Source organism: Furipterus horrens, unplaced genomic scaffold (genome assembly GCF_987537825.1).
Source record: "Furipterus horrens unplaced genomic scaffold, mFurHor1.1.pri manual_scaffold_11, whole genome shotgun sequence".
Lineage (NCBI taxonomy): Eukaryota > Metazoa > Chordata > Mammalia > Chiroptera > Furipteridae > Furipterus > Furipterus horrens.
This window is the reverse complement of record NW_028327181.1, coordinates 89527123-90038463: the sequence shown is the minus strand read 5'-3', so window position 1 is coordinate 90038463 and position 511341 is coordinate 89527123. Positions and strand designations below refer to the sequence as shown.

At 43.4% G+C, this 511341-nt stretch overlaps 8 protein-coding genes and 2 long non-coding RNA genes across 18 annotated transcripts; 8 read left to right on the top strand and 2 right to left on the bottom strand.

Moving 5' to 3' along the window:
- Nucleotides 1–35481: 35481 nt before the first annotated feature.
- On the bottom strand, nt 35482–92027 carry CDC27 (cell division cycle 27). 4 transcript variants are annotated; one of them, XM_090292859.1, is made up of 19 exons: nt 91859–92027; nt 75738–75813; nt 73326–73473; nt 71660–71785; nt 66298–66395; nt 65389–65543; nt 65075–65286; nt 64011–64125; nt 60771–60904; nt 55394–55493; nt 54247–54454; nt 53867–54039; nt 51375–51527; nt 49860–50068; nt 46803–46920; nt 44472–44600; nt 39134–39208; nt 38234–38390; nt 35482–36813 (listed from the first exon to the last, which is right to left on the bottom strand). In XM_090292859.1, the coding sequence occupies exons 1-19, from the start codon at nt 91883–91885 to the stop codon at nt 36731–36733; spliced, it is 2496 nt and encodes an 831-aa protein (XP_090148985.1). In that variant the 5' UTR covers nt 91886–92027; the 3' UTR covers nt 35482–36730. The 4 variants fall into 4 exon arrangements, with proteins under 4 accessions (XP_090148985.1, XP_090148986.1, XP_090148987.1 ...); XM_090292860.1 differs by having other exon boundaries at nt 53867–54036; XM_090292861.1 differs by having other exon boundaries at nt 60771–60886; nt 91859–92026.
- A 349-nt stretch (nt 92028–92376) lies between these two features.
- On the top strand, nt 92377–96066 carry LOC149998823 (uncharacterized). The gene is made up of 3 exons (XR_016514360.1): nt 92377–92503; nt 95815–95940; nt 95977–96066. It is a non-coding gene; the product is annotated as an uncharacterized LOC149998823 (long non-coding RNA).
- Nucleotides 96067–101595: 5529 nt separating this feature from the next.
- On the top strand, nt 101596–120398 carry MYL4 (myosin light chain 4). Of its 2 annotated transcripts, XM_090292864.1 has the most exons (8): nt 101596–101685; nt 108650–108800; nt 111915–111942; nt 116780–116929; nt 118418–118591; nt 119075–119152; nt 119684–119728; nt 120222–120398. In XM_090292864.1, the coding sequence occupies exons 2-7, from the start codon at nt 108684–108686 to the stop codon at nt 119710–119712; spliced, it is 576 nt and encodes a 191-aa protein (XP_090148990.1). In that variant the 5' UTR covers nt 101596–101685; nt 108650–108683; the 3' UTR covers nt 119713–119728; nt 120222–120398. The 2 variants fall into 2 exon arrangements, with proteins under 2 accessions (XP_090148990.1, XP_090148989.1); XM_090292863.1 differs by lacking the exon at nt 101596–101685 and having other exon boundaries at nt 108596–108800.
- Nucleotides 120399–142619: 22221 nt separating this feature from the next.
- Nucleotides 142620–184902, top strand: ITGB3 (integrin subunit beta 3). Its single transcript, XM_090291087.1, has 15 exons — nt 142620–142708; nt 154579–154664; nt 162177–162372; nt 162792–163044; nt 163824–163986; nt 164629–164790; nt 166399–166494; nt 166902–166991; nt 167707–167846; nt 168975–169399; nt 174461–174683; nt 175896–175996; nt 178217–178336; nt 182824–182990; nt 184741–184902. The coding sequence occupies exons 1-15, from the start codon at nt 142642–142644 to the stop codon at nt 184807–184809; spliced, it is 2358 nt and encodes a 785-aa protein (XP_090147213.1). The 5' UTR covers nt 142620–142641; the 3' UTR covers nt 184810–184902.
- Nucleotides 184903–200660: 15758 nt separating this feature from the next.
- On the top strand, nt 200661–217613 carry EFCAB3 (EF-hand calcium binding domain 3). The gene is made up of 9 exons (XM_090292367.1): nt 200661–200743; nt 203492–203568; nt 205506–205649; nt 206707–206778; nt 207807–207927; nt 210210–210403; nt 210746–210930; nt 215349–215471; nt 217217–217613. The coding sequence occupies exons 1-9, from the start codon at nt 200670–200672 to the stop codon at nt 217541–217543; spliced, it is 1317 nt and encodes a 438-aa protein (XP_090148493.1). The 5' UTR covers nt 200661–200669; the 3' UTR covers nt 217544–217613.
- Nucleotides 217614–221494: 3881 nt separating this feature from the next.
- Nucleotides 221495–231863, top strand: METTL2A (methyltransferase 2A, tRNA N3-cytidine). 2 transcript variants are annotated; one of them, XM_090291537.1, is made up of 9 exons: nt 221495–221623; nt 221833–221924; nt 223528–223886; nt 225069–225118; nt 225428–225488; nt 226692–226831; nt 228657–228763; nt 230524–230589; nt 231287–231863. In XM_090291537.1, the coding sequence occupies exons 1-9, from the start codon at nt 221514–221516 to the stop codon at nt 231499–231501; spliced, it is 1200 nt and encodes a 399-aa protein (XP_090147663.1). In that variant the 5' UTR covers nt 221495–221513; the 3' UTR covers nt 231502–231863. The 2 variants fall into 2 exon arrangements, with proteins under 2 accessions (XP_090147663.1, XP_090147664.1); XM_090291538.1 differs by lacking the exon at nt 230524–230589.
- Nucleotides 231864–259814: 27951 nt separating this feature from the next.
- Nucleotides 259815–371071, top strand: TLK2 (tousled like kinase 2). 4 transcript variants are annotated; one of them, XM_090290652.1, is made up of 21 exons: nt 259815–259897; nt 298557–298628; nt 299400–299469; nt 300349–300392; nt 301066–301161; nt 310350–310517; nt 325645–325740; nt 327144–327236; nt 335195–335305; nt 336104–336240; nt 340755–340907; nt 344022–344088; nt 344886–344983; nt 346757–346838; nt 352403–352494; nt 357123–357212; nt 360668–360837; nt 362031–362169; nt 365761–365872; nt 367805–367912; nt 369983–371071. In XM_090290652.1, exons 1-21 carry the CDS (start codon nt 259817–259819, stop codon nt 370154–370156), a joined length of 2253 nt encoding a protein of 750 aa, XP_090146778.1. In that variant the 5' UTR covers nt 259815–259816; the 3' UTR covers nt 370157–371071. The 4 variants fall into 4 exon arrangements, with proteins under 4 accessions (XP_090146778.1, XP_090146780.1, XP_090146781.1 ...); XM_090290654.1 differs by lacking the exon at nt 301066–301161; XM_090290655.1 differs by lacking the exon at nt 325645–325740.
- Nucleotides 371072–378752: 7681 nt separating this feature from the next.
- Nucleotides 378753–432881, top strand: MRC2 (mannose receptor C-type 2). Its single transcript, XM_090291072.1, has 30 exons — nt 378753–378998; nt 410743–411144; nt 411829–412002; nt 412172–412336; nt 412530–412643; nt 413099–413242; nt 415718–415906; nt 416061–416215; nt 417471–417578; nt 419455–419570; nt 420015–420163; nt 420785–421002; nt 421701–421843; nt 422940–423042; nt 423299–423437; nt 423549–423584; nt 423843–424003; nt 424122–424189; nt 424890–424990; nt 425293–425435; nt 428151–428265; nt 428386–428549; nt 428740–428848; nt 429368–429606; nt 429715–429883; nt 429979–430128; nt 430426–430545; nt 430741–430920; nt 431395–431421; nt 431529–432881. The coding sequence occupies exons 1-30, from the start codon at nt 378887–378889 to the stop codon at nt 431750–431752; spliced, it is 4437 nt and encodes a 1478-aa protein (XP_090147198.1). The 5' UTR covers nt 378753–378886; the 3' UTR covers nt 431753–432881.
- A 7130-nt stretch (nt 432882–440011) lies between these two features.
- MARCHF10 (membrane associated ring-CH-type finger 10) lies at nt 440012–509380 on the bottom strand. The gene is made up of 10 exons (XM_090292481.1): nt 509283–509380; nt 499742–499861; nt 480858–481029; nt 468489–468641; nt 463505–464897; nt 460078–460244; nt 457588–457697; nt 448932–449045; nt 443862–443904; nt 440012–440457 (listed from the first exon to the last, which is right to left on the bottom strand). Exons 1-10 carry the CDS (start codon nt 509370–509372, stop codon nt 440396–440398), a joined length of 2424 nt encoding a protein of 807 aa, XP_090148607.1. The 5' UTR covers nt 509373–509380; the 3' UTR covers nt 440012–440395.
- LOC149998816 (uncharacterized) lies at nt 474504–484264 on the top strand. The gene is made up of 3 exons (XR_016514251.1): nt 474504–474617; nt 477071–477164; nt 484177–484264. It is a non-coding gene; the product is annotated as an uncharacterized LOC149998816 (long non-coding RNA).
- Nucleotides 509381–511341: the final 1961 nt, after the last annotated feature.

Genomic DNA, 511341 nt, shown 5'->3' with positions numbered 1-511341 from the left:
TGATTAAAAACACACACATACTACTCACTTTTCAAATCACTGTTGGAACAGACAATATCCTCTATCCTAATGGATTAATTTTACCCCATTCTTCTTCACCAATAATTGGGAATGGGAATGGAACCCAATCCTGGACAATGAGACATGAGTGGAAGTCCACTGGAAGAACTCCAAGAGAGAATTGTGAGAAGAGCTTCTTCAATCCTAAAGATCAGGAAGAAACAATCCCTCTTCTGATAGTGCTAAACATGACACCTCAAACCACTAGTTCCTTACAGCAAGCCTGAAGATGCCACCAACAACACAAGGTGGAAGAGAGTTGGTAAGAACCTCGGTCCTTGGTGACAGTATTAAACCTTTATATCAAAGAATTCTGATATGTGCAAGACTTGGACTTCCAACTACATAAGAACAATGTAACAACCAACATTTATTTTACATAAGATTTTTTATTCCTCAGGAAAGCCTTTCCTTTCTATATACAACTCTATACTAATCCATGTCTTGATCTGTGTTCTTTCTGCCCAGAAAAAGAGGACCGTCCCTCCTCACCATCACTCCTTGTTCATTCCGTCCCTGAAATCCACCTCCAACTTATTTTTCCTTCAAGATACGTTCCACCACGTAACCATTATCATTTACTTCATTTAATAGCCCTGGCTGGGTAGCTCAGTTGGTTAGAGCATCATCCCGCTATGCCACGGTTGTAGGTTCAAATCTCCAGTCACAATACATACAAGAATCAACCAATCAATGCATAAATAAGTGGAAAAACAAATCAATGTTTCTCTTGCTTCCCCCTGCACCTTTCTCTCTCAAATCAATAAATTAAAAAAATAAAAATAAATAATGTAGGTAACTGGTACTATATTACCCTGCTCTTGATTAAATGCTAATTCCCCTGAGGTTGTTTTCATATATCATTCTCACTTCCTGAAACTGGCCTGGATGCCCTTAAAGGCAAGAAATATGGATATTCCAACTTCAGACTTATTATTCTCATCTATACAATAAACACTAACCTCCCCAACTACATATTGTATCTTCTAACAAGCCAGAAACTCCTATGCAGAATATTCTATCATATATTCAGTATTTCACATGTCCAAACTAATCTCGTAAGGACAAGGGATTATTTTGTTTTGCAGTTTTTTAAAAAGCAATTATTAGTCCTGACCAGTGTGGCTCAGTTGGTTGGGCATCATTCTGCAAAGCAAAAGGTCATCGGTTTGATTCCCAGTCAAGACACAATGTCTGGGTTTCACAGTCACTCCCTGGTTGGGGTGTCTATGAGAGGCAACCGATCTATGTTTCTCTCCCTCCCTTCCTTCCCCTCTCTCTAAAAATAAATAAATAAAACCTTTCCTAAAAAGAACAATTTAAATCAAATTTTGGATGTACAAGGAATATGAAAGGCTGTCTAGTTTAACTTCCAAATTTTATTAGTGAGAAAATTAGGCTAAGGGTGCAGTCTTCAATTCTCACTTTTCCAACTGCATCACCTGCCTTCCAGAGTTATATCCTCCCAACAGAAACATACTACTCACTTGGCAAATAGTAAGTGCAAACTTGATAAAGGTACTAAACCCAAACAATACTGTCTATTTCACAGTTTCACAAGTATCAAGATTTAGCCAAAATAAGTAAAGAAAATCCTCACACTGGTTACAATGACTACAAAGCTCAGAAATCAAGATTATTTTTTCATTATATAGTGGTCTCAACTGATTCAAAATATATATTCTTATGTGGTCAGTCCAGTAGCAACGAAGTTTCAGTAACATTAAACAATTTAAGTCATTTGAAAAACTTTAAATGGCAAAGTATTAGAAGAAAGTATTATAAGACATTCTTTAGTTTCAATTCCAGCTAACTAGATGATTTTCTTTCTCATACTAGAGATACAAGCTTCAGAATCTACATAAAGATACTATCTTACCATTTCTCTATAGAAGTGATCCAATAACTTACTAAGAAAAAAAACTATTTAGGCAGCCTCATGATTTAGCTGTGTTGGTTATGAGAACAATAAATAAAGTTAAGGTTAACCCTGAAAGCACTCCTAAATCTAGTAGTAATTATTTGGGGATAATTCAGAAAATAATATTAAAATTCAGCTGAACACAACTATCAGCTATCAGCTATGTTAAGATCTAACATCTAAGATTGGTTTTCTCCTCTGCAGTCCCAGATTTCAAAGTAGTTACATAAGCACTGACTTCTAATGCATGCAGTTTAGCCAGTACTTTACATGAATATTTTTAAGTTTCTCAAGGAGTTAAACAAAGAAAAGAAAAACTACAGTGATTATTTAGGTGGACTTTACTTCTAAAGCTTTGAACTATAGTATAGAACATTTTAAAATTCTCAAGTAATCAGAATTAACCAAAAAGTTAATTGACCAAAATATAAAGGGGATGCTCTACTAGACTGATTTTGTAGATGAGGCAATGAAAGCAGTGTGCCCAGAACCTAAACACTGTACCAAATAATAAACCTGAATGTCAGAATTTGCCCAAATTTTACCAACAAACTATTTGGCTTCTTTTCCAAATGAAATGTAAAGGTAAACATGAAGAACAACTTCAAGACAGCTATGAGCAGCCAAGCTGTGGAGGGCTTCATAAAGAAAGTCAAAGGGGAAAAAACATTCAAAGAGAAAAGGTAAGGCAAAATGCATTTTTAAAAGCAAAAAAAATTATCAGTTGCCAGGTCCAAAGTCAAGATGCAATTTCTAAAATCTTGCTCTGATGGCAAAGCAAACCTAAGACTTTCGGAACAACCATGCCTGTTCCCTCCAATAAAGAGGCATGTCATTCTTGGAAAGAAACATTACATTTTCATCCACTAATTCCTAGATTCTTGAGTTGGGTTCTCATGTACACCCTAGAGCACACAGCTGTGGACCAGAGAGTACTGAAGCCACTCAATAAATAGGGGAACTTGCTGGAATGTCAATTTAAAGATAGTAATATCAGATATACTTTTGTTAAACACAAATATATTACAAAGCAAAATGCAAAAGTCTCATTTTTTCAAGATTGATATAAGGAGTCTTCAGAAAAATGTCCTTTTTGTGACAAGCTGCTCTGGACAGCGCCAGAAAAGAAAAATTTGGAGAAGCACTGCTTTAGGTCACATATAGATTAATATGCATGCCAAAAAAACCCTGAATATTTTCGCTTTATACAGATAATGAAACCTGAAAAGATGTAATGTAAAAATCATCTTGGGTACAATATCATAAATGAGACTACAAGGTACTGAGAACATGACTGAAATTCAGGAAATGCTCAATCAAGTTCCTACCTTATCTCTGTCACTCATTTACTAAGAAATCATATATAATTTTCTTAACAGCAATCTTTTTTTCACTTCTGAATGAGAATGACAAAAATAATGGAACACAATACTTTCAGCCAGATTCCAGATTAATTCCCACAATCAAATTTATATACAAATGAACTAATTTCAACTAGCAGAACAAAAAAAAGTAAGATAGCTAAGTGAAAACTGTATCTTCTGTTGTATAAAGATGAAAAAAATCCTTCTGTATAGAAAGGGGAAAAACTACTCATACTTCCTAGAATATCTATGGTGGCAAGATCACATCATTTCCCTGATACCAAAACCAGACAAAGATATCATAAGAAAACTACAGACCAATATGCCTTATGAATATAGATGTAAAAATCCCCAACAAAACACTAGCAAATTAATCCAACAGCATATAAAAAGGATTATACCCCTTTGGTAAGTGGTTAATCCTAGGAATTCAAGGTTGGTTTAATATCTGAAAGTCAATTAATGTAAGACATCATATTAATACAGGATAAACACTATACAGGATAAACACTATATAATCATCTCAATTAAAAAAATAAAACAAAACAAAACAAAACACTTGAGCCCTGACCCATGTGGCTCAGTTGGCTGGGCATCATCCTGTAAAGCAAATGGTCACCAATTCGATTCCCAGTCAGGGCACATGCCTGGGTAGCGGTTCAGTCCCCCACCCCCCCATCCCACCCCGGTCAGGGTGCATATAAGAGGCAACCAATCAATGTTTCTCTCTCACATCGATGTTTCTCCCCCTTTCTCCCTCCTGTCCCCTCTCTCTAAAAATAAATAAAATTTTAAAGCATTTGACAAAAGTCAACATCTTGTTATGGCAAAAACACACAGCAAAACTAGCAACCGAAGGAAACTGCCTCAACTTGATACAAGATAACATAGAAAAAACCCACAGCTAACATCACCTTTAATGGAGAAAGACTGAATACTTTCTCCCTATGATCAGGACAAAGACAAGAATGTCTGCTCTTACCACTTCTGTTCTACATTGTACTGGAGATTCTAGCCATAAAGCCAGAAAAGGCAAAATAAAACTACTTCATTTGTACATAATCTGGTATATAAAAAATACTAAGGAACCTATAAATAAATTATTAGAGCTAATAAGTAAGTCCATCAATGTTATAGGATACAAGATCACTATACAAATATCAATTGTATTTCAATACACTAACAATAAATAGGAAAATAATTTTTTTTAAATTCCATTTACAATAACATCAAAAAGAATAAAATGTGTAGAAATAAGTTTAACAAAAGCGATATAAAACTTATACTCTGAAAACCACAAAAATTGTCTAAAGAAATTAAGGAAGTCCTAATTAAGAGGAAAGACATCCCATATTCAGGGATTGGAAGATGTACGAGTAACATTAAGATGGAAATACTCCCTAAATTGATCTACACATTCAATTCAATCCCAGCTTACCCAAAACAATCTTGAAAAGGAAGAACAAAGTTGGAGGACTCATCCTTCCTGATTTCAAAACCTAATTCAAAGCTACAGAAATCAAGACACTGTTACTGGCATAAGGATACACATATAGGTGAATGGAATATAGTTCAGAGTCCAAAAACAAACTATCACATTTATAATCAATTGAATTTTGGCAATGTTGCCAAAACAATTCAAATGGGGGGGGCGAGGAATAGCCTTTTCAGCAAATGGTGCTGGGACAATACGATGTTCACATGTAGTAGAATGAGTTTGGACCCCTATCTCACACCATACACAAAAATTAATTCAGAATGGGTCACAGACCTACATCCATAAAATTCCCAGAAGAAAACAAGAGTAAAGCTTCATTATCTTGAGTTAGGCAATGGTTTTTAGATATGGCACCAAGAACAAAAGTACAAGAAAAAAATAAATAGACCCCATCTATTTGACCCCATCAAAATTATAGTTTCATGCATTAAAGTACCCCATCAAGAAAGTAAAAATATAACCTATTGAGTGGGAAAAAATATTTGAAAATCATATGTGACAAAGAACTTGTATCCAGAATATCTGAATAACTCTTACAACTCAATAATAAAAACACAATCCACTTAAAAAATGGGCACAGAATTGGACAGAAATAGATATTTCTCAAAAAAAAGATATACAAATGGTTAATAAACATAAGAAAAGATATTATCATCATTAGTCATCAGGAAAATGAATTCAAAACCACAATAAGATACCACTCCACAACCACACTAGCATGGCTACAATCAAAATGATGGTCAATCAATCACAAGTGTTAACGAGAATGTGGAAAAATCAGAACCCTCACACATTGTTGGTGGGAATGTAAAATGGGGTAGCTGCCTTTGAAAAGAGTTTAATGACTCCTTAAAAAGTTAAATAGTGTTACCAAAAAACTTAGCAGATCTACTCTGAGGTATATACCCAAGAGAACTGAAAAAAGGTGTCCTAACAAAAACTGGCACAAGAATGTTTATAGCAGTGTTATTCATAATAGCCAAAAGACAGAAACAACCCAAATATCCACCAACTGATTAATGAATTAACAAAATGGGGCATATGCATACAATGGAATATCATTTGTCATAAAAATGAATAAAGTACTGATATATATGCTACAACACAGATGAACCTTGAAAACATGCTAAGTGAAAGAAGCCAGTCATAAAGGGGCACACATTGTATGATTCCATTTATATGAAATGTCCAGCACAGACAAATCATAGACAGAAAGTAGGTCAGTGGTTGCCAGAAGCTGGGGGACAAAAGGGAATAGGGAGTGACTGCTAATAGGTATAAGGTTTCTTTTTGGATGTTGGAAATGTTCTAATATTAGATTGTGGTGATGAATGCACAACTATGTGAATACACTAAAAAAAAAAAAAAATTGTATATTTTAGCCCTGGCTGGTGTGGCTCAGTGGATTGAGTGCTGGCCTGCAAACCAAAGGGTCATCAGTTCAATTCCCAGTCAGGGCACATGCCTGGGTTGCAAGCCAGGTCCCCAGTTGGGGGCGTGTGAGAGGCAACCACACATTGATGTTTCTCTCCCTCTCTTTCTCTCTCCTTTCCCCTCTCTCTAAAAAAATAAGTAAAATATATGTTTTAATTGTATATTTTAAATGGGTAAATTTTATGATATATGAGACACATCTCAAAAAAGCTGTAAAAAAAAGATGTTGTACCACTTGTGAAAATGTCAGGAGAAAGCAAGCCATAATTGCCATTTCCCTTTGAGAGATTATCTCAGAGCGCTAATTTGCCTTTATGTTACACTTGCAAACTCATTGCCAGCAGTATCTGTAAGAAAAAGTTATGATTTTCACCACAGTTAAAAAATGTTTAATAAAAACCTGTTCATATAAAAAATAACAATAAATTAAAAAATAGAGGTGATGATACCTCAAAATATAGGTATAAAAAATGATTATACATTGGAAATATCTGGCACATCATACATGTTCACAAAAAAGAAATTTTGCAGCATTTAATAAATTTCTATAAAGGAAATTTTTTAAAACAAAAGATTAGGTTCCCATCAAACTCAATTTACTCTATATTATCCTGTGAGAATGAAATGAGGAAGACCCAACATGTCATTGATACAGTCAGTCATCTACAGAAATTACAGAAACTAGGACATCAGTAAGTGAAGAGTTTAAGGAACACAGAACCCTATCACTGGAAGGGTTATTTTCAGTAAGACAGGACTTGAGTGTATTTTTTAAAAATTTTTATTTATTGGTTTTTAGAGAGAGAGAGAGATTTGTTATTCCACTTATTTATGCATTCATTGGTTGCTGCTTGTCTGTGCACTGACCAGGGAACAAACCCACAACTTTGGCTCATCAGGACGATACTCTAACCAACTGAGCAACCCAGCCAGGGCTGGAATGTGTTATTTTTTAAAAGCTTCAACAAAAGCATTAATTTTACACTCTCCCTGAAGAATATTATAACAGATGGGTGGCAAGCCTTCTATAAAAGGGTAGTTCGAAGAGAAAAAAATTGGCATAGTCATCCCTCGCACTAACTGGAGTATAAAGATGGCACCCTGATCCACAAATACAGGACCTGAGAAGAAGAACAGGTGCTGAACAGGAAAGAATATGATGATCAGTCAACTCATTTCCAAGCCAGAGTGTTCACTTTATTTTCCCCCCATAAATCAACAATTCTTGTTTGTATAAGGTCCCACATAAGTGTGATTAGCATATTAGTCTATCACCCAGTAATCATTAAGACTGATATAATTAATGCTGGACTGGCCTTCAAGTTCTAGCTCTATCACTAAGTTACTATGTGACTTTGGGCAAATGACCTAGAACTTGACTAATTTAAATCAAGGTTTCTTTCAACTCTAAAGCTTATCAATTCAAAAACCTGAAAACTACAACAACAATAATGTCCAGTTCAACAACCTATGTTTTTAACAAAACAAGACATTTGGGGGAGGGAATTTATATAACATTTAAAATAATACAATAAAGGCTTTCTCAAAAAAAACTTTGAACCTGTTAAGACATACAACAGAATTTAGTTCTAAATTATAATCAGAAACTGACATACAGGACCCATTAGTAACAGACATTAAAAATGCATAACCAATATTCTGCAAGTCAGGAAAAACTAAAAATGTATTATATGGTTACCCAGTTTTAGAAATGAGAATCTAGACTTTAGTTAGATAAAAGTAAAATTATGTTTAAAAACCAAATGTGTAATACAAAGCCTAGAGATGGACTTTAAAATCATGCAAGAGATCAAAAAAGTCAAGTGCTCAACTATAAGTTTTAAATTGCTAAGTAGTGTGGGGGGTGGGGAAGCAGGGGAGGTCAGGAGAGGAGGAGGAAAGCAACTTTTCTCAAAACAGATAACAAAAATAAAGAAAAGTAATAAAAGCTCATAAATTGTGGCTGATCAGTAGCACTAAGACCAATGTAGGCAAAACAATTAAAACCTTGCAAGAAAATGCAAAACCACAGAGGTGGCTTAAATATATCAAACCAGATGTTACTGGGTTTCAGTAAAAAAAAAAAAAAAAAAAAAAAGAAAGAAAGAAAAAAAAAAACACCAGGTGCCAAATAATGACTGGATGAGTCACTTGATAAACAGGGCATAAACAGTGATAAAGCAAGACAGCTGACAGGCCTAACTTTATTTTACTTGACTATTTATCGAGGAAGACATGAGGAAGAAAAACCTATTTCTAAATTATTCTTTAAGGTACAAGTATACAAAACAGGGAGAGTGAATCAAATTCATTATTAAACAAATAAGATACTTCCAAAATAATATAGTAGATGCTAGGTAATCATGGATTCCCAAAGTATTCCCTGAATTTTTAAAGGGTGTTAAGTCTAACATCATAAAACTGCATGGAACAACCTCCTGGCTGACAGTCACATGAGAGGACTGACCTAGGAGGACAGAATCAGGACCGGTGTGTGTCCTTTCCTCAACACTTACCCAGCGCCTTGCTTTATTCCTGGCATACTTAGGCACTCAATAAATATCTGAACAAAAACATGCCATCAATGTAATTCCCTCCTATTCAAGAGAAGGGCTCTAACTGGGAGCTTCAAATCAGCCAAATTGGCAAATCTCTAGTAGAAGATGGGATCAGAAGACATATCAGCGTGATAATCTACTGAGGAAGACAACACAGCTTCTAAAAAGGGAAATCCCACCACACCAGTCTATACAAAGTCTCTGACGAGAATGTATGTGAATCTAATGTATGTGGGTTTTTATAAAAGTCTTGATAAGATTATAAATAAGACTTTTTCTTAAACCAGAGTGACCACAAAATTGAAAATATTTATTATAGATGGGACATGATTTAGACATAGAAAATTAATGGGTGAATACATAGGCATTTCCCCAAATAAATAACTATAAGAAGAAGATTGATCTTAGGTATGTAGTTAACAATTTAATAAATAATATGAAAGATATAAAGAATTCCCCATTTTGCAGATGGAATGATGAGCTTCCTGATAGTGAAAAATAAGGGAAATGAGAGGTGAAAAAGATTTTTAAATATATCAAATGAGAAACATTTGCAAAAGCTAGGATTTATTTTCAGCTTAGAGAATACTTTGGCAAGCATGGAAGCTGTCTAAATATCTCAAGGGCGGTCTAGCAAAAGAGAAACTAGAGTAGTTGCTCTAGGCAGTTCCTGTGTAAGCAAATTGGGCCAAAAGTAAAAAGTGCAAAGGGGCACATTTCAACTCAACATCAGGTCAACCTTTCTAACCATCAGACCTAACCAAAAAGGTGATTCTTACTCTGTATTACCTCAAAGAACCACTGAGATACAAGAGGCTAAAATACCATAGGCAGGAAAATAGCAAGAATTACAGCATAGACAAGTGAAGAGTAAGGCACTGACAGAAAAGAAAGGGGGGGAAAGCAAAGTTATACCTAAAGGATTCACAGCTTCTAGGTTAAAAACAAAAAAAAATTATTTTTGAATAGTTACAGAATGTTCCCTAAAGACAATGTAATGTTCTAGGCATAAAAGAGGGTCAAATTGCAAATTCTACTGGCAACAACAAGGAAAAGACTGTATTTCTTCTTTATGAACTCTGATCATATTCTTTGTCAGTAAGGCTTTCCTTTCTTTTGGCTCTGATAAACTTGAAAACCAGTAGAGGTGGAGTCACATATTAGTGACTTCAGCTCCCCCTGCTGGCCAAAAACTTCCCACCATGATCAAGATCTGGATTTTTAAAAAAAACAGCAGGCAACAATTACAAGCTTGTCCATTTTCTGGGCTGTTGCTACAAACACAATTTATATACACAGTGATAACAGATAAAATGTCATGTGTCTAAACTCATACTTAACAGATCTGTGATGGAGAAGGAGAGAGGTGACACCTGATCACTAATACATAAGAACTAATGTCATAAGGAATTCTAAAACTACCATCAGTTCACTGTCAAATATACTTCTTGATTGGAACACCACAGCCTAAATAATATCCATTTCCCTATACTTTTTGCTAACTAATATGAAAACATTCTAGCCACCAGATGACACTGGGTTGTCAGCAAACAGGTTCTCACTAAGAAAACAAAAACACCTATGCCCTTCGTTATTCAATGGAAGATTATTAAAACACAAACACACACACACCTCTTTGCCTTATTCCAAAGCTACAAAGCTGCCCTGGCTAGTGTGGCTCTGTGGACGGAGCGCCAGCCTGTGGGTCACCAGTTCAATTCCCAGCCAGGGCACATGCCTGGGTTGCAGGCCAGGTCCCTAGTTGGGGGGCACACGAGAGGCAACCACACATTGATGTTTCTCTCCCTCTCTTTCTCTCTCCCTTCCCCTCTCTCTGAAAATAAATAAATAAAATCTTAAAACAAAAAAAGCTACAAAGCTGCTCACACTGAACAGACTGTATCCTATGGTTCCAAATGGTAAAGCTAGGATTAGTGAGTGGATGTGACTAACTCAGCTTTTCTACTGACACCCTCCTAAAGATGTACTCCACAGGCTGGGCAACGCAGTCCTCAGACTATTCATTAAACACATATCTACTAAGTTCCATCACACAGCAAACAGTGATGATAAAAGAAAAGACACAGCCCTTACTGTCAAAGAACTTCAAGACTAGCTGGGTAAGAGAAGAAAATCTGCAATCACTGTACAAGAGAAGCGATAGAAATGCATGCGCGCGCGTGCGCGCGCACACACGCAACGGCCAGCCTGGGTACATAGGAAGCTCCGTGTCAGCTACTATTGTTCTAACAGTTATCATCATCACTGTCACTTTCTAGAACAGAGGCAACTGTTTGAGTGAAAGCCCAGAGGCAAAGGAGAACAAGGTGCACAGCAGGAACTTCAAGCAATTCAGCACTGCTGAGTGCACATGGCTCAGGCAGGACAAGAGATGATCTGACAAGGGCCTGGGTGCTTGGCAAAAGCAGCTGACCTTTACCTTGAAAGCCAAATAAGCCATGGGGGAGGATGCACTTAATTGATGAGATCTACCTTTTACAATGACAGCAACTTGGAAAGCAGTCAAGGATAATGATCAAAAGGTGACTGAAGGTCAGGCAGGCAAAGGGTGATGAAGGTCTAAACTAGAAGGGAGAAGTGGAGGTGTCTAGGGAAACATTACAAGCTAGGATGTCAAGAATATGGTGACAAAAATGCCATAAGAAGGAATTAAGTGACTGCATGGGCGATGGTACCACTCACTCACTGGGACATGAAGACAGGAAGAGGCTGAACTTGGGGAAGTAGATAATGAGGTCATTTGAAAATGAACAAAGGACATCCAAGCAGAGATGTCCAGGAGGCAGCTGTGTTTATGGGATTGGAACTGGAGAAAAATTTGCAAATTATCTGTTTATGGATGACTAGTGAGACAAATGTATCTAAGATGTTCTCCAGGAACTGGACAGGGTAAGGCCAGAGAGCCAAAACAAGGCAAACTGAGTGAAAGAGAAAAAAGTCTCGAAGAAAACTGAGAAAGAGAAGCCAGAATTGACAATGATAGAGCCAGCACTCACATCATTTGTACTTGACCATGTACCAGGCACTCTCTCAGAATAAGTAAAATTTTAAAAAAATAATAATTTAGAATTAGCATGTTAACTTCTATTCTTTAGTTGATTCTTTTACACCTGTTTCACTCTCATCTGGATGTCTCACTTATTAAAGTACAATCTAGGTGTCAAACATTTCACAAGATGATTTCTGTAAAAAAAAGAATTTAGCAAAAACTAAAATCACTAAGATGTTCAAAATTAAAAGAGAATTTTTTTTAAAGTTTATTTATTTTTAGAGAGAGAGGTAGGGAAGGAGGAAGAGAGGGAGAGAAACATGGATCGGTTGCCTCTCGCATGGACCCCAACTGGGGACAGAACCTGCAACTCACACATGTATGTGCCGACTGGGAATGGAACCAGCAACCTTTTGCTTTGTGGATGATGTCCAACCAACTGAGCCACACCGGCCAGGGAAAAAAGGTAATTTTAAAAAAAGATAACATTGCCCTGGCCGGTGTGGCTCAGTTAGTTGGGGCATTGTCCCGTAACTGAAAGGTTGCACATTCGATTTCCAGTTAGGGCACATGCCTAGGATGTGGGTTTGATCCCTGGTCCTGGCACATAGGATCCCCAATCTGGGCACGGACAAGAGGCAACCAATCGGTTTCTCTCTCACATCAATGTTTCTCTCTCCTTTCCTCTCTCTCTCTAAAAGCAATGAAAAAATATCCTCAGGTGAGAATTTTAAAAAAGATTGAACATAGTTTCAACTTCTTCAGATCAAGTCCCTGAATATGTATTCTGTGAGCTTCCAGAACTACTCTGGTCATTCCCTTTGTCCTCTGGAGCAAACCAGCCAACAATGCCCAGAGCCGCTCTCCTGCCCACTACCTGACCCCTCTTCCTCACTCCAGTCCCTACCGGCTGTGCTCTGCCTCAGCCTGGTCAGTACTGTCTCAGTATTAGTCAAATGGCCCTTCCTCACACAGTGCACATCCACACAATTACCTAAAACTATATAAACTCCTTCACTTTGGGATAGGGACATAGGAGAAAAAACTTGGGAACCCCTGATAACAACTGACAAAGCAATTTCATAACATGAATTTATCTAGAGCCACCCCAGACCACTGCAGAAATCTGATGAAAGCAATCGACCCTTCCTGTCCATAAAATGCACGTAGGCAAAACCACGTAATTCTGCATCAAGCTGCTAAAAACCTGTCATTCTTCATATATTTTATCCGTAGAAAAGTCCCTCCTGCCATCACTAAAACTATTTATTCTTCCTTGGCACATTATTTATTTATTTATTTTAGTTGTTTTGTATTTTATTTTTTTTATTGTATTTTTTTTCCATTACCATTTAATTCCCTTCCCTGGCAAATAATTTATACAAGCTTAAGTTTGCTGGTATCCTAGCCTACCACAGAAAGAAAGCATTAAGATACAAAGGTAGAAGATAGTGAAAATAGGTAATAACAGACAAAATAATATAAAGAACAGCCCAAAAGAATGTAATATGTACATACTAGTCCACTTATACAATATATCCTATGGTCTCCTAAGACATTATATTTCAGCACAATACAGTTAACTGATGGGCATAGTGAGGATCTTCAAGAATTTTGAATTACTACTAAAGGATAAAATTTTGTTCAGGATGCTTTCTTTAAGGAGGCAGACAAGCATGTAATTAATACCTTCTGAAGATTTTCACCTAAATGCTAACTTTTTTAAGTCTTCACACATTTCAGGAGAGGAGATCATCACACAAAGGTGCATATAGGCCAGTGGTAAAAGAATGGTTTAAAACCAACAGAAAGGTCAGCAGCAGCCAGATCATCAGGAGTCTATATTCTGTGTTTGAAAGTTTGAACTTTACCCCAAACGCAAATAGGAGGGGAACAGAAGCAGAGGGCTGGCCAAATCACTCAGGCCAGGGGAACTTCTTCAAGGCTGTGCTATTTCTGGGGTGACCCATACTGCCTACTCCAATGTCAGTTTGAAGCCCAAAGTTGGAAGATATCCATACCGAGCTTTTTTAAATATGGCATCAGATTAATATAAAACATCCCTTTGTTCACACAGGGAAGAAGGTGTTCATTCTACATTATTGGTATCCCTGCCTCCCAACACCCTGGCACCAGATTCCTGGACCTAACACCTAATTCTTACAGATGAAGGAAATCCGAAGGCTCCACTCGTTTCCATACAGGATGGCACATGGAGAGCAAGACTGTAATCTTGACCCTAATTTTTCAAATCAGAATTTTACTGATGCCAAAAAAAAAGAGAGAATAATCTTATCTTCTAAAGTTTCAATTTTATAAAAATCTACAGTTTCAATAACAAAAATCTATACATATTAAACATAAATGGATGAGAAACCTAAAGAAATACTCTGCTTCCTTAAATCATGTTACCAAACTGCCCCCAAATTTTCATTTTCTATGTGCAGGTGTCTGCCACCCATGATAAATGACACAATCTGTGGGGCTGACAAAGCTACTGGATGTTGTCATGGATTGAATTGTGTCCCCACCCCAAAAAAGTTAGTTTGGATTCCTAAACCCCAGTTCCTCAGGATGTAACCTTAGCTGGAGATAGTGTCTTTACAGAGGTAATAAAGCTAAAATGAAGTCATTAGGGTGGGCCCTGACCCAATACGACTGTTGTCCTTTCAAAAAGGAGAATTTCTGAACACAAAGACACACACAGGGAGAACGCTATGTAAAGACTGGAGTTACACTGTCAAGAAACTACCAAAAGCTAGAAGAGGCCTGGAACAGAACCTGCCCAAGCACCTCCAAGAGCCAGCACGACCCTGCCCTCAGACTCCTGCCACCAGACCCAAAGGACAATAAATTTCTGCTGTTTAAGCCACTGGGTCTGTGGCACTTTGTTACAGTAGCCCTAGTAAACAGGGGTCACGGAGAAAATTAGCAGCTCCTGTTTACTGAGCACGTACCAAGTGTTATTCTAAGTACCTGGCCACAAGAAACTCATTTAGCCCTTACCAAGTTCACCCTAGGATGCATAATTCAAATTATGCCCCTATCCCAGAGGAGGGCACCAAGGCTCTAAGAGGTTAAGGAACTTGCTCAAAAGCAGCCAGAGCCCCCACTCTACCACTAGGCTACAAGGAACTATTATTAGTAACAGTTCACTAAGCCAGACACTAGATCCTTTACGGATATAATATACACAATAATCCTCTAAAATAAATGTTAATATTATCACCAATACAAAGGAGGGCACTGAATATCAGAGATTCAGAAATTGCCCAATATCACACAACCAAGAACCATGATCGTGTATCTAATTGCCAACATGAAGGAATAAACAAAATCTTTTTATACTCAAACTTTAAAAAAAGCAAGCGACATTTTTTAATGCCTAATCTTATAATTCAATACCAGAAATATACGTCCATAAATTCAAAATTCTTCAAGATCCCAGGAGAATGTGTGTCCTAGGTTACAGTGCCCATTTGGGTGTGTGGCCCTTCAGCCACGGTTCAAGGGCTGTCTGGGCTCAGTCGTGGCCCCTTACTTTGACTTTCAGACACAGGAGAAGAAAAGATGGAAAAACTGAGATACTGTTTTTAAGTGTTTTTTTAATTTCATATTTAATTTTTTTTATTTGGATCGGAAAGTATTAAAAATATAATACAGTAAGACATTTGCTTCCCACAATGTCCTCTACCTGCACAGTCCCTAGACTTAACAGGTAACCAATGTCACCATTTTCTTGTTTACTCTTCGAAAGGTTTCTAAATGCATATGCAGTAAGCCAATACAAATTTCCTCTTCTCCGTTTCTTTTTTCAAAAACACAAAAGGTAACACACCACACACACTGTTCTGCATCTTGCTTTTATCACTCTACTGTGTCTCTTGGGGATCTTTCCATATCATATTGAATTATATTTTAATTCTGTCCTGCTTGTCAAGAACACTTTTTACTTGCTTTCGTCATCTGGCACAAAGAGTAACTAGCAGACCCTAAGAGATGAGGCAGCTGAGGCACCATATCACACACCAAAGACCATCTGTCCCTTCCCTCCACCTCATCTTCACTTTGCTTTCTCCAACTCATCCAATTCTCCTCCTTCTCCTTGTTCCTCTCCCATCACACCCACATCCTAACCCTGACAACTGGACCCAGAAGCAGCGATCATTGATATTGCTTAGCTAGGGCTACCAATAAAAAAGCTGGAGACCCCCGATATAGACAGAAAGGGGTAAACAATTTCCATAGGAAATGCTAATTAACAAGAGTGCCTTCAGTTGAGGGGTTTCTGTTTGGAGTTACTTGTCCTTTGTTAACTTATGTTTCCTCTGATACTTTGGTTTGAGTGAAGGGTGAGTACTGGCATTACTTTCTAGAAGCATGGAAACAAGCACATACTCAGGACTAACATTTAAGTAATGCCTGATTAAAAACTAGAGTTCATTCTGAAATAAGATAATCAGAAACTAATTGTAAGAACTATAGAAAAGGAATGTTTTGGCTCCAAAGTATACAATTTAATTAGGCTACCTTTTTTTTTTTAACTTAAAAAATAAGTAGCTGCAACCTAAAAATACTTCTCAGAAACATTTTAAAGATATTTCCAACTAAAAAAGAGAATAAAGTTCTTTCTCTCCCTTTTCTTCCCATCCTGCAAATTCAATGCTATCCTCGTCCCCCCAAAAAGTGCCTTTTTTTCTCTGCCCAGATCAAACACTATAATGTTTAAGTTCTTTATTCTTTTTTAAGTAATAAAAGGAGGAAAGTGTTAACAAATAAAAAATTAGATTTAGAAGAGGCTTTCCACTAGTAGGAAACCTAAAATTAAGGCAGCCACATAACTACATTCTTAAGTAGTTAACAGGAGGTAACTCCTATAGTATAGACTTCCATTCTATATTCCACCAAACCAGAGGTCTTTGGTACAACTGTAGGGGTTACTGTGGAACTACAGTTGACCCTTGAACAATGTGAGTTTGAACTGTCCAGAATTTTTTTTCCATAAATACTATACATGTATTTTCTTTTCCTTATGATTTTCTTAATAAATGTTCTCTGACTTACTATATTCTAAGTATATGATACATATAACATACAAAATATGTGTTAATCAACTGTTTGTTATCAGTAAGATTGTCAACAGTAGGCTATGAGTAGTTAAGCTTTGGAGGAGTCAAAAGTTATTCACTATTGCCCTGGCCAGGCAGCTCAGCTGGTTGGAGCTACCCAAGGTTGTCTCAATGCCCCAAGGTTGTGGGTTCGATCCTCAGTCGGGGCACACACAAGAATCAACAAATAAGTGCATGAATGAGTGGAACAAAAGTTGATGTTTCTCTCTTCCCTTTCCTCTCTCCCTAAAAATCAATAAATTAAAAAAAAATTTTGTTTACGTTATTTACTATTTTTAACTGGTAGTGGGTGGAGGGTGAGGGTCAGCGCCCCAACCCCAGGGTTGTTAAAGGACTGACTGTGTAACAACCCAGGCTCAGAGATTTAGAGGTAAAATCTTAAACAGCATATATACCTTAAAAAGCAGGCCTCTATGTATCTAATACATTAGTTAAAACCAAGGTAGCTATAAAATAAAGCCCAATATATTGATCTCAATTTTCTCATATTTCTAGGGAACTAGGACCTGCTGATATCCCCTTGCCTTCTTCCTAAAGATTATAAAGACCACCAACTCCTGGTGCTAAATATTCAGTACCAAAGAGAAATACTCTTTACAAGGTCCTCCAATTCCTAAGGGTTCAGGACTTCTGATTGGGTTCCCCAGGCAACCCCTCCAATTCCACAGGGAGAATGACTGGAAAAACTGTGTCACTTTGACTTCCTTTACACTAATATAAGAGCTCATTATCCAACCGTAGCAGCCGGAACATAAATGAAGATGAGAACTCAGTCTACATTTACCAAAAGGTTTCCAACAGTCCAAATATTTAGTTTACATGGATTGCATTATTCTCTGATTTACTCCACAGGGCAGATTAGTGATCTAACTACACTAATATCTAGCTCCAAAGGAAAGCTAGTTATAGAGGGTTTCCATCACTCCTTGTCTTTCTCTCTCCATCCTTCCTCCCATTTCCCTCCCTAAATATGTCTTAAGCTTTGCCCCTCTGCTTAGTCGTAACGGAGTGCCCTTCGGCCATCTATGTACAAGGGATTGGAAGGAGCAAAGAGACCTGAGAAAAACCACATCAATAAGAGCTTTTTCATCTAAAGATCATCTGTCCACACTGCCCAAAAGAGCTTTATCCTGTGAGATGAAACTTAGCACAAAGTACTACCTGTTGAGAAAAATAATGTAAATTCCCATGCAAAGGAAGAGGAAGCAGCAGAACTCTCCAACAGGGTTTTACACATAAACCAACAGGTCTTAGAATGTTCTAATATCCTATATGAAGTTTCAGAGTAAACAAATGGTTAATGACACATCTTTTGTAACACATGAATCAGCTATAGATTTGCAAGAATGGGACACACCCTAGTACACAGGACTCTATAAAGTACCTGTTTGAAAGTGGATCTGGATGTCTGAATTGCCAATCCATCCTACTGAGATAGGAAAAGAATTTTACAACTATGTGGGTTGTCATAATATAAAATTAACACATCATTGTAATGCAAGTTAGAGAACATCATTAATATTTTAACTCCAACAATCAAGAAAGTAAGTATGAAGGAACCAAGCAGTCCTCCGAAGCAAACACAGTAGGAGCTTTGAGGGGAAAGGAGTGTCAGAGGGTTGAAGAATTGCAAATTTAAGAATTAGGGTATTCTCAGATCTAAAAAACTGAAATGAGGCCTTTAATTTTAAAAATAACACATCTTACCTTAAGAGGCATCCAAATAGCATTCATAGTGTCAGGAATAGTTCAGACAATACTCAGAAATGAGCAAAAAGGGAGTCTTAGTAATCCCTCAGTCACCAGGTATGAGCAGGTAGGAAAATTTTGTTTCAAGAAGGTATCTGCAAGAGAAGATTTTCACTTAGACTAAAAAAATGAAGAATAAGCAAACAGTTTAAGCTATCTGGACAGAGATCTTTAGTACTATTGCCTCACCATCCTAAAAAGATGTACAAAACACAGTCCTCTTTGGAAAAGGGCAAATGTGGGCATATGTATATTCATATGTATGTAGAAATCTATTTTACATAAAAAGTGGGTTAAATGTAAATTACATATTTTAGATAAAAAATTGCTTTTCAAATAGTTGGAAAACCAAAATCCCAGCTAGAAAAAATTATTATCCATCATAAACACAACTGGAAAGAGAGTTGTTAACTGATCACCTGAAAAAGACCCTTGCCACATTTAATTTTATTTAATGAAAACCTCTCTGATCATTCTCATTGTCCTAATTTTATTAAGTTTCAGAATCCATTCTACAGAAAAAAAAAATCTATTCTTGACTAAAGTGCTACAAACAAATAGAAGAATCTTCTTTCCTAGAGATTTTTAAAAGCAAACCGAACAACTTCATTTTGAGGACCAGGAGGAAGGCAAGTTTGCCCCCGAGGCAGGATGGATTAAATGACCTCCCTAGGATCCTTGTTCAAGTCCTAGGCCTGAATGAAAATTCCAGCTTAACCAGTTACTACTTTGCTTAAAATGGAGGCTTGCCTGAGTAGGGACAAAAATAACAGCACCCACCTCTGCAAAATAAATTTCGAAAAATCAAAGACTATCAGTAACCCAATATTTTTAAGAAAAATTAAAAACTCTGGTATAGATTTTTTCCTGCTATGTGTTTGTCACTTCGGCTTGGAAGACTTGACATCACTTTCCTTAACGCTCATCGGATTTTTTTTGGGGGGGGGGGTAGGGCAGGCGGGGGGCGACTTTGACTCTTGACCCAAGTCTCAGGAGAATTTAGGAGCCCCTCCAGGATCCCCACCGCAAAAGCCATGGGAGAGAAGAGAACAGGGGCACCCGCGTTCCCACCCCTCCCCCACCTTGGACCCTAGTCCCAAACCTATACCCCTCACCTTCCCGCAGTGGGGCGACTCCTTCGGCCTCCATCCCCATTTTTAGGGAGGGGGCAAATGGGTAAGTGGGCTCAGGGCAGAGGCGCCTACGGCCGCTGCCCCCGTTCGCTTCAGGAGGGGCGGCCCGGGGGATGCAGCTTCCCTTCCTCTCCGCGTCGGTCCGTCCCACTTCGGCTCGGCCTTGAGCCCCGGGCTCTGCTTGGCGCCCCCAGCCCCAGGCCCGGCCCGCCCCCGGGCACCAGGCCCCCGACCCTTCGGCCAACAGCCGGCGGCCCAGAGGCCTGCGAGTGGGCGCAGGGCGGGGGTCCCTGTGCCCCACACACGCGTCCCCGCTCCCCCAACCCAGCCGCTTCCCAGGGCCCTCGGCGGCGCCCGCTCACCGGGCCCTTCGGCCCCCCCGCCTCCCGGCCGGGTCGCCCCCTCGGACTCCCGCGGACAGGACCGCCTCCCCTTCCCCACCATCACCCCTACCGACTCGTGCACCCACCCCTCCGGGCACCAGTGCCAACGGCGGCTCCCCGGGCCCCGGACCTACCTGCACGGCTCAACCAAGCCTAGAAGTGGGGGCGGGGAATCTTCCGCCCTCCTCCGTCTCTCATTGGCCCTTCCTGGGCATATCGTAAGTGACATTGGCTGATGGCGGATGTCCGTCAGAACGGTGGGGCGGGACAGAAGCGGGAGAGGGATGCTGGTGCCCCGGTGTCTCTGTCTCTGTGTATCTCGCTGTCTCTGTCTCGGCTTTGGAAACGAGAGACATTTAGACGAGAGTACTAAAAGGAGGCCGGAGGTGGGAAGGACAGAGATAGCCATCCTGGCAGAGCTCCCCACCCGTCGGCTTCTCCGAATCCTCTATCTAAGTCCCCTTTAGATCCTCTTCTCCATCACCCCCAGCCCCGGCCCCTCACCCTTGTAGGTTCTTCATCCAGGAAGCGACGTGATGAAAACTCGAGGCCGGAAGGCCATAGGGGAGATTTTATATATGTATAAAATATACACACACCAGTTCTTATTTATAAAGTCAACCAGATACAAGGTCACGAGAGCCTGAAGAGGGAAGGGCACACATCTCACAAACAGGGAAGGACTTGAGAAATATCCAATATAAGAAGGAATCAAAATGACTCAAAGTGCTAGTAACAGGGATTTCCTCCCGGGCGGGAGACCTAGGGGACCAGGTGGGAGGAAGACCAATATTCCACTGCATATCCTTTGGTATCTTGATTTTTGTACAATTTACAGAGATTCCAGGGTTTGTTTGTTTTTTAAGTAATTGATTTAAATTTTAAAATTCTAAGGTTGGAAAACCAGGGGAACGGACAAGATGGTCGTTCAGGCAAAGTGGGACAATGTGCAGATTTAGGGAGGAATCTTAGCCTTTAATATGTTCATTTACAGAGACCAGTGGTAAAACCGAGTGGAGGTGTCCCAAGGCAACTGGAGTTATAGAACTTGGGAGAGGGTGGGCAATCTGGACTAGGTGGAGATCTGGGGGTCTCCACCTAAATATGGTGATTGATGACAAGCTAAAGAATAAAACCCCATTGAAGCGTAAGAAGAGACCCCACAGGAGGATGAAAAGAAATAGAAAGAGAGTCGGTGAGGTAAGAAAAACAATAATGTCCCTGGCTGGTGTAGCTCAGTGAAGTGAGAGCCAACCTGCAAATCGAAAGGTCTCTGGTTTGATTCCCAGTGAGGACACATGCCTGGGTTGTGGGGAAGGTCCCCAGCTGGGTATGTGTATCTCCTGCACATTACGGTTTCTCTACCTCTGTTTCTCCCTCCCTTCCCCTCTCTCTAAAAGTATATAAATTTTTAAAAAAAATTTTTTTAAAGGAAAGAAAAACAATATCAAAGAGGCATAAAATGTAAGGGAGGAAGAGTCTCTTGAAAAATAGAATAGTAAAACTGTAAGAGCCTCACTGGTCTTGAGACTCACTTCAGGGACGGTCTTTAGGCTCGTTCAATAAGAATGAAAGCCAAGAAAATACCTACAAAGCAGAGTTCTTAATTTTTTCATACCATAGACTCTTTCACAGTTTGGTGAAGCATATAGACCTCTTAGAATGTTTTTAAATGCATAAGAAAAAAACATAGGAATTCAGAGAAAGCAATGATATTAAACTACAGTTTCCAAAGTATTTTGAAAAGTGTGATATAGTAATATCTGGGTTTTATATTTCTGTATTAATAAGATCTAATAACAGGCCTCAGGACCACCATAATTTTGAGGCAGTAAGTGAGCATGAATAATTTCAAGATCTCTGCAACAACTGTAATATATTTATAAAATATCTGTGCTTTCTACTGGTGTCAAAATCACAGGTACTGCCAATACTACTTGGTTTGTTGACTCCATTTGTACTTCAAAAAAGAAAGCTATAATCAATAAAACATACTTAAAAAAAAAAGTCCTGGGGGGTGGCGAGCTAATTTTCTGTTACACTTTAGCAAAAATAAAAAAAAGCATACTGCTCTTCCTGATCTAAATTCATGGATTTCCTAATCTGTGGACCACAGGTTAAGAAACCATATCCTAAAGAAAACATCCTTCCCACTGTCCCCACACCCATGGCAGGCTGTGACCCAGCACTTTGCTTTTTAAAATATATTTTATTTAATTTTAGAGAGAGAGGAAGGAAGAGAGGGAGAAAAACACTGATGTTCACATTAATCAGTTGCCTCTTGCATGCCCGCAACTGTGGATACGGCCCACAAACCAGGCACGTTCCTCCCACCAGGAATCAAACCCACAACCTCTCGGTTCACAGGTCTGTGCTCAACCCACTGAGCCACGCCAGCCGGGGCCACTTCACTTCTTATCTCTGTCTTTCTCTACTGAATCCCCATTTGCTCCCAGCACTCTCTGGTTCCCGGTGCTGCCTGAAGATTTCTGATGTCCCTGTGACTAAAAGAACAAGAGACTATGAGAAAGTGTTGGAAGAAACATATATACATTTTTGTCTTTCTTCAAAGAAAAAAGGAGAAAGCTATGCAGTATATAGAAAATCTGAGGACATGGGGAAAAGGAACCCAGGATGTGGTATCATTAATTCCAAAGAGGAAAAACAAATTATCAAAAGAAACCTTTATCAGTTAAGAAATAACCTTTTCTGAGTTTGTTAATTTTGCTTAAATCAACCCTCGATTACATCTTTGATCCAGCTCCTTATTTCACATATCTGTAAAATGGGGCAAAAATATATATAGATAGCACCTACCTCCTTGATTTTTGTGAGGATTAAATTAGTTAATACATATAATAGATTTAACACAGTGCCTGATACAGGATAAACATTCCATTTTTAACTACCATTATTATTATATTTGACATCTTGTCTTCCAGAGAATCCCATGAAAATTTCTGGTATGATTATTTGTATTAATGACACGTATAATAGCAAATTAAGAGTGATAAGGTGATTAACCTTCAAATTAGAATACTTAAATGCTTCAAGTTAGAATACTTCACTTTTCCCAGTTACATTTTCATTTCTCCTGCGGAGTTGGGTGGGCCGAGGGTGGAAGAACACCAGTACCTCTTGAAAGAGATTGTAAATTTGGAAAGGAAATTTTGCTACTCCTCTTCCAAAGGGCTAATTTCTGTAATGCTGTATATAAAAGGCTCTTACAAATCAGTAAAGACCAGCAATCCTCATACACTGCTGGTGAAAGTATAAACTGGCATAGCCACTTCGGAAAAGACTTTTTTATAATCTAATAAAACTGAAAAACGGAAGATATGCATACTCCATGTCCCAGCAGTTCCACTACTGGATATTTGTTATAAGGAAATGCAGAATTTTAAGCATCAGTATTATTACTGTACAAAAATAGTCATAGCAGCGCTGTTCCTCAGTGCCCCAGACTGGAAATGCACCCCAAATGTTTACCAAAAGTAATTAAATTGTCATATATTCGTACCATGAAAATTAATAAACTATGGTTAGAGCCAACAATGTGTACATTTTTACAAAGGAAATATTGAACACACAAAAGCAAGGTGCAAAAACATATATACTATGATTCCATTTATACAAAGTTTAAAAGTAGGCAAACCTGAACTAGATTGCTTAGGGATGCAATAAGTAGGTAATAAGATTATAAAGAAAAGGGAGGACACAATAAAAGGTGAACCTAATGGGGCAGAGGGAGTTTTGTTTGGGCGGAGGTTGTTCTTAGGGATAGGCAGTGTTCTACTTTTTGATCAGGTGATGGGTACACAAGTATTTGCTTTCTAACTGTTTATTAAAACGTACAAAAACCTTCCTATACTTTCCTGTATGTGCGATATATTTCTCAATGAAAGTATTTTCAAAACAGTATCTCTAGAAAAATGGACCCTAAAGGATATGACGGAAATTTTACAAGAATGGAAATAGGAACGGCTCTTAAAAGAATGAAAAGCTGCTCAACTTTATTAAAAGACCTGCATTTAAAGCTCCACTGAGATACTATTTTCATCTAACAGGTCATAAAGATAAACATTTCTAACACATTGTGTTGGCAATGGAGAGGGGGCACTAATTTTTTTACATCACTGGTGAAAATAAAAGTTCTTTCAATATCTATGGAGAGCAATTAGGCAATAGCCATCAGAATTATAAATGCAAATGCCCTTTAATTCATCAATTCCAACTCTAGAAATTTATCCATTCATTCCCTAAATATTTATTGCGCACCTTACTATGTGTCAGGCACTGTTTTATGCTCTAGCATTTATCTCACTGATATATTCTCTAAAAAGTCTGGAAGTATGGGGCGGTTGATTTCATTATCATCATAGAGTTGCTCATGAAGAAGAAGCCTTGAGTCTCAAACAGAGAATATAAGTAAGATTCTACCAGAGCACATTAAATAAAATGAAGAAAAGTAAAATAAATATTTTCCTACGTCCAAATTTTGAGATAATCTGTACATACATGATTTTTGGTTTATTTTTTTAACAAACATTCTAATAGCAAAAGGTGAAGAAAATAAAACTTAAATGCACTTCATTAAGGACTGGTTAAATAAATTATGATTTGACTCCTGTTCTGTCACCAGGGCTGTCTTCATGGGCATAGGACCTGTGCAGTCACACAGGGCCCCGCACTCTGCTGTTGTCATCGTGAAATTTTTAATAATTTTACTTTTGAACTTGGGTTTTGTAAATGAAGTCCAATGGGACAATGAAACAATTGCATGAACAAGCAGAGGAGATATGCACAATTAGGTGTCAGTGTTCCTTGTAACCCCATTTACATAAAGCATAGGTGATACCCCATGAGCACAGAATTCAGGGGTGGGGACTCATAATGTTGAAGTTCAGCAAGATTCAAAGTGAATGCAAGGTATGTGTGTTACATGTCTGACTGAGAAAGCCCTGAGAGGCCATGGTTTCCATTCAAAACTAGAACTTGCTTCCAACCCAGGAAAAAAGCGATGCATTCATTCTAAGAAACATGAAAGACCAAGGAACTGTATATCTTTTCTGATTCGTGTTACGTCTTTGTATTAGCCAACCACTGATGCTGAAAATGACAGCATAGAAGGAAGAGGCAACCCAGAGTTCCTTTCTTTTTCAGTCCTTCCTTACTCATCAGTAAGCTGAAAGTGGAGTAATGGCAGAATATGCCCATAGCAAGAAGTGAAATCCAAACATTCGAGTTAGTTTATCCAGAGTTCCCATTATCCTGGTAAGAACAAAATACATGTGCAAGTATAAGAACAAAATACAAATTGTGTAATTTCAGCAATTCAACATATGCGTTAAGTAACTGATCTTTAAAAGTGGCATTGCACAAGATAAAGACCTGTGGTAAAATTCCTTCTGATGATTTAAATTTTTGTTTTCTTTGCTTAGATTACATTCAATAACAAAAGACACTATGACAAGTCAAGGCAAAGACCATGAAAGAAATAAAAAAGCTTTATATTTTAACTTTATTTTTTTCTTATTTTTAAATTTATTTAAGATTTTATTTATTTTTAGAGAGAGAGGGGAAGGGAGGGAGAAAGAGGGAGAGAAATATTGGTGTGTGTGATTGGTTGCCTCTCACACACCTCCAACCGGGGACCTGGCCTGCAACCCAGGCATGAGTCCCAACTGGAAATCAAACCTGTGACTTTTTGATTCACAGGCCGGTGCTCAACCCACTGAGCCACACCAGCAGAGCATGTATTTTAGTACTTTAAATGTCACTTTTTTCCTGCTTTTTGAACAAGAGACCCACACTTTCATTTTGCACTGGACCCCACAAATTAGGTAACTGGTCCTGTCCATTACTTGTAATTTTGTGACATTGGGCAGATTATTTAAACAATCAGTGCCTCAGTTTTTATCTCTGCAACAATGAGAGTAATAGTCACACCTATTTCACTGTATTGTTGAGAGGATTAAATATACCGATATAAGTGAGACTCTTAGAATAGAATTTAGCTACTACGTATTTAATGTCATTATCACTATGTTGCTATTATCAAATGTACGTTGGAATAGCATCCAGCCATAAAAAAGCAGTTTTACCTACATGTACTACTAGAGAATAATCTCCAGAAATACTTTAAGTGAAATAAACAAAAATGATATCAAGCGATGTTTATGACATGTTTCCAATTGGGTAAGGGAAGAACGAAAAAACATCTTTACGTATATGTGCGCCTATATACTTAAAACATGTTGACGTGCTAATTTCTCTACCAGTAATTTTTTAAAAATTGTATTGTTGTTCAATTACAGTTGTCCCAATTTTCTCCCATTGCTCTACCCTTCCCCACCCACCCTCTCCACTACTAATTCTTTTTTCTCCTTTGCAATTAATAAACTACGTTACTAGTGCCCTTATTAAAACCATGCAAATATAGTGGTTCTCATCAAAATTTCCCTTAGATTTAGCATACATTGGTGATTCTTGCCTGATTCAATCTTTACTATTACAATTAGAGACTGAGTCCAGCACTGCCTCCGCCTTTACCAGTCCGTCTTTGGCCAAGGGGGTGGCATTGCCACCCAGTGGGTCTGAAAGGCAGAGCATGGAGCCAAAGAGGATTATTCTCAAGCTTTAAGGTCTAATGAAATTTACCCAGTTCGATTTTGGACTTACTTGGTATCTCTTTCTTTTTCTCTTTCCCTATTCTTCCATTTGGAATGAGCATTTCTATCCCATGCGTGTCCCACCATTGTATTTCGGAAGCTCATAACTTGTTCAATTTCATGAGTTCGCAACTGGAGAAGAATTTGCCTTAGTATGAATTGTACTTTAAGCCTCACTCATATCTGATTTAGATAATATTTAGGTGAGACTTGGACTTCAGACTTTTGAGCTGATGTGGGAATGAGGAGACTTTTGGGCTGTTGGGATGGGATGAATGTATTCTGCATGTGACTAGGACATGAATTTGGGGGTCAAGAGGGAGCATGCAATGGGCTGGATGTTTATGGCCTCCCAAAATTCCTGTGTTGAAATCCTACCCCCCAATGTGGTGGAATTAGGAGGCCCGAGGGGTGATTAGGTCATGAGGGTGGAGCCCTCATGAATGTGGTTAATGTCCTTATAAAAGAGACCCCAGAGAGCTCCCTTCCCTCTTCCACCATGCGAGGACACAGCTAAAAGACAACCATGTATGAACTAGGAAGGAGGTTCTCATCAGATGCTGAATCTGCTGGCACCTTGACCTTGGAAATCAGCCCCCAGACCTGTGAGAATGCTGTACCATCCCCTCTATGGTATTTTTGGTACAGCAGCTTGAAAATCTTCCCTGCCTTTTCCCCTCTTTTTTCATCCACTTATTCATTATTAATACAGGCTCATGATATTTTTCTCCAATGGCTTATAATTTATTATTGTACTTAGTAATCAAATGTCTCAGGTTTGGCCAGTGGCAGCCCCTCTAAGTGGGCTCCTGTGTCCCTGTGCACACATCCATCTTCTTTTTTAAGCTCTTCCTTATTTTTTGGCAGAGGAAGATGTGTACTTTCCCTGTCCCAGCCCAAGATTTGGGCACTAAGTTGCTCATTGCTACTGGCATGTCTTTGTTTATTGGCCCTTTCAGTGGGGAGAGTTGAAAATGCATGCAAGTATATACACAAATACATACACATACCTACAAATATACATGTAACACATAAATACATGTGTGTATAATGTATGATAGGTTTATGCCTATACATATATACATACATCCTGTTTGTATACATATATATGTTTTAGAAATCATGAATTCAAAATAATGTCAATTCCAATTAATCCCCAGAGGGTTGTTTGTTGCTTGCTTATTTTTTCCTCTCCATATTTATACGTACCTTCCTCCACAGTGACAACTCCAATTCCCAATGATATCAACACATTTATTCTCTTGTTCAATCCTGTGATATATCTTAGTTTCCCATTGCTGCATTTATAACACTAAAATAAGCAAACCTAGAGTTCAGGATTTGTTTGTACTTACTTGCATTGCCCCGGTACACACCGTATCCGGCCCCAAACTGAGGGTATATAGTCAAATATTGTGTTCATAAGTTATTTCAATTAGTTCATCTTAGTCCTCCTTAGTCCGCCCCTCCACTCCCCTTCCCAGGATGGTTATGGTATTCATTTGAATTACTATGATAGTTAGGTTAATTTGCTTCAGTTTGATTTCAACTTTAGTTTTTTCCCTTTCCAGTTCTTATTGTTTTTTAAAAATATGTAGCATATTACTATGCTCTCAAAAGTGAAAAAAAATTATAAAAAGTATAATCAGAACACCGGCTGGTGTGGCTCAGTGGATTGAGCGCCAGCCTGCGGACGGGAGGGTCACCGGTTGGGCTCTGGTTGGGTTGTGGGCAGGTCCCCAGTTGGGGGCGCGCGAGAAGCAACTGATTTATGTTTCTTTCACACATTGATACTTATTTCCCTTTCTCCCTCCCTTCCCCTCTGTCTAAAATAAGTAAATAAAATCTTTCTTTAAAAAAAGGCATAATCAGAGAAGTGTCACTCCCTCCCAATTCCCTTCCACTCCATTTCTCCTCACCTGTTACTGGTAACCAACTTCATTATTTTCTGGTTTAACCTTCCAGTGTTTCCTTTCTGAGGAGATACACAAAAAATATGTATGATCTTTTGCACTTGACTTTTCACTTAGCATCTCCTGAAAATCATCCCATAACAATTCAGAGATTGTCCTAATTTTTAACAGCTGCCGAATACTCTATTCTGTGTGTACTGGTTTATCCAACCAAACTATGCGTGGGCCTTTAGTTTCTGATATTTTGCAATTACAAATAATGCTATTAATGAATAAACTTATGCAAATATATTTTTGTATTGCTGAGGTGTATTTTCTGTGTGAGTTCCTAGAGGCGGGATTGCGGGGTGAGGAGTAGATGCACATGCGGTTTTGCCGTGTACTGCCAAGTTCCGCTTCACAGGGTTTCCTACCACCAATGCAGGAGAGCGCCCTTTTCCCACAGCTTTGCCAACTGAGTGCAAACTCAGGTTTTGAATTTTTGCTACTCTGTTGGATGAGAAATTGTATGTCAACGTAGTTTTAGTTTGCATCTCTTATTGAATGACGTTGAACAACTTTTCATGTTTCCATTTTTACATCTTTTTGTGAATTGTCTGTTCAAGTCTTTTCCTCCCAAAATTAAAAAGAAAAAGTCTACATTAGTATTATTAGCCCCTTATCTGTTAGACAGGCAAATATTTCTTCCCAGTTGGTCATCTGTCTTTTAAGGTGGCTTTTCACTCTCTCATTCTTTTAAAAAGGTTATTTTTCTCTGTAGTTGTTTTTTGGGGGAGAATTTTTACCAGGAGAAAGGCTTCAACTTACATTGCCTGACTTTTTGCAATAGTTTTGTATGTATGTGAACTGCTGTACTCTAAACCTCACAGACAAGAATTCCTAGTTTTATAGCCTTATCTGTCGGTTCCACCCTCTTCTGTGCTGTTTAAGGGTTTGCCGGTGAGGGTGGGAGGAACAGTCAATACCTCCTTTCTCGTTCCTACCAGCCTTACTTCTCCCACTTTTCCTTTTACCGCCTCCGTATCTGTTTCTCCCCAGAAACACTGCTTCTGTGAGGCTGTTGTTCTCGGGCCCACACATTTCCAAACCTTTTCCTTAAGTGAGGGTTATGACCTACCAAGTTCCAGTCTGTGTTCAGTAGTTTGCATTTACTTCATTTTTTCTTCCCTGTAGATTCTGCCTGTGCTTCCTCTAAGTCTTCTACTCCATTCTGCTGTCCCACGGAGTGATTTAACCTCATTCTGCATTCTCAGCACCCACAGGCTCTTGTGGTAGCAAGGTCCCTACTGGAAAAGTTGTCCTCTACTTAAAGTTACAGTTTATTAGTCAGTTTAGTAATGAAGGCATGAATCCTGTGTAATTTTTATTTGTTCTACTTTATTTTATGGTTGTTTTGGGAGAGGGGCATATTTGCAATCAGGCTACTCCCATTGTTTCCCAGCCCCAGAAGTCTCAATATGCTTTTTAAAAGATACATTACAGTTCCTAGTCAACCTAAAAACCACTGGAAACTAACAATAGAAATGAGGTATTTTAACTGAATATCAATGTTACAAATGGTAGTTAAAGTGGGAGTTAAGTTTTGGGATTGATGAGACTAGCAAAGGGAACATATTGCATATTAGTGGTCTTAGATTGTATAATTGAGTTAAAAGGTTGAGAAAATTAAGAAGCATTTTAAGATTGAAAATAAGGCCTTGAGTGCTTGCTATTATTATAGCTCTACTGCTCTCAATTGGTGATCCCAGCCATAGCAATTTAAAAAGAAAAAATAAATGAGTTATCACATACAAGGATTAAAAAGGAATTAATGGTATTAATTGCTGATAATATAATCTTAAATAGAAACCCTAGGAACTCTTAGGATAAGAAAGTACACTAAATTGAATACAAGGTCAACTGACAAAAAGCAGTAACTCCTCTACAGCAGTGTGACAGGTGCTCTTGGCTGCTGAGACAATAGCTATTCTCCTTTCTGTCTTTGCTAACAAAATCTGTTCCTTGTGTCCCACTCCAGAGATGCCATGATTTACCTAGTCATGGCAAACCCATTCCCTTTTTACCAGATTCTAAATTTACCAGCATCTCTTGCAGCTACCAATGATTATGATGCACTCCTGGCTAATATGTTAGCAAAAGTCTGCCAAGCTGTTTCTGGGATTTTCTACTTTTTGCAAATGCTTTGATTTCTCTAAGCTTTAGTTTCCTGTTGTATAAAGCAGTTAGTACATGCCTTACAAGACTGTAAAGATGAAATGAGATTATTCTCATATCAAAGTGATCTATAAATGCTAAGTAAAAAAAAAAAAGTAAACCCTAGTATTATTCAAGATATGCAAATGATTATGGGCCCAGATTTAACATGGATTGCCATAAGTGCTACAAAATGGCAATAAGTTTAAGGAGTGCATACATATAAAGGGATATATAGATATATACCCTTTTAACTAATTAAGTCTCTTCACTAAGAAACTAAGAATTACTGACAGATTTTTTTTTTTCTTGTGGAGCACCTTGTCCAGGGATATAATTCACAAAGTACTAAGAAGACGATGGCATCTCAGACAACACATTACTTGGGTGATTTGCAGATGATTATGCCAATACAGCTCTAAGTTCTAGATCAGGGGTTGCAAAACATGTCAGATTATATATGTAAGTATAACATATACTATATGTAATGTCCATATCTATATATATTATAAAATATCAGATAGTAAATATTCAGGCTTTGTAGGCCATACACTCTCTGTGCCATTACTCAGCTCTGTCAATGAAGTGAGAAAGCAGCCATAGACAATATGTAAACAAGTGGGCATGGCTGTGTTCCTATAAAATCAAACAGGTAATGGGCTGATTTGGCCTGCAGGCCATAAACAATCCCTGTTCTAGATTCAAAGTTTACTGTTCTACAGGGAACTTGTCTCACAGGATCATGTTTTGGATCAACCCAGTTTTCCATACATAATCATCCTAGTAATACCACTGTACATTTGTAAAGTGCTTTAGTTTTTGTTTTTGTTTGTTTAATATTTTATTTACCTCGAGAGAAGGGAAGGAAGGGAGAAAGAGAGGGAGAAAAACATAGATGTGTGAGAGATACACTGATTGGTTGCCTCTTGCCCATCCCCCACTGGGGACCCGGCCCACAACCCAGACACACCTTGACTGGGAATTGAACCAGTGACCCTTGGGTTCACAGATGGGTACTCAATACACTGAGCCACACCAGCCAGGGCCACCACTTCCATGATGATTTAACACATTTGATCTTCAGTTCCATGTCAGCTAATAAGGATAGATCTGATCTTCCTTGTATTAATGAGAAAAAGATTTAAGTGAATTGTTCAGGGTTACACAGCTACTAAGGGGCAAAATCTACATTTTCTAGATATCAGTTTAGTGCTTTTTAAAAAAATACATGATTAGAAACCTTAATTTTACTTCACTGTTCTTCTTAGCTTATTACTCCTTTCCTTACTCAAAATCCAGTGAAAACATGATGTATGCATTTTCAAGAACTTGAATTTTCTCAAATACAGCTTTTAGCCCCAAACTGCAAATTCTATTTTGGGAGTGTTGAATATAAGAAGAATGCTTTTGATAAGGGAAATTGGTAAGAAAATACATAAGAACTAAAAGAATATTGAGGACTTAAATTTTCTATTTGAAAGCAAATTCTAGTCACTCAAGGAGAGGGTTAACATATTTTCAATTTCAGTGTGAGAAGTAGAGGCAGGATACAGATCAAAGCCCCATCAAAGGACTATGCATATGATAGATCTGAATCTATGATTAATTATAAAGTTTCCTTTGTGAAACCTGAACTTCTATATGGTAGTAGATAATTTTAAAATGATAGAAAGGATACCTAACAGTTAAGATTACATGATTTGCAACTTTCAAGATAAATAAAAGGGTTTGAACATACTCTGCCAAGTGTTCAGCTCTACCAACTAATAACTGAGCCTCATTTTTGTAAAATAGAGAAAATACCTGCCTTATAGGGCTGAGGATTGAAAATATTGTACAAAAAGAAAGTTACTCAGGACACACGTCATGATCTCATTCAACACAGCTACTTAGCAAAGTTTGCACTTACAAAGAAAAACCTGTAACAAACCTTCATTAACCATTAATTAGCAGCTAGATGAGCCAAAGAATACTTCCTGTCTACACACGTAGTAATCCCTGTCCAGCTGACAGTAAATGGCAGCCCTAGGGAAGGTTATGAACTCTGGTTTGCTCTGATCTGCCTAGCTCATTCCATTTCATGTTTCTTCCTATGGCTAACCTTTCCTGTCTGAACAAAACCCTTTAGCTCTCTCCACTTTCTCCAAAATATCAAGCTAGAGTAAAATTTAGTTTTTATATTCTACTTCTTTTAGATCTTGATTTTTATTTTTTTAAAAGATTTATTTATTTTCAGAGAGAGGGGAATAGAGGGAGAAAGAAAGGGAGAGAAACATCCATCAGTTGCCTCTCATACACACCTAAGTGGGGACCTGGCCCGAAACCCAGGCATGTGCCCTGACTGGGAATGGAACCAGTGACCTTTCAGTTCACAAGGTGATGCTCAATCCACTGAGCCACAATAGCCAAGACCAGATCTTGATTTTTAAAATAGATTCTAATTGGAACAAAAATTGCTTTGTGTCCCTTTTAAAGGAATTTCAGAAATCACATGAGTGAAGAATAAGTAGTTGACTTGCAAAGGAGCAGCTGCTGTCAAGGGGTTTCTACAGTTTGGAAAAAAAAATATATATATATATATTCTAAAAATTACCATTTTTTGTCACAATATTTATTTTGAAATTCCAAATAATACTAAAAAAGAATGTGTGTGTGTGTGTGTAATTAAAAAAAAAAATTAGAGAAACATTACCCTAGACTTTTGTGGAACACAAAACTAATCTTTCACTATTTTGCTGTGCCTTAAAACAATACAGATTGCACAGCTCTTATATAGCTTTAACAACTTGATTATAAATTGCTTTCAAAAGTAATTTATTTGGATTTTCCATATCCTTTAATGAATTGCAAATATATTAACAAAAGACTCCCCCCCCCAAAGACTGTACAATTTCTGAATTAAGTCAGGAAAAGCAAAAAGAAGACACAAAATTACATTGTTTCAACGCAAACAGAACACACACATCACACCCACACTTGCATTTTCCCAGGCTTTCACAAAGAAAACGGGTCACTATATTTCTCAGTGAAGACCCACACTATACTCTGACTAATCAGAGACCTCGAAACTTTTTTCTTCAAAAAGAGTGTTTTTAATAGACTGAATACTGGTTATCACTGAGTTTCTGTTTAAGGTACAGCAGCAGCATGGTTCAAATGTCACTTGCAGTTCTTAGAAAAAATAAAAAATTTAAAGTAATGAAACACAGAAAATGTAGGGACCACCTTTCATTATTTTGAGTACCATTGTTTTCTTGAAAAAATATTTTAAAATCCCAGAGTTAAGAACCATTGCCAAGGGTGAAAAATACCCAATGCCACAACATAACTTCTGAACAAAGTGTATGTGTATATACGGGCATATGAGTGAAAAACTTAGGGAAAAAGAAAGATGTCCAAGTGCTTAGCATTTTTAATTTCCTTCAAAGTAACTTTTAAAATTTGAAGCAAATAATTTGCTTTATCAAAATGTTTGTCCTCTTCTGGTTGTTTGATCCCCATTCCACGCACAAAGGAAAAAGAAAGAGAGGCAGAGGGAGAGAGGGAGAGACAGAAAGCCAGAAACAGTTACCAGGTGAGTAATGAGACCTCAAATACCCGAATACCTTTGAAAGTGTGAGGAAAAATAAAATCAGGCCAAGCTTGGACTGAGTGTCCTTCAGTCGGCCACTGCCACGGTGTGCCCTCCATAGCTATCCTTCTATCCTTGGTCTCAAAACTAGTACCAGAAAGTCTCTCACTCACCTCTGGCACACGACATAAATCCCTACTACAGAAAGATAACTAATGATATATCAGCAAGTTATTTTTTGAGCTTACCTTTCTCTAGGCTTTGTAACATGGAGCCCAGGTTGAAACTTTCTATGAAACCCTATTTGATACTGTTACACAGCAGGCTTATGATTTGCCAATTAAAAAATAAAAGAATATAAAATGAAATATTACAGAACTAATGGATAACGGAGTATTTGTTAGAATCCAAATGCCGGCCTTTGGGCATTTTTAATGATATTCATTTGCTCTCAACCTTTCATTTTTTCTTAAAAATTGTTTTTTTGGGGGCAGCACATGTACAAAGATTTAGGTAGGAAATTCTATTAAATACCTCTCTGGCATCCAATACTTAATCTAAGACTATGACTTGAATTAATTTATAATGGTATCTAATCCACATTTAAATGAGATTAACAGCAAATGACAGAAAATTACTGAGTTTGCGGGATAAATTTTTTTCACATCTCCTGTAATCCGCCTCATTTTCACAGTTTGACTAATACAGGTAACCAGTAGATAAGTTTGTCCTTCATCAAATAATCCAATATAGTAACTATAGGCCTGTCATTCATAAGAAATTATAATTTGTTATATTCTGACATTGGCACTTAATAAAATATTAACTAAAGTTTCTCTAAAAATTTCGATACATTACAATAAAGTAGATACACAATTTAAGACATTAAATCTGTTACTGTGAAATTCCAATAATTCCCACTTTATTACGCATAATTAGATCTTTAAAATTGTGGCCATTCCCCAAAGACACCAATCTATATTATGACAAACTCCGGAGAGAACTCATCTCCTTCATAAGAACTTCTTTTCTTCCAGCTAAAAATTTCCCATATCCTAAACCCAATCACTCTCAAGTAAATCTTTCGGTGATTCACATTACTGAAAATAATTTGAAGCAGAGAGAACCGAAAAGAATAGAAATGACCTCAAATAAAGATGAGTACACATTCTTGCACCCTGCTTAAACACTTAGAAAAGTCAAAGGCATACTGTCTTGAACAAACATAGATTCAAGGTTATGGTACAATTCTGATTGTATTAAGGCTTTCACTATCATGATCTCTTAAAGGTCTCTCTACTTTAGCGTTTTTATTTTGATTCCTATGGTGAACTTAAACGGTTATTAGGGGTCTTGTTTTGGCTTTTCAGTGGGCAACCACTCTATCAACTCCGGATGTTAAAGGTGATCCCACAGAACTCAGAGAAGAGGCAATATGGTAAGGACCAACTTTAAAGTTTGCAATACCAAGATATAACAATGATCAACACTTTGAAGCAAGACGAATAAATTAAATTCTTGGTTGGACATTAAAGCATTTTTGCCAAGAATAAGTGTACGCTGGACGGAGGGATATTTGATTTCTACACGAGTCCCAGTATGCCCATTACATTTGTTTACGGGAGACACTGCAAGTTTAAGGTAACTTATATTCCTTGGCAATCAAATTATTCTGTTGTAGGCAATGTCTTTTATTGTTCCATCTGGCACTTGCTAACACCATTCTTGAAGAACCTAGAAATGAAGGTCAGTCACTCTGTTTATCAGGAACAGAACCAAATAAAAACAAAATTCTGGAAAAATGATCAAGAAATTCTGGTTCATCGCTATTTTCCATATCTAATGGTTCCTTCAAGATAAAACAACTCTTCCTTCCATGATAGCTTTCCAACAAAGGGAGATTAAAGAAAAAAGAAAGTCCCCCACCCTACCCCCTAAATTGCCGTTCATACTGGTGAAAGAGCCAGTCTTGTTAGCAGCTAAATATTGCACTGCTTTTCGCTCTGTGTATAGTCAGGGTCCAATGGAAGTGGCACACTCATGGTACAAGTAATGGATGATGACTCCGCCGGCTCAACAGTGAAGACTCAGTATATGGAGGGACAAGAAACACATCCAGTTGTAAAAGTCCGGTTTCCAGAAGTTAAAATTCATCACTTTCAGCTGCATGAAGTTGTGTGTCGTCCGCATCTGTCATGCTGCTCTCCTGGGATTCATCTGTTCCCACTTAAAAAAAATAAAACAAAAGGTCTACAGTAATATGTCTGACAAATATGACTTGCTGGTTTGTGAAAACAAGGACAACTATTGTACTCAGAGAAATGAGACCTTAAATACACGCTCTTAAAAATCCTGATATCCTTCAATAAAATGAAATTCAAGTTCCTCATTTTATAGCAAGGTCTGAGATTAGTTTATTTCATTTAACATCTAATTAAAGTTTTATCTACTAAAACTGCCTCTCTCTAATGAATTCCTTATTCCTACCCTAGGAATTAGAACTAGTTTTTCTAAGGCATTCAAAAAAGACTGACATTTCCTCTACTTTGGGGATAGTCCCTGCTAGTCGACAGAAATATAGAATTTAACATTCAGTTTAAAAAGGGTTATTGGGATTATAGAAATTATAATTTTAATTAAAGCCTTTCACCAAGTTTTCTGGAATAAAGGCATCTTTATTAGAAGTTATCCAATTCTCTTATTAAAAATATTGACATAGCCCTGGGCAGTGTGGCTCAGTTGGTTGGTGCGTCATCTGATAACCAAAGGGTTACAGGTTCAATTCCTGGTCAGGGCCAATAACCAGGTTGCAGGTCCCTTCCCCAGTCAGGGTGTATGTGAGAAAGCAATCAATCAATGTTTCTCTCTCACATTGACGCTTCTCTCTCTCTCTCTAAAAAGCAGTAAAAAAAAAAAGTTCTCTGGTGAGGATTAAAAAAAAAAATATATATATATATATATATATATAGAGAGAGAGAGAGAGAGAGAGAGAGAGAGAGATTAAGTCTTGGTTCTCACTAGTTATTTTAAGATATACACTCAAGGGATAATTACTGCCTTAAGTTATAATTCTTTGTTCCCTCCTCTTTCCTTGAACCTTTGATGTGTGTGTGTGTGTGTGTGTGTGTGTGTGTGTGTGTGTGTGTCTGTGTGTGTGTCTGTGTGTATAAATTTGGATTTTGGATTTGCCAGAGCCACTCAGAATTTGAACAGCCACTACTATAGATCTGTTCATAACTTAAAATGTGCACAAATTTATTATTCATTTGCTTACTTATGGTTTCCACATACCATCACATCTACCATCTTTTTTCCCCACACTACATTCCTACAAAGCGGATAAGGCAGGCATTACATAGTCAAATATAAACTGAGGCCAAGGTAAAAATCAGCAATGAATTTGTCAGTTACATAGTAAACTTGAACCAGAACTAAAACCAGTAACATGACTCCATATGTACTTTCTTATTTTATCACCCTGTTCAATTTCCCTAAAATTACATTTGGTATAAAGAATATATCATGGTTAGAAAAATAAAATTAGAGAAACACCTACCCCATACTACCTAACTCTCCTGTGGTATTTCACTAAGCTCTCTGGTTTAATTAACCACAAACAAACCTAATGCATATGGATGATACTCACTGATCTGTTCTTCTTGGGTTATTGGCTCCTCATCATCTGGAAGGTAGCGCTTATCAATTGCCTCTTTAATCTGGTTATTGGCTCCTTTAGGATCTAAATCCATAGCCCAAGAGAAATTCATCAGGGCGAGGTGCGTCTGACCTAATTTCTTGTAAACCTAAAAATAAACAGCAGCACTACATTTTTCATTAAGTTGTGAGCTTCAACTATAAAATCCTAAACATTTATCATTGAAATTAGGCTCCCGATTTATGAGCTATAATCCCATTCTGATGAGAACATTTTCATCCTATCGAAGAATTCGTGCCAACTTTTGACTTCCTTTTAATCTATTCAGATATTATTTTTAGAATTCTTGCTTATATCTCACAGGTAGTAAGGTTCCAATAGTCTCACTCTGAATGGAACAATGACAATGGAAAGAAATGAACTATAAACTGCTTGACTGGCATTCATTTACACTGGTTTTAAATGGAGTTATTTCAGCTCTCAACATCTGTCTACTGTTCCCAACTACCTTAAGCAATTGGCAACTGGAAGTCCAATCTGTACTGCCTTTAACTTTCTTCTTTTGGTAAGTATTTTACTGATAATTGGAAGTTAAGGGCTTTCCATAAAGGTAGTCTCAAATTATGAACTCATTACTGGCCATTGGCTGCAAGTGTTAATATACATCTAAAGCCATAGTAGGGTTAGGATTATGGGATGTGTGTTCTTGCTCCTCCAGTAGGATATTTTCTTCTTAAATGTTAGCTCTAAATCCATTGTTTATTCCCAGATCAGTTAGTTTAGAACTCTAGTTGACTTTGCTCCATAGTGTTGCACAGTATTATAATTATTCTCCAAAAGTTAGTATTTGTTATGAAAGCCACAGTTCAGGATCATGGCCCCAGTCTTTACCTTTCCTATTAGGAAGTACACCAGGGATTCTTTGGGAACAATTTGTTTCAGTTCTTCAAGTTCTTGTAAAGCAGACTGAAAAAAAAAGCAAAGGAAAACAACAGCAGAAAATTTTTACAAAAATTTGACTAAGCCAAGTGTTAGCTGATTTCCCAAATCTTCTTAACTAAAGCTTACAAGATATTAATGAATGTACTTCCTTATTGCATTAATTCTTCTTGCTGTGAAAATGAAATGCATGAAAAATACTTATGACAATAGGAACTAAGAAATGACAGGAAGTTCCCAGAGTACAGGAGTCCCTCTCTATATTACGGTTCACTTATCGTGGCCTCATTGTATTGCGGGATTTAAAAAAATATTATACTTAATTTATCACAGATTTTTCGCTATTTCGCGGGATTCTGCGTTACTGTATACGTATGTTGTTAAAGTTACATAGGTTTAAGAGTGTAGAATATGTTTAAGAACATAAGTAGTGTTTATAAAAGTGTGGAAAAGATTAATAAGGGACTGGGAACGGTTTATAAGTGTTTATAAAGGGTTTATAAAGCCTTAAAAGGTATATAAATACTAAAATAAATGTAAGGTTCCTACTTCGCAGATTTTCACGTATCGCAGGGTTGTGTGTGTCTAGAATGTATACCCGCAATAAGTGAGGGAACACTGTATACTGAAAACACACACATTCAGGTGGTAACAACCCTTGCTATTCTCACTCTTTTACTTAAAATAACAGTGCTCCATCACATTGTGTGTGTTTTGAAAACTAAATTGCAGAACAAAACAATTCCCAAGTTCCATTAGTGGACCTTCTCCCTGACACAAGCACTAAGCTTTGACTATCAACCTGCCATTTTAACTAATGTTGAAGAGCCTTGTCAAATTTACCCCTCTGAACTGAATTAAAGCTGTCTGGTAATCTTTTGACCATTGCTACAGGGTTGGGAAGGTTGAGGAGAAAGATAGGAAAATTAATATTGTATTTAAAGAAACTGTATGATGATTAAAAATAAAACTAGTCCTCTGGTGAAGATAAAAATATATATACATATTGACACAGTTAAGTCTTGGTTCTCACTAGTTATCTGAAGATATACACTCAATTAAGGGATATTTACAGCCTTAAATTGTAATTCTTTGTTCCCTCCTCTTTTCTTAACCCTTTGATTTTATATCTATATAAATTTGGATTTTGGATTTGCCAGAGCTACTCAGAATTTGAATAGCCACTACTACAGATCTGTTGATAACTTAAAATGTGCACAAATTTATTATTCATTTGCTTAGCACTTACAGTTTCCACATACCATCACATTTGTGGAGGAAGGGGAGCCTTTTTTTTCTTGGTAGCTTTCTTTACTTTCTGGGTTTTCTAATATTATACTTTATTACCCTTTAATGTCCATAGTTTTACCTACTTTTTGTTTTTCTCTCTATACCTCTTTGAAATAAAACAAAATCTAATATAAATTAGGTTAATAAAAAAGAGAAACACAATACCAAATACCGGCTTACAGGAGCGGTAAGTGAAAAAGCAAGTTGTAGAACTGTATGTGTAGCTGTATTAGTTTCTTAGGTCTGTCATACCAAACTACCACAAACGTGATGGCTTAGAGGAAGACACCTTCTATCGCAGTTCTTTGGATCAGAAGTCCAATACAAGCCTCACTGGGCTAAAATCAAGGTGTTGGCCTGGCTGCCTTCCTTTCTGGAGGGAATCCGTTTCCCTGCCTTTCTCTGCATCCACAGGCTGCCCGCATTCCTTGACCTGTTGCTTCCTTCCCCCGTTTTAAAGGCAGCACAGGCAGGGTGAATGCTTCTCATGCTGGTTCTGACTACAGCGAGGACGAGATCGGTGCTGTGTGAACAATCCAGCATCCTCTCCCCAGTTCAGTCACATCTATTGTCTTTTTTGCCATGTAAGGTACCGACAATTAGGGCCTGGACATCCTTGAGGGGCCATTGTTCTGCCTACTGCAATAGTGTAAGTCTTCATTGTTACAAACAGTTTAAGAATACACAAATAATGAGAAAAGGATCTGGAGGTATATGCTTTGAGCTGTTAACAGTGCTCCTCCCTGGAGAGTAAGCTAATGAGGGATCTTTAACACTGTACTTTTTATATTATTTGAAATTTTTTGTAACAATCACATTATTTTCATTAAAAAAAAAAAAAGACACCCACAAAGATATAAAGAATAAAGCAGTGATCAAAGATTGTTGGCTAGAAAGGTATCAGAGGGTTACAGAATTTAATAACATAAGGGAATTTCTTCAGTGATTGGTATATGGTATAAGACTTTTGTTTTACTTCTCTAAAAAGGGTATAAAGAATAAGCAAATAATCCTATTTTACAGTTCCAAAAATTTTATACACCATCCCCTTAACCTAAAGCCAAATTTAATTTCTTGGCTTTTGTAATTTTTTATTAGCATTATCTAATATAAAAGATTTATTTAGTCTTCTTTTGTGTGAAGTAGTGTGAAAGTAGCTGGGTGGTAGGTTCTCAGGGACTCATTATTATAGTGATATTTGAAATTTTCAACAATAAAAAGGGGGAAAAAGAGTGAAGGCAAAACATACCCACTTTCACAGGCAGTGTATTGTTTAAAATGCTGATTTTTACACAAGTATATGTAGGAGGACCTAGTGTGCAAAGAACTTTCTTAATGTGGATTATAGCTATCAATACTTACTCTACCAGAAATTAAAAATTTTCATTGATTCATTATTAATTGAAAGGTAATAAGTCCACTACATGTCAACAGGTAATTTTTTTTAATGAAAAATAACTTTTGCATAACCGTAAGTCAGTGAAGAGTGGCACTGCTTCACATTTCGGTAATCTCTGGTTAACAGACGACAGCTGGACTCTCTTCTGTGCTTCTGTATTTAATCTGTTATATCGTGTTATATCTGTTCATCTGTTATATCATGTTATGTTATATCATGAAAATTCTACTGTACATTCATGAGATAATGGTAGTGAAAAGGGCAAATAACATCTAAATATTATTATGAAAACAGTTGAACTTGTGGACTTCTTGAAAGGATTTTTGGGAACCTCCAGAAATTTCCAGACCAGCTTTGAGAACCACTGCTTCACAGAAATCTTAATCAGGATAACGCACCCCAGTCCTTCCCTATTGCTACATCACATACAGTTTTCTTTCCATGTGTGCATATTATAATTGTTATCAAAATTTTATGCATCTATCATGCCCCTAACTCATGAGAAATAGTGTCTAACATAGCATTATAATTCTCATTTTTGTTCTAAAAGACCTGAGACATCCATGATTAGATATCAATACAACATATTAAAATAGGGTGCTGCTTAGCAACGTTTTGCCAAGATATGCTGAGGCAGCCTGCTGACACGACTTGATTTCCATTTTGGAGTCAAGACATTTCAGAAGCAATCAGTAACTTTTCCTGATGGCCCTTTTTGTGTTATTTTAATATCCGCATATTAAATATAGTACCTATATCCAATCCATGCATCAGAGGAGGCCTTATAGTATAGCCAAGCCCCAAGCTGGTACTGAAGAATGGCTACAACCCGTATAGCTTGAACAATGGGTCACATTAGACGTTGGGCTTCTTGAAGCTAGTACTGGGATGATTTATATGGCATGCCTGGTGGGTGTGTTGGCATTAAAATGGCTTTAAGAATAATAAATTGAATAAATTTTTTCAATTGAAGAACCTGACCATATAGCTAAAGAAGTACAATAAAGCAAAAAACATGAAAACAGATGCTGAATTACAATAATAGCACCTCAAAGAGTAAAAGCTGAAAAGTATTTATTAGATTTAAAAGGGGCTGTATTAAAAGGACAACAGTAAGACTAGCCATTCACTTCTTCAAAAAGAAAAATAGAGTAAAACTAGAATTACTGAATGACAAAGACTAAATTATACATTTGATTCCTTTATATAATTTCAGTATTGAAAAAAGTTAAAAACTTATCACTGGTTTTGCATTTTTTGATTTTCAGCAAATTTCTATTTGTCCAAGAACAGATTTCTAGGGAAACAGTCTACTAAATACTAAAATGAATTACTTGGTTCTAGTTTTTCTGTGCACTTCAATTTTGGTGCTTACTCCTGTTAGTAAAAAGAGTCTGAGTGTATTAAAAAGTAACCTGAACTTCAAATCAAAACTTTGTATTCATGGTTTACGACTGAGTAAATGATAAAAATCTCATGTTACTTTGTGCCCCTTCTTTCTCAACTTTCCCAATCTTCTTTCCTCACTATTTTCAGGCTACAGCTCCATAATTTGAAAAATAGAGTGAGAAGAGAGAAACACATCAGACTATACCTAGTCTCTTTTGTTATAAGCTCATGTCATAACTTCTTTTATGTACTCAACATGTATTATTTTTGTGATTATTTGATTGTTCTTACAGAAGGGGACTAGATGGTAAGCTCTTCAAAGGCAAGAAATGTGGTTGTTATGCCGGCAAAAGCAACAAATGTTCCTTAGTGCCTGACATATAATAGGTACTCAATAAATATTTGCACACACATCCATTTGTCACCTATTTGCATATTTTGGTCCTAAGTGGATGGTGCAGGTCTTACCCTGGCCCTGACCAATGTGTCTCAGTTGGTTGACCATTGTCCCTGAAAGCAAAAGGTCACTGGTTCAATTCCTGATCAGGACAGATGCCTGGGTTGTGGGCCAGTCCCAGGCTGGGGCACACGCAAGAGGCAAACAATTGATGTCTCTCACATCAATGTTTCTCTCCCCTTTTTTCCTCTTCCTTCCCCTCTTTCTAAAAATAAATAAAATAAAATCTTTAAAAAAGATAAAAAGACAATTCCTTGATGAAAAATCTTCCTTTCTATATATGGAATCTTTACAGGGGATAACCACATATTCCTAAATATCCACATACCCATCCTTCCTATAAGTATTTCAAGAATGAAATTAGTAGCTCTTTAAAATGGGGAAAATAAACTGAGATAAAAAATAAAGTAAAAATAACTTTTGGCTTATTAAAAAATGGGACAAAGCTTTTTTTTTAAAAAAACAATTACTTATTTTTAAGATTTTATGTATGTGTTTATTTATTTTTAGAGAGAGGAGAAAGGAGGGAGAAAGGAGGGAGACAGGGAGAGAAACATTGTTGTGTGAGATGGGTTGCCTTTCATGCACCCCCTACCAGGGACCCAGCCCACTTACCCAGGCATGTGCCCTGACTGGGAATCAAACCAGTGACCTTTCAGTTCACAGGCCGGTGCTCAATCAACTGAGCCACACCAGCCAGGGCAAGCTTCTTAAGTAATACAAATCTGAAGACCATTTAGATATATATCTCTTACCTTATATTTTTCATTTGCAAATAAAACTGAGGCTCTGTGAAATTTGCATAGAGGATTCTTAGGATCAATAACAATGGCTTTATTTAGGGTGTCCAAAGCCTTCTCAGATTTTTTCAGTGCGTGCTGAACCTATAAGAAATAAAGATGCTATTAAAGTTTCCTTTTCATATTTTTGAAGAAAGGTAAGAACTAAATAATAGGACTCAAAACCAACAAAAACATAATAAAACTACTAGAGATAAGGTGTATGGTTTCACTGGATTGTCCACTAGGTTAAGTGGATTTAATAATTGATTACTAAACTGTTAATAGATTATCTGTAAAATCTCTTCCTACTCTAATTCAACTGCTTCATTTTAAAGATGAGAATAATAAAGTCCAGAGATGTTAAATAACTTGCTCTGGGATCAGAACCTAAGTCCTCTGAAGCCCAGTTCACCATTATGTACCCATAAAGACAATCAAGATTCTATCTTTAGAGAAAATATTTGGTTACCTTTAAGTCTAAAAGACCAGAAAAACCTTGGTTTTTCCTTCACAAGAAAATCTGTACTATTTAACTAGATAATATGCAAATTTCAACAGGTCTATTATGGTCCTCTAATTATTATATTAGGCTTTTTAAAACTGTGTTCAAAAACCCTTGGAGGATTTGGCTCTAAACCTTACTAATTTTGTATCACTCAGAACTATTACAACTTTTAACTATTTTAGGACTTTATTGTAAAAATAATATTTCTTACATATCTGAAAACCATTGATCTGCAATACTGGGAAATAAATTATTTATTTATTTTTAATCCATACCCAAGGATATATTTATTGATTTGAAGAGAGAGGAAGGGAGGTAAGGAGGGAGGGAGGGAGAGGGAAGGGAAGGAGAGAGAGGAGAGAGAGAGGCATCAATGAGAAAGAGAAATATTGACTGGCTGCCTCTTGTATGCACCCTGACCAGGGATCAAACTCGCAACCTAGGTATGTGCCCTGACTGTGGATTGAACCCTCAACCTTTTGGTGCATGGGATGACAGTCCAGCCAACTGAGCCACCCAGCCAGGGCATAATTTATTTTAAATAACTTAAAAAAAAAAAATCCGAAGCCTCACTACTCATTCATGTGTATATAGTCATATTCTGCTGTGTTCCTCATCAGATGACTTGAATGTTAAAAATAAAGTGGAGCAAGTGGATGTGGAACTTTAACAAATACCGCTGGAACAAGAATGGGAGAGGAGGTACTGCCAATATGTGGTTGCTGAATTCATCTACGCAATGATCACTGCAGAGGTTATTACTACATGTGGCCAAATACCCTGCCCACAGGACTGAAATCCTAAATACTAGTTCCCTACGAGAGAAAAGCATATCCTCTCATCTGAAAACTTCTTCCAATAAAACCACTCAAAATGCTGAAAACAATCTCTTCCACAATAACTTTAAAAGAAAGCCTATTTTTAAAAATGTTCAACTTTACTAAAGGGCATCAACGGATACCCAAGTTTGATTTCCCCATCTTAAGTGACAAAAATAATAATTTTAAAGTCAAAATGTTTTCTCTATATTTTTGTACAGTATCTTATTATAAAAGTTACCATGTCAATTTTTTAAAAAATGATAAAGAACTAGAATTTCCCCCCCAAAATGAATAGTAAAATTCCATAGAACATAATTTCCCCACATTGTATGCACATCCCCCAAAACACAAACTTGCTGAAAGATAAAGGGGCGAGGGAAGGAAGGACGGGGATGGGAGGAAGGCAAGAACAAAAACTGAGGGTACTATGCTTATAGAGAAACTAATAAATGAGATTTTAAAAAGCAAACAAAATTTTACTCCTATCAAAGTACAACTTATAAATACATTTTTAAAATATAAATATAAAATTGGTGATCCACGTTGCCTTATAGAATTTTATTTAGCTCTAACATCTACCTATATCACTTAAGAGGCTAAAACACAGGAAATCAGTTGCCTTAAAATATTAATTACTTAATTTAGAAGCCAAATATTAACATGGAAAAGTACTTTCAAAAATATGAAGTATCTCATGTGAGCCTTTTAAGAACCCTATGGGGTAGGCAAGGTGGTATTATTCGACATTCATAAAATAGGAGCTCAGAGAAACTGACTTGCCCAAGAGATGAGGGTACTTCAGTTATTTCTCTTTATGCCAAGAAAAAGGTGATATTTTCAGCTATAAAAGAATCCAGGATATTATTTCAAGAACAACAATGACAACAAAAAGCCCTAATTCTTATTAGAGCAATTAAGTAAATAACAAACACATTTTAAGAGGGAGACTAATTAAACGATGTTTAGAAAGCTACTTACTACTCCAATGTGGCAAAGTAAAACTGAACTTTGAGGGTTGATGTCAAGTGCTTTCTGGAAATGCATTTCTGCAAGGCTGAATTTTTCTTGCTTGTAATAAATCATTCCTAAACCATACCTGAAAGTGTAAAAGTACAATTTTAGGTATATAAACTGTGGTGGCTAATTTAGTTTAACTAATAAAAGAATTATGTATGGAATCTAATAAACCAGTAGGAAATGGAAAAATCAACCCAGCATTTCAGACAAGTCACTTTTACAAGTAAAAACAATAAATCAAATTAATCAGATTAACTATAACAATGTGGGGAAAAAGAAACCATATCCTTAAACCGCTACTAAAATCTAGATTTAATAGCTATTTTTTACTCAGTGGTTATTATGTGTGTGCCAATAACTTTGTTAAATTCTTTATGTAAATTATCTCATTTAATCCTAGGAGGAACCAAGGAGATAGGTACTGTTATAATAAACATTTTCAAATAAGGAACTAAGGCTTAGAGAAGTTAAATTAACTTGCCCAAATGCGAGGTCTGTCCAGAAAGTATTCAGCCATGCAATATGAAAAACAGACATTTATTGAAGATCAAGATACAAGAAACAATGTACACAGGACAATGACACCTCAGTCCCCTTCAAAAGAGGCACCTTGGGACCTCACACAGTTCTCCCAATCGCCATCAGCTGCTCCTTCATATTTTCCTGAATCTATCAATGGTTTTAAATCTCTTCCCTTTCAAATGTGATTTTAGTTTCAGGAAAAGCCAGGAGTCATGGGGTGCCAAATCTGGGCTGTAGGGGGACTGAGTCACCTGGGTGATTTGATGTTTTGTGAAAAAACTCTGCACGAGACATGATGCATGAGTCGGTGCGTTGTCATGATGAAGCTGCCAATCACCAGTTGCCCATAGCTGTGGCCTTCTGAATCATCCCAATAGTTTCCACAGAGGAATGTTCAAGCTTAACGCAAAACTTGTTGCAGATCCATTGCTCTATATGCTCGGTCATTTTGAATGTGATGGCCACATAGTGCACATACTCACTCAACAATCTACTGCCCCCAATGACTAGTACAGTGAAGTCGTCATTGTTCCTGCATGAGTATTCCAGTCCACTCTCCTTGGCTGCCTGCCAGGTAACATCAATGTCACACAAACCATTCTCGTTGGCTGAACTTTTTCTGGACAGAACTCGTATAAAGAGATAATAAGGATTCTAACCAGATCCTTCATGATTCTAAAATCCTAAACTCACCATATTCTTTGTCTAAAAGTGTACATATATATTTTATATAATTACAATTGCATAGTGTCATGTTCAGCTTCCCCTCTCCCCACTTAACGTATCAAAAACATGCTCCTATAGACTTCAAAATTATAAATTTTAAAGGCTATGTAATGGCATATTAAGTTGTGTGACTTATTTACATTAAGGAGACCTCTCTTGGCTATAACTAGATAAAGATGATGGAAAATAAGCACCAAATGAATTGGAAAAAAAATGCATGCTATATCTGCTTCGAGTGGCTTTCTTTATCATTACAACGGAGTTAGAGGTGAAGAAAGGGCATAAAATGCTCTGTACTAATAATGGTGATGGTGGGGATAAGAAAAGAAAGACTATTTACTTTGGGGTTGGAACAATAAATTTACTTAATGTTTAGTTATATACTCATAGTAACTAAATACCTCAATATTTAAATTCATCCTAGTAAAAGCTTGCCAGTCTGAATAGTCCTCCTTTTTACCAAGTGAGACAATTATTTTCACAACATAATTTTTGATATGAAGGTTTTAAAGAATGAAATATAGCATCTAAAAGGCAACACAAGTCCTATTTACACATCTAAAAACAACATAAGTCCTTTTAAGAAGTGAATTCTTAAAATATCAGAGAACTATATATTTATGAGAAGTGGAGTCAGTGTTGGCAAGGCCTGAAAGTTTAATATATCAGAAGGTCCTTATCAGGTGATCTTATAAGCAATGTTAATTACTTAGAAATGAGATAAAATCCATTAAAAATATAAATTGCCCTGACTGGGGTGGCTCAGTGGGTTGGGTGTTGTCCTGCAAACTGAAAGGTTGATGGTTCAATTCCCGGTCAGGGCACATGCCTGGGTTGCGGGCCACGTCCCTGGTTGGGGGGGCACGTGTGAGAGGTAACTGATCGATGATTCTCTCACACGTCAATGTTTCTCTCCTTCTCTTTCTCCCTACCTTCCACTTTCTCTAAAAATAAGTAAATAAAATCTTAAAAAATACATACATGAATCAAAAACTATATTTTAGGAATCTAGTGCCTCAGATTTAGAGAGAAAACAGAATAAAATTCAACTGCTATAATGATTAATCCAAGAGATTAAAAAAAACAACTATACCTGACATAAAAAATCTACCAGAGTTACAACACCAGAATAACACTTTCTGATATTTAACTATTATATCAGTCAAGAAAAATACAGCAAAACATCAGCAGTTAAACAGTGTTGAGGCAGAAATAAGAACAAACTTTCTCATGTCTTCTTCGTTAGATAACAATATGAACCAGGTAGTAACTTCCTATTTGTCTACTGTGGCTCAAGTACAAAAAAGTACAATAGAAACATTATTTAGTAAACTAGCATACCTGAGTTCTTAATAAACTTAATTAACTAGAACTAGTACTTAAACTAGAATACTGTCGAAGAGCAACAACTAGTGGATAGTTTCCAATGTTTATTTTCTATTATACAATAGGTAAATTATACTATTTCCCTCCACTTTCCATCATAATCACCATTTAAGTGTTATAAGAAAAAGTAACAAAACCAATTATTTGCAAAAGTCTGGTAGGAGAAAAGGTTGAAACCATTGAGTATAAGGATCTGGTATTCTATATATTATCATTAGTTAATTGAAGAGTTTGTTAAGGGTATAAACTTCACATAAAAAACACTTGGTTAGATGTTATCAACTGGTAATCAAATTCACGACAACAAGAGATATCTAACAAGAAAATTTATTAAGTATTAGCTCCATTAATAAGACACTGCCTCTGTACTTTATTAACACTTACCATGCATTATAATGTCTAGGATTGACTCTGATAGCATTTCGAAAACAAGCTAATGCTTTGTCTAATTCTTCAGTTAAGACAAACTCATGCCCTAATAGCGTATAGGCATAAGCATAATTTGGATCAACCTGGATAGCTCTCTGGAAGAATTTAATTGCGATATCATGTTCCCGTTGCAAACTGAAACAGTTCCCTGCAGCACACCAGGCCTTTAAAAAATGGGAACAAACAAAAGAACAAAAACAAATGCACAGTTAAATTTTTGTTTTATTATTTCCTAACAAAACCAAATCTGTCTAAAATTAGAAAAGACAAAAACTGAAGCATTTTAATAGCTATAGTCAATCCTCGTTATTCATGGATTCCATATTCGCAAAACTGACTACTTGCTAAAATTTATTTTAAAACCCAAATCGATACTTGCAGTGCTTTAGTGGACCCCAAAAACGGGTTGTCCATCAGGCACATTCTCAGATGAGGTAAAAAAGAGGCAACTCTCTGCCTTCTTGTTTTTGAAGGTCAGTGACAGGAGATAAGACTGCAGTGGGATCAGTGCCTGGAGTGCAAGCTTGGGTTCTGGGGCCAGATAGACAGTTTGAATCCCACTCTGGCACTATTTGTATGGTGGCCTCAGACGAGTCACAGTAACACTTCTGCACCTCATTTTCTTTTTTGTATAATAAATAAAATGTACCAGGCCAAGGTGTTTTTAGGATTTAAGATTATAATTTATAATCGGTGTGTGTGTGTGTGTGTGTGTGTGTGTTTATTTGGCTAAAGAGCAATGGATTCAGTATTTGCTAACTCATTGTTCATGAACTATAGAACATAACTACAAAGAATAATAAGAATTGACTTTTAAATTCTAAGCTTAAATATGTTATAAAAGTATCACTAAATATTCTTGAGATACACTGAAATACAATTCTTACAGAACTGCAGCATGTAAATGAATTGTGTCTACGTCTTAGAATGACAATTAAGGCCCTGACTGGAGTCGCTCAGTTGGTTGGGCATTGTCTCACAGAACAAAAGGTCACCAATTCCATTCCTGACCAGGGCACATGCCTGGGTTGCAGGTTTGGTGGGTATGAGAGGCAACCTATAGATGTTTCTCTCTCACACTAATGTTTCTCTCTCTCTTTCTCCCTCCCTTCCCCTTTATCTAAAAAATAAATTAAACATTTTTTTAAATGACAATTAAAATTACTATTTTATTTCCACTGAAAACAAGCAAATTTCATTCTATATAATTTCTGCTTAATGAAATCTAATCTTGGTGATAACAGCAATATTAACACAGCCAAATCTTGATTAATCCTGAATGAAATATCTACTTTGTGATTTTTCTATTTGGGAATCTGTAACATCTATTTTAGGACTCATCTTTTCTGGTCCTGCTTATAGAGAAGGGTGTTGGTAATACAAAATGTCATTTGAATTATTTGGTTCACCTCAATTTGGTAAGGGTGATCAAAAAACAGTTACATACGCCAAGTGTTTCCGTTAACATACCTCTGGTGAATTTTTATCCATGTCTGTTAAGTCTTTTGAAAGAACTGAAAGAGCAACATCCTTTTGAAGATGCCAAAGTGTTGTAGAATAGATCTCCATGCCTTCAACTCTGTAATTCTCAATTCTTCTAACCTCTGAGAATATCCTTTCAGCCTGAAATACAAAAACTAGTAAGGGAAAAACAAGTTGGCACAATTTACATACACATAGGGAGAGCACTGGGCACTCTTCTCATGGGACCTAAATGCTCTCTTGTTTTATGATGTTTACTTGAGGTAGTAATAACGCAAGGCCAAACTGAGCAACCTTTCAAGGCAGGTCAAATGTTAATCACATTCACACTTAATTTCTATACACAAGTCAGAGTAGAAACATGAACTCTGAAAAGAAAATTTAAGTTTACAGACACAAGAAAGAGAGAGCTATTCCAAGTTACAATTTAAAAAGGAAAGTCAATTATTTATTCTTAAAAAACATATTCCAAAGTTTTAAAAATAGCTTTACAGAATAACTCCCTCAGAAAAGGTGAGGGAAGAATGACTTCTGTAACACAAAACCTCTTTTTGTAGTGATGTGTATTAAGAAGTTGAGTTGAAAACTTTAGAGGAGAAAGAGTTCAGGCATGTTGAGCACTGAATGTACCCACCAATGCTGCACCTGCCAGGAACTGTCCCTACCTAGTAATTCCTTTTTCCTTTGTAACACTCTCTTGACTTAGGGTCCCTTCTCAGCTATCAGATCAAATGATTTCCTCACCATACTCAAAGTTCCCAGAACTGTACTGCTCTCTCCCTGAAGTTTAAGGCTTTGGTTATATAAAACCAATTAGTTCCCTCACTTATCAATTCAGTAAGTTCAAAATTCTGAAAGTCAAGTTTAATTTAGAATTAAGGAATATCTGATCTATTCTATTTGAAATAAAGATGACAGAAAATAAGGAAATAATAGTTATAAAACCAGGAACTTAATTCTAAGAAATGGCCATATACTACCTAGAATAGCTTGATAACTTGTTACTTCCCTAAAATCCCTTAAAAGTAATACAGCTAAGTTTTTAAAATAGGCATTTTTCAAATAGGCATCGGTTACAAGGAGACAGACCTAATCATCAGCCAAATACAGGTTTTGGAAAAATTTTTTTTTTTTCTGAAATTTTTTCAGAATCTATTGCTTCTTCTGAAAAGTGATTGTGGCAAACAAGAAAGAAAACATAACATTAAGTTGAAACAAAGGCTTTCTTCAGTTTAATATCTGGGTCTATAGCTACTCTCTAATTAGGGGAAGCAAGAAACTTCAGGTATTTTTAAAGTACCTATGAAACAATAAACTAGAAATAATTTTGAAAAGGGCTTGCCAAACACAGTTTTTGCCTGCGTACCAATAAAGGACCATAATCCAAACATGGGTCTTCTAGCAATGAACAAGGCTGTCCATAACTTTTTCCTTTACTTCACAAAATTACACAAACAGGTATCTTCTGCATTTATTCTGTATCTGGAAGAACACTCCACCCCTAGATCTTTACACAGCTGAGAAAGGGAGGAGCGACCTTCTGTCTCTGGGAACACTTTTAAAGAAATAGCACCATACTTCACTGTCCCCCAGTTTCCTTACCATACTTCATTTTTTCTTCATATAACTTATTGCTGTCTTTTTACATTTATTGGCTTACAATCTGTCTTTTATTAGAATTAGAATGTAAGCTCTATGAAGGCAAGTAATTATCTCTCTGGCTGTATATTACGGAGTCCAAAAGAATCTAGGACATAACATGCACTCAAATATATACTGAATAAATGAAATGAAAGCAAATAAGGCAAAAAGTAATTTATATTAGAGAAATTGGATTAATACAGAGGTTTCTAAAGGGTTTCTTTTTTCTTTAATTTAGAGGGGGTGAAGAGAAAAATGCTTTGGAAAAAGTAGGGAGAATATTTAAATTGAAAATTAGAATTTTCTTTGGCTTTAGGTTAATCATCTTCTCCTTTCCTGGTATAAACAAGTAACTTAAGCAATGAATATAATTAAAATTAAAAGGATAAAAGCCTTGTGATAAGGACACTATATCCTCGATAACATACACTTTTCTTCATAGCACCCCCCAAGTTCATAAAATGTATTAAATGACAAGTATTCATCCCAGGGAGAACTCTAAATATAGTAGAAAGAGTTTTGACTAGAAATATCTATGTAATGGTAAATATATATTTTCAGACCCAACTGAGTCAAGTACAGGTGTTCCACATAGCAACGCATGGATGACTTACTTGGGTTCTCTACGAATCTATGTCAGCTAATCCTAAAGAATTGAAGTCACTCACCCCTTAACCCAAGAAAGAACTGTATTTATAAATTATAATGCTGAGAAAGTAAATATAAAGACATCGCATAATAAATATTGACCTTTTAGATCTAGCCTTGTCAAGCATAGGCATTTTAATTAAATTTCAATTAGGTGTAAAAAGGCGTATGTCACTGTTTTCTGTACTTACTTGCATGTACTCTGAAAGTTCAAAATAGGCCCTTCCAATTTGGCACAGTACCCAACCAGTACTGTAGTGGTGAGAAGGTAGGTGGCTCAAGATATTTATAGCTTCTTTGCAGTTGTATGAACACAAAGCTAAATAACCTTTCCCCATTTCACGAAGAAGGCTCATCAAACCTTCTAGGAGAAAACAATGTAGTAAACAAAGGAGAAAAGACAATAAAACAGTTTGGTTTTCTAGAAAGGCTAATTATAAAAAAATTCATTAAAAATTTCAACATCTATCTAGAAAAAAATGAAAGGCACTTTAAATGAACATAAAGAAAGTTACTTAGAGTAACTGAATAAAATAAAATGCAAGGAAGATATTTAGCATTTAAAACAGACCTGCTGCTGCTTTCTGTAGATTAAATGCCTGGATCTGAGGTGTGATTGTGGAGATTTTCCCTTCTGAAATGATGGAAGAGTCCAATTTTGTAATTTCCAGGTTATCATTTATGTTAGGTTGAGTTATTCCTCCTTTATTAGTTTTACTTTTTGTTTTTCTGTTTGGGATTTTAGGTGGAAATTTCATTTTTAATTTTTTACTGTTCTCCTGTAAAGAGGAAAGCCCCATACTTGTTATAATCATGTATTTTAGACATTTCCCCAACCCTTTCTCAAATATTAGATATAAATAAATGCACAATCTTGATTGGTGTATATTTTTCTCAGAAGAAATTTTATAAAGACAAAAGTCTTCAAAGTCATTTAGTTTTAAATAATTCTAAACATAATTTGTATTAACTAGTGTTTGAGGCAAATTAGCATTAAATATCGTTCTTCTCTGAAAGTATATCATTTTCATTTATTATTTAAAAGTAAGAAAATAAGTAGATGCAATATTACCTAATTGTATCAGAGCACCATAACAGATGTCATAAAACTGTTGATCTGTGTATGTCAAGATTAAAGATTGTCCATAATATTTGTAAATGGACCAAGAAAATTTATCAAAGACATAACGAGACCCACCAATTGTGCAAAGAAATGTACATAGAAGCCACAGAAAATTTCCATTTACTTTTCCCCCAATTTTTATCTGTGATAACATCTGATAACCATAGTACATCATCAAATGCAGGAAACTAGAGCTGGTATAATACCATCAACTAAACTATAAATCTTATTTGGATTTCATCGGTTTTTTACATGCAATTTTTTTGGTGTGCATACTTCTATGAATTTTGTTGCATGTACAGATTTGTGTAATCAGTTACCACAACAAACAGAACTGTTCTGCCAGAACACAAAGAAACCCACCTGTGCAAGGCTTTAACAGTTACCCCCCAGTCCTAACTCCTACTAACCACTGATCTGTTCTCCACCACAGTTTTGTCATTTCAACAATGTTATAAAATATTTACTAAAGGACCAATAAAATTTACAAATGTTATAGATGGCCCCCCAAATTTAAAAAGTTAAAGAATTGTCACCTCATTTATTGATTAGAGGTTGAGCCAGATGAACAGGTGTTTTAGGTGGGAAGCATTACCTTAGTTGTAGAGCTGTCACTAGTGAACAGTCGTGAGCTTCTTCGAGGCAGTGCATTGGGGGGAGATGTGATAGTGGGGCTCAGTACCTGAGGTGTTGTACTAAAAAAGATTATAAAAGTTGATTTTTTAAAAAACTCAGTTTACGACCATAATTATTGCTTCAATTCAAGTACACTTAAAAAAAAATTTTAAAGGCCCTGGACAGGTAGCTCAGTTGACTAGAGCATCATCCCAATATGCCAAGGTTGCGGGTTTGATCCCCATTCAGGGCACATCCAAGAAGCAACCAATGATGCATAAATAAGTGGAACAGCAAACCAATGTCTCTCTCTCAAATCAACAAAAAGAAATACATACATAAATAAATAAATATAAAAAGTATCCAACATGTTTGTACTCCAAAGTTGATGAGTTGGTCAGTCCTATTCTTATCCCTCTGTGTAAACCCCTGTTTAAATAGTATTTGTGTTACCATAAATGAGTGATTATACTATGGATCTTTGCTCTATCTAAAATTTATTGTTGAACTTAACTCACATAAAAATTCTGGGTTAATAAATGGTAAACCCATCTATAAACCAATTATCCCTAGCTCTCATTTGCAACTGAAGAAAATTAGAGAAAAAGGAAAAGATAGTTGGACATGGGTAGCAGGGATATTTGCCAACAAATACCACCAGAACAGCTGGTACTTGAGAAGTTGCTTCCCTGTAAATTCAAACACTGTATCAAGGTTTATAGAGCAAAAGACATCTAATAATCACTTGGATACACTTTTTTACTTTAAATGCAAACTCTACCTTATAAGAATTTCCTTCTTAGAAAGCAAGCAAATTTAAAACCTAAAATTATTTAATTGATAGTAGGTAAGTCTATGGAGTAAACGGTTTACAATGTATACAGCCTATGGGAAGTCCTACTAGTTACCTGAGTCTGGCCGGAGGCTTTTGAAAAGAGATGTTGACCAATGAATAAAAAATACCCAGGTTGTCCTTAATCCTTTCAAAAGACATAATCTCAGTGTAAGGATTTCAGCAAGTGAGGTCATCTGGGGTGACCAATTAATTTTTAAAATAAAATTTTTAATTTACTTTTAAGATCAGTTTAGGGTTCACCGCAATATTGAGGGGAAGGACCAGAGATTTCTCATATTCTCTCTAAACTCCCACAGTGGTTTTCAGACACTGGCAGCAGGCAGCACATGCCTGAGGAGGGTGCTGAGGATGCAGCGCAGGCCCGGGAAACACAAATAGAGCTCAGGTCACAAAATGTTGAGAATTCAGGGAAGTCAAGGCAGCTAGAATTTGCAGATCAGAGTACTGCAAAGGAGAGAGCTACAAGGAGGAGGGGAGTTCCAAAGATCTGCAGAAGGCTTCCCTAGAGTCTTCAGTGAAACAGACCAGTTCAGGCGTTTGAGTGTTATAGAATAAAGAATTTGTCTGGGTGGCGGGACTTCCGGCCAAGATGGAGGCCTAGACTGACACGCTCCATCTCCCTCCAAACTAAGAAGGAATACAACTACCGCAAAACCAGATATAACTGGAAGTTCCAGAAAATAAAGCTACATGGACGTCTAACATATGAAGATATAAAGAAGTGGTGCTTGTCTGGATGAGTAGGAGGAGTGAAACCAGGGTGGAGCTGTGCTGGTGGAGGCAACTGCGGTGATGTCGGTGGGACAGCAGTGAGCACAGACACTGTATTTAAGGGGAGGCGAGAAGCGCGTGGGGAGCACCCCCAGCTGCAGACCAGACCCATCAGCTCGTGATTTCAATGCTGGGGAAGGCAGACCCCCATTGCCTCAGACTGTGAGGGCTGGAAGGCGTGGGGACGGAGGAGGAGGCTCCCAGTCTCTCAGCAGAGAGTGAACGGCAGGAATCCATCTTGGACCCCCACCCCCACAGAAAAACATCACAATGTGGTGAGAAGGGTCGTCCGGTTGTGATGAGTGCACGGAGCTTCGCCCCCTATAGCATAGGTGGTGTGACAGCCCCGCCCAGGAAGAAAAGGTAAACACAAAACTGTCGGGATGGCATAGATCATGACAGAGATCCCGGTAATGCAGCTGACCAGACAGCAAATATCTAATCTAAGGGCTCAGCAGACAGGAAATCTTTCTGAGGCACAGTTCAGAGCTTTGGTTATACGAATGCTTACAGACCTAACAGTGGATCTTAAACAAGATGGGGAAGGAATGAAGGCTAGTCTTGCTGAAATGAATGAAAACACATACGAAACTAGTGGTGAAGGAAAGAAAACCAGGGATCAAATCAACAAATAAGAACATAAGGAAGGAACAAACAGTCAACCAGCGCAGAAAGAGGAAATGAAAAGTGACGAAAATGAGGAGAGGATCAGAAACCTATGGGACAGCTATAAGCGGGCCAACATCCAAATCACAGGGTTGCCAGAAGGTGAAGAAGAAGAACTAGAAATTGAAAAGTTATGTGAAAAAATAATGAAGTAGAACTTCTCTAACGTGGGGAAGGAAATAGACTTACAGGTCCAGGAAGCACAGAGAGTTCCAAAAAAACTGGACCCAGGGAGAACCACACCAAGACACATTATAATCAAAATGTCAAAAATTAAGGATAAAGAGAGAATCTTAAAGAATCTTAAAAAAAGCAAGAGAGAAGAAAATTATGTACAAAGGGGTCCCAATAAGACTGTCAGCTGATTTCTCAAAAGAAACTCTTCAGGCAAGAAGGGACTGGCAAGAAATATTCAAAGTAATGAAAAGCAAAAACCTACAACCACGATTACTCTATCCAGTGAAGCTGTCATTCTGAATAGAAGGGCAGAGAAAGTGCTTCCAGGACAAAGTAAAACTGAAAGAGTTCATCAGATCCAAACCACTGTTATATGAAATGTTAAAGGGACTTGTTTAGGAGAAAGAGGGTCAAAACTATGAACATTAAAATGAAAACTGTAAAGCCCTGGCTGCTGTGGCTCAGTGGATTGAGCGTCGGCCTGCGAGCCAAGTATCGCTCGTATGATTCCCAGTCAGGGCACATGACTAGGTTGCACATCAGGTCCCCAGTTGGGGGTGCGAGTGAGAGGCAACCACACAGTGATGTTTCTCTCCCTCTCTTTCTCCTTTCCCCTCTCTCTAAAAATAAACAAACAAATAAATAATTAAAAAAAAGAAAACTGTATTCCAAAAACCAACAACAGAAGCTAGGAAATCAAAACAAAGGCAAACTAAGTAGGCAACAAGAGTGGGAAAAGAATTATAGGTATGGGGAACATTATGGGGGGAGGTCAGCAGGGAGGGGGAAGGGGGAAAGGGAGGGAGATGGTACAGGAATTAAGAAGCATAGTAGGAGGGAGTGGAGTAGACAGGAAGATGTTGAGAAGAACTATATGCACAACCAATGGGCATGGACTAAGGGGGGGTGGACAATTGGAGGGAGGGGGTCACTGGGTGGAGGGGAACAAAGGGAAAAGAAACTGGGACAACTGTAACAGCATAATCAATAAAGCATATTAAAAAATAGAATTAAATAATTAAAAAAATAATTTGTCTGGCCTTTGTGTTGGGTTCTTGGGAGGAAGCTTCTAAATCCTTAGAATTTTTCAAGTGATAGGAATGTCTTTATTATTCAGGGTGGGCCCCTGGGGCCTTACCTGAGTTTATGACTCATGGTGGACTCAGGATAAGGGACTGGCTATATTGGAAAGATCAACCCTATGATTAGGGAGAGTTGAGGCTTTGAGCTTGGTGATATCAGCCTGACTCTGAAGGGGAGGGTGGCTAGAGATTGAGTTCAATCACATGGCCAGTGTTCTATCTATCATGCCTACATTATAAAAACTCCAATAAAAACTCTCAACACTGAAGCTTGATTGAGTTTCTTGGCTGGTGAACACATCGATGTACCTAAAGGGTGATACATCTTGATTCCATAGGGAGAGAACACAGAAATTCTATGTTCAGGACCCTTCCAGACCTTATCCTATGGGCCTCATTTGTCTAACTGTGCTTTGTATCCTTTACAATAAAACTTTAAGTCGAGCACTTTCCTGGATTCGGTGAGTTGTTCTACAAAATCATTTAACCTAAGGGGGCAGCGGGAAACCTCACAGATCCAAGGAGCTCAGTGAATCCAAAGGCTAAGAAAGAAAAAACTACGCTATAGCACATCATAATCAAATGGCTTGAAAAAGTGAAAAGGAGGGAATCTTAAAACAGTTAAGAGTAAAAAGGCACATGACATCTAGAGAAACAGAAATGAGAATTGACAGCAGACGTCTTGTCGGAACAACTGTGAACTAGAAGACAGTTCAGCAACGTCTTTAAAGAGATAAAAACTGTTTACTAGAATTCTATATCCAGTGAACATTTCTTTCAAACACAAAAATAAAGGTGAAATAAAAATTTTCTTCTGACATTCAAAAGCTGAAAAAACTCATGATCAGCAGGCCTGGACCACAAGAAATGTTAAAAGAATTCCTTCAAGATGAAGGAAAAGGATACAAAATTGAAATCTGGATCTACAGAAAGAAATAAAGAGCACCAGAAATTGTAAATATGTGACTAAATATAAAAGACTTTTTATTATTTTACAAAATTTCTATAAAACAGCTAAGGCAGAAACTACAACAATGCTCTATGGGCTTTATAACATACACTGAAGAAAACTATGAAAACAAGAGCATAAAGACTAGGAGAAGAGCATGAAAATATACTGTAATAAGGTTTTATGTTATATGTGGGATGGCATATATTATTACTTAAAGGTAGACTTTTATAAGTTAAATGTATACTATAAACTCTAAACAAACCTCTTAAAAGACAAAATAATGAGTAACTGTTAAGAAAGCAATGCTATGGGTTGAACTGTATCTCCTAAAGAGGTATGTTGAACCCCTAACCCCCAGTGGCTGTGATTGTGACCTTATTAAAAAATAGGGTCTTTGTAGCTATAGTCATGTTAAGATGAGGCCAGTAGGTCCCATATCACTGATGTCCTTAAAAGAAAAGGGAAATTTGGACACAGATACACAGGGAAGATGGCCTTGTGGAGACCAATGAAGGCAGACACTGAGTCAGGCTACCACAAAAGCCTGGGAATGCCTGGGGCTACGAGAAGCTAAGAGAGTCCAGGAAGGATTCTCTTCCAGAGGCTTCAGACAGAGGGGCTTTGATCCTGTCAACACTTTCATTTTGGGTTATAGCTAATTCTTGTCTTGATTTGCATTATACTACTAACTAAAAATTACACTAGTCTTTTTATTAAGTTAGAAATTTCAAATGTGATGCATTCAAAATTTATAATAGTCATTCCAGAATTCTTAGAAGAGTCAAAACCTGACTATACTGAAGTATAGTGAGAAAAGTTGAACAATATCAAATAATGACACCATAATAAATACCTCGTTTGTGGGCCAGAACTCTGTGTTTGTGCAACAAGAACTGGAGTTACCTCTCGACTATTTCCACTCTGGGAGAAGACAGACTTTGTTCCAGTTTGGCCGATTCTGGCAACAGACTGTAAAACACAAAAAGTCTAAGGTTTGTGAATTGCATTGTAAATAATAAAAGATACATGAGACTCCCATTTCCATTTTCCCAATGCAAGATTTCATAATATATTACTATCACTTGAAAACACAAACTATTAATGTCATTGTTAATGTCACGTAACAATGAACATCAGCCTATTTCCACTTCTTAACCCCAGCATTTTTATCTTTATACTAGCTTGTCATCTTTCACTTTAGTTTCCAAGAGCAGGTTCAAAATTCCTGGAAGCCATTTATTACACTTCTTTTCCAGTTGGGGCTAAGTGCTGAAGAATTTTAAGATAGCTACTGTTCTCAAAATTTATGATCTGAGTTAGCATACATAAAAAATAATATAGAATGAGATTTTATATCCCTTCTTTGGCATTTATTTATTTATTTTTAAATATTTTATTTATTTATTTTTAGAAAGAGAGAAAGGGAGGAAGAGAAACATCAACGTGTGGTTGCCTCTTGAGCACACCCAACTGGGGACCTGGCCCACAACCCAGGCATGTGCCCTGACTGGGAATTGAACCAGCGACCCTTTGGTTCATAGGCCAGCGCTCAATCCGTTAAGCCACAGCAGCCAGGGCCCTTGGCATTTATTAAAAACAGTTCTATACAGGTATCCTTTGTTTTTTTAAAGTTCGTGATATTTGCTTTTATGAAAAAACGTGAAAAGCAAAAATAGTGTTCAGCATTGGTTTTGCAGTGAGCTGTTAAGAGGCTTCGCAAGCCCCCAGCAGTGAGAGCGGCCCCACTGTGCTCCTTCCCCAGGAACTACACTCAGCATCTCAGCATCAAGCAACAGAGCATGGAACTGTGTCTGGGAGAAGCTCTGCTTTATTTTGATTTATTTTTCGCACTCGTTAGCAAGATAGGTCCTAAAGTATCAGAAGAGCTTAAGAGAGCTCATAAGGATGTTACACTTATCAAAAAACTGATGTAATCAAGCATTTCAGTTGTGGTGAGTGAAATAAAGACATGTGCGTGTGTTGAATTCTCAGAACGCTCAAAAGTTTCCCATATAAATTAATGGCAACTACTTCTTTGCTTTAAATCATTTAGGCCTACAAAAGGTTTCATGAATGCTCTACTCTGGATAGTGTGGAAAACCTACAGTAGTTAGCAGAGTAGATTAAAAAAGAAATCATCCAATTATTTTCCAGATTCTAAGGATATTACTCTTAGAATTACTATTTCTTTCTAGTGTGCTCACTCTGTGCTCCGGAGCTACTCTCACTCTCCCTAGAAGAACCTGGCCGCTTTAGCGGTCATATTCGTTCCTCTATGACTGACTATCCCCTAGGTATTTTCACCTAATCTGCCACCACCTCAAAGCAAAACTTTACTCTTACTCCACTTCCTTTCACATTCACCCAGGGAACAAAACTTAAGTTAGTCCTGGCCCTTCCTTATTCAACAAAGAACTATGTACTGCACTCACTACTCAGTTTGGTATTTTTAACTGATAGGGTATGCAGACCTAAGAACATCTTTTCATAGGGTAAGAAGAGACAGAGGCAGAAGAGGATGAGACCGTGGTTTTTATTATTTGGGCACTGAAATCATGCACATTTCACGGCCTCATTTGTCCTGATGGCAATGGCTTGCCTGCTTTTGGCCTGTTTCACCTGGCATGCCAACTACCTTGCTTCTATGCCTTCTCATAACTGTAATACAGTATTCCCTCACTTATCGCGGGTGTTATGTTCCAGACCGTATCCCCCCAACCCCGCGAAGTAGGAACCTTACATTTATTCTATACTCTTAAACCTACGTAACTTTAACAACATACGTATACAGTACCGCAAAATAGCAAAAAGTCCGCGATAAATAATTAAATATAATATTTTTAAAAATCCCGCGATACAGTGAGTCCGCGCTAAGTGAACCGCGATATAGAGAGGGACTGCTGTAAACCCATTTCCACAATTATCTTTCACTCTCATAACAACACAACAGCAGGTAGTTGCCAACTTTCAGAAATCACATTTAAAACAATCCACACTTTAATTACTTTGCAGTCTCTTCACCACTCTTAGAACTAATATAGAGAAAAAGTTTCTCTACAATCTAAGTTCAGGAGCAAAAGGGTAAAAACAAAAAGAAACATGCCTCTAGAAGGGTAAAGGGACTAGCTATATTGGTCATTTCATATACCAGTATTACTTATTTAGCTTCTATTTCTTAAACATCCATTAAGCACGGCAATAGGCATTTTACACATATAACCCAATTTAATTCTCATAAAAGATACCCTGCACCACAGATATCTTTTAAACAAATGGCACTTTGGCCCCTACTACCATAGACCTTTATAAAAGGATATTACAAAGAGAGTCTCAAAATGTGTTCTAGTATTTACTATAAGAATACTTTTGCCCTGGCTGGTGTGGCTAAGTGGACTGAGTGCTGGCCTGTGAACCAAAGGGTTGCCAGTTCGATTCCCAGTCAGGGCACCGCATGGGTTGTGGGCTGGGTCCCCGTTTGGGGGCACGGGAGAGGTAGCCACACACTGATGTTTCTCTCTCTCTCCCTCCCTTCCTCTCTCTCTAAAAATAAATTTAAAAATCTAAGAAAAGGAATACTGTCAAATATTTCCACTTTATTACACATTTTCTATAAATTTACTACAGATCTATGAGAATCTACTATAAGAATTTTATTATCATAAACAGCTGGCTTTATGTAAATCAATCTTTTTTTCATTATAACATTATAATTAAAAAATAAACATGGTGGTGGGGACAAGTAAAAACTATGGCAGGTAGAATTTATTATTTATATTCACAGTAACAGAAACAATCTTAATTTCATAAAAAAACAGAAAATTAAAAGTACAAATCTGAATATGCTTATTTAGCTATATGCTGAAATAAAACTAACTTGTGAGTTATAACTTAATGTGGCAGAAAGAGCAACCATCTTTGAGTCTCCCACTATAACAGGAGGCTATGACAATGGTGACATTTTCCATTTAGAGAAACAACTTTAAGGCAAGAGCAATTATATAAAGTTAGATTCTCTATGAAACTGCTTTTAACAGATTGGAATTCTAAATGAATTTCTTTCATCAGTACCCAAACTATTTTACATGGAAAATACCTTTTTTGAAGGGGCTCCGGTGGGTGGCACGTCAATTACAGAAGATGTATTAGTGTAGTTTTGTAAATAGGATCCATCTCCAGGACTTGGGGTTTCTAATGGCAAAATCCCAAAACTGAGAAGAGGTTGAAATCAAGGTGTCAAAAAGTCATCAAGGCATATATAAAGCAGCAGTATACTTAAATTAGAAGGTCTAAAAGGAAGAGAATGGTAAATCAGTCTTGGGGGCAGTGAGGATCTAAGGGGCAGATTAAAAATAAGCTGTGAATGTCGACTATTCCACCCACCATAACTAAAATTTTAAAAACCAATCAAACGAGACTAAATTGAGCAGCAACTACTGAATTCAGGAGATTTATTAGAAATAATAAAAGCTAAATTCCAAATGATCAAATTACTTCAAGTTACTGGAATTTACGGGATTTAGGTACTATTACAAAGAAAACGTCTCTAGAGGCCCCTGAATCCACTTAGACATCCAGCTATGGACTCAGTGAGCTGTTCTCCTCTCATTTTAGGAGCTCCCTGGCCTGGGACCCGATCCAGAGTCTGGAACAGCACAGGGTCTTTTATTTTGATGCTTTTGGATATGTATCTTCTGGGCTGGGTTCCTGTATTTATGCATATATATATACTTCTAATAATTTTGACAAAATATTTCCTATTAGTAGTGTCATTCCTTCTTCCATATTTTGGAAAACAGCACTTGAACAACAACCACTGTCTGATTGTATCATAAACATTCCAACATTTCAAGGGGTTCATTACTATTCACTGATGCACAGCCATAAAGAGAGTAAGTTTTAATGCCTATACTAGCTCAATAAGGCATATTTAAGAATTTTAAATTTTCTCCAATATTTTAATATCAAATTTTTTATCACAGGTACTTTATTTACTTCATTTTCTGAAAACAGAATAGATTCATTATTGACCTATTAAATGCTTCTATTTCCATAATGGTTTAGAAGTTGTTGTTCATATGAATTTATATTACTAATACTATGAATTATTAAAATACCATTTATTATAGCACATTTTGAACTATCTTTTGTTTGTCTTACCTGGGGGTTAATGGGCTAAGAGCAGCTGGTCCTCCTAGTAAGCTTCGACCAGTTTTTGGTTTATTTTGAACCTGTTTAGATAATATGGAAGTTCCTGTTCCAAGAGGGACAGTATCTGGTGAAATTACAGTTGAATCAATATAAGACACTGAGGAATCTGTATTCAAGGAATACTTTGAATTGGATGATTCTAAGTTCAGTCTGTTTAATTCCTGAAACAGAAAATTTCTACCATGTCATTTACCATACATCATTTAGTTCAGATCATCATTTTTTACTTTCATTATTTTTTATTTTGATTCTGACACACTTACAATCGTGTCCTGGGGTGTTTCTGTAAGAACCGTCTCAGGCTGTCTATGAGATAAATTATGATTAGATACTACTGTTGTGCAAGAGTTGGGCAGACAGCTGCTAAAGTTCTGTAAAGAGGTTAATTTAAATGTTTGGTCAGGATCTGGCTTTTCACCTGTGAAGGGAAGAAAAAAAAGAAGGTTTGCCTCTGAAGAAATGAGGGTTAACTTTTTTGATATGCACAAATCAAGGGGAATGCGTTTCCCAGAGTTTTAAAGTTCTCCTGTCTGTTTGTCAATCAAATTTACCTCCTTAAAGCCCATCCATCAGAAGTTTACCCCCAAGATAAAGCTATAAATTTAGGAAAAAAACTAAACAGTAATGGCATTGATTTTAAATAAGTCACAGGAAAATGCAGATTTCTGTGTTTGTTTTAAAGAAGAAAGCAAAGATCTAGATCTCATTTTGCTCAAGGTAATAACTGAGGAGGGTAGAGAGGTGAAACCCAGTAACTATTACAATAAGTTTGAAGCACTTCCATGTATACAGACACAATGCTTTAAATTGATTCTTTATGCACCCTAGAGCATATATATACTGAGACACTCTCTCCCCATAGTTTCCAGGTCTTATTATATAACAATTTCTGCTTTGGGCATTCTACTCATTTCTTTTCTTATCCAGAAGGCTGTTTTGGCTAGTGCTATACTCATAATACAACTCATGCTAGAGGACACAAGAAAGGCTACATTATTCTTTAAACATACAACTCTATCTTATTTCTTGTGCTCAATTTTAACAGTCCTTAGGCTTTGAAAAAAATTTTCTTTTTCTGGATAATTTTTATTATGTTCCAAAATTAAGCAGCGGAAAAAATAAAGAAGAGGAAACTGGGGACTCCCCCACCATAACCACTTCTATAAACCCACCTATTTCACATAATGATTCAAAGGGGGACCAGAGGAAAGGATTTAAACTAAGGCTCTTTTGGTAACATTCTGATCCTTTGGCAAGCCGATCTGTTTTGCTGTAAAGACAAACAAATAGATTAGACAAGCTACAGAGCCCAAAACATCATAAAGAAATTTGTTACAGTAATTAGGTAAGTCTTATATAAAGTTCTGAGAATACTCTTCTTGATGCTCCCCTAAATCACCAATTTCCCCTTTTACCATCCTCCAATCTCTATTATTTAGGGCATTTCATGTCAAAAGTCAGTGAAAGCAAAGAGAACATAAATTGAAAGGAATGCTAACAAAATAAGCTATCACTGCCTTCTTGAATATAACAATGCTTTTTATTTACTGTCAGATACTAGAATTACTGAAGAAGACATAAAAAACATCCAAACGTTTCAGTCTCATTTTCTTAATTTTTAATATAATATCCCAGTTCCCAGTACATAGTAATTTTGAAAGTGACTTACATGCTTTAAATATAGTATATTTAAGTGAACAGATTTTCTAACTAGGTAGAAATGGTAGCTCTTAATGACAGGAAAACATATTTTTCTAAATCAGGTGTGTAAAGGCTTATATTTAGAATGCAAACACCATCCCTGAAACCATACATACTTGTAAAAATCTGGAAATTAAACCAGCATTGTTACCTCCCTAGCTCTTAAATGGGAGCGAGGATGGAGTTGAGGGTTAGTGAGACTCATTGGAGCTTTCAGGTAAAAAAAAATACTCATTACCTGGTGGAAATTCTTCATTATACATATAATGGAAAAAAATTAAGATATAGCAATTCTTCCAAAACTCTATAAAGGGCCAGAGCGCATCTAACCAAGATTTTCAAAAGAACATTCAAATGAAACTATCAGCTAAAACATGTAATCTGTTTAAGTGCTGTCAGTATAATCTCAGAGACTTGTGATGAAGAACCCCTTGGGGAACTAGATATTAGATTGCCTCATTTCCAAATTTTGCAAGAGTAGAAACTAGAATAAATGATGTACTAAAGAAAAGAAAGCACCTCCAGTTGAAGGATATCTAGCATCCCAAACTTTCCTAATTTGATTCAGTAAACACATGGACAAAGAGGGAAGCTGGAGCAGGTGACAAACTTTCAGAAAAATCTAAGTAAGTTTTATCAAAGTCTACACCTAAGATCATTTAAATGGAATTTGATAAAGGAAAAATAATTGTCACAATAATTATGTAATCATTTACCACGGATTAAGGGGTAATTTAATACAAAATGAAGAAAAGACATAAAAGGAACATTTTTTTCTTCAAAGTAATAGGAGTGGAAAGTGGCAAATGAAGTCTTGTTAACTTTTATCATAAAGCCAGGAAAAGAAAAATACAAAGAAATCTCAATGTTTTAATATTATTTTATGCTTCCAAGAGTTCTTACTGCTTTCCACCCAAACTAATTCATGTTAATAACCATCTCTTTCATAACTATGGTCTGCCTATTTATTTATCTTTCATGTGTGTTCTCTAGCAATTGATTATAAGCTTTCTGTAGACAGGAAATTAGATCTTTCTCATTTTTATATTATCGCTTTCCTGTGTTCAAGTAGCTTTGCCTCCTTACTCTGCTTATATAATGTAACATAAAACTAGCATTTTTATTGATAATTTTAAAAGTTGCATTGAATAGATTAAATGAATTATATAATGGCCAGAAAAGTGGTGGACAAACTAATTCAAGAAAAGATAGAATAATCTCTTCAAGGACAAATACTCTGGAAATGTAAGAGGTAATCCTTTATAATGAAAATTCCATTCTCCAAAATTATTTAAATTTTATTTTCTTTTGCCCTGGCTGGTATGGCTCAATGGATTGAGCACCAGCCTGCAAACCATGGGGTTGCTGGTTCGATTCCCAGTAGGGGCACATGCCTGGGTTGCAGGCCAGGTCCCCAGTTGTGGGTGCATGAAAAGCAGCCACACATTGATGTTTCTTTCCCTCTCTTTCCCTCTCCCTTCCCCTCTAAGAATAAATTTCTTTTTAAATTTATTTTATTTTTACTTTAACAAATTTTTTAAACTCTTGATAAGGCTGATTTTTATAAGCCATGATTTGATTAAGAGACCATAGAATATAAGTTTAAAACAAAATTATTGTCTACTAAGAAGAGATTAAATACACACACAGAAAGATACAGACAGATGTACAAATAATATAAGGGCTAACTGGGGAAGGAAGAAGCCAGGTGTGAAACTATAATAATCTAGTCTGGGAGATAAATATCCAATAATTCATTCAATAGAGAGGTAAAAAGAAAAAAAGGTTTAAGAAAATTAAAGTGCTTGGAGTGTTCCAACTTTAGATGGATTTTTTATTAAAACACAGAAAGGAGTTTCCCTAATAAATGGGGTAAAAATAATTATTTGGATGGTATTGGGAAGAAACAGGTTAATCTAAGAACCTGACTTAATATCAGTTGTATCCTAAAAAAATCAGTCTCATGTGCTATTGTAGACAAAAAGACTAATGAAGTAGCTATCAAAATACTGGAAATAAAAAAGATAAGCCATAGCTACAAAACTACAACAATGTATGTATCTAAATTACTGAGTACCATTTTGGTCACAAGACAGGCATATGATGGCTGAAAGAAAAGCCAGTTTTTGGAGCAGGGTTGGATACATGCCCTTTTCATCTTTATGATAAATAAAAATAATAATAACAATTATGATAAGTAAAAATAATCCATCCTTATTCCTCTGAAGAAGGGGGGAAAAAATACCTTCCTTTTCCATGGTTAGAACCTGATTCAAGTATACTTTCAAAAACATTCAATAATCATGGTTCAAAATAATTAGTAATACAAATATAGCACTCTTTTAACACTTTCATTTTATTAAATTTTACTTTGAAATAATCTGACACACATAGAAGTCACAAAAATAGTAGTGTTCCCATGTACCCTACAGCCAGCTTCCCTCAATAATAACATCTGGTGTAACCACAGTACAATGAACAAAACTGGGAAGCTGACAGCAGTGTAACACTGTAAAATAAACCACAGACTTTATTTGAATGTCAGCAGTTTTTACACGTGCTCGTTTGTTTCTGTGTAGTTTTATGAAATGTACTGCACGTACAGATCTGTATAACCACCCTGCAATCAGGATACGGAACTGTTTCAACACCCCAAAGAAGCACCTTCAGCCACTCTATAGCCGCACTCTCACCCCAGCTCGAACTTCCGAGAGCCAAGGGTCCTTCTTGGGCACTGTAATGTCCTCGTATCAATAATTTACATAAATGGAAATGTATAGTATGTAAACTTTTGAAATTGGCTTTTTTCACTTGCCATAATACACTTGAAAACTATTCAAGTTATTGTATTTATCAGTTTGTTTCTCTTTATTGTTGAGCTGTAGTCCATTGTATGAATGTAATTTACCCATTCACCATTGAATTTGAGTTGATTCCACTTTTGGGCTTTTACAGATAAAGCTGTTATGAGTATTCACATACGAGTATCATTTTACATTCCCACCAGCAATGTATGAGAAATCCCATTGCTCTGCATCCTTACCAGGACTTGGTATTGCAAGTAGTTTTTATTTTTGCCATTCTAATACATGTGTAGTGGTTTCTAGTGGTCGTTTCTTTTGTTTTGTTTTTTTATCCTCACCTGAGGACACGTTTATTGATTTTTAAAGAGGAAGGGAGGGGGGGAGAGAGAGGGAGAGAAACATTGATGTAGGACAAAAACATCGATTGGTTGCCCCTCATGCCCTCCTGGGGATGGAACCCTCGACCTAGGCATGTGCCCTAATCAGTAATCAAACCTGTGATTATTTGGTATAGGGGATGATGTTCCAGCCAACTGAGGCACACCTGCCAGGGCAACTAATGGTGTTGTTGTTGTTGTTTTTTGGGGGGGAGTTGCTGGCTCATTATTTATTTATTTTGCTTTCATTTTTCATCCCCCCCCCCCACTAAAAATCTTTGCTTGTTTGTTTTTCTATTACAGCTGCCCACTTTTCCCCCATTGCTCCCCCCGCACCCAGCCCACCCCTTCTCCCACAGTCAGTCCCCACCCCATTGTCTAATGGTGGTTTTTATTTGCCTTTCCTTAATGTCTAATGATCTGGTACATCTTTTCATGTGCTTATTTACTAACCATATATACTCTACAGTGAAGTGTCCATTCAAGTATTTTGGATACTCTCTAATTTCTAATTTTATTACTACTGAGAATTTGAAGGAACAAAACTTAGTCTATCAAGTCTTTCCTAGTTATCTTCTTACTCCTCTTCTTGACCAGGTAGAACTGAGCATTCTCTCATTCAAACAAAATACTGCTCAAATTTTATCAGTATTTTTATTGTGATGATAAAAATTTAGGAACTTTTGTTTACTGCATACCTCTGCTATTATAAAACTCTGAGGATGGGGACTGTGAGTTATTTATCTTTATATTCCCAGTGCCAACACTATGTCTAGCCATAATAGAAGATGGGTCTCAAAGTTTCTTGAATAAACTACAAGAAGAATCATAGCTACATGAACTAAATTAATTACTATAAGTCCTTTTATTTAGATAAATGAAGATACTGATATTATATCTTTACTTACTCCTATTCTTAAGAGTGGTATCATCTGAAAATGAGTAACTTATTCTGTTCAAAAAGACATTGTCAAGGTTTTTCAAAAACTATTAAACTAGCCTGAATTTATCTTAAAACAGATGCTATCCTAACTCTGTAGACAAGCAATCCTCATTTATTTCTCCCATGATGTGCAACAGATGACATTTACACAGCGATGTCCTCCCATGGGCAGCTGAACAATCCCTGCTACCTAATACAATATATCTTCCCTCAGTTCAAAGAGCACTTCAGAATTAAAATAGGTGAGAAAAATATTATTATAGTGATAACATTGAATTCACTCATTTGCTTTTAAAAGCCTGACTGAATTTAAATAAATTGAAATAAATCTATTTACTTTATTACTGAAACTTAACTTCAAATCTCTTTCTAAGGAACAGCAGTGATATTTAATATTAGAGAAAAAACTTTACTCTTTTTCTTCTTTTTCCTCAGTGGGATTACATGAAGATATTCTCCTCAACCAGGGGAAACCCATATGCGCATTCAACTGTTGGGTAGTGCTGCTGGAGCTACTATCATTAAGGCAAAGCAGACAAAGTGGGATCAGCATCTCTAATATTTTTCAGGTTTAAAAACGTCATGGTACTGGGAGACTGTATCCTACTCAGCAAAGTGCTATTTGATAAACATCAGCATAGGTTTTAAAACCACAAAGCATTCTAGTATTGGAAACAATTTTCTGATAATTTGAATGATTCTTACTTACCAATATACATGTCCCAACAATGAAAGAGTAAAGCAAGCTGAATCACCAAACTCAGTAACAATATCATCATGGCTTTTCTGTTTATTAAACACTCCACCAGATAAGATCTGTTCCCCTTCTGCAAGCCTTTAAAACACAAGTTTATAGATTTAAAAAGTCAATGTAAAAGGTCCTGAGTGTCCAAAGTACCTCTTGATATACAGATAGGCAAAATAAAAAGTTCATGGTACCTTTAGAACAGCAATAAACTTGTATTTAGAATCAGTTGGGAAACTGGGAATTTATTATCTTAAAATTCCAGTCTTTCCTTTAAAAATATAACCAGTTAGATTTAGTCACTGTGTGTACAAATCTCCTCTACACAACATACACAATACTCATATTAAAAGAAATGAAAGACCATTACACTGGGGAAAAAATATAAATGGGTTTTCCTTAACAAATGTGGTAACCATTCTTAGTTCTTTAATTCCTTGAAATAGAAATTTACAAGCAAATTAAATAAGACTAACATTTTAATTAGAAACTGCATACTTAATGGCCTGTCATTTTTAGGTTTATAAATGAAACTTGACTACCACTTCATCCTTTTTTGTCAATTATGTTTTCTTGATATAGAAAATCATAAATGTTCACCAAAGGAAAAATTTTTGCCCAATTTCAATATATACTTTTAGCATATCAGTTTATAAGGATTTGTATTTTTAAGTTTTTTTTCAAAGCATCAAAACTCTCAAATAAGTTTTACACATGACAGGCAATATCTAGTTTTTTATTGTCAATGGGATTTTTAAAAAACTATAATGATTTGTAAATGGGGTAAGAATGTCTAACATAAGAATTGGCTTAGCCCTCACTGTTGCGGCTCAGTGCATTGAGAACCAGCCTGTGAACCAAAGGGTCGCCAGTTCGATTCCTGGTCAGGGCACATGCCTGGGTTGTGGGCCAGGTCCCCAGGAGGGGCGTGCGAGAGGCAACCACACATTCATGTTTCTCTCCCTTTCTTTCTCCCTCCCTTCCTCTCTCTCTAAAAATAAATAAATAAAATCTTTAAAAAAAAATTCAATAACAAATATCTCAGAAATGTTATACATATTGTAGTTAGCTTTAATTTAAAAGTCATCAAATAAAAGAAACCTGTAAACCTACACTCTAAATATACACATAGGCTTTTATAATTATCTGTCTAGTTCTAGTCACTTTTACCATTATTTCATCTCTTACAGCACAGAACATAACTACCTATACCTCTACTGACTTGGTTTAACTGTAATGTGCAAAAGAAGCACCCTCCTGAATTTGCCCCACTGCCTCAAAAGGGTAGGAATAGTGGTTCGCAAACAGAATGATCTTGAAAGGCAAATTTGTAATTACACAGCTACGTAGATACAGGGGAACATTAATCGCAGGTGAAGTGGTTTCAGGCTTTATTCCAAGTGGTCTAACAATGAAAGCAAAGGAAAGGAAATAACACTGGGATTTTAGAAAATGATAGTAATTAGTTATCACTATATTATATTTCAAAAGTTACTGACAAATCTCTACTACCAAAAAAGAGGGGAGAAAGGGAGTCAATCACAGTTTAATCCATCAAAAAATTTTTATCCAAAATTCTACGGTATAAATAGGAACAAAATTAGATAGAAAAAAATGTTTAAAAACTTACTTGCTGAGATCAACACAACATTTTGCAAGCAGGTATTTACACTGCGGCGTAGTACAACTATGTCCTTTCAAGAGTCTATATGCTTTATATGCCTTTCCTGAGCGGTAATAACAGGTTGCCAGTAAAAACAAGGCTTCTTCTGAGTGTACTAAGAACACATGTGAAAAAAAAAGGGCTATTATTCACTAGGTTGGATGGTAATCATTGTTTGCCTGGGAATAAACAAGTTTAACAAAAAAATTAGGCATGTTATTTAATGTAAAACAATCATTTATAAATCCAAATTTCAATTAAGGAGAAATACTTTATTGATAGAAAAGTTAGTTCTCCAAGTCCTAATTACCATCTTCCTACAATGAATCAAGGGGATAATACAATAAAGAAACCTGTGAATCCTTAAGAAAAGCAAGCAAACACATGTGCACGCGCGCGCGCACACACACACACTTACCTTTAAATAGACTACAAGTAAAGCATCTTGTTTTATGTAATATTTTAATAATAGACCTTTGAGAGTACAAAAATCAAATTTCATTAGCAAGGAAAATTCAGGGTTATACATTACCAATCTTAAATAATTTATACTGAAAAGGACAGATTCAATTAACATACAACAAAAGAGGCAAGAACATATGATGGGATAAAAATACAGTATTCAATAAATGGTGTTGGGAAAACTGGACAGATACATGTGAAAAAAGAAAAAGAAAAATGAAACCACTTGCAAGAATGAAAACATACGGCATGTTAATTTATCGTTTGCATCATTAAAAGCATTGATCCAGCCCTGGCTGGTGTGGCTCAGTGGCCTGAGCCGGCGCCAACATGCGAACTGAAGGGTCTCTGGTTGGATTCCCAGTCAGGGCACATGCCTGGGTTGTGTGCCAGGGCCCCAGCTGGGGGCTTTCGAGAGGCAACTGATCAATGAATCTCGCACATCACACATCGATGTTTCTCTCCTTCTTTCTCCCTCACTCCCCCTGTCTTTAAAAATAAATAAATAAAATCTTTAAAAAAGAGAGAAAAAGAAAGCAAGCACTGATCCAACTTTTGTGTGACCCTACTTGCTGTTAGGGGGTGGGAGAGGGCGGATCACACACTAGGAGATGGCAAGGAGACCCAGAAGGCTGCGCGTTCAGAAATGTGCCAGCTCCTTTGTTGGCTGCTTTGATCAGTACTTTAGAGGCTGTGTGGGGAACAAAGAATACAAGAATAAACTAAAAATGGATTAAAGACTTAAATGTAAGACTTGAAACCATAATTCTCACAGTAAAATCTGTGACATTTCTCTTAGCAATATTTTTTCTGACATCTCAGGCAAGGGAAACAAAAGAGAAAATAAATAAATGGGACTACATCTAACTAAAAAAATATCTGCACAGCAGGGGACACCAACAAAATGAAAAGACAGCCCACTAAATAGGAGAACATATCTGCCAATGGTACGTCTGATAAGGATTAATACTGAAAACTTATAATGAACTGACACAACTCAACACCAAAAAAACAAGCAATCCATCTAGAAGTGGGCAGAGGGCACTTCTCCAAAGAGGACAGCCAGCCAGCCAACAGACATATAAAAAGATGCTCAATGCCACTAATTATCAGAGCTGCGAATTAGAGCCACAGTGAGATATCACCTCACACCTGTCAGAATGGCTGTCATCAACAAATCGACAAGTGTTGTTGAGGAAGTAGAGAAAAGGGAACCCTCCACTGGTGAGAATGCAGACCAGTGCATTCACTATGGTAAAGAATATGAAGGTTCCTCAAAAAATTAAAAATGAAACTGCCTTATGACCCAGCTATTCCACTTCCAAAGAAACCCAAAACACTAACTTGAAAGAATATATGCACCCCTATGTTCACTGCAGCATTATTTACAATAGCCAAGATATGGAAGCAGCCCAAGTGCCCATCAATAGATGAGTGGATAAAACAGTTGTGGTAAATATAGACCATAGAATATTACTCAGCCATAAAAAAGAATGAATCTTACCATTTGCAACAGCGTGGGTGGACCTAGAGGATATTACGCTAAGTGAAATAAGTCAAAGACCATATGCTTTCACTTATCTGTGGAAGCTAAAGAACAAAATAAGTGAACAAACAAAACTGACATAGACTCAAAGATACAGCGAACAGACTGATGGTTGCCTGAGAGAAGAGAGTTGAGGAGATGGGTGAAAAGGTGAAGGTAAGACTAAGTGAGGTGTACAAATCAGTAGTGACAAAACAGTCATGGGATATACAGTACAGCTCCCCAGGTACAGGGAAAAGATTTTATGAACTAATGTTAACCATAAAGAAAAAACAAAAGTGATACTCAGAATCTCATTACAGTCATAAAAAGTGATGGTGTTCATATATTTTACTGATTTATGATTTTATAGAAATGAATATATTACACACCTTCAGCATACAGTCGTTCTGCGAGGAACACTGCATCTCGGTAAGCATAATGGTTCAGTGCTTGCCATATAGCAGCCTGCAAGTGGAAGAAAAGAACGTAAATACATCAATACAGAGTTTCAGGGAAACTACTAGCCCGGAGCCTTGCACATACACCTCAAATCAACATCCCTAACTTAAGTAATAAAACCTCGATGTCGACAGTGCAAACTCCAAAGTGTGTTAGATAAAGCCCTTCACAGTACGGCTGCTAACGCCTAAATTCACTCACCGGACTCTCCATGGACTTTTAAACCTCCGTGCCATTGTACTTTCTTCTCCTTCACTGGGAATGTGGGCTCCCTCATTCCTAAAGACCCAGGCTACATAACACCTACTTCAGAAAGCTTTCCTGGCTGATCTCTGGCTAGTTTTTTTGTAAACATATCTCCTCTAGTACGAGCACTCATATTATATTAGTTTTTAGTTTGCAGGTCTGCTTACCCTATTAAACTATATTGCTCTAAACTTACAGCAGTGGTTTTCAAAAAATTTTCATGACACAAATAAGGGAGATGTTCAAATGTATGTCATCCTCCAACAAAAACTTCCCCATAGAATACCTTTAATGCCACCTGGTTCTCACCCACTCGAGGCAGCATACTGAAATACAAATAAGTAAAGCAATCACAGGAATAACCTTGAATCCATTTGAATATATTTTTTTCTTGTTTAGAGTCACAAAACATCTTATTATGTATTAGATAGAACTTTTTTTTTTTAAAGATTTTATTTAGTTACTTTCAGAGATAGGGGAAAGAGGTAGAAAGAGAGGAGAGGCACAATGATTGGTTGTCTCTCACATGCCCCCAACTGGGGACCTGGCCCACAATCCAGGCATGTGCCCTGACTGGGAATCGAACCGGTGACTTTTTGGTTCACAGGCCAGCACTCAATCCACTGAGCCACACCAGCCAGGGCTCAGAGAGAAGAACATTTTAAATAATAATAACAAAAGCTTTTAGATCAGTGGTTCTCAACCTTCCTAATGCCGCGACCCTTTAATACAGTTCCTCATGTTGTGGTGACCCCCAACCATAAAATTATTTTCGTTGCTACTTCATAACTGTAATTTTGCTACTGTTATGAATCGTAATGTGAATATTTGATATGCAGGATGTATTTTCATTGTTACAAATTGAACATAATTAAAGCACAGTGATTAATCACAAAAACCATATGTAATTACATATGTGTTTTCCGATGGTCTTAGGCGACCCCTGTGAAAGGGTCATTCGACCCCCAAAGCGGTCACAACCCACAGGTTGAGAACCATTGTTTTAGACCCAATACTCCCTTATATAGTTCAAGAAATAAAATATTACCAGTATCTTTGAAGCTCCTCATCAGTCACATAATCTCTTTGTGATTTAAAGAGGAAAAGACCACTCAGAATTTTGTTAATCTTTCTTTTGGCTTTCTTCACAATTTTTATACATTTGAACGTATCAGCCTCAAGCAAGGAAGCATTGTTTTCTGTTTTTAAATTTTAAATATAATCATATTATATGTATTCTGCTATGATTTTATAACCCAATATTATGTTCTGAAAATTCATCCTCAGTGATGTGTATAGCTGGAGTTCATTGATTTTGACTGCTGAACAAATAATATTTCCATTGTATAAATACACCAAAATGTATTGTATCCATTTTATAGCATATAAACATTTGGGTTATTTCTAATCCATACCCCCTGTCTCCCCCCCCCCCCATAAGAAAGCTACAATGAAAACTCTTATATTTGTTTTTTGGGGTACATGTTTAAGAATTTCTCCAAATTAGGATATATACTCAAGAATAAAATTACTGAATTGTTGAGTATACACACGTTCATCTTTAGTAGGTCGTCGGCAGCCGTCCGTCTCGAGAGACGATGGTGTAGCTTCTTAAGAGTCTATCTGCACCGCCGAGAATGGCTGTGCAGTCCGACTCGGGAGTGACACGGTATCTGTCTCCTCCCGTGTTGAATCGACATCTTGCGATGACGCTGGAGTGTCCTCTCCAGTGAAGCTGAAGCTACAGAGCCTGGGCAGGGTGATATGGAGGGTCTGCTGTTGCCCATGCAGCAGACCCCCCCTCTCTTCGCAGCTGAAGGGTCCAAGGGAAAGACGGAGTCAATACAGCTTGGCTTCAGGTGCGCCGCAGGAGTTGCCGGTGTTGACTACAACGTCAAACCGCCTTAGGGACTCTGGCTCCGGATTTTCTGTCGGGGTTTACTCCCTTAGCCTTTCCCCTGAAGAGGTATGCCGCAAGGCAGCGGAGGTTTTTTGGAGTCAGAGTTTTCCTTCTCTGATGTGCCCTGACTGGAAGATCGAACCAGCGACACTTAGCTCGCAGGCCGATGCTCAATCCACTGAGCCAAACCAGCCAGGGGTCTTTAGTAGGTAATGTCAAGGGAAAGGAGGATGAAAATTTAAACTTACTTTTGAGTGAACTATACCAACACAGGTAGCATTTTTTCTCCATTGTTAGTGTCCTTTATACAGCCACTTCCTGCTACTTCAAGAACTTTGCGGCTCAAAGTGTGGTTCTTGGAGCAGCCCTCCTGAGAGCTTACTAGAAGTGTGGAATCTAAGACCTCATCCCAGGCCTACAATTTAGTATTTGCATTTAAACAAGATCCCCAGGTGATTTATATGCATATTCAAGTTTGAAAAGGATCGACCTAAAAGACTTATTCTAATTAAAAACCCCTGCTCAGCAGAATCCACAAAGCCAAAGAGGCTGTCTCATCTAATGTTAATTCAAGATCTTATGAATAAAATAATTTCTAATCCTTCAGGTCATGTCCCTTTGCTTTAAAAAAAAGCTTGAATTATTTATTTCATGGCCTCTTGTTTATAGGTCTTCATGTTCCTTCTTTGCCCTAATCCATTTCTTATACCTATAAAAACATCCTATGTATAAATGAATGACAAAACCATCTCCTTTCATAACCTACCCAAATCAGTTGGGCTACAAAGAAATCTCCTTTGGTCTGAAATTTAATAAACTGCTATTTCACTTTCTCCCAATATTTTTAGAAGTAGATGGCATATTCTGCAAATGATTCCAACACATGTACATAAAAATTATCTGCTCTAGCCCTGGCTGCTGTGGCTCAGTAGACTGAACATCGGCCTGTGATCCAAGGGGTCGCTGGTTCGATTCTCAGTCAGAGCACATGCCCAGGTTGCAGGCCAGGTCCCCAGTTGGGAGCAGATGAGAGGCAACCACACATTGATGTTTCTCTCTCTTTCTTTCTCCATCTCTTCCCCTCTCTCTAAAAATAAATAAAATCTTTAAAAAAAATTATCTGCTCTAAACTAAGTACGAGAAATCCTGGAGTTTTCAGATGCTTATAAACTCTGTACTAAAGGTAATTTGTTGCCCCAAATCCTGATTTATCCCAATATCCCTACTCATAATTTCCAGAAGAGAAAGGGGTTCATAACAATTGCAATTTTGCGATATATCAGTTTTCTACCAGCTGGCTTATATCACTGCTTCTGGAATACCTCCATATAAATTAACTCCACAATGCCCCTTAATTTCATAGGAATATATACCTAGAATACTGAAATATTATACCACCCTAAAAAGACTCAGTAATTGGAGGGTACTCTCTATTACTTGAGGGATAAAGAAGACAGGAAGAGAAGAAAAAAAAAAAAAAATAAGAGACTACTAAATATCGAGTGGATCTTAAAGAAATACTGTTAGATCCCTATATACATGATCCTTCCCAAGTTAAGAGCCACCTAAATAAAAAAGGTACCAAACACAGGCTACGCTGAAACAGCTAGAACCCCCAATAAAGTGTTCCCATATTTGCTGCTTATAACTCTTCCACATGCCATTAGCCAAGGACCTGAGGTTCCTACTCCTCACTACGAACTCAGCTTTACTTCTTATAGCATTTGCCTGTAGTGGGCATCTACAGACTTAGCTATTTAGAGTTCAAATGCACACTATTACTGCGTGAGGAAGTGTTTTCACTGATCCCATCATGACTTACCATGAATGATAAAGCAATTGAAGGAAGCGGAGGTGTCTTTTTTAATCATTTCTGAACTGGAAGGCTCTAGTCCTCATTCATTTAATAAATATTTACTGAGTGCCTGCTGTGTACCAGGCACTTTCCAGACTCCGGAAGTACAATAATTAACAAGCAGTTTCTGTTCTCATGAAGTAACTTTTAGTGTTACTCCTGTAGAGATAGTGGCTATCAACCTTTGCTTGATGGTGCTCTACCTCAAATCCACTAAAATCACAATCCCAGGAGGTTCAAATTGAGTTTAGATATCCTTATTTTTAAACCTTTTTACTAGTAAGCACTCAGGGTTCAGAACCCTTCTCCATTCCAGATAAGTACTTCTCCCTCCTTTTATAGCATACTCTCTTGAAAAACTTATGAAGGCAATAGGGCTCCCCAGAAAAAAGCACACGCACATATACAGAAAACCTGTATACAGTGTTAGGGGTTCACAGATATCCTGATTCATTAAGAATCACTCATCTAGCTGACAGAAGACAGTATTGGAACCTGCATAATAGGTGTTCAATAAATATTTGTGGAATCAAAGTTAGATATAGTAGCCCTGGCTGATATGGCTCAGTTGGTTGGAGCATCATCCCATAAACTGAAAGAATGGGGTTTTGATGCCTGATCAGGGCACATGCCAAGGTTGTGGGTTCAGGTCTATGGTTGGGGCACATGTGAGGCCACAGATCGATGTTTCTCTCTCACAGTGTCATTTCTCTCTCTTCCCCTCTCTCTAAAATCAATAGGCATGCCCTCAGGTGAGGATTTTTTTAAAAAGTTAGCTATAGTAGTCCCCCTCATCCATGGGGGATATGTTCTAAGACCTCCCAGCAAATGACTGAAATCAGAAAATAACACGAAACCCTACTCTGTGTGTGTGTGTGTATTTTGCTATACATACATACCTGTGATAAAGTTTAACTTATAAACTAGACACAGTAAGAGATTAACAATAACTAATAATAAAATACAATTGTAACAATGTACTGTAATAAAAGTTAAGTGAACGTGGTTTCTCTCTCTCAAAATATCTTTTTAAAAAAATATATTTTATTTATTTTTAGAAAGAGGGGAAGGGAGGGAGGAAGAGAGGGAGAGAAACATCAATGTGTGGTTGCCTCTCACGCGCCCCCAACTGGGGACCTGGCCTGCAACCCAGGCATGTGCCCTGACTGGGAATTGAACCAGCAACCCTTTGGTTCGCAGGCCGGTGCTCAGTGCACTGAGCCACACCAGCCAGGGCTCTCTAAATATCTTATTGTACTGTCCTCACCTTTCACTTCAAGGAAGCACATCACGGCTTCTCTTTGGCATGTCTAAAATGCTGGCATCTCTACTCTTCTGCTTTGAAGCCATTATTAAGTAAAATAAGGGTTACTTGAACAGAAGCGCTGAGATATCACAACAGTCGATCTGATGATGAGAAGGCTAAGAAGTGACTATAGAGCAGGTAGTGAAAACAGCATGAACACTAGACAAAGGGATGATTCACATCCCGGGCGGGAGGGAGCAGGACTGTGTGAGATTTCATCACACTACTCAGAACAGCGTGCAATTAAAATAACTTATGAATTTTCTTTCTGGAATTTTCCATTTAATATTTTCCGACCTCAGCAGACCATGGGTAGGAGGGGGCTACTGTACTTAAAAGAAAGGGGAAGAGACAGATTACTGACATAGAAAGGTGCTTTCTCTTCACAAATTAGAGATTGCTATAGTAAGTGTCTTCAGGAGCATTGCTGCTCCTAGGACTAGGAGATACACTCCTTGTTTGAAACTCAAACTGGCCAAGGTCACATCTGTGACCTTGACCAGTACACATGAAACAAGAATGTACTGGTAGGTCAGTTTGGGTACATTATGAACTTAAAAGGTTTTAATGCGCTGATTAGTGAGTCACCATCATTTACAGAATTGTACCTAACGAAGGTTGCCCCAAATCTATGCCCTCTTGTCTAGTCTCAGTCTGTAAGAGAATCTTCTTTCCTTTAAACTCTTAGTTTCCCAAATGGCCTTCTTTCCTGCAAGCTGTTATGCAATCCATCCTGTCCCTGACTTATTTTCTTCAAATGTAAATATCATCACTGCTACACAGAAGACTATAGTGAGAGGTTTGGATTCAAATCCACATTCCACAACTTACTAGGTCTACGTCGTGGGCAAGTAACTTCATGTCTCTTTAAGTCTTAGTTTCTTCATTTAAAACATAAGACTCCAGTAAAGTACATAACAGATCCTAGCACATAATAACTCAATAAATCTGATGGCTGCTGCCATCCTCATTACTGTCATCATGCCTCCCTCCCTGATCCAAACTTTCTCATGTTTCCTCTTAGATAGCTCCACAAAATTTATAAAATATAGATCTACACAATAAACCACAAGCTCCTTTGGTAAACTATTCAAACGCCATCTGGCTTTAATCGTCCTTTTTCAGTTCTATTTTCACATCTCACCAAAGCTGCCTGTGGTCTAGAACAACAATAAAAGCCTCCACGGGTCCCTACACAGCCACTGTATTTCAACATGTCAGAGTTGTTGCGAACACGGTGGCCTCTGTTGGGGCTGCCCTTTGTCTTTAACCTCCATCTCCTGAAATTTCAGTCATCCTTTCTTCAAAAGTCAGTTTACATGCTCCTCTGCCTTTCACAAAGCCTTCACTGATCTAGCCCATGCAATATTAATTATTCCACCCTATGGCTCTAACCAGGTTGTTTATGCTTTGTTAAAACATCAGGTTACTTATTCGACTTGGTTATATTATTTGGTTAATTAGGTTGCAAGTTTTTAAAGACAAAAACAGGATTTCATTTTTCTCTAGAATTCCCTGGTTATCCTACTTAATGAATTATTTCCCTAGTTATCCTAGATAACTGTCCTTAAACATAATGAATGTTCAGTAACTGTTCGTTGAATAAATGTTTTGGAACTCTGAATCCATTTTCCATTTATTGACCTACGAACTTCTAGAAACCCAATCTGGAGATAAAACACAAGTTAAGACCTTCCTACTATAATTAACTTTTACTAATATGAATAAAAGGGAATGTTAATGTTGACAATATAAACTACAAAATAACATCTAGTTGTTTCTTCTTGACACAATAAATAAAATGTTAAAAAGCAAAGGAAGCAAGAATCTGGCATGGAGCTACGGGTCCGTCTGACAGAAGGGCTGGGCTCGATCAGGTTTGGGGGCAATAAAATATCTTAGTGGTACAACCTATAAATCCCTGGGAGATACCCAGATTTTTCTGGTTAATAACAGCCTAGATCATGTCATATTCTCCCCTCCATACTACTCAGATCATTTACCTTATGATCTTACTCAATATTGCTATATGATCCTGATTTCAGTAAAAAAGAATCAACTTGAGAAAATCAAGTTCTGTAGGGCCATACACAGCCTTATCTTTTTAATTTTCAGATCTCTACTGACACCTATTTGGTCATTGTCATTGGGATCATTGTGTTTTTGTTTTTTTATCAAACAATTGGGAAGCTGAACCTTCGAACAAAAATATGTGGTGTTGCTGAGGGATAAATGGTAATGGGAAAAAAAACAATAAAAAAATGAACTATTAAAAAAATGTGGTGTTGTAAGGGGTGAATTTAAGAGCAGGTATTATATATACTACAGAATCACTGCCATCTATCCTACATCTCTTCTACGTTACAACACAGCAAAGAGACAGATAATAGGAAATGTGGTAAACTGTTGAGCGTTCTCGTCAGAGAATTCCAACATTCAGACTACATAATAGCTAAAAATAAGTAAATAAATAAAAACAGATAAAGGGTATGCAAATCTAATTTGACTCAACAATTATGCTTTGAATGTTTAATATTATCTCCACACTCCAATCCAGGAGATAGAGAATCCCTCTGACAAAAAAAAATAAAAATGACCAAGGCATTTCTTAGGGCTTTAGTTTTAATCACCTGTAAAATAAGGATAAAAACACTTACCTCTGAGGTAAGTCTAATACCGTGCTTGGTTGTTTTTTTAAACCCCCTTAGGAACGGACCTGGCCTTCAGGTGTCCTAGCAAATCATATAACCTAGGGTTCTGGAACCATGTATATAGGTGTTTTTCAAAATTATACTCATTTAAATTATGCAACTGAAGTTATAACGAAAGGAAGAAACTCAATAAACATTCACTTTCTAAGGCAGATCATTTTTTCCTTGGATCACTTTAATAGTGTTTTATTTAGCTTCTCTGAATTCTTTTTTTACCCTATGATGGATTCTCTCCCTATGAACTTTTCACAAATCAGATTTGATCATAAGACCCCTTTGCTAAAATCCTTCAGTGGCTTCTAATTGTCCTTAATGATAAAAACCAAAGCCACCAAAATAGGCAGTGTGGTGCAGTACATGGCTACCCCCAATCCCCGTTCATCTTGTATCACATTTTCTTGTGCTCTCCAGGCTAGCACAATGACCTCCTTTCAGCTCCTCAAACCTGTCATGTTACTCTCCTGCCACAGGGCCACGAAACATACAATTCACCTTCCCTGTAATGCTCATCTCATCCCTCAAACCATGCAAATTCTAATCACTCTTTGGACTTCTTTCTCAGGGAAGGCTTTTTTGGAGACCCCCAGATGAGGTTAGGCATCCTTATTATATACTCTAACAGCACCAAACACCTTTCCTTTAACATTCTCAATGTTGTCATTTACATTTATTTAGGAGAGCACTGCATATTATCTTCCTCGCTAGACTATAAACTCTAGAAAGGCAGGGACAGCTCTTTTTGCTCACTATTATAATCCCAGCAACCATTATGTATGTACTTTTAAAGCAGGTGCTTAACTAATGTATGTTGAATTAATAAACAAATGTTTTTTCATTTCTTAATGTGTTAGTCTTAGCCTTAAGTTTCTCTGTATTCTTCTAAATCCAATTCTTAAGGATTTCTGGAATTCTCTATTAGAAGAAACTTCGTGGCACATAAAAGAATTATTTTGTAATGCAAATAATCACCACCTAATTATTCATTTATAAAATATGGAGATTTCCTAAGAACTTACTTGTTTAATGTTGTTATAAATGAAAGAAAGTGGTGTAGAAAGGATATACCCAGGATCTGTGTTCAGGGTTGTGTGCCAGTACTTCCAGCAGTGTGACTTTGGGGGAGTTATTTAACTCTTCTCAGCCTCAGTTTCTTCATCTGAAAAATGGACTCTGTTTCTTGGATTTATGTGGGTTAAATAAAATAATACATATACAGTGCTCCTAGTATACTGACTGGCACACATTAGGCACTTAAAACCGTTTTCTTTCCCATCTCTTTATAAAAATAAATTCAATATATATATTTTATAGTTTCTATTAACGTCTCCCAGCACATCTGCCACGACTCTTTACTTTGCAACACATAAACCACACAGGACACAAATGGTTTACCAGCTAGCTTAGTGCTACTGGTCACCAGACAAGTTTGACACATATAGACGACGACCATAAAGTTCTAGAACTCTGAATTTTTTTTCATTTTAAAGTTAAAGAAATGAAAGAGAGAAATAAAGTACCATATTCAAGAGCTCTATCCATTTCTAATTAAAATCCAGCTTTGCTCACAACAACAATATTCCTTTATCATCAATTTTTAAGAGGGTCAGAAAAGGATAGTGAAGAAAGCCAACTCCAGTTCCCGTGTACCCCGGCAGTAAAACTTGCCACTTATGAGAACCTCACATACAGTTTCCATCACCACTCTGCTCAAGCACCTCTCAGTTCCTGAGTGATGGTATCCCTCTTGGGGAATGGGGTTGGGAATGGACCACTCTCTAAGATGCTACAAACTGGTAGCTGATAACGAGCAGGGCTAAGATTAGCCCCCTAACTAGTCACTCATATATTTCTGCTCAACTGGTGTGGATCTGTCCCTAAAAGAATATCACTCAGTACATCACCTCAAGAGTTCTACAAATTAAAGCTACATGGGAAAAATGCTGCTAAAAGTTAGGAAGCCAAACAGAGAACCCTTCACCCCAAAAATGTTGGAAACACAACCTCTATTGATTAAATTAATAGGTCAGTCCTGGGTTGCATTGATTTAAAAGATAAGCCAACAGCATAAAAATTAAATGGCAAAGTTCCTTCCTTGCTTGCTCTTCTTAAACATGACTTATTACTCAAAATATAAACAAACTTCTGTAAGCTGCACAACTAATTCAGACTTAAATGTGACAATATAAATTTTTTTTTTCCTTCTTGTCAAAAAAGAAAATAACTGCGTTTTTTTTTTTTTTTAGACCATAAAAAATAGATAATAAAAGCTTCAGGAAATATAGGAAGGTATAAGAAAAAAAAAATCACTGTGAAATTTTCCTATTATACATTATAACTTAATTTCTAGCACTCTACCTTAGTTTAGGTCTACATCAGCGGTTCTTAATCTGGGCAACTCCCCACCCCACCCCCCAAGGGACACTTAGCAATGTGCGGGGGGCATTTTTGGTTGTCACACATGGAGGGGGCATCTAGTGGGTAGAGGCCAGAGATTCTGCAAAAATTCTAAAATGCATAGGGCAGTGTCACCCACAACATAAACATTCTCTACAGGTTTGGATGCTTCTTACATTAACATACTTAAATACAAGGTAATGCCCTACTTTCCAAAAGAAAAAATCATAAACAAATGTGTTTCAGCTAAACTGAATATATAAAAACTTCTCTTTATTTACTTACTTTTGGAGACAGGGGAAAGGAAGGAGAAAGAGAGGGAGGGAGAGAAACATCGACGTGCGAGAGATCCATTGATCAGTTGCTTCTCACGCACCCTCAACGGGGGACCTGGCCTGCAACCCAGGCAGGCATGTGCTCTGACCAGGAATCGAACTGGTGCCCCTTCGGTTCACAGGCTGGCACTTAACCTCTGAGCCACACCAGCCAGGCTAAAAACTTTTTAATGAAGATCAGGTAGTCTAATGTCTATTTTATCAATTTAGTTACAAATATATACTTGTAAAGTCACAAAATATATTTAGAAATTTTAGTTTTTCTATTCTCATTGAATAGAACAATTTTACTGAAACTGTTCACATGTATCTTTGAAATCAATAAAGCCTTTGAGGGGGCAGGGTCATCCTGAATACACCACCTTCAATTGTAAGTTATTTGAAATATAGTACTCTGAATCTGTTAGCTGCTGTTCTGTACATCTTATCCCAAGCCAAGAGTACTCTTTTACTATCTAATGACATCTCAATGACACTAGGTGGGTAGTACCCACTTAACATACTACTTATTAAGGCGATTTTTACAAGTCTTTTTTTTTTAACAACTTCACCCAACATTTCTAACTGTAAATTGATAAATCTATTAAAATATCTTTGCTTAAAAAAAATTACATTTGGTGAATTTCATAAACATCCAAATTAGAAACAAATGAAGCCATTTAGTCTAGCGTATTCTTTCACAAAACAGTTATATTAAAAATTATGAGAGCCCGGGCTGGCTTGCCTCAGTGGACTGAGAGCGCTGGCGTACGAACTGAGAGGTCACTAGTTCAATTCCCAATCAGGGCACATGCCTGGGTTGTGGACCAGGTCCCAATGCGGGCATGAGAGAGGCAATTGATCAGTGTTCTCTCTCACACATTGATGTTTCTATCCCTCTTTCTCCCTCCCTTCCCGTCTCTAAAAGTAAATAAATAAAATCTTAAAAAGAAAAAAAAATTTAGGGCAGCCCTGACCAGAGTGGCTGAGTTGGTTGGGCATCATCCCACAAAGCGAAAGGTCGCTAATTCAATTCTGGTCAGGGCACACACGTGGATTGAGGGTTCGGTCCCTGATCGGGGCGCGTATTAGAGGCAACCAATGGATGTTTCTCTCACATAAAGGTTCCTCTCCCTCTCTTTCTCCCTCTCTTCCTGTCTCTCTAAAAAATAAATGCCTAGTTGCTGTGTCTCAGTGGGCTGAGTGCTGGACTGTGAACCAAAGGGTCGCAGGTTCAATTTCCAGTCAGTGCACAGGCCTGGGTTACAGGCCAGGTCCCCACTTGGGGGTGCGTGAGAGGCAATCGCACATTTGATGTTTCTCTCCCTGTCTTTCTCTGTCCCTTCTCTCTCTAAAAATAAATAAATTAAATCTTCTAAAAATATATAAATAAATGAATGAATAAAACCTTTCAAAGAAATTATGACAATTTCTGCCTCATAATAAGAGATTTCTGTAAAGATGAGTGGGGGACCAAAGTTTTGCCACCGTAAAATATGCCTTTCTGGGATATCGATTTTAAGCTGGTTATTAAGAATTAAAAGACTCAGAACCTTTGACTCTCCTCCCTTATCTGCCTAAAAAAATTCTGATAGAAAAAAGAAAGGATGCTTCACCTTGTCATCACAATATAAACTAAATGTGGCAGAAATCAAGAAATCAGAGCTTCTCTGTGCCCCATTGTGTCTGGGTGGCCCAGCAAGAATCTGTTCCCCACGTTTGCTTTTTCTTCTCTACCTGCGAACTGCCTACTTTGCCTTTGAAATCCCAGGCCCCTATCCCCCTTCACATTTGATGAAAATGGCATATACACCTCATATGCCCAATGTATCTTTGGGTCCCATTCTATGGCAGCACCCCAAAGACATCTGTAATAAATTTTGGACATTTTCTTCTGTTAACCTGTTTCATGTTAATTTGATTATTAGCCCAGACAGAAGAACTTAGAAGGTGGAGGGAAAGTTAATTTTTTGTACCTCACAGACAAGTAACACTTTTCTATGAGAAATAATTTGGAGAAGGAGCTTATATTTAGGCTTACATGGTTTATCGGACTGGCTATTCCACGTTAGAACTTTAAAGAGAACTAAGTGGCTGGGTTGGTGAAGAATGGGGTGGTCTGTGGGCTTCACTTTAGAACTGGTTTCTCTTTTCTATCCTAATGGCTTGGACAGAAAGGGCCCAGAAGTCTGAGGGGGGTGGGGGGGAGGACCCAAAATATTCCCCTCTGTCCAAACTAAGTATAGTGGGCAAAAGCGTTTTGGACAGGTGTGACGTGCCTGGCACACCTTCCTCCAAAGAAGCCCCTTTTTTCCCTAATGTGGGACATTGAAAAGTTAATCCCTGCCTTTTGTCATCTAGTGGTTATGGATTGAATGATGCCTTCTAACCCTGTTGCCAAATCTGTTGCCCCCAGAATACAACAAGGATGCCAGCGTGTTAAACCGAGCACGCTGTTGTCCGGGGACAGCCACCTGACCTGCAGTCTGCACGATCCTTCCCCATGTGGGAAGGCCACCCTCCCCTCCACACCCCCAACTCTGTTAGGAATTTTTGGACCCAAGGGTAGGTAGTACGATGACCACGTCCAGCTTGAAGCAGCTAGAGGAGCTCGAGACCTTCGCCGATTGTCCTTTATAAGATTATAAAGGGTCTTAAGTCTGAGAGAGGGAGGAATTGTTATTTTTTATTGTTATAAAAAATTAATTAATTTTTTAAAAAAGAATAATATAGGAAAGGGTGAAGCCAGAGAACTTGTATGCACGACCCATGGGCATGGACTGGGGGGTGGGATTGCTGGGGGAGGGGGTGGTGCTGGGCAGAGGAGAGCAAAAGGGAAAAAATTGGAACTATTGTAACAGTATAATCAATAAAATATACTTAAAAAAAAATAAAAAAGCAGAAAACAGTTGCTTTCATCTTTTCAACGTTTTCCTATGCCTAGTAATACCACAAACCTTGAGGCATCCAAGAAGGGAACAACTTTCCAACTTATGCTCGTTCCTTTACGAATACAGTTAAAAAAAAAAAAAAAAAAAAAAAGACAGTATTCTATAGACAGTATCCTACCCGTCCTATTTTTATTTTCCTCCTTACTAAATCTTTCCCATTTTCAGCACTATCCCTAAAGAGTTGACCTTTATCATTGTAGCCAAAACTGCTTGTTCCTCCCACTGCTCCAGACTCTTCTTACAATAAATCACAACCAAAAGTCCCACCTAGCCATATCTTAAAACTTCTTACCATCATCCCTCAATCTAATGGATAAAGGTGGTGTGAAAAAACCCAAACCAAATTTGACTTTTAAGCCAAAAGTACTTTAAGGAAAAATGAGGAAACCTGAGGGGTACTATCTATTAATAGGCTACATATTTCTTTTATTCTTCATGCTTTTATGCAAGTTGAAATTATTAAACATTGGTTATAGGCTACCAATACAACTAGTTCATCATTTTAGAAGACTTTGGAGGCCAGAGTAAGCAAATGGATTGATTATTAAGACAAAATTGCAAGAATATGAAACAGAAGTTAAACACCTTGAGTGCTCTACTTATTTACTTAAGGTATAGAAAGCAACTTCTAATTTCATATTAGGCCCCTCCAAAAAATCTTAAAAGGGACTTTCACTAGTAAGAGGAATTAGATGTTATGAAATAGCTTTGGGCCCTGGCTGATGTGACTCAGTGGGTTGAGCCCAGGCCTGTGACCCAAAGGGTCGCTGGTTCGATTCCTAGTCAGGGTACATACCTGGGTTGAGGGCAAGGTCCTCAATTGGGGGCGTGAGAGGCAACCACACATTGATGTTTCTCTCCCTCTATTTCTCCCTACCCCCCTAGCTCTAAAAATAAATAAAAACTTTTTTTTTTAAAAGAAAGAAAGAAAAGAAATAGCTTTGGGCCCACTGCTGTGGCTCAGTGGATAGAACGCCAGCCTGCAGACTGAAAGGTCACATGTTCAATTCCCGGGCAGGGCACATGCCTGGGTTGCGGGCCAGGTCCCTGGTTGAGGGTGTGCAAGAGGCAGCCAATCAATGTTTCTCTCACACATTGATGTTTCTCTCTTTCTCCCTCCTTTCTCCTCTCTCTGAAAATAAATAATTTTTTTTTTAAAGAAAGAAGAAAGAAATAGCTTTGAAAGCATTGGTACAACTAACAAACAGATACATTTTCTAAATTAGAATCCCACATTATATTAATTCAAACAATAATAGCTGCTATATGTAAAGAGCTGGAGAAGAAGCCAACTAGGAGAAGTGTGTATTACATCCTTTGAAGAAAAATAAAAGAAGTATGAATGTAATGATGTATTAAAATATTTACTATTTATTATCACAGGCCTATTAAGGGTAATATGAATTAATTTCTATCCATGACTCAATGGACAGCAGTTGATAGGTCAACTTTTCTAATCAAGTCTCCCAGACCTGGTCCATCACCAAGGAACTAAAGGTTCAGTGTCTTCAGATGGCAGAGGGGGAAATGACTTGGCACTGCATCGTGCACTTAAAACCCACCAGGGTTTCTTCCATCCCTCACAGCACTGTGCCTCAAAGCAAACCTTGGTGTGGTAAAGAGAGCGAAATGATGGAAAACCCAGTATTTGTCTTTCATTTCCTGAACGCCGTATACACGCACACTAAAACACGCCCGGTCTCCATCAAAGGCCACGGGGAAAAACTCAGATTTGCCGTTTCCACCCCTCCCCTTGTAATAGGTGCTTGCACCTCAGCACTGGGCCTGGGAGTTCTCTTCTTAGATCATTGTTCAGTGGGAAATTCACGGAGCGAGAAAAGCAATGTGAGCTAGCAAGTCTGTTACCAAAATAGAAATTAGTATTAAAAATACCGATATTATCATCCCTCTACCGTCTCACATAAAAAAATACAAAACCAACATTCCCTCCCCGCAAACTTGCCCCACCATGATGAAGATCGTACAAGCGGTGATCAAATGTGATTCCCAATCACCCTTTAGGTAACAGAGCACCTGGGGCGAGCTTTCACCCCCACCGCCCCAATCTCTTACCCAGGCCGGGGCAAGGCCCCTAGACTGACAGGAGGGGCTAGTGGGACGTCGGCTCGGAGAGGAAGGGAGGTATTATCGCCGAATGCCGCTCATACTAGAGACAGAAGCAACATAGGGCCAGAGGTAACACGGCTTAGGTTGCGGGCAAGGCCTCCGAACTGACGAAGAGACAGACAGGACCCGGCATAAGGGGAGGCGGGAGAAGCAGCCCGGCCTAGGCCGCACCAGGCCGCGGAGTGGCCATACGCGGCTTCCCGATTGGGGCTGAGAGCCAAGCCTCAGAGAAGAGGGTTATCATTACCTGGACGGGTTCCTGCAGCACCGTCATCCTTGAAGCTCAGGCCCACTTTCTGCAGTGCCTCAGGCCCCCCCCGCAGCTGCTTGGGCCCAGCCAGCCCCGGCTCATTTAAACTCACCAGCGACCGTTACCGGGGGATGGGGGCGGCCGAGCGATTGCCGAGCACCTCCGAGCGAGACACGGAAATACACGAAGTGGAGAGATCAGCGCGGGAGCGAGACGGAAAATCCCGAATGATGCCGGAAATAACCGAAGTAAATCGACAGAGGCGGAGACGTTTGCCGGAAATTGTCGAGAACTACCGGAGACTACCGAGTCTGACCGAGAACATAGGTTCCTCTTCGCGGCCACGCCTTTACTCAGGCACGCCACGCCCAATAGGCCACCCTAGACTGGGCCACGCCCAAACGGCAACCGGCAGGCTGGGCTTGATTTACCCGAGTGGGCGGGGAGCGTTACGTGGGCCTTGCCGCCGTCTGGATTGGCCACTCAACCTTTCCGTACTAATTGGTGAGCGAGTGTGGGGCTGCCTTTAATCAAGAAGTGTTTGCCTGTTGAGTTTACTTCGTTCATCCAGTCCAGAAGTACCTATTCGTGGCTCAGGGGGAAATAAGAAATTTGGAAGGATTGCCACCCTCCAAAATTTTGGTATGGCCCCTGTCCTCAAAGAGATTACAGTCTAAGGGAAGAACAATGTATAGTGGTGCCCATTATAACTGACGTAGAAATTCTGAGGAGAAGGATATTAACTGGGATTAAGATGAGGAATGTTTCACAGAAGGAAAACGGGAGATGAACTGGGCTTTGAAGGATGGTTCGAATTAGAAGAAAAGAGAGTGTACATGAAGGGAAGCAGAAATGAGATCAGTCTGGTAAGAGTTAAAGCATTAACTGGAAATATTTACTTAGATGACCAGATCATGGAAAATCTCAGAAGGCAGGCAGAAATTTTCATTCTTGATGGGGGACGCATTCTGGTGTATTGGAAAGAGTATGGAGTTGGAAATCCAGAGGCTTGATTTTTAATTTAATCTCCAGCACTAACCACTTTTGGGTCCTTAAGCTAGTTAGAGTCTCTCTGACTTTCTATTTCCTTAGTCTGAAAAAAAATGCTTGAAAGAATTAAATGCATTAAGGTATGCCACTGTATCTAACTCACACAGTAGGCTCTCTCAAAATGTATGAACCAGAGAAGTATTAAACTTTGTTTTTCAATAGATGAGGAAAACAAGTTTTTGTAGATTAATTTTCTAGTCAGAGCATCTCTAAACTAGATGGGAATAGTAGTCTTCTATATATCCAGTACAGTAGTCACTAGCTATTTAAAGTTTAGTTAAAATCAAAAGTTCTGCAGATGCCTTCCCAAGGACTCAGTAGACATATGTGGTTAGTGATTCCCATAATGAGTAGCACAGATATAGAATACTACCATCATTGGCCTGATGGAGCTTGGAATACACCTCCCCTGGCTTCTCATCAGTCAATAGTTGAGCCCTAGCTCACCCGAAGGCATGCTTATTGATTTTAGAAAGTGGGGAAGGGAGGGAGAGAGGCAGAGAAACATCCATGTGGGAAACATTGATCAGTTGCCTCTCGTTCGCACCCCGATGAGGTACCAAATCCACAATCTAGGCATGTGCCCTGACCCAGAATTGAACCTGTGACCTTTTGGATTACTGGACGATGCTCCAAACAACTGGGCAACACCAGCCAGAGCTAGTGTACCTTCTTGACTTGGTGGCTGGCAAACAACCAGGTGAAAACTGAAGCTGTGGGGCCCATTGAGGCCCAGGCCTATAACTCAAATCCCATCACTTCTAGTTGATCAGAGTAAGACACAGGGTCAGCCTGCATTCAGCCGGAGGAGAAATAGACTGCACCTCCTGATGGGAGGAGCAGTGAAGTCATACTGCAAAAGGCATGTTGGAAGGGAGAGATTGATTGTTGGGTCATCTTTGGGTAGAACAATCTACCAGGTATGAGATGAGAGACCTGGTAGGATTTGGAAATGGAAAGAAAGGAATGTGTAAGAGGTACTACTCTTAAATTTTGATACATTGAATTGAACACAACACTTCAGATTTATTCTAATTAATTCAGCATGCAGTAGGACTATTGCTTTTATTCTCTGCACACTTCTATTAAAGTAGACTAACATATTTGCATTTTTTTAGCAGTCACATGACACTTTGCTCGGTCTGTTTGAGGGAAGAGCAATGTAACAAAGTGCTGCAGTATGTGGTGCCCATTATAACTGATGTAAAAATTTAGAGGGTGTTGTTCATTTTACAAACACAGCTCTTTCCACACAACATGCTGCCAACCCAAGCCTTGTACTTGTGCAATGGATTCTTATTAACTTGAATGTAAGATCTTACAACACAGGATACATAAAGATGGTATTTTTGTGTGTGAAAACATGTATCTAGAGCCAGCATTTAAAGAGTCTGTGATGCTTGACAGTCTGGCTCTTGAATTTAGGATTTACCTAAAGCCCTCCCCCATGCCCCAAAAGAGTATCTCTTTTCTGACTGTTGTTTACTGGCTAATACATCTGTTGTGGTTTTCTACTCATCCACAGCAAGGCCACATTATTTGAAGTTGTTCTTTGGTGCAATCTTTTAGAGGATTTTTACTTCTTTCTCTGTTCCTGATTGACCTACTTAAACTCACGATCCAGCAAGCACTTGGGCATCCTGCTACAATCCATTATGCACATATGTTTAGCTGGATGTGGTGCTGGGTTACAATAAGCATTTTTCCAAACATGGTAAATTATCTCTTCTTTTTAGCCTGCCTCTTGGCCTGTTTCATGTTCCATCAGATTTGGAGGCCAGCATTTAGGAAACTATTAAAGAAGCTAGACATGGTATCTTTGGCAAGATGCAAGTACCACTGAAACACAGCTTAGAGTAAGCTTTTACTCTTCTAAATTCCTTCAGTCCTCTTCATCTGTGCCCTTCTTTTGTCCCTGTTGCATGGTGCCTTTTATCCTCCTATATTACCTGACCTTGAGGCTCTTCTCCCCACCCCCCTCATGTTTGCTCCTCTCTCTTGTTGAAATCATTCCCGATCTTCTGCATCTCTGATCACACAGTCTCCTGGTTTTCCTCCTACTGCTCTGTCCTTCATCTTTGCAGCCCCTCCAACACTAGAATGCTTCAGGGGGCTGTTGGAAGCTTTCTTGTCCCCATACACAAACCATAGGCAAACTCATCCATTCTCGTGGCCTCAGTTTTTTGTATAAAATTGTTCCAAAATCTGTCTTTCCAGCCAAATGCTTCTTAGAACTCTAGACCTAAATGCGTAGCTGCCAACTGGATGTGTCTATCTGGATGTCTCACAGGTACTGTGTCAGAATGGGACTCCTCGCTCCTCTTTCCTCATGCTTGGAATATTTTTTATCCCAGTTTAAGGCATTGCCGCCTTCTCCATTGCCCAGATCTGAGACCACTCTCCTTAACCCTAACGTCTAATCACACAGACCTACTAATTGTACCTCCTAAATATACCTTCTGTCTTTTCTGCCTCTTGTTTTTTTTGTTTTTTGTTTTTTAATGTTTAGAGAAAGGGAAGGAAGGGAGAAAGAGAGGGAGAGAGACATCAATGTGTGGTTGCCACTCACATGCCCGCAACAGGGGACCTGGCCCGCAACCCAGGCATGTGCCCTGTCTGGGAATCAAGCCTACAACCCTTTGGTTTGCAGGCCGGCGCTCAATCCACTGAGCCACACCAGCCAGGGCTCTGGCTCTAGTTTTACGTATCTCCAAACTCAAGCCTGATCATGTCAGGACTCCCCTCCTTATATCCCCCGCCAACTCAGTATTTCCCATTGCTCTGAGGATATATAGTCCAAACCCTTTAACCTGTCTTACAAGGCCGTCCAAGATCTAGTCCCTGCCTCCTTATTCAACTTTTATCTCACTTGTCTCCCTCTTATATTCTACATTCCAATGCAGGAGATCAGAACATGTTACTTTGGCATAAGGATTCTTTTGAGCTGAAAGCAATTAAGAAACAGCAAACAGAGAAAGAGCTCTTTGCCCTCCGCTATCTGCCTGAGAGGAGGTCATAAATTTACCTTTGTGAAGGTGTTTCTCTCCCCTCTCCTATACCAAAAGGTGGGAACCAACCATCATCACCGGAGACAGAGCTGGTACTGAATTGGGTCTGCACAAACAAAGCTTACTAAAATAAACTTTACCTTCTAAGTTTCTCCGTGTATTTACTTTTCCACAATTTACCAGTCCCGGAAGCCCCAGCCCCTTTCCCTTTGTCTTGTCACTTCGCAAATTTATTGCCCCAAATTCTAACCACCTCTTTGAGTTCCTTATCACTGATTTCTGCTGTGTGTGTGCTCATGTGGCACATGTAATACGCTCTTGTTTTGAAAATTCTCTTCATCTATCTTTTGTCAGTTTAAATTACAAGATCCCAGATACTGAACCTAAGAGTTTCGAGGGGAAAGATTTTTTTCTCCTTCCCTGTGCTAGCAACATGGAACTTCTTGACCTACTTTCATGCCTCAGAGGCTTTGCATGTACTGCTCTCTCTTTCCAGAACACTCTTAATTCCACTCTTCATCTTACTCTCTCTGCCCGTCCTCCAAATAAACTTCTTCGGGCTTTTTCTGACTAGAGTACAGGATTAGGTTGGCTATCCCTGCTATTGCTCTAGTGCTCCCGTACTTGTCATTACTCTCATCACCCTTTGTTGCAATTACTTGTTTAATTGTCCACTTCCTGTCTAGCCTATCAGCTCATGAGGGTAGAAGCCCCGTTTACCTGTTACAGGATGTATTCTCCACCTTCAGTACAGTATCCAGTACAAAATGGGTACTAATTCTTATTGTTTAATGAGTGAATGGAATAAACTCCTTCTGTTCCTACAACTGTATTTTGTTTATTCACTGATATTACATAATTTTTGTACCCCTTCAAAATTTGTATGTCCAAGCCCTAACCCTAACCTATCGTGGCTGTATTTGAATATGGAGCCTCTAAGGAAATAATTAAGGTTTATGAGGTAAAGAGGGTGGGGCCCTGATTCAACAGGATTAGTGTTCTTTATAAGAAGAGACATGAGAGAGCTCTTTCTCTACTGCCCTCCCCTGTGCGCATGCACTGAGGAAAGGGTCATGTGAGGACACAGCAAGACAGTGGCCATCTGCAAGCCAGGAAGAGGGCCCTCACCAGAAACCAAATTTGCTAGCACCTTGATCATGGACTTCTAGCATCCAAAACTGTGAGAAAACAAATTTCTGTTGTTTAAGCTGCCCAGTCTGTGATATTTTATTATAGCGTACTGAGCAGGCTAATCAACAATTGATTATTCTGTTTATGTCTTGTCTTTTACAGGGAAGCCCAAGCCATATTTCTCTTTATTACTCTTTGAAAAGCATTGTATTTAGTAGATGCTTAAAAAATATTGCCTGAATGATTAAAGTGGAAGTCTTTACATGTAATACTTCTCCCTAAAATACTTTCCCCTTACACTTTAACTAGCTAAATTCTACTCATCCTTCAGGCCTCGGCTTTAATATCTTAGCCTCAGAATATCTCCCGTCCTACCCAATCTAAATTATTAGCTCCACCCTATGATTCTCTTACAGCATCTTTGTTCTTTTCCTTCGTGGTATGGGTGGTAGTTTTAATTATATTTGCTTAATATAAATTTTACAAAGGCAGGGACTTTGGCTCACCATGCTGTCCTCATCAGCTATCCTAGTGTCCTACATAAATACAAACAATAATGAAATATTACAAATATATCTGAAAATTAAATGACCACTTAATTTTATCTTTTTTTTTTTTTTAAAGATTTTGTTTATTTATTTTTAGAGATAAGAGAAGGGAGGGAGAAAGAGAAACATCAACGTGTGCTTGCCTCTCACATGCCCCCAACCGGGGACTTGGCCCACAACCCAGGCATGTGCCCTGACTGGGAATTGAACCTGTAACCCTTTGGTTCACAGGCCAGCACTCAATCCACTGAGTCACACTAGCCAGGGCTAATTTTATCTTTTATTTGTCATAACCTGATACTTTCTGATTCCCCCTTTCTGGATCTAGAAAACATGCTGGCCTTGAATAGGAGTCCTTAAGGGAATTAAAGCCAAAGCAGTATCTGAAGTGTTGAGGCTAATCAGAAAATGCATCGTGGTTAAGGTGGGCTCTGAGGTGTGCTATGGGGCCTGGGGCTAGGAGGGGCAGGCTGACTTCCAAAGCACAGGGAAAAGGATAAACTAAGCAAATTAGCTTGTCTGGGGTGGAGGTTGTATAAGCTTGGTTGAAATGGTGGTGTTGGGGACAGTTGATAAGCTTTGGGTTCCAGGCTGATGACTTTAGATTTGATAAAATAGACCTAGGGAGCTGCTGGTGGTGATTGAGCTAGGGAGTGACCTCATGGAAGTGGAATTGGAGAAAGATTATGCTGACAGCTGAGGATTATGTGAATTGGAGGTGAGAGTAGGGACGGGAATGCAGCAAAGAGACTGCTAGGGAGTCTAGGCAGCTCTAAATTTCCGTTATTCTAGGATCCTAGATGGTTGAAGCTGAAAAAAGGATGGACAATGAAAATAGTTCTGAGTTACTCTTCTACAGTGACAAATATTCTTATCCAATTCCTGCTCCTGAAGGCATTGGAATTCTAATGAGCTGGTCTCTTGGGTCAATACAAATTTAAAACAGAAAGAATGGAATGATATACACAGCTATTATCTCTTTTTCCTCAGAAGGGACATACATGCCTGGCTGCTAGATTAAAAATATATATACCATCTGGAGAGAATGTCCACCAAATAATAGATTCTTTGTTTCTCCATTTTCTAAGTAGACTTTCATTATTCTCTAAATAAGTTGCACAGCAGTGGATCAAACACAGACTTGATTATATTTCAGCCTTGAGTATACACTATAGTTGGCTTGAATATACTTTATTATTGTTTGTTATTGTTTGTTTCCTTTGTGTGTCACAAATATATGATTTGGGAGACAGGTGATGAGCTGGGTTTAAAATATACTGTGTTTGAAGTACCTCAGGTGAGAATTATCCAAATGTGAACTGAAAACATGAGGTTTGAACGATTTAGGAAAGAACTTGGGACTAAAGATATAGATTTTTCAGGTAGAACTAAATGCATTCTTTTTGTTTATGTAATATTTTTATAAGATCACTTACCATTCTATTAAAACTATTTTATATCTGCCTCTTCCACACCAGAGAGCGAGCTCCTTGGGGCCAGGGATGGCCTTGTACTCACTTTAGTAATAAAAGTACCTGCGTACTGTGGGTGCTGAATAATTGTTAGTTGAATGAATGAATGAATGAGAGTGATCTGGACTAGAGGAGGGTCAGTAGCAGAACTTCGGCGTTATAAGTACAGCGGAGACGGCCTAGAGAGAAGACCACAGTATCTAGCCACAGAGAAGTCACTGGTGGAGCACTAGAGAGGAAGTCAGAATTCAGGAAGTAAAAGAAGTTGGTGGAAAGGGAAGCCAAGAAAAGAGAATCCTGTTTAGCATTAAAAGCATATCCTCCTAAGGAGGCAATTCCTACGGGCCCTTCTGGGTGACCAGGAGTCTCCACCCCTTCCCCTTTTCTCCATTCTCCACCCTCCTCCCTCCCTCTTCCCCTCTTCCCCTCTACCCCTTGCTAAAAAAAAAAAGAAAAAGAAAAAATGCAAAGGGTTTGAATCTCTCTTCCCTTACTGAGAGCCATCCATACTGAGGGTGCCAGCACATTTCTTTCATGGATGTCTTCTTGCTTCTATGCCCATTGGGGGTCTGGCCTCTCCCTGAGGGAACCTCTCTCAGCTCTACCAGCTCCCACTGTTGCTTTAGAGTGGCGTCCTGGGTTCTAGTCTTAGGTCTGCCATAACACACAGTATGACCTTGGGCAAGTCACCTCCTTCTCTCTGGGCCTCCAGAGTCCCTTGCCACCGTCAGGATGCCTGGAAGAATGCAGTTTGGATGACTGGTGAGCACTCCAGCTCTCGCTCTGCTGCTTTTCAACTGCTATCAGTCTCTTTGCCAACCCCCCGCTGCCCTGCCCTCTGCTTTAGATCCCCAGGCGGACTCTCACGCACCTGTTGTTGCACCCCTCCTAGGAGCCCCCTCCCGCAGCTCAGTTCATGGATATGTCACGAGGTGACACTGTCCTGATGGCAGCACAGAAGTTAGCTTCAACCACGCTGGCTAACGAGTGATTAGGCCAACATCACGTAGCATCTCCACTGGCGCCGAAGCAGCTGCGGGAGTGGAGTCCCAGGGGGTGATGAACGTGCTCTGAGAGCTGGTGCTGCCCTGGTCCCTGAGATTGTGAGTTTAGACACCACCTTCCCGCTCCTCCTCTGCCTTTACATTTGGTGCTGTGGGTACGGGTTATTCGTTGCTTTTTCCTTTCATCCTTGGTAGTAAGGATCTTAGCTACAGAGGACCAGGTTTATCAGGCTCCTTGATTTATAGCCTTCTTTCATCAGTAGCCCATGCCAGGCCTCTTTTGTTTAATTATTTACTTATTCCCTTTGATCTCATCCCATCCAAACTACATTCATGTTGGGCAACCATCTAATATTTTTAATGTGAACTTTTTTGGTATGTGTTCTTGAACAACAGGTAATGCTCCTAGTATGTTTATTTAACCCAGAACCTCCAAAATGTTATAATTTCAACATGTAATTAATATAATATTTACTAATGAGATGTATTACATTCTTTTTTTGTCTTCAAAATCTTCTTGTGCCTTATTCTCAGAGCATGTCTCAGTTTGGATGCTAAATTTTTATCAGAAATATTTGATCTGTATTTAGAGTTTATAAAATTCACAGTTGAAAAGGTAGGTTCACATACCCAAGTTGTTCCAAGTATACTTGAAAATTTTCCACAAATTGAATTGAGTACAAAAAAATTATTTTCCTTTAATAGTCGCATCCAAGTTGACGAAATTGTTTCATCTATTTTAGAAGAATTGGTTTGACTCTTGAAGCAAAAGCATCAGTTTCAAAACCATGTCCGAGTTAAGTAAATTTACTAATATCTTGTGTTGACTAAGTATTATTAACGTGAAATTCAAGGAGATAGTGCATAAATGGAAAAGCAACTCTAAATTTATTAATATCAACAAAACATTTAAACTGTTCTTGTCATTTTGCAGCCCCTTAATATAATGCTGTTGATTATAATTAAAATTTTCTGCATATTTACGTTAGAAAATGTGCATCCTGAGAGGTTTCTGTTTTAGCATAAATTCTTGTATCTATCTCCCTAAGTCACCAATAAGCATTTTCTTTCCTGGGAGCTTCAATTTTAGCTGTAAGCGGAGGTGCTGCCCTGAGAGTTTAGGGGATGAGGAGGGGAAACAGCTGTGGAAGTTTGGTTGCCCGTCCCTGTTATCTTTTCAGCCCTTCACCAGCACAGCTCATCTTCAGTGCCCTGGTATTACCAGCACCTGCATCACAGGTTTGAGTCACAGAGGTGAGGGGGCGTCACTGTTTGTTCCAAGACAGCAGTGGATGAAAAGAGAGATCAGAACCCCACACCTCCTTTTCTTTTTTATCATTCCGCAGCCAGACCTGGCCCCCTCCTCCCCAAACCCAAAGCCACCCCTCTACCACACATATCAGTTCAACGCAGATATATCTTTATCTTGGTATTTTCACTGTTTATTTCTTTTTATCCTCACCCGAAGACATATTTTTCATTGCTTTTAGAAAGCGAGGAAGGGAGAGAGAGAAACATCGATGCGAGAAAGAAACGTCAGTCAATTGCCTCCGATACGTGCCCCAACCAGGAATAGCGGGCGCTTAGACCAGGATTGAACCTGTAAACTAGGTATGTGTCCCTGACTGGGAATTGAACCCACAACTTTTCGGTTATGGGACAATGCTCCAACCAACTGAGCCACGCTGGCCAGGGCTTGGTATTTTCTCTTTATAATTCTTCCACAGTTGATCTTGGGAGAGGGAGCAACAGTCACACTGGTAGAATCTTAGAATCTGGATACAAGCTTAAGGATTTTGAGCACTTGCTCTGTGCTAGACACTTGTAAGCGTGTCACCCATGTGAACTTATTTGATCCTCACAGCCACTCTATCAGCTTGTGTTAGAAGCCACATTTGATAGATGGGAAAACGGAGACATAAAGAAGTTAACTAGCTTGCCTAGGCAACTAACCTAGTCCGGACTCTAACACGGGCAGCCTGGCTCCTGAGTGGGCCCTCTTCCCCTCTACCTTGCAGCAGAGGCTGCTTTACCCAGTGCCCTCCAGAGACATTAATGCAGTGTTGGCCCGGGCATGGCCCTGCGGTGTTGAGCTTATGAGACATCGGCCAGAAGAGGAGAGGGAGGATGACAAGGACGAGGCATTAATGGCCAGGCCTGCTGTCAGCAGCATTTGATCCCAGGCTGGAGACTCTAATGGATGTCTCTCAGGGCAGCGCACAGGCTCTGTATTGTTAGCCGTGGAGGGAGGAGGGTAAGTGTGCATCCACCCAGCCCAAATGAGGGCTGATGTCATTTCTCCTCTGTGCGTTTGTCTCTGAATTTGACACGTGGTATAAACTGGTGGGTGTGAAATTCTGTCTTGTGTTCTCCATGCACTGAGATTGAAGTCCTTCCAGCGGGAGCATTTGAGTGGGCTGCAGCGACTGTGGCTGGGGAACCACTAGAGGCCTCCCCAGGCAGTTGTTAGGCTGCCGGTACCTGCTACTGTACTCGCCTCTTCACCTTCTTGCCTCCCTCCTTCTCTCTTTCTTTCTTTTGCCCTGGGTTGTTCAACATGTACTGGAGCGTGAGACCCTGTTGTAGGCCCCGGGAAGGATACCCTGGGTGGATAAGATTTGAAGGTGAAAGTCAGTGATCATGAAGCAAAATGAGGACCATGAGAAAGTGAAACCTCCAACTCCAGTTACTGGGCTCTTATGGACTGTGGGCATGGTGAGTTTAAGGAATAACACAGCTAGTGCCGGGTGTCCTGATTCCTTTCTTTTTTTCTTCTCAATTTTTAAAAAAACTTATTTATTTTTAGAGAGAGGGGAAGGGAGGGAGAAAGAGAGGGGGAGAAACATCAATGTGTGTTTGCCTCTAGCATGCTCCCACCTGGGGACCTGGCCCGCAACCCATGCATGTGCTCTGACTGGGAATTGAACTAGTGATGCTTTGGTTTGCAAGCAATCCACTGAGCCACACCAACCAGAGTGTTATTTTTTTTTTCAGCTTTTTAAAGTATATATTTTTTTATTATACTGTTACAGTTGTCTAAATTCCTTTTCCCTTTGCTTCCCTCTGCCCAGTACCCCCTTCCCTCCAACAATCCCACCCCCCTTAGCTCATGTCCATGGGTCCTGCATGTAAGTTCTTTGGCTTCACCCTTTCCTATATTATTCTTAACATCCCCCTGTCTATTTTGTACCAACCAATTATGTTTCTTAATCACTGCATCATTTCCCCACTTCTCCCCCTTCCCCCTCCCAGCCGATAACCCTCCAAATGATCCTTATACTTATGATTCTGTTCCTATTCTGGTTGCTTGCTTAGTTTATTTTTGTTTTTGTTTTTTTTTAAGATTCAGTTGATAGCAGAGAGTTTGTTGTCAATTTAATGTTCATAGTTTTGATCTTCTTTTTCTTAAATAACATTTCACGTAATAATGGCTTGCTGATGATGAACTGCTTTAGATTTGCCCTGTCTGGGAAGTACTTTATCTGCCCTTCCATTCTAAATGATAGCTTTGCTGGATAGAGTAATCTTGGTTGTAGGTCCTTGCTTTTCATCACTTGGAATACTTCTTGCCATTCCCTTCTTGCCTGCAAAGTTTCTTTTGAGAAATCAGCTGATAGTCTTATAGACACACCTTTGTGGGTAACTCTCTTCTCTTGCTGCTTTTAAGATTCTCTCTTTATCTTTAACCTTTGGCATATTAATTATGATGTGTCTTGGTGTGGTCCTCTTTGGGTCTAGCTTATTTGGGACTCTGTGCTTCCTGGACCTGTACGTCTATTTCCTTCACCAAATTAGGGAAGTTTCCTTCATTCTTTTTTCAAATAAGTTTTCAATTTCTTGCTCTTGCTCTTCTCCTTCTGGCACCCCTATGATTCAGATGTTGGCATGTTTAAAGTTGTCCCAGATGTTCCTAAGCCTCTTCTAATTTTTTTTCAACTTGTTTCCTCATTCTGTACTGATTGACTATTTATTTATTCCTTATGTTTCCAATCATTGATTTGAACCCTGGTTTCTTTCCCTTCACCATTGGTTTCATGTGGATTTCCTTTGTTTCATTTGGCATAGCCTTCACTTCTTCCCTTATGTGTTTGCCATACTCAAGCATATCTGTCAAGTCTGTGAGCATAGTTATCACCAGTGTTTTGAACTCTGTGTCTATTAGGTTGGGTGTCTCCTCGTTGCTTAGTTCTATCGCTGGAACTTTGCTCTGTTCCCTCTTTTGGGCCATACTTCTCTGTCTTCTCATCTTGATAGGCTCTAGTGTTTGTTTGCCTCTGTGTCTTAGGTAGAGCTGTAGCTGCTGTTACATTGTAAGGGGAGGAGCCTTAGGTATTCATCAGTACTGGGCAACCCATTTCACCACATTGTGGTGCTGTTTGTTGGGGAGTGGTCTGAGAGGGGACAATGCCACATGCTCAGCACTTACCCCTTTTCCAGACACCTCCCCAACTTCCCATATGGGACTGACGCCTCTCTAGCTGTTGCCCTGGCTGTGGTTCCCAGAGCGGGTGGGTCTGTGGACATTCTAGGACCTTGAGGGCCCTCTAAACAAGCAGACTCTGCTGAGAGACCAGAAGTTTCTTCCTCCACCCCAACCCCAACTTGTTTTCATAGTCAGAAGCAATGAGGCTTTATTTTCCCTGGCGCTGAAACTGTGAGCTGCGTGGTCTGGTCTGGTGCTGGGAGCACTCCCTAGGTGTCCCTCCCGAATTTTGTAATGCGTGACTACACTTTCCATTGCCTTGCTGCCACCACACTGAGTCCTCTCCACCCAGCCTCCGCCCCTCCTACCTGTCTGGTTGAGTGCTACTTCTTTATATCTTTGTTTGTTGGATTTCCATGCAGTTCGATTTTCTGGAACTTCTGGTTTTCTCCAGTTTTGAGGTAGTTGTATTCCTTCTTAGTTGTGGAGGGAGACGCAGTGTGTCTGTCTATGCCTCCTTCTTGGCCGGGACACTGGGTGTCCTGATTCTTGGTGCATGGCTCCTTCTGGGAAACCACAGCTCTCCTCTGGTTGCTTCTGAAGTGCCAGATGCTTTTTTAGCTGGAGTTGCTTAAAGAGAATTAGAAACGGATTTGAGGAGCATCTCCTCCCCCACTGGGGTGTCTGTGGCCTAAGGTTTCAGGCAGACAGGCTCCTTATCTACCTGGCCCCAGGGACATGCCACATGCATTCTGAGCCATAAATATTTTACACTTGGGTACCCAGCTGCTGTCCTTCCCACTACCTCATTCCTTTCCACTTCTTCATTCCTAAATCCACACCTTACACTCTTGTTAGCCACTGCCACCTTCCTTGTCTCTCCCTCATGTGGGCCTGCCCCTCTCCTGGAATGCTTTCCAGGAAATTGGAGAATCTGAGGAGGCCTCCAGCTTCATTTGCCTGGGAAAGCAAAATGAAATGAACAGCTACAATGTTTCCTGTGTGCCGGAGATAGTGTGTGGTGCCTTCCTGACATTATTTCATGCAAATCGCGCAACCACTAGAAAAGGAAATGTTTACTGTGGAAGGTTCTGAGGGGACTGGGCCCAAGAAAATGATGGTAAACCAGGATTCAGAACTATGCCTGTCAGCCTCTGAAGCCTGCGCCCCTGCTGTGTTCCTGGTGCCCCTTGAGCCCCAGTCAGCCTTCCCAGCTTTCTCACCTCATTGCTCTGCTCCCAAGCAGACTGGGTATTTTGCTTCTCCTTAGGAAAGAAAGGAAGAAAAAAAGAAAGAATGAATGGAGGGAGGGAGAAGGAAAGGACCACCTCCCAGCTCTATGTCTTTTGAAGATCACACTTCTTTCTAGAATGATTAGAATAATTTTTTTTCAACTGGAAGGACTCATATGAGAGCATCTCAATTCAATGGTTATTTTAAAACTTTCAACCATGGAACCATTTCTTAGGAAATGATCGTGGGCCGCCCAGTATACAAAGCACACAGGGGTGGTACTGATTGAAGTGGCAGGGGTGGGGGAGCTCCAAGACCTGGCCTCTCTGCATCCCTTGCACTGGAGGGAAGCAAGTCAGGGGAGTCTTGGGTGTCTGTTGAACACCATTTGAAAGCTCCTGATCATCTCTCATTTTAGAGACAAGCAGGCTGAGGCCCAGAGAGGGGAAGTGGCTGGCAAAGTCAGGACTAGTGTCTGGGTCATCCACCCTCTGGCCTGCAGCTTTCTTAGAGAAACCTCAGTTTGCATATCCCCCCGCCCCAAGGATACCTGGCCCAGGAAGGGGATGCCTGTAGGAGTAGAGGTGGGAAGAGGCCTGGCTTCCTCTCTCTTCCTTCCTCATCACCAACAACCTCAGTTCCCGACCCTCCTGGGGAATAAGGTAGACAGGCAGTGGTCAGACAGGGAAGCAAAGTGTGCAAGCGGAGCCCCCAGGAGGGGAGCAGGTGACAAGGAGCCGGAAGGGAGAGAGAAGGGGAGGCAGAAGGAGAGGTGAGGGGACAAGAGCGAAGGAGCCTGCACACCAGCCCGGGACCAGGACTACCCTCTCGTTTGCGCCCTGGTCTTGCTCTGGTGTCCCCTTGGGCAAGTCCTGGCCCCCTTGCCCACCACAATTTCCTTTAAAGGCTTTCCTGCCCACTATCGGTGAGAGCAGGTACGGGGTGCAGGAGGGGCAGGGTGATGTCAGTGCCACACACAGGCCCAGAATTAGATGTTCAGCTCTGCCTGTATGTCTTGGGGGAGCTCCAAAGTTTCCACGCGCTCAGAGTCCTCACCTATAAAACCAGATGGGATGGGATGATCTCTAAGTGCCCTTTGGGCTCCGAAAAATCTGGGACTTGGAGCCTGTGCTTAGGGAGCCTGGGCAATGTGGGTGCCAGGACACCTGCAATTGCAGGCTTAGGAGCTAAGAGGGACCAGGCATTATATAGTCTAGCAATCTGGTTTTATAGGTGAGGAAACTGGGCCTGGAAAGGCAAAGTGACTTTTCTGCCTTTCTCAGCATTCTTTCTTCTTTCTCTCTTCCTTTCTCTCTCTCTCTCTCTCTTTCTTTTAATGATTTTATTTATTTATTTTTAGGGAGAGGGGAAGGGAGGGAGAAGAAAGAGAAGGAGAGAAATATCAATATTTGGTTGCTTCTCATGTGCCCCCAGCTGGGGACCTGGGCTGAAACCCAGGCATGTGCCCTGACTGGGAATCAAACTGGCAGCTCTTTGGTTTGCAGGCCAGCAACTCAATCCACTGAGCCACACCAGCCAGGGCTCGGCATTATTTCTCTTTATCCTCTGAACTATAGAGTCTCAGTATTCAGCTCAAAACATTTCTATGCAGTGGATAAACCTTTTCTTTTTTTAATGAACATTTATTGATTTTTGACAGTTTTTATAAAAACAACACATGTTTGTTATAAAAATTTCCATGAATACAGGAAGTGGAAAAAATAACAAAGCTACAAATTGCTGTTATCATCCCCTCCTCACCCTGTAGGTCCCCAGGGGTGTCTCCTGTTAACAGTTTAGCGTATATTCATCCTGGCCTTTCTGATGAACACACAAACAGGTGTCCCTCATAAATGGGATTCTAACATCAAGCATTCAAGCATAAACTTTCGAATCAGACACTCTTGGGTTCTAATGCAGTTCACAGCTCATTAGCTGAGTGACCTTCTAAGCTGCCACCACTCTTGGTCTCAGTCTCCCCATGTGTAATATGGGAGTGATAATAATGCCTACTGTATAGGATTGTGGTGAAGATTTAATGAGATGTTATGTGAACAACACACCTGGTACACAGTAAGCACTACACACACACACACACACACACACACACACACACCCAGGGGGCATAGAATGAGTCAGAGGATAGCCAAAATGAGACCTGAGTTTTCTGACCTTCAGTTTCATCAATGTTCAGCCACACCCCTCTGCCTCTTCCCTTGGTCCCCAGGGCACAGGTTAAGTGCTCGATACTTGTTGAATGAATGAATAAGATTGGTGGGGGTGGTAGACGTAGGGATCTGAGGTAGTACCTAGGGTGTCTGCTCTGGAAGATGGGGAGTTCACCTGTGGATTGGGAGCCGGTGGGACAGTGTGCATTGGCTGGACCAGCTGTTACTTCAGGGCTCTGGGCCTGGGAGTTGAGCCTCAGAAAGAGCTCAGGCCCCAGAGTGGCTCTCAGCTTAAAGGATCTTGGCTTAAAAGGAATGTGCAGTGGGCTGCCTCTGCTCAGGAGGGGCTAAAAAAAGCCTGACCCTCCCCTGGGCTTTGTGCAAGGGTTATCAACTGCTCAAGTCCGCTCATCTCTGGCATCACGCTGGCATTTCTGAGAGGGCCTGTTTTTATCGCCCTCTCTGGGTTTCCACCAATTGGCAGGAAGGGGTCAGCCTGTCCCAGAGGTGGAGGCTGTGAAGGGTGTGAGGAATGGGGGTAGAGGGAGGAGGCTGGTAGCCCCAAACCTGGTGACAATACACAGTTGTCAGCTGTCCCCTGCTGACGTTTCTTCCTTTTATAGTCAGTAGCAGCTGCTCCTGCTCTCACCCAGCCCCTTTGTGGGGGCTCCTGCTCAGGATAAAAGGGGAGGGAGGTGGCCCAGTCTCCTGTCTCATTTCCCAGGCGCTGCATCTCTTCACTTCTTCCTAGGTGCCACCTCCAGCAGAGACACCAACAAGGCAACATGCCTCCCAAGAAGCCTGAGCCTAAGAAGGAAGCAGCCAAGGCAGCCCCAGCCCCAGCCCCTGCCCCAGCTCCTGAGCCCCACAAGGAAACTGCCTTTGACCCCAAGAGTGTCAAGGTGAGTGAGCCTCAGCCGCTGGGATAGGGGTGGGGATGACATTCAGGACCCTAGTCACCTGCAGCCTGGGGATCTACTTCACGGAGGCTGGACGGGGGTCAGCCTATGGTGTCCAAGCCCCAGGTCACAGTCTGTGGGGCGGTGGAGCAGGCGTTGGGGGCTGCTGAGGGGTATTTGGGGCTGTCGGCCTTGCCCCTGGAGAACAGGTTTCTGCTCTGTCTGAGGAAGCGCTGCTCTGTTACCCAAATCTGCCCAGCAGGGTTGGCCAGGGCAGGGAGGTGCAGCCATCTGACCTTGGTTAAGTGCAAGAGACTGACCTTTTCCTCAGAGGTAGCGTGATACCAGTCACAAGTGAAGAGAGACACAGTGATAACTGCCTGTGGAACTTGGAGTAAGTGACGCTGGTGGAGAGGCATCCCTGTGCTGGGGGGGCTTCATGCTCACGGACCCCTGCAGTGGGTCTGGGGGGAGGCAGGAGGCTCTGGACAACGTGAGAGAAGCCTGGTTCCCTCTCCCCTGCCCAGGTGGGCCCCTTCTGTGGCCCCAGCCTGGCTCCTCTCTGGCCTGTGCAGAGCACTGGCCCACCCCAGCTGAGACCTTCTCTCTAACCTGGTGAGGCTGCTGGGCCCGCTGCCCTCTGCTGCCCCGGCCCTATTCCCTCTCTGCCCTGCCCTGCTGCCCTCACACTGGAAGGTTTCCCCTTTCTGGATCTAGGGGAGGCCCTGCCTGCTGACACAGTCATTTTAGGCCTCCCAGCTCTCTGGGGGAGGACTGGGACTGGGAGGGAATGGGACTACAAAGGAGCAGGCCAGAGACCTCTGGAGAGCAAAGCAGCTTTAAGCCTTGGCACCAGAATTTAAGAGGTCAAGTGGCCACTGATATGAAGAGCTATTAATAGCAGGCTGGGCGTGGTGGGTCCCTGGGAATATCAGCCCCAGTTCAGGGCTGAGTGGTGAGGAGTCAGAGCAAAATAAGAGCTCAGGGCCAGGTTCTGTGATAAGCAGGCAGGAAACTGGAGCCCTGGCTCCCACTGGATGACCCTCCCTGGCCCTCTGAGGGCTCCTCCCGGCTCCCACAACCCCAGAGACCCTGCACTTGTACCAGGGATCCTGGGGTTGATCTATGGCATTAAGCAGAATGGGCTTGGCTGAGAGACAGAGACAGTTGCCCCATCCCTGAGCTTGGTTATGGGACATTCTGGGGAAAATGAGGCCTAATGGGAGATCTTGAAAATACATGCAGGTATTCCAGGTCATACATCACTGCCTCTGGGCAGAACCTGGCAAGAAAAGCTGACTGTCTCCCCAACAGGACGCCTTTATTTCTATTTTGTTCTACTGGTGCTCTACTCCTCTGGGACACCTGCTGCCAGGCCTGGTCCCTGGTGTCTGGACAACAGCTTAGCGATGTCAGATGAGTGCCTTCCCTTGGCCTCACACCTCCCTCCACTCACCTCCCCAGCTTTCTTTTCCCCGGTTTCAGTCCTTTTTTCCACATCTGATCTCCCAGTCCTGGGGTTTTTTAAAGTTGTTTTAAAGTAGGGGGGAAAAGTAGGTGTCTTTCATAAAGGCTATTATCCCTATTATTTGTACCTCTCAGTTTCTTTGCTTAGAAGATTCCTAACTTAACTCCAATGTGTGTGGTTCTGACCATACATTCTGGTGTCATATCTTTCTACTAACTTTTCTTACACGTATACTCCAGGGACTTAAAGAATTGCAAAATAGCCTTGGCTGGTGTGGCTCAGTTGATTGGGTGTCATCCTGCAAACCCAAAGGTCATGGGTTCCATTCCTGGTCAGGGCACATGCCTGGGTTACGGGTTTGGTCCCCAGTCAAGGCATGTGCAAGAGGCAACTGATCGATCTTTCTCTCCCTCCCTCCCTTCCCCTCTCTCTAGAGCCAATAAAAGAAAAAAAAAATTTTTTTTTTAATTGCAAAGTAAGGTAAACTGTATCCTTTCCTCAGAGTTTATGCAAAGCATCCTTTAGCCCATTTAGGGGGTTCCTTTCACTTCCTGATGACCCCCCCCCCCTTCGGCAGAGTCCGTTCCTGGGCACAGCCAGTTCTCTTCCCCACTCAGGGTAACCCCTCTCCTGCTCTTCTAGCTCATTCCAGCCACCTGCAGGGGTCCTCATCAACAGAGGTCAGCCTGCGGTGGGCACAGCACAGCTCAGAATTAGGACTTAGGGGTGTTGGGGCATGAGGAAGGTGCCCCGGGACTGGTTACCACCACCGGCACAGGGGGTATGGGGGTGCTGGTGGTGGCAAATAAGGACGATGAAGTGGCATACGTGATCCTAAATGGAAATGATGACTCATACCTGATACTTGGTCATCGTCATTCATTTTCAGAGCCTCCTACCTTCCTCCTCTGGACTCAAATTTGAATTATTATGCACTGGGGGAAAACCCAAAGCTTATTCCTTTGCTCAACAAATATTTATTGAGTGCCTACTCAACGCCAGGCATTTCTGTGGATGATTACAAATGTTGCTGCTCTAACACTGGCTTCAAGGGGTCAGGATACACATCCAGGCACGGCTGGAAGACAGTGACAAAGCACTGAGGGTCCACCCAACCTGCTCTTGCTGTCCCAGAGTGCGCTAAGGAGGGGCTGGGGTGGAATAGGGTGAGGGAAGGCTCCACCGAAGGAGGTGACTTGAAGTCAGCATGAGGTAGGAAAGGGAGGACAAGAGGACAAGAGTGAGGTGGGGGGGGCATCCAAAGGGAGAGGAAGTGTGGGTTGTGGGAGGATTGTGGAGCAGAGAGTCTGAAGGAGTGGAAGTGAGGTCAGTTTATAGCCGCTAGGACAAGGAATTTACATCTGACCCAAAGGAATCATAATAGGGAACGAGTGCAGGCTCTAGAGTTATCCGGGGTATTTCTCTTTCTCTCCCTCTCTCACTTGGAGTCGTCATTTAACGAGTGGTATTGGGAGGGATTTGGAGGCTGCATTATTTTATAGCCCGCGAGTCATGTCCCATTCATCAGGAGACTGGTGTCTTACACTTAGTGCGCCGTCTCCTTCCCTCCTCATCAGTGGCCTGACTGCGCGGAAGCCACTTCTGCTCCCCTTTGGAAGCCTCATTCCTCTGTGTTTCTCTCCCCACAGATAGACTTCACTGCTGACCAGATCGAGGGTGAGTACTCACAGCCCCGCCTCCCCCACCACATCCTCTCTGCTGCACTTCCTGCAGGAGGAGGCGAAAGAGGAGGAGTTATCATCATCATTATCATAATAGCGAACTTATATTTGCTGTAGATTTGCTATTTGCTCACTTTTGGCTACTACATGTTATTACTTAGTCATGCATTTAACTCATTTAATTCTCACAACCACCCTGTAAGGCAGGGACAATCACCACCCCATTTTACAGGCGATAACACTGAGGCACAGAAAAGTTAGGTGGCTCACCCAGTGGTGGAGCCAAGATTCAAACTCAGGCAATCTGATTCCGGACCTGAGTTCTTAACTACTCCGCCAGACCACCTGGAATATAACAATTGCACAGCAGAAGTGCCTTTTGTCCCTCTACCCCCAGAATCTACTTTCCAACATATTTAGAACTCCTCACTTCTGCTCCTGTATTGGAAAGTCCTTCTTCAGGTTACTAGCTTCCTCTTTCCTCCTCCTGAAGTCTGCCAAGATGCCCACCCACTACAGGTGGCAGGGCCAGTCGTGGCCTGGGGATGCCTCAGTCCACCTGTGATCTCCATCAGCAATGCTTCTCCATCTTTGATGAAGGCAATTTATTTTTTTCGATCTTACATAAAATAATATTTAGTGTAGCTTCAAGACAAGCCCCAAGATCTCCATCTACCTTCTAAACTTGATGGTTGCCTCTTAGCCCATCTTCTGGTGTTTTGAGATTGAAATGTTTCATAATGTGCATCTGCTTCACAGCTGGGGCTCACTGTCATTGCAACTTATCCCTCTGTGTCCCCCACCAAATGCCCTCAGGACATAAAATCACAGGAGTTGGAAGGGACCTTGAAGGGTCACCTGGTCCTACTCCTTGATTTTAAGCACATACTATATTTAAAAAATTAAACTAACACATGCACATGGTAAAAAAAAAAATCATATACTACTTAAAACTAAATAATGAGAAATAAAAATATTTTCCCTTGCTTTCCTTTCCTGCTGATTCTTCTCCCAAAGACAACCATTAATAGGTCTATGTATCCTTTGAGAAAAATATAGTGTTATACCAGCATGTATGTATGTACATATGTATGTATATGTAAAACTTACACAAATCAAATCATGTGATACATACTGTCTTATGCCTTTTATTCAATATATGCTTGGATTTAATAATACAATATATTTAACAATATACTTAGATATATTTTTATAGCTCACACAAACAGTTCTACTTTTCAATTCTTTTAAGCAACTATGTAGATTCTCATACATAGATGTACCTTTTAATTTAATCAGGCCTACACTGAGAGACGTTTAGGTTGTTTCCAGTTGGGGAATATCAGCTTGCTTTCTCTAGGGACCTTCCTAGCAGCGCATCAAAGGATATGTGCATTTTAAATTGTAATAGTTATTGCCAAATTGCCCTTTGAAAAAGTGTTGGCAGTTTACCCACACATAGGGCGTGAAAACTGGCAGATGCATTTTGAAACCAGCGAATTAAAACTAACTCCATTTTTTAATGCCCTATGGACAGTCACTTTCAGTCAATAGTCTGGGGTATTGTAAAATTAATAAAATTAATTTTAATGCATTTTAGTTAAATATGTACTTTTGTGGATATGCAAACACCTTGGCACCCAGGAGAACTAGGAAATCAGTTAATGATAAAAATATTTCATTTTTCAGATGGGAATCATGGTCAAAGCTAACTGGGACAGCCAGCTGGCCCTTTCTCCATGAAGATTTGCAGGGGCTGGGGGCCTAATTCATTCCAGTCTCTCACCCCTCTGACTTTGAAGATATTCTTCCTTATGTGGGATCAGAATGGTTTCTGCTTTAATTTTACCCCAGCTACCTCTTCATGTGCTTGTTGGTGAAGCCAAAGATGGTTCTCTCATGCTGGAAAGAACATTATTTGGAATAAGGAGATTTTGGTATTAGCCCAAATTCTGCCGCTGTGACCACGAGACTTGGGAGCAAGTCACTTCTTTAAACCTTAATGTTCTTCTCTGCAAAATAAGGTTCTTTTCAGTTCAGAAATTCTGTGATTCGGTTTAGCATCCTCCAGATACCCTCCATCTGTTTGAAGAGAGCTATCAAATCTCTTTGTAGCTTTATATTTTTAAGTGGCATAGCCCAAATTTCTTTTCTGTCTTTTTTTCTCATAGGAACTAGCTTCTAACCCTTGACTTCCTTCTCTGGTCCCTCCCCAGATTTCCATGTCCTTCTAGAAAGGGGTTAACACCATTGCTCATTGCTCTAGCAAGCAGCTGACTATTACTATGGAGAAAAGATTTCTTCCGAGTCCATTAGCATCATTTCTCATACACTTCAAGATCACACTGGCTTTGTTATTTTCTGGTGGCAACTCTAAATTCCAGTGTCTGGTTTTTATGTGTGTACCTACCAGGTGGGCCAGAAGGCTGGAGCATTAGCAAGTGCAGCAGGTCTCTTCCTTCTCCTTCCTCCTCACCATTTCCTTGGTGTCTTTAATAGCTGGTCAGAAGTCACATCTGCATTGGTCTAACATGAGGATAATAATACCTATAGCATAAGACCTTTGTAAGGATTAATGAGGAAATCCACGCAAAATTATCAGTTCAGATCCTGGCCTGCAGTAAGTGCTCAAACCCTAGGCTGTTCTTATTCCCTTCCTCTTCGGGTTCAATAGTCCTATTAGGTATCATTATATTCTTATTTTATGAGGAGACTCCTTCTTTTATTAAATCTGACTTCATTCTTCTTTTAATTTTTAATTTTTGGGGGAGGGGGTTGAGGAAAGAGGAAGCTCCCAAACCAACTTGAGGGCCTGTAGGAGCAAGGCGAAGGGAGAAAAGGGAAAGGAGAAGGGGGGACGGGGAGTGGAGACTCCCGGTCACCCACGTGGGCCTGTAGGAATCGTATGACTTCACCCTTCTGAATGAGCCAGAAGAAGATTAAAAAGTCTGAGTTCATATTTAACTAACAAATATATATTTATTAAGCACTGAATTTGTGCCAGAAGGCAAGCTAATTGCTTCAAAAGTTAAAAAAAAGTCTTAAAAAGTTTATTTATTTATTTATTTTTAGAGAGAGGGGAAGGGAAGGAGAAAGAAGGAGAGAAACGTCAATGTGTGGTTGCCTCTTGCATGCCCTCAACTGGAGACCTGGCCCGCAACCCAGGCATGTGCCCTGACTGGGAATTAAACCAGTGACCCTTTGGTTCACAGGCCAGCACTCAATCCACTGAGCCACACTAGCCAGGGCAAGAATGCCTTTTGACAAACCTATGAGATCAGTGTTACTTCTTTATTACAGAGGAGGAAAACAAGGTTAATTGAGGTTAAGTGACTTGGCCAAGGTCACATAGTTAAGTGGTAAAATTGGGATTAAACTCAGTAAAATAATACTGATAGCGTTGTTTGAGAATTTACTATGTGCCGTTCATTGTGTTAAGATTTTTTACATAAATTATTTATGTAAAAATAAATACGTAAAAATAATTTACATAAATTATTTAATTTGGATGTAATTCACAGTGTAATCCTGTGACAGGTGCCATTTAGAGAAAAGGTTTTATAGACGTTAAATACCTACTTGCCTAAAGACACACAGCTAGTGAGAAATGGAATTTGAACTCAATTATTCAATGCGAAAGACTTGCATTTTTATACCTTTTAAAGTCATCCAAAGCCTGATAAAGAGTTACAAGTACAAGTTTTGGGGAACCTGCTTTGATACGTGGGATGATTTATAAATAATCCATATGCAGCCTCTAATTAAATAATTGTTTCTAAAGTATTTTAAGAGGATTAAAAACTGCTTTTCTCCTAAGTAGTTTATACATTCTTCTCTGGTTTATATCTTTAATCTGCTTAGTAAACCATTTCTTTGCAGACAGCATCAGATAACGTCAGGTGCCATTCCTGGTCCAAATGATCCCCAGTAATGAATTGCTTAAATCCAAATTAGTGAGGAATTAAGGTTCTCTGCGCGGGCCCAGGAGTGCCTTCATTCAGCCTTGCCCCCTGTGCACATGGCCCGGTCCCTTTAGGGACCATAGTTTCTATAGATCTGAGCTGGCTCGAGAGCCAGGAAATACAGTAATAGGCACCATCTGTAACTGTACTCAGCAACCCACTCCCGTGGACACTGTTCCCCCACTCAGAGCTAAGAAAAGGAGGGCACTCCGAGGCTGTTTGCCCAAGGCCACATGCTGGGCAGTGGCAAAGTTGGGCAATATGACTGTTGCCACCATGTCACCTTGTCTGTTCTGGGAGCCCCCTTTCAGCCTGGAACAGGTAGTACAGATATTAATTCGCTGACTCTTGAACAGGTCTCACCTCTTTGCAGGGCGCCTCCACATACCTTTGCCTCCTTTGACACTCCTGGGAACAGGGGGGGCTCTGTGGGTCATGCTGTGGCTTCCCAGGGTGCACAGAAAACAGAGCTAGCAGACTTCGGGAGAGAACCCAGGCATCCCATCTCCTGAGCCAGGGCTGTTTTCACTTCCCTGTCGTTTTCCACAGTCAGGGTCCTCACCTATGCCAGGGAAGGGTGTGTGGATGGGAGGGGTAGAAGCAGGGAACACCTTCAAATTCTGTGACAGCTGACTGGTAGAAGAGACCCCAGGCCCAGCATTGGAACAGGTCACAGAGGCACTGGGTGGCCTTTTGGTTGTCAGAACACAGGGTGGGTCGGGGCTCCAGGGAGGGGATGGGAGGGAAATACTGTATTGAAATATTTTATAAGCCACAGCGACCTGCTCTTCAGCCCGGGTGGCGGCTGATCAGTCCCCAGCCATGGCCTTCGCTTGGCCCAGGGGCTGCAGCTGGGTCTCCTCCCTGCAGAGTTCAAAGAGGCCTTTTCGCTGTTTGACCGGACCCCTACTGGGGAGATGAAGATCACCTACGCGCAGTGTGGGGACGTGCTGCGGGCCCTGGGCCAGAACCCCACCAACGCTGAGGTGCTGCGCGTCCTGGGCAAGCCCAAGCCGGAAGGTCAGCACAGGCCCTGGGCTCTCCCCGGATCTGCCTCCTGTCAGTCGCCCTCTCCCTTCTCCCCCTTTAGCCCTTCACGACCTGCCTTCCCTCTCCCCGGGTTACCTGCCTCTTATTTGAAGAGTTAGTCCCAAAGCACCTCGTACTGAGCTGAGCCTTGAAGAATGTGGCCTGGGACCTTCTGTCTTCCTCTGACACTCCAGGGTGCCAGGGACACTGGGGCAGGGAGGCTTGAGGGGGATCTGACAACTAACCGCCCGCCCCGGCTCCCCACCCTGGAGCTCTTGGTCCAGGTATCACAGCACTGAGATACCCTGGGACCCTTGTGAGTTTTATCACAAATAATCTGTTTCTGACCATGGTTAGAGCACCAAAGATCACAAAGGATTTGTTTAATACAAGTTAGAGCAGATTCAAGATTAGCTCTGGAATGATGCCTCTTTCACTGGTTTGCACTCGGTGGAGGGGAGTCTAGAAAGCAGCCCGAGGGGGTCAGGTCTCACTGATGAATGTCAGCTGTGCGGTGAGGCAGTCACGTTCACAGCTCAGCTGCCCTAACGCACACGCCCTTCTCAGATGGCTGCACACTAGGTGGGGCCCGGCAGACCTGGGTGGGAGCACCCCACCCAGGGTGAGCCATCTCTGGAGGCTTCCTAGGCCCCATATTGGTCCCCTCCCCCTTTCTTTGTTCTGACCCCTTCCCCTCCTCCTCTTGCTGGTGAAGACGACAGTGGGAGGTGAAGGATGTGGGCAGGAAAGGGCCGGGGGCCAGGGGCCTCCATGTCAGCAGGGCTTCTTAGAGGCCAAAGATATCTGGGCATTCCATTTCGGAACCAGGGGGCGGGGGGTTCTGGGTTATTATAAAAGAAAGAAATGCCAAAACTTGTGGTATTTAAAAATGGTTTACATCTATTAACTTGAAGCCTTTAACACACTGCGAAGTGGGAGAAGTGTGCTTGTCCCAAGATAATTGCAAATTTATAACAATTATTGATTCAGAGTAGTTCCAGGCAGTGTGGTCTAGTAATGAGACCCAAATGCAGTTATGCAAAAAAAAAATTTGTTTTGCAATCCTATCCGTTTACCTCCGTGACTGTATGTCTGTCACATGTCCAAAGCCTAAGTTGTGAGTGTGAGGGCTGGGCCATGCGGTCCTCCGGGCCCCTCCCATTCTGCTGCTGTCCCCCTGGGCTCCCACCTGGAGCTCAGAGGTCTGGGAGGAGCCGCAGTTCCTTCTTGCTTCGCCGGAGTCCTTTCCCTGAGAAGAGTGGCCCAGAGCCAGCCTCCTGCCTTGCTCCTGTGGGCTCTGCGCCGTCCAGGGTCACTGACGGGGTGTCCCGCCCAGAAGGGGCTGCAGCTAAGCCCTGGGTGGTACCAGCGACGATGGGTCCTAGCCCAGCAGAGCCAGGGGAGGCCCCCTTGTGACCCCCTGCTCCCCATGCGGCTCTGCTCACGTCACTTCTCTTGCCGCCCCTGTGCCACTGGAAGAGATGAATGCTAAGATGCTGGACTTCGAGACGTTCCTGCCCATCCTGCAGCACATCTCCCGCAACAAGGAGCAGGGCACCTACGAGGACTTCGTGGAGGGGCTGCGTGTTTTCGACAAGGAGAGCAACGGCACGGTCATGGGCGCTGAGCTTCGCCATGTCCTTGCCACCCTGGGTACGCCAGCTGCGCAGAGGCAGAATGGAGGGGGCGGGATGGGAGGTGGGGGGCGGCCCAGGTGGCAGACTGTGGGAGTCCCTGCATCCTGAGCCTCACATCCTGCTCCAGCCCCATCTCCCTGGGCTGTGCAGGCATAACCTGCCCCAGCTGGGTTTGGGGGGAGAGGGGTGCAGTTTGGCAGAGCAGAGTGACTGCTGAGACCTGAATGGTGGGACCCAGGGTTCCTGTCCTTGTCTTTGCCTTGGTCCCTGGAGCCCAGTCTGCTTAGCCATTGATAGCTGTGAGGCGGAAGGAGAGGCCTCGGGGGCTAGGAAGGACCTCAGGACCCTTGACTGCTCTTTCCAGTGCTTTTGGGGAAGGCTTGGTATGACCACTTACTAACTCAGGGAGTCCTAGGCCTTCAGGCTCAAAGGGGTGGTTGGGTTTTTCCTGTCCCTCCTTTGCCATATGTAATTAAGAGCCCACTGACCCCCACCCCAGGAGAGAAGATGACTGAGGCAGAAGTGGAACAGCTGTTAGCTGGGCAAGAGGATGCCAATGGCTGCATCAATTACGAAGGTAATAGGCCACGCCTTGCTTCCCCCGGTACCCAGGGATGGGAGGGCAGGCACAGTGTGGGCCAGGCTGGTCTGCAAAGGAGAACAGATCTAGGATGTGCTTTGGGGGTGTTCCTTTCCATTCTGGTATAACGGAAGACCCTATGGGATTTGGAGATAGCTCTGTGATATACGAACTGTGTGGCCTTGGTGAAGTCACTTACCGTCTCTGATCCTCAGTGTTCTCATCTGAGAAATAGGATGATGCAGGCACCTTTTTCAAGGTTGCAGGGATTAGTAGAGGTCATGTATCTCATTTCATCTATGTCAAGTAGCAGCACAGAGTGACACAGAGCAGAGGTGAGGTCTCTTCCCTCTTCCACCTCCACCCACCAGCCCCCAAATAAGAGAAAGAATCAGTCTGGAGAAGGGATAGCAGGAAGGTTTGAAGGCAGGCAGTACAGGGAAGGGGGAGGCGGTTTGAGGGGCTGAGAAGACAGTATAGAGCTGAGCGGGGCCAAGTGCAAGGGCTGATGTTTGTCTTCTTCCCCAGCCTTTGTCAAGCACATCATGTCTGGGTGAAGCAGGCCTCTCCAGGGTGAGTGCAGCCTCTCCAGGCTGGCCCCTTCTGGGGCCACAGAGGGGCTTGGGAATAATGCCACTTGCCCCGGAGCTCTTCTGTCCCTGGCCTGACCCCTGAAGAGGAAGCCACAGGGGATGATCACTTCCCCTCCTCTCTTTGCCCGGTCTCCTCCCCTCATTCCCTTCCTGCCCCGCCTCTTGCCCTCCCTGGTCTTTGCACCCTATCTTGACCTCCATCAGTCACATCCTCCTGCCTCTGCCAGGGTCTCTCAAGGTCACACCATTCTCTCCCTCATGCCTGGGGCCTCTTGTCCAGGTTTCTGTGGATGAGAAAGCCAGATCCCAGGTGGAGGAGAATGTCCCTGGCCTGTGCTCTTGACCCTGTTCCTCCTCACTCCCTTCCCTGTGCTCCCCTGGGCTTGGTGGCATCCTGATAGGGATGTGGGGCATGTGAGGGGGGAATGGTCATGGAGAGGGAGATGTCCTTTCCATCTAGCACTTTCTTTCAGGTGCCTGGCCCTTGGACCTCGCCCGTCCAGGGTGAGCTAATGAGAGGCCCTGAGTGACTGAGCTGGAGAGGGAGTCCGGGACTTAACACTGCTCCACAGCCAAGGACCTCATGGGCCCACAGCCCTCCCTGTAAATAAACAGCTCTGGCAAGGCTGGGCTGCGTTCCCTAATCCCAACCCGTCTCTGAGTTGTTTTTAAAACCTAATTAATTGAGTTGGTTGTGTGTGTGTATGTGTGTGTGTATGAGAGAGAGAGAGAGAGAGAGAGAGAGAGAGAGAGAGAGAGAGAGAGAGAGAAAGAAAGAGAGAAACGTCGATTTGTTGTTCCACTTATTTATGCATTCACTGATTGATTCTTGTGTGTGCCCTGACCAGGGATCAAACCCACAACCGACTGAAATACCCAGCCAGAGCCTCCACTTGTCTTTCTGCTGCTAAAACAAGCCTCATAAATAAGTTCCCTTGCTTATTAAACCTGCTGCCTACCAATCTGGAGGGGTGTGCCTCTTTCTCCTTGCTCTCCATGTACAGGTTTGTAACTGAATGCAGGTCCAGCTCCCTGCCGCTGCAAAAGCCCACTCTTGAAGCAGGTGCTGATGTAAAGGAAAGTAGTTTATTTTCAGGTGCCAGCCACCTGGAAGACAGGGGACTCATGTCTCAAAGCCCATCTCCACATCTCAGTGGAGGCAGAGGCTTTTTTATAAGGAGGGAGAGAGGAACAGAACAGATCAAGGGAGAGGTTTGCAAAGTTCTCTCTGTGCAGACAAGCACAGTCCATTCTGATAGGGCAGATGATGGTCTAGTGTGAGTCATTCTGGTTTAGTCATCCTGACTTCACGTCATCCTGGTTCCATGGTTGAAGTTCAGCAAATCTCCCAGAGCTGGGATGCCTGAAGGTCAGAGTCTGTATCTTCTGAAGTTAGTTCTTAGGATTTTTATGCAAACATGTTTATTTATAAGCTATATGCTAGTCAGAGTCAGCACTTACAGAAACAATGTCAAAAAGTATGGGGAGGTGGGTTACAATTTCCCACCATTTCAATTTTCTACTGTTACAAATCCCTATTGTCAATTTTTCTTCCTTTTCCATGGAAATTAGAGAGTCGTAGCCAAAACATTTAAAAAAACTAGAAATATTTAGGATCTAGTCTTGTTTATAGGTGAAAAGTAAAATTTTACAATTAACTGAACTGTGGTCTAATAGTCACAATTATGTATAATAGATTTTATTAAGAAATAATTTTTATTCTAAGATTCTTCTTCTTTTTATTAAAGAGCCAAATCAAAATCAATTCACTTACTGCATTAAGACAAGTTTTAATTTGGCCTGATTATTTGCATAAACACAATAAGAATAGTAATTGATTATATAGGCTTTATTTTTATTTGTTTGTTTTCATTTTTAGAGAGAGGGGAAAGGAGAAAGAGAGGGAGAGAAATATCACTGTGTGGTTGCCTCTCACTCGCGCCCCCAACTGGGGACCTGACATGCAACCTAGTTATGTGCCCTGACTGCGAATCGAACTAGCGACACTTGGCTCGCAGGCTGACGCTCAATCCACTGAGCCACAGCAGCCAGGGCTTAGGCTTTCTTTAAATCTACTTGCTATAATGTTACAAGAAATTTCTAGGTTGAGTGTTTTTTTGTTTGTTTGTTTTAATATGCTTTATTGATTATGCTGTTACAATAGTCCCAGTTTCTTTTCCCTTTGTTCCCTTCCACCCAGTGATGCCCCTCCCTCCAGTTGTTCCCCCCACCTTAGTCCATGCCCATTGGTTGTGCATATAGTTCTTCTCAACATCTTCCTGTCTACTCCACTCCCTCCTACTATGCTTCTTAATTCCCATACCATCTCCCTCCCTTTCCCCCCTTCCCCCTCCCCGCTGGCCTCCCCCCATAATGGTCCCCATAGCAATAATTCTTTTTTTCACTCTCATTGCCTACTTAGTTTGCCTTTGTTTCGATTCCCTAACGTCTGTTGTTGGTTGTTGTGGTACAGTTTTCATTTTAATGTTCATAGTTTTGACCCTCTTTCTCCTAAACCAGTTCCTTTAACATTTCATATAACAGTGGTTTGGATGTGATGAACTCCTTCAGTTTTACTTTGTCCTGGAAGCACTTTCTCTGCCCTTCTATTCTGAATGACAGCTTCGCTGGATAGAGTAATCGTGGTTGTAGGTTTTTGCTTTTCATTACTTTGAATATTTCTTGCCAGTCCCTTCTTGCCTGAAGAGTTTCTTTTGAGAAATCAGCTGACAGTCTTATTGGGATCCCTTTCTATGTAATTCTCTCCTTCTCTCTTGGTGCTTTTAAGATTCTCTCTTTATCCTTAATTTTTGACATTTTGATTATAATGTGTCTTGGTGTGGTTCTCCCTGGGTCCAGTTGTTTTGGAACTCTCTGTGCTTTCTGGACCTGTAAGTCTATTTCCTTCCTCATGTTAAGGAAGTTCTACTTCATTATTTTTTCACATAATTTTTCAATTTCTAGTTCTTCTTCTTCACCTGCTGGCAACCCTATGATTTGGATGTTGGCCCGCTTATAGCTGTCCCATAGGTTTCTGATCCTCTCCTCATTTTCCTCACTTTTTGTTTCCTCTTTCTGCACTGGTTGACTGTTTGTTCCTTCCCTGTGTTCCGATTTGTTGATTTGACCCCTGGTTTTCTTTCCTTCACCACTCCACTAGTTTCATATGTGTTTCCATTCATTTCAGCAGGACTAGCCTTCATTCCTTCCCCATCTTGTTTAAGATCTTCTGTTAAGTCTGTAAGCATTTTTATAACCAAAGCTCTGAACTGTGCCTCAGAAAGCTTTCCTATCTGCTGCTTCATTAGATTAGATATTTGCTGTCTGGTCAGCTGCGTCACCACGATCTGTATCATGATCTGTGCCATCCTGACCATTTTGTGTTTACCTTTTCTTCCTGGGTGGGGCTGTCACACCTCCTACGCTATAGGGGGCGAAGCTCCGTGCACTCATCACAACCAGGCGACCCTTCTCACTACATTGTGATGTTTTTCTGTGGGGGTGGGGGTCCAAGATGGATTCCTGCCGTTCACTCTCTGCTGAGAGACTGGGAGCCTCCTCTTCCATCCCCACACCCTCTGGGCCTCACAGTCCAAGGCAATGTGGGTCTGCCTTCCCCAGTGTTGGAATCGCGAGCTGGTGGGTCTGATCTGCAGCCAAGGGTGCTTCCCAGGCCCTTCTCGCCTCCCCTTAAATACAGGTGTCTGTGCTTATCGCTGTCCTGCCACCAGCACAGCTTGACCTCTCTGCCCTGGTTTCGCCCCTTCTACCCGTCTGGATGAGCACCACTTCTTTATCACTTCATATGTTGGACTTCCATTTATTTTCTGGAACTTCTGGTTATTGCTGGTTTTGGAGTAGTTGTATTCCTTCTGTCTGGATGAGTATTTCTTCTTTATATCTTTGTTTGCTGGACTTCCATGCAGCTCGATTTTCTGGAACTTCTGGTCGTTTATAGTTTTGAGGCAGTTGTATTCCTTTTTAGCTGTGGAGGGAGATGCAGAGTGTCTGTCTACACCTCCATCTTGGCCGGAAGTCTAGGCTGAGTTTTAATTAGCCTCTTAGAGCAAAGAAGCCAAGCCACATAGTTGCAATCAGGCTTTGCCTACAATATCTATAGGTTTGGGTAAATTCCTCAAGTTCTTGAGATCCCCAAAATATCTTGAGGTTTTTCCTTGCCATCTCCCAGGAAAGCAATCTTCGCCTGGAAAGACTGCCATGAACCATGTAAATAAGCAAGATACCAGGCCACTACTTCAAGGGGCTTTCATCAGCTTTAAAGTCAATCTCTTACTTATTTTATTTATTTTTAAAGTTTTCTTTATTTACTTTTAGAAAGAGGGGATGAGAGGGAGAAAGAGAGGGAGAGAAATAGTGGTTGCCTCTCGCATACCACTAACTGGGGACCTGGCCCACAACCCATACATGTGCCCTGACTGGGAATCAAACCAGCGACCCTTTGGTTCATAGGCTAGTGCTCAGTCCACTGAGCCTCACCAGCCAGGGCTAATCTTTATTTTTTAAAGCTTTTTTGCTGACATCCAGAGTCAGACATGACATTCCAATCAAAGTCTTGGCTGATACATCTACAATTGGAAACTGGAAGAAACCAGATTTCTATTGGATCTGTGTAAATAAATACATTGCCAGGAAAATAATAATACTCATTAAGATGTTTTCAAATTCTGAAGGGATCAGGTAAGGAGAAAAATATAAATGTTTCAATATTGTTACAGTTTACCAAATTGCTCTATGAAAACAAACAATTTTTTAAAATCAATATTTTGAACGAAGTCACAATAACAATAATTATTCTCAGATCTTTTAGTTCCACAATCCATACTTGTTTACACCAATTATCCACCAGCATCTCTATGAACAGTCATTCCCCAGAGTCCTACAAATCCCCATCTATTTCAAAGATATGATCTTAAAATATATTCTTAGAAACTTGTATTTCAGAATAAGTCAAAAGACGCAACGTTTTCACAAATGTATCAGAGTAAAACTGTCTTTGTAAATAACCAAAAAAGATTTTTTAAATGACATGGCTATAGATTAGATTACAATGCAATTGACAAAGAATTTGCCTTTTTCTTTGCAACATTTTAAAATAACACTAAAAATTACAAATGAAAGTGTACCAGACTAAGAAATTAATTAATTTGTTCCCAAGTGTCTATTTTACCTGGGGTTTCTGTTGGGAAATAATTGGTTTTGGAAAATCAAAGTGAATTTTTGGGTTTTTTATTTGTCATTAAAATTATCATTCTGCTTTACTATATGCTCTTTTTTCTTTTTTTAATGATTTTTTTCCATTTCTATTTCCCTTCTTGAGAATTCCTCCTCTAGTTTCCTTCCTTTTTGTGTGCATCTTTTCTTTATCCTTTCTCACCGTTACAATTTTCCACGGTTACAGGTTCACTTTGCCAACCAACGGCATAATATTTAATATTCCTAAAATGCCAATTGCATAAAACATATTTCCTAATTAGGATTTACAAAACCTCCCTAAGGCCTACTGGTCATTCCCAGACCTTCCTGTCAATTTCAAGATCTTCCTTCATTTGCCCCAGTCTCCTAGGAACACCACTTGCAGCAGCCAGCTGACTTCTTTCCCCTCCCTTAGCTCCCCTGCTCTGCTTCCTCCTCCTCTTCCCTCCTTGCCCCACGACCTCTTGATCCATCTTGTTCCTCCGTCATGCCTTGCGTTCTTCTTTCTGCCGAAAGTATTCCCACCCTTCAAAAGCCTACAAGCTGGCTTCCATCTTGGGCACTCTCTCTCACATACACCCTAGAGCCCGCGCTCTAGGAAAGCCAGTGCCCACAAGATGGGCAGCTCTGGGGAAAGACCCATACGATGAAGGAAAGACGTCCCTGGAGACCAGCCAGCGAGGACCTGAGACCAGTCAGCAGGTACATGAGAGTGACTACAATGTTGGCCTGCATCCTGATGGCAGCCTCGTGAGAGACCAGGGACCGGAGGGTGTTGCTGAGCCACACCCAGATGCCTGGTCCTCAGAATCTGTGAATTAATCAATGTTGGCTCTTTGAAGGTACTAAATCTAGGGATGGTTGGGTAGCAGTGGATAAATAACACAATTACAAGACTAAAAATAACTTCCATCTCTAACATTGAGCACCAATTTATTCATTTTACTTATTTAGAAATAAAGCTCTTTTTTTCAAAACTAATGAAAGGATGTAAAGAATAAGAAATATCAAAGAAGAAAAGGAAAAGAGTTCTTACTTAATAGATAAAATGTATTAGTTCTCAGTTAATAGAGAAAATGTATTCTTATACACGTACTGCTAAGTACAGAGAGCTAAGATACCCCCCAGGCACATCTCTGTTTCCATGAGTAATCTTGCTCCCTATGAAAAGAAAAAAAAAAAAAAAAAAAAAGCCTACAAGCTCTTCCCACTGCCAGAGGTCTCTGCTAATTAGCAATGGCCACAATTTAGGCTCCTTAATGCAACTGCCAAATTGGAATTGAAGATAGAACTAGAGGAGACCCTGGAGACGTCTAGCAGAGTGTAATCACCTGAGAGCAGTATTAGCATACGCCATCGTCTGTTTGGCACCCTCTAAAAGCTCTTTGATTATTAGGGCTTTTGAGGTAGAATGTGTTAGTGGAGACGGCTAATGGTGCAATGTACACCTCATACCACTAGATGGCACAATTGCAAAAGCATGCTTTCAACAAGCCGCCCAGATATGTGATCACACAACTTGTCTCTGAGAAACTTCAGAAGTCACTGAGTTCATCTCTATGCATGCAGGCAAGTAGAGGTTTTATTCACTTTCAAAGACTTACAACTATTAGCTTACTTCAGTAACCCTCACCAAGGTTTTGCAGTGAGAGATCAAAGAGAGGACACTGTTCTGGAAACGCAGACACCTGACATCTAGTCCAGTTCTGCCCCCAGGTCACATACTCAGCTCCAGCGCACGAGGCTGCAAAAGTGAGGGAGTTGATTAGATCATCTCTAATGTCCTTTTCAGCTCTGATACAGATCATTTAGAGTTCAACTAACTTCTTGCTATATCCAGCATTAGTCCATTTGTTTTATTTTCAGCTTTATTGTATATATAGAATCTTAGGTGATAGAATTTAGCTTTCATTCAGAATAATTATAGAGTGCACAGTAGTAAGTGCTTTAGGAGGTTAAAAAATATATATTTCACTCCATGAGTTTATACTCTACTGGAGGAAAAATGATCTACATGTGAAAAGTAAAACTATGTTTTGAGGAAAAATAAAAGAAAGGACACCAGGCCCTATGAGTCTATGGGTTAAGGGAGAGGTGTGGGATCCAAGCAGTAGGAGCTCAGAGGAGGAGTGGTCAGGGAGGGCTTCATGGAAGAGGTGTGGCAAGCTTGGATGAGATATAAATAGACAAGAACCCAGAGAGAGGGATTCTAGACAGGAGGGACAAAACTGCCTTCTTCTTCACCAACTTTTAGGATTTGGGTAAAAAGAAATAAAGAAGAATAAAAGAAAAGTGAGAAAAAGAACTGAGGAGTGGAACAAGCGACAAGGAGAAAGGAAGAAAGGGTGGAGGGGTGAGTAGGGGTCATGTGCACCAATTCAGAGGTAGAGAAGCAAAGTTAAAAAGTCTAAAGGTAGCCTGAGAAAGTACTCATTCTTTTCTCCCTTCATCTTGTAGGGCCACAGAACCATAGGCTTTCAGGGTTAGAAGAGACCTCTAGTCCAAACCCTCCCATAAGAGCCATCTAAACTGATCACCCAGCATTCACTTGAATACCTACAGTGACATGAGACTCCCAAAGCAGTCCATTCCATTTGAGAAAACCTCTAATTGTTATTCTTTCTAATAGGAATCTGACATTTTACATTCCTGAGATGTTCATCCACTGATCCCCAGTTTGTCTTACAGAGCGACAGAGAAAAGATCTAAGACCTTTTCCCTTAACAGAACTTGGAGTTTCCTCTTTTCTCAGTTAAGTACCTCCCCACAGGTGCTTGTCCTAGGACAAGATTCTTGAATCCATTTAGCATGACCAGCTGCTGCCTAACTTGTTCAATGTTGGGGCTCAGTTCCTTTTTAGCAATGTGGTATCACATGTTAAGAGTCTGGAAATTAATCTTCTTGACAGAAAAGACAGAACTGAGGTCAAAATAGAGGTTGGGGAGTTCTGCTAATGTCAGACTAATAGCTTTTCCTGTTGCTCTTGATGCTCTGAACTTAAGTACAGCCTATTTTTGTTGATTTTAGTATAAAAAAATTCCCCCTCATTTTGGACTTATGCCTATGCCTTCTTGGCCTGTTCTCACAGCCCCATGCCACAACTTTCATTCATAATTTGCTGTTGGCTGCCCTTTCATCCGTTATGGGTTAAGAGCCCTACAGAACTCTTTCCTCAGCTCCACCAGCCTCTCTCCCCCCATTCCCCACCTGTTTCCTTATTTAGTTGTTTGCAGCTCAGCTGTGATAGGAACAGAGCTTCTTCACAATAAAGACCCCTGTGGGAACATTTACACTCTTTCCAAGAACAGAATTTTCATCATATTTCCAAAAAGGGTCAGAGATCCAAAAACGGTTAAGGACCGCTGTTCCAGAGCCTTTGTGGGATCCTGTTTATCTTTCCCTTGTGTGTTTTGACATTGCATCTGCTGTGGCCAGCCTTCCTTCCGGCTGCCACGAGCTCTGAGATTGTTCATCTCCTTCTCCCAGGGCTCTCTTCATTTCCACCTCTCACCAACCATTCCTTGGGTCTCCCTTAGGTTTAGAGAGGAAGCGCCACCTTTTACTGTTACTTCTTCAGTAGTCCACTTTTAGGTGAATAAGGATGCCTATTGAGTTCCTCTGGATCTTGCTCCAAACCCTACTGGATCTGCCTGGGGTGTATGCCCTCTGCACCCCCACTGGAGCCCACAGGCTCATGGCATCCCTGTGGTCACTTCTGTTCCTCTGTTCCTTTATCAGGCTCTGATGGCCTCCACTGGGCTTCCTCCCTCAGACATGTGGGTTCCCTGTGGATGTGAATTTTCTTCATGGTCAACATTCACACACCCACTGTCCTACCAGTTTAATTTTCTTAGAATAGAGTCCAATGTCAAATGGAGATGATTCTCATCTCAAAAATTTTTGGTCATACCCAAGAGAGTATGTGCACTTTCTAGAAAATGTTAGTCATTTTGCAGTTACATAAATCTTCAGTGCAGAGAAGGAAAACTCTGACTCCAAAAAACCTCCGCTGCCTTGCGGCATACCTCTTCAGGGGAAAGGCTAAGGGAGTAAACCCCAACAGAAAATCCGGAGCCGGAGTCCCTAAGGGGGTTTGACGTTGTAGTCAACACCGGCAACTCCTGCGGCGCACCTGAAGCCAAGCTGTATTGACTCCGTCTTTCCCTTGGATCCTTCAGCTGCGAAGAGAGGGGGGGTCTGCTGCATGGGCAACAGCAGACCCTCCATATTACCCTGCCCAGGCTCTGTAGCTTCAGCGTCATCGCAAGATGTCGATTCAACACGGGAGGAGACAGATACTACCATGTCACTCCCGAGTCGGACTGCACAGCCATTCTCGGCGGTGCAGATGGACTCTTAAGAAGCTACACCATCGTCTCTCGAGACGGACGGCTGCCGCCGCCGACGAAATCTTCAGTGGTGCTATTAGGGACAGACATGTCCTTTTGTAACCAAGGTCCATGGTCAGTGTAGGGACAGGGAGTCAACAATATCCTGTCTCTGTTTCCTTTCTGGCGTGTGAACTTGGTCTTGGCATTTGAGGAATTAAAACAGCTCATCTTGAAGAGCTGGTCTCAGGGCCCTCTCAACTTCTTGGCCCCAAGGGTTCAAAGGAGTTTCCAGAAAAAGGTCGCCTTGGCCCTACCCTGTCTCCCATTCCATTCCCACTCCCACTGCATCCCTCAGTTCAGCCCCTCTATGTTCTGCGCATGAAGGAGAAGCCAGAGGTCAACGATCTAGTGTTCAAAAGTGTGGTTACAAGTTGGAATGTAGAGAGAGCTCTTGTGTATGGTAGTTAGTTTCACAATCATTTACTTAATGCATTTTATTGCTGGTACTGCAAGATTGTGGTTTGATTTAGAATTGAGTCTTCGTGTTAGAATTGAGTCTTTGTGATATTTGGCCAGGGTCTAATTTCTTCTTATGGTGGCAGGCATGTTGCCAGGGCTTCAGAGTGTATAAAATCGAACAAGACCTGGTCCTTGCCCTCAGGGAATATCAAGACGGATAGGTAAGCGTAGACCTGTCATGTGCACAAGGATAAAAATACCAAATAGAAGGCAAGGGCTTTCAGATAGATACTAACAAAGAAGTGGGGGAATTTTGAAGGGTGAAAGAAGATTATTTCCAGTTAGGAGAGCAGAGAAGGCTCTCTGGAGGAGGAGAAGCTGGCACTGGAAGCACAGAGTGTGACTTTGACACATTGAGGCTGTAGACAGCGGAGTTCAGAGTGCGGTCTCAGGGTCAGGATGGGTCCACACTCACGAGCTCTGTGAGCCTTGGCCAAGTTGTTCAACTTCTCCAAGCCTCAACTTCCTGACCGATAAAATCGGGACAATAGTAGCCCTGACCTCACTGGGTTATTACAAATGACTTAATTGTAAAACACTTAAAACAGTGTCTGTAACATGTAGTAAGGACTCAATAAATATTAGCTCTGGATAGGAGAAGAGTATTGCAGGCAGAAGTAACAGTTCTAGGGGAAAAAGGAAAATAAAGCAACTATTATATTTTTGGGAAACCCTCAAATAATAGAAATACCTGGGCACAAATGGAGAGAGAACTATGTAGTGCTCATTGTTACTGACATTACTGCCTTTACTGCATACTTACCCTGTGCTAATGCTCTTCCATGAGCTTCCCATGCATCTCCCGGTCACCCTTCCCAGCAGCTCCCCAGGGCAGGTTCGATAGTCTGCATTCTACAAATGAGGAAACTGAGGCCGATGGAGGCTAGGGAGCTCCCACAGGGGCACTCAGTGGGTGGGTGGAAGCTTTAGGAATGAGCCCCAGCTATGGAGCCTTAGCCTCGGCTGGCTACTCCTGCCCCCCCCCCCCCCCAGCATGCAGCTTGTCACCTACCAAGTCACTTTCTCATTCCAGACTTCAGTTTCCTTTTAAGTAAATGCGTCAAGGATGCCCTGAAAGTCCCTTCCAGCTCTAAGGAGTCTGATTTCTTTTTCTCCCCGGTCCTCAAACCTTGTCTTTGTTTGGCTGTCGTGTGTCGTTCGGGTCACCAACCATCCTGACCATAGGAGCGCACAAGGAAGAAGAGGGCAAAGCACTGGGGTCCCTTCAGTACAGACCGGCCAGCAGGTTAAAAAGAAAATCAGAGCAGCATGCAGCAAAATCGGAGCAGAAGTCCCAAGGTGATGTGGAGTAAGGAAGGGACCCGAGCTGGGGGGTGAGTCAGAAACCGACCTCAGAGGAAGTGGAGGTCGCTGTGTGGGCTCCTGTTGGGAAGGCCGAGTGAGGGGCCGTCTCCCTGGTGACCCTGTCCCTCTGATGTTTTTCTTTGCAGCATCTGGGGCATCTGGTTGGGATGAATCTTGCAGGTTGTTGCAGGGAGAGATAGAGCAGGAAGGGAGTCTTTGAGGGTATGGGGGGCGGGGTGGGGGGCAGTGAGTCACTTGGGTGATACAATTTGCAGCCTAGGTGGACATGTTACAACATTACTTTTTTCTGAGGGTTTGGACTTGTTGGGCCTTGCTACATAATCACTGTCATGTTTTTTACTTGCTTTTTTTTCCCCTTGCTTGACAAAAAATACAATTAAAAAATTGCTAAGATAACTAGGCCTGGGATGTGTGTCTTACCTATGTAGCTCATTTCATGTACCTTTGCAATTCTATTGTATGTATCTCTCCCATCTTTTAGCATTCTTTTTTTTTAGACTTTGAGAGTTCTCTCCTCCTACCTCAAAGGGTACCCATGGTCACTTGCCACAGTGCCCAAAATGTCCATTATTAACCACCTTTTGGGGGGTTAGGCACTGAAGGCTCTTAGGTATGGAGAATGCCAGGGTTTGGAACTGAGGACTACAATTTACCAGTAAGTGACCTTGGGCACGTGACTCTCCCTCTGTGTACCACAGTGTCCTCATCTATAAAATGAAGATAAAAACAATAGCTATTTTAAGGGAGTTGGGAGGCTTTTTCAAGGTAATATGGATGAATTGTTTAGCGCAGTGCCTGGCACATAGATTAGATCTCACTCAGTAGATTGCCCAGTAGAATTCAGAATCAGTAGGAAACAATTTCCTTTTGTGGCCTGGACAAAGGAAAGCTCCAGAAAAACAGGGCCTTCATTAACTAGGATGGTCTCAGTCTGAAGGTTTTACCACACACAAAATCCTCTTTTTAAGGAATGGGTACGAAGGTCCCTTGGGAAGAAAAAAAGGCACAGGGTCAGGAAGACAGATAAATGGCGGTTGTGAATAACCACCCAGGGGCCAGCACAGGTGTCTGCAGCCCTAAGGAGAGGAGAATGGAGCAAGAGGAGTGGAGAGGACGGAGGGAGGAGGAGGGAGGGTCAGGGAGATGGAGGTGCTCTCCTGCCAGGGGTCCTGCTGGGAGTGCAGGAGATGTGGGCTCTCCCTCTCCTCCTCCCTCAGTCCTGTCCTTGTGGCTTCCAGGTTAGGTCCCAGGACTGCAGGTCTTACTGGGTTGGAAACACCCAGAGCCATGGGGAAGTGAGGCATCCTGCTGATCAAATTCTCAGTCCCCAGTCATTCCCCTCTTTGTCATTCTTTCAGGGAAAAGCTGAATCCTAGGGGCGCTTTGTTTGGCCCAGACCTTGGTCTAATGCCCAGGTTTTTCCGGTGCGGCTGTCATATCTCGGGACCCAGCTGGGCCTGGTTGGTAACTTCTTGTAATAGTCAAGACAGGAAGTGGTCACAACCTGGAAATAGAGCAGTTCTAGTGGGTGAAAGGGTAGGAGAAGGCTTTTTCTGGGAAAAAGAGCCCTGGGTGCCTTCTCGAGCTAGGTCCACAGAATTCTTGGGCTTGGCTTGGGTTGTAGGGACCCTAGAGATAATGACTTCTTCATGGACGTCCCAATTTTATCTCAGAAGTGGGAAATTCGAGAGCATTTCATTCCAATAGGAATTTCTCCCATGAAAGTAGCAATGCCGACTTGAAACATTGGAGGTGTCCAGCATCCTATACCCACCCTTAAAGTAAGGAGGACAACGCTTGTAAAGTCAGCATGACCTGCTGTTTCAACCCCTGCTTGGCCACCTACTACCTGGGGGATCTTGAGCTGATTACCCCATCTCTCTGAACTTCCGTTTTTTCACTTGTAAAATCCAGATTCCATGCCTATCTTGTGCTGACTCAAGTATAAAAAGATTCTTAGCATAATATTTTATCCATAACAACCACAAAATAAATGGCAGATAAAGTAACAATCAATCATAATAACATAATAGATAGTCCCTTCAACACTCCAAGCCTTAGCCTCTGCCTCTGTAAAATGAGCTATTATGAGGATTAAGTGGGACGATCAATATTTGTAAAGAAGGCACTCTGAAATTCTCATACTCTGAGGAAAAGGACCGGGCCAGTGCTTGTCTCGGTGAAGGGAAGGAAATGGGGAGAAGGGAGCCATTCACGGGCTGGAGGAGACTGGTGGAAAGGACCTTCTCTGTTGAATAGAAGTGTTGAGGGATTGGAGAATGGACTGGTACTGGATTCAGGCAGATTTAGGGGGCCTGCGGACTAGGTCCTGCTTCTATAGAGAAAGAAGCTGGCAGGGTGACAGGGAGCTGTGGACGCTCTTGGTACTGGCTACAGTGAAGGCCTGAGTCTTCAGTGGCCTTGAGAAGAAGGACTCCCAGCCCTTCGGGGTTCTAGACTCTAGGATTCCCCGGGAACAATGGTTCTTAACATTTGGAATTGCAGACCCATTCGAGAAGCTAGTGAAAACTAAGGACTATTTCTATAGAAAAACAAACTTTTGCATATTAGAGGGTTCATAGATTCCTCAAATCTCACCCAGAGACTTCAGGTGAAGAAACCTTGTCCTTGGGTTCTGAAGGGATAAGAGACCTGATGCTTTTAGGTCTTGGCATGAAAAGGGGTCCATGAGGTTGGGACAAGCTGGGACTTGTCTCAGCAGCACTAATTATACCAAGGATCAGCCATGGGTTGGTGCAGGGTCAGGAAACCTGACTAAGGCGCTGTCAGAGGATGGTCTTCCTGCCTCAGTTTGGCCAACCTTACCCAGAGGCCTAACAATAGGCAGCAGCGATGAAGCCGTGGGAATTCTGACTTGCAGGCAGAATGTGGTGTAGACTGGAATCCAGCATACATGAGTTGATCCTAAGGGGGAAAAAAAGCTCACATTTATTGAATACTTACTATATGCTAGTCCCTGTGTTACAGAGTGGGGTCCCCCAGAAAACCCCAGAGCCTGTGATTTGGAGGATGGAGGAAGGGAAACAGCTTTCAAGATACCTTTGCATATCTGTGGCTGGTAGCTAGGGTCTTAATCATGTAAATGGCTTCAGTTCTTCCACAGCTCCAAGGAATAATGAGCAGTGAATAAGCAAGGCCTGTGGAAGGGTCTGTGAATGCTCAGAACCAGTTACCACGCCTACTGTGTCACAGGCCACAGCCAGGGATTTAAGGAGGGGGTGGCAGACATTTGGGGAGAAAGAAAAAAGGAGAGTTAGAAAAGAAGAGATTTCCATGTGGCTGGCAGAGGAGGAGAGTTAGGCTGTTTACAAAGAGGAAGGGAGAGAAAGAGAATCACGCGGTATTGCAGAGAGGTAGAGGGGAGATCCATGCTTTCTTTGCAAGGAGGCTGGGTACTCCACAGATCTAAATCCACGATATCTGTAAATAAACAATCCTTTTTCTTTTCACCAAACTCTGGTGTTGAGAGTTATGCTTCTGGCAGCAGACAATCGGGCCCCTCATAACTGAACAGCCGTGGGGTTCTATAACACCTGTGCTAAATGGCATGTATTATTTTTTTTTTCATTAAATCTTCATTTTACAAATGGAGAAACTAAAACTTAGTGCAGGTAGGTAACTTGCCCAGGGTCACAGAACTAGCAAATGTTAGTTAGAGCTAGGATTCGAATCCTGGCCACCTGACTATTGTGCAGACAGACAATAGTCTCTTAAGAAGGTGAGTAAGGAGGGCCTGAGAGGTGAGTCAGGAGCGCCTGAGCCCAGCTACAAGTCTGGATCCACCGGAGCAGGGCCCAAAGGAGGGTGGAATTTAGAAAGATACCAGAAGAGGAATTCAGGGCCAGAAGCCGAGCAGCAGCTCTGTTATCAGAAGGAGACATCATGCTGGCTTGGGGCGTAGGCGGGGAAAGGGTCTGGTTTGGTCTTCGAGGGACCTGAGCAGTCATGTGACCCTCCCTGTGGGCACAGAGCTCGAACCCAGGCCTGGCAAGGTGGTACCTTGTGTGCTGAGCTGTGATGAAAGACCCGTGGGCTCTCCAGTTTTCTTCTCTGCAGAGGAAGGTCTGGCTCACGGGAAGATGCACTCCAAGACAGGACTGGATTGCCCCTGGCCCATCTGGCTCAGGTCCTGGGAGGCAGGGTCTGGTGTTCTTCCGCACTGCATCCTCACTGTGCTGAGAAGCACCTGGCTCACAGGATGAGCCCAGTATGTGCTTGTGAATGAATACTAGGTGCCAAGGTTGAGTTCATTGCTCCACCACACTTTGATAAAAATCTAGGAATAGTTTCTCAGACAGCTCCCCAGAGCCCAGAAAGTCCAAGTTGTGACATTTCTAGCCCATTTTCCTTTAAGCCAAAGGAACAACTGGGTCCCCCTTATCTCAATGGACAGAAGAGCTTCTGCCAAATGTGTAGGAGGAGAAGATTCTGAGCCAATACGCTTCTCCATACTCAGTTTCCTTAACCAGAAGAATGGATTTGCACTGAGAGGTCTACCACCTTTCCATAAATAATAACACAAATCATATATTCCTCTGTGCTTTTCAGATTTCAAAGGGCTTTCACATCCTTGGTCTCAGAGAACCTCATAATCAAGGGTGAGTGTGAGGAACGTACAGAGTGGGGGTGGGGCAAAGGGCGGGGAACAGATATTTTTCACAGATAGGGCAAACGAGTATAGAGAGGATTTGGAGACTTTTTCAAGACCATCGAACTAGTAAGAGGCAGGGCACAGACCTGAATCCAGAGGCCTTCTGACCCTTCGTACAAAGAGGAATTAAGCATGACCTTGAAGGCAAGAGCTCTAGAAAATGGCCACAAACCTGGTTCCTCCAGCTCACAGTGGTGGACAATGAGGAACTGAAAAGCAGCGGGGCTTCCCCGAGGGGACAGACTGTTCATGAGAGTCCAGGGAAAGGAGGCCTATTTTGCTGTCAGTCTGGCCAAGGTTGGGCAAGGGGCCAGCTAATGTGACTTTTGCCTCTAAGATGGATCTTGGGGAAGATATTTTTACCTGTCATGATACCCTCCATGGTCCTAACAGCTGGGGAGTTTGGCACTTCAGCAAATCACAGAACGGACACTCAGGTCTGTAAGAAACAAGGAAATAGTGACTCCCAAACCAGTAGAAAGATAGTCATCACCAGACAAAGGGAAAATGGGAGAAGGTAGTTGACAGTAGTAGCATATTTACAAATCACAATAGGGGCTTTTAGATAATTGTGTTAGATTGTAACTCCGGAGTAACCAGTAATGGAGAAACGGGGAAGAAGGAGAGGGGTGGGGGAGCTCATCTCCTTAGGGGGAGCTAATCACATTACTATAAACCAGTTTTCTTTGCCTACTTGGCACGCACATTCTCCTGGCTGAGGGTGCGCCCGACTCTGCAGACTTGTGAATAACTGCCTTGCTTTGCTGCTCAAGTCCTGTGTCCCGGTTTTTATTGTGAGCATTTCTCACAGGTCCCCCAACAGTTTTGCTTGATTAATATTTTATTAAAATTAACTATCAAAGGCTGCTAAGAAGATAAAAAAGGTAGGAAGTGATTCTTTTATTTACTGAGAGCCTACTAGGGATTATAAAGATAATCAACTACAGTCTGTGCCCTCATGGATTTCACTGTCCGGTAATGGTGGAGCAGGTAGAGGGAGACAATAAGATAATCGAAGAACTTCTGCTTCTGACTATGACGGTAGTTCTCAACCTTCCTAATGCCGCGACCTTTTAATACAGTTCCTCATGTTGTGGTGACCCCCAACCATAAAATTATCTTCGTTGCTACTTCAAAACTGTAGTTTTGCTACTGTTATGAATCGTAATGTAAATATCTGATATGCAGAATGTATTTTTATTGTTACAAATTGAACATAAAGCATAGTGATTAATCACAAAAACAATATGTAATTATATATGTGTTTTCCGATGGTCTTAGGCGACCCCTGTGAAAGGGTCCTTCAACCCCCAAAAGGGTCACAACCCACAAGTTGAGAACTGCTGGACTATGACAAAGTGATATGGAACTTGCTCTACCACAGGAGATAACAATGAATGCAGACAAAATACTTGAAGGACTTGTTTTGACAGTAAATGTAGGCAAAGCAGAATTATAATCCTTGAGGGAAGGGAAACCCCTGAGGTGAGTCCTACATCTGCCCGGGAGGACTTTCTGGAATATGGGGGTGGGGGTTTGGGGGTGGGGTGTGGTTGGAGCTAAGAAGTGCCTGGTGGTCTCATTGGGCTGAAGAGCATAGGTTAGAGTTCAAGGCTACTGCGGAGCTGTGATTGGCGGGGGGCGCTTTCCCAGAGGAAGGAGCGGAACAGAGAGGTGTGCCCAGAAGCCTGCATGGATGTTCCCCAGGGCTTTTAGATGAGGCTGCACTGCCCGGGCACAGGTGCGGCTCCATAAGGCTCAGCAGAGAGCAGCTGAGAGCCGGAGCAGAGCGCTAGACCGGAGCGCGGGAGGCACAGGTGTTGCAGTTTCAGCCCAGGCGGAGTGAAGGGATCTCAGGACAGTCACCTGACACAGAACGTTTACATTGTAGAGGTAAGACCACGTTCTGCAACACAAAAACACACACTAAGAACAAGGATAAAAAACTTTTTTTAAAAAGGACAGCCCTGAAAAAGAGTAAAACCAAGCCTAACTAGATGAAGATAATGTGCCAGAAATTTAATTGTCTAATAGAAGAGAACTCAAATACTCCACAATGTTTAGTATACAATCTAGCATTCCTCTACCTGTGAAGAAGCAGGAAATTGGGGCCCATAATTTATAAAAAAAGAGAGAGAGGAACAGACCCTGACGTGAGTCAGAATTAGCAGACTGGAATTTTATTATAGCTGCTGTGAACATGTTTACAGACTTAAAGGAAAATGTAAACATAATGACTGAAGATGGGGGAAAACACAATGTCCAAAATAGTCCCCAGATAGACTTAACAGCATATTAGAGACGCCAAAAGAATGGATTGGAAAATTTAAAGAGAAACTATTTAATATGCAAAACAAAGAAATGATATTTACTTATCTATCTATTTATTTATGTTTTAATCCTTATCTGGGGGTATGGAAGAGGTTTACTGGTTTTAGAGAGAGAGAGAAAGGAGGAGAGAAAGGGAGAGAAACATCCATCTTTTGCCTCCCAAATGTGCCCCGACCAGGGACTGAACCTGCAACCTGGGTATGTGCCCTAATCAGGAATCAAACCCACAACCATCTGGTGTACCACAGAGGTCTCCAACTTTTTGGAACCAGGGACTGGTTTCATAGAAGACAATTTTTCCATGCGGTTGGGGATGGGGTAGGTGGGGGAGTGGCAGGAGAAGGGAGACAGGAGGCCGAGCTCAGCCTGTAATGCAGGCAAAGCTTCCCTCACTCGCTGGCCGCTCACCTCCTGCTGTGCGACCCTGTTCCTAGCAGACCTCCAAGGGTACCACCTGCAGCCCTGGCGGTTGGGGACCCCTGGTGTGCAGATGACACTTCAACCAATTAAGCCACTCAGCCAGGGCAAGAAAAAATTTTTAAAAGAACTAAGCCATGTTGAATTGGCACCACTCATATGTGGGCCATAAAACTGAAAGCAACAATTGAACAAACAAGAAAAACAAACATTGGTTGACAGGAGATATAATGAGAAATCAGCGTGGGATCCTGAACTGGATGTCCAGGAGCCGGAAAAAGGACATTAATGGGAAGATTGGCAAAATTCAAATATTGAAGCTAGATTAGTTAGTAGTATTGTATCAGTGTTAAATTTTCTGTGTTTGATAATTATGTTATGGCAGTATAAAATGTTAACATTAGGGGGAACTCAGTGAAGCATAAAAGATGACCCTAGTATTTTGCAACTTTTCTGTAAATGTAAATGATTTCAAAATTAAAAATTAAAAGGGAACCAAAGCCCAAGGGAAAGAAAAGGGAACAGAGGGTAAGTGACAGCCGACTTTCCATCAGAAACAAAGGAGGCCAGGGCTGGTGACTGGGACCGTGTGCCTCCTTACTCCTTTGTTTGAGCTGTAGATTAAACGGTGCTCTCTCTTGTGTTAAGGTGCTTTAATGTATTCTATTAGATCTTTACACAGAATAAAGGTTGTTTTGAAATAAACAAACAAGAGAAACATTGGAGACCAGAAAACAGTGAAACCACATCTTTAAAGTACTGAGAGAAAAACACCGTCAACCTAGAAATCTATATCAAAGAAATATTAAAAATGAGGGTGAGTAGTATTCCATTGTACCCCTCAGCCGTAAGAAAAGATGAAATGCTGCCATTTGTGACAACATGAATAGGTCTTGAGACTATTGTGTTAAGCAAAATAACTCAGTCAGAAAAGGTTAAGAACCATATGATTTCACTCACATGTGGGATATAAAACTGAAAGCAACAACTGAACAAACAAGAAAAACAAGCAAGAACTCATAGACACAGACAATAGTATGGTGGTTACCAGAGGGAAGGTGGTGGGGGAGTAGTAGAGGGTAAAGGGGTTCAAATATATGGTGAGGAAAGAAGCATTTGACTTTGGGTGCTGGGCACACAATGCAGTATTCAGGTGCTGTATCATAGACCTCTACACTTGAAGCCTACATAATTTATTAACCAATACTTTCTGGACACACTTCATATATACACATATATATGTGTGTTTATATATGAACACATGTACATGTGTGTGTGGTATATCCAGAAGGTATCCAGCCAGTAATATGAAAAATAGAGACATTTATTGAAGAAGATAGAAGATACAAGAAACATTGTACATAGGACAATGACACCTCAGTCTCCTTCAGAGTAGGCACCTTGGGACCTCACACAGTTCTCCTAATTGCCATCAGCTGCCCCGTTGTATTTTCCTGAATCTCATTGATGGTCTGGAATCTCTTCCCTTTCAAAGGGGATTTTAGTTTTGGGAAAAGCCAGAAGTTGCAGGGCGCCAAATCTGGGCTGTTGGGGGGCTGAGTCACCTGGGTGATTTGATGTTTCATCAAAAAACTCTGCACGAGACAGACATGTTGCATGAGCAGGCGTGTTGTTGTGATGAAGCCGCCAATCACCAGTCGCCCATGGCTGAGGCCTTCTGAATCATCCGAGTAGTTTCTGCGTTTCTGCAGAGGGAAGTTCAAACTTAATGCAAAACTTGATGCAGATTCGTTGTTCTACTCACTCAGTCATTTTGAATGCAACAGCCACACAGTATACATGCTCACTCAATGGCATCTACCATTCCCACTGACTAGTAAGTACAGTGAAGTTGTCATTGTTCACATATGTGCATTACAGTCCACTTTCCTTGGTTGCCAGGTTGCATTGATGTTATGCAAACCATTCTCATTATATTAACAATGGCTGGACTTTTTCCGGACAGACCTCATATATATATATATATATATATATATGTGTGTGTGTGTGTGTATACACACATATATATACACATATACACACACACACACACACGCACGCACACACACATAATAAGCAAATAAGTAAATACTTAGGCAGAGATGTAACCAGGCTGTGTGGCTTGGGTTTTGCTCCAGGGGCAACGACAATGCTGTTGAAATGGCTTCTGGCCTAGAGGTTCTCCACCAGCTAGGGGAGGTATGTGGAGCTGGAGGCTCAAAGCCCAGGTTAGGAAGCTCAGGTACTCTTCGTGGGCTGGCTCCTCTTCTGCCCCTTGCAAATTGCTAGTGACATTTCTGCTGATGCATGTTACCACAATGTGAACCCTAGCTTTGGAAGGTCTGAGGAGGGAGTGTCCACCTCTGCAGAGGTGGGGGGCAGGGTGTGCTGGGGGATGAGGGACATCACATGAGATTATATGAAAGATGACATCTGAGAGGTTTTGAAAGATAAGTGGAATGAATGTTCCAGGTGGAAAAAGGAAGTTAGATCAGTCAGACTGAAAGGCATGGAATGTTTGGAAAAGGTACCTTCCTGGTGGGAGATGAATCAGGGCCAGACTTAAGGCATCTTGTGTGTCTCAGGAGAGGGCTTAGGGAAGCCCAGGGGCAGCCTGAAGGTTTTCAGGGGAGCCCTGGAGCTGGAGAGATTTCCAGATCCTCACTGAGGCCTTAAGTTTTGTTTTAGAGTTACTCACGCCACAGTCTGCACCAGCCCAGCCACTCACTCCCTGGTGGCCTGCCTCACAGTGCTACCAGCATTTTGCCTCTTTGAGCTTCCTGATGTTCCTCATTTGGGTTAGACCCAGAGACCAAGAGGAAGGATTTGCGGGAGGTGGGGGTGGGAGCAGGAGCTTTGGGGAAAATATCATAAAGCTCAAAAGCTTGTGATTTTGAGTTTGGAGAGAGTATACACTACTCCTCCTTTATTCTTGGTTTAGCTTTTCATAGTTTCAGTTACCCACTATCATGTGTAGTTTGATATTCACATTACACGGAAAATTCCAAAAATTAAAAATTTGTACATTTTAAACTGAGTGCAGTTTTGAGTAGACCTCCACGCCTCGGTCCTGCCAGGAATGCAACTCATCTCTTCGTCCAGGCTGTACTGCGCTGTCCCCCTCTCCTAACTGTTGGATATGTGGTGACGGTATCACAGTGCTTGTGTTCAAGTCCCCCTTGTTTTACTCACTAATAGTCCCAACGTGCAAGAGTGGTGGTGCTGGCAATTTTGATATGTCAAAGAGAAGCCGTGAAGTGCTCCCTTTAAGCGAAAAATTGTGTATATAGGGAAAAAAGCAGTATATACAGGGTTTGGCACTATCTGCTTTTATAGGCACCCGCTTGGGAGCTTGGAACGTGGGAAAGGGGTGGGGGTGAGGGGACTACTGTATGGTGTCCTGAAATGTTCATCAATACTTACTATGTGCAAGCAAGATTTTGTAGAGAGAGGCCTTTACGGACATCACTGCTTATACCAGCTCGAGATGTAGTTTTGTACTCAAGAAACTTACAGTCTCTCTGAAAATGCAACTAACCAAAGAAAAAAATGAGTGAGTACAAAAGGACTAAACCAGTGACTGACAGAGGAGGTATTCAACAGATATTTGTCAGTTAAATGTATGAAAGTGTCAACAAATGAATGACACACAAGGGCCAGAGGGCAAGTGCAGTGCAGATGAAAGAGAGCCAGGTGGGCTTCTCCGAGGAGGTGGGACTAGATCAGGAGAGGGGCTATGTGTTCCTGGCTTTTCTAAGCAAACCAAGCGCACAGGCGTGGACCCTGAGATCATGAAGTCTGCGAAGGATGTGCCTTGCCCACACTCCGGCTCTGGTCCCAACCACGCCTCGCCCGCGGATAGAGGTGGTGGGAGAGAAGGCTCGGTTTTACACCGCGCCCTCTCCAGCTCAGGGTCCAGAAAAGAGCCCTCGGGGAGGAAGCGCAAGTCCATGGCCCGCCCCATTGCGTCCCACCCACGGCGTCCCCTCCCCTCCGGCTGCGGGAAAAGCGGCCGCAGGCGCTGCTGCTGGCTGTGGGGCGGGCGGGCGCGGCCGAGGCGGAGCGTGGCGGCGGGCGGACGAGATGCGAGCGCGGCAGCTCTGGACCGCTGCGCTGGTGCTGGGGGCGCTGGCGGGCGTCGGCGTCGGAGGTGAGTGAGGCTCCCGGCGGCGGGGACGCAGCTGTCCGGTGCTCCGCGCCGCGCATCCTGCCGCAGCCAACTTTGCAGACTCGGAGCGGGAAAACCCGGCGGGCGGGTCCTGCGCGGCTGCGCACGGAGGGAGCTGGGCCAGGCTGGGGCCGTCGGAGGCTGGAGCTGGGGGCCCTGCCGGCCGCGGGGTGGCCGGGTGATGGGCTACCGAGCGGCAGATCCTTCGGGACGCCGCAGCCATTAACCGGGTTAGGCGGCCGCTCTGGGCGGCCTCGACGTGCGCGGTGCGCTCAGCCCCGCATTCAGCCCCGGCTGCGCTCGTCACAGGTGTTCTGGCCGGTGGGATGGGGGACAGGCCGCGGCAGCCAGGGCGAGCTGCGGCTTCCCGGGGCTGCTCGCGCGCGTTGGCTGAGGCATGTGGTTGTAGTTTCTCAGATGCGAGTGTGTGCGCGCGGGTTTGCCAGTTACTCCACGTTCCTCTCTTTCTTTGTTACACTTTCTCCTCCACCCCCCGTTTTTTAACTTGGTGGCTCTCTGCGGGGGCGATTCACAGGAGAATGAGGACTCTGTTCCCGGGTGGCAGAGATGCCTCTGCTTCCGGTACAGACCTCGCGTTCGAAATCTCTCCAGTATATGCGAGGAGCCACGCCAAGGGTCCCTGAAGCTGGCTTGGGTCCCTGGCTTTGTCTCTTGCTTTTGCACGCACTATCAGCGGCCAAGGCAGTTGGCATTTGGCCTCATTGGTGCTGGGGAGGGGCAGAGCACAGCGCAGCCTGGGGTGCTGCCCGTGGTTCTTCCAGAGCCCTGGTGAGCTTCCCTGGCTCCTCTTCCTCTGGGTCTTACCGTGCAGAAGAGGCACAAGTGTTCATTTATGTACTTTTAATCAAAGAAGTGGTGCTCATTATAACAATTTGGACCCTGCAGAAAGTACTTTTTTTTAAAAAAAGTAGGATTTATTGATAAGTCCATTTCAAACGTAGCTATTCAGAAATACTTTGATGACTGCCTTCAAGACTTGTGTGTGTAAAAATGATTATACAGGACAGGGCAACAATATCTTTTTTAAAAACCACCTTTTTGGGAGATATGATTGACATACAAAAAAGCTATATATTTAATGTATAAAACTTGATGAGTTTGGAGAGAAGTAAACACCCATATCATTGCCACATCCTGTGAACCATAACCTTGATGGAGAAGTTACAGACAAGTTGTTACTGCTAAAGCTTCCCATGTGATAGAAGCTCAGACAGGTCAACTGACGTCTTTAGGCTGCAGTGAGTGCCTGATGACCATGGCACAGAAATATGTCTCCAGCTTCTGCCCTGGGCCTTGTTAGAGCCTTGGTCCAGACGCTGTCTGCTCTTGACTGGCCGGTGGAGAAATATGGAAGGGCAACTCAGCTGTCTCTTATAAAGAGCCTGCTTCTGTGAACATAGACCTTTTTGGTTTCTTTTCTTTTCCTTTCACATCCACAGATTTCTGATTTCCTGGATGATTTCTGAGCCTTATTTATTTATTTATTTATTTATTTATTTATTTATTTATTTTTATAGCTTTAGAAGTAAGTATAATAAAGTAACTTCAGATAGAGCCTAGCATGGCTCATGACTCAGTATTAGTGAAGACAAAGAGTGTGTATGTTATTTTGGTGTCTTTCTCTCCATCCTTCAACCTTAGTATATCTTTTGTTGATCTGGTTTACACAGTTGTAATGATCCATGTAGGATTCCACTGCATTGTCATTCAATGTCCAGTAGGAGATGTGTTCCCAGATGCGTTGTGATTGCAGCGACTTCAGCAGTGGTGCTCGGCTGTGCTGAGCTAGTCCCTAGGCTCCCTCTGAGAGGCTGGGTAGAGTAGAGTTCAAGAGCATGGGCTCTAGAGCCAGACCTCCTCAGTAATGAGCCCCCAGTAAAAGCAGACATTTTATGTTTAAAACCCCCATGCCAGTGTTGGTGGCTGGGTCGCAGATGTCATCAGGTCCCTGGGGAAGCAGGTGGTAGGGTAAGAGCAGGAGAATTATGTTGGGACACACAGTGTGGAAGGGACAAAGAAAGGTCTGGGTGTGGGTGGCAAAGAGACACCGTCCCAGAATAGTAGAGTCTGGCATGGAGAGAAGAGAAGTTAGTTGAGGGTAGAATAGAGTTTGGGGATTTATGTACAAAGGTGAGCTTTTTAGCATTGCTCAAGAAATACTGGGTTTTGTGGCTTCTCCATATGTAGGTCTTTATTCTAACCTGGGACCTCATGGGTAACAAGTTTTGTTTGCTATCACCATCTAAGCTGATTAGTTCTGAGCTGAGGTGCTGATTTCTCCTCCTGAGTTTATATCTCAGAAACTACAGCTGAACCCTCTGCAGCAACCCTTGAGGCCTGAAGACACACAAGAGGAAAGCTTGTTGACTGGAGAAAGGGCCAGCTATGGTTTACAGCCAGTCAGATGTAGGTTTAATTCTTGACTTTTAACTCTTATTGGCCGTGGGACCTTGGGCAAGTTACTTAATATCCTGAGTCCTCAGTTTCCTCTTCTGTAAAGAAAACAATACTTCTATGATTATGCCAGTTAAATGAGATGAAGGCACAACATAAACATTCAATAAATGGCAGCTGCTGTTATCATTGTTCTTGCTCTCCATGGTACCTACAATGTACGGGAGGCGACAGCTATCACTGCTTCATGAGTGTGTGCAATCCAGGCTCCCAGGATGAGACTGATGGGGTCCCTTTTTCACATCTATGTACCAGGGAGCCCCTTCTGATTTCAACCATTCCCTGTCAGTGGCTTGGCGTCTCTCAGCCATTTGTACCCATCAGAGGCCCACAGAAGAGGGCAAGGAGGAGAGAGGCTTATATATTTGCTTTGTCCATGAGAAAACCTTAAGTCCCGTCTCTGGGTAAAGGGGAAAGTAAAATCCACAAGATTTCAGGTTCCGTGAGAAGGACATGTCTACTTGGTCAGCATTCGGTGCCCAGTGCAGCAACGTAAGTACCTAACGTGCGCTAGGAAGAGGCATCTAGAGGTGATGTGCTTCCCTTTAAGAAACTCAGTAGTGGAATATCTGCATTAATTCACAGTGCTCCATCTGGGCACTGTATATTACAGCCAAGACCATGAATTCTTTGGGCATTTGGACCTTTGCACTATTGTACTATTTAGACCCCTGATATGAGGGTGCTTAAAAGTCAGGGGACCCTCTGTGAAGTGTCTGCCTTCCCCCCCTTCCTGGAGGAGACACACAGGAGAGCAGCATCCTGCTTTATCCCCCTCAAAATTGTGAGCGTTAGTGGCAGAGGTCTCCTGGGGACAGCATAAAATGGGGCCAGGAGGCAACAGCGAGGAGGGGGCATCTGGATATGACTCTGGAATTTACTAATAGAAATTCCTCCTCTGCAGCTCCCTACTCCTCTCGGGGTCTCTGGTTGTCCTCTCCTCCCAGCTCTAAGAAGCCTCTGCCCTGTTGGCAGGAACAGTGAGGAAGCATGCCCGCAGGAACCACAACTCATGAATCAGCAGACAGATAATTAACTGGGGGAGTGACTGAGCAGCTTCAGGGATAAACCACTTGACTTGACCCAGCCCCCTCTGCTGCCCACAGAGTTGGCTGGCTCCTTCACCCCATCTCCCCTTCTCCCTTTTCCTGAACCCTGACCCCTCCTGTGAGAAGATCATTGATGGAGCTGAGGTCACACGTGGAAATGCAGGTGTGGGCAGGGAAATCACATTGCCTCTTCTCCCTGCGTAAAATGCTGGTATTTATTTAAATGTGAAACTCTCCAGCAAAACAACTGATAACATCTGTCTTTCTCTCCATGCATGTAGTATCTCCAGGAACACTCTTTTATAAAAGTTAAGTTTATTGAGGTATATTTTACATACAGTATAAGTCATTCTTTTTAGGTGTACAGTTCTATGGATTTTGACAAATGCATACATTCACATACCATCACCATAATCAAGACACGGAATATTTCCATCACCCTAAACGGTTCCCTTGAGCTCCTTTGTCATCAGTTCTCTTTTCCCATCTTCAGTTCCTGGAAATTACTCATCTGTTTCCTGTCCTTAGAGTTCTGCCATTTACAGCATATCACATGAATGAAATCATACAGTATGTAGCCTTCCAAGTCTCGCTTCTTTTGTTTAGTATGATACATTTGAGATTCCTTGCTGTTGTTACATGTCGGAGGTCTAAAGGTTATCCGAGGCTACGTCATCTTCCTCAGGTGTTGAGATAGTTACCCTGAAAGGAGGGGGCTACATCCATTAAACCTGGGTCCAACTTCCAATTTCTAAAATTTCTAATTGGATAGATGCATGTGGGCCATGTAGATTAAGCCGTTAGATTTCCCAAGGGCTGAGTAGTAATATCTTCAGGATATTGGAGAGAGTTTTGCAGCAACCAGCACTTGTATTGTTCTTGGTCCTAAAAGCAGTGGATAGTTCGTGGCCAAATACCGCATGCCTCTGTCCTTGGAGCCAGAAGCTGTTAAGTAAACCTGGGGCTATTCTAACTCTAAAAGTGTTTTGTTAGCACCTTTGAAAAAAAGCGTCCCATTGTAAGTCTTATGCTTTCTGTCGTGGTCCCACAAAAAGACCATTCACCCTCCCTCTTAGCGTTTCTCAGTTCAGTTAATGAAGACATAAAAACATTCAAGGAGGGAATGAGATGATACAGGTTCATGAGGAGAAAGTCAAACATTGGAGAGTGAAGTGGCTGGTTTCCCTCTAATTCTGTTCCCTCCTAATGCCCACTATTGCTCAGACGGGGGATTCTATTCAGATCTTTCCCTCTTGCACATATAATTTGCATGCGTATGTATATTCTTTTACCTAAACTTGTGTTACCTTTTTTTTTAAAAATTTTATTTTTATTTATTTTTAGAGAGAGGGGAAGGACGAGAGAAAGAGAGGGAGAGAAACATCAATGTGTGGTTGCCTCTTATACACACCCTGCTGGGGACCTGACCTGCAACCTAGGCATGTGCCCTGACTGGGAATTGAACCAGCAACCTTTCAGTTTGCAGGCTGGCACTCTATCCACTGAGCCACCAACTAGGGCAACTTGTGTTAACATTTTTAAATGTACAAAAGCCACTTCCTCTCATATAGGGAAAAACAAAACAAAACACTTCAGTGTGAAAAGAACTGTGGATCTAGAATTGAGAAAACTGTATTGATTCGTGGCTCTGCAGGCTTTTCCATCAGTTTCCATCAATTTGCTGGTTGACTTTGAACAAGTCATGTTACCTCTGGGCCTCAGTCTCCTGGTGTCTCAGGGGCTGAAAATGACGGAAGGAGAGACTTTAGTTTGCTCCTGCCCCTTCCCACCATCAGCTGGAGAAGCTTTTCTTTTAACTCATTAATAACATGAAATTCCATGTAAGTATTATTGGAGGGAAAAAAGAAAGGTCTGCAGCTAAAAACACTCTTGAACCACTTCATCCTAGAAGAGAGCGCCGGAAGTTTAGCAAAAGGCACATTTAGTAGCCACTTTAAAGGTCCATGCAGTCAACTCAAAATCTCTTTGCTGATGGAATTCTTGGATATATGTAGTTATTTATCATTATTATTATTTCTCAAGCAGGATCATCCATTATAGGATCATTGCCACTTAATAAAATACACTAGGCATCTTTTTATGTCAGTTTATGGCTTCCTGTTACTTATCCCAAGAGCTATAGTTCTAACCAGAAGGCATAGTTATATGGATATACTGAATTTTCTTAACCAGCTCCCTGTCGGCAGACATTGGGATCATCCCCAGTTACCTGCTACTCACAAGTAAAACTACAGGGGATACCCCTGTTCGTTATTATGCCCCTTTGTTCAAGTGCCTCTACGGGCGGAATTTCTTGAACTAAAGCTGCTGGGTCAAAGGACATGAATATTTTCAATTTAAACCTTAACAAGTTTTGCCAAAGTGTCCTCCCAAATGGTGCGACCAATTTGCCTTCCTACCAAGACAGGTGGGCAGCGAGGACCGGGGACAGCACGGTTGTCTGCTGTCCGTGTCAGCAAGACGTGGGCTGGAGGAGGAGAGGTAGCAGCGCTGACAGCCTGCTGCCAAGGAGGTCACCAGCAGGGCGCCGCTGGGCTGGGCCCCGGCAGCGCTTGGTACAGGCTTGCCTCCTCTCTCTGCCGCGGGAACCAGTGGGAGACGGGGCCTGCACTGCTAAGCTTTTCCAGACCTTGAGAGGCGGCACTTGAATCAAACATCCGTTAGGCTACTGAGGATTTGGAGGAAAGGGGGCCCCCCTCATGTAGATTGGTGCAACCACTGTAGAGACCCAGCATGTAGGTTCCTCAAAAAATTAAAAATGGAACTGCCTTTTGACCCAGCGATCGCACCTCTGGGTATATATCTGAAGAAACCCAGAACACTAATTTGAAAGAAAAACAATACCATATGATTTCTCTTATATGTAGAATCTAAAGAACAATATAAATGAGTAAACAAAACAGAAACAGACTCATAGATACAGAGAATGAACTGCTGGTTGCCAGAAGAGGAGGAGGAATTGGGGACTGGGTGAAAAGGTGAAGGGATTGAGAAGTACAGATTGGTAGTTACACAATAGTCATGGGGATGTGAAGTGCAGCACAGGAAATATAGTCAAGAATACTGTAACAACTATGTATGGTGCCAGGTGGGTACTGGAAATATCAGGGCGAACACTTTGTAAAATATATGATTGCCTAACCCCTGGAACTAATACAAAATACAAATGGATATAAACTGTAATTGAAAAAAGAAAAATCGTATCAGTGAGGCCAGTAGGAAGAAATGGACACTAGTTCGTTCTTGGAGGGTTCTTGGACCCTGGGGTGCTAGGCTCCCAAGAGTACTGGTCCTCCTGTTGATCCTTCTGCTTGGAATATAAACTGTCAGGGCTGGCAGCACCTTGAAAGTCATCTAATTGAACACCATTTATTTTACTGAGAAGCAAAAAGGGAGGCCCTGAAAGGTGAAGTGACAATTAGTTTAGTGGCATTAGTTTAGTCCTTGGGGTCTCCTGTCTCCTGACCAGGGACTTCTTTACTGTGTCCTATTACAGACAAAGGGCTCTCTCGTTTATCCGACCCTGAGCTAGAGGGGAGTAGGGTGGGCATTTCTAGTGCAGGAAGTGATTACATTGAAGGCAGGGAGGAAAGAAAGCAACACTTATGGAGAATCCACTCTGGATGGTGCTTTCACACATGTTATCTCATTTAAACCTAACAACTCATGAGATAGGTATTCTTCCCATATTTGGGAGCTCAGTGGAGAGGAAGCAGCTGCCTGGGGTCTCTGGTGCTTAGCAGATGTGTCTGGGTAAGACCGTTAAATACTAGGGAACAACGATAAGTTCTTGAGCAGGGATGTGACCGCGAACCAGAGTCAACTTTAGAGAGGGCACCAGTGAGATGCCCGGAGGTGTCTGAGATCACACAGCTTTAGATGGTAAAGGTGGCTCTAGACCTGTCCTGCTTCCAGGTCTGTATGCTTTACCCCCGACTCCCACTGCTATGTACGCGATGACCATGCTCATTGTTTTTACGACCCCTGCCCTTACAGTGTTTCCCAGGGCCTGGTGTTATCACAACCATACAGAAGACAGGACTTTATCTGAGGATGGGCTTTATGGAGCGTTCAGGACATGGCTATCTAATTAATCCAGTTAAAGATGGTAACCAGACATGATCTGGCTTCGCTTACAAGGGCAAATTCTACTGACTGAAGGGTCAGTGAAAGGGTATAACCAGTTATCAAAACATCTGAACTTGGTCCAAGGGGATTTACTTGCTCAGGGCAAGATCCTTCCCACCTTTCCATCATGCCCCACATGCCATTCATCAGCCAGTCCCAGAATATATCTGGGGTCTGACCACACTACCGCTACCGCTACCATCCAAATCCAGACCCCTGCACTCTGTTGCCTGGATTATTGTAATGGGTTCCGAATCGGTCTCTCTCTGGTCTTGCTCCCTCTCAGTAGCCAGGATGATCTTTTTCCTGCTTACCTCTGCTCAGGTTCCTCCAGTGGCTTCCCACCACATTGAGGATGAAAGTCACACTCCCTACCATGGCTCCAGTCTCCTAGTGTTACTTACCGTCCCTGGCTGCGTCTCCAGCCACCTCGCTGCCTCTCTCCTCCTCCCCCTCTCTGCCTACTGTTTCTTTAAGAGGCTGAGGTCCATCTAGCTCTTGTCATGTTTTTTTTTTTTTTTTCTGTAATGCTCATCCCCTAGATCGTCCCATGACTTCCTTCTCTATATCATCTTCAGATGTCAACTCAGAGAGGTCTTTCCTGACCCCCTTCTCTAAAGGACACTCCCTCCTCTCGATGTGACCATTTCTTTATCCTGCTCTATTTTCAACCAGTGGCATTGGTGGGGTCTGTCCCTGTGCTTTTGAAACTGTACTTTTTGAAACTACTTTTGTTGTGGATGTTTTTATTTTCATCTTCCTCATTAAAATTGAAGCTCCACAAAAGCAGGAGGTTTATGTAGTTCACCAGTGTGCCTCCAGTGCCTAGGAGAGTGTTGGGCACAGTTAGGTACTCAATAAAAACTTGGTGAACGAACGAATGAATGAATGCTGACACTATTGATTTACATGAGTAGAAAAGTGTAAAACGGACCCCTCTTCTGTTATTCGCAGGTGGATTAACCATAGCAAAGCTTTCCTTCCAGGCTGGCTTTCTTCAATTACGCAGAGTATTTCAGGGCCGTGTGCCTCAAAATCATGTCGTATTTGCTATGGACATGCACATCCGTTTTGTAGTAGGTTCTTAGGGCTGCCGTAACTGGGTGGCTTACGACAGCAGAAATGTATTTTCTCTGGAGCCTAGAAATCGGAAATCAAGGTGTGGGCAGGGCCATGCTCCCTTTGAGACTCCGCAGAGAACCCTTCCTTGCCTCTTCCTGTCTTCTTTGGGTGGCTGGCGGTCCTCAGCATTCCTTGCCTTCCAGCTGCGACACCACAGTCCCTGCCTCTGTCATCACGTGGCATTCCCCTCTGAGTGTCTGTCTTCAGGTGTGTTTTCCTCGTAGAAGGACATCGGTCTTATTGGGTTAGGGCCTACCCTAATTAATGGTTTTGTCTTGATTATATCTCCAGGGATTCTGCTTCCAAATCAGGTCACAATCCTGGGTACTTGGTGGGGGGGCGGGGACTTCACCATATCTTTTTAGGAGACATTGTTCAACCCATAACACATTTTAATATTGATGGAGACAAATTATACACAGATGCTTTCTGAGGTTAAGTACCATATTTAATGGGCTCTGATGCACTTTAAAGCATAGTTTTAAATCTCTACAATCAGGATGCATCCTACGTGGTAGTTTGGGTTTCCTGCTGCTTTGAGCAGTGCTTCCCGGAGCTTTCTGCTCGGAGCACAGAGGTGTGTGTTACCTTGAACTCCACTGTTCTGTCTCCTTCCCCTTCCTTCTGTTCCCGAGCTGCTGCTTCATTTAATGAAGGAACAAAAATAAGTTAATCTTTCTGAGCAACTTGCTCTAGAGAAACTGCTCATGCACCCATATGGCAGTTAGCACGAGATGTTTTGTTTTCAGATGACTCACCCAGCCAGGTGACTGCGCTAGAAGCTCAGGCACCGGCCAAGTCCCCATGGACCTAATTAGTGATGAATCAAAGGTCAGTGACAGGGCTGGGGACCCAGGCCAGAACTCCTCTCTGGCAGACAGTCAGACATGTGTCCACAGTGTTTGCCGTACGTGTCATCCGTCCTTGTCCCTCTGACATCCCTCTCCTGAAGTCCCCTGGCTTCACGAGGTGGCCTGTTTCTGCATTTTGACATCCTGTGTCACAGGACATCATGTCCTCAAAACGGCTTTCATTGCCTCATGATGACTTCCACTGGCTCCCACTCCCTTCCTTGTTTTCCTTTTTTCTCCACTTTTCCCACCCTTTGTCTCCTCTGGTTCTGTGAATGGGGCTGAGGCGCCAAACCAGGGCCTTCTACTTCCCCTTCCCAGGCGAACTTCTTGGCTGCTCTTGGCTGTTGTTTCTAACTGGCCTTCTCTTCTTGGCCATCCTTCCTAGCTTGGCTTTTTTGAACACCAACATTCCTAACTCCATTTACAATCCAGATCTGACATGGATCACGGTCCCCGAGCCTGATGCTTTCTGGCTGCATGCCCTCACCACCCCTGTGTTCAGAGCACACTCGGCTGTCCCGTGGAATGGTGTCCACAGGGGGAAAAAAGGAAGTAATACGTTCACCTGTCTCAAGCAGCTCGGGACTCGGGATAAAGCAGCAGGAACAAAAACAACAGCAACCACAGAAGCATTTGTTAAGTTCTTGCTGTGTGCCAGCTCCTGTCCTCAGAGGGTGACACAGATTGGTTCGTGGAATCCTTACAATCACCCTCCAAGGACCATTGCCAGTCCCCCTTCTTTCCCCTGCTCTGGCTAAGCTGCCAGAGAGCAAAGCGGGAGTAGGAGCTGTCTGGTTTTGGCAATGGCAAGGTTCTGATGAAGATCCCTACTTCCCCAGCAGAGCTGAGTCGGGGCCTCTGAGGCTGAGCAGGAACCCAGGCCTTATGAATGACTGGAAACAGAGCCCCAACCCCCTCCCACATGCTCGGGAGGGAGGGGTGGCCTCGGAGCAGCAGCTCATTGAGTCAGCATGGCCCAGGCTCAGAGACTTCCGATGAGTCCATCCGTTTCAACCACTGCATCCAGGAACCTGCCCTTGGTGGCAGTTTTTGGTGGGGAGTGGGGGGGTGTACCATGGGGGGTGGGGGGACAAAGGGGACACTTTAGAAAACTGGATAAAGGAACTGTCAGGATAACTGGGTCGCGGGGAACAACGGGTCTTCCCCATTTGCCCCTTATATTGGAAAAGGCATTCCTGAGGGGCACTGAAGGGTTCACCTGGCTGAGGCCAGGCTTAGTTACCTGAGCCGGGGGCAGCATGGAGAATGGGGCTTCTGTCCAAGCAAAAGCCTAACGTCTTCTTCTACACTGGGCTTTTCAGGGCTATTTTGGTTCCTCTCGTTGTCCCTACTCCTCCCCCACCCCCCGATTTTTCTCTGTCCTTTGACAGGATGAAGACTGTTCACATCTGAGTGGCATTTTGTAGCATACCAAGTATACTTTTCCCTTACCTCACTGAATTCTTGCGCAGATCTTGTGAGATAAATATTATCATTTCGCATAAGTTAATTGAGTTGCCCAAGGTCATGCCACGGCCGGAAGAAGAGCATTCAGAATTCAGATACAGGCTTTCCAGTTCCAGATTCCATATTCTTCCAGCTCGTATCAGTCAGCCTTTTCTAACATTCCTGCAGTTCTTCTGCACACCTGTGCTTGGATCCAAAGATACATATATTGGGAAGTCTGAAGGAATTCCAGATTTGCTTTTCCCTGGCAGGCCAGGGGAGCAGGGCTGCACCCCCCTCCGATATTTAGGCTGCATGTTAATTAGTGCGCCAGGGCTTCGGATCCCCTCTGTAGCGACGGTGACTATATCACCAGGATAATCGGAGAGAGGACACATCGCCATTGCTCGGGACCTCACGTTTTCACTTGCACAATGTAGGCATCAAACCAGTTGTCCGTTCAAGCCTTTCCCTCGGTTATGAGCTGACACTTGGGGCCCCCGGCTCAGCCCTGCTCCATCACCTGTGGCTTCACTGACAGAGGTCAGAGATGAGCTTCTCACAGCCTTCCTCATTCTCCTTTTTATCCAACAGCACGCGTTGGGTAAATGTCTGTGGTCTGCTTAGGGTGTGTTTGTGTGTGTCAGAGATCTGTGCATCGGGGCGTCTGGGAAAGTTGGGAAGGATGGGGCAGGTTCCTTACTTTGTCAAGTCAGCTCAGGGCTAATGCCTTTGTCCCTTTGTGTCTCTGTGGCAGGGCCGAACATCTGTACCACACGAGGCGTGAGCTCCTGCCAGCAATGTCTGGCCGTGAGTCCCATGTGTGCCTGGTGCTCAGACGAGGTAAGGAGCAGACACCTAACCTTACTTATTCCCCAGACTTGGTTGCGTTTGCGAAGGTCCAGACCCACGGGACAGCTTCTCCCTCCTAAATACACAAGCCCCTTGTCCCTTCTGCACAGAACTAGGGTGAAGCGTTCCCACTGAGGGATGCTGTTGTGGGGGTGTTGCTGGGAATGCCATCCAGGGTCCACTGGATGGCCCGCGGCCCTGGCCAGTTTGGCTGTCCCTCCTGGACTCACGGTAGCCGTTACCACCTCACCATGCTTCGCTTACTTCTGGCTGGGATGTGATATCCCAGGGAAGCAGGGCCTCAGGTCCCCAAAGGAGAGGCGGGAGAGAGTTACAGGTACACAGGGGAGGCTGGTTTATAGACACCCCAGAATGTTTAAAAGGCAAATGAAAAAGGGTCTTGCTCTTGTATGGCGGGATGTTTCGTCAGAAGGTCTTCTGTTTCCTTTTCCTCTCTGATGATTGGGCCCCGAAGCTTTACCTTTTTCTCTCTCTCCCTCTTCCCTTTCTCCTTCCTGGGTGTCAATCAGGGACTTTGATGAGGACAGGAGGGTGACAGGAAAGGGTTAGCTGAGTCTAGGCAGAGGGTTTGTTGTGTCTGGGGCCCTAGGGAGTGAGTGTGTCTGAGGGAATGGCTGTGTTTGTGGCTGCGATGGGAATGTGGAGCTGGCAAGACCTGGCAGTGGTGGTGGCGGGGCGGGCTGGGGGGTGACTGTGGCTGGAGAGTTCCCAGTGATTACAGTCTGAGGCTGAGTCATTGGCCTGGCTCCCGGCAGGTGGTTACCTGAACTGCCGCCTGGCTGCGCTCAGCCAGCGGAGGCGCCCTCCCTTCCACGGCAGCACGCTTCTGCTCTCTGCAGGTTTTACTGCTCTTACCCAGGACCTCATTCTGTCTGCTTCTTTCCCAATCTGCTGAGTTTCCTAAAAAGGCAACTTCCCTGGCAGGCTGGGGGCGGGTGGGAGTGGGAGGCTGTGTTTATGCCTGTCCAAGAGGACTGCCAGAGGCGGAGGCCAGCTCAACACACTGCTTTGGCCTGTGTGCAATTCCGCACGGGAACTGCTTCCAGAGGCAGCTGCCCAACATCTGGGCCACATTGACTTCATTTAACAAATGAAACCTTCCCTGAGGCTCGGAGTGGGGGTGCAGGGTGGGGTGAGCCCTTCCCCTCCACCCCCGCAGTTCCTCCACCCCTCTGGGCTGAGGCCACTGCTCAAGTGTGATGTGGTCTCCTCCCTCCTCATTTGCCATATCCTCCTTCCCTGGGTCACCATCCTGATATTATCAAGCTTCCCTTACAAGGAGGTTGGAATTCTGCCCCTGAATTCTGGAGAGGGGACAGCCTTATTGGATGGATGGCCTGCAGCTGGCTAGACAGGTGTAGCCAGGGGGCAAGTCTACTGTAGCCCAGAGGAGTCTGGGGAAAAAGGAAACAAGTTCTTGAAGTGTCTCTCACCTCTCTTGATCTGCATAGGGACAGTTCTTGTAACTGAGGCCTGACCAGATGAAGCCCCTAGGTGTCTTGTCTAGATTTCAGAGATGCAAATGCAGATTTTTTATGGATGACTATGGTGAATTTTTGTCCCCTGGGGAAGAACAGGGGAGGGCAGGGCAGGGAAAATACAGGGTACAATCAAAACATAAGGTAGGACCAGCCTAGGAATAGGAGTGGAATCAGAGAGAAAATGGGTGCACTAGGGCCAAAGACAATGAGGGGAGGAAGGAAGTCCAATCAGATATTCTCTGGGAGACTGGGATGGAAACAGGGAAGTGGGAGAGGTCAAGGGTTTAGTGAATGGCTACGACTTTCTCTGAGCAAGAGGGATAAGGGCAGGGGAGGAGAGAAAGAGAAGAGGGGAGGAGCAGGGGAAGAGGGGTGCAGGGTATCTGAGGAGCCCCTTGTGGCACAGAATGCATCAGCCAGGGAGGAATGGGACGTGGGAATCCCAGGCTATCATCTGAACACGGCTGCTATTTTTTTTCCTGGAGGCTTCCCCTGCACAGGCTGTGTTCGACTGCTAAAAGTGTCTTGGCTTTTGACTTAAAAAACCCAGAGTGAGCCGCGTGGGCCATTTTGGATGTGATTTGTTGGTTAATTGACCCTGGAGAGCCTCTGCTTCTGCCTCCTCTACCTTGGCTGCTGTAGGGAGGATTGGCAGCCTCTGGAAAAACAACTGGTTGGGCTCAGCGTTCTGGTGGTCCTAGAGGACAGCGGCTCTGGGTGTGTATAGCAAGCATTGGCCTCGTTATAGGAAAGCATAGCCAAAGTGGATGAGTGCAGAGTTCTGGGCCCATCGTATAGGGTGTGTTCTTGTGGGGGGTGGTGATACTGACACTGGTCGGGGCGGTATGCCGTCCTTGGGCTGTGAATCTAGCAAAGAAGCTTGCCTCACACAGAGATTCAGCTTGTGGTCTTGGTCTCATTGGCGCCATGTTGGAATCTAACCCCCCCCCCCCAACCTGTCCAGTGGTGAGAATTACCTTGTGTGTTTGTTAAATGTAAAGCTTCCCAGGGTCCCAGGATGAACCTTTGTACCTATTGCATCACAATGGGTTGTCATGATAGCAAGTCTGGCAAACACTGCTCATTGAAAGTGCTGATCGTTGGCGTGGTGGTGGTTGGAAGTGGAGTTAAAGTTGCCAGATAAAATACAGGACACCCAGTTAAATTTTAATTAAACAACAAACAATTTTTAGTACAAGAATGTCCCAAGTATTTGCTAAATTGGACAACCCTAAGGTGGAGGGAAATACTAGGAATTTTTGTATCGTTTTGAGGGCACACCAGAAGGTGGCCCAGCTCACACACTGCTTGACATCCATGGATGAAGGAGAAGAGGTGGGTTTGGGGCCAGCAAAGGAGAAGACTCCCGTGGGAATTACTTCTTACTTTCTTCTCTGCATCTGTGGGGAAAAGGCTTAGGCCACTGTTTAATTCCTTTTTAGTTTTTAACATGACTTCATGCTTACTTCTCTGCTGCTTTCCTTTTTCTTTCTACCTTTTTTTTTTTTTTAATCTGGAGGATAAATGTTCATTTGCAGAGTTTTGCCCTAACTTCTTATTGCAAAAAAATGTATAATATTAAGTGTCCGTCCCTCTATAAACAATAGGGTGTGAATACTAATAACCATGAACTGAAACGACTTCCTCTCCTTCTTTCTGTCTCCTCCCCACTTCTTTCTTTGGACACTCAGGTGATCTCTCATCACTGGACATCAATCTAGAAAACAATGTTATTTTATTTGGGTTGGGGATGTTTAGTAGCTCTCTGGGGAAGAAAGCAAGTACCAGGACATATTATGCTTTGTCTTCCAGGAACAGAGCATGGAATAATGGTAGTACGTAGTAGAGAAGAGTCACCTTCTGTCCTGGCTGGGTGGCTCCGCTGGTTGGAGCATCATTCTGTACAACAAAAGGTTGCAGGTTCTATCCCTGATGGGGCTTCCTACAGGAGGCAACCCACTGATGTTTGTTTCTCTCTCTTTCTACCCCTTCCTCTTTTTCTAAAAAAGTTAATAAATGTATCCCTATGTGAGGATTAAGAAAAAAAGAAAGAAAGAGAAAAGAATAACCTTCTATTTGCATTTATTTGTTTATATCATATCAAAAGGGTTTGACTAAATTTGACTTAGGTTGAGATTTTTAATTTTGAAAGCATTTCACATTCACAGTCTTATTCTATCCCCTGAGCAACCCTGTGAGATACGTAGGTAATGACAATTATTCATGCTGTACTTTTCCAATGTCCAAAATGGGATTAATGGAGAATGGGAGTCATCAATGGAGAATGGGAGTAATAGCATGTGTCAGTCTCCCAGGAGGGCGAGGGAGTTAGCTCACTGAGCACGTTGGCTGGGCCCTCCCACCTCTCGGCTTCAGTCATCCCCTGGGTCTTGGTTATTTTTGCCCTTTTTGTATGGCATCCGGTTTCACTGGGAAATGGAACTAATATTCCTCCCCACGCCTTCCACTTTGTCTCTGAGTAACCTGGAGACATTCTTTCTACTTACTCAGCCTGCATTATTAAGAGAGGGAATGTTGCCCAAGTGTGTTGAGGTCACTGCGCCGGGATTCTTTTGGGACAGAAGGCTCTCGGGGAGAACGTGGCTGAGGAGTCGGCCTATTATGTTCTTGCTCTCTGATGCCAGTGACCACAAAGGGAGGGACGGAGACAGCTTTTGTTTCTTAGTGTTTACATTTCTAAGGAAATTCATAAACAAACCATAAGGACTGTCAGCAAGGCTTAGCGCTTCAAATCTTCTAATAAGCACTGTCACGTTAGAACATGGGGTCAGGAAACCCCCCTCCAGACTCGAAACCTTCTCTGCCTTCGCTGATGCAGCTTGAAGACACAGGATGGCCTTGCCGTTCTCATTTTTGTCCTGGCCTCGCCCTTCCCTCTCTCCTTCAGCATCTGCCTCAGTCCTGGAAAGGCTCAGCTCCTTGGTGCGCCTTGGTCTACGCAATCATTGCCTTTTTTGGAAGGGTTTCTTCCTGGGGCTCAGTGGGCAACTGGAGTCAGAGATAAGGGAGGGAGTTTCCTGAGCAAGAAGGGATCTGCTCGCTTCCTGAGGGAGAAGCTTCAGGAGAGACGGGCTGGGCCAGCAAGAGGAGTTTGGGCACAAAAACGCAAAGTGCTCACGCGTCCTGCCCTGGGTCATTCTGTCCTCAGCCAGCGTCGGGTGCCGAGGGGGATCATCATTTCTCTCAGAGGCTTGGAGGATCGGGGCTGCCCTGTTGGGATCTTCTGAGTCAGGAAGGTTAAGTCTTAGGCGCTGTTTCCCATTGCTGGTGTCCCTCTGCCAAACGCCGGGAAGCTGGGGAACAAAGAAGGAAGCTGCTGGCTTCCCAAAGCTGTCTCCTCTTTCTGCCTGGGGCTGTTTGTCTTAGTCTACTCACACTGCTGTCACAAAAGTACTGTAGACTGGGTAGGTAGCTTCACAACAAACATTTATTTCTTACAGTTGTGGTCCAAGATCAAGCACTGTCGACGTCACAAATGGCCATCTCCTTGCTCTGTCCTCGCGTGGCAGAAGAGTCCAGGCAGCTCTCTGGGGCTTGCTTTTAAGGGCACTAATCCCACTCAAAAGGGCCCCACCTTGTGACCGAATCATCTCCCGAAACACACCTCCTAATACCATCACCTTGGGGTTTAGGGTTTAGCATGTGACTTCTGGGTAGACACAGACATTCAGCATGTAGCCCTGCGGTGTTGTTCATCTTCCTGCCATCCATTGTTGGGAAGCTGTTCAGCCTATCTGAGGAGGACTGGGCAGGAGAGGGAGAGAGACTTTGAGCACTGCAGGGTGCTCTGGGCTACGGAGTCCTGATTTTTAATTAAAAAAAAAAATTATTGATTTTTGAGAGAGAGAAGCATTGATTTGTTGTTCCACTTATTTATACACTCATTGGTTGTTTCTCGTATGTGCCCTGACCAGGGATTGAACCCGCAACCTTGGCATATTGGGACGACACCCTAAGCAACGGAGCTACCCAGCCAGGGGCAGAGTTCTGATTTTTAGAACATGGATAGCCCCTTGTGGCCCAATCCCTCTTCTGGAAATATGACTACCAGTCACCTGAGGGGGCTGAGGAGGCAGAATGCTATCTATCCTTCCCACACCTCCCACCTCCCCATCTTGCATTCTGTTCCCCACCTGGGGTGTTCTCGGGTGTGTCGCTTCCAGGGCTCATCACTTCCACATTCCTGCTTCTCTGCCTTGATTCTCACTCTATGCAGAACATAATACAACTTATTGTTTGTGAGGATAATTGCAGTTAGACAATCTAATTATTGTCTCCCATCTGCTACTTCCTAGCTCTGTAACTTTGGGCAAGTAACTTAACTTCTCCAAGCCTTAGATTTCTTGCCTGTAAGATTGGGTTCCTCACTTGTGAAGCCTCCCAGTCTCAGGCTCCTCATTTATAAGATGGTAGTCATTCCAGCATTACGGAACTGTAACCAGGAAGACTGCAGTAACCCACGCAAAGAGCTTATCATAGTGCCTGCCACGCAGTGAGCGCTCGATAAATGTTAACACTAGCTGTCCCGGGGTATCGATGTGGCTTATTCAGCTGACTTCTGGAAGTGGTTGGGAGCAGGGGTGGGTGGAGGTGGGGGCTGGTTTGAGGGCCTGAAGCCTAGATGTTGTGAAACAGGTCCAGGGTGGGGTTTTCCATCTTTCCCGCCAGTCCCCCCAACCTGGCAAGGAGCCCTTGTGGACTTATGCCCACACAGTGCTGGCTAAACTTGCTGAACGTCAGAGCAGGAAGGGACTGAAAATGCCATTTCATCTAAAAGGTGAGGAAATGCAGGCTAACAGGAGTGAAATAACTCATTTGAGGGCCCATGGCTAGTTCGTGGCAGACCTAGGGTTGAACTGGCTTCCTGATTTCCCGTTTCCTTCCCAGGGCAGCTGTCCTGCCCTCAGTACTTAGGTGTGGACCTGCACAGAGCTCCAGAGGGGTGGGGGTGGGGGTGCACACCAGGGTTTTTGGAAGCGTGCTCTTTGGATCTTTGTCCAGGATGAGGGAGGAAGCTTAAAGTGATAGCATAGGCTCTGGCCAGTGGCCTGGCATCACGGGATTTGCCAGGCTTGTGCAGTTTATTCAAAATTAATTTATCCAGAAATTATTTATAGAGCATCTTGTAATAACAGCTAACATTTAATGAGCACTTACCCTGTGGCAGGCTGTGTGTTCTGCATGCATTGTCTTACTCAGTCCTGCACAGCATCCCTGGGAGGCTGGGGCTGTTGTTAGCTTCATGTTATAGCTGAGAAAACCAAGTGTGGAGACTAGGTAACTCCTGCTAGTAACCGGCTAGGAAGAGGCAGTGCTGAGGTGCAGTCTCAGCCCGTCTGCGCCTGTGCGCTTAGCCCCTGCTCTCTGCTGCGGCCCCGCACTTCTTCCCCCGCCCACCTCTGTGGTAAGTCCTGCGTTGGGTGCTGGGACAGAAAGGAAACAGTCCGTGCCCCTCATAGACCTCAGATCCTAACCAGTGTCTCAGCACAGTGGCCTCCAAACTATTTCGACCCTGACCTCTAGAAAGAAATACATTGTGTATCATTATTTATTGTACATATTATACCCCAACCCTCAATATATAAATGCTTTACAAAATAATATTTACTTTTACTATTTTATATACTTTGATACTGTCTATTCTATTCTATTGCATTTTATTTGATAAATAGATGGTTGTGACCCACTACATTGCTTTTTGGGACCCACAAGTGGGTTGTATTTCAGAATTTGAAAAGCAGTGGTTTAACAGGCATCATACAGCGTTGGCTCTCTTCCTAACGACCAATCCATTAATAGGTACTCACCCAACCTCTCTGTTGCCTCAGTTCCCCCCTTCTGTACAATGGACCACATGAGTTGATTCAGCTCCAAAATGCTAAGTAAGCTCTAGGCCATTGGGAGACAGCAGAGCCTGCAGGAGACAGAGAACCACCATAGCTCTAACCACAGGGCTGCCCCTTGGGCTCCTGTTTTACAGAACCTGCCTCTGGGCTCATCCCGCTGTGACCTGAAGGAGAATCTGCTGAAGGATAACTGTGCCCTGGAGTCCATCGAGTTCCCCGTGAGTGAGGCCAGCATCCTGGAGGCCCGGCCTCTCAGCGACAAGGGCTCTGGAGATAGCTCCCAGATTACGCAAGTCAGTCCCCAGAGGATTGCGCTCCGGCTCCGGCCAGGTAGGGATGGGGCTCATCTGGGGCAGGTGTCAGACAGATGGCCACAGGGCACAAGGTGGAGGTCTGATCAGGAGGACTTGGGGAAGTAGCTCACAATATCAATGGGGCCAGAAGAGAAGGATGTGGGGACAGGTGTGGGCAGGAGAATGGAAAAGAAGGGAAGGCGTTAGGACTTAGAGTCAGAAGATTTCAGTTTGAATCTTGACTCTCCCATATATTAGCTATTTTACCTTGGGCAAGTCACTCAGTCCTTCTAACAGAGTAGGTACTCAAAGAAATGTTTGTTTCTTCTTTCCCCAATGCCAGGGTTTTCTGGTTTGGTTTGATCAAGAAGTTACTTAATCCTAACTGTGTCCAAATTAACTTATTAAGTCTTAGTGAGAGGAGAGGAGAAAAACTAACATCCTTCTGCCTTCCAGATGATTCGAAGAGTTTCTCCGTACAAGTCCGGCAGGTGGAGGATTACCCTGTGGACATCTACTACTTGATGGACCTGTCTTACTCCATGAAGGATGATCTGGGGAGCATCCAGAACTTGGGTACCAAGCTGGCCTCCCAGATGCGCAAGCTCACCAGTAACCTGCGGATTGGCTTTGGGGCCTTTGTGGACAAGCCTGTATCACCATACATGTACATCTCCCCCCCAGAGGCCCTCAGGAACCCCTGCTATGAGTAAGTCCTCCTCCAGAAGTCAAGGCTGAGTGTGGGGGCAACAGTAATGGGGGCAGGAGACCTTCAGAGGGGGGAAGGACTGAGCTGAGAGACAGCTTTTCGGAAGCATTGATTGTGACTTTTCTAATTAAACCAAGAATTTACGGAAGCACCTTCTACGTACAGGCATTTGGGTGCTATGGATGGGATTCAGGGTGGGACATAGTTCCAGCCTTTTATAGTTTGAAGTGTAGTAACTGCCACCACTTCTGTGACTCAAGGTAGTAGACTCTTGGTATCCAGACTTGTCAGTTTATCGATGGTTCAGGGACACTATTATCGGTGAAACTTTCGCTTTATGTTGGTTGTGTTGTTACTTTAGGAAAGTATTAAATATAAGATGACAGCAACAAGAGCCTCACTGTGATCTAAGTGCTTTATATGTGTTAACTCATTTAAGCCTCACAACGACTCTTATGAGATATGTGCCCTCATTTCCCGTTTTTATAGGGTAAGTATAGAGAAACTGGCCGAGGATCCCATGACTTATAAGTAGAGGAGCTGAGATTTGAACCAAGGCAGTCTCGTTGTGCAGGGCACTCTCTTATCCTCTAGGCTAGCTGGGGGTAAGGCCAAGGCGGTACTTTGAGGGATTTGGAGTCTGAACTGTCTGGGTAATTGTGGTTGTATAGGACTGGCTTGGGCATACCACTGTCCATATTTGTCCCCCTCTCTTTCCCTCCCGCTCCACGTGCAGCCTTTTTAGGCTGTCTGCGTAAACGATCTCCTTCCCTTCCCAGGATGAAGGCACCCTGTTTGCCTATGTTTGGCTATAAACATGTGCTGGCACTAACTGACCAGGTGACCCGCTTCAATGAGGAGGTGAAGAAGCAGAATGTGTCACGGAACCGAGACAGCCCAGAGGGTGGCTTTGATGCCATCATGCAGGCTACAGTCTGTGATGTGAGTTTCGAGGGTATGGAATGCCGGGTGTGGTGAGTGCAGATCAAATGGGGAAGGAAGTGGCTCAACTGTGGGGATTTCTGTCTGAAATAAGAGATGGGAACTAAGTAGAGTGTCATACATTATAAGCAGTAAATTGCTCCTGGTCAGCATCCTCTGCCTGTATCCGCTCCCTGGCCAGAGCGGACAACCTTCTGAACCTCGTAGTCCCAGATGTTCTCTGGGGAGAGCATCACCTCATCTTCTCTGGAAGTGAATCAGAGTCAAGCTGGGTTAACTTAACCTCAGCAAAACAGGATGATATTCAAAAAGGATTCCTTCTAGCCCAGCCCAGCTTTGCAGATGCAGGTGGGTTTCTAGTTCGGCCATATGAGTATCACTGGAAGAGTTATACTTGGAATTGAATCAGGTGTCCCTCAGCTGCGTGAACTAATCATCTATGAGACTGTTTTCTAGAAGAAGAACAGAAACCCCCGAGTTGGAAAGTTTCAGCTTGTGCTTCAAGGACTGGGCCTGAGGCCCTTCACCAAGACAACCCGTTGAGACCTTCAGGTGGAGACATCCATGGGTCTTTGTTTTCTGCCAATGACAGGGCTGATGTGAGTTACTTTCTCTCTTTTGCCTTTTTTTTTTTTTAAACAGGAGAAGATCGGCTGGAGGAATGATGCGTCCCACTTGCTGGTGTTTACCACTGATGCCAAGACGCATATAGCGCTGGATGGAAGGCTGGCAGGCATTGTCCAGCCCAATGACGGGCAGTGCCATGTTGGCAGTGACAACCATTACTCTGCCTCCACTACCATGGTGAGATTCTTGACATGACCTGTGGTCTCTGTTCACTATGGCCGGCTGCCCTATCCCAGGCAGAGTTTTCGTGTGAATTAGGAAACAGTAGCCCTTCCTCTGGGCCGGGTTCAAGGGGTCGTTTCAGCCCACCCTGACCCCTAACTAGACAGCCTCATTCAGGGCACAGCCTGTACAATGACTAGAAAGGCTGTGATCAGTATTACCGCTCTCTCCACTGCCTGTGGCACCAGCAGTGACGTCATAGCATCCAGAATGGACCCAAGGATTCTGCAGGTCCAGCTGGAAAGCAGGCCTTCTCGTCCACAGTGCAGGGATCAGCTGCTTCGGGGAACACCGTACTCACTGCTGGTTATTGGAAGGCAATGGAGGAAAAAGAGGCAAAAATCCTCAAAAGCATGGAGAGCCGGTCCTGCGAGGAGAGGCTACAGGGCTCAGAACCGTTTAGCTTGAGAGAAAGAAGGCGGCTGAACAATGATTTAGCTGCGACGTGAGAAGTCTTCTTATAGGTTGTTTTCTATGGCCGTAGAAGGTTGAATAAGAGGAAAGGAGAGGAGTTTCAATTGAAACAGGAGAGAGTGATGTATGCCCTGGAGAAAATAGACCCTCAGAATGCTGATATCTGGGCGTCGTGGGGGAGGTGTGAACTCTTTATCTCTTAAAGACCAGATAGTACCCACCTGGTCTAGGTGCCTTCAAGGTGCAGCTGTGTGAAGGCAGGAGCCTGAGCTGGATAATCTCACGAATTCCCTGCAAGGTCTAGGATCCCAGGGACGTGTTCACAATTCACCAGAATTCCTAATGTGGCTTGAATTCCTTGGTGTCAGCCATATCCAAGTAGAGCACTAGCCAGCAATGGGTGAGTCAGCAACCACTGACACCTCATCTAGGAAAGGCTCCTTACCAGAGGCCGAAGGACATAAAGAGACTATATGGAGGGCCAACCCTTAGGGAGTTTTTGGTTTAGTCAAGCTGTGTTACCAGTAACACCAGATGCATGATTAATGTTAAATGTGTAGCATAGTCAAGAAGGTCTTCATGTATTCAAAGGAGGTAAGCTCATCATGAGCTGGGGTGGTCAAGGAAGGCCTCCTGGAGAAGGTAGGATCTGAACTGGGTCCCTGGGCAGGAGCAGGATTACCAAAAAGAATGCCTCTCCAGGTGGGAGGAAGAGAATGGGCCACATCAGTGGTAAGTGGGAGGGGGAGAGAGATGAGCGATGACTGAAGAGGAAGATTGGAAGGACCACTTGGTGGAGGATTCCAAGCGCCAAGTCAAGGCAAAACAGGAAGAAGCTTCAAAACAAGGTCTAACAGTACCTGGCCCATGGAGGCTGCTCCTTGGTATGAATGCATCGAATTCGAGTAGGAAGAAAGAGGTGCTTAGTTTTGACACCATCAGCCCGTACCTCCTCCTCTGTCTCTGGAGTTCACAACTGGGTTTGTGCTGCTGGTTACCCCCTTGCCTCACATTAATCACGGGGTGGCAAAGTTTAATCAACACCACTGTCTGGGCCGTGGCTCAAGCCAGCCAAGTTCTAAGGCTTAGGGTCCAGGGGTGCATGTGAATAGACTTCTTAGCAAACCTCCCAACCCTCCATTTGTACAGGATTATCCCTCTCTGGGGCTGATGACCGAGAAGCTATCCCAGAAAAACATCAATCTGATCTTTGCAGTGACTGAAGAGGTAGTCAAACTCTACCAGGTAACTGTGCTGTCAGGGCTTTCTGGACTGGGAGTGGGAGGGGGGCCTGTATGGGAGGACCTGTCTCAGGGACCCAGCAATGACCATGGTTTCCAACCGGGAAAGACCCTTCTACAACATGTTCCCAGGAGCTAATGATCCTTCCCAGCCGTGAACCTAGTGGGATGGGTGTGTGGGTGTTTGCAGTGGGGAAGGGGAACAGTCCTCCAGGGTGAGGGGTGTGAGAAGTGTTCTCTCATTTTTCTGCATGCTGAAACACTGCTAGATTGATTCCTGGTGGTAACAAGACGAATATCTCATTCTTCTCTCAATCTTCGTTTCAAGACCCTTCATCTGATTAGGGCAGGGCTTTTGGAGACCACCACCTTCATTCAGTCAGCCCTGGACACCTTTGTCTTCCTTTCTAGAACTACAGTGAGCTCATCCCAGGGACCACAGTGGGGGTTCTGTCCGCTGATTCCAGCAACGTCCTCCAGCTCATTGTTGATGCTTATGGGGTAAGTGTCTTGCCCCGGGAAGGGACCCTCTAAGAGTTCAGCATCACTTGGCATTTACCCTGGGGGGGCTCCAATTTGGGGGTCCTGGCTGCTGGTCTACCCTGCAGCCCTCACTGCCTTCCTCTTGTTCTTCTAGAGGCCAGGTGGTGGCCAGCACTGGGAGGAATGCAGCCTTCTGAGAAAGCAAGGGCTCAGAACGGAATGCCAGGGAGCTTAGGGACCATGGGCGAAGAGCTTAGAGGAGGTGGGAGGGAGAGGATGGGGGTGGGGAGGAGAAGGGAGCAGAGTCCTGAAGGTAGAGGAGGAGGGAAAGTGAGTGAGGGAGAGCTGGGCTCCAGCAGGAGAGAAGAGGGGGCTGAGCCACAGGGAAGATGAGGCTGATTGAACGTGAAGTAGAAATTGCTGCCTCCCCAGGTGACCAGCGTTAGCACTTCCCTTTTGCACACCCGTGAGGCCTGCAGGAGGGCGTACTGGTTTTGATTTTATACAGACTCACGTAGACACAAGTAGGAAGGGAGAGGGAGCGGGGCCTGACCGGAAATATAGCAGGTAACAGCCTCCCAGGGGTATCCGGCAGCTTCTGGGGGAACCTCAACATCTGGCACTGCCAGGGTCAGTCCAGGGCCACCTGGTAGCTTCTGCTTGGGATGGAATTGGCACCTACCCATTTCCACTCAGTCCATTGCCTTGCCTTTTTTTGCCCTTTTCTGCTCAGAAAATCCGCTCTAAAGTAGAGCTGGAGGTGCGTGACCTTCCTGAGGAGCTGTCTCTGTCCTTCAACGCCACTTGTCTCAACAATGAGGTCATCCCAGGCCTCAAGTCTTGTGTGGGACTCAAGATTGGAGACACGGTGAGGTGGGCTGGGCTGGGGCTGAGGCTGGAGCTCAGACCTGGCCTGTGCCCTGGAGTGTCTGTGGGCTCCCCACCTCTCCTCCCTGTACCTTGTTCCTGGAGGTCATTACCACTTAGATGTGATGGAGCTGCTAACCTTTTCCTTTGAGGCTTCTGTTGTCTAAACTTCCTCTATCTGTTAAGTGAACTTCGTTATCAGGATTTTTAAAAACTTGCGTTGAGGTTACTCCTGCTTGTTTGTGCACAGTTGATTGCAAATGAAAATATTTCTTACCTTCAGCCCCTAATCAGTCTGCAGCCTCTGCCCAGGAAAAAGACTTTCTTTCCTCCACGATGTAAAATGGCAGCATCTTCTATCATTTATTGAGCACAGACTGGTGCTAGGCATTATTCTAGTTGCTAAAGATTCAAAAGCAAATGGAATGGGCAGACATACCCGCCATGATGGAATTTCAGAATGCAAATATTCGTTTTGCCCCTTCAGTCCCTCTCTGGCTCTCCTTCCTTAGTGGTTGGTTCTCCTCTGGTTCTGCCTAAGGGGAGAAGGGCTGGTGAAGGGGGACGGAGGAAAGAGAGGGATATCTCTATCACCCATATTTATATTATCTACATTATCAAGCTCTACGTCCACCCAGCCAGCCATCCGTCTGTCTGTTCTAGGTGCACGTGCACATACCCCATGTAGGAAATAGCGGCCTGAAACGTGTTTGATTGCGCAAGTGATGAAATGTTACGTGTAAATTGAACAGTAGATCCTGAGCCAGTGTGTGGCACTGTGTGGTGCAGAAGAGCGCTTCTTCATCTGTCTTGCTGATGTGACGTCATCAGTCAGGGTTGGCCAGAGCAGATTCACAAGATCACAGTTCTGCTCTGTGTGGGCTGGTTTATTTCACATGTGGAAAAAAACCCCAACCTTCTATGTCATAACTGAAGACACATGTTTCTGCCCCCAGCCAGGTGTGTCACAGCTGCAGCAACCACTGTTCAGGGCTTTTGTCTGTGCTCTGCAGACCTTGGTGGTGGGACGGCTGAGCAGCCCCAGGCACTCAGTTTGGGTGTTCCTTGGCAGCGCTGGGGTGTTAACAGGGCCCACCTATATCTGAGTGTGAGCTGCTTTTCCCTCCAGGTGAGCTTCAGCATCGAGGCCAAGGTGCGTGGCTGCCCCCGGGAGAAGGAAAAATCCTTTACCATCAAGCCTGTGGGCTTCAAGGACAGCCTCACCGTCCAGGTCACCTTCAACTGTGACTGTGCCTGCCAGGCCCATGCCGAGCCTTACAGCCGCCACTGCAACAATGGCAACGGGACCTTTGAGTGCGGGGTGTGCCGCTGTGGGCCTGGCTGGCTGGGGTCGCAGTGTGAGTGCTCGGAGGAGGACTACCGGCCCTCCCAGCAGGACGAGTGCAGCCCGCAGGAGGGCCAGCCTGCCTGCAGCCAGCGGGGCGAGTGTCTCTGTGGCCAGTGCGTCTGCCATAGCAGTGACTTTGGCAAGATCACGGGCAAGTACTGCGAGTGTGATGACTTCTCCTGTGTCCGCTACAAGGGGGAGATGTGCTCAGGTGAGTGGGATGGCACATCCCTCCCATCCTGGCACCCCCCCCACGCATGCATCTGGGCACAGGGGGGCCCCCGGGGCAGAGCCAAGGAGATGGTGTTCCGCTCCAGTGGAGGAAACAGTAATGAGGTTCTCTTCAGTTCCTCTCTGCTCCCTATGTCCTTGCTCGTGGGGTACAGGGAAGCATGAGAAGGAGTGGGGAAATGTGGAGGTGAAGATAGTTTTTGTTCTGTTCTTTTGTTTGCCCTTCCCCTAATATTTTACGTCACTGGCTCCTAATCATTTTGAGGATATGGGAAAGAAAGAAAATCACTGACGATAATTAAATTTTTAGTATTCATAGATTTGGAAAATACATGATGTCAGAATATATAGTGAAGTAAGTAATCATTGTCTTGCACGGATTTATCTTTTCATCACAGAAAGACTTGGAAACTAGTAATAGATACACAAGATATTGGAGCATATTTAATGAGCCAATACATTTGGAACAATGGCTGGAAAATAGTAAGCTTTTATTAAATGTTGGCACTACTTGGTTATCACTATTGGTACTACTATTACTTTTTGGATTCTAGGTCTGTGCTGATCAAATGATAACCACTAGCCACATGTAGCTATTTAAATTTAAACTAATCTATTGTAATTAACTAATTAAAATACATGTGCATGGAATTTAATTTAAAATTAAAAACGCAGTTCCTCTGTTGCTCAGGAGCCCGTGTGGCTAGCGGCGCCGTGTTGGGCAGCACACGTGCGTACTGAGCGGCACTGCCGTAGTGCCCCAGCCTGCTGGTTGGGGATTGTGATTTTGAGTCCTTCTACCTGCAGGATACTGAGCTGTTGTCCTTCTCATTACAAAAATTCAGTAATATCTCAAGGCCCACTGATAATCTCCAGCTGGCTTCTCCTTGCCCCAAAGACCACTCCTGGGGTACCGGAGAAGCTGAACTTACGTTAATATCATCTTTATCTGCACTCGCAACACTGTCGGAGGCAAATAGGCAGCCTGAGCTGTTGTTCCTGGGCTGCTGGGGATAGGTTTCTGCTGGGCTGTCATCCCTGTGGCTTAATCCCTTTTGTGACAGACAGATTGGAGACATTTGTAAATTGGTTGGGACTGGTTTGTGGGTGTATTGTGTAGCCAATCAAACAGAGATCATAATTGGCTTCCCTGGTGAGCAAATCCATGACCCAGGTTGGCTTCATTTGCGTTGGGGTTTTTAACCAGCTGAGCTAATCCACCAGATGTTCACTTTAACATCAGCCTTTAAAAAGGCTTGATTAGAAAGGTAAATCTGTGTCATTCTAAAGCATGTCCAAGTAATATAAAAATGGCTGCTTTTTATGATTGACAATATGGTTTCCTTCACTCATGCCAACGAAATAATGAGAGAGAGATCGGAGAAAAAAGGATATCAGAGCGACTGGGGAGAGAGACCAGGTACACACGCACCAACAGCAGTTTGAATTAGGGGACAAGGGAGAAGTTTAAGTTCATTGTACTACCTAATGGTATTTACATCATATTCAAAGCACAAAAGGGAACAGGTAAGTTTGACGTGGGCAACCCATTGTGGGGGAAGTTTGGGACTGAAGGGTTTCCCAAGGAGAGTCCCACCGCTAACCCATGGTGGGCACCAGGCGCAGAGGGAGGTCCACAAGGCCCTGGTCCTGCTTGTTCCTGGTCTGTGAGGCAGTGTGGGAGGGATCCCAGCCAGAGTGTTTCCGTTGGCTGCCGGCCCCACTGAAGCCAGGACCCATAGCCTCCCGGGTCAGCAGCTGGGTTCCTGCCTCCCACCAGTCAGAGAACAACCTGTCCTCTGTGTGCTGCCGCCTAATTCACGCGGGAACCACCAGCAGCCACTGCAGCCTCAGAGGCTTCCCAACCCCCACTTCCTGCGACAGTGCTGGGTGCCCACTGCTCAGGGCTGGACCCTGTGGTGCTGGCATCACAAGCCCCGGGGACAGGTACTCAGGGACACACAACCACTGAGCGCCTGCCCTGTGCCAGGCACTCAGTCCATATGGGTAAGCAGGGGTCATGCATGATGGCTCACCTCGCCTTTGTCCCTCTCCAGAACTGCTAGCCTGTGGTCTGTTGTTTGTTGCAAGCAGGGGCTCAGGAGGTAGAAGGGCTGTGCTTGGCCATTTCTCTAGCCCCTGACCGCCCCTCTCCTCCTTCCCGATGGAGGCATGCATGGTCTTTGCGGTGGCACACAATCAGCATCCCTGCCTCAAACACAGGGAGTGCATCCTAGTCCTCAAGAGACTCTTTCACCTGCCACATCCATGATTGATCGGGCACCCCGTGAGCCAGGCTCTGTGCTGTGTGCTGGAGTGCTGTGGCATAGAGAGGCATGAATAAGACAGGTTTGCCCTTCATTAACTCACCGAAGGATAATTCACAGCAGGAGGCACAGCCTGCCAGATCCCAGGAGAGAGGTGTCCTCAGGGAGTGTTATAGGAGTCCACTGGAGACTCACTGTGGACAGGGGAGACCTGGGCGGCTTCATGGAGGAGGTGTGATGTCAAAGGAAGGACTGGCTCCTGAAGGAGAGGAGCAGAGTGATGTTGGGAAGGTTGAGCTGACCTGAACTACAGGCTCTTCCTTTCCTCTCCCCCTCCCCTCCCCTCCCCTTGTTGCCTTCTTCCCTACTTTCCTTCTTACACTTTCTCTTCATTTTCACCCCCCTCCTCTGACTTTCCTATGAACCCAGGCTCAGGCACCCCGTTGCGGAAGGAGTGCCAGTTCTGTGCCGCTACTACACTGGGGCTTCCTTTTAAGGGTTGACCCTGCAGGGCTTGAGGTCAGCCCGCTGGCTCTGGCCTGCCACTTCCACTCCCAAGCTCACTCCCTGGCTGGCCTGGCAGACCGTCTTCTCAAAGATGACTTTGTTTGGCTTCACAAAGGAAACACTATGGGACAAGGGTTTCTGAGGAGGCTGAGGCCTCTGAGCACTGCCAGGTCCCTGTGGCGTCTGCCTTTCCCTGCGTGGGAGCCATGGCCGAAAGCTGACTGTAGTGGACACTGTGGGGCCCCACTATGCTGCCTGGCACATCCTTTCCCCAGCTGCCATTAGGGCTGCTCATAACAGCTCCCAGATGCCCTTTCTCTGGGGAATTACCTTCCACACACAGGAGCTGTCTTGCCCTCAGACCTAGGCCAATGACTGATGGGGAAAGGGTTACCCAAGGCCAGGTCCTTCGCCTGAAAGGTGGGGCTAGTGCTCTGGCCAGTGTGGCTCAGTTGGTTGGAGTGTCGTCTCTTAAACTAGAAGGCTGGGTTAGATCGCTAATCAGGCAAGAGCCTGGGTTGCAGGTTCAGTCCCTGGTCAGGTGGTACAAGAGGCAACTGATTGATGTTTTTCTCCCTCTCTCTTCCTCCCTTCCATCCTTCCTAAAATCAATAAGCATGTCCTCGGGTGTCCTTGGGTAAGGATTTTTTTTTTTAAAGGAGGGTCTAGCTCTCTGGTGCCATTCCCGCTCTAGAGCCCAGAGCCCACCGTGGGATCAGACCAAAGGAAGTCTCCAGCTGAAACCACATTCCTGCCTCCTACCCTGTCTGCTTCCCTCCCTCCCTCGCATTAAGTCACTTAAACAAGAATCCTCACCACAAGCTGTACTTCTAGGGAACCCAACCTCAAAATGCAGTCTGTCTCCTTGCTCCACCCTCTGCCAGCCCAGGATCTCTGCTCTGCATCTATACTGGGAGCTGTGGCGGATGAGGTTGTTTCCCATCCTTCCCAGGAAACAGAAATGTCTTTCCAAGGCAGTGAAGATGTGTCTGAGTCTTGAATGCCAGTGTGGTTGCTAGAGGATGGTGCTGGGGTCACTCCCCGAGGGACCTAGAGGGACCAAAAGACGCCAGTCAGACCTGCTGGGGAGCAGGAGGTGCCAGCCTGTTGCTGTTGGAGCCTGGCCACTTACGCCCTCCCCTCCAGCTGCATCTGCTCACACATGACATGGTTTGCAGACCAATTCAGGCTACTCCTGCCTTGCTCACTGCCTTTCCTCTGATTAACAATCAGATTTTTATTATTCATCCACTTCTTCCTGATTCAGAGTCCTGGGGAATGAGTCACCTTTGTGCAGGGTTTAAGAGCCAAGTTTTAAAGCTTTGTTACATGAGTATTAGGGGAACATAGCATTGAGTGTGATTGTCTGCATTTAAGCAGTATAAGCCCCACTCCAGTCTCTCCCATTCCTACACGCATGTAGTGAAGGGAATAGGTCTTTTCTACTAGGGCTGATGACTCTTTGCAGTAAAGATACTACAGCCCCGGGCACACATTGGTGAATGTGTGTGTTTCCGGGAATTTAATTAGGATGTAACCTCCACGAGAGAAGGAACCCTCCTTGCACGGTTCACTGCTGAATCTCCAGTGCCTAGCATACGGTGTGAGCTCAATAAATATCTGTTGCGTGAATGGATAAACATTAATTGCCAGCCTATTCTGTATCAGATGTTTTGCTAATCATTACTGATGCAAAAATTAATATTTTGTGCCAACCGAGTTTTGGAAATATCGGGGGGGGGAAACACTTTGTGAAGTTTATAATTGTCTAATCGCTATACTGTACATCTGAAACTAATACAAAATAATGTTGAATGGAAACTGTACTTGAAAACATTCAAAATTAATATGATATTTGCTCTCCCATCAAGGAGCTCACAATCTAGAAAGAAAAACAGAGAGGCAAGCAAAAGGGCTGAAGATAAGGGTTAAGAGAGAAGGCTATGTAAGTGCTGGCAGGACACGTGACCGACAGTTGATCTGGCCTGGGGAGGTCAGGAAAAAAGACGCAGAGAGCAAGGGACCTCTGAGTTGAGCCTTAAAGGGTGAGCGGAGTTTGGTAGCGGTCACAGAAGACGGCGCCTGGGCAGGGGACAGCATGAACGGAAGCGTGAGGCTGGAAGACTAGCGTGAGGCTGGCGAGCCGGGCAGTGTGTGGCCAGGGGCGGTGGGGGATGAGAGAGACAGCGGGCAAGCAGGTGGAGCCACTGGATTGGGGCTGGGGGCCCTCACCCGCTGCTCCGCCCCCACGGGCTGCGTGTTTTCAGGCCACGGCCAGTGCAGCTGCGGGGACTGCCTGTGTGACTCCGACTGGACCGGCTACTACTGTAACTGCACCACGCGCACGGACACCTGCATGTCCAGTAACGGGCTGCTGTGCAGCGGCCGGGGCAAGTGTGAGTGCGGAAGCTGCGTCTGCATCCAGCCGGGCTCCTACGGCAACACCTGTGAGAAGTGTCCCACCTGCCCTGATGCCTGCACCTTTAAGAAGTGAGTGGGCAGAGAAGTGAGTTCGAGAAAGCTGGGTGTCAGACTGGGGGCATGTGCGGTGGAGACGGTCCCCCAGACTAGAATCCCCAACTCTCCGGGTTCCATCTCTCACTCACCAAAGCTTTAGGGGGAGGAGTCTGCTCCAGCCACATGGCTAGCTTTCCCCTTTCCCTGAAAGCTTTGGGGAAAGCTGGAGGCGGAGCCAACCGTGAAGGAGCCAAAGCAGTACCAGCTGGACTCCAGTTGGGGAAGCCCCTCTCTAGGGTGGCATCCTGAATCCCCGGGTTGGGAGGAAGGCTAAACCAGAGAACTTCTGGGGAACGTCCCAGGGCTGATGCACTGACTCTGGGAGATGTGGGGCTGGGGGTTATGAAACAAATGGCCACCAGTACAAACAAAACTCGTTTAGGGGCCAGAGGACGCTTCTGGCAGCCCAAGTCTGTGGCACCACCGTTTCTCCTTCCACTTTAAAAAAAAAACAAAACATTTTATTTTATTTATTTTTGTTTTATCCTCACCCGAGAATATGCTTATTGATTTTAGAGAGAGGGGAAGGGAGGGAGAGAGAGAGGGAGCGAAAGATTGATGTGAGAGAGAGAGAGAGACATTGATTGGTTGCTTTTCTCACACATCCCAGCTGGGGACTGAACCTGCAGCCTAGGCGTGTGACCTTACCAGGAACCGAACCCGCAATCTTTTGGTTTACAGGACAACGCCCAACCACATGAGCCACACCTGCCAGAGCTCTCCTTCCACTTTGAGTGAGAGTAATAGCATCTGTACAGGGCCCTGTGGTTAGAAGAGCCCCCACCCCACACGCACACACACACTTGGTTTAATGCTCTGCTGTCACTGTCTTGAAATTACTAGTGGTTTTTGAAGAAGAGACCTGCCATTTTCATTTTGCACTGAGTCCCTAAATCATGTGACCAGTTCTGGTGTTCAGGCTCCTGAAAGTGGCATAGGGTTCACCTCCTGCTACAGGCTCGGATGGAGAGAAATTTCATGGCATTACCTGGAGGCATCTGCCTGCCAGGCCCTGAACTCCAGACCTGACTCTCGTGGCCCCAGGATTGTCTTACAGATGTTTCTGTTTGTGGGTTTGTTTTCTGAGCTGGCGGTGCTTCCTGGGTGGTTAGAGACCAGCGTCAGACTGGATCACTCTCAGGGTTGCGCCTGCCTTGCCTTGACCCTGGTGTCCTCTTTCCTTAGGGAGTGTGTCGAATGTAAGAAGTTCGACCGGGGAACCCTCTACGAGGAAAACACCTGCAACCGTTACTGTCGAGATGAGATCGAGCCTGTGAAGGAGCTTAGTAAGTTCAGCATGTCTTGGCGTTGCACATGCCTGGGTTCTAAGTGTTTCTGCTCTCATCCGAGAAAGTAGCCATCTCTCATCTGTAAAATGGAGAGTACTTCGGACCTCAGAGGCATGTGGTGCAGTTCTGATGCACAGTAGGCACTTAATAAAAACTGACTTCCCTGAGAGTCTTCCTGCACGTCTGCTGATCTGTTCAGCAGACTCTCCCCTTTCTGCTTTCTGAAGCCCACAGACTCAGCCAGATCCTGTAAATAACTTTCAAAGCGTGTATAAATCAGGCAACCCTAACTATATACTCCTCAAGGAAAGGAAGAGAAGGCACCTCGTTTTACAGATGCAGAAACTGAGGCACAGAGTGAGAAAGTAGTTACCCGTGACAGTCTTAGCTTAGTAGGCTAGTAAGCATTTACTAAGAATGCCCAGGCATTCAGCTTTGCTGGTTTGGAGGGGAGCCTTGGTCCTTACGGAATTGTAGCCAAAATCATTACTCTGGAGCCTTTTCAGCTCTCTGGAGCCCCTCGTGGAATGAGACAGATAGAAATCCAGTGGAGAGCAAAACTCTCGCCTGCAATTATTCTGGTTTGTACTTCATCTTGACTTAAAAGAGATGATCTCTGCTGCTGTCAGCACATCTGATGTGGTTATCTGGGCTGGGCGGGCACTGGGCAGTGCCAGGGAGATAGTCATCGCCCACGAAGACAGGAAACAGAGAGACAGACAGCTTCTGGGTGGGCATGTTAGGGAAAAGAGCCAGCTTTCTGGACCCTTTGGCCAATATCAGAAGTGGAGCTGTAGGGAGGGTAGAGATTTGGGGATTGAGTCTGAAGAAACAATTTTTCCTCTGGAGGAGACTGTGCTTGCTATGATCGGTTCAGGGAGGAGAGGCTGCTCCCATGTGAGACATTTTTATTATCTAGACCTGATGGATCTAGTGGATAAGTATTTCTACACCCCACCCTGCCATGATAATCATAAATTCTTTTTTTGTATAGAATTTTATAACTTGTAAAAGTTATAAAAGCATCTTTTCATGCACATTATCTTATTCTTCACCCAATCTAGTGAAGTAGAACTGTAGTCCTGTTGTTAACCTTCATTTTGAGGATGAGCAAATTGAATCTCAGGGAAGTTAAATAACTCGCCCAAGCAAATTAGTGGTGAGTTAGGATTAGAATTAAGTCCTGAAATTCTTATTCTTTCCTTGGTCCTAGAATACCACCGGTTTACTAAATGAAAGGCTTACTGAGTTAAAGTTTGCAGGTTGTGTTTTGAGACTCTTGCTAGTTCTGCTCCGTCACCTGCTGGGCGGCCTTGGCACATTTGCTCAGTCTCATCCTGTGTCAGTTTTACCTGTCAGTTTCATCAGCATAGGGTATGGTTTCCCTGTCAGAATCACAGGTTTCAGAATGAGGAGGGACGAAACCTACAATCCCTGATGGGAGTCAGGAGAGAGGGTGGCTCTGAAGAGCAACACTGGATCAGAGGCAGGAATGGAAGGACTCGAAGAGCTAAGTGAACAGACTGTTGAGAATCATCGAGCAAGCAGAGAAAGGAAAGTGAGAGAAGGAAACACCACTGTTTCCTTTATGTCACTTAATTCTCAACCAACCCTGTGAGGTGAGGGTATCATTTTCCTTTTCTAGATGAAGAAAGGGGAACTCATGAGGTCAAGTGACATATCCAAGAGCACACAGCTGGCAAGTGGTAGAGCCCAACTTTGAATCAGACTGTGCAGTCCTCTTAAGTCATGCCCCTTCCAGAGGAAGGAATAAAACCAAAAGGGGCCTGTGAGGGACAAAGTACACCAATCAGGGTCATTTGGAGGCAATAACCAGGCACGACAGCCATCTCATATCTATATGTCTTGCCTAATGTCAAGCATAAGTGTTCCTGTTGCATACTTCCACAGAAATTCCATAGCTGGGGTTTGGGGGTGGACCCATCCTCCAGTTGACCCATTAAAAAAATTTTTTTAAATTTAATTTTATTATTCAATTACAGTGGTCCCAATTTTCCCCCCATTCCTCTCCCCTGCCCCGCCCATGCCCTGCTTCCACAGTCAATCCCCACCCTGTTGTCCATGCCCATGGGTCCTTTATACTTGTTCCTTGATTAGACTCTTCCCCTTCTTTCCCCATTTATCCTCTTCCCCCTCCCCTCTGTTCGCTGTCAGTCTGACCTGTTTTTTCATTCTCCCATCTTCCCCCTCTCCCAGAGGACACTGGCAAGGATGCCGTGAATTGCACCTACAAGAACGAGGATGACTGTGTCATCAGGTTCCAGTACTTTGAAGATGCCAGTGGAAAGTCCATTCTGTACGTGGTCGAAGAGCCAGGTGAGTGGACCCTGAGGGCCCCTGGCCCAGCCCCCCCAGGAAGAGGGAGAACCATGTCAGGCAGTTATTTCACCTGTCATGCCTCTTAAATGGAACAGCCAGGTTAAGCCTGACCTTACCAGTGATGAGTTAGGGCCTGTCATCTAGGTGTGGAGGATATATAAATGCAAATATTAGCAAGCAAGGGATCTGCTAATTGAGGAGATAGAAAAATAAGAAGGTAAATATGGATCCCATAAAGGAACAAAATATATCATGGCAGTTTTTCAGGTGATAATGTTAAGAAGTAAGGAATTTAAGTTCTAGGACTTTTCAGCACAAGACACCTGCTCTACTGTAAGTTCACTGGTTGCTAAGAGCAACCTGCTTGCTGCTTCAGAGGAAGGCCTGTTGGTTTGAGGTGCTGACCTTGCCAGGTTCACCGCGGGACATGGGAAAGGGTTTGAGTCACTATCCTGAGACTGCCCTAGGCGCTGAGAACACGTGCTCACACCACCATACACAGACCGACCACAGGTTTGCCACCATCCAACACAGTAATTTGCTTGCTTTTCCCTTAAACAGCAGATTAAGGTAGGACTCACAAGAAAATAGTTCTTAGTACTTATTCTGTGTCAGGCACTGAGCTAGGTGCTGGGAATGCAATAGTAAATAAGACAAACGTGGCCCTCACAGGCCGTAGGGGAGAAGACAGGCGTGTAAATCAATAATGACACTGCAGAGGGGTAAGGGCCACAGTGTGGTGGCGGCGGGGCGGTGGTGGACAAGAACTTCAGGGAGTGAAGGAACAATCTCCGAAGGCAGAGGCTAAACCAGTGGGTCACTTAACGTTCTTTACAGCCATAGGGCGTTCTTCATCTCATTCTTTAGACCAGAGGCCAGCAAACTTTTTCTGTTAAGGGCCAGATGTTAAATAGTTTTGGCTTTGTGAGGCGCATGGTGTCTGCTGTGACTACCCAACTCTGCCATAGCAGCAGGAAAGCAGCCATAGACCGCAGGTAGACGAAGGAGTCTGGCTGTAGTTACAAACACAGGTGGCGAGCTGCGCTTGGCTCACGGGCCAGCTTGCTGGCCCCGCTTTACGGCAGTGGTTATGAACTTTTGTGTGCTTCCTTGTTAAAAAAAATCCGGAGCCCTGAGCCCTGACCTTTTCCCACAGAACTTTGCCTTGTGTTCTTTATTAATTCTCTTGGTAATGGGGCTGTACCCCAATATGTCAAGGTGATAATGCTTTGGACACATCATTTTCCCCCCTGAGCCTTCTCAGACCGCCTCCAGCCTCATCCCGCTGACTAGGTTTGCGCTCCTATTTGATTGTCATAGCAGCCCTGCCTGCCTTAAAGGGCCCTGACCACACTGTGCAATTGCTTCTTCACTCACCTGTCTCCCTCCGCAGCCCATAAGCTCCGTGAACACAGGAACTGTCTGTCCTATCAATTGTTATACCCCTGTAACTTAGCTCAGTCATCTCCATAGAAGATACTTAATAAATGACTTGTGAATGAATTAATGGGGCTGATTATTTCTAGGAGGCAGGCCGGCTTCTCTGTTAGGACAGTTTGGCTGCGTGGAGAAGGAAAGGATGAAAGCAGGCAAAGGGCTGTGACATCGATGTCACCCAGAGCGTTGCTGTTGCCGTGGGGAGCAGGGAACACTGTGCCCCCATCTGTGATGCTGTTCCTCGGCCTTTCCCAGAGCTCTCAGCCATTCACAGGGGAAAAGGAAGAGGAGGAAAGGGCGTCGCCTTGGTTTTATTTAGTGACTCAAGCTGACGTGGGGAAGTGACAGGGAGGTCTGGGGTGGCTCTGTGGAGAGAGCAGGTGTGGGTTATCGGTGCACGACTTTCTCACTTTGCCATTCACCTGTGCTAACACATGGTCACAGGTTTTTCCACCCTCACCTTGTCAATACTGTTGACCCTTCTCATTTCGGAAGGTGGTATGTGCTTGCTTTTATACTCAGCTGTTTTCACTCATTTAGCTGCCGAGCTCCTGGTATGTAATCTTGCAGATCACTTCATCTCATTGCTCCAGTGATCCTTGCGGGTGCTCCTGCTATGTCACTCACCTGGCGGGGCTAACTTTTCTGGCTAACTGATAGCAGGCCCCTTCCTCCACGTTAGGAGAGAGGACCCAGACCCACGTTTCTGGTCATGTTGCCCTAGAATCCCAAGTTCTGCCTCTCTTCTCACCCCAACCCCAAACCGTTCTCAGGGGCTCTGGCTTTGAATAGAAGTAGCATCTGGGGTCCTGGAGTATGGGAGGAGAGTCCTTTCATTCTCTTCCTAACTCATGTCCTTGCAGAGGCTCTGTTGGAAGGGCTGAGCCGCTGCAGAGTAGTCAGAGAACGTGGCCAAAAGGCTTGATGTTGGCTAAGTGGTGTTAGCCCTGAGCTGGGTACAATTGCCTGGTAAAATACAGCCCGTCCATGCAATATCTGGTACCTACTTATGCTAAAGAAGTTACTCATTGTTATGAATTCAAATTTAATTGGACTTCCTGTACTTTTGTTTGTCAGATCTGCTAACCCTACCCAGTCTTTCCTGCCTCCGTCATGGGTCGTCCTCTCTGTGGCTGGGAGGGCTGTCCAGAGACCCCCCTGATCTTGTCTGCAGGAAGCCTGCCATCCCTCCCTTCTAGGACAGATGATTAACAGATATCCCCTGACCCTGCAAAGACCTCTTGCGTTCTCTCTGTCCTGCCCATACTGACATGCAGAAATAAAGAGATTTCACTTTGGGATTTGAGGGTCCACCCTACCTCAGTCTCCCAGAGAATTCATAACTGCTTTTCCCAGAAGAACTGGGGCCCTTTACTCCTGGGAACTCAGGCCCTGGAACCTCACCGCTTCTCTCCAGGAGTCCCTGTAATTACAGACAGGTTGTAATTTGGTGGCTTGGGAAAATGCCAGCTTGGGTTTGTGGTGGCAGTTGTTTTTGGGCAGTGTGTGGTAAACATTGGGTGTATGTTTAGAGAAGAAGGTGGGAGACAGCATGGAAAGTGGGTGTGACGTCCTCTCTAGACCCATCAATAGGCGTATATACAAACACTTAATTACATAACACCTGAGAAGTGACTGGAGCCAGGTCACCCATCGGACACCTGGGGTTTATAGGCTGCAGAGCTCAGCCCTCAGAGGCGTCGCACCTCTGTCTGTGCTGGTTGTTGACCGGGCTTGAAGAGGAAGTTGGCTCTCAACGGGGTTAGGATTTTAAATGACTAAATGTTTTGGGAAGGAACCCAAAATATTGTCTTGGTTGGCAGGCCGCCTGGTGTCTTAAGTATGCTAAAAGGGTCATTAGGTTTTCAGTCTTCAGGCATGTAAACATCGAAACCAGGGTAACAAACTCAAATACCTACGGGAGCTAGGTCAGTAAATCAGTGAAAACAGCCAGGTATAACGAGAACACCAGTAATAATGGTAGCTGATGTTTGTTGAGCATTGACTGTATGCCAGGCACTGTTCTGAGTTCTTTAAATTCCTTAATTATTCCTCAGAGCAAGTTTTCAAAGTCAGTGCTGCTACTCTCTCCATTTTAAAGATGGTAAAGACGGGAAAACAGACACCTAGAAAAGTTAAATAATTTATTAACAGTCACTTGGCAGAGTCGGTGGTGAGCCAGGATTCCAACCCAGGCAGTCCGGCTCCAGAGCCCACAGTAGCACAGGCTCAGTGACAAGCCACATGCTGCTGTTTCGTGGAGCGAAGAGAGCGGTGGGGACTCTGGCTAACGTGTCCTGTCTGAAACGGGCAGCTGCTCCTCAGCTCTTGCCAGTCGCTGCCCTGGAGGCAGATAGGTTCAGTGTTTCTAGATCTTTTTTTTAAAGAAGAGCCCTGACTGGTGTGGCTTAGTTGGTTGGGAGTCTGTTCTTCAAAGCGAAAGGATTCCCAGAAGTCAGGGCACATGCCTGGGTTGCGGGGGTTTGGTCCCAGTCAATGTTTCTCTGCTTCTCTTTCTCCCTCCCTTCCCCTCTCTCCAAAAATAAATAAATAAAATCTTTAAAAAATAAAAATTAATTAAAAAAAAGAAGAACCTGCAATTTCAAGAGGAGACTCCTGATTATTCAATGTTTCCAATAAAATCAAAATTTTAATTAACACTGTGTGAACCCACAGCAAGTAAACTAGATTCTGCCCGTGGGGGGCAGGCTCACAACCTGATTTACACCACAAAGTGCAGATTATTACTGTCCTAAAAGTTGCCCCCTCTCCTTTAAAAAATTAACTGGGGGAGAGGGCCGTGGAGAGCAACAGGGGAAAATTGGGACAACTAATAGAACAACAATAAAAAGAAAGGAAATTAAAATAAATAGATAAATACAAAACATTGATTTCTTTTTTTTTTTTTTTTTTTTTTGGTAAGTTCCATTAAACTTAAGAGAAGTTTCTAGTACATTATTGCTTTGTAAAGAAGATCTTATTTGTAGCCAGTTCAAGTGATTGCTGCTCCAATCACAGCCACCCTGCTCTGTGCTGTCTCCCGACAGAGTGTCCCAAGGGCCCTGACATCATGGTGGTCCTGCTCTCAGTGATGGGGGCCATTCTGCTCATTGGTCTTGCTACTCTGCTCATCTGGAAGCTCCTCATCACCATCCATGATCGCAAGGAGTTTGCAAAGTTTGAGGAAGAGAGAGCCAGAGCAAAATGGGACACGGTAAGAGACTGGGCTGCACTGCTCTGGGCGTGAATTCTTAAATCATTGGTTTGGGGCCTGAAGTAGAAGCTGCGATGCGCACAGTGGCCCGGGGAAGCCAGTAGTTTTCCAGTTAGCCTCTTCTCTAGACATTGGGAGATGGCCTAACTGTCCCGTGGTCCTTACGCTTCCTGGAAACCTCCTGACCACAGGCCACGCCAGGAAGGGCTGACTGAGCACAGGTAGGGCCCAACCCTGCTCTGAACACTGAAGAGATGAAAAGGAAACAACCTCCAGCTGAGGGAGACAGGACAAACCTGAGACTCCTACATGAAGAACTTATAATATATAACTAACATACAATAATCTACTAATGAGGGTTAACGCCTTAAACACAAACGGAAAAAATATAACAATAGCTAACATTTACAGAGGAATTGCTATGTGCCAGGCTTTTTATGAATTAACTTTGCCCCTATAACAACCCTATGTGATAGGCAGCATTATGATGCCCATTTATAGATAAGTGAGCACAGAGAAGTGGGAGGGAATTACATTATCCCTTTTTGGGTCAGCCTGTTAGAAATCATTGCAGGATGTCAGTCCATCATATTCTTTTCTTTTTTTCTCAAACGATCATAACTTCCAAATCAGACTCCACTTTTGTGCTCCCTGCTGATTATCTTGATTGTATCCAAATAAGCATTTTTTGAGAACTTTGTATGTACTTAATTTTACTCTTACTTTCCTTTGACTCATTTTCTACATTTCAACTTTTTTCTGGACCTTCCAAATGGCTGTTTGACTCCCTGACTGTCTAAGTTTAGGCTGTAAGTTTGTTCTCATTTGATGGTGACCTCAGCTGTTTCTACCCCAGGGTCCCAAGAAACTGAGATGTTTCTGTTCAGACAGTGTAGAAATCCTGAACCTCTCAGGCACATGAGATTGCGTTATGTTTCTTGAAGCTACCACTGAGGACTACTTATGGCATTTGTCACTTTTTACTAGAAAATAATTTGGGGGCCCTGGCTTGTGTGGCTCAGTAGATTGCGCACTGGCCTGCGAACCAAAGAGTTGCCAGTTCAATTCCCAGTCAAAGCACTTGCCTGGGTTGCAGGCTGTGTCCTCAGTTGGGGGCATGCAAGAAGCAACCACACATTGGTGTTCCTTTCCCTCTCTTTCTCTCTCCCTAACCCTCTCTCTAAATAAGTAAATAAATAAAATCTTTTTTAAAAAAAGAAAATAATTTGGGAAATCTAGCGAGGGTCTTACTCTTTCCTGGTAACACGACAGTGTGTGGGTAGCACTGGGGGCGGGGGGGATGAGATGAGAACATATTCAGAAGCGTTTGAGCAGAAGCTGTCTTCTGTGGTTCAAACACCACCTTCTACATTTCTCTTCCCTGCCCACACCCCCCAGCAGGGTCACAGTGAAGGAAAAAGCGGAGGAAGGGCTGGAGAGAGAGTGCTGGAGGGAGGGAGGAAACTGTTGGGTAAAAGCCATCCTGGAGTGTTTTGGGATCACCAAAAAGGGATGGGGTGAATTTAACGCCTTAGATGTAGTGGCAGGATGGCATTCCATCTTCTCTCTCTTATTTCCTCTCCATTCCATCTTAAGAGTGAACATGTGAGCACAAGGAGCATTAAGCAGTTCATTGATGGAGTGTCCCAGGAAAGGGTGTCTTGGGCAGACCTCTCAGATCAAAAGGAAGCCTTGAGGGTAGGGTAGAACTGAAGAGTCACTGTAAGCCCCTTTTCTGTTCTCTCCTCAGGCCAACAACCCACTGTATAAAGAGGCCACATCCACCTTCACCAACATCACCTACCGGGGCACTTCTTAACAAGCGGTTGACCTCAAATCACTATCAGACTGTCCCAGGATTGTGGGCCTCTCTGCTGTCGTGTTTACAGGGGACACTATCCGTGGGGTGGGGTTCGGGACCTGGGGTGGGGTGGGGTGGGAGGACGTCAGCACGCGGAAGTGTGGGCCTCGGTGCGTGAGTGCGTGAGTGCGCTGCGTCTGGGGAGTGTGTCACTTACCGCTTGTCCTGCGTCCCAGACATGTGGGGCTCCTCAGCCTTTGTCCTCAGAGCATGTCCTTCAGGGATCCTTTCTGCTTCACCCACGGGCGCCCTACGTAGCTGAGCAGATGTCCCCCATTACCTCAGTGAGAAGCCAGCCTGCCTTCTCAGGCCTGGCTGTGCTCCCTGAAGAAAAGAGCAGAGCCGAGGCCACTCGCGCGCCAGGGAAAGGGGCGTTGGCTCCACCCTGAGTGGGTGGTTCTTGGGCCCGACTCTCAGCAGCGGTGGTAGCCACTGCTGGGCTTCGCAGCCTTGTTGTGTCCCTTGTACCTCTCCTCCACTCCGCTGCCTCCGGCTGAAGGAGAAGTCAGGGCAGAGCTGACCATTCGAGCTGCCTGTGCCTTCTGCGGTCACCTCCACGCAGCGTGGCTCTCTCGTACGGGGAGTCCTGGCTACTGAATTCTTTGGTCTGTTGGGAGAGAGGATGGCAGGGCCACCCAGGGGGGCATGTGTGGCCTGGGGGTGTGGAACAGGGTCCCCCGGTTCCAAATGAGAACCCTACAGGTTTGCCCCATTGGCAGCTCCACCCTAGAAGTTTAGAAGGGTCCCCCCCACCCCCACCCCGAGCCCAGCACCGCGTCTTACCTCCTCCATCCACATTTCACTGCTGTAGACGTTGGCTCTGTACTGGGACTTTCGCACCCAGAAGATTTTCCTCCCAGGGAGGGGGCTATGGTGAGAGCCAGAGGTCTGACTCCCCCTTCAGGCCTTCTGCCCCTCGTCCAAGGCATCTCCACACGCCCTACCCTGTGCTTTCATGTGCTGCATCCATCCACGGGGCTCACTGCGTCTATCTACCTCTGGGGTGGCTTGTGAAGGAGTCATTCCCGCGGGTCTCCGAGTCTGCTGGGCCCAAGTGCCGACAGCCCCATGTGCTGATGGCCCCACGTGCTGATGGCCCTGTTGTATCAGCGCGTGTCGCCTGTTCTCCTGAGGGCTGGACGACCTCATTTTAACTCAGTCGTTAATCTGAGAGGCCACAAGTGCAATTTTATTTTATTTTTCTCTTTGGGGCACCTGAAACCACGATGAAGCTTGCTCAAACTAAAGGGACATGTATATAAACACACTTGTATTATAGTTGTAATTTTATTTGATGACAAGGAAGGAGAGTATAAAAAAAACACACAGACTTGGGCTGGATACAGACAGCCCCACGTGGCATCTTTCATAGCGAGTCACTGTCAGTTGCTGGGTCTGTAAGGACTTTCTTATCCTGGAAGCCTGAGGGGATGGACGCATGGACCTTCCCTGAGGAGCTCAGATGGGCAACAGCAATAGCAATGGCTCCACTGGTGTTTACATTACAACCCCGACCCCCAGGAAAAAGGGGAGGACCTATGAACAGCAGTTTGATGATCAGAAAAGCTAAGTCCCGGCCTCAGTGCTTGCAGCTAAGGAATCTTGAACCTTAATTAAGGCAAGTCACTTTCTTCTCCTTGAGGCTCCATTTTCTAGTTTGGAAGATAATGGGTTTGGACCAGAAGGTGTCAGCATTTTAACATGTTGGGATTTACTGTGAGAGCAAACAGCGCAGTGAAGATTCTGTGGGGTGTTATTTGCTTTTTAGTTGGGAGATCTGAGAGACCTGGCTTTGGCAAGAAGAGATGTCATTCCATATCACTTTATTCAATGAAAAAGCCTCATTCCGTCCTGTCTTAGAGCCCCTTCTCCAAGCTTTGTTAGCAGTTCCATCTCCTGATGTAGCCCTTGATCTCCACCTAATTCCTGTTTCTTCACTTTGCACACATTTGCATCCACATATTAGGAAAGAAGAATCCATAAGAAGTAGCTAGAATGTGGATTCTCTATCCAGGTGTTAACCTTGACAATAAGCCTTGGAATTTGGAGTGGGGCAAATGACCGAGCCCTGTCTCACCCATGGATTGCCATTTCCTGCAGGGGACCGTAATGTAGTAGAGTGATGAGTGGGGGAGGGGAGGGATGCTAAGGAGCCCAAGAAGTCTGTAACCTAACTAACCTTCAGCTACAGAGACAAGAGTCCATTAGGGTAGTAGTTGGACATTTTGTTTAGATAAGATGACTTATATAAAGAAAGTCTATCAAAGAAAGAATATGTACCCAATGGACTAAAACATCAGTAGGAGTCTTGTGTGAGCTTCTGGAATGAGGCTCATAGGCCTTGAAGACCGGCACTGTTTGCATCTTTGTGGGCAGAACCTGTCGCTGTGTTCAGGAGACAGCAAATAGCAAGTTTTGGCATCCCAAAGGGTGAGCATCTAAATGATATTTTGGCATCAGACAACACCGCACAAAGAGGTTCTTTGTGCTCCACTCTTTTGGCAATATTTCATGTTCAGCCTCAGGGTCCGTGGACAGTAATGGGAAACTGAACTTTCCCGACAAGTTGTCCCATAAAGGGTCAGTTCTTTACTGTTCACATATTCCTAGACCATCCATGATTTCAAGACACTCCTCTTTAGTGAGTATTCCTGGTTCAAATGACTCAAGTGCTTTCCTAACCACCTCCTCTGTTTGAGTTGTGCAACAGTGAATTAAATGTGCTTTCCCAAAAAAAGTGGCCTAAGGCCGCCCAGTGCTTCCTGTGTTATTTCTGTTTCCTTTGGGTGAAAATAATGATTATTTTAGAACAAGCACGTTTCCAAATGTAACAGGCTGATGACTACTCCTGCAACTAAAGTTAGAACTTTTCTTTAGACTTTAAGGACATTTTCAAAATGAGTAAGTTATTACTATTCTAAGAGTTAGAGTTTGTTTTCTAATTGGGGATTTTTAGGAACTTGTGGAACCTCAACAGAACAGACTGTCAATTTAGTCTAGGTTCTATTTACAGGAAGCATAAATTGGTACAATAAAGGCTTAATGGCAAATTATTTACAGGACCATTTAAATGCCCAACTTTTACTTAAGGCAGTGGGTCTCAAAGTATGGTCCCAGGACCCGCAGTATCAGTATCACCTGGGAAACTTGTTAGGAATGAAAATTCACAGGCCTCCCCCCAGACCTGCTGAATCAGAAACCCTGGGAGTGGGCCTGGCATTTTGTGTTTTAATAAGCCCTGCAGATGAATCTGTTGCACACTGAGAATCACTGATTTAAGGATTCACATACCTATCCTAGCACCAAAAGAAGTTTCCAGTAAGTCAGCTCAGTTACCAAAAGATTAAGAACATACCCTGGCTGGTGGATTAGGACAACCAAATGCCTACTCAAAAAATGAAAATCTGCTTTCAATCTATTTTCCAAGTCAAGTGATCAGAAGCTCTTGGGTTCACTCACAGCCACCAATTCTCATGAAAAACTAAAAGTCATAGATCAGAATCACAGGAGAAAAAAAACAGCTAACGGGATACTCGGCAGGCATCTGAGAAAACCTATGTGTACCAAGCCGAAGCAGAAAACTACTCTGGCAGTGTGTATTCAAAGGAGATAGGAGTGAAATCTTAATCATTAACATTATCATCCTATAAGAGGCCGGAATAAGACTTTAGAATATGTTATTTCCCCTTTTGCAATTTAAAATGTACTGAGCGCCAGCAGTGTGCAACTGAAGTACTTTAGAGAACACTCATAACCATTGCCTTTGAGTTGTACATTTCTTACTAATACAGGTTAGTGTTTTTTCAACACAATATAGTACATGACATCATAAAAAGATTATGTGAACACAGACTGAATCCTTTTATGGTGAAATTTTGTAAGACCCACTGTTTTATTTACATCACGGTAACTGATGACTAAACGTCTGGATGAAGATGGAAGACTTTATGGGGAAACAAAATGAAAAGCTCTATTTCAAATCCTATTTGTAATCCCTTAACTCTTGGCCCCGTACTCTGCGCTCTAGAGTAACAGTCATCTAATAACCACTGGGATCAACTACAGGCAGGTTGTCTTAGAACTTCAGTGTGCTCATTTTTCATACTGATGTAAGGAAAAAATATCAATAAGCCATTTAGTACTTGTTGAAGAATAATTTATACTTGGTTTTGTAATATACTTCTGGAAATACATAGTCCTGGTTTTTGTTTATTTTGACTAAAGCACACAAGGAGGCAGTTTTAAAAGCTTGTGATCAAGGTTACCCATATTGATAAATAAAAATTTAAAAATTCACTGGATGTGTCTACCCAAGAATGGTTTCTATGTGAAAGGAAAATTATAGGTCCAGACACATGATTGCATTCCATGAAGCCTCTGTCATAATGATGTCTCTCCAGTCTCTTGCATAGAAGAAACATGTTTATCAGTTGTGTTTTTTTCTGACAATACACCAAACAAACAAACCAACCCCACATCATGTAAGTATCTAGAGAGCAACATTTAAGATATTTAAGAGCGTTTAGGCAAAAAAAAAAAAAAAAACTTCATTGTAGATGATTCTTGATCATGTCCTTGAAAAGAACTTTGTAAGGTTTTCCCATGACTCATACACAGTTGGCATGATGCTTTGGAGAGGTCAGAGAGATGGGTGTGTAAATATCATTTGGTGGTCAATGGAAATACTTCGTTAAGAAAGGAAAACTGTTAATGGATGTATGCTGGGCTTTGCTTTTCCTGACCCTTATAATCACCCTCTGTGACAGAGATTGCTACTTGTGCCCCCACATCTGTTTTTCCCTTCTCACATAGTATTAAAACTCCTAGGACTGGGTGGAGATGGGCAAAAGGAGAAAAAATGGAAACATCTATGATAGCGGAAACAATTTTTAAAACTCCTAATTTTTAGTTGGGCACATGGCTGCCCAGAATAAATACTGTTTCCTAGCCTCTCTTGCAGCTAGGTGTGCCATGCCGTCTCATAGACAGTGAGATGTAAATGGAAGAGGTGCATACAACTTTCAGTAAGTGTCACTTAGGAAGGGAGCATGCCTTTCTCTCCCCTGTCCTCCTTCCTGCAGGCTGGAATGTAGAGGTAATAGCTAAAATTTAAGTACACATCATGGATCAAGCAAGATGTGACCTAGGGGATAATATTATTTATTGCCACGTAACAAACTACCCCACAATTTAGCAACTTAAAACAACAAACATCTTGCAGTTTCTGTGGTCAGGAATTCGGAACGGCTTAGCCGGATGGTTCTGGCTCAGAGCCAGTCATGAGGTTGCATTCAAGATGTTAGCCAGCGCTGCAGTCTATTGAAGGCTCAAAGGGGCTGGAAGATCCTTTTCCAAGATGGCTTACTCATACGGCTGTTGGAAGGAAGCATCAGTTCCATTCTGGCTGTTGGCAGTAGGCTTAATTCTTTACCATTTGGACATTTCCATAGGACTCCTTGAGTGTCCACATGGCATATCACTTCTTCCCAAGGAAGTAATTCCAGAGAGAGCAAGCAGGGAACTGCAGTGTCTTTTATGACTTAGTTTTATATCACATCATTATTTCTGCCACCAAATCCAGCCCATATTTAAGGGGAAGGGACTTGATGCTGCTTCTTGAAGTGGGTGGGGGCACTGCGGTAGACTGAATCCATTGCCTGTGCTTCTTCTCCTTCCCTCCCCCCAAAAGATACCCATGTCCTCAGACCCAGTGATTATGTTACTTTACATGGAATAAAGACAGGACTTTACTGATGTAGTTAGAGTCTTGAAATAGGGAAATTATCTTGGATTACCTGGGTGGGCTCACTGTAATCATAAGAGTGATTATATGGGGAAGGCAAGAAGATTAGAGTGGGAGTAGCAAATGTACTGATGAAGCAGGTCAGAGTGATGTAGCCATGAGTCAAGGAATGCAGACAGCCCCTGGAAGCTGGAAAAGAGAAGGAACAGATTTTCCCCTAGAGCCTCCAGAAGGGATGCAGCCTTTGATTTTAGCCCTGTAAGACCTATTTTGGATTTCTGATGTCCAGAAATGTAAGATGATAAACTTTGTTTAAGCCACTAAGTTTGTGGTAATTTATTACAGTAGCAATAGGAAACTGATACAAACATCAAAGTGTTTATGAACATATTTTACAACCACCACAGTCCACCCTCTGGCCACAGATTACTTATAATATCAAAATACACCCACCCCTTCCAAGGCCTCAAAGTCTTATCCTATTATAGCATCAGCTCAATTTGGAGTCTTACCCTGTAAATAGGTCCAGGGGCAGAGGCTTCTTGGGTATAGTTCACGAATGCAGCTATTTGGGTATAGAACCTCCCAATCTGAAGTCCTGCGAACTAAAGAAAAAAAATCCATACACTTCCTTCCTAAAACAAGCAATGTAAAATGGTGGTGGGACAGGAAGGACAACTGCCACAGGCATCCTTGTTCCCACAGACAGAAAACAGAAGGTGCACAGAAGTCCCTGGTCCATAGTAATTCTGAAATTCACTTGGGTACAGCTTTGCAATTACATATTCAAGGCCTTATAACAATTCCCTGTTGCTTTTGGTTCTACCTTTTAGGTGCTTGGTTTCACACTCTAGGTCATCCTTTGATTTTTTCATGTAGGGTAGCACGTATTTGCACTTAAATAGTTTTCTTAGCCTGCTTCCTGCTTATAGAACTTGAGGATCCAAAGGCCTCTTTCTTTTTGTACTTCGTCTCTTTCAGACCAAGCTGGCAGTGTTTTTGACAATATAATAGTCTTTAAAATATTGTAAACCTCCTGTGAATCTTATTGGATTTTATTCCATAGGATAAAAGCCATGTCCATAAATATCTTTGAAATAACTCTTGCTCTACCTTGGGCTTCTGCTGAAGGACAACGGCTTTAAGCTTTTTAGAAGTCTTATTGTTTGAGTGAGAGGATCCAAGAAGCCTAACCTTAAAAATAGCATCTGGCCCTGCCTGGCTGGTGTGGCTCAGTGGATTGAGTTGCTGGCCTGCAAACCAAAGGGTTGCAAGTTTGATTCCCAGTCAGGGCACATGCCTGGGTTGCAGGCCAAGTCCATAGGAATTCAGAAATTTTCTTGGGTACTGCTTTGCAATTACACATTCAAGGCCTTGTAACAATTCTCCATTGCTTTTGGTTCCACCCAGTTGGGGGAGCATGAGAGGCAACCACGCATTGATGATTCTCTCCCTCTCTTTCTCCCCCGCTTCCCCTCTCTTAAAAATAAATAAAATCTTAAAAAAAAAAAATCCTCACTAGAGAATACATTGATTGATTTTCTTTTTTAAAGCAAGAAATTGGTAAATTTTAAAAAGTCAGCAATGTACTCTTTGTGGAGGAAGCAGAAGAATGAAATCGGAAAAGTGCAGATGCAATGGTATTAATAATGCTTTTCAGTTGGGTGGTGGGTTCACAGTGGTTTGTTATCCTGCTTTATAATTAATATAGTTTGCAAGTATTATTTCTATGTTTCAAGTATACATTATCAAAAATAAGGGAATTTATTGCTTTAGGAAGTCACATATTCCTCTTGGGGAATGTAAATCTTCACTACCTCTAACATTCCCTTAGAATTTTTCAAGGTCTCATTATTTTTTTTTTAAGTCTCCAAATATTTGGCTAAGAATACAAAGTAATTTTGTGCCCCTTGAAGTAAACTGCTAAGAGTTTCTTGGGAATATCGAATAAGCAGTGCTTTATCTTCTGTAGTGCATTAGATTTTTTTTTTCTCAGTGAGGTAAGCAAAGGACTAGGGTTGTCAAAAACTCATCATTGCTATATAAAACCTGTATTTGTGGTCTTAAAAGTTTTTTTAGAAATTTTAAAATCCATTTTAATGTTAGGATATTTTGAGAAATTACATATAATCAAGAAAAGACATTTTCTAGGTATAAAATGACTATTAAAATATTTAATGGTTTTAATAGATATCAGTGTGAATGGTAGCCTGATGTGGAGGACACTGGGAGTCAAGAGCTTGTTTCTCATGTCTTATCTTGGAAAGTAACACTAATTCTTCACCTACATATTTTACTGAGTTGTTGCAAGGCTAAGACAAGATAATGTAAGTTAAAAGTTTAAAATGTTGTATACCTGTTAGTAGGACTTTGATTGATTTTCTTGGACTTTGATTGTTTTTCAGGGTTTACTTTTTGCCTGTAAGTTGAATTGCTTTTCCCCCAACACCCACATATTTTCAGTGGTAGTAGGTAATGAATATAATTGTTATCTCCTTGAATATATAACTTATTGTACACAATTCTATATTTTTATCATTATTTAATACTTTAAGATACTGAAGAAAATATTTTTTTCTCCTTTAGGAACAAAAACAATGAATTTTAAAGAATTCATAGATACTATGATGAGCAACATGGAACACTTCTCTAAAAGTTCTGTATGTAAGAATATCATATCTTGTGCATTCTTTTCTGTACTTTATTTTTATTGTTGACAGTATTACAGATGTCCCCATCCTCCCCCCTTTGCCCACCTCCCCTCTATGCCTCCCCCCGCCCCTATCTTGCCCCAATCCCTCTGGCCATCACCACTCCGTTGTCTATGGGTTATGCATATATGTGTTTTTGGCTAATCCTGTCACCTTCTTTCATCCAGTGCCCCCTCCGCTCTCCCCTCCTGTGTTTTCTGTGGGCCAAATGGTGTGACAGATTTTAGCAGAGTGTAATATATTAAAAGATCTACTGATCCTACAGGTCATCAGGCGAGTACATGCCTGGCTTACTGCTGATATGTTTGGCCTCAATCTTCTCTGTTACTGATCCCTGAGTCTGGAACAACTTTCACATGCAAATGAATTGAAGGCCATCTTAATCTTACTTATCATCCTTATTACAGAGGTAGAATCGTGTGTGTATGAAATTCATTTTGGTGAAGATTTAAAACGTCTTCCCACTTTGTGGAAGTGGTGCCATCTAGTGACTAAACCTGAGTATGAATACGCAGGATTTCTGGTTTCAGGGGTTTGTATTTTTCCCCATCTTCCAATTTATTCAATAACATTTATCACCCTGTGCTGTGTCTCCAATTGGGGTTTATGATGCAGGACCATGATAGGCATTATTTACTCTTAAACATTAATACTCATATTCATATTTTTATACCAATTATATAAATGATGCCCTTCTTTCCTAAGGACCAAGAGGCAAAATTAAAAAGTGCAACCTCATGGAAAACACGGGAATTAGACTCAAGGATAAGGAACTTGAGGAACTAAAAATGACCCAAGTGTTGGCTGCTGGTAAGTGTTACAGACATTATTGTCCCTTCCAGAGAAGCACTGAGCCCTTCTATTACAACTGCTCAGAGTAGCCTTTTTAGTGTCATAATGAAGTCAGTGTAAATATAAAGACTTAGTCCTGACTCATGAAGAAGTAGTAACTCCAAAAATGCCTTTTTAAAAGAGATTTTATTTATTTATTTTAGAGAGACAGGAAAGGAGGGAGAAAGAGAGATGTATCTATCAGTTGCCTCTTGCATGCCCCCAACTGGGGACCTGGCCCACAACCCAGGCATGTGCCCTGACCGAGAATCGAACCCAGCAACCTTTTGGTTCGCAGATTGGCACTCAATCCACTGAGCCACACCAGCCAGGGCTGAAAATGCTTTTTAAAAGATATGTTGGAGCGTCGGCCTGCGAACCAAGTGTCGCTGGTTCGATTCCCAGTCAGGGCACATGACTAAGTTGCAGGTCAGGTCCCCAGTTGAGGGCGCGAGTGAGAGGCAACCACACAGTGATGTTTCTCTTCCTCTCTTTCTCCTTTCCCCTCTCTCTAAAAATAAATAAATAAATAAATAAACTAAATAATTTTTTAAAAAAAGAATACATATGACATTAAAAAAAAAAAAAGATATGTTGGAGGACTGGGAATGCCACACACTTAAGGAGCTGAAATAAAAGATGAATTTTTAAATTTCATTCATAAGGGAACATTTAGGATAAAAACTAAGGAAGTCAAAGTCAAATGATGATGACAGAATAGTTGCGAGACAAAGAGCTAATACCCCTAATGCAGAAAAAAAGCCCTTGTACATTGATGAAAGAAAGATATTGAGAGTAGACAATAGGCAGATATGCAGATACATAATTCACAAAAAGAGGAAATGTAAATGGCCAATATCACACTGGAAGATGTCTAACCTCTCTGCTAATAATGAAAGCACAGAACCTCTCACAGACTTTTCATTACTCCACTGCCTCACCTCCTGTTCACTCTCCGGTGCTCGCTTCCCCGCCACTGAGCCGAACCAGCTCTCGCACACCAATGATCTCTCTTGCCAAGATTAATTGTCAATTCTCTCTTCATGGTAGGTCTGTCTACTGCGATACACTGTGTTGAAATGCTAACTGTAAGACTTTTGTGGCAACTTGGAAACATGTTTATAAAGTAATGACTTTAGGTTGGAAAAGCAAAATACAGAATTGTGTATATATTAGATTTCCACATTGTAAAAGTACAGTCTTTATTGTCAAAAACCAGAAGTGGAATATGAAAAACTAAGCATTTTTTTTTGTGGTAAGTTGGTGGATTTATATTTCTCCCCTTTTAGCTTAATTTTTAATGTTATACATTATTTTTAAAATGAATGAGAAAAAATTACTTCTGACTGTGTCGAGATGAATAAGATTCTTGGAAAGCACAGTGACAACAAGCAAATGCCAAGCAAATGACTTTTTAAATAAAAATTTAAAAACTAATTATAGAAAAAATTAAATGTTCTTTTTTTAGTGAATTTATTGGGGTGACACTGGTTAATAAAATTATATAGGTTTCAGGTATACAATTCTATAATATATCTTCTATATATTGTATTGTGAAAATTGAATTTTCAAGTGGGGTAAAGAGGAAGAGAAAAAAATGAAACCAAATCCCCATATGTAGCTTAATTTGCTATGGATTTTGCAATAATTCACTAATCAATTCCTAATCCATGATGTACTTTATTTTTTGTAGCTACCTCTGGTTCCCTAAACCAGAATCAAAGACACAGGATTTTTTTCTGACCCTCCTGTTAATTCTGGGTATACCAGGGCAATGGTGTATAGAAGCACAGACAGTACTTTTCATTCTTTGTAGATGGTCCGATAACGTCTCTGCAATTTATTTCTCACCTTTTCTAAGGAGAGATGATTTGTACCCAGGACTTAGACAACTTTCCAGCAAGTGAGGAGATTGAGCTCACAAAAGAAGAAATGAAGGAGCTGATAACCTCTTAATGGTGAGGTTGTTTTAACATTGTGTCCTCTTCCTAGAAATTTGTTATCTTCTATATAAAATCCTCAGAATGATCTTTATCTTTGGACCACCTAGAACAAAGCTTCCCAAACTTGAATATGCATATGAATCTCCTGGGCATCTTGCTGAAATGTAGATTGTGGTTCAGGTCTGAGGTGGAGCCTGCATTTCTAACAAGCTCCCAGATGATGCCAATGCTACTGGTCCACGGACTACACTCTGCTTATTTATTTTTTTAAAGATTTTATTTGTTTATTTTTAGAGAGAGGGGAAGGGAGGGAGAAGAAGAGGGAGAGAAACATCAGTGTGTGGTTGCCTCTTGTGTGTCCCCAACTGTGGACCTGGCCCAAAACCCAGGCATGTGCCCTGACTGGGAATCAAACCAGTGACCCTTTGGTTACCAGACCTGCGCTCAGTCCACTGAGCCACACCAGTCAGGGCTACACTCTACTTATTAAAACCTAAAAGATGAAAAAAAAAATACATTAAGATTGTGCCTGACCTTTTGTTTCTTAAGTCATAAGTACAACCAATATGTTAATTTGTGCCTGAGGGCATGAATCCAGCCCAAAAATAACATTCATGTTGTAGTATGTATTAGTACTTCATTCTAATAGACAAATAATGTCCTCTTGTATGGATATATCACATTTTGTTCCCATTCATCAGTTGATGGTCATTTGGATTGTTTCTACCTTTTGGCTCTTATGTATAATGTTGCTATAAATATCTGTGTGCAACTTTTTGTGTAGACAGATGTTTTCATTTCTCTTTGGTATATACCTAGGAGAGAAATTGCTGGATCATAGGTAACTCTGTATTTAACCATTTGGGGAACTGCCAGACTGTTTTCCAAAGTAAGCAGCACCATTTTGCTCCCCCACCAGCAATGTATAAAGGTTCTGATTTTTCCATATCCTCATCAACACTTGTTACTGACTTTTTTATTCTAGCCATCCCAGTGGGTGTGAATCAACACTCTGTTTTTGAGATTTACCCATGTTTCTGTAAATCAATCTAATCCTGGTTGCTGCATAATATATCTTCGGTACAATTACCATAATTTACCATTGCCCCATTTTCTTGTTCTACTATTACTTCTAACTATATGATTTTACCTTTCCTATTTAGGTCTTTAATCCATCTGTAACCACTTCTGCATCTGATGAGATGAGCTTCCACCTTGTTTTTCTTCATATCACAAACAATTTTCACAAACCAACATATTTGTGATACTATCATGTATGAAAGAAACCCAACATCTCTCTAATATCTATAGACTCTTGGGTAGGTTAGGGGGGATGGATATTTCTTCTATTCACCAATGGTTCAGATTTTCTACTTTGAATTCTCCATCTCTGCATCTCTTCAATTATGCTGCTATCATTTTATATCATTATTCCACTGACACTGCCTCATTCCCTCATTTTCCAGCTCAAGGCTGAGTGGGTAGCTTATTTTGCTGAAACTGCTTAAAATTGGATAGATTCTGCCACTATTCCTACCTTAGGGGAATCTTCATTTTTTGTTTCTATTCCTCAGGCCCCAGCCTCCCATTTTGTTGTTGGGAAGGAATAAATATGTTAGAGATAAATATGTTCAGAGTTCTGGAGTACGGGAAGGAGAATATTTGCAAATCACCTATCTGATTAGGGATTAGTATCCAGCATATATAAAGAACTCCTATAACTCAACAACAACAATAGTAAAACTATTAAAAAATGTGCAAAAGACAGGGATCGACATTTTCCCACAGGGCATATACAAACAGCCAACAAACATGAAAAGATGCTCAACATCACTAATCCTTAGGGCAATGCAAATCCAAACCACACACGTATCACCTCACACCCATCAGGGTGGCCACTAGCAAAATAACAGAAAACAACATGTGTTGTGAAGATGTGGAGAAATCAGAACCCTTGTTGGTAGGAATGCAAAATGGTGGCCTCTATAGAAAACAATATTTCTTCAAAAAATTAAAAATAGAATTACCATGTGATCCAGCAATTCCACTCCTGGATGTACATGCAAAAGATTGAGAGCAAAGTCAAAGAGACATTTGCACACCGATGTATCATAGTGTTCATAATAGCTAAAAGGTAGAAGAAACCCAAGTGTCCATCAACAGATAAATGGATAAATAAAATGGGGTACCTATAATGGAATATTATTCAGCCTTAAAACGGAAGGAAATTCTGACACATGCTATAACATGGACATACCTTGAGGATATTATTGCTAATTGAAATAAGCCAGTCACAAAAATACAAATACTGGATGATTCCACTTATGTGAGGTTTCTAGAGTAGTCGGATTCATAGAAACAAAAAGTTCAATGGTGGTTGCCAGGGAGGGGATGTGTAATTGAGGAACTGTTGTTTAATGAGTATAGAGTTTCATTTTTGCAAGAAGAAAAAGTTCTGGAGATTGGTTGCACAATAATGGAGCTATACTTAACAATACTGAACTATACACTTAAAATGTTTAAGATAGTAAATTTTATGTGTATTTTACCAGAATTTTAAATATTCACTTTAATAGTAAAATTCTACTTCTCGACAACCCCATCCAATAGGAACTGCCATTATCCCCATTTTAAGTCTCGGTAGACCCTAACATAGTAGGCCCTTATTAAATATTTGTTTAATTAATTTGCGAGTTAAACCTTCTTGTCCTTTCCTATGTATCCACGGCCAGAATGGGAGGCAATGTACTAAGATTGGAAAGGCTAGGGAAAAGTCAGATTATGCTCATAATAATCAACCCTTCCCAGAGCAAGAATAGGAAGCCTCTAGAACTGAGCAGCTAAGTGAAGCCTGAAACAATAGTCGGGCTCCAGCCAAGACTTGGGCGCCAGAGGTATCTATGCTCAGTCGTCATGAAGACTAAAGACGCTCCTACTTCCTGTGCTAGGCGCTTACAACACCATGAGATATATTTGATCTTGAGTATTAACATTTCTGATTAAAACAATCATAATCCTTTCTTTAATTGCTCTTTTAAATCACTCCAATAATACTGTAGACTACCAAGAACCTGATTTTTTTTTTGTCCCTCTTCCTAGGCTTAAATGAGTAATGAAATTGTTCTTAATCACCATTCAATCAAGGCAGTTAGGCAAAATTTTTTACTTGAACAACTTCCAATTCACTGATGCTTAACATGAAAGTCTATTAATACCGTATTAAAATGTTTTCCCTTCCCTGAAATTCCAACAGTGTCAGATGTGCTGATTCTGTGATTCATATCTACCCCTACCTCATGGGGACTGAATGAAGCCCATTGAAAACACAGGTGCTCTAAAGCTGGAAGGAGCTCGTCGGGTCGTTCTCACCCTGGGCCTGAGCCTGAGAGGCGAATGAGGTCACAGTTGTATGATGGAACAAACCCTTTGTGGGGTTCTTGATCTGAGTGAGGCCCTGAAGTGGTAAGTAGCATGGCCTAAAAGTAGGTAAATATCCGAATTTTGTGGGAATCTGCACTGAGTCCTTTTTCAAAATTCTATCATCTCTTTGAGAGATTGAAGGTGGTGTTTTAAAGTAATGATACTTCTGAGCCATGAGGATGACTTCACAGCACCTTTCCAGTGCCTAAATTGTTGAGCCTCTCCGGAGTTCCCAGCTCTGTGGTAGGTTTCCAGATTTTAGGCGCATGTCATTGAGTTGTTTAGAAACGACTGCTTTGTAGGCTCTGAGATGAAGACCTGGGAAAATTAATCAAACTCTAACCAAGCATTCAGAGACTTTTTCTTCATGGTTTAATAATAGTACATGCTAGTCTAACACACCTAAGTCAGTTACCCAGTTTTCTTCTCAGTGAACCACCTACACACTCTACATTTTGAAAAGATCATTGGAGAGATAAAACCAACAATAAAAGTGGGAAGCCCTACCAACCCAGCTTCTGGTCCATAGGCCCTTGTTCTCTGACTATGCAGAAGTGGAAAAGAAGGGCTGGGGGGCCATAGTGGCTGAGTCTACTCAGGAGGCCCCAGGGCAGCAGAACAGCGTTGTATCCCTCCGCCGTTCCTACTTTTAAGAAAGACCTGTGGGTTCATAATAAATGACAGGGCATAGGTGGACCTCCCAGAAGGAAACCCTGGAAAAATCAACTTACTACTAGGCAGGTATCCAAGATGAAACAATTAGGTAAATATTTTGGAAGTGTTGTAACATTTTATCCTCTGTTGATTATGACATAAAATGTTCTATTGATTTCAAAAATAAATTTTGTCTTTAAATAACTTACATTCCCAGGATGCTTTATCTGTGTCACATGGTGCCATTTATCTTTATGAACAATCGGAATGACATTATTCAAAGGGAGAACAAAGGCAAGAAATTTTGTTTAGAGACCTTGGAATACAAAAAGAGGTCCTTCCACATGCCTTCCAACTATGCACAAACCTGGAACTTGAATCTATACATACTGCATTCCTGAGGTCCTGGACTTCAAACTCCAGGTCTTGAGCTAGGAAGACTGCCAAAGGATATAAAGAAATTAATCTGTGATCCGTTATTGTACCTCCTGAATTCCAGACATAGTTACTGGCCACATGGAAGTGTCTGAAATTAAGTCAAAATTTAAGCTGAATCCTCTAACAAAAGTACCCAGCTCCCATGGCAAGAGGTAAGTGATGGATCTATTAAGGTGATAAATATATTAAGATAAAGAGTTATTAAGATGATGAATATATTAAATACCCATAAAGGCTATGATGAAACAAGTTAGAATGCTTTTCAAATATCTGTCCTGTGAGAAATTTAGTTATAAAGCAAACGTCTAAATTGAAGATAAAGATTTTTATGAAAATAAAAAATATATATCCTTTCTGATTAGAGAGACAAAGAGTTCTTCCTGTTCTTCCAAACGAGAGGCTATTTTTGTGTGAGGGGACAGAATACCCAAAAGGGCTTAAGAAGTTGTCAGTTAGACATTAAGATATTCTGACTGCCAGTTTAAAGGAGAATAAATTTAGAGGATCACAAAGAAGACCTAAACCCCTAAGCAAGTCAGAGTATAAGGGAAGGCCTGTTGCACACATACAGCCAGTAAAGTGAAATCTAGTTTAAGATGGCAGCAGGGAGGGTGGTGGGCTTACAGGAAGAGCAGCATTCTGGGCTGTCCTGTGTGTGGCTGGGCAGGACAGCATTAAAAAAAAGAAATGAGCCCTGGCTGGTGTGGCTCAGGCTCCCCGGCTCCCCGGCCTGAGAACCAAAGGGTCACTGTTGCGATTCCCAGCCAGGGCACAGGCCTGGGCTGCGGGCCAGGTCCCCAGTTGGGGGCGCGTGAGAGGAAACCACACATTCATGTTTCTCTCCCTCTCTTTCTCCCTCCCTTTTCCTCTTTCTAAAAATAAATAAATAAAATCTTAAAAAAAAAATAAAAAAAGAAAGAAAGAAATGAAATCCAGTAAATTAGCGATGACTGAGGCTGTACTAAAATTAAGAAGGGAGGTTTACCTGTAACACTAACAATAGCTTTTTCTTAGTCTGATAACAAATTCCAATAAACAGTAGCTACTAATAACTGATCTATACTTTATTAGATCAGAAGAAGAAAAGCCTCTCTCTTCTCTCACAAATATCCATTTTCTTTGCCACTGTGAGAGTACTTCTTCTAGTATCCTTGACTGTGCCATCGCTACAGGAATATATTACTTTTTTAGAAGGATGTGGTAAGACAGCCTTAGAGAAGCCGAATCCCGTGATCTCGTCACCCTGAATTGAAGTCACAATGTCCTTGTCACTGAAAGTCATTGAGCAAAGACAAGATAACACCACGTGGAGATTGATTTCCAAGACTGGGCTTGTTCCAAATCTAAGGTTTTTCAGCCCTTTAAAATATTATAAAATAATAACACCATTTCCCATGTTGGATCCAAGATAAGGCTTGAAATTCTGCCAAGAGTATCCTTTTTTTAATGTAGCTAAAAAAAAAAAACCTTTACACTGCCTGGCCTTCTATTTTCCTCTTGCTTCTTGAGAACTTCCTATTTTTCCATCAACTACGTCTTTCATATAATGCAAAAAATGTATTTATATTTAGAGATACAACAAATATGAAATAGCCTATCCAAATAAAGACAAAGTTAAGCTTTCAGAAGTTTAAGTAGCTAATAAAAAGAAAACACTAGAAAAAGAAATCAATGTTAGTAAAAGTTGAGAAAATAAGACTCATTAGATAAAATTCCATGTCAAAAAAGTTGAGAATGATGCATTATGAGATCTTTTTGCCTCCTTTTCCCCCAAGTCTCTCTTTGAAAATAAGTCGATTCTACTAGATACTGTAGAGGATACCAAATTTATAAACCATCATTTTTTTTAAAGCTTAATTTATTTAAGGTTGTATTTATTTATTTTTAGAAAGAGGGAAGGGAGAGAGAAAGAGAGGGAGAGAAACATCAATGTGTGGTTGCCTCTCACTCACACCCAACTGGGGACCTGGCCTACAACCCAGGCATGGACACTGACTGGGAATCGAACCAGCGACCTTTTGATTTGCAGGCCGGCAGTCAATCCACTGAACCACACCAGCCAGTGCTAAACCATCATTTTAAAAATTTAACTACCATGTTTACTATTTCTTCTAGTTTTATTTTTAAACTGCTGCTTGTAAAAACAGAAACTAAGACATTCCATATTTTTAAAACTTTAGTTCTATTTATATCAAAGCTAAATGTATTTTAAATAAAATCAATTTATAAAATTATTATTATATGCTTGCTTTGAAATTACCGTATTATAAGCAAACTCATTTTTTCATAATATATCTTTATGTACCTAAACTAATAAACACCTCAATTTATACAAAATATCTATAAATATTGAGCGAGAGACTGATTTACATCTATGTCTCTCATATGCTGGTAAAAATATAATTTGGCAATTAAAATCATAACATAATCATGGATACCAAATTTTGCTGTAAGGATATTCACCACAAGATTATTTAAAGATTTGAAAGAACTTATACCTCTAAAAATAGAAATAGTGTAAGGTATACATTCTTGAACTTTGGAATCAGAAAAACCTGGGTTTGACTCCCAGGATTTCCACTTATTGTCTGTGTGACTTGGGACAAGTTATTTAGTCCTTCTGTGCCTCAGTTTCCTCTTCTGTAAAATGGGAGAAATCAGATTTTTTTTTAAGGGGGTAGGGTGATGGGCCAGTATAGGGCAGACGAAGGTGGACCCCCATGGCCAACATTTTCTCACTGTCCCTCCTGTAGCTACTGGCAAGTGACAGCAGCAGGTCCCTTAGGTGATATGACTGTAAGTGTGATACTGACAGGTGATTCCAGTCAGCAAAAACTGATGACTAGAACAACATTTGCTGGTTTCAAGTATGCATTAAATCTTTTCATGTCTTTTCTCAGGGATAAAGATTTACCAGGATCTCTCCCATGCCAATTAGGGCACAAAGAAATAAAGCTGACCACTTCACAGATGCGAGGTATGTAGTGCGAATCAGCCCCCAAACGAAAACATAAACAAAGCCCCTTAATATGTCGGATTATTTTTTTCTCTAAGAGAGATTGGGCATTTCACAGGTTGTCTACAGTACTCTGTTATTTGAGAGCAAAAATAAAATTAAAAAAAAAATCAATGTCTAATTTATGGGAAGTAAGGGGGATTACTTTCCAATAAACATCTTCCTAGAATTGAAATAGTACTGGCCAAATATTTTTATTCCAAGAACTTGTGGGTGTGGAAAAGAACAAAGGCAAAGTCAAACAAAAACCAAGTAATGAAGCAGTATAACCACAACTAGTCCTCGGCTTTCTCATAGAAAAGAATTATAACGATTAAATGAGCTACATTGGCTGCAGTTCATTAATCCAAACAATACGAATGTATTTAAAGCCAACAGTGGATTAGGCATGGAGACTACAACACCTCAGACGTGGTCCCTGCCCCGATAGGAGGTCTTACAGAGAAGACAGTCAAGCCAAGAATTTGTCAATGGTACTATTTAAATTACAATATGGCACAGGTTATGATAGGGGAAGTATGGAATGCTACAGGGGCATAAAGGAAAGTCTCCTAACGTAGTCTTGTGAGGATAGGAGGGGAGTCCCAGAGAAGGCTGAATAACGAAGGGGAAACCAGTCAGAGTGCAGAGGGGAGTATCCTGGGCAGGAGGAGCGGAATCTGAAAAGGGCCCAAGAAAAGAGAAAGCATGACACACTAAAAAAAGAAAAACTAAAAATAAGCCAAGCTTGACTGTGTTCCGGTTTCAGCAAGGCGAATGCTTCACCGCCACCCCTACCCCCACCTCCCCAACCCCTGCCTCCCGCCAGGAGAGAGAAAAGAATCAAAGCATCACCTTTGTTGCTGGGAAAGCTAGTTTGGAAAACATAAAAGGTTGTCAAGACCAAGATTGCATTTTTTATTGTAAACTGAGCTAAATGTCTTAATAATAATAGTTTATGGCTTTATAAACTTGAAGGTTTCTAAAGTGCATTGATGTACACTGGTGCTTGTTTTAAGGGTACCCAGGGTTTGTTTGGATCAGGTATTGTAAGACATATAGACACAGAAATGACTGTCATGGAGGAAGTTTTTTTTTACTCACTGATCCCTAGAAATAAGAGACACCACAAACCGTGAAGGGCGACACAGGGAAGTCCCAGCGTTGGTCAGGAGGCAAAGGGCCGGGGAAGTGGGTAAGAGCCTTGACCATGGTTTCTGCAGGAAGGAATAAGCAAGGCAAGATACGCAGGTTTAGAATTGGCTATTTCAAATAATTTCAGCCGCTCTGGGGTGTAGGGCTGCCCCTAGTGGCCTGGCCAGTCTGGCCTCTTTTCTGGAGGCTTTGGAGGAGAATCTGCTTTTGAGCTTGGTCAGGTTTGGGGCAGAATTCAGTTCCTACAGTTGTAGGGCTGAGGCCCCTGTTTCCTTGTTGGCTGGCAGCCCCTTAAGCCTGCATCCCACATCACAGCACCCTCTCCACCCTCAAACCAGCAACACTGGGCCAAGGCCTTCTCATGCTTCAAAGAGATCACCTCTCCTGCCACATCTCCCTTGTTCTAGACGCATAAGGGACCCCGTGATTAGATTGGGCCCACTCAGATAACCCAGGGTAATCTATTTGAATCCCATCTGCAAAACCCCTTTTGTCATGGTCACAGGTTCCAATAATTAGGGTGTGGGGAATCTTTCAAAGGTTATTTCTCCTACGTATTTGGTTTTCCACCAATAGTTTATTCCAGTTCAAATCTCATGGAAGGACACTGTCCTTCTTAAGAAATGTATATGAAGTACTCATACTTCTCTTAATATATTTTCAGAACATCATCTCCAGTCAACTGTATTGTCTGTCCTAGTTCCATTAGAATATATATTTATGCTTGAATAACTATCCTGACAAACTTAATTGCATTTCTCTAGCCTTCCAAGATGCCTACAACTTCTTCAACAAGGATAAAACTGGCTCTATTGATTTACATGGATTGATGTGTACTTTAGCTAAGCTGGGAATGAATCTAAACAAGCATGATATTTCTAATGAATTAAAATATGCTGATATTGATGGTGAGTACTTTGACTTATCATTATTTTTTTCATAAAAGTTTTTTTGAAAATATACAGTTTTCTCTCAGGGACTGTATGAATATGAAAAGTAAACCTTACTAATCTGCCAAATGTACATGTATATGTGTTCCTCTTTAAGGATATAAGGGAGGTATATGTACAAGTTATAAAATAATTTTAATGCTTCTTTGAAAAATCCTTTGTGGAAACTAAAAGGGACTATCATATATCAATATCAAATTCAGAATACCTGTCATGATGTACATTTTAGAGTGTGCCTTAATATAAAGGCATTAATGATTTCAAAATGCCATGTTACCAAGGAAATCCAAGCCCTTCGTTTCTGTATGAATCATATTATTGCCAGTCTTCCTTCCATTATTACAACCCACCTATGCTGAATTTCAAATGCCACAGCATGTTTGTCGATATTTTTATAGCATATAGATAATGCTTTCTTTGAATATACCAACCTAGTGATTGGCAGCCCAAACTGATACGTTGTGTGGAAAATATATTCAGTATAATATCTCCTCTCCCTTCTCCCCCCCCCCCCAGCTGCCAGTGCCCCATTCAATTATTATCAGTTCCACATGTGGGTCAGTATCACCCACTAACTGCCCAATGTTTCTATTCTTTTATTGAAACACATACACACATGTCTCTAATAGCACTTAATTTTAGAGGGAACAGCGTAAAACTTGGGGATGTTATAATAACATAAATAGTAGAGGTATGGAGTGGAAGGCAGGGGTAGAATCTTTGCAAAAATGACCTGTCTCTAGGAAAGGAGCAAATGGACAGGAGTGTAGTGGCTGGGAGCCCTGGGTTGAGGTTTACAGCCCACCAGTGCTTCTGCGGACGAGGATGGCCGGTGGAGTAGTGCTGAGACCACTCCAAGGAGACCAGTGCTTCCCTGAGCATCTCTCCGGCCCTAAAATGCTCTGATGATAAGTGCTGAAGGATCCATAATGTTTTCATGTTTATATTTAATATATAATCTGGTCATTAAAATACATCTTATGTTCTTGTTCTGAGACTTCGATTTCTGTTGCAGGAGATGGGAAAGTGAATTTCTCAGACTTTATAAAGGTGCTAACAGATAATAACTGCTTCCTTAAGGCTGTGGGTAAGTAGAGACATTACTGAACAGGTAGCAGTTGGGTAGTTGCAATTCACTGCATAATAAATATTCATTGCGGCCTCCAATCAGGAGACAGATCAAGAATGTGCATTCTGGAATGTGATTTACTTTGATACTGCTTCTCCAAAATAGTATTTGCTAAGCAGATTGATACAGTTTTGGAATATTAACTTAAATGCATCAAGTCCTTCTGCAGGAGATACTACTTTGGTCTCTAATGAGAGCACTCAGGCTGTGGTGTAGAAAAATTTGGTTACCCTTTACAGTAGCATGAGCTTCTTTGAAAGGCACTGCTTTTACAAAAGAAAAAAGATAGAAAAGGAAAATATTCTCTCTTCTGTAAATTGGGTGTAGATAATTTACTGTTCCTGAAAAATATCTTCCTCTCCCCAATGATGCCTCTGCCCTCAATGCCAAGGGCTGGAGAGTCTGCTAGAGGTTAGAGAGCATGTTCTCACGTAAGGTTATAAATGATGTGAAGGTAAATTTGAAATATTTTTATTATTCCTCTAATGCTTTGTTTATGAGTTTGACAGGCACCTTGGAAAATCAAATCCTATTCATATCACGTTTTCTAGGATAAATACATTCCAAATTCCAGATACTGTATATTGTTTTGAAAATATACCCATTCATAGGCACTATCCTTAGGACAAACAGAATTAGTGCTTCAAGTACCCCTATAGCGCCTGCAAACCAGAGATGTATTTACCAACAAGTCCTTTACGTAGAACAGGACGATAGTCCTTAACATAGAATTCATGTTTACGTTAAATGTATTCCTATATTTACTTAGAAAAGTATTTTTTCAATTCCATCATTATTTTGTCTGTTTAGTTATGATGTTTTTTCTACCTTTCTACAATAGAACAAATGTTAAATGTTTTTCTATAATTCTCAAGTCCTTGATTTGGTATTAATTTTGTAAACATAATAAAAAGACTGTCATTCTAGTACCTTTTTGATAGATGATTTTTTCAGAAGACATTTTGAATCTTTTCTTTCCTTTATAGTTCCAGAGAAAGAGAAATGTTTAGATTTATCTGGCAACCCTGGGATTCTGTTGTTTGAAATCCTATCAAAGCTTGTAGAGACTTCAGCCTTACCCAGAAAGGCTATAAGGAAAATAGTAAGGTAAGTGACAAAGAGAGGGGCAAAAATGACCTTCTCAGAAGCACCTATGAGGATATTAACAAAGTGGTCACCTCTCACTAACATTCTATTTCACAGGGTCTGCTCCAAAACAAAGGAGAAGGTAGGGGCAGATGGTCACATGCCACAACCTGAAACTTGATTCCTTCTTCCCACAGGACTGCCCTACTCTGAAATTGCAAGGCTAACCTCAGACCATCTTCGGTCCCCACTGAGGGCCTAAGACGACTGAGGAAGTTCAGCCTTTCCTGCCCTTTAAGCATCCTGGTGTTTATGTGCCCTTTCAATTTTGTTGTTAATCATCCAACATTAGAATTGTCCCAGTTCAAAGGGACAACTGTGAAGGACAGAGTGGTGAGGATCTCCGAGAGAGTGCACCATATCCCCAAAACCTGCATGCAGCCAATGTTGAGACTCCTAGAAACTGGGATCAAACTTGCACAGGGTGACCTGGCACCAGCCATGCAAACTCTCTGGCCCCAATATCCTCACCTAATCACCTCTTACCCAATCTAAAAAAACAAAAACAAAAAAAACACAACCAAGTTTCTACTCATGCCTCCCAAAATACCTCACAACACGTCAGCCAGAGTGATATTCTTAAAGCATAATTCAGATCATACGTGTCTTATGTCCTATCACGCTCAAGTTAAAATCCCAGCTCTTGCTGTGGCCTGCTTTCCTTCCTTTCCCAAGGAGAAGTCAGTCATCAGAGCTTCTTCATCGCTGAAAATGTGACATCGGTGCAACAGTGTCCCAGAAATACGTATCAGTGCTGGTAGTCAGGCACTATGCACTCGTGTGAGGATATCTATAACTGATATGCAAATTCAGGCCCTGGTTGGTAGTTTGGTTGGTTAGAGCATCATCCCCATACTCCAAGGTTGTGGGTTTGATCCCCGGTCAAAGCACATACAAGAATCAACCAATGAACCCATTAATAAGTGGAACAACAAGTCAGTGTTTCTCTCTCTCACTCTCAGATCAATCAATAAATTAAAAAGAAAAGATCTGTCACTGATATATAAGCCGTGGATGTTGTAAATCAGATGTTTGTATTGTGAATTAGAGTTCTTTATCATATAGAGCCTTCTCTTCTTATTCTTAAAGAATTTATAACCTAAAACACATAGTAACATATCTCCTAGATCTATTCACACACATGTGCACACATACACAAATTGCAAAGAATTGCAATCAGTAGTGATTTACTCTGGATAGTAAGATTACTGGTATTGTTTTCTTCTTTATACTTTTCTCTATTTTCCAAACTCTCTGGAATAATACTCTTTTTTTAATTTAAAAAATGTTGCATTTTATTTGGGATCTTGCTCCCCAACCAACATATGTCATCAATGGCTCAAATAAACTCTTATAAAAATTCTCCCAAAAATTTGCATTTAAAAATCCAACACAAAGTAGGCATGATTATGTTGGTATTTAAGCCAGTACCAATTAAGGGTTTGCCAAGGATGATACTTAATAGGTATTTTTCTGGACAAGACTGGGTGGTCTTGGGGAAGAGGAAGGAAGCCAAAGCTCAGGGGCCAAATATGTAAAATAGTCAAATGGGTCACAGCTAAGTTGAGTAAACTATAACTGTTAAACAATTTTTAGCTTTTCTCAAGTGAGTTCTATTGTAGGATATACTCAGGCAGTAAGGATATTTAGGTTAAAGCAATTGAATTATGTTAAACATTGCTCTTATACCACATTACACTGAACGCTGTTTGGATACATGTTGAAAGACATGTTTATTTTTTGGAAAACTCAGTATTGCAGCTGTGTCTACAATTAAAAGTGAAACATTTGGCATGTTTGTTAATTCTAGTTTTACTTAATAGCGTCTGAGGCACAGAAGTTTAAGCTTTTTTTTTTTTTTAAAGTTAATGGAGAAAAAAATGAGATACACCTACCAGTACTTCAGGATTTTGATCTTGGTGTTTGTATGAAATTCCAAGGCTTTGATTTACATTTTTCATTGTATTGTGAATTGCTTTTAAGTGTACTGTGCTAAGTGAAACTTGTCTAATAAATCCTCCTTTAAAAAATATACAGTCAAATGGCCTGTGGCAATTATCAGAGGACATTCTATAGCTATCACAGAAACAGGCACTCAATAAATAATAGTGAATAAATATACAAATTAAATTTAAAATAAATTTATTCAGCATATACAACTTGTAACTTGACTTTTTCCCTACTTGCACTTTTTAAGTAGAACTATAGTACTTTTTATTTATTTATGGATTATATTTTTTTAGCTATTTCCGAAGAAAATTCCAAGAAACCACCTCAGGAATATTGGGGAGTCCCTACACTGTGGGTTATGGAAAAAGGAGATTTAAGCCAGACATATGCACACCTCCGAACTCAAGCACAGCTGCCTTTGCTAATGCTGCCCGGTTTGCAATAATGAAAGAAAAGGATTTATTTAAAAATCTCGAGGCGCTCAAGAGTAAGAGCCATTTCCCCACTGTTGTAAAGGATTTATTTGTATATTACTTGTCCGAAATAAATACTAGAGGACAAGTGCTGTAAGAGCTGGACCACAGCCTATTTTGAGGGACTGGCCCTGTTACCCAGGTATCATTTGAAGGCAAATGTATATATTACGTGAGTCCTCAGACACCTGGATGAAGCTGGGAGTCTGTGGAGGGGTGGGGTGTGGGAGCACAGGAGAGTGAAGAAGGTGGGTCATGGCACTGAGAAGAATAGAGCGAAATAGAGGCCACATGTATGTCTTTCATGTGAATTTCTTATATTATTTGTGGTAACTTTGTTTTTTTAATCTTTTTAGGATGTAGTCCTCCTTCAGATAACCCATATTTAAAAATACCCACCTTTCCATTGTTTCCTGATGTGGATGGGGTGGTAATGGGAAAGCCATTCAAAGACATACAGAAATTAGAAATGCTAAGGAGAAAGGAGCCTCTGAATTTCTTTGAGAACTATTTTTTCCAGAAAAAAGATTGGAAATTACAGGTAAGATTTAAATTATGTCACATCAGTTAATTTAAATACTTGTATTTTTAAAATTGTCTTTTTTTTAAAGGTATTTATTTGAAAATTATGATTCATTATTCTTTTTCTTAAAAGATTTTATTCATTTTTAGAGAGGGGAAGGGAGGGAGAGAAACATCTATATGTGGTTGCCTCTATGTGCCTCCAGCTGGGGACCTAGCCTGCAACCTAGGCATGTGCCCTGACTGGGAATCAAACCAGTGACTCTTTGGTTCACAGGCCAGTACCCAATCCACTGAGCCACACCAGCCAGGGCTAAAATCCTATGTTAATAGAACTAGTAACATGCTTAAAATTTATTTATTTATTTATTGACTTTTTGAGAGTGAGAGAGAAAGAAAGAAAAAAGAAAGATTTGTTGTCCCACGTATTTATGAATTCATTGGTTGTTTCTTTTTTTTTTTAAAGCATGTTTTATTGATTATGTTGTTACAGTAGTTTCACTATTTTTCCCCTTTGCTCCCCTCTGCCCTGTACCCCCCTTCCCTCTAACAATCCTACCCTCCTTAGTTCATGTCCATGGGTCATGCATATAAGTTCTTTGGCTTCAACCTTTCCTATATTATCGACTTCCCCCTGTCTATTTTGTACCAACCGATTATGCTTCTTAATCCCTGCACCATATCCCCATTTCTCCCCCTCTACCACGCCCCCCCAGCTAATAACCCTCCAAATGATCCCCATACCTATGATTCTGTTCCTATTCTGGTTTGCTTAGTTGGATCTTGTTTTTTTTTTTTTTTTTAGATTCAGTTGTTGATAGTTGTGAGTTTGTTGTCATTTTAATGTTCATAGTTTTATCTTCTTTTTCTTAAGTCCCTTTGACATTTCATATAATAATAGCTTGGTGACGATGAGATCCTTTAGCTTCACCTTGTCTGGAAGCACTTCATCTGCCCTTCCATTCCAAATGATAGCCTTTCTGGATAGAGTAGTCTTGGTTGCAGGTTGCCTTTCATCACATTGAATACTGCTTGCCAGTCCCTTCCTGCCTGCAAAGTGTCCTCTGAGAAATCAGCTGATAGTCCTATAGGCATCCCCCTGTAGGCAACTCTCCACCTCTCTCTTGCTGCCCCCAGGACTCTCTCTTTATCTTTCACCTTTGGCATCTCAATCATGATGTGTCCTGGTGTGGTCCCCTCTGAGTCCAGCTCGCCCGGGACCCTCCATGCTTCCCAGACCTGTATGTCCATCTCCTTCACAAAATTTGGGACATTTTCCTCATTTTTTCTCAATTCTTGCTTCCTCATTCTGCACTGGTTGACTGTTTTTTTCTTCCTTATTGTTCCAAATCATTGATTTGAACCCCGATTTCCTTCCCTTCACCATTGGTTTTGTGTGGGTTTTCCTTCGTTCCACTTAGCATAGCCTTCACTACTCTTATGCGTCTGCCATTCTCAAGCATATCTGTCAAGCCTGTGAGCATCTTTATCACCAGGGTTTTAAATTCTGCATCTGTTAGGTTGTCTATCTCCTCATCTGTTAGCTTGGCTATTTCCTCTTCACTTAGTTCTCCCACTGGAACCTTGATCCATTTCCCTTTTTGGGCCATACTTCTGTGTCTTCTCATTCGGACAGGCTCCTGTGTTTGTTTGCCTCCATGGCCCAGGTAGAGCTGTCACTCCTGTTACATTATAAGGGGCGGAACCTTAGGGCGACCTGTTTCACCATGTTGTGGCGCTGTGTGGGGGGAGGGGTCTGAGAGGGAGCAATGCCACCTGCCCAGCACTCGCCCCTTTTCCAGGCACCTCTCCCACTTCCGCACTGGACTGGTGCCCTTCTAGCTGCTGCCCTGGCTGTCGTTCCCAGAGTGGGTGGGTCTGCGGACGCTCTAGGACCGTGGGGGCCCTTTAAACAAGCAGACTCTGCTGAGACTGGTAGTTTCTGCCTCTGCCCCAACCCCCACTGGTTTGTACAGTCAGAAGCAATGAGGCTTGATTTTCCTGGTGCTGGGACCATGAGCTGCGATGTCCGGTGAGGAGCTGGGAACGCTCCCCAGGTGTCCCTCCTGACTTTAAAAACATGTGACTGCACTTTCTGCCGGCCTGCTGCTGCCGCCACCACACCATGTCCTCTCCGCCTCTGCTCCGCCACTCCTATTTGTCTGGATGAGTATTTCTTCTTTATATCTTTGTTTGCTGGACTTCCATGTAATTTGATTTTTCTGGAACTTCTGGTTGTTTCTAGTTTTGAGATAGTTGTATTCCTTCTTAGTTGTGGAGGGAGATGCAGCGTGTCTGTCCACGCCTTAATCTTGTCTGGAAGTCCCATTGGTTGTTTCTTGTATGTGCCCTGACTAGAGACTGAAACTGCAGCCTTGGTGCATTGGGTTGACACTCTAACCAACTGATTCTACAGATATATTTCTAAGTTAAAGCTCAAGTATAAAATTTTATTTAATTTCAACAAAGAGTTAAACTTACTGAAAAATATAATCCTAGGCTTGGGGTTGGGTGTAGGGAATATAAGAATAATAACAAAGAGGACTTCAGGTCGTACCTCCAACTGCTCTCCCATCAACTCAGGGACCAGAAGCTGCATTTTGGTCCCTCTCATCTGGCTCTAGATCATGCTTGGGTCACACACCATGGGATGAGAGGACCAAGTCCACCACCCAGTGGAGCAATGTTGTGTTGGAAGGGCCACCTTGCCCTTGGACTAGCACACTATTCATAATCATAGCTGAGCCTTCTGACCCTGCTTCAAGCTCTGTTGCTTCTAATCTATTTGCCCCCCACCTCCCTCCACACAAAGGTACACTTTATCATCAAAAGTATAATATTAAGGTCCCAAGCAAGTATGCCCTAGTTTCTGGATATTCTTTCAGGAAGCTCTGGCCTTACCCCAGGTTTGTCACATGCCTCTTGGCTTGAGAAACAAGAACAAGATTTGACTGGAGACCAGCCCACCCTGTGGAGTATCTCTGGCTTCCAGAGGTCCATGTATTGTTCACATCACTGTGAAATCTCTAGAAGTTCCCTCCAAGCATAAGTTCAAGAGTCCCAGAAACTGGAGGAGGGAGAAAAAACGGGGAGTGGCTAATCAATGGGCATGAAGTAAAAATTATGCAAGATAAATAAGTTATAGAGATCTGCCCTACAATGGTGTGCATATAATTATACTGTATTGTACACTAAAAGTTGCGTTGAGGGTAGTTTCCTATTAAGAGTTCTTACCACAATACAAAAATTTTTAATTTTAAAGAGTCCCATGATGGCTGTGAAGAATTCCATCTAAAAACTGACCTAGAGAAGGACACATAAGCCACAGATATTGGATTTTAAGTTCAACATGAGAACTTCCCAGGCCACAACCCTGTGCAATTAAATCACATCTCTGGGAATGGAGCCCTGGCCTCAGTATCTTTTCAAGTTCCAACATGCAGCCAAAGCTGAAAATCACTGCTCAATGAAAAGAGAAACAAGGATCAGAAGGGCAGGTCTGTCTACATAATTGGCAAGGCCTAGTGCCAAATGCAAATGTAAGCCCTTTGTCCAAAAGCAATTAAGAATATAAAGAGAGCAAGAGCGGAACATTAAACCGAATTCATGGCCCTTCTAAGTCTGAGGTCCTATGTAATTGCAGAGGTCACACATCCATGAACTTGGCCCTGGAAAGAGGACAACTGAAGGAATATGGTCCAGGAGGGAAGTAAATAAAGATACAGGGGGAAACTTTGGCCTTGGAAATTAAGAAAAACATATATAAGAGGGAAGGAGGAGAAACCAGGTTCAAGGATAGAGAATTCCTAAAGTGGAGAAAATAAAAAGAATTTATAGTAGAGAGGCTTGAAGAGACAAGCTGAGGGAGTCAGGAGGTCTGATTTTCCAATGATCACTATGAAGATTGTAAGAGAGTTCACAGCAGAATGAAGAAAAATAATGTCAAACAGTACCGCAGGTCTGGATGAAAGTAGGCACTATATATTTTCAAAGAAGGCAATTAGCATATACCCATGATTTCCACTGCACAGTTCAGCATCTCAGGAACAGGAAGGACATGGCTGGTTCCCATGAGAAGCCTGGAAGTAATATAGGTTGTATTCTGTGGAAGGCACATTCATTTCCAGTGCTTTTGATGGCCTGGAAAGTTTGGGTAAGGATGGACTTGACTCTCTCTACCCTCCATATCCATTCCACATCTTCTGGTCTATATTTCTCTTATGAGTAGGCTTCATCCTTATAAAAGAGAACTTGCTAAATGCCCATCTACACATGGGACAATACCAGGTGCCCCAAAACACCTGACAAGTGCTTAAGTAATAACCTTATAAGTCATATACAAACCTTTTCATAATACAATGTACTTCTGTCTGTTATGTCTTTGTTGTATAATTCAAGCTAAAATACATCACTAACCTTTTTTAAATGTGCATCAAGGCAGCAAAAATAAAGCCTATTGACCCTGCCTCAGGCTACCCAACTGAGATCCTCACCATTGACCAAATACTCAAGAAAAAACAGAATTGGACTGTGACTGATGCAGCTGCTATTAAACCGCATGTGAGTACTCACTGCTGAATGCCTTTCCAGAAAGCACTGACAGAAATATTTCCACTTCAGTACTACAGCCATAAAACCAGGAAGCTGTTTTTCTCCTCTATGCCTTTAAAATGAGACAAGATCATTTCTCATTTCTACCCGTTGTAATGATGTGTCTTGCCTATAATCAAATGGATTTAAATGTTATCTGTTATAAATCATCCTGCTAATCACCTGTGGAGCCACACCCTGCATCATTTCTGGGAAATTAATTTGTTTCATGCCAGGAATAGCAACTAGTTAAGATATTAAACTGACTGTCATAGGGAGTGGTGCACCCAGGGAATCATGATGAGTTAAAGAATATTTCTTACAGCAGCTAAAAGAATAATAGGCCCTGACCAGGTGGCTCAGTTAGTTGGAGTGCTGTCACATGCACCCAAAAATTGCAGGTTTGATTCCTAGTCAGGGCACATACCTAGGCTAAGGGTTCAATCTGTGGTCAGGGTATGTCCAAGAGGCATATCAATCTCTCTCTCTCTCTCTCTGCATCGAGTGAGGGAAAAGCTAGGGCGAATATTCTTTGGACTGTCAATCTACCCTCCTTATTTCAACGGCCACCTGTACACTGATAACTCATGAATCTGCCACTAAACTGAGGCTTCTTTCCACTCCTTCTGTCTTCCCTCACTGACTGCCTTATGTTCCAATCTCACTGTCTCATAGCACGTCGAGCTCGACACGTCCAAAACCAAACTCAGCATCTGCATCACACTGATTATTCCTCGGGGAATCTGTATCTCAGGTGTTGAGACCACCATCTACCCGATCACCAAAACTAGAAAGCCAGGAGCCATTCTTAACTCTCATATCCCCCCCCCCCACATCCACCAATCCCCAAATCTGGCTGCAGATTTTTCAGATCTGTCCCCTTCACTCCTTGCTCTCACTACTGCCTTAACTGAGACCCTCATTGGGTCCAGCCCAGACACAACCTCCAACCTGGTGTCCCTGCCTCGTAGGTGCTCCCCTTGGCCCTTTCTCCACACAGCTGCAAATGATCCCACATGAAGGTCCAGCTATGTCACTGTCCTACTTAAGAATGAATGCTTCCTCTCACTGATGACACACAACAGAGGAATTTATGTCACATCCATCAGAAAGAGTGGCTCACGACAGCATGCTCTGCACTGAGGAAAGGATCTCCCAGCCTCACTGAGACCAGGTCTAAGGGCCTGATTACAGCACTTGCCTGCCTTCATTACTCCTCCCACTTTAAACTTGATGCTTTGTCAATACCAAAGTGCTTTACCCTTCTTCTCCACCAACTCCAGGATGTTTATTGCCTTTGGGCCTTTGCTTATGCTATCCTGCGTCCCAGAACACCTTCTCATCACCACTCCCTCGATTTAAGCAAATCCTTGAGGATCTACTCTGCTCAGCATTTTTTCCCTCCCTGACCTAGTGGACGGAGAGCCTTCTTGGCATTCCTATTATATCCAGAGCCTATCTCCATCCCACATTTCCTCCCTGTTTTTGTCTATTGTGTTTTTAATATTCTTATAAAATGTATTGTCTCATTATTCCAAAGTAATTTATTTTTATTGTCTATCAACTCCTAATTCCTCAAGAGGCACTACCCAGTGTATAAATCGAGTAACTTTCAAGTAGCCTGGGAACATAAGTCTTGGAATATCTAGAATTACGGTCCATAAATCAAAGATATTTTAAAGTAACTACTGTAAACTTCTGCTTTCTCACTGCAGGTAAAGAGAGCTATAGATGCTTATAACTTAGGAATTGCTCTTGAGCACCGGAAAGAAATGCTAAACCTCTGGCAGAAGATCCGAGGAGATTTGATTGGAATAGACACTAAAAATGAGTCCTTTTATGACACCTTTTCTACTTATACATGGTCCTGGAATGTTTGCCAAGAATTACTTTCCCCAAAGGACTTAAGGTTATATGATGCCTACGTGAATAGAAATTCCTTCCACAATTCTTCATTCTCTTCCTCTTCGGGTATCAGTGAATGTGACACAGAGGCAGGAAGACAAAGAAAATGGAAAGGTTACAAAGGGTCTCAACAATGAAATTTCTACATTTTCTAAGCAACTCATTGCAAACTACTTTTTCATAGATATAAAAATTATGGTTTCTTGCTTTTATTAGTACATTCTTAGCAGCTGGAAATGTTGACATCTTTTGAATTCTGACCAGTAAAAAAATTTAAGTCATAATATGGTTTCCCTTTTCTAATTCTTACTAGTAAATAGATGCCATTCTGCTATTACCCTAGCAACTGGCTGTACTCTGCTGTCCCCACCTGGCTCAACACTGCCTGGGCAGAAGGAGAAAAGATGAGAGCTGGCACTTAGCTTCTAAGGGCCCTCCCAACAATAAGCATCTAGTTTATGTGACTATAAATGGCATTATATTTTTAATTATTTGTCAAAGTGGCCAGAGGCAGCAGATGACAATGACACTTCAGTTTCAGGGCATAATATCAACATCCCCCAGGGAATCTTGATTAAATTTGGGTGTCCCTTAGCCACGTATCTTCAGACCAATTTCTTGGAATACTCTTAAAAGTAGCTTATCTCATCCATTACATTTCTCGTCGTTGTCGTTTAATGCGCTTAATAAAGCAGCACATATATAACTATATTACAAATTGGGTGGTTGTAATTGTTTTATTGTGGAAAAATATACATAAAACTTACTATTTTAGCCCTGGGTGGTGTAGCTCAGTGGATTGAGCACTGGCCTGTGAACTGAAGGGTCACCAGTTTGATTCCCAGTCAGGGCACATGCCTGGGTTGCAGGCCAGGTCCCCTGGTTGGGGGTGCACAAGAGGCAACCACACATTGATGTTTCGCTCTCACTTTTTCTCCCTCCCTTCCCCTCTCCCTGAAAATAAAATCTTTTTTAAAAAAAGTTACTATTTTAATCATGTTAAGTGTATATCATCCATTCCATTTCTTCCCTTATAGATAAAGAAAAAGACATGTTCCATACTGATAGTACTAGTGGCTTATAATGTGAAGTTATAACATTCCAGGAAAAAGCAATGAAGAGAGTGAAGGCTTCTAAAACTGTTTAATGAAACAGACTTAAAGTAATTTTGTGCTACCCCGAATATTCAAAACCATCTAAATATACTTGCCATTCTTCATAATATTATGATTGGGAAAAATAACTAACTTTATAGATAAATGACAATGTTTTATAACAAAAAAAAGATTTATGGTTTGACAAGAAATTGGGGTGGGGAAGCATGGCTGCAAGTGTAACTGGAAATCTAAGAGATACAATTTGGATGCCAAAATATCAGAATTCTTGGAATATTTCCTTGGATCAATGGAATAATAACACAATATTTTAAAGTAGATCTGTTCTGGAAAATCTAAAGTGCATACTAATACATTTTTTCTATTAAATTGCCACACATTGTTGGTGTTGCCACACACTGTTGGTGACAGTATAAACTGGCATCTCTCTAATGGAATACAGTATAGCAGTGGGTACTCTGCCATTCACTCATCAATTATTTATTGAGTTGCATAGGATCTGGATATACACCAGTAAACAAACAGATAAAACACCCTGACCTCAGAGAGCTTAATAACAGAGCTAATTATAACCATTCACTTCAGTACTTCCACTTCTAGAAATTATTCCTAAAGAAATAATCATGAATGTACAAAATGATTTCATTATAAGGATATTTATCATGTTGAATTTTTAAGTAAGGAACTGCTTAAATGTCCAATAAATCATGGTACATCTATATAAAACAATACCAGAACAATTAAAATAATGTTGTAAAAGAGTATTTCAAACAAAAGAATGATATAAACTATTATTAATTTTACAAGCAGACTGCAACTACTAAGAGGCATGAGAAAATTTTATGGGTTGGTTCTTAAACTTAATTATAGTGGTGGTTGCACAAATATAGATTTTTACAAAAACTCATCGAACGGTACGCTTAAAATGGATGAATTTAATTGTATATAAATTATACCTCAATGAAGCTGTTAAAATGGGGGAGGCACGAAACAGTTTGTTCTAAAAATACTTTAAGTTATTTCTATAAGTAACTTAGAAAAAAAAGACTGGAAGGACATAAACCAAAGTGTTTAATGGGTTAAATTAAGGTTGGGATGGAGTATTTCCTTTTTTTCTTTGGCCTTACCTGTATCTTCTAACTGTTCTACCATAAACACATATTTATTTTGCAGTGAGAAAAAGAAAATCTGTTTTCAAATTAAAGTTTTTAAATCAGCGTATTCAATTATCTAGGGCTGCTACAAATGCCGTCCAGCTTCTGTGAACTTAAGGAAAGCAAACTGGGACCACCAGGGTGCCTTCCCTGACCCTTCAGTTCCAGGGCACAGACTTACACAGACCAGAATTTCCACTGATGGAAACGGAAAGAAAAATATGAAACAAGTAACTACCCTGTCCCCGGATTGACACCCAAGGCAATAATGCAAACTGGAGTTCTTAACCTTTTACATCCTTTGAATCCAAGCCACCCACCGAGCTAGAAGAGTTCTCACTACTCACCAGCAGGGGGACCCTGAGCTCCTCTGAAATGTAGTGCGGCAAGCAGTCTGATACCACGCAGGACTCAGCCTCGTCTTCCAAATTTCTCGGAGAAAAAAATATTTCAGGGGCCTTAAAAGATAACGAAAAATGAAGTGTACAGACCAACCAAGGATAATGACATAAAGTTAAGTTTAGAATACTTAAACACGTTTCATCAATAGAGCCCAAGTTGTTTGACATTTTAAATGACTCTAATTATTGGAACTAATATAGTAATGAGTAACTTCAAGAGTGAGCTCTCTGCAAGAAATTGTGCAGTGAGATTGTTGATTGGGAGCCCTAAAAGCTTTTGGTGTGGGTAAAAGGAAAGCTTTTAGATGACAGAACAAGATGCCAAGAATAACTATAAATCAACCATCATATCTGCAAACGGCTGGCCCTGAGAAGAGATAGAAATCCTTGTACTTATTTGGAAAGGAAGTTTTGTTCAAAATGTTTCAAAAGACCAGACAACGGCAAAGTAGTTTGTCTTCAAATAAAGTACAAGTTATTTACTTAAAAAAAAAAAATTTACTCGTGTATTTTTGTGATTAGAGAGGATTTGTGGATTATTCCCATTTCTTTGATGCGAGAGTATAGAATCTCTCATCGCTGCCTTTACTTTTGACTATGGAAAGAATCTGTAACGGTGTAAATGATCCCTGGTTATCACGCTAACTCTAGTACTGCGCTACTCAAATAACTAATTAACCCTTTTCTTTTCTTCTTCCAAATGGTAGTCATTACTCTTCTGGAAGGCTTCTCAACTAACCCTCTTATACTGACAGCGCACCTTCTAAGAGGCTCTTGTGAGAATCAGTTTGTAGCAATTACTGAAATAGAAATGTAAGGCTTCAATGTATTAACAAAACTATCTGTGGAGGAATTACAATCTTGATTGTGCGAATAAGCTTGGGTATGGATCATTCAAACAGTTATAAACATTTTTTAAAAGTTCTCCTTGGTTATTTCATATCCTTCCCTGAGAAAATAAGTGTGAAGGATATATATATATATATATTTCATAGCTTTTCACACTATTAAAAGCTGATTCTGGAGGCTGGAAAACTGTCCTATTTCCTCACCCTGTGGGCTACCTTCCTCAATTCTTTTGGCCATTATTAGTTCTAGAGTGGAATTAGGTACCCCTAATTCTCAAAGTGATTCAAGATTTTTCCTGCCTTACAGCTTGAGTGAAACAGGGGAACCTGTTAGAGGATCCCAGAATTGAAAGAGGGCTCAAGTGGAACGTCTCCCACTTTCTTGCCGCCATGCGCTTCCACCAGAGGTCTTCCCCAACTCGAGACCAGTCCCACCCGGCGGAGTTCGAGCGCCACCCGGACACCCACAGCCTGGGTCCCTCAGCCCGGCTTCCGTCTTTTCCCGCCCAGACACGGCGCCTTCCGGAAGGGGCGTGGTCCCAAGAAGTTCTCGCCATCCGGAGAAGCAGGTATTTCCGCCTCCGGTGTCATGGCAGGCTCCTGCCCTGGAGGCGCGCCCGCGGGGGACTGCGGGAAGAGGCAGCAGTTTGGGAGCCGGCTGCTGAGCGATCCGGCGCGTGTCTTCCACTACAACGCCTGGTAATCGCCCTTCCCCTCCTCGGGCCTGCGGCTCGCCCTCTGTCCCTCCGTCCTGAAGCGCTCCGAGAAGGCCCTGACCGCCGGCTACGAGTCTGGCTGCCCTAACTCGAGTCGCTCTGCGCCCCCAGAAGAGGCGCTCCGAAGCCAGCCACTCACCCTGCCCGCAGCCGGAACATGAGGCCCCTAAGCTGCCTGTTTGATTTTCCCAGGGACAATGTGGAGTGGTCGGAAGAGCAGGCCGCGGCGGCGGAGAGGAAAGTCCAGGAGAACAGTAGCCAGCGGGTGTGCCAGGAGAAGCAAGGTGCGCCTGAGGCGACGCTCGGTGGTATCCACCGCTGGATGCGCTTTCCGAGGCTGCCAGGAACCTTTGTCACTGGGCTCGGGGGTAGAACGGGAGAGGAAGGGGATGTGCAAGAATGGAAAAGGGTTACACCGGTAAAGCGCTGTTGGGGCATAGAGGATGTTTGTGGTTGATACTATTTTCTCGTGTTTCAGTTTTTTGTTACATTGACTAGATCCATATTAACATGGCTGGTCTATGGCAACCGCCACAAGACTGTCTTAGAGGATATATTTAACACAGGATTACACTTTGAGAAAATGTTACTATTAAAGTAGATTCAAGTGGTTAGATTCTAAATGTTGTGGGAGGAGGGGGTTAATGACTGGTGAATTATGTGTGTTTTCCTGGTGGGCTGGCTGTGAGGATTTAAGGCTCCTGCCAAGGAAAGATGGATGAAATAGAAGGTAGATTAAGTCTGGCCAAAGAAAAAGCAATCGCTTGTGTAGAGGTGGATGATTTCACTGCAGAATGTTCCTAGATACTCAAACTAGGACTGGTTGGGCCTGTGTCCTAAGATACGGTTGAAGGTAGGACTAGAAATTGGAGAGTAGTACCCACTGAAAGATTTCTGTACAACAGTTAAGAAGATTCCAGTTACAAAATCTTTACCCTACATAGTTTGACAGGGACTAGATCAAAGCAAGTTAAAGTTGAAAGAGATTTTGAAAATCATGTGGTCCAATATCCTCTTTTTACAGTTAAAGAAACTTGGACCGCAGGACATTAAGTGCCTTGCCCAGAGGTAGGCAGTTAGTAGTAGCAGTGGTGGAACTAAAGTCCAATTTCTTAGATTTTTATTCTTTCTACTTCCCTAGTCAAGATCCTGTATTGACAAAGAGCAGAAAACTGAAATCTAGGACGACCTTGATCACCTTAAACAACAGCTTTCTTTTAAACGGTCCACACCTCTGTAGTATATTCTGTTCTCCGGTATCAAAGCTCTTCTCATCTGAAGACATTTTTTCCTTGTCAGCGTTCTCTATTTTTCTTTCAGCTCCTTTTCCACTTTTGGTATCTATTAGTAGTAGAGGTCACTTCTGGGCTCCACACTCTGAAGAACCACAAGCAAAGGAATGTATTTAAAGAAGAGATGCCTGGATTGGAATGATTGAGTTTACATGGGAACAACTGAATAACTTGAGATATTTAGCTTGTAAAAGAAGATCTAGAGGGGAAAATAACTGCCTTCAAATACAGAAGAATTGTTCTTTACGGCCCTGAGAAATGGTAGAACCCTTGATCAAAAGTGATTAGACATTTTTTTTTTTTTGCTTAAGATTAGAATTTTCTATTAGTTAAGAGCTGTCCAAAGATGTGGGAAAAGAATTGATAGGTAGTAAGTGTGTTGGCCGAAGTTGGATTCCGGGGAAGGACAGGTTATGGAGGGAATTCAAGTATGATAGGTGGTAGGACTAAATGGTCTCCATCTCTGAGACTGTGTCTCTAATTGAGCATACTTTTAATGTAAAATGACATTTGATGAAGCAAGGTGATAATTGACATTAGATACAAATAAAATATTGAGAAATGGTTCTTAAATTATTTTCTTAAAAATTTACAGTTGACTATGAGATTAATGCCCACAAATACTGGAATGACTTCTACAAAATCCATGAAAATGGGTTTTTCAAGGACAGACATTGGCTGTTCACTGAATTCCCAGAGCTGGCACCTATTCAAAACCAAAATCACTTGATGGATTTGCTCTCAGAGAACAAGAGGAGTCAAGTGCTTGGATGTAAGAGCAGTGAGGATGGACCTGGTTTTGTAACAGAAGAACAGCATGAGTGCCCTCCAGACAGTTTTGGGCGTAAAACACAGACTCTTCCTGTGGAAGAGAATGTAACTCAGAAACTCAGTCACCTGGAAGGTTGTGCTGATGAGTTTCCTGGATCCTCAGCCACCTACCGAATATTCGAGGTAACATCCCTATAATGTTTGGTAGTAGGGTTAGTAGAGTAACATTGTAGTCATAGTCAATATAGAGGGGTGGACCACAAAGTGACATCTATCTGATGAAGACTTGACTGTTAGGTTAGCCAAGAATCACCTCCATTTTTTAACTGAAATGCCCTAAATGCAGACCAAGATATCTAGTGATTGTGGCAAACAAAGAAAGATCTGAGGTGCTACCTGGGAATATTGCATCTGAAAGTTGTAGGTCATGTTGCACCTGTCATCTGGAAGAGTCCCAAGACAACTTCTGTTACTTCTCTTAAAGATTTTATTATTTATTTTTGGAGAGAGCAGAAGGGAGGGAGACAGAGAGGGAGAGAAACTCTCGCTCGCCCCCAACCAGGGACCTGGCCAGTGCTCAATCCACCAAGCCACGCCAGCCAGGGCTTCTGTTACTTCTCCTATGATACAATTATAAAGTGGAAAGTTCAGTTGGAATGGTTCCTGCTTCTCAGATGTGGGAGAATTCTTGTCTTCTGAGTTTGCATGGTGTTGCAGAGGCAAGGCTAGACCTGGAAAAATGTCTAGGTGGGTACTGTAATGTAAATTCACAAATGGTGATTACATACTCCTCTGGAAGCTGATTAGGTTGAGTCCTGTGACATGACCTTGTACTAGTCTCCAAACAGAATGGGACTTCCTGCTCTCTGTCTCCCTGTGTCTCATAATTTTTGTGAAGATTAATCGAAATTATGTATGTATAATAGCTAATAGTGTCTGGCATGTAGTAAGCCTTTAGTAAATAGGCACTGTTTTTCTTATTACCACATCCAGCACTGTATTGAGAACAGTGAAATCATGGTTCCCTTTTCAAGAATTTTTCATTCCAGTCTATTATGTTTTTCTATGATGTAGTGGAGTTCAACAAGAAAATAATTCATCTACAGGACCATTCACTGGAATTCAAAAAGTAAAAACAACCCATGTCCTTTTTTTAGTTCAGCTCCCTTCTGCTAATGAAAACCCGTTCTGTCTCTTTAAGGGCTCCTGAGGTCAAGGTCAGGGAATGTCATGGGTACTGTTTAGCTCTGACCACTACATCATCCCTAATACAATTAGGCAAGATGATCTATTGTTGATTACTTATCTAGCTTCAGGTAATTAATTTAGAAAGTTCTGTGATTAATAGTTCATTTCTGTCTGCAGGTTGGTTGTGGTGTGGGAAACACAGTCTTTCCAATTTTACAAACCAACAAGTAAGTATGTTGTAAAGTTTATGACAACAAAGAGGAGAAAAGTGGGCTTTGTTTATCAAAACTCTTACTGCATCAGTATAACAGTGGGTTGTAGGAGATTTGGATTTCTTTATTACCCATTAATGGATTGTTTTGATTTAATCTGTTTTATAAATTACCTTTGTCATTGGGGAAGTCAGTGAAATTTAAAACCTGTTACATTGTTAATATATGGTACCTTTTAGAGTTTAACTCTTAACCGGGAAAGAGAATAGACATAATCCAGTTTGTAATGTAATTGTTCTGCATTGTTTTTTCTACCCATTTCAGTGACCCAAGGCTCTTTGTTTACTGTTGTGATTTTTCTTCCACAGCTATACAACTGGTCCAGGTAAGTGCAGTGGCTCCTATCAGTAATTGTTACTGATTAAAGGGAAAGGGCCTCCTTAGAAATCATGGTAGCTATTTTCTTATTGTACTGTGTTCTGAAAGTCAAAGATTTACTGAAACAACCTGGAATAGAGAGGATTGGACAAAAATATGGAATCTGCCACTTGCCAGCTGTGGAACTTTAGGCAGATCTTTTGACCTCTTCAAACTTATTTTTTAAGAATTCAAATGAGATGATTGTTCAGTCAAGGTTCTTTGAGTTACAAGTCACAGAAACATGTAGACAAACTCATCTAATAAGTGGAATGCCATAGAACCCAAGAGCATCAAGTGTAGCCAGGACTGAAACTCAGCCCTGAAAAGATGTCAGATACCAAGGCAAGCTGGCTGGCGGTTGAGATGTTGCCACCCCTTCCTTCTAGCACTGCACCTCCCTCAAGTTCATAGTGTCTTATCTCTCATTGCCCAGTGCTTACTTGCCTTTTCAAAATTTGTTTTCTCTTTGCAGACTAGCTTTCAGTAATAGGCTTTTCCTAGTTTTGCATATGGCCCCAACATGCTTGTGCCTCCCAGACCCTTGCAAGTCCACCCTGTTCAGGTGTTCTCAGAACCTCACCAGAATGACTGTCCCTGTTCCAGGGTCCCCAGAAAGTCTGGTTGACCCAGCCCAGCTGATAATCTGCTTGCTCCTTTTTAGTTAGCTGTGACCAATAAGGAACAATGTCACATTTTTTGGAGAAAAGAGAAGTTATCCTAAACTGTGTTTGTTATAATAAGTAAAATTTTCCACATTCAGAGAAATAGATTTTTCTGGAGAATTCTATTATCTGTGTAATATGCTCTAGCGGGATTGGGAATTTTAAATCATGCTTTTTCAATGTGTTTTGTCTGTCTTCATGAGGTTCTTCTTTTCCCTTTTGGTCACTTACCTTCCTGATCATTTTCCAGTCCTCCAATCTTAAGTCTGCATCAGAATAAAGTAGAGGAAGTGGGAACATTCCATTCTAAAAGCACCAGTTAGATTCCATGTGCTCTTCACTAGAGTTGTTCTTGGTTCTTAGCCTTTGACTAAGAACGTGTGCCTTAATGATTAGAGCTCTATCTCTTAGGGAAGTAACCACAATTATACCTAAAGCAAATTAACCTACCCTGAGGCTCTGTGAACATTTTCTAACCAGTGTGTTTCTTGTCCAACTGTCTGCAGACGAATTCAGCATATGATCCTGCTCGGTGTTTTGCCTTTGTTCACGATCTGTGTGATGAAGATAAGAGTTACCCAATGCCCAGGGATAGTCTTGATATCATCGTCCTCATATTTGTTCTTTCATCTGTTGTTCCAGACAAGTAAGTCGTAGGTCCCTTCATCGCTGGTGTAACCAAAACACAGCTTTAGTCAGGGACCTTGAGGATCAGAATTGGGTCCTGAATAAAAAGAATATTCTTATAGACAGAAGCCAATCCATCTCAAGTGATAGAAGCATCTCAGCCATTTTTGCTCAGTTTCTCCTGGAGTTCAACTTCTGTTTCAGTCTCTAAACCTCTGCTTATTGACTTCAGTGCTTGCTGCTTCTTTTCATTTTGATGGTGTTATACTCCCAAAGAATGGGGGAGCTGCTCTTAATAGGTATATGGAGAATTTTCCTGTTGATGCCCTGATAGCATGCTATTTTAGAACTGTGAGTACCACCACTGTTAGGTAACATCTTATTATTGGCCTTTTTAAATGTTTTAAATAAGCGCCCCTAGCTGGTGTGGCTTTGGTGGATTGAGTGCCTGTTTGTGAACCTGTTGCTGGTTTGGTTCCCAGTCAGGGCACAGGCCTGGGTTGTGGGCCAGGTCCCCAGTCGGGGGTGCGCAAGAGGCAGTGAGTTGCTGTTTCTCCCTCTCTTTCTTCCTACCTTCCCCTCTCTCTAAAATATAAATGAATTAAATCTTTTTAAAAAATTAATGTTTTAAATAAATGAAGCTTATCAACAGCACAAAATTTACAGTGAAGCACAACTGAACTGTTCTCTGATGCTGACATTCTGTAGAAAACTAAAGTACAGTAGAATTTCATAAAATCAATTTAGACAGACAATTACTGTTCCCTAAAAGACACAGTTAAAGCTTCATAGACATAGGCAACTCGTCTTCCTGGTAAAACACTGTCTCAAGGATGCAGTGTTGGTTGGGAACCAGGTGGGGGGGCAGTGATTGGTTTTCTCTAGGCCATGGTTCCTCGAGAACAGCACTGAGTCGTCTGAGCTGACAGATACTGTGGGTGCGCGGGGAAGGCCGGTGGAGGACGCCCCAAGGGCCTGGCCTGGCTCAGAACATTGGTAGCTGCAGACGTGTAGATGCTATAAACGTAAAACCTGACACAAGCATTAAGGTTAAAAATAAATTATTTAATACTTAAATAAGCTTTCCAATGTTTTTTGGTAAGTTTGTAGCATTTATACTTCTTTATTTATTTTTGTTTACTTTTAGAGAGAGGGAAAGGGAGGGAGAAAGAGAGATACAGCAATGTGCAAGAGATATACTCATCTGCCGCCTCTGAATGCCCCTGACAGGGGACCCAGCCCACAACCCAGGCATGTGCCCTGACCGGGAATCAAACCAGCAACCCTTCCATCTGCAGGCCAGCACCCAATCCACTGAGCACACCAGCCAGGGCTGAAGTAAGAAAAGCCAAAACCTATTCAAGGCCTTGACAGGGAAAGTGTAGTAGGAAGTGTGAAAAGCTCTGCCCTTAGGTACTCATTTGCATACTGTCACCATGTCAATTGTAAGTTCTTGAGGTTCGTCTTTATTTAACAAATGGAAAGATTCAGTCTCTATTCAAAGAGCTTGAGCCTGGCAGGGCAGGCAGATGATTCCACTGTTAGTCCTACCGTGGGTGGGCAGGGCAGGCTTCCTCTTGAGGGGATCCCAGCAGTAGGAAATGAACCAGGCAGAGATGTTGCCTCCCTTATGGTGGGGCCTCAAGGCAGAAGCAGATTATTAGTTGTGAGCAGCCCCCAGAAGGTACATCAGAAATGTGGTGTGTGCTCCCGTTCTAACTAAAGCAAGGGCAAAGGATCTAAGATTTCAGGGTGAGGCAGTCCACTGGGTTTTCAGAATATGCAACAAGGAAAAGGAATCCTCTCCTAAAAAGACCTGATCTTCACTCCCTGGTACCCTACAGGATGCAGAAGGCTATCGACAGGTTAAGCAAGCTTCTGAAGCCTGGAGGGATGATGCTTCTGCGAGATTATGGCCGCCATGACATGGCTCAGCTTCGATTTAAAAAAGGTATTTGCTTCTATCATCAAAACAATGGTCTTGCCATCAGAATAGACAAAGAAATCAGTGCAACAGAATAGAGACTCTAAAATTATAGCTCCATATGTAAAGCCACTTACTACATGACAGGAGTTGTCTATTTCTGAAGACTTGTATAATCTAGGTATTAGGAAGGGCTTTTTAACCAAGACAGCTACATTTAAAAGAGCTATTCTTAGAAAAAGACATTTGAGTACGTAAATAATTTTAAATGTGGTACGGCAATTGATGCCATATTTATAAGACATATTTTCGGTGCATAAAACAAAGACTTAATATCTGTGCTCTTCAAGGGACTCTTGGCAAGTTGATAAGGAAAAGATCAGTGACCACCCAAAACACAGGGAAGGAATATTTTTAGAGTTGATCCAAGTGGCCAAAAACAGAACTTGAAGGGACTAAAAATAACAATGAGATACCAGTTCTTAAACCTATTGCTGGCCAGTTCAAAGAAGTATAGTCCTCCATTACAGGTAAGACAGGAATTGTTAGGCCTTTTTAAAAAGGACCCTTTTAGAAATTTTTCAAGAACCAGCCCATAAACTATACATAAGCAAAGTCTTGGAATCAAAGTGAATGCCTTTGAATAGGGGAATGTAATGCATATCATGTGAGGTAGAGCTCAAACCACTGGTCTTGGGCGAGAATGGGAGGGGGGGTTCCATTGTATTACTGAGTGAGAAAAACAGTGTGCAGATGAGTATTTCAAACTTGATCCCACCTGTAACAGTAGCTGGGGAGAAATACACAAGTAAGAAAAGCAAGTAACATTATGTTGACATTCAGAAGGTGAAGGATTACACACCAAGGTGTTAAATTGGCATAAACCTGGGGGTTTAGCAGCCGAAGGGAGACTGTCCAAGATGAAAACAGTATATGTGTTATGTCTACATGTGTGTGCAGACACATGGAGAGACATGCAAAATGTCAATCACCAAAATGGTACTGGTGGCTGTCTTAAGTGTCCTTCCTTTAAACTTAGCTATATTGCTTGATATATATATATATATATATCTCCCTGGCTGGTTTGGCTCAGTGGATTGAGCGTCGGCCTGCGAGCTAAGTGTCGCTGGTTCGATCTTCCAGTCAGGGCACATCAGAGAAGGAAAACTCTGACTCCAAAAAACCTCCGCTGCCTTGCGGCATACCTCTTCAGGGGAAAGGCTAAGGGAGTAAACCCCGACAGAAAATCCGGAGCCGGAGTCCCTAAGGCGGTTTGACGTTGTAGTCAACACCGGCAACTCCTGCGGCGCACCTGAAGCCAAGCTGTATTGACTCCGTCTTTCCCTTGGACCCTTCAGCTGCGAAGAGAGGGGGGGTCTGCTGCATGGGCAACAGCAGACCCTCCATATCACCCTGCCCAGGCTCTGTAGCTTCAGCTTCACTGGAGAGGACACTCCAGCGTCATCGCAAGATGTCGATTCAACACGGGAGGAGACAGATACCGTGTCACTCCCGAGTCGGACTGCACAGCCATTCTCGGCGGTGCAGATAGACTCTTAAGAAGCTACACCATCGTCTCTCGAGACGGACGACTGCCGATGGATCGATATATATATATATATATATTTTTTTTTTTCTTTTTCTCTTTTTTACAAAGAGTGTGTGGTGTTTATTTAGTCAGGGAAAGGGAAACACAACCTGTTTTAGCATGAAACAGAGTGCTAGAATGGGGGGCTTAGAGTCGCATGTGTTAAAGCATCTCTGATTTTTGCCACATTGCTCTGCAGGTCAGTGTCTATCTGAAAATTTCTATGTGAGAGGTGATGGCACCAGAGTTTACTTCTTCACACAAGGTATGGAAGCAACACTTGTCTTTATGCTGACACCCCCAAAGTACCATATTAAATGTTCCTCATCGGGCTTTCAGAGAATCATCTGGCCCTCCTGCGACCTTTTGCAGCCTTTTGCTGCCCTTTTCTGGCCTTCACAGCTGACCTGAACCACTCAATCTTCTCCAAATAGACAGCTTGTACACCTTCAGTCCTCCACCTTGTTCTTCTCTCTGTCCTTCCTCTCTGTCACTTTGTTCAAAACGGGAAACCAGCTCATTCTGCAAGATTCCAGTGCAGCTATTTCACCCTCTAAGCACTCGTGTTGGGGTGAGCTTAGCTGCTCTCCTCCACTGCTTCCCATCTGCAGGTTTCCTCCTCCACCAGCGCCTTAAGAACACTCCGTTGCTGGGCCCCTGGTTAGGTCACATACTTTTCTGAGCCTTTGGTTAAAGTAATGGAACCTCTCCCCTTAAACAAATGGCTTTGACATACATATATGTAGATTTTTACATGTAATTTTATGGTGTTTATAGGGCCGTTCATGAAAATTTCTCCTTATCAGCTTAGAGAAGCTCTCCCTTGGGTTCCAGGCTGCCCTTCACCGATGGCTTCCCCTCCCTAAACATGAACTTGCTTTTTCCAAGCCGCTACTGCATTATAGCTAAACAGCCCTGCTGAAGCCACTTAAGATATAATAAACATCTCTTTTTCAAACTAGATGAATTGGACACACTTTTCACAACTGCTGGGCTAGAAAAGGTTCAGAACCTACTGGATCGCCGGTTGCAAGTGAACCGAGGGAAACAGCTGACAATGCACCGAGTTTGGATTCAGTGCAAATACCGCAAACCTTTTCTGTCCAGCACTGGCTCCGGACAGGATGGCAGCTTCTTGGCTTTACCAAAAGAACATTCACAAATGGTGTCTTGTTAATGTTGGACAGTTCAAGGAATCAAAGTCAAACCTTGAGCCTAGGAAAAACTACTTTTCACCAAGATTCTAACCATCATGTTTCATATTTGTGAAGACCTTTAATATATACTTTCTTCAGCTTTTTCTTACTTTGAGATCTCAGAGAATCTTTCTTGCCATTTTATAATATCTTAATAACTGAAATATTTGTGGAAATTAGGATTTTAAAGGCATCAAGAATTTCTATGTGGAAGTATCATCCATGATAAAGTGCCATCTGACTGTTTTGTGAAATTATTTGGGAATTCAAATATGTGGTTCCAAGATATTTTAAATACTTTTCCCACTCTAACCTAAAAATTAAAAGGATCTTCTTCACTTATTATTATTTTTTATTGTTTCCTTAAATCTTTGACACAAAGAAATTGGGAGAACTTTTATTACTTTATGTCTGAATGTGATCGTCTTCAGTGTTACTTTTTAAAAAATGTTCTGCTCTTTTTCAGTTTCACTTTTACATGTTGCTCTTGTGGTCGATAAGTTATGGGATGTGTTCTTAATTTTGCCAAATAAATATTCAATTCTTCATTTCTACATTTTAGATTTTCAATTTAAACTTTGATATTCTCATAATTGTTTTATTATTTAGTGAAAATACACAAGCAATTTTTTAAATAAGACCAAACCTACAGAAAAGTATAATACCAGAAATAAGGATGGTCAGTTTTTCTCTGAGTTATTTTTAAGAGTAAGTTGGTAAGTCCATCAGAAGTAGAAATTTACATGGAAACACTACCATTCATGGATAACCAAGTTTTCCCAATGGTCTCACTATACCCTTTATCACTTAAAAAAAAATAAAAAACATTTTGTTGCTTAGTAGTCATGTCCTAGCCTCCTTCATGCTTGTTTTCATGACTGACAGTTGAAGATTACAGACTATTTTGCAGCCTGTCCCTCTAATTGGGTTTGCTGATATTTCCTCATGATTTGGTTTGAGTTCTGCCTTTTTGGCAAGAATATGAGAACTGATGCTGTGCTTCTTCCATTGCTTCCTACTGGGTGGGATACATGCTTCTGAATAACCCCACTGGTGATGTTAACCTTGATAACTTAATTGAGGTGCTGTCTGCTGGGATTCTCCCCTCAGGACTAGTAAGCCTTTTATAGAGTAGTACTTTGACTACAAATATCCCATTTCTCACCGAGTTTTACCTCCTGGTTTCAGCATCTTTTGCTGTTTCTTGGCTGATTACTAATCTGACAGTTGTTGCCTAGTGTTTTCTAATCCCATCACCTCTATATTTATTCGTTGGTATTCTATAAGGAGGGCATTCTCACCTCATCCATTTACTTGATATGGACTGATGGGTTACTTCTAATTCAGTGATAATATACTATCATTATTTTAATGCTCATTATCCCAGTTCTGACCAGCGGGAGCCCCTTCAAATGCTTCTGTAGCTTTTTGACGTGTCCTCATTCAAAAAATTTTTTATTTAGTTATTTATTTATTTATAGAGAGTGAGAGAGAAACATCAATGTCTCGTTGCCTGTTACAGGTACCCAGCTGGTGACCTGGCCCACAACACAGGCATCTGCCCTGACTGGGAATCAAACTGGCGACCCTCTGGTTCGCAGGCTGGCACTTTTTCCACTGAGCCACACCAGCCAGGGCTCCCCATTATTTTTTAAAGACTTCAAGCACAAATTATTCTAGGCTCATCTTGTACTTTGCCCAGTCTGAAAACCATTTTCCCTGAAGCATTCTGTTTCTTGAGCAGAAAAAGGTATTTAAAAACCAAGCTAAGGGTGCTCATGACTATTGGGGTGTTCCTGTTCCTAAGCCACCTAATCAGATGGAGCCAAGCGATATATGTACGTACATATACACACACTTACATCTATGATTCTGTACTTACATATATTGAACACCATCAGTTTAGCTGTGGCTGGTGTGACTCAGTGGACTAAGAATTGAAAGGTTACCGGTTCTATTCCCAGTGAGGGCCCATGCCTCAGTTGCAGGCCAGGTTCCCAGTTGGGGGCCCGCGAGAGGCAACCAATAGATGGTTCTCTCGTGTCGGTGTCCCCCCACCCCCATTATTGCAGTTCCCTTTTCTAACAATCCCGAACTCCCATGGTCCTTGTTATGTTGAGCCAATCCCCTCATACATAACCATTCGTTTGCTACCACCCACACACAGATGCCCTCACCTCTCTCAGGCTCTGTTACTCTAAGCCACTGTTGGCACCATTTCCTTATATAGACACCCTCCTCACCCTGCCCCAGGCCCAGTAATCCCATGGGGCTAACATCTACCTTGCTTGGCTTCACCTAATGAATCTGAAAAGGTGGGAGGGAAGGGAGCTCCTGTCTTTTCCATTACACTGAATTTATTTAAAAGGAAAAGACTGAGACACTGGAATGGTATTTTTTTTATACTTGGAAATGAAGAACTGATACGTGAACTCCGTGGTCCACTAAGGACCCTCCTTTGACATCTCAAGCATTTTAAAGCAACAGGAACAGTTTTTATTTCATGTTCCTAACACCTGCCTTGGGCCTTGGGCCTTGGGCTTAGGTAAAACAGATGAGCCTTTTTCTGCCCCCTGCACATTTTTCTCTGCCATCTGCTAAGCTTTCCCTTTGCTCTCTGACTTTTTATCTGTCAGGCTAACTTGAACTCCCCAAGGGACTTTGCATAATTTTTTCAGCTTTGGAATTGCTAACGATGAGCAGAGGATGATTAAACATGGTCAGCGTGGATTAAAGTATGACCTTAGTGCCACTCAAATAAACAGACTGGACTATCATGCTGACTCCGAATGGCATCTCTTGATATTTTTAGTGAAAAAAACAATAACAAAAAAGTGCTGCGGTGGCTGGGAAGGTAGCTCCACATGTGAAACTGCTCAGGAAGTTGTGTGGTTTAGACTCAAGGGTAACAGAGAAGTGTTTCTGAAACTGACTGATCTTCCTAAGTAGTGTGAATTTGGCTGAGGAGATCAAATTCAATTTTGTTTGAAAAATAAGGGACAGTTTAATTTGAAACAGGTGCATTGGCGCTGTTGGGGTTGGAGTCCTGTTCCTGAAGGCGATGTCCAGGGTGAGGGTGTAATGCCATCACCTGGAGAGCATGGGTCTTTACATCACAAAAGTGATTCACCTCCAGTTTTGTGTACTTTATGTTGAGCCTGGCCTCTGCTCATGCTGTCAGACCTATGCTTTGTAACGGGTCCACTGCTTGCCTTCCTGTAACTTCATACAGTCTTGGGCTCTGGTTGGTAGGGCCTTGGAACCTTAGTAGGAAAGAAAACTAATGGACTAAGACATCTTATTCTCCTCTAATTGATTCCTCTCTTTGCTTAAAGACATTACTTTAGTAATAGTGAGGAGTTCTATCTGTGCGTTACAAGATGAGCTCAGGACAAGCAGCTTCTTTCACTCTTCACAAAGGCCTGTTCTTTGGTTTGTGGCTGCAGCTGCTATTTTCAGAGCCCAGCTGCATTGATGCATTACAGATTTTTGTATGTTTCTTAACTGCGTGTGCAGGTTATGATTTGAGAGGTAGAAGAAGTGCTGATGGTGCATCTCATAGGTAAAAACACTGAAATGATACAGCACAGCCACCTCACTTTATTTCAATGAACTTCTAGGTTCAAGACTGGACATTGTCTCTTGACTATAGTTAGTGGACTGCACTCTATGACTAAGTTACAGGACAAATAGCCACAATCAGATCATACGCTCCAGTCAGGGAGCCTAAGACTCAGTAGCCAGAAGCCTTGACCGAAAGCTCAAGCTTGGCACCTTCTTCCTGAGGTGAGCCCCAAATTTCCCACCTTCCTTTCTCTGAATGTGGATTTCCCATTAAAACTTAAGATATCCTTAGAAAGAGTCATATTTTAAACATTCATCAGCAATGGCACATTAGACAAACATGTCCAAGGGGATAACCAGGACTGGAGGAAGCCCTGACATCCCTCCTCTCTGTAATCCCTCCACAACCTCCTCAACCTTCCCTTTTCTCTATTTATTGGGTGATTAAGGCTGACACTCAATGATGAGTTCCTTGGGGGATCTTTGTATTCTCAACACTTAGCATGGCACCTAGCCCTTGGTTGGGGCTCATGAGTGAGGACTGAATGCCTAAGTAGCTTCTTCCTGCCCTGCCAGTACCCTCTCACCTCCTGAGATAGCCCCTGACACAATATGCATTTAACTTCAGAAGGTGTGCACGGCTGTGGTCGCAAGCATCAGCAGCTCAAGCCAGTTGAAATGAGAAAACACAGGGTAGAAGAAGACAGAGCCTTGTGGACCCCCAGGGCAGGAACTAGAGAGGCCTCAAAGAGCGCTGGGAAGTGTGACTCACCACTACTCCCCCAGGCGCTCTAAGGGTCTTCTCTCTTGTCCTCTGAAGGCTTGTTGTCTCAGTAATACGGGCATGTCACATGTGTGTGTACGTGTACATTTAGGGTGATGTGTGCAGTTCCCAGATGGGTTTACAGGCCAGGCAAAGTCCCAGAAAGGCAACCACAGAGCACTGTTTTTGTTTCCTTTTCCTAAATACTGATATCCAAATACCATCATTATTTGATCTTTTAAAGTTACTTACATTCTTAAATTTAGGTTTAAGGAAACTATATCACCGCTATAAATGCAAAGTAGTATCAGTTGTTATAAACAGATTTTCTTTTTTTTTTTAATTAATAAAATGAGAGCAAAAGCATAGTATAAATTCTAGCTGGGTCCCATTGCTGGTCAGAAGCTCTGAGCGGCGGGCCTGGAAACAGCAGTGGACAGGGCAGATGAGTCAGCTCTTTTGGAGGTCACATTTGGATCGGGAGATCCCAAATACAAATCCATAAAATGTGTATCAGGTGGGCAAGTGCCAGGAGAAACTAAGCACTGTAGGAAACAGAGAGAGGTGGTGAGGAACAGAGGGAAGGAGCCTCTGGACAGGGAAGGTCTCCCGGAGGAGCTGGCATCCCTCAGGGGATGTCTGGGGTAAGAGCCTTCTAGGCAGAAGGAACAGGAACTGCAGAGGCCTGAGGATCATGGCAGTCTTCCACACTCTCTGCCCCACAGTGTGGGGATCACTGCATCACAAACATAAGTTTACGGGGCCATTATTCACTCTGGTAGTCAATGTATCTGCCTTTAGTACATTTTAATGAGAGTATTATCCAGCACACTATTTATTAAGAAATGAGTGAGAATGATCATACGTCTCCTGCTGACCCTCAGGTCTAGTAAGGGTCTGGATTCTTCTCAGGTCATTAAAATTGTGAAGCCAGTCCAACTCACAAGAGTCTGGTGTATAAACCAGGATTATTAGCCTGTGATCCGAGACATAACTGATAAGCCAAGGGGATCTTCCCATGAAAGAAAGCTGCTTGAGGAACTAAAGATCAGAAGTTGATTGTTAAGAATACACCAAAGCCCAGGAGTCAGATGGCTAGAGAGCTTTCTTTCAAAGCTTGGCTGTCCCGAAGTTCCCCACCGCACCAATGGAGCAACTGCTGAGATCTGTAGTAACACTAATGGGCATTTGTTTAGCCCTTAATGCTCTTTAAAAAGCTTTTCATATATTTAATCCTCACAGTGCTCCTGTGGAGTATAATTATCTCCATTTTACAGATGAGGAAATCTGAGGTTCACAGAGGGTAAACGGTTTACCAAGGTCAGACACAAGTGTTAAGGTAATTAGCCTAAGATTAAGGAGGGTTACTTTGATATAAATGATACCTGGCATAGTATATGGATTTCAGCATAATTGGCTCCAACCAATTCTGCCTGTCCAGACATCAGGAAAGGTTACTCCTGCTCAGAGGTTAACCCTGTTGCCTGCAGAGTTGTGGGGGGAGAGAGGAGAGATGGCACTGGCTCCTGCCCACCATACGCCTTCCCAAACCTCCCAAGAATAAAGGAAAAACTACAACTATCAGAGGTGTAATATAACTATCAAAAGTCCATGATATCGACCCTGGCCACATGGCTCCGTTGGTTGGAGCACTGTTCTGTGCACCAAAAGGTTGCCGGATCAATCCCCAGTCAGGGCACATGCCTAGGTTTCAGGTTCGATCCCCAGTTAGGGAGTGTACTGGAGGCAACCAATCCATTTTTCTCACATTGGTATTTCTTTCTGTCTTCCTTCTGCTCTCTAAAATCAATGGAAACATGTCCTCGGATGAGGATTATAAAAAGATGTTCAGCCCTGGCTGGCGTGGCTCATTTGGTTGAGCATCATCCTGTAAACCAGAAGGTCATGGGTTTGATTCCCAGTCAGGGCACATGCCTGGGCTGCAGGCTCAGTCCCTGGTCAGGGTGTGTACAAAAGGCAACCAGTTGATGTTTCTGACATCGATGTTTCTCTCTGTCTCTTTCTCCCTCCCTCCCCTTCTCTCTAAAATCAGTAACCATGTCCTCAGGTGAGGAGAAAAAAAAAAGTCCAGCCCTGACCAGTGTGGCTTATTGGGCATTGTTCCACAAAGTGAAAGGCTACAGGTTCTATTCCTGGTCAGGGCACATGCCTGGGTTGCATGTTCAGTCCCCAATCAGGGTGCGTACGATCAATGTTTGTCTCTCACATAGGTGTTTCTCTCCCTCCCCGTCCCTTTCCCTCTCTAAAAATAAATAAATAAATTCTTCTAAAAAAAAAAAGTCCATGAAATCAGCTACATTTTTTTGTGTTAGTTTTGCAACATGGTACAAATCACAGCATTTTCATCAAATTAGAAAATTTTAATCCACTCCCTTTACCCTGTGGTGGGGCCCTGCCTGTGAGGCTCAGCTCAGCCTGCCGTGAAGGGAGGACCTGGATTCTGCCATCAGCATGACACTCTGTGTGTATGTCCTGTTCAGTCGCACAGCACCAGGTTCTCACAGGGCCCACGTGAGGCCATGTGCTCTGCTGTTGCTGTCTTGAAATTCTCAATAATTTTTAAAGAAGGGTCCCTGCAAATTGTGTAGGCAGTCCTGCTTTCTTGCTCCTTCCTCCCTCTTTCTCCTTCCTTAGGTAAAAGTCTTCTCTTGACTTTTATTTTTCCCTTCCCACCTTGTCAGCTGACCCTTGGCCACTCTGGTTTGGACCTTCTTGCTCAGAACAGGACCCCCTGCCCACCTTTGGCTCTTTCTGCCTTTGCAGTCCCCTCTCTGCTCTCCCATCAGGCAGGCTTTCCAGTCATGCCAAGCCTGGCCCCGCTCAGGACTTGCTGCTCTTGCCCAAAGGCCCTGCATGTTCCCCATCATGTCTTGGGTGCTACCTTTTCTTCATACAGGTCTCAGCTCAAACAGCCTCCCTCATTCTCAGAATCTTTCCCTGCTGACATCCTTGACCAGCAACTTCACTATACCTCTGAACCCTCTCTATGCCTCCAGCCATACTACATGATGTGGCTTTATCTTCCTCAGGACACACTGTGTTTATTATCTGCCTCTTGCCCCTAGACCATAAGCTCTTTGAGGTTAGGCACTTTGCTTATTTTGTGCACAGTTGTATTCTCAGTACTTAAAATGGTATCTGACATATAGTAGGTGCTCAATAAATATTTACTGGAGGTGGGGGTGAGTACATAGAATGTCACCCAGGAGCTGGGTAGACAGCATCAGGCACTAAAGTGAGGAAAAGTCAAGTTCTGTAATCTAATCCAGTGAGAAATAGTAGGGCCAGAGCTGAAAGCCCATGCCTGGTAAGCCAGGGTCTGTGGACAGAAAATGGCATCTAAATGTTTCTCAGAAGCCATGCATACCTGGGAAAGAATAGGATGAGATCCAGCAAGAGAGCAAGGCTACTCAGCTCCCTGAAGGAGTAAGCTAGATCAGGATGGTTGAAAGGTGCAGAAACAATTATAGGGAAGCCTGCTGGCCTGTGCTGCACTGAGCAAAGGAGTGAATGAGCTGATCCACTTTGAATCTTTAAATGCCACCTGCCCTTAGATGATTTCCAAATCTATGTCACAAGCTAAGGATCTCATTTAACCCTTACACTAGTGTATCTAAATATCTCCTGGGTACCTCTCTTCTCTGGAAGGCCCTTGGGCACTTAAAACTCAAAATGTGCAAAGCCACTAAAAAGCACAGACTGGTGTTGAAATCCTGGAGTCACCATCTCACTTGTTCTTTGTGTCATCTTGGCCCAGTTACAAAATTCCTCCGATTCTCGGTTTCCTTAACTGTGAATTGGATATAAACAATAATAATAACCCCGCAGCCCTAGAGGCCCCCATAACTTAATCCTAACTCCTTGTAGAGCACAGCATCAAATGCCAACCTCTCTGGGCTCTTTATATTTATAAGACTTGTTTGTGTAAGACACACTTTGTTACATGTTGTGTATTTAGCAGATGGATCAGTGGTATGTCCCTTGGCAACTTTTGCCTGGAGAGAATAAAGACATTATTGACTGAGTCTTGATGAGATTGTAGTAGAAAACACTAATCTACATTTCTTTTTTAAGATTTTAAAGAGCTGTGAGGAGGGAGGTGAGAGCTTTGAGATTCCAATGAATTTCAGGGTTTTGCCCTCAGGGTCAGCTTCTTTATGAGGTACAGGACACATTCTCCATTAGGACACAGTGCATGGGGTCCAGAAAAACGTTTTAATTAATTAATTAAAATTTATTTATTTTTTTTTTCTGTTACAGTTGTCCCACTTTTCCCCCATTGCTCCCCCCAACCCCGCCCACCCCTTCTCTCATAGTCCATCCCCACCCTGTTACCCCATTATCTATGTCCATGGGTCATCTATACTAATTCCTTGAAAAAAATGTTTTAATTTATTTTTAATCCAGAAGAAAAATGAATATATGATAATGAAGGCAGCCTAGATTGTTTGTTTTTATACCAACAAGATTGTAAAATATGTAAAAAGAAGAGAAACAAAGATTATAAAACAAAACAAAACATACATATAAATATTTTAATGGAGCAAAAAGCCCATGAAAGCCGAAGTGCCCAGGCTCCATGAAAGTCAGAAATGTGGCCAGACCCTCAGTGGGCATTAGCCTCCCAAACAGCGGGGCAGAGTTGATGGAAGTAGATGTGGGTGAACGCTTCACTCCACCTTCCCCTCTGCCCAAGTCACACCCTCTCAGGGAAACATGTGGGAAAAATTGTTGTATAAAGTCTTCAGCATTTCCTTATGCATGTGGTCAGTCTAACTGCGGGAGAACTATCAGTAGTTAAGGAGTTTGGAATGGTGGCATTCAGAGCATGGAAAGGTGAAATCCAGCCTTTTACATTTTTTCCTACGGAAATGATTTCTATTTATATGTTTCTTGCTATGACTTGCATTTTCCTGGACCAGGGAAGAGCAGGACTTCTCGGGGGAGGGGGTCGCAGAGGAGGTCACCCTCTGGCAGGGTCTTGGTCGACAAAGGGTTTTTCCAGGTGGATGGGTTGGAGTGATGGTGTCTGGCCAAATGGGTGGAATGTCACAAAAACCCATTTACGAGGATGAGTAGCCATGGACAGGACCAGGGCTGTTCCAGAGGGACAGTGGGTGGGGCAGTTCTCTCAGGAGAATTAGCATTGTCTTCCAACCTGTCCCTCCCAGGCGAAGGCCTCAGATGCCATGCTGTGGGGTCGGGGCTTTATCTTATAGGCAGCAGAGGGCCAGTGTAGAGACCGAAAAAGGACAACAGAACCATTACATGAACATTTTAGTCACCTCTGACAGCGATTCAGATGGAGAGACTCACAGGATGCGTGTCTGTTGGGGGCGGGGGCAGGGGCGGGCGTGGGGAGGTGGCAGAGACTGGAGCAGGGAGGTCAGTGAGCAGAAGGTTCCACTCGTTGGAACGGGACACGATGGACCAATGCTGTGGCAGTGAGGACGGGAAGGCGAGAACAGGTTGGGGACCCATTTCACCCGCACAGCAGATGGGATTGGCGATGGGTATGAGGTGTGGGAAGCAGACTGTGAGAGAAACTGAGAATGACCTTGACGTTTCTGGCTTTCACCGTGCGGGAAGGTCGATGCCATGATAAGCGCTTCAATGAAGATAAAGGAAGAGCTTTGAGGGGATGGAGGGAACGTAAGGAGGCACAAGCAAGCTTTTATTGGAAAAAGACGGGGTGGTCCTCAATAGCGCATTTGCTGCTGAGGGCCCAGCGCCCCGAAGCCTGAGCGGACAGGTAGACACAGCGCGTGGGGTCAGGCGCCCACCCTCTCCTCCGGAAACTGCACCCCCTTCCGGCCCTCCAATCCCAGAAGGAACCCGAGCGGCTCCGGGCAGCCACGTTTCTGCCCAGTGACCTGCGCTGTGGCCACAGATGATTGGACAGGGGCGTGCATGTGACACCGGCGAAGCCAATCAGAGCCCTTCCCGGGACATCCCCGAGAGGGCAGCCATGACAGCCAAGGAGCCGACAGCCATGGAAACTCCAGGTAAGAGCAATGTGGGCGGAGGCAAAAGCCAGTACAACGGAAGCCCCAAGTGGGGAAAGCTTCAGCATGCAAGGAGCTAATGGAGGCTAGGGTCGAGCTATCAGAAAAAATGGTGGACCAGGGCCTCTTAAGCCCCCTGTGATGAGGGTTTTCAAATTACAGTGAGAAGCTGTTTAAGGGTTTTTAGAGAGGGATTGCCCCGACGTGGGTGACATTTTCAAAGATTAGCGCAGGCAGAGAATGTACTGTAGGGGTGGGGCAAGGGCTGAGAGCAGTTTGAGGCTCCTGGGGTCTCCAGGCAGGTGATGGCCGACCCGATGTCTGGGATGGTGGTGATGATGGAGGGAGCGGAGTCCAGACAGGACTCAACAGTGGCACGCCTGGAAAGGGACGGGCGGAATCGGGACCGATGGCATGTGATGGTGATGCTGTTGCCAAGATGGAGAAGAAGGGAAGATATCAAGTCTTCATATGCACATGTTAAGTCTGGGGACGGTGGTACGTCCCAGGGAGATGTTAAGAAGAAGGCAGTGGGGTATGTCAGCCTGGAGTTGGGGAGACCGGTCAGGGGTCCATGGCCCTGGATATTGCAAATGTGGGTGACAGCAGCATGCAACTGGTGTTGAAGCCAGAGTCCTGGGAGCCCCGCACAAAGGCCTGGAGTCCCCAACTAGTACAGGGGAAGGAGCAAAGAAGGTGGGAGAAAACCCAGACCTCTTAGCCCTGGTTGAGTCCCTGCTGAGACCAGGGAGGGATCCTTTAGAATTGGTAATGAAGTTACCCTGACCTTGGACAGTCTGGGTGGAGTGGTGGATCTGGAAGTAAAATTGGGGTGGGCCTTATCTTTGGAATCCATTTAAAAATGCTGTGAAGAGCATTTTGCGGGCAAATTGGGAAATCTGAAAGTGGACTTTATATTAGATAATATTGTATCAGCGTCAATTTCTTGTATGTGATAATGGTCTGTATATTATGTAGGAGGGAATCCTGTTTCTTAGGAGACACACGTTGTAGTATTTGTTGTAATATTTACGAGTGAAGGAACAGGATGCCTGATACTTTCCAGTGGTTCAATAATAATAACTAAACATATATACATACCTATATTTATATATGTTATATTTACATTTATATGTAGGCATATTAATATCAGAAAGAAAGCTAATGAATGTGGCAAAATGCTAACTGGAGAAATCTAGATAGAGGGCATTTTTATACTTTTAAAATTTTGCTGTAGGCTTAAATTTGTCCTCAAAAAATGGGAGAAAAGTAAATTAGAGTGAACAGCAGGTGATGAGGAAGTGGAAACAGCATAGTTTTCAAGGTGAGAAATGGTATAGTAAGTAGCTGGAGGGGAATGTAAGGTCAAGGGAGGGTTTTATACAAAATTTAAAAAAATGAGCATGTATGTATGTTGACAGGAATGTTCCTGTGGAAAGGGAGAAATTGGTAATGTAAGAAAGGGCTGAGAGGCAGGGGAGACCAATAGGGGGAAAAATGGGACGACTCTAATAAGACAACAACAAAAAAAATCTGGAAAAAAATAAAAAGAAAGGGCTGAGAGGTGCAGGGCAAAGTTCTTTAAAGTGGGTTTTTTGTGTTTTTTTTTTACATTGAAGAGAGAAAGAGACAGAGAAACATCAATTTGTTGTTTCACTTATTTATGCACTCATTGGTTGATTCTTGTCTGCCCTGACCGGGAATGGAGTCCGCCACATTGGTTTATCTGGATGAAGCTCTAACTGACTTAGCAACCTGTCAGAAAAACTGGTGAATTTCTCTTTTTACATCTAAGAACTGAATGAAGATTATTCACATTGGCTTAGGGAAGGAGTCAACAAAGAGACTGAAATCATTACATGTCTGGACCTCAGTTTTTATATTTGTAGCATAAGGGGGTTTAACTGCAGGCTCTCAAAGAACCCTCCAAATTCCTGTGCCCTCAGGGTCCCTTTATGACACCTGATGGGGAGCTTTGACTGAATAGTTTGCCCTGGCTGGTTTAGCTCAGTGGATTGAGCGTCGGCCTGCGAGCTAAGTGTCGCTGGTTCGATCTTCCAGTCAGGGTACATCAGAGAAGGAAACTCTGATTCCAAAAAACCTCCGCTGCCTTGCGGCATACCTCTTCAGGGGAAAGGCTAAGGGAGTAAACCCCGACAGAAAATCCGGAGCCGGAGTCCCTAAGGCGGTTTGACGTTGTAGTCAACACCGGCAACTCCTGCGGCGCACCTGAACCCAAGCTGTATCGACTCCGTCTTTCCCTTGGACCCTTCAGCTGCGAAGAGAGGGGGGGTCTGTTGCATGGGCAACAGCAGACTCTCCATATCACCCTGCCCAGGCTCTGTAGCTTCAGCGTCATCACAAGATGTCGATTCAACACGGGAGGAGACAGATACCATGTCACTCCCGAGTCGGACTGCACAGCCATTCTCGGCGGTGCAGATAGACTCTTAAGAAGCTACACCATCGTCTCTCGAGACGGACGGCTGCCGACGACATTTGGGTTGTTTAAAGAATTAAAGATAGCTAGTAAAAAGCCCAAGAGTTTTCTAATTGAGGGTAAAAACCAATGTGTACAGAGAGACACTTGAAAGGCAGGCTGCTTAAGGCTTCTGGGCACCCTGGGGGAATGAGGGGGTGGCCCGGAGGTCACTGGGGCTCTGAGATGCCTTGACGAGGCGCCTTCGGGTGAACGCAGTATGAGGTCCCTTTGAGAGTAAATTCTGTTCTCTCCTGGCTCTTGCTGAAGTTGGCATTGCACAGCGTGAAATGAAATAGCACATTAATGTGATTAACACTGAATAAACCTCTGTATGTGAGCAAATATAGCATGAAATGGGTTTAGGAATTTAAAAATATTATTAAAGACAGCCCTCAGGGCTGCAATGGCATCTGATGACAAGCCACAGGCTGCTACCAGAATCTAATATTTCTGTATTCCTTTCCTCAGGCAAGGTGCGTTTTCGGGCTTCTGTACTAATGCTCTTTCCAGATCCTCTCAGGGGATGATCACCCCTACCCCATTTTATCGGTGAAGAAAATAAGAGCGTTGTCAACGGCAGGTTTCTAATATCATTGAAGGCAGATACCGTGGGTGTCATCTGCACCCCAGTGAATGGCAGGGCGCCAGGGGAAGGGAAGCAGCCTCTCAGCCTGCGAACCGGCCCCGTGAGCCAAGGGCATTGTGATGGGATGGCTCTGTGCGGAATGCTTTATGCAGATAATCTCACTTAGTCTTGAAGACAACCCTTGGAGGTTGGAGTTATTAACTCCAAGAGGGAAATGAGGGCGGAGAGGTTAAATAACTTGCCAAAGGTCACCCAGCAGAATCAGATTCAAGTTCATATATGTCTGAATGGAAGCTTGTGTTCTTGTCTTCCTGGCTGGACATTGCCTTCCAGGAGAGCATGGTGCCGACTTTGGGAGCTCTTGCATCCACTTTACTTGAAAGAGGTTAGCGCATTGCTGAGCACAGGTAATCAGACATTCGACAAATATCAGTGGGTATTGACTGAGAGACTGACAGGTTGAATGGATGAATGAGTGGAAATGTGAATTCCTATCTTGTGGGGTCTTTCTCTTCAAATTGAAGATTTCCCCATAGCTTATGAATGTTCAGTCTAATTAAGGCATAAAGGCATCAGAGAATGTCTGGGTCTTTCCTTTATAAACTGTCAAGTGCAATCCATAGGCTGTTTACATGCAAAGGTCAGAGATCAGTCTTCAGCTGCTCTCCTTTCATTCATTTGCCAATGCAGAGAACATAAAGTTTATTGATGCAAAACCGATTGGCAGGCAGTGGTAACAAGGTTTTGGGGACAGGGAACATCAGAAGGAGTTCTAAGTGACTCTGGGGTCAGTGCTGCTCCTTTACTGTGCTAACTTCCATGTCCTGTCTTCTTTGCACTACAGTCTAAATGAGCAGCAGTTGTTGGTACCTCGGGCATTGTTCACGGAGACCATCAGGATGGGGAGGGGAAGGAGCCCCTACTCCTGTCTTTGTCTATTATTTTGGAATGGGAAGAGTGAGGCGTGGAAGTTTAGTTAGGTAGGGATGGTCTTGAAACCTCAAAGATCAAAAGGATTCTTATACAAGCCTCTGTCAAACAGGGCTGGGAATTTCAAAAAGGAAGGTCATTGTTAACACCTGTCGTTTGCAGCAAGGCCATGACTAAGTGGTCCCCTGTCTCTGGTGAGCTCCTGCCAATGCCTCCTCCATGCCCACCAGCAAAGAGAGGTGGGGAGCACGTGTGGGTCCACAGCTGGCATTCCTTGAAGAGCATCCTTGGGAATAAAAAGCAGGAGGTCGGCAGTAAGTTCCAAAAGAGGGAGGTGGACCCAGGAATTGTTGTGGCTCGTGCCACTCAAGATGGAGGAAGGACTCAAATATTCTTTTTTCAAGACCAAACTTGATTGTGTCTGATTCGAGAAAAAGCCCTGACTGCAGGTCATTTTAAATGCCTCCTGAGCCTCCAACTCAGAAATAGTGGTTTTCTGCAGCGGATGGCTATCTGGATTTAACCTCACACATCACAAAGTAAAGTAGTCCACTTAGAAGCAAAAAGCAACAAAATTAAACCAAACCCCCAATCCGCCCTCCTTTTATTTTCCTTAGGAAACAGTCCAGGTTCAAGTTCTAGTCTGAGCAGGGAATGTTTCCTCTCTTGGTCTGTTTCTAGACAGGCAGGGGGTGCAAAGTCCCTTTTCCCTCTTCTCTGTGGCAGGACTGAGCTCACATTGCACAGAGCTCCAGAGATATGTCCCCCGAGGAGCAGGGTGGGATTCTCCCTCAGTTGAGTCAGTATTATCCTTAGGTGCTAGGCTAGGAAGGTGATTAAGGATCCCGGAGACCCACACACCAACCACTGACCACAACAGAACACCATAAATGCTGCATTCACAGTAGGAATGTTTTAGGTGCACAGAGAAAGAAGAAGAGCAGGAAAGGCTTCCGTGGTTCTAAAAATGGTCTCCTCACCCGGGAGCTGTCAGAAACTCTGGGGGTGGGGTCCAGGATCTGTATTTGAAGAAGCCCCCAGGTGAGTCTGGTGCGTGGCAAAGTTTGAGAATCCTGCAGGGTTTGGTAAAGTCCCCTGCAGCCAGCAGCCCGTTTTTGCAAATAAAGTTTAATTACAGCGTAGCCATCATCATTCTGTACATATTGTCTGTGGCTTCTTTCCAGCCACAACAGTGGAGTTGAGTACATGTCACAGAGACAACATGGCTCACAAAACCTAAAATATTTACTGTCTGGCCCTTTACAGGGAAAATTGCTGTCCCCCATGAAGTGGGGCTGGGAAGAGGCTGATGCTGCTAGAGTCTCAGGCAGCTAAACTTAAGTCAGCTAGGTGCTGGGACTCAGCTCTAGTTTGGGAATTTTCTGAAAACTTTAAATACAGAAAATTGTATGCATTATAAATATGTATCAGTTAACACAATTAGGAAGGTGGGTTTTTAAAATAAGAAGGAGAAGACAGTTGCAGGAGGCCCCAGTTACTGACTGCGTGTTTGGCTGAGCACTGTGCTTGATGCTTTCGGTACTGTATTCCTGTTTACAGGTGAGGAAGTTGAGGCTGGGAAGAGGCAGAAACATCCCAATTTCCCAGAGCTCAGCAGAGTAGAGCTTGGGCTGGATTCTGGATCAGCCTTGCTCCCTGGTCAGGCTCTTTGCCCTGTATGCGCCCCCTCTGTTTTCCTAGTTATAAGACAGAAGCTCCCCTGATGGACAACGGGGCACCTCACAGGAATCTGTTAACTCAGCATGCACACTTTCCCTACTGCTTCCAGTAGAGGAGACGGGCCAGCGGCGGCTGGAGAGCTCAACTCAGGCCTGTGTCCTGGGCGCGTCCAGTCCCGTGGGGAGCACAGGGAGGAAAGGACAGGAGTGGGAGGGTCTGCAAGGACACAGGACCAGCTCTCACAGGTGTGAGCTGAATGCTGAATTGGCGCTACATACCAACACCACAGGCTGCAGCTCCTGTCCAGCGCCTGGGTTGTCATCTGGGGGTGTGAATCAGGGTGCCCACTAGGAAAGGAATACTTGGTGGTATGGTGAGTCTTGTGTCCCTAAGAGAGGGGAGAACTATTAGGATAGTTCCTGCCCTGATACAGAAGTGAAACAGACTCAGCTGGGCAGTAAGATGCCAAGTTCGTAATCAGATTGGGGAACTTGTTACTATGTGACATCCTGGCAACACCGATGCTGGGGACTGGAAGTCAGAGCCAAAGTAAAGCCTTGCCCTCGCTACCACTTAGGAAACCTGGGGGCTAAACATCATGCTCTGAGTGGCTAAGACAGTGACTAAGAAAGCCCCCAGCCTAGTTATCTATTTTGGCTTCCAAGTATTTTCTTAGGATAAGAAGACAAAATATATTCTTAACGAACAAACAAAAGAAGAGCGTGGTATGTCAGGCCAAAATAAAAAACTCAGTAGAAAGCAAGCATTTTGGGGAGAAGACTAGTAACTGCTTTCTCTCATCTGATAAACCAATGCCCATGATCTGATATTTTTATTTTACTTTTTTTTAAGATTTTATTTATTTATTTTCAGAGAGAGGAAGGGAGGGAGAAAGAGAGGGAGCAAAACATCGATGTGAGAGAGAAACATTAGGTGGCTGCCTCTTGCACACCCCCAGCCAGGGACCTGGCCCGCAACCCAGGCATGTGTCCTGACCAGGAATCAAATCAACAACCTTTTGATTCACAGGCTGCTGCTCAATCCATGGAGCCACACCAGCCAGGGCTGATATTTTTATTATTTTAAATAAGCATCTTGGAGCGTCTTCTACATGCCAGACGTTATGCTAATCTTTCTCAACCTAGGTTACCACATCCTATCTTCATAGCAACTCTGAGGTGTTGGTCCCTATTTTACTGTTGGGCTGGCCAGGGCTCAGGCAGGTGAGTGACACTTGGCTGCACCCCACCAAGAGCACATGGCAGAGCTCAGTTTCCAACCCAGGACTTAGGACTCTGTGTCTTCAGTTCTTTTCTCGGCATCACATTTACTCTGCAACTAAGTCTGGACTTAGGAAAGAGCCCAGGGACACCAGGGAAACACAATACTTAGTCTGTGGATGTCTTCGTGTTGAGATAGTAAAGTATTTTTAGGGCGGTGGTTCTTGGACCAGATGGAACCCCATTCCCTCCGGTAACAGACACTGGACTCCCATGTAGATAGGTAATCCAGGCTGCAGAGCGTGGCTGTACTGTCACCCTGTCTTTCCCTCTTGCAGCTCTCGTTTTAGGGAGACTTTGCCTTGAAAGAATGATTTCATCTTGCATTTACATACTTAAACATTTTTTTTTGCTTACTTATTAATTTTAGAGAGAGAGGGTGAGAAAGAGAAACGTTGATTTGTTGTTCCACTTACTTATACATTCATTGGTTGCTTCTTGTATGTGCCCTGTTGGGGGATCAAACCCTCAACCTTGGTGTATCAGGATGATGCTCTAACCAGCTGAGCTAACGCACCATGGCAACATACTTTTTTTTTCCTCCAAATTTCAGAAGACAATTGTGTTAACTGGCTAAGTCCCTAGAGCAACCTTGGGAGGAGGACAGGTATTACTTCTCAGTTTGATAAATGAGGAAATTGAAGTAACTTTCCTAAAATCTTATGCTAATGATCTTAAAGCAGTCTAAACCTGAGGTCTCACCAAGATACCTGCAAAACCGAAGGACAAAACTTGGAAGACCCCACAGTGATGGAGGTTATTTATCATCCACCAACTAAGAAGCAGAGTCGGCTAAAAATGGGTGATCCAACTTTCTAAGAAAATTTCTTGAGGTTGCAGAAGAGGTGGGATCTGCCCACCCAGCATCTAAGAGGTTGGGGGGGGCGGGTAATAAAAGCAGGGCTTTGGTGTAATTCCATGAGAGGGAAAGGTACAGTGCCCGCCTTTTAGAAGAGAGAGCTCAGTTTTGAGGAATTGGGAACAGTAGCTGAATATAGCTTGACACAGTAGAGCCATTAAGATTATCCCGCTTTGTCCCTGCTCCCTGAGGAACCTCCTGGTTGTGGATTGCCTTCCTGAGTAGCTTTCCCATAAGGAGAGTCTGCTGGTCAAATGTTGCTACGTGGCAGTCATATTCTTTTAAAATGAGTGAATTGGTGTCCTGAGTTGTGGACCATTCTCTCAGTATTTTGATTATATTCTTCCTGAGATGGATTAGCTCTGGTGCAAGGGGGATCTGAAGAACTGAGAACCAGATTCTGGGTGATGGTGAATTTGATAAAAATCTTACCTAAGTAACAAACCAACTGTCCATGTCTAACCAAACTAAAGGAGCAGGTGGCCTTAAGAACTCTAGTCTACTCATGGGCAAAAGATAAAATAGCGGAAGGGGAAGTGGGGCTGAAAAGTGGGAGCTTATTGTGAGGACTATTTACTGAGTCTACTCATTTGGAAGTCCTAGAAAAGAATCTGAAATAAGCAAATGGGTAAAAATGTAGAATTCTATTAGGGTCACAAGCAGTCAGTAAAACTAAGACCTACCAGTTGTGCCTTGGAAATTATGAGATGGAATGGGGTCGAAGAAGGAGGGGCAGAATTGAGTACTCCATGCATGTGATGTAACCTGAAGTCCAACAGAGCAGGGCCTAATAGCACTGGCTCTGGAACCAGACCATCTTTGAGAGAATTCCTTTTCAGCCTCCTGTGAACTCTGACTGGTGATTTCATCTCTCCTCTCTACTTCCTCCTCCTCATCTGTAAGGTGGGCCTCCCTCAAGGTTGAAAGGATTAAATGTGATAATGAGCATGCTCTTATTCCAGTGCCTGCCCCATAAATGCTCAGTAAATGCTATTTGTTATAATCCCTATCCTTTGGGATTAGGCATTAAACACAGGCTCAAGCAATTGAAACTCTCACTCCAGCTGAAGTACCTTGCTGTGTTGAGACCTGGTGAAACTGTGGGGGTTTCCCTGTGTGACCCCCAGCCGCAGGCAGCCTTCTCACTCTATCACGCAGAGCCCAGAAAGCCCATAGGCCGCTGCAGTCTTGCCTGACAAAGTAAGCCTGCTGTGAACCACACAAGCTCTGGCCCCAGGGCATTTTCCCTCACTGTTCTCTCTGCCTGGAAGGCTCTTCCTCCAGACAGTGACAGGATTTGCACCTTCATTTCATTTACACACCTGCTCAGATGCTACATTATCAGAGAACTGCTGTCCCTGGCCTAACTCCCTATATAAAGTGGCATCCACACTGCCACTGGGGTCTAGCACTCTATCCACATACCCTGCTTTTCTGTATCTCCATACACTCATTACCTCTGACATGTAATTGTGTGTTTATTACCCGCTTTTCATTAGCATGCACACGAGAGCAAGGATTTCATTTTGGGCTCTACTCTTTCTTTTTTAAATTGCACTCCTTACTTCCTTCAAACCAAAAACCTAGCATGGCTGTTTCTTGAAAGAGCCTGGAGGTTCTTCTTATTGTATCATGGAAAGGCAGCTACTTGCCAGCTCCATATCATTATCATGTGTACACAGAAGATAGGATGTACCCCATGCAATGTAACAACATGTAGCCATGCCAGCTAGGTATATGCTGTAGAGTGTTCCAAATAGAGGGACAGTAAGTACAAAGTCCCTGGGGTGGAAGCAGGTGATGAGACTGGAGTGGAGAAGCTGGTGGTGGGAGTGGAAGAGAGGATAATTCCAAAGTTTTTGGTCTACATAATGAAAGAATATAATTGGCATTTGCTAAAATGTTTCAGCTGTGGGGAGGAGCAGGTTTAGGATGTGTTAGTTTTTTAGATGCTTTCAGGTTGGAGGCATCTGCAGTATGCCAAGTTCTTTACCTAAATTACCTTCATCCTGGCTGGTGTGACTCAGTGGTCTGAGTGCCTGCCTGTGAACCAAAGGGTCACTGGTTCGATTCCTAGTCAGAGCACATGCCTGGGTTGTGGGCCAGGCCCCCAGGGGCGCATGAGAGGCAACCACACACTGATGTTTCTCTCCCTCTTTCTCCCTCTCTTCCCCTCTCTCTAAAAATAAATAAAATTTTAAAAAAATTAAAAAATATATCTTCACTGCACAGGTAAGGAAACTGAGGTACCAGAAGTCACACATCCCTAGGTCTCAGAACATGACCTGAAAGGCTGGGATTTGAACCCAGGCTGCTTCTCCAAGGGTTTGTCACCCTGAGAAGCACTGATCACTGAAGAAAGAGCTGAGAAGGGATTTGCTTGAAGTTGAAAAATATCAAGAATAATTTGGTTAAGGTGAACTCAGTCTTCTTCCCCAAATTCTGGAATATCAGGACAAAGGCCTTTCTGTTGTCAGCCTGGTAAGTGTAGGGCAAATAATAGGAAGCAGCACATCACAGGAATGCTGGGGCTGCAACCCCTTTAGGCCCAGCGAGATTGCTAGCAAACCCATTTCCATGTCCATTCAGGCTGTCACCTGAAGCCAAAACAATGTGGAAAACCCTTTTGAGGTTATTATTATGGGTTACACTCCAGCTTTTCATATTTTCTAACATTTGTTTACTTAAAAATCACACACACACACACACACACACACACACACACACTCCTGATAGGAGACAAACCTTTCAGAGACTTGATATCTAGTATGGTCTGGAGACGAGCAGCAGCAGCACCAGCAGCACATGGGAAATGTTGGAAATGCAGAATCTCAGGCCCTACATTTTACTGAATCAGAACCTACATTTTAGCAAGATGCCCAAGGGATACACACGCTCATTACCTAGAACGGAGGGTTGGCAAACTTTTTCTGTTAAGAGCAGATAGTAAATATTTTAGGCTTTACCAGCCTGTCAGAACAACCCAGTTCTGCCACTGGAACATAAAAACAGCCACAGACAATACGTAAAGGAATTAGTGAGATCGTGTTCTAATGAAACTTTATTTATGGACACCAGCATTAGAATTTTACATAATTGTCATGTGTCATGAAATACTCTTTTGATTGTCTTTCAATCATTTAAAAATGTAAAACTCATTCTTAGCTCAGAGGCTGTACAAAAACACACCCACATTCTGACTTGCCTTCCTGGGCTGACCATCCCCAAGCTCCTGCCCCGGCCAGTGATCCCCTTCTTTCTTCTCTGTGTGCACGGGGCTTGGCCCCCCTTTCCCTCATGACCTGAAGGTCGATTACTGAAGCCTAATATAGAAAGTCAATGAAAAAACTGAGATTTTAATAATATACGTTGCCAGAATCCGCAAATATAGTGTATTTGCTGTTTTTTTACCTTAAAGTTTTCTTTTTCAGAAAGACCAATCCGTAGGATTGAGTAACTGTGGGCAGAGGGCTTGTTACTTTACGGTTGCATTTGTTCTCTTGCCCGTTTTTCTATTTTACATTTCAGCTGCTGGAAAGAAGGAACACCCAATGCAGGGCAAAGACAGTAATCAAAAAGAAGTGATGTTTGGGGAGGGAGTTGGGAGAGGAAATTGGAGAAGAGAGATGCTCTTCAGGAGAACAAGGAGATTGTTCCAGCATCAGTGGGCTGTGGGGAGGCATGCATGACTTGATAAATGAAGCAAACCGTGTCAAGGAGACTTGCTGAAGAAGGGTTTCTGAAGCAAGCTGGGCAGTAGGAGGATATGAAAAACATAGAGATAGGGGAGTGATTAGGAGAGCATCTTCCAAAGGCTGGGAGCTGAATTTTTAAAATCTGTAGTGCACTGTCAGGGCAAACAGACACTTTTTCATTTTGTTAGCAATGTGGGGGGAGAGAGGAAGTAACATTGACTAAATGCCTATGTATGTCAGGCACGGTTCCATTTTCCGCCATTATTTCCATTTTAATGAAAGCCACTCATGGAATTAGGTATGCTGGCCAGTTTTCAGATGAGGAAACTGAGAGGTGAAGAGACAGGATTGGAACCTAGTTCTGTCTGACCACAAATACCCTAAAGTTCTATAGTGTCCTGCCCAGAACTTATAATGGAAGCATTGCCTTTGCGAAATTCCCTTTTCTTCATACCACGAGAAACCCTCTGTTCTCGGGGGTAGGGGAGGAACATAAACAGGTCAGGCGACTTATGTTTTTTTCTACTCCCCCAACAAATGTCTTCATTAAAGAGACATCAAATCCTTTTTCTGTTCTGAAGAAAAATAGTACCCTGGAAAATGGTAGCCTGGTTTCTAAAGTTAAACTCTGTGCTGCCAAATTAATGACAAATGTATAAACCCTTGGCATAAATGTGAAGTTTGGGGAATTACTCTGTCAAGAAGATATATTATCTTATTTAATTCTTCAACAGTCCTGTGAGGTTTTAACACCATTTTATGGATAAAGAAACTGAGGCTTAGAGAAGTTGGATATCTTGTGAAAGGCCACACAGATGCTAAGAGGCAGGGCCAACATTAAAACCAGACCTTGACTGAGAAGTTTATCTTTAGTCTCCACCATGCAGGCTACTTTAGAAAAGTTTAGATTCCTGAGCGCTGTCAATGTGCTCAGTATCAAATGCCACAATCTTTTTGTTGAAGATGGTGGATATTATGGAACATTGAAGGATATGCTGGACAATCCTTACTGTGATATATGTGAATGAACAAAAGAGGGATAAACTACTGTAGTTTCCCCCAATGTCTTCCTCAGAACAACTTTCCCATGAATACCCCGAAACAACCAACCAAAAAACAAAACAAAACAAAACAAAACACCAGGGCGGTGGTTCCAAAATTAAATAGGAAAACACTGAATACCCAGTCCACCTCTGGGAGATTGCCGTATGCACATTACACATTTTAGGTTCTAACTAGTACTTAAAAAAAAAAAATTATTTATTTTTAGAGAGAGGGGAAGAGAGAGAAACATCAAGTGTGGTTGCCTGTCATGCACCCCCAGCTGGGGACCTGACCCACAAGCCAGGCACATGCCCTGACCTGGAATCAAACCAGTGAACCTTTGATTTGCAGGCCAACACTCAATCCACTGAGCCACACCAGTCAGGGCTCTAACTAGTACTTAAATAAAGGATTCCGCTTAACTTTAACCCACAGTTTCCCAAGGATCAATGTAATATCTATTCCCTTTAAAGCATACTAACTTTTCAAGACCTGCAGAGCACACCCTGATTACCTGAACTAGTCTGAGGTGTGTCCATCAGCTCCGTGGTTCTCTCTGGGAATATGAACATGAACCTGGAGGACTTGTCACATGAACCCTTAAAGGCAGAAGGGACCAGATGACCAAAGTACACATCTTCTACTTGGGTCCAGGTTTGAACCTTCTGCAGCTGAACGGGGATTGGGCCTTTCCATGGTGCATGTCACTATTTGCCCGTCCATGACAAGTTGAGTCTCACAAAGTTGCCATGTGTTCAAACACACTTTAAACAAGTTGGTTCATGAATCCAAGGTTAACTCACATTGTGAGAGGAACCATTTGACAACAGATTTTGAGATTATCCATCTTTCTCTGGGAAAGAGTGAATTATATCGGCTTTTTCTTACTGTTGATATTTGATACTTTTATTTACATGATGCCTATAAATAGAAGCAGCAATCTTTGTGGTAAGCAAATTCATTAAATTCCTACAAATAATTCCTGTTGGTATGAGTGTTAAATTTAGAGTGGGGCTTGAATAGACCGATAGCAGTGGTAGTTCTTTTTTTTTAATTTTAAAAATATTTTATTTATTTATTTACAGAGAGAGGGGAAGAGAGGGAGAGATACATCGCAGCCCCCAAACCTGGGACTGGGCCCATAAGTCAGGCATGTGCCCTGACCAGGAATCGAACCAGCAACCTTTTGATTCACAGGCTGGTGCTCAATCCACTAAGCCACACTAGCCAGGGCAACAGTGTAAGTTCTTTAACATGCAGAGAAAAAGGCACTAGGAAAAGAGAAGCTACAAATCTCATCTTTTCCTGTGTTTCAATGATTACTTTAAATAATTTAAGAAAAAAAGGAATAATATGGAAAGGCCTTTGGAAATCCTCTAAACTCCTCCTTCATAGGTGAGGTTGACAAAGCTTGAAAAGGTTAGGTCACAGGCCCATATGCTCGTCTGTGGAAAAGCTGGGTTGACACTCAGCTGACTGTGCTCTTTCCTTACTCTTCTCATTTAAGACATTCCAATGTCATTTTAAGGACTTAAATTTCTTCATCATTCACTGTAATGAAAGAGCTTGGCTCATTTGCTTTTCTTTTGTGTTGGAGTGGAAGGCAAGTCATATGTACACTAGCCTTTTGGTTCTCTTGAGTCCTTCACCTTGCCCTTTTTTCCTACCTTCTGCTCCTAACTTTCTCTCCTCCTCCCCTTCAAACACTTATCTTTGGGTATATGTGTATGCACTTTTCAACCTGGCTTGGATCTGGAGCAAGGTGACTCTTGGTTTAATGGAGGTTTTTCCAAAGTGCTTGAATTTGCCAGAGAGCTTGGGAGGCTGCCGTCCTTTGCTCTTTTAGCAGGTCTGTGTTCTGTTAAAATATGGAAGAATTACCAAGTATCAGGATGGAAAAAAAAAAAGGCAGAAACTCCACTGCCTTCCCCCTGGAAAATTTCAAGACTCTTGTTCAATGTTTGAATTATTCCCTGTGGATTCGCTTGTAGTCCTCAGATCAACTCCAGACACCTGATCAAGGAAGCATCAGAGGAAAATAAAACATTGGGTATTTGCATGAAGTCAGTGTCCTGGCTCATAGGCCTTGGTGGAGAAGGTGCTTTCTTTCTCTGGTGCTGGGTGATCAGCGTGGGAGATTTTTCCTATACTGCCCTCCTAGCTGCTGGATCTACTGTGCACAAGAGCTCACCCTTTCCTATTTCTAGTTCCTCAGCAGACATTCTTTGAGAGGCAGGCCTGTTTTTTTTCATCCAACCACTTACCCTCAGACTCTCCCAAGTACCTAGGAGGGCCGTGTTTTTAATCAGAGGTTGAAATGGAACCTCCTCCAGGGTGCCCATGAGTGTCCCTTTGGGACAGTGCCCCCTCTTCTGGAGAGCAACATTCTGGTGGGGGTGGGGGCTCAGCTTTGATCCCAGAGCACCTTTTGTCTCCCGGGGCACCCTACCAACCAGGAATGTGTAGGGAAAGTGCTGTCCACTTTCCGAGTGAGTTTCAGGACAGGGACGATCGCTTTGGAGAGTGGCGGGGCGTGGGAGCCAGCGAACTCACTAACGGCATCTCCGGGGAAGTTCGGGCGGGGTCCGTCCGCTCACGGACTTTCCTCCTTCAAAATTCATCCTGGGCAGAGCCGACCCACTTCTCAGCGAAACTCGTGGAGACGAGAGATTAGACTGGCGCGGGTTCCGGGAGGCAGATCCGCGAAGCGCCGGCAGAGGCGGCGAGGCCCCTCTAGCGCCGGTCCGCGGTGCAGAGCTCTGACTCAGCCGTCTCGGCCAGGGCTGATCCCGTGGGGCAGAGCCCGTTGTACAAAGGCACCCGAGGTCCGGGACTCCGGCCGGGCCGCTCACTGAACCACGCTATCGCCCTTCGCGTCGCAGCCCGCCCGCCGGCGCCGGCACTCTCCCGCCCTCAGCCGCCTGGGGAGGCGGCGGCCTTCTTTGCCCGCGCGGGGTCCCCTGGTTAACCCCTGCCCGCCAGCCCGGCCACTGATTGGAGGAGGCGGGGCGCTGGGGCAGCGGGGACCCTCCCTACCTTCCTCGTCTCCTCCCCCTCCTCCCCCACTGTCGACTCTTCCCCCATCCCACCCCCCCAGGATCCCCCCCCCCCCGCATCCCAGCCGTGCAAATCTCGCGAGGAAACACGCGGTTTCACTAGTGTGTTTACACCGATCACTACTAATCCGGACCGAACCGATCCGGATTAAGGGGCCGGAGGCGGGTCCTGGGCACCAGCAGTTCCGACCACCCCGCCCTCCGCGCCGCACCCGAGTGGCCCCCAGCCGAGTGGGCCCCCACCTCCCGGCCTGGCCTGAGCCCTCCTGCGCCTCCCTTGGCCTTTGTCCGGCGCCAGGAGGCCGGTCCCGCAACCCCCGCGGCCGCCGGGGCCCGGGCCCGCGTCGGGCGCCTTGCTCTGTACGCGAGCCCGGGGATCTGCGGCCTCCGCGGCCCCCCTCCCCCGCCCGCCCTCTCGTGGAGCCCGGCGCCGGCGGCGGCTGCCCGGGCGGGGGGTTGCGGTGCTCAGGAGAGGCCCCGGCTCCGCCCCGGGCCTGCCCAGGGGGAGAGCGGAGCGATCCGCAGCCGGGTCGGGTCGGGGCCCCTCCCCGGAGGAGTGTGGAGCGGCGGCGGCGGCGTCGGCGGCAGCGGCAGGTGAAAGGCTGAACCCGGGGCAGGGGAGGGAGCCGGGCCTGGGACACTAACCGTCCGGGGAACCCCCTCACTGAGGAGGCTGCGGTCCGGGCCCACTAGGGGCCGGTGCCGGGTCGCAGCTCCTCGGCACTGAAGCGGGAGGGATTTCCCGAGGGTTGCGGGTCGCCGAGGGGCCGGGCGGAAGATGGGGGAGGCCCAGGCGGCCCCGGCCTGGCACTGGGGCCGGCGGCCGGTGGGGAGTGGGGGGCGCCCCGGCAGCTGGAGGCCCAGAGAGCCTCCCGGGCGCCCCCGAGAGCTGGCCCGCCCTCCCTCCGTGACAGGTGGGCCTGGAGTTGGGGAAAGTTTGCAGCCGGCGGGAGGCGAGGGGCGCCGGGACCAGGCCCCATCAGTCCTGCTTCCCGGCTCTGGGCTCCAGGGAGGATCGCAGTCCAAGGCCCCGCTGGAATGAGACAGAGTGGCTGTTTCCTTAACATGAGTTGACATTATATGGAATAACCGCTGGGGTGTCATTTTCCTGGCCAGGCCTGGGGATAGAGGTTTAGGAAATGGTCTGAGAGACCCTGGGATTTGACGGAGGCTGCAACCTCTGCCATTCCGGTCTCGATTAGGGTAGGGCAACACGCTAGGAAGGCCAGTTCGGGGAAACTCTTATTCTCCGTGTTCTTCCTTTTCCTTTTTTAAAAGATGTCTTTCTACCTCCCCGAGAATTTTCTAATTCGCTCTGTAACCTGCACTTGTATGTGTTGGTGAAACTTGAATTTGTCACCCTTGCATTCCCCTTTGCCCCAGGCTCTCAATCCAGGAAGGGAAATGAAACTGGAGGACTTGTAGGGGTTGTTACTGGAAATTGTGGAGTTGCTAGATTGCAGAAGAGAATGTTTAATTAATGTTTTCAGTGAACTTTTAAATCATGACAGTCGTTCCAGTAACTATTTAATAATATGTTCAAAGAGGTTCTATGTAGTGGTATATGCTTCTTTCCACAGACAGGTTTCCAGTTGGTTCTGCAAGAGTTGTTCTCTTGCAAAAGATGGACATATTTGCTTAAACTAGCCTGTGTATTAATTGGTCATGGAAGGAGTTTAAAAATGGTGTCCTCCTGCCCCTCCCTGCTTGGAAGGAGTGCTAAAAGCAGTTGCCTAGAGAAACCTGCTCCAGGGAGCCGTCAGAAAGGGATTTTGAGAAGGGATGGTTATGGAGCTATACTGATGTCCCGTGTGAATGCATGTTGATGGTTTTACCATGGGCTCTCTATTAAATTTAAAATAATTCCTATTTACATGAGCTTCTGTGAGCTTTTCAGAGAAAGGAGCTGTATAATGGCGTTATTTGAACTTATTTGTATCTTATTCATGTTATTAGGAAGTTATTATTAGTTATTCATATTTTTAGTTTAAAAACTAGTTCCTGTGTGTTTTGGAAAGCAGTGTATGAAAGTACTTAGCTAAATTCAGAGGTCCATAGAAAGAATTTGTTTTGCAAGCTAGTTTTTGCCCAACTTTTACAGAGATTATATGAAAAGTTTGAGGTGTTTTTGCTGTTAAAATCAAATCAGAATGAGAGAAATGGCCCTCAGAAGAGAACTTCTGAGCCATCTTGTATGCCGTATTTACTTGAGGTTTACCTGTATGTGACCATTCAGTGAACTAGTAACTGAGTTTTGTTATACTTAAAAATTGGCTCCTCGTGTTTTAGCCTTTATGGTCATACAACCTGCCTTTTTCTTTTTCAGTAGAAATGATGGAAGAATTGCATAGCTTGGACCCACGACGGCAGGAATTATTAGAGGCCAGGTTTACTGGAGTTGGTGTTAGTAAGGTGAGTAAAATGATAACGAACACTGTTATCATTCATAGTCTTAATTTAAAAACATTTAAAAATCACTTAAGGGCATTTTGGTTGGACCATACTGATAGATTGTAGGGGAGACGATTTGGCTTGTGGGTCCAATGAACTTTTAAATCCTACCAGTTGTTCCAGTCGTTGAGCAGTGCATTTGAACGTATTCTGTATGAGAGTATATGCTGCTTTTTCAGCCTTCTGGGTCTTATTGCGAGAGTACTAACCGGATGTGTATTCTGTGCCATATTTTGTCAAAACTACTCAGTCGCTCAGAAGAAAACTTGTTAATTAAAAGGTATTGGCACAGCTTCCTTGCACTGGACTCTTTGGATAGTTATATGGTAGAGTTTTAAAAATCTGTCACTGTTGTCTGTCAGTTCTCAAATCTGCAGTTCAGCAGATTCCTTTTGTTTTTACCCCCAGACTGCTTTCCCTCTTCTATTTTTCCTTCTTATTCACTCTTTTTATTTTTGTTTTCGGAGCATAAAATCAGATCAGGCCCCCATTAGTGGGCAGGTGTTAAGTTAAAGAATGTTATGACATCTTGTATGTCCTTATGTACCTGCTACTTCACCCCTTTGCTCTCATAGGATGGTTTTAGTACAGTATGTAAAATATATTTATGATGCTTTATTTAAAAGCTTCCCCAGTCCAAGATTGTTGCGTTACTTGAGACTTTTGAATTTTTGATCACTGACTTCATGTGATACATTTCATTGTGCATTTCAAGAAATCTTATTTCTTACGGTGATCTAGATGTTGGTCTTATGTTTTGGTTAGTAGTTTCCTAAAGAAGTTATTTGTCAAGGTTTAGTTGAAAAAGCCTTGCTGCTTTGGTGGGTCTCTTAGTTTTGGTGAGCTTGAGTAGCTTAATAGTTTTTGTTCATTCAACAAATATTGAGAGCCTACTGCACACTAGGCATTGTGCAGGGTGTTAGGGATGACGCTTCATCACAGTGCCTCCAAGACCCCATTGTGGAGAGTGGAAGACACACAAAGGGAGATGATACTGGGATGAGAGCTGTATTAGAGCTGTGACTTGGTGCTATGGGAACATACATTTTTGTAGTTCTTGGCTAATCTTTTTGGCCTCTTTAGCAGGCCAATGCCTTATCCATTAGGTGGCTGGGGCTTCATATAGACCGCTTTCACAACTGACTTTGTGGCACTTTGTAGGGATATACATCCTGATGGTTGTTATACATTGAAGTTAAATGTATAAATACAAAAACTCTGATCTAGGTGAAGTAGCTTCATCTGGAAGGGAACACTAAGTATTAAGTTGATCTCTGATTTAGTTGATTACCTAATAATGACCTTTGACATGTCTTTTAACTGGAACTCAGCAGAAGGCTCGTATCCAGATTTGTCTGTTTAAATGTCACCTACTAAGTAAAAGTAAGTCGTATGTAGTTTAAACTCATTGGGCTTTGTTGTGAGGATGCTTTTCTTTCCTTCTGTGTTTTTGGTTCATGATAACTATATCCAAGTATACTTTATTTTTATTTTTTAAAATTTATTGGTTTTTAGTGAGGGAGCGAGAAAGAGAGAAACATCAGTTTGTTGTTCTGCTTATTGATGCATTCATTGATTGAGGCTTGTATGTGCCCTGACTGGGGATTGAACCTGGGATGATGGTGTAACCAGCTGAGTTACGACTGGGGCCAAGTATACTTTCGATGGCGTAAAGCACAAGCGATGGGGATGAGTGGCACTGAATTTTGCTACCCAGGCCCAGCATAACGTCATGTACCTAAGGTATCAGAAAACTTAATCTGATTATCTGTGTAATAGGAAGTTCTATGTTTAATATTTAAAGAAAGAAGTTCATTTATATACAACTTTTTATGGCATTAATTATATGTTTTTTTGATGTTTCCATTCATGGTAGGTATACTGGTTATAATAAACATGTTATTCAAAGACTAGCAGCAGAGGGTATTTTTCTCCATAGCAACAGAACTTGAAGAAAAAAAAAAAACAAGTAAATAATTTTGTACAATAGTTTGCAGAGTTGGAAAGAGGAAAAGAAAAATCACCATTTTGTATAATTTCTTTTGCCCGCAAGACATTGTGTCTCTCAGACAACTGTCTTGAAATAGGAGCATGGAGGAGGCCATGGTTCTGGGAGAAAAGGTGCTTTTGGAAAATCTCCTTTTCCTAGCTTTGAATTCCTCGTTATGGGTCATGATTTCCCAGTGAGGATGTCACTGTGTTGATGACAGCTTTCAGTTTTGCAGAGATCAAGAGAGCTTTCAGCTCCTGCTCCAAATGGGAGAACAGAGTGACTTTCCTGTGATAGTGCCATCTAGTGGGACTGGTGCAGCCTCGTGGGCTGTCTTGAGTTTCTCCTAACTATGCATAACATTTTCAGTACTTTTTGATGTCCATAGAAGGAAGAAATTCAGTGCCACTGTGGATTCTTCCCTAGTGGACAGGCGTGTTTTAAGTAGCTGCAGTCTTTGAACTTCCTGGTTACTATAGATCTTCTGTCATGTTGCCTCACGTGTTTTATTCCTGCAAGTTAGGCATATCACAAAACCTACATTAAAATGAAATGGCCAAGCTACCACATTTATTCGATATTACATATATTTAAGTTGTTCTTTACTTACGTTTAGATTTTTTATTTGCGAATTTAAATTCTTGTATATTAAAGTATATGCATTGTTTCTCTTTTTCTTAGCATATTTAATTTATAGTTACTGGTAAACCAAATTGTGCTTTGGGATATACTATATGGTTTTTGTTTAAGAGAGTGATATTTCCTGTAAAGGAAAGTGCTTAATTTGCAACAAGAAGTTATATCTGACTTTCTTCCTCTAGTCTAGCTACTACTTTTTAGGAGGACCTGCAATCATCCTGTTAACATTTTTGAGGTGATAAAGTGAAATTGGGTTATGAACCTACTTTTTCATTTCTTGTAGACCTGAGCTGTCATCCTTTTTAAAAAAGATATCTTCCTTTAAGCACTGGATAATCCACTTTCAGTATGTGAAACTTACTATACCCTATATTCATAGGTTTTCAATGAGGAGCATTGCAATTTATATTTTTTTCTCTACTCCCCTTTTTAAAAAATTAAAAAAATTTTTTTGTTATCCTCACCCTAGGATATGTTTTTATTGATTTTAGAAAGGGAGGGGGAGAGAGAAACATCAGTTGGAGACTCCTGTACATGCCCTGACTGGGAATTGAACCCGCAACCTTCTTGGTGTGTGGGATGACGCTTCAACCAATGAAGCCACCTGGCCAGGGCTCTGCTCCCTTTTGACAATTTAAGTACAGGTAGTCTGATTCTGGAGGATGTGTTAAGTAGGTGGAATTTCACCCTTGCATGCACCGTTATCTATACCTAGTTGAATTTTAATACTAACATGGTAGCAAATACTTACATAGTACTTAACAGGTATTGATTGTTCCATGTACTGTAAAAGCACTAAGAAGTGAATGTAGATTTTTCGTAATAGTCAGTAAACCATCATTTTTTTATGGGACATACTGACTGATGATGCCCACTGCATTGCCCCCACCAGTTGAATTATAGACTTACTAAGGATTACTTTAGGACAACTTGCACTTGTAGTATAATTATATAATTTAAAGAAAATTATGTAAACCAATGAGCTGTGATTACAAACAAAATGAAAGAATTGTTGATTCTAAACCCTGGCTGGGTACCTCAGTTGGTGAGAGCGTTTTTCCAATATGCTAAGGTTGTGGGCCCCATCCCACGTCAGGGCACATACAAGAATCAGCCAATGGATGCATCAATAAAGTGGGACAACAAATCAATGTTTTTCTCTCTAAAATCAATGAAAAGATAAAAATTTAAGAAAAAGAATTGTTGATTCTTTAAAAACTAAGTTAACTACCTTGGAAAGATTAAATATAAGATGAAATATATAAAAATGTATAATTTTTTTTTCCAGATTAAAAATTTAGATCCTTGGCAAGTATCTTTTAAAGAAATTGAAACTGGAAATTGTAGATGATGCATTATGGGTGTGATTTGTGTAAGGCATTGTAGAACTGCAATCAGTGGATCTATAACTCAGAAGGCCTATATCAAAAGACTGGCAACAGAATATATACATTTATATGGGTTAAGTTAAAAAAAATGTTTAAAGTGTTAAAAAAAATTTTTTTTTTAAATTTTTTAATGTTTTTTATTGATTATATTGTTACAACAGTTCCAATTTTCTCCCCCTTGTTCCCCTCCCCCCCAAAAAAATTTTTTTAAGTATGTTTAATTGATTATACTGTTATAGTTGTCCCAATTTTCCCCCTTTGCAACCCTCCACCCAGGAATTCCCTTCTCTCTAGCAATCCCCCCTTAGTTCATGTCCATGCGTTGTGGGTGTAAGTTCTTTGGCTTCTCCCTTTCCTATACTATTATTAACATCCGCCTGTCTATTTTGTACCAACTGATTATGCTTCTTAATCACTGCACCATTTTCCCATTCTCTTCCTTCTCACTTCCAGCTGATAACCCTCCAAATGATCTCCATACCTGTGCTTCTGTTTCTGTTCTGGTTGTTGTTTATTTATTTTTTTTTGTTTGTTTGTTTCTTAGATTCAGGTGTTGATAGTTGGGATTTTGTGGTCATTTTACTGTTCATAGTTTTGATCTTCTTTTTTCTTAAATAAGTCCCTTTAACATTGCATGTAATAATGGTTTGGTCTTGATGAACTCCTTTAGCTTTTCCTTGTCTGGGAAGCACTTTATCTGCCCTTCCATTCTAAATGATAGCTTTGCTGGCTAGAGGAATCTAGGCTGTAGGTCCTTGCTTTTCATCACATTAAATATTGTACTTCTTGCCAGCCTCTTCTTGCCTGCAGAGTTTCTTTTGAGAAATCAGCCGAGAGTCTTATGGGAACTCCTTTGTAGGTAACTGCTTTTCTCTTGCAGCTTTTAAGATTCTCTCTTTATCTTGAACCTTTGGCATTTTAATTATGATGTGTCTTGGTGTGGTCCTCTCTGAGTCCAGCTTGTTTGGGACTCTGTGCTTCCTGGACTTGTATGTCTATTTTCTCCCACCAAATTTGGGAAGTTTTCTTTCATTATTTTTTCAGATAAGTTATCAATTTCTTGCTCTTTCTCCTCTCCTTCTGGCACCCCTATGATTCGGATATGGGTATGTTTCAAGTTGTCCCAGAGGTTCCTAAGCCTCTCCTCATTTTTTTGCATACTTGTTTCTTTTTTTCTTTTCTGGTTGAATGTTTATGTCTTCCTTTTGCTCCAAATTGTTGATTTGAATCCCAGCTTCCTTCCCTTCACTGTTGATTCCCTGTAGATTTTTCTTTATCTCACTTTGTGCAACCTTCATTTCTTCCTTTATTTTTTTGCCGTACTCTATGAGTTCTCTGAGCATCCTATCACCATTGTTTTGATGCTGCATCTGGTAGGTTGGCTGTCTATGTTTCATTTAGTTCTGTCTGTGCGGTTTTGTTCTGTTCTTTCATTTGGGCCATATTGCCTTGCCTCCTCAAGTTGCAGCCTCCCTGTGTTTGTTTCTGTGTATTAGGTAGAGAGGCTTATACTCCCTGTCTTAGTAGCGTGGCCTGTGTAGCAGAGGCACCTGTAAATTGTGTGGGGCAGAGCCTTAGATAATCACCACGGTAGGGCCACCCACTTTGCCGCTTTGTGGCTCTATTTGTGGTGGTTGGCTCGGAGAGGGGACAGTGCTGCTGCCTGGCTTCTGGTTATTTGCCCGGCTCTCACCCCATTTCCAGCCACTTCGTCCACTTCTTTTTTTTTTAAAGATTTTATTTATTTGTTTTTAGAGAGAGTGGAAGAGAGGGAGAAAGAGAGGGTGAGAAACACCAGTATGTGGTTACCTCCCACACGCCCCCAACTTGGGACCTGGCCCACAACCCAGGTGTGTACCCTGACTGGAATCGAACTGGAGACCCTTTGTTTTGCCGGCTGGCGCTCAATCCACTGAGTCACACCAGCCAGGGCTCACCCACTTCTTATATGCAATTGGTGCCCTTCCAGTTGCTGCCCAGGGGTTTGCATACCTTCTAACACCATGTGGGCCTTTTAAGTGGTGAAAATCCAGCATTTTTGTCTGCCGCCCAAATCCCCACTGGTTTTTACAGCTGGAGGTAATGGGAGTTTATCTTCCCGGTGCTGGAACCCTGGGCTGTGCTGTCTGGCCTGGGGCTGGGATTGCGCACTCCTAGGGTATCCCTCTTGATTTTTATCCACCCCCTGTGAATGGGACCGTCCACTCTGTCCCTTCTTGACTGAGCCACACCGCCTCTCTGCCCGTCTCTGAGACTCTGCGCCTCCTACCTGTATGGGTGAAGGTCGTTTCTTTAAATCCTTGGTTGTTGGACTTCCATGTAGTTCGATTTTCTGACGATCTGGTGGTTATTTGTTTTTGAGATCTGGTTGTAATTTTTTCTGTGGTGGTGTGAGGAGGCAGAATGTGTCTACCTAGACCTCCATGCTGACTGGAAGACTGATAAGGGGCCTTTTTTTTTTTTGTAGATGCCCCACTGTAACCTACTTCTTTGGCTGATGTGACTGGTTGCAATTGTAGTGGATAAAAAGGAGCATGCAGTATGTAGGTGGTATTGAAAAGGGCAAACTGAGCAGCCATGAAAATTGGGACTGTTCCTTCTGGCACAGTAAGGACTTATACTTTATAGAGCCTAAAACAAGACCATGAACTTTTAAGTAGAACCACATAGAAAGTATTTGATATTTCCTTAAAGGAAAATGATCTTTTTTTGTCTTTTATAGATTTGTGAGTCTGATACATGATCACTTTAAATGATCAAATTTCTTATTTGACTTCTGAGAAGATGTTTAATTAACTGATACCTTCCCTGTCATTTATTTAATTGTACCAATTAGAAGGTGTCAGTTATGGATATGTAGTGTTAGCTGTTTTATATACCAGTGTCAATAATTAAAAAATACATATGTATAGGTGCTTTGCATTTAATACATAGTTAGACAATGCTCAGTAAGCATAAATCCTGATACATGGTCTACATTTCTGCTGGTGAATTTTAGGAACTGTTGATAAATTTATTAATATGTTTGCCTCTATAGTGTCTTCTTCCTTTTATGTACTTTAGTATTTATTTAATTCTTCCCTCATTTTACATGTAGTCAAGTATCAACTCATGTTTCTTCTTTCTCTGAAATTAGTCAAGCATCTGTCTGCCCACATTGCTATTGCCTTAATCTAGACCTTCCTCATTCATTATTGTAATAGCTAGTTTCTCCTGCCCTGTTTGTCTTTCTGTACATTGCCACCAGTGATAGTTCTAAAAAATACCAATATTGTTTTACTCCCTTGCTTGTTAAAGACTCCCCCCCTTTGCCTACTAGATGAAATTAAAACTCTATCCTAAATTATTGTGTGTGGGTGTTCCAATAAAACTTATTTACAAAAACAAATGGCACCCTGGTTGGTGTGGCTCAGTAGATCGAGTGCTGGCCTGCGAACCAAAGAGTTGCTGGTTCAGTTCCCAGTCAGGGCACATGCCTGGGTTGCGGGCCAGGGCCGCAGTTGGGGGTGCACAAGAAGCAACCACACATTGATGTTTCTCTCCTTCTCTTTCTCACTCCCTTCTTCTCTTCTCTAAAAATAAATAAAGAAAGAAAGAAAGAAAAACAAATGTCAATTAGATTTGACTAATAAGGTATAGTTTGTTGACCTCCTAATTTAAAGCAAACATACACAGTGGTGAAATATTTAAAGTGTTCCTTAAAGATCAGTGAGGAAACAAGGGTCATTTATCACATTTATTCTATATCAACATCATGCTGAAGGACCTAGTTAATGCTCTCTCTATGACAAGAAAGAAAAGACATAAGGATTTGAAAGTAAGAAAAAAATGAGTATTCACGAACCTGAGTATACACATAAAAAATATAGAAGAATGTACAAACCAAAGGAATTACTGGTGTCCCTATTAAGATCCTCAGATACAAGATCAATATGCAAAATTCTATTGTATTACTATAATACATATGAGTAGGAAACAAGTAGAAAACGATCTTTAAAATGTCATCGATTACCATAGCCTTTGAAAAGCATCAAATACATAAGGATAAATCAACAAAAGATGGAGAACTCTACTGAAGATGTTATTCACATAAATTTTTAAAAAATGGAGAAATACACCAAATTCATGATTTAGCAATCTCATTATTACAGAGATGCCTGTTCTCCCTAAATTATTCTAATCTCAATACAGTAAAAATCAAAATCCTAGTAGGTCTATTTTTTAAAACTTCTAAATTGACTTTATTGGTGTGACTTTGGTTAATAAAATTATAGGTTTCAGGTGTATGATTCTATAATACATCATCTGTATATCGTATTGTGTGTTTACCACCCCATTCCTGTCCTATATTTTCAACTTTATGGCTACTTGCCTACTTTTCCTATGGCTGTGCTCTATTATCTCAAACCATGGTTGGTCTCCTGACCTGTAATGTTAGTGAATAGACTCATGCTGTCTCTTCCTTTTTTATTTGCCTGATGGACTTTCAGTTTATTCTTCACAGGATCATCCAGCTTTTTTTTATAGCTTTTCCAGATACATTCACCAACCTAGCTGCATTATCTTACTAGCACTTGATAACCTACTTTTGTTATAACACACAATTTGTTTCCTATATTTGTCTCCTTGAGAATGTGGTTATCTTTATTTCTGATTATTCAAAGCTCAGCCCATTGTATATATTGAATAAACCTTTGTTGAATTGAGTTTTGCTTTATTTTTCATTCAGACTTGTTTTTTTAATTAGAAGAGTTAGTTCATTTACATTTAATGCAATAACATATATTTGGGCTTAAATCTTCCTTGTTTCTTTAAAAATCTTATGCTTCTTTAGCTTTTGAAATGATTTTTTTTCCATTCTCACTGAAAGATAAATAAGCATTCTTACACTTTTTTGTTTGGTCAGTTTTTTTTATTTTAACAATCTATTTTCCCCCTTTTTAGTTATATACTCTTATTTGTTATCACGGAATTTATATGTATCCTCAATTTATCAGAGATTAATGTTAATCAATTCCTTTGCCTTCTATTTTGTCACTACAAGGGCCTTTAAGATTTTATTTATTTATTTTTAGAGAAGGGAAGGAAGGGAGAAAGAGGGAGAGAAACATCAATGTGTGATTGCCTCTCACGCATCCCCAGTTGGGGGCCTGGCCTGCAACCCAGGCATGTGCCTCAACTGGGGATTGAACGAATTGGTGACCCCTTGATTTGCAGGCCAGCGCTTAATCCACTGATTAAGTCACACCAGCCAGGGCAAGGGCCTTTAGGATTTAATTCCATCATTCCTCTCCCAATGTACATGCTTTTGTCCTATATTTAATTATGTGTATATATTTAATTATGTTTTATTTTACTTAGTTTTAGAAAGAGGAAGGGAGGGGAGAAAGGGAGAGAGGGGGAAAAAGAGTGAGAGAGAGAGAGAAGCACTGATTTGTTGTTCCACCTATTTATGTATTTATTGGTTGATTCTTGAATGTACCCTGACCTGAGATCAAACCTGCAACCATGGCATATCTGGATGGTATTCTAACCAATTGAGCTACCCAGCCAGGATTAGACTTTATATTTTAGAACAGTTTTAGATTTATAGAAAATTGAGCAGATAGTACAGAGAATTCCCATATCGAAGTATTTAAATAAAGCACAGGTAAATCCTTCCTCAGCCCCCTACCTCACATCCTGCCAGTTTCCCCTATTATTGACATCTTGCATTAATTTGTGTGGTAGATTTGTTACAATTGATAACCAACATTGGTATATTATTATTAGCTAAAGTCCGTTGTTAAACATCAGTGTTTACTTTTTGTGTTGTGCAATAATGTGGGTTTTGATAAATGCAGAAATGTCATGTATCCACTACTTGTGTATGTATGTGTGTGTATATGTATATTTAAAAGTCCACAGATTTATTGTTCAGTCTGTCTTATATAGTCAGTGGTCATTTGGCTTAACCTACATATTTACCGCTTTGTTCTTCATTCCTTTTTGCATCTCTGACCTTCTATCTGGAATTTTTTTTTTTTTTTTTGTCTGAAAAGCATCCTCTGGGATTTGTTAAGTGTGGGTCTGTCGGCGATTGCCTCCGTTTTTATCTGCTTTAAAATGTCTATTTTTGGCTTTACGCTTGAGTGGTATTTTTGCTAGGTTTAAAATTCTAGATTGGCTATTTTCTTTCAGCACCTTGTTCACTGTTGTCCACTGGCTTCTTTTACACCCTTTTTTATTTTTAGTCTCATTGTCATTCTGTTGAAAGTAACCTATCTTTTCTTTGGCCATTTCATAAGTTTGTCTTTGTCTTTGATTTTCTGCATTATAGTGTGGAAATGGGAGATGTATCTAGGTTGGATTACTTTTATTATTATTATTATTTACTTTTCTTTTCTTTATTTCTTTATAGAGGGTAGGGAACCAGGGGACAGAAGGTTAGTCAGCCCCGGAGACAGACCCAGGGAACCTTAGGACTTGGCCTGGAAGAGGGGACAGGGGGTGAGCCTTAGGAAGGGCTGGGCCAGGTGAGGAATTCCTGGGATCTTCAAAGGGAGGAGGGTAACTGAGGTGAGGCAAGCGTGGGCCAGGACTGCTGGTAGACATTCAGAAGACAGGTGTCCCGCACATCCCATCAAGCCAGAGCCAAGATTGGAATCAGCAGCAAGTAGTCACCTAACAGAGAAGGGGCAGGAGCAGAGAGAAGCGGGGTACAGAGCAGACATGAAAGGGTCAGTCAGAAAGGGAGACACAGTGCTGATTGAGTATCTAAGGATTTGGGTCAGTGCAGAGGTGGAGGCTCTCAGTAGTCTGCAGAAGAGAAGGAAAGAGGTTCCAGAGAGGTGTGGGGCAGAGAGAACCAAAGGGATGAGGGTGTGGCCTCTGGTTGGCAGAATGACACAAACAACGAGGGCTTGTCAGCAGAGGGGCTGGGTGGAGAGGAAGAGACAGGAAGAGGAGACTCAAGGGGCGGGAGGTGCCCGCCACTGATGGGTTGTGAGGTGGTGGGCTGAGAGTGGATCTACCTGTGCTTTGAGCTCCGGCCTGTGAACCAAAGGGTCACTGTTGCGATTCCCAGTCAGGGCACATGCCTGGGCTGCGGGCCAGGTCCCTAGTTGGGGGCGTGTGAGAGGCAACCACCACTGACGTTTCTCTCCCTCTCTTCCTCCCTTCCTATTCTCTAAAAATAAATAAAATCTTTTTAAAAAGTTCTCTTGAAAAGAACATTAAAAAAGAAAAAACACACCCAGATTTTCTTTTTTTAGAGCAGTTTTAGGCTCACAGCAAAACTGAGTAGAAGGTGTAGATTTTTCCATATGCTCCTCGCCCCCCACACGCATAGCCTACCCATTATCAGGATTGCCCCACCAGAGTGGTGCAGTCGTTACAGTTGATGACCCACCCACACTGACACATCATTCTCATTCAAACTACATAGTTCACTTTAGGGGTTTATTTTTGGTGTTGTACATTCTCTGTGGGTTTGGTTAAATATATAATGATAAATATTCACTGTAGTATCATACAGACTAGTTTTTCTGCCCTAAAACCCTCTTGAGTTTCAACTGTTCATCCCTCTCTCCCCTAACCCTTGGCAATGACTGATCTTTTTACTCTCTCCATAGTTTTATCTTTTCTGGAATGTCATGTAGTAGGAATAATATATAGTATGTAGCAATTGCTGATTGGTTTCTTTCACCTAATACACATTTAAGTTTTCTTCATGTCTTCTCATGGCTTGTTACCTCATTTTTATTTTTCCTTAAGCATGGAATAATATCCTGCTGTCTGACTGTGCCACAGGTTATTTATCCATTTACCCAGTGAAGGACATCATGATTGTTTCCAAGTTTTAGCCCATGTGAATAAAGCTGTCAAACACATCTGTGCGCAGGTTTTTGTGAATGGTTGACTTATTTATTCTCCTTGGGATTCATTGGGCTTCTTGAATCTGAATTGCTGGTTTTCATCAATTGTAGCATATCCTTAGCAATTGTCTCCTCGTATGTTATTGCCTCTGTCTTATTCTCTCTCCTCTTCTTCCATCGCGTGTAAACATATGCTAGACTTCCTTACTGTGTTTTCTCTCCTCATACCCTGTCTTCTTTTGTGCTGGTCTTTATCTCTCAGGACTGAATACTGGATAGTTTCTTCTTTCCTACCTTCTACTTTATTTTCTCTTTAAATTTTTAATCTACAGCCCTGGCTGGTGTGGCTCAGTGGATTAAGTGCTGGCCTGCAAATCAAAAGTCACTGGTTTGATTTTCAGTCGGGGCACATGCCTGGCTTGTGGGCCAGGTCCCCAGTTGGGGGCATGAGAGAGGCAACAGATCAATGTATCTCTCCAACACTGATGTTTTTCTCTCTTTCTCCTTCCCTTTCCCTCTCTCTAAAAATGAATAAAATCTTTTTAAAAATTAAAAATTTATTCTGTATAAACCTATCCATTGAGTTTTCATGAGGGCTGGTTTTTCTCTGAGTTTTTCTGAGAGCATAGCCCTGTGCTCCTTGTTTAAAATATGGAGTGGGTTTCCCAGACTCTTCTCATTGAGCAGGTCCTGGGCTTTGACTTCTCTCCCCACGAAAATTTTCAAAACTTTCTTTAAAGGTTTTTAAAATTTATTTATTTTTAGAGAAAGAAGAAGGGAGAGAAAGAGGGAAACATCAATTGGTTGCTTCTTGCATGCCCCCACCTGGGGCCCTGGCTTGCACACAACCCAGGCATGTGCCCTGACTGGGAATTGCACGGGTGGTGACCTTTTAGTTCACAGGCCAGCGCCCAGTCCACTGAGCCACCCCAGCCAGGGCCAGAGTTTTTTCTTTAGAATTAAATCAGCAAAAGCCCTCAAACAGAAGTGTTTTTTTGTTTGTTTGTTTGTTTGTTTTAAATTTCTTGTAGCAATATTTTTTCTGATATATATATATATATATTTTAAAGTATATTTTATTGATTGTTGTTATAGTTGTCCCAATTTCTTTTCCCTTACTCTCCTCTGCCCAGTATCCCCCTTCCCTCCCGCAATCCCATCCCTCTTAGTTCATGTCAAGTGCTGAATTCTTGTCTTCTCATGGATTTTGGCACAGTAATTATAAATTTTTTACAGTTCATAATATAAAGCTATTTAACACTTACAAAGCATGCATGAATTCTTGTGCCACAGTAAGTAAAGAATTCATATCTAGTTTTCTCCCTTGTGAGTTTTCACTTCTCATCTTTTTCCTTCTTTCCTATATGTGGTTGGTGTTGTTGTCATCACTCCTGGCCATTGGAGTCATTTCTGTTTCTTATTTTGTTTACTTTTAGTTAAAGATTTAATTAAAATAGTTTTTTACTTTCAAGAAAGGCAAGGAGAAGGAAAACAAGTAAATATATTTTAAGTGATTTTTTGTTTTGTTTTGTTTTTTTTTAGAGAAAGGGGAAGGGAGAGAGAAAGAGAGGGAGAGAAACACCAATGTGTGGTTGCCTCTCGTGCACCCCCAGGTCGGGACCTGGCCTGCACCCCAGGCATGTGCCCTGACTGGGAATCAAATGGGCAACCCTTTGGAGTTTGCAGGCCGGCGCTCAATCCACTGAGCCATGCCAGCCAGGGCTATTCAGTATCTCTTGAGAGCCTTAGGAGGTAGAGGGCCACTTCTGGTTCCCATTCTGCACCTCAAGGGACGGAGGGATTAAGCTGCTGGCCCAAGGTCACTGAGAGAGAGGTAGCAAAGCCAGGATTCAAATTCAGGTTGTCCTTTCCTCTGAGAAGTTGAATTTTTCCAGGCAGAGTATAAGAGAAAAAGCATTCTAGACACTGGAAGCATTTGCCAGGCATTGGAGAGGTAATCAGTAAAGGTAGAAAATGCAAGTTGCAAGCGAAAGGTGCTGGAATAACCATGTTAAGAATTTTGGAATCTGTTCTCTCATCAGGGTAGTGATGTGCTCCCACCTCTGGTTCAGAGAGAGCACCCTGGTAGCAGAGTGACTGGTGGGTGGGAGCCTGGGTAGGGGCTGTCATAGAAGTTCTGGCAGCAGAGGATTATAGCTGGGCCTCTGGGAGTCACTGTGGAGAGTCTTTAAGTGATTTTTAATTTCAAACCTGAGTCTAGGGATGATTTGGCTTGGTCAGTCTTGTTCTTCCTCTCTACCTTGTCTGGGTCTCAAATTGTTAGGTCCCTCTTGGTGGTAGGTTTTACTTGGTCCTAAATATTTCTAGATATGATGGGATGTATTAGTTTACTGTCTGCTACCTAGTATGTTAGCCATGTTTGTTTGTTTGTTTATTTATTTTTGTGTGTTTTTCTCACTTTTGTGTTAGCCATGTTTAAATGTTTTGTTACGCCATTGTTTTTGACTTTTTACAGTGCATTTGCCCTGCTTTTCTAATCCAGAAGGAGACTTGGCTTTTCTCCTAGTCCCGAATATTCCTTTCTTAGACTTTCGGCACATACATAGCAAAATAACTTTGTTTTGTGACTTTGGCCTGCAGAAGCGTTCTCCTTTCCATCATTCTGTTCTCTTCGGTTCATTTGAGGGTAGTCTTTGGGCTTACTGTGGGGCCACAGAGCCTCTAATGTAGGGTCATTTATCCTAGCACCTGCCTGCACACTGTTCAGCTTTTTGCCCTTATTGAGCCTTTTATGGGAAATCTTGTTTCATGATTTGAATTGTTCTTGCTTTCTACCCAGGCAACGCTCCTTTGCAGATTAGAGGAGTTTGAATGCTCTGGAGTACCAGGGGAAGCTCTTCTCTCTGTTTAGCTTATTAGTTTTGCTTGTTCTCTGCAATTCTCATGACTAAGTCCAGCTTTTTGCTTCCCCTCGCCAACTGCCAGTACATTAGTTTTCTAGAATCTTTTCTTTACTGTTTAGCAGTAGAACAGAGTAATATTGCATTAGTCATCAGATGTAAGACATGTTGTTCCCCTCACAGATGTACCTTGTGCTGGGGAATGTTCACAGTTAAATGCTCACAGTAAGAGAGAATTTTGGTTGTTTTTGATAGTTTTAGAAGCTTTATTGATAATTTCCTATGCAATTTGAGATACAGAACTAAGAATGGAATTTTCATTATAGTCATTTTAACTTTTTAACATACTTTTTTTTTAACTGCATATACTGCAAAGTTCAATATACTGAGATAGAAGAAGTTAACTAGCTGTATGACATCTAAGTCAATTCAACTCTGACACTTCCAGGTAACTACACCAAACTGATGAACTACACCGAAAGGAGGAGCCATATTTGAGATAGGGGAAAATAAAACTCAAATTCCATTTAGGCATTAATACTATTAAAGATTGAGTAGTGGTGTTAAATAGAAAACCCTCAGGGACAAAGGCTAGAAAAAATCTTGCCAAGATTATTTCCTTGCTAAGCTCTCTATTATGTACATATAAGCTTTGGGGAGTTTTGGTTTCAAATACCATAGGAACAGTTAAAGTATCTTGTCTGTCCACGAAGTATACTCTGAAGACAGCTGCAAGGAAAATAGATGTGGAACATTTTTCTAAAAATATTCTCAAACAAAGGGTGGTGTCTATTTCCTAATTCTAACTAGATGAGGGAGATAAAGAAAGAGGCTGGTCATTAAACTTCACTTTTTTATTGTGATAAATATACATGAAATTTACCATTATAACCGTTTTTTTTAAATCTTCACCTGAGGACATGCTTATTGATTTTAGAGAGTGGAAGGCAGGGGGAGAGAGAGGAAGAGAAACATCTGTCAGTTGCCTCTCTCATGTGCCCCAATCTGGGATGAAGCTGAAACCTAGGTATGTGCCCTGACCAGGAATCAAACCCTCAACCTTTCAGTTACTGGATGACGCTCTAGCCAACTGAGCCACACTGGCCCGAGCAACAATTCTAACAATTTTTGAGTGTATAGTGACATTAAGTGCATTGACTATGTTGTATAGCCATTATCACCAACCCTCTCAAGAACTTTTTCATCTTGCAAAAATGAAACTTTATACGTATTTTTATTTATCACAGTAATTTCCCCATTTACCCCTCCCCTCAACCTCTGGGAACCACCATTTTACTTTCTGTTTCTATCAATTTGTCTGCTCTAGAAACGTCATACAAGTGGACTCATACAGTACGAGGAGGACCCAAAAACCCCAAAACTTATTTATTAAAAATTGTGTATTTATTCTTACATGTTTAAACTTCAGTCACCTTCAAAGTATGCTCCATTTGATGCAGTACACCTATTGAGACTTTTTTCCACTGCTCACAGCAGTTTCTGACCTCATTGATTTTGATGCCTTTTAAAAAGTGCCTCTTTGTTTATTGTTTCACCTCTTCAACGTCAGCAAAATGTCTCCCTTTGAGAACTTTTCTCATCTAGAGAAACAAAAGTCCATCAGGGGTGAGAGCGGGTAAACAAGGAAGATAGGGCATGGGGGCCATGCAATTTTTGGTCAAAAACTGCTGAGAACTCAGCGCAATGTGGGCAGGTGTGCTTATAAATCACCCATCATGAAATGGGCAGACACGTTGAAAGAATCTTCAGAAAAAAGTCACTGAAGCCAAATGCATCCTCTCACAACAATGCCAGCTGGTACACTGATACAGATGGGCACCTAGAATGCTCACCTAGGGCTGGAAGCCTGTACTACAAGGGGCCTGCCCTCCAGAAGATAATTCCTTTTTTTTTTTTTTTTTTTATTTCCCCTTGGTATTTGTCTTTTTGGTCTGGTTTATTTCACTTGGACTGGGTTCATCCATATTGTAGGATGTGTAGCATGTTTCTTTATACAAGGCTGTATAATATTATATGTACCACATTTTATTTATCCATTTATCTGTCAATAGACCTTTTGTGAATAACACTGCTGTGAACATGGGTGTGCAGCTATTTGTTTGAGTTCCTGCTCTCAATTCTTTTGGGTATATATGCAGAAGTGGAATGATTGGATCACATTAAAACTTACTCTTTTGTTGAAGCTTGACTTCTCCACAGACCTTATCATCAACAAAGGGCAGCCAAGCAAATGGTGATTCTTTTTCTTTTAGTTTACTTTTAACAAAAATCTTAGAAATCTTGGGAATTTTGTAAAGATCTGCAGAAGAACTAGTAATAATACTCAAATTGCATTTATTTTTGGAAACGTATTACTGGCCCAGAAAGTTGAACTAAGCCATCATGTAACTTGGTGAGTTACATAGATAGCCTTTTCTTTTTTCCAAAGCATAGGTTAATTTCAGAATAACAGCAAGTGATTATCCAGATTTGCTGTATTAGAATTGTATTTTAATTAATATTGCCTCAAACATTAACTCCTATGAAGACTTAATGTTGGCCACGTAAAGATAACAAGGTGATAGTATCCATTTTAATGGCTGTGATCTGTGTGACTAATAACTTTGCTTTTACAAAGAGTAAATATGTGACTTTTGTCACGCAAACTGCGGTTAGAGTTGGTGTTAATTTAGTCCCTGTTTTGCCTGACTCCAGAGAAATACTAAGGATTAATTGTGAAATTAAAATGTAATCTGAAGGGCCAGTTTATCTCTGGAGATGGTGCCTGTAGTTCAGAATACCTTCTGTGATATTAATTAACTTTAGCAGTCATATTTAATGTTCAAATTTAGCAGAAACTACTAGTGTCAAACCCAAACTGACTTTTCCAATCTTCATTATATTAACAATTGACCAGCTAGAACCAAGACAGAATAGTCCCATCAATTTTATTTGATCTGCTTGTAAGGTAATCTGGATAAGATGAAGGAAAAGAGATAGCTATATTGAAATTTTAGTACCCAGATTTTCAGCAGTTGAGCTCAACTAACTTCTATGGAGTCGATACTGTGTCTAGGCGTTAAAAGAGGATTAAAATAACTCATCCAGATGCACTTTATACTCTTGAGGCAGACGTGGACCCAGATGTCTGTGGCACACAGCTGAGGGTGGATATGGAGCTGTGGAAGTGTTCTAAGCCTAAAAGAAGGGAGTACAATAGTCCCTCTCTATACTTATCATGGTTCACTTATCGTGGCCTCACTGTATCGCAGGATTTTAAAAAATATTATATTTAATTATCGCGGATTTTTCTTCGCTATATCGTGGGACTTTGTGGTACTGTATAAATTACGTAGGTTTAAGAGTGTAGAATAAATGTAAGGTTCCTACTTCGTAATACGTAATGTAAGGTTCCTAGAATGTAATACGTACCCGCAATAAGTGAGGGAGTACAGTATAGTTAATTTGCTTAGGGGTCAGATTGTGTGTAGAAGGGTGAGACTTTTTCTGTGTTCTTCAGAAAGATCACTGTAGAAAAATTTAATAAAATATTATGAATAAGTCATAGAATAATAGTATAGAATAGCTTGGTTTTGAAGCTTAGCAAAACTTCTTAGGGTCTAGGGCAGAGGTTCTTTTTTAAAGAATTAATTTTGATTAGGTGATATAGGCACATAGTACAAAATTAAAAAGATTTCAGAGATAACACAATGAAACATCTCTTCAGTGCCTTTTCTATATCCATTTGCTTTTCCTCCTTGGACATACTTATTAGCACTTTCTTGTATTTTTATTTTATATTTCTAAGATTTCATTTATTTATTTTTTTTAGAGAGAGGGGAAGGGAAGGACAAAGAGGGAGAGAAACCTCGCCTCTCGCACGCCTCCCAGGTGGATACCTGGCCTGTAACCCAGGCATGTGCCCTGACTGGGAATCGAACCAGTGACCTTTCAGTTCATAGGCCTGTACTCAATCCACTGAGCCACACCAGCCAGGGCTGTTTCTTATATTTTTAAAATAAATATGTATCATATGTGATGTAGCATAAATATTTGATATATATGTTATGTGTGCAAATACATGTATATTCACTCCATTTTTTAAAATAAGACAGGCACATACACTTACTTTGCTTTTTGTGCATAAAATAATTTAGAGATTGTTTTATGTTAATGCTTATAGAGCTTCCTTGTCTTTTCTTTTCAAGGCTACTTAATAGTCCATACTGTTGAACCAAAATTTAACCTGTTTGGTTTTTGTTGATGGACATTTAGAAACACAACAGTGTTTTGTTGACATAAGCAGTATTATAGGGAATAGCCTTGTACATAATGTCATTTCACATGTTTACATATATTTACAGGATAAATCCCTAGAAGTGGCATTGCTGGGTCAAAAGATATGAACATTTGTAATTTTGGTAGTTGAAGCCACATTTCTCTCCATAGAAGGGAGGAATATCACCATATTCCTCTATCAATGAATATTTGTTTTCCCATAGTCAAGCATGGCAAGGGAGTCCAGAGACAGATGTCAGGGTTCTTGAACCTCATAAAATGATAGGTAAAAATTTGTATATATTTATGGATGAGTCTTTTTTCTGGGGGGTGGGGTCCACATTTTTCATTACATTATTCTAAAGTTCTGTGACTCAAAATAGGGTCAAAAACCACTGTCTGGCAGTTAGTTGCCTCAAGTTAGAATACAATTCTTTGTATGGTATTTCTATTCTACAGGGAGTAATTGAGCAGAAGCATGTAAGTACATATTATTGGAGATGCTGTATGGAGAGTTATTGTGTAGGAGATTGGACTAAATCTGATTCCTAACCTTTTTTATTATTCTTCCCTTCACTTCTCAGATAGCTGTGTTTCAAAAGGTCTTTTTTATTCTGTTAAACTGAATTTATTAAGTAATATGTTATTTTCCCAATTTTATTAATCAGAGCTTTAGAGCAGTGTCAGGTAAATTTTACTACATGGAGTTGAAATCCTTTCGTTTATATAGAGTTGATAATAGCTAAAGTCAAGTCAATTTGACATTTTAATTAGGCTGTGTAAGTGAAAAATAATTCAGAAATCTCTACTATGACCTTTAGGACTTATTGGGAATCTAAGGAATAAACCTCTATACCAGATAATTTCCAAGGCCCTTTTGAGTTCTGTGTGTGGGTGTCAATATAATTACAAGAGTATATTTCGATATTTAGATGAGGACCCATATTAAGTTCTACTACAAGGTACTATTACAGATAAACTCACCATAACAGATTACATAGAGCTTTCATATTTTGGGATAATGGAATTAATTTGTAATATTATATATTTTATTGTAAGTCATAATTCTGGAGTTCCTAAAGAAAAAACAGGAGCTCTGTATAACAAATTGGAAAGTTTATTTAGAGATAGTTAATGGTGTTATATTAAGTCCTCTCTTTTTAAAATACTGTATTATTATTTGGTGGCTTGTTTTGAAAGTGGATTTTTCTAGAGATTATTTGGAATATTTTATGTAAGGAAAAGTGAGGTGAAACTGTATATCATGCCAGATACTGGAACAAAAGTTGGAAGGTCTTACCTGTTAATAGGCTAATAGGAAATAAAAAAAAATTAGGTAGCTATTCTGGAACAGAACTAGAGAAGCCATTTGTTGTATAGAATTATTTATTGTAGATAACTTATTTATTTAATAAAAGTTTTATTTATTTCTGAAATGGAAGCTTAGAATTCTTATGGGCTACTCATAGGACTTTTTTTTTAAAAGATTTTATTTATTGATTTTTAGAGAGAGGTGAAGGAGGGATAAGAGAGGGAGAGAAACATCAATGTGTGGTTGCCTCTCATGCTCCCCCAACCTGGGACCTGGCCTGCAACCCACGCATGTGCCCTGACTGGGAATAGAACCAGCAAGCCTTTGGTTCGAGGCCAGCGCTTAATCCACTGAGCCACACCACCCAGGGGTCATACGACTTTTTATAGTGACATTTACTATAATGGAATTCTGCTTTTACTTATAAACCTTTGATAACAGTGAAGTTCTAACATCTGCTCTGTTATTGATTTCAGATAATCAGATTATTTGGAGGTAACTATGATAAATTTAATATGCATACTACTAGAAAAATAACAAAGCAAATAGATAATAGCTAATAATTTCTTAACAGAGATAAAATGGAATACTTAAAAAAATACACCACAGTTTTAAAGAAGGAAGGAAAAGAGGGAAAGGTAACAAAAAGCTGTGGCAGATAAAATAATTAACAGCATGGTAGATTTAAACCCAAATATACTGATAATTAAATAAATTGTAAATGGTCTAGCAATGCAGTAAGAGGATGGAAAAAGGTATTGTATAAACACAAGGTACAAAAAACCTGGACAAAGGAGACTTCAGAACAAGGAAAGTATTACAAATGGAGAAAAAGCACATTTCATAATGAAAAAAGGATCAATTTATTGAGAAGACCCAGCAGCCCTAAAGTTGTATGCATCCAATAACATAGTGAAGCAAAAACTGATATTTCAAAGAGGCAATGGGTGAATTCACAGTTTTAGTTGGAAATTGCAACATTCTCTCTCACTAATTGATATAATAAGTAAGCGCCCCCCCCCCCCCCGAAAAAAGAATCAGTAAGGATATAGAAGATTTAGACACTACTATCAATGGACTGTACCTAATTGACATTTATAGAACACTATGCCCACGTTCTTTGCAAGTGGACATGGAACGTTTACCAAAAAAAAGTATATGTTGGACTATAAAACGTTTCAACAAATTTAAAAGGATTGAAATCATATAGAGAATACTACTCTGACTACAACGGAATTAAATAAGAAATCAAAAAGAAAAAGATACCTGGAAGATTACCCAATACTTGAAAGTTAAATAACATACTTCTAAATTATCTTTAAATCAAAGAATTCACAAGGGAACTCAGAAAGTATTTTGAACTGAATGAAAATGAAAACATGATATATAAAAATTTGTGGGATGCAGCTAAGCACTGCTTTAGAAGAAAACTTTTAGCTTCAAAAGAAAGGTCTAAGATCAGTGACCGGACCTTCTGCCATAAGGAGCTAGAATAAAAGCAAACTTAAGTAGGAGAGAAATAAAGAGTTGAAATAAATGAAATAGAAAACACATCTAGAGCCCTGGCTGCTGTGGCTCAGTGGATTGAGCATCGGCCTGCCAGCCAAATGTCGCTGGTTCGATTCCCAGTCAGGGCACATGACTAGGTTGCACGTCAGGTCCGCAGTTGGGGGTGCGAGTGAGAAGCAACCACACAGTGATGTTTCTCTCCCTCTCTTTCTCCTTTCCCCTCTCTCTAAAAATAAATAAGCAAACAAATAAATTATATAAAAAAAAGAAAGCACATCTGAATAACCTTATATTTATTATAGACACTGGATTTGTAATTAAAAGCCTTTCCACAAAGTATAAAGTCCAGTCCCACATGGCTTTATTGGTTAATTATATCAAACATTTAAGGAAAGGGATAGTAAGTTTTTCACAAATTTCAGAAAACACTTAATGAGACCAGCATTACATTATACCAAACCAGGCAAAGACATTAGGAAAAAAGAAAGTATAGCTTAATATCTTTCATGAAAATCATTCATAAAATATTAGCATAGTGAATCTAGGGGTGTGTGTGTGTGTGTGTTACATTATGACCAGTGAATCTAGGGTGTGTGTGTGTGTGTGTGTGTGTTACATTATGACCGGTGAATCTAGGGGGTGTGTGTGTGTGTGTGTGTGTGTGTGTGTGTTACATTATGACCAGTGAATCTAGGGTGTGTGTGTGTGTGTGTGTGTGTGTGTGTGTTACATTATGACCAGTGAATCTAGGGTGTGTGTGTGTGTGTGTTACATTATGACCAGTGAATCTAGGGTGTGTGTGTGTGTGTGTGTGTGTGTGTGTTACATTATGACCAGTGAATCTAGGGTGTGTGTGTGTGTGTGTGTGTGTGTGTTACATTATGACCAGTGAATCTAGGGTGTGTGTGTGTGTGTGTGTGTGTGTGTGTGTGTGTTACATTATGACCAGTGAATCTAGGGTGTGTGTGTGTGTGTGTGTGTGTGTGTGTGTGTGTTACATTATGACCAGTGAATCTAGGGTGTGTGTGTGTGTGTGTGTGTTACATTATGACCAGTGAATCTAGGGGGTGTGTGTGTGTGTGTGTGTGTGTGTGTGTGTGTGTGTTACATTATGACCAGTGAATCTAGGGTGTGTGTGTGTGTGTGTGTGTGTGTGTGTGTTACATTATGACCAGTGAATCTAGGGTGTGTGTGTGTGTGTGTGTGTGTGTGTGTGTTACATTATGACCAGTTAGGTTTAATCCCAATTGCAAGGTTGATTTAGCATTAAAAGTCAATGTAATTCACCATATTAATAGAATAAAGGAGAAAAGTTAAATGACCTTGTAGTAGATGCATAAAAAACATTTGAACAGAGTTCAACACTAATTTGTGATAAAAGCTCTCATGTTAACTAGGAATAGAACGGAACTTCCTCAGTTTGCTAAAAAGTATGTGTGAAAAACCTATAGTAAATCTAATAGATAATGGTGAAAGATTGAATGCTTTCAACTTAATGTCCAGAACAACTCAAGGATAGTCATTCTCACGACTTCTTTTCAACATCTTCTGAAAGTCATAGCCAATGCATTAAGATAGGTAAAAGGAATAAGCTTATAGATTGGAAAGGAAAAGTAAAACTATGTGGTATTTTTTAAAAATATATATTATAGATGACATGGTTGTACACATAGAAAGTTCAGAGTAAACTATAAAAAATCTAGGGTTTAAGTTTAGGGTACAAGATAAATTTTTGAAAATGAATTGTACTAGCAGTACACCATTGGCAATTGAAATTTAAAAAGCAATACCATTTATAATAGCACCAAATAGTATAAATATTAAAAACATTCCCAGGAACAGAAAAGTGAGAATATTTCTTAGAGTTTTTTGTAATAGAAGTTACCTTGTATTCACATTTTGTGAATGAGGACATTTAGGTACAAAGGATTAAAGAAGATTTTTTTTTTTTTTTTTTTGTGAACACACCTTTATTAAATACCTATTATGTAGTAGATAACTGTGCTAAAGATATAGTAGTGGGGGGAAAAAAAGATGATTCCCTGCCCTTATGAGTTTATAACCTAGAATAGATTGAAGGGAGAAATAGTTTCAGGGTGCTGAGTTTCCAGCTTTGGTTTAGCATTTTTTATTTAGATGAATGATTCAAAGCTTTACCTTCCAGTTAGATCTTCAATATTGTGACTTGTTGAATAATCATGCCTCTGTGTGGGACAAACTTCTATTGTAACACATGTTTGGTAGTTGGCTTGGTTGGTTAAAATTTCATATGAAGGATGGTTCATGCATATCCACCCATATTCCCATACGGGGGAAAGAGGTTAACTAATCTTCATTGAGCACCAGCTGTATTTCAGGCACTGTTTTACCACCACCCTAATATATAGTATTAGTTTATTTAATCCTTACAATATCCCTAAGGTGGGTGGTTTTTCCTTTTATCACAGTTGAGAAGACCAGAGCTCATAGAGCTTAAGTGACTTGCCCATTTCATACAGTGGTTCAGTGATTCAGTCCCACACCTATCTGACTTTAAACTGTCGGTAGGTAACAGCTGTTCTCAATCATTTTTCTGTTGGTCACATCCCTGGGCCATCCCATTGTTTCTCATTCAGAAAATGCAAGTAAGTGAGATTAATTTTTATATTGCTCATTTTTTATCTGTTCTTTATTTTAAAAGCAAGTCATTCAGAAAAAATATTGTTGATATGATTAATGATATTCCTCATAGATGGTATATCAAGGCACTGCTTTTAAAGTGACTTTAATACACTTGAATCCAAGTCATTGTCAATGTGTTTAAATTGCCATGTTTGTTTAACTCTGAGCCATGGGCTGTGTGCCTTGGAAAACAATGGTCTTTGGGGCATAAATAACAGTAACTTAGCCAAGAGTCTTCACATAGGTTATACCAAATGTGCTACCATCCTGGATGATTGTATAGTAGTATAATTTTTGGATTGGAATGTAAGTACATGAGATTGCTGTGCTTTGGTGGAAAATCTCCCAAGTGTCTTTCCTCTAACCAGATAGGTGGAAACTGGAAACAGCTAAGTTGTATGTGTAGAAGGTAGAATCAGTGATTAAATGAACTTAAATTACTGTCTTAGATTCCAGCCCCTGAAGGGGCATAAAGGGCATTAGTGATATCTTCCTGGCTTTTTATACATGAGTAAACCGAGGCTCGGAGAGAGCAATTGACTTGCTGTAGGTTGTGCCAAAATCTGTAAGTGGCAGAACTGCGATTTAGACTCTCCTGCCTCTTGTCATTAGGCCAATATACTGGTTTCTGCAATATGAATTTCGTCATGCTGTTTCCTGTAGGAGGTGGCAGTGGGTTTGATTCTCACAGGTTAATTAATGAATCCTTCAAAACTGTAAAAGCCAGGAACCTAAACTTACTGTCATCCAATTTTCTTTAGGGTTATGTACCTGCTGAATATTTTAAATCTGTGTTATGTCATCTTACATTTTGTTCTTAGTCTTATGACCATTTCTTCTATGTTGTTCTCACTGTGAATGTACCCGAGGATTTTGTATAAAGCATCTCTTTCCATCTGTAAATACTGAATTTGTAGTTTTTAATCTATAAAAGCTTTTTAGCATAAGGAGAGGTTAAAGGCTAAACTTTAAGCTTTATAGTGAAACGTAAACTGTTGCTTCTGTGTATATTGAAGTGATACTTCTTTTCCTTAGGGTTTTTTTTAATGATTAGCTTTTAGTTTATAAGGCGTACATGCATACTTTTACAATACTGAGAACTATAATGTTCTCAGAATTTTGGTATTTAAGATTTTTTAAATACTTTACTTATTTAATTACATACATATTTACCCATTATAAAATAAACAGTACTAATTTTTGTGTGTCATTTTTACTAAAATTGAATCTTACTCTCATTATTGTTCTGCAATTAATTTTTTTATGTAGCAGATGATTTTGAGATCTGCCAAAATAGATGTTGCTATGTTAGACTTAGTTTGGATCACTATTCTGTAAACAATCATCTTGTAAATACCTTTGTAGAGCAGTGTTTTGTCACTCAAATTAAGAAATAACAATTGAGATAAAGGATTTGAAAATTAGGTAGAGAAACCAGTTACCTAAATCCTATACGTGAATGATCAGTAAATTCTGGAGGGCAAGATTACATGTGATGTTCTTCTGTGTTCACCACTGTGGTGGTGCAGTCCCATGGTTGTGCTTCCTGAGTTCAGCAAAATTGCACTGGATCTTTTTTTTTTTAAACACCTTTATTGAGATATAATTCACATATCATACAGTTCACTCACAGTGTACAGTTCAGTGGCTTAGTATATTTACAGAATTGTGCAACCATTACAATAAATTTTAGAACATTTTCATCACCTCAGGAAGAAACAAACCCTTACCACATAGCTGTCACCCTCAAGACTCCTATCCCTCTCCGCTCTAGGCAACCACTGATCTACTTTCATTTATAGCAGCGGTTCTCAACAAGGGGTCGTGCGACCCTTTCACAGGGGTCGCCTAAGACCATCAGAAAACACATATATAATTACATATTGTTTTTGTGATTAATCACTATGCTTTAATTATGTTCAGTTTGTAACAATGAAAATACATCCTGCGTATCAGATATTTACATTACGATTCATAACAGTAGCAAAATTACAGTTATGAAGTAGCAACGAAAAGAATTTTGTTGTTGGGGGTCACCACAACATGAGGAAATGTATTTAAGGGTCGTGGCATTAGAAAGGTTGAGAACCACTGATTTATAGATTTGCCTAATCTGAACATTTTGTAGAAATGGAGTCATACAATATATGGTCTTTTGTAGCTGGCTTCTTTCACTTAGCATTGTTTTCAAGGTTCATTCATGTTACAGCATGTGTCCAAACTTCATTTTTTAAAGAGATTGATTGATTGATTGATTGATTGATTTATAGAGAGAGAGAAAGAGGAAAGAAAGGAGAAAGAGAGGGAGGGGAAACATTGATGTGAGAGAGAAACATTGATTGGTTGCCTCTTGTATGTGCCCCTAATGGGGACTAAACCTGCAACCCAGGCATGTGCCCTGACCAGGAATCGAACTGGTGACCCTTTGCTTTGCAGGAGGACACCTGACAAACTGAGCTCCATGGGTCAGGGCCAAATTTCATTTTTTTAAATTGCCAAATAATATTTCATTGTATGGATATGCCGTACAGTATTCCCTCACTTATCACGGGTATTATGTTCTAGACCGCCTTGCAATAGGTGAAAATCCACAAAGTAGGAACCTTACATTTATTTTAGTATTTATATATATTTTAAGGCTTTATAAACCCTTCCCACACACTTATAAACCTTTCCCACTCCCTTATTAACCTTTTCCACACTTTTATAAACACTACTTATGTTCTTAAACATATTCTACACTCTTAAACCTACGTAACTTTAACAGCATACGTATACAGTACCGCAAAATCCCGCGATATAGCAAAAAGTCCGCGATAAATAATTAAATATAATATTTTAAAAATCCCGCAATACAGTGAGGCCGCGATAAGTGAACTGCGATATAGAGAGGGACTGCTGTATTTTGTTTAGTCTTCAGTTGGTGGACATTTGGGTGCTTTCCTTTTTTTTTTTTTGCTATTATGAATAATGGTTCTGTGACCATTCATGTACATGTCTTTGTGTGCATACAAGTTTTCATTTCTTGTGGATATATTCCTAGGAGTGGAATTGCTGGGTCTAATGGTTAAGTGATACTCCATTAAAGGCTGGACCTAAAGTAAAACTAAGGATCTCTGTACTTTTTCAGTTATTAGTATAACATTTGAGGAACTGCCAGTGTTTTCCATGGCAGTTGCTCCATTTTTACATCCCCACCAACAGTGCATGACGGTTAAACTTTCTCCCTGTCCTTGCCAACCTTTTACTGTTTGTCTTTTTGATACATATACACTAGATCTTGAGTAAATTACAGATTTCCGTAGGTGGGTTTCCAGGAGAAATGACGGTTAAAGGATTTCTTGTTCTAATTGTTGGACTTGCTTGTTTGGAAATGGATGTTATTAAGTCACATGGTTAGGATTTGGCGTGACTGAAACATTACTAAAAATCATTTATTTTAGTTAAGGATTTTTTTTCTTTAAATCCTTGCCTGAGGATGTTTATTGATTTTTAGAGAGAGAGGAGGGGAGGAGAGAGAAACATCTATGTGAGAGAAAAACATTGATAGGCCACCTCCCTGCATGTGCCCTGACCAGGGATTGAAACTGCAGCCTCTTTGTGCACAGAACGATGATCCAACCAACTGATCCACCCAGCCAGGGCAGTTAAGGATATTCTTGACAGTATACTGTAATATTTTTGTTTGCTTACTAAAACAAAATTATTTAAAATTATCCCACTTTTTTTTTGAGTGGGGGTGTTGGTGCTTTTTATTTTGAGGTATAGTGACGTACAACCTTATATTAGTTTCAGGAATACAATAAAGTTGCCCCCGCTTTGGTCAAGATTAAATGGAAATCAAAGTGGACTTAAGGCCCTGCCCTGGCTGGGTAGGTCAGTTGTTTAGTGCATCATCCAGGTGCACCAAGGTTGTGGGTTCCGTCTTCGTTGAGGGCATGTACAGGAATCAGCCAGTGAATGCATAAATAAGTGGAACAACAAATTACTATTTCTCCCTCTCTCTCTCTGAAGTCAATAAATTAAAAAAAAAAAAAAAAGAACTTCATCATATCTTTGCCACCCAAGTATGTTTGCTGCTATTATTACTAGGTAAGCCAGTTGATTCAACACAACATTTCTGCCTGTTTTCTAGATTAGTTAATATCAAGGTTGGTTATATAGTAAAAGAGATACCTCGGTTACTGTTGCAGGTGGGCACAGGTAACAAAGCTCTTGTTGATTGTGGACAAAGAATGGAACCAAACACACGGAAAATTTGTAGCAGAAAGAGAGAGAGCAGATTTATTAAGTGATAGTTCACTACACAGGACATGGGAGCGGGCCAACTCCAAGCAGAGATTGACCTTAGGGGCTGGCGGGATTCTATTCTTATAGGGCACACATTTCCCGGCTAGTTTTGGTGGGCTTTAATTACACATGTACAAGTAGTTACATTACATACATATAAGCTACTGCGCCTGTGGTCTCCCATGATTTTCCTTGATCGGCCACTGAGAGAGGGAGTCCCACAATGCTAATTTATTATAATGATATTATAATGAAGTAGGGGTCATGTAGTGTCTTCTGCGCAGATGTAATCATGATTCACTATGATTCAGTACTTTTCCAGAAATCGTGGAAAATCGGTCTTAGAACAGGGTCTCTGTCCAGTATCTATGTCCTTTGTCTTAGCCTGGGACGCCTCTGGAGTTTCCTCCATCCCTCCTGTCTCCTGCCTCATTACCTTGGCTTATAGTTATAAAAATTGTATAGGGCTAGGCTGTAATAGTGCTGACAGTTTTTAAATAAGTCAAATTTCTTAAAAAATTTTTTTCTTGAGTGCTGTGTGCCAAATTGGGATCATTCAGGAAGTAATGTGGGGATTCTGTTAGTTGCCGAGTGTGTCTCTTGTAGTTACGCATACTGAAATCAGGGCAATAACCTCAAGATGGGTTCAGGGACCCAGTGAACACACTGTTAGACAGACCAGAGCTATAATGCTGTTGATCACCTGACCTGCATGAGCCTCCATTCTGACTGGTGGGACCAGTCAGAATGATGGTCCCACCAGTGATGTTTTGGGTCTTCTGGAATTAGTGTCAATTCAGAACCAGTATCTAGTAATCCTTGAAAAGTCTTCATTTCATTTTCCCCAATGCACAGTCACCCTGGGAAAAGGCCATACTAATTTTGGAGGAAGGCTGGGAGAAAGTGTAACTTTTTGACAGTGTAGTGGGATCTTTCCTCAACAAGACCAGTCATTGATTGAAGGGGTGTGACTCTCTTTCTTTTTTAAAGATTTATTTATTTTTTAGAGAGAAGGGAAGGGAGGCAGAAGTGAGGGAGAGAAACACCCATCTGGTTGTCTCTCGCATGCCCCCAACTGTGGACAGGGCCTGCAACCCGGCCATGTCAGCTGTGCTCCTCTGTACCTGAGTTCAGCTTCTGTCCACTGTTCTTAATCCCTTTTGAGATGCCTGTTTAGTCTGGAAGAGGAAATGAAGACTTTAGAAATCCAATAAATGTTGACATTTAAACTTTTAGAGGAGTGAAAGATTAACCTTTGGCCCCTACTTCTTTCTAAGTTTTTGTTAGTTTATATGAGTTTCATTCATGTGCTAAAAGCTGGTTGTCAGTATTTGTATTTTAATATCAGTTTTTATGAGTATATAATTTATGCACAAAGTTTTCTTAAGCTTGACTGTTATCTCTTTTTTAAAATGTCCATTTGGTTTTTATTTTAAAAAATCATTAATAGCAGGAGACAGGGTAAACAGTGTAAATGTTGGTGTAGAAAGTGGGGCTTTTTTACTTAGGAGTCTAAATTATTATCATACTTTGTTTTAAAAATTCTTACTGGCTTCTTGAGGCTGAGATGATTCTTTTAATGGACAGTTCCCCCTCTCTGCTGACTTAGATGTTAGTACACATTCTCCTAAGTAGCTGTTGTATGTCAGATATCAAGTAACAGGCTATTTTACTTCAAAAATAAGATATATGAAAATATCATGTAATGAAACTTATGTAATGTGGACAAAGAAGCACCGTACAAGAGAATGAATTTATCATTTTTAAGTGAAAAGAAAATTTTTTAAAAAAAATATGCTTTATTGATTATGCTATTACAGTTGTCCCAATTTCTTTTCCCTCCGCTCCCCTCCACCCAGTGACCCCATCCCTCTAGTTGTCCCCCCTCTTAGTCCATGCCCACTGGTTGTGCATATAGTTCTTCTCAGTATCTTCCTGTCTACTCCACTCCCTCCTACTATGCTTCTTAATTCCTGTACCATCTCCCTCCCTTTCCCCCTTCCCCCCTCCCCACTGACCTCCCCCCAAAATGTTCCCCATACCTATAATTCTTTTCCCACTCTCTTTGCCTACTTAGTTTGCCTTTGTTTCGATCCCCTAGCTTCTGTTGTTGGTTGTTGTGATACAGTTTTCATTTTAATGTTCATAGTTTTGATCCTCTTTCTCCTAAACAAGTCCCTTTAACATCTCATATAACAGTGGTTTGGATCTGATGAACTCCTTCGGTTTTACTTTGTCCTAGAAGCACTTTCTCTGCCCTTCTACTCTGAATGACAGCTTCGCTGGATAGAGTAGTCATGGTTGTAGGATTTTGCTTTTCATCACTTTGACTATTTCTTGCCGGTCCCTTCTTGCCTGCAGAGTTTCTTTTGAGAAACCAGCTGATAGTCTAATTGGGACCCCTTTGTACATAATTCTCTTCTCTCTTGGTGCTTTTAAGATTCTCTCTTTATCCTTAATTTTTGACATTTTGTTTATAATGTGTCTTGGAGTGGTTCTCCCTGGGTCCAGTTGTTTTGGAACTCTCTGTGCTTCCTGGACCTGTAAGTCTATTTCCTTCCCAAAGTGAGGGAAGTTCTGCTTCATAATTTTTTCACATAATTTTTCAATTTCTAGTTCTTATTCCTCACCTTCTGGCAACCCTATGATTCAGATATTGGCCCGCTTATAGCTGTCCCAGAGGCTTCTGAGCCTCTACTCATTTTCCTCACTTTTCGTTTCCTTTTTTTGCACTGGTTGACTGTTTGTTCCTTCCCTATGTTCCGATTTGTTGATTTGATCCCTGGTTTTCCTTCCCTCACCACTTATTTCATATGTGTTTTTGTTCATTTCAGTAGGACTAGCCTTCATTCCTTCCCTGTCTTGATTAAGTCCCATTCTTAGGTCTGTAAGCATTCTTATAACTATAGCTCTGAACTAAGCCTCAGGAAGATTATCTATCTGCTTATTAATTCATGTATTTGCTTTCTGGTCAGCTGCGTCACCGGGATCTCTGTCATGATCTGTGCCATCCTGACAGTTTTGGTTTACCTTTCCTTCCTGGGCGGGGCTGTCACACCTCCTACGCTATAGGGGGTTGAGCCCCGTGCACTCATCACTACCGGGCGACCCTCTTCACCACGCTGTTGTCGCGTTTTCTGTGGGGGCGGGGGTCCAAGATGGATTCCTGCTGTTCACTCTCTGCTGAGAGACCGGGAGCCTCCTCCTCTGTCCCCACCCACTCTGGGCCTCACAGTCCAAGGCAATGGGGGTCTGCCTTCCCCGGAGTTGGAATCGCAAGCTGATGGGTCTGGTCTGCAGCCGGGGGTGCTCCCCAGGCGCTTCTCGCCTCCCCTTAAATACGGGCGTCTGTGCTTACCGCGGTCCCGCCACCGTCACCAGCACAGCTTGATCTCTCCGCCCCGGCTTCGCCCCTCCTACCATCCGGACGAGCCCCACTTCTTTATAATTTCATACATTGGACTTCCATGTAGCTTTATTTTCTGGAACTTCTGATTATTTCTGGTTTTGCTGTAGTTGTATTCCTTCTTAGTTGTGGAGGGGGACGGAGCGTGTCAGTCTAGGCCTCCATGTTAGCCGGAAGTCTCCTGTCGAAAAAATTTTTTAAAGAAACAAAAAAGGAAAAATAATAAAACTGCAAGAAGAAATAAGTAGACTGCAAAACAGAAGAATATGAATTAATTCATAGTTGGAAAATTAGGAAGCAAAGGGGAAAATGGAGGGAGGAAAAGAGTATAAGAAAAGATATTGGGGCCTACAAAGAGAAAACTGGAAACGGATGCTCGTTAGTTATGTGATATTAACATGAAAGTCTCAGTGAAGTAGATAATTTCAAAGATAGTAGGAATTAATGTTGACAGGAAGATATAAAAATCAGAATAGACTCATATAACCAAGGAAAAATGTAGGCAATTATAAAACTTTTTTCTCCTCCTTTTCCTCTTATTCCTGGAAGTGGGGGCAAAAATCCACTCCCTTTCAAATAATAGATAGTTCCCATATTAAATAATAATATAGCAAGTAAATAACACATAAAAAACAAAAACTTAAAAAAGCTTTATTTCAAGATAATTGCAGATTAAAAGAAAGTTGCAAAAAAAAAAAATGTACAACGTAGAGGGAGGTTTCATGCACCCCTCATTCCCCAATGTGAGCGTCTTGTGCAATTATAGTACAGTATTATTGGGTTGGCCAAAAAGTCCATATGGTTTTTTTCTCTAAATAAGACACAGTTTTCATTTTCACCAGTACCTGGATTGATTTGGGTATTTTGAGTATGTCGGCTGTCTCCTTCATGGTGTAATGCTGGTTGTTCTCAGTGTCTCGTTTTGATCACCTCGACTTCAATTGGTCGACTCGACCATGGAGCACCCTTCAGTGAGAAATCTCCAGCATGAAACTTCGCAAACCACTTCCGACACGTTCGATCAGTCACAGCATCTTCTCCATACACTGCACAGATCTTATTTGCATTCAGTTGCATTTTTATCTTTCTTAGAATAATAAACCATATGCCAAAAATGTTGCTTAATTTCTTCAATCTTCAGTATGAAAACGGCTACACAAAAATTCACCAATTTTGATAAGCATTTTTTAAAATGCATGCTGGTATAACAGCTGTCAAAATACAGATTGTTTCAAATGAAGTTTAAAACAACTAAGCACTACTACAGCCAGCTTACGGAAAAAAACAGAACCAACTTTTTGGCCAACCCAGTAAAATCAGGAAATTGACATTGGTGAAAGCCACAGAATTCATTCAGATTGCATGTTATTCATGCATCATTTGTGTGTGTGTGTGTGTGTGTGTTCATACCTCTGTGCAGTTTTAACACTTGTGTAGCTTCTTGTAACGACCGCCACAATCAAGATACAGAATAGCTCCATCACCCGAGGTTTTTTCCTGCTACTCCTTTGTAGCCCTCTTCCTTCAAATCCTAACTCCTGACAACCATAATTTGTTTTCTATCTTTATAAATTTTTTATTTTAAGGATATATATTCTTAAAATGAATGAATGTATATATATATATATAAAACAACCTTTTGAGATTGGCTTTTTTCACTTGGCATTATTTCCCCGAAGTCCATCCAAGTTGTTACTGTATATACAAATAGCTCAGTCTTTTTTAAAAAAGATTTATTTATTTTTAGAGAGAGGGGGAAGAGAGGGAGAAAAGGAGAGAAACATCAATGTGTGAGATAAACATCACTCAGTTGCCTCTTGCTGCACACCCCTAATTGGAGGCCTGGTTGAAAACCAGGCATGTGCCCTGATGGGGAATCGAACCTCAACCTTTCAGTTTGCAGGATGATGCCCAGCCCACTGAGCCACACCAGACAGGGCTGTTGTTATTTTTTTAAATTTCACAATCTAAGGAAAGAGAGCTCAGTGCCCCTGACTAAATAGTCGGGTATTACATGTTTTAAAGATTCTTGTGGTACACTGGTTGAAAATCACTGATCTAATATTTAGTACATACTCAGTTTCTGCCTTTGTCCCAACAATGTTCTTTATAGCTGTTTGGTTTTGCTTTGTTTTGATATCCACGGTCAAATCAAGGATCATAAATTGAATTTAGTCATGCCTTTTTATCCTTCTTTTTTCTGCCCCCCCCCCCCCTTTTTTAATGATAGTGACATTTTTGAAAGATAACATTCAGTTTGCCTAAAAATTCTTTGGTTAGCTCCCTTACTAGATAGGAAGCTGTTTTAGAACAGGGAGTGTATGTCGTTATCCTTGCTAATTAAATTTTATCTAACTATTTTATAATAATTTGGAGTGCTGCGCTTCAGAAAAGGACAGGTCTTTTGGTTAGACACATACCTAAGGAACCACAAGGATTTTTGTGCTTCTTTAATTGATATTTCAAATGCTACAATGTACACCACTGTTAACATATACTTTATAGTTTATTTCATTATTAGTAATTGCCAATAAAAGTAGTTTTTTTGGTTCTGTCTCACCTGTATTTATCACTTGTCATTTCCTTTTGAAAATGAGGGATATTTGGTGGGTAAAATGGATAGTTAAAATATAGTATATGGTTTTATTAATAGTCAAGAGGGAAAATACTTCATAATGATTACAATAAAGATAGTTCACAAAAATATTTTTAAAACAAGCATAGAAATATTCAATTTAAATTATTGTAGAATTCTATGTACATAAATCTCTTTTCATTTTAAACATCATTGAAAATTTTTAGAATTCAAAAGATTTTTCATTTCATGTTTATTTTCAGTGCATCAATATAGAACATTTTGTAATGGTTAATGACATGTGGACACCAAATTTTTTTCAAACACCAAGTGCTAGTATGTTCTGGTAAATTTCAGTTTTCCCAAAACAAAATAACAAACACAATTTTCAGGAGATGATGATACCATCATCATAATTCAGCCAAATTACAAAAATGGCAGTACTTAGAATCACGCACATGTGAAAAAGACTCCTCAAGAACTTTATAACATTAAACGACAAAATTTACTCTGGAAACGTAGGGAATTTTTTTTGAATTTTGACTTAAAAACTTTATTTTAATGTTGAAAAATGTGGTGAGGGGTCTATTGAGAGGTGGAGGAAAAGGAACCTCCAGTTGATGGATGCAGCATGTCTGAAAATACTTCAGGAGCAAGAATGTGTAGAAATAAAAGTCTTTCAGCAAGGTGAACACATGAGCAGTTCTTGCGTCAGTTGTATCCACAGGAGAGACATTTTCTTGAAGAATGCTTATGTATAGAATCTTCTGTAAGAGTTGGCTACCTTCAATGATTCATCTTTTACTAGAACAATATCATAAAAGAGTCCATGTACTTTTTAAAAAGCTCATCTGCTCTATTATTTAGATACTCAGTTTTCAGGTGTTCAACATTGGCTGTTCCATCTGCCATTCTTAAGTTTCCTTGGGAGTCTCCCAGCAGAATTTTGTTGCTATTCACCACCCCAACTCAGGTCTCCTTCCATCACCATTTATCCCCTTCATCCCCTCCTCCATCCCCACACTGCGATTCGTGTCCATGAGTTTTCCTTTTCTTTTTTTTCAATCCCTCCACTTCCCTCCAGCCCCCCGACCCCCTGCCCCCAGCCGTCAGCCTGCTGTCTGTAGGTATGTCTCTGTTTTGCATTTTGTTCATCAGATTCCACGTATGAGTGAAATTGTGATATTGATCTTTTTTTTTTTTTTTTTTTTTGACAGGCTTATATCTTTTAGCATAACGCTCTCCAGGTCCATCCATGCTGTGGCAAACTGCCTTGTAGACTCCATTGTTTTTGCTCAGCTGTTCTTATGGGATTCCTTTGAAAGTGATGCATTATATTTCTGCTTTCAAGGTTTTCTCCTTGTCTTTGCCTTTGAGCATTTTTCCTGTGATGTATCTATCTGTGGGTCTCTGTGTTTATCCTACTTGGAGTCCTTTAAGCTTTCTAGATGTGTAAATTAGTGTTTTTAAATATATTTGAGACATTTTCAGCCAGATTCTTTGAATATTTATTTTCTCCTTTCTTGTTCTCTCCTTTTGGTACCCAGTTAGTTACATGGTGTTATACTTAATAGCTTCTCATTTTTCTCTGAAGCTCTGTTTATTTTTCTTCCATTTCTGTTTCTCAGTTTGCATAATCTCTTATTGATCTATCTTCAAATTAGCTAATTATTTCTTCTGCCCATTCAGTTCTATTCTGGAGCTGCTGTAGTGCATTTTTTATTTGTTGTAGTTTTCAGCTCCGAAATTTCCATTTGGTTTGGTCTGGCTTGGTTTTAAATATATATATAATTTCTATGTCTCTGTTGATACTCTCCATGTAATTGTCATTCATACCTTTCTTTACATCTTTTAAAAAAACCCTCACCTGAGGACATTTTGTTTTCATTGGTTTGAGGCTGGGGGAGAAACAGGCAGACAGACATCAGTTGGTTGCCTTCTTGTATGTGCCTCAACTAGGGATCAAACACCTGGGTATGTTCCCTGACTAGGAATTGAACCCACAACCTTTTGATCTATGGGATGACCCTCCAACCAACTGAGAGCCACGTTGGCCAGGGCTCTTTAGAACTTTAGTTATGGTTTCCTTTGGTTCTGTGAGCATATTTATAATGGCTGTTTTGAAATACTTTTCTGTTAGATCCAATGTCTAGTCACCCTCACAGTTTCTTTTGCCTGCTTTACTGCATGCCTCTTCATTTTTTGTTGTTGTTGCAAACTCGTCATTTTAAATGATAAATTGCAATAACTCTGGGTACTGATTTCTTATCCCATCCTTGGGGCTTGCTATTATTATTTGCTGTTTATTAGTTTAGTGACTGGACAGATTTAGTGAAGTCTATTCTACCACCCAGTCTCCCCAGTGATAAGTCCATGGTTGTGTTCCTCAGGGAGGCCCTGCTTTAGGTATGCATACAGTCACCCTGGGGTGGCTGGGACCGGTGGGGCTCTCCTTCCCTGACCAACCCAGCTGTTCATATCCACTAATCGCTCGTATTACTCTGTCGTTTTTCAACAATGCCCTGAGGCATAAATTCCTCTATAAACTAACCTGATCAAATTGGGCATCCTTGGAAGGAAGAGTTTTTGAGGTCAGAGTTTGCTATGTGTTCTGGCTTCAAGAGAACAACTCTGAGAAGTCTTATTCCCTGGTTTTCTGCAAACTAGCTGGCCTACAGTCCAGGCTCTATCTGCATGCACGAATCTTCCAATTGCCTTTTACTACAGCCTCTACTGTTCTTGAGAGCACCCTTGGGTTTAAACTTATCCACACTCTCGGAAATGATTCAGGTCCTTTGGGAAGAGATTTGGTATTTTATGGGTTCCTGCTTTTCCCCCTAGGCACAATATCTGTGTCGGGGTTCTGGACCTGGGTGTGGGGATAGTGGTAAACTTTTCTGTGAGTGACCTTGTGGCTCTAGGAGCTGAGCCCTGGGATTGGGGGTTGGGGTGTGCACAGCAGCGCTCTCCTGGTGTGGAACCACCATCTCAGGAGCTGTGTGAAGGGCTGCTGAGGCCCAGGTATTTGCAGTGTGCCGTACGTGAGGTAGAGCCTAAGTTCCGCAGGTGAGGGTTAGGCAGACGGGAACCCTCTGCCTTTGTTGCCTGGGACTTGGCCTCAGCAACGGGAGGCTGGGGGCAGGATGAGAAACCTGAGGTGTCCTGTGTTACTGGCTGCAGCAGTCTGGAACTTTGCAGCCAGGTCCTGTTTCAAATACCAGACTTTCACGTTTCCCACTGAATTTTCATAGATTTTATTGAATAGTTGTTTCTTCATTTGCTTTTTGCCCTTAGGGACCATTTCTAGAGGTTTTGAATTTTTTTGTTTGTTTTTTAATAATTTTCACTACTATCACTGAGGAGTGGGCCAGCAAAGCTCCTCATGCTGTCAGGCTCTGAGAAGTCAGTCTCTTGTGACTTGGGTTTTGAGCTAGCAGTCATACCTCCTTAAAGCATAGCTCAGAAAAGCATTTCCTTCACTGCGGTCCCAAGAAACCTTTAATATACTTCTTAACATCTCAACTTTCAGATACCTGTCTGGTACTAGAGGCCCAGAGAATTGATTTCTCCTGCTTATATTTCAAGAACGAATTCACTACATGTACTCTAGAAGGGAAAATCTGCAGACAAGTACAAAGTTTTGTAAAGGAAATGAAAATAATAGTAGCTAGAGAATTTTAACGTGAGGGTACTGTAGTTGATTTGAGTTCTTTTCTACTTGGCTTTGAGACATATTGCAGTTACCACTTGGCTTCTAAAGTCAGGTAACTCAGACATCAAAATCAACAGGCTTAGTCCTCAGTTTAACTGTTATCTTAAATTAGTTTTTTTTAATTCCTATTTTTGTTTTTCCAGGGGCCACTCAATAGTGAGTCTTCAAACCAGAGCTTGTGCAGCGTGGGGTCCTTGAGTGATAAAGAAGTAGAGGTAAGAAGCCACATCCATTACAAGGCTTTTCATACTCCCGCACTTTCAGTTTGGGATTAAAGCATAACTCCAGGGCTGCTGTTAGGGTCTGCACTGTTGGAGTGGTGTGCTCTTTGTGTCTGTTTTCTGTTTGTTTGTTTTTGTTTTTTAAATTTTTGCTTAGTTGTCATTAGTAAAGGGCAGAATTTGCAGTTGTAGCTGAATTAGCTTAGGTGCCCTTGAATTTTAACACTTGTTAGTACTTCCACTGTGTGGGTCAGTCTAGCAGGGTCGCCTGGCCAACTTTACTAATAGAATTTGAAGGTGTTTTTTTGTTTTGTTTTGTTTTTTAGAATAAAAACCCAGCTGAATGGATATGGGTCCAAATCTGCAACCAGCTATTTTGCCCTTCAAAAAAACTTTTAATAAATTAGAGCCAGTTGATTGATTATGCAGTTCTTTCCTTTTTGGAAAAAAGAATTTGATATCTGCAAGCCTTCTGTATGCTAGATATTTGTATGACATTTGTGCTTCATAATACCTTATTTAGGCTTTGTAACAACCTCGATTTACAGATGAGTAAAATAGAAGCTCTGATATTTTAAGCAATTTGCCAAAAATTATGTAGATGGTTTGGTTCCAGACCCTGCTCTAAGAACATGACACTGATTTAGGACTTGTCTGCACCAGTTAAATCTCCTTATAAATTTGATGTTTTGTATATACTCTCTAATTTTCATAATGTGAAAATTTTGACAAATTGCTCATTGTGATTTATATGGTATTTAACAGACTCCTGAGAAAAAGCAGAATGACCAGCGAAACCGGAAGAGAAAAGCTGAACCATATGAAACTAGCCAAGGTAGTAATACTTTCATATCAATAAAAATACTAAGTTTTGGGGTACTTACATAGAATTTTCCAACTCATGCTAGATAATTACTTTGTATACAAAAATTCCTAACAAAGGAGATGTATGTACCTTAAGGGAATATCAGGATGTTTATTACAGACTTGCCACTTGATATACACTTGACAAAACAGAGTTAATTCTTTGGGGACTCTTGTTTTTCCTGTTGTAAGTTAACGATCTTCTTGCCACAGGTTTTTTTCAGACCGTGCATGTATTGTACTGAAAAGGGGTTACACTGGATCTTTAACTATGTCTTGCTTTAGATCAGTGATTTGTTTTATTTACCTGGCTGTCCTTTCCATGTACTCTTTTTTCCATGTCAATTATTTAGTTGAACATTGGCACCTAGTGGAATCTATAGATATGACAGTTCTAATGCCACATATCTTTATACAATTAAAGAAAGAATAAACAGTTTATCCTCCTCCCCCAAGAAATGGAAGTCCCAGTCTTTTTCAAATTTTTCTTGTTGTTTTAATCTATAAATTTTTTACTTTTGGAGTGGGAGGGAATTCTCCCACAATATAAGATCACATAACGTTTTTTGTGAAATAGAATAAACCCTTTACTTCTGATGAGTTTGTTTTGAATTCTGTTCTCTTAGCTGGGGCATGGATTATAGATTACTTTTATTTTGATTCACATTTGTGGCATAACAGTATTTATAAAGACTATGATTAAGGTGTATTGGCTTGTTTGTTAAAAGTAAAGCTGGCACTTGAATTGATAACAATGTATGCAGTTACCGAATGCATAGTATATTTTAGTGATTGATGGTTTACATTTGTGTTATGGGAAAAACTATACTCACTTTGGTTTCATTTTCAGGGAAAGGCACTCCTAGGGGACATAAAATTAGTGATTACTTTGAGGTAAGTTGCATTTTTGGGGAAAAAAATCTATAGTGCTTTTTTTAAACCTTGTTTTTTGCATTCATCTAAGGCTTTAGAAAGCAATATTTTGCCTTCACTGCTTTCCTCCCCTTCCCATCGTCATCAGTCTAATGCCACCCTATTTCTTCTATAAGAGGAAGCTGCTGCTGACTTTTTAAATTTAAATTTGTTCATGATGTGTCTTGTCTGTGATGATATAAAAATTCACAAACGAGGTGACTTTTCTCTTGGCCAGACTAGGTTTCGTGTCTTACAAAGATTGCGTTGAATAATGTACTCTTCTCTTTAGTCCAGTGGAACACGTAGTGAGCTCACTGACCCATCATTAGTGGTTACTAAAGGAGGCACTGTATTCCTGCTTCATGTATTATGAGACAAGAAAGGAAGACATTCTTCTCTTATGTTTTTCAAAACCGTTTCTAGCCATGTTTTCTTTATTTCCTAGTACATTTCTGCTGGAGCTCCTTCTTAAAAATCTCATGGAAAAGAGAGCAAAATTTGACTTCATGGTATTTTCTTTCTAGAATAAGATGTATTGACTTAAAGGGGCCATATATAATTAAGACCTGTTTGTGTATTAATCTTTTACTCTCCTTATCTGAAGCATAGTACTGTTTTGAATTATTCATATCCATTTTTCCCTGTTGGCCAGTTTGCTGGGGGAAGCGGGCCAGGAACCAGCCCTGGCAGAAGTGTTCCACCAGTTGCACGATCCTCACCGCAACATTCCTTATCCAATCCCTTACCGGTAAGCATTCACCTGGAGAAATTTGACACCTGTTGTAGGAGAAAAGAAACCCAGGAACACTCAAGCAAAGTTTCTCTTCCATTAATCACTCAAGAGGAATGAGGCATTAGGAGAAAGTTAATATTACGTCTAAATTACTCACTTAGTTTCAAATCTGTGTATCAGTAAATTAATGCTTTGTAAGAGCTAACCCTATTCTCTCAGTATAATAAATTGCCTGTAAGCCTACAGCTCAGTGTTCCTATCCAAGCAGCAGTTTTTTATCCTTGCCAAATTTATATGTTCCTATAAGGAAATTCTTAAAAGTTTTTTTTTTTTTCTGATCTTCTCCTGGCATTTGAAATATTTTTAAGGCTCAATCAGAGACATAGTAGAGAAGCTAATGTTATATGGGTACAAATTTGATATAGGTTTGTTTTCTGTCTATAAGTGAGATCTGAAGGTCTTAAAAACATTATAACCAAGTTAGTCGTTCTCAAGCTGGGATAGTTTTACTCCACAGGGGACATTTGGCCATGTTAGAGTCATTTTTAGTCACAACTATGGGTGGGAGGGATGGTACTATTGGCATCTAGTGGGCAGAGGCCAGGGATGCTGGTAAACATCTTACAGTGCATAGGACAGGTTCCCACAGCAAAGAACTGTGTGGTCCAAAATGTAACTGATGCTAAGGTTGAGAATCTCTGGACTCGCTAACAGGATTCTGTGTTAATTTGATCACATGCCTTTGGATAATTTATCTTTATATTTTTAAAGATTTTATTTATTTTTAGAGAGAGGGGAAGGGAGGAAGAAAGAGGGGTAGAGAAACACCAGTATGTGGTTGCCTCTCGTGTGCCCCCACCTAGGGACCTGGCCCACAACCCAGGCATGCGCCCTGACTGAGAATCAAACCGGCAACCCTTTGGTTTGCAGGTGGGCACTCAGTCCACTGAGTCAGACCAGCCAGGGCAATTTATTGATAGATATAAGACCTCTATATTCAAAAGAGTGTATTATGTCCGCTGATAAGTGAGGTCTTGGGGGACAAGGGGCCTCTGAGATCAGGAGTTTTCATTCTAGGTCTCTGCTTAGGAAAATTGTTTTTCTCTGCCTCAGCAATGTTGGTTAATGCTCCTCTCTTCCTAAGTGATTTAGTCTTCTGTATTGTTACAGTATTTTAAAATATACTTCTTCCCCATCTATATCTCATAAAACCATGGATTCATTAGGATGATTATAAGAACTTATGAAAATGTATTCAACTTGAAAAATTTTGGCATTATTTTCATTCTTGTTGTATTTTACTTATTTTTAATTTTTTAAGTTGATTTGAGGGAGAGAAAGGGAGAGAGACAGACAGACGGGGAGACATTGATTTGTTGTTCCAGTTATTTATGCATTCATTGGTTGGTTCTTGTATGTGCCCTGACCAGAGGTTGAACCTGCAACCTTGGTGTATCAGGACAATGCTGTAACCAACTGAGCTACCCAGCCAAGGCATCTTACCATATTTTAAAATGTTAGAAATGTTTGATGTGTAAATCTGTTTAGTTAGGTTGAGGTTTGTTAGATAACTATTTAGGAGGCCTGTGTCTCTATTTTTCTTAAGTTTAAAACCATAGTTTTAAAAATGTTAAATGAGATCACAGAATTATCTATTTGGAACAGATTTTGTCTGTTATTCTTTTCTTCCTGAAATATATAGTTTTTCATTTGGTTTTTAATAGTATGACCACCCATCATCTGTCATTTGTCAATTTAGGCCAAGTCTTACCTGAAGACAAAAGGCATGAACTCAGTGTTCTGTAGATCTTTCTATCAGCTGTGTGAATAGTGGCTGGGCCTCATTACAGTTGTGCAAATCTAGGTATATACTATGTTGAAATAGGAACCAAACCTTAACTTTTCTTTTTCATTGCACCGAGAAGCTCTTTCTCCTCCCAATTTAGATTCTGTGCTTCATTGTTATAATCACTGTTTTATGTAAGCTCCTTAATTCCCTTTTTTCACTCTTTCCATCATACTTGCCTGAAAAACCCAGTCAGGGTTAAATCTAATTCTCTACCTTTTCCTTGTCTGCCTCTTAGCAGCTCAGCATGGTTAGAGGAAAACACACATGCTGACTGATCTCACTTTTAAGTTTATGGGCACTAACCTCATGTGTACCCCTAACTGCCTGCCAGTTTTCCTGTATTTCTCTGGTTAGTCCCATTTCCTTTGTGGACATTTATATGAATATATCATATTTTTATCATTTCCTGCAATCCTGCACCAATACTCTTTCCCCTCTACTATCTCAATTGATGGCTTTGCTTTTTTATTTTACTGAGAAAATAGAGGCAACTAGAAGAGAACTCTCATATGCTCCTACACCATATCTACCAAGCTAGTTGCATTAGTACACATATCTGCCTTTGGGATGAATGAACTTGCCAACCTTCACTGGGCACTGGTCTCCCTGATAATTATGTATTCAACTCTCTACTTGACATTTCCATTTATATATGTAGTGGACAGCTTAAAAATATCCAAAAAGGAACCTCTTGCTTCCCCTTCACTACAGAACAACAACAAACCACACCACTCTTCCTGTAGTCTGCCCTGTCCTGGTAAATGACCATTTACTTTGTCCAGTTTTTCAGGTCATAAACTCATGCCCCATTTCTAATCCATCAGGAAATCCTTTTTATTCTTTAAATCCTCTTTATTTCTTATCAGTATCTAATCAGTTTTCTATTCTCTGGTTCTCTTCATTAGTCTTCAAAGTGGGCTCCCTGTTTCTGCCCATGTCTCACCTATTCTCAATATAGTAGCCAGAGTGATTTCTCTGAATAAGTTAAGACAGAACTCACACTCTTTTGCTCAAAACTTTACAGTTGCTAGTCCAGATTGCTCTAGACCACATGGCCTGGAAGTGCCTATGTGATCTCTGTTCCCCGCCCATGAGGCTCTGACATCTTCAACTGTTCTCCCTTCCCCTCATGCTGCTATAGCCATGCTGGCCTCCTTGAAATTCCTTAACACTGCAAAACATTCTTTTGCTTCAGGGCCTTTGTACTTGCTATTTTCCTCTTCCAGGAACAGCGTGATTAGTAATTTCTTTATGTGAGAGGTCTCCCCTGGCCAACTTTGACAGAAAGAAACACTGCATTGTTGTTCTACTTATTTATGCATTCATTGGTTGTTTCTTGTATGTGTCCTGACTGGAGATCGAACCCGCAACCTTGGCATATTAGGAAAACACTCTAAACAGCTAGCTAGCTGGCCAGGGTTAATCCTGTTTATTTTAATTGTTAGTTGTACCACCTGACAATATTTAATTTTTAAGTTTTTAAATCCTCACCCAAGGATGTGTTTATTGATTTGGGGGGGAGAGAGAGATACAGACAGACATATCAGCGTGAGAGAGAGAAACATCAATTAGTTGCCTCCTGTACATGTCCTGACTGGGGATTAAACTTGCAACCTAGGTATGTGACCTTTTGGTACACAGGATGATGCTCCAACTAACTGAGCTGCCCAGCCAGGGCCCACCTGACATATATTTAAATTTTGATATCTATTTTAAGTTTCCATTGATTCCTATTTGTATGTATAGAAGAGTACACAGATAAGTCTACAGCTTAATAAATTTTCACAAAAACCTACCAGTCCCCCTTATGCTGTCTTCCAGTTACTAGCCTTCTCCCTGCCATCTACAGTAGCTACTATTCTGACTTGCAACAGCATAGATGAGTTTTTTCTACTTTGTGTAAAAGGAAACATACAGTATATATATACTCTTATGTCTAGCATCTGTTTTTTAGCATTACTTTTGTGAAACTCATCCATATTGTTGTGTGTTATTGTAGGTCATCCATTGTTATTGATGTGTGGTGTAGTTTTAATACATTTTAATTTATGAGCTATATGTTTCAGTTTTTAACTACATAATTAAGCTATTGCCCATCTTCTCCCACTAGAATGTTCATCCCATGAGAGCAGGGGCTTTGCTTTGTTTCCTTACTGCTGCTGTTTTCATCTCTCACAGTACTAATTTGCATAAAGGTATAATTATTTTAACTATACCCCTCACTTGGCATGGAATATCTTTTTTTTTTAAGTATATTTAATTGATTATGTTGTTACAGTCGTGCCAGTTTTTTTCCCTTTGTGCCCCTCTGCCCAGTACCCTCCTTCCCTCCAGCAATCCCACCCCCCTTAGTTCATGTCCATGGGTTGTGCACATAAGTTCTTTGGTTCAGCCGACATGGAATATCTTTACAAGATAATATCTTGTTCAATTTTCAGTCTCTTAACACCCCAAAACAGTGCTTGGGTCACATTGGGTGCTCAATATCGTGAAAAGGAAGAATAGATGGATAAAGAATTACTTTAGTCGTCCCCCATCCCCGGTAAAGTGATTCTTTTGTATATTTTTCAAAAATAGAAAAGTACATAAAACATGAGCATTTTAAAGCAGGAATTGGTAAACTACAGCTCACAGCTGGCAAGCCAAGAATGAGTTTTAGATTTGTAGAGCTGTAGAGACAAAGAAGAATATATGGCAGAAAGGATATGTGGCTTGAAAAGCCTAAGCTATTCACACACAAAAAGTTTACAGGAAATCATTATAAAGTTTACTCTATGTAATCGTTACTGAGGTCAAGAAGTAAAATATTTTCAGCTTCCTAGAAACTTATATGTGCTTGTCCCTGACCGCCACTCCCTCCCACTACGTTAGACACAAAGCACTGCCCTAATTTTTGTGATCATCATTTGCTATTCCTTCTCGTTTGACCACCCATGTATGCATCCCCAAAACAGAATAGTTTAACTTCGTCATTAAGTCAGTTTTGTCAATCGTGACATTCTTCGCTTTTTTGTGGGGAGGGGTGGTGGTGTCAGCGTATGTGCTTTTGATTTTTTTCTGCATCATCCTGAGTGGAACCCTTAATCATGATGTTTTAATCAGTGCTTAAATCTTCTGTATTCTTATTTTTGGCTGTTTGTTCTATCAGTTATTATACTATTTATCATGTCTTTAATGATTTGGGGAGTTGTCCGTTTCTTCCTGTAGGTATATTTTTGCTTTATGTATTAAGTGACTTTCTTCATGTCTTGTGATACTTTTTGCTCTAAATCCAATTTATCTAATATTTAACATACCCAAACCATTTTATGATACACATACTTCCATTTTATACGTCAGCTTTTCATTATTATGTTTTCACTGAATATGACAAATATATAGTTAAACTCTTTCCTTTATTCTAAAATCTTTTTTAACTTCAATGTTTATCCTATTTACATTTAATATAATTATCATTATATTGGGTTTAAATATATCATATATTTTTAAAGATTTTGTTTTTCTAGAGAGAGAGGAAGGGAGGGAGAAAGAGGAGAGAAATATGAATGTGTGGTTGCCTCCCGCACATCCCCAACTGGGGACCTGGCCTGCAACCCAGGCATGTGCCCTGGCTGGGAACTGAATCGGGGACCCTTAGGTTAGTAGACCAGCATTCAGTCCACTGAGCCACACCAGCCAGGACTGGGCTTTATTTCTTTATGCTTCACTTTTTTTTTTGACAACATTCTTCTTTCATTTGTGAAATTTCTTTGAGATTTAAGATAAAGATGCGTTCCTCCAAAGAGAATTTTATTTGCTTCTTCCAAGTGTCTTGAGAGTCTACCAGTCCAATACTATTTTTAAGATACTGAATTTGTAGCTTGCATTTTTGTTTGTTTTAGTTATTTTGTTTGTTTGAGCCACTCTGGCAATACTGATTTGAATTGTGCTAACATTTCTCAGGGGAGCCCCACCCCCTTGTTGCCAAAGCAACTTCCTTGCAGCTCCCTCAAGGTAGGGGAAATTTTTCTTCTGGTTTACATTGTCCCTGAGAGTATCTACCTCTTTGGAAGCCCAGCTTGAAGTGGGAACCATTTTATATTGAACCTGGGTGGACTTTTTCCTGTGACTGTTTGCTTGGCACTATGGTGCTCTGGAAATGGAAATTCAGGATCTGCAGGTACCTTTAGGGCAAATGTGACGTTGGTGCCTGTTTTACTTATCTTGTGTTTCTCATTTCCCTGAGATTTTACACTAGCAGGTCCCTATTTTATTGTTTGATGCTTTTAATATCTTTTTTTCATTTTTTGTCCTGTTTTCTAAGGGAAGGTGGTTGGTTCAAACATCCTAGTCTGCTCTATTTTTAGAAATAGTTTTAAATCTATTAGCCCATGGCAAATAATTATTAAATACATAAGAGAATGATTAATTTGAGTATTGTAACTTTGGTGATACATTCTCTCAAATTGTGAGAATATTGTTATGAATGGATATCAGGTGTTCTGGAGCCTGAATTTGAATCATTGCATTTGGTAAGGTAGGAGTGTGGGTTTTGCAGAGATGGATTCTCCTCATAGATCCTTTTACAGGATCATTTTGGTTATTTTTATTTTATTATAGTTTTTCCTGATAAAGGGATATATACATATTTTGAAAATCCAGTAATTCAGAGGTAGTAAAATAAAAAGTCCCCTTCAAAAGCACTATTATTAAAGCACTATATGTGTACATATATGTTTGTATGGTAATTTCCTTATTTTGGTAATAATTTATTTAACTAATACCCTATGAACATTTTATATTCTATAAGTAGTGTTGTAATCAATGTTCGTGTGTGTAATATATACTTATGCATTTTTTCTTTCGATAAATTTCCAAAGTATAATTCCCAAGTCAAAGAATTTGCTCACTTTAAAATGTCATTGCATAATTGCTAACCAGTAATCAGCAGTTTGAGAGTCTCAGTTTCTACATATCCTTCTAATACTGAATTTTATTACTGTAATTTTTGCCAGTGCAAAAAATACCTTGCTTTAACTTACATTTCTTCATTATTGATATTATACATTTAATGGCCTTTGGATTTCTCAAGCTTGTCCAGGTCCTTTGCCTATTTGTTTCTTGGAGTATTTGTTTTTTCTTACTGATGGATAGGAGCACATTATTTCTTAAAATTGTTAATCATTATTGATATTGGAAATATTTTTTCCTGTTTGTGTTTATGTTTGACTTTCACCATTCAGAAGTAAAAAAAAATCTGAAGTGGTCGAATTGACAGATGTTTTTATTGCTTACTGGTTTTGTGCTACTCTTAGATGTTCCTATATGGCTTGTATTTTTAATGTCATGTTTAAAAATACTTCACCACTAGAAGTCATAAAAGCATTTGCTTGTATTTTCTGATAAAGTTTCTATATGCTACAAAGAAATAATTTTCTTTTCCTTTCTTCTAATATCTATGCAAATATTGTACGATCTTTTTAATAAGTTCCCACTACTGTGAAATTTATGACTTTAATTACTAATTATATATTTATATTATATGGGTATCTTTCTGAATTTTCTATTCCATGCCACTGATCAGTATGCTCCTATACCAGTATTATACTGATTTATTTAATGTTGCTTTGTATGTTTTAATAGTTAGGCAAGTTTCCCTGATATTCTTTATTAAAAATTATGTGGCTAATTTTGATTATTTTTCCAAGTGAACTTCAGAGTTCATTTGTGAAGTTCAACAAAATCAACTCCCCAAAAGAGAGCCAGAGGGAACCCAGATGATCACTATACCACAATACACTCTTGCAAAAAAAGAAAAGAAAAAGAAAACCAAAAATAAAGAAAAAGCCCTAAGCTTTGACTTTTAGAGAAATTTGACATCCATAAAATTTGAATCCAGGAGCATAATATCGCCATTTAATTTAGGTCGTTTAGTTTTGCCATTTAATTTTTGTATCTTCACTGAAGCTGTAGTTTTTCTTTATATATTGTATAAGGTGCATATTTCTTAAGTGTACTTCTGAGTATTTTACAGATTTTTTTGAAATTTTGAATCTGCTTTTTCTTCCATTACATGTTCTGATTATAATTAATTGTTGTTGGTATATGGGGAAGCTGTTGATTCTTGTATATTTATTTTATATTTAACCATCCTACTGGACTGTTACTTTGTTCTTCAGTTGATTTGCTTGGTTTCCTTTGTGAATAGTTATATCATCCAAAAATGATACTTATTAAATTTTTATTATTTTCCAGTGTTTATACTTCATATTTTTCCTTATCACATTGACCAAAACTTCTAAAAGAATGTTGAGTGATTATGCTATTAATGTTTAACCCAGTCTACTTTCTAATGTTAATGAAAGTGTTTCTACTATAGCACTATTATATTTATTAATTTCTGAAAAAATACTGTTATATTAAGATATTTCTTATATTAAAGTCGTATACCTCCAGTTTGTTTTTTTTCTTAAGAGTTGCCCAATAATGTGCAAATTCTTTTTGACATCTAAAGGGAGGAATCTTGGCTTTTCTCCCTCCTAACATTAATGTCATGAATTACATTAGTAGATTTGCTAATAAAGAACCATCCTTACATTTCTGGAATAAATCATGCATTATTGTGATATGTTACTATTTAGTGTAGTATGGAACTAGTTTTACTTGTATTTATTTCAGCTTTTTTTTTTCCATCTAAGTGTAGTATAATGAGAATACAATTAAGAGTAAAATAAGCTCTCCCTACAAAGTAGGGAACAAATATCTTAATCTTCATTTACTTACAGGATAGAAAAAATATTTCTTTTGTAGGATTGAGGGTATTATGAAGTTGATTTGTTGAGCTCTATAAAGTAACCTGCAAATTCAGAATTAAGTAAATATTGAACCATTAGAATTAATTTTGCAGAATTTGAGTAAGATATTAATTCAGGCTTATTGATAGGCCATAATCCAGTGATAATGTCATTATGCTCTACATTCTCATTTTCAGAGAAGGTTTTTTTTTTTTTTTTTTTTTTTTTTTTTTAAATCCTCACCCAAGGATATTTTTGTTGATTTTAGAGAGAGAAGAAGGGGGGGTAGAGAGAGACAGACAGACAGACATTAATTGGTTGCCTCCCATAGACGTCCCAACCAGGGATTGAATCTGCAACCTAGGTATATGCCTTGACTGGGAATCGAACTTGGAGTCTTTTGGTGCATGGGATGATGCTCCAACCAACTGAGCCACTTGGTCAGGGCAAGAAGGTGTTTTGTTTTTGTTTTTTTCTTTTAACACTATCGTATTTGATAACTGTGTTTTAATCTGTTAAGTGTTTTGGCAGTATCAGGTTTTCTTTCTCATGTAATTTGTGTTTTCTTTATTGTTTTCCAGCGGCGAGTAGAACAGCCCCTCTATGGTTTAGATGGCAGTGCTGCAAAAGAGGTATCAGAGGAGCAGTCTGCTCTGCCAACCCTGATGTCAGTGATGCTAGCAAAACCTCGGCTCGACACGGAGCAGCTGGCACAGAGGGGAGCGGGCCTCTGCTTCACTTTTGTTTCAGTGAGTACCGAGCCTGAATTTCTGCAGGTCCTTGTTGTCCTGGAGCTCCTTAATAAAGTTGGAATAATTATTTTGGTAGAGAGATGATGACATTTCTAACTGGTGGGCTTCTTCTCAGTTTCCCTTGGTTCAAGGGGCTGAGACTCTTTTGTTAATGTCCGAGCACACTGTGGGAAGGAAAATGAGATCTTAGGTTGACAAAGGAGTAAAGAAAATACAGATCAAATTCCATTACAACCAAACTACTTGTGTAATTAAAAATCAAATCTCCAAACTTCAGCCATCACTTATTTAAAGCAGTATTCAAGTCCGTAAAATTTTAGCATGTAGTCAGGCATTCCATAACATGCTTACCAGTCATTTTCCCTCTGATATTTGGGTGACCTATGTGCTTGTCTTCTTTCACCTCTTCAGAATGCTGGTATGGTTACTTTTTCCAGGAGTATTTGGTTATCTATTTGCTCTTTTCAGCTTGCTTCTTTCTCTCCCTCCTTGAAAACAAGAACTTGAAAGTTTAACCCATTTTTTATTTCTCAAATTGTAATACAATTTGACTCAAAAGTTTCTACCTTTCTTGGTTTCTGTGCCCTGCTAAGCACTGTTGGTGGCCAAGGACGGTATAAAGCAAGCGAAAGCCCTGTTGCTCTGTTCTTCTGTTTTTAGGGGCGTCTTTCAGAGCTAATGTCCTATTGATTTAAATTTCTTTCTCTTTTACTGGTTCATTTTCTCCAGTTACAATCTGAGTTTCTTCTTTATTGGCTCTGTGGATTCTGAGTCATTCATCCATGTGCAGTTGTAGCAAAAAGGCATGAAAATGGTGGTGTCTTGAAGGAATGAAAATAAGAATAACAAGATAATTAGGGAATCTTGTGCTTTATTCGGACTATTTTCTTAAAATTACTGCTTTCCCTCAAGAGAGATAATACAACTCTTAAAGTACTTACAGAACTTTTTAATCAACAGAGGAATGAAGAAACTTCTTATATGAAAGCAGTATAATTTTATCCCTGGGTGCCAAAGGAAACATGGCGTTAAAAGGGAGAATTGACTAATACAATATTGTGGGTGGGCCTGGCAGCAATATGAAATAGTTTGTATGAGAATGTAGTAGTTTTCTATAGTTTTAGTTTGGAGAATGTATCTGTCTGTCTGTGTTGACATATATTTCATTGTGTTTACTATTTGCTGGTAATTGTTAAATCTTCAACTTAGAGCTAACTTTTCGAGGTGACACGACACCTTGGGTAATCAAGGGAGTTATTTATCTTTTGTTCTTTTATTGCCTTGAAAACTACCTTCATTTCACTTGAGGGCGCTCCCTTTGTATATTCCACAAATATTTTTGAATGCCCCTCGGTAACAGGCATATAGTTAAATACACAGGATTTTGGTCAGCAAGAACTCATTTCCCCAGTGTAAGCCTCCCCTAAAGGTATAGGCATGTAGGGGTGGGGGGTGCACATGCAGGACCATCACCTGCTCCTATTGGCAGGCACACTGAGCCTGTTGGAAGAGTTGTAGATGCTACAGCTGGCTTGTTTTTAAGTGAAGAGACACAGCAGAGAGGAGTTAAGAAATGGTGTATGAGGAAGGGACATGGGAACAGTATAAAAACCGAAGACCTAACCGCTTTGGTACACTTCTCTTTCTTGTTGCTTCTGTGCAGTTCCAGCCAGGATATAAGCTTACTAGTTTAAAGTCAGAGAAAAGCAGAAGAGTTAATATTAACCCTTTGAGTGCCATGCGTAATTCAAAATTTGGATAAGCATGAGAAAAAATTATATCACTATATAACCTGAGGTACAGAAAAAGAGAACAAAACTTAAAATATGAATTATTCCATTGTTATTTACATTTATAGCCATCGATAAAAGAGTTGCTGGGAGCGATGCTGGCACTTTTGGGAAAATTGGTCAGTGTCGCTCACAGCGCCGTTGGCGCTCAGAGGGTTAATATGACAACAGATGTGAATCAATAAAGACCAGCAGCTTCTGAAAAATAGGCAAAGGCTGTGAGCAAACACTTACAGGGAAAAAATAGCAACTGACAACATGAAAAAACTCCTTAACTTCAGTCATAGAGGAATGCAGGATAAAATAAGATTTTTGACCTATTAAATTGATAAAATTAATGAGTTTGATAATTCTCAGTGTAGGTGATAGTTTAGACACACAAGCAGTTCTCTACTGGCAGTTGGTACAGTCATTTGGGCAAGTTGGGAATGTGTCTCAGTGTTAAGTTTACATATTCTTGGGTTCAGAAATTCCATTCCCATAAAAATACACAAAGATGTTTATGATATTGTTTATATTTGCAAAAATCTGGAAGCAATTTTCCTCCACCAGAGTTTCAAAGGAGCTGAAAAGGAGGATATCTGCAACTTCAACATTGCTAAGTTCAGTGGTGTTTCAGAACTGACCCAGCATGATTCATTAGCCACAGTGATCGCTGCCTTCTCCTCCCAGCACACGCTCTAGGCTTCCACTCTTGGTGTTTCCTCATTTCCCAGGTCTCTGAATATTGGAGTGCTGCAGGGCTCAATCTTCAGACTTCTTTATCTACCTTTATCCTCTACGTAATCTTACTTCCTTTCTTTGATCTAATTATATCCCTTATGGAGAAGATTTCAAGTTTATATCTCCAGCCCAGAACTGTGCCCTGAATTCCAGACCTATGTAGTCAGTTGCCTTTAGTTATCTTCTCTTCATGTCTAATAAGCCTATCAAATTCTACACATTCAAAACCGAATTCTTCATTTTGTCACTCAACTCCAACCCATTTCTCCCATAGCCTTCCACCTCTCAATGATTGTCAACTTCCTTTCTAATTGTTTAAAAACCTTGGAGTCGTTCTTGTCTCTTTATTTATACCCCAATTACAAATCCATTGGCAAATCTTAGTGATTTTACCTTCAAAATATGTTCAGTATCCTGCCACTTCTAACCCCCTTCACTATCACTCAGATCTAAACCACTCTTTCCCACTGAGGTTATGGCAGTGGCCTAACTGGGTTCTGCTTCTATCTTCGTTTCCTTTTAATTTGTTCGAAGCAGATCAGAGTGATCCTTTTGAAACATAAGTCTAGTCACACCACTCGCCTGTTCAGAAGTGCTTAAAATGGCACGTGGTCTGTTTCCCATCACTATGACATCTCTTACAACTTGCCATCTCCTGGCCTCCCCAGGTTGCATCCATTCCAGCTGCCTTGTTTCCTTAAATAGTACCTGGCATGCTCGCCTCAGGGCCTTCGTACTTGCCTTAACATTCTTTCCCCAGATACCAGCATGCCTCGTTCCCTCAGTTCTCTCTAATCTCTGCTTAAATTTACCCCGTCAGTGGTCTGCCCTGACTGCTACACTGGATAAATAGCAACTCCTCTCTGCGAGCTAAGTGTCGCTGGTTCGATCTTCCAGTCAGGGCACATCAGAGAAGGAAAACTCTGACTCTAAAAAACCTCTGCTGCCTTGCGGCATACCTCTTTAGGGGAAAGGCTAAGGGAGTAAACCCCGACAGAAAATCCGGAGCCGGAGTCCCTAAGGCGGTTTGACGTTGTAGTCAACACCGGCAACTCCTGCGGCGCACCTGAAGCCAAGCTGTATCGACTCCGTCTTTCCCTTGGACCCTTCAGCTGCGAAGAGAGGGGGGGTCTGCTGCATGGGCAACAGCAGACCCTCCATATCACCCTGCCCAGGCTCTGTAGCTTCATCTTCACTGGAGAGGACACTCCAGCGTCATCGCAAGATGTCTATTCAACACGGGAGGAGACAGATACCGTGTCACTCCCGAGTTGGACTGCACAGCCATTCTCGGCGGTGCAGATAGACTCTTAAGAAGCTACACCATCGTCTCTCGAGACGTACGGCTGCCGATACCGATACCGATATACCTCTCTGCCTACCCTACATATCATCTAGCTCCCATGCCCTACTTTGTTTTTTTCTTAATCTTATTGCCAACTGATTTGATATATAATTTACTTTATGGTCTGACACCCCCCTTTTCTACCAGCCCCTCCACCCCAACCCCACTGAAATGTAAGTTTTATCAGGTCAGGGATTTTGCTTTGTTAACTTTTGTATCTCCAGTACCAGAACAAGATTTTCTCTAATAGATGCTCATTGTAATTTTATGTTGCATGAGTTAATAAATGCATCCTTTATATAGGGATTAGTTAAATACAATATGATACATATATATAACGGAATGCTATACATTTGACAAAAGAAGTGAGATAGATATATTCTTTTTTTTAAGTATATTTTATTGATTATATTGTTACAATAGTTCCAATTTTTTCCCCTTTGCTCCCCTCCACCTAGCATCCCCCTCCCCAAACAATCCCCCCCTAGTCCATGTCCATGGGTCGTACATACAAGCTCTCCTGCCTCACCCTTTCATATATTCTTCTTCTTCTTTTTTTAAAAAATAATTATTTTAACAATAAAAAAAATCCCTCCCTCAAGATAGATATATTCTAACAATGAAAGATCTCAAGATATGTATTGATAATAACAGGTGGCAGAATATTATGTTTCATCCTTTAAATGTTATGTATATTGTTATGTAATTTTATGTTTTACCATACAACCTTTGACATTTTTAAAATTATAAGCATTAGTTTTCTTTATTTTTAAAGATTTTATTTATTTTTAGAGGGGAAGGGAGGGAGAAAAAGAGGGAGAGAAACATCTATGCGAGAGAGAAACGTCAACTGGTTGCCTCTCGCACGCACCCTGACTGGAGACTGAACCTGCAACCTAGGCATGTGCCCTGACCTGGAAATGAACTGGCAATGCTTTGCAGGATGACGCTCAACCAACTGAGCCACACTGGTCGGGGCAACTATTTAATTTTTTACTTATTTATTTTTTAAATTAGTTTTTCACTTTTCAGTTACAGTTGACATACATTAGTATATTAGTTTTAGGTGTACACCCCAGTGACAGGACATTGAATGATGTACTGTGTAATCATCCTGATAAATTCTTACACCCATCTCACACCACACATAGTTATTAGAATATTACTGACTGTTTTCCCTGTGCTGCACTTTACGTCCCCATGACTGTTCTGTAATAACCAATCTGTCCTTCTCAATCCCTGCATCTCTCTCACCCATGCCTCCAGCCTCCTTCCCATCCAGCAACCATCAGAACGTTCTCTTTATCTATGAGTCTGTTTTGGTTCTTCTTGTTCATGTATTTTGTCTTTTAGATTCAGTTGTTGGTACATACATATTTATTGCCATTTTATTGTTCATATTTTTTATCTACTTTTCCTTCTTCTTCTTAAAGAAGACCCTTTAAGAGTTCATGTAGTACTGGTTTGGTGGTGATGAACTTTACCATTTTTTTTGTCTGGGAAGCTCTTTACCTGTCCTTCGATTCTAAATGATAGCTTTCCTGGGTAGAGTAATCTTGGTTGTAGGTCCTCACTTTTTATAACTTTGAATATTTCTTTCCAATCCCTTCAGCCTGTGAAGTTTCTGTTGAGAAATCAGCTGACAATCGTATGGGAACTCCCCTGTCAGTAACTGCCAGCTTTTCTCTTGCTGCTTTTAAAATTCTCTATTTGTCTTTAATCTTTGGCATTTTAATTATAATGTGTCTTGGTGTGGGCCTCTTTGGGTTCATCTTGTTTGGGACTTTTTGCACTTCCTGGACTGGTGTGTCTGTTTATTTCACCAAGTTAAGGAAGTTTTCTGTGATTTTTTTTTTCAATAGGTTTTCAATTTCTTGCTCTCTCTCTCTCTCCTTATCCTTAGCAAATGTTGCTATGCTTGAAGTTGTTCCAGAGGCTCCTTACACTACCCTCATTTTTTAAAATTCTTTTTTCTTTTTGCTGTTCTGATTAGGTGTCCTTTGCTTCTGGATATTCCACATTGCTTCATCCACTCTACTGTTGAGTCCCTGTAAATTATTCTTCATTTCAGTAGTGTGTCCTTCATTTCTTTTCTATTTCTTTCATTCCTTTTTTTTAAACCCTCACCCAAGGATGGTTTTTCATTGCTTTGTAGAGAGAGGAAGGGAGAGAGAGAAACATCGATGTGAAAAACATCGATTGGTTGCCTCCCATACATTCCTGGATGGGGGATCCAATCCACAACCTAGGTATGAGCCTTGACCAGGAATTGAACCTGCAACCCTTTGGTTGCGGGACGATGCTCCAACCAACTGAGCCACACTGGCCAGGGCTGTCCTTTGTTTCTAATTGGTCCTTTTTTATGCTTTTGAGGTTCTCAGTAAGTTCATTACTCATCCGTATAACCAGTGTTTTGAGCTCTGCATCTAGTAGATTGAGTGTCTCCATTTCTTTTCTTTTTCTGCAGTTTTGTTCTGTTCTTTCATTTGGGACATGTTTCTTTGTCTACTCCTTTTGACAGCCTCCCTGTGTTTGTTTCTGTGCATTAGGTAGAGCTGTTTCATCTCCCAGGCTTGGTAGACTGGCCTTATGTAGTAGGTGTTCTGTAGGGTCCAGTGGCACAGCCTCCCTGATCACCCAAACTGGGCACTCGAGGTACAGCCCCTGCGTGGGCTCTGTACACCCTCCTCTTATAGTTGAGCCTTGATCGTGTTGTCATCTCAATGGGAAGGATTTACCCCTAGGTTTATTAGTTGCAAGAACTGGCTGCAACCACTAACCAGACCACTGACCCTCAACCCCTGTGGGGGTTCAGCTATGCAGGGGCCTACCCTATACTGCAGGACTTGCTTTAGTGGGCTCTGTGCCTGCCGAGTTTGCCCGTTGAGTGTGTTGCTTGTGGAGGTGGTTGGGTGGTAATGCTTCGATGTGTTCTGAAGCTGTCCACTGGTGGTACTGTCTTTGGGTGTGCTTTCCGCTGGATATACTATCTCCAGGGTGCAAGCCAAAGTCAGCTGCTGCCTGTGTTCTGCACAAGGCCACATGCCATGAAGTACCAAGCGACCTGCAGATGGCTGCTACTTGTGCTGGGCTTAGAGGTGCCTAGGTGAGGCCACGCTGCGAACCCAGGTCAGCTGTTGCTAGTGCCAGGGCTGGGGCCACTTAGGGAGAGGTACGGAGCACTCTTAAGGCCAAGTGCTGCTTGTTCGAGAGATTTTAGGAAAACCCAAAGTGTGAGCCAAGACAGGTATGGAAAAGCCACTAGAAATAGCTTGGATGGGCCTGCAAGTTGGACCGCAGGGGATCCCCAGGGCGGGGCAAAGAGTGGAACAGATTGATGGGGTCTTAGATATGGTCGCTGCCTGCTGGCCAGCTCTGTTGGAGAAGGGCTCATTAATGAACAGTGGCCTCTGCCTGCATTGCTGTCTGGGGGAAAGCAGCACCCCCCAACTCTTGCCCTGTTGCTGGACAATTCGGTTTCTCCCCGTATGTCTGCACCTTTCAAGCTGTTGCCCACAGGCTGGAGCTCAGAGGGAGGGAGTCCAAAGTAAGTATGTGCGTGGACCCTTTAAGAAGAACTGCTAGGGACTCAGGAAGCCCTCTGTCTTCCTCAGCTTCACTCCCCACTGGTTTTTACAGCCACAAAGTATTGGGACTTTTATTCCTGGCATTGGAACCCTGGGCTGGAGGGCCTGGTGTGGGGTCAGAACCCCTCCTTCTCAGGGGGGACCTCCGTAGCTGAGATGCCCATCCTGATTTTTATCTACCACACGGGAGTGTGGGACCAGCCTGTTCTTCATCTCAGCTCCTCCTACCAGTCTGAATGTGGCTTCTTTAATTCCCTAGTTATAAGACTTCCATTCAGCCAGATTTCAGGTGGTTCTGAATGATGGTGGTTCTGTAGTTTAGTTGTAATTTTGATGTGGTTGTGGGAGGAGGCAAGTGCTTTGTTTATCTGTGCTGCCCCATTATTGTTTTACTTGATGGTGTCCTTTGAATCACAAAAGGTTTTAATTTTGAAAAGTTCAATTTGCGATATTTTTTTACTTAATGCTATTTAAAAAAAAATAAATGATGTTATTTATTTATTTTTAGAGAGAGGGGAAGGGAGGGAGAAAAAGAGGGATAGAAACATCAATGTGAGAGAAAAACATCGACCAGCTGCCTCTTGCATGCACTCCGACCAGGGACCGAACCTGCAGCCCAGGCATGTGCTCTGACTGGGAATGGAACCAGCGGCCTTTCGCTTTGTGGAACGACACCCAACCAACTGAGCCACAACTGTCAGGGCTGCTTATGCTTTTAGTGTTGTAGCTTTACCTAACATAAGGTTGTGAAAATCTACTCCTACCTATATTTTCTTCTTAGAGCCCATTTAGTTCTTATATTTAGGTCTTTGATACATTTTGTGTTAATTTTTGTGTATGTTGTGAGAAAGGGGGTCCAACTTTGCTCTGTGGCATGTGGCTGTCAAGGTGCCCCAGCACCATTTGTTTGAAAAGACTTTTCTCCATTCAGTTGTCTGAGCACTTTTGTCAAAAATCAACCGACTATAAACATAAGGAGTTTATATCTGGACTCAATTCTGCATTGATCTACATGCCTGTCCTGTGCCAGTACCATCACTGTCTCAATTACTGTAGCTCTGTAGTAATTGAGTTTGAAATCGGGAAGTTTGAGTTTTCCAACTTTGTTTTTTTTTTTTAAGAATTGTTTTAGCAGTGGGCTTGCATTTCTATGAATTTTAGGTTCAGCATTTTTTTTTCTGTATTTTATTTAATCTTTAGTGTACTTTTTTTCATTATCTTTTAGTTCCCTTATCCTCCCCTCTCCCCCAGCAATCTCCACCCTCTTGTCCATGTCCACGAGTCCTTTTCCTTTTTGCTCAGTCCCTCCCCAACTAGTTGTCATCGTGCTCTCCATCTGTGAGTCTGTCCCCATTTTCCTTGTTAGTTCAGTTTGCTTATTTGATTCCACATATGAGTGAAATCATATGGTATTTGTCTTTCTCTGACGGGTTTATTTCACTTAGCATGATGTTCTCCAGGTCCATACTGTTGGAGAGGGTAAAATTCTCTTCTTTTTTACGGCCAAGTAGTATTCCATTGTGTAAACGTCCCATAGTTGTTTTAACCGCTCGTCTACTGATGAACACTTGGACTGCTTTCAGAGCTTGGCGATTGTAAGTAACACTTCAGTGAACGTAGGGGTGCTCATGTTCTTTCAAATTAGTGTTTTGGGATCCTTTGGATATATTTCCAGAAGTGGGATTGCTGGGTCAAAAGGCAGATGCATTTTTAATTTTTTGAGGTATCTCCATACTCCTTTCCATAGTGGCTGTACCAGTCTGCATTCCCACCAACAGTGCAAAAGGGTTCCCCCTTTTCCACATCCTCGCCAGCACTTGTTTGTTGGTTTACTGATGATAAGCATTCTGACAGGTGTGACATGATATCTCATTGTGGTTTCTCTGATGATTAGTGAGTTGAGCATCTTTTCATATGTCTATGGGCCGTCTGTATGTCCTCTTCGGAGAAGTGTCTGTTCAGGTCCTTTGCTCATTTTTTAATTGGATTATTTGTTTTCTTAGTGTTGAGTTTTGTAAGTACTTTGTAAATTTTGGATATTAACCCCTTATCAGATGTATTGGCGAATATGTTCTCCCATTCTGTGTGTCGTCTCTTTATTTTGTCAAGGATTTCTTTTGCTGCGCAAAAAATTTAGTTTGATGTAGTCCCACTTGTTTCCCTTGCCTGGGGAGATATATCCAGCTTTCTAATTTCTTTATAAACAGCAGGGATTTATAGCAATTGTGCTGAACCTGTAGATCATTTCTGGGGAATATTAGCCTTTTAAAAATACCATCTTCCAATCCATGAACATGAGATGTCTTTTATTTAGGTCTCTTTAATATCTTTCAATGTTTGTAGTTTTCAGTGTACAGGTTTTGCCATTCTTTTGTTGAATTTTTTTGTATTTATTCCTTTTGATGTTGTTGAAAATAGAATCATTTTAATTTTATTTTCAGATTGCTCATTGCTAGAATATACAGTTGATTTTTCTGTATTGACTCTTGTACCTTGCAGTCTTGTTGAACTTGTATTTTAGTTCAAAATTTTTTTTTGGCAGGACTTTTTGTATATAATAACATGTCATCTGTGATTAGAGATAGTTTTACTTCTTTTCCAGTCTGGATGCCTTTTATTATATTGCATTGTGTAATTGCCCTGGCTAGAACCTTTAGTGCAGTGTTGAATACAAGTGGTTCAAGTAGACATCCTTGTCTTGTCCCTGATCTTAGGGCGAAAGCTTATGATCTTTACAATAAGTATGATGTTAGCTGTATGCCTTTCTGAGATGGCCTTTGGGGGACTTGAGAAAGTTCCCTTGTATTCTGAGTTTGTTGCGTGTTTTTATCATGTTGGAGGTTTTTTCTGTATATCTGTTGAGGTGAACACATGGTATCTTTTTGTTCCTGAAGTCTAGCCACTATCTTTTTTCTCCATTTTCTCCATTAATGTTGCTTGTTGATGGTAGGCCTTTTCACTATCAAAACTTCTCTTTTTATTCAATTTTACTGTTTTTTAAAATCTTCACTTCATACGTTTATTGATTTTTAGAGAGAAAGGAATGGAGAGAGAGAGAGAAACATCAATTGGTTGCCCCTCATACACGCCCCGACTGGGGATGCAACCCACAACCTTTTGGTGCATGGACGACACTCCAACCAACCGAGCCACCTGGCCAGGGCATCTTTATTATTCTTCATTTCTTTCCCTCTGGAAAGCCTATCAGATAGTTTTATAGTCTCTGCCTGGTCATGTTTCTTAACTTTTCTTTCATGTTCTGTTTGACTCATGTTTTATCTTCTGGGAGATTTTCTTGACATTGCCCTCCTGGTTACTAATTCTGTGCTCAACTGTGTTCGTTTTGTTACTTAGTTCACTTACTCAGTTTTGAATTTTCGATAACCTTATTTTACCAAGTTTATTTTTCACATTCTTTGCTTCTTTTTCATTTGTATAGATGTATTATCTTGTTGGCCCTCTCCAAACATACTTTATTTTTAAAGTTGTTTTTATTGAATTATCTGTTTTCTCTTGGAGTAGGTTTTGCTTTTTTCGTGTTGTATCTTCCCTTTTGTGCTGTTGGTTTTCTTGAAAATGTGTATTTAGCTTTTGTTGAATGAAGGGTTGGGGTGATTAATATAGATTGCTGGTATTGATTTATCTCTGCAGTACCACGGTATTGCTTACCAGGTAGCCTGCCCCCCTTACTGGCGAGAGGGCTAACTGTGATTTCTCTCTAAGTGTCTGGTAGACTCTCGGCAGAAAGACCCACTCCTCTGCAAGCATCAAAACAAGGAAGGTATTGTTTTGATGGGTAAACTGTTTGATTCTTTGCAGTGCATCCTATTTCTTCCTCCATTATATCAGTTGTAGTGTCGCTGGTTCGATCTTCCAGTCAGGGCACATCAGAGAAGGAAAACTCTGACTCCAAAAAACCTCCGCTGCCTTGCGGCATACCTCTTCAGGGGAAAGGCTAAGGGAGTAAACCCCGACAGAAAATCCGGAGCCGGAGTCCCTAAGGCGGTTTGACGTTGTAGTCAACACCGGCAACTCCTGCGGCGCACCTGAAGCCAAGCTGTATTGACTCCGTCTTTCCCTTGGACCCTTCAGCTGCGAAGAGAGGGGGGGTCTGCTGCATGGGGAACAGCAGACCCTCCATATCACCCTGCCCAGGCTCTGTAGCTTCAGCTTCACTGGAGAGGACACTCCAGCGTCATCGCAAGATGTCGATTCAACACGGGAGGAGACAGATACTGTGTCACTCCCGAGTCGGACTGCACAGCCATTCTCGGCGGTGCAGATAGACTCTTAAGAAGCTACACCATCGTCTCTCAAGACGGACGGCTGCCGACGATATCAGTTGTGGAAGGCTGGGGTACTATACTTTGTTTTTTTCCTTAAGCTGCAATATTCACTTCAGGAGCCCTCACCTGGACGGACCCACTTATTTTTTTGTTTTTAAATATTTATATGTTAAAAAATTTTTATTCTTATGAGACTTGTTCTTGTGCTTTATCCTGGGGCCAGAAGCAGTGGTATCTAGACCCCTCGGTACATAGAGTGAGGGTTAGGGATCAGAAGGGACCCTATTGGGACCATATAGGTTTTAAAGCTCTGATAATTGTCTGATGGGCCATTTCTGGATTTTGTAAATGTAAATCTTAGCATGGAGTTTTGCAGGAGCTCACTTGAAAAGACCCAGCTTTTTTATTGCTCATGTTTTAAGCTGTGAATTTTTAATTTCACTTTATCAATCTGATCCCAACTAATTTTTACTGTTTCTTAAAAATTTAAAGTTTTTAAAAAGTTTCTGATCTTCACTTTCCCTTGTGTCTTAGTGCTATTATGATTTCATTAAAAATTATCTTCATGTCATTGGGTCTTTGGGAGATCCAGTCTATCATCATGAATTAGAAGCCAGTATTTTTATAACAGGAAGAAAGAAAACAGAAGTCTAAGGAAAATGTTTTGCGATGTAGGGGTTAGATTAAATTTACAAGTGCAGTGGCCCGCTCAACAAGGCCAATGACTTTGTTCTCATTTCCCTGGGACCTGATGAAATAATCCAGGACACGTTGGGAGGGTATAGTTTCTCCGTTCTTCAGTCTGGCATTTCTAGTGTTTAACACAGGACCACTTGCTTAACTTCATGCATTTTTACTTATCATTAGGCTATTTATTTATACATATATTTTTATAGAAAGCTTTAATTTGGAAATATCATACTGAATCACATTCTAGCACCCTTAGTTTGCTAGAAGAAAACTTAGAATCAGAAATGAGCACGTGTAATAAAAACATTTTGGCAAAGCCCATATTTCAAAATCTAGAAATTTATAGAAGATCCTTTTTGTCAGTCATGTGCTTTTTATTTGTCTTTTAAAAGTATAGAGACAGATTTTAAAAGAAGATTGTTAGAACAACCTAATGATAACTGAAGGAGATAACACTCATATAATACTAGAGATTCATAGTGATGGTCCTTAATCAGTAAGGAAAGGTTAGACTTGCCACATTGCAGAAAGGGTAGAGAACATTTCTCGTTATTTGAACTCCCCTAGACTGGCTGTAATCGCAGCTCTGCCACTTACAGGCTGCACATGTTGTCTGATCTCTTGGACACTGCTTCCACATTCTTGACTTCGATCCCCACATCAGTCTTCTCTCTTCCTGCAGAGTCCTGTATACATTCTCTGCCTGCACTGACCTTTGAGCGCCTCTCTTTGACTGCTTATTTCCTTCAAATCTTTACTCTGATACCACTTTCTCAAGTTCATCCCTGGAGCTCTCGGTTAGGTTATGTATCCAGCTCCATACTCTTAGAACACTTATCCTATTCATAATTTTGCATTTATTATGTGGTTGTTTATTTAACAATTTCTTTCAACAAATATTTATTTATTAATCTTCTTTTGGATTGTAAGCTTTATTAAGGGACAGTAATGACTGATTTCTGTGGGTTTTGTTTCTGTTTTTCTTGGTCACTTTTATTATTCCTAGCAACTCACTCAGTGCTGAGACATGGGAGTACTCGAAGGGAGTATTCTATGAAGACACAGGGAGACATGACTAGTTGTTGAATGAATGAATAAAAATGGAGGTAATAATGCTGCCTGCCTTACAAGGCTGTTGTGAGCCTTCAGTGTAATTATGTGTAGGTAGTGCTTAGCTTGCTTGTGGCATGGTTGTAACTACCTGTAACGTAAGGAAAGGCATTTGATCTACTGTGGTGAGTGAGAGCGGTTTTATGACGCATGTAGCCCTCAGTTATTCTCCCACTCACTAGCTCTGCAACCCCACATGGGTGCTTAGTATCTCTGATTTGCGTTTTTTTTTTTTTTTTTATAAGTGGAAATAATAATAACCATCCTATAGGTTTTTGTCAGGATTACATGTGGTCATGACAGTGAAGCATTTAGCTGACAATAATTGCTCAGTTGATGGTGTTTATAGCATTGTTAATATGTTGATGAATAAGAAAAAAATATATATAAAGTATTAGAAAAATTCACATATATGAAAAAACACTACATACTCTGATGAGATAGTAGTACTGTATTCCATTAGCCAATAATCCTCAGACTATCCAATAGTTCTTAATTATGTCTGTGATGGGTTGTGCTGTTATTAGGTGCCATCTTGTTTTTAAAAGGACTTTTGGCAGTATGATGATTGTATATTCCTGAGTAGTTGAATCATATTAAATCCTAAACCTTCTAAATTTAAAAATGCCTTAGAATGGCCTATGAATTGTGTGTAAAAGTCATAGTCAGCAAGTGATATTATTAGATGTTAACCTGGGTTTTTGGACCAGTGTGTTCTTGGATAATGTTTGTGGATTTGGGAGACTACAGATAGACACCCTTATGTGTTCCAGAACCCCCAGTAGATCCTGAAACCACAGATAGTATTGGTACTGTATTTTTTCCTATATACACATACCTTTTCACTTAAAGGAGGCACTTTTTGGCTTCTCTTTGGCATATCTGAATTGTGAGCATCATTGTTTGAGGCCATTTTTAAGTAAGGTAAGGGTTACTTGAACACAAGCACCACCATACTGCTACAGTCCAGAGATGGCTGCTGAGTGACTAATAGTGCACAGCGCATACTGTATGGATACACTGGACAAAAAGATGATTCACGTCCTGTGTGGGACAGTGCAGGATTTCATCACATCACTCAGAACAGTGCCCAATTTCAAACTTATGAATTGTTTGTTTCTGAAATTTTCCATTTAATATTTTTGGACCATGGTTGACCACAGGTAACTGAAACTGTGGATAAGGGAGACTACTGTATTCTGAATAGTAGTTCACAGTCCTTTCTGCCTGGTGTCACGAGCATCCCCTGTGCATTGGATGCTTCGCCAGCCTTTTCTGACAAAAGCATATTGAAATAACAAGTGAAAAAGGCCTGTTATAACAGCAGTAACTTGTAATTTTCTCTAATTTAAATATTTTAAAAAATTTTATAAGCATTTGATACTTCTAACTATTTACAGGAACACGATCTAAACTACCATGTCTAGCCCTTGCTTCTCATTTGAATTGTTTTACTTTTTTCTTGGCTACATGGCCCTGATTTCTGACTTTCATTAGAGTTCATTTTTTGTAGTTAATCATTTGCATTCATACAAATATTTGTGGAGGAAGATGCAAAACTTTCTTGTGATTGGTAATATACCTTTATTACAGGCTCAGCAAAACAGTCCCTCTTCTACAGGATCTGGTAACACAGAGCATTCCTGCAGCTCCCAGAAACAGATCTCCATCCAGCACAGACAGACCCAGGTAGGTCGGTGATTGGTAAACAGAGGAGGAAAAGACCTGCTTAGGAATAAATAAATGCTAACCCCGTATAAAATCTGAGTGCTCTCATTGTCTTCCCTTTAATTCTCTTTCTTTACCTCATTATTTGTATCATTGTATTCAGAGCTTGGATTATGAGTACTTAAAGTCTTTCGGAAGGTGCTTTAACTTTTTGAGGTGTTTCTTTCTGGTATGTTGCAGCGAAACTGTTGAGGAAAGAGCGCTTGTTTGGAGACCTCTAGGCCTGAGTTCAAATTCTGTCTTTGCACCTTACACTTTGTCTTCTTGGGCCTCAGTTTTCTTGAGTACAAATCATCTATAAAATGTGATTGATTTTGCCCTGGCCGGGTGGCTCAGTTGATTAGAACGTCGTCCCGTACACCAAACAGTTGTGGTTGGGTCACATGCCTAAGTTGTGGGTTCGATCCCGGGGTTGGGGCATGTGTAGGGAGTTTGGGAGGGCAGCAACCGATCGATGTTTCTCTCTTTCTCCCTTCCTTTCTCTCTAAAATTAATAAACGTATTATCCTCTGGTGAGGGTTTAAAAAAATGTGGTTGATTCTAATGATCTCAAACAGTTGATACAAAATACTTATTAGGATAGTGCTCGCAGTAGGCCTCAGTGAATGTTAATTCACTGCTTTATGGAAGGAGTTAATTTATTCCTTGTACCTGTTCATTTGTTAAGACCTAGCTAAATTTCTTTAACATGTGGCACACCATACAATGTTCTCCTTAAATAGTCTTAGAAACTTTTTCTAATTTAGGGAATGTTGTGAACATTCAAAGATACTATTTGAAAAGGATAATGGATATATCCTCTATTTTGTGATATTGAACTAGCCAAGTAGCTTACCAGGTTTTCTAGTCATTGTGCTGCCTTTAAGACAGGATGCTTCACAACCTAGGAGAATTTCTTAAGTCTCAAAAGCTAAACAACCCTCAGGAGCAGATTTTAATTTTATTTGAATTACCAGCCTTTGGGCACTAGAATAGACTTGGTTGAGCATTCAAATCTCTCCCCTTCTAATTGTTCTTTATTTCCACTAGGTGGCGCATTTTTTTTCTTTAAGAGATTTGAGTCATGTCTCTTCTCAAAGTTAGTTTCATTTCTAAAGTAGTATGTTTCCGTATTATTGTTCAAAGCACAGAGGTTTAAGAGTTCATATATTTGATTCCAGTGTTAACATGTTTTTGAAGTGCAGGTATAGCAGAATATTAAGATTAAAGAATGAGATGAGGAAAGGAAATTTAATTTCTTGAGCCATGTGATTCCAGGCTATTTGTAGATCAGTGCTTTTTTTTTTCCCCTAGAAAAATGAGAAAAATATGATGGCATGTAATATTTTCAGACTAACCGTTAAATTTTGTTTTTGTCTCTCTAGTCTGACCTCACAATAGAAAAAATATCTGCACTAGAAAACAGTAAGAATTCTGACTTAGAGAAGAAGGAGGGAAGAATAGATGATTTGTTAAGAGTAAGTATTAAAATATGGTAAAAGGTTTTATAGAAGCACTGATTGATGTTATGTGTATTTGGAATATGTGCATATTATAGAGTTACTATAGCCAAAGAACAAAGTTAAATAGTAAACATTTGAATATTTTCCTATAATCTGAGGGAATCTGAGTAGCAACCAGGATCAAACCTGCATTCTAAGCACTGTTTTTAAATTGGATATCTTGCATTGTTGAATTTTAAAACTTTCACAACCTGGGTTTTGCATTTTGTGTCTTTTATAACCTATTCATCTAAAGTTTTTGTACTTAGAAAATTTTAAAATACCTAACCTGTAATTAAAAACGTATCATTAGACAATATACCATGATATTTTAAATATATATTTTTAATATGCAATTTAGTATACTGACAGGACCCAGTCTTAAAACTTTTTAAATGTTTTTTATTGTTGTTAGGAAAGCAATACCTGCTCCTATTAAAAAAATTTAGAGCCTACTGAAAAAATGTGGCACCCATAATTACATTAACCGAGATAAAACATTTAATACATTTCCTTTAGTAATTTTGAGCCATTTATAGTACATATATAAATGCATATGTACATAAACATTGCTAATTTATAAATAGAATTGACTCATATTTTTTTCTTCTGCGGTGGTTTTCAAACTGGCTCCGTGAGGCCCGGAAGGTTCTATAGAAGAACCTCCAGGGTTCCTATGACACAACTGAATAGGGGTCTGCTGCCTTGCTTTTTTTCAATTTTTCTTATTGGGTAAGATTTTAGTTGAATAGAGCATTCTATTTAATAACAAAAATAATAAAAAGTTACTGTATTTGTGATTATCTTCCCTCCAAAAGTTTTTACCTCTATTTCTGCAATTATCAAAATATATAGAAATAGTATATTTGACTCCCTCTAATGTGAAACCTGAAATATAGCACATATCTAAACTGTAAGCTGATCTTTATGAGTAGAATCTGTTTTAGACAATTAATTATTCAATTATTTTAAATATTTTTACATAAGAATAATTCTTATAGTTACATGCAGTTTTATGACCAGTTTTATAATAATTAGTTACACCTGTTTGTTAAACTGGTTTCAAAGCTCATTGGCAGTTTTTTTCTTTTTTAATCACACCTTTTGTCATCCTATTTTATCTCTTGATTGACTGGAAAACATTTTAAGTAATTGTTCCTCAAGAAGCATATATCCTTTTAAATTTTCTTTGCCCTCTTATATAATAAATAGCACTGTTTGTAGTATTTGTGGATTGTGTACACACATACACAAATACCCCTTTTCAATTCTTCTGGCATTTAAAGTTTCAGAGAAGGCCATGACTAAAGGTACAAGCACTATAATCTGTTTTCCGGGATGACTATAGGTCCTTCCTTCTCCTTCCCACCCACTGTATTCTTGTAATTCAAAAAAATTTCACCAGGGCACATCTATATATGGGTCCATGTATTTTTTCTGGAAATATGTGGTAATGCCTATGTTTAGCCTTTTTCCTCTTCCTTGGTTTACAGCTTGGAGCCTGTGTTTTTGTATCATTTTATGTCTTCATTTAATATGATTACTTTTTTTTTCCTTATTAATATAATGGCCTTTTTTTCTGAATCTCATTAAACATTAACTGTCTTCCATATATTTTCTATTTTCTGTAGCTTATGTGAGTTTTGATTCTACAAAATTTGCTACATTTTTAATTTATCTACTTTTTTCCTTATCAAATGCATTTTCTTTTTTAAAATAATTTTTTATTTTTCAATTACAGTTGGCATATAGTATAGTATTAGTTTTCGGTGTACAACCCAGTGATTAAACCTGTGAAGTGAAAACCCTGATAAATCTAGTACTCGTCTGCCACCTTACATACTTATTACAATATCATTAACTATACAGTATTCCCTTAATTATCGCGGGTATTACGTTCTAGACCCACCTCGTCCCCCCCTCCCCCCTGAGTGAAGTAGGAACCTTGTATTTATTCTACACTCTTTCTTCTAAAAATTTATTTATTTATTTATTTATTCATTCATTCATTTATTTATTTATTTATAGAGCAAGGGGAAGAGAGAGAGAGAGAGAGAGAAACATCAATGTGTGGTTGCCTCTCAACACATCCCCCACTGGGGGCCTGGCCTGCAACCCAGGCCTGTGCCCTGACTGAGAATCGAACCGGCGACCCTTTGGTTCACAGGCCAGCGTTCAGTCCACTGAGCCACACCAGCCAGGGCTATTCTACACTCTTAAACCTACGTAACTTTAACAACATACGTATACGGTACCGCAAAATTCCGCGATATAGTGAAAAATCTGCGATAATTAAATATAATATTTTTTAAAATCCTGCAATACCGTGAAGCTGCCATAAGTGAACTGTGATATAGAGAGGGACTACTGTTGGCCTGCGAGTCAAGTTTCGCTGGTTTGATTCCCAGTCAAGGCACATGACTAGGTTGTACGTCAGGTCCCCAGTTGGGGGAGTGTGAGAGGCAACCACACAGTGATGTTTCTCTCTTTCTCTTTCTCCTTTCCCATCTCTCTAAAAAATTAAATAAACAAACAAGTGAATGAATAAATTGTTAAAAAAAAAAAATAAAAGAGAGAAAGAGAGAGGGACTACTGTATTGCTTCCCCAGCTTTTTTTTTTTCCATTTTCATTTTCATAAAATTTTTTTTTTAATTAATTGCTTTATTCTTAGAGAGGAAAGGAGAGAAAAAGAGAGGGAGAGGAGCATCAGTGTGTGAGAGAAACATTAAACATTGATTGGTTGCCTCTCACATGCCCCCAGCCGGGGATCTGGCCTGTAACCCAGACACATTTGCATGAAATATTTTACCATCCCTTTGCTTTCCAGTCTGTGTGCATCTTTTGCTCTGAAGTGAGTCTTTTAGAGCCAGCATAAGTATGTGTGTTATTTTCTTACCTATTCAGCCACTATGTCTATCATGATTGGAGCATTTAATCCCTTTGCACTTAAAGTAATTGTTTATAGATATCTATTTATTTCCATTTTATTCATATTTTTAATTTTCTAATTTAAGAAAACCCTGTAACATTTCTGATGATACTGGTATGGTGGTGATGAACTACTTTAGCTTTTTCCTGTCTGGAAAGCTCGTTATCTGTCCTTTGATTCTAAATAATAGCTTTGCTGGGTATAGTAATCTTGCTTGTAGGTCTTTGCTTTTCATTGCTTTGAATATTTCCTGATCCTTTCTGGCCTGGAATGTTTCTGATGAGAAATAAGCTAACTGCTTTTCTCTTGCTGCTTTTAAAATCCTCTCTTTGTCTTTAATCTTTGGCATTTTAATTATGATGTGTCTTGGTGTGGGCCTCTATGGGTTCATCTTGTTTGGGAATATCTGTACTTCCTGGATTTGTGTATCTGTTTCCTTTGCCAAGCTTGGTAAGTTTTCTGTCATTTTTTCAAATAGGTTTTCAATTTCTTGTTCTTGCTTTTCTCTTTCTTGCACCCTCATGATGTGAATGTTGGTACACCTGATGTTGTCCCCTTAAACTAATGTATTAATTTCAGTTATTGTATTCTTCATTTCTGACTTGTCATTTTTTTAATGTTTTCTATTTCTACTTTTGTGTTTTCTATCTCTCTGTTGAGTTTAGTCCTCCCCTAAATTCATGGAGCATTCCTTTTTAAAAAAGATTTTATTTATTTATTTTTAGAGAGAGGGGAAGGTAGGGAGAAAGAAGGGGACAGAAATACAGATGTGTGAGAGATACATTGATTGGTTGCCTTTCACATGCCCCCAACTGGGGACCTGGCCTACAACCCACGTGTGTACCCTGACTGGGAATCAAACCAGTGACCCTTTGGTTCACAGACTGGCACTCAGTCCACTGAGCCACACTAGCCAGGGCTCACTGAGCATTCTTTTTAAAAAATATATATTTATTTATTTATTTTTAGAGAGAGGAGAAGGGAGGGAGAAAGAGAGGGAGAGAACGTCAATGTATGGTTGCCTCCAGTGCACCTCCAACCGGGTACCTGGCCCGTGACCCAGACATGTGCTGTGACTGGGAACCGAACCAGTGACCCTCTGGCTCACAGGCCAGCGTTTGATCCCTTGAGCCACACTAGCCAGGGCTCATTGAACATTCTTAGAAGCAGTGTTTTGAACTCTGCATCTAGTACATTGTTTATCTCCATTTTGTTTTGTTCATTTTCTGAAGTTTTGTCTTGTTATTTCGTTTGGGACGTGTTTCTTTGCCTCCTCATTTTGGCTGCTTCCCTGTGTTTGTTTCTGTGTACGAAGTTGAGCTGTTACGTCTCCTGGTCTTGGCAGAGTGGCCTTACGTAGTAGGTGTCCTATGGGGTCCAGTGGCACAGTTGCCTTGGTCTCCCGAGTTGGGTGTTTCGGGTGTGCATGCCTCTTCCCCCATATGAGCCAAGTGCACCCTCCTATTGTAGTGGAGCACTGATTGCTTTTGGTATGAAAATGGGAGGGATAGACCTCCTGTGATAATAGGCTGCAAGCACCAGCTGAGACTATAGCAGAGTCGCAGCCGTGCAAGGGCCCACCCAACAGAACAGGCCTTGCTTCATCAAGGCTCTGGTGTCCACTGAATTTACCCCTTGAGTGTGTCATTTATGGAACTGGTTGGGTGATGCTCCTGTGTGGTCTGAAGCTATCCACTGGGTATGCTGGCTCTGGGGCCTCCTGGGAGGTGCGAGCCAATGTCAGCTGCTGCCTGTGCTCTGCCTGGGGCCACCTGACATGAGCTACAAGTTGATCTGCAAGTACTTGCCACTTTCTGGGCTTAGAGGTGCTCACGAGAGGCTAGGCTGTGAACTGAGGTCAGCTGCTGCTAGTGCTGGGCTCTGGGCTGCTTAGCAAGATGTACAGAACTCGCTGAGGCCAGATGCTGCTTGTTTGGGGTTTGTGGACCTTTTCGTAAAGTCCACATCATGAGGTAAGACAGGCCATTTCTATGGCAATGCAATTGGGAGTCCTTGGGTGGTCCTCAAAGTTAGGTGGGGTGGCGTCTCAGGAAATCATAGGGCCAGGGCTTCTAGTTCAGCCAGGTTGATGGAGACTCAGATATGGCACCCACCTGCAGGCTCTGTGTAGGGAGGGCTCAGCAAAGGAACAGTGGCCTATGCCAACACTTCTGTCTGGGAGAAAGCTGCCCCTCCAGCCCTCCTCCTTAACCCAGACACTTCAGTACCTTCTTATATATCCCTGGTGCCTTTCAAGCTGCTGCTCCAGCACTGGAGCTCAGAGCAAGTGAGTCTGAGTAAGTCCATGCACAGGCCCTTTAAGAGAAATGCCTAGGGTTCTAGAAGCCCTCCGTCTCATTTATCCACAATCTCCTCTGGCTTTCGGAGCCAGAAGTTATGGGGACTTCTCTTCCTGGCATTTGAACCCTGAGCTTGGGGGTCTGGTGTGGGGCTCAGACCCCTGGCCTCTCAATGGGGGCCTCCAGAGCTGAGATGTTCCTCCTGATTTTCATCTTTCACGTTTGTGTGTGGGACCAGTCCATTTTGTATCTCTGCCCCTCCTAGCAGTTAGTTATAGGACTTCTCTTCAGCCAGATTTCAGGTGGTTCTGAATGATGGTTGTTCTGTCGTTTAGTTGTAATTTTGGTGCGGTTGTGGGAGCATGTGAGTGCCTCCATCTTGACTGGAAGCCTCTCATTCACTTTCTTTTCCATCTTACACATTCTTTGTGGTTTTTCGCTCCTGTTTCATGGATACCATGTCAATTTGTATTTTATGGTATATGATAAACAGTATTCTAAAATGTTCTTCTGATTTCTGTGGGAAGATCATTTTCATCATCCTCAAGCTCATGTTCCCTTTTTTTAAATTCAGAAATATTTTTCTTTAGTCCTGTGTTTTGTTTGTTTCTTTTTCTCCATCTTTGCATGAGGAGGGTACTGTTTATATTGAGTACTTCCATCTTTCATTGTTAACATATATATATATTTGTCTGGGACTGCTCTTATTCCTGTTTGTGTTCACTTGGGTACTGGCTGAATTGCCAAGATTTATAATTAGATACATAATGGATTGAAAAAACTCCTAGACTAATTCCAGTACTGGCAGGTTTTTGTCCAGAGTAGCTCTGCTGGACTGAAAAAGGATCATGGGCTCCTTTCGTTCTTTTATTGCATGACTCTTAGAATTGAGAGGAACATGCCTGCACTATCCCCCCCTCCCCCCCCTGCTCTCTTCCCCAGGCATGTTACCTTGGCCTTTCTCTCTCCTAAGCTCCAGGGCCTTTCTTTTGCTTCTGTAACTTGTTTCCTAAGCTTATGCAGCCGAGCTGGCTTACTTCTTACTACCTTTGTGACTTTCTAAGTAAACTTTCTCTTATAATTTGGGGTGGGGGTGATTGAAAAGATGGAGTATATGAAAAACCTGAATCCTAACTTAGTAGTTTTTGGGTTTTAAAAAAAAGGTCTGCATTCATTTTCCAGGAAGCATTATGCTCTCCCTACTCACCACCATACTCCTCCGTTGTTTTCTGTGGGTTTTTTTTTTGAATATAGGGCAGTACCAAAGGAATGGAGATACCAAAAAGGAAGACACAAAAGGATCAGAACTTGTGTCTTGTGTTTCTGATTTGAAGGGACAGGGGACATGACCATTGGTCTTTACATCCCCTTTTAGGCAGGCTTGGATTGTTCCTTGAGTTTTGCCACTTTAGGAGATGTTGGGAAAGGCTGCATCAGGGGCTGCTGGCCAGGTACCATTTTAAACCTGAACACAAAATCATCTGTGTTAGCACAAAAATTTAGAGTTTTTAAAATTTTAAATAAGCTGTCAGAGATTTATTGATTCCATACATTTGTTTACAGATTTCAAGGGAATCTCACTTTCCAAAAGTAGATTGAGTTTCATATAAACATTACACACAGTCTTTGGCTTGCAGACTCTTTAGTATGAACTAGATAGTCCCATTTACCCAAGTGTACTTGCACTTTGCCTTTCATAATGTGCTCCATATAACTATAGGAACTAGTAGGAAGAAATTACTCTTACCGGAGAGGAGAAATTTGGGGGTGGAAGCTGTTGTCACTTTAAAAATGAAGTCTGAAAAGTTTCAAAAATCGAATTTGCTATAATATCTTCCATTTGTGCTTTTTACTCTTTCAGAAACACTTATTTCATTTGATTGGGAAATACCAGATTTTTTGTTTTTCATAATTCAAGCAAGTTACTATAAAGTAACACTTGCCAAAAGAGTAGAGCTCTTTTTATTTAACACCAGAATAAATTCAGGAGTTGTGCATCAAAATTGACCTTAGGTTAGTAGTTCTTTGCTCCTCTGTTATTGTAGGAGGCTTGAATTTTTCAAAGTCTTTCTCCCATCCTTCTGGCCACAGCTAAGTTAACTGTGTGTTTACATTCTGGCATTCTTGAACCAGGACCGTGTGTTCAACTAGTTAGTTCTTTTCTATGTGGGCATGGGTGTGCCTGGCTTCTCTGGTACGAAACATAATGTAAATTCATATATCTTTTTCTTTGGAAACAAGAATTGAAAAACAAAGAGCAATTGAACATAAAAAAAACTATTAATGTGTTGTTTTTTTAACTACAATTTTTTGTTAAGTGCTTAATCACCCTTTGTAAGTATTTAATCTGCAAGTGCTTTAAAGTGCTTAATCACCCTTTTTATGTATTTTAAACATTTCATCATAGGATTTTTCCCTTTTGTGACAGTTGAGGCGTATGTGATGTACTAGATTTAGCTGTATCTAACTTTTGGGAGGGATAAAATATGAGCAATAGAAAAACAGGCTCGCTTTTGGTAATGGAAATTCATCTTTAATAGTTTAGTAAGAGGGAATAAAGTATTTACCTTTTTTAAAAACAGACATAGTTACTTATTTGATTCTTAATTTTGCTTTTGATTTAACAATAAAAATGACATTTCTAGAAATTGCTTTTGTATTAATCTATCTTTGGAGTTAATTAAAATTTTGTTTTCCATTGAAGGCCAACTGTGATTTGAGACGGCAAATTGATGAACAGCAAAAGATGCTAGAGAAATACAAAGAACGATTAAATCGATGTGTGACAATGAGCAAGAAACTCCTTATAGAAAAGGTAAGTGGTGAATGGTGGCCATGATACTCTATATCCCAAAGTGCTCAGTGTGTGACATTGTTTTGGCTCCTTATTCTGTATCTGAGATGAAAATATTTCCAACTAGGGCATTTTAGGAAAAGACTTATGGTCTGACAATTAGAATTCTTTCTTGCATAGATACTTGAACCAGGCATCCAGAGTGCTAACTGGGGACATTCGTTCTGGTTGTGCATTATTTTTTAGTGTGATGTTGATGGGACAGAAACAGCTCGTCCTAGTCGAGTTTGCTTGGAGTTGGTCCCCTAAGTTCCCATATTTATTAGTCGAAGTGTGAATTCTATTACTATTACAAACATTTAGCAATAGTTACATTTCCATTTCAGAGATGGTATTTGGAGTAATGTACGCATTTAATGATATGATAACCAAATCTTTGTACCGTAAAATAATTGAGTTGGTATATACTTGTGTGTGATTAATTGGCTGATGCCTCCTATATAGTTGATTAGTTGCAACTTGCTTTTAATAGTTATTAATAACTCTTGGAAGTTTTTTACATCCCTAGTACTCATTTATCTTATATTGAAAGTGTTAAGGTGGTAGTACTTACTAATAAAATTATTACAAGGTAGAGATTTGAGACAGACTGGTGGTTACATGTGCTGAAATCTTTGAATTTAAAATGACATGGAGCACTGATAGAAGTGAAGTGGATTATTTTATTGATGTCAGAGATACTGGGGAATTTTGGTTTATCTTTTAATTGAGTTCTCATAGGAAAATGAAATTATTTTCTATTTCTCCTTTTTCCCTAAGTCAAAACAAGAGAAGATGGCATGCAGAGATAAGAGCATGCAAGACCGCTTGCGATTGGGCCATTTTACCACTGTCCGGCACGGGGCGTCTTTTACCGAACAGTGGACAGATGGTTATGCTTTCCAGAATCTTATTAAGTAAGTTAATTGGTGATTATTAAATTGAGAATTGATAAGTTGGTTTGGATTGTTAAAGTTTTCTCTCTTTTTGTTTCATGTTTTTATGTTTTTATTTTTTCAGGGGCATTTTATTTTTTTAATTCTATTTTATTGATTATGCTATTACAGTTGTCCTAGTTTTTCCTCCTTTGTCCCCCTCCACCCAGCACCGCCACTCCCTCAGGCAATCCCCACACCATTGTTCGTGTCCATGGATCATGTATGTAGTAAATTCTTTGGCTACTCCATTTCCTATACTGTACTTCATATCCCCATGGCTGTTCTGTGGCTACATATCTGTACTTCTTAATCCCCTCACCTCCTCACCCACTCTCCCACACCCCGTCCCTCACCCTAGTCTGGCAACCATCAGAATGCTCTCCATATCCATGATTCTGTCTCTATGCTGCTTGTTTTCTTTGTTTTTTAGACTCAGTTGTTGATAGATATGTATTTATTGCCATTTTATTGTTCATAGTTTTGATTTTCTTTTTCTTAAATAAGTCCCTTTAACATTTCATATAATAATGGCTTGGTGATGATGAACTCTCTTAGTTTTATCTTGTCTGGGAAGCTCTTTATCTGCCCTTTGATTCTAAATGTTAGCTTTGCTAGGTAGAGCAGTCTTAGTGTAGGTCCCCATTTTTCATGATTTTGAATATTTCTTGCTAGTCCCTTCTAGCCCGCATGGTTTATTTTGAGAAATCAGCCGACAGTTTTATGGGAACTCCCCTGTAGGTAACTAACTTCTTTTCTCTTGCTGCTTTTAAGATTCTCACTTCATCTTTAATTTTTGGCATTTTAATTATGGTGTGTTTTGAAGTGGGCCCCTTTGCATCCATCTTGTTTGGGACTCTCTGCTTCCTAGACTTGAATGTCTGTTTCCTTCACCAAATTAGGGAAGTTTTCTTTCACTATTTTTTGAAATAGATTTCCAATTTTTTGCTCTTTCTCTTCTCTTTCTGGCACCCCTATGATGTGACGTGGGAACACTTGTAGTCCCAGAGGCTGCTTATACCATCCTCATTTTTTTGGACTTCTTCTTCTTCTTGTTCTGATTGGTTGTTTTTTCTTCCTTATGTCATTGTCATCATTAGTAATCCTAGTAATTAGTGGTAGTCATCTTTGGTTTTTTAAAGATTTTATTTATTTTTAGAGAGAGGGGAAGGGAGAGAGAAAGAGGTGGAGAGAAACATTGATGTGTGAGGGAGATATTGATTGGTTGCCTCTTGCACAAGCGCCAACTGGGGACCAGGCCCACAACCCAGGCATGTGTCCTGATGGGGAATCGAACTGGCCACCTTTCACTTTGCAGGACAACACTCAACCAACAGAGCCATGCCGGTTAGGGCATCATCTTTTCAGTGGTTACAGTCAGCTTTAGTCATCATATGTGTAAAGAAATGTAGGGAATGAGGTGACATCCTGAGAAAATTTAACAGGTAATCAGAGGAATAACAACTGAGTATGACATTAAAGCTTAAAAGAATCAGAATTGCCAGAAATCTGAAATCAAGGTGTTGCCAGGACCATGCTTCCTCTGAAGCCTCTACAGAGGATACTTCTTTGGCATTTTGTAACTTCTCCCTTGGGTAAGTCATACCATTTCACAGTTTCCAGTAGATACAGAACTTAGGAAATTCTGGGAATCTTTAAAAATTCTTCTCTGGTACATTCAGGCACTGTCTGTAGATCACTGCTAAACTAAATTCTGGTGAAAATATGTGCATTGTTTTTAAATACCTCCTACTAGTTATATATAATATATATATAATATGGTTGAGCCTATAATACAGTTTTGTTGTGGAAGGTGCCTGCATTCTTGTTTTTTTAAAGCTATTGTAACAAAATACCACGTTGTTGTTTTAACCTATTCTCAGATGAAATCTTGTCTGCGCTCTGAAGCCTCTAGGGAGGACCCTTCTGTGGTGTTCTGTGGCCGTGGCAGCACAGCTTCGAGTTCTCCTTCCATCGTGCTCCCCCGTGTGTCTCTCTTTTCTTATAACGGCACCGGTCATATTGGATTCAGGGCTCACCGTACTTCAGCATGACCTCGTCTTAACGAATTACATCTCTATTGACTCTATTTACACAGGTCATAATCTGAGGTACTAAGGGTTAGGACTTTCACATGTATTTTTGGGTGACACAGTTCAACCCATAATGGTGCCTAAGGCTGATTATCTTGTTTTCTTTTACAGGCAATGGCTTTTTAAATAGGGTTGTTCAGATTTGAGTGAGATGGTTTTATTAGGTCATTGATACTTATGTAAAAGATAGAAGTACTCTTTCCATGGGTGATGAAAGCGAGCAGTCTAAAATTGATGGAATGCAAGGAATACTTCCTGTTCAACTGTATAAAAGGCGCTGTCCTATATATTCGAGACAGAAAGGTTAATAAGACATAGTTCTTAAGAGAATTTATAGTTTTTGACATAGTCCAGACTTTGTACTCCCAAAATAAACCATAATGAAGTATCACTGATAGACTGTTTTTGGATAACTTTTATTTGTAAGTGTAGATAGGTTAGAAGTTTCAAGGACATCAGGAATTAATGTAGGGATCCTTACTATGTATGCCATTGACTTCTGGTAGATCACTTTTCATGTCGAGGCAAAAGCTCTCTCATTCTTAACAACGTGCAGTTTTAGATGCCCCAGAGATGTTTGGGCATCGGCGTACCCTTTGTTTGTGGTATGTACATGTTGACTGTGGGGTTCCTTTCTTGGTAAGCTGTGGAGGTTCAATGTATGGATGGATTCTCCCTGAAAACAATGGAAAATCAGTTTTATTTTATGTTTAATAAAGGTGATAGCTAAAATCTCAGTCTTCCAAAGCATTTAGTCTTCAAAGACAAAATGTTACGGCACTCTACTAGCCTACTGTGGTTTATAGTTTAAACTACATAACCACATCTTGTCTGGTCAGCTCCAGGGAGTTCAGAGCACTTTGCACTTATGGCACCTAAAAGGGTAGAAATGAGCTAAAGATTTTTTTTTACCTTTTTTTTTTTGATTGGGAAACTCATGTTGAGAGAAGGTAAATTATTTTTTTAAGGACATCCATTGAGTCGGGAGGAGGATTGTGATTTCACCTAAAGGTTCTGTGTCTCAATCCAGAGTTTTTTCAAGCCATGAATTATTCTTATACATATATTTTGGAGGGGAAGGCATATCTCTAATCATAGTTTAAAGGTTTTTGGTTTTTTCCTTTTAGACAAGCAGAAAACTCTTGAATTAAAATTTCCATTCTGCTGCTTAATTGACATCTAATCAATGACCCAGCCAAGGGAAGTGTATTTTCAAATGAATGGTTATTTGCAGTACTCAGATTAGGTTAACCTTGCTTACAGTATTGCCCTTACAGTTATAGCAGCGTAAATTGTATTATAGGCATCTACCCTGGAGTTTAGTCTTCTTTTTCTGGTTGCCATTCTCCCAAGAAAGATACACTGAATCTGGAAAAGGTCTAAGAGTCTGACAACTACCGTGTTCAGGGAAGAGGGTAGAAGACGTTTCACTTAAGAATAGGTTAGAAAATAGATTCTGTCATTCTACAAAAATGAGGATTGGATCAAGAAAAGATGATGGAGGGATGTATGTTAAAGAAGGAGAAGGGAGCTAGCATTTGGCTGTCAACGAGGATAGGTGATATAAAAATTTTCGCCTGTTAAATCAACAGTGAATCTCAAATCTTGGTATATTTTTACCTACCAAGTTTATAAACCTTAATATCTCTAGGTGGTGGGCTACATGAGAGAAAGTGATTTTCTTACATTGGTGTTTTTATTGACTTTTAATTTGTACACTTGTTTACCATAGAAAAATTGGACATCTTATTAGGAAATAGTCTAATGATAATGATGTTAGATGTCTGAAGAGCCTTTATATTATGTTTTTTATTCATTTAATGTACCATTCTTAAGAAGTTTTTACTAGTTGCAAGATTCATCATACTTTTTCTGTGAGTAGGAATGATGTGGGGGTGGTAATGACTCAGACTAGAATGAAAATCATTTTTTACTTTGCTTAGCATCCTTCAAATTTGTATTTTTCTAGATATAATTTGAGGAAATTTGAATCCAAATAGAAAATAAAAAGTCACTTGGAACCTATTGTACTTTTCTATTTTACTTAAATACAGTTCTTTAATGGTTTCATACTGGAGAGTTGTTTTCTTAACTATTAAAAAAGGAGTCAGAAACTTCTTCCTTTTTAGTCAGAAAATAAGCTCACAGAAGAAATTTGATAATTTTGCTTCCTGCCCATGTTTTTACTCTGAACATAATCATAACCAGTGTCTTAAAGCACTGATTCATTCTAAAAAATATCTTTCTACCCTAAGTTATTTGCTTCTTTCAAACTGAAGTTAAAATCAAATCTCTGCTTGATTTAAAGAGGCTTATTTTTTCTGACATCCATTAGATATGCAGATGACAGTGTTAAAACTTTTTTGATCTTCTTTTTCTGTGCCACATCTTTTTTCTCTCCAGGCAACAGGAAAGGATAAATTCACAGAGGGAAGAAATAGAAAGACAACGGAAAATGTTGGCAAAGCGGAAACCTCCTGCCATGGGACAGGCCCCTCCAACAACCAATGAGCAGAAACAGCGGAAAAGCAAGACCAACGGGGCTGAAAATGAAACGTATGTTCTTTGTTGATGTGAACTGTGAGGTACCACACTCTCCCCCCAAACACAAATGTTCTCTTGAATGTCACTGGGGGTAAAATGATAAATTATGCAGATTTCCAGAGCTTAAGCTTTCTTTTTATTTACTTAATAGATTTGCTTAAGTTAAATAAAATTAACTCATTTTCTTAGTGCAGATCTTATTTAGGGAGTTTTGAATGACAGGGAGAAGTAATGTCACTTAACTTGACATCATGGTATTTGATCACTGTTATAACAAATATGTCATTGTGGTATTCCAATGATATAATTGCTATGTGTGGTGGGTTCTAGGTTATCATCTTGTGGGGATTACCTGGCTACTATTTCAGACTGAAGAATACATACCGAAAAATGACCTTGACTGCCTAAAGGGCACTCAGCCACAAACTTAAGAGTAAGCTAAGAAACGATAAGTATTTCAGGAAAACGACATTTTCCAACAAGCCAGATCTTAACATCGCTAATATTTTACTGCTCTGGGGTACCTAAGAGAAACACCAGTATCTTAAATTGCAGTATACTCATCTTTTTCACTGCCAATCAATAGTTAGTATATAGGAGGGATAGAGTATCCTGAGCACAGATGCTTTCTTTTTCTGTCCCAACCCCATTGTCAGAGTTCCTCTTTGATCATCGAGTTCTTGACCACTAAGAGAATCTTCCTCTGGGACAGGAGTTGGCAAACTTTTTTCCAAAGTGGGCCAGATAGTACCTACTTTAGGCTTTGCAAAAGAGAGTCTCTGTTGCAACTACTCAATAGAGTAGCCTGAAAACAGCTGTAGACAGTACATATATGAATGTGTGCGGCTGTGTTTCAGTAAAAAACTTTACAAAAACAAACTGTGAGCTGAGTGGCCCACTGTTGTATGAAGTTTGCCAACTTGACAAGAACTACCAAACAATTGGCATGAGAAATAAAACCTGTATGTTACTTAACTATTTAAAATATTTCTTATGCTTACCCTGAAGACATTAAAGTCATTACCTGTCTTCAAGAGGCTTTCAAATTAAAAAGGAAACAAAAGCTCTACTGATAATAATTAAGCAATATCTAAAGAATTGATGGTAGCTATGAAGTTGGTTTCTGATTGGATTATTTGAAATTTAAAATATATATATATTTTTAATAGAAACAGCCATTGACATTGTAATCAGTGTATCTATAGTGGCTACATTGGTTTTTCAGGGGGGAAAGAATTTTTGTAAAGCTGTCGTTGTGTGATACTTTAATTGGAAATAAGTTTCAGATCTAAAGATAGCCACAAATAGCAGATAATAATATTGTATCATTTAATAACTAGTATGTATTTTGCCTTTTTATGTTTTCATATCAGTTTATAAAAATATATTAACCCATAATCCACCTCAAGTAGCTCTGTTCTGGATGCTGAGGATACAGAGCTAAATGATATAGCCCCAGCCATAGGAGTTCACAGTTTATTTATGGAAAATGAAGATGAATTAGCTAATAATTACATTAAGTATAGTGATAAAAGTATGCATAGTGAATAAGCTTGGAAAACATCTTCTCTCTTATAGCTCTGAATATTTTAAAAGCTAGTTGCCAAATAAAAAATATTTCCTTTCAGAAAATCTCAGTAGGAGCCCAGATTTGAGATTGTCTAGGCAAATGTTGTATACAATAATCCTATCATTGTCTTCTTTCACATATTCTTTTTGTGAAGGGAATCTTCCTCCAGTATTACTTGAAAATTATTTCATTCTAATGCATAAAACCATTGGCTTAGGAGTATAAAGAGGGCATAAGTAAAAAAAAAAAAGTTAAAGTTATTTCCTTGCCATAGAACAATAATTAGAACTTAATCTGGGCCAATAGTATGTCAATAAATAGTTGCCATCTGGAGTGCTGTGTAAAATCCAAGCTGGAAGGCATTTGGTCCAGTTTTTAATTAGAGTATCAGAGACTTGGCTCATTCCTTTGGCTAGAAGCCAAAACCAGTCTTCTGGAGTTCTGGAGTGAGTCACATTATTCTTTCCTGGTATTGAACCTATTTCAGGCAGAGAAAGAATTCTTAGTTATGATTTTTTATTTCTCTTTTTTTACTAGAGTGATATGAAATAATGAATGTAAATATTTCTGCAACTATGAAGAGATCGGCATAATGGCCCCTGTGGGTGTATGTCTTCTCCCTTTTACTCTTTTTTATTTTCTTTTAGTCAGACCTCAGGCTCTGCTTTGTAGCCCTTCCTGGTTGATAGAATAGCTGTGTCTTCTTCCTCCTGCTATTCAGAATATATCTGACAGGGGCATCTAAAACTGAAGTATAGACATAGTTAAAAAATAAAAAAATAAAAAAATAAAACTGAAGTATATGTGTATGGCTTTTAGCATGTGGAGGGTGAAGATGGAGGAGTAGTATCTTACGTGCTCACTGGAGACAGGAGCATGTGATTGGGGTCAGTGGAACAGGAAACAAATGATTACCCATCAAGTCAACCCTTTGAGAATTGTGTTTAAATAGCATTTTCAAATTATATATTCTTTTCACTTTTTCATTTAATAGTCATAATGCCTTTGTTAGATAGGAATTATTTGCTGGATTTTTAGGAAACTGAGACTCAAGATTAAAGTTGCTTACCTAAGGTCACATGGCCCAAATTGCACCTTGAACCCTAGTCTTCAAACTCCAGATTTTGGACTTTTTCCACTCTTGTTCTCTCTTTGTTGTTATGGTATTAAGGTCTACAAGTTATAAAAGTAATCAAATCTATTGGCTTATTATTTTCCCCTTAAAAAAATTCAGACATAAAATTTTTGGCTACCTCTCCTAAAGGATTTTCATCTGAGTAATGTTTGGGACAAAACTAATATCACAAATAATGTAAAATTATAGCACATTTATATTTTTATTTTTTAGGAATTAGACTAATGGCTTTGAAGTGCTTTCACATCACATCTGATTAATCACAGAAGTTTTCTCGTGTCAAAGGATGCAAGATAAGCTGTCTTTTAGTTGGTTTAGCTAAGAGATTGAATATATTATGTAGCATGCTTTGGTATTTCTCTTTAAATATGGACACTGTGATTTCAAATAATTTATTGAAGTTTCTACCATTATTTTCCAGGTTAACATTAGCAGAATACCATGAACAAGAAGAAATCTTCAAACTCAGATTAGGTCATCTTAAAAAGGTAAAGTACAAGGAGAGATGCAATTTTTAGTTTATATTTGGTGTGGAGGCAAGTTGGTTATTTGGACAAATGTGTTAGTTACACATTCCTGCAGAAATCTCTTTAAGATATTTTACATCACATAGCAGCTCTTACATTTTGCCTAAACTAGCTAAGGTGAAACGGTCGTATATCAATCATATTGTAACATAAAGGCACCTACCCAGAATTTGTTATTGACGATGTTTACAGAAGCATCTTAGCTGTAGGTCTCATCTGTTTAGTTCAGCAGCTCATACATGTTTGGTGAGTGCTGCTTATGGTGATGGTCAATAAGCATGTGATAAACTGCTATTGGTATGTGTTTGTCTTTTTCCCACTGGGTTCTCCAATCTTGTTACATCAAAGAAACTTAAGGCACCAAGTATAGTCCGTACTTGCAAAACAGCACCAGATAAAGAACCTGATTTTTGTTTTAAAAAGATTGCATTCCTATATGTATATACACAAAACATTCCTGGAAACTTAGACAAGAAACTTAACAGTGGTTACACCTGGGGAGTAGGCATAGAGGGGAGAGAGCAAAGGGGCAGAGGACTCTTCCTTTAGCTACTGTACTTTTTATATGGTTTGAATTTTATTATAGGCTTGGTTTTTAATGACAAAAAGTCTAGTTCTTTTTAAAAAGTCTTTTTCAGCGTAAAACATCCTCCTGTAGCTTTTCATGAGAGAGAGGTCTCTGCTCTTGTTTTTGAAATAAGATTCTGGAAAGGTAACATTTCTTATGTTCTGAACTTTTTCTTCTCTTTTCACTTTAGGAGGAAGCAGAGATCCAGGCAGAGCTGGAGAGGTTAGAAAGGGTTAGAAATCTACATATCAGGGAACTAAAAAGGATACATAATGAAGATAATTCACAGTAAGCAATTTGGGAGTATGCTGGTTAGAGACTGCTGAGCACTTTCTGACACCAATTGAATGGTTTAGAACAGTGATTTTCAACCAGTGTGCCACCAAGAGGCTATATTTAGTTAGGGGCACTGACCCCTTTTCCTTTAGATTGTCAAATTAAAAAAATGACAACAGCCAATACAATAATAGCCATCCAGTGTGACTGAATCAAAATTATACTTATTTTCTTGGTCAAATTGGCAAAAAATATATCTTCTGGTGTGCTGCAGAATTTTAGTAATTAGTTTATATGTGCCATGAGATGAAAAGGGTGGAAAATCGCTGGTCTAAAATGATATTTTTGTTTAATAATAAATTCATTAAATTGATTCCATGGTGCATGTGGTTCTATTGGAGTATGTAATACAGTTTTATAAACAAAATTTGCTTTACTTTAAATGTATACTAGATTTTATGTGGTAAATATATATCTGTACATACAGCATGTTTACACAAGTAGAGGTCACTAAAACTGTAGCTTTCTAGTGTAAATGGTTGGGATACACTGTATTCAGGTTTACCTACAGAGCCTTACTAAAGGGAAGAATAGGTGACTGTGGTGTTGTGGAAAGATTGTTGAGTTGACACCTGTTTTTTCAATGACCTTTAAGGGCCATTCAGTCGCTGAGATTTTAAGCAAGACTGTTAAGTTCAGCACATTAATTTAGATAAATGCCCACCTTTGTTTATATCATTTAAGAGCCTGAAACTTCGAAAAGGAGACAGCAAGTGGAAATGTAATCTATTCCTTCCCGCATACTTTGGACTCTGAAACATGATTTTTTGACATAGCTACAACTTGTGTATTTTTGTTTGGCTGTAAAGTGCCAGGCAACCGCTGTTACTGAACACTCTGTCTTTGTCAGGCATAGTGCTAAGTGCCCCTGTGCTCTGTCATTTAATCTTCACAGTAACCTTCTGAAGTAGGTCATCTTCAATACATAGATCTGGAAACAAGCTTAGAAAAAATTCAGTTAACTTGACCAGGGACCCATAATTAGTGGACCAAACAAAGAGTTAAGCCTGGATCTGTCTGATTCCAAAGTTAATTATTATACAGTAATGTCATCTCTCTCCACAGGCACGCTGCTCTCTCAAAATCAAAATGATTTCAGGTTTAATAGTGGGGCTATTTAAATTCAGAAGTATTTTTAAAGTTATTTTTGCCAGAGTCTCTTATTTCTTTATCTTCTTAGAAAACAGCACAACGTGGTTTCCTATATGGGGAAAACAGTTATATCATAAAAACTTTCTGTCTTACAGAGAGAAAATGGATGCACATAGAACATGTGACTCACTTTATAATCAAACCTGTTTTTAGGGCCCTGTAGAAGTTAGGTAATGGTGGGAGCGTATGTGGCTCTTGAATGGTTTAGTGGAACCAAGTAACACAATTGGAAAATCCCTGACCCAGTGTGGTCGTCTACCGCCTTCACCTGAGAGCCGGGCAGAAAGTGGGGGAGGCCGACAAAAGACACGATGGGTCTGACTGTGGCTGCGTGGAGACTGGCACCCGCGTCTCACGGCTCTGCAGCTGGTGCTGTTCATTGTAACGGTGCCGTATCTTTGAATTAGGTCACTGACTTTATGCTCAGGATCAGCCGTATTGGTGTTGATTCCCAAATTGTCAGCAGCAGCTATAGTCACGTGTCTAACATCTTAAATATTCTGGAGATTTTGCGAATGTGGAAGATTGTGTAATCCTTAACCTCAGGATGTTATGTATTCCCTGTTTCCACAGATTTAAAGATCATCCAACGCTAAATGACAGATATTTGTTGTTACATCTTTTGGGTAGAGGAGGTTTCAGTGAAGTTTATAAGGTAAGTATGAGGATTAAATGACTGGTTATTACCAACTTAGAGAACAGTTAGAATAGCGATAACTGTGGGTTGGCATCTATTGGTTGAAATTAAAAACTTTAAGGACTGCTTTTAATAAACTTCAGTGACTAAGCAGGATACAAGATTTTACCCTGCCTTCAAGTTTGAAAAATAAGTACTTACAGATTTTTTAAAACAGGAAGGAAAAACATCACTGGTTTCTGGGTAGTGGAATTGTAGTGATTCTAATTCTCATCCTGTACTTTTTGCTCATTCACGTTTGCTAGAAAAGAGTATGCATTATTTTTATTCTCATAAACACTTTCTTTTTTTAAACAAAATAGATGTGTTACAGTTAATTCTGATTTGAAAGACCGCTTTTTGATGTTCTCACCCAAGTCAGAGTGTTGGGTAGCACCGGCAGTTTGAGGGAGTGTCCTGGCTTAGAGTGCTTCAGTCGGGCCAGTGAAGTGTAGACTCCTGTGCCTCCAAAGGGTTTTTACTAAATTAGAAATCCGGCCAGTTTTAAGTACAGCTGCCAGATCCATAACATGCTCACCAGCCACAGTCTCCTGAAAATTTTCTAGATGTTTCTGGTATCTGGCTTTTAAATGCACAATTGGTTTCTTAAGTGATCTGTACTGCACGGCCCTGGTAATTCCCTCTTTTCTAAGGTGTAGCATTCACTGTTAGGGTTTGTATTATGCCCATATGAATTTATATATGGGAAATCTTTTGTGTAAAATAATGTTTTCACTTCAGAAAAGAACAATTAATACTAGTTCTACTGGTTTCCCTCTTTTTTCTACTAATTTTTTAAAATAATTTTAATTAACCATTTTTAAGTGTACAATTCAGTGGCGGTAAGTACATCCACAATGTTGGGCAATTACCATTGCTCTCCATTTCCAGAACTGTAGTAATATTTTTAGTGTTCTGCTAGGTTTCATTTTCTAGTATTTCATTTATGTTTTTTATCTGTGTTTATAAGTGGCACTGACCTGTGCTCATCTTTAGTGTGTAAGCAGCATGATGTCATAGTTATCCTAGAATAATTTGTGAAATTTCATTACTTAGGAATGGGTAGCTTCTTGAAAGTTTGTTAGAGCTGACTCATAATCACTTGGGTAGGTGATTTTAGAGGAAAACTATTTGGTCACCTTTTCAATTCCCTCAACAAATATTGATCTATTCTGATTTTCTCTTCCTTCTTAAGTCAATTTTAGAAATATAATTTTATCTGGAAAATCGTTTGTTTCTTCTTGATTCATTCCTTAGTCATTCCTCTTTTCTTCTTGACTGATAGGTCAGAGATTAGTCAGATTTTTTCCCCCACTAAAAATCAACTTTGTTTTGTTGATTAGATCTACTGTTTGATTTGCTATTTGATTAACTTTTGCTTTGAATCTTTTCTTCCTTCTCCTTTCTTTGTTTTTATTGTTTTCATTCTTGAATCATACACTTAGTTTATTTTTGCTAATTTTTTTTATTGTGGTAAAAACATAAAATTTACCATTGCAAATATTTTTAAGTGTACAGTTCAGTACGTTAGGTATATTCATGTTACTGTGAGACAAACACCCAGAATCTTTTGTTTTACAAAACTGAAATTCCACCCATTAATCAGCAATTCTACTTTTCCTCTCTCCCCAGCCCCTGGTAACTGCAGTTCTTTCTGTTTCTTTAAAATAGGGTACTTTATATACTTTGTATAAGTGGAATCACAGTGTTTGTCTTTTTGTCACTGGCTTATTTTATTCATCATAGTGTCCTCAAAGCTCTACCTGACTGGTGTGGATCAGTGGGTTGGGTGTTGTCCTGCAAAGTGAAAGGTCTCTGGTTCCGTTCCTGGTCAGGGCACATGCCTGGGTGGTGGGCCAGGTCCCCAGTTGGGGGAATACGAGAGGTAACTGATTGATGTCTCTCTCACATCAGTGTTTTTCTCCCTCCCTTCCCCTCTCTCCAAAAATGAATAGTTTTTCTTTTTTAAAGTTCATGTTGAAGCATGTGACAAGATTTCCTCCTTTTTTAAGTCTGAATAGCATTCCATTGTATGTATGCACCAAATTTTTTTTACCCATCCAGCTGTCAGTAGACACATTGGGCGGCTTCCTCTTGTCAGTTGTGAATAGTACGGCTTTGAACATAAATGTGCAGATATCTCTTGGAGACCCTGCTTTCAGTTCTTTTGGTGATGTAGTCAGAATTGGGACTATTCCTTTTCTTTGAATCATCAAAATTGGTTATTGGTACTTCCAGTTGCTAGTTATTGTTTTCTTTATCCATGTTTTTTCTTTATGCATCCTTCAAGTACTTTAACATTTGTGAAATCTAGATGCTTCTTACAATGTATACATTTAATGTAGTTATTTTTTATTTTTATTTTTTGCTGTTCTTCACTCTTTAAAAGCCTTTCTTGAATTAGAGGTGGATCACAGTACCTTGCGTTTAAAAATATGGAGAAAATGATACTTATAATATCATTAGTGTTCTTACAAATTAAGTGGTATTTAATATGGCTTTTAAAGACTTGAAATGGTTCTCTGCTGTAAAACCATGATGGTGTACATGCTTGGTGGACTTCAAACTCTATAAGAAAAATAGAGTTCAAAAGTTTCCATTTCTGTGAAATAAGATACACTGTTTGAATGGAGTGGTTTTTATATTCTAAAAAAATACTGGTTTATATTTAGTTTAAATTGGAAGTTTCCTTTATAAGCAGTCATGTCTTGAATGCAGTGCTTTCCTAGAGGTAGCTTATATTTTAAAAGATCTGTAGAACAGTCCTAACTATTCATGGCCCGTGTATCTGCACCTGTTGCCTTTATGTGTTCATACATATGTGGAGACTAGCAGAGGGGTGGTAATGTTGGAACTGAAGTACTAACTTTTTAATCCTATCTTTAGAAACTAAAAAACTATTCATTTTATAGGAATTTCTCAATAAATTCTTTTTGATAGGGGAAATTATTGTATAAAAGTGCTATTTTATCAAATTGTGATTTACAGCCAACATCCTTAAAAACCTATTTGTTAACTCCCATGATGGAGCACTACATAGCTGATGTTGGATTCGCCAACAGTGGTGGTCTTTGGGGAAAGCATGTCCCTTTGTTGGGACAGTGCTGGAGAAGTGACTTGGTGTGACTAACTTCAGACATTACTGGGATCAAAAACTGCTTTTTATTTACTCAGCATATATGAGAGGGACTAAAGGCAGGGATTTTTTTCATTGGTTTATTTGTTTCTGTTTTATTTTAATAAACACAGTATAACAAATTACAAAGTTATTTTCTAAACAAACAGCAAAGAAATGTATCCTGAGGGTTTTTTCTTTTTTAAAAAAAATATGCTTTATTGATTATGCTGTTACCGTTGTCTCAATTCCTTTTCCTTTTGTACCCTCCACCCACTGACCCCCTCCCTCCAGTTGTCCCCCCGCCTTAGTCCATGCCCATTGGTTGTGCATATAGTTCTTCTCAACATCTTCCTGTCTACTCCACTCGCTGCTACTATGCTTCTTAATTCTTGTACCATCTCCCTCCCTTTCCCCTCTTACCCCCTCCCCGTTGACCTCCCCCCAAAATGTTCTTCATACCTGTAATTCTTTTCCCACTCTCGTTGCCTACTTAGTTTGCCTTTGTTTCGATTCCCTAGCTTCTGTTGTTGGTTGTTGTGATACAGTTTTCATTTTAATGTTCATAGCTTTGATCCTCTTTCTCCTAAACAAGTCCCTTTAACATTTCATATAACAGTGGTTTGGATCTGATGAACTCCTTCAGTTTTACTTTGTCCTGGGAGCACTTTCTCTGCCTTTCTATTCTGAATGAAGCTTCGCTGGATAGAGTAATCATGGTTATAGGTTTTTGCTTTTCATTACTTTGAATATTTCTTGCCAGTTCCTTCTCGCCTACAGAGTTTCTTTTGAGAAATCAGCTGATAGTCTTATTGGGACCCCTTTGTACATAATTCTCTTCTTCTCTCTTGCTGCTTTTAAGATTCTCTCTTTATCCTTAATTTTTGACATTTTGATTATAATGTATCTTGGTGTGGTTCTCCCTGGGTCCAGTTTTTTTGGAACTTTCTGTTCTTCCTGGACCTGTAAGTCTATTTCCTTCCCCAAGAGAGGGAAGTTCTGCTTCATTATTTTTTCACATAATTTTTCAATTTCTAATTCTTATTTTTCATCTTCTGGCAGCCCTATGATTCAGATGTTGGCCCGCTTGTAGCTGTTCCATAGGTTTCTGAGCCTCTCCTCATTTTCCTCACTTTTCGCTTGCTCTTTCTGCACTGGTGGACTGTTTGTTCCTTCCCTACGTTCTGATTTGTTGGTTTGATCCCTGATTTTCTTTCTCTCACCACTAGTTTCATATGTGTTTTCATTCATTTCAGCAGGACTAGCCTTGATTCCTTCCTTGTCTTGTTTAAGATCTGCTGTTAGGTCTGTAAGCATTCATATAACTAAAGCTCTGAACTGAGCCTCAGAAAGATTTCCTATCTGCTGATCCATTATATTAGATATTTGCTGGCTGGTCAGCTGCATCACTGGGATCTCTATCATGATCTGTGCCATCCTGACAGTTTTGTGTTTACCTTTGCTTCCTGGGTGGGGCTATCACACCTCCTACACTATAGGGGGCTGAGTCCCGTGCATTTGTCACTACCGGGCAACGGTCCAAGATGAATTCCTGCCGTTCACTCTCCGCTGAGAGACTGGGAGTATCCTCCTCCGTCCCCACGTCCTCTGGCCCTCACAGTTCGAGGCAATGGGGGTCTGCCTTCCCTGGCATTGGAATCACGAGCTGACGGGTCTGGTCTGCAGCTAGGGGTGCTCCCCAGGTGCTTCTCGCCTCCCCTTAAATACGGGTGTCTGTGCTTACCGCTGTCCCGCCGCTGCCAGCACAGCTTAATCTCTCCTCCCAGGCTTCACCCCTCCTACCGTCCGGATGAGCCCCACTTGTTTATAACTTCATACGTTGGACTTCCATGTAGCTTTATTTTCTGGAACTTCTGGTTATTTCTGGTTTTGCAGTTGTTGTATTCCTTCTTAGTTGTGGAGGGGGACGGAGCGTGTCAGTCTAGGCCTCCATCTTGGCCAGAAGTCCCTGAGGGGTTATTTCTTAAGAAGGCAGTCTGTGTCCCCAGCATTTCAAAAGTGTCAGGACTTGCCTTTGGAGCATGTCAAGTCCTAGTGTCAGCTGAGGGAAAAGAGACAACCTAAGGGGGAAAGGTCCTGAATAGGGTAAATGGTGTCCAGAAAGAGAATTGTTTGCAAGTGACTATTAAGGCATGAGCTGTCTTTCTGTTTTGGTGTGTGCTTGGTTTTATTTTTCTAAACCTCTTGGTGCCAGTTTATCTGGAGACCTCTGTCTGATCACAGTTTTCAAGAAGATGGTTTCTACTCTAAAACAAGTATGTGAAGTGTTATCTTCTACTGCTGTTTTTTTTTAATAAGGCATTTTGCACTTTGAGGATGGTGATCTGTTAAATAGAATTCAGCTGCCTATAATTCTTGTTAGCATTTATCCAGAATATAATTTCTTCCTTTTTTTTTTTTTTTATAGGCATTTGACCTAACAGAACAAAGATATGTAGCTGTGAAAATTCACCAGTTAAATAAAAACTGGAGAGATGAAAAAAAGGAGAATTACCACAAGTAAGTGATACTAGAGTGTCTGATTTTTCAAAATCTAGTAATAATAGCTGAAGTTTGAGCACTGTGCTAAGAGCTTTACATGCATGGTTGTCATTCCTTTGAATCCTCATGACTGTCCTAAGAGAGTGAGTGCATTTTCCATCTGACTGATGAGGAAACTGATACGAGAATTTGAGTAACAGTTAAGAAATGGCTGAACTGGTATTTTAAATCTAGACTTCCCTTACTCCAAAACCCTTGCTCTTAACCTCTCCTTCCATTATCTTGTATAAAATTGGCTACAGTAAAGAAAGCCTCAGAAATTGTCCTTGCTTGTCTGTAGAAATCAGAGGAGAGTATCCTTTAGCGGTCTGGGGACCCTGGGAAGTGCCTGGTGGGGCTTTTTTAGTTGCTGCAGTCATTTCATTATGGAGGAGGCAGATAGTGGAGCGGCGGGGGGACCTGTTCTGCCTGAGTGGTACTTGACTTGTTTGGCTCCTCCTGGCACAATTTGCCTATCTCAGGGTTCTTGGTCTTCAGTGTCGCATTTACTGTGCTTGCCTCTCCTCAGAATGCCACTAATAGCAGCCCTCATCTGTACTTGGGGTAAAGGAGTGACTTCTTTAGAATGAATAGTTATTACATGTGCAGGTGTGAATTTCTTTGTTCCACTAACGTGAGGTTTTGCTTGTTTCCTCCAAGCTGCAGGACATTGGAATTCATGACTCATTTGCTTTGGAGGCCACACAAAATCAATTTACTGTTAGGATCCCCACTGGGCTTAATATTGTTTCCTTATTGTAGGTACAAGTACTGAGTCAGACACATCCTATCTTTGAAAGGAGGCGATGACCTATTGATATAAAGAACCTGTCTCCTTTCTCCGAAAGCAGGTTTTTTCTTCTTCTTAAAAATAGTTCTTTGTTGGGAAAAAACAGTGGACCTTGTAGTAGACTTCTAGTTGGCTTCTAAATCTCAAGGGGAATATAAACATTTCTACACAATCAACCAGCTCTTGGCACATGGACCAAGGCAACTTTTGCTTTATACCTATTGGTCATCAGGGACCCAGGAACTCTTCCTGTCCCATGCAGGTTGGCAGTGGCTCTCAGCCCTGGGGAAGAGAATGTTCCTGCAGCGGTAAGAGAAATAGGGTTTAGCAGAGGTAGGAGAAGGGATGACATGTGGTTTATGCATGGCATCCTGCAAGTGTACCTTACGTGACAGGCAGCTGCAGTCCAGATGCTTCTGAGGAGCAGTTACATTATTATAAGTACATTCCAGTCACTTGACGTGCAGGAGGAATGGCAGGCCGCGGTGGATGCCAGGAGCATTTCATAGAAGGAAACCACATGTTTTTCTGACTAGTTATAAATGAGAAATGTCCCCATTACATTGAGACTTTCAGGGCTCCTAAGGATGTTGGAACAGTATATGCTTCTCCTTAAAAATACCCTCCAGCCATCCCTGGAGCTTGTTGCATATGTTGTGTGTGCACTGACCACTCTAAACCAGTTACCTGTACAAGGGATCGACCTGGGTCAGCCAAGACCAAGGTCAGCCAAGACTGTCTTCTGAAGAAGATAGTTCCTGTACCGGGATCTGTACATATTTTGCCTAGTCTCAGTATCCAGCCTTTAGGCTGATCTTTAAAGAAAACTCCATTGAGTTCACACCCCAGTGTTTTGAAACAGTGAGGTATTGAAGCCAGAACTATGTACCTCCTTGACACATTGGGCAAGTCCTGGGGGCTATGAATTGGTTGTTTTCTCATGTTTCTCTACTAGACAGAGTCGGAGAGCAAATGAAGGGGACTGTCTCGTGTTTCTGAGCTTTTACCTGCCCAGCTCAGGCTCATGGTGGTTGGTGCCTTTCCTACTCTTGTTTCCTCACCAGAGGTGGGAATCAGCGTACCCAAGCAGAGGGGTGGGGCTGTCTGGGCAGTGGCCATTTCCCAGTTGACACTGTGGAGGGGGTGTGCAAAGTTATTAGGACCTCCATTCATCCTGGGGGGGGGGGGGGTACCTCTTAAGCACTTCTGCCTTTCTTTGAAAGATTTTTATTGCTAAGTGATACAAGATTATATTGATGAATTTTAGGCTACAGATAATACTGAGTTAGCAAAATGTCATTAACTTATTTGAACTTAAAGAGGTTCATATCAAGTACATAACAGATTTTAGAGAGTGCTTTAAAAATTCAGTATTAAACTAAAAAGTATATACTTTAGTATTATGGTAACATTATAAAATATGAAAATGCTACTCTAACCCTGCAAAGTAAGGTCTTTTGATTGCTTTTCCTTTCATGTGGATGACTTTCCAGTCTTATCTGGAATCAAGACTTTTTTTTTTTTTTCTTTGTAAAAACGAAAAGAAAAGTCTTAAAATAAGAGGTTGTTGTTTAATTTTGAGTACCATTCTGCACTTCTTTGCTCTCCTCTTTCCCCCACAAACAAAAAGTAAACTGATTGTTTTTCTTTTGCATTATTAAAGTATTACTAGATTTCTTTAACTCCTCAGAATAATATACTTAAAACTCTGCAGCAGGAAAATTTCATATAAAGCCTTCTGCAGAAATAATTGCATTTTAATTAATATACTCTTGTATGATACTCTTTTCTAATCTTCTAGGGTAACATCATTTTGAAAGTCTTAAATATACATCCAGTTGTAAGAGAGTCAAAGACATTAACACTTTAGTGGATAAGTTTCTTCCTTGTTCTTAGTAAAGTTTCTGTATTTATATAGTGCATTAATCCCTTGGATGCTAAGTGACATGAGGGACATGCATGGCAGAGCCACTGCCTTGCCTGGTGAAGCACGAGAAGCCTGAGGAAGTGCTTTCAGTGACGCACAGCGGATTCCCTGAGTGGGCGAGGAGCTTGAATCACACTTCCTCTGATTCTTAATTTTTGCCTTCTTTAGTTTTCTCTCTCTTCTGTACCTTAGCACAGACGTTGGTCTCTACTCTGAAATGCGCAAAATCAAAATGTTAAAGCAAAAGTGCAGGAACTGTGGATTTATAGTGTGCTAGAGGGGAAAATGACTTGAACAGTTATTTAGTCCATACGTCTCTAACCTTGTTTTTTTTTTAAAATAGCATCACCTTTATTTTACCAAATGAAATATTACATGGAATCTTGATATGTGAAAAAGAACAAGGGTGGAGCTGCTTTGGTGGGATGTGGGGGCGGGGGCGCTGGGCCTAAGCTGCCTATCTTTGCTCAGCATCTCCACAGGGGCTCCGGAGGCCCGGCTCTCCAGTGAGTCCCCTTTAAAACTGCCAGTCCAGTGCAGTGGTGGTAAAGCCCAGGGAGGTGGGCTCACAAAGCCCAGTCTCAAGGCCAGGTTTCTTCGGTCCCAGTGTAGCGTGGGTTCTAATACTGTTCTTTAGCTGTGGCAAGTATTTCTTTTGAGAAAGACAGAGATGATGAAATGTAGCATCAGAAGCAGCAAAAACTATCAAAAATGGCACCTTGAAAAATAAACCTAGTCAAACTAAATAAATATATTTAATTACTTTTAGATTTCTAGTCCCCTCTACTCAGTTGTTTTCTCAGCTTTTGTTAGTTGAGTGCTTTTTTGTGTACTTTTGATATGGTAAAACACACAAATTTCAGAAAATAACCTCTTCTGTTTAGCTTTATTTTACCATGCTATGGAAAGATGTTTTTAATGATTCTTGGCCTTATAAACAAAATGCCCCAAACTAAAGGGTATACTAGGTTACTTAAAATATAATAATTTCCTGTTGCTCTTTGTAAATAAGAACTAAATACTTTTAAAATTATTTGGTAATTATATTGTATAAACATGTTCTATTCTTCTAAAATTTGGTATATGAATATGTCCTAATATACAGTACATTTTTGTTCTGAATTTTATTAAATGCTTCTAAATTGGAAAAGTATGTTAAAAAATGTTAACACTTTCACATTTTCTTAGATGAAAGTAAAGCTGATAGTCCTTTAAATCTTTTTTGTAAGGAGTAAGACTTAAAAACAAATACAGACCCTGGCTGGGATGGCTTAGCTTGTTAGAATGTCATCCTGATGAGCCAAGGTTGCAGGTTCGATTCCCTAGTCAGGACACATACAGGAATCAATAAATGCATAAATGAGTGGAACAATAAATCTCTCTCTCTCTCTCTCTCTCTCTCTCTCTCTCTCAAAATCAATAAACTAAAAAAAAAGAAAATCACTGCTAATTGCCTTATATAACCAGTAATTCTTTTACCCAAGGAGTTAATATGCTAATTGATTTTCTGGATATAACACTGGGATATAAACATTTATAGATTTGAATTCTCACCTTTGGAAGAGAGGGGACAAAAGCTGTCTTTATAATTTTTAAAGCTCTGATATTTGGATATAAATATAAAAGAGGTGAGATTGTCACAGAATGAAATTGAAAAGGCTAAAACTTCATTCAGCAAATATTTGAGGACCTACTGTTTTCTCAACAGCTTGGTAGATACTAGTAGAGAAAATAGGATGAAGAAAGATAAGAGAACCAGATGGATCTGAATGGAAGAAATGGAGTGAATAGGTAGAAACAATAGAAAAATATGGGAATATGTACAAGTATCCTTGATAAATTCTAAAAGATAAGCCGATACAAAATGTTAACTTTCCATTTTGTTTACAGGCATGCATGTAGGGAATACCGGATTCACAAAGAACTGGATCATCCCAGAATAGTTAAGTTGTACGATTACTTTTCACTGGACACTGACTCGTAAGTGCTGTACCACTTCAGCTTAGTAATTAATACTGTTTTCTTGTAGTGCGTTGACTACTCGTGAAATAGAGTTTAAATCTGAATCCAGGAAAATCTCTTTGAGGGAACCAAATTTTATTCAGGGGCACATAATCATATGTAAATTCAGAGTTGGGCCAGCAAGACATCTGGCCACAGGATGGGTGCAGTTGGTGCTGGTAAATGTTTAACATCCAGCTTGGTGGGGAGAGGGATGGGACCAATTTGTAGTATTTGCCAATTTCTGTGGTTTAAATACTCTCAACATGTCCAATTTCAATCTGTCAATTAAAAAAAAGCTGTGAGATACAACTTAAATACCATATAGTTCACACTTTTAAAGCAGCGATTTTCAACTTTTTTTTTTTTAATTTTATGGCACACATGGACTAATTACTAAAATTCTCTGAAACACCAAAACATACATTTTTTGCCTCTGTGACAGAAAAAAAAAGGTATAATTTTGATTCACTCACTGGATGGCTGTAGTTCTGTTGGCTGTTGTCATTTCTTTATTTGACAATCTAAGGGAAAAGAAGTTAGTGCCCCTGACTAAGTAGTCAGGTATTATGTGTTTTAAAAATTCTTGTAGCACACCAGTTGAAAATTGCTCTTTTAAAATATACAATCAATTCAGTCATTTTTAGTATATTCAGAGATAATGCACAAGCATCTCCATAGTCAATTGTAGAACATTCTCATTACCTCAAAAAGAAACCCCATACCTTTTGCTGTCATCTCCCTACTTCTCCACCTTCTACCCTCGGCCCTAAAGAACCACTAAGCCACTTTTTGTCTCTATAGAGTTACTATTCTGGACTTTCATATGAATGGATCATATAGATGTAGACTTTTGTGACTGGCTTTTTTCACTTAGCGTGATGTCTTTTCAAGATTTATCTTGTAGCATGTGTCAGAACTTCCTTCTTTTTCATGATCAGATGTATTTCATTGTATGGACATACCACCTTTTGTTTATTCGTTCATTCTACCAGTGGTTTAATAACCAGCTCACAAAATTCCTGAAAATTTAACTATCATCTCTCAGAATCGGGCACAAATTGGTGCCAGCATACCACTTACAGGTACCAGTGAGTGCGGACTGTTCAGTAGAGTCTCGGCCCCACCCTGGCGACTGATGAACACTGACAGGCCTTTTAAAGAAGTATCAGCAATGTGATTTTATCCTAGAATGAGAATGAGTATGGCATAAATGAAGGCATTGCCCAGTGCTACATGTTGAAATATCGGTTCATAGGTTTACAGAATGTTAGACTTGGAAGGGATCTCAGTTCAGCCTTCTCATCTTATAGGGGAAGATTTGAGGACCAGAAGTTACATGACTTGTCTAAGATCTTTATTTTATTTCATTACCAGGTATAGGTAAACTACCACCTCTGGATTTATCCAGGAGTTGAGAAATATTTCAACATTTGGTAACATTTTCTCTGTAGGAGTCTGAACTGAGTCAGGAAACCTGAACTGGGTCTGGCTTGCAGGTGTTACTTTAGCCTCCCAGTGTAATTCCAGGAGTTTTGACCTGTTTCAGACAACAGCTGTCTCAGAGATTGCTACCCAGAGAACCAGCACATGTTTAGAAATGACCCCAAAAGGAGACCGTAATTGCCTTTGGGAACATGAACCATCTCCTTTTTTATCTGTTCTGGGAATTCTCCTTTCCAGTAGGGTGGCTGTTGCACCAGGCATTGCCATGTGTGTTTAGCGTGGAGTGGGGTTCAGGAAAGTACCTTGGTAGAGAGCAGGTCTCCACAGGGTGGCTTTACTGCTGTGCTTTAAGTACATTTGTTGAACACTAGGTAGGAGCCCCCCTGCACACACACACGCGCACACACACACACAATGTATACAAAAACTATTTAAAGATAAATATAATGACTTAGATTATTGCTGTTTTGAATTATACACATGCTTTTAACTAATCTGAGCAACTGAGTTGATTCTGTGCTAGTCTTGAGCTGTTTACTTTGCTCTTCCTGTTGTGTGTGTGATGAATTTTCATCAACAATGTCAGATTATCATTTTAGAAAGTCCTCTGTGAGTTGAGTATGAAAAGTGAGATTTCATTTTCAGCTTGCATTTGGGTCAAAGAATAAATCCACTAAGCATGAGACTCTGTATCTCAGATCAGAGAATCTATAAATTTCAGACATTCTCCAACAAGGCGCTAGCATACCCTAGTATGTTTCTAAGACTCATAGAGCTGTTGTTCAGTTAGGGATCCCACAGGACTGTGTATGTCCACATTTCATTGCTGTGCATTTTGAAGGCCTCAAATTGCCCGGAGGCCCATTTTGCTAGTCCTGAGTTTGTTTGCTCTCAGGTCTGCTCCTCATCCTTTTCCTCTTCTGCATCTTGGGTGAGTTGGCCCTTGCAGACTGTGTTCACCAGGCTCCTGTGTCAGTTCTTGTTCCACTGGGTTCAGCCAATGGGGAGATAGAGATGGTGGTGGTTGGAGGACACACCCTGCTTCATTGTGGTTCCAGGTTCCCTTGGTGACCCTGGGTTCTGGTTGCACCATCTCCTCCCTCTGGCCCTCTGGCCTTAGGGTGCGAGTGACTTCCTGCTCTAGATGATCTCCGAGGTGCCTTACTGCCAGTTGTCTTCTCAGATCTTTCATCATCTGTGTGTTCAGTTTCCTGAATTAAAGTCTCTGTTTTAAATACCCAAGTGAGTTTTATTTCCTGGCTAGACCCTGGAGGATACACCCATATAGTCACAGGTTTGAATAGTTTAAAAGGTATTGATCTCTCAGAAATACTCACAAGATGCCTTACTTCAGTTTATAACTGCCTTAGAATGGTACAGTTTTACATTTGGACCTGCTTAATGTATTGATAGAAGTGAAGAAAGAAAACCCATTCAGTGTAATAACACATTTCTCAGAACCACAGATACTGTACTTTAAAAAGCTCTTTTATACCTTGTGTTTAGCAAAGAGAAATTGTAGTACAGTATTGTGTCAGACTGCCAGGAGACATGGTATGCACTAATCCTTGAGACTTTCCCTCACTGTTAGCACTCAGTGTCATAGAAACTGTAGTGAGAACTGTGTACTTGATCACAATATGCTTGTTTAGAAATGGGGCATGGCGTGAATACGTAAAGGAGACCCTTCCGAAAAGATACCTGCCCTAAACACACTGCAGTTGAGATATGCCGCGCATGGGCTTCAGGACAGCAGGTTCCAGTGGGGGGAGGGTGTGGTGGGGGGGAACTCTTCACCTAGACAGTAAGCTGTTTTCTTCCTGGGTCCACTCAAGTAGCTAATATGTACTGAAGAAAGAAGAGAAGAGTATTTTAAGAAAGAAAGGAGTGAGAAGCTAATTACCTGAAGTTTTCACTGGGGCTGGTTTAGTTAGTCTTAATCTGCTTGTTCTCATATCATGGTCAAATGTTGGTTTATTTGTCTTTAGGTTTTGTACGGTATTAGAATACTGTGAGGGAAATGATCTGGACTTCTACCTGAAACAGCACAAATTAATGTCGGAGAAAGAGGCCCGATCCATTATCATGCAGATTGTGAATGCTTTAAAGTACTTAAATGAAATAAAACCTCCCATCATACACTATGACCTCAAACCAGGTATGTCTAACTTTTAGGAGATAGTATTGGTGGCTTTTCTTTGGTCTTCTAAGTGACTTTTAATTTTATAAAGTGAGAGAATTTGGCAGGAGCCAGGAAGGCCATCTGACTTGAGATTGCTTGAGTAGGTGTGGGAATGAAAGCGCCCTGGCCCTGCAGCGGTGGGTTTAGGAGGGCGGGTTGTATTAAATGCTCTGGAGAAACAATGCCCTGTCTTTAGAGCCAGGGCAATTCGTGATGTCAGTCTGATTAAGAAAGAACTGTTCTGGCAAGCTTACCTCTGCTTTCCCATTACTCAATGCATAGCACTTCCTCTACTCCAGATCTCTGATAAGTACTCAAAAATTAATGACGTATTTTGCAACTGTATGTCCCGTTCCATTAAATTCTAAGCAGAATTTTTCATCTTTTTGTCTGGTTACTATCTAACTTGGATAGTCATCAGCAAAAAGTAGAGGGCAGTTGGACTTCTTACCTCTAATTTTTGTTGAAGTTTGCATGTGTTGTTCTGTGGACAGCTCTACCTGGCTTAGCTTCAGTGTGAGGAGGATGATTCCCATTTACCCCCTGGTGTGGCAGTTGTTAAGTTTGCTTTCCTGTTCTGATAGCTCCATATTAACTCTCTATTCATTATTCTGTGATGTTCTAATACAGTTCACATGACTAAAAAATCCTTTTCAGTGAAGTGATTTTTGAAATAGATGGCCGTTGTGTGATTGGGTTTTCCATCACTGAATTTTATACATTTTCCTGCCTTTGGAGCTGTAGGTGGCACTGTGGCGCTACCTTTGATTCCCTTGTTAAGTTTTTTTCGATTTCCCCCCCCTGAAATTAATGTTCTAAACAGAGCGGTTTAGAGATCCTTACTGCAAGTTGAGATGAAACTTTCCCACCATTTCTGACCAACTGTACAAGTGCTATTTTAGTTTGGCAAGTTACAATTATTTCCACTGCTCATAGTGGTGGTTTTGGCACATTAAACAGGTGATTCTTGGAAAATAGAAGGTTGCAGCCAGATACTGAGGACTCTTCCCCCAGCATTGAGTCCAGATCATTTTATTCCAGGGATTTAGATGTTTGGTGTCGCATGCAAGAGTTTGAGTTCAGTTGTCCCCTTCTTGTCTGTTATTACCGTGGATTTTTCCCTTAATTAGTAAGTCTCTTTTTATTCATGAAGATTTTTATCTTTTTAGGTAATATTCTTTTAGTAAATGGTACAGCGTGTGGAGAGATAAAAATCACAGATTTTGGTCTTTCCAAGATCATGGATGATGATAGCTACAATTCAGTGGATGGCATGGAGCTAACATCACAAGGTGCTGGTACTTATTGGTAGGTATCTGGGAGATCTGCCAGGCTGGCTGAGGGAGATGTGGCTGTGCTATACTGAAGCGCTGGTGATTAATAGTTAATATCTGCATCCTGCCTGCTTGGTCAGTAATGCTCTGAACCAAAGCAGGTTTTCCTTCCCAAATAGTTACTGTCTTTTAAGCTGTTTGACTCATATTTCTATTAATGTCTTAACTTCTCTTTCCTTTCTTGAAAACCATCGAGAGAGAGATTGTGTGTGGTCAGGTGTTTGAGTTGTGTGTTTCCTCCATTGGTTTGGCCCTCCTGAGCAGGTAGAGAATGAGGTTGCTCATTTGTATATAAAGAATGGCCCTACATTTTTTTTCAGTCCAGATGCAGGTCTCACTCTTCGTGGATTAAGGGGGTGAGGGATTTGTTTCTAGAGTTGCCCGAGGATGACGGATTCTGAAGAACTAAGGAGTTTTGAATTGAAGATCAGGGTGTAAATAATCAGGACGTTAAAAAACAACCCTTGAAATCTAAACAGGAAAATGTCTACAATTTGCTAAGATATGTATCCATCTCTCTCAGGCATATTCTAAAAGGTTTTGAGCCACATTTCTTCACATCTAGTATCACACATCTCTCCCCAACCACGCTACCCTAGCTAGCTCTACCTGCCTATTCTATGACCCGTCCTACTTTGCCTAGTATGACTTTTGACAGTGAGAAGCATAAAAAATACCTACAGCTCAGGCATTTACAATAACTTTGTGATGGGATGTGTATTAATAGAACTGCCTTTTCACATCTGTGGTGGTACCACAAAGCCACATATTGGAATATATGATTCTGAACATGAAGAAAGCTTCCAGTAGCGGTACAAAGGATTGGGTAGCCTATTCCTTTGGGTTACATGTGCCATTATACCCTGGGGTCAGTTGGCCAGATCACTTTGGTTTGGGATATAGAATAATGACAATGTGGGAAGGAAGGTGTTGATCTGAAGCAAAGAAGAACAGGGGTGTCTTTCACAATACATAGGGTCAGCCCTGTTCTAATCCGTCTGGTCATGTTTATCTAGATTAAAGAACCAATCAAATTCTGCTAAAAACAAAATTTCTAGTTTTAGGTGCTCCTCATTGTTTGTGGAGATGGTGCCTGTAGTGAAAATCAGTCACTAAATTAAAACTTTGAGATGCTAGATTTAAAATAGAAGCTACATTTACAGTGTTTATATTCACTACGGTGGTTATTGTGGGTTAGTGTTCCTGTCAGTAAATGACACAAAAATATCTGCTGTTGGAAATTCTGGCAACAGGTCTATACCTCTGCTATGTAAATTCACTGGAACTTGGATTTAAGCTTTTTGTTTGAAAGCTTGTTCTTTTTAAAAGGTGAAGGCTTTTTGCGTTTAGTTTTCTCATTACTACTTATTGCTAAGCAATAAAAACTCAGTGGTTGGAATTCAAATAAAAATTAGTGTTTGGGATTAGCTTCAAAGCAATCTATTTGGGGGGAAGTGGAGAGGGATGTGTATGTATGACTAAGGATTCACTGAGTGTGATAGATATAGATGCGGGATTATGATTATTTGAGGGTTCATTTTACTGTTCTTCCTACTTTGTTATACTGAAATTTTTTTCATAACAAGAAGTAAGGTAGAGAGGGGCAGCTGAGAAAATTAAATTTTATGGGTTTCTATGAAGGTTTAAAAAGTCTCCATATTGGTAGAAACATTGTCATAATAATATGTCATCCTCTTATGATGTCCCAGAGAGATAACCAGTAGACAGGAGGACGTAATTCTAAGTGACTGTATGTGGTATTTGGTTATTCCAGAACTATTCTACATTGAATACTGCTTTTAAGTATGTGACCTGTAGATTAGGCCTTGAGACTTATCATTCTTCTCTGAGGATTTTATCATCATGGAATATGCAACTATTTTCATTTAAAAAAAAGAATTAGTGTCATAGAACTCTTCCTCTCAACGTCCTTGCTAGGGAATTAGAATGCTTCTATTTTCAGTATTTGGGTGAAGAACTAGTTTATTTCTTTATTTATAGATGGGGGGAACTGAGACCTAGAAAGTGATTTGCCAGACTTCTGTTAAGTGGCAATGTCTTTAGTATTCTAAGTATTTGGCTAAATTGTTACTCTCCATTTGGACAAATTCAACAACTTCCATTCTTCCCTACCATCTCCACAAAAAAATTACAAATACATTAAAATGATCATTTTAGAATTAATATTCTATTTGTTGTATATCCAATATCATATTTGGCATACATATATGTTAAAGAATCAAGAACCATAAAAACTAGGGTTCAAGGAGGTTTTAGTAGCATTTGGAAGAGCTATTTTTAAGATAAGTTACCTTTCCTGTGTTGTTTCTTTGCCATTTTCCCTTTTGTGGCTTCTATATCTCTGTTCATTATTCAATGTGTGTTTTGGTTAAAAGTTTTCATTTGGAAATGGTAATCTAAGTCAGTGATCTTAATCATCCAAAAATGTCTGTTAAAAATAATAAATAGAAAACAAGAACATGAAACTAAACTTTTTTTTTAATAAAGAAACATGAAGAAAGCCCATCATCTGAGCATTTTTTGCCTCTCAACTCTTGTGGTACCCTTCAAGCATAAGTTTAGGTTTTTATACCAGAAGCACAGCAGTATCTAAAATAAAGTTTTTCACAGAATTGATTTTGTCAGCATGAAATCTGCAGAAATTGATCTGTTATCTACAGAATTCTGCCTTCCAGCTGTGTCATAGCTGAGACTCTGGGCAATGAGTGGAAGCATATTTGTTTGGTTTCCTAAATGCCAAAAGGCACTTACCTTCCACACCATACAATTTGGTGTGGTTCGCTGTCCAGCTAGTCTTTTCAGAGGTCAGGGGTGGGTGGGGAGGAAAGGAATTCAGATAAGGATTGAGTTGTGCTAACAACTAGTCTGTTTAGCTTTTTCTGTACCATTAGTAAGTTAGTCTTCCTTAGTAAGCCTCTGATCACCCTGAAAGTGGGAAATGTAAAATATCCTTGATAATATGGACTTTATAATGTCACCGTTGATTACCTATTGTCATTATTTCCAGTCCATGTTACCCAGAGAAGCTACATTAAGAAGACAGACAATCATTCCCCTCAAAGATAGCTGCTGGGTCCTGAAATCACTGGGACTTCAAGAATAGTTATTTTACAACATCTTCAGTCCAAGTGAAAGGAAACTGACACCACTTCTGTTATATTTCAGTGTGTGTTGATGTTGCTGTAGTAAAAGGGAGTGCACATCTTATGCTCCGCCCCCCGGATAAACTTGTTGAATGACACTTATGTTAGGCACAATCCTTGGAAAGGAGAGGCTGGGATGGGTGAAACAGGAACTAAAGAGAATATTTACCTCTCTTGGTGAATTGAGAAATGCATTCACTATTTTAAGTCTATTATAGGACATTACTGTCTCCTTATTTTAGAGTATCTTTTCATTGACTTTCTCCAGCTAGGTCTAAGTTGCTCTTTTAGCCGTTAGAATTCAGATGATTTTCATTTCCAGCAAGGTCTTCTCCTTTGCCTGTGCATGGCTTAGATTTATATGATCATTTTCCTGAAAACATATTTCCCTTTTGTCCCAGGTATTTACCACCAGAGTGTTTTGTGGTTGGGAAAGAACCACCAAAGATCTCAAATAAAGTTGATGTCTGGTCAGTGGGTGTGATCTTCTACCAGTGTCTTTATGGAAGGAAGGTAAGGAAGGAGGTCTCTGTTGGGTGGTGCTTGCACAGAGAGGAGCATGGTGTGGATTATGCTTTTGGACTCAATCATTGGATTATACAAAATGAAATCCTGAAAGTTCTGGTTTGAACAAAATTCAGACTTAATAATAATAGCTTTACGGATAAACTGAAATTTTTAACCCTGGAGCACATAATGAATTCTGCTGGGCTATGGAAAACATGCATTTTTTTGCTGTTCTCAGTTAGATCCAAGATATGTTTTGATTCTAATAATATGTTATAGAGAATTATGTGAAATAGTTTATTAAATTATACACTCTTCGCAAGAGCCATTCTTAAGGGTCCCCAAACTTGTACCTTGAAATATCTGCAGGGTTCTTTATTCCCATCCACCCCATTAGTTAAAGCTATTATTAATAAGAGACTGCTTTATATTTCTATCCTGGGAAGTGGTGTCAGAAAGTATTCATTGTCTGTTACCTCTGATCAAAGTGATACATCATGAGAACAGGTAATAACCTAGGTAGTAAAATTCCCCTAGTGAATTCTCACATTCGGTGAGCATAGTACCTTTTACTGTGTATATTAGGACCCAGCTGTCAGTGTGTTTATGTGTTCTAGTGCTCCCCTTGGGCTGTGTATGTGAGCCATTTGGGAGTTCTGGACTCTTTAATATTTTGATTACAATCCCCAGACCTAGTTCCTAATTCAGATTTCAGCTTTCTCTTTAACTTTTCCTTGTTTCCTTTGTTTCTTATCCTACTTCTCTTATCTGGGGAAGCTATTCAGGACTAAGAGGGGTTAATTATTATTTATACTCTGATAACATGGGAGTGGGTGCAGAGGTTATCTTGGAGGAGTTCTTTGTGATCTCTAAGTGGAAACACTGTAGAGATGACACTAGGTCTAAACTTAATTTTTCAGGGTTTATTAGAAAATGGCATTTGGGGCATAGATGAAGCCACTAAGTAACACCAATCCTGTTTTTAGCCCTACTCTGGCCGTACCCCTTCTACCCTTTCACTTTTCCATCTCTTTATCTGTGTCTTGAGTCTGCCAATGGCACACATATGTATTGCTTAAGCCCACAGGTATCATCAGGGCTGGTTCCTGTTCTGAATCTTCTTTATCTTTGCTGTAAGCATAGCTTAAGCCCTGGCTGGTTTAGCTCAGTGGATTGAGCGTCGGCCTGCGAGCTAAGTGTCGCTGGTTCGATCTTCCAGTCAGGGCACATCAGAGAAGGAAAACTCTGACTCCAAAAAACCTCCGCTGCCTTGCGGCATACCTCTTCAGGGGAAAGGCTAAGGGAGTAAACCCTGACAGAAAATCCGGAGCCGGAGTCCCTAAGGCGGTTTGACGTTGTAGTCAACACCGGCAACTCCTGCGGCGCACCTGAAGCCAAGCTGTATTGACTCCGTCTTTCCCTTGGACCCTTCAGCTGCGAAGAGAGGGGGGGTCTGCTGCATGGGCAACAGCAGACCCTCCATATCACCCTGCTCAGGCTCTGTAGCTTCAGCGTCATCGCAAGATGTCGATTCAACACGGGAGGAGACAGATACGATGTCACTCCTGAGTCGGACTGCACAGCCATTCTCAGCGGTGCAGATAGACTCTTAAGAAGCTACACCATCGTCTCTCGAGACGGACGGCTGCCGACGACGACGAAGCATAGCTTAGCAGAGGTTTGATATTGCAGTTGCTCCTTCTGGTTCCAACTCTGCCTTAACCTAGATGTTGGACTCTAAGCAAGTCACTTAAGCTCTGAGCCTTTTGCACCCTTTATCTGTAAAATGAGAGAATTCAAGATTACCTCCCAAGTTTTTTTATAGGAATTCTCATTAAAATATCCTCTCCTTTCCTCCCTGGGGTTTTGAATTGTTCTTTTTATGTTTTAATCAGAAACCCACCTTTGCTTATTTATTTTTATTCTTGTGTGTGGTAGCCTTTTGGCCATAACCAGTCCCAGCAAGACATTCTACAAGAAAATACTATTCTCAAAGCTACTGAAGTGCAGTTTCCGCCAAAGCCGGTAGTAACACCTGAAGCAAAGGTGAGTTCTGACCATTGGCCAGCAGAAATGACTACTTTGATTTTTGTATTATTTCTCTGGGTAAAAGTGGATGGATTATTAAGTACAAAATTCAGGAGTCATTAAAACATCTTCCTCCTTCTAAATGTGTATTTATGCAACTTTTACCCTCTTTTCTTCTCCACTCATAACAAATATTTATTGAGGGCCTATTAAGCAGTAGAAGGTAGAGATGGAATTGTGAATATATGACAGTGAGCTATACAGACAAGGTCCCCTGCCTTTAAGGAGTTTACATTCTACTAGGCAAGACGAACAATAACTAAAAATAGTACAGCTTTTATGGTTATAAATCTTACGAAGAAAATAAATCAGAGTAAGGGGGTGGAGTGGTGAGAACCCCTTTTTTGATGGCGTGATCAGGGAAAGCCTCCATGATGAAGTGGGGTTTTGAGCAGTATTGAATGATGTGAAGGTGGGGGCCATGTATAGATTTGGGAGAGGAATATTCTGAGCAGAGAAAAGTGAATAAAGCTCAGATGTGAGTGTGAGCTGAGCAGGTCCACAGAGTGGGCATCGGGGAGGGGAGTGGTAGGAGACATAGCAAGGCAGGTTGTAAACTGGGGAGCAGTTGAAGGTTCTAATCAGGGCAACTATGTGAGCTGATTGCTTTTTCAAAAGCCTATACTGGCATCTGTGTAGAGAGAAAATTAAAGGTAGAAGTTTATTTGACTGCTATCCAATACAAGAAAATCTATTTAACTCCAGTTCCAGAAATCTCCCTCAAAAAGGTTTATTTTTAAAGGCCAAGGATCAGTTGGTTAGAGCGTCATCCTGATATGCCAAGGTTGTGGGTTCAATCCCTGGTCAGGGCACATGCAGGAGCCAACCAGTGAATGCATAAATAAGTGGAATAGCAAAACAATGCCTCTCTCCATCTCTTTAAAAATCAGTAAATAAAAATTGGGGGGAAAAAAAAGGGCAAAGAATCATTATGTTAATTTCTGTGAATTTTTTATCTTCCAAATGCTTTAATCAAGCAACAACCTCTGGGTATCTTTTATTTTGAAAAACCAGGATTAATATTATACTTTTGTGTTTTATTAATTAAACATTGGGAAGAAATATAAAATCATTAGTTTATTTCACGTTTTAGATTTTTTAAAATACTTTATTTTTTAAACAGTTTTAGGTTCACAACAAATTTGAGTGGAAAGCATATTTTCCATATACCCCACCCCCAAACCCCTTCTCCCGACAGCCTTCTCCACTGTCAACATCTCGTACCAGCGAGGTATGTGTATACAATCAGTGAACCTCTGTGGAGATGCCATTATCACTCATGTAATGTATGGACTTTGGGTGATGATATTTTAGATTTTTTAAAATTAATTTATTTAAAATAATTATAAGACTTTGATTAAATAGAACTGTCTGGTGAAAAAGACAGATCATCTTTTTAAGGGCCTTTATAGTAAGAGTTATAGAAGCAGACTACATAGCCCTTCATACCTAGTGCCAAGGAAACCTCCGTATTGTTAGTAAATCGGGATTCTGAACCAAAGCCCACTCAGAGGATGTCTCTTGGGGAGACAAGACCTGTTTGGGGTTTTGTACTACTTAGGTGGGTGCCTGCTCATTGCTTAATGATCTTTCAGGGAATAATGAGATACACGTGGAAAGCATTTACCAATCTGGGACACGCTGTAGTGTTAGTCAGTGTCGGGCTCCTCACCATTCATGTGGAGGGGGTTGTTCTCCCACTTCCTCAGGAAGTTCATATGAGGCCATGGCTTGTAGATGCAGAACCATGATTTTAAACTCTGCCCATGCGGACCAGCCAAGACAAAAAGGTTTTTGTGCTGGTCTCTGTGCCATGCCCGTTTCCCCTCAGGAGTGGCTCAGTCGCCTCTGTCTGGGAGGGAGTCCGTGACCACAGAGAGGTACCGCTGCCAGTGTGTGTCCTTCCCTGGTCTCAGGTCTGCCTGGCTGTGCCAGGAAGGGCCCTGGCAGCTGCTGGGAGCCTCAGGTTTCCCTCTGGGGGTGCCAGGATTATCTGCTTCAGGCTTCTTCAAGAAACTTTCCTTTCAGGCATTTATTCGACGATGCTTGGCCTACCGAAAGGAGGACCGCATCGATGTCCAGCAGCTGGCCTGTGACCCCTACTTGCTGCCTCACATCCGAAAGTCGGTCTCCACAAGTAGCCCTGCTGGAGCTGCTATTGCATCAACCTCCGGGGCGTCCAATAACAGTTCTTCGAATTGAGACCCACTCCTAGGCCACAAACTGTTCAGTACACACAAAGTGGACAAATGGCATTCAGCAGCGGGTTTGGAACATAGCGAATCCGAATGGATCTCATGAAACCTGTACCAGGTGCTTTTATTTTCTTGCTTTTTTTCCCATCCATAGAGCATGACAGCATCGATTCTCATTGAGGAGAAACCATGGGCACCTCTGGCCAGGCCTCCTAGGAAAAGGCCCCGCCCGAGGTTCCGGCGTCAACGGCCGCTGTGCGTGGCTGCTCTGAGTGAGGAAAAAATTAAAAAGAAAAACTGGTTCCATGTACTGTGAACTTGAAAACACGCAGACTCAGGGGGGTCCCTGATGCAGTGCTTCAGATGAAGAATGTGGACTTGAAAATACAGACTGGGCTAGTCCAGTGTCTATATTTAAACTTGTTTTTTTCTTTTAATAAAGTTTAGGTAACATCTCCTGAAAAGCTTGTAGCACAAGGCTCAGCTGGGGATGGTGTTTGACTTCGGAGGAAAAAAAAGTTGCTATTGCCCGTTAAAGGCACTAGAGTTAGTGTTTTATCCCTAAATAATTTCAATTTTTAAAAACATGCAGCTTCCCTCCCCCCTTTTTTATTTTTGAAGAATACATTTGGTCATAAAGTGAAACCCGTATTAGCAAGTGCGTGGCAATGTTCATTCCGGTCAGAGGCAGCGTTCTCCTCCATCTGGTCTCCTGTGTGCAGTTGCTTCCCTCGCCTCGGTGGGAAGGTTGAGCGGGAGCACTGAGATGCGTGGGGTTTGCTGCTGGGCAGAGGATGAGGTTAGAAGGCCGCAGCTTGGGTCTCTAGGTTTTCAACTATTTCTTCACAATTTGAACACTTGACGGTTGTCCCTTTTAATTTATTTGAAGTGCTATTTTTTTAAATAAAGGTTCATCTGTCCATGCAGTCCTCTTGGATTCTCTGAATGTAGTAACTGTCGAAACTGTTGCAAAGGTAGGCAGAGAACCCGCTGGGGAGCCAAACGCCCCAGGGATCCGGAGTTCCTCCCCATGGTCTCTGTGTGCTTGCTAAATGGTGTACATTTCTTGTTAACCACGATATTAAAACTTGATCAGCACATAAGCTTTCCTCTGTTAGATCTTTTGGCAGGAAACAACCTCCAACCCGCTAAATTTTGTGGGTGTATGCTGGTGTGTGTGTCTGTGTGTGCATGTATGTGCATGTGCACACGCACTTTGTCTAGCCCACTTTAATAGTTTCTAAGTGAAGTTAAAACATAATCTCAAGAGAAATTGGTATTTCAAATATGAACTTTTTTGGAACCTTTTTTTTTAATACGGCTATTTCTGAGATGTGTGATCGACTGAAGACAGAGCTGAAACGGGAGCCGCGCTGCCCCCACCCCCACCCCCTCATGCCCCTGCAGCAGCAGAGCACTCGGCAGTGGCGAGAGGAGGCCAGAGCCCCAACATGTGGTAGCCAGCTTGGAATGTTACTGATACATGTGGCCAGAGGGCTCAGCCAGAAATATGTAAAGATGCAGCATTCAGGCATGTGAGTTCCCTGGACGGGGAGGGAAGTTGGGAAGGGTGGAGTGCTCTCAGCTCACTCACGGCTCTTGTGTTTCTTTTACATGTGACAAATGCCACTGGTGACACACTTTTTAGGACCTTTGTTTTGTGAACCTGCCCCTGTCCCCTGTATCAGGCGACCTTAAGGGAAAACTGAGTGTTCCAAATTGGAGAGAAGTTTGTGGGTAGGTATCGTCTTGTGGAACTCGGGATGGGGGCATGTCGGCCCCAGGGCCGTTGGTGCCTCCAACTTTCCAAAGCTGTTTTATCACAATATATATTTATACACCTGTGCACATGCACATGTACACTTGTATGTGCGCACGCACTGTGTGTGTATAACTTTTTTTAATTATTACAATCACGCTGCTAAGCAGAGAGCATCCAGGGGGTCTCCGAAGTTGAGCACAATGCTAAAAGGATGGTGTCTGCACATGGATGAAGTTTGAGAACAGATTTAAACTTACTCAAAACATTAAGTTCTGTCTTCCCTCTCTTTCAATAACCTTGTAAAATTTTTTAAAAACTTTCTTAACAGTTGACAAAATGCTGCACCTTTAAGCCTTCCCTCTAACTTCCTGCCTCCTTTTTCCCGTGGGCTAAGTGAAGCTGCAGGACTTTGCTGACTGACCTTTTCTACCCTTGTCCCAAAGAAGGAATGCCTCCTCCCCTTGCTGGCCTGGGGCCTGCGGCCTGGGGCCAGGTCGGAGCTCCCTGGGCTCGCCTGAGTCTGGGCAAGGCCTTCACGCTGCACGGACCAGCCCCATAGAATGTGCAGAACATTGACCTTCACTGGACTTTTAAACAGCCAGTGAATCACTGAGTAGGGTTTGTCCACGATATATTTTGTTAATATGGGTTTCACTTTTCCCAGGGATAATCCCTTATTGCCATTATGTTTATTTACTTTAAACAATGATTTTTAAAATATGTATTAATTTGTAATTAAATCCAGTCAGACTGTTTTCGCCTTTCCAAGATGGGGGGTTGGGGAGGATATTAAAATAAGTTTTAAGAAGTGAATTTCCCAGCCTCTTGATTTTACTCTTGTTCAAACAGAGCCCTTACCATCTAGGGTTGGCAGATAGGGGAGTCCTGGCAGCTGGCTGAGACCCAGTGGTCATCACAGGCATGGTGGGGATGTGTTGATTCTGCACCACCTTTTGCACCTCTGATGTGCTAGCGCCTGTGCTTCTGGGTGGGAATACAGCAGTGAGCAGGATAGGGAAGGCCCAGCCATCAGTTCACATGGTGGTCTGAGGGAAGGAATTGGGCTCCCAATTCCCCGTTGTGAGATGGGCATGTCGCCATTGAGAGTCACATGCACCCCATTTCTGTGGCTGCCCTGGACGCGTCTGCTATGTTTTTTAGGTTGATCTCCCTGTTGCCTGCTAGTCTGAGAAAGACAGGCTTTCTCCAGCTGAGAAGAGTAGCGGTCAAGAAGCTCTTGACCAAGTTTCTTATTTTAGAAAATAACTCTCTTTAAACATAGTAAACATAGTTATCTCCTTAATCTTAGAGCTGGAAGCAAGCTTCTTGTCCAGCTCTGCTTCTAAGGAGGCTAAGTTTACAACTAGCTTCACCCACCTTGGTGATTTTTTTTTTTCTGAGAATCTTTCCTTTTCCCCTTACTCATCCTCCTAAGCGCCCAAGCCCTCTTAGTCCCTAATCAAATCTGCCTGAGGTGAATTGCAGGGAGACATGGTGCACAACTACTTGGGATGTGGGGGGGGGTCCCTTTTTCTAAAATTAGCTCGTCTCTTATCTTAAGGCAGAATCACCTTGTGGTTAAGAGCCTGGGCATTAGAATTAAGTGTGGTTCAGATCCCACCTTTGCAAGCTTCAGTGATAGCTTCTTGCATAGTTGTGCTAAATAGTAGAAATAAGGCACGTAATGTGCTTGACACATAAGAGGGGGATCAAAAAAGGTGGTTTAAAAAGATCACAAGATCCATTAAGTGGGATTGCTGGTCCTGGGACCCCTAAGTTTGCTGGTTGGGGTGCAGAGCCTTTCTACTTGCCAAGTTATCAGGAGATCCTTTTGCCTTGATTCAGAGAGAACAGACCTTCAGGAGCCTTCCCTCTGGCTTGAGAGTCAATATCAACCTTTATTTATCCTTTGAGGTCAGCAGTCCCTTACCCTGGATCCAGGACTTCTTGTGCTGAGTGTGGAAAGAGCATCTTATAGTCCCATGGCACCCCCAGGCCAGCAGCATCAGCAGCACTTGGAAGCCTGTGAGAAATGGGTGCCCTCAGCCCCGCACTTCTGTCTCCCAGGTGGCATGAACACTGAAAGTCACAAGTCCTACTGACCTTCCCATCAGCCACCGCATTTGGGGGTGTGGGGGCAATTGGAGAGGGTGGCTATCAGGCCTTGTCTAAACTCATCCAGCTGGAGGACAGAGGTGACTTCTATATTCTGTGTTAGGTATAAAAATCTGCACTCTGGGCTGTCCGAGGACCCGTGTCATAGATACGCTCCTTTATGGGGAGCCCCAAGAGGGCCCCTACAGTGCATCCCTGGGTACCTGACAATACACGAGTCATTCACTCCTTTGGGTAAAACTTACGTTTGGCCTTCTCTTAAAATACAGAGCTTCACCAGTACCTTCTCGTGAATTAATTTACCACGTTTTTCTTTTACCTGGAGTCCGGAGCTGCAGGAGAAAGATGAGACCTGGGTTGCTTATGAAGCCAGCCTGGCAGTCTGGATCGGACTGGTGAAGAGGGCCTCGGGCTGGATTGAAGCTTTTTGGAAGGGTTTGGGGAGGTGATAGTGTAGAGAGATTGCAGGAAGAGGAGGGGGGTTAAGGAGGGAGTGGGTAAGGACTCTGGCGGCTGCTGAGCTCTGCAGGTGGGCTGGGGGAACCTGGCAGAGAATGGGAAAAGAGGCCAGGGAGCAGGTCTGAGACCTGGTGGGGCAGGGAATACAAGAGCCCTATTGTGCTGCAGGAGCTCAGTAGGGGCCCTCGCCAGGCTGGAGTCTGCAAAGGGGTGTGTGTGTGTGTGCGCGCGCGCGCGCACACGCGTGTGCATGTGTGTAAGAGACAAGGTGCAAAGGGGTCAAAGAGCACACAGTTGGCTGACCAGGCCCCACCCACCCCTGGCCATGGGTCAGGCCTCCTGGGTGTGGAGGGTAGTGCCCAGCTAGAGAACTATGGTAACCTTCAAGCCTCCAAGCACAGTCCGCAACTGGTGTCCTGCAGTGCTGCCCCAGCCTTGTTATCCTGAAGGCAGCTTGGGAGGTGTCTCAGAGGGCAGGGTCAGCAAAGGGAAGGGGCTCTGGCACCACTGCTTTGCAGGGAAGTTTCTCAACTATGTCTTCACAGCCTAGACATAGGTGAGGTAGAAGCATCTCGCTGATATTACAGATGAGGAAACTGGTCCAGAGAGAGTTGGTGTCTGGCAGTAGGTAGAGCAGGATCAAATGGGGATGGGCTTCAGGCTTGAAAACGTGAGGTGGATTCCGAGTGCCATTTTGGGGCAAACACTGCTGTGGGTGAAGGCAGCAGCTGGGCTCCCAGCTGGAGGCCTACCTCACCCTCATCGAGGGCTCCATTTCCCCAGGCTGTCTTCACTCTACCCTGTTGCTCTCTCGTGGCTAACCTGTAGAATCTACTTGGGAGACCCCACTGGCCTGGGTATCAGCCCAGCTTCTGTAGTCCTGGGCTGGAGCTGAACTTTGGGGAGTGTGGTTTCCCAGACGATTCCTGCTTCAGGTTCCCTAAACCACATGATCTTGTCATCTTGCTTTATAGATAGAGTTAAATCCTGCCCTACACCAGCCCTGGACAACTCTTATCTTTCTATTCCTGTGTCCTAAGAGAGCATGAGATGCCTCTCCCAGGATTCGTTTACACTTCTGAATACGGTTTTTCTATATACAGTGATCCTGGAGAAGTTCAGGCAGGAGGGGAGGCTGTATCGTTCTCTTGGGCAAAGGAAATCGTGCATTGTGGCAATCCCTGTAATGACCTGAGCAGCGATCACGGACAGTGGGGGGTTGGGGGGTTGGGCAGGAGAGGCAAGCAAGTCCAAGAGTAAGGAGCAAGGGAGACATCTGATGTCCCAGTGGCCAAGGAAGGGGAGAAGCAAGAAGCAGGGAGGGGACTAGCATTCCCAAATATCTTTATCCGGGGGCCATGCCATCCCTTCATACGTAACGTTTAATTTTGGAGACAACGTAGGAATTGTTGCCCCATTTACAAATAGGAATTGTGAACTCGGAGACTTGAGGAACTTGCCTAACGTCACAAAGCTAGAAGTGGGAGAGCCAGGATTCTAACTGGGGTCCCTCTGGCTCCAAAGTGCACCTTTCACTAAATTGGTTGGATGGAATCAGCAGACCCATTGTGCCTGTATTTGGCTAACAGTTGGTGTCTGACTGTTACCGATTCTACCATAGCAAACAGAATCTTGGCCAGAATTCCCTGGACCAGGCTGTAGAGTTCACTGAGTCCTCAGTATCCAGCACATGCTAATAAATGGCCGTTACACTGAGCTCGAACAGGAATAGTGATGAGGCTGTGAGCACAGAGGAGGCTGGCCCTTCTTCAGAAGTAGATGAGGGTCTGGGTACTGGTGACGATCCCTCTAAAAGTAAAAGCCCCAGCCCTCACAACACCCAACACACCTGCCAAATGTGACCATGTTCTGTTGACAATTGACGCTGCACAGGACCTTGCAGCAGTGCGGGACCAGGCTGGACTCTCCACAGGGAGACTTGTCCAGACGTGGCCTGGCTCTTTGCGCTGCAAGCTCAAGATCTGAGGCGGATGGTGGCCACAGATGTGGACCCACGCAGACAAGCAGCAGAGTACAATGTGTAACCCTGGCTGGCTGAGCAGGAAGTCTCAGCCTCAGCAGAAACCAGAACAGGGTGTCAGGGGAGCAAGCATCGTTCCCTGCTAATGAAACGCACTTGCATGCTCCTCGGCCCTTGAATGACAGTTCCTCTGCCTGGAATGTGGCAAAAAATTGTGTCTATTTTCCCCACTAAACAAAACTTCTAGGGCTGCTACCTGGTTTGTTCATCTGCTTCCCCAGCAGCTAGCACAGAGCTAGCAATCGATCGTTGTTGAATTTTACCAGGGTAAATGAAGAAATGAGAGAGCACCTGTGTGCTGGCCACCTTGGACTGGTGCTAACAAGTGGAGAACTTTCTGGACCCACGTCATTCACTGGTAATGTCTGGTAGTTGGCTTCTGCCCTGCTGTGGGAAGGAATACCCAAATCTCTTCTGGCTGGTGGAACAGAGCCATCCAGCCCTGTTCCAAAACCTTGGGAGCCTGGCTTGAGTTCCCCTTCAGAGGAAAGGGGAAATTCGGTGAGGCCAGTGACCAGCACATCCAGAGATGAGCAAGCTGATGGAAGCCGGTAAGTTGACTGAGCAGACACATTTTTTTGGCTGCTCAAGGCAGAAAGAGCAGCTTAGCTAAAGCTGGCAAGTCCTCAAACCTCTTGTAGATAACAGGAGAAATCTGAGAAAGGGGGCCGAGAGGAGAATCTTTGAGGCAGCCTCAGCATGACCAGGAACCCACAGAGTCCTGGGGTCCCAGAACATTCCACACCAAGCAAGCAGCAGTCACCAGAAGGGACGTGGCTGTCAGACCTGCTCAAGTTAGCAATGGAGTGCCACAGGCCTCTTTGACCTAGTTGCTAACAATTTTTATTTTTTTAGAGTAAAAATGCAAATAGTGGGAATCTTTCCAAGGGACTGTAGGAGATTTCAGTGGGTGCTCACCCTGGGGCCCTGCATCCTCTGTACCCATACTTGCCAAGAATCTCAGCCCAGCAGAGAAGGGAAGAGCTAAGCAAGCATCTCTGCCCCCACACCCTCAGTTGCAGAAATGGGGGAAGATTTACCCAAGGCAAGCATAATAATACAAAAAAAGGAAAAGAATTTTTAAAAATTTATTTCCAAAAATAGCACGGAGGTGGACAGCACAGGAAACAAAATATATATTAGTTTCATAGTGTTTTTATTTGGTTTACTCATGGTGAGAGAACACGAATCTCCTCCGCATTTAGGGTCTCTAAAGCATCTGTCTGGCTCTGAGCCCAGAGATCCCAAGTGACTTTTCCAAGGTCACTCAGGGAATCAGAAGCAGAGGTGGGGCTCGACTCCACCACCCCAATCCAGTGCTCTGTGCTGCGGTGACCTGTTGCATAATATGGAGTAACAGTGGATTGTCTTCCCTCTTATGAAATTTCCATTTGGTCCTTTGCGACCAGCCAGCCATCCCGCTGCTGGTGAGTGTGATGATGTCTGTCTCTGGGACATCCAGTGGACAGATTTTCCCTAGCTTTCTGGATGCAGCCCCAATTAGCAAAAGCACTACACCTCTCTGCGCTAGGGATGCTGATAAATACGGGTTACGCAAAAGCTAAACCAAGAAGTGCAAGAGTTTGCGCTCCGCCCACGGTACAGGAGCCGTGCCTCCCCTTCCCCCAATCTTCGTCCGGGTGGCCGAGCTCTGGGCCCCGCCCCTTCCCCACCAGGCCGGAGGAGGGGGCGCAAAGGTAGCGGATGCTCAGAGGCTAGAGACGTAGGCATTAAGAGGCTGGATAGAGGGGGGCGCCAGCAGCCGGAGTGTGGCCGCCAGGGTCAGCCGCGTGCCCCGCCCCTGCCCAGCTGGGCCTCGCAGTCCACGTCCCGCCACGCCGCGAAGTGTGCGGAAAGTTTTGCAGTTGCTTCCCCGCCCGCGCCAGTCGGGAGTTGTGACGCAGCGTCTGGGGCTCTGGGCCCGGGCGGAGAAGAGAGGGAAGGCGAGGCAGGGAGAGAGGGAAACGGAGAACAAGACAGTACGCACGCTGGGGTCCTCCTCGATCCCGCGGATCCTCCTCTCCACCTTCCCTCCCCTGCCCCCTCGGCGTTCTTTCTTAAGCTCCAGCCTCGCGCCTCCCCCTCCCCTCTCAAACTGCCCGCTTCCCTTTCCCTCTGCCCCTCACACCCTCCTCCCGGGTTCTGCGCTCCTCCCCCCGCCCGCCCGCCCTCCGCCCGGCCTGCCTCCTTCCCTCCTCTTCTCCTTTCCTCCTCTCCCTGGGAGGCATCACTTCGTCCCGACCCGGAGGAAGACGTAGCCCCTTGCGGGCGGTAATCACAGCCCAGCGCCGAGGCTGCCACAGCGCACCGCGTCCGTGCGCCCTAGGTCCCCCGCGTCCCCCGAGCGGCGTGCCGCGGGCATGGAGCCCCGCCGGCCGGCCCCAACACCCTGGCTTCGTCACCTGCTGCGCTACGCCCTGCTTCTCGGGGGTCTGCATTTGGGCGTCCCCGGAGACACCGTCGACCTCCCGGGTAAGGCGCTGCCAACTTGGCCAACTTCGGGGGCCGGGCAGGGGGAACGCCGGGAAGCGGGCCTCTCTTCTCAACTTTTTCCCCCTCGCCCCGCTCCCGGAATGTGTGTGTGCGTGCGCGTGTGCGTGCGTGCGTGTGTGTGTGTGTGTGTGTGTGTGAGAGAGAGAGAGAGACTAGGTTTTTAAAAATCGTCTCCGCTTTTCTGAAAGCGGGGAGGAGAGGGGGAGGAGTGTGCCTGGAGGTGGGGGAGGACCTGAGTGGAACCAGATGTGGCAGGCAGCGGGGGAGGGGAGCCTGGGGGTCTCGAGTAGCCTCGGAGAAAGAGGGCGGGCTCCGGGAGGACCCCTGCGCCGGCCTTCCAGGACCACCCGGCTCCAGGCCTGTCTTCTTGCTTCTCCTCGGGACTGATGCGTTATGATTGTTTTCTAGTGATTTGTAAGGGCTTGTGTGCCTTCCTGGAATCTCGGGCTGTTTATAATTTTCTTTTCCACCCTTGGTCTTTAAGGGCAGCTTGTGGCATGCGGCATCCTCACTGCTTGAACAGAGCTCCGCGGGCCAGTTTTGTGCCACCAGGATGCAGCAACAGGCTGCACACAGAGCGTGTGTGTTGTGTGGGCGCCTCTGACCATACTGGCACCACTCCAGAGCAGACAGATCTTGGGCGGCCAGAGAGCTGCTAAAGATGCAGAAACCCAGCTAACAAACAACTAAAACCTTAAGCTGTACCTTCTCTTTCAGCTCCTCTTTCTAAAGGGTGACAGTGAAGTGTTGGGAAAGATGGACCCCTCACCAAGAATCTGAGCGTTAACGAGAAAGATCCACTTCCTGGGAGGCTGGCGTGGGTCAAAGCTGGAATTGCCAGGGAGTGCAGTAATTACAGCCCAGTGCTGGGCCCAGCTCCGGCTTGCTTTATGTTTAATGTGGAGATGGGGCTGAGCGAGAGGGGACCGTCAGTACAGTGTTTGCATTTTTATGCACAGTCTAGACGGCCCCATGGCCAGTGCTTGCTGGGTTGGCCCACACACCAAGTGTGACGTTAGCCACCAAGACACATATCTGCCCCCATTGTGCCGATGGGAGAGGTGGAGGCCAGGGTGACTCTATTCACATCAAGCTGAGTCCCTGCTGAATTTCATACCCACGTGGAATGGAATGTGGACCAACACCACCCAGGTCCTTAACTCCCCAGCCACTGCAGGTCAGAGCACACTGGCTGCCCCCGCCTCCTGCACGCCTGCCGGTGGCTGCCTACTCCCTGAAGGAACCCAGAAGGCAGGGTGGGGTGGGGGAGTGGAGAAGGAGTCCGGCCGATCCAGAGACCCAGAGCACATATCAAAGCCGTGCCCTGGGAGAGTCCTGGACAGGGAGCTGACTGGGCCTGTCTCCTCCCAGTGGCGCTTTTGACACAGGGACCTGAAAGTGTCTACTAAGAGGCCCTGTCAGGAAGGTCGCCTGGAGTTTCCCCTCTGCCTCTTGCCCACCCCCCCTCCCCGCACCCGCGCTTCCTCGGGCTGTGTCCCCGCCCTTGTAGCCCCCACTTCCCAGTGGCATTGCATCGATCACTGCTCCCACTGAAGCAGCTCTGTTTAGGGTTGGGGCAGGGTGTCCTGGTCTCCATGGCGGCAGTTAAGGAAGAGGAGGGTGAAGTTGTAGGGCCTGTCCCTGCACATCATTGTTTCCTGTGTCCAGCAGGCACCTCCTCCAGGCTGGATTCCTTCCTTACCCCGCAGCACCTGATGAATTAGGTGGTTACTGGGAAGAATTTAGCAGCACCACGATCTGAATGGCCCTGGGAAATGCTTGTGGGAGCTAGGATTTGACTTGGCAGGCCACTGCTGCTGGGGTGGAACTTACCCTGGGGACAGCGTGCCTTTGGTTGGCTTCCAGGGGGATGAGAGGGGGGAGCAACGCAGCGCCCCTTGGGGCAGCAGGGCGACAGTGCCTGCCTGGTGCGGGCTGGCAGAACCTGTCTTTTCTCCACCTCTGTGGGATGCCCCCCAGTGTGTGTGGCTGAAAGACCTCTTTGTTAATTTGTTAAATGACTGCATTAAAAAAAAAGACTTTATTAATTTACTTTTAGAGAAGAGGGGAAGGGAGGGAGAAAGAAGCATCAATTGGTTTGGCACAACAGGGGACCAAACCTGCAACCCAGGCATGTGCCCTGACCAGGAATCGAACTGGTGACCTCTTGCTTTGTGGGGACAATGCCCAACTCACTGAGCCATACCGATCAGGGATAAGTGACTGCATTTTTGAACAGTATTCACTGTTCAGTGCTGAGCCAAGTACTGGAGGAGGGCAGAAGGTGCATCCTGAAATGTCAGAGCCTGAAACATGACACACTTCCCAGGCTGAGGAGGCAGGATTCCGTTGGTGCCGGGGCTCAAGGCCAGGAGCCATGCGAAATCCTTCATGGGCAGTTTCTCATTCTATTTGGACAATAACCCAAGGGAGTAAGTATTGTTGGCCTGTTTTGCAGATGAGAAAATGGAGGCAGAAAGGGGTTTGATCACTTACTTTGAGTCACGCAACTAGTAAGTGAAAATCTGGGGTTGTGGATACTTAAAGTCTGGAGGATGGAGAAACTGGGGGGCAAAGGTTCAGCAAGGCTCTCTGGAGGGAGACTGGGTAGGACCAGGCTTTGCAGAGGTAGGGAGGGGAGCAGAGAGGGTGAGACCAGGAAGGTGGGCTGGGCTGTTCTGGGGGTTATGTGGAAGCTTGCTGGGCTGGTGTGGAGAGTTCCTGAGTAGGGTGGGGTTGAGGGGAAGCTTGAGTGAAAGAAGCCAGAATTGGGGAAGCAACTGGCCAGCTGGCAGTGGAGGACCCGGGAGAATCCCTGCAGGTCTCCGAGCTGTGGAATGAGGTGCAGATTGGAAAGAGAGGTGCTAGGAGCCCCAGGGATCCAGACTGAAGAGTGAGGAGACCTGGGATATCTTCCTGTGAGGACAGATTCTGCTGTCTATTAAAGGACAGGGAGGGAGGCATTCCTTTTGAAAGGCATCAGGTACTTGATGCTACTGCCAGTCAGCCTGACAAATTACCTACACCTCTCCCCACCAACAATCTGTCTTCCTTGTTCCAACCCATTCACCTGTGAGCTGCCAGGGCAGGGTGGTGCTCATCTGAGCTATGGGTGGTGCTGGCATCCTCCCTCACCCCGGTCCACCTGGGCAAGATGAGGGTGCAGTCAGGGCGGGAGGAAGCCCTGGTCTTCGCCCCTGTGTGTTCACACTGGAGAATCTTGGCTCTCTCATGCCTTCATGGTAGCGTGATTTGGGCTGATGAGATGATTTCAGAAGTACCTTGAAATTCTCAGCAGGGTATTCATTTGGATTCACCACTAATTTAAGCTTTAAGTAGGAGCCCTGCTGCACTTAGAGACACAGCCCTTCTCCATCCCACTGCCCTAGGAGGGTGTTAATCATCCATAATCATCCATCGTACACACCGGCAGCAGGTTAGAGACGTGAAATCGTTTGCTCAAGACCACCACCACCACACCACGTGAAAGTGGTAAAAGCAGGATTCGAACCCAGGTGTGGCTGCTGAGCCTGTGATGTTAAGCACTGCAAGGGTATATGCTGGGAGAGACTGGAACATTCTGGTTTATGGCTTTTCCCCATAGCTCTAAGCCCTCTCGAACATCTCTTGCCGTGTCCTCCTGAGAGGAACCCCAGGAAGAGCACAGAGTGGGCAACTGCTACACCAGTTGTCAGGGCGCTTGTCTCTCTCCCAGTTCAGTGGGCCCAAGAGGCAGGGACCAAGCTTTGCTAAGTGTCGTCAAGGTATATGAGGTCCCCAACTTGAGGATGCCATGGATAAGTGAGTGACTGAAGGGGCGGTGGAGGAGGAGCCAGCTTCCCCGAGGTCAGGGCTGCATGTGTTTCTTCCTTCAGTCCATGGACGTTTGCTGAGCCCGCACAGAGCTGAGAGCAGAGGTGACCGGGGCCTGGTCTTGGGAGTGCACCTCCCCTTGCACCTCCAGTGGGGGTCCCTGCCCTTGGTGGGCCTGGGCATGGCTGACGGGAAGTGACTCTTCCTGTTCAGTCCTTCATGAGATGGGGAGGGGCACTCTCCCACGAGTGGATCCTGTAAATGTGGGTGGGGTGTGCCATCGAAGGAGTGACGCAGCTCTTGGAACTCACCCCGGGCCCTGCATGTCCCTGTTACTCCTCGGTTAGGGGTTGTGTCAGTAAACAGGCAGACTGGGTGAAGGCATCTGTGGCCCTGGGGACCTGCCAGCCTCGGGCAGCTCCAGCCCCTTTGGAGGCAGGTTGGGTTGGCTCCCTGAACTTGACCATGGGCCCATATGGAACTCAAGGGGATAGTTCCTTTCCTCTTCTTTGGACCTCACTGACCCCTCTCCCTGGTCCCTTGACTATGCAGACCCCTCCCACTGTGTTTGGTTGGGTCCTTGCTCTCTGCCTCTGCCCTGCCCCTCCCCCGCTTCCTCTGGCTCTGCCTTCTGCCGGCACAGCTCTAGTCATGCAGGAAGAGGGTGGCCTGGTCGCTAGATGGCTGTGGAACCTCCGCTTCTTCCCACGCCGTCTCCCCTCCCCCACCCCGTCTCTTCAGCACCGTCTGCTCCATCCTCCCGGAACCTTCACTGTCTCCCCTCATCCAGACCTTTCCACACACTGGTCCCCTGCCTGGGATGCCCTGCCTCTCTTGCTTCCTGGCTGCACCTGCCCTGTCCTTCAAGACTCCACAGAAGGACACTGAGGGGGTCCCGATCACTGCCTCATGGGCTCAGCTGGGCTGAGGAGTGACAAGTATCCAGCTATCCCACATGGATAAACCTCAGAAAAGAGGAGGAGGTCTCTTTATGTCTCCAGGATCACCTCTGAGAGGACATTGTGAGAAGCTTCTGTGGTGGGCTTGGAGCTCCTCTAGGGAAAAATGAAAAGCCAGTTTCCCAGCCTTCCCTGATGTCCCCAGCGAGTGTTAGGGAGGGGAAGCAGATGCCAGGATCCCCGGCGTAGACTGAGGCAGGAGTGGGCATGGCCAGGAATATATCCGCTAACGTTCAGTCCTCTGGAAATGGAAATAGGGACAGGATTGGTGGGACCATAACTTTTTTTAAAAAAGGTTTTATTTATTTTTAGAGAGAGGGAAAGGGAGGGAGAGAAACATCAACCGGTTGCCTCTGGCATGTGCCCCAACTGGGGATCGGCCCCGTAACCTGGGAATATGCCCTGACCAGGAATTGAACTGGCAACCTCTTGCTTTGCGGGGATGATGCCAAACCAGGTGAAACACTGGCTGGGGCAGTATTGTCTTTAAAAACAAAAAATCTGACCCTGGCCTGATGGCTCAATGGATTATAGCATTGTCCCGATATGCCAAGGTTGCAAGTTCGATCCCTGGTCAGGGCACATATAAGAATTAACCAGAAAATCCATAAATAAGTGGAACAATAAATCACTGTTTCTCTAAAATCAATAAAAAATAAAGAAAATAGAAGCCAAAACTCTGTTTCCCTGTGGATGAACAGCTTTGAAAATTCTCTCTTCTCTAGCCTTGGTGGTGCAGGTTGCATCCCTGGTCTCTGCCTCCCATCTTCCCTCCATCCTTAGTCCACAGGAGGCAGAGCTGCCACATTTGTGATCCTAACAAGCAGCTTGAGCCATTAACAGAACCAAGTCTGAAATTCTTGAATTGAGAATTTGAAGCCTTTCATGGTCAGGTTCTACCCTTTCTCTCCAACCCCTTTGCACAAGTCAAACTTGAGCTACCTGCCGGCACCCACAGACACCCTGAGTCTGGCCCATCGAAGCCCCTGCTCGTGCTTTTGTCTCCACCAGGAGCGCCTGTCACACAGGTCTGTCTGAGTCCCAGCTGTCCCCTGCGGCATCTGGAAGAAGGCTTTCTTTTCACAGCTCCTCTGGCGTTTCATCCCTGTGGCCCACCTGCTGGAGCCACTTCCCCACTTCTGTTGTTCCTACACAGGTCCCAGCACAGTGCCTTGGACACAGTGGCACTTCGTAAATATTGATTTATTTATTATTTTATTTATTTATTTGTAGAGAATGGGCAAGGAGGGAGGGAGAATCAGATGGAGAGAAACATTGGTGTGAGAGAGAAGCATAGACCAGAAACATCAATCGGTTGCCTTGCACCCGGACCAGGGGGACTGAACCTGCAACACAGACCTGTGCCCTGACTGGGAATTGAACTGATGACCCTTCAATTTGTGGGACAACACCCAACCAGTTGAGCCACACTGATCAGGGCATAGTAAATATTTACTGAAGCAAAAAAAGAAAAAAAAAGAGCAAATAAGCGTTCCAAAGAACATCACCCCCCCGTTTTATTGAGATATAATTAACATATATCATCGTATTAGTTTAAGACACATAACATAATGATTTGATATGATATATTATGAAATGATTGCCACAGGTTAACAGCCATCACCTCACATAGCTGCAAAATAAGTTTTTCTTGTGATGAGAACTTTTCTTTGTAGTAGAAAGGCAGTGAGGAGAGTCATCCTTCCAGAGTTTTAGATGATGTCACAATCATAAAAAAACATATGGCACTGAGTAAACAGAACATATTCCAATGGACTGGAATAAATTCCAGCAGACTTAAGCTGTTGTAAGAAGTTAATGTGAGACACACCAGAAAAAACACACTAATGGAGAAAGGAAACATCGTAATTTCACTTTTGGGACTGCATAAGGCATTAATCCTGAAGAGAAAGTTCATAGAAGTCCTATTTGTGGCTGCAAAACAAATTAGGATCCATCTAAATGCCTGCCAGTAAGTAAGCCAGCTGTGATGCCTTAACACGACAGATGATGTACGTAGCTAACGTAAGTAACAAACACACAGCTAGTGTCAGTACATAGAAACATGTCTAAGAAGGAAGTTCACAACCACAAGGCAATCTTGCAAAATAATAGGCATCCAGTAACAATTAAGATGCAAGCCTGATTGCTGGTATTCATTTATTCATCCATTCAGTTAACTTTTGTTTTCAGTTTTCTTGTTTTCCTGAGCATTGGCCCTGTGCTGGGCATGGTATTTGGTGTTTGGTGAGCAAATCAGGCACGGTTCCTGCCTTCCCAAAGCTTGTATTTTGAGAGCAATCCCCCCAAAATGGAGAGCATAGGGTTGAAAAGCCCTGAGTCAGACCAGCCTGGCGAAGTAGCAGTTCACCTGGGAACTGCCTTGTAGTCAGTCTTGGTCACTGAGGGAAGTGTTTTCTGTGTAACCCCATAAATGCTTATCCTCGTTTCTGAAGGATCTGAGTCTCTAAGAGCCTTGGTGGTAGAAAAAGCTTGGAAGCAGCACTGTTTGTAATAGCCAAAACAAAAATGAACATGCACATCAAAAGAAATATGGATAAGTTACAGATAGAGACATGCAATGAAATATAATGACTGAGTGAACGTCAGCTACATGCATTATCGTGGGTGCATTTTAGAGACATCATGTGGAGTGGGGAAAAGTCCCACAGGATTGCGTTGGTGGATTGCTGTCTGGAACCATTGGAAAAGTTGAAAAAAATATATAATGCAGTGAGGATCTATATAGTCCCTACCTAGAAGAACCAACTGTTAACATTTGGCTATATTTGCTTTAGAGAGAGAGAGAGAGAGAGAGAGAGAGAGAGTGTGTGTGTGTGTGTGGTGAAGCTATAGACAATTGTAGATGTGACATTTCACACCTAAATACTTCACCATGTATCAGTTAAAAGCAAAGACATTCTATAGAACTGTAATACCACAATGACACATACAAGAAATGTAACAGATACAATTATTTTTTCTAATCTTCCGACCATGTTTGGATTTCTCCAGTTGTCCCAATAATACTCTTCACAGCTGTTTTATTTATTTATTTTTAACAGTTGTCCAGGGTCCAATTTGGCACCGTGTCTCTTCACTCTCTTCAAACTACAGTAGTTGCTTGGCCTTTTTGTCTCTTATGGCATTGCATTTTTGATAACTCCTGGCCAGTTGTTTTGTAGAATGTCCACAGTCTAAATTAGCCTGATGTTTAATCATTCAATTCATGTAAAACATTTTGGGGAAGAAAACTATGTGAGGAATGTTGTGTCCTTTCCATTGTATCACATTAAGTGAGTTTGTTCCACCCTGGCTGGTGTGGCTCAGTGGATTGAGTGCTGGTCTATGAACTGAAGGGTTACCGGTTCAATTCCCGGTCAGGGCACATGCCTGGGTTGTGGGCCAGGCCCCCAATTGGGGGCATGTGAAAGGCAATAGATTGATGTATCTCTTGTGCATTGATGTTCTTCTCCCTCCCTTCCCCTCTCTCTAAAAATAAATATTTAAAAAAATCAGTTTGTTCTCTTATTGGTGATGCTAACTTTTAAATTATTATTTTAATCCTCACTTGAGGACATGCTTATTGATTTTTAGAGAGATGGGAAGGGAAGGAGAGAGAGGGAGAGAAACACTGATGTGAGAGAGAAACATCGACTGCTTGCCTCTCGCACATGGCCCGACTGGGGACCGAGCCCACAACCCAGGCATGTGTCCTGACTAGGGATTGAATCCACAACCTTTTTTGATTTACACATCGATGCTCCAACCAACTGAGCTGCAATGGCCAGGGTGATGCTAACTTATTTTAAATTCAAATATAGTTAATATACAATATTACATTAGTTTTAAGATATACAGCATAGTTATTTGATATTTACATACCTAACGAAGTGATAAAGATCAAGTCTAGCAACCCTCTGACACTGTACAAGGTTGTTAGGCTGTTGACCGTATATCACATCCCTGCGCCATTATTTTATAACTGGAAATTTGGACCTCTTATTCCCCTTCACCTTTTTTGCTCTTCCTCCCCTCCCCTCTGGCAACCATCAGTTTGTTCTTGTTACAGAACCCCTGGGCTGCTCCAATTGAAAACAAACCCACGGGCTCTTTAGTTAGGGGTCCAATTGCTCCCCACCAGAATTACAACTCTTAATACTTAAGTTGAGTGAAAAGAAAATTGTTTATTTAACAGTTACACATATCCTTGCCTCCCCCCTACCAAACCTAGCCAGTTTTAGGAAGGTCAGAAACACCGTTTCCCTACTTCTTAGGCACAGTTCAGCTTTACCAGCGGCTGCCAATCATTCAATCTGATCGGGGAGGTCCTTTCTGTGCTGCGGTGCCCTCCAGCTCTCAATGTAGGACCACCTGGATTCTCAGCCTCCTTACAAACTGTCTTCTTTCTGTAAACCGCGTGGATCTCCTCTCCTTCTCCAGAGCACCCCTGCGAACACCCGCGAGCCAGGGAGACAGCCCCAGAGCGCGCCGACCCCTAAAGTGTTCACAGCTGCCTATATATCCCTGACTGCGTCCTCTGACGCAGTGGGTGTTGCCAACAGTTCTGATCATTCACAGAACCCCACGTAGGCTGTGTGTGCTTTCCATACCGTCCCCTGGTTCAAGACTCCTCCCGTCCACCTGAGGCCTTGGAAGCATCCAAGCAATTTTGCATAATGAAAGACACCGGCCATCAGCCTCAGGCGTGTGGAGACATTCTGAAAGCTGCTTCCTTCTCCCCGTCCCCCAGCCGCAAACTCCGGGGATTTTTGGACTCCCCTGTTTCTGTAACATTCTCTGTATTTAAGAGTCTGTTTTATTTTTTAGATTTCACGTAAAAGTGAAACCATACAGTATTTGCCCTTCTTTTTCTAACTTATTTCACTTACATAATGTCCTCTAGGTCCATCCATGTTGTTGCAGATGGCAAGATTTCCTCCTTTTATTTTTATGGCTGGTACTCCATTGAGTGTGCGGAAGGCTTCAGTAAACATGGGACTGAGCCCCTGCCTGCTGAGAGGTTTTCCTGGCAGCTCTGCGCCTGCCCCTACCGTTGTCCTTTTTAAAAAATTTGTTTGTTTATTTATTTATTTAGAGAGGGGGAAGGGAGGAAGAAAGAGAGGGAGAGAAACATCAACTGGTTGCCTCTTGCCTGTGCCCCCAGCTGGAGACCTAGCCCACAACCCCAGAACCAGGGACCTTTCAGTGTGCAGGCTCAGTACACTGAGCCACACCAGCCAGGGCTCCTGCTGTAAAGGACAAGCTGGAGCCCTAGCGCTGGGAGCTCAGCTGGTTAGAGCGGCGTCCCAGTACGCCAAGGTTATGGGTTTGATATCTGGTCAGGGCACATCCAAGAGGTGACCATGGGTACATCAGTGGGGTGAACAACAAGTCAGTGCTTCTCTCTCCCCCCACCCCCTCCCTCTCTCTCTCTCTATCTCTCTCGAATCAATAAATAAACAAAAAGATTTATAGGACACGTTGGAGTTGGGCTTCCTCCCCTTGCAGGCCTTTGTAGGAGGCTCAGGTTCTTCCAAAGAAGCTCCCGTTCGGCATGCTCACTGGTTCATCAACAGCATCCCAACACACATGCTTTTTCCTTTTGCACTGATTAGCCGAGTGTTTGCAGAGGAGGCCACGGGAAAGGACTCCCACGTTGTAATACAAGTTTGTATTTAGAGAACAGCAGGACACAGAATTCTGCAAGCACTGGGTAGCAGTTCGCATGGATGAGACTGGAGGGCAAATGAGAACAGCGCCCGTGTTAGAGGGTGGGCTTTTGGAAGGCTTCCTGTGTTTTAAGAACTTTTATGACATGTCTGTAGAATATGATGCAGCGGATGAGAACTGGAGACCACACGACTATTTACTGAGCACAGAAAACCCGCTGGGGTCAGTATTACCCAACTGAGCCAAAGAGGTTGAGATCCGGAATCATATATCTATTTAGTGAGTGGCATTTTTTCAACAGCGTCCACTCACTTCATGTCACTGTGACTCATTTGGGTAATTCCCACAATACTACAAACTTTTTTAGTATTGTTAATTTGTTATGGTGGTCTGTCTTCAGTGATCTTTAATGTTATTATTGTAACTGTCTTGGGGCACCACAAACCACGCCCACATAAGAACTTAATTGGTAAAGGTTGTGCGTGTTCTGATTGCTCCACCCACCAGCCGACCCCCTCCCTTTCCTTAAGACACAACAGTATTGCAATTAGGCCAATTAAATAGCACTACAATGACCTCTTAAGTGTTCAAGCGAAAGGGAGAGTCACAGGTCTCTCACTTTACATCAAAAGCTAGAAATGATTAAGCTTAGTGAAGAAGGCATATTGAAAGCCCCAAAATGAGAAAGGCCGAAAGTTAGGCGTCTTGCACCAAATAGCCAAGTTGTGAATGCAAAGGGAAAGCTCTTGAGAACAAATGAGAAGAAAGCCAAACAGTCTTATTGCTGATATGGAGAAAGTTTTAGTGGTTTGGAGAGAAGATCAAACCAGCCACAACATTCCCGTAAACCAAAGTCTAATCTAAGGCAAGGCCCTAATTCCTTTCAGTTCTGTGAAGGCCGAGAGACATTAGAAAGCTGCAGAAGAAAAGTCTGGAGCTAGTAGAGGTTGGGTCATTAGGTTTAAGAAAAGAAGCCATTTCAATAACAAAAGTACAAGGTGACATAGCAAGTACTGATGTAGAAGCTGCAGCAAGTTATCCAGAAGATCTAGCTAAGATAATTAATGGCTACACTAAACAGATTTTCAATGTAGATAAAACAGCCTTATTTTGAAAGACGATGCCATCTATGACTTTCATATTTAGAGAGGAGGAATCAGTGCCTGGCTTCAAATCTTCAAAGGACAGGCTGCCTCTCTTGTTAGGGGTTAATGCAGCTGGTGACTTTGTTGAAGCCAGGGCTTATTTACCATTCTGAAAATCCTAGGGGCCTTAACAGTTATGCCAAATCTACTCTTCCTGTGCTCTATAAATGGAACAACAAAACATGGATGACAGCTCTGGCTGGGTAGTGCCATTGGTTAGAGCATCATCCTGATACGCCAATGTCGTGGGTTCGATCCCTGGTCAGGGCACATACAAGAAACAATCAATCAATGAATGCCTAATTAAGTGAATAATAAATTGATATTTCTCTCTCTCCCACTTTCTTTCCCTAAAAAAATTAATTCTTTACAAAGTCTGATGACACCACACCTATTTACAACATTATTTACTGAATATTTTAAGCCCACTGTTGAGACCTAGTGCTTGGGGGTAAAGAAGAGATTTCTTTCAGAATATTACTAAGAATGCACCTGGTCACACGAGAGCTCTGATGGAGATGTACAATGAGATTAACGTTTTTATGCCTACTAGCACACATCCATCCTGCAGCTCATGGATCAAGGAATCATTTCGACTTTCACATCTTAATACTTAAGAAACACATTTTGTAAGGCTGTAGCTGCCATACATAGTTATTCCTCTGCTGGATCTGGGCAAAGTACATTGCAAACCTTCTGTAAAAGATTCAGCATTCTAGATGCCATTAAGAACATTTGTGATTCATGGGTAGAGGTCAAAATATCAACACGAGTTTGGAGGAAGTTGATGCTAAGCCTCATGGATGACTTTGAGGTGTCAAGACTTTGAGTGGGGGAAGTAACTGCAGAGAGGTTGGAAATAGCGAAGGACTAGAAGTGCAACCTGAAGATGGGGCTGAATTGCTTCAATCTCGCGATTGAAGGTTCACGGATGCGGAATTGCCTCTTGTGGACAGACTCTACTGGTGAAGATGTGAAGATTGTTCAAATGAGAACAAAGGATTCAGAATATCACATATAAAAAATGAATATTACATAAACTTACTTGATAAAGCAGTGGCAGGGTTTGAGAGGATTGCCTCCAATTTTGAAAGTTGTTCTACTGTGGCCAGAATGCTATCACACAGCGTTGTGTGCTCACTACAGAAAAAGCATTCACGGAAGGGGGCGTCAGCTGGTGTGGCGGACTTCACTGTTGTCTTATTTAAGGAAACGGCCACAGCCGCCCTAACCTTCCAGCAACCCCCACCCGGGGTCATTCAGTAGCCGTTACCACTGAGGCAAGATGCTCCACCAAAAAGGTTATGACTCGCTGAAGGCTCAGATGATGGTTAGCATTTTTAGCAATAAAATATTTTTAAGTTAAGGTATGTACAGTACATTGTCTTCTAGACATAATGTTATTGCACGTTTGATAGACTACAGAATAGTAACTCGTACACGCACTGGGAAACCAGAAGATGTCTGTGACTTGCTTTATTGCAGTGGTCTGGAACCGAACCCATGATATCTCTGAGGAATGCCTGTATGACATGTCTACTCACGTGCTTCTCTCCCGTCTCCCTCTCTGTTGCCCCTGCCCCCACCACTAATCTCTGTTTTGTGTTTATCCATCCCCTGCTTTAAATTTTTGTAATTCTAGCCCTGGCTGGTGTGGCTTAGTGGATTGAGTGCTGGCCTACAAATGAGAAGGTCACTGGTTTGATTCCCAGTCAATGCCTGGGTTGTGGGCCAAGGTTCCCAGTTGGGGCGTGAGAGAAGCAACTGATTGATGTTTTTCTCTTCCCGGTTCTGCCTTCCTTTGCCTCTCTCTAAAAATAAATAAGATCTTTTAAAAAATTTTAAATTCTTTTTTTCCCTTTATTGATTCCAGAGAGAGGGGAAGGCAGGGAGAAAAAGAAGGGGAGAAACATCAATGTGAGAGAGAAACATCAATATGTGGTTGCCTTTTGTACACGTCCCAACTGGGGACCTGACCTGCAGCCCAGGCATGTGCCCTGACTGGGAATCGAACCTGCAATCATTTTGGTTTGCAGCACAATGCCCAACCAACTGAGCCACACTGGCCGTGGCAAAAAATTTTAATTCTTGAAATATAATATAAATACAGGAAGGTGAACACATCATGAATGTTCAGCTCAATGAAAATTCACAAACTGAACCCACCCATCTAGCCAACGCTGAGATTCAGCAAATAAGAACCTTAACTGGTATTCCAAATGCTCTTAAACATTTTCCATAGGCTTGTTAGACATAGATATCTCTTCTTCGTGAACCATCTGTTTATACCTTGATTATCTTATCTCTTCAGGTCTTAGCATTAAAATAATCAGGGTCTGTATTTTTCTCATTGGCTTATATGAATTTCTTGCCATATTTGTTACAAGTATCTTTCCCTTGTTTGTTCATTTAAAATTTTTATTTGGGGAGTATCTTTTTTATCCCCTCTTCTCTTCCATACACTTGACCTCCCTAGTAAAGTTTACAAAGCCTTTGGGGTCAGACAGGGTTCTCCCCTTTGTGGAGGGCTAGTGTTTACCCTCCGAGGCACCCCCAGCTCATCTGTTTGACTAGCCCGCCTTCCTTCCCTGGGTCCTGAGCAGCGCATCTGAACTGGTGGGAGCTTCAGTTAGTGAACTTGAATGAGGCTGCAAAAAGGCAGTGTTACATATGCATTTTTTTCAGGGTAAGAATACATTTTTCTTGTGAGAGTTAAAAAGGATACCTTTACATAGTATACAATTCAAATAATAAAAACGTTATGAAGGAAAAATTACTCGAACTTTCACCACAAAGAAATAGCCACTGATAATATTTTGGAGACTATCCTTCCAAATTGTGTGTCCCCTCTTTTCCTTCCCTCTCCCTGTATAAGACTGTACATAGGTGTTTTCACACTGATTTGAGACATTCTTCTCTCATGTGCCAAACTGTCATCGTGAATTTCCACCCAGTGCTCCCATTGGCTGTTGAGGACTCTACTGCACCAACATACCATAACTTACCCCTTGTTGGACATTTAGGTCATATCTCTTTTTAATTCTCAAATATGATAATTGTAGAAAATACGAAGAGAAGAAGAAAAAAAGCACCAGCTGTGCCATAAGTCATTGGTAACTGCTGTTAACACATAAGCATATACAGAGGTTCTGGAACTCTGGTGTGCTTCAAAATCTTGTTTACAATCCAAATAGTCCTTCACCCTGAGATTAGACCCAGTGGGTCTGCGGGAGGGCCTGGGCATTTGCCTTGGGAACAAGCTCCCCACTGGACTTGGACACCAAATCTCAAGAACCAAAACACGAAAATGTCTTTTCAGACTCTGCTTAATTTAAGAGAAAACAGAAATGATGTCACACTACACATTGTTTTTAAAAATCAGACTGAACTTCTATCCACATCTGAATACTCTTTTACAAATTAATTTCTATTTTCTGCATTGTATTAGTATTCCATTATGTGAGCATCTTTCAGTTGACTTAGTCAACATCATATCATTAGACATTAATTTCCCCCAGTCATTGCTATTACAGATAATGCTGTGTAACCAGCTAAGTCTTTGCATAGATTCCTTTTTTTCTTCTGTATTTCAGTCTACTTCTCTTTTATTAAGACTTTTTAAAGAACAGTTTTAGGTTCACAGCAAAATTAAGAGGACAGTACAGAGATTTCCCAAACCCCATCATCAACACCCCCCACTAGAGTGGCACATTTTTTATAATCAGTAACTCTACAATGACACATTATTATCACCCTTAAATTTCTAAGAAGTGAATTCTGGGGCCACATTCCCCTCTAGAAGGGTTGCCTGCCCGCTGGGGCCACTTCTACCATGAGCTTACGCTGTGGGGCAGTGTGCCCAGGGGGTGGCTCCTGGCACATGCCAGGTACTCAGTGATTGTTACGTGCAGTAAACATGAGTATTTTCTCCACTCAACAGGTGAGGACACCGAGGCCTAAAGAGGCCCAGTGGCCGACTAGCTCAGGAGCAGGAATTCAATCCCGGCCCGAATCTGGAGCCTGAGCTCTCTTAACCATGCTGTTGATTTTTAATTAATATCAGAGAGGGAGGTGCAGTGATGGTTGTGGGAGCAGTTTTTTGTATGGTCCTGAAAATGTGTGAAAGAAATCAGAAAAAGAGAGTGAAAGGGTGGGAAAGAAGGAATTTGGGGGCACCGGCACCGACATGCCTTTGTAGGTCACGTCTGTTGCGGTGTAATGGAGGTGGTGGCGGTGGCGTGTGTATGACCCTCTGTGGCTGTTCAGGGCAAAAGCAGGTTAAACTCACCAAACGAACCCTGAGCCGGAGTTGGATTCTGTGGGAAATGCAGAGAGCTTTTGTTGCTTCAAGGATCTGAAGATGCCCCCTGTGTCTCTCTTCCCTTGGTTTTATTTACTCTTGAAAGATTATAATAATAAAATAGAAAGTTACATATAATCCCAACGTCCTGGGACAAGAAATAATTTCATGTTTCCCTTCTTTTCATTGTCCATATGTAGATCTGTTTTTAGAGGAGGGTGTAATTAAGAGGATGTTAAATCCTTGCCCATAGGACACAGGGCAGCTTGCCTTTCCCCCTCCCCTGGTCTGGCTCAGTTCAGTATGCATGTATTGAGTACCTGCTGTATGCCCTGAACTGGGGAGACAAGTTCATAAGACACAGCTCCTGCTCTCGAGGGAGCACCTAATGGGGGTGAGATACCCTATTCCTGTAGATCTCACCAGGAGCCTGTGAAGAGGCAGGGAGGGTATTTTACAATTCAGTTTAGAGGTAAGAAAATAGTTTGAGTCCCCTAAAGTCACTTAGGTTGTGATGGCGGAATCAGATCTGAACTGGGCTAGATCTTGATTTGCAGCCCATGCTCCCCATTCCTTTTTTTCCCTCCCACTCTTGGGGGCCCCACTGTCCCGTGCTGCCTGAATCCCGGCGAGGGTCCCTTGCAGCCTCCGTCACCCTCCTCCAGTCCCAGCATCTGCCACGCCAAGCGGCACAGGCATTACCCCATCTGCTTTCACACTTTCCCTCCCAGCTGCATATTTGGTGACCTCGTTTTCCCTTTGTGACTGCCCGTGGAGTTTATTTCTGCAGAACCAGAATGCGGTGGGTGGACAGCACACCCCAGGTGGCCCTGCCCTCCCAGAACAACCCCCCCCCCCCCCACACACACACAGTTCTCTCTGCCATGCCGTCTGGCATCACCCTTCCAGGCACACCTGAGGAAGGGTTTAGCTGTGCAGAGGCCAGAAACAAACGGTGCTCGCCAGGGACCAGGCATCCACGAGAATGGGAGGAGGACTCCACATCTGGACCATAGGTTTATTTTTCTTTGAATTCTTCTGAGGAGCAGCTTAAACACTCGAGTCCTTGGCCTTATTTCCTCTTGTAATTTTCTCTTATCCAAATTGCAGCGTCTGCTAAGCCTGATTCCCAGGCTCTGGGCTCTGAAACAGATTCTTGAGCTCAGGGCCCCCATCACAACAGAGGGTCTTGCTTAAATATCAAAATCAATAAGGACCTTCCATTACCGAGTGCTTACCGGATATGGAGTATCTTCAAGCATTTTCTTGCTTAATCCTTCAGAAACCCGTGAGATGGGTCTTAATTAAAGTTGTCCAAAGGGAGGTTCGCAGGAATGAGGCAGCCAGCCCAGGGCCCAGAAAGGGGTGGGGCCAGATTCAAGAGCCCCCTCCACCATCGTGCTTCCGGAGAAGCTGTGAGTAGGTCCCACTGGCCTGTCACTGCAGAAGTCAGCAGGTGTTGAATCTTTGGCGTGTAGTTTTAGGGAGCTGCTGAAGGTCCCCTAGCAAAAAGGATTCTCAGTTCAGTTAACTTCAGAGAGGGAAACGCTTTGCTCTTAGAACCAAACAAGTCGTCCTTGAATATATCACCAAGTCGGAAGGTTGGGGAATTGCCAGCGAGTAGAGCAAACGCGCGTTATGAAATGTGTTATGTTTTCTCAGAATCATGTTGTGCTGTGTCTCGGCCACATTTCGTGAAAGGAATGCAGCATGTCACAGGGACACTTTGTTTGCAGGGCAGTGGAGCCTCCTTTAGCGGAACTCGCCCGCCCCAGCCCCTTATATTCTTCAGTTTGAAATAGGCGCAGCCCTCTGGTCTTTCTCTCTTTCTCTCTTTCTCTCTCTCTCTCTCTCTCTCTCTCTCTCTCTCTCTCTCTCTCTCTTTCTTTCTCTTTCTTTATTTCCTTTCTTTTCTTCCTTTCCTTTCTTTTCTTCCTTCCTTCCTTTCTTTCTTCTTAAATTCTGTTTTGTCAGTTATGCTATTATAGTTGTACTGGTTTTTCCCCCTTTGCCCCCACTCCACCCAGCACCCCCCACTCCATCAAGCAATACCCACACCATTGTTCATGTCCATGGGCCTTGCATAAAAGTCCTTTGGCTACTCCATTTCCTATGCTTACTTTACATCCCCATGGCTATTCTGTAACCACCTATATGTACTTCTTAATCCCCTCACCTCTTCACCCATTTCCCCTACACCTGCCCCCAGTCTGGCAACCATCAAAATGCCCTCCATATCCATGATTCTCTTTCTGTTCTTCTTGTTTGCTTAGTTTGTTTTTTAGATTCAGTTGTTGATAGATATGTATTTATTGCCATTTTATTTTTCATAGCTTTGATATTTTTTTTCTTAAATAAGTCCTTTTAACATTTCATATATAATGATTTGGTGATGATGAACTCCTTTGGTTTTCTTGTCTGGGTAGCTGTTTTATCTGCCTTTCAATTCTTAATGATTTCTTTGCTGGGCAGAGCAATCTTGGCTGTAGGTCCCTGCTTTCCATGACTTTGACTATTTCCTGACAGTCTTGTGGGAACTAACTTCTTTTCTCTTGCTGCTTTTAAGATTCTCTCTTTATCTTTAACCTTTGGCATTTTAATTATGATGTGTCTTGGAGTGGCCCTCTTTGTATTCATCTTGTTTGGGACTCTGTGCTTCCTGGACTTGCATGTCTGTTTCTTTCACCAAATTAGGGAAGTTTCTTTTCATTATTTTTTGAAATAGATTTTCAATTTCTTGCTCTTTCTCTTCTCCTTCTGGCACCCCTATGATGTGAATGTTGGACCTCTTGGAGTTGTCCCAGAGGCTGCTTACACTATCCTCATTCTTTTGGATTCTTTTTTCTTCTTGTTCTGATCAGTTGTTTTTTGCTTCCTTATGTCCCAAATCATTGAATTGATTCTTGGCTTCATCCACTCTACTGTTGTTTTCCTGTAAGTTGTTCTTTATTTCAATTAGTATATCCTTCGTTTCTGACTGGATCTTTTTTATGCTGTTGGTGTCCTCATCCTCACTAAGCTCCTTGAGCATCTTTATAACCAGTGTTTTGAACTCTGCATCTGATAGATTGCTTATCTCCATTTTGTTTAGTTCTTTTTCTGGAATTTTAATCTGTCCTTTCATTAGGGCCATGTCTCTTTGTCTACTCGTTTTGGCAGCTTCCTTGTGCTTGTTTGTATATATTAAATAGAGCTGCTTTGACTCTGTCTTGGTAGTGTGGCCTAATGTAGTAGGTGTCCTGTAGGGTCCAGTGGCACAGTGTCCTCTATCACCCAAGCTGGGTACTTGAGGTGCACCCTCCTCTTGTAGTTGAGCCTTAGTTGCTGCTGGCAAGTCAATGGGAGGGATTTACTCGGGCCAGTCAGGTGCTGACCACTGGTTGGCTGTGACCCCTTACCACCAACCTCCGCCCCCATGGAGAGTCAGCTGGGCAGGGGCAGGGTGGTGGTTCTCCAACATGGTTTGTAGCTGTCCCCTGGGTATGCTGGCCCTGAGGTTTCCTGGTGGTGCAGGCCAAGGTCAGCCCCTACCTGTGTTTTGCCCGGGGCACCCTATCCGAGCTATAGAGCAGTCTGAGGTGGCTGCTACTTGTGCTGGTGTGGAGATTCCCAGGCAAAGCCAAGCTGTGAATCTAAGCTGGCTGCTGCTGGTGCTGGGCCTGGGGCTCACTGAGGCCAGCTGTTGCTTGTTTGAGAGGATTTAGGAAGTTGTGCAGCAGGAGCCAAGACCAGCCATTCGTATGGAAGAGCAGCTTGGGTGGGCCCGTAAGTTGGATAGGGTGGAGTCTCTGGGGATCTCCAAGGCAGGTCACACAGGGTTAGCCTGGTTGATGGAGTCTCAGATATGGCGCCACCCTGCCTGCTCTGTTGCTCTGTGGGGGGAGGGTTTAGAAAAGGGACAATGGCCTCTGCTTCTCTTGATGCCAGACACTTCAGTTCCTCCCTGCATGCCACTGGTGCCTTTCAAGCTGCTACCCCAGTGCTGGAGCTCAGAGGGAGTGAGTCTGAGTGGGTGAGTCAGTGTGTGGGTTATTTAAGAGGAACTGCTTGGGGCTCTAGCAGTTCCTTCCACTGACTCAATCCCCGCTGGTTTTTGCAGCCAGAAATTGTGGGGACTTATCTTCCTGGCACTGGAACCCTGGGCTGGGGGCCTGGTGTGGGGCTGGGACTCCTTGCTCCCGAGATAATCCCTCCTGAGTGTTTCTCCACCACGTGTGGGTGAGGGACCAGCCCATTCCGCATCTGCATCCCTCCTACCGGTCTGGATGGATGTGGTTTCTTTAATTCCATAGTTGTCAGACTTCTATTCAACTCGATTTCTGACAGCTAAGAGTTATGGTTCTGTTTTTTAGTTGTAATTAATGTGGTTGTGCAAAGAGGCGAGCAAGCCATGTCTGCCTCCAGTGCCATCTTGACTGGAAGTCCCAGGCACTGCCCTTCAGTCATTCTTAATAGAGACCAGGATAGTGAAGAATGTTTCTCTACTCTGATAAGAACAGTGTGCAAGTGTGATAACATATGGCCATTATCATTCCACCTCAGTGTTGGGGTGTGGGGTATAAAATAGATGAGTGGGGACTTTGGCAAGCTGGTAAGCTCCCTCCCAGCTGGGCAATACCATCCAGGAACTGTGACTAGCTCCCTGCAGGCCCCCCGGCTCAGTGTTGTCAGACCTCTCAATATTTCCAAGAGGAGCTGGAAATCCAGATTTTTATGTGAAATCTCTGTAGTTTTAAATGTTGGCTCACTTTTCTTTTACACACTGTGAAAGAACATATGCCTGTGGGTTATAGGTTCAAGTACCTGGAACCATTGTTTGGAGCTCAGCTCTGGAACCAGTCTTCCTGGCTTCTCATCTGAGCTCCGCCCCTTACTAGCAGTGTTATCAAGATGTTTGATCCCTTGTTTTTTGAATATCTCAGTTTCCTTATCTGCCAAATGGAATTTTACCTACTTCTGAAGGTCACTATGAGGATTAACAAGAGGATTAAAGAGAAAGCCTTGGAACCCAGTGCCTGGTACCTAGCAAGTACTTGGTATACTTGAACCCGTATCATGATAAACTTTAATCTGTCTCTTTCTGTAAGTGCAGGGTGCCCATATGTCCTAGTTTGCCTGGGGGAGGCCTGGTTCAAGCTTGTTGTACTGGTGTAATTATCACTAACACCCCTTTTCATTCTCCATTCAGTACAATAAGTTATATGGTTAACTGATATAAGCAAATATTGGCATTATGCTATTCAGGACTTTAGCAAGTTTTACTCCTAATGAAAAGGTCATGGTTCTGCCCAGGCTGAGTGTGGTTCAGTGGACTGAGTGTCGGCCTGTGAACCAAAGGGTCATCGGTTCGATTCCCAGTCTGGGCACATGCCTGGGTTGTAGGCCAGGTACCTGGTTGAGGGTGTGCAAGAGGCAACCACTCATTGATGTTTCTCTCCCTCTCTTCCTCCCTCCTTTCCCCTTTCTCTAAACATAAATAAATAAAATCTTTTTTTTTAAAAAAAAGGTCATGGTTCCAATTGTATGAGTATCCTTGGACAAGTCTTTAACCTTTTTGTGCTTCAGCGTCCACATTATAAGGATTGAGAAGATAAATTCTAAGATCTCTCACTTCATATTAATTCTGTCATTTGACAAACATTTACTGCGATTCCAGATGACAATGGAGGGGCGGAGGACAGAACCTGGGCCCACAAGGGGTGCTTGGCTGTGGAGGGCCTCCTGTGCAGGGAGCTGGGAACCCTTACCCTTCTTTTCTGTTATTTGAAAGGCTATTACTAGAAATTGTTCATAAAATATTTCTTGTGAATTAAATGTTTACATTTGAAACCTCAGTTTTTCACAAACTATTCCATTTCGGTACAATTCTGTGCACATTTCTTTTCTGTGAGTGGGTAGTTACATTTAAAAATAGTATTGATTTCACTGTGGAAAATTAGAAAATACAGAAAGACCACAAAAGTTTTTTCTTTTTTGTTCACTCTGCAGTGAGCAGGGGGGGCATGTTTTAGCTTTAAATTATGCGCCTGCCTCCCCCCCCCCACCCCCTGCGCGCGCGCGCACACACACGCACAAATACCTGCAGCCACGTTGTCAAGACTAACTTAAAAAAAATTACGCCTCTAAATTTGCCTATTGTCTCCAATAGCCTCTCACTCACTCATCAATTCATCCTCAGTCCGCCAGGCATGGACCACCAAACCGGGGGCTGCGGTTGGGGCCCCAGAGGGCTCTCCTTTCAGTGATTTCATGAAATAATCTGCTGTTGGCTTCTTCCCACGTATAAATAAAACTAGTGTAGCTCCGCAGAGGCCTTCAGGGACCTGCTTTAACTAGTAGGTGGACCTCGTTATGGGCCATGTGGTCACTCCCAGCTGCAGGTGACTTTTGCGCCTGGGCGTGTACACGCCCCCACCCACGCTCGCTCCCAGCCAACGGCAGCTGCAGAGCCGGGCCCAGCTCCAGGCCGAATTCCCGAGTCTTACCCTTCGCGCCAGGTCAGGGAGGTTGGATTGTGCTGGCTCAGAAAGCCACTTCCTGCCGCGGCCGGAGCCCCCTGTCACCGTGAAAGTTGCCCCCCCCGGGGAAGGAAGTGGCTCTGGGCTGTTAATTTTGGCTGCGAGCTAGCAGATGGCGCCAGGGGCCATGCGGACCCGCGTTTGCCGAGCTGGGTTGGAGAGCCGGGTGACCTCGGAGCCTCGTGGGAGGCTCTGCGCTGGAACGCTCCGGGACCCGGTGGAGAGGGGTTGCCGGGAATAGGGGGGCTGCACGTCGCAGACAGTGCACCGCGGGAAGGCACGTCGTGGAGGGTCAGCACCGAGGTGGGGGTGCACTGGAGAGGGGCGCGCGCGGAGGTGACGGCGTGCCGAGGTAGGGGGGCGGCGCTCCCTTGGGGGCAGGGCAAACGGCCGAGGTGAGGGGTGGGGGCACTGCGCAGGGGGTGGTCCCAGCGGCGGCGAAAACCCAGAGAATGGGTTGGTCCCAGCGCCTCGCGTCCTGGGGCAGGAAGAAGGGGGTTGTCAAGGTGTGCCCGTTTCTGGGATGCTCTGGTGATGCTCTGTGTTCTGGTGAGGTAGCAACGTGGAAAAAGGGCAGGGGAGCGAGGCCGTGGGACTTCCTAGGAGCAGTAGGTGCCGGCTCGGGCCAGAAGTTAGAGGCAATATCTGTTATGTGGGGGGTCGGCGGCACCCCATCTTCATCATGCAAGATAGGTCCTGGGAAAGAATTGGCCGAAAAGGTTTTAATCTGAGACTATGAAAGCCAGCAGGGGGTGAGATTAAACACCTCAATCTAAGAGAAGACCAAGGCAGGTGAGAATTCGTGTTCCTGAGACACCCCCCGCCCCCACAGGGGCCAGCTTGCACTGAGCCACCACCACCTGGGGGTCCCGGAGGACCAGACCGAGTCTGGGGACGGTGAAGGCTCCCTTTGTGAATGTACAGGAATTCCCATTGCCCAGCTCTGCCATCACAATCCCCTTCCCTTGCATTATTAGGTGGAGGTGACAAGCCCACCCTTAACCCATTCCCCGCCAGAATTTGCTTAAACATCTTCCTGGAACACCGCATATCACATTTGCAAAACATACATTTTAAGTAGGGTGAAGAGCATCTCCAGAAATGAATGATAAAGGAAGCCTATTGCAACCTCCCACCCCACCCCCCATGTATGACAGCAGCAGAGGAGCCCAGATGGGGTCGTTTGTTTGGTTTTAGTCACAGGCACTTCAAGCAGTGGGGGACTAGCAGTTCTGGCTGAAATGGAGGGGCTGTTGGGGAGGGGGAAGGAGAGGGTGAAAAGCCTGCAGAGTAGACGGAAACCCACAGAAGTCCGTGATCTTGGTGGGGATATTGGACAGTTGGACAGGGTATTGGGGCCTCAATGTCATGTGACTCCCCTGCCCTCCATAGAAGGGTTACCATCCCCCCATATACAGGTCCTCTGTGCATGCCTGGACGTGGATGTGGCTTTTAGCAGAGGTGATGCAGGGTGGGGTGTGGAGTCCCCCAGGTTGGCCTCTCGGCAGGGCGGGGCTGGCAGCTTCTGCTGACTCAGGGACATTTCCAGACCTGGCCTCGGGGCCAAGCTGCTCATTGAAAACAGCTGCTCCTCTTGGCCGGCAGCCCTGTGGGCGGCTTCTGCCTCTCCCTGGGATGACCCCTTGCCTCTGCAGGGAGGGGTGGCTGACTTCGGGAGAGGCTCAGCGGCTGGAGGCCACCCTGCCATACCCTCTGGTCCCTAGGGCTCCCCAGCTGGCCCCTGGTCCCCAGCTCTCTAGGAACTGAGCCAGACTGGTTGCTGGGTCCCCAGCCTTTCTTTGCTCCTGCTGTTCCCGCAACTTGGAACACCCAGCTTGTTCTTGTCTTAGCTCAGGCCTTTTGGGATTTTGTTTGACGTCCCTCATTCAGCAGATACTTGTTGAGTGTGCTGCGTGCCAGGAACTGTGCTAGAATTAACTTCCTCTGCCCTGCCTTCAGCATGATGTCTTCAGCTGGTAATGGAGAGCAGCTGTCTTATCCGAGGTCAGACCTCTGGCTGCCTCTGCTGCTGGGCTGAGGCCCAGGAAGCTGCAGGGACAGCTGAGAGCTTTGATGCTGAGAGGCAGCCAGACAGCCCAGTCTCTGTGCTCAGCCTCGTGACTCCACCAAAGCATTGCGTGTACCTTACAGCAGACGGAAAGGCGACAGTGACCATCAATAGGCAGGGAGAAGACTGTTCATTCACTGTAGAGCAAATAGCTTTAAACCCAGTTGCCTTAGGGTGAACACACAATACAGTATCCAGGTGATGTGTTATGGATTTACATACCTGAAACCTATGTAATTTTATTAATCAGTGTCACCCCAATAGTTCAATAAATTAAAAAATAAAAATAAGAAACAAAACCCAGTGGCCTCTGAACACAGGAACACATTTCCAGGATGGTGACCTGGATGTCTGAGAAGCAAGGAAGTAATGGGCTACAAATCCAAAAGATTCCTGTCACACTTCAGTTACCTGGAAAACCCATTTCTAGCCAACGCCAGCACCCCCAGCCATGCAGTATAAATCAGCGCTGACTTTTTGTTTTGCACACTTGATGTGTTGCTTGCAACTTTTTCATGGATGGCTTTGTGAGTCCGGCCTCTCCAGTTTCGTCAAGGTCTGATTTCCTTGTAGCGCAGTGCTTCACAAGTGCTTGTTATCCATGTGATTGAGAAAGCCTCTGGGGGAGCTCTGGAAGGGTGATGAGGAAGTCGGGGTAGGGCCCAGAGGCTGCAGCAGGCCAGGGAAGCTTGTAAGGGGTCTAATGGTCAGAGGGGATCCTGGAACGCTGGCCTCCAGGGGAGTAAGGAAAATGACCCAGTGTTCCGGACTGGGAGAAAGGTTCTGGCTTCGGGACATGGGGTTGTGTGTTTATCAGGATTCTTCTGGTTACAAGGACAGAACCCAATGCAAACAAGCCAGCAAAATAAACGGGAATGTGGCTGCAAATGATCAAAGCCAGGGAAGAGCCTGAGGAGCTTGGGGACCGGGCTGGCTGGTCAGCACCACTAGGAGTCACTTCCTCTCCTTCCATCTCAGCTCTGTGTCTCCCTATATTGTGCCCATCCTTGCCTGTAGCAGAAAGGTCTTCTCATGGTAGGAAACAAGGCCACTGGCAGCCCCAGTTCTAACAATCTCGACGGAGAGAGAAAACTTCATGTATTTCAAGGGAGGACTCCGATCACTGGCCAGGGAGGTGGATACTCTTAACTGGCTAAGTGAGCTTTACACCCACCCATATAGCCAGAGATGCAGGAAAAGTCTCTATAAATAATAACGGACATTTGCTGGGCAGACAAAACAAAGGCCAGAGACTATGAGCCGTCCAGGAGGTGATCAAGGATTCTGTCTTCGTATCTCCCATGCGGAGCCCAGCGCCTACCAAACCATGTGGTGATAGGGGCTGGATTATGTCTATGCTGCTATACTTGGCCCCATGCCAGCCTGGCACCTATGAAATTCTCAGTAAAGGTTTGTTGAGTGAATGAATGAATGATAGCAAGTTGGTGCCTAATGCACAGTTTCCTGCCTGGCTTCATTCGCGGATTCACTTACTTTGCTAGGCATGGTGTGGCTGCCAACAGAATGCAAGAGGTTGTCATTGTTCTTGGTGAGGACCATGCCTAGGTCCTAGCAAGGGGCATTGTGCTTTCAGGCATGTGAAATGAGGCCCGAGGGCAGGGGGGTGGGGTGAGACAGGAAGGGGCCTTTTCAGGATGGGGGCACAGGCCTCCCTACCTTGAGCCCTCTCTGCTGCACCTGTGGGTTTGCTGAGGGCGTGGATGCAAAAACAGTCAAATCTCAAAATGCCTCCATTCCCTTCCCTTTCCCATTAGTGGACTGAGCTCAACCAAAGCTCTCTTCTTCCTTAGGGCGCGGGAGAAACAGCCCCCTCTCAGTTTGGGGTGGAAAACGCTCTCGCAGAGCCCCTGGGACCCCCACCTCCAAGAATTCCCCTCAGCCTCCCCTTTGCTCTTCACCTCCCCTGTGACCTCCCTTCTGCTCCCAAATTCCTCACCCTTATCTCATGGGCTGCCCAGGCAGTTTCCTGACCTGCGTTCCTCACCTTCTGCCTCCTCCGGATCCTCGGTGTCTTCAGGGAGTCTGTCTGCCCTTGGAAGGCGCAGCCCCCTCCAGTGTCCCCCAGACACCTGGATTTTAAAGGGCTTCTTTGCCCTTGGGTCCTGCTCTGTCCAAACCCACTGTTCTCTAACCAGGACAGTGCTGTGTGTTTGCTTGTGGCCCCAGCGTTGCCTGTGCTCATAGCGGGCCCCCCAGGAAGATATGTGGATTTGTACCCAGAATGTCACAGGAGGGAGGGGACTTGCAGCCATGATTTATGTGACAGAGGAGGCAACTGAGGTACTGAGATTGGGCATCCTAATCTCTCTCCCTCTATGGGCTGCAGTTTTCTCATCTGTCAAGTGAGGGGAAGGTGGCCTGATGCTGGGATTGCCTCTCCTGACCGACATGGGTCCCTTTCAGACCCTTCATTTGCCATTTATTACAACTGCACAGCCTGGCTGGACTTGCTGTGGCCCATGTGCGGGTTTTCTGGTTGAGGAGGTGGGGATGACACTGTCCCCCAGGGCTGCAGGTGGCTCTTGTGACATTTTGGACTGTACTGTCCAGTTCCATCTCTGAGAAGCATCTACTTTTAAAGCAAGCACTGTTTTCTCTCTTTTCCGGTCCCAGGCCCTTTGCCTACCTCCTGCCGAGGGCCACTTTCTGTTCCAACTGTCTTCGCTGAAGTGGAGTTTCTGAGAACCAAATACCCAGACCCTAGAGGAGGCTCGGGAAGGCCTGGGTCAGGTCCTGTGGCCAGTTTATGGCCCTTGGAGGGTGGCTGGAAGGGAAGGAACCAGTTGAGGGGAGGGGCCCCGAGGAGGGATGCGTAGCTGTGGCAGTCGCCCTAAAGACCCTCAGGAAGTCACCTGTGTTTTGCCCAGAGAGGACCCCCCAGCCTGGTGCTGTTGAAGAATAGAGTGACCAGTGTCCCTGTCCTGCAAGCCTTCCTGCTGGGGTATTTTGAGCACTCAGTGAAAGGAGCTGTGAGCACTCTGTTTTAGGAAAATTAATCTGACAGCTGGGACATGAAGCAGAAAGATAGACTGGTTGGCTGTGGTTTTGAGGCATGAGGTTCATTTGTTTGTTCATTCAGTATTTATTCAGCACGATGGTGTCAGGCAGAGCTGTGGGTACCGGGGATCCAGTAGCAAAGACAGAGAAAGTCCTCAGGAGTTTCTGAACAAGAAGGGCGACGGAAAATAAACAAAAACATGTCAGACCATGAGTTCTGGAAATGGCAGGATAGCTTGTATGAAAGGGGCTACATACTAACCCCGAGGAGCTCAAGGGAATCAGAAAGGAACCACACACGAGGGTCTGAACATAAACATTCTTAACTAAAAGCTGGTCATGGCAGGAAGTCACATCCAGTCCTTGACAAGGGTCAATCTTTGCCTTAGTCGTTGTCTTTGTGGCTAAAATCATACACCTTTGAAATGTCAGAGTAATCTCCTTGCCCAGACCCCTCAGACCGCAACTGCCATGCGAGACCACCATTATTTTTATCTTGCTGCCCGCCCCCCATCTCTCTGTGCTGTGGATGTTCATTGTTAACTGTCCTCTACCCACCAGTGTAAAAGAAGTATGTGTCTGTTCTACTCTTTACCCAATCTCAGAGGTTCCCCTCTCCTTTGCTTTCTCCCGCCCCCTTAATCTACCACCAGTGAATTTCACGAAACCCTCTGGATAGGGTCTTCTCTGATCCTAATGTATAAAATAAGCTGCAAAACTGCCCTTCTCTGCAGCATTTTCTCGATCCCTTGAGATTTTGCTTCCCAGCAGTTGTCAGTTTGGCTCAGATAAACTCATAAAAATTCTCTACAGTTTTGGAGATTCTTATGTCGACATAGTCTAACTCTTGCCAAGAGTACTTACAGACTAAGGATAAAATATATAAAAAAAAAAAAAACAATGGTCAGAGAGCAACCCAAGGCAGCTGGATGCTGGGGAGGAAACAGTCTTTGAAAGTAATGGAGCAGATGAGGTGAATGACCCAGTGAAGTGGTTTTTCCCCATGAGAGGACCACCCCTTAGGAGGTGACAATGTAAGAATGTCCAAACCCGTACAGGATTGTTGTAAAAAATTATTTGTGCTAAACAGAGGAGACACCTGGAAGCAAGCTCTCAAGCCTGAGAAAAGTACTTCCAAGAAATGACAGTTTGCTGCTGCTTTTATGCATTTGGAATTAAGGAGGGAATATAAGGAGGATTACAGGAAGAGGGGAGAAAGCAAGGCGGGATTGGATTATGGGATAGTTAATAAGATTCTGTGCTCTCCCAAGGGAGATCTGAAGGTGTGTTAACTACAAACACAGAAACAGTGGGCAGGGCTTGCTTAAGGCAAAGAAAAGCCTTTTACTAAAGCAGTTATTTGCCTGGGGTATGACTACCCTCCCTGACCTGCCCAATTAGGAATTTATGATCAGATCACCCTGTGAAGTTACTTTCCCAGAACCCCACCGCCCCCTTTTTTTTTGTCCACGGAAGAGTTCAAACAGAAAGGTGCAGTTTTACTGGTCAGAGTTTGAGGCTACCAGGAAAGCTAAAAATCAAGAGGGAAAATTCTGGAGAGGAAGGAGCCATAGAGATGTCCCCTACAAGTTCTTAAGTTCTTGGCAACTGCTAAACGGTGCATGGGCAGTTTAAACTGTGGGGCTTTAAGGAGCCCGGGAAGAAACAGCAGCGGGGAAGCAGAGGTTTTTATTGCTGCTTGGTGTCGAGGAAACAGTTTGGAATTCAAGTTCTGCCAAGTTAGAGGCGCTTAGTAATTGCCTAAGGTTTTCCTTTGAAACTCCAGAAGGGCCTCACCTTATGATTAAATCCAAGGCTAAGGGCCACACCCTAAAACTAAAGACAAAACCAAAACAACCACACCCAAGCAAAGCCTAAAACCAAGCACTGTGGGGTCAAGATGGTTCACCAGTAATTTAACTGCCTGCCAGAACAAAACTCAACATTTTTCTTAGGAAGATAAGTCCAGGCTCCCTGAAACATGCCCTCCACAAGTTCCCATATAGAATAAAAGACTCCAGACTCCTTACAACGTTATTTACAATGTCCTGTTTATAATAAAAATTACTAGACATGCAGGCAGTGGGGAAAAGTGACCCATAGTCCAATACTAGGCTCAGGTACTGAACAAAATATCAGATAAATGTCACTGTGACGTGACTTTCAGTTTGATTTTTTTACTCATTATTGGTCCACGAAATTCATCCTTGTTTTCTTTATCGTCTTCAACACTCCAATGTTATTTTAAAAAGGATTTTAGAACTTATTTACCTCTTTAAAAGATCATCCTGGCTGACCATGGAGAATGGCCTAGAGAGGGAAGAGGAGGCCAGCATGGAAGAACAGAAGGAGCTTGGGTTTGACTCAGAAGCCTGGGACCAAATTTCAGCGCTGACCAGCCTGTGGCTTGGGTCAAATATTTTTGCCACCCTTTAGGCAGATTCTTTACATCTAACATGAACCAATAATAAACAAAACAACAGTGATAATAATAACAAACATAGGTAGTGTAACGGAACGCAGGTCCTGCTGCTTGCCGCCAAACTCGCGAGACAGGTGCTGGTGAAAAGGAAAGTGATTTATTCAGATGCCAGCAATCTGAGAAGATGGAGGATTCTTATCTCAAAGCCCATCTTAACATCTCAGTGCAGGCAGAGGTTTTTTATAAGAAGAGAGAGGGAATGTGGAATAAAGTGATCAAGGGGGTTGCAAAGTTCTCTACGCGTAGAGGAGCACAGCCCATTCTGATGAGGCAAGTGATGGTCCCGTGTGCATCATCCTGGTTTAGTCGTCCTGGCTTCACGTCATCCTGGTTCCTTGATTGAAGATCAGCTGTGTGCCAGCCCCTGTGCCAAACACTTTACAATAGTATCTCATTTAACCTTTACAACAGACTTTTTAAACGTTTGTAAGTTGATTTTTAGAGAGAGGAGAAGGGAGGGAAACATTGATGTGAGACAGAAACATTGATTGGTTGCCTCTTGTACACGCCCCAACCAGGTACTGAACCTGCAACCCAGGCATGTGCCCTGACCAGGTATCGAACCTGTGGCCTTTTGGTTTATAGGATGACACTCCAACTGAGCCACAGTGGCCAGAGCCCTTTACAACAGTCTTATGATGAGGAAACTGGGTCAGAGAGCAATTAAGCAACTTGCCTAAGTGACATATTAAGTGGCAGAGCTGGAATTTGAACCCTAGCAGTCAGATCATGATTTCAAGGCATGAAAATTTTCCGGAGGAGCTAGTGGTTAATGGAGGCTGGGATGTGCCGTGTGTGTGTGTTTTGTACTAAGTTGGGGAACAAGAGGGTCAGGGGAGGTGGTGAACCGTGGATGCCAGAGAGACTGGATTTGCTTACTGGCTGTGAGATACCATGACTAGATCACTTCCTGTCCTTAAACTCTTCTCAAGTTTCTTCATTTCTCTCTTTCTCTCTCTTTCCCTTTAAAATGCAACAATAGCTTTAAGATATAACAGCTTTGAGATGTAACTCACATATCATAAAACCCATTAAATTGTGCAGTTAATGGGGTTTTAGTATATTCAGAGTCATACAACTATCACAACCATCTAATTTGAGAACATCACCCCAAAGAAACCCTGTCTCTTAGCAGCCGCTCCCCGTCCCCATCCCCTCAGCCCAGCCCCAGGCAGCCACTAGTGTACTTCCTATCAACTTCAGTCTTGATTTCTTAATCTGTAAAGTGGGTGTGTTGGGGGGCAGGTTGGATTTCACTCTCCCACAGAGTATTTCCACGGTGAGGTGGTGGGTGAGAAGATGCAGAATCCAGAGAGCTAAATGTTGTCTGGAAAATAGGAGTGAAATGGTTATGGGGATGTGAGTGGTTGGGTATGAGGTGTGGTGAATGGTTTGGGGAGATTCTCAATGGGAAGAAAGGATGGAGCCAGTAAAGCCGAGGAACCAGGGGGAAGAGCGAGACAAAGTTACTGCAGGCCGGGGCACTTGGACCGAAAACTGCTCTGTAACAGGTTTGGGATAAAGGCTGTAAGGTATGTGATGGGAGTGCCTGCACCTCTCCTAAAATCATCAGGAAGGTATATGGTACCCATGTGCCATGTGGAATTGGGTTTGCTTTTCGGGCGGGACAGAGGGCTGAGACCCAGCCCCAGACTTACGGTCCAAGTCTGTCTGTAGGTGGCACTGGTCATCGAGGGCTAACCAGGAGAGCCCCAATGATGGCTTCATCTCCTGCCTTCCTTTCTAGAACCCAATGTCTTCCTCATCTTCAGCTACGGACTGGAGGGCTGCCTGGAGGCCCAGGGTGGGCAAGTCAGGGTCTCCCCACGCTGCAGTAAGAGCCTTCCTGCCCAGCGTTGGAAGTGGGTCTCCCGGAACCGGCTCTTCAACCTGGGTACCATGCAGTGCCTGGGCACAGGCTGGCCGGGCACCAACACCACAGCCTCCCTGGGCATGTACGAATGTGACCGGGAGGCCATGAATCTTCGCTGGCACTGCCGCACGCTGGGTGACCAGCTGAGCCTGCTCCTGGGGGCCCGTGCCAGCAACACATCGAAGACTGGCACCCCTGAGCGGGGCGACCAAACCCGCAGTGGCCCGTGGCGCATCTATGGCAGCGAAGAGGATCTGTGTGCTCGGCCCTACTATGGTAAGAGACTGCTTGCAGGGGACAGTGTCGGGGGGGACTAGAGCCACGGAAGGACAGACTTTGGGGTGCCAAGGCCTTTGTCCTCTGCAGATCATTGGCAGTCACATTGTTAATTGAGATGGGAAGCATTTTTGAACAAGAAAATTAACTTCAAAGCCTTTCATTTATTTTTTTTTAAATTACATGAATACACACTTGTAAAGGCCTCAAACAGTACAAAAGTGTATAATGTAAAATTTCTTTCCCTAGACCTACTCCCCAGGGAAATCCCAGGGTAACCCCCAGGGACTGCTCCATCCCAGGGGTGCTTTTCCTAGAAGCCACCCTGGGATCCAAGGTGGAATCTGGGGAGGAAGGTTGCACAGTGCAGCGCCCAGGCTGGGGAGCTGTGTAGGGATTAATCCAGGGTCAGACCTCTGGGGGTGACCTGGAGGCCCCCTCACCCAGCTGGAGTCTGCACAGCCATCAGAGGCATTGGAGAACCCCTTCCCAGCTTTGTGGGATGAGCAGCAGGACCTCTCCCAGGCTCCTGGGACAATCTGATGGCAGAGGGAGCCTTAAAGCCACCATCTGATGCCACTGCCCCTCCCCCCTCCGCTGACCCATGCCCAGCCGGCTCTCTGGGTTCTAGGGTGAGGTCGCCTTGAGGACCTCGATGCCAAGGCCTGGCTCCCTTCCTTGCAGAGGTCTACACCATCCAGGGGAACTCCCACGGGAAGCCCTGCACCATCCCCTTCAAGTATGACAACCAGTGGTTCCACAGCTGCACCAGCACGGGCCGCGAGGACGGGCACCTGTGGTGTGCCACCACCCAGGACTACGGCAAGGATGAGCGCTGGGGCTTCTGCCCCATCAAGAGTGAGAGCAGGGCAGCTCCCATGGGGGTGCGGGTGGCAGACCTTTCAGGCCCCCCCCCCACAACGTGGAGCAGGCTGTGTGGGGGTCTCCACGCTCTGGGGGGGATCTCTGCGGAGGCCCTGAAGCAGAGGACTGGGGAGGGACCCATGTCTGGCTGTCATGGTGGCAGGTAATGACTGTGAGACCTTCTGGGACAAGGACCAGCTGACCGACAGCTGCTACCAGTTTAACTTCCAGTCCACACTGTCGTGGAGGGAGGCCTGGGCCAGCTGTGAGCAGCAAGGGGCCGATCTGCTGAGCATCACCGAGATCCACGAGCAGACCTACATCAATGGTGAGCTGGCGGGCTGACCGGGGTCTGACCCACCTGAGGACAGGGCAGGGCACCGGGACCCGGAGCCCTGCTCCTGCCTTTGGAGGACCCTCAGCCCTTTCTGCCTGTGGGGATGAGGACCGCATTGCTGGGGGCAAAGAGTAGGCGGGCTGCGGGTGGGCGGCCGGCTCTCACCGTTGCGCCTTGCTGGCAGGGCTCCTCACTGGCTACAGTTCCACACTGTGGATTGGCCTGAATGACCTGGACACCAGTGGAGGCTGGCAGTGGTCAGACAACTCGCCCCTCAAGTACCTCAACTGGGAGAGTGGTGAGGCACGGGGTTCGGGGCACAGGGCGGCCTGGGGACCCCCGTGGGCACTGTCCCCTCAAAGTGGAGGTGGGAGCGGGGCAGATTCCCTCCACCTCCTGGATTGGTACCACTGGCCCGTGCAGGGCGTTTGTGTGAATTAGAAACTAATGCTTAGGGCACAGGACTGGGCAGTGGACTGGATTTCAGCCCCGTGTACCCAGAGCACCAGCAGCCTGGCCAGGGGAGCTGGGTGGGGCTGCTGCCAGTGGCTGAGTAGAGCTCCGGGCATGTGGGCCCACAGCTGAGAAGGCGGTGGGGCCCTGTGTGCTCAGGGAGGTAGGGCTGAGTGGAGTGCTGGGCGTCTGTCTCCAGCGGGCTTCCGCTTCCGAGGGAGCAGGAGGTTCAGAGGAGGGCTCCAGGGGCTGGGATGTGAGTCTCTCTCCTGGGGTGCTGGCGCCCTGCCCTCCCCACAGATCAGCCGGACAACCCAAGCGAGGAGAACTGTGGAGTGATCCGCACGGAGTCCTCCGGCGGCTGGCAGAACCGCGACTGCAGCATCGCACTGCCCTACGTGTGCAAGAAGAAGCTCAAAGCCCCAGCAGAGCCAGAGCCTCCCAGTGAGCCTTGGTCCCTGCACGGGTGGGGGTGCGGCAGGCGGGGGTGGGGCTCATCACAGCACAGCCACAGCCTCCTAGCACAGGTGACTGATCCTCCCAGTTCTGACTTAACGGTTCAGTTAAAGTCTGAACAAATCAGAAAGTGCCATGAATTCATTCATTCGGGGATTTGCTGAGAACTGTGTTAAATGCTGGAATTACCTTGTCCTTGTGGAGGTCACAGTCTGCTGGAGGTGACAGACATCTGAACGCACAATTGGAATATCCTGAGTTATGTACTGTTATAAAGATACTTGCAATAATGTTACAGGAGGAATTAATTAAACTTCCTAGAGTTAAAGAGGGTGTCATGGAAGTGACATTTGATTTGAGCCCTTCAAGTTGACTGTAAGTTTAAAAAGGCATAAAGAGGTGTGAGCGGAGGTGTGGAGGCATGGAAGACCCAGCGGCTGTAAGGTTGGGGAGTGGTCTGTCTGGTTGCAATATAGACTTGTAACTACTTCAAGTATGGTCCTGAGACCAGCAGCACAGTGTCACCTGGGAGCTTGTTATAAATGCAGAGTCTCAGGCCCTGCCCCAGATTCACTGAATTAGACCTGAACTTCACAAGACCCAGTACCTGCGACTCCTGTGCAGGTACAGTGTTAGCAGCACTGGCTTAGAGAGCGTGGTGAAGAGAACAGTTCGGAAAGGCAGGTCGCAGCCAGTCCCTAAAGAGTTGGTGCTGGGTGACGTTTGGGTGGGGACAGGTTTTCAAGCCAGGGGAGTGTCTTGTTGGCATATGTGATTCATAGGGGCCTCAAGGAGGAGTTGGGGGTGGGAGACAATGGGTGGGGCACTGCTTTGGGGATTCTGCCCCTCAGTGGCCCAAAGGGGCCTTTAAGTCTGTCAGTATAGGTTGCAGGGGCTCCTACAGGAATCCAGTGATCCTGGGAATGGTGAAGAGGGAATTTTTCCAAGTAAAATACAGCAAAACCAGAAAAACATAACAAAACACAAACTCACCGAAAGTAAAGGGCTTACAGAGTGCAAGTTCTGCTTCTGACCATTACACTGAGACTGATTAGGGCAGTCAGCTTTTGCCCCCCACCCCCCCGCTCGGGGCTGGGAGCAAAGCCTTGAAACCTTGGCATCCCACATCTAGGGTACTTCACCTCTAACACCTGTTCCAGGTCTCCCAGAAGCTGCTTTCTGAAGGAAGGAGGGCCAGTGTGGGCAGGCCTAGCCCTCTGGTCCCCCTAGGGACATGCTCCTCACCAAATCCTCTGTCCCCTGGAGCTCCTAGGTGTGGCCCCTGTGAGGCATCTCAAGAACCTGCAGATATCTGTGGCTTTTATCTTCCTCTTTCATCCCAGCCTACTCTCTGCAGGAGGCATTTCTCTCTGCCTTTTGACCTTCCTCTTTCATCCCAGTCCCCTTCTCTCTGCCTTCCAGGCCTCAGCACTCAGAGCATGCCATTTCAAAGGCAGGCACCACTGTGCCCCAAAGCATCGACCTTTCCTGAGCTCCCTTCCTCCTACAGCCCAAAGCAGGCCCTGGGGGTCTGAACACCCACGAAACTCTGGTTCTGTCTGGGGCAGCAGCCTTGGGTCTTTGCTTAGTGGCCAACAGAGGGGATTGACAGGTCCAGAGCCCAGGAGGAATCCACTCTGGCTTTCAGCCCTGCCCACTTGCTTGGGCTGGACCCTGGAGCAGCTCCTAGGATGGAGTGGATCCCAGAATCCTAGTGTTGGGTGATGCTTCAAGGGGGCACATGCTTTCGCACCCAGCCAGGCAGAATCCTGCCCAAGCCTGACATTGTGTGTCCAGGTTTGGTAAAATTTCATTTCCTCTTGCCAAGGGCTTGTTTGTCTTAGCTGCCCTTGGACCCCGAACCCCAGAGGGTGAACCTGAAATGCAAGGAAGTGGGGGTGCGGAAGGGCCTGGGACCTATCCGTTTGTCAGCCCTGGGGTGCAGGGAGAGGAGCTGGGGTGAGGGGAGCAGCATTAGGAGAAATCCCAGCCAGGGATGCCAGCCAGTGAGCAGTGACTTTACCTGCTGCCCACCCAGTGCGGCCTTCATCCTGAACCACCAGGGCCAGTACCGAGTCCACATTCAGTAGATGTTATTTGAGATGATGACGCTGATTTTGTTTATTAAGCAAGGTGGACATGAGCTAAGGTGGAGCAGGAAACTCCATTTTCAGAAGAGGAAACTGTGGCTCCCAGGGCTGGTCTGTCCTGAATCATTGCCCATCTCTTTCTGAGAGCCCCAGCTAGAGGGGCTGTCCTGTCTTGGTTGGAATCTGCCACTGGGCCTCCAGCAGCCAGGAAGGTTTTGTCTTTTCATCGTCATTCAGCATTTAGACCTGTTCTGGCAGGAAGGGTTGATGCGTGATGCGTTTAGGGAGACAATGAATTTGAGGCCTTGCCCGTGTCAATGCCCAGTGGGTCTGGTGCCCAGGTTGGGCAGCTTGGTTCCTTGGGTCTCTGCAGATGTGTGGGCCAATGTGAAGGTGGAGTGTGAGCCCAGCTGGCAGCCCTTCCAGGGCCACTGCTACCGCCTGCAAGCCGAGAAGCGCAGCTGGCAGGACTCCAAGAAGGCGTGTCTGCGGGGTGGGGGCGACCTGCTCAGCATCCACAGCATGGCCGAGCTGGAGTTCATCACCAAGCAGATCAAGCAAGGTGAGGGGCTGGTCGTCCACTGCCGGTCTGGGCTAGAGGACAGGGCCTCCCGATGCCCATCCAGTCCTGCCCGGGAGGCTCGGGACCATCCCTCCCGCCCCTGCTGGTGGTCAAGGCTGACCTCTCCACGTCCTCTCTCCTGCTGCACCCCCAGAGGTGGAGGAGCTGTGGATCGGCCTCAATGATTTGAAGCTGCAGATGAGTTTTGAGTGGTCTGATGGGAGCACTGTGAGCTTCACCCACTGGCACCCCTTTGAGCCTAACAACTTCCGGGACAGCTTGGAGGACTGTGTCACCATCTGGGGACCGGTGAGAATCCCCTTTCCCTATCACAGGGCCCCAAATACACCCCAGCCTTCTGGTGCTACCCCATTCCCATCTGTGCCTGCCTGGAACCCCACCCCAGTGCCTCTCAGAAACCCCATCTTCCCCCCAACCCCTCTCCTTCCACATGGAAAGATTGCCAGTGTTTGACTCCCCCTTTTTCCCCAACTAGCTGGGTCACTTTGGGCAAATTACTTAACCTCTCTGTACCTCGATTTCCTCATCTGTCCATGGAACACTTAACAGTGCCAACCTCAGAGGGTCATTGGGAGGATTAAAGGAATTAATTCTCACAAAGCCTCAGGATGTTGCCTGGAGCCATGTTGGTCTCCTGCCAGCTGCTGTTCCCCGCCTGCAGGTGGCATCAGAACCCACGTTATGTGGACATGCTCCACAGGCCAGACCGAGACTGCTCTGTGCAGGGTCCTGTCTCCTTGAACTTCGGGGGTGATGACTATTTGCCATGGCTTTGACTCAGAGGCAGGGTGGGTTGGTGGAGGAATTGATGCAAGACTTCAAGCAGAGATAAAGAACCCTTTAAAAAAGGGACAAAGCGATTGTGAGAGACTACCCACTCCAAGGACAGATAGGACACTCTCCCATGAGATACCACAAGCCGTGCCAGGGACTGTAAAGACAGAGTCATCCAGAGTAGGGGCTGCTGTTTTAAATTTTATCAACAATGATTTGTTAAGTGTCTGCTACGTGCCAGGCCTTCTCTTGGGGGCCGGAATACACAAGCACTGGCTGGATCTAAAGGCAGACAAACCACTGGCTGGGAGGCAGAGGGCAGGGGAGGGCGAGGCATTAGGAGAGGTTGAGGCCTGAATTCCTGTTTAGCTCCATCCTCCAAGATCCAGGTCTGGGCGCACAGTCTGTGCTCAGCCTGGCTCTGCAGTTACTGGCTGGTCACCGTGCAGAACTGGGAATCTCATCTGCCTGTCCTGCCAGTGAGCTATAAATAACCTAAAGGAGTGCCCCGCCCCATTTAGATGATGTCTGTTGACCTTCTCTTAAGGCATTTGTGCATCTACTCTGTATGCTCTCATCAGCCCTGTGAGGCTTATAGAACTAACCACTCTCTCCCATTTTAGAGCCTGGAACACAGAGAGGTCAAGCCTCTTGCTCAGAATCACACAGCAAGCAGAGGCAGGGGTCAGGTCTAGAAACCTGGTTTGCTGAAGGTTTTGGGAGATTTGGGAGAGGAGGGCTGAGACTCCCTCTCCCCCTGTGTCCCCAGGAGGGTCGCTGGAATGACAGCCCATGTAACCAGTCCTTGCCGTCCATCTGCAAGAAAGCAGGCCAGCTGAGCCAGGGGGCCCCTGAGGAGGACCATGGCTGCCGGAAGGTGAGGGTGCTTCTGGACCTGGGTGCTGGTGGGGCCAGCCAGAGGGGTCCCAGGGGAGGGGGTGGAAACCCTGCAGCCCCCCTTTCCTCGGCACACCCTTCTGGCTGCCCCTTTCCAGGGATGGGTGGGGTGGGGGGCTATTTGGAGCAAGCAGAGCTCCCCACTCATATCCCTGAGCCCCCTCTCCATGGGGAAGCCACTTCCCAGAGGTGGCAGTGGGCACCCCAAGTCTGGCCAGCTGTCACCCTTTGCTGGCATGCACCACACCATCCGAGGCAGTGGGTGCTTATCTGTCTGTCTCTTCTGGAGGCATGAGGCCATTCTGGGGTCTCACTCCTTGTGCTCTCAGCCCTAAGGGCTACCAGATGTTCGATGTTCAGGGAGGGAACAGATTAGGACCCAATGAGGGAATAAGTGAGTGGGGGCGTGAGTGTGTGAATGAGGGTGAGCGTGGGTGATCAATCCACCTTCCTCCTCCGGCCTCCCAGGCCCCCTCTCTGGCCCCAGCCAAGCAGTGTTTATGGTGTTTTGGCTCCTGGCAGCTCCATCTGCCCAGGCCATGCTCTCCCAGCCAGTCCCTTGCCAGTCTGGCTCCTCTGTTTCCCTTTTGATTAAGCCTCCTTACCACTCCCCACCCCACCTGCACCCAAAACTCTACCCCAGAGGGAGAGCAGGAAACAACAACAGGCATGACCTCTAGTGGGGAGGAGGGAGAGAGCGAATGGGGGCCCAGCTGAAGAGTCTGGGGGACCAGCATGGTCAGGGAGTGGCCCAGGGGCCCTGACCTGGCCTGGGTAAGGTGGGGGTTGGGGGTGGAGAGGAATTACTGCTAACTGCCCCAGCACCAGGGTTGTCCCAAAATATGTGGGGGATGCTAAGTAGTCTCGGTTAACACCCCGGGAGAGCCAGGGGTCTTCGAGTCCTGCTGGGCATGCAGGATCCCCCTCCCCCCACACATGTGTGTGTGCATGTACACATGTGCATGAGCGGACATCTGCACCAGCTTCTCTTCTGCCCTGGCTCCCGCCCAGAGGGCCGCATTTCTCTCTCCCGACCTCGAGCCCACCCCAAGGCTTCCCACTTGAAGGCCTGCTGGAGGCGAAGGCCCTGGCGGGCATCTGGAGTCACCTTAGGAGAAGCAAGGCTGTGGTGGGGACAGGCACAGCGTTCGTGGTGTGGGTTCAGGTCCTGGCTCCACCTTGTACTGTCTGTGTACAAAATCAGGTCTCCTAACTTCTCCGAGCCTCAGTTCCCCATCTGAAAGGCAGGAGTAGAGAGCCCCTCAGGGTGGGCCCAGGGGAAAGGGGTGGATAGGGTGGGAGGGCTGGGGGGTGGAGAGCCTGCTCAGGAGCCAAGGTCTCTCTGCAGCGCCTTGCTGAGAGTCTGCTCCCCTCCACACCCCCAGGCCGGGCACATCCTCCGGCTCAGCTTTTCCAGGCCCCTGAGGATCACCCGGCCCCTTCCGCATCCTGGCAGCTTCCCCAGCATTTTGGCTCTGGTGTCTCAGCCAACTGGCAATGTTCCCAGTGCTTCTCTTGGTTAAATGTTCAAGAGAGGAGTCTGATGGGCCACTTATCTTTCCACACCAGGCTACAGGCCAGGCCTCTGACTGTCCTCGAGCCGCCACCCTTGGCTGTGCGTCCACCCCCGGTCTGGCCATTGGCGGTCATGGTGGGAAGGGGAACGTGGGGCAACAGGTGCAGAATACGCGCAGGGAGGGCCATGCCTGGTGTCAAACAAGTCCCCTCTGTCCTGTGCCCAAGCCTCCAGCACATTCAGTGATGCCACTAATAGCAACCCCCCACCCCAGGATTTATGGGGAGAGGGGCATGCCCTCCCCACAGACACCCCTCCGTTGCCCACTCTCTTGAGCCAGGGTTGGAAGTGGCACAGCCCATCCTGCTACTGGCTGGGAGAGGACCAAGTGACCTACAGTGAGGCCCGGCGCCTGTGTGCTGACTATGGCTCTCAGCTGGTCCCCATCACCAACAGGTACAGGAGGGGGTGGGTGCCCAGACTGGCCTTCACCCATGTCCTGCCCTAATGTGGCCCTCCATCAGATGGGGTAGTATCCTGTCAGCTGGCTCCAGGGCCTTTTTCTAATATTGTCACAAGAAGGACTCCTGATTGTTAAGTGACTCCAGTGTGGGGTGGGCCTGGGCAGGCGCCCAAGCAGGTCTAGGTGTGGGCTAGATGCCTAAGAGGGACCTTGGCTGTGTCTGATTTTCTCTCCTTTCTTCTCAGCCAAGCACGGAAGGCAGACAGTAGAGGGCCATCTGGGTTACTGTGTGTCAGCTGCGGGGTCCTTAGGGGTCCCCACTCGCTAGACAAGTTACTGGTCAGACAGCCCCGAAGCTCCTGGGCAGAGCATCAGGCCTGTGGCGCAGGGAGTAGTGGGAGGTAGGCTGCCTGCCTTCACCAGCCCCTTTCCCGCAGGTTTGAGCAGGCCTTTGTCAGCAGCCTCATCTATAATTGGGACGGCGAGTACTTCTGGACCGCCCTGCAGGACCTCAACAGCACCGGCTCCTTCCGCTGGCTCAGTGGGGATGAGGTCATGTACACCCACTGGAACCGGGACCAGCCCGGTGAGCGCCCCCTCCCCGGCACTCTGTCAGCCCCCTTCTTTGACTTCCTTGGGGCACCTGTCCTCCTGCCAGGACCAAGAGCCAGGGCTTCCCAGTGAATTGATCATTCATAGAAGCCATTAGGAGAACAGGATCTGGAGCCAAACCACCTGCGTCGGATCCTGACTCTCCTGTTTATTAATGGCACATCTTTGAGCCTCAGTTTCCTCACCTGTCAAATGGGTATATCGGTACTTTCCTCATAGGGTTGATGTGAGGCTTAAGTGGTTAATATATGTAAAGCTCTTGGAATAGTGAGCACAATATAAGTCCTTGCTATTGTTATTACCATTTCACATTCATTATCTTTTTTAAACCTTTTAATAACCTGATGAAGTAGGTGATGAAACAAGCTCAGAGAGGTTAAGCAACTTGCCTAAGAGCTCATAGGAGTAAACACAGAGCTAGGACTCTATCTCCATTCCCCTCCTCCCACCTGGGTCCCGACCTCACAGACCGTCTCTGCAGAGATGGCCAAGCTGGTTCCAAGTGCAAAGACAGTAGTGGTGCCCCAGGGGGATGTGAGGGAGGGCCAAGCCTTGAATCCTCCTCGGCATAAGGTGTCCCTTCTCCCTCCTTCAGGGTACAGCCGCGGGGGTTGTGTAGCCCTGGCCACAGGCAGTGCCATGGGCCTGTGGGAGGTGAAGAACTGCACCACGTTCTGGGCCCGTTACATCTGCCGGCAGAGCCTGGGCACACCGGTGACGCCTGAACTGCCTGGGCCAGACCCCACACCCAGCCTTACTGGTTCCTGTCCCCAGGGCTGGGCCTCAGACCCCAAACTCCGGCACTGCTATAAGGTAGGCAACCTGTTGGCATGGGGGAGGGAGAGAGAGAGAGAAGAGCAAAGAGGCAGCTCACCCTGAGGAGGAGGTCCAGGGGGGACCCAGCCATGAACCAGTCGCTCTGAAAACCATTCCTCAAGTGGACAACAGGCAGAGAGCATTTCTGGTGAAACTCTTGTCAGTGGAATCTGAGACCTGACACATAGTAGGTGCTTAGTAAACACTTGTGGAATTGACAAAACCACACAGATCATTGGTTGGGGGCCAGGCTGGCTGCTCTCCTGGGAGCTTGATAAAAATAAAGTCTTCAGGCTGCCACTATGGAGATGGGGATTCAGTAGGTTGGTGCGGGGCCTGATAATCTGCATTTTTAAACCTTGCTGGTTTGGGAGCCATGGATGTAGTCCATGGTCTTTTGTTATATGAAAAAAACTGAAGTCCAGGGAGTAGAAGGGACTTGCCCACAGCAAACGGTGGCTTTGCTGAGGTAAGAGCTCACATCTCGCCTCCACTTAGGGGACCGGGCAACAGCGTTCTGCAGGAGCTGCCTGTTCAGCTGCTGTCCCCTGGGGCTCATTCTCTGATGAGCAGACTTGTCTTAACTAGCCTGGACCTCTCAGCTCTGCTCCCCACTGCTGTCATGGGAGGGCAGGTGTCCGCTGGGGAAGTGGGCCACTGGGGACAGCTCGGACAGCTGGACTCTGCTCCTGCAGGTGTTCAGCTCTGAGCGGCTGCAGGACAAGAAGAGCTGGGTCCAGGCCCAGGGCGCCTGCCAGGAGTTGGGGGCCCGGCTGCTGAGCCTGGCCAGCTACGAGGAGGAGCACTTTGTGGCCAACATGCTTAACAAGATCTTCGGGTACTGAGCCTGTGGCAGTGGCCTGTGTGCATGTGTGTGGCCCTTGGCTTTGCAGGGCTGGGGAAAACTACTCCAGTGAGGCCTGTGTGAGGGCTCGGAGTGACCTCTGTATCTGCTGCTAGTGCCAGGGCCATCCTGTCCCCCTCACGTAGCCCAGGTCTCCCTGGGATCGGACACCCGGGATTGCCCACCAGTGTCACAGAGCCAGCAACAGCCGCCTCCCCAGATTCTCAAACTTCTACACAAGTAACTGCTCCCCAACCCTCCTTCTCTATTGCAATACCTTGTACAAGCTGATCCCAGTCAAATGTTCCCCCTCCCACCCTACACCATCCCGTAATAACCCACACTCCTCAACAAAAAGCTTTTCCTGAAAGAGGAGAGAGGCTACAAAAGTGAGCATTTGCCCATGGGGTCCCTCCAGGACTCGTCTCTGTCCTGTGGGCTCTGGGCATCCTGCGGCATGCACACCACACCTGTAATCCCCTTAGCCCTGGGGAAAATCCAGGTGGGTTCTGGCTCCCTGAGATCGTAATTGCAGGGACATCTCCGCCCAGCAAACATGATTACATTATTTGACTGGTAATTATAATAGCTCATATTGATCGCTTCTCACCAGGCACCAGGTACTGGGCTCAACATTTAATCCTCATTTAATCCTCTTAGCAGCCCTAGGAAGTGGATATTATCATTGACCCTGTGGGCTGATAGGTGGGGTTATTTCCCCAAAGTCACGGAGCTGGTGCGAGGGTGAACCAGGCCTGGAATCCAGGTTGGCCTGATTCTAGAGCCCAGGTGTATCCACCCCCGTCCACTTCTAAACTCCTCCAAGTGAAAGCCTTTGGTCTTGCTAGCAGCGCAAACCCAACCCACAGGGAAGCCAGGGAAGGGAGCCAGACCACCCGCCACCCCATGAGCTGGGCACCAGGTTCAGTGTCTCCCCGCTCACTCCCCTTCCCCTAGTGAGCTTGAAGCCCAGATGGAGAGGCCCCAGGCCCTCAGGACAGCCCAGACCAGAGCCGCAAGGGGGAGGGGGCATGTTTGACACTTCTCTCACCCCAATCTCTTCTGTCCCAACCCCTGGGTTGTGCTGAAGTGAATCTGAGCCCGAGATCCACGAGCAGCACTGGTTCTGGATGGGCCTGAACCGTCGAGACCCCAGTGGGGGCCAGAGCTGGCGCTGGAGCGACGGCCTGGGGGTAAGGAGACCCGGGTGGGCGGGGCTTGGCCATGGGCGTGGTCTGTTGGGGTGGAACAGACTCTGGAGATGGGTGCGATTTATCAGAGGTGAGGTCTCTACCCTGGGCTGGCAGGTAAAGGAAAGGAGGAAGGTGAGGACATCCAGCCCCGCTTGGGGGTTCCCAGCGCAGGCCAGGGCCCTTGTTTGTTCTGGAGATGGGGTTAGCCTGCACCTCGTGCCCCAGCACCCTCTTCCACTCTAACTTCCGTCTCCAGTTCTCTTACCACAATTTTGACCGGAGCCGGCACGATGATGATGACATCCGGGGCTGCGCGGTGCTTGACCTGGCCTCCCTGCAGTGGGTGGCCTTGCAGTGTGAGACCCAGCTGGACTGGATCTGCAAGATCCCTCGAGGTTGAGTGGGTGGCTCTGGGGGGCCTGGGAATGGGGTGAAAGGAAGGAGGCCGGGAACCCAAGGGAGGATCCCCATTTCCTGCAGCGTCTTTGTCCACATTGTCCCTGTAGGCGCAGACGTGCGGGAGCCTGACGTCAGCCCACAAGGTGAGGCCCCCTTTCCAGCGGGGCCCCCCCCCATAGCAGTCCAGAGTGGGGAAAAGGGCGTTGCCTCTAGCACAGGGCCTGGCCGGGACAGAAGAGTGTTAGGGGTTCCAGCTGAGAGATGGGGCACCCACAGCCCTGTCAGTCTGGGTTGGGTGGGCTTGCAGGCCCACCTGCCTGCCCTGGACCCACCTTGCCCTCCGAGGCCGGGCAGGCAGCTGCAGCCTGGCCACCACTCCCACGCCACTGTTGCCCCTGCAGGCCGGCGGGAATGGCTGCGTTTCCAGGATGCTGAGTACAAGTTCTTCGAGCACCACTCCACGTGGACTCAGGCCCAGCGCATCTGCACGTGGTTCCGGGCGGAGCTGGCCTCTGTGCACAGCCAGGCTGAGCTGGACTTCCTGGGACACAACCTGCAGAAGGTGGGCATACAAGCGGGCAGGGAGAGAAGTGGGCACCCGAGAGGTGGGCACGCAACCGGGCAGGGCTAGCAGCAGAAGAGGCCTGGCCAACACTAACCTGCCCACCCGACTTCCCTAGTTCTTCCGGGGCCAGGAGCAACACTGGTGGATCGGCCTGCACACCTCAGAGAATGATGGACGCTTCAGGTAACGGGTGGGGGTGGAATGGAGGGCGAGGGCAGGGACAGCAGGTGTGGGAGAGGGCACTGGCGAGGGTGGCTAGCCTCGACCCCAGGCTGAAGGTAGATAGACCTGGATCTGAATTTAAGCCTGCCCTTCACTGGCTGTGTGACCTTGAGCAAGTGACTTAACCGTTCTGGGCCTCAATTTTCTTGTCTGAGTATGAGAATAATGAGGCCTGCTTGGTAGGGTTGTTGTGAGCATTAGAAATAAGGTATGTGAAGTCCTTAGCACGGCGTCCAGCACATTATCAGGCACCAGGTCATGGCAGCTAGAGTAACTCAGGAATAAGGCCATGGGCAAGAACATACGACAGTCCTGAAGGGACTGCATTGTGTATGGGGCCCACTTACCATGCACTCAGGCAGAAACGGCCAGGACCCTACAGGTATTAGCACCCTGTTGTCCTTGGAGCCCTGCTCTAGGATTCTTGGACTTTGCTAGTTAGAGGCATCGGTGCCCAGGGAGAGCTGTGCCTTACCTGGAGGCACCAGGTCCTTGCCCCCGCCCAGCTGCACTAAGCACAGTAGTTCTACATCTCAGTCTACAGATGAGCTCCTGACCTTGGGCCTGTCCCTGCCCCCTTTCCCATGGCCTTCTTTGCTGCATTTGGGGGAAGCGAGGTCTGGGGCCAGTGCTGGAGTCACCCTGCTCGGTGCCATTGCAGGTGGACAGATGGTTCCATTATAAACTTCATCTCCTGGGCACCTGGCAAACCCCGGCCCATTGGCAAGGATAAGAAGTGCGTGTACATGACCGCCAGCCGAGGTGAGGGCGAGGTGGGGGCAGAGCGGGTGCAGAAGCCCAGGAGAGGGTCAACGTTGGGGGCAGTAACGTGAGCCTGGGCAGGGGCCATCCCTCTCTTCTCATCTTCTTATTTCCCACAACTCAAGAAGGTCTAGACCAGAGAGGAGAGGGCCTGTCCCCACAGTGCCGCAGCCACAGAGAACTGGAGTTTAGAGTTGGGCACAGGGTCCTGAGCCCCAGCCCAGCCTCCTCTCAGGCCATGAGATGAGGATGCTGCCAGCCCTGCCCTGAACTGTGACTCTCCTCTCCTCCTCTTTCTGCAGAGGACTGGGGGGACCAGAGGTGTCTGACAGCCTTGCCTTATGTCTGCAAGCGCAGCAACAGCACCAGAAAGACGCAGCCCCTCGACCTGCCACCCACGGTCCTGGGGGGCTGCCCCTCTGGCTGGAACCAGTTCCTCAACAAGGTAGGAGGTGAGGGGCACACAAGGGAGTCAGGGGAGATAATGTGACTTGGAGAAGGCCTAGCCTCAGGAGTCCTGGCCTTTTGGCAACATCAATATTGTGGCCCCTTGCCTCTGCCCACCAACCTCTCCTTCTTGGCCCCAATGCCAGGGCTAGACTCCTTGGACAATGACTCAATGTAGTAGCACCTTCTGATCCGCCAGTAAATAAGGTTGTCCAAATAGTTTTGTGAGTTTTCTAGATTAGTGGTTGTTCAGCATTTTGATAATGAACTCCTATTAGCAAAACAAAATATTGAATGTACAAAGTTTGTGTGTACATTATATATGTGTGTGTCTACAAAAAATGTATTTACCTTTATACAAATGGGACTAATGTCACATATATGAAAATATGCACAAGAACAAAATACAAAGCATGAGCTAAAAATTTATATGTAGTGTTTTTAAATTTTTAACTCTATATTAGTGGTATGAAAAAGTTGTGCTCAAAAATTATCAGTTATAATCACTGTTAACATTTAAATAATTATAAAGAGCACAATAGTTACATATTCATCATTCAAAAAGTTCTTGGTTTGACACTTTGTGATTCATGACTCACAGGTCTTGAAGTTCTGGTTATTCTGATTTTTAATGGTTGTCACAGATTAGACCGTTGTCTCACAGAAAACAAATAGATTGATGTGAAAAAAGTTCATCTATTGCTGGCTGGGCTTTCCAAGGCATTCTTTTCATTTTTTTCAGTCCTTCTACACCAGTTAACAAAGTTAAAAAAAAAAATTGGCTAGTAAATTTCTCCATATTAAACTACTCTGCCTCATAAACTAATCAGAAGACCTGATCAAGTAGGTTATTTAAAAAAAAATAACACTTAGAAAATTTTCTTCTCAAGTATTTTGTGCAGATAGGAAATTTGGGGGCAATAAAATTAATTAGAATGGATATGTTTCTAAACATGTTGTCTTCTTTAAAGTTTTTCATTTATTGATTGATTTTAGAGAGGGAGAGAGAGAGAAACATCGATTTGTTGTTCCACTTATTGATGCATTCCTCAGTTGCTTTTGTATGTGCCGTGACCGGGGCTCAAACCCTCAACCTTGGCGTGGGGGGACTATTCTCCCTCACGAGTGTGAATTTCTGTCCAAAAGTGGTTATGTGCATCCTGGGCTGATTGATGACCTTTGATGAGACTTTCCTTGTCTTCACAAGTGGCTGGAAGAGGCAGATCCCAGGAAGAGAAGGCAACCATTCCCTTCTTGTTTGTGCTGCCCTCGTTAGCATGGGCTTCAGCCCAGGCTTCTTTGCAGGATATTGTAAAACCACTCAGCCTGACTGAGGATTAGATTAAGGAAATTTAGATCATATAATCCATAAATCTTTGTCATACATTGGAGGGCAGCCAGCCTCTTAGTATCCTGGAGCTCTTCCTCTCAGAATATGCAAGTGAGTACTGTATTATACCTTTTCTATTAAAAAAAAAAAAAGTAGGCAGGTGGATTAGTAAAACTGAAAAAGACAGAAAGAAAATAAAACTCACACTCTTCAGAGATCACCACTATCCGTATTTGTTGCTCCCCTTCCCACCTTTTTCCACATAATTGAGTTCATACTAAGTAACACAATTTCATAACCAGTTTTTTTTTTTTTTTGGTCAGGTGTGTATTTTGAACATTTTCTTATTTCATTAGATTTTTCCAAAAGTGTATTCTCATGATGTCTTCCACCTAGTATAAAACAGAATATATTTTATACTTATTCTTTCTCCATGATTGCACTGCCTCTGAGCAGAAAATTACTGTAAATCATTTATTTTCAAAGAAAGAGTCTTCACTTGATAAGAGATTTTGCACACAGGGGGTTCTTTGGCCCTTATGGAAGTAATGAAGGTGGGAAAGAGAAACATAAAATTACAAAAGTTAGAACCTGCTCCCTCACGAAGGTCATTCAAAAATAAAGCTAAGCCCTGCCTGATATGGCTCAGTGGGTTGAGCACCAGCCTGGGAACCAAAAGGTTGCCAGTTCAATTCCCGGTCAGGGCACATGCCTGGGTTGCGGGCCAGGTCCCTGGTTGAGGGCCGTGCAAGAGGCAGCTGATCGTTGTTTCTCGTGCACATTGATGTTTCTCTCCCTTCCCCCTCTCTAAAAAATGATTTAAAAAAATATGTATATCTTCCCATGGACATGGACAACAGGATGGGGATTGACAGTGGGAGCGGGTGGTGAGGGAGGGTGTGGGTGGGGCAGGGGAGAGCAATGGGGGGAAAAATTGGGACACCTGTAATTGAACAACAATAAAATAAAATTTAGAAAAAATATATATCATGAAAAATAAAGATAAAAGTATCCAGAGATAATCATGTATGTTCAAAGGGCAAGATAACAGATTTCAGAAACACTTCCAAAGGTATTTAGCAGAAAGCGAGTCGGACCTTGTCCAACCTCCCAGTGCTTGGCCCAGGGGCTGTTCTCTTAGGTCGCAGGGCTTTTGGTGGCCCGAGGAAATCTTCCCACTAAGACTTCCCTAAAGTGTGGCAAGTGTATGTGATCTGCTGTGCCAGGTGGAGAGGGTGCTGGAGACTTGCTCAAGGAGACCCAGATATCCTGGTTCTGAGAGCCCCCAGCGCCTGCTGTGAGGGGGTGTGCAGTGGCATTTCTGGGTTTCTGGGACAGGGAGGCGGAGCTGGACATCACACCTACCCCCCCCCCTTCCCCCAGTGTTTCCGAATCCAGGGCCAGGACCCCCAGGACCGGGTGAAGTGGTCAGAGGCACAGTTCTCCTGTGAACAGCAAGAGGCCCAGCTGGTCACCATTGCAAACCCCCTAGAGCAAGGTAGGGCTTGCCCCTGGGGAGGCCCCAGTGTCCTCGGACACAGTCCCCAAGAATGGCTAGTGCCACTCTTGAGCAGGGGGCTGCCAGTTGGCTCATAACTCTCTCTTCTGGGGACCGTAGCGTTCATCACAGCCAGCCTGCCCAATGTGACTTTTGACCTTTGGATTGGCCTCCATGCCTCGCAGAGGGACTTCCAGTGGGTGGAGCAAGAGCCTGTGCTGTATGCCAACTGGGCGCCGGGGGAGCCCTCTGGCCCTAGCCCTGCTCCCAGTGGCAACATACCGGTGAGGAAGCCCCTCCCCACTCCCCTTTGCCATCCACCCTCTGCCCCACTGCCCTAGCTTGCTGTGGGTGCCTGCCTTCACTCCCCGGGTTCCCCCTCTTCCAGCCTCTTTGCTGATAGTGCCTTTTGGGGGCAGTGGCACAAGGTGGAGGCAGCTGCTGGGGCTCCCCTGAGCAGCTCCCTTCCCCCAGACCAGCTGTGCGGTGGTCCTGCACAGCCCCTCAACCCACTTCACTGGCCGCTGGGATGACCGGAGCTGCACGGAGGAGACACATGGCTTCATCTGCCAGAAGGGCACAGGTAGGTGTCAGTGGGGAATTCGGAAACCCCAGCACTGGGCTAGGTGCTGTGGGCTGTGCCAGGAGGAGTGAAGCCTGGCTCCTGACCTCGCGCCGTGTCCGCTTGGGAAACACGGGCAGAAAGGCCAGGTGCCAATCAGGGAAAGGCAGTGAGCACTGAGGGGTCTCAGGAGGAAGGTGTAGGGTGTGAAAGGATGACCGGGAAAAAGTAGACGCCAGGCATCCGTGGTGTCCAGCCACCTGAGGTTCTGTCTGAGGCACCTGCAGCTCCACACGTGGGTTCCTCTGCCCAGGGTTCCTGGGGTAGGAATAGGTGAAGGCGCTAGCTTGCTCCTGCGTTCATTGGCAAGAATGGATCATTAATCCTAACAGTGGCTAACACTTAACTGTTTGGCTGTGCCGAGTCCTGTACCCAGTGGAGACCTGGACTCTGTCTGATGCCTGGTGTGCCCCCAGCCTAATGCCTGGGAATGGGGTGAGGGAGGCAGAGCCTGCCTGAGCCCTGTCCCCTTCCCTGTAGACCCCTTGCTGAGCCCGTCCCCAGCAGCATCGCCCCCTGCCCCGGGCACTGAGCTCTCCTACCTCAACGGCACCTTCCGGCTGCTGCAGAAACCACTGAGCTGGCATGATGCCCTCTTGCTGTGTGAGAGCCGCAACACCAGCCTGGCATACGTGCCTGACCCCTACACCCAGGCCTTCCTCACACAGGCTGCCCGAGGACTGCGCTCGCCCCTCTGGATCGGGCTGACCAGTGAGGAGGTGGGCTCCCACTATTTCCCTCCCTGTCCCTTCCTAGCCCCCTCCTTCCCTGCCTCTACCTCCCTGGCTGGTCCCCGTCCGCCCACCCTGATGGCCCCTCCTGCCCAGGGCTCCCGGAGGTACTCCTGGGTCTCGGAGGAGCCGCTGAGCTACGTGAGCTGGCAGGACAGGGAGCCCCAGCATATAGGGGGCTGTGCCTACGTGGACGTGGACGGGGCCTGGCGCACTACCAGCTGTGAAACCAAGCTGCAGGGGGCTGTGTGTGGGGTTACCAGTGGTGAGTACGCACCCGCGGGGCAGGGAGGGGTGCGCAAGATGCCGACCGTTTCGGGGAGGACTCTGGGCTACTTCCTCAGTTCTGTGCCCCCACAGGGCCTCCACCTCCCCGAAGAATAAGCTACCACGGCAGCTGTCCCCAGGACCTGGTCGACTCTGCATGGATTCCCTTCCGGCAGCACTGTTACTCATTCCACATGGAGCTGCGGCTGGGACCCAAGGAGGCACTGCAGCACTGCCAGCGAGGTGGGCAGGGCCGCCTAGAGCCCACTCGGGCATTTCAGGTGGCGACCCCTCTCAGACCGCATGAACACCGTCCCCATGCCACACCCTTCCCCTGGGCACTCACATGTAAGTGCCCTGTCATGTTCCCACAGACCACATGTGATGTTCTGTGATATACCCCTACTGCATATACATGACCACAGGGACTCCACACCGTCCTCTACTCGGGCTGCCGGAGAGTGGGGCTGGGCCCTCTGGAGGGCTCTGCTTGCCCCAGGGAGACCCACCTGCCCTGACGTGGCCCCCCCTTTTGTCCAGTGGGAGGGGCTGTCCTGTCCATTCGGGATGAGATGGAGAACGTGTTCGTCTGGGAGCACCTGCAGAGCTCCGAGGGCCAGAGTCGGGGTGCTTGGCTCGGCATGAACTTCAACCCCAAAGGTGGGTACCCTGTGCGTGGGGTGGGGAGGGTGAGGCCTTGGGCTGTCAGGGAGATGCCCTTCCCCAGGGCTTGGTGGGAGGAAGGACTTGTGGGAGGGGGAGGGGGTTCTAGAACGGACTACTTCTCTCCCACCTCCCCCTGCTCTACTTTGCCTGTCCTCCCCCCGGGCCCCCTCAGCGCCTTCTTTCCCACAGGAGGCACCCTGGTCTGGCAGGACAACACGGCTGTGAACTACTCCAACTGGGGGCCCCCCGGCCTGGGCCCCAGCATGCTGAGCCATAACAGCTGCTACTGGATCCAGAGCAACAGCGGGCTGTGGCGGCCCGGGGCCTGCACCAATGTCACCATGGGCGTGGTGTGCAAGCTCTCCCGAGGTGAGCGCCCCGGCAGGCCCATCACACCGCTCGGCCTCCTCCCGCCCCCAGGAGGCTGGCACTGGGCGGGGGCAGGGGGCGCTTCTCATTCTGCAGCAGACGCGGTGCAGCGGAAGGCAGGAGCAGGCGGCTCTGGGGTCGCCGGAACCCTTGCCTGGGATAAACTGGCCTGCAGGAAGGACTGGCTCTTCCTACGCTGGAGAGCAAACCCGTCACTTTGTCGTGGTTAAGGGCATGGACAGGGTTCCAGCCCCGGCCAAACCACTTACGGACTCTGTGACCTTGGGCAAGTGCCTTAAACGCGATGGCCTCAGTTTCCTCATATGTAAAATGGGGAGAATAACAGTACCTACAAGATTAAATGCGCTAATCAAGTGTCTGGGTGGGGGGTTGGCTCTGTATGTTTGCTTTTTGTTCTTATTCCCGCTGCTGCTGTTACTGCTGCTGTTAACTGGTCCCCCCTCTTCCCCGCAGCCGAGGAGGGCCGCTTCTCCCCATCAGGTGAGTGGAAGGCAGGGCCGACACGCCCTGTCCCCATGTTTCGGGAGGCGGGCAGCGGGCTGCCGGCCGTGGCGGGGCTTCTTGACCGAGTGTCTGTCTTGCCACAGCGGCGCTCCCAGAGAGCCCGGCGGCCCTGGTGGTGGTGCTGATGGCAGTGCTGCTGCTCCTGGCCCTGGTGACCGCGGCCCTGATCCTCTACCGGCGGCGACAGAGTGTCGAGCGTGGGGCCTTTGAGGGTGCCCGCTACAGCCGCAGCTCTGCCAGCCCCGGCGAGGCCACTGAGAAGAACATTCTGGTGTCTGACATGGAAATGAATGAGCAGCAGGAGTAGAGCCAAGGGCGTGGGCAGGGCTCGGGCGGAGGAGCTGGGTCAGCTGGGCCCCCCGCCCCGCCCCCCAGCGACCGGGGCAGGAGGCCAATGGAGGGGTGTCGTTGGGAGCTGCTATTTGGGGCTGGGGCTGGGCGTGGCCTGGGCTGGTGGGGCCCCTCCCTCCCTCCCTTGAGGGCTGGGCTGAGACCTGGCTGAGTGCAGCATGGTGTTTCCCTTTTTGGGCTCCTAAGGTCTAAGTCTTGACCTGGGCCTGTGCCCCCACCGTACCCTGAGGTAGGACGAAGCCTCTTTCTGCCTCTTTCTCCCTAGACTCCCCTGCCCAGGCCTGCTGACCAAGCCCCGCGACCCCTTTTCTCGTTGCAGAGCCTGCGGAGCCCCCACTGAGCCCTCAGCCAGCCTACCTGTCAGTCTCAGCTCCCAGCCCCTCCCCTCGCTTCTCACTCAGCGCTTCCTTCTGAGCCAGGGCCTTGCGGTTTGGGGAGACCTTTTGCTCTTCTTAGTGGGGGTCAGCTTGAGGAGTCCAAGCATCTATCACTCCTGTGCCTGCTAGGGTGGCCTTCGGTCATGGCAGGGGCGGCCTGGGTCGGGCCTGAGAACCAGGTCACCACTGTGGTGTAAGCTGGGCTGGAGACAGGACTGGGGAGAAGCATTCAATCTCCTGGGGGTGACCGGGCTAAGGCTGGGGTGTCATCTCCTGCGGGTCAGGGGAGGGCTCTAAAAAGTCCCTAAAGAGTCCCCTGGGGGGACCAAACAAAGTTCCCTAATGTTTCCAGCTCTTGGCTCTGGTTTGGAGAGAGAAGGGGGTTGCCAGAGACCTGGGGGGCTTCAGAGAAGCAGGAGCCTGTGATGGCTGCAGGTGCGCGCCCTCCAGTAGGGTCCAGAGGAACAGCACCCATGCTCCTGGCGTGGCCCCGGGCACGGAGCTGACTCCGTCTTTCCAAGAGGCCGGGATCCCAGCCCCAGTGGAGTGAGTGTACGGCCAGTCCTGGTGCCACCGCGTGGGACAATGTGAACATGGACTCAAAGACATGGTCCTTTTTTGTAATTTTTTGTTTAATGTGCCATTATTGTCAAAAAAAAATAAACCAAAAAGAAAAGCACACAAATAAAACCGTTAAGAGGCTTGAGAGAGAGGTTTCCTGCCTTGTCCTGTGGTGCCTTGTTCCTCGGATTGCTGAAGAGATAAAATGTCATTTTTTAGCTGGCATCATTTGTTATTTCTGCAGTGCACCATTTTGCTTCTATTGCTGGGCCTCATGGGGGCACTCTCACTCTGGTCTCCTTCTGGGCCTGCTCACCTTTCTCTCCGTTCCTGGGGAGTTGTGTGGGTGTGAGCTCAGGCAACTTAGCTCAACTTTCAACAGGTGTAAAACGGGAGACCAGGACTCACCTCCTAGGGTTGCTTTAAGAATTAAGTGAGGTCATCTGTGCAAAGCAGCTAGCGCTGCCCTTCGAGTGCGTGCAATAAGAGCCCCATAAACATCAGCTGTTACTGGTATTTCTGGGCTCTGGCTCCATGGGGAGTATTTGAGGTGTCCAGGCCATTCCTGGTTGGGGGCTTCACCCCATCCACCTTCCAGGGCAGCCTTTGAACTTCAGGAAAGTGCACACTTGTCTTTGTGACCCAGGGGCAGGGGAATGGATCGCCGGACCTCCCCTGACCCACCTGCACTCATTCAGAGGATACTTGAGCTGGAGATGCAGCAAGGAGCAAAGAGCCCAGACAACAAAGGACGGTCAGTTCTGCCAGGTCAGCCACGTGCTGTGAGGAAGGCTGAAGCCGGCCAAGGGGTGGGTGTGCTGGTTTGGACATTGGTTGGGGACAGTCTTGCCAGAGATAGGTGAGGGAGTGAATGGTGCAAAGATGAGGCCAGGTCCCAGGTCCCTGTTGTGGGGCCCTTGGTGCTTCAGGAAGGCCAGGCTGGCTGGAGCTGGAGGCAGGGGAGGAGGGGGTGGGGGCAGGGAGGTCATCAAGGGCCTAGTTGCCCAGCCCTGGAGAGCATGGGTGTTGATTTAAGTAGAGTGAAGAGTCGTGGGAATGGCTAATCTGACCTTTTGAGAAGGTGATTTGGCTTGTGACTGCAGCAGTGGTCAGATTGTATGCAAGTTTTACCTTGCTCGTGATTTTTCAAAACAACATTCCCCTGCCCTGAATAGGTAATAACGTCACATGGTTCAAAGCCTAAATGATATAAAAAGGATACTCATTGCGAAGTTTTCACCCTGTTCTCATCCAGCAATTTACTGGAACCCCACCCAAGCTGAGGTCAAGTCTAAGGCCCTCCTGCAGCTTCCTTTTGGGGTTAAGTTCCCAGTCCTGGCCCACAGATCAGCTGCCAGGAATCATCCTGGGGCAAAAGCCCGTGCTCTGGGAGGGAAATGCTGAGGGGTGAAGGCAGGGTTGCAGGCTCCCAGAGTGGCAGGGACAGCTGAGGCAGCAAGGACCCAAATGCCCTGTGCTGCCTGGAGGCAGTGGCTGGTGGTATGTCCACAGGTTTAAATCACTCCAGAAATACCGGTCCTCATTCCCCTCTGCTGGCGGCTGCAGCCCTCACCAGAGCCCTGCCCCTACCCACAAGCATTTCAGACAGATCCACAGGCCTTGGGGGTCCCCAACAGACCTTGTTCCAAGCCTCCTTGCTGGGAGGCTCCCCCCTGCCAGAGAAGCCTAAAGGCAGGAGGAAGGCTCTGGGCCCGGCCATTTGCTTCTGGCTCCAGGGTAGCCCCGTTTGACCAGACCACAGGATAGGGCTTCCTTTCTGCTAACGTCAATTCATAAAGTATTAGCACCTCCTCCACATGCCTTCTCTGCTGGGGCTGGGGGGGTGGGGTTAGCGGTGGGTGCCCTGAGACCCATCCCCATGGGCCTGGGCAAAGGGCACCGTGTGCCAGGCACTGAGCCCACCCTTCCCTGGCAGGACTGAACCAGCGCAGCCCTGGCCACCTGGACGTTCAGTGATGGCTCACCGAGTCCATGAATGAATGGGAGAGTGGTGTCAGGGCAGAGATGCCTCCTCGCAGGTGCCCTGGCAGAGCCGGCCTGGCCCAGTGGGCAGTGCTGTGAGGCCGCAGGGGCGGGCAGCTGGCCAGCCACACCACATGGCTCTCCTGGAACGGAGCTGCCCCAGCCCTGCCAAGCTGCCTTGAGCATGAGGGCTGAGTCGGTGGCAGGGACAAGGTAAAGATTTCATTCTGAGGAAGGACCCCAAGAAAGGAAGGCAGGAAGAGGGAGGAAAAGGGAGAGGAGTGGGGATAAATAGGGAGAGGCTGCCAGGGGCGCCGCCATGAGATCAAAGTGCCCGGATGTTCAGGCCTGGCCTAATGTTCTTTATCTTCGGGACCGGGGCTGCCAAGAGCCCCAGGAAAAGGCTGACTTCAATCTTGAGCTGCAGACTTTAGCCCATCCTTATCTGGGAAAGCAGGTTAGGTGCCAGCCCTGGAGAGAAAGGAAAGGAGCGAAGCAGCAAGCTGCACTTCCCAGTGGGAACGGATTTGGTGCTGGCAGTCAGTGCAAAACATGGCCTGCCTTCCGGCGCCCACTGACGGCAGAACTTCCGTTTTAGCCCTTGTAGGGGAGGTTTTCTCGTCCGATCTGCATTTTCTCCTTTCCTCCTCAAAGTTCCTACGTCTTACGGAGTGTCCGGGGGTCTGGTCCTTGTCATTGTATGGCCCTGCTGGCTAAGGCAGAGATGTCCTTCAGTGTCTCTGGGACTTGGGAAACTTTGGATGGTGTCTTTCCATGCACTGGGGCTGCAGGAGGCCCAGGCTGCTGCCTCAGACACGCCGTTCCTCCGATTCATTGAGCAGTTACTAGTGCTTGCTGTGCATTAACTCACTTGATCCTTTCAACGCACCAGGAGGCAGGTTGCTACTGAGCCCTTTTTCAGATGAGGAAACTGAGGCACAAAGAGAAGAACTTGCCCCGCCACCGCTCCTCCACCCTCCCTGCACTGTAGAAAGTGTTGGGGGTGGGCAGCAAGTACTGGAGAGCAGCCCGCCCCCCCCCATCCACCCCCTTGCGATCTTGCAGTCAGGCTCCGAGGTCCAAGACCTTTGTCTCAACCTGCCCTCTCTACTGAGGGTTTCAGAAGCCTCTTTTGAGTTTAAGGGCTAAGAATGATCTCTTTCCCTGGGTTCTATGGCTTCCCTTCCAAGGCAGTGACAGGTTGCCCCAGCTTTTCGAAAGGAGAGCGTTCCTGTGAACCCTCTCGTGAGCCAAAGTGGCCTTAAGCGAAGATGAGCATTCCCAGACCCAAGGTTCAGCGCGCACACAAGGTCTTTATTTCCTTCACCGTGATCCAAACCCTTCACTGCGTCCAGTTTTACGCTAAGTGTGACACCCTTAGGAGCTCCCGTAGGCGTTTCTGATTCCTTAGGACACATCCTGCTAACAGGTGCACAGAATAAATCAAGATGAAGCGCAGCGGCTCACAGACGCAGTTCGAAGCTCTGTGCCTCATGTCGCGATGCTGAGCGCAGTTCCCCGGAAGGAGCCCAGTGGGGCCGCTCCCGCTGCTTCTCTAGGGCTCACTGCAAAACAAGCAGTTTTCACTTCTTGTCTTTTTTTCCACAAAAGCGAAAATTCTCTTCAGATTTCCTTGGTGAGCTAATACAGTACTAATGTAGGTCTTTCATGGAAGTGAAGTGGCAGAAAGAGAACTTTCAAAAAGTAGGGGATACTTACAGAGGCTGGGCCCGGGTAGGACCATGGGATATCGTGTATAGAATGCACAGAAAAGAGGTGGGGGCTCAGCTGATATACAGGCATTCTCTTGGATATTTTTAAGCTCACATTCATTTCCCCAATCGAAGTCTATCCCCCCCCTCCCCACCCCAGTCACTGAGCAACAGGGAGCTCTCTCCGCTCTGCTTGCCTGTTCATCTCACCAGTCTGGGGTGGTGGCTTTGGTAGTTCCCTGCAGCCTGTGTGTGGACCCTTAGCTCCCTGACCTGACCTCGGGGGACCCCCTGGCTGCCCTGCCCAATGATCCCATTCTCTCCAGCTGTTCCTACACACATCTGCATTCACCTGGCCTGTCCTTCCCTCCCCCACCTCTCTGCTTGCCTGGGTCCACCATCCTTCAAGGCCCTTTCTCCTGTGCCCCTGACTTCAGAGCTGGTTAAGGATGTTGCCCTCTCTCTCAGGTGCGCCAGAAGCAGGACTTGGCCCACAGACTGACTGATACCCTGCAAACTTGGATGCGTCACTTCCTTGAGCTTAGATTTTGTGATGGTTCATTTTATGTGTCAACTTGACTGGGCTAAGGGATGCCCAGAGAGCAGATAACCCATTGTTCCTGAGTGTGTCCGTGAGGGTGTTTCCCAAAGAGATGAGCATTTGAACCGGTAGACTGTGTAAAGAATATCGCCTCCCCTGTGTGGGTGGGCATCGTTAGATCTGTTGAGGGCCTGGATAGAGGGAGAAGGCGAATTTTCTCTCTGATTGAGCTGGGCCTTCCATCTCCTGCCCTCCAACACCTGTGCTCCTGGTTCTTGGACCTTTAGGCTTAGACATGGACACATACTATTGGTTCTCTTGGTTCTCAGGCTTTCAGGTTTGAACTGGAACTACAATACATTACTGGCTTTCCTGGGTCTTCAGCTTGCAGGTGGCAGATTGTGGGACTCCTCAGCCTCCGTAATTGCATGAGCCAATCCCTCCTAATAAATCTCTGTATATTTGTATAAATTCTATTGGTTCTATTTCTTTAGAGAACCCAAATACAGGTTTTCTCCCATGTAATATGGGGTTAATGATATCTGCCTCACAGGCTTATTGTGAGGATGAAAGATAAATGTGAAATGCTTATCCCCAGGCCCAGCCCACAGTGGCACCCATGGACTTATTACCTACATTTGACGTTTTCTATATATGTCCCATTGCCCCAGTATGACTGAACTCCTAGCGGGTGGGCATCATGCATTTTTCCCTGTGTCCTCACAACATGGCACCTAGTTGATGGTGGGTAAATGTTTGAGGGTCCTGATGCCAGCTCGCTGAAGAGCTAAAGGCAATGGAAAGACCCTGTGTCCCAGCCACTGTGCTGCAGCCCCATAGATTCTGGCAATATTTCCCCAGTGATAGAGGGGAAAGATAGCCCTTTGCATCACTGTCTTTTATTGCATTGGCTAAAAAATCTGTTATGTCTTTTTTCCATATGATGGCTCTAGTGGTGCTTAGTTGTCTTTAACTTCACTTGAAACAATTTTGTTAGATTGTATTGTGACAGCTGTCATATCAGCCTGCATTTTGAAAAAACTAATCAAACTTGATGAATTTTTGTGCATCCATTTTAATATTGAAGGTGAAAGAAAATACACATTTTCAGTGTATTATGCTTTATTATTTCAAGAAAGGTAAAAACTCAACTGAAATGCAAACAAAGATTTATGCAGTGTATGGAGAAGGTGCTGTGACTGATCGAATGTGTCAAAGTGGCTTATGGAGTTTCATGCTGGAGATTTCTCGCTGGACAATGTTCCACGGGCAGGTAGACCAATTGATAGTGATCAAATCGAGACATTAGTTGAGAACAGTCAATATTATACCACGTGAGAGATAGCTGACATACTCAAAATATCTAAGTCAATAAAGTTATTGGTGAAAATGAAAAATGTGTCTTTTATGGAAAAATACATAACAAACTCTTTGGCCAACCCAATAATAAATGAGCCTTGGTCTCTCATTTGGCATCCCAGGCCATGAGATGCCCCATTGGTAGGTCCCTGGGCTGCCACCAAGTTCAATTGATGAGGTGGGTAGGTATCAGTTCACCCCAGACCTCTCAGGAAGCACCGCTGGCTGTGTTGGTAAATCCCTTAAAATAGTTTCTGTAAAAGTTTTCAATAACCTAACATTGGCTGATGTGACTCTCTTAGGGTCATTGCCTCAAACACTTGTTACATTTTACTGTGGATTTGACTTGTCAGGATGTTTATGCTGCCACCTCAAATCCCATCCAGAGCTCTATGAAACTTGTTTTTAAATATACATTGTTCCTTCTTAGCCGTTTCTCAGTATTGGCTCCTAGATAAATCTTGGCTCTTCAGTTAACCTCCAAGTTCAGCTAAAAAATAAAGGTTCAGTTTCTTTTAGAATTGTTAGGGCTTGGGGCTCTGTTTGCAAATGGAGGAATTGAGGTTTTAGGGATTTTACTTACTTCATGAGATATTTTCAACTTGAATGACCTTTCTAGACTCTTAACATTCAGCGATGTCTGTTTTGATCTTTGATCTTGGATGTAGGTTACCTGGTTCAGTCTACTTGTTTGTAGCAGTTGAGTTACTTTGCTGAACTGAGGGACACAGAGGAATGGGACGAGATTTCGAGGTAATTCGAGTGTAGTCTTCCTAATACCCTGTTGGCACCGAAACTTATCTCAGGTGAAATCCTCTTCGCAGCAAAATCTGCACTGGGCACTCCTGGTCTGAGAAGTGAGGGCTTTAGAGTTGGGGAAGGAGAAGTGCCCTGTTGCCTTAGTTTTACTTCTCTCTCCACCTCCCTTTCTCTTCCCCTTTCTCTGTTCCTTCCTCCAGTATTTAGAAAATTTCTTGAGAATTATTTTATAATTAGATCATAGGGTTCACCCATTTAAAGTACAGTTTAGTGAACTTTAGTAAGTTTATCCAGTGGTGTAAACGTTTGCATGAACCTGCTTTAGGACATGTTCATCACCTCCCCCACCCCCGCCCAGATCCTCTTGTACTGTCTGCAGTCAGTCTCCGCTCCTAGTCCTGACCCCCATGACCCCTGATTTTTCTGTCTCTGCAGTTTTGCCTTTCCTAGAAACTGTGCCTAAATAGGACTATACAACATGTAGTCTTTCATGTCTGGCTTATTTTACTTAGCATAATATTTTTGCATGTAGCAGTAGTTTTGCCCTTGTTTTTTTTTTACTTTTCTTTCTTTTTCTTACACATACACACACACACACACACACACATGCAAACACAATTTTCTCATGAACCTTCCCTGACATTTTTCACCCTGCTTGACCTGGTCTTTGGGCCCTAAGATGTAATTAGAGAAACGTGGGGTCTACACACCAAACACATCCTAAGGGGGCATCTACAGGGGCATCCAGGCATCCAGCTGCACCAGCCCATGGGGGTCCAGGATGTGCCATTGCTCCCGATAGTCATGGCAGGAGCGAGGAGAAGTGGGGGTGAGGGCGGGTTTGTGAGATGTGCTTCCATCTCCTCCCAGTTGAGATGAACCTTTGTCCAGTGAGGCTGAAATAAGCTCAAAATGAAGCTGGGTGAATTAAGTCAGTTTATTGAATATGCAGCTCAATTCCATTCATGGTGGAGGCCTGAACAGGTGCCCTCAGCAGAGGGACCCCAGGCCGCTGGGCCTGTCAGGGCTGCTGGGTCCCTTGGGGCTTCTGGGCTGAGGGCAGCAGCAGGACACCCTTTGGGGGCTCAGCAAGGCCAGGCTGCTTGGCCTGTGCTGTCTGGGACTGTTGCTGTTCCAGACGCTCAAGCCAGACCCCAAGAAGAGAGTGGCATCAGGGTGAAAGCAATAACTGTGGACACATTAGTTTCAGCTTCAGTAAAGAGGAGGAGGAAGGGGGAGGCACCTGGGGACACAGAAAGGATGGCAGGGGGAGAGGTCTCTGCTGAGCTCCGTGGCCAGTTCCTGTGCTAGACAACCCAGCTGTTGCTTTGATAAATGCGGTTTTCACTCCCATCTTCCAACTCGGAATCTGGAAAGCAAGATGATCTCTCAGACCACAGAGCCATGGCAGACTGCTGGATCTGTCATGGAGGGGTGTGGCATTGCTGCCCCTCCTGCCCCCCCCGCAGCCCCAGTGGGCAGCCACACACTGCAGTGCCTGGAACAGTGTGGGGAACAGAGACCGCAGTCCAGGCCTGGGGAATTCCTAGACTGCCCATGGGGCTTCCAGCCAGGCCAGGGCAGCTGGACTGTAAACCCCTCAATGAAAGCATCTTACTCATCTCCACAGTCCCATGCGGCCTGGTGCTGCAAATGTTTGCAGGATGAATGGCTGGAGGAGCCTTGCATGGTAATAGCGCCACAAACTCTCACTTCCTTAACTTGTGAGGAAAGGGGGGGAATTGGTCTAATTCTAAAGAAGTCTTTCAGCAATCAAATGGCTGGAAACAGAGGGTCATATAATTGGGGGCAAAGGCAGAGGCAGTGGGGTCTGAGTGTGGAGATGGAATGGGGTGGGGCTCTTAATTCTCAGGGAAAACTCTCGTTCTCAATCTATTTCTTTTCCCATTGGCTTGAGTGAGTGCTCCCTGACTATTTGGAAATGGCTTTTGAGTATTGAAGAAGGGCAGGGATCAGGAGTAATTGACATCTCTCATCCCTGCTTGAACCCTCTCAGCCTCTACCTCTGCCACAGGGAAGCCCCAGTCCCACAAGCTGCCCCTGTTCCCTCACCCATCCTGTTCTTTCCCCCAAAGCTAGTTGCCTTGATTTGTGCAAATAGGGGGGAGATGCCCTGGCCCAGCCCTTGGCCTGAAGGCCCTCATGATAACTGCAGGAGGCATTGTTCCCCTCCCTGGCCTTGGACTTGCTGTAGTGACCATCATTTGTGCCAGCTGGGAAGAGGGGCTGGGTCACAGAGAGGTGTGACAGGTTGCCAGAACTGGCCATGCCCACCCAGGAACTCTCCCCAGCCGCCCTTACGTCTGTGCTACCTGTGGCATCTGTGTGTGCCTTTGGTTACCAGGTGCAGGAGTGAGGGTGCCTGGTGAGAAGGTTGGCATGGGCACCACAGAGACACAGAGAGGCTGCCATCTCTTTGTGCCACCTAGTGGGCCCTGATGTTTCGCCTCTTTTCCTTCCTGTTTACCTGAACTGAGCTAGGCAGCAGGTCACAGCTGCGACTTGGCACTGGCAGCCCATCTTAACAAAGTGCTGTCAACCGGGTGAATCATGCCAGGCTGCTGGGGACCAAAGAAGAGTGTGGCCCGAGGGAGGGTGGAAGGCATGTGGCGTTGCCTCTGGCTGCCCTGGCTCTTTTCCTGATCATGTCTCTGGCAGGAAGCCAGGCAAGGGCAGCATCCATGCGATCAGCGTGCAGCGTGCGGAGACCGCCCCTCTGTGCAGGGCTCTGCTCCGTCTCAGCTGCGCTCGCCAGCTTCGGGGGTGTGTTCAGGGCTGGGGGCACGTAGAGAGGACCTAGATCTACATTTCCAGGGGATAACTGGCTGCCTCCACATTGGGGCTGGTGCGGGGCAGTGGGTTATCCTAGACCTCGTCCCAGCTTCCTTAAGTAGGATGGCAAATGACATCACTATCCAGCAACACGGGAGGGCAGTAGCGCAGCGCAGGGCACTTGCAGGAGTGCTGGCTCCCAGGCCCCCTCCGCGCAGACTCCTTTTTAAGCATCACCCCAAGGATGCTCTCCTCCTGCCCTTCAGAAAGGTCAGTTTTCCCTGGGGCCTGGGCTTGGAGACCCGGAGACCCGGATACCCTTTCCCACCCCTGAATCCTGCCCCCAGGCTCCTGGGGAAAAGGCTTCATCCTCCTCAGGGCCTCCCGGGCATCAGGGCGGCAGCGGCCCTCACTGGGCACTAGGGGGCGCCCCTACCCAGTCGAACCGACCCGGGCGCGCCCGGCTTGCAGCAGGTTTTCCCGAACCTGGAAGAGCCAGGGGCGCCTCCGGGGCCGGAGCTGGGGAGGGGCGCAGCCGGGCGCGGCGCCGACCCTACCCGGAGCCTCGGGCCCCGGAGTCCTCCCCGGCGCCCGAAGTCGGCTCACTGTCGCGCCCTTTCCGGAGCTGAGGCTCTCGCCAAATGCCGAGATTAGGACCAGCGAGGCGAGGCGCAGAGGCGTTTTCCCCGAGAGGGGGTGTGTGCGTCCACGACACAAAGGTCTTTTCTCAACCGAACTGCTCCCTTCCCGCTCGCTCTCTGCCAGGCTGGCGGAGGGGGAAGCCGCTCTGGGTCGGCTCTGTAGACTCTGCTGGATGGCGGGGATCGCCGCCGACAGTGGCCCCGGAGGACGCGAGGAGGCACTGGGCCGTCACTGGCTGAGCAGGACACCGCGGTCGCGCCTAGGACTGGCGCTGTATGGGCTCCTTTTGTGAACGGAGAGAAGGCCTTCCCTCCCCCCGCCTGCTCCCCCTCAACCCCACCCCCACCCCCCGCCCCGGGCTCTCAGGGGAGCGTGCCCTGAATAGTGAACTGGGTTCTCTAGAGGCATTATCTGGCCTCACCCTGTGCAGTTGTGAGCTGGTTTAGCTTCTCCAGGCAGGTCTATGGGGTTCCCCGAAAGCATCCCGTCACCAGCTGCGTCCTGATCGCCAGGGCCCTTTGGCCTCAGAGTCTCTGGGCGGGGCCCAGGAATCTACTTTTGGTTTGGTAAGTCCCCAGGTGATTCTGATGGCAGAGCCAGTGTGGGAATTGCTGTTCTAAACCTTTGAGGGCAGGTAGTTGTAAAATTTCTCCCCAGAAGAGCCTCTGGGAACGGAATTGTCACATCCCCACCCGCCTCAGTTCACTGGAATGTTGATTCTCCCTGGTGGTCTTTCTGAGTCTGACTGCAAGCCCTCTTGCTTTAATTAACCACATTTTCTTCAGCTGGGTTTTATGAGATAATGAGTCTGTTTGAAGACAGGCTTGCCTCCTCTAAGGGGCCTTTTTCATACTTGTTTTCCTTGTTCAACCTCTGAATCCAGCAGACCCACTTGATTGAGCTGAATGGTGAGGAAATCCAGAAAAGCCACCAGCCTGTGATTGAATGTGGTCCCTTCCGGTAATGGCTAAACAGCCCCCTTCCAGGTTTGGAAGATAAGCCAGGGGCTCCCCAAGTACTGGAGGCTGGAGAAATCCCGCAAAGGAAAAGGAAAAGACCTGCAGCAAGTCATTCCACGCCTGACAATACTGTCTTCCCTTCTGTTGGCCCTTTTCCTTGCTTTCAGGATGAATGAAAATTCTTATCTTCTCTGCATCCAGTGTACTTGAACTTGCCTTCCTGACTGCTGCAGCTAGATTTTCCCAAGCTTTGTGCGCTTATTTTTGCCTGTGGGTGGTGGCCATTACTTCCTTCCACAGTATTAGGTTCAACACAGTGACAGAAAAAGAGTAAATTAGCAAACACCCTCCAAACGGCAGGACTGACCCCCAAACCTACTTTCATTTCCTTCCGGTCTGGGTTGTGGGAAACTTCTTGACAACTAGGAGAAAGAAGACAATAAAAAAAATGAATTGTTTTTCCAAAGCAACTGTGAATGGCTGTATAATTCCCTAGTCTCAGGGACGTTCTAGGAATCCCTTACCATCACCTTAAAGGGGCGGGGAGCATGGGCAGAGGTGCCCCAGGCAGGCTGGTATTCAGCACCTGCAGGGTTCAGCTGTGTCCTAAAGACAGCCCAGCCGCAGCATAGCCCAGGTCCCCTCTGCTAGCTACTCCAGGGTTTCTACTTTGGCAGTGTGAGCAGACTTGCTTCCTCTCCACAATTGATCTGAAAAGCAAAATCCCATTCTGATGGCCCAAATCACATTTTCAGGCTGCGGGGGTGAAGGCCGTGCTAACTGGCTACTTGCCTCACCACTGGCTTTGAAACAATCGCTTGTATTCTCTGCCTGGCAGGAAGCAGCAGGCCCATCAAGGCTGTGGGTCCCCTCTTTGTTCTGACTTTATGGCATTTTATGCCACAATAAGAAACACTGTGTACTCCGTGGGAGCCCATTGTGCCAGGCTGGGAGGATGTGGGCTCCATGCAGAAGGCTGGTGTTCTTCTCCCAGGAGAGGAGGGGTTTTGTGACAGGCTGGTGGACAAGATAAGGGGTACCAGACACTGTTACTGGGGCAACTGGCTGCCCCGTGTGGAGACAGCTTTGGCCTCTGGAGCGCCTCTCACCCACAGGCCAGGAAGACGGCAGGAGGAGGATGGAATTTCTCAGAGAGGAGCAGTCCCGGTTACCTGGTAAATTATACATCAGGACTATGTGAAGCCGGCCTCATCCTGCCTCTAGACTCTGTGCCAGGTGATCGGATCTACCTGAACCAGCTCTCACTCGACCAGGAAATGCCATCTTGGTGAATGTGGGCCCAGCGCGGGCCTCCCATGTTTGGGGCAGAGCTGGCCCTTAGAGGCAAGAGTTTTGGTTTTGAAGAAATGGCACGAATGCGGAGGGCCTTAGAGAAAGTCCACCCAGTCTCACACATAAATGGATAAATGGGATTTGAAAGCTACTTCAAGACCCTACCTGCCTCCCAGGTCAGCTGCTGAGCTGCACTCCTCTCCCCTCCCCTCTCGTTTCCTACAGGTGAAAGTTTTCCTGCAGGTGCAGAGTTAAAACCGCACACCTGGGGCAGGAGACAAAGGCGGGCCTCACTCCAGGACAGCTCTGCAGTGATGGGAGGGCCTGGGGTCCCTCTGCCCTTTGCCTTTCAGCACACTCACTGGGATTCTCTCTATTGTTATGTAGTTTAGTGAGTTAGGCCCCTAAGGAGTATAGAGGTGCTGCCATGGCAGTAGGAAGGGGAGTTCAGGGGGCAGGTACAGTTCACTGGGGGGATGGTGAGTATAGTAGAGCTAAGACCTATGGCTATGAGGACACCCAGGACAGGGGATTTCAGGGGAGCAGGCCCTGAATAATGGAGGGCCCTATGTGGCTGCTGAAAGGAAGAGATGACAAGGAAGGCAAGTGAGGCTGGTGGGTCCTGTGTACTCATGGTGGGCACTGCGGAGAACAGCAGTCAGGGCTTGCTGCAGCCCCTGTGCACCTCCCTCTGTGCCCACCAAGCGCCCTCTTTCCTTCTCCAGCGCTCCCCACAGGGGCCCCTTGCTCTGCACCAGTGCCACAGCCACCTAGCTGGTTCAGGCGCCCTCCACCGCCACCCCCCCCCACCCCGCCCCTCGGCTGCTGCAGCTATCGCTCAGAAACGCAAACCTCTTGGCCTGCCAAGCCCAGCTAGAAGCCCTTGAGCTGAGAGTCTAGAGCTGCACACAGACCCTTCACATCCTGCTTTCCGCTGCGCCTCTAGGCTCACTTTCTGCCAGTCTCGGCTACACGCATCTCCTGGGCTTTCCCAAACAGGCAAGTCTTTTCAGATCTCTGAGCTTTTGCATTTCTTTCTGCGTGGAATGGCCTTTCCCCTCCCACGCACCCATGTCCATCCGCTAAACTCTCCGAGACCCAGTGCGAACCTCGCCTCGGCGGGTACGTGGACGGCGGCAATAATGGAAGCAGCTTGGCCACCAGTCTCTCAGAGCAGCGGGAAGACTAACTGCCCTGTGTTCCTCCAGGTCTGGCTTCACCCTCTGTCATTACACAGAGCACAGTTTTGATACTCTTGTTACATGTCTATTCTCTCTTTAGCCTCAGAGTCCCTTATAGGCAAGGAACGTCTTAATCATCTTTGTATTCCCGGAATCTAGGTGTTTTATTTTGTTTTTCCCCCACCAGAATCTAGTTTAGAACCTGGCACAGAGTAGGCACACATAAAAAATCTTTAAAAAAATAAATATACCTTGACTTTGAGTGTTCCTTTACCTAGAATACCTTTCTCTCCACAAACTTATACTATCACTTTCTCCAAAATGTGGCTCAAGACTTACCTCCTAGAAGAAGCAGGTTCTGGTTCATTAACTTATTGTTTGAGCATCAAAAGGTTATTGACCACCTATACTGTGCTAGGCATTTTCTAGGCACTGGAGGACTGGGGGGTGGGGGTGGGGGTCAAAAGAAATAAGGGTTCCATGCCCGAGTTGTCAATGAGACATCCCACCTCTTTTTCTGATACCACTTAGCACCTGTGGAATCAATCAATGTTCCTGGCATCCATAATACCCCGGACATGGTCGGGGGGAAACACCATTCATGGTGTGCCCGCATCAGGAGAGGAGCAGAAGCCTGGGCTTTGCCTTCAAACAGCTCACACCTCACGGGGAAGACAAATTGTTTACGGGATCACTGGAAACTCCAGGAACCCCAGGCAGGGAAGACTTGGTGTTGTCAATTTCACGGCCTCTGGGACTTCCCTGGGTCCACCAATTCTCATGGCCAAGTTCCACTTTCCAATTATTATCTGGTTTTATAAATATGATGTTTTCTGGTTTTATACATTCCAGCTTGACCATAAACTCCTCAAAGAAAGGCATCCTGTCTGGTAGGCACTCCGGGCCCAGGCACTAATGAATGAGAGAATGAATGATCATCACCATTGACAGGCACTCATCCCTGGGCGCCTTCATGAGACACAACCAAGAAATCCATCGTGACTGGGTTCTCTAGTTCAGGTAGGTAGTGCCTCTCTTTCGCTAAATATTACCTACCCACAGATTCTGAATATTTTCTACAAGAACATACTGAGACTCAAGTCCAGAAGTGTGAATTTGACAAAAGCCCTTTGCCTTCCTACTTCCATTTGTGTACCTCTTAACTGGTTCCTGGCACCGGCGATTGCTAGGTGATTTGGTGGGTGAGAGCTATTGCAGGGTTTTTCACATTAACTGCGAGGGAAGAATGGGACCCCATCCTTTCTGCTTCCTCGGTCCTGGGTGTCCCTTACTCCTTCTCTAGGATAGTTTTACCAGAAGGTTCTTCAGAGTCGTGCTCTGGAGCCCTGGTTTTCACCCGCTGGGCAGTACTGTCTGTCGTGTGCTTTGTGGTCTCGAAGGCGAACGTGGCTTGCATCAGCTCACTGACGCTGCAGCCACCTGTAACCTGTATCAACCCTGGTGCTTTGAAGTTCAATGTGCAATAAAAAGTTCATTAAAAAGATGTGGAATCATGAAAATGAGGTTACAGAAATGTTAACAAAGGATCATTTCCTGCTTCCTGTACTATTATTTTTTCCTTTTCTAATGCATTTCTCTGAGGAATTTATGTCACCATTAAAAGGACGGAAGAGTTAAAGGAAGGACAGGCCTAGGTCAAAAAGAGGGTGAGATTCTGGAGGAGATAAGTTGGCAGAGACCCAGCCTGTTTTCTTCATTGAGAGCTTAGGGTCTAAGGGGAGAATTTAAGTGAAAAGAAAAAAAAAAGACTAGGGACAAATCTAGAATTCTTATGACTAATGGTTTGAACCCAGCCTTTTCGTTGGGGAGGCTCCAAACAGATGGCAGCACCCTCCTGCACGCAAGGCCTGTGGCAGTGTGAGCAACACTTGGAATCACTGAATTCCAACCTCCAGCCAGTGACCACGGTGCCAGCAGGTGCCTCTTGTCCTACTGGAGGGGGGGGGGGAGGCGGGGAGAGGGGAGGGGGAGGGGAGGAGGAGAGAAAGGGGTGGTGAAGCAGGGAGAAGAAAGTGAAGAGAAAGAAAGGGGCATGGGCTAGGGTGGCCAAGCATCACTAAGACTGCTTTGTGGGGGCCTAGGTGGCTTGTTCACTACCAGCCACACTGGCTTGCTTTCCAGTCATGACCTTGCGACAGGAGCAGAAGTCAAGTTCTAAGCTTCAAGGGCTATTCTGGGAACCCCAAACACTAACAGCCTGTCAGCCCCTGGCATGACCTTAAGGTAAGGGAGGAGCCCTGCCTGCCAGCCTCTCTCCTGGCCCAGCCACTAAGAAGGAAGTCCCTTGGGCTCAAGAGTTCTGACTTGGCAATGACCAACACAGTGCAGAGGTTGACCTGTCCCCCTCTCACATTTTGGGTGACTGGGCTAAGGCCAGGCTCCAGCTAGTAGCAGACCCAGGCTTTGCCCTCCAGTCACCAAGCCTCCTGGAGCGAGCTCCCTGGTTCTCTTGTTGGAGGGCAGCCACGGATGATCATTCCTGGTGAATACCTTGTCACCTCTCTAATGACTAATGGTGACACCATCGGCACCTTTATTTCTTGGCCTGAAACACAGATGCTGGAATTACGTATGAAAAGCCAAATGAACAGCTCTCCCATTGGGGGAGGCTCCTGTTTCTCACAGGCCCTTCATGCTGGGCAAACCGAGCCCCAGCAGCCTTGCGGGCCTCTATTTTGGGGGCAAATATTCCTAGAAACTCACTTGCCTATGTGATCATTAATGACCATTTGATTACTACTCATGTTATTAGTAAGCAATTATGTGATTATTACTTTTTAGCCAGAGGGCCACAGTGTGTACACTTAGCAGACACTACATTTTAGTCCTAATGATGACAGTGCCATGTCCTATGAAGTGACTGTGAGGACCTCAACAGACTACGCATCTCATACACAACAGCGCAAGGTTGGGGAGGCCTGTTGCTGGGGGGTCTGGGGCGGAGCCACACTCACCCGCTCTCTCATAGCCCGGCTGTAGTTGAGTCTTATGAGTTCTGCAAACCTCTGCTGATAGAGGTGAAGCAGCTGCACCAGGTACAGGCCTGAGTTTATCATCTCATTTTGCACCTAAATTTGGAAAAGAAAACTCTTCAGTTCATTTCTATGCTATTCATGATTTAAATCATCGCCAAGAGGTGACAAGAAATGGGACAAGAGCCCAAGCCCCAAGGCCAGACCAGCCCTTGGGGACCAGAGAAGGGAGCAGGAGGGGATCCCGGGTGGATGCCGGATGGCCATATGGGAATTCTTTACTACCTTGTGGAGGGTGCCCTGAACAAGCTCCGTGCTCCAGGCTGCGTATGACATGGGACGAACCTTCTCTGATGGTCCTTACAGGATTGGGGGGTGGGGGCTTCGGTAGGTGGTTATGAAGGGTATTAAGGGCCTTGCAGGGGCCAGCAAAGATGTAGGGACGAAGAGGGCAGAGTGTGGTCAAAATTCCCTACTCACTGGTGTGGCTGGAGTGTATGGGGAGGGCGCTTGTTTTGGATTTTAGAAACATTTTGGCGTGGGCTGGGGGGAAGTGAGGAGTGTGGACGTCATGTAGGTAGCTGTGGCCTCTGAGCAGAGGAGATGTATGTCTTAGGAAGGCAAACTTTCCTGTGGGAGAATTCCCAAATTCAGGTGCCATGGGAGTGGGTGGGGGGTGGGGTGCTTTATTTTCTGAGATCCCTCATTTGCCCAGAGAAAGGACCCAGGCCTTAGTTTCTTCCTTTACAATTGGACTCACTGATGGTTTCACCTAGGCTCACCCCCTCTCCCCACAATCCAGGCTGATCTATTACCCTTAACCCCTAGAGATCGTGTGCCCGGCTGGGTCTCAGGTGGCTCTGTGAACCTCGGGGCCTTTGCTCCCGCTCTTCCTCGTTGGGTCCCTCGGCCTGTTTGGGGGCCTCTGCTTTGAATGCCCTTCTCCACATTTCGCCAGGCCATGCCCACAAGTTCTCTGACTGTTGTCACGACACCACCTTGTCGCGGAAGCCTTCCTCACCATTGTCCCAGTCGTCCCTTTACTCCCTGACTCCTAGGCATTTGTCTTTATTTTGTACACTGCCTTTACACTTGTTAGTGTTTGGGCCTTTTCTTGGCACGTGGGTTGCGTTTTCTTTTTCTCAGGAACTGGCTGCCTGGCTGACCAGAGCTCTTCAACCCTCAGCAACTCCAGCCGTCTGTGTCCTAAGGCCTCACCCCGTGGACGCTTCACTGACCTTCAGTAAATTAGTGGCATTAGCAATGACTCCTCCCCTCCACCACTTTAATCCCCCATCTGTCCTCCTGCCGATTAATCCCCAGGGGCGGGGACTTGGTAATGAGCCAGACGGCTCAGGAAGCCCCAGCAGAGGATGTGGCCCCCTACGTCACCCTTGGGAAAGGCCCGAACTGTGACAGTTTTCCCAGGATAACTGAAGCTTGGTCTGGACACAGTGACCACCTCGGTGGCTCTTCCTTCCTCCCGCGGCAGCTCAAGGTGCTTCACAGGCCCACCTCCCTGTTCCTTTTCCATCAAGGGCAGCTCAGGAAGCTGGCGCAGAACACACCTCTTCCAGGACAAAGTAGCTGCCAGAAGAGGTGCCTACGTTGAGCAAGGATCAATGGGCTCTTCCTTCTGAATCAGGGCCAACTCCGGATCTCGGATCTCAGCGACTGCTGGCCCCAAGGTCACCGCTCCAGGCCCTTCCACCTCCCTACACCCGTCTTTAAAGGCTCTCCAACTGTCCTTAGCAGTGAGTCTTCTATTTTTAGACTTGAGTCACGTTTTCTGTGCTCTTCTGACCTTGGCCTGGAGCAGGCAGAGAGAAAGTTGCTTGTTTTCACTTTTTTTCTGCTTTCATTGCCTCCTCCCACTTTCCCTATGAGCGGGTGCCTCCTTTACTGTCTCTCTTGCAAGCCACCTCCTCTGGGAAGCCTTCCTACCCTACCCCCTAGCTTTTCAACACAAACCAAGCCTTGTCCTGTTTGCTTTTCTCCGTGTGGTGTCCTTCTGTGAGCTGCCACACTCTCTCCACACTCTTGTCACCAGGCAGCCTCCTCTACTCACAGACACTCCAATGCAGAATGGCAAATCAATCAGCTAGAAAATGGCTTGGAACTATCAGGTTTGTCAAAGCATTCAGGGAAATCATTTACTTTTTATGACTCAATAAGGCCCAGAGACATGCAGATGGGAAAATATCCACTAATGTTTTCTGCAGATAATTTGAAAAGTCACTTCTAGCAGATTGTGTCTCTTCCCCGGCCTGTGGGAGGGAACCTGTCACGCGGTGCCATAAATCTCACTGGCCAGGCTCCTCTATGTGGCCCTTTGCCGAGCTTGGGATGCTCCACAAAGGGGCTGCGCCAGCCAATCCGAGCAGGCGTTTCATTGCCCACAGGAGTCATCCTTTATACACAGAGCCACAAGTGGGCGGGACCAGCTATCAGAGAGAGAGTTCTGCGGTGTTTGTTCATTTGTTCCCAAGGGCAAACAGAGCGAAGTTTTGGAGCCTTATTTATTGGGCTACTCCTGACCCAACCCTCCCCTGACCCAATCACATTGCCCTTTGGTGCTCACGTGCAGTGTGGGGGTTGGGGGGCGGGGGGAGGAGGGCGCGGGGAGACTTGAAAGAGAGAGGCACGTGAAGCAGCGGGCAAAAGCTTTGAAGCGCTCAGCCCTCCCGCCAGATGTTTCTCTTTCTTCTCTCCTGCCCCCTCCCCCTTCATTTTGTTAATATTCATTTCGACCAAGAGATTTGCTACCTATGGAAATTCTCCATTGAATCCACTCCAAGGAGCAGACAGCCTGGCTGCATGTTCTATCAAATATGTTCAAATACCTTCAAATATGTTCAAGAGATGCTCCCGAGTGTGAGGGTGATTAGGTGACTGCGTGTGTCCAAGGACATCTGCCCGCGGTTGAGATGGAGCGAGGCCAGGCCTGTGCCTCAGAGCAATGACAGCCAGAGCCCCACTGAGACCCTCCTGTGCTGCAGGGCCCAGATGGCAGAGCCTGTCTCTATCACGCCGTGGGCCTGGGCTCCGGATGGGCAGCCCCGGGCCATTGAGCGCCGCGACTTTGAGCAGAGTTTTAACTGTGCATGATCAAAGTGACTCCCCATTTATAAAAGGGGAGACGTCACCACTGTTCTACCTGTTTCCCCAAGGCATTACGGCAAAGAGCAAAGACCAGGGGACATGGTATTTCACAAAAGAGAAGTGTCCTGCAAGAGCCGAGAATGAAGATAGGATTTGGGGCAAGGACCCCATGTTTGGTCCTGTGTTTTGAGTGCCCAGTCCAGTGCCGGCTCAATAAATATATGTACATGTGAAAGAATGAGGAAAAAATGTATAATTCTGGACCAGACAGTGGCCCGTTCAGCCATGACTTTTGACTTGAGTGACTTCGCCATTAACATGCATCATAGTTACTGAGAGAACCTTTTCAAACCCAGTTGCTGGGCACCACCTTCCCCCTCGCTCCCAGCTTCTGATTCAGAGGTCTGAGAGTGGGGCTCAAGAACATGCATGTCTAACAAGTTCCCAGGTGATGCTGATGCTTCTGGTCTGGGGACCACCCATTTTTGAAAGCCACTGCTATAAACCAAGGATCAACAGTTGGTAGCAAGTGAGCTTAATCTGGACTGCAGATGTGGCCTGGCTGGCAAGAAGGAAGGAATGAACTAGTTGGAGAGAGAACTCTCCTTTTGGCCACAATTGCCACCACTCGCTGTTGACGACTCTTGGAAGATTCTGGTCTTCTGACGCCAAGATTATGATCACTTATGGTCTCCCCCATTAGAAGGCAGCAACCGTGTTAGTCTTGGCACCATGGTGCCTCCAGCACAATCCCTGACATATGGTAGTCACTCAGTAAGGGTTTTAAAAGTTAAACTTTTGCGTTGTGTATATTTTGCCACACTTTACAAAAATATTAGTACCTGGTCTCATCACAGGCCAATGAAATCGCAATCGCTGAGCACCAGCAACTAAATAATAATAATGATAAAAGCATGCAGCTAAATTTCATTTTAATTGGGGGAGATATTTGTGTGTCTGTGGTTTTTATAATGAAAGAAAGGCACATTTTCTACCTGGGAAAAATACATAAGAAAGTAAGTCAGTGAGTTAGCTAGTGAGTGAGTTGAGGTCAGGTGAGGGCCAGATGGAGCTGAAGCCAGTTCTAAGCTCCTTCTGGTTTTGCCCCTGTCTTTGTATGTATCTATATTTGGCACTGGCTACACCATCTCAATAAAGGACCCTGTTTTCCAGGAGTGAACAGCACTGCAAGTTGGCTAAGACGGCCCAGAGGAGCCAAGGTGTGGGAGTCAGGGAAGGGCCTGGACTGCCAATGCAAAGCTGGGCACTTCAAATCCACGGCCAGGTAGGGGGCCTCCCCACCTGGGGACAAGCCCAGGTTGTATTACATCTTCTAAATCTTCATGTTAAACAGCAGTTACTTCAGTCTTGATCCATGGAGAGTTCCTGAACTTGTCTAAGTCAGGCTTCCAAGTGTCTTCAGTTTAACTCCGGCATTTAGCCAATAGGCGCTATCAAATCCTTAACAGGCCATCAGAACAGTCAGAGCTGCTGTAAAAGTGACCCTCAAGTGCTTTCCGTCAGCGGACAAATATCGCCCGTTGGTCCTCATGACCCTTGTTCTCCCACCAGGGTAGATCTGTCAATCTGGTCCCTACCTGTGACGATAAGGAAGGGTATTTTCAAAAGGCTTTGCTGATCTGTCAGGTTCTCCCTGAAACTAATTTCAATTCTTTTCTGCATCCAAGTGGCGGACTTATGGCGCTGGATATTTTCTGTTTTCCTCTCCAGATCTGCTTTCCTCCCCGCTTTGTGGCCTTGAGGATTGTGATACCTTGGCCCCCTTGTCCTCTGGCTTCCCCTTGGGTTTGGCCTCAGGGAGGCCATGGCAGAGCAGGGGGCAGGAGGAGAGAGAGGCTGGGGTAATTATTCCCCTTGTTTGCTCCCTGCCGGGCAGCGGTGTAGCAGTGGCTGCTCCCCTCTGCTGTAGGTGACTCTCTCCTATAGCCACAGCCCTCCTGATCCTCATAACAGCCCCCACCCCTTGGCACTTCAGGCCTACGGGTGGTCACATTGGCAGTCTCAGAGGCTTGGTCCTTTCTTGTTGATTTCTTTCACTGCTCGCATTTTGCCCTTCAGCTCTCATCACCCGCCCCTTGTGAACGCGCTATTGTCTCTCTCCTGCCCAGACTTTGGCTGACACGGTTACTCCCACAGTTCTTTTTAGCATGTACTTATAGCTGGTGTCTCAGCTGGTAGGACCCCACATCCAGTTGGCTTGGTTCCGGGACGGGCTCTCGTCGGGTCCTGCTGCACGTAGCTTTCTCCCCGGAGTGCCAAAGACGGGCGTCTCTGTGGCTGTCACACGGCAGTTCGCACTTACGGAGAGGCTTCTCTGCACCGGCGCTGTGTTAGGTGAGCACTAGGGCCTTTCTCTACATCCAATCCTGCAAAGTGGGAATTGTCACCTCCCACCAACTAGAGGTGAGAGAACTGAGATGCAGCTTCCCCAAGGTCACACAGCAACTTTGGGGAAGGGAATAGGACTCAGGTTCACGTCAGAGCTGTTGCGCGCGCGCGCGCGCGCGCGCGTGTGTGTGTGTGTGTGTGTGTGACGGGCTGCCTCTGGCTTCATGAGTGCAAACGTTTTAGCATAACCGGAAAAGTCTGCTGCTAGTAGGTCAATTCTACAGACACCACGGGTGAACCACCAGTGTGTGGTGGCAGGGCAGCAGCTTGGCAGAGGGAGACGACGTGGGACGCTTGGGCCGGGAGGTATATTTACTGGGTGAGGCACTCCCCTGATGTCTGCAGACCAGCCTGGCGGTGCTCCCGGTAACCCGGCCTCATCTGCACACGTCCTCCTCAGGAGCCCCGACAGGCTCCGCTTCCTGAAGTAATCTGTTCTTCAAGATGGCCACATGGAACCTGGTCTGCACGCCAGCCGGCAGCCCGACCTCAGGCACCCAGAGGGCCTGGTTTCTTTCAAGGTTTTGGCTCCAACATTCTCAGGGTCCAAGAATGTGAGTTGCTTCTGTTTCTCATCTCAGATCTCAGTGCCTGGCAGTTATGACTGAATGATTCAAGACCCTCAACATGTACGGACTCAAAGTCCTCAGTTTCTTTCTCAGGAAATTCTTTCTTTTTCCCTCCCTTCCTCCCTCCCTTCCACTTCCTGATGCCCATTCTCTGCAATGCTTTTGTGGCATTAGGTCCATTGTATCAAACTTATTAATTGTGCTGGTCAAATCCCCATTCTTATCAATATTTTGCTCTTTTGTCCAGTGGCTTTAGGATTTTAAAGTCGTCGTCGTCGGCAGCCGTCCGTCTCGAGAGACGATGGTGTAGCTTCTTAAGAGTCTATCTGCACCGCCGAGAATGGTTGTGCAGTCCAACTCAGGAGTGACACGGTATCTGTCTCCTCCCGTGTTGAATCGACATCTTGCGATGACGCTGGAGTGTCCTCTCCAGTGAAGCTGAAGCTACAGAGCCTGGGCAGGGTGATATGGAGGGTCTGCTGTTGCCCATGCAGCAGACCCCCCCTCTCTTCGCAGCTGAAGGATCCAAGGGAAAGACGGAGTCGATACAGCTTGGCTTCAGGTGCGCCGCAGGAGTTGCCGGTGTTGACTACAACGTCAAACCGCCTTAGGGACTCCGGCTCCGGATTTTCTGTCGGGGTTTACTCCCTTAGCCTTTCCCCTGAAGAGGTATGCCGCAAGGCAGCGGAGGTTTTTTGGAGTCAGAGTTTTCCTTCTCTGATGTGCCCTGACTGGAAGATCGAACCAGCGACACTTAGCTCGCAGGCCGACGCTCAATCCACTGAGCTAAACCAGCCAGGGCCTGGATTTTAAAGTAGTAACTACAGAATTACCCAGACTCAGAGGCATCATTTTGACTCAGCTGTGCTACATGTAAAAAAGGTCTGGATAACAGGCTAATGATCTGACAGCCAAAGTGACTCCTCTGAAGGGTGACATTTTAGTTGTTAACAATGATTTTATAGTTTTAAAACTATGTGCTTTATAGACGTGATTATTAATCTTTTTTTCTTATCACATTATGAGGGAGGTATCTTAGATTATAATAGTAATGTGGGCTCTTTTCATCTGATAAATATTTATCGACTGCTTATTATGTGCAAGACCCTTTCTAAATCAGCACCACCCAGCAGAAATACAGTGTGAACCACAAATGCGAGGTACAAATTCAAGCCACACATGTAATTTGAAAATTTCAAGTAGCCACATTAAAGAAGTTAAAAAAAACAAAACAAAAAACGAGTAAAATTTATTTTAACAATGTATTTTGTTTAACCCAATATATCCCATATGTCATCCTTTCTTTTTTCTTTAAAAAAAAATTATTTACTCCCTGGCTGCTGTGGCTCAGTGGATTGAGTGTCGGACTGCGAGCCAAGTGTTGCTGGTTCGATTCCCAGTCAGGGCACATGACTAGGTTGCACGTCAGGTCCCCAGTTGGGGGTGTGAGTGAGAGGCAACCACACAGTGATGTTTCTCTCCCTCTCTTTCTCCTTTCCCCTCTGTCTAAAAATAAAATAAATAAATAAACAAATAAATAAATCATTTAAAAAAATTATTTACTTATTTTAAGAGAGAGGAGAAGGGAGGGAGAAAGAGAGGGAGAGAAACGTCAATGTGTGGTTGCCTCTCATGCACCCCAACTGGGGACCTGGCCCACAACCCAGGAATGTCCCTGACTGGGAATCGAACTGGCAACCCTTTGGTTCACAGGCTGGATTTCAATCCTCTGAGCCATACCAGCCAGGGCCCAAATGTTATCTTTTCAACATATAATTCATATAAATTTATTATTGGTATTTTACACTCTTTCTTTCTTTATCTATCTTTCTTTCCTTTTTTATTGAATCTTTGAAATTCAGTGTGTATTTAACATATTTTGATTGGAAGTAGTTGCCTATCCCTTAGCCACATGTGGCTTGTGGCTTCCATATTGTGCAGTGTAGTTCTAAATAGAGATTGTGTACCCGAGAATCGGCAGTTTACTATCCTGGGCATAAATCATCTTCCCACCTAGGGTTAACTAACTCCTTCACTGTATTGGGATTGCAATCCAAATGCCCCTGAAAAGTTAATTCACTAGGTGTTAAAAAGCACACAGTGGGTGCTTACTACATGTTTATTACCCTTGAGTTAAGCAGTCCCCTATTACCCTAGAGTTACATGATATATATATAGAGAGAACCATTTCCTCTAAGACCCTGATCTTTTTTCCCCCTCCTTTTCTGTTAAACTTAAATTACTTCAGCAAGTTTGGGCTCAGAGCTTGCCAGACTTTTCCTATTTCTGTGTGTCTAGTCAGCCACTGCAGCTTCCTACCTTTGTCCTTGACAGCAGCTGGCCCTCAAGCCAGGGTGACCAAGACTTTCCACGCCTCTGATGGTTCAACTTATGGCAGTAACAGACCTTCTCAAAGAAGTGAGCTGAATGAACCCCACCCCCCTCCACACCATGCACAGGCCTTTTGCATTCCTTCTGTTAGGGAGAGCGTTTCTTCCTGCCTTGCACCTCTAACCAAGTTGGCCTGTGGAGGCAGAGAGGATGTGCATGCCTCTTACCCGGGATAGCTGATGCTGCCAGTAGAACTTGGTCAGGTTAAAATCATCCAGGTCGACCAGCAGGCCCTGCTTACACATCTCACAGGTCTTCACAGAGCCTAGATCTGCTCCTTAAATAAAGAATTCTTTGTTACATGTGACCCTGGGTCTTTCTGTGTTGATATTTTGGGTCTTTTGGTGTTGACATTTTAAGAGCCAACTTGTGTGTGTTATGAATTTGGAGTTTCAATGACCTTTTTAAAGTCAGCCGTCTTCCATAGAAAGTGACCTTGACTCTGAGATCGGAAAAATTTCCTTTGTAATCATTTTCATTATTATGTAAGCTTCGTATAAGTGAAATTCTCATGACTTTAAAATAAGAGGTCTCAGTTTCAGTTTCCATGTAAACATACTGGTTCATAAAATTGGATTTGCTACATGGAGGTTAAGAGCCTGTAACACAGGTGTTTGCAGAAAGAGTAAATATTGGGCCCACGTTTTTGCTGTGTTTTTTTTTCCTAGCAGGCCTAACACAGGTCCAAGGAAATAAATTAGTGAGTACCAAAAGGATGACAGAAGCTATACTCAATCTGTGGCTTAAAATCTACCTTTACTCCCATGCAGGTGACTTCCCACTGGAGGAAAGTGAGGGAGCCAGGGGCCTCGCGTGGGAACTAGCAGAGCGGTACCTGGGGCTAGCGCTTGGCCCTGAGCTCAGTCACATTTGGGAAGAGAAACATGAGACAGCTTCCTTTGTTGCTTTTTTTTTTTTAAAGAAAACGTGCTCCTTAGATCAGCATTTTTTCCTCTGCCTATCTTACTCTCAGTGCAAAAGCGGAAGATGCAGACCTGTGGCTGTCCTGTCTAGACAAACACGCTGCCATGCGCCTTTCCCCCAGGGTCGCTGCTGCATTTTGCCTAAAGATGTGCAGTGTTCGTTTCATGCATTAGAGAATAGAGGACAAATTAGTTACCTGCATTTATGTGTTAAAGGTAGGGTTTGTGCAGTTTTAGAGCCTGCTTGTCCCCACGGGGAATATAGAAAAGTAGTAAATAATAGAGAATTTCAAAGGACAAGGCTGAACAATAATCCCATATCGGCATTTTTGTTCGCTTGATTTTTTTTAAAGCATGTAAAGCTGTAGGCTACTGAATGTCCCATGTATTTTCTAATCTAATCTTGCTCTAGACAACCCGCCAGTGTCGGCATTTATAAGCATTTAGCAGGACTTTCATCATCTATTTCATGAGTGATATTTTTCTGTGCTAGACGTTTAATTGGCCTAAATTTCTAGTAAGAGAAAACATAGCATGGCGGAGTCATTAGCAGCTGAAATCTACGTGTTTCTTTGCTCTCTGCAGGACTGAGGCCTCTGCCTACTATGCGGAGACACTTTCAGCAGCGTGGGCAGAGGTGTGTATATGTCTCTGTGTGCATGTGTGTGTGTGTGTGCGCGTGAGTGTGGTATAAGGGCCTCTGAGTGGAGAGAGTTAGTGTGATCATCCCAGCGTATTCACTTCTCTGATTACATGGTGTTCTGTACTTGTTAAGGGGCATAGCCATACCCCGTGGGGACAGGGTAAAGCTCTTAGGTCTCCCAGGCTGCCTGGAAAGATGGCCACCAAGGAGGAAAAAGTGGAAGAGGAGAGGAATAGGTTCTGGTTAGGGGGAGAAAAGTTTTGGACAGGTATATCTGAAAGACATGGAAACTATTTTCTAATCAAGCTGTTCTTTGCACTGCTCTTCTATGTCTTTTTGTGCACGTGGCTCTCATTCCTAAAACCATATTTTAAAGAAACCTCCCATTCTCAGAACAACAATAAAAAAAGAAATTAAAAAAAAAAAAAGAAAAGAAAAAAAAGAAACCTCCCATTCTCTGCCAAGAAAACTACAGTTGACCTACTGATGTGGCTGTATTTAGGTTATAACTTCCCCAGGGAGTTGGGGCTTCACACCCAGTTACAGGATCTGCTAAAGGAGAGTTGACAAAACTAGCACATGGAAATCACTTTGTCTAATATGGTTCTGGAAAATTCCATCACTGTTCTTTTTCTACCTTTATGGCAAAAAGGCAGCTTTGCTCAATTTCTTTGGTCACAACTCCCTCCCCACATAAATAAAAGGAAGAAGAATTGTTTTGGCCAGGTGTCTACTAGCTGGCATGGTGGCCAGCGCTTGCTGAGGTTCAACCGCTGACCTCCTGGGAGGCAATCTTAGCAACTCTGCTTAGGCCTCAGGCTGGGATCAAGTTCAATAGCGTATGGTCCAGGATTCTTCTCTGAAACTTGAAAACATTTTCATTTCCCTCCCATTATTTAAAGACAGCATTTAGTCCCACTGCCATCCGTTAGGGCTATGCGCAGGTGCGCTGGCTTGGTGGCCACGTCTCCCTCACCTCCTGCTTGGAGGGAGGGAGCTGCTGTCAAGGCTCCGAGTCCCCACGTGGTGCCTCCTTCCTATTAATTCCACGTCCTCGCACGTTTGCCACTCGCTCTTCCTTCCCCACCTACCTGATGTTATTTTCACTTTCAGCCACTTTTCCAGGCACTCTTGATGAACAAATTGCAGGCTTCCCACGCAGCCGCAAGGCTCCAGGAGGGGGTTGGCTGGGGAACCCCCCGGTATCTGACAAATGCGACACAAGTCACCCTCCTCCTCGGAGTCCTCCTCCAGGAGACTAAATGGAAAACAAGCCTTCGTGACCAGGAGTCCACACGTTTGCAGTTTCCACAAATACCAGTTCTGGGACGTGAACAGGGGAAGGGTGAGGGAGCAATTCCCCCCACACCTGCTCACAGGCCTCCAGGGCCCCCACTGCTCCCTCTGACCCTCCTGAAGATTCTCATATCAGGTGCCCCCACAGCTATTGGTACCGGTAAGCTGACCAGGAGAACTGGCATGCTGCCGTAAGGGCGGAGGTGGACTGGGAGCCCCTCTCCCCGCCCTGGCCACTGTCAGGAAGTTGGAGGTGTGACGGTTGGTGAGCGCTTGGGACTGCTGGTCAGGGGAACAGCAGGGAAGAGGAACAAAGTGAAGAGGGAGGCTTCATACCATCAGTTGTCAAAACTTAAAAGGCTGCAGACATTAAGATGATGTGGTACTGGAGTAGGGAAAAGCAAAAACAGACCAATAGGACAGAACAGAGAGCCCTGATACATTATACATTTACATGTATGCTACATGACAGAGGTAGTCTGTCGGTTGGCTGAGAAAGATCCTGGGACAACTGGTATTCATAACATGTACCTCACACCACATATGAAATGTCACTTCACAGTTAAGTCCCGAATTCATTTTTTGTTAAGTCCTAAGTGTGCAGAGTGAAACTGTAGAGATTTTAGAAGAAAATAGGAAGAATAATGACCCCAGGTTTGGGAAGGATTTCTTAATCAAGACAACAGGATACAAGTCACTATCCAAAAGAAAGATGGCTACATTTGAATACCTTCAAATTAAGAATTTATTTTCATTAGAAGACATCAGGACAGAGAGAAGACAAATTACAAATTGGGAAAAGATATATCTAAGATGTAACTGCCAAAGGATTAGATGAGTAACCAGAATATATAAAGAACTTTTAAAATAAAAGAAATATATTCTAAAAGAAAAATGGGCAAAGACATAAATACGAATTTTACAGAAGAGGAAACACAAATGGTCATTGAACATTCCAAAGAGCAGATAAAATGCCTACTGTCACTGACAGTCACAAAAATGCAAATTAAAGCTACAATATGATTTTAATCCCATCAGACTGGCAGAAATGTGAGAAGCCAATCAGTGCGCATGCTGGCAAGGACGGACAATAGCGTCCATTACCAGGGAAACAATGAGCTGACATGATTCAGTGTGGCGGAAGGCGTGCCACCTGCCAGCCCAGCAGTCCCACCCCTAGATAAATAATATCCCAGGGGACTCTTCTCACGTGCACCAGGAGATGTTTGCAGAAAACAGCAAAGAACCCAAGTGTCCATGGACAGGAGAATGGCTGGACTGTGGTGTTCTTCATATAATGGGACACTTTCTACTGGTGAAAACGAATGGCTTAAAGCCAAAAATATCAACAAGGATGCATCTCCCTAATAATTTAAGGGGATCAAGTAAGTTGAAGAAGAATAGATATTAAAAAAATAGTAGTGACATTTTTATAGGATGCAAACATATGCATAGTATGTTGTTCAGGAGTATATATATTCATGTGGTAAAACCATAAAGCAAAAAACTTCTAGTAAGAACAAAATAAAGAGCAAAGAATGATAAATGCAATGCAAGGATGGTTTCCTGGGGGGAGAGAGGGTGGGAGGGCGGGGCTGAGGGGGGGAGGTGAGGGAGGGTGGTAGAAAGGGGAGTGTGGGGCTCACCAGCTCCAGCAATGTTCTGTTAGCTGGAAGGTGGACACAGGGATGTCTGGGTTTGATTGTTTCTAATTCTCTAGGATGTGCGTATGTTATATACTTTTTCTGTATGTATTAAAGTAACTAGCCAAGGGGAAAATTTTAAAGAGCATTACGTGGCATTGAGAAATGGGCTTGGAATATTAAAGTAAGACATATTATAAAATATGAACCAATGTTTATTCAAAATTGCATTTATATGCAAAGATAAAACATGGGAAACAGTTTTAACAGTGCTTATCTCTGGATTATAGGGTTACGGGTAATTTTTCTTTTAAGTTTATATTTTTAATATTTCCTAAAGTGAATCTTTTTGAAGTTAGAAAAGCATAAAATTTATTATATACAGAAAAAAAAAAAAAGAGTGGTAAGCAAAGTACACAAATAATAGCTGTTTAATGCACTCCTGTCCCTAGAAGTAGATGCATTTTAAAAAGGAATCCTTTTTAGCCCAAAGGCATCACTTGGGGTGGTGGAAGTTCAGACTTCTGATGAGTGAGTCTGGAGCTGTATTTTAGGGTATAAGGGAGGATGGATGGGAGTGAGGCCTTTCAGGCCTTAACCATGGGCCGGTCTTCTAGTAGCTTGTTTAATATGGAAAAGAACAGGTGTTGCTAACTAGAAACTTGCTTCACTTCCACAGTTGGATGAAAGACATACAGGAGTACGTATGCATTCTATGTTCTTTTTTTCTCTTCTTATTTGCATGTCTGACTCATTGCCATGGAAGTTTCCCACTTACAAGTTAATATCAATAGGATAATTAATGTTCCAAATGAGCCACACATAGAGGGCTGGAATTCAAAGAATTGATTTCCGGATCTGTAAGCCAAGATAACGGCATGGTAACACCTATCATAACTGACCTGGTAGCATCCTGACAGGGTGCTTAATGACAGCTTTAAAAGTATCAAATCTGATAGTTGTAAAATATCCCGATCAATATCAACTCACAAGAAAAGAGAGATCAAAGAAAAGGGTAATTAAAAACAGACCTATTCCTCTCTCATGAATGAGAAAGAGCACCTAAAATGGAAGCAGTGGCCACCCCAGAGCAGCCCTTCAGACAACTGAGGTAACTATGGTAACCATTGGGGACCAGCCTTTTACTTTGGAAGATTCAAAGATTTATGCAAAGTCCCATGAGGGAGAGCTGGTGAACTTCAAGTACTGAATGGCTCCTTTTGTAAAAAGTCTTGGTTCCTAATTGCTGGCAAGAAACGCTAGCCCTGTGGAGCAGTCAGAAATCCTAATATCTAACAAACTTGTCTTTCTTAAAGTTATGGCATTCCAGGGAAAAACCACTTTGGCGCTACTGAAGAAATTGAACTGGAACACCAAACTTTTCTTCATAGATGTATATATTTTAAGAGCAACAAAATAGACCACTTTCTCAATATAGGTAGTTATTATAATGTCAAGGAAGGGCCTACCTATTATTTGAAATTCCCATAGCCCTCTGATAAAAGCACTGCTTATTTCGGCATTGAAAAAAATGGAATAAAAATGTATGTATTTACATATAATTAGGAAAATTCCTCACCTTTCTTGCAATTTCTTGATTTTCTTGGGGTCAGCCTTTATTTCAGCACTTTTCTTTTCATCTGTGAGACCAGAGACTGCCATTCTGTTTCTACTACCATTTTGATTTGAGAAATCAGATGCTGCAAAGAAAGTGAAAGGCGTATTTTCTTGCGGGGACCCAGGCTCACACAAGTGGCCTTGTAAATTCATTCTTGATGAGGAGGAGCTGGAAGCCTCCAGCAATGACAAGCTGCTTTGAGGAGTCAGTAAGAGATTGTCTGTGTACAACGCAGCCCCAGCCCCCTGAGATTGGCTTGGTAAAGTACTAGCTTCTGCTCCCCTGACATCAAGTGCATGTACACTGTTTACTGGAAAGTAACTGTGGCTTTCAGGACTGGCAAATGGATTCCTATTTCTAATGAGGGACAGCGGTCGATGAACATTAAACCTTGAGTTTCCCTCTGAGTTTGAACTGTGAACTAAAGTAGATGTCATTGGCAAGTCTCCTAGAAGGTCATCTCTCAGGGCAGAAGGCGTTAATGATCCAGGAGTGTTATAAAATGAATTCATTGATGATCTTTCAGAAAGAAAATAATCAAGAGAAGCACTAGAATTGTTTAAATACGTTTGCCATTCTCTCTCATAACCATGGGTACCAGGCCTATCTTCCATAGAAGTACAATCAGTAAATACATCTTCAGCATTGAGATCATCATCTAGATTCGGTTTGAATTTGGTGTCCTGTGAACAAAAGGTCTTTTCCTCATTTTCACTGTGACCACTGTCACTCTCTGTAGTAGACCCCGCATTAGGCGGCCTGGGGTCCTGGGATATCCTTTGTCTGACAGAAACCTGCCTTCTCACTGGCTCCATTACATTGCTTCTTCTTAGTGAGCCATGACTGGACTTACTTTTTCTTACAGAATTACCACTGCAATTTTCAGGATGTTCTTCAAAATTTTTATTTTTGTCCCGAGTGGCTGACATGCCAAGAAGCTGGCTTCTTTTACGGGGTGGGTGCGTACCAACCAACGAGAGTTCTTCCTCCATGTGTGTTTCATCTTCAGTGTCGTCATTTTTGTCTTCATGGCTTAATGATAAAACGGAATAAAAATCTTCATCTCTGAACCTAAATGGAGCCCTTCTTGACCCTTCCATGGTCGTGGCTAAGGCTGGTGGCCCCAAAGGCTCGCTCAATACTTGAGGCCCGTTCGTTCCTGGGAAGGCCTGGGGTAGGGCTGGACGGGGCTCGTTCTGGGAAAGCGCGCACGGGTCTCCTTTTCTGGCTCGCTCAGGGGTGTTCTTGGTCATTGTCGTTGGCTGTAAGGATGGGACTAAGTTTCTTCTCCCTTGAGTTGGCCTCTTCAGCTTAGTGTCACTTGTCCACATCGGGCCTTCTCGTTGAACTGGATCTGCATTGAAAAAAGGCAAATATATCATTCTACTGTAGGTACTCACAGATGAAAGACCTCTAACACCAAGGGTGAGAGTCCCATAGGGCTGTAAACAAGACTTGGAGGAGAAAATACATGTGGTCAAGATGGCTGGAGGGCAAGAGGGCGCGAGGTCCCCGGCCACCAGCACTGGGCTTCCCTTACTGCTTCTGAATTCCCCTTTGCATGTCTTTGGGGCTCAGGCTGGCTCTGGGGAAACAGGCTGACCTTGAGGCTACTGATGCTTTCTGCAGAAGCTTGGGGTGACTGTCCAGCCCCAGGCCGATCGGGCTGGTGGTGGGTGTATCTCAAATGGCGGCTTTTGTTCTAGTACTTGTTGGAAAGGAAAACCAGCAGTCCAGGAATGACTTCTGCAAAACCCACCAGTATTTTGTCATCCAAATTCACTCAACATACACATGACACTCCTGCTTCACACACAGCTTTATAAAATCTTTAGAAAAGTACAGTCCGCCTCGGCAGGTCGGGAGGAAGGCTCTAGAAGCTGATGCCCAATGAAACAGATGGTCCGTGATTACACCTACTACTTAGTGCAAATAAAAATCATAACGCTCTCATGACGTCATTATTTCCTCTTTGTCACTAGCCCCTAGTCAATTTGTAACCTCTGGCTATAAAACAATGCCTCCCTGCTGTGCCCCAACTCTCAAGTATGAGGAGATGTAGAGAGAGGAGGGAGCCTGCACTGTGTCACCTGTCCCTGTTTAGGCTCACAGCGCTATGAGGCAGGTACTACGATTACCCCACATTATAACTGAGGGCACGAAGACGTAGGAAGGTCGCGTAACTTGCCCAAGATCACATTTCTAGTAAGCGATGGAGTGAACCTTTGAGCTCAAGCCTGCCTGATACATGGTTTGTGTTCTTGACCACTACCCTGTGTGATGCTTGAGGAGCTGCCTGGACTCCCAATTTCCTTGTGAAACTTCATCACTGTCTGTGTGTGTTGTGAGGGCTCTTCTTTTACCGTCTTGATGTGCCCAGGACACTGAAAGGACTTGTGCGATCCCACTTACCTTCGTGCCCTCCCGACTTTGGCCTTCTCCATCAGCTCCCCTATAGGATCTGAGGAGGTCCTGCTGTCCTGACCATTCCCAGCGCAGCGTGGACAGGGCCCCACAAGTTCAGGGAGGCCTGTGTGATAACAGCTCAGGCAGGCGAGAGGCAAATCCTCTGAGTACATCTAGCTCAGCCAAGGGCCAAGTGAATACTGACTCACTTTAATTGAGGGCTCCCGGGGGAGCAGCAGCTCGATTCTCTAACGTCCTGATGTTCTGTAAGCCTCTTTTATTGTGAGCTGCAGGGGACCCTCAGCAACGCAGTGTGGATCTTGACTCATCGGCTCTTCTAGAAATCATTTATGCTGTCCTGCCAGGCCTCTCATGGGTTTTATATAAACCTCAGTCATAGACATATCAGCAATGCCAGGATGTCCTGAGCATCTGGCTGTGTATGTACAGTGCCCTCTGAGACAGGGACGAGTGCTGGAACCTCAATCTTCCAGTTGCTCCTGAACACACGGACCCTGCTGGGTGGTGGGAGCTGCCCAATCTGCCCACAGCCATTTTCATTCAGGCTTCAGGAGACACCGAATGGGCCAGAGTCAGCTAGGGCATCTTTGGAAAAGCAGAAACTGGAACTCAACAGGAACTATGAGCTTACTTCACGAAAGTCACCAAGCTGTCACCTGGTGACACTGGCCTCTGGGGCAGGAGGAGTCACAGGCTAAGTGCTGCACTGCCGCTGCTGTGAATATGAAACACCCCAGGAAACGCACCTCCGCCCTTCCTTGTCACCATGCTGCCTTCCTCTGTAAAAATGGCATCAGTGCTTCCCTGGTGTGCGTGCGTGTGTGTGCATGTGCGTGCGTGCGTGTGTCTCCCCTAAAGGTGGCAGACTGTGCCATTCTATATTTATGCTATTTTAACCCTATTTCATATGCCTGTCAAATAGGGAGCAGATTTCCTAGCTCTGGGCCGGGAATAAACACCCGGTTTGGTATGCCAGGGATGTGCTATTCATAGAGCAGCCCCGTGGGTGCTGCCGGGGCCTCCCTGAGGCCCCACATGGGCTCCAGCTGTGCACGGGGCTCCGGCCCCTTCCAGGAGTTCAGCGCTGTGCGGTGACGTGTTCTAGGTGCAGCAAGAGGACACCAGGAAAAGCATCCGTGTGCCCCGAGACTGTGTCTTTGGTTTAGACTTCTTCAGGTGCTTGGCCAATAGTTTCCTACATTCTGACGCCATACAATTTTAACTCTTTCCTCTGGTTATAAAAGTAGTCGGTATTCCTCGTGGAAAAATTGGAAAATACAGAAGAGGGTGAAGATGAAATGAAAACCACCCAAAATTCAAAACTCAGATGACCATTGCGCTTTGGCTCTCAGGGGTGGATTGCAAACTCAAGACCTTGGGGTTGTGTGCGTCTTGCAGCTGTACTTCGGCTCAGATTTGAACACCGAGTGAACAACTTCCGGTGGGGCATGTATGCGCCGGTTTACCTGGGGCTCCGCAGCCCTGGTTGTGTATTTCTCCTGCCAGACCCACCTATTCCCTGGAGGCAGTTGGGGCTCTCTTATCTAGAAAAATAGTTTTTAAAAACACAATTGAGATATTTGGGTATATACAATTTTTTAAAAAAGATTTTATTTTTTAGAGAGAGGGGAAGGCGGGAAGAAAGAGAGGGAGAGAACCATCAGTGTGTGGGTTGCCTCTCCCACAGCCCCAACTGGGGAGCCGGCATGGAACCCAGGCACGTGCCCTGACTGGGAATCGAACCGGTGACCCTTTGGTTCACAGGCCGGCAATATTTTAAAATAAAGGCTACTGTTACTGTGTTCTGTGGGTGGTGAGCAAGTGTGATGCTCGGTGGTTTTCCCAAGAGGAAGAACAGGTCCACAGCAAGGCTGGCTGTCACCTGTGGCTTTCCCTGAGTCCCATAGGGGGCTGCTTAGGGCCTGCCCTTCTGCCACCACAGGAGAGGGCAACGTGGTGAGCAGAGCAGGGTGGCGTGGGCCTTAGGATGAATGCTCAGGATTGAAAGAGGTGGTGTCTACCAAACCAGCATTTTGAAATAACGCATATATTAATTTTGATGTTATTTCTTCCACGTGAGATCTTGACACTTTGGATCAGAGGGGGGAAGATCTCGGAGGGAGGTGAGCAGTCTGCTACCCACAGACAGTCCTGGGAGTGGGGACTGTGGCCACGTGAGACGCACAAGAAGCTGCTGACTGTTTCTCCACCCCCGCCCCTACCCTGACCAACCCCCAACCCCCAGATGCCCTCTCCAGAAGCCTAATGGTGGACATCTGCTCACAACCATGCACAGTCACGTTTACGCAGTAATGACAGAGAAAAACAAAAAATAAACTGCCCCCCTGCCCTGCCTCTCTTCCCCCCTCCCTAGGAGAAGGAAACTAGAGCCAATGGTTTGCTTCTAAAACCTTGTGCTTCACTTCACAAGTGTCTAAAAATCCCTATGGAATTCATCAGGTAACAGCACAAGTCACTCCTCTCTGAGGACCGAGATGCACGAGCTAGGGGTCCTTACCTGCTCCCCTGAGGGCCGACGCCTTCACAGGCAGCTGTGATTTCTGTCTGCTTCTGTCCCCAGCCGCTCTTGGGCTCTGCATGTCTGGGCTGATGGTCAGTCTCCCCAGGTTTGGCTGCCTCTTCCTTGATAAAATCTGTGGTGGCTGGGCTGCTGAAAGGTGCAAATGAATTTTCAATAATGAATTTTTTACAGGAAAACATGCCCCATGTAAAGAATGCTCATGGGTCTGGAAGTAGGGAAGGCAGTAGTTAAAAGAATGGAGCCGGGAGATCAGAGGAGACTTGGTTTTGAAGCCAGGGTCCCTGCCTGCATAGCCACATGGGCTTGGGCAAACCATTTCACTTGTTGAAGCCTCAGTTTCCCTACCTGTCCCATGGACTAATAATAACACCCACTTCCGGGGGGTCGGGTGGGAAAAAAAACAGAAAAAAAAATTATACCCACTTCCCAAGGCTGTTGTCACCGTGAATGAGCACCTATGACACCTGCAATGCCTTTTCTTTTGCTAAGAAGGTTCTAGCTTCCAATTCATCAGTGGGTAATGTTGTCAAGAGCCTTCTGCATTTGGGACACACAAAGGCCCTGCTCCTTCTGTGTCATCCAAGTTCGGATCACAGCCTGGTTGGTACCTGCATATCCATATCCTCAGGTTGTTTACTGGTAGCTCACATGGCCTTCCCGAGGGGTCCCAAGCATCTGGGGACCTTCTTCCTGCCTTTGGGCTACTCCTCGGTGTGCAGGGAGGCACACTCACCCGAAGACAACAGCTGGAGTGCTAATGTGGACTGAGTGCCCAATGGATATTTTTTTTTTTTTTAACTCACATTTTGAATTAGGTTGCTAATTGGTATGCATAATCTCACATTCCTTCTTCACAGGTTTTAAGCGTCAGTGCATGTGAGTTTGGGTAAGAGTTTTGGTATTTTCCATGCACCTCTATGAGTTCTTGGGCTCACAAGCAGTTAAAATTGTGACTCTCTGGACTAAATCCTTCCAAGAGAATTTTCCTGGCTCATCCTCTTTTGGACAGTTCAGCAAATACACACATGGCCGTAGCCAGTAGTAGGCACCAGGCGGAAAGGTGGGAAGGGTCCCTGAGCTGTGTGCGAGAGAGCAGCCTTTCCTGGCACAGACGACAACTGGGCTTACGTTCCAGAGTGTAAGTTGTGGCTGCGGAAAGGAACGAAGCTCTCCCTGGCAGCCACGAAGCCTAGTTTAATGCAATGATTACATGCCGCCTCCTTTTCCTGACTGGCCCGGGAGGGGAAGGCAGCGGGTTCTGGGCCCCAAGACAGAGAGGATCAGGTTCCACAGGGAACTCACTAGAAAAGAGGGAAGCTGCTGGTGGTGTTGTTTCCAGCTTAGGACAAGTTGGTGGAGCTCGGAGAGACTGTGGACATGACCAGAAAGGAGAGAATTCTCCAGAAAACGAGAAAATATTCTTTGGAGGGTGGACGGTGGTGATTTGACACAATTTCACTGACCAAGAGGGTGTAAGAGAGGGGTCGGGGACTTTACAGGAAGGGACCCAGCACGGAAAATGGTGGGGGAGTTTTCTCAGGATCAAGAGCTCTTGGAGGCCTCACCTCTCCCCCGCTCTCAGAAGTCAACAGCTGCCTCCTCCCTCTCACTCAAGGAAGCAGCCGGATTCTTATAGACTGAGGAAGAAACCGAGGGAGGACCAGGGAAGACCAGGGAAGGGGCAGGCTTGGGGCTCAGGCCAAGGCCAGTGTGTATTTGAGACCAGCTGAGAGGCCCCGGTCACAAGCATTTTTCTTCGATTCCCAGCAGCATATTCAAATTTCCTTCTCAGGCAGCAAAACATCACCATGCCCACAGCCCTCCACCACCAAGCCCCCACCCCATCCATATCCCCTCACACCTTCAGGGGCAGTGATCCTCCACCTTAGAGGGCCTGACAGCCAGCAGGCTCTTCAAGGTCTCTTTCCAAATTTACGTCCCCCAAGTCTGCTCTGATTTTGCTTTGGCGAGAGCTCACTGGGCTCCATGGCCTTTAGCATTTAAACATCATACAATTGCCTAACGTGTGCGTCTCCTCTCTCCAGCTGGACTGTGAGGGCCTTAAGGATGAGGGCCCTGCTGTTAGCCAGCCTGTGTGCTGCCTCCCACTCCCCTGCAGGACACATAAAACTCGCCTCGTATGGCTTGCAGGGCTGGAGAAGACGTATTGAGCTGAAACTGTGGGGATTTCCAGGAGTGGAACAAATATTTTCTTGTGCGAAACAGCCAAGATGGGTTAAGGTAACAGGTTATTTTGTTTTCTTATTCAAAAAGGTGCTCTTTTCAAAGCATCAGTTCTCTTACCATGTCTTCTCTAATCAAGTTATCAGCAAACTAAAGTAATAAAGCTGAACAACTAGAGACTGTTTTACCGGGTCTGGCGGTGAAGAAATCACTACTGGTAGTTCAGGCAGGAGCCTCTGATCTTTGGCAATGAACCTCAGTATCCACAACTGTGCGAGGGGAATATAGGAATATTCCTATGTTGTTGAGTTAGCGTGAAGTTTAGCAATAATGTATGTAAATGGTCTAACTCAGGGACTGGTACATATTAGCTATTGAAACTGGTAGCTGCTGCTTCTACCATAGAGATAATAATACCAATAATAATTAGAACTCTGAAGTCACTCCCATGGGAGAACTGAATTGGACCAGAAACTTACTGCATGCAGGCTCCATAGGCTGAGAATAACTTATTCCAATAACCTTTGTTCCTGTCTCCCTCTGTCAGTCATTTTACAAAATCCAAAAGGCAAATAGCAACTCTCCTTTTATTATAATTTGTTCAACAAATAACCTGTGTGTCTTTGCTATGCGGTAATTTGAGGGTTCACAAAGGTGAGTAAGACATTTTGGTCATGCCCTGTAAGATTATAATCTAATTTGGCTGCGCTGCTGACTTCTTCCCGTTTAGGCTCTACGGAAAGCAGACTCTTGGAAAACAGTCCTTCTTCACCTGCAATTGCAGTCACAAATGAGGTGACCGAGACTCCCCCGGACTCTAGCTCCTAGTCACCTCACCCACTCCCCAAAGTGAACCAAAGTCAGACCTTTGGGGCCTTTCTAGGGGTGCTCCTCACTGTGGCATGGCGCGTGTATTAATCTGAGGAAGACCAAGTAATAGTTACACTGGAAGATGAAATATAATGCCCTCTTCAGGTAGTAGGTCAGGCCTTTTGCCTTACAGAGAAGGGAGGGGACTGTGTTCAGGAGTTTGTCACCAGGCAACTCCGCATCCTTTGAAGTTCGCCAGTGAACTTTGGGAAGACCATGGTTTGCTTTGGACGATGGGAAAGCCATCCTTTGTTGTAGGATCTGAGCAAGGTGACGCCTCCAGTAGCAAAGAAACCCAACAGCCATTGAGATAAAACACGTCTTGCCTCTCAGTTCTCTTGACAATGTAATTGTCGACAGAATAGTTCTTAATGTCACTGGGAGAGGAAATACAGGTAGAAATCTCGTATTTATATAAGCTCTTGATGACCAGGAACAGAGTCCACTGCGCCTGATTATTGCTCAGTGCCTCCCCTCACTGGTCATAATCCAGTTCCCGACAGACAAGGTGGAAAAGAAGGAGAAAGTGAAAGTGAATGAGAAAGTGAAAAGCGCAATTCCTGAACCTTTACCCCTTCCCCTCTCCGCCTTGACTCCAACGCCTGGTGCCCAGGAGGTGCCAAGATTCTGTCTAAGAGATGCCTTTAAAAAAAATTTTATTGCTTCCTTTAGATGGTGGCAAGAATTACAGCTTAATTACCAGTGCTGGTGTTGCCTTGGCGTAATAGGTAGCTTTCTGTACAGTCACAAATAACAGGCCGCGCCGACCTGCCTGTCTGAGTGAGCGGGAAATGTGTGCTGTCTCTCGTACCCAGAGGAGATCTTCATTAAAGCTTAATTATGTACCATAAATATGTTTTATTTTGGAACTCAGGAGGTGGGATTTTTGATTTGGGGAAATGCAGTGCCTAATAAGTAGGCAGTAAAGGGAACGTAAACAGCGACTGAGCCCTTTAATTTGTCCCTTCTCAGTGTGGTTCCGAGCGGGTTTTCAGTTCCAGCGTGTGTTTTCCGAAGTCCCTGCCCCGGCGCCCCCACTCAGGGCCGCCTCGTGTGACGCCCATGTGCAGCCCAGGGGGTGCTCGGGCACAGAGCCCGTCGGGTTTCCGGTGGTCATGGCCCCAGCGTGCCAGACACCGGAGTGAAGAAATCAAACGAGCCTCGAGAGAGGACGGGGTTTATTGGTGGCTCTCCCCTTAGTGCTAGAAGAGGGCTGAGTGAAGTGGCGGCTGCTGTCTTCCTGCTCCTCCCCTGCTCACCACACCTCCTGGTGTTGGCTGTTCATGGCATGGCGCTCGGGGCCCCTCCCGTCCACCTGCCTCCCGGAAGCCTGCGGTCCCCCTCTCCCCGACGGCGCGCTGTGCCGTGTGCCATGCCGAGGGCCACTTACCACAGGAGGTAAATTTTACTGGGCCTTCGGGGGCCTGGCAGGCACAGCACAGGGGTCTCGGCCGGGGTGGGGCAGGAGACTGGGAAATAGCACAGGGCTGCTGGAGACTCGGGCACTGGGCCAGGGGAGGCGGGGCCGGGGCTCCCGAAGCCCGGAAAGGAGACTGGAGGGAGCTGGGGGGAAGGGCCCTGGGCCACCGCGGACGCAGGTGGCAGGAGCGGCAGGACCAGGCAGCAGTAATTGGTATTGGGCTGCGGGACAGGGGAGAAAGCAAAGACGGAGCAGTAAGGGGAATATTCAACACAGAACAGGGGGTGCTCGCTGCTGTCACCTGCACAAAAGAGAAAGAGCAGTCAGGGAGCAGCGCTCACAGAGGGAAAGGACATAAAAAGGTCTGTGAAGGAATCAAAACACAAAAGTCGTTCTTCGGGGGTGGCCTCCCCAGGTGTCATGAGGCGGCAGGCACCTAGCTGGGGCCTCAAGGTCACTGAAGAGTTAACCAGGCAAATGCCATCAACCATCACACCGTCTTCCAGCCAGTAGTCTCTGATGTCCCTGACAGATGCTGGAAAGTTCTTCCCCCACTAAGTTCCCACGTGGAAGCACTTGGTCCCCTCTCAGCTCCCACAGGCCATCTAATTAGCTGTTCTGGCAGCAACATATGGTGGCCGGCAGGGTCTCACGGAGGTAAGGCTCTTCTTCCCTTCAATCCCCCAGCTGCCCCGGCTGGAGGTGGTGGTCCTGCCTTAATCTGGCCTTTCTGCTGCAGAGGGGAAGTTTTGGAAAAGAGAAAGAAGCAGAGAGAGCCCTGGTGGAGTCATGGGAAGGGAGAGGGACCAAGGGGGGAAAAGCAGGTGGATGAGGAAGGTGTCCAAGTGCAGTTAATGATTTGTTTGCTAACCTCACACTCAATCTGCCAACCTTGCTGGAGGCAGAATATGGGCACCTGAAGGAGAAGTCAGCCTCAGAGAGAACCCCCTCACGCATGACAAATCTCTCAGCTCTGCCACTAACCAGCTGGGTCACCTTGGATCTATGGCCTACCTTCCCGAAACCTGTTTCCTCATCTGCAAAAGGAGACAGGTGTTCCCTCTAGCCTTGTTCCTCCCAGGCTGGCCCTTGGACTAGCGGCATGGGCTTCACCTGGGAGCTTCTGAGAAGTTCAGAAACCCAGCCCATCTGGACCTACTGAATCAGAACCTGCGATTTAGCGAGGCCTCTGGGTGTTTCTCGTGGGCTTTCACGCTTGAGCAGCGAGACTCTGAGATAAGGGCGCAAACCCGACGAGCGCCGCCGGCAGTGCTTGTTAGAAGCCCAGTTGTGCAGGCCCCCTCTCTGGAGAGGCCGATGCTCTGGGTCAGGAATGGGAAACAGGAAGGAATATTTTAATGAAGCACCTCCCTGGTGATTCTTATCACCGAAGTTCAGGAAACGCTGCAGTGAAAATCAGTTCAGTTCCAAAATGCCATCATCGGAACCACCCAGGTGAAAGCCAGTAAGGCCCGCCTCGTTTCGCTGCGCTCTGCTCCATTGTGCTCCACAGGTGTTGCGCTTTTCACAAACGAAAGGCAAGAAAAAAGACCCTCCCACCAGCAAAAAGATGATGATCGTGATACTGGCTTTATTCCCGGGTCTGGAACGGAACCTGCAGTATCTCTGAGGTATGCCTGTCCCTGTAGCGGAGGGGTCTCAGTCCTTATTTACTTGAATCCCTTGTAGGTTCGGACGCTATATCCATCCCTTCCTTTCCAAACGCCTCCCTTGGCTCCTGCAGTGAGTGGTTCCTACTTTGCAGATCATTTCTCCGGAGTTGTCTCCCTCCATCCTTCCCTTAACTGTTCCTTCATCATCTCTCTTCTTAGTCCATCCACTCGCAAGGGCAGACCCGTGGCTGCAGCTGCTTCTTGCTCACTGCAGGCCCGTGGATTCCTCCTGGCAGCGGGGATCTGTGCTGAGCAGCAGACCTGGATACCTGGGTGCTTCCTGGCACTTGCACCTGGCCCTTCTGCCTGCCCCTCACAGACAACACTCACGGAGTGGGACCCACCCTCTTCTCACTTTCTCAGCCTTGGCAAAGGCAGCCACTGTTGGCCCAGTTTTCTGGGCCAGAACTCCAAGTTTTCTCTACCCCCCCACCGGCCCCCCACACCTTTTCACCCAATAGTCACCAAGTTCAGCCAAGTTTACTTCCTGCAACAGCCCTCAAGCCCAGCCCTCTTCCCTACCCCTCTGCTTTTGCGACCAGCCAAGCCCTTCTCGTTTCTCCCTGGATCCACAGCCACAGTTACTTCTCTGGTCTGTCGGCCTGTGCCTGCCTGTCCTCACCCTTCCAGCCGCTCTGCCTTCTGTGCTCCAGCCAGAGTCAGCTGCTAAAGATGCTGGTCTGACCGCATCACTTCCTGCTCAGCCTCTGTCCATGACTGATGGACATCGCCTTCAGCATGGCATTCGAGGCCCTGGGGGACCTGGTCCTTGCCTGCCTATAGGGTGTCAACTTTATACTTTTGTAGCAATTTGTAGCCTGACCGTAAACCAGAGCCTTTTAAACTCAAATATGTGGAGATCTTGTTAAAGGCAGGATCTGATTCAGTAAGGCTGGGTTGGGACACAGGGGTCTATATTTCTTTCTTTCTTTCTTTCTTTCTTTCTTTCTTTCTTTCTTTCTTTCTTTCTTTCTTTCTTTTTCTTCTTTTTCTTAATGTTTAGAAAGAAGAGAAGGGAGGGAGGAAGAGGGAGAGAAACATCAATGCAAGAGAGAAATATTGGTTAGTTGCCTCTCATATGTGCCTTGACCGGGGACCAGATCTGCAATCCAGGCATGTGCCCTGACTGGGAATTGAACTGGCAAACTTTCGCTTTGTGGGACAACACCCAACTAACTGAGCCGCACTTTTCATGGCACGAGGTTCTGTATTTCTAACAAGCTCTTAGGTGATGCCCCTTCTCCCAGTCTGCAGACACCCGGAGACCAAGGCCCTAGATGACCTGTCTTCCCTTGATGTCTGTTAGTCCCCCTCTGCCCCTCTTCCTTGCTCTCTCTCCCCTCCATGCCTTTGCACACTAAGTATGTCCTGCTGGGCACGACTTTCTTGCTTTCCTCCCCTGGCCAAATCCCTTGTCCTTCATGGTTTTCATCCCACTCAAAGTCCTTAGGACTTACCTCGGTCAGGGCATGGTGGTGCCCTGCCCTCCCACTAGGCTGTGAGCCCCTGGAAAGCAGGCCCTGTATGTCTTATTTTTGTAGCCCCAGTACCCATTCAGTGGCTGGCAGGTGAGCATGCAGTGAATGAATGAAGTGAATGAATGAGCAATGAGTGAGAAAACCACTGCACCCTGGTGTAATATCATGCTCCCTGATACAGTGGGGGCGGGTGAATGTATTTGCTCGCATCCCACAGGCACTGGATAAATGGGTGCCATTACTGATAAGCAATTAGTTAAAAAATTTGAGCCCTGGCTGCTGTGGCTCAGTGGATTGAGCGTCGGCCTGCGAACCAAGTGTCGCTGGTTCGATTCCCAGTCAGGGCACATAACTAGGTTGCACGTCAGGTCCCCAGTTGGGGGTATGAGTGAGAGGCAACCACACAGTGATGTTTCTCTCCCTCTCTTTCTCCTTTCCCCTCTCTCTAAAAACAGATAAATAAAATAAAATAAAACAAAGTAACCTTGTAAAAAAATAAATAAAAAATAAAAATAAAAAATTTATAATCAAGTGGTAACCTCTCTTATATTTCTGACTATAAGTTCTCTTATAAAGATGCTAACCTGAGAGCAGCATATGGTCAGGCTTCATAAGCAGAGGGGGGATTGGGAATTAACCTTCACCCAGAGCCTGGTCTAGACCCAGGACTTCAGCCCTCCTGTCTACCTAGTGAGGCAGGTAGTAACTCCATTTTGCTGGTGAGGAAACTGAGTTTGGAGAAGCTGACAGTTCACAGTTATAGGGCTAAAAAATGGTGGATTAGGATTCTGAGTCAGGACTTCACATTCTGAGCTCTGTGACACCCCTGAGCCCCTCTGTCCTGGAACTTTACCATAAATGGACTGAGAATTATGATGATCTGTATAAAAATGGGAGCATTCCCTTATGTTGGTTGTTTTCTAACTTGGGCAGATAGCTTGGAAAGTTGTTGGACACCAGTGGACTCGCCTGGAAACTCATTAGCCTTGGCCTTTCAGAGAAAATCTTCATCAGAATTATTTGCAAGGTAAGTTAGGGAGATTTGGAATTTGCCTCAAATTTCTCTTCCAAGCTCCTCTTCAAGTAGATATTTTCAATTTCAAAAGAGACCATTTTTTTAGATGTTTATCTTTATAGCTCTGAATTCACTGCTTTTTCTTAGTTTTACAAGAACATGTATTCATGATAAGCCACTATTAAGCTGAATAGGTTTTGCCACTCCTACAAATCTGAGTTTGGTAATGACTAACATTGAACTCAGTAATAAGGGAGGATAATTTCAGAACACTTGGCTTTGGTTTGAAGGGCAAGATTTTGGAAGCAGACTCCCAGTTCTCCATCCAGATCCATTTTCCTGGCACATCATTAGGGGACTATGCCCAAACTCTAGGTGAGACGACAGGGCACTCTTACTTCCCATGTGCCCGGCACTGGGGTAGAGAGTGCTTTAGGACTCAGGAGCCAGAACCCTGCAGCACAATGGCCTCTGGATGCCTCTATGTGTCCTGAAAAGGAGAGGTGGCTCCTGTCCAACTCAGGCTGGGTCTGGGAGGGAAGGAGCCTAGGATCCTGAGGCCACTGTGGCTCCCTGCCCTTCCCTGTTCCCCTGTACTCGCCCGGCCTGCTGACTGTTCTGCTTCTTACTGATTGTACAGAATTCCGAAATAAGAATACATGACTCTGCCAGGCTTATTTCTCACCCCATGTCAGTGTTCACCTTGATCATGAAAGAGGATTTCTGAGTCAGTTGCACATCAGACTCTGCCTGGATTTTCCATGTCTTTTTGGAGATAAAGCAAATCTCCAGCTTGGTAAATGCTTTCTGGTCATTCCTCTCTTTCCAGTTGGTGTTTTGCTTTGGAAATTCAGGGTGTAGTAAAAGTGTCTGCACCAGTATTTATGTTAGGATTTAAAAAATAGAACTCTAATTTTTGGCAAAGGAGAAAAAGGTTGGGGATGGGGAGGGGAACAACATTAAGACAAAGAAAACAAAGTTTTCTAGTTCATTCTCTCTACTAACTGCCGCTCTGAATGTGCTCAATTTGTAATGTATCAAGCGCTTATGGTTTCAGGCACTATTCTAAGAGCTGAGCATATGTTTTTTATCATTTACTCTTCCCAGCAATCCTGGCAGGTAAGATCCATTTTGACCCCCTATTTGACAGATGAGGAAACTGAGGCACAAGAAATTACGTGCCCAAAGGTACATAGCAAGTAAGAAATGGGGCCCGGATGCTAATCCAAGCATTTTGACTCCCCAGCACCTGTCCACCCATAAATCACACACACCTTGCGTGGACAGAGATAGTAAGGAGAAGCACAAGCCTACTCATCTAGAAACAGTTCTGGGGGATACAAGAACTTAATTTAAAATGCATGGATTCTTTCTAATAGTGTGAAGAACAATGAACACCTGATGCCTCCTCAGTTATGAATCTATTTGTAGAGGGCACGGATGGTTCCTACATTGTAAGTTGCCATTTTAGGGGTTCTATATGGCAGTTCCCATATAAGGAAAAATTTCTTTGACACAGATCACCATTGCATAGATTTGCATCCATGTCCAGCCACATTGCCCAGTTTGATTGTTTTATCTGGTAAAGGTCTGGCATAACACTGCATAGAAGGTTCACCTATGAGGCAGATGTTGCAGAGGGATTTCACTGGGTTTGATGCTTTGGTTTTGCAAAGGATCTGAAGGCTGACATGGGAAGAAGTTCTGGTGACTTGCTGCCAACTTTGGGTTTGCACCAAAATGAGTTAAGAAAATAATTTATAGAGGTGAAGAAAAGCAGGAGACTGTAAATTTACCTGGTGAATTGGATCAACGTGTCCAGATAATTCAGGTCCCAGGTCTTTTTTTCTATCATACTAGGGTATTTATCTGCATTTTCTGAGTTGTCACAATCAGTCAACTTGATTTTACTGGGAGAGACTCAGCTTAAATTCTTGCCACGTCTCTGGGCTCCCAGTTCGCTATGCTAATTGAGGAACTCGGAGGAGTTCCTTAAGGGCTGAGTCCACATGTGTAAGTGGAAGGGTTCTTAACACACCAAGGCGACGCTCTTAGTCAGCTTTGTGATCAGCCCAGTTTTCTGGACAATGAATTCAGCTTCTGTAGCAATGACATTAGTCACAAGCACGGCTCTGCTCATAGGACAGCCAGGCCACATGGGTCTGGGACATGGTCTGGGGCCATCGTATGACGTGAAAGCTGGTGTGTTTTAAAGGCTTTTTACTATCAGTAACATCCCTCATTTGATGAAATTGATCTTTCTGCCAACTTGGCTCTCTTGCCTAAACTTTGGTGTTTTGCAATCTAGTAATTCTTCAAATTTGATGTGTTATAGAATGTAAAGTGAATTAATTTATCCTTTTTGTCTGTGTCGTAAGTTCTATATGGAGAATTTACACCTGTATTAATCAGTCAAGCTAAAATCATTGAGTGAGCCTACGCTGTTCATTTTATAATTTCTCTCCATGGACGACAGAACACATCATGTGAACAGCTACCTAGTTTTAGCGTGAAGGCTAAACATGATATCACGTGAATGGAGTTGCATTATTTAAACTTAAATTCAGTTTTTTCTATTAAAAAAATCCTCAATCCAATAAATTACAACACATATTTTGAAATATTTGGGGGATGATCTTACCTGCCTTATTTCATTCTTAAACAGCTGAATCAAGAGCTGAAGTCCTACTAAAAATCTTCCAAATGAGAAATTAACTATGATGATACTTCCCCCGATTAAGTGAGAAAAAAAGGGTTTGGCCTGAAAGGACATCCTTTCAGAAGTCCATTTGTTTTCTACTTCATTAAAAGCAATAAAACGCGTGTGGTTAATCTGAGAGCTGCCATTTTTTAAAATGCATTAAGACCTAACTGGACGGGTGGTTGCTTGATAAGAGCTCTTTTAGTTGTGACTCAGCTGTAAGTGAATTGCATGCTATTTATGAATTCTTCAGCAGTTAATTGGGATCATTTCCGCTGCACTGCAAGCAGAAGGCCGACTTTTCTTCCCAGTTACCCCAACTTCGACGTCAGTTCCCAGAGGAAAGGAGTTTGTCCCACAGATGTTGGCTCTGATGGGGATGAGCCTGAGGACTCTAAACTTTCAGTTGAATTTATCCCCTTTCTGAATACTATTAAATCACTCCTGCCTCAAGCAGAGGACTGGTCTTTGCTTCAAAGGCAGCTAAAGAGTGAATTATTTACCAAGTTGCACAAAAGGGAGGATTTATCAAGCCCCTTCTCTCCCGGAGAGGACAACCTCAGAAGTGGAAGACTTTATTACTGTCTTTCTTGGCTATAAATTATGCCATTCAGATGCCCATGAAAGCTTCTCTTCATGCTCTTGCTTGAGTCATAAAACTTGATACCTGGGGCCAAATGCCTTTATCCCCGTTCCTCCCCACCCCCCAGGGTTGAAGAAGATGAAAAGGCAGTAATTCTAGGCAAGAGTCACACAATGCCAATGATTGGGCAGAAAATGTGGGCAGTAGAGACCGTTACTCTACATAATCCGTGCCTCCTTGACATGCCTGATATTCTCTTAAATGAATTTTACTATTTGCATAAGATTATCGGACCCTCCAAAACCTGAATTAGCTGCTTGGAAAGCACTAGGTGTAACTGACCTCACCAATTTGATGGTTGTCATTACTGCTAACACTGGGGTTTTAGAATTTGTGTTAAGTTAATAAAACAGCTACTCACCTGGAGAGGGTTTGCTGGGGCCCACGCTCTCTGGTTTCCTTGTAGTCATGGTACTTTTATGTTTTTGCTTGACGGATGTTTGGTCAATTGCTGGAAGTCTGGAATCACACTTCACTGCAGAATTCTTGATAGATAATCTTGGTTTGGCTAAAGGACCCTCTTCACCAGAACTCTACCGAGAATGAGAGGAGTCTGGGTATCAGTAGCCTGGTAGGTCATGTTTGCTAGGCAGAGGAGAAAAAGACAAGCCAAATGCAGTGACCCCTCCCTCAGTAACTCTGGAGTAACCCACCTTGCATGCGGAATATGCCCTTTCCCCAGTGAGATTTTGACGGACCACGGTGTATAAATTTAGAAATAATACCGAAGTGAATGAGTCTGTCTTGCAGAGCATTATAAAAAGAATGTACATTTACTGGTCTATCTTGTAGGTCATTATGAAAAGACTGCATTTCTGACGCTTAAGTAATTTAATGAGCAGTAAATAGCTCATGTTCAAAGCTGCGTATGAAAGCAGGAGACACTCTCAGTGCTTTAAAACTTCTTTCTATTTGGTATTTGAACTACTTTGGGGGTGGGTGAGGAAAAACATTCCTCGTTGTGTTAATCAAGTACTTGACAATAAAAAGGAATTTTAGATAGTGTGTGGGGACTGAACAAGTCAGGCCTCAGTTTAATATTCTGAATTACTGGGGGCAACATAAGACAGACTTCATCTTTTAAAAAGTCCCCATACCTGCCATTCTGCTATAAAGAAGTCAGTATAAATCTATGCATACACAAATCATGATTCTTGCTGGGTCAGAACATCTCAACACAGCCTTGCAGATGCCATAAAAGTTACCCAGGCATTCGATAGCTTGTATACTTTGCTGCACTTCCACCCACCAAAGCAATGATGGAAACAGTATAAATGGCTGTGAGAAACCTGGTCTTGAAGGGTGATTTAAGTCCTGCCTTATGTTTAAGGTCCTGGTGTTAGTATGATTTGCTAGGCGATACGCTCAGCAGTCAACAAAACCACAAGCCCCTCCCCGCCTCCGTCCCTGCCACCACCAGGAATTCCAACGCTAACACTAAATTCTCTTACCCTGTGCATTAGTATTGGAAGATGCAGTCTTTTGCAGACACAGAATGCTAAATTAATGTCCCTCTCACCTCCCCAGCTGTGGCAATTTGTATTGATCTTGCTCATCGGTCTCTCTGACAGTTATGGCATTTTCATTTCAAGGCTCCTGACTCAGGAAAATACTTTGACTAGCTTTGAATTATTAGGTACAACATAAGACAAACTAAACTCTAAAAAAATCCCCCTACTCGTCCATCTTTCGTAAAGAAGATCGAATCTACAGGTGGACAGATCGTTACCCTCCTAGACTGTAAATCATTTCTTGTAATGTAGAGTCTGGATACAGCCTTCCAATAAATAATTATTGTTTCTCCCTACCTTTTCAGAAAACAGACCACCCTCAGATAAAGGGACAGGAAAAGGCAAGGACATAATGAATTTGTTGTTCTCCCTTTTGCTTTTTGATTCTGGGATTAAATAGAAATCCTTGAAAATTATTCTGAAATGTCAAAGAAGAAACATTTGGTCATTTCTGCACATGAAATAGGCTCTCCATTCTCAGAAAAGGAAATGTGGCCAAATTTTAATTATGATGCCTAAGATTGTCACAGACAAGAAGAACATGGGTGAGCATGGGACAGCAGTCCTTCCACAAACTGCCCCCCACAAAAAACTCACACTAGTGGGTAGAGAATTCTCTGCTTGCCTCAGGCAATGGTGATCTGGGAGGAGTTGGTGAAGAGACTTTATTGGGTGGGGTGTTAAGCTCTGTTTATCTTTCCTTCACCCATTCATTCATATATCATAAGCCTTTTTAGTAGAACCAAAGAGGTAACAGAAAGCTTGGCCAATTAGACCAGGCCTGTTGCATATATGGAATTGTGCACCTGTGTTCTGAGTACAGGAGTCCCTCTCTATATCGTGGTTCACTTATCACGGCCTCACTGTATCGCGGGACTTTTTAACATATTATGTTTAATTTATCTCAGATTTTTTGCTATATCGTGGGATTTTGCGGTACTGTATACGTATGTTGTTAAAGTTACGTAGGTTTAAGAGTGTAGAATATGTTTAAGAGCATAAGTAGTGTTTATAAAAGTGTGGAAAAGGTTAATAAGGGAATGGGAAAAGTTAATCAGGGACTGGGAATGGTTTATAAGTGTGTGGAAAGGGTTTATAAAGCCTTAAAATATATATAAATACTAAAATAAATGTAAGGTTCCTACTTCGCGGATTTTCACTTATCGTGGGGGGGGGGTGTCTAGAATGTAATACCCGTGATAAGTGAGGGAATACTGTCTGTCCGTTTCTGGTTCCTGGTTCCATCAGCCTTACTTCTAGTTGGTAATCATTCAGAGTTCAGAAATTACAGCTGGGAGTGGGTGTTTTGTCACTTAGAGACTAAATCTAGAATGGCAAGAACTATAATACTTATGAACGTGCCACTAAATCTTAACATTGAGGAAGCTTAAGCAAATCTCTTGAACCTTTTGTGTCTTTATTAACATCTCATGTACTCAGCCATTTTCATTTATCCTTGCTCATGAAAATCCATCATATTTCAGGAGAGAAGGATCCTTGGTGGGGGTTGGGTGGGGGGGCAAAGGTTTTAGTAATTCATTCTGGCACTGAAGTGTGGTGTTTAAGACTCGGAGTCCAACTTCCTGGGAGCACGTCCTGGCTCTTTCACATATTATTGTGACATTGGGTTAGTTCCCCTCAGATGTTCTCATCTGGGAACAAGAAATACACCTATTGGTGGTTCTGTGAGGATTAAATGAATTAAGGTATGTTTCTAGCACTTAGAATAGTGCCAGGTAAGTAGTAGGTATCATGTAGGTGTTGACTTTTGCAGTTAGCCATTAATTCATGTTCAGCCATTTCAAAAATTAATGACTGAACATTACCCACTGTTGAAACCAAAAACCAAAAGTCCCAATGAAAATGCCAAATGGATTTTCACCAATTCCGGAGATATGAACAGAGAGGTGAATCAGTTCTTACAAGGACTCTTGATTTCTCCTGAAGGCTATTTATGATAGTCTTATAAATAGCCAATTGAAATTGATCTAGTCTTAAGAAAATATGATATAATCTCATTTTTAGACAGTAAAGTTCTAATGGCAAATATTTAACAACATTTAGAGATTCTTTAACAATAATAATTAAGTTGATTTTAAAACTGTCTTTTCATCTTGTAATTTTGAACAGTAATTACAATTTTCATTTCTTCCCCCATATGTTCCTAAGTTAAAATGTCACATGGAGGTGGAAGCAATAGCACATCGCTACTTCTTTGGGGGAAGAAAACAAGCTCTCTCAAAATCAAAGCCTAAAACATAAAAAAGAAAATAAAAACATCAAGCTACTGACACATGTGTTTACTTTAAGACCCCTTATTAATAATTTGATGAGAAAGTCCTAAGAAAGCCCTGTTAAATAAACAAAGTTATTGTGAAAATTAATATTTTCTGGAATGTTATTATTTTTGTACTTAACATTTTCCCAAGATTCCCAACTTGTGCTTCTGGCCTCATTCATACTAAAGTAAAGACATTGCCTTGCCCAGGGCTAGGCTCTCTCAAGGTCAGAGAAGGACTCACAATGGGAAAAGAAGGGGCTGTCAGTCAGACGTGTAAGCAACCCTGGGCACTGCAGTAACAACTTAGTAACTTCTAATTAGACTCCTAGAAAATGGAGAACCAAGGGTTCCTCAGGGATGTGTGATGACTAGATATAAAAAGTTTTTGGTGGATGTGATCAACATCAATTTGCTGTTCCACCCATGCATACATTTACTGGTTGACTCCAGTATGAGCCCTGACAGGGGATTGAACCCACGACCTTGGCATATCGAGATGATGCTCTAACCAGCTGAGCTACCCGGCCAGGGCAGAGTGACTAGATTTTTACACTGGGAGTGGTCAAGGCTGTGAACCTCGACACACAAACAGTAACAACATGGCAAGGGTGACCAAGGGGCAGTGGGTACAAGTGAGTATTTCCAGGGTCCTGTCCCCAGAGTCCACATTCTAAATATGCCTCAAAGAAAAAACTGCCTTGGGGAATTGAGGGCAGCTTGTATAAATAGCATTCTGGATAGGATGGATACCTTTATGTGTTCAGGAAATAGGAAGTATATTCTTCGCAGAGTGCTGTTGGAACTAAGTGGGCTAAATTTTCTCTCATCTCAAAAAAAACCCTCTAAGAACAGCAAAGTCCTTCACATGTTTTGAGCTTATCAGAATTGTAAACTTGAACAACAATTAAAAACAGGGATAGGTAATCTTTATGTTTTTTTTGTTGTTGTTGTTGTTGTTCGTTTTGTTTTTTTGATGACTCAGGTCTCACCTACCTGAATCGAATGGTTGCTTATCCCCATTTCTCTCTCCCACCTGAAGACTCAGGTGCCAGGTGGGTTGGCAAGACCAGGACTGGCAGGGGAAGCCTTTGCTCTCCATTTGCCACAAGATGCTTTTTGGAGTCAGCTGGGTTGCCAGGCGCATGAATATCACGGGCACCTGTTTCTACCACTGATGTCTGTAGAGGACTTTCCTGCTGCCTCCTCTCTGATTCTCACGCTAACAAGGTGGAATGACCCAGCCTGGGCCCCTGATCAGAGAGCAGCAGTGGCCTCAGTGACTAAAGTCTTTGTAATGTTGGATGGCCATTGGCTCTGCTCTCTGAAACAGAAGCACGTGGGACTTCAGAACTTGCGCCGTGATTACTATCCGTCCCTCTATGGGCCGGCCTCTGGGTGAGACTTAGAGCTAATCGCTGGTGTGCTGCGGAAATCACCATCAGTTTACCTGGGTGGTGACCACACATTTTTATATTTTGAGGACAAATGTGTACAGTGTTCTCTGGGATGGAACTCTGTGTGGTGGCAGTGGGTAAGGAGGTGGTATGTGGCCAGACTTGTTGGGTTTAAAACATTTGAACCCTGAAGTGTAGTGTTTAGTAGCAGTTGAGACTGCCCTCCATTGGTTATGGTTTTGCTACAATGTACATATTTCTCTTTTTTCCTTTATCTCAATTCATATTCTCCTTGTAGCTGGGAGGAGCATCTGAGGAATGCACAACAGGTGATCCATCATTTCTCATACATGAAAATACCTCCTACTCAAAATAATAGGTCATAAAACATGGGAATTAATTGAGAAGTATATGCACCTACTATGTCTTCACCCCCATGCTGGACACTGTGAAGAAATATAAAAACAAATGCTTACCATGGGAAAGAGAAGGTTAATACTATACCAGCAAAATGCAAAATAACATTTGATTAAGAGATAAATTGTGTGGTACCAATTCTAAATTTCAAAGAAACTCAGAGAGAAGGGTGAGAAGTCAGGGAGGCTTCATGAAGGACGTGGTGTTTTCTGGGACCCAAAGGATGCATAGAAAATGGCTTAGGCTGGAGGCAGCACGAGCCAAAGTATGGATGGGGTAGGAGTCATGGTGTGATTCTTGGGCAGTGAGGCAGGTCCCAGAGCAGAGGTATGGGGAGTAGAGGTGAGAAATAAAGCTGGTTGGTAGGGTGGGGGGAGTTTGGGGAGGGGGGTGCTCTGAGAGTTAAGCAAGGGCTTAAGACTCAGTCCCACTGAAGGTTCCTGAAAAGAAAAAGGCTGAGGTAACATTTAAGATGAGCTTGTATATTTCTTTCAGAGGGAGAAAACAAAGCATCCTGCAAATTGGCCAGTGAAATCATTTTTCTGTAGTTTCAATGGCTGATTTTTGTAGAGTGTTATTCCTTTCTCATTACAAGAGAAATGCATTTCCATAATGGAAAAAGACAAGCAGAAAAGAAAAAAATTAAAACATTCAAAACCCCATTAACCCTGAAATTAAAACTGCAAGTAGCTTGGTGTGTAGCCTTTCAGACCCGTTTTTAAGGACTGTGAGGGAGACTATTAGCTTTTCACCAAAATCCCTTCTCAAGTGATGAGAGTTGAGGCTGGAATGGGGCTGCCCGCCTTGAACCGAGTGGTTCAGCCTCCTTTGCAATGACATGTGGCCTCAAGAGTCAAGTCGAGCCAGCAGCTGTGAGCAGAAGCAATGTGTATAGCCTGCTTCAGAGATAATCTCTGGCCCTTCACCTTTGCTAGAAAGACAACAACTTTGAAAGCCATGTGTTGAAGACAATGAAACCATCATCAGCCCAAGTCCCCAAAAGTTCGAGTGGAGGAGAACTGCCTGCTGATCTGGTTCATCCAACAGGGACTGTCGCAGGTGCAAGAAATAAACTGTCTTGACTGAGTCACTACGTTTTTGGTCCCTTTGTTACAGCAGCTAACATTACCCTAGCATATTTGTTTATGTACATATACAAATATTTTTTTACAAAATGATTTGACTTAATATAGTGCATCAATAGGTCCCTTTTAATATTTTTTAGCCTTGTGTTGAAAATTTCAAATCTACAGAGAAGTTGAAAGAATAGTACAAATAACACTCAATTTGCTTTATTTCTCTCTCTATTTTTCTGAACAATTTCAAAGACACTAGACTTCATGATATGTCACCTCTAAATACTTTAATGTACATATTCAATAAAAATAGGCATTCTCCTCTCCTAAAAAGCCATAATACCATTATATTACTTAAGAAAATTTAATAGTTCCATAACATTATCTAATATGTAGAGCATATTCAAACCCAAATGCCCAAAGTATCTTTTAAGCTTTTTGTTTTGATCTATGATCAACTAAGGTACGTGCATTGTATGCAGTTATGTGTCTTTGGTCTTTAGTTCTCTATCCTTTTCTGATTTGTCATATTTTTTACTGTTTTGAAGAGTCCCAGACTCATAGAATATTTTATATTCTGAATTTGATTGGTTCCTCATAATAAAATCCAGTTTAATTATTTTTTGGCATGGATATCCTATGGGCAGTGTGGTATCCTGCTTTCTAACATCACATCAGCACTAGACAGTGCTGTTTGGTGATGCTGTTTGATCTCTAAGGTCAGGGAGTGACCACCAGGTTTCTCTAATGTAAATGTACACTCCTTTTTTAATTAGTAGGTAATTAGTAGGTAATCTATGGGATGGTTCTCAGACAGTAGTCTATTTCTAAACAACATTTCACCCAATTATCTTAGTATCTTTTGATGTGCTTTGCTTGAATTGATAATTACAGTGGGGTAGCAAAATAATTTTTCTAATTTTATCATCTCTTCTGCAATTATTAGTTGGCATTCTTCTCTGAAGAACTTTTCTCCCCCTTCTCGTTTAGGTATGTATGGACAGATAGATGGATCTATTTAATTTATTATCATCATGGTCTCAAGGGTACATTTTATTCAATTGGAGTACCTCATCAAAGTTTTTGATGATGAAATTGTATGGAGCCATCATAGTTCCTTTCGTTGGTCATGTAGGTTGCTCCCGCCTTTTTGCTACTAGGATGAATGGTGCTACAGTGAATGTACTTATATATTGATGTACATCTTTAGCTCTTTAAATTCCCCAAAGTGGGCATTTATACTACCAGATTGAAAGTATCACAACAATTAAATTTTTTTTTTTTCAAATTGTCCTCCAGAAATACTGTACCGTTTTCCATTTCCAGATGCACAGGAGAATGCCAGTTTCTATGTACATTTTCCAACCATCATCTTTTAAAAAGTCTTTGTCATTTTGGGGGAAGATTATGATTTTAATTTGTAACTTGTATGTAACTTCAGTTATTACACAGATTCATTTATTTGTCTCGTCTATTTAGAATGGCTCTTCCATCTACTTGTAAAAAGGTCCGAGATGACCGAGAAATGTGAACTCAAACAGTCTGAGAAATGGAACAATAAGAGGCCAACTAAGTGACGGTGCAAACGCGGAGGACAGTGGTTGCCTCTGACGGGGACAAGGGCAGGAATTGACTGGGAAGGGGCACAAGGCAACTTCATGGAGTGACAGGATCTTGATGGGGGTATGGGTTACATGGTTACATAATTCATTTGTTAAAACTTATTATATAGTCCTCTTAACGTGTGTACAGTTCACCGCGGGTCATTTCACCTCTAAAACAAAAACTGGGGAAACTGGGAACAATCAAACTCACAAAAATGTAACTGTGTGTTGGGCTATGGGGATGATGGGTGAGGAAAACAAAGACTTTGCCCTTACAGAGCGACAGTTAGGTGGGAAGGCAGACCAGTTAATTACATAATTATTCAATAAATGTAAAATTATAGATTATACTTTTGAAACAAAGGAAACACATGGATGGTCCTAAGAAGATACGGCAGAGGGGTCTGGATCTAGCTGGGGGAGGGAACAGTCGGAGAAAACCTCCCGAGGAGGTGACCTGGGCTGAGATTTGAGGCACCGTGGGAAGGGGGGTGAGTACTGCAAGAAGAGGAAACAGCACACGCAGACTCTCTAGCAGGAGGGGGCCTGGCACCCAAGAGGACCCAAAGGCAGTGTGGATGAAGCACAGGGCTGTATGGAAGGCCAGATCCCACAGGGCCTGTTGACTACAGGATGTATGTTGGTCTCCCTTCTGAAAGCCACAGAACGCCATGGAAGGGGTTTAAGCAGGCAAGGAAAGCGATCCCTCCCATGTGTTGGTGTCACTCTCCCTGCGGTAGGCAAAGTGGGCTTTGTGGGCAGGAGGAGTGGGAGTGTGGAGCGTGGGTAGGAAGGTGCAGAGAGGAGAAAGTGTCCGATTCTGAGAGTCACAAAAGGAAGAACGAAGGGTCTGGTTGGAAACTTTCACACTGGGCCTGCTGAGTTGGGGATGTTTTTGAGACATTCTCGTAGAGATTATTGAGTAAACAATTGGATATTCAGATCTGAAGATCAAAAGTGAGGTTTGCATTGGAAATGGAGATTTGAGAGTCACTAGCAGGTAACATCTTGATTTTGCCAGTTAAAATCGCGATGAACTAACCTAGAAAGAATATATAGAGCAGGGCTTCTTGGGGGTGGGGCATGACCTTGAATGGGAAACCATTACATCTCGGTTTCCAGCAACCTCTAACTGAAATTAAACTGTATCTTGCATTTATGGATGCAGGCAACAAGCCGCAGTAGTATTAGCAGTAACTGTGGTTTTTGTCACCAACAGAAATCACAGATATTTTCACATTTCATTAAATTTGTTGCAGATGTCTCAAAATACCCTTTACACCCAGCACTTGTTATTAAATGTGCTAATAAAGAAGCACATACATTACTGAATCACAGATTTCTAAAAATATTTTGATGACGATTTCAATAAAAGTGGTTTCCTTTGAGATCCTATGTATCTTTTTTTTTTTTTTTTTACTTCTGAGAAGAGAATCTAGAGAGTTCCGCATTCTGCTTAAGAGGTCTGCAATCCAACAACAGGAAAAAGCCCCCAGGTATCGACTGAGTAGAGAACCAAGCCTCGAGAAATTCCAGGACCAGGAGCTGGGGTGGAGGTGGATGAGACAGGGTGGAAGCCAGGAGAAGACTGTGGCTTCCCAGGAGCTCAGGGATGCAGTTTTTCAGGAGAATTGGTGGCCAGGCCAGTCTAAGTGGCTGAGAGGTCAACGGTGAGGAGTGAAAGAGACCCACCACACTCTGAGACGTGGAAGTCATTTGGTGAACAGCCGTTTTTTTGGAATGAGGAGTGTGAGAGCCAGATTGGAGTGGGCTGAGGAGTGCGTAGGAGGTGGGGAAATGGAGTCAGTCGGTGTAAATAATTATTTTGAGAACTTTGGCTGTGAAGAAGTAAGTGGAAGGGATGTGGGATCGAGGAAGGGCTGTTCGTTTTTTTGTTTTTTTTTTCTTTTCCGTTTTGGTAGGAGACAAATGCTGATGGGAAAGAGTTGGAGATCCAGGCAGGGAAAGGATGGTGGATGGAGTAAGGGTCTGGGATAGCTAGGAGGCAGGCTCCTGAGCACAGGTGGGGGGTGGGATTGAGGGGGCCCAGGTGGGCAGGTGGGAGTGAGGGGGCCCAGGTGGGCAGGTGGGAGTGAGGGGGCCCAGGTGGGCAGGTGGGAGTGAGGGGGCCCAGGTGGGGGGTGGGAGTGAGGGGGCCCAGGTGGGGGGTGGGAGTGAGGGGGCCCAGGTGGGGGGTGGGAGTGAGGGGGCCCAGGTGGGGGGTGGGAGTGAGGGGGCCCAAGTGGGCAGGTGGGAGTGAGGGGGCCCAAGTGGGCAGGTGGGAGTGAGGGGGCCCAGGTGGGGGGTGGGAGTGAGGGGGCCCAGGTGGGGGGTGGGAGTGAGGGGGTACAGGTGGGGGGTGGGAGTGAGGGGGCCTAGGCGGGCAGGTGGGAGTGAGGGGGCACAGGCAGGCAGGTGGGAGTGAGGGGGCCCAGGTGGGGGGTGGGAGTGAGGGGGCACAGGCGGGCAGGTGGGAGTGAGGCGGCACAGGCGGGCAGGTGGGAGTGAGGGGGCCCAGGTGGGGGGTGGGAGTGAGGGGGCCCAGGTGGGGGGTGGGAGTGAGGGGGCCCAGGCGGGCAGGTGGGAGTGAGGGGGCCCAGGTCGGGGGGTGGTGAGGACGGAAGGCGAGGAGGTGAGACTGGATTGGGCAGCTGTGCGCTGAGGAAGCTCCATCTGAGAACTGAGAACTAGAAGAAGGTGTGACGTGTTAGACAGTTGACCAGGGAAACTGGGTGGCATTGAGGAGTTCCAGGTGGTGGGTGGCTGTGACCTTTCAGGGGGCCGTTTTCCAAAGTTGTGTGATTTCTCTCCAGCAGTTGCCAGTGGCCTGGGTGCAGCGCAGAGACCAGGGATGGTGGTGAGGGGTGTGTGGCAGAGACGTGTGAAAAAAAAAGACAAAGGGGCAAGGGAATTCAGAGGATCAAGCACAGAATCTAGGCTCCTTAGGAACAGTGAGAGGGCAGACGGGGAGGGACCAGGGCAGCAGAGGTTCCCAGAGGGGGCGGGAAGGTCGCCGTAGAGGTGAGCAGGAGAGCTGGAAGGCCGGTGCTGATCAGTAGGTCCTGGAGATGGAGAACTTTGGGGGGATGCTGCAGTCTAGGGTGTGCCGTCGGTGGTGGGGCTGGCGCAGTGAAAGGGAGGGGGCACTTAAGAGGCGTTAGGAACTGAGAAGCTAGGGCGCGGCTGCATTAGCCGGGTACAGGCTGGAGTGTTAGGACTTCAGCTCCCCACCCCCGTTGTGGCGGCAGATCAGGAGATGGGCGAACAGGGATGGAGCCGCTGCCAGAGTCTTCACAGAATAAGGGAGAGGGGCCAGGAGACAAGAGCATAGCAGTGGGGTGTGCGATGGGGCAGGGGAGGGGGTGGAATGAAACAGATATGCCTCAGTGGACTGGCGCTTCCAACAGAAGCTGGGGAGCAGTGGTCTGGGAGCAGCATCGGGGAGCCAAAAGGGCACCCTCCTGCACCCCTGACCCTAAGGAAGGGGTGGAGGAGGGAGGTGCAGAAGGGGAGCCCTGGAAAGAGCTGCGGTGCCCCTGTCCTGTGCTGCAGGGAGCCTGGGCGGCCCACCCTTTTCCAAACGTGCCCATCTCTCCTTGGCCTAGGCTCTTCCTTCCACCCGCAATGCCCGCCCTCCCTCAGCTCCCCACGCCCACCCCCAGCTCCCCCAGTCCCGCGCATGCATTGAGAGCCGGCTGGAAAGCTGCATCTTCTGTGGAGCTTTCCCAGGTTTCCGCGCTGCCTTTCTATTACCCTCAGTAGATGTTGTCTTGAAGCGCAGGCATTAGTGGGCACTCCCTGAGGGCGGGGTGTGTTCTATTCCGTACTGTGTCCCCACGGCCCCTAACACCCGGCGACTTGGACACAAGGGTTTATAATTCCTTAATGAATAAAGCAATATAAAAACAAAACGAGAAGGTTTTAGGATGAAACATTGTATGTTGTAAATCACGTTTAAGGCAGATATGCACCTGAACAATAATACCTCGCAGATGAAAAAAAAAATTAATTGATAGCTGAATTTTAATTGGTTTTTAACGAGGTTTCTTTTTGTTTTGTTTTTAAAAAATGAATCAAAACCATTTTTTTAAAATGGAGTAAACTGAAATACATAGCACCACATAAAATGGGAGAAGAAGCCACTTTATTATAATCTTCCCTCATGCAATTTCTGAGCTGCTGAGTGCAATTAATACAGGGGACTCTTCCGGTCAGAGGCCACCACTTGCGGCACCGACAATTTCAGTGAACTGGGATAACAATTGGTGTTTGTGTCACCCGGCCTTGTGGCAGAATCACCCTAGTGGGAGCTTTGACTCTGGGCTGCCTTGCTTATCTGTTGAAAAAGGCAGGACCACATTCTGGGAAGCAGCCGCAGTTTAAACTGACAGTTGCCCCATTTTACTGCCATGCCCTATTTTAAAATTACCTACTGGAACTCAGACAAAGCACAGGAGTGAAGGAGAAATGAAGCATTGCTGGCTTTTCCCGAGATACAGACATACTACTAGTTGGTTGCTCCAGGAATGCTGCTCCTGGTCTCCGGCACCCTGGTTTGCCCACAGAGGGGCCTGCACACCAGGGAGCCCAATTAATCTACAATCTTATCATAAAAGAAAGATCCAGTGCAGTCTGGTGAATTATCTGGCGGAACACTCAGTCACAATAAGACGACTTCTGTTACAAAGTACAGTGGATCCTGGGTCGTTGACTGGGGGCCCTTCTGAGTTTCCTCTGTCCACGGAGAGCTGCTGCCCAGCTGTTTCTGTGTCTTTGTGTTCTTGCCCACCTGTGACAAAAGGAACTATCAGAGCTTTACAGAAGCCATCTGTCCCATCAGAGGGTGCTATGCCAGGACAAGAATGCTCTCTTCAGCTGGTTACTCTGGTCACCACCAGCGCGGAGGTTTCCAAGTCATTGATGATAACTGACTAATCTTTCAGCCTGAACTGGCCGTTGCATACAGGCAGCCCTGCCAACCTACTGACGTCTCAATACTTTCAAGCAATGTCAGGAGCCTCCACTATTCCAGGTAACAGTATTGCCTCACTGCTCTCGCTCCGGGTGACAATTCCTATTCTGGCTGTTACGGCTTTGTCACTGTGACTCCAACATGTGCATGTGGCTGAAACACTTTGCAACTGTCAGCTGTCAAGTGCTCATTGAGCTCCTGTTATGTGGTAGTCATTGGAAACATTATACGGCAATAAACACACCTGCTCTTGAGGAGCTCCAGCAGAGAGGAAGGTGTACCTCAAGACCAATTTGAATCCAGAGGGTTTTGTGGAAGTACAAAGATGGAACAAGAGCAAAGTCATCTGACCTCCAGGAAAAGCTTTGAAAATTCTTCCCAGAGGAGGTGCCCTCAGAACTGAGGGTCAGCAACAGGGGCTTGATTACCTTGCTAACGTATTTGAACTTGATCCCAAAGACAATGGAGAACCACTAAAGAATTTTTTAATAGACTGACATCATCCCATTTGCTTCTAGAGGGACCATTCTTACTGCAGCCTGGACGACTGGCCGGAAGCGGGGAGGTGAAGACAAAATCACCAGGGAAACAACTCCTACAACAATCCAGGTTAAAAAAAGAAAAAAAAAGGGACCCTGGTAAGGGAGGTGCTAGTGGACAGATTCAAGAGAGAAGAGATAAGGCAGTCCAGCTTCAGTGTCTGATTGCTGTCCAGTGTGAGGAGGAGCAGGAGGAGGAGTCTCAGATACTTTCCAGAATTCTGGCTTGGGCAGAAATGGATTCAGGAAGAGGATCGATTTGAGGGGAGAGGGTGAGGCATTCAGCAGCCTGAGTCTGAGGGCCTGTGGGACACGCCAAGGTGAACAGAACAACAGCTAAAATGGAAAACAAGCGCCAATGAAAATTCCCACCTAATGGTCTGTGCATTCCCTCTCCATGACATACATTTTGGGCCGGAGATGCTACGCTATTACTCAGGCGCACCTTGAGGGCACAGAATCTGTGCCAGAATGGAGGGGGCGGCTGTGACAGGCACCAGCCAGGTGTTAGGGATGACTCACAGCCCTCCCAGGGTGGGGCCCTTTGGCAGCTAGAACCGGGCATGTGTGACCTGTCTCATCTGCACAGAGGCCTGGGGACAGAAAGAAGGGAGGCCCAACCCACAGGAATTTGACAGTGACCAAGTAGAAGTTAGAGAAAATTAGAAGTGTGACTCACGAAACACATATGCTGTATGCTGAGGCCTGGCTGCTTTCATGACACGGTTAAGGGTGTTGGTAGGTTGACATTGACAGATTAATGGGAGAACAACTCCCTAAGAGCTGTTTGAAAGAGGAGAAGCTCAAGATTTCACAGACAGGATAGGCTGAGTAAATAGATAATGAAAGGAATTGTGCAAATATACCCGGGGTGGTAGGAAAACACAAGATGCTAATCAAGGCAGCAGGAGCTTCGGTATTGTATTGCAAAGCATTGTATTGAAATCATGCAGGGCCAGTATCTGGGAAACAAAACCCTTTCCTGGCCCATGGGGTCTTGTCTTGTTTGTGTTTTGCACTTGACCACAGCCTGAAGCAGGTCTGTCTCACAGATCTTTCTGTGACGATGGAGGTAGTCTCTATGTGCGTGGCCCGATGTGGCAGCCACAGACCACGGGTGGCTACAGAGCATGTGAACTGTGGCTGGTGAGAACCAGGAACAACTCACTTCCAAATGTTGTTTTAATTCATTTAAATTTGAAGTTCAATAGGCCCCAGGTGCTACTAGCCACTGTATTGGACAGCTGCCTGGATGGATGGATGTGCTGCCTTTTTAAGCCACTGCAGCTTACGTGAAGAGGCTTTATTTTAGCCTCCGAAGTTTGTGTGGATTATGACGGACAGAACAATGAAAATGTTGATGTTGGGTAACTGCCTTCAGCGTTTACCTCACCTGGCTTTCTGGGAGATCCAGGTGATCTCACCGATGTCAACATCCTGCTGAGCCAGGCCTGGGGGCACAGCCAGCTGGGGCTCCTATCAGGTGAACCGCCTCCTTCACAAGGTTGCGTCCTATGACCTGGAATCTAAATATTTAATCGCTCAGGCGCAGATGGTTAAAGGACAATAATCCTCTTCCTATTAGCAGAGCAAACGGTGCTCTTGAAACACTGAGAGCTGGTCTCCACCTTCTAGGCCAGTGAAGTAAATCCAGTGACTATATGTTCCTTAGTCCTTGAGATGTGTACACTTGGAATGTTGCAAGGTTGCAGGATCTCAGAAGATGAGAAGAGAACGGCCCATGATGTCTCTCTTCATTGAAGGTTGCTGCCCCCCAGGTCCTGGGCTAATCATTTTCATCATTTTCTATGGGGAAATCAGGGCTCTTGCCCCTTTCCCATGAAGGTTAGAGGGCGTGAAACATCCTGGTGCCCCTGTCAGTCACAGCCAGCTCCTCGAGACCAGCAGCTCTACCCGGGAAATGATTTCCTGCTCCTATCAAGAGACTGCTTTGTTTTTTAGTCTACTAAATCATCCAGCTTCTAGCTGGTTATGTGGAGCTGATGTTTGTTTATTTCCCTGTTAAATTCTAATCTGATTGCACGGTTCACAAGGTTGTATAGACTTTGAGAAGAGTCTCAAATTCAGTTGCTATGTTAGGTTGGCTTTTAGAAATCTGGCCTGGGGCTGAGCCAAGGTGAAAGGAGGTATTCTAGAAGCCTCAGAACCTGCCCCTCCACAGATACCTGTTGGGGCATCATTTGCAAGAATAGTTGGACATCAAGGCAATTTATTATGTAATCTAATGTTCGTATGACATTTAAGAGTCTCACCCGTTCTCATAATGATCCCATGAGATAAGCATGATAAGAATCTTCTTGATGGGAAACTGAAATGCTTAGGATACTGGTTTGCCTGAATTCACACTGCAATGAGGACAGAGCTGGCCCTCGATAATAGGTGTTCTTTCTCCTGGGCCACACCACCAACTGGAATGTATTTAAGAGGCACCACACCACAGAACATCTCAGCACAGGCTTGATAGGTCAGGCTTTATCTTAGATTTAGATTTAACACAACTTCTGCCTAACCAGAGGTTAAAGCCACTGGCTGTAATGAGGAAGGCATGTCATAATTGAGTGGCCACCACGTTAATTATGCATTTGGGGATCTGCCCGCCTCTAGGCAGGTGTTGGGAAACTATAGCTTGATACTGGCTCTGTTACTTGATAGTAAATGCCTCGCTTATTCCAGGCCTATCAGAACTGTGACATTTTGAGACTGGGTTAAGGAACGAACAAGTGATGGGAATTGCAATATGTGTCAAAAGTTGGTTTTAGCATGTTTTACATCGTGACTGTACAGTGGAAAAATGACCATGGATTAAGCCATCCACTTTCATACTCAATCCAAGAGTGAACTTGCCTTCAGAAATCAGAGGCAAAACATTCCTTAGAGTTTTCAGCCACAGAAATACCTGGAAGGAAATTACTTAGCAGGGCGTTCACCTAGGGTAGAGGGCTTTGGTTAGGTTTACAGCGTCTCATTGAACTGTCTCTCTCCTGCCCTTTCCTGTTTGACCAAGGATCTTTTTCACTCTAGTGCCTAATGTGACATTCAATACACTGAGCTCTGGAAAGTGAATCTGTCTGGCCTGGGTTCTCTTCAGGAGGTGCCAACGTTCTTATTCTCAGCCTCCTCTGGGAGACCAGCTCCAGGACTTCCCTGCTATGGAGAATCCTGTAGAAAGGGCTTTCATTCCCTCAGGATTCTAGATATAGCAGGGCAGGCCCAGACTATGAAGCTTTAAGAATCACCAACTTTTCATAGAAATTTAAGTAGGAATCCACACTTGGGAAGGGAATTCTCCAAATTAATCCATGATCCAGGGGGCTGAGGATTTCCAGGATCTGGTTTGAGTCTCATAAGGGATCTCTGGCTTCATTCATACCAAGCAAACACCGAAGGATTGAGCCAGGAGGGATCAACGTTATGAGCGCACAAGTCAGATGGCTGCTGCAATGATACATACAGTGACATCTTCTCTCACCCTGCCCTTCCTGCACTTTTGTATCCAGAGGCAAATCCTCTAGTGTCCCCCAAAGAATGTCTGTAGTATATTCCAGTGAGTTTCACTGTGGAAAGTTCTGATGTTGTCACTCTTTTTGATAGAGAAGAGGTGACCTTGAAGGCACTTGTACAGTCCAGGCCCAAACCCTTGGGATAGCATTATCTGCAAACAATTGGGATTATGTAAGTAATGTCATTTTGAGTTCTCTCACATACCAAGAGGTGACATAGTGCAAACATGAAAAACTCTTATACTTGTCCTTTAGCATAGAAATGGCCAGATTTATGCATTCTACCACCTATTTTTGTCTTTATTTCATAATTACTTTTATATGTGCAATGCTGTCCTTTTTAGATGTGGTGTGAGTGTTTCACAATGATGACTTAAAGAGTGAATAACTCCTAGAGCTGAAGAAAACTACAGGAATCTGTCACCAGCTTGTCCCCCAAATAAGTCTGTAAAGAGGAGCATGAAACTTCAAGTCCTAGAATATCTCAAATGCGTGAACATTGCCGTACAAAACAGCCATGACTATGTACATGGGTCTTTGCATGAAAATTAGAGAACCCAGCTGCCCATTATTTAATAATTCCAATGTAGGAAGATTGCTCCATGCTATCTGACTTAAATTGCATTACATTTTTTATCTGTCCTTGATTTTTGTTCCTATGTACAAAAATGTGAGAAGTTATCTTAATGCTAAAAATGTGTTGTTCTAGTCAAACTAGATTTAATTTTGGGATTAATCTCACTCTCTAATTTTAATCAGCATCAGGCATTATATTCATAGGTAGTACTTGAGTAACAGGAAAGATCCAGATGACATGTTCTTCTCAGTACCACCAATATTGTGAGATAGTCCCTTTTCTCCTCAGACTGTAGGAGAAATATTTTATTGTGTGATTGTATGCTCCTTAATAGGAAGCATAGATCTCTCCCAGGGTTACAGCTACATCCACAAACATCAATCACTGATGTTTTTAGGTGTCCTTTGAACATTAAATAACCGCAGTGTGAACATCCTAGATTAGAGAAGAAATCCCAACAAGAACTTGATTGATATCAGGTATCCAGGATCTATCTCAGGGATCCACAGCACCAATAGAAAAGAGAATCCATCTTCCAGAGTAAATTTCAGGCATAAAATATTAAATAAGAATTCATAAAAGGCGTATTACTCATCTTAAATCAATTCATCATGCTAACAATGGGTGTTGAATGCAGCGTGTGGCATTTAGCTTACACAGGGCAAGTAAAATTCTTACGCAGATAAGAGCTTATGCATGAAATGTGATGGTACAGCTCAGTGGTTCAGAGCGCCCTCTCTGGGCTCAGACTGCCTGCAAAGAAATCCCTGTTCTACCACATACTAGCTGCAAGATCTGAGGTCAAGTTTCTGAACTTTTCCAAGGCTCAGTCTTCTTGTAGAGACTTAAGAAAATTAAATAAGTGAATGTGTGTAAAGTACTGAGCACAGTGCTGGAACGTTGCAAGCACTCAAATAATGGCAACTACTAGCTATGACTGTCATCTTCATCATTCTCATGTTGTTATTATATTGATCTTTGTACTTACTATCATCCTAGACAAAAATATTTGCACAATAGCTAGTTATTATGGGATGCAGTTATCACTGCAGTTTACTCTCTTTGTTTAAAATAAAAATTGGATTTGCAATGCAACAGGTTAGACTATGAAGAAAGAAGAGTGAGGCCAAACCAGAGTGATCAGGGAGGGTCACAGGGTGAGGGGTGGTACCCAGAATGAAAGCTCCTGTCCCTGTCCCTTCCTGCCCTGACCTTTAGGATTCTTCAGCGTCTCCTATTTGGGTCAGCTTATTCCCAGGTCTCTCTCTCTCTCTCTCTCTCTCTCTCACACACACACACACACACACACACACGCAGCAGCCCCAGGAAGATGTCTTTCAGAGTTCTAAGTACCTGTCTAGAAGATGACTCGCTTGAAAACCGGGATCTCTCAAAATTTGTCTCTGGCCTCCCAAACTGATCTCGTTTCTTCTCATTTGCATCTCTTCTGTATTCCTGTCGTCTCAGACAAGCCTAGGGAACAAAAGAGGTTTTTTATTTTTATTTTTATTTTTTGCCTTGGGTCTATGACTAGCTTTGATAACTTTATGCTTACTTCCTACTGTGCAGAACATGAAATAAATCACAAAATGAATACATAATGCACAACTCCAGCATGCGCCACTGCCTGTCACCAAGTATGAACACACCCACCCAGGCATCTCTCTCTCTCTCCCCTTTGCCCTAAATGCCAGATCAATAATATTAGTCATCGCTTTAATAAATTCAAACAGTGAACACACCGAGAGGCATTTCGTCAAGTATTTACCCAACAATTGCCTTCTCGGGGAAGGAAGTACATAATACACTGTATTAACTTCCCTTTATGGCCTCTTTCTCTTCATAGCGCCTCCTACTTACTCACCTACATTCTACTCTGTCCTGCTGGATTACACCCTTGTTACAGGAGAAGAATTTCTGTCTGTCAGACCTTTAGCACATGCTGTTCCCTCCACAGGGAGTGCCATTCACAGGGTGTGCTCTGGACAAACCCAGCTGATCTCCGAAGCACTAGCTGGGCAGCATCTCCCATTTGCCTGCCTTACCACTCTTCCCCAGGCAGAATTAATTGCTCCTTCATACAGACAAAGCTTGAATTATGCCTTTCCCCCCTGTCTATCTAGTTGTTTTGCTTTGGGGCCTCTTTCTCCTGCTGATCTCTGAGAACCATGATGGTCAGGACCACTTCCTATCTTTTCAATTCCCCAGCATCTAGTATTTGATGCTAATTAAATTGCATTTTTGTTTTGGAGGAAAATAACAATCCCCTGATGCAAAATATTAAACATGTAAAAACAAGAAAATAATTGTTTTCATTTTAAAAAACAAAATGAAAAGAAAACCTAGTTCCAAAATATTTCTCTTCCAGTACAAGGCCTGCAACAAATTCAAGATTCTCATGTGCTGTGGGGGTTTCAGCCGATAATTTAAATACCCCCAAAGAGTACAACTTCTTGGAGTATTTCTAGACTAGCAGAGCCAGTGACTGAATTAGCTGTTGCCCCACCGCAGCCAAATTATCCATGTCCTAGTAAAGAAGGGCGACACAAAGGCCAGCAATATTGTTTCTAAACTGGGTCTGACATGTCTGCCTTCCTGGCTGGGCTGAGAAAGATTTCTTGGGCATTTTTTCCGCTTCCGTTGGAAAAGCATCTCCTTTTATTCTATTTTTCTTTTTCTTTGTAAAGGTTTTATTTATTTATTTTTAGAGGAAGGGAAGGAGAAAGAGAGGGAGAGAAACATTGATGTGAGAGAGTCATTAATCCGTTGCCTCTTCCTCACATCCCAGCTGTGGCCCTGGCCTTCAACCCAGGCAAGTGCTCTGACTGGGAATTGAACCAGCGACCTTTTGCTTTGCCCAACCAACTGAGCCACATCAATCAGGGCACATCTCCTTCCTTGATGTAGAAGGACTTGCCAGGGTTTCCCGTCATGGCGAAAGCCTGATATTATGTGACAAGGTTAGGAACAGAAATGATACGATATTATCCACACATTTCCCATTTTGGAAAGCAGAGAGCCCGTGATACTGAGCTTCACAGCTGAGCGGTGGGGGAAGCGCTAGTGTCCAGGCTCATGCCCAGTGGCCTGTTAGTCACCTGCTGCCAGTGGGATCCTGGCTTCCCAAGAGAAATGCGCAGGTTAACCCCGCCTTGCTTGGAAAGGGCAAACAGCCCCAAATGGTTTGTTTTTGTTTTTTTCTATCTCACAGTTTATCTTATTTCCAAAAACTGTTTCGTATAGATAGTGAGCCATTGTAATAAATCCTGGGCAGTGTTTGTTTCCATAAATAATTTAAACAAGAAAACTCAAAAATACTAGACAGTAACTATACTAAATAAGATAGGCACCAAAGAGAGTTAGCTGGAGAGCTTAGTGAAGTTCAGCTAAGTACAGGCCTCTTTTCTTCGATTCCTTCTCCAATGACTTGTGATCAGAGCCCCTGTCTGGTAGGAGCCCCGGTGCGGCGTGCCGTTGCCTGAAGCGGCAGATGTCTGTGTTACCCTAACCTGCTGGTATCAAAGGAGCAAGAAAATGCTGATGGGCTGAAAGTGGAGGAGCCTGCTTAGCAAAGGCTTGCAGGACCCGGGCAGATTCTGTGGGATGAACAGAATTCTTGTGGGCTGAGTGTTTTTTGAAAATTCTCTCCAAGAATGCATGTGACTCAAATATTTCTTTACCAAAAGGGAATGAAGAATAGAATGGTTTGCAATGATGAAAAAAAAATTTCCCCTCTGGTTCCTTACCCCTTCTCTCATAGAGGGGCAGGAGAGCAAACCAGTGGCAAGGTAGGCACTTCCAATTTTTTATTTTGATCCAGCCAACAATCTTTCTGTGCAAATCAAGCATGAATCCTCTCAAAGTCATAGCTTTGCAGAGGAGAAGGAACAGAGGGACAGAGCCAAGTCCAGCCTTCCAGTCCTAGAAACAGCAAGAATGCAGCCATACACAACTCCCCACCCCCCTCAGCCAGGGGCTAGTTTTCCCGTTATTTGTAAATGTCAGTAATTTTTTTGTTGTGGTTGTTGATGCTATCATTGTTTCTACTTTGGGGGTCCTCAAGTGACAGGGGCAGAGAGCAGTGTGACATCCAAAGGATGGGGAGAAGAAATGGACTAATAACTCACAGTCACCAGGGCCTCCCCTTACCCTGCAACTTTCAAAACATTCCCTTTCAAATTCATGTGCCTGGAGCTGGATTGCTATAAATAAGTTTCTGTTCACGTGACATAACTGACTGAGAGCAGTCTTGAAACTGAAGGCGTGTCAGGTAGCTTCTTATTCCTTTCTTCTGGAGGAGGATTGGGGCTGCTCCTTCATTCTTCCTTGGTACCGCCCCCTCCCCCGACCCCCAACACACAACAGCTCACGCAGCCATGCTGCCTTCTGTGCAGAAGCTACCGCTGTGGGGGCAGAACACAGAAGGTGCGTCCATGCCTGTGGAGGATGACGTGGGTTTTGTGACTCACTGTAACTCAAGCCTGGTAAACACGACAGTCCCCAGCTCTGCTACTTTCTAGCTTCGTGACCTTGGGCGAGCTGACTAAATCCGTTGATTCTCGCTCCCCAGATCCATAAGGGGGAGACGGGAGAGGGCCCTGGGCTGCCAGCGTGTTGGGGGAGCTCCGGGCAGTGTGACGGGCTCATGGTGAGTGTCCCATAAAAGACACTCGTCATCGTCACCATCACCATTATTATCTCCTAACAACTGTAATTGTTTCCAATCCCATTGCTTCGTTTACTTCTATTTCTCAAGTCAGCCTTTGCCAAATAATGTGACTCTGATCTTGGTCACAGAGGGAGAAAGACTTTGTCTGTCCTGGCAGAAGCATCGTCCTTGCTTTTCTGCCCCAGAAGTAGATGGGTGTTGCCTAAGCCCGCTCTTCCCCTAGCGGCCAACTAGTCACTCAGGGGTCCTCTGTAAACCACTTCTTATTCCACATTACAGCTTTCTAAATGCACAGGGAGGCTCAAAGCTTCTTCTGTTTCTTTTATTATCAGTCTCCTCTTTTACCTGGGGGCTCCTGGTGCCTTAAGACGCCATCAGTGTATCACAGGAACACTTCCCAGCCTCAAAATCATGACATCAAAACTGTCCTAAGACCTGACGGTACATGTCAATGAAAAACAGCCCCTGTCAAGGTTACTGTGACTCAAACTCCACAGGCGTTCGGGAAGTGGGAGTCGCCACTGCCTTCAACTGGTTCTTTCTGGTTGTTGTTCTAACACCCTAACATGCATAACCCACCGTTTGGAGTTTTAATGATCACTGGTGACATTATTAAAGTTCTTTAGTTTTGAGAGGTTAAGTAATCGAATGAGCTGGTTTCCTGTTGTCCTCCACTCCCTTAACTTCCTGAGTGGACAGTTCCAAACCCTCACCACCTGGCATAGTCACCTGTCGTGTCCTTGAACAAGGTTATATCATCGTGTTCAGTGTTTGATCTGCACTTGAAGGAATTAGGATGAGTAAGTGACATGAAATGAAACCCATCTGAACACATTTGACAGATTATGAAAAATCATTCTGAAATGCCAAGTAAAATCTCCAGCTTTCAGTGGACACAATGGCTAAACTCTGCCTCAAGTCCTATAAACACATTTGACCAAAAGAAGAAGAAGAAAAAAGCTATGCAGCATAAACACCCTTGAAGAAATAGAGCCAAATTCTGAGATGGCATGTAATTATGTACTAGTTACCAGCTTCTGAAATAGCATGTAATATGCCAAATAGATGTTCATTTCCTCTTGTTTTTTCTAAAGGGTCCCACCCAACCACTGAAAGGAGTAGCATCAAAATAACTCAGGGTGGGTTTAACCCGCCCCTTCTGCTGCTAGCACACAGACCTGTAAAGGCACTGCTAATTTGGTGCATACCAACCCTTAGCATATTTTAGGATGTAGCAGGGCTAGTGTACACAGGAGGTTTCTAAGGGCTTCAATTTGAGGCAGTTCATTAAAGACAACCCAAGTGCAGGGAGGAATATGTGGCAAATGCATATGATTTGGGAGTCATGTCTAGTTATTAGGTCTTACACTATTTGTACACACAAATGGGGACTCCTTAGTGTCCAAGCAGGTCACTGTACTGCGAGTGAAGACTTGGATTTCTGCGAGTAACTGTCCAAGCTCATCAATGACCCATGGTTTCCATATCCACTCAACACAAAGTCTACCTTAGTAAGTTATATAACGGCATATAGTTCATATATGGACCAAGTTTTTGAGGTGAGGGGTCATGAAAGTCATGCCATAGTTTAAATTCTTTCTGGAACAAAGGAAGGGATAGATTAAATGATCTAACTAACTCATTGTGGTTCCCTTTCAAGTAGTTTCTGTAGGTTACTATGTACTTACTTCAACAATGCTCAGAACATCTTAAAGACAACCCGACTTTTTTTTTTTTTTCAGACTTTGTGGTGAATGGCTTTGAAAATGCTCCATGAGGGTGGATTTGACTTACAGGAATAGTTACAAGTTATTTGGGTCTAAGTCTGGTAAACAGAGTTGGTGGTTAAGTTAAGTAACCCAGGCTCTTACCAATGACAAGGTGTTTGGTTCAACAGAGAAGAGTAAGATTCCACCCCTGCCCTTAAGAAGCTGTGATCCAGTTTGAGAGGAAGTCACACAAAAGATAGTTTCAAGAGCAATGTGAGAGTTATGAAAAGGGTGTATGGGATTGGAGTGACAAAAATGAAATTGATCATGGTGGTGGCTGCAATTTGGTCATTATACTAGCAGTCATTAAATTATACACTTAAAGCAGGTAAATTTTATATGTGAGTTATACCTAACTGAAGGTATCTTTTGAAAAACAGTGCTATACCGTGCTATAGGAATACAGAAGTTTGCTTAGTTCCTCAATTAAAACTGGGGACCTCACCATCCTCATCAAGTGTCAGGCAAAGAAGGGTGAAGAAGAGGTTAGAGATGTGGTTGGGGTTTAGGCTGTCTTTCTGTGGTTCTTGGGTCTTGGACCTGACCTTAAGTGAGGAGAAGCAACCAAAGGTTTTCGTGTATTCCAATGGCATAGTCAAATTCACATTTTAGAAAAGACTTCAAGGAAGCAAGACTGGAGGCAGGGAGACCGGTGATAAGCATATTGTGGTAGTCTTGGTCATGAGCTTTTTCTGTAAATTTGGTAGGACATGGTGACTGGTGGGATGTGGGTGGTGAGGGAGGAGGAAGAGTCAGGGAAGCCTTAGGCCACCATCATTATACAGGGGATAGAGAGGAGGGAGGCAGGAGGAAGGACATGTGGGGTGCACCCATGGCCATGCTGAATTTGAGGTGCCTGTGCAACATCCAGATGCGAATGTCCAACAGCAGGTGTGCGTCTCATTCTGACACTTTGGGGAGACTTGGGTTCCAAGTCATTAGTAAATGAGTGGTGGTTAAACACATAGGAGGGGAGCCCTGACCGGTGTGGCTCAGTTGGTTGGGTATCATTCTGCAAAGTGAAAAGTCGCTGGTTTGATTCCCAGTCAGGGCACATGCCTGGGTTGTAGGTTCGATCCCTGTCAGAGCATGTACCAGAGGCAATGGATCGCTGTATCTCTCTTACATGGATGTTTCTCTGCCCCTCTTTCTCCCTCCCTTCCCCTCTCTCTCTATAAATAAATAAAATCTTAAAAAACATAGGAGGGGATGAGATGGATTTGTGGAGACCTTGCAAATTAGAAGAAAATGCGGTGGAGAATGGAAAACTGGGGGAATTGACGTTCGAGGGGTGCGGAGAAGAACGTGAGAGACATGGAAGGAAAACCAGGAGAGTGTGCTGTCAGAAAGCCAAAGGAGTAATGTTTCAAAGAGAAAGAAGTAATAGTGTCAAGTGTAGATAAAGCTCCAGAAAGCAAAGACTAAAAATGTGTCCACTGACTTTGGCTACGGCGACAGCAGTTTCAGGGGCAGTGCGGTGACTGCCAGCCTGAAGTGCGTCAGGGAATGAGTGGGAGAAGAAGCGGGGATGGGAACGTAGCTGACTATTTGGGGACATCTGGAGACTGGAAAGTGCTGCGGCTGTGACTAGAAGAGGGTACATGGTCCGCAGGCAGCTTTGTTTTGTTCTTAGAATGGAGAGGCCTGAGCATGTTTGTAGGCTGAGCCGATGAGAAAGGACGCTTCAGAGACACAGATGAGGGGTCCACGGGTGGAGAAAGGCTGGGTACGGAGGGACATGGACCGAGATCTCAGGCTCAGCACTAGCAGGGCGAGTGTAAGCTCCCCTCTTGGTACTTGAAGGCTAGATGGGTGTGTAGCCGGATGGCAGGGGGGAGGTTGAGTGGCCTCCCACCTATGGCATTGGGTTCTCTGTTTTATTTCCTGCACAGCAGGAAGAGAAATTCTTTGCTGAAAGTGTGGGGATTGGAGCTTTGAAAAGAGCAGAGAAATTTAAAATAGTGATGGTAGCAGAGGGGTTGATGGACAGGTGAACATGTTGAAGTCAGTCATCCTTCATTCCTTTCTTTCTCTCAACCCCTCTCTCCGGCCATCAACAAGATGTCTCTGCCACTTCTGTGTCCTGGCACAGGTCGCGTGTGACCTCTACTCCTACCACTTTGGCCCAAACCACCAGAATTTCTCTCCTAAATTTCCACTGTAGTTTCCCTACTAGTTTTTCTGCTGCGTCTCTTGCCCCTTTCAGACATTTCCCCACACAGCAGCCAAAGAGATCTTTTAAAAATGTATTGGGTTAGCCAAAGGTCCATTAAGTTTTTTCCATAAAATTAAAGACCCATTTTTCATTTTTACCAATAACTTTATTGATTTAGATATTTTCAGTATGTCAGCTATATCCTGCATAATATAATGTTGATTATTCTCAATTAATGTCTTGATTTGATTACTATCAATTTTAACTGATCTACCCAATTGTGGAGCATTGTCCAGTGAGAAATTGCCAGCATAAAACTTCACAAACCACTTCTGACACATTTGATAAGTCACAGCACCTTCTCCATACACTGCACAAATCTTTTTGTGTGTTTCAGTTGCATTTTTACCTTTCTTGAGATAATAAAGCGTAATACACTGAAAATGTTGCATATTTTCTTTCATCTTCAGTATTAAAATGGCTACACAAAAATTCACCAATTTTGATATTTTTTAAAATGCAGGCTGATATGACAGCTGTCACAATACAATCTAACAAAATTGTTTTGAGTGAAGTTAAAGACAACTAAGCACTACTAAAACCATCGTACAGAAAAAAAACAAAAGAACCTTTTGGCCATCCTGATAGATCAGGTCATACCACTCCTCTGCTTAAAATTATCCAATAATTCTCATTGTGATTAGACTAAACTCCAAATACCAAGTTCTGTCTTGTAAACACAACGTGGCCCTATCTACCTTTCCCACACTCACCCTTGGTCAATGTGTTTCAGCCACTCTGGCCTCCAATGTTCCAAGTTAGGTCCTGCCCCAGAGCCTTTGCACTTGCTTTCCTTCTGCTCAGGATGTTGCTGGCTCTTTCCCATCATTTACGTCCATAGCCAAAGTTACTTCCTCAAAGAGCATTTCCCTGCCTGTTTAAAGGAGCATCACCTCCACCCCCATTACCTCTGTTTTATCTGCCTCATATAGTCAACAGTCACTGAAGTGATCTCACATACTTATTTACTTGTGCAGATTGTTTGTTTCTCAGTTTTAGACTAAGAACTCCAGGAGAAAAGGGACTTTGTTCAGGAGAAAGTAGGCACTTAAGTGTTCTTATTTATGAGGACAGGGTTGAAAGTGTCCTTATTCATAAGGACAGTAGTGAAAGCCCAAAAGAGATTAGAAAATAAAACTGCAGTGGCTTCAAAAATCATAGTTGTGTGATTTTTTTTTCCCAACAGAGACCATAAAATTAGATTGATTATTTGATGTGCCTGTTCTTAAGACAACTTCAAACAAGTATTTTGAAACATGGGCCGGGTGGCGGTGGCATCTTTGTGAAAAGTAGATGTACTCCCAGCATGACCAGTTTGTATGTTGATGTTCTCACTGTTTATAGAAATTCCCTCCATTTTATAGTCTTGTAGGTATGATGTCAAGTTGTGGGAGTAATTTGCTGACTCCATTTCCAGCCCCAAAGCTAAGCTGTGTTGTGCAGGTGAAGTCAGGTTACTGACTGAGATAGGCCTGGTTTCCTTGGTGACCTGGTAGGTTCAGTTCTATTTGAAATTGCTAAGGAAAAGAAAATCCTGACAACTGGCAGTTCTGTGTTTTCCTTAGGGAAGGAGTGCTTTTCCGTCCTTAGTCAGGGCTAAGGACATGTCTCCTGGGTTGATGAGGGTTGACCTCCAGGCCAGTGGGCTGAATGACATTTCCTAAGTGCTCCCAGAATCCCACATCCCGTCTGGCAAGTCTGTCCTAGGCCAGCCAGGGTAATTGCACCATGGCTCCTCGGGCTCTCTGTCTGTTTTGTTTTTGCATGTAAGCACTGTAACTAGGGTGACGAGTAATTAGCTTACTGTGGAATGCGCTAACCACCTTTCTTCTGGCAGGATGACAACCAAGGGCCATGTCATTTTATAAATGGCAGGGCGACCCAGTTTACCTCTTAATGTCTTTTTCCTTAATGGCTGGTTTATCAAATATAAGCCCTACTGTCATTTGTTGACAAAGTTTGTGTGTCAAGCTCTGGGCTAAATACTTTTAAAAGGCTGTCTCATTTCATTTTCATGACAATATTATGAGGTTGGTCCTATTATTATCCCCATTTTACGGACGAGGAAAGTGAGACTCAGAGGTAAAGTCACTTTCCATGGTTCCACTGCTTATAAGTGGTGGGTTTTGGGTTGCAGAAAACTATTGCTGCGTATCATATACGTGTCCTGCCACTGTCTGCTGAGTTCTCTCCCAACACTGTAAGCAAAGGTGGAAGGTGACTCTTGTCTCCTGCAGTTACCTGGTATTCAGACTCTGCCTTATGCTGCATGTCCCGCAGGTATTGAACATCACTGAGGAACTTCTGTCTGTCCCTTGCTTCATGCAACATGATTCTTAATCCCCGACCTGCATATAAAAAATAAATAAACATGCTGTGATAAGACCCTTTGTTACTTTAATTACATTTATTCTCTTTATTAATCTAATTTTCATTGTTTGAAAGGCACAGATGCTTCTTTCATACTGAAGGGACTCTTTGCATGGGGGTCGATGCCCTTACGACCCTCCCATGCTGGGCATAAATCATGCAGCCATCAGCTGGCTTCAGTGATCCTGTCCTGGTTAGTCACAGGGAGTTAGACTGATGGGCACCTGATTCAGAAGCAAGTCTACAACATGACAAAAAAGAATATCCAAGAACCTAGCTAAATTATAAGTGACTGAAGTAACGAGGCCCTGGGAATTTAAATTCATTTATTCAACAACAATTGCTCCCTTATTCCCACCCAAGCACAGTGCTGGGGATTGGGGGTAGCAGTGAGCAAGACGAACATGCCCTGCCTTTGTGGTGCTTGTGGTCTAGGGTGACAAGGCCGCCATTGAACAAATGAACCCTAATTGTGATAAATGCTATGGGGCGACATGGGGTTCTTTAAGAGAGTGTTATTATGGAAGGGCCTAAGCTGGTCTGGGACACCAGGTTTCCTTTAGGAAATGACACTGGGCTTGTTAAGGAGTGAGCCAGGCAGGAAGTGGGACAGGGTATCTCAGACAGGAAGGACCGCAGGTGCAGAAGCTTCAGGGCAGGAAGGGACTGCTGTGGATGAGAAACAGGAGGACCAGAGCAGGAAGGGAGACGAAGGAGTATAGCACCGAAAGTCTGGAGGGTGAGTGGGCAGGGGCCAGCTCATGTGGGTGGGGCCTTGAAGCTCAGGATTCGAAGAGCCATAGTAGGACATTGGAAGGTTCTATCTGCGGAGTAGATGGTTACATTTGCAAAGGTCCCTCCAGCTCTTGTATGGAGAATAGACTGGGGGGGTGAGTGTAAAAATAGAAGTGGGAAGACCATTGAGGACGTATTATAGTAATCCAGATGAGATAAGATGGTGATTAGACTTGGGTAGCAAAAGTAGAGATGAGGAGGAGGAAGAGGTGGGGGAGGAGCGGAAGGAGGAGGAGGAAGAGGAGATCACAGCTACAATTTACTGAGACTCTGGACGTTATAAGCACTTACACATATTAACGCATTCAAATCTTCATGACCACACTAGGAGGCAGGCACTAAATCTCTATTTTTGCAGATGAGGAAACTGAGGCAGAAAGGGATTCAGTTACAGAGCCTAAAGTTACAGAGCTACTAAGTGGAAGAGTTAGGATTTGAACCCTGAGAGTCTCACACCAGTGCCCACCCTCTTAACCACGAGGGATTCAGGGACACTCAGGAGAGAAACTCATCAGGCCTTGGTGATGACATGGATGGGCCGGGAGCGGGATGTGTGGAGAAAGCTGCCCAGGTTGGCGCCAACATTCCCTTCAGAATCAGAGGAGGGAGGAGGGACAAGCTTGTGAGAAAGTAACTTGGAGTTCAGAGTATCGGGGTACAGCAAATGGAAATGGCAAGTAAGTAGATGTAGGTGCTCTGGAGCTGATTAGAAAGGCAACGATTTGGGCGTTGCTGGCATTCTGGGGAACAACTGAAGTTGAAGGCAGAATGGATCTTAAAAAGAGGAGGACCCAGGACAAAACTCCGAGGAACAATAAAATTTAAGAGCAGGGAGCCAGAGAGAAACGCTGCAAAGAAACCAGAGAGGCAGGAGGAGACCCAAGCGGGTGCCGTTTCCTAGGTGCCTAGTTTCATCGGTGCAGAGAAGAGCATGTGTCGAGGAGGAGGTTATTAATGCCACTGGCGAGAACATTCAGTGGGGCGGTGGGGCTGAAGACAGGTGGCAGTGGGTTGTGTGAATGAGAAGTAGGGAAGTAGAGACAGTGCTTTCAAGAAGTTTGGCTCTGATCGGTGTGGCCTAAATTTATGACAAAATATTTAATTGCACGAAGTTATTAAATGGCTCTGTTAATAA

Bases quoted from the DNA above. Each gene is read 5' to 3' on its own strand.
- CDC27 (XM_090292859.1), bottom strand. From the start codon at position 91,885: ATGACGGTGCTGCAGGAACCCGTCCAG. The intron at 75,814-91,858 runs GTAATGATAACC...TTCCACTTGCAG, and splicing joins TGCTGCAGGAACCCGTCCAG to GCTGCTATATGGCAAGCACT. The intron at 60,905-64,010 runs GTATTTTCCATG...CACAAACCTTAG, and splicing joins CCGGAGCCCCTTCAAAAAAG to ACTTTTTGTGTTTTACAGTC.
- MYL4 (XM_090292864.1), top strand. From the start codon at position 108,684: ATGCCTCCCAAGAAGCCTGAGCCTAAGAAGGAAGCAGCCAAGGCAGCC. The intron at 118,592-119,074 runs GTACGCCAGCTG...CCCCCACCCCAG, and splicing joins CCATGTCCTTGCCACCCTGG to GAGAGAAGATGACTGAGGCA. The intron at 119,153-119,683 runs GTAATAGGCCAC...CTTCTTCCCCAG, and splicing joins TGGCTGCATCAATTACGAAG to CCTTTGTCAAGCACATCATG.
- ITGB3 (XM_090291087.1), top strand. From the start codon at position 142,642: ATGCGAGCGCGGCAGCTCTGGACCGCTGCGCTGGTGCTGGGGGCGCTG. The intron at 163,045-163,823 runs GTAAGTCCTCCT...TTCCCTTCCCAG, and splicing joins CTCAGGAACCCCTGCTATGA to GATGAAGGCACCCTGTTTGC. The intron at 175,997-178,216 runs GTAAGTTCAGCA...CCCCTCTCCCAG, and splicing joins CGAGCCTGTGAAGGAGCTTA to AGGACACTGGCAAGGATGCC.
- EFCAB3 (XM_090292367.1), top strand. From the start codon at position 200,670: ATGGAAGTGTCTGAAATTAAGTCAAAATTTAAGCTGAATCCTCTAACA. The intron at 200,744-203,491 runs GTAAGTGATGGA...GTCTTTTCTCAG, and splicing joins CCCAGCTCCCATGGCAAGAG to GGATAAAGATTTACCAGGAT. The intron at 203,569-205,505 runs GTATGTAGTGCG...GCATTTCTCTAG, and splicing joins GACCACTTCACAGATGCGAG to CCTTCCAAGATGCCTACAAC.
- METTL2A (XM_090291537.1), top strand. From the start codon at position 221,514: ATGGCAGGCTCCTGCCCTGGAGGCGCGCCCGCGGGGGACTGCGGGAAG. The intron at 225,119-225,427 runs GTAAGTATGTTG...TACCCATTTCAG, and splicing joins CCAATTTTACAAACCAACAA to TGACCCAAGGCTCTTTGTTT. The intron at 226,832-228,656 runs GTAAGTCGTAGG...GGTACCCTACAG, and splicing joins TCATCTGTTGTTCCAGACAA to GATGCAGAAGGCTATCGACA.
- TLK2 (XM_090290652.1), top strand. From the start codon at position 259,817: ATGATGGAAGAATTGCATAGCTTGGACCCACGACGGCAGGAATTATTA. The intron at 301,162-310,349 runs GTAAGCATTCAC...ATTGTTTTCCAG, and splicing joins CCTTATCCAATCCCTTACCG to CGGCGAGTAGAACAGCCCCT. The intron at 340,908-344,021 runs GTATGTTCTTTG...ATTATTTTCCAG, and splicing joins AACGGGGCTGAAAATGAAAC to GTTAACATTAGCAGAATACC.
- MRC2 (XM_090291072.1), top strand. From the start codon at position 378,887: ATGGAGCCCCGCCGGCCGGCCCCAACACCCTGGCTTCGTCACCTGCTG. The intron at 419,571-420,014 runs GTACAGGAGGGG...CCTTTCCCGCAG, and splicing joins CTGGTCCCCATCACCAACAG to GTTTGAGCAGGCCTTTGTCA. The intron at 424,991-425,292 runs GTGAGGGCGAGG...CTCTTTCTGCAG, and splicing joins GTACATGACCGCCAGCCGAG to AGGACTGGGGGGACCAGAGG.
- MARCHF10 (XM_090292481.1), bottom strand. From the start codon at position 509,372: ATGTTGCATGAAGCAAGGGACAGACAGAAGTTCCTCAGTGATGTTCAA. The intron at 499,862-509,282 runs GTAACTGCAGGA...TTTGTTCCCTAG, and splicing joins AGGCAGAGTCTGAATACCAG to GCTTGTCTGAGACGACAGGA. The intron at 457,698-460,077 runs GTAGGTGGGGAA...TCTTTATTTAAG, and splicing joins GAAAGTGAAAATAACATCAG to GAGCAGATCTAGGCTCTGTG.